Here is a 539,279-nt window from a genome sequence, read left to right as displayed (position 1 = left end):
AACTTGTTTACATTCGCGTAACGAAACACCATTCACGATGGTTTCGCAATATAGCATACCCTAAAATTTAGAACACAACTCACAGCCGCTGTCGATCCGGCTGCTTTATTAAATCCACATGCGAGAGTTGTTAGGCCGCCATTAGAATGTAATCTGTAATCGTCGAACGAGGCATTGCTCGCCGAATTTATAAAAGATTCAGCGATCGTTGCATATATGCTACGCGACAATCGATAATCCGGTTAATATAATATAAAATAAAAGGATACAAATTTTAAAAGCAGTAATGATCATAATTATATTTTTATAAATACTTTTCCGATCAAAATTACAGCAAATCTTATTCTTCAAATAAATATCAAATTTAATATGCCTTTCTTTTTCTAAAGTAAATTATTTAATTAATTCCAAATTTTCACTAAAAAAGAATTAAATAATTTGCGCATGCCAGTTAGAATTTTTATGTACTACATACTGTATCAGTTACATTACAGCATATTCTCATTAAATTACAATTCAAATAATATTTTCATTATGCATTCAATATGCTCTCTTCGAGATATGTACAAAATTAAGAATTATCTTAGATAATATACTAACACGTTCATAAAACAAATCGCGAAATTACAAAACAACGGACTTGATAATTTATCGAAAATGATTTGGGATATACGGAATATACATACGCACACACAAAATACCCATCGCACATTTATTTTGATTTGTTAAATATTTCATAGCATGTGTGTTGACGCACGCGGTACTCGGCGCTCAGCGTTCGTTGTTTACGTCGTGACGTCGTGCGCGCGCGGTCGCTCCTTCGGCATTCCGTCGGTGAAACTCGAGCCGGTAGCGCGCGTGCCGCTCCGTGTTTCGTTTTATCATTCCTTTAAATACGATCATTTTTCTGCGTTAACTACAATTAATGCTTATCAGCTTGTACGCGATGTACTAACCCACCCGATTACTGACTTATTTCGGGGCATCATAGAAGCAGACGATAAATTTATCTAAGCAGGACAGGTATATCGCTCGAATTTATTAATTTCGATTGAAATAGGGAATCGGAGCGAAGAGCGAGTTTTGTATCTGTTTCGTATCTACGGGCGATAATCATATCATTAACGATATTCGTTCCTTGCGGGTCGGATATCTTCGTTTCATTTAAAATTTATCATTAAATGCAACTTTTTCGTCTGTCTCGAATTGAGAGCGCAGAATAATGCACACGGGTTACCGGATAAAGTGATTTTAGTAACCGAAAGCCATGATATAGCGATAATTTCGTAGTAATCACTCTCAAATGCGCAACAAGGTATTCGGCATACATTTTCTGATGCGTTAAAATCGCGGCGATAACGTCCGACGCTCGGCATACCTACATCGTGCTATAATATAAAGAAAGTCATCTTGTTTGCATTCGCGTAACGAGATTCAAGTCGGTAGGCAAACGCGCGAGCCGCTCTGTATTATTGAATTATTTTTAAAAGACGATTTATATTCCCTACCAATATTTTGCGTCAATTATTTATCAATAATGCGCGTGTTACGTGAGATATATATTCAAAAAATAATACGCGTGTAATACTGGAAGTGAATGATTACTTTCGTATAGTTCATCGTTTTTGAATTTTTTAAATTAATTACAGCTTTATTAACTGCGTTTATCACGAGCATGATAAAGTTGCCGACGTTACTTTCGAATTCTTCGGCTTCAGTAATAGGATGTTGCGGATACAGAACGGATCAAATTCGAATCGGGTGGTATCTCGCCGCGTTTAATTAGTAACTAGAGTCGTGATTATCGATAATTATTAAAGTCATTAATATTTGTAATATAAACTTGACGCTTGTCCATCCTTCATGGCTCATTAAAATTTTGAAATATTGTATTCTGTGAATATTTGCCTCTAATTTTAGCACTCATTCACTTGTCATAATGCAATTATATATTAGAATACGAGATTGCATTTTTGTTCTATATTGTGAGCATATATTATTTGTTATTTGCAGCCTGAAAAGTGGGAGCAACAGCGGCATGGTAGATATCGGGTGAAATCAATTGCATAATTTTTTTCTCGATTCGTCGCGTCGGTTATATTAATTTGTGAAAATCGTCAATTCGAGTACTTATTCTTGCGGAATGAAATAAAATGTGTATCGCGTACGATTAATGTCGGGAGTGCCGTATAAAGTCTCGTGCGATCATAACATTCTGTCAATTAATTCGTAGTAACGTTCGTAGTAAATTTTGTATACGCGAGTGAATGTGTATGAGTGCAACGAGGGAATCTGAGAGGAGGAGGAGGCCTAGGAGGCATCGGGCGACAGCGGAGCAACTACGAGGTAAATATAATTTTACTTACTAATTATATTAATTGTATATTATTCGTTACTTGTAGTATGAATCAGTTATTCTCTCATTCGTTTTAATCGTTGGTTCGAATGATTTATAAATGAGAAATAAAAAGAGATATTTATCTATGAAATTGTAAAAAAGGTTTATTACAAGAAAATGATTATTTTCAAAGTTAGATCATTTTTTTGTTTTATTAAATATCTATTTAAAGACTAATAAAAAATTTAAAGAGCGCGACGGTAATTTTTTAAAAATATGAATTATTTCGATCGCTGTTATAATTTGGATATTTTTGTGTGTTACAGTTCAATACCCAGTTTTGCAACATAATTTACTTCGACGTGGCGTGTCGGTGAGTCAAATTATATTTTATTTTAATTTAAGATAATGGATTTATGAAAAGTGTATTAGAAATATAAAATTATATTACAGATAAATATAACACATTACAAATCTTAGAATGTGCATGTGTATAGGCTAGAATATCTATCATATCTATTCTCTAAATCTAATTTTATAAGAAACTTACATCAACTGACATTTATTTAATACTTAACAGCAATTTAGTACTGATGCTATGTTAGTGTAAAATGCATATAAAGAAATATAGAATGACATTTATGTAATAGAAATGAGACGATTGATTCTCTCAAGAATAATCGATTTTTAAGCGAAGTTTGCATAAATACAGTGTGTACATTGTAAAATCTATATTTTTATATTGATTAAGGGTGGGCACGAAAATCTTTCTCGCGATCGGGATTGGCGGGATCGAAACGTGACTGCCGGGTGTCGTCCGGCCGTTATCATAAACGAGCTGCCAATCGACTGTATAGTTCGCCGCGCGGGCTCGGTATATATCGGGATGGGAGTAGCAGCCGGTCTGCTCTTATAACTCTCGCGCAATTGGAGGGCCGTAATTCGAAGCGAATAATTGACCGAATGGCGCGGCCGGTGGCGGCGTTTCAGAGGTTTACGGCCAGTGGCACGACCTCAATTTCGCTCCGGCAATCTCTGCCATCCTGCCTGCCTGTGCCTGCCTGCCGCCGAAAAGCCATGACCGCGCAAGAGAGCTCTCCTGGCACTCTCCGCGTCATCCTGGCCCAAATCCAAACCATCGATCGCCGACCGCGAACGGTCAGACGATCAACGAACGTGCGGTACATCGTTAATACGAGGTCCGATGGATGGATGGACGAATCGTGGGTCGCAGAGAGAAAATTAGCCGCGTTAACGCGAATATCTCCGCCTTGATCTCCTTTTCCCGTAGTCTTTAGGGTGCGAATAACTTTGACGATTATAACGAGAGTAGCGAGGGATCGTTGATATAAAGCTGGATGAACGATCGTATATGAGATGTGACTTACAGAAAATCAGGAAATAGTTATGTGTGTGTGTGCACCTCTTTATATTGATATATGTGTTCAGGAATAGCTCCCGCATTACGAGAATTCGAATAACTTTAGATTTATATAAGATTTCTATTCACAAAATTCACAAAACTTGAATTTATATGAAAGAACAAAATAATAGAATGTTTTGTTAGACAATTTCATCTTATTTATAATTTTTATGTAAAATATCAATTATATCCAATAACATCCGAAAGCAGACATTTTTTAAACAACCAAAGTACATATAATTAGCTCTTTTATTATCTTGTTGTAAGATGCAAATTTTTTGGGGTCTAATTTAAGCGAGAGGCGCGTAGCTTCAATTTCAAGCCAGCGTACACTGTTTAATCCGCGTGCCGGTATTCGGGTGTTAATCTAATCGGGATAAATCGAACCCGTCCATTTCCATTCGGACGTACGCGTACGTTTAATATCCGGTTATTCGTCTGTCGGGGTTCGGACTCGCGCGCCCCGAAGCCGGGGGGTTTCGAAATTAAAAACCCGTTCGTATGGTGCGACGGCTTCGAAAAGCTTCATCCGGGCGTGATGTACCTACCTACGCCGAGAATCTACCACGCGTTCTCATCGACTCGGGGGAGGCGGAGGAAGCTGAATCGTTATTAGCTGCACCCGGGGAATCCCCGTTACGCTTCGCCGGTTCCACCTGCCTTAGTGCAGGCGCAAAAAAATATGGAGAGTACGAAAAAAAAATTGGGGTTGCGTTACTGTTCCTTGCCTCTACTCGTTCCCCCTCCGTGGATGCTTGTGCAACGGGTGGCATTGTGTCCTCATCCCGACAAAACATCGGGCAGATAATCACTCTGGATTGAAATCACGGACAATTGTGTTTTCAAGCGTTTCAAGACGCTATTGAAGGGGACACTTTTTCACGCCGCAGTGTTCGCGTATAAACAGGGTTCGCTCTAGGTCTTCCTCTAGAAAGCTTATTGTCGGTTTTCGTGTTTGATCATAAATTAAATCGTGAATCGATGCCGTTTACGCTGTAATCGAAAATATTTTATAAAAGTTAATGGTCGCTGATTCTTAGAATTCTAGAATTGAATAATAATTAAAATATTGTTTTTGCTTTATCATTTTACTTGTCATTTATGTGAAAAATGAATTAATTAGGAAAGCAATTTGTATATGATACCAGAGAAGCTGGTTTTTATTAGGGTATATTATAATTTTGCATAAATATATAATTTACTTATTTAAATAAATATAAATTATATGTCTAATATCTCAAGTTTAGTTTTTCGTATAAAATTTCGGATCTTGATCCTCGATGCGTCAGTCTTGCAATTAGTTTCTTTTAAAGAATGAACGTTTCTCTAAATAATGAACGATTTTTTTTATCGAAGATTTAAAGTCGAGTACCACGGGATAGATTTAATTACGCGGCGGATTGTAAATTTAAGAATTCACACGGTACGCGGCTGGTTTGTCGCGCGGTCGTGGCGAAGGAAAAGAAACCGAGATATAGAGAAAGAAGTAAGAGAGAGAAAATCGCAGACGACGGAGGAAAAGAAGAAGGTGAATAAAGAACCAAAGTGGTTCCGACCGGTAAGAGGGCATCGGCACGACGGTTAAATTCATTAGGCCGACATTGCAATGGCGCGGACGACGATTCTGCGCGGAATATCAATGAATTCGTGGGCACGGCGGACCCGTGCGACACACGCGGTATTTAGGGTCCAGGCGGTCGGCGGACATAAATCGAGAGATACCCGATAAAACGGCCGAAAAAATACGAGTTGCACCCAGAATAAATAACGTACACGGGGGATGCTGCGGTCAAACGTGGGGTTATGAATTACAGCTTATGAAAGGCGCGCCGCGGGATGACGGGGGAGAGGGGTTCCGGGACGAGCGAGAGCGAGGGAGGCGCGGTATAAGGGCTGCCTGCAACCCTCCGGATTTTCGGGAACGAAATTCACTCGTCGCAGACGCCAATCGAGGCGGAAATTTACTTTCCCTCCCTTGATGGCGCCCGTCCACCTCGCCCGGGTTTCTCCTCGCGCTGGCAATCGACCCACTTTCCGGCACGCACTCGCACCCGATATATGTTCGTGCCCTCCCGGTACACGTCGATGAACATAGAAGTCAGCGTGCCACTCGAGTTGGCATTCGCTTGAAAAGTACAGAAGGGCCCTGATAAACGATCATCGGGGTTAGCGTCAGATGGTGAACAAGAAAATAGACTCTTTAGAGTTGAAAGATTAAAAGTAGTGCTGTTTAAATAACTAGCTAGAAGAATAATGTCTGTTATTTCTTATTTATTTTAATTATTTCTTATAATTATTTCTCTATGCAACAGATATATTAATTGTTAAAAATTTACTAAGTTGGATGAGATATAATGAAAAATGAGAGGTGGGCTATTTCAGTTTTTGCCTCAGGTAAGAAAATCCTTAGTTACGGTCCTATATTTTATCTTGGATGGGTGCACAAAGGTTTAAAACCGGCCTTAGGTAGTGGAAACGCGAATAAATCGGTCCTCGTGAATGGCGCTCGTGCACCGTGAAGGATAGTGTCTCTTTTTATTAACGGAGAGGGTGCGATTGTTGTCAAGAGAACGTCCCGTTGTCGCTAGCATCTCCATTCGGGATAATGCAGACGTAACAAATAGATCGGTGCACTGTTTTGTAAATAGAAGCAATATTGAATAGTATAATCGTTAGTTGTCACGAAAAGAATTCAATTCGGAGATGATGATAGTCGCAAATAAATCACATACGGGGAACGGAATTTTCGATACGTGTATCATCTTGGAATCAGGTCCAATTTCGCTCGGGCTCATGAGAAATTCGACGCGCTAAGGCGTGTGCGTGATGTACGGAAATGCTGACGTGGTCGGAACATGACCCTAATCCATAGCGTGGGTCCGAGGGTTCCTGCATTAGTACAGGAATCCGTCTTATTGCTAAAAGCACCTAGAAACCGTGAACACTTGTCAGACACGCGTCGTTTTAGAGCGTTCAATTTTATTCTGCCAATTTATCTTCAAAAATTTTCACGATTAAGACTCATGCGATTGAATACTTCCGAGTAACTGACATTATTTATAATATCAGTATTTTATTTATAACTAAAACATATGACGAGTTTAGCAACTTGTATTATTGAGGAGTAGAAATTAAATAGAAAAAGAAAGAGGAGTATAGCTGAAAGTATAGCAAACGCGCACTTTTCGTTTCTCGCATCGCACAGAAAATTAAAAGTGACTGTTCGCCACGTGGATTCGCGAGAAGGATATTCGACGAGTCGGGCCGATACCGCGAAATACACTTTCGATGAGAATCGGATTCCCCGCTGGGCGCGTGGTAGGAACCTAATCCGGTACAACATTTTCCCAGACGGCAAATCTGATTTGCTGTCTTTCTCGCCCCTCCTCCTTTCGTCCCTCCGCCGAAAATCCTCTTTCCGGCGTATATACGCGTGCCCCTTTTGGTTTAAAGCAGAGAGAAAGAAGGAGAGGGGAAAAAATCGTTTCTGGCTCTGACATTTTATTCGAAACGCCGATCGACAGCCAGCGAACGCAATAAGAAAACGCGCAGCTGAATGCGCTACCGTAAAATAGGATGAACGCATGCCGAGATGCCACGCTATGTACCGGGAAAGAAAAAAGGGCGGGATATGAGAATTAAACTGGAAACCCCGTGACTAGTGCGCGTCAATTTCTTTGATACCGCGAAATCCGCTTTCGCCGATCTCGTATTATAGATAAGTATAGATATGAATTGGTCAGGGTTGCTTAATGTTAACGTTAGTTATGGGTGTGTGTATTTTCGAATCTTTTGTATTACTCCAACGTTACTCCTCACATAAGAATATACTGAAATGATTGTGAAGAAAAAGACCGATTAAAATCTATTAATTTAATCATAACTCTTCGACTTTGTTAAATTTAATATATTTTGAATGTTTGGCTTATATAACGCAATTCTCAACATTTATCGAATTGTTAAGAAAGCAGTACAAACCGGTTTCCGATATATAAAAACGAAGCAGGTCGTGTTCGATGTGAAAACGCGAAAATAGTCATAGACGCAAGTGCATCAAATAACAACGACGTTTTTCTGCGTTACGCCGAAAAAATCATAGCAAAATGTGTTTTCCGGCAACAAAAAAAGGTTTCCCGCTTGTGACTCGCTCCACCGTTCGTCCAATTTTCCTGATCAATTTCCGGGCAATCAGCTAAGTGCCTTCATGCTCGTCACACGGATGCACATGCGCCCTATATGCCAGATAGCCGGGCAGGTATCGGTATCGACGCATACGCCAGTGCGTTTAACACAAAGACAGAAAGAAAAAAGAGAGAGAGAGAGAGAGAGAAAGAGAGAGAGAGAAAAAGAGAGAGAACCTGGCTTTTGCGCGGGCTTGTTTATTTTACCTTTTACCCTCGTTAAGCCTCGGGAAGCCTTTGAAAGGCCGTGAGGGGTCGGGCGAGCTCTGTAGGTACTTTGAAAAATGGGGATCAACGCTCAGCCGACACGATAATAACTTCGGGTTGTTGCACCCAAATTTACCTCGCTCGGATGTACCACGGACGCCGATGTAAATATCGTGAATAGAGAGACAGAGACAGAGAGAGAGAGGGAGAGAAAGAGAGAGCGCGCGAGCGAATGTTGAATACCGCATTTGAGACACTATGTACGTATCTACTATGTACATATCCATACGCGAAAGAAATCGCGGTGATATCGTGATTTCTGCGATACCCGAGAGAGTTGCTATTCCAAATGCGATAAGCTAGGTTCAAACGATGATAGTTTATACCGACGTCGCGGTCGATTTGAACGAAAAGTTCCACGTGTGTCTTTGGCATTTCAATATTAATGCAGAGCTCAGGCAGATGCAAACATTAACATTTTGTAGGTAATAAAAACGATCAGAGTGACTAAATTGATTTAAATTACGATAACATCATACTGTTTGTGATGTATATTTTATCTCACAATTGCATAATCAGGCTAAAACATTTAATGAATAGACTTTATCTTTTAAATAGGCAAAGCGCTCTCCGTCAATTTTCTCGACAAACTTGTTTTATATAACAAATTTGGGTTTCTACTACACTTAGATAGATCGTCATGAATCCTTTCAGGACGGCCTAATAATCTGCATGAAATCGCGCGGTCTCACAGTGCTCGTCTTTGATTAAAAAAAGATCATCGAGAGATATTAGAAACCTGGTATTGGCAGATACGTTAAAGTGATGTATATCTACATATCATTCGGGAACGAATAATTATCGAATTAATCACTTAATTACTAAATGTTTGCTATCGAAATGTTTGATTTGATTACAAAATCGCGCGTGTTAATGAGGTGACGAATGGGATGGGGTGCAGGGTGTCGCCGACATAGGGTCACGAATGCAATATATTACGAAAGTGTGGAGATCTACTCCCGATTGTATCGAATTGAATCACCGGGGACTCCTCCTAGTCCCGGCCCATCGTTCACGGCGACGGTTTTCCCCAGTCAGATACTTAGCACTCCCTTTTGAAATTTGTCGTTTCTCTCGTAACTAAGAGGCTACAGCCGACATTTGTCAGGGACAAGGACGATGATACGTAAAAAGGAACGCTCCCCGATTAAACGAAACACGCTGAGCGCGAGATGGAATTAAATCGTCTCGGGGCGAGCTTGTAGGCGCGGTGCGAGAATAGCAAAAACAAAATGGATAACTTTGATGGATTCTATATTAAATTAGAAGATAAAGATCCCAGTTTAAGTTATTTGCAAATTAACGCGGCGTGTTGACACGAAAATTACATTATTGATTACATCCAACAAAATGTATAATTTTAAGAAATTAATTTTAATTGTTTTCTGTAAAGGAAAACCAAGACTATTTGAATTTTATCGCTGACTTCGCTGTCCTCATTACTGTCCTGCTGCTGTATGTAGATATTTTTAGGGTGAATTTATAACACTAACTCGCTTACGTAAATCCGGCACGTGTCTGCGACGATTGCGCGCGACAGAATTGCGTCGTGAATCACGCACGTGGAAAACAATGCACGTGTTTTCCCATGAATCGATGCCATCGCCGTTTGAATGTACCAATTTAGCGTCGGCGCCGTAATCGAGATGAAATTTTTCTCCTTTAGTTCGTGGTACCTCGTCGCCATCATCGTCACGTAGTCCGCACATACCTAATGGCCCGAATTTTCCGTGGCATCGTAGATAACGAGAGAAGGGGCGACTTTTATTACACGAGACACAGACCTAACGAAACTGGCGTCCACTTGGCTATTCCGCTCACGGATCGCCCTTGATATTATCAAATCCCGGTTCTCGCGGGAAGGAGGCGTAGAAAAGAAGGGATAGCGGGGTGTGGTAAATTAATCTGGGAGTTTTAATTTTAACAAACGCCCCGTTCGCGCTACACTTTCCCCAGCGTGCGGTTTGTTATTTTAGATGGTCGCCTAACTCGCGCGTGCAACGTTTTACAGCTTACGAGAGCCGGCCCATGAAGTACTTCCTACAAAATGTTGGCACACGTGCTGCGTTTACGACTTGCGTAACCGGCGAAAGTCCGTGCGATTGTACACGCGTATAAAGTATTAACATGCTGAATCGGTGCGCGATTAATCTAGATCGTCATATATTACCATAGGTGAATCGAGAAGTAACCGTGAGAAATATTAAGCCTTATAATTCATAGGATGGACGTAATTTATATTCTGTACATGATCTATCCGCTATATTTAAGAAAATTGTATTACGTAAGATTTATTTTTTTATGTAGACAAAAAAATCATAATTTCGATATAAATTGCGTCGACATCTGGATTATACTAATTAGACCGATTTCGGATTGATTCAAGGATATACTATTAAAATAGGTGTACTGGAACGTCCTGAATATCGTACTACGTAAATTTTTTCGGACTGATCGAGATTTGCGACTTCGCGATACTTTGGCACGCGAATTAGTATTCCGAGGCGTCCACCACTGGAGCTTCTGCTATTTCGTACGAGTCAGGGCTCGTCGAGAAGGCCACGAGATAGGACTCGTAACTGTGATCCGTGGGATGCAAGATACGGCAAAGAGAGACAAAATCGAGATCGACGTGGCTCGGGCTACGACGAAGAGAGAAAAGAAGGACAAAGGGGAAAGGGGTGGGATGAGGGCGAGGAAGGGCCTCGGGTTTAGGAGTACAGTTGGGCGCAGACGTGACAGCGATCAGGAGATATCGCAAACCCAGGGTCCGTTTTTTATCCCGACGGTGCTCTCGCCTCGCAGCCGGAAACATCGACGAATCGAATGCATGGACGGAGTTATTAAAACAAACGTGATAACAGCGCGTTTCGCAAGTATGCAAAGAACGTACGCGAGCAAGGCGGAGTCGATGCATCGCCGCTCATAGGAGAGAGAAAGAGAGAAACAGTGTTTGAGCACGGAATATCGCGATACGTATATTTCTGGAAAGGAGAGGATGGATCGACGAATCGGCCAACACGCAGTCCGGCAGCGACGATATACAGGGCCGGCTTTGAAAATCAGCAAAACGACGACGCCTCGGTTGCAATTCCGAGAGTTGTAACTAGATCTGTGGACCATTGGTCCATTATTAATAACAGTTTTCTTTTTGATAAAATGCTTTACCATTGTATTTAATTATAATATAAATAATAGATCAAGGAAATGACGAGACAAAATTGACTTTGTGAAATTGAATTGCAGCTCGTTTAATACTCTAGCTTAAATCGAGTAATTTCGTGATTAATGTATTGATTAATAATAAAATAAAGATAAAGATAAAAGACATTAAGCGAGTAAAAATGTATTGTAGAGACTGGTGGTCACAAAAATGTATTCGCTTGGAAAGAGGAAGAGTAAAAAGCCGGCCCTGACTATATCCTTCGTGTACTCTTAACGGATGTTAAAATCTCGTTAATGGTTTCGCTTCGTACGCGCGATACTCGTCTTGCAGAAGTCTCTCGAGAGAGGAGCCGATCCTTTCCCTAATTGAAGAAAAATCCGAGATCGGAGGTAGATCGACTCGTCCGTACGCGACATTGTCGTAAGTTTGCCCGGCGTAAGAATTCGTAATCGCTGTCCGCGTCGAGAAATAGTAAGACAGAACAACGGACGAATGGAGCGAAGGAAATACGTGTAATGGGAAGGATTCTTTTCTTTTAACTGAATTATTTGCAATCTATTAAAGTGATTCCCATATATCGATCCACAATATAATCAGATATAGGATTCGTTTTCTTTTTTCTCAACAAGAATACTCTAAAATCATCCAATGCTTGATTATTTAATGTCCGATTATTAATGTTTCAAAATTGTCGATTTAACTGACAATTGTCATTCCAAATCTTTAATTGTAATTATATAAAAATTCCTAATAATGTTTTTATTGTTTTTCTTATATGTATATAATTTAGAAAGTACAGAAATAAACAGGAACAAAAGTCTGGCAAATAAAATAATGAGTTTCCAATAATGAGTTATCCATCGTCATGCAATTGCCTTCACAGAGTCTCACAACTGTAGATGCGTTTAATAAATATAATTTGGCGAAAGATAATGATAAAGAGAATTATGCCAGTCGAGAAATAGCGTATTGTTTACATTTAAAGTTTAAGTTTATTCGATATTATTCTCTTCTCGACAAAATAATTTAATTGCATCTGTCTGCCTGAGAAACGTTGCGCGAATTTATGAAAGCTCCGTAACATATCGCAGAAAATAGATGATAGAAATAGATGCAAAATTGCATATTTAAATTTCCTTTTTATATGTACTTTTTTTAGTACTAATATTTAGTAAATAATTTTCAGCATATTAGTAGAAACGAATAAGATTCTATACGAGTAACAAATACAAAAAAATTGCACAGTATATTCGATAGCTACTTAGCTGCTTAATTATAACGAAATTTCGAAAATCTACATTGACACGCTTTCAGCTATGACAATGAAAAATCCCAGCCCTATATTACTCATTACCCTTAGGGCTCTTATTAGCCCGCCGCATTTCTCCCCCAATGACACCCAAACAACGTAGAAGAACAGGAGGTCTTTTGTCGATCCACTCTCTGTATACGGTGTCACACGATACCGGCGCGGCGTGTGTACATTGCTTCCCTCTCGTAATACAGGTATCGTGTATGCGAATAATACGAATCTCGCACGCACGTACGTGGGCACGCACGATCGTCGCCAGTGTTACCTCTCCCTGCCTTTCTCTCTTTTTCCCTCTGTCCGTATAAGCATCGCGTACGTGTGTATTCGGGAGTGCCGGCCGTGACGGATGAGCGCGGCGGATCTTCGGACAGGGCGTCGTGCTCGGGCTCCCGAGGGATCTCCGGCGCGAGATTGATGCGTTATGGGAGGCGATCGCAGCGCAACCCATGCATCGGCAATGACGACCTCGCCTCGCCGCCGCGTCTCCTCCGCGCTTCTTCTCGCCGTTCTTTTCTGTATTCCGCCTATCCGCGGGTTCTTAGCAGGTATTCTCGGCATTCCATCCGCAAGTCGATCGAATACTGACGAGCTACGTTTTCATTCGTGATATTCAAAGATACATCCCGAATGACAGTCTTGCAAATTCGCCAAGTTAACTCGCAAGTAAAAATTTAGGTAATAATGAATTGTCGAATGAATAATTTTTACTTTACTTCTATCTTGCAAAGTTGCATTGCATTGTGTTATGTTACAAAGAGAACGTTTATTTCTTACAAAAGCGCGAAAAAAGCGTATAGTAAAGATTCTTCTTAGAATTTAATTCTTCCTAGAATTAGAATTCAAAATGGTTGTTTCTTTCGATAACCCAGCGTTTTGTAATCAAGCATCAGAGAAACCGCGGCGTTCTATTTTAACGTGTGGTTGTATATCGTTCTATGTCGGGAAGAGCGTAACACGTGGTCGTTAGAACGTAAAATCGAGCGAGCTTTCAAGATCTGTCGAGCGATGAGATCCGTCCTTGCGCGGTCCTCGTCGCCGAAGAAAATGGTGAGAAAATCTCGCTGTTACTGACAGAAATAGACGTGAATAGCTCTCAACGAAGCTCGGTGCAAAGAACCCGACGAACTTGCCTAAGATAAAAAAGTATAAAGCGAGTTAATATAAAGAAGCCCTCTTAATTAACAAGTTAAACTTTGAATGTCAATCAGAAGCATAGCTTTTGCGTGTAATTAAGAATGGGAGAACTTTTATAATAAATTAAGGTTGATAAAGGCACGAACTAAATCCACAAGCTGCACTTCAAATATTACAGTTAACAGTTTCTGTAGTTAGAAATCAGAATTTTTATGATAAATCAATTTACTTATGACAATCATTTTTAGATCTCTTTGGAATAATAATTATGAATGAATTTTTCCGCACAGCTGTCCCAGCTTTAGGCTAGCAGTCTATCTTATAATAATTTACATAGATACAGTTATCTCATAAAGATCAATATTAGAGATAGCGCGCGGTTTGTCTGTTTTGTTAATTGAAGTCACGTTATAAACGCACGAGCTCGGAAGCCTGCGAACCGGGGCGAGTGTAGCGATCGCTTCATTAGACACCGGGGCGGGTAAACGCAAAGCTCGACGGGGCCGGGCATAAATCTCGATGATAACTCGTCTCGGAGGCACGTATCTTCCCCGTTCGCCCGTTTCAGCGTCGAAGAAGAAGAAGGCCTGGAGAACGGCTTCCGCCGCGAAACCAGCCTGCAATCAGATAGCGGGAGCGTGCAGAAACGAACGTTCGCGAGGATATAGCTGGACTTTCGACACCCCGCGGTTCTCTTCGTTGCCTTATTCGCGGCGCGATACGCTCCGCGAACGCGGAGTCTGAACGGCCGCATTTATGTCGCTGCCTGGGAATAATTTACCTCCCGAAGCCGACGCGAAGCGGATACCGTGACTTTACGCGCGATTATAAAATTCTGCTAATTATGCGTTTATCGAAGATATACTATACTCGCGAGAGATACCCTATAAGCGATCGTAAGACTCTCCGTCGCGCGTTCGGTGTCTCGTTTGCATCTTCCGTCTTCAGGTAACTACGTGGAAAAGCGAACGACCATCTTGATTTTACATAGGTCAATCGTAAAGTTTCGTCAGTTCTTAAAGTTCGTTTACATCGCTTTAAAAAAAATGTTACGAGTTTCAGTCATTTAAATGTTAATGTACTCTTTGGAAACAGTAATAACTGTTCGATGAAATCAGCGATGTATAGCAGATGAATAAAATTTACTCACGTTCCGGGATTGAAACTTTAGAAGTATATACTATCAATTGCTTCGGAGAATCATACAGGGTTATTTCACGTTGCACTTTGAGGAAAAAGAAATTCCTCCAATGCGCGAGAGATTATCGTGCGTATTTTCCGATTGGACAGCTAATCTCACGTTACGCACGATTATCGATTGCAATGTTTCTCGCGCTGCTTATGCTACTTAACATTCTACATATTTACGCGATTTACCGCGCGCGATCGTAAGGAGATATCTCACAGCGTAATAAATTGATTTATCTATCCATCTATATCTGCGTAACGGATCGTTGTACGCGCGCGCTCACCTTTTGCATTATGTATCGCGTGTATATTATATTTCGGTGTTGGGTTGTGTACGGGCGAGTAAAGTTACTGCCGTATGCTCTTTACCAACGCGGCGGGTCTCCTTCTCTCGCCATTGTATGCTAAGGCCCTTCGCGATGCGCGCGTGGTCTTGCCGCTACCGGTGGCAGAACGATGTCCTCTTGGAGAAAAACACGGACATTTTGCTTGTACCGACCACGTCAAACGTCTCTGTTCCTCGATTTGCGTGAAAGGGAGATCACAAATCTAATCGGAACAACGTGAGGGATTAAAGTCGCTATTTTCATTCGCTTATAGAAACCAACATAAGTTTCATAATAAATGACTGAAACGTAAATGCAGGGAATAGAAGTAAAAGCCAACGGAGTTCAATCTCAAGGCCATTTAATTTTGATGACAATAATTAACCAAGTATGAGATCCACGAACATTAAAATTTGAGTTTGTTATAGATTGTTGTAGACTTTATCTGCTACAACGAGAAATATAAGGAGATATATATGAAATGTGCTTTAAAGATTGAGAACCGTCATCACGGTGCGATCCCTCCATGGAAATCTCAGAACTCGGGGATACGGTAGACGCGTTTCGGTTCAAACGTATTCGGTTATCGAACGTTGTTCCACTTCGATAAGGGTGGATCTGAAAGGGCTGACAAGGGTTGTGACGAATGCGCGGCGCGGCGCCGCCCCGCTCCCGGTGAATTTGCTTTAAAGGGCAATTTTATTCATCTCTAAGCAAAGAAGGATAGTCGAGAGGTCGGGATATCTCACATGCTCGAGGACGAATCCCTCGAGGCTACCTAATGCGATGTGCCTCGTAGATAAGTATATGTCCTTTCACGGCGCAACCTGACGAGAGAGGGTCTTCTTCGCGTTAACTGTCACGGAACTAGAATGACCAACGTGTCGCTCCGGTGATCTATCGGTGTTAGTCTACGAAACTGATTGGCATCTTCGAGGATCAACACGTCTCGCTGACAGAGATTCTGACGATAGGACAAATGTGAATAGCTGGTTCAAGGAATGTTGTTGGATAATTCAATTCTTTGTAAAATCAAGACGAGCTTCTTGTCACATCTTTTCAAGTCATAACATCAAGTTTTAAGTTTCTAACGTGATTAATTAAAAATTAATAATGGAAATAAATTTTTTTGAAGATGACAAAATCATCAATTACTAATTCCAATAAATGCTTCAATTTATAATTATATTGTAAACAAGAACAAGAAGTAACATAATATATATCCTCGTTTTGCAAAAACATGATGAGTATGTTACTTTGTATGATTATCGTTCTATACAGGATCTCGCGTTTAAATATTATTTGCAACAAAACATCGGCTATATTCACGCCAAAGATTACTTGCACTAAATGCATAGTTTACCCTAATTCATCAAAACTTGCCTGTCAAATCGCGTCTTCGCGGAGCGGGGCCTCTGACATTTGGTTCGCGTTGAGAGAAAGGCGCGCGTCGGCGGTGCAAAATACGAAAACGAAGGATACGCGGGCCAGCGAAGGAGATGACTCGATGCCGATTGCGATGAGCCGATGATTTATAAGGTTACCGGGAATAAATCAAGCGCGGCCCCGGCGCGAACACGCCTGGGCTCTTGATATTTCGCTATCCGTAAATCGGGGCCCCCTCGCGTCGTTATTGCCGAGGGATGTAATTCTCCATGGTTCGCGTCGCGATTCCGCGCGCTCGAATATAGTGTGAGTTATAAATCCGAGAGTGGATTTTGAAACGAAGGAGATGCGGCGATCCTCGGCCGGCCGAGGCACGAAGTAGGTATCCGTTTCTAGTCGCGATACGGATCGGTGAACGTTCGTGAAAAATCTTCGCTAATACGGTTATCTTTGCAGCACTCAAGAGTGTAGCAGTAGCGAATATGAGTATCAATCTTGAATTTCAGCTCGCGGAGATCTCACGCTATCTCGGATTATCTATAATAAGATCTTTGCAAATATCAACATTTTATTAACTTCCAGTGTGTAAAGTCGAGAAGATTAATATTGAATTTCTTGAATCTGATTGAATCCAATTTCGCTAGAGTCTGTGAAGTCTTTGAAGCTACAAATATTTACGTAATATTTGAACACGTATAAGCGATCCATTAAAATTCTCGTTCCGATAATTAAACTCATATTCCGTCTTCATCGGAGTAACAGTCGTCTCAGAAATAATACTTGTGTATTTCAGTCAAGCATGAAGAAGTAAAGTTGATAGCGCACAGTCGAGTAGAAAATCTAAGTAAATCATTAGAATATCTCATTTAACATACAACTGACATTCTTTTCAATACTTCTTGACACTTGCGCTTTTCTTGACGTATTTCTCTCGTTTAGTCTTTTAAATTAAATTGCAGTTTTATTACGGTCATTAGAAATATAAATCCGAGCTCTTGAACTTTTTTCGAATGTCGCTTGCGCAACTGTGCATTGATCTATACTTCAAGGCATTAAAGCGATACAAAAAGGCGGGCATTATTAAGCGTTCGTTGTCTGTTTTACATCGATCAGCGCGCCAGTAACGATCGGCTAGATCGTGGCGATCGGATGGACGGATCGATGAGCAGATATGCAAAGAAGATACCGGGACTATGTGTATCGTTGCACGTTGTACCGTTTCGAGGTACTCATTTATCATAGTTAGGAGGTGGTTAACGAGTGACAGATTGAATCGGACTGACTATTATTCAACGATCGCTCGTACATATAGCGATTTATCTCGCGGGGCCTGAGAGTCTCGACGCGTAAAGGCGACGTATGGGCGCGCCACGTAAAGATCGTGTCGTTCGAAATCGCTCGTGTCCTCGGTACAAAAATGCTCCGACATGACTACACGAATCGTCGCGTTTTGTACGCCCCTTGATCGTGATCGTGACGCTTGACAAATTTTTTAACCCGCCGACTTATCGGCCGTGTCGCGACGGTCGAACTGGTTCGCTGGAATATTAAATGCTACCTCGAATCGTAACGCGCGGAGAGAAACTAACGCAGAATGCACTCGCGATAAATGCTCGTCTGTATTTATATGATAACATTCTGGAATTTATTATATTCGGAACAGATTATGTTGGATAAATTAATTGGAGAATTTTATACTGTTTTGTAATGATATATTTATAAAAATTTATAAAAATAGATTGTTTATAATGAATTTATTCGTATTGAGTAACATAAATGTAATACGATTGTACTTATGAGAGTGTAACATAAGAATTACAATATTGAATTATTTTAATACAATTGTTAGTTTGTGAGAACCGTTAATTGAGTCAATTAACATTAGCTGGGATAATTTAAACCATATGATATGTATTATAGAATTTTTTATGGACAGTAATAAATCGTTAATTAAGATTAGAATATTGTTACGTTAGACTTAGAGACAATTGTTCTAAAATGAATATCTTTTTGTAAGATCACAATTGTCACTTGAGTCTATATAGATTCAACGCGGGACTTAAGCGGGGAGCACACACTTCTGCACAACGCATAATGCGTAATCATAAGAAAATTGATTGGTCCATACACATGTGCATAAGGAAATAGACCAATCAGTTTTCTTATGCTTACGTATTATGCGTTGTGCAGAAGTGTGTGCTCCCCGCTTTAATCTAGAATGGTGACCATAGATATACTTTCGACTTTGGATACGAATTTCGAGACCGCTGACGAGACCACCCTTGAAATCACGTCGACCTTTCGCTCCAGTGCCGATACAATGACGAGGTCACGTGTATTAGCATCCCTTCGAGGGTCGCCACGTGGCGACGTCGGTGAGCACACGTGTCGCGTCAACCGACACCTTTCGTCCTTCATGGGAAACTCCGTTCGTGCCAAAGCGGCATCGTTAAGATCATTAAGCACGTTCTTCATTTTCTTATTATCACGGTTCTTGAGCCTTGTTCACGCCCCCGCGATTATTCCCCGCAAAATGAGCCAAGGTTTAGTCATCGTGCAAGCGGCGAATGCAAAACTACTTATTCCTCAATTAGCCGGACGATTAATCAAGCTTCTCGCGGGTTCTCAGTTTAGATGGAGGGACGATCGTGTAGCTCGTTTTAACGAAGATTAAAGGGTGGCCGAGGGTCGTCTTTTCGGACTCGTCGATCCCTACTCCAATTTTTTTCGGACTCGGAGAAACATAATGCACGTGTCAAAGGGCACATGATGTTGTTAGCGATCTTGCCTGAAGGCAGAAAAAATACGTGATATCTGCTAAGAGCCAAAATAACCAGAAAATTTTATTCTTTTCCCCTATTGATTCAGAAAAAACGCGACAAAAAATAATTCGCATTTAATCTAAAAAATTAATATTATTTGCTGAGATTAATATAATATTAAAATTGCTTAATAGATTAGTCAACTTATTGTTATCAATAATAGTATTAATATAGTAGTAGTTTCTTTCCCACCTCGTTTGTTCTAATGATTTTTATGCGACACCTATCAAAAACTGTATTGATTCATCGTTTTTGGCAGTTCCTTATTATATGGAACCTTAATCAGTCAATTATTTTCTCGATAAAGGAATCTATCGAATCCAATAGCAGAAGATGAGTTCGAGTGGATGAGATATTGCTTTTTCGGGAGGGAAAATATATTTATGGAAAATATATCTTTCTGTAGAGATATTACTATTGTGATGATTATTATGTTCTGCTACGGAGGGTTTATTAATTTTTAATTATAACCAGGAAACAGATGAAGAACACGCTTCCTATTTTAAAATTATAGATAATCTAATTTATTCTATGTTCTAATACTTCTATGTTATAATACGGTACCATCTAATTAGCTGGTAATAAGATTTACTGGCGTTTTAATGACAACCTTGAAAATAAGTTGAAGTGCGTGAAATTGTTAATTATTTTGATTTGAAGTAATTCAGTAGTCTATATTATAATGAGCCTCTAATTCACTTGGGACCGAAAATAGAAACTGTTACTTTTGTTATAATACGGTACCATCTAATTAGATAGTAATAAGATTTACTGGCGTTTTAATGACAACCTTGTAAAAAAGTTGAAGTGCGTGAATTTGTTAATTATTTTGATTTAAAGTAATTCAGTACTCCATATTATAGTGAGCCGCTAATTCACTTGGGACCGAAAATAGAAACTGTTACTTTTGCCTTCGAACCGTATCCGTAGATCTAAACTGTTGAGATAGCCTACTATTTCATTATTCAGCCAGTCAACGGTACACGGGGAGGAAAAATAACGCAGTCTTACTCGAAACGACACATTGCCACCAGGATTTATCTACCGGAAAAAAAAACTTGTCCCCCTAATAGATGTAGTGCGCGCCCGATTCCCCCGGGGCCTCCGGCGTGTTTGTCGATAGTCTCTCCGTCTCTGGTGATGATGTTTGCGGATTCGTATGCATTGTATCCTCCCCCCCCCCCCTCCGGAAGCGGCGGGTTCGTGCACAGGTTTATCATGGCGACGAAGACGGAGTGGCACACATAACACAGCGAGAGAGGAAGACGCGGGCGGGAGTGTATCATCGTAATAAGGGAACAGCTGACAGTGGCACATACTACGCAGCTAAAAGCAATTATGAAGCTGCCATCTCTCGCGTGGAGTTGTACGGTCTCTTTCGTTCTCTCTCTCTCTCTCTCTCTCTCTCTCTTTCTCTACAATCTCCATCTTCCTTTGCCCCTTGCCCTCTTTCTCCGTTCCACTGGGCGCTCGCCCCCGTCTTCGCTGGCTGACTAATATCCACCGTACCCGCTTGTGCTCCACATGTGTGCATCGCTCACACGCACGTGCGTCCACATGCACGTAACACGGCGGTCAACGAAACGCTAATAATATATTTCTTAACACGTGGCGTCGCGTCCTGCGAAAGGTGCAATACGGACATCGAATGCATGAAAAATGATGATGGGCACAGTGTCCCAGAAATCGCACGCACTTTCTCTTAAATGAGAGTTCCTTGATGAAAATCCCGTCGACTTTTCCTCAAGCCTTCTTGAAATTATTCGTCGGTCATCATCTCGACGATTTCTCCCAAACAGAGATTGAGTAGGATACAGATTATATAAATAAATATTACAAATGATCTCTTATGTCGACCAGGAAAGTAGGAGCAATAACACGTTCCCCTAGTTAAATGGGCCTAGAAAATGCGAACGCGAGTAGCATCGTGGCGTTCCAGTTCGGAGGGAGAAAAAAAATGGAAAGAATGTTCGTTTCCCGAGGGACCATCCGCGCAATCGCTTCTCTCCAAGTATCCACTTCTCGGCAACTCGGAAAAATTCGACTCACGGAACTCTCTGGAGGCTGTGCGCGCGGTACCGTGCGCCTGGTCGAGTCGTGTTCCAAAAACAACTCTCTCGCTTATGACGTACGCGCGGGTCGCCTAGTAAACTCTTCTAGAGTCGCGTCTCGACCACTTGCTGGCCAGATGACAGGGACTCATGTGTTTCCTCACTGACGCATGGCTTCTTATCTTCGTGTGCGTGGTCCGACGTTCGTGCTGGTGAGAGGGAGAATGGGAGATCGCGAGAGGAAGGAAAAAGAGAAGAGACCGAGAAGGGGCAGAATGGCCACGTGGCCTGCCTTGTGTTGTTTCGGAGCCCTCGTTCGCTCTTCCCTTTCCGCAGAATCCCCGCGCTTTCCGACGTTTTCCTTCTGCCTTTTTGCTTTTTTTCTTCTCACCCGGCCTTATGTAGTTTCTCCCATTACCGTGATGAGCCGACGATGAAAATTACGTCTATCGCCGTTGTGCCGTATATGCTGCGTAAACCCATAACCGTACGTTCCCTAAGCTTGTTGGACGGTCATATGTATGTGCGCGTGTATGTAAACGCATGGTCTTTTTGCTTCTCTCGCGAGGCTAAATGCGCCATCGCCTCGAAAACGTGGCTTGCAACGACGTCATGGGTACGCCCCATTAGAAAGGTCTCCTCGAATCGTGGAAAACGTATTGCAGATAATTAAACCATCTTTTTGCCGTCATTAACGATATACGATGTGAAATATCGATTCCTTGAAAGAATAATATTTCACGTAATATTTTACATTACATACATTTATTATTTCCAATACACAATATTATTATTTCAAACGTTTGAAAATATGAATATTCTTTATTGAAGGTAATATTTTACATAATATTCTACATTAATTTAATCTGGAATCAGCATTTCTCCTCTCACGTGGCATATTTATTCCGACGAAATTTTCGAAATATAGTTTGCACCTTTTTAAAATAAATCAAGTTAAATATGGAATAGCAGAGAAATAGAGAGAAAATTTTGTCAAGCAGAGAACTCGAGTGGAATGTGGGTTAGATTTTTTTCCACATGCCGAGCATGTGCGGAACTGTTCGAGGTGACGCGTTACCGCGCATCGAAATTGGCGAGCGGACGGAATCATATCTCGGTTGACGAATCCCCGACGGGCCTGTCAGTCTCAGATCTCTTTCGCTTGATTTTTTATTGCTCCCTTCCCTCCTTTCGTCGTTCTTCAGCTTGTACCCGCTCGTTTCTGCCGCAAGATCGGACGATGCATTGAAACTCAAGACCCTTGAGATGGGCCATTCAAGGCACCTCTTTCTCCCTCTCTGTCTTTTTCTCTCTCTTTCTTTCTTCCTCTCTCTCTCTTTTCTTCTTTCTTTCCATGCTCGGTTCTCCGTAGGATGCCTTGGTGAAAAGGATCGAGGACCGAAAGAAAGAGCCAGTCCTTCCGACATAGGATGCCATTCAAGTTATTCATTCGGATCTCACGTCCGTGGGGGAGGGCCATGACCGGTCGGTCGAACGAATGCGGGGTAAACCGGCTACAAGAAACGCAGAAAATCACGTCCCGGCATGAAGCGCGCGAGGAAACCTCATTGTCGTGGCTCAACGAGCAGGGACCGTCCGTTTCCTTGAAAAAAGATCCTCGATGATTTTTGGTCTAGATCTCTCGAGCGGTTTTCTACCTGTCGGCCCTCTTTTACAGCTCGAGAGAGAACTAACTATGCAGTTAGTTTCGAGAAGTACTCTTAAACGAAAAATATATACCGCGTAAGAGAGAGTAATCGCACAATTAGCGCATTGTCAAATTATATCTCGATTATATATAGCGGTCATATGTGTCGCTTTAATTAGCGATATGTATCGCAGAAATTATTTTATTTTTTAACTATCCGCTCTATGAACTGAAACATGCGTGACGTAATAAAAACAGTCATTGTCATTAGTGAAACCGGCCAGAACTCACCGATCATCTCGACGTGGAGATTCTATTTTACGTAATTATGTATTTTCTGCGTGCAGCCATAAATTTGCTCTAACTACATTTCTTATCGCATAATCGTTACGAGTCTTTAGCTCGGTAATTTCGAAACACGCGATGCGAGCCTCGTTAAGCCTTTGCACGGCTGCAATGTATTTATTACTGCGTACTGCCGAAGCCGCGCATTGCGCGTGATTATTCGATATATAACGAGAATATGCGCGTGATATAGATAAGACTGGAGGGATTCCGTCCGGCTATTCGGATGACACATTATTAGTGACATTAACAGAGATGGCAACGCGGCTGCTAGGCGACGGTCGTCTTGCTCGTTTTAGAAATTCTGCCTGACGACTCGAACCTACCGCGACGTCGCGTCGTCTTCAAGATTAATGGGTTCGGCAGTCGAAGATAATTATTATGCGCGAGTTATTAAGACGATTATATTAATGACCGGGTCGCTAATTAGAAACAATTAGGGTGCCTGTCGCGCAAGCACTTGACAGCTCGAGGTCAGCTGGTCGATCGCGTCGGAAGAACTGCTCGAATGAACTTAACGCCAGTTAATAGCATTCTTTCAAGACGAGCCCCGATTCCCGAAGGGTTGAAAAAGGTGCGTGGAACCCTTCGGGTTGACGTGAAGATCGATCGCTAAAGTTTAAAAGAGACAAAGCCGACTTCGCCATTCTTCGCGCTTAATATGCTCCTTCAACTTTTCCTCTTTTAATGTATTCCGACACCGTGTTGTGTGTGTGTGTGTGTGTGTGTGTGTGTGTGTGTGCGTGTGTGTGCGTGTGTGTTGTCCCATATCACGCGGTATTATTTATGACGTCTCTAACGCAAGTAACCTGTCGTCGCCGATTTCCATCTTGGATGTCTGGTGCTATATACTCATCGTTTGAGTGGATAGAACTTGAGAGATCTAAGTGGATAATATTTTTTACGGAAAACTACGGCGGCTTACACTCAAGCTTTAAAATAGGAAACTAATTAAATATTTTTGCGACGCAAGTTATAGACGTGTGTATTCAGAAACATAATACGGCGTCGTGCATTCAGCGCACATATCGATGAGAGAATGAAGTTTTTTCGAAGAAAAAAACATGCACGCTCGCGCTATTTCATTCTGTTTAACGACCGTATTGTGAGCGGGACACGAGGAGAAAGACATTAGATGGACAGGGAAGATAATCGGGACCGATAGTCGAGGGCTTTTTCATTGCGCGCGCGGCTCTCGAGAACGCAGCACCACGGCCGATTGTGCGCGCACAATGCTGCGTGCCGATTAAACGTTCGAATGCACGCGCGAGAGATCGATCGACCTCCTACGAGCGCGAGCGTTTCCCGCTGTTCGTTTGCGCCGGCACTCGATTTTCGAGTACCACGAGAAACGAATTTCAGCGAGACGACGATTAAGCACGATCGGGCCCATGTTGATCGCGATGCTCGAGTCCCTAACGAGAAATTCCCGCACTGCACCGTGTCGCTCTATCTGCCTATCGTCGATCGGTCGATGACAATCGGCGACGCATTTACGTTGGGAGATACAGAAGACCTGAACAATACGCGATTTACGACTTCTCGAAATTCACGCTCGCATCTGCCGACCGGTACCTTCCGACTCTCGCAGCACGCATCAAGTATTCCGCAAGTGCTGTTCGTACATTTTCGAAGCGCGTGATAGCTGTTAAGTGTCGATCTGGCTGCGTTCCATGCAGCACATTCAGTGGATGTTTTCAGTTAGAGGTATATCCATTGGACAAATGTCTCCGTGTAATTGGTACTAAGAACCTTCGTATACGATCGCGAAAATATCGTCGACACTTTTAAGTCGAAACGTTTTCGAGAAGTATGCGTGTACCTTTGGAAGAATAAGTCAGAGCAAGAAAGAGAGACGAATTCTCTGTAAGAAAAATTCCGCGATCGTTCGTGCGTTTATCCCATAAGAAAAATTCTGCCACCGCCCACGAGCTCGTATAATACCGATGGCATGGAAGGAGGAAGGGAGCGTTGGAGAAGCGGCAGCATGTGTTTCGTGCCGTTTTTCAGCGGCTGAACATACGGCTTCTCTCTTCGCCGCCGCCGTCGTCGTCGCGAGACGACACTAAACCAAAACCGATGACCCGCGCGAGATTCCGGGTTACGAAAACACAGGCGTGATATGGGGCAGGGAAACATCGCCAAGTCGTGTCTCGGCGGCTGGCGCCTTTGCGCGTTCCTCGGTGGACGGCTGAAAAGAAATATGCTGGCTGCCGGGCGACGTCTGATTAATTTATCTTATTGCGCGCCCGCGTTTAACGACAAGCGCCTTTAGCGTCCATGTGTCGTTCTCGTGCTACCGAAAAGTTGAATTTACACTCTTGATGATCGCTCGAAATGAGCTCGTTGGTCGAGGGTTTGTCTCATATATATTTTTAAATTTTATTCGAACATGCTGTCATATAATTATTAAAAGTGAAGTGATTTAAATGTGTGTGCAATAGAATAAATAGGAAGTAAAAATAGGAGATTGATATTATGTTAGTCGTTTAATTTTATGAATTATGTCTATGGGATACATTAAATTTTTATATGTATTTCAATGATACAAGTACAGTAAGGTGTATTAATTCGATGGATCATGGAATTCTGACTTATTATAGGCCGCTGGAGTTTTAATAATTATTAAAGTAAATTATTAAAAAGTCAGAATTCTATGACCCATCGAATTAGTACAACTTACTGTACATACATAAATTATGTGGAACTATTGTATATTTAATCCTTCATTTTTCTAAAGTCAAAATTTTATCTTTAATATCTTAAATCCCTATCTGCTTAAAAAGAACATTTGATGCTATTCTGCCAAAATAATCTCTTTGCATCTTCTCTGTTTGAGAAATCTTCGTTTATCTCCCTTTTTTGATGCTGAGAGATTTATCTCGTTCAGCTTATAGCGTGATGTGAAGTGCATAAGATATCTTTTTGTGTCAAAAAGTTATATTAGAACAAACGAGGTTGATGAGACGCATGGTAATGTTAGGCGTGAGCGAGCTTCCGAATTCGCCTCGCGCGTGAAATCCACTCTCTATTTATAACGAGGCGCGAAGGGCTATGCGTCAAATCCTCTCTTACCCCCTGCGGAGAAACCACTGGCTCAGTCGCCTGTGACAAAGACGACGCTGGTCCGGGGTTCAAAGTACCTAACATGCGTATATGCGCGTAATTCCCCGGAGCGCAGAGGCTGCACCTGCACGCCGACGCGTGGACGCGTGCGTGTATCCGCGCGACTAACGACGCGAACCGGCCGCGTTCCAGTCGCGAAACTGCGCAGTGGCCGTCGGTCGTCGTGGTCCTCTTCGCCGTCGTCGTCTTCGTTTTCGTCTTCATGATCTTCGTCGAAGGCGTCGGCGCGCAGAAGAGAAACGCGTGACACACTGGGAAACTCTCGATGCCGTCCCTCGCCCCGCGCGCTCCTAAACGCTTCGAGAAAGAGCGTGCCTTCTTCGAGAGGGCTCCGGTATTAGAAAATTAGATAAATATAACTCTGCAAGCGGTGCGAAATACGACGTAACTGTACGGAGAACGGGGTTGCGTATTACGTATGAACGCGATGCAATCGCAACGATCAAAATCGGATCTTTATTCGTCGCGATTATTGTGGATAAAGCGTTTAAAATTGATACTGTAAAGAGTGATCAACAACTTTTCTTTACAGAAAGTAATACATTTTATGAAATTAGAAGAGGCTTTTATCTGTGCAAATTTAGTATCATTAGAATGTGCTCAACTCATCAATAAGCAATATTAACTACATTTTTGGACATTAACAGTTACAAATATTTTCCAATTTTATCATTAGTGTGTTCCAAAAGATCTGTGACTCCAATTCGTATAGTTTTATACTTAATTTTTGTATTATAACTATTGAACAAAGTACCTTCGGAAAGAAAGAATTATTATACAAATAATTTCTTTAAAAAGTTACGACTTTTCGATTGTAAAACTTTTTACTGATGCCATCGGACGAAACACGAAACCATAAATAATGCATGACATCGTAGTATTACCAAGGGCGATGCCTTTTAATAGACATAAAGCACGAAATATCAATCATGATACACAATCGCTATTCATCAGCGCAATTATCACCTTACAGCAGATTAATTTTTCAATTGATCATTCGATGTCGAAAGCGATAAAACAGCCGCGGATCGGAACCCCACCCTGATCTCGAACGCGTGTATGCGTTAAATTAGAGTGCCGTGCTCGCTGCTCGCGCTAAGTGCATCTACAAGGTACAACGAGAAGCCATTGCAACAGCGCGACACGCTCTTAAATTACTCGTTGCTTCGGGGAGAGGAGAGACAACCAGCTACGCCGACTGTACGCACATCGAGCGGGTGCGTCCTCGAGCCGCGTGGCTCGTAACTCTTTTTCCCTCGTTTACCCTCTCGTTCCTCGCCTGCACTCTCCCGCTCCGCGCGCGGTGCGGCAGCGAGTTTCTCTCGCTCTCGCCGGCGAGCTCAACAGCTGTTCGCGCTTTGACATGTCACTGGCCTTGCCCGCTCCGCTACGGCCGCTCGGTCCCTCGTTTGCCTACTCGGCCATTTATCCGTGGCTCTTTCTCTCTCTGCCCATCGTTCTTCTCTCCTCCTTTTCCTCCTCTTCTTCCTCTCCGTCGCCGAGTGATTCACGTGTGTATTCACGTGCGCTCACCGTCGTTTCTTCGTCGTCCACTGACACATGTCTTATCTTCCTCGGGTAACGTTTTAGTTATACCCACGATCGAAGCAAGGAAAATTGAGGATCGACAGTCAAATATCAGGTAATATCAAAAATATCCTGATTTACTAAAAAAAAATATTTTTGCAAGCGGTGTTACGTTTCTATCGCCTCGATGTTTATCTTGCGCATTTTTTATTTGAACGCTTCGCTAGATCATGATCGAGATCTTTGATACAATTACTTTGCCTGTGATGAGACATTCTGAAAGAAAATTTCTAGAATATATATTATATAAAATATATATCTTTTTCTAACCGCGCAGTTCTTCAAACGATGCTGAAATACGCAATTTCGTTCTTCGCTTCCTCGACATTCGCCTTGCATACATAAGTATATCGCATCATCGGATTTTAGCCCGTCAGGTTTAGCTTCTCAGGTCGGGGAGGACATTAAAATGGCTCTTTCCCCTCTGTCTCTCTCTCTCTCTCTCTCTCTCTCTTCCTTTCGCTCTTCTTCTTTTTTTCGATCCCGCGCTATCTTTCGACAAGACTTTCCTCTCGTTCCTCCGATTCCTCGTTGATTTCTGCGTGTCTCGCTTCCACATTGGCTCACCCTCGCGCCTATCACGCTCCTTCCTATCGAGAAGTACATAATCCTGAAGGCCTAATAACATATTCCTCTGGGGAGAGAGAGAGCAGGTACGGGGCAACACATAGGCTTATATCTCCCACGCCGCCCGCGCTGAGAATGGGGGTGAGCTTGTCCACCCTCTTCCACGAGCGGTTCTACCCCTCCGATCCAATTCCATCTATCCGTAGGGGTTGTCGACTACCGTGGCCAGAGGGGCGGAAACCCGAGGGATGCCATGGCGCGGGCCACCCTCCTTACCCGCCTGCCTTCCTTTTCCCTTCGCTCCTTTCGGCCGCGCCATCTCGACGGGGATGGAAACGTCTATCGAAGGTCACACGAAATTGGGTAGTTCACGGGCTATTACCTTCGTCGATCGCCGCTAACGATAAATTTCGCGATGCGAGAGGAGCCGCCGCGTGGACGAGTTTTGCCACCGCAGCGGAATTTCCTGCAGTCGCCTGCTCTGCGAAACGCTTCCGGCATTTTATATACATAGCATTCTCCGGTAAAAAGAGTGAAGGGATTACATTCGCGTCTTTAATGAAAAGTGTGTCTCCAACAGAAAACAATTATATATAGAACGATTTCAACCCATTTTTAACGCAAACGCAATTAACTATAAATTTTGTAATGCGTTTGTTTGTTAATTTAAATTAACAAACTGATCTCTGCAATAGAAAAGATTTTTTTGTTTCATCCAACTTTGTCACGGATAAGATACTTGAGTCTCTCAGCCGTGATGTTATAATATTGCCATCTACTTCACTAAAACTGAAGTAGCTAACACTTGAGAACTATTTCCAGTCACCGATTGACACTGTCCGGGAACTGAGAGGGTCAATCTGCGATGAGTTAGCTATGTGTCATACATTTATAATGTGCGGAATAACTCAATATTCGAGGATGCTGGCAACGAGTGAGATCCACCCGTCAGAGTTCAGGGACGCCGCTAATAAATCAGAGTATCGGCTAATTTGGTTATCTACCTCTCAGTTCTTACCCTCCTGTCCCTCCCTCCCTCTCCGCGCGATGGTCCTATTCCCTCTTGTCCCTTGTGCCCTCGGGAAAAGTCCCTTTCGATGGTCGGGGGTTACCGAGCGAAATTCGTTTCTCTCGTTCGCGCATTAGCATTTTAATGAATTTCGGCTTCTAAAGTCGAACTTTCTGAAACGGCAGCGTGGCGCCGTCGCGAGAGAAGCGAGAGACGTTGAATTCGGATGCGAATATGGGTCACCTCGGTCCCCGGAGGACCGACGACGATGTAACGAGCGACGACCGGTAATATTTCGTCCGTCTAGCCTACGTGTCCCTTCCTTGGAGGCATTTATACGTGAGATTTAATCCCAAGTAGATTTAACTCTTATAAATCACAAATCGATTTGCAGCATAAATACGCAACATTGTTTACGCCTTAAGCCCATTTCACTATATGCAATCCGTATAAGAAATTAAGATAGAATTCTACTTATAATTTAATACGCGCCGTGTAACATGAAAAATACTTGAAGAATCATGCAGAATATGTACATACATAAAAATATATATATTAAAATGCACAACATATACAATTGTAAATAGAATTCTATTCTGAAATCTGATGCGAATTGTATAGATCGTTTAAAGTTTGAAAGACTTAAATCAAATCGCAAAGTGATTCCTCTGAGAATGTTTTTCGAAAAATGAGACAAGAGGCACTTTTGCTTATCCTTGTAATTTATATTGTTGAAGAAATGAATTAGATCAGTCAGACCCATATCAGCAAGTTTAAACTATATGCAAACGACATGTTACCGAGCAGCGAAATTCCGGCTGTACTCGTGAATATCGCGGCCGACAGCGGTGGCGCTTAATGCGTTAATCCGGGAGAACGCTTTACCCTTATCAATTACCATTATCGTCGCTGCGCCGCTGCCGGTTAACGAGACAAATATTAGCTCGGCAAATGTTAACGATGACTTTGCGCTAGAAATCTAATTCGTACGCGATACGCGACGAGGATATACGCGCTGAGAAAATGATCTTGGCTTTAAAAGGTGCAACGGGAGAAAGCTATAAAACCTAAAGCAGCCGATTTTTTAAGCTGAGCATAAATGACACGAGCGAACGATGAAGAAGCCTTGAAGATGAGCCGTAAAAGTACATTCTTTACGTACCGTCCATCATCGTAGATTAAGCATTCATGAGCCGTACGTAATGCATTAGGATGACTATTTCTTCATAGATTTTACTAAGCTGAGTCGTTACTAATTTGAAAGTAACGGCACGCACGGTTTCGAGTGCTTTGATAGCCCGACAGAGTGTCGGGCATCTAATTCCTCGCGCTACAGTCATAGCCGAAAAACAGTCATGACTCGTGAAAAAGTGCGACAGCCGGGATCCCGTCGTGTATACGACGGTAATTCGCGCGGGCACGTAAAAAACGGCGCGGAGGCACGTGTAAACCGTAATATACGGGGTGAGACGGTCGTAACGTGTCGCGTATATACGCGGAGGTCGGGGAGAAACGAGGTGATATTATGATACATTATTAAAGGCGACCCCTTGCGAAACGCACACACGCACGCACCACTGTCACTCGTCGTACACCACCCTTCAGCCTTTTCGTCATTTTATCTCTCATGTCTCCATTTTTTATCTTACGTGTTTAAAAATTGCCGGAAAGTCGCCATCAATTTTTCACATAATTATAGCGCTGGAATTAGCTTTGCTTGTTTAAACGTGGAATAAGCAGCGTAATAACATCAGTTATTTATATCCGTATACAATTTTCTACGCGACTATAATTTAAGCTGTACAAGTTACAAGTTACAAGTTACAAGTTCGAGAATAAAGCGGCCAACGCTGTAATTTTGCGGCTTGAGGCTTGAAGAATGCATGAGAGCACACGTACGTGTAAAATCCATGTCTGAAACTGATTGCGTGACTATATTTAACTGGTACATTTCTCGGGGTTAATGCGTATAACTGTTTACGAGGAAATTACGAAAATTACAAATGTTGATTCCTTTGGAGGATGATGTATTTCGACGCTTTACTCAGGACGGTTACCGCTCATAATCACTTAAGAAATGTCAGCCGTGCGCGGATTTAGTGTCAGTGATTACTCACTTTCATCGTTGAGTACATATATGCGCTCAGCGGTTATCGACGGTAACATTAATCAACCTACTTGAATATTCATATGTTTTAAGCGTTTTACTTGTTAACCCTTTCGCTACTCGCGTCGCCGATTGTAGACCTACTTTTTCTTCATTTATAATATGCACGTACAGTTGTAGAACTCCTCAACATTGTCCCAGTTATATTCCGAGTTATAACTAAATTAGAACTAAATTAGATCTAAAGTGCTCCTGTATGTTTTATAGAACTATCTATATTTCCAAGTGGTATAATGAATAGAGAACAGATAAATATTTACGAATACTTTATTTCGCGTATAATTATTTATTAATATTATAATGACAGTATCTTTTCAGTCAAAATATATTTTTTCACATACATATGTGTGTTGCTATAATCCACAAAAATTGCCCGATTTCTGTGATACTTTATTTCTTCTCAACACTTTATCTAGTATTTTAATATAAATCATGTTTCATGAGATAAACACAATAAGTTAAAGGAACCACCGTTCTATATCTATACGCATCGTCAGCTCCTTCGTGTTTCTTTGAGTATCCCCTTGCGAGAAGCTAAGCTAAAAACCACTAATCCGCGGGTGGTTTTATCGACTAATTGCCTGCGTGCTGGGTATTAGCTCAGGGTGCTATCGATATGAACGTTGTAACACCCTCTTTTGTGATTTTCTGCCGCGATATCCAACGCCATCGCCGTTATCTGAAATGGTCCGGATTTTATCTCGGCCTGGTCACGCGGAAGCGTTTTACTGTTAGGCTCAGATTGCAACGGCTTCCCGAGACAAGATAGCGCCCGCAAACGGCAGTAAAAAGCTCGTTAATCAACACATTCTAACAGGACGGTTAATGCTCTATTTTATCGCATTGCACACACTCGTTAATACTGCGTCAATACGTATCAACAATAAAAAAAGATAGCGCGCGTGTTTCATTTCCGCGATCGTAAAATATAAAATTAAGACGAATTCGAGATACGCATTTTTCCTCGATTTTCTCAATATTGCCGATTGCCGATTGAACGAGCTACGACACGAAGTGCGCGATTCGTGCGAGATCCTGTGGAAACGTCGTTCTCCATCTCGCGTGATTTTCCGTCTGAGCGACGGGTTGCCTTTCTCGAACGGAAGGTTGACGCGTTATCGTGCATCGTCTGGCGGGCGCGCCGCACGGCTTTTCACGGTAATGAGAACATTTGCCGGTCCGCTGGAAGATTACGCCGCGCGCGAAGTCACAGGAGAAGAAGAACAGACGAGGTGATGGTGGTGGCGGCAACGGTAGAAGATAAATTACGGACGTAGCGGGCGTCACGGAAGGTTCCTTCGCGCGGGCTTCTCCGCGGCCCTTTTCCTCGTGCCGCGTATTTTCCCCTCGCACCACCCCGTTGCCAGCTTTCCTGCTCGTCCGAACACATTTCCCGGGCCGTAAAGTCGAAGGGACCGGTGCCGGCGAACAGCCATGCGTGGCCATTAAAAATGTATGTAATTTCTCGGGCATATAATCTTTCCGTGAAGGAGAGAGAGAGAGGAGCTTCTTTGCACGCGCGGCTTGGATGAGGAAGGACCCGCGTGGGTGGCTGATGCTTATTAGGTGCCGCCGTTGTCGTTTTCGGGGGTGGATCCCGCTGGGTCGTAGCTGGATTTCGGTCGGAATGCTCGTGTATGTAGGATTTCTTCTCCGCAATTAACCAACGTTCTCTTCTTGTGCAGAATGAATCGTATAATTTCAATCATAACTCTCTGTTATTGCTTCAGTTATAAACTCTCTTATAATTTATGCATAAAAACTATTTTCTTATAAGTTATTCTTTTTTTAAGTTTTATCGCTATTTATAATGATTATATTCATATTTTATTTATATGATATTTATATATGATATTTCTAGAATATCATTACTATTTTACAGATTCGCAATTTTAACTCCAATTAGTATTATGTCACGTTTACATACGCCCAGGCACGCGCGGTGTATGTTAGGTTTTTGTAATCCGCTCTTATTGTGCGTGTATTAGATCGACTCTTCAATTTTTCATTTATTTATGCTCTTGTTTCCTTCCTGGCCTTCAGTAGCTTGTGTGTCCTAAGATGGAAATAAATGATTCTCTCCCTTTCACGTCTTCACTAATAGTCATACCTATATTTTCGCGAAAATAATTGCCGGTAATAAAGTCATCGTCTCGCTCTCCGAAACTTTCTCCCTACACTCCGGCCTTAGTTGCGGAGCTTTGCTCGGATTCGAGAATTCTCCGCGATGCTTAATAGGCTTGCTTGGCTTCCGACTCCTTATAATTTCACCTCTGTGAATTGACCCGACGAATTTGAGAGTTGGCCATGTTCCGTAAACGTTAGCTGTTTCTATCCCGCTTCGTGTACTTCCGCGGACATAAATATCAACGCGCCCGTAACGATCACTCTCTCTCCCCTTCACCCGTTGTAATTACCTGTTAGCCTCAGAGTCAAGGAGTCTCTTAGCTGAGAGAGATTAGGGAGAACTCTAAGGGAACCTTTATGGAACGCTCGCCGAGCAGATAGGCGAGAAGGGAGCGCGGAGGATCGTGAGTAATTAAAGGATTATGCTCGCGTGCGTGTAAGATTTGCCTGCTGTGGATTTGAGCGTTGCTTTGAAAAAGTGGATTCCTGTATCTGCACGCAAAAATCTTTTAGGGGCATCGATGAGGAAAACGAAAGGAAGCGAATACGTTTATATCATCTTTTTAATAGGTCGTTATCGTTTAAACGAGTTTTATGGCATTAGCGTTGCAAGCAACGAATAATTTCGAAATTCTTAGACGTAATAGTTTCTCGAGGATAGTTAATCTCAAAGATTAAAATAGCCGTAAGATATGCACGTGAACGGCATTCGAACCTTTTGGGCATACAGAATCCTGACCTCTCGCTTTCATAAAATGTCAGTTCGATTTTTCTTGCGTACCCGCATGTCGCACGCAGGTGACAGAAGGACAGGGACTGTCCTTTTAAAACACTCTCGTCCTTTGCCTCGATAGAATAGCGATGTCTCGACGAAAACCTTTTACTCTGACTTTATTCTATCGTATCTGTCGTCTATTTCTTTCCTCGTCTCGCAAAAGAAACAGCGAAGGCCGAGTTTCATTTGAGGAGGAACGAATGCGCTCGTGATTGTGTGCTCTTTTTTTCCTTTTTTGGCTGGAAGGTTTATTCCTAACCGGGACCCTCGGCGATTATCTAATGGAAGTGGAACACGCCGGGATGTCAGGGATTGGAGAAAGCCACGGTGGGTGGCGCAGGACTTGGGAGGGAGATGCGGGGGAATGGAAAGGCGGACGGACGGACGGACGGACGGGTCGACGAAGAAGAGGGTCTCGGGACGACCGACGTTCCTGAATCGCCGTCGGCTCCTTCGGTAACGTGGCGATTCCTCGAGGGACAATTAAATATTTAACCGTCTTTAGTGGATTTATCGTCTGACCCGCGTTGTGAAGCACGGGAATGTAGTTCATAGAAAATCGAACGGTCTTTTAATTGGAAAAGCAACCGGATATTTCGGTGCAGCCATTTCTCATTCTACACGGACGGACACCGTTATGGGTTCTCGTTTTTTAAGTACGAAGAAAGAGTACGATCTTTCGCCATATAGGATTGTAGGAGATATTGGTAACGGTGTCTCGCATTAAACGTGACTAATATTTTCTAAACGCGTTGCATAGTTCTGGGAAGACGTGAAATAATTTTTCTCCTGAATATAGAAAGAGAGAAAGAAAAATACTGGGTTTTTAAATTAAAAAGTAGATTAATGATAAGATGTCATAGTTGCACACATTTACAGTTTCTGCAAATAAATTATGTTTTCTTTGTCGATTATACATAGCTTACAAATTTAAGCGATTATATTGCGCGCATATTACATCCAGAAGCCATAAATCACCGCGGAAATTTATTGCAGTTACGAAACGACATTATTAGGAGATTACGTGAAGTGAGGTCGTGCATAACGAGGAAAGTTCCTGAAAAAGGGGAACCGATTCGACGATTAATGCACGAACGCGCCGACGTATATTTCACGGGACATGCATCTCGCGTCATTTATGCCACGCAAGTAATGCACGATAGAATAAACAGTGAAGAGCGTTCTTCATCCCGCAGTCGTTGTTTCGCCGTTGTTTCGAGCATATACTTTATTTTACACGCTCTCTCAGGTACAGGTAGAACGGAAAAGCAGATATGCGCGCGCGCGAGCGCGCGAACGTAAGAGAGAGTGGTATTTTTAAAACGTCAGGGATTCACTTAACGACTCATAATAGTTAACGAACTGCGCAAGAAGCCCGGGAACCGATTAGATCCGCAGAGGTTCTCGCGGCGCAATTACGGGCTCCTCCGCGCCCGGGGAACGTTTAAAACGTAAAACGCGAGGAACGGATTTATCGTCCGTGACGATTTCGCGATATCCATCGGGAACGATGGTGCAAAAGGGGATGGGGGGAGGGGGGGTAGGCGGAGAGAGACCTCGTCTTCCTCGTGCTCGCGGAGGTCAACCTCCGACGGGGAGAGATCCCCCTGGTGCTCGTCGAGCAGTAGATGCGGAATGGACGCGGGAAAATGCAAAACGAGGATAGGCCGTTGACCGTTCGACGCTCCTGGCTGAACGCCCTATTAACGAGCGTATGGACTCCGCGCTCGTCGACGTATTTGTTCTTTTTTCCTTCGCCTAACCTCGCGCGCTTGGCTCCCGGGGGACTTCATTTTTTTTTTTTTTTTTTTTACGGGGGAAGATTGGTCACTCCTGTGGGAATTGTCGTGGCATGCACTACAAGAGGGAAGGGCCGAGAGCGGAACTAAAACGACGTGAAGCAGATCTACCGGAAATGACGCGTCACATAAATAATTCACGTAAAATCGTCAGGTTGTTAGATCGTTTAATGTAATGAGTAGATTTTAGAGACTTTTACGTGATCAGTTTATAAAACTGTCTTATTTCTCTTTTTAATAAAAAAAAAGAAAGGTCTTTAGTTTAATTTGAAATTTTGTAATTTCCGATTATGTTCAATGTTGTAAATTTGATTTGTGGCAAATCTTCCTCAAACAAGAATCGATCCTTCTCAAAGATAATAATCAGTAAGGATACAAAAAATTTCAAATGATCGAATCCTGTATTATGAAGCAAAAATGACATTCTTTTAGTCTGATAATTGTCGTTCAGAGCGATTGTCTATAAGTAGCTTGTAATGTTTAACCCTATCTGGTTTTTTTCACGCTAAATTTAAGCGTGAAAACTGAACTAACATCGGTCTTCCTCATTAACAGACGGAAAATCCGTAACTATATGGACCGTGTCTCATCTAAGCGTCACGCTACCACCATCCTGTGGCGATCATCTCGTTGCGTGGAAAACGAGCGGGGGAGATAATGACGGGCCTTTACTGCTGCTAAAGGGGATTTGTGGAAAAACAAGCCCGCGTGCCCTCGTTGCGTTATCTCGCGCTGCATAAATCGGCTGAAAATGGAACTTCGGGTTTCCGCGCAATTTAATAACCCTCACTTCCTCTCCTTCCGCCCGTCGTCGCTCCTCGCCGTTTTCCGTCGGTTTTTCTTTCCTCGCGTGACCCCCTTTTCCCATCGCGAGCCGGATGGCTTTCTTTTTGTGTCCCGCCCGTTGTGTCTCGTCCGTCCCCTCGGGATTCCCCGGCCACGATCAGGATACGCTACATCATAAAATACTTTTGTGTTCGGGCGGCCGGCGATAATCGCGGTTCGTAAAGCTCGGCTAAATGTTACGTGCAGAAACGACGCGGTACACGACGCGCGGAGAGGAAACGCGTTACTTTTCGTGAGAGGGGGCGAAGATGGATCGCCGTGCCGCACGAGTGATAATACGCGCTGCTGGAATCAAATTCAAGATGTCTTACATCCGCTCAATATTACGGGGAAAAAATGAAAATTGATAAGCTGCCATAATGTTGATAACAAATCGAATAAATGGTTGAAACAGCACGTTTAACACGGGCGAAACATCTATAAATTATATTATAAGGCGATAATAAGCGATATCTAACTTTTAACATTTTAACGTCGAGCTATCCCGAGATGACGCGTATTTAAAAGCAGTTAGAGAATTGAACTGTTAATCATTATCCGGCTTATCCAGTCAAGATTATCGTTAATCATCTCGAAGTGTTTACTAACCTCGTCGAGGATCACCATCACCAAGATCACATTAGTCTCCTGACGAGATAATAGCTAGCGCGCGAGCGCGAGGCTCGTACATTTTCGTCAGCATGACATTCCGATTGTTCGATAAAGCGCATTCCACGGCGATGCGTTCTATGTATTTAGACGCACAAAGGTCGGTGCCGTAGCCGGAGAGCACGATACCATCGACGTCGGGCTGTGTGCGTGCGCTAAACGAATTATTTGTGCTCTCGGAATATTAAATCGTGAGAAACTGGTCGATTAGTCCGCCGCACAATCGCCTCTTCACCGGGCTCGTTTCGTCGAGCTGGCGCGCCGCGTTTAAATGCCCGACACAGCTGTCATCCGGCATACAATGGTACCCCTGTTTCGTCACCCCGAGGTTTTTAACCACCGCGCCGCGTCGACACGTTTCTTCGGGGCCCGTGTGGTAGCGCGCGATCGTAAAATGCCACGTGTTCTCGAAGTAGGTCAGTCAGTTGGAAGAAAAAGAGAGGCGAGAGAGCCCCGGGTCCCGCGTAAGATGGATGCTGCCTGGACCACGCCACCGCGCTCCGATGAACCTTCTTAGGGTCTCCCATGTGGTCCCCGCAGTTTCTAGAATTGTCGCTATTTATTCTCGCGGCTCAGGTAAATTCAGTACCCTGGTGTAGAGGTTCTCAATCCCCGCTGCTTGCAATTTTTGAATGTTCATTACTGGTTAGACGACTTGTCAAAGAGCAATTGACTCCAAATTGTTCGAAATATATGCATATTAATGAAATTGACAAAATTATATCGCGTAACTTATTTTATCTTATATATGACATTGGATATCTTATTTATTAAACTATTTATAATGCCTAAACTTGTAATATTACTCGACACACTAAGCGGACTCGTACGATATGAAACTTCCAGCAAAGACTCGCGATGTCGCGCCGTATTTGGTGGATTTTGGACCCCCCACTGGGGGGTGAATGAGGCAACGCGAGCACCCTTCGGATTTATATCCCTCCCGTCAGCGGCGTCCAGCCGCACCCCCGCTGGTGGCGCCCGGCGTGGCCCGAGAAAATTATTAGCGGTTATTACGCGTGGAATGGCAGACGCTGCGCTGAAAGCCTCGTCGAGGGGGACGAAGAAGTGGGAGCGGAAGGACTGAGGGAGGTTGCGAAACTCGGGAGACGAGATGCGGGGTCACCAAGAGCTCCCTTGATATCTGCGCGGCATTAAGGACCCGCCGATAGTGCCGTTTTTAATGAGCTCGAACCCCATGCTGCCCGTTCATTGCCCTAGCTCTAATTACGCCGGATTACGCTTTTTAGCTTCGAGCATGAAATCACGAAATTAAATGCGCATTTGATATTCGCATGGTGATATTTACATTGACGGGAGATGGAGTTGCACGCAACGAATCAAACGTCAAATAATTATAGTTCAATAACGGAATAAGTACTATATTAAACTAAAATACGAATTTTTCAGACAGCACAAAGAATGAATATTTTTCAAAAATCAAATCAAATGTTAAACGAAACTTTCAAGAAGAGTTTCGGTTTCAAGAAGAGATTTCGGTTCTAATTTTGAAGTCAACGGAGTCTAGTCTTCCGGAAGCAATGTGTTCATTGGAATGAACGCTCGGCTAACTCTGACGATCGCGTTCGGTGTAAACGAGGCGATGAGAGGAAAACCTTGGAGTTGATAGCGTAAAAATAAAATTCTATTGCATTGTTGATTCTTCGCACGTTGCGTGCAACAACATCCGTATTACGAAGTGGATCAGGGAGTATTGGTGGATGGCACGTTGCCAGCGAACGATCGTCTTCATGATCCACTCGCAATAAACACACGACACGTTGTTTGACAATGCATTTAGCACACAATGGATATATGATTAAATTAATAACATGGTGCAATTCAAGTACTAAATATTTATTGTCTTATTCGCGTTTAAAAATGTGATCGTCTCTCGCAGAGGAATATCCTCGATTTATCTACGGCGTTTTTCAACATCTTAAATCGTTGTTGGCCGACATTTCTGCTTATCTTGAATTTTCGAGAGCCCACAGATGAGCCTACGGATAAGGATCGACAGCACGAGCGATGGCACAGCGGCATCCCCGAAGAAATGTCGCCGCCACCTTGACCCCATGCGGGCTACCGCTATAAAACGATGGTTTCTAAGGATCTAGGATCTCATGTCGTGATATTCTGACCCGTTGGCGTGGTAGGGACGAGATGCGTTCGCGCTGACAGTTTTAGCACGTGCAATCGATAGATAGTGCTATCGGGAGGATCCCGCAACAATACAACAACCGCAACGTATTGCGCCGATATCGCGCAATGTCCCAGGAGAATTTACGCGTGTGTATCCGAAGATGGTTCCCTTCCCTACCTAACCACAAGCACGGCTCCCAGAAAACGATTACCTACACTGCACCCTGTTATGAAATTACACAGGCGTGCGTCCTGTGGCCTTAATAGGCAACATTCGTAGACGCATTCGACGATGCGTGCGAGTTTTTTATGAAAACTCGATTCCATTTTTCTCGAATTATCGTCTATTCGAGAGCTTTTACTTCTTCGCGACCTGATTATTTTCATGAATGTTCGATAAATTATAATTCCACAAATGGAATAGTTGGCTGGAACATCCTTTTTTAATTTTAGACAGATAAAAGTTATGTAAGGTTTTATTGCCAAGAGATATTTAACGACGGATATTTAATGACAGTTCTTATTTAGAGATCTCACATGGAAAGAACGGTTTTGCTGCAGTATCTAAAAATTTAGCTAGATACAGATTGAAAATAATTTTGTTGCACCATCAAAATAATTATAGTAGATCGCTGAAGTATGATGATATAATGCTGTAAAAAATTTTGACATTTTAGCAATCAGTTTGAGTGTTCTGCATAATTATTTTGATCCAACAAAATTATTTTCAGATCTGTATCTAGCTAAATTTTTAGATACTTCAGCAAAACCGTTCTTTTCCTGCATTACTAGAAAATTCACAATCGCCTCGCTAGCGATTTTACGTAAATGCTCGGATAGCATTTCAGTCCTTCGGAATGGCGGACCCGCGTTTATCGTTTCGGGCATTCCTACGGGCCACTATATTTTACGAGGACCCGGGGACATACGTCGCGCCCGCGTCCCCTTTCCATAGGGTTTAGAGGTTGACCTATGGAGTAGCTTATATTGGTTTTCGCCCTAGCCAACGGTGTCCTTACCGGGCCACTTCCTGTCGGGCTATTCTTCATTCGGACTCTACATACGATTCTCCACGGCAACGTTACGCGACCGGAAGACGACTTTTATTGGCACAGTGTTTCACTCGACTAGTCGTCGACCAACGGCGAACCGTCTCGATCGCCATAGCCAGGAAATCGCGCGTCATCCTTTACGATCGCACCGCTAATTTATCTGTCCTCATTCGTAATTCTACCGTGCAGGAAATGAATCCCACCCCATCTTCCTCTCCTTTTCCTTCTCACTTCGGCCCGTCTCCTTTCCAATCATGTTTAATGTAACCGTGCAGTTTCATTTCTTTTTATTGCGTTTATTTAATACTATTCATTCTCAGTGGAATTGTGTCCTAACAAAACCTTTTCTCTCTTTCTTTCCCTCTCTTTTTCATTCTTTCCCGCATTTTTAGCTTTAAACTTTTTTAATTGCGAGTAGGACTATATGTATTTTGATCTATTTTTTATCTCTTTTATTTCTGCAAATTTGGATTTTTTTAATCCATTAAATATTAAAGATTATTGATTATTTGTTTTTTTATATCATATTTCTTAATATTCTGAAGGATTCTTTATTGGAGAATATAAAGTATACTTCGTTTCGCAATTTTCGAATTCTCGCTCTTAATGTCTCCGATAAATCTGTCGGCATCTCGTAATTAATATCGCAATTATTTTTGCCTCGAGTACCCTGTAAGAACTGTATCTGGTGTTCATTTTCTTAGCGAGAGTATTAAATTCGGGGGACTTAATGCTCGAGCCTGCTGCGGGAGAGACCGAAATTCTATACGCCGGGGAACGTTCGTAATCACGCGAATCAACTTCGACGCCGGTGAATTCGACGACTTAGGTGCCGCTCGTTAATCACGCCGATTAGAGGCGCGCCCGTAACTTCGATCGACGAGAACTCTCTTTGATGTCGTATCCGGTGAGCTTGAGAGTCCCGCCATATGGCTGATCGAAGCCGTACAGCATTAACGGGGCTTGGCTTCTACCAAAGAGATCATTCGAGCGGGTATAGATCCGTTTCGAGATAATACTCATTCGCAAATCAGTGATAAGTAACGATAGAAGGCAATCTCTCGATGTTATCGCGAATCGATGATTCTTTCGGTACATCAATACCCGCGAGTGTGAGATTTCAGGCGTAGATAAAGGACATAGCGCGCGTTAAACAAGAATGCAAAATATGATACGCAACTTTCAATACCTCGAGTCTGAAAATGAACACGATGTTACAAAGAGTTACAATTGCAAAGAGCATACAGCCAGATGATTCGCACATTCGCCCATTATATACGTTAGACATTATATACGCGACACGAAAAACATAACAAGTTTCATATAAGTCGTACGTGACGACAATCGCTCGCGTCGTCGGAGCCTCTTCTTATTTTCTGCAGGAACTAAGCCGCGTCCGAGGGAAAATTCGCGGAGGGTTTCCTTCCCTTTTGAAGAACCCCGGGATTTCTGGAAAGTAGAAGATGAGTCCCTCGGATTTGGGGAATGTCCGGCCGGGAACGGGGAGGGGGCGGTAAGGGAGAAAGGAATGGAGCGAGATGTGAGATTATTGTGCGCCGGCGGGACCGCGGAAACGCGAGAGGCGCCGGACTCGTCACAGGACGCAAGGAATAAGGCGCGGCCCGGCTGATTAACAGGGTCTTATCGTCTTCCAACTGGCAAAGCTCCAATAATCACCTCGAAGCCCCACCAGTTAATCCTGAACTAATTCTCGGTGTGACAGTGCCGCCACTCCTACCACCCCGCAAAGTTCTTCGCAGCTCTCCTCGCCTCGGGGAGAGAGTTTCACATTCTTCGCCCGCGTTTCTCGCTTTCCGTCCTCGTTCCCTCCTCCTCCCTTTCTCGCAAATCTAGCTGAGATATTTAATTCCTCGCCCTCGTTTGCATTTGATTTGAATTTTTTCAATCGCTCGCTAAAAACCGGGACAACATTCCGATCCGCCCCTCGTTTCGGGGTCCAACCTGCCGCCCCCGCTCGCTCTCTCCCAGCGCTCTTGCACAATATACTTGGTAAAAGGAAACATTAGTATATTTGCGTAGCAGATGGCTCCAGACTGAGCCCGTAACTCGTCCTTAAGAACATCATGGGGCGCGAGAGTGCAGGAGATATTAACTCGAAAATTCGCCGATTACGATAGGGATACCCAAGACCCGAGACTTAATCCGTGATTGTTAATTTTCAGAAACATACACAATTTATGAGAAGTGAAATTTCCGAAAAAAATACAAAGTCAACAATCCGATACGTAATACACGCTAATATAGCGGAAAATGCGTAATATGATGGAAGGAAGAGATAGGAATGAAAAAGTAGTACGTTACTCGCATCGCATTACTTATATCTTAATGATGGCACGCTGTAACCATAATCGTGGACCACGTAACGATCGTTATTTGTCCTCACATAATATGACGATATAATCCAGAGAACACAGGCCCCTCGCGATCGCGATTAGATGGACGTGTACACACTACGCGAGTAGCGTCGCGGGGACGCGTCGTGTGTGTCACCGTTTGGATGAAGGAGAAGAACACGACATCGGTCTCGGGAACGGCTTCTATTGGGGTGGCCGGCGCACCCGAGAAACAAATGACAGTTGGGAAAAGTTTCTTCCATTTCCTCGTTCGCCGCGATGCGACGTCGGCCGCGTTCCAGTCTCTGATTTCCTCATTAATTTCACGGGGATCAATACTAATGTCTTTATTTTTTGCGTCCCGCGCTCCCGAGAAAAACGGTCACGACAACGACGTCGTTTCACTCGGTCGCTCCGTTCTTTCCAGCGCGCGTCGCGGGCGATCCCGAGTTTTTAGACGGGCCGAATTAGTTTCTTACTTGGCCGTAATGTTTCACTCGGTGACAAGAAGCTCGCAAGCATTCTAGCACGGTTCTAGGATTTATTTCAGATACGGGTTATCGATATCTGATACTTCCGAACACTAGTGCAGCGGTGCTCAAAAGTATCGGTGTCAAATACACTTCGGGAAATCACATTAATATCTTAAAATTATTGGCTGTGTAATTATCGTTTTTGTTTCAATCTGTCATTAGGAGTTTACGACCATCGAAGCTTTTCTTCAACTTGCATAACGAAAGTATCGATATTAATACTTAAAATATTTTTAAGTCTCCAAGTATTTAAAGCGTACTTATTAAATTGGAATTAGAACGTGGCAACTTTTTAACTATTATCGTTAAATTCCTACATTCTGCACGAATTTATCGTGCACGTTAAACTTGTCCTTGTTCCTGTAATAGCAGAGGCTAATATTTAACTTCATAGTTTTATCATATAAAGTAGCTCCATCTTTTATCTTGTGATCTTCTACGGTGGAATACAAAGGGACCGGGATTTGTATCATGAACATTTCAATCTACCTATCTACTTCAATCTATCCCATGAAATCCCTTACGAGTTAGTGAGATTGTTTCTTGCGATACATTCTACACGCGATTGGCTGAACTGAACGACAAAAGCGTAGCGTCGCGACGCCTGGCATCGCAGCGCGTCACATCACGTCGTATCACACCACGTCACGTCACGTCAATCGCGTCGGACTGGTCGCGTGTCGTTGAATGACTTCACGGGTGGCGGCGCGTAACGCCGTACATTGGCGGGTGAGGACAGATTCGTTTCAATGGATCATCTGCCAGCGACAGATTCCTACCCCGGGGAAGTGAGAGGCGGTGGCGGCGCGGCCGCCTTCCGAACGAGTGCACCGCCAATAGCAAGAAATTCTACTTTTGTCGCCGGCAGAATGGCGCTGCTCGTCCCCGGCAAGATCCTCGCGCGCACGGTAGGGCATCTTGAGGGAAAGAAAGCCGAGAGGGAAAAAACTTGGGGACGGACGGGAGAGAAGAAGAGTACGCCCCGCGTGGAGAATGCGTCACAAACAGATACAGGAAGTAAGACGAGCCCTTCCCGAGCTCTTCTCTCTCGTCTCCTCGCTCGCGCAACGTTTCGTAAAGACAACGGTTTTCGCGTCCGGAGGGTGACACCCGTCCACGATATCTAGGTCTCGACGACAATTTCGCGATTCTAAATACTCGTAAATGAGAAAAAAATAAGACGTTATCTAGAAAGAAAATTTTTCCTTTTGTAAAGATTTCCTTCAAAGTCTTCTAAAATAATGTATACAATATATACGGCAATATTTATTATTGCATTAAGTTTTATTCATTTTGGAGTAAGTAATTTTTTTTATGCTGTGGAAAGCCAAGATTAACTAGCAGTCATTTCGTGTTGGTATTTCGGGGGGGTGGCGAAGCGTGGAAGAACTTTAGCCATTCGTCCGCGAGGTTCCTGTGGGTGGAAATTAAGCGCGCCTCTAAACGACGAGCCGTGTGCATCCAGCGGGGATGCCTTGGGAAAAAGAAAGGAAGGAAGTCCGCAGGGAGAACGAGCAGTCTCGAATAAAGGAACGGAAAAAGTGCGAGTTGTTTGAGTTATGGATTCTTTATGCTCGTGGCGCAAGCTGGGGGGTGGTAGGGGGGTGGGCTACATGGGGATGGCGCGAACGGCTGGGAGTCCGAGAGGTAACAATTACATTCTGCGGGTGTCAGCGCCGTGATTTAAGCTCTGACGCGAGATCGCAAGGAGGAGGCAAGGGGGGGGGGGACGAAACTCTAAAGGAGGAGAGGAGGGCGATTAATTTCGTAAAGGAATTGTTGGTATAATAAGCGCGATGCTCATCTCTCCGTCTTCTGTCTTCTCTCGCACGTTCCGCACCGGAACTTAATATAATCTCGCGTCTCTCATTGATGAATCTCGCGTGATTTATCCGTTTAATTAAAACGCTCGAAGCCTTGTCTGAGATCGCGCCCCGCGTTAATTCTCCTTGTTTTCGACGAGCGCTGTTCGTGGCAGGAGTTTTGCATTGTTTCGCGCGACATTCACCTTCCGAACGTTACACCGCCGAATTCTATCGTCATCTGCAAGTTGGATCACGGCGTCGAGAGCAGAAGATTTAGTTTTATGTCTTCGTGTATTACCTCGATATTTCCGCGGCACGGTTTTCGAACGATCTCAATCGCGAGCGATTTATTATCAGATTCTGTTAAACGGGCTTTATTAAGCGTGAAAGGGTCTCATAAATTCGAGACAGAGAGAAACAGACGCCTCGCACTGTAAATCAAGCTTTTTGTCAGCTCGCGCAAGGAGTCTGCTTGCCTGCCACTTTTCTCACCCCGTGCATCCTAGTATTCGTTACTGGGGTGAGTTGGACTAGCGCAAGGTTCGCCGAACCAGTAGGCTGGAAACGCCAAGGGTGGTGTAGTGTACTTGGCAGCCTGTCCGATGGAGATCTATGATTCAAGTGCGGAGAAAGTTCGCGTCGTCATATAAATTCGTAACTCCATGGCCTACAAGTCGAATTGCCGGAATCGCACGCGGGCCGATTTATCATAGTAAAAAGTGAAAACGATAACTTATCTCGTATTTATTTTCATTTGAATAAATCATAAACTGCAATTAATATTTTAATTATTTATTTATTAAGTGGATTTAATTTGCGTATTTGTTTATTAATAATTGATAATTTATGTCCGAAAAATTGCTCTTTCTTTTTTAGCATCTTTAGCATCTGAAGTTGCAAAACATATTTCTGATCCCTATAGCGTTTGCACCGATAAATAATCCCAACACACACAAATTCGTCACGTTCAGTCAGTCGGTTAACGCGACGTTAACTTCATTATGTTTGGTACAACCCGCACCCACGCCAAAGGGATTTAAAAAGCGTGGACGGTCCTCGGTAGGTTTGCCTAGGATTTAAATCGTGCACGACCCTTCTGCCGCAACTCCGGTCATCCCCCGAGTTGGTCTCTCGGCGTACCATCTGCCTCAACCCAAATCCAGTCTCTTCGTCTCCCTTGCCGGTACATAATACATATTACGCGGTAAATGGAAGCGAGTGAGTAGCGACGGCCTCGAGTGACGATCGTCAAACGTATTTCTAATTAAATGGGAAATTGATCCGGGAAATGAAAGTATAATTTTTCGAGTTTAATTTCCAATGTTGATACGAGAAACACAATCTTTTGCTCGTTTATTCGCGTGAATATACAAAATTCGTATAAATATATGAGAGGTCAAGCCTCTCTGACGCATTACATCTTTCTAATCTTATTCTCTAATCTTCTTTCTAATCTTATTCTCTCTTCCCGAGAGCTGTCTTCGTAAATTTGAGTTAAGGACAATTCGATAAGACGAAATGACGAAAGATACATGTCGGACTTGACTAGCGCAGCTGCGACGAGTGTTCGCGGCGTAAATTGCAGTTACCGCGATGCATATCGCGCGACGACGTTGCCATAAACGGACCCGTTCATTATTTGCTTGCGAGAGATCGCAAGCCGTTACCCTAACGCCTGCGTGATACGTTGGTTACGTTCGTAATATCGCGCCGTCATTATTCGCTAACAAGGCACCGATGCAGCTTTTTCAACCATCGAAAGTAGTTTACAGCCCATATGGTGTCTCGATGGACCGATCGGCTGCGCCGCGCATTTGCCGGACCCGCGTATGCAACGGCGCTTTGGCGCGTGCAATTTTAACGGGTTACACGTTTCGCAACATACTTCCCCTCGCGCGCAATGCTTTTTTTATAGTCCCGCACGCGCCGCCCCATCGTAATCCCGTAATTCCCTTTGTGGATGCGAGAGATCGTAATCACCATCCACGAGTTTATCACAAAGTGCTTTCTGCGCTGTTATTTGCTCACCGAGGTTAAAACACGCGAAAGAATAGTTCGATTTTGCTGGACATTTGCATGTTGGTATAGGCTTAATAAAGGATTTTATTAAATTCCCTGTGAAATGGAATTTTTGGAAATAGGATATTGTTTGCTATTGTAGGATCGTACGTTTTTATATTCCTTTTGAATGCATACAGTTGAGGAAAATATTTGATTTTTTTGGCTGTTTTAATATCAATAACATTTTATTAATTATTAGATAAAAGTTTTTGATGAGAAATTCCTCAACGTGACATTAGGACATCAGCCTCAAGATTGTAAAATCTTAAGCTTTTGAAGTTCTTCTATTTATTACTTGACTCACGTGTGTGATTAGAAAAGCGGAACTAATGACAACGTCAGAATATACGAATTTATGAAGCATTCTGAAGCGTTTGTGTTTCGCCCAAATCCTTGCGTATTCGCATCCGTGCTTGTAGGTCCGCTCGACAGGATGAAGAAAAGTTCAGGGATCGAGCGCGGGAATGGCGATGCATTATGAAGACGACTCGGAGTCTGGAGCTAACGCTCGCTCTTCTTCCGTCCCTCCTTTACTCGCGAGAGCGAATCTTTTGTAAGCTCTTCCGCGACACGAGGATTAGTTACTTTGTGCAAGTACTCTTCTCTCATCTCTTATTCACCAAGTTGAAAAAGAAGGGTGACTTTTGCTCATTTCATTACGACGGACGCGCCGGATACGTCGTCCCCTGCCGAATCGCCATAGTTGTCATTATCTTCGACGACTTGATTATTATTAGACGACGATTTTCTCCACATGTGAATTGCATGTCGATCGATGAGACGAGTCAAATTGTAAAGACAACTAAACGAAATCTTTAGAATTGATAATTTTTAAAAATTAATTAAGAGATGAAATGCCCTTGAGATCGAATTTCTTTCAGCTTTCTTCAGCATTCAATCGTCTTCTTTCGATGATAATTACTTATAAATCAACGAATCTCGTATCTTTGATCAGAATTAATTTTTTCCCTACGATCGTTTCCTTTTTAATTTCACGTTAGGCTGGTCAAGGTTAGTTAGGTTGGCCTTTTCGGATAAGGCCAAGTTTATATTGAATTCAGATTTGTTCAGATTAGCGCTCTTTTACCTTCTGTTTTAGCCACATTTATAACACGAACATCAGTGTTCAAGTAAAAAATCATTGTCTTCCAGCAACGAAAATAATTGCTCAGGCAATTTCATTTATCTTCATTATCAACTCCTTGCGATACGTAAGTGTTTATTTTAAAGGCATGAATACTGATTACACGTGTGCTACTTGAATTCGTAGCAACGTGATTTATGACGCTCGTAGATTAAATACGCGTTTCTGTCTTTCGAGAACTTCTTGATAGATATATCGTATATCCATCCGTCTATCAATCTTTCGCCTTTCTCCCCCGCGCGCTCGCGATACTTATACGCCGTCGCGATGCGAGACGTACACTGACGTACAGTCGGTCGGAATCGATCCGGCCCGTCCGTCCTTTTCCACGTCTCTTCTTCGTCCCCCCCGGCTCGTTTCACCATCCCCCGCGTCGTATTCTCTTCTCACCCTCGTATCTTTAACCCTCGGTATCCTTCCCCTTCCCCTCTCGCGCATGTACACGCGCGCCCACTCACTCCGTCTTCCTCTCGAGGAGACTCGAGCGCGTATAGAATCTCCCCTTGTTTATGGGGTGTTTGCCGCTAGCGCTACCCTCTCCACGAGAGCGGACGAGCCGAGCAATATTGAATCCGGGGATGTAATTGAATTTGCTCTTGTTTCCATGCGCGCTGATCGAAGACCGGCGTTAAAAGGAGGCGCGCCACATCGCCGTCATTCCCTTGGCCCCCCGTTGAGCGACCCCCCTCTTTTGCACTTTTTTTTCCCGTTGATTTTTTGATTAATGCACCCGCTTTCACGTCCTGATTTCACCGGCGAGCCGATTCCTCTTCTTCCTTGTACAATAAGTCTGCTGAATGCTCTCTGCGTCGCTATGGCCGATTTCATGCACCAAGTCAGTGGCGAAGTAAGTCGAGTTTATTTTCTCTTTGGTGTTCTAGACTAAGAGAGAAATGTAAATCGTTTGTTCGAGTCGTATCTTTATCGATTTCATGTAAATTCGTCATTAACCGCAGAAACGGCGTAAAAATTCTGCGAAGAATTATTGCTGCGGCACGTTGATTTATAAGTAAACTATCATTGGAGGAAAGCACGTGCTGAAAGAAATTTGATCTCGAGGATATCGCCCTTATCTCCTTCACGGGATCGGCGTGGGTTTTATCGGAGAATTGTAACACGGGAAATGTGTATAACGTCGATGATGTATGGGATTTTGGGGTGAGAGGATTATCCTCATCTATAGAATGCGCGTGCAGATATCATAGTGATCGCGCGATGCTGATATTTTCATTCCAACTAGGGTACAATACAAATTCGAAGAATTGTCGGGCGGCTGTGCTGTGCTCCAAACGACCTGTGGTGTGGTCATGCGTAAATCTCATAAATATATACTGCTGCTTCTTTATTTTTATGCACCCACCATAGGATTATCCTGCCTGCATTTTTAACAGTTGCATTGTTTCGCGTTGTCAGTCGCATTTCAATTACCCCAGCCAGCTTTCCGCACGTACGTTCCTTTCTCGCGGCCCCATTCACTTTCTTCGTAAATCTGTCTCTCATTGTTACTTCCGTAATCCATCTCCCATCTCTTCACCAAGCCTTCGCGTTCCTCTCTCTTTCTCTCTCTTGCTTTGCGCTACAGGTCGTGATCGTGGTACAACGAAGAAGGCTGGTTTCACCTACGGATCGAGTAACGGGTGGTAACAAGAGAATCCCAAGAGGGTTCTCTCCTCGTTCTGTAATTAACGAACGTGCTCTCGAGAGTCTCGAATCTCTCCCGGTCCGCTGTCGTTTCGACTTTCATGACGGATCTCGCTGGGCGATGCCGAGAATCGGGCTAAAATTTCGCGGAAAAGTATACGGTGCGCACGGACAGTGCTTGAAGAACAGCTCTGCCAAGTAGGCGGGGTCTCGTCCCCGGGAATATTATCGCAAATTATATTTTTGCTCGCATTCTAATAACTAACAAATCGGGCGCTCGTGTGGCCGTTACGAGTGCCCTAAGTACCCGTCACGTTAAGTCGTAAATTTACAAATCTCCGCGAACGGCACATGGCTCGTTCGAGCGAGAAACTTTAAAACCTGTGATTTTCATCATCGCCGCGCGCACACCGTTCGCCTCTCAAACGCAGATGCCTCTCGTTTACGACACGTCAGCCCGCTTGCTTTGTAATTCTCGTGAGCGCGTGTAACGAGCCTCGAAAATTCACGAGACATTACGTTCGATTATTAAGCGCGGACGTATCCGGTTATGTATCGTAAATTTCTAAACGAATGATCGCACCTCCAGTCAAGCCCAGCGGCGTTAATATTACATCGATAAACGAAGCTGAAAGGCAATTAATTATTCGATATGGCACGAATTATCCATACACGAGTACAAGTAAAAAGTGCGCCGAGCTTTATGTTTTGCAACACTTTCTGTTGTTCCTCTCGGTTGGAGAGAATAAAGGTGCGTACAGACAAATAATTCAATTAAATGATAAAGCCGTAGGCACAGACGTGAAAAATAATAAACAGGTGGAAAAAAAATTAAAAAAGAGAATTGCGCTTTGTTAATGGTTTGAAACTTTTGAAAGCCGAATGAATACGTATATAAAGCATGGAGGGAAAAAAAAGGTTTACCGTTGTTGGCGCTGAGTTGGAAAAAATTAATGTCGAATACCTCGTTACGGAGAAATAATCGTTCTTTTCACTGCATTACTTTTACGCCTGTCACTGTCCCGGGGATACATCTTCCCGGCTTATTTTTCATCCGGTTGCATTCACGTGTGTTACATTGGACGGTCACAGAGTCACTGCTCTTCGATCATTACGCCGATCACCGTAATTTGCTCGCTCGTTATCCTCGCGGCAGATAAAAACTCATGTGTTTCGCCGCGCGGTCTATTCGTGATGAGAATTATAAGAACAAGAAGGAGAGAGATGGAGAGATAGAGAGAGTGAGGAAGCGAAAGAAATGGGGAAGGACAGAACGCGCAGCTTGGGTGCAGAGGGGCCGAAGTCCGCCTCCCGAAGGATTAATCGAGAACCGGCTGAGATCCTGCCGGTTCTCGATCCCCTGATTGTCGGACCTGAGGGAGCTGACCAAGAGGTACGGTGCTTACGCAATTCCCAAATCGTTCTTCATGTTTATGTCGATGGATTCTCCGGTTGCTCACACGTCATTTAGTTCACGATCAATCGGGATTTCGTTAAGTTCGACCTCAGAAACTTTTTCCTGGCGGCCGTTTGTCAGTATTAGTCGCGATTCTTCGCTCTATCGAAATATGACTTACAATTGTACGTTTCATAAATTCTCTCGGCTTTCGAGAGCAATAGTGCGTGGACGATGTGGAAAACAAGACGTGAACGATAAAATCAATTAGGCTGCGAAAGAAATGCCGGTGAGATGTTAGAACGTCGTTATAACGAGGCATTCGTCGAAGTTTCGGTTCGTGCCTTCAATAGAAATCCCGGACGTTCTTATCCTTTTGATTTATCAAAGGGGAGCCGAAGACCGCGTTCGTTTTAATAATTACGCCTTCATCTTGCTGAACAAACTCTAAGAACCTGATTCCGCGAAGCAAAGTTTCGAATTTCTTTGCGGACAATACCACTGAAAACGGGCTCTCTTTACAATCTTACAACAATAGCCCGCCTCCCTTTTCAACGACCGAGACTACATTCTTTCACGAAGAAAAACTGTATCCTACTGGAGGCGGAAAATACGGTAGAATCAAACAACGGTATCATCGCAGAAAGTACACACTCGTGCGGTAATACTTTCGATTATTAAGTAACTACGTTTTCGTACCACGAATACACAATTAATATCAATTTAAATATTTGAAACGATTTATCGAACGACGAAAATTTATTGAACTTGACGATTTTAGTTGCATTTCTGAAATTGCCGTCACGAAATAAACTGTCGCGCTGATTTTCTTATTTATTCAAAGAAAGTTGGAATATACGGTGGTGTCACTGATATAGCGAGATTTCGATGGATCATGACAGATCAAACGTGCAAGCCGATTTATGTTAAAATGAACGACGTGCCTTCAAATCGCGGATAGTACGTTTCGCAATTCGCGATTCTGGAGGGCGAGGGCGCGAGTCGGAATGAGGATCGAAAGGGAGATGTTTCAAGCCGTGACAAGACACACGAGAGCATCCGACGAGGTACGCGTATATTTCGCGAGGGAATTCCTCGAGAATCTTAACGACGACAACACTTTCGCGACCGGGGGCTGCTTTGAAGGGCGTTTCAGAAGGGTGCCCGGGATGTGAGGGTGGGATAGGCGCAACCGGGGAAAACCCGACCCCCTATCCGGATTTCCATCTACTCCTCCGTTCGTCGTCACGAACGACGAGAAGCCGCACGGTAATGTAGGTCGTCCTGTCGAGAGGGGTAAAGCAGTACCTCGATATATAGTTAACGTTTGATGACTCGCGATGGTTCGAATGTGCCAATTATCGCTACCGAATGACCGAAACCGATTAATTAGAGTGTCTCTGCGCGTTAATGATTTGCACTTAGTTCTGAAACTATTAGTTCTGAAATTTCTTGAATTCACGAAAAAAACATGAAACTCTTCGATTTTCAGATTTGTCTTGTCATTGCGAAAATTTTATTTTATGTTACATATTTAAACTCCATAAATCGTTTAATTACTGGCCATATTTATTTAAGATTATGAAATATGTAAATCTGAAATCGGAGAACGCGATTAGTTATAGAGGCGTCCTGAAATATTCATAGCGGGTGAGTTGCGAGGTGTAAAAATATGCAAAATCGTTTCGTGCAAGCCAGAAGACGTGCTCCGGGTTTATGCGATCGCCGTGATGTCGTGCGCTTTAGCGGTACCGGACGATAATTGCCGGGATAGTACGTCCTCTTTAATTATAACGCGCGCACCCACCTCGAACACGGGCGTTACATCACTATTAAGAGTCTTCAATTTAACGTAGCGTATAAAGAGCAAGTTCCTCGGGGCACTTCGGAGTAATTTACGGCTCTATAATCGTTTCTATGGGAATCACGTTGAACAGAATAGTCTCGATCCCGCGCGTTCTCTTACTTCATCATATAACGACGGAGTTTATGAAAATCTACCTGCGTCTTATCTCATCATTTCAAGCCTGGCAAGACGCATTAGCATTGATTATCACTCGATCGCAAAGAAATAATTGTTCATGTAAATATATTTATTTATTCCGATAAAGCGAAACGCCAAATTTATCGGATACTTGACAATTACATAATGTTGAAAATCAAAATGCTCCAACAGTACATTTTACAGTATATTAGATAACAAACGATACTTTTGCAATTTTTTTTAGCAAAAAAAATTGAAAATAAATTTTTTTCAAGTCTCTATCGTAAAGATAGAGCAGAGTATTTACCTTTTCATTCATACTTTTAAAACAGAGTTTTCTCACAGAGCCTTCTCACGAGACAATCGCCGGGAGATACTCGGCGGAAGACGTCTCCGTGAGGAGGCTGCGATCGATCGACGACTTTATCGCGATTCTCGTTTCCTCGATTTACGATTTATAGAAGCGTTTTCCCCGATTCTGAATCGAGCCGAACGCGGCGCATCGAACGACTTTCTGGCGAATCGTAAAACGAGATCGTACGATCGGGGGAAAGTAATTGAATTAACGAGGCAAGTCGTACGTGAAGAGGGAATAAAAAAGCTTTCGACCCCGTAAATCTCCGAGGCATAAGATAGAAGGTAAATATTTCTAGAAGTCACGATGTTCTCTGAGGTATCGAGGGAAGACTGTAGAAAACTGGAGTGGAGATCGTTATTTTTCAAGCCAGGATAAATAGTGTAATTCTCTAGCCTTGTGTTTTTAGTTTATGACCTTAGATCTTTAATTTGTAGATCTTTGTTAGTGTAAAAAATCGAAAGTAAATTTAAAAAATGTGTACAAGAAACAGACGATATCATTAAACGCTCTTAAATTTAAGTGTTGTTAAAACCAACAATATAGCTAATAAATAGCTTATTGTCTTTACGGTCTTTAAATATCGCAGTTTTTTTTGCAATAAATTGTATCATAATAGCGAATGATATAGAATATTGAAAACGTTCATCGGAAAGTGCTGCTGAATTGAGATGCCATATAGCTAAAATGGTTTCAACGCACGAATTCAGCGCTTCAGTATCACGTATCAATGATTATTTCGATTCGATGACGATTGGAGAGACCATCCATTCCTGTTACTTCGCCCTCCTGTTCCCTATTTCATATTGCGAATCGGCGAATAGAACGAAGCGGGTTGAATGCATGGCATGCATGCGTGCGCGAGTATGGTTAGCGGTGAAGTTATAATGTGCATCAATTAACTACCTCTTAAATGTCCCATTGAATGCAATGTCGCTCGACTTCCGTGCTAATTTATTCGTACCAGTTGAGGTACGTGTACCATACGGCTTTTGTACAACTTCGGGTGAGCTATTTGCCTCCCATGCAGCTGCTGTCGCTGGCACTTGCCAATGGATATCGATTAGCTCGTAAAACCCTTTATTCGATGTCGTTGTTCTGTGTTCAATATCGATTTTTGAAAGGCAAAAAAATTTGTGACGATATTCAATGTGGAAATCTTTACATTTTCACTGTGCATTTTTACGTGCATTTTTACTTTTTTACTTTTAAAAGAGAAATCCTCTTTCTCGATAAGTATTGCCCAAACGCATGGTATAACATATAATAATGTGATAGTATAATAAATAATAAATTACCTCTCAAAAAGTTGAATAAAAATTTTTGATGTAAGTTATTATAAAGTTTATTAGATTAGAGATGCAGATATAAATCGAGATACTGTATATTTAATTGGATAATATGTTTTAAACTAAACTCATGAATTTTTTTAATGCATAGTGATAATTTAGCAATAATAATATATTTATTAGTTATAATCTTTTATCGAATATTTGACAAATAAAATCTAAAGCAGTTTACCATAAAAATTGCATATTACCACGACATGAGAACGAGTCGCCTTTAAGGTCGAATATTCAGCGAGAGTAGCTTTCGAGACTGCCTTTATGGGGTGTTTAATGTGTATGTATGTGTGTAGGAGGGGGTTGCGTCATTTTGCGTGTATTAGACTGCCAACGAGGGGCGCGTGTTCACGATTCCGCATTCGTCGATCAATACTCCGAAGCACGGCATTTCGGAGTTACAATATTAACGTAATATAATGTCGCGACCGTGGCGAGTTTTACGACTGCGCTTCATCTCACGCTCGCTAACCCTTCTCGCCCCATGCTCTTTTCTATTGAGCCTAGCGGCGCGTGCACAGTGGCCTGCTAACCCCCTTAACAATCTCCGTGCCAATCAAGGGCACGCCCTTAAAATGTCCCAGGGTTCGCCTGCTCTCGTGAAGTCTATGGAGAGCGACTGTAATTTCAAACTTCCCTATAAACGTTTAACGTTCGCGAAGGCCGATGTGAATTAGAAGATAGAGAGAATCTACGACGACGTTTAAAGCCATCCTAACGTCGGTTTATGCGCCAGGTGAGGGACTAACTTCGAACGTGAAGACCTGGTTTCTTTCTGTCTCTCTCTCTCTCTATGTTGAATGACTACTCTTCTATCTACATATAACACGAGATAGCGCAGGATTTAATTTTACTACTTGTATTAAGTAGCTCATTTGCGCGGACTTTTTTTTAACTCTGAACATGCATGATGAACCTTCGCGTTTCTTGCGCCTGCTATCTGTCTCAAGCGAAATTATTGATCGTGAATTTACATAAATAAATGAAGACGATGTATCATGAGGCACATAGGCGAGTGACTTGTGAGCGCCATAGTTGCACATACTCCCCATATAGTAAACTATTAAGTGCGTACGGGGAATATCTGTATTATACTTCCGACTTATTTCTGCGTATCATCAACAACTTAGAACGGCATACTGTGCGACACAGAAGTTATCGATTCGAACGCAAGAATTTCTGTGAGCACGCGAAGGTCACGGTTCTCTTTTTTGCTGCAACATACGAGTATAGATAGTTCAATGTAAATACCTTGGTTGTACCCTCCACGTTGTAGTAATCCCATTAAACGCATACAAGAGATCCCGCGGTGTCTCTTTGAACTTCTATATCTTTGTCGACCTATAACATCGCTCCTGAACTTTACTTGAAATTATTAACGTGTAATTGCGAAAATTCCTATGAGTGTATGAAAAGAATTTTAATGAAATTTCTCAAAAATTTGATTTGCATCCAGCCGATCTACGGCATCATTTTGCTGAGTTCAATTGAAGTTATCGATGGAAATTCGCGTGTGAAGGAAATATAACGATCTATCAAAAAAGCATACTTATTGTTAGATATAACTTATTTTCACAGCCCGACGATTGTATAACATCGCTATAAGAAACGTTGGAGTTATCGACTCGATCGTGAAAGTTCACGGTATACGGTCCTCTCTTTTTCTTTTTCTCTCGCGGCACGACGACGCACGTGGACGAGTGCCTTCGTTTGTGAGCGTCACGGTTGAACGTACCCTCCGCGCGCTAACACGGGTAAAGAAGAGAAGAGACCCCACGTACGTCGCGCGTGTACGCGCGACATGCATAACCGCGGGTGCACCGTGGCGATTCTAGAAATAGCGGTGTGTTTTCCGCCCGGAGGGGATCGAACCCGCGACCTTAGAAGTTACACACCGGCGGTGTCCCGTTATATTTTTAGTACGGGCACACTGAAAAATGCACGACCGAGCAACCATCCCCCCCTCGTCTCCTCGTCTCCGGTCCTCTCGGTCTTTCAGGCCCGCTCTCGCCTCGTTAGAATTCATCGTGTTGCGCGCTTCGTGGCCGTTCGCAAGGTAAACCGGTGGTTCCGCTTGACGCTTTTTATAAGCGGCCGCGCGATGATTTATGCGGGGTTAGTCCCGGAATTATCGCGCTTGATCTCGCCCTGAAGAACGGCGATTTTCTCGCGAATAGCCCACGGGTTTATGAGCGGTTAAAAATGGAAAAGTTTCGAGAATATAATGTTTGCTCAAAATCTTGTTATCAAGAAATACTAGTTCTGCTTATCTTAACAGATTTTTATTTAAGGGCTTAATTGGCGCGCAACACATTTTATAAAAAACCTTGGTAAACAATAATTACTTGTCAACTTATCGTTGTTACTGAAAGATGGTACTATAATTTTGAGGCGTTAATCATTAATAAAATCATAGATGATTTTAGAAATATATATATTTTTTGTTAGTGATATGTATCTTTGCTAATTTAACGACGTTAGCAGCTACGAATTTGTACCGGTTGCTGAGTGAGTTTCGGCCATGAAGTTACTTAATTCGACTCGTTGCTACGGAAGAGGAAGAAATCGAGAGGAGAAAAAGAAGGTGCTGAAGAGACTCGCGAGTCTGCTTTATCTCGCTCACCGGGCGTCACTCGAAAGTCTCTCATTCGCCACCTCTCGCGTCGAGCATTCGGCTTCGAAAGGGGGCTTCTCCCGTTGCATTTTAATATGCACTCTCACGGACTCATTTCCGATTCTGATTTATAAACAAATCACGCCTTTATTCAAATTTCTTCACAGAAACTCGCTCCGCCGGAGTTTCTGCAGATTTCGCGGCCTATCTCTCATCCCGCGCGTCTCTTTCCCCGTTAAATTTTTCGTATCTCGCGCCGCGCGCCGTGCCTCTCTGCCCCACAAAATCTCCTCTTGTAATCCTCTCTCTTAAAACCATCTCCTCCCTACCGCGTTTCCAACTCCGCCTTCGCTCTCAATGCTCTTTAGTCATCTCCACGGTTTCCTCCTCGCGCGCGCGTACGCCTGTAACCTCTTACTCCGATGGCGTCGAGGTACCCTCCATAACCGTCCGGGATCCACCCTTGCCACCCTTGCGCCTTGCTCCCAATCTGGCACGAATTTGCATGGAACCCTTTCCCAGCGGCTGACGCCTGTTAGGGCCGAAAAGCTCCACGACGACGTCCCTCGCCTTCTCTGTCTCTCTCCCTCTCTTTCTCTTTCTCTTTCTTTCGCTCTCTCTCCTCTCCTCTCAACCCCAAGCCTCCGACGAGCGTCAGATGAAATATTCATTTAATTATGACTGATTAAAATATAGATAGCCACGTTACGTGCTGCATTACGCTCGCTATGGCGCGAGCATCCGAACGAGTATTTTCCGCGCTCGTTCGTCTCCGCCCTTTCAGGGTGTCGGGGAATAAAGAGCCCGCGGGGCGCGACGGCTAATTGTCCGTAAGGAGGCACCGCGGGCTTCCGCGCAAATTACCACGTTGGCTTGAGTTTATCGCAAGACGGCCTCGCAGTTGCCATCATAAATATTTCAGAAAGACAACAGGCTGCACCAGCCGCGGTGCACCTAGTCGCGATATATCACGTCGCGCGGGATCTAAGTCGATTCCGAGATAATCTGCGTGGAATGCGTTTCATCGTGTAGCATGTAGGTGCAACACATACCGGATATCGCTAAAGATGCGGAGCGAAATGGGGAAGAAATGACCATAGCTGGAAACTAAGTAAGTTGTAGTTAAGTACTGAAGACATAGCGATATTAAATCAGGTTCTGAATAGGCATGTAGAGCTGGAATTTTCTGAAAAATGTTTTATATTAGGACTTCGCTATTCTTACATTTTGTTTACTCTTTTGTTGAAACTAAAGCTGTTAATTTTATCATTTATATGAAAATCTTAATGTGTTTCTTCCTTGCAGTTACAGAGTAAATAATTAACGATAAATTAACAATTAATATTATAGTCATTAATGGAAAGAGAATCATGTTGCGTGTCATAGGGGAGTTTTTTGAGTGATTGAAATTTGTAGAATGCGCGCAGTCCGCCGATTGCGACGGGCACACGTGTCGGAACCGACGACGGCGGCGATAATATGCAAATGCAGCTGTTACGGCATGAATGCACTCAATTACCAGGTGCGAACGGTCGAACCGCGCCGGTATCAAGCGGGTACTTAACATCGATTACTTTAACGAGAGACGACTCCCGAATTCCCGTACAATGTATTAAAGTGCGATCAAATAAGAGCGATCGATCGAGTATCGATACATATATCGGATGGAGGCCTAAATATACGAGGCGCGAGGGGAGCGGCGTTCAAAATTAACAGCGATACTAATTCTGGCTTCGTTACTCGGCCCCCTGATTAATTCGATGCAAGTATGTTACAGCGACAGGACGTTGATAATTAATGACGCCGACGTGGTGGAAATTTCGAGGTGGATCTAAGTCGGTGGTCGCACCGGAACTAGGTGACAAACGATTTGCCTCCGTATGGCGACATAAAGAATGTCGGGGGGGAACTATCGCTCCTTCGTTAACGTCTACGTTAACTACCTCGTCTCGTTAAAACGCTCCTGCGCTAATTACGAGTTAGCGATCGTGTTGTAACAGCGCGGAAAAAAAAACTGATACGTTACGCTGACATCGAATTTTATCGTCGTTGACTTCTTGTTGCATAAACAGCAAACTTAGTTACGCGAGCAGCCTTATTAAACTCCGCCGGAGATACTACAATTATTATATAATAATGTATTTATTTGTGCACGTTTTGTAACATGAGAACTTCTTAATTATTCTCTGTGTTTGAGAAATTTTTGATGATATAAAATATTATAAAAAATTTACGTTTAAAAACTAGATTCTTCAAAAAGTATTCCGCCTAAATTAATGGATTACTGTACATCAGCTTGCGCTACATATTACTGTCAGCTTGCAGCCAGTGAAACCGTAATGTAGCACAGCAAAATATTCTGAACAAACGGCGAAGTTTACTAAAAGAAGAAGCCGTAAAGAGCTCCGGCGCGGCGGAGCTCCGACGAAGCGCGTGAATCCTTATTTATCCTCGATTATGAGGCCGTCCTCGCCGACGACTCTTTCGGTTGATTAAAAAAGAGTGGAGAGGGAGAGGCGTGTAGAGAACACTCCATAAAGCTGCACTCGTTTCATTTTGCGTCCTTCATCAGACTGTCGGCCGCCTGATGTACGCGCGTAAAGGGAAGTAGCTCACCGGAGAAGATGTACGCGCCGGGGTCTCGTGGATCCCGCGAGCTGTGCGAAAACGGCGGGCTCGGTTACTTCCCTAAAATAAGAACGCGGAGAGAAAATAGCCGGGGCAACGCGCGTAAGCGCCCGGCTAATGCTACCGAGCGAAATTTCTCCCTCGGGGCGCGCCGAGTTAAAAATGACGGAACTGCTGCATCATGCGGATAGATCTCTTGTTTGCGTACGCTCAAAGGTTGCCCATATTACGTCGAGGCGCGCGCGCTTTAAAATTCACCTCTCGCGTGGAATAGTGGGCCCGTGGAGGCATTCAAAGGAGGATGCATCAAAGGCCCTCCTCGATATAGCTTTCAGTGATCCGCCGCGTAAGTCGACGTGGAAGAAACTTCGCCTGAACAATGCCGAAATAATACATGAAGATTTATTGTTAAGAAATGCACTTTGCGTCGAAGTTACCGTGTTTTCCTTTTAACTTTTACTGCCCACTCAGAAGTTAGGAGAGAAAAATACCGTGGAGAATACTCTGTACATATAATTTAAGTTAAGCTTCAGGCTTTCCACGTACATACTTCAACGACGGAATGATGTAGGCGTGGAATATTTTAATCGTGTACTCTCCTATCTTTTCTTGTTCCCATGCATCGCGTATAATCTGAGGACAAGAAGCCGCGGCTATTAATTCCCAAGAAGAAGTCTCTATTAATGCTCACGCTAATATTCGCCACGAGAGCTTTACTTTCGAGAGCAACCCTTTCGTATAATGGCGTTGAATTAGCACCAGCGTTTCCCCTAGCCGTGGCCCTGGGGCATATCATCATTTGCCCCCGCCGCGCCGCCGTCGCCACGGTTCCGTCTCCAATTTTTGTCCAGGACCTTTAAATTACTCGGGATTAGGCTGCGTGCATTTTACGAGCGGGCGAACGACAGAACTTTTTTAATAGCACGATAGCGGGTACGGTCTTAAAGCCCTTTTTTGCATTTTCAGTGCTCGCAGTTTTAAACGTCACGGTCCGAAAATTTATCATTATCCTACCCCTCCTGTGGCCTGGTTTATATTTGCGCATGAGCAATGCGCGCGCGAAGACGTAGCGCTTATTAAATTTTGCTGGATTAGGCGAAGTCAATGTTTCTTCTCATTTTGTTTATTGAATCGTATATCTGATAATAATTTATTTATATCAACTTTATATTCGAGAAAAAGATACTAGATGAGATAATTATTTTATTAATGCATGTGCAAAAAATCAATATTACTGATGTTAAAATTACAATCGTGCTTTTTAATTCTGGTTGATATATTTGTTTAAAGATATAAATAATGTACATATCTCTCAAATCAGATAATGAAATTATAACTCCAATTTACATTAATTTTTCAAATTATTTCGCTTGAATTAATCACGAGAGTGAGTGAGGCGAGTCATATGAAATTCTTTTTCTTTGGCCGAAAAATTAATACGAACGATTGACGCGAGGACTACAGCCATCTGCATTAAGATAGATCCGAAGGATTTTCTTTTAACAAATAAGGCTACGTTGTTCCCCGGCAATGGATTAAAGGAGGGGGCTTGTTTAATTTGGGTAATCCACGCGATTGCAGCCGCAGAATGTAGTCCGCTAGGGGGGAATGTCGCGAGTAAGTTCTTGTCCCGGCAAGGTGATAACTCTGGTACGCAGGTGGCCTCCTCTCCTTCGTGCTGTCCTGCGGTAAACCGCTCGACGGTCCCTTTAATTTTTACCGAAGACGGTGCTTTTTCGAATGAATTACTACTTACCGACCCTCCCCCGCCCACTCCCCCGTGTAAGTCGTTCGCCCTGTTAAAATCACCCGGATTTGTCGTCCGTAATTTACGGGCGACATGCCGGAAAAGAATGAGAGGAAAAAAAGGAAGAAATAGATGGACATAATAACCACGTGTAACAGCGGCGCTATTTTTAAATTCCGGGCGAGAGCCCTCGCTCTGTGAATCCCCGCGAGATATCAGACCGATTTTAATGGGATTACAAGGATATTTCTCTTTTTTTTTTCTACTATTGTTCGTTCATTGACGTGTGTGTCAGAGGATTTGGAAACGTCGGGCTGATTGGCATTCGGCGAGGGAACACCTGGGATGTTAGCTCTCATTTATTTCTGACATCCGACCATTACTTATATATTTTAGTTCTCGTGACGATTCGTATAAGATATCCATAGAGGATTAATAGAATTTCGCGGTCGCAATTCGAAGATCATAATCTATATATATAAACTGGACTGTCTGTACGTTCCCTATTAATTACTAAACTCTGTGGCCGATCTGGACCAAATTTTGCATAGTTACTCTCTAGACCTCCGCGAAAGATATAGAAACCTATTATGAAACCTGAACACCCCACCCCTTTCCCTAGACACTTTGTGATAATTTAAATTTAGCGCATTATATGTATATATAAGAAGCCCGGGTAATGTCATGCAGTTAAGCTAGTATTTTACTAAAAACGAAGAAAAGGAACGATATTAAATCCTATAAGTTAGTCACACGTGAACTGTTGTTTCATTTCGGAGGCGCGCTTCCTCGAATTCTGCGCGAACGCATTAAGCGTAACAAAGAATGCGTAACAAAGAAAGTATTTCAAAGCCGCGCGTTCGCTCGACCGAGATTTTTCAAAAGTCGCCCGTTAATGGCGGCATAAATATCCGCTGACCCGAGAAGGAAGGGTGTCGGCGTCAGCGTCGGCGTCGGCGTCGGCGTCGGCGTTGGCGTTGGCGTCGGCAACGGCAGCAGCGTCGTTGGTTGATTGTAATTAGCTCCGCGGCATCGTGGAATTTTCCGGTGGAAATCGCGCATTACTTGAAAAATTGGATTCGCCTTTATATTTAGTGGCCGTGAGAAGGAAGACGCGAGAAAGAATGCGCGTACACATAACTGACGTTATATCTCACCGAGGAGAAGATAAACTCGCGCGGGCGACGCGCCTTTAAAGAAATCGTCTGCGTGGCCCATTCAAAAGATTCCTGGCCCGTTGTGGCGAGGAGTAAAACGCACCCATAATTTACGATACCGTTTTCACGATCGCGTGAGACAGGAAACGACAGCGGGAGATAGGGAGGAAAAGAAAAGGAACGCGTTCGCTCGCGTTAAGAGCCGGTGCGGTGTCGCGCGAATTGTGGATTCAGCTCGCTCCCGTGACGAGCTCTCTCCGCGGATTCCATCGATCGTTACCCGTCTCCGGGGTGAGCAGGCAGGAATTTTAGCAGTCGGTTTCGCGTACGACCATCGTGTTTTAATAATAAACGCGTTCCTGTTGCGTCGCTATGGAGAGGCGTATCAGCAGGGTGGAATTTAAGGGGATATGATCGTTGAAAAGAGTCGCGCATTTTTTAAGGAACAGTAAAATACTTGCAAACAAAGTGAAAAATGTGCAATTCTTTTACTTATGCTTAGAACAATTTGGAGATGATGCTTCCTTAACGAACATTTTATTAGTTTTCTCTTAGATAATATTAGATGCGTTATCTCTTTATTATTTTTTAATCTTGAAATGTCTTTAATTTAATGTATCAATTTTTAGTTTTGCTACTTCAATTCTGTATCGCTTTTTAATCTCAAAATTTGCGAAGCGAAGCTATAAAGAAGTAGCGCGGGTTATTGGGAAGTTTCCGACAGCTCTGGAGCTGGAGCTACGTTCTCAAGGGTTGAGGGAGAAATTTTTCCCGCGGATTCTTAAACTCGCGAGACGAGATATTACCGCGCTACGCAGGCGGAGCTGCCGGAATTGCCGGCAAAAAAGAGCGAAAGCTAGCAGCGAAGCGAAGACTAATTTTAATTAGTTACTCCCTCGGCACGCTTCGAACGCCTATCTCCCAGCCTCCCCCTTTCTCTTTTCCGTAGTCCTTTCGTCATATTATTTTCTCTTTCTCTGACCCTCCTATCTTCTCTCCTGCGATGTTATCTTTCCACGGTACGTTAAGAAATTGCGGCGAGTCAAAGGGAAGTCTGCTCACCCGGGCCGTTGCCGCTCGCTTCAGATCCCATCGAGGCCGTCGTTCCTTTCTTCCCGGCAAATTGAAGAGTATGAGCCCGAGAAATGCGTTCAGCCCATTTTCGGCAGTTGTTTACGCGATATTTGGATAGTGTACCATAGACGATTCGGTTGGATATCTATCGATTTGTAATTTTTTAGATTCCTTTTCGTATATCGTCAGGAACGTCACCTTTTCTTTCCGGTAAATTGAAGAATACGATCTTGAAAAGACCTTTTTGGCTCACTCTCGGCAATATTTTATTCAATTTTATATCGATACGCGTCAGAGCGCGACTTGATTAAGAAAAATTTATATCTTCGGTTAAGAAAACGCGATTACCGGTACTCGAAAATGAAATAAAAGCAAGAACCCGGCTGATACTAAACTGATGAACTCTCTCCCGGGGACAAATAATCATCTTTCGACCAAGGCGATATCGCATTTCCGAAAATTTACGATCGTTCGATCGCGTCGGACGGTTTACATCTATAACCACCCTCGTAAACGGTCCCGACTCGTGTAGGGTTTCTCGAATCGGACCCTCGAGGCATATTTAATTAGGGAAAACTTCACCACGATGTGTCCTTGAGAGGATCGAACATCTACCACGATCTCAAGAGTACATTTTTTTAAAGAAAGCGCGAACGTGATAATCGCAAGTGCTTGTAATTAGGCGGAAACTTTCTTCATTTATCCAAATTCTTTCAAGTATACATCCCTAAACTTATTTATTTCCGTGGATAGACACTTTGTTGAATTTACTGCTTTTTGACAAAAATTTTTAATAAATACTTGAAATTCTCGCAATTATTTAGTTTTCTCTGCGTGTGATTTACTCCTTTGACAGTCACTGTGGTCATGAAAAAATTATAAACAGGGGGATATTAGCAAAAAAGCTTACTTTTTATTCGCTCGCTATTCATTCTCTCCGATATTATTCATACAAAGGGAAAGTTACGAGGCCACCCTGTAAAGAGTTAAAAATTCGATACCGCACACGGAGTCCCCTGACATTATCTACCCCTATTTCCGATGTGAAAACCACGAGAACGAGATACTCCGTACGAATGACTGAGTCATGACAGAGACAGAAAAAGGCAGATAGGAAGAGAAAGAGAGAATTTTGAGACCACTGTCTGTCCCGGAGGGTGACGGCGTCGGTGACAGCATCTTCCGACACTGATTAATGACGCGCGGAGTCAACGACTAATGCTATGGGGTGCGCACTTTTCGTTCTCTCTGTCTCTCGTTCTTTCCCCCTTGACATTTTTCAATCGGTCTGCACCGTCCACGATGGCTTCTCGCCACACAGCATGCCCTAAAATTCAGAATACAATCCTCAGCCGCTGTCGATCCGGCTGCTTTATTAAATCCGCATGCGAGAGTTATTAGGCCGCCATTAAGATGTAATCTGTAATCGAATGGGGCATTGATCGCCGAATTTATTACAGGTCTAGCGATCGTTGCACGTGCTACGCGAGAATCGATAATGCGATTAATGTGGAATACAAATTTGAAAAGAAGCAAAATAATAATAATTATATTTCCATAAATAGTTTCGCGATGTAAATTTTAATCTTCAAATAAATAAAATTTAATATGCCTTTCTTTCCAAGGTAATTTAATTAATCTCAACTTTTATGCTACATTAATCAGACATAACAGCTTATTCTCATTAAATTATAATTCAAATAATATTATTTATTATGCATTCAATGTTCTCAATCGACAAATATGCAAAATTAATAATTATCTTAGATAGTGCTAACGAGCTTATAAAATAAGCGAAATTACAACATAGCGGACTTGATAATTTATCGAAAATGATTTAGGATATACGGAATATACATACGCACACGCAAAATACCCGTCGTACATTTATTTTGATACGTTATTAAATATTTCGTAGCGTGTGTGTTGACTCTCGCGGTGCTCGGCGCTCAGCGTTCGCTGTTTACGTCGTGACGTCAGCGTGTGCGCGCGCGCGGTCGCTGCTTCGCCATTCCGTCGTTAAGACTCGAGCCGGTAGGCAGCAGCGCGTGCCGCTCCGTGCTTCGTATTATCATCCCTTCGAATACGATCATTCTTTGCGCAGCTTATGCGATGTACTAATCTACCCGATTGCTGACTTGTTTCGAGACATCATAGAAGCAAACGATGAATTTACCCAAGCAGGTATATCGCTCGAATTTATTCCGATTGAAATAGGGGATCGGAGCAAAAAACGAGTCGTGTCACTGTTTCGTGTCTACGGGCGATAATTATATCATTAACGACGTTTGTTCCTTGCGGATCGAATATATATCATCGTTTCGTGCGTTTCGAATTTTTCATTAGATGCAACTTTTTCGTCCGTCTCGAATTGAGAGCGCAGAATAATGCTCACGTTGCCGGACGAAGTGACTTCAGTGACTTCAGTAATATCGAAAGCCATGATATATCAATAGTTTCGTAGTAATCGGTTTCAAATATGAGCAATAAGAAGGCCCGGCATTCGGCATAGGCTGCGATTCACGTTTACGGCGCCGAAAGCATCGCTCTATCTTCGTTTGATATTCGATGTGCAACGAAGACGGAAGATGCTTACAGCGCGTAGCGTGAAGTGAGCTGTGAGCGTGAATCGGACCGCGGCCATGCATTTTCTGATTAATTTGAAAATCGCGGCGATGACGTCACGCGCACCGCCCGGCGCGCCCGGTCGCCCGGTCGCCCGGTGTGTACCGACGCTGCGAGCTGCGACGCACCGCCACCGTGCTGTAGCGAAAAGAAGTTCATGTCGTTTACGTTCGAGCAACGAGACTCGAGCTGGCAGGTAGACACGCAAGTCGCTCTGTATATATCATTATTGAATTATTCCTCTCTGAATTATATCAGTAAAAAGACGATTCGTATTTCGTTTCCAACGTTTAGCGACATCAATCACTTTTGCGTGTGTTACGCGAGATATAACCTATATGTTCGAAATACAGTGTGCGTGTAATACCGAAATTTAATTGAATATTTTTTATCGCTTTCGAATTTATCATTATTAACTCGACATTATTGCGTTTATCGCACGGCATCGGGATGAAATTGCCGGTGCTGCTTTCGAGCTCTTCGTTCTTCGACCAGTAAACGGAGTAACGGAGTAACGGGATGTCGCGGATCAAATCCGCATCGGGCGTCGTCGGGCGGTATCGTGGCGTGTTTAATTAGTAAGTAGAGTCATAATTATCGACAATTATTAAAGTCCTGTTTAATATTTGTAACTGCAGTAGTACAAATACTATAAATTTGACATCATCGGTTCAATGAAACGTCTACTGCGGAAATCGTTTGACCGAGGTCCATCGAGCGCAAACACGAATCGATAAAGCAAAGAGCAGTTTTGAATGTTACACACTGCGATTATTTATCTGCAATTTTAACATGTTTATTCATCCATTTGTCATAACGCAATTATATATTATTATACAGAATTAGATTTGTTCTAAATCGCGAACATATGTTATTTGTTGCAGTGTGAAAAATGAGGTTAGGAGCAACAGGTACAGCAACGCGATAGATGAAGTTGGTCGCATGACTTTTGAACTTTCACCGTCGCTAAGGATTCGTCGATTACGCGGACAAAGTGTCGAACAATTTTGCATTCGCGAGTGAGTGTGTGAGTGAGTGCAACGAGGGAATCTGAGAGGAGGAGGAGGCTTTGGGAAGCATCGGGCGACAGCGGAGCAACTGTGAGGTAAATATAATCTATAATTAATTAATTATTCAAATATTGTCTAGTACTTGTAATATTAATCGTTTATTCTTTCCATTCTCTCGTCTATTTACATATATTTGTGTTTGAATGACTTAAAAATAAGAATTAGAAAATAATTTTTATTTATGAAACTTTTAAAGAGGATTTATTTAAAGAGACAACCACATTTTCAAGAAGAATTGGATAATTGTTTTATTAAATATCTACTTAAAGACGAGTACACAATTTAAAGCGCGTAATAATAATTTTCTAAGAATATTAGTTACTTCGAGCACCGTAATAACTTTGATATATTTGTATGTTACAGTTCAACAGATAGTTTGCAACGTAGTTTACTCCGCTGCAGCGCATCGTATCGGTGAGTTAAATATCTCGTCTCAAATTTAATACTTATTTCTTAAATGATTTTACATAGAAGTCTAATACTTAAAATCAAATTAGGATTTGCTATTGTCAGTATATATACATGTATAACAATATCATATTTCACGAACAATATCATATTACTTGTCTTATAAGTTGTTTAATCAACTAATCATTTGATTTATACATTAGTTTGTGAAATACTTGTGTCGAGTAGTCAATATCATTTGATTTATATGCCTGACGAAAGAGACCATCGGATAATCCATCCGTTCTTCGTTACGCCGTAATTCCATCAAGCTCCCCCAATTAATCCGCTCGCTGTGTACAGCACGAAATGCAAATTGGCAGGCTTGGGCGCACTTTCGGACTTAATTGTCGTCGCCGGAAATGCCCGCTTAAGCGAATCTGGTATTTATATTACCGATAAACGGGGAATGCATATTAAAACATGCAAATCGACTAGATAAAAATTCGGGTCGCTCCCCCACGCTGTTAAACGGCCGGAATGCTGAGCCACGGAGATTTCAGGGATTTCGGACAGAAGGGTGCTCACGGCCGGAGTTTTGAACGATCGCGGGTTCGTGCTTTACTGGCTGTTTCGAAGAAAGGGGATATATAGCGCGTCGCTGCTGCTGATGCAAACGATTCGACATGAAATTCCGACGGTAACACGCCACGTGCATTCCTGTCACGCGTGTCGGCTTCCCTAACAAAGCGAGGGGTTGCGGCCGGGCATATGGGGGTAAATCAAAATTTCGCATCTCCTATACGCGATCGGATCTGCGTCGGTATCGTTTTGCATTAGCTACCGTTATTTCCCCTGTTCAGTTCGAACTGAAATGCTACGTAGCGAATAATTGGGAATCTGTCGCCAAAGAGCAGTAACGATAAAATAAAAATTAATTACATATTTAAACTTAATTTTATTTCAAAATTTATTGCATGAGGTCGACGAATACTTGATACATATCTTAATATGGATAATATTTCACACATTTTTCAATCTTTCCTCTTGTTGGTTATGATTCCTTACGATTCCGAGAAGTTGCATCAGTTCTGGGACACTCCGTATATATCATGAGCAGCATGTTATTAATGCTGTCGGAGATATAAGGAATACAAATAATATGAACGCAGCAGGTGCTACTGCGTCTTTCTTCCCCATTGCGATTTTTCAGGTTCTTGATTGAGGCATTAGCGCGCGGCGACAGAGCGTCGTTTTTCCGATACCGCGTCGCACCAGGAATTATAGCAATTTCGAGATAAACAGCTACCTCGCGGTAGAAATTGCCTCGACGACGACGTCGCAAATCGCGGAGCGTCTTCATAATTCCACGTCGCGTCGATCATTCGCGCGATCTGTCATCGCTGATTATCGTCGTTCTTCCTTCTCTCTCTCTCTCTCTTTCTGTACCCTCTTTCTCCATCATTTTTTATTCGCGAATGGATTTCTCCGTCGAATCACGTTCGTATTGTCCCGCGACAGACACGACCACGTTGTCAGAAATTTTTCGATGGTCGAACAATAGAGCTTTCGCAATTGCTTCGCTCGTGCCGAAGCGAAAATCCAGATGGCTGGAGAACCCGGAGTTTTCAGATAGCCTTCAATTGTCATCGATCGTCACTGATCATATCGGTGCTTGGAATAAGCCTATCCACCTCATTTATCCTTTCCACGGAACAAGCTGCGATGTTTTGATTTTTATTGATAATATTGTCTTGGTGAGAGTAGAATGAATACAACCGGTTGAGAAATATTACCAAACAATTAAAACTCTTTTGCAATTGAATGGCACAAGATATTCTAAATGTCACAAAATAAATTCATTAATTATTAGGTATATACCGAACAATCATCGAAGCTCGTGAAGATTATTGCGTGAAAGGCTGAGGCTCTATTCAAAGAGACTTCTCTCCCTAAGTTTTATGCAAATAATATTACGTTCTCGCTTTTCTTCTGATCGCAGCAATTCGATTATTTAACATATCAAAAGATGGTTCATGTGAATTGCTTTTCGTGGAAACTCGACGCTTTCACTTTCGTTCGCACAACGGCTGGTTGTACACGTTGGGAGCGAAAGTGTTAATTCTTTATGAGTAACCCCATACCATTCATAATTCATAATTAATGACCGCGGTACGGTATTCACAGTATCGTATTATATGTTTTGCCGTTGCTCAAATAGGACTTGAGCCCGGAGGATAATGTGTATTGTATTGTTATTATTATCGTTATTATTATGCCGGTGAATTTTTTACGCCGTCTGCCGTGCAATCGCAACCTAGTCGCAATAAAGTAGACTGCCGGCGGACGCGTAGGTGTTCGAACGCAACGAAATAATGATGATTGATCCCTGGAAAGGTTTCACCGTTATAGTACGGACCGGTTCGTTCGACACGTACAGGCTTCCATCGCGGTGTTATTTAGACTAATGCCTCCTTGGTCGCGTGACGTGCCTATTCGTCCTACTAGATTAAGATTATGGGAAAACGTGTCGTCAAAAACTCATGGAACGACTTTTTATATAAGATACGAAAACTCGCCGATGTTCTGTGATTTTTTTGAAATTAAATTTAGTTTCTACACAATAGAATAGAGTTTTACGAAGTAACGTATATCCGCTGATTCATTCGTGCAGCACGTACAGTGTATCTGACGCTTCGATATCAGTTTGATGGATTGACAATGGTAGCAGTTATTAAGGGAACGAAAGAAGACGTCGAGATGCTGCATATCTAGCTCGCGTCTGTTCGAAAACGAGCACGTATTTGTTCGCATTATCATGCTAACAAACTGTTAGCGATATCACTTGTTCTAGCTATAGATAAAATCGCGGCAAACGCATAGTAAAATAATTCAAATATCATAATATCTGTTTTTCTATGTAAAGATCCATAACAATTTATACCGTCTTTTGATCGTTAAATGATTGAACTGCATCGGAAGGAGAAACAACAAGACATTATTTATATAAAACTTAAGGAGAGAATTCTATTTTTTCAGAACTTCATTCTCTTTGAAATAATCTTCGCGAAATGATTATAAAATTATTGTTCAATGATTCCACATGTTTGGTATGTTGCTAATTAAAGGATTCGTGCAATAAACAAATATTTTGATGAAAATATAAATGCCACTTGCTTAAATACCAAAGAAATAATATTGATAATTGAAAAAAGAAACTATTCTTTTTTTGTTCTTCTACAAGCATCAGCGTCTATACGAGTTTCGAATTATCTAAATTCCATTAGTTAATGGATGTCGCTGGTCGCTGGGAAGTCGTCGAGTTAAAAATGGTTGTCGTTCCTCACGTTTTTTTGTCACAGCATAGTATCTCTCCATTACTCCCACCGAGTCTCTGTATTCGGGAAATGATGCCTGACGTTCTGCTCGAATCAAAACGCTCGAAACGCCTTTATTTACGATCATCCACGCGCCTCGCCATTCAGCGAGTTCAAAGAAGAGCTCAAAGAGACGCGCGAAGTGGCTTCTAATGCCCGGCTTAATGTTCGTCGCGATTAGAGAAGCTACGGCGGCAGCGCCCGTTAGATTCTCATCATCGGCACCACGTCTCGTCCGCGACGAACGAGCCGCGTTCCCGCGTCGTCGTCGTGAGAAGAGCTTAACGGTACCTATACAAGCAGCGCTGGACTTATATATATAAGGTCATACAAAGGCACATGCTTATAGACGCAAAGTTGAGTTTTTCAAATATGCGATAGGTCCATAATTGCTAAATGATACTTGATTCACTTGGAAATGAATAAAGCTAGTTTCTAAATTGTTCACGGTAATATCAATATTAATGGAAGCGTATTGTCATCTCTGATAGATCGAGGTATTTGTCACTTTTTTCTGTAATCGAGCTTTTTTTACAATATGATAAATATGTATTACTATCGGTTAATCTATCAACCGATTACACGGGCCTTGAGCGTTGTCTCTCTGAAATGCGGCCCTGTACATACGTTCGCCACGAAGACGCACTCTAATTGGAACGCTGGCGCCACGGCGCTTGGACTCGCGTCTCTCTTACCGCGTCTCGACGCGGAAGAACTCCGACGACGACGGACGGATCTCTTCGACGAAATCGCCGGAGCGGCGTTTTTCCGCTTGCCATTGCCGTTTCTAACCGGCACCGATCTTTCAAGGGGATACCGCTCTCATGCGCCGCAGATTATTTACAAGGCTCGTCGCGCGTCGCCTTTACATCACCGCGTTCCTCCCTCGCGTGTATTTTTAACCCCACCGACGAGTAATATGGCGTAATAGATAACTGTCACGATAGCTCATTTCAGAATTTTTCGTGTTATTAGAACGGCGCCGCTAATCGCCCGTGACTTCTCGTTTTATCAGTGTGAGGAGACGCATCTCGTTCATTTTGTGAAACCATAATATTTCTCGACTATTTCTGTCGTATATCCAAGCTCAGCTATCTCATATTTTGTCGTGGAACGAACGTGTCAAAATATAGCACACATTTTGTGCGTGTAATTATATCAGCGATATTAGGAACACTAGTTTGAGTTTTTTTTTTATATTCTAGGTATTTTGAAATAAGTTTTAAATATTTCGAATAATTGATTCGTATCGCGAGAAAGAGAAAGAGCTAACTTAGCCAATAAACCTTGGTGAAACGAGGGAGCCTCCCAATTTCTCGAGGATTCGGTCACTCGAGAACGACGGGCAAACGTACTCGTGCATCGGCGAGGATAAGCGGAACGGGAGATATCTCGGCGGGAATCGAGAGCACGGTCGTGTATCAGTGGAAACGGTCCTCGTTGGAGCGTCGAGTCGGGGAGCGGATTCGTGCGGTTCGCGCGCGTTCGGTGAAGAAGTTTGCATTCGGAGTAGGCAGGTATAACTCCCGGGAGCGGAGCCTATTTTGTATAACCAGTTCCGCCGAGGCAGAGATTTACGATCGTAGCCATCTTTCCTGCCGAGACCTCCGCAAGCCCCGGCTCTTCTCCCGGTTCACCGGAATCGGCTCGCTCGCTCGTCCGTCGCCGATGAAACTAGCGAGAATCGCGAACGACTTATCATTGCGTGAAACTCGCGTGAGATTTTCTACGGAACGAACGATTGGCGCGATCGCTCGGACTGCTCGATCGAATCGTTAATGTTAATGCAATTTTTATAATCGTATAGAAATCTAAGAACGTTGATCTTCGCACTATAGCTTTGAATACACCTATATAGCATTTCTACATTAGTATAGTTTACATAATTATCGCAAAAGAAAGGATTTTTGTCAAATGATACAATAGAACGTGCATTGTAGATTAGTTTATAAAAAATCATATTCTAAAATTAAATGTAACTGGTTGAAGACTTGGGATACACGCCTGAGGGCTGCATTCTGCAGCGGCGTGTCGGGCGTTGGAGTTACGCATCACGCGGAACAGATGCACAGATGCGCAGTATGCAATTTATTATCTCGCGCTAAGTTATTTCGAAAATTGCCATTGCTGTCGGGGGCAACAACTATTTCGCCAACGCAATGGTGATTTATCACCAACTGACGTACCCGATAAAAGCATATGTATCGTTTCACTGTATATCTCCCAGCGGTGAAAAAAGAATATTAAAAGCAACGAACTCAGCGGAGAACGAACCTCATCGATGAATAAACGATCGCTTTAATTTATGAGTGTAAAACGTTTAAAACTGCATCATGATAGCATCGTATTTGCATTTCTGGGAAAAAAAACTTAATATTACTTTGCGTAATCACAGATAAGCATAGATATAAACACAGATTCCACAGTCATTCACTGATGAGTCTCTATTCAGTGATGCACCTTGTGCTGCGGTTAAATCGCTATACGGTAATCGAGCCGTTTCCTTCCCGAGTAGATGAAGAAGCGAACGCACCAGCCGAGATCGGTCGGCGCGCGGAAATAATTACTAGCCTAATCGGTAATCGGTGATCATCGAAAACGAAGCAGTGGCGCGGGAGGCGGAGAAACGGCAGGACAGAGGAGGAGACGAGACCGCCGCGCGCGATAGACTTTGTTGTTAAAGTTTAACCGTAATAATTGCCAATATTATTTATCGATCGAATAAACGCCGGCCCCTTTGACGGAGGAAGTCGAGCGCGTTATGAATCATTTACCCGCGCGCCGTCTTTTTTACGACTCTCCTTTCCCCGATACTTTCTAAAACCGGGTCGGCCTCGAACGGGAGAAATTACCTAAGGGAATTCGTCGTAATGACTAGTTACAAGGCGCTGCCTCCCAGGTTTACGAATGTCGGATGTCGTTTGATTGCCGCACGAGCGTCCGCCGGTGTTTTACCTCGATCTTCTAGTTGCTGTAGCCCAGAAATCGAGATCAGAACAATTCTTCGCTTATGACAGATTTTGCAATATTCCTCCTTTTCCTTTAGATCTCCTATTCAGCTGTAGAATTGACAAAACGATTTGATTGATGTAATTAATTCTTTTAACAACTCCGACGAAATTGTGAACGAATGTTCAACGAAGTATATAATGTACTGCATTAAATTGTTTCTTGAATACCGCTCCAATAGAAATACGATTATAATATTTCGTATAAGACGCGAAAGAATTTTATACATTGTATTCTGCCTACATTTTTGCTTTAGTATTGTTTGTCTTCTACGTAATATTTCTCTGGCAATAATCCGCTCGGCGATAAATTGCCTATTCCCCCTTATCTTTCGTACATTTGACGTCGAATACGACGGGATCTTGCGGACTCTGGGGATCCCGACCGTTGGATAGTCTCGGATTACTATTGCTAAACGGGCTCGGCATCGCGTGTCCGTCTCCTTTCGTAATCCCGTTCAATTGAACCACCTTCCGACAGTTAACACAACTAGTCCGAGTGCGTTTCGCGTACTTTAAGGTCAGGAGTGACGAGGGGCTGCATGGCTCGCCCGACAAACAGCCCCGGTCACATCCGCAGGAGGCGTCGTAACGTAATACTCATCGCAAGGGTCCCCTGCTCAGTGTCTCCCAATTTCATTTTCAAGCTTGAAAACGGCAATCCACGTACTGCTGCAAAGAAACTAGGCTTGCAAACAATTCTCCGTTATTCCGAAAGTTTGCATATTATTCTGAAATTTCGTTAAACACTTGAGAGACAAGAATTTTTCTTTCTCTTCAGAGAAAACCCATTAAGCAGAGAATCAATTATGTTTTTCAAAGATTTTATACGAATTGTCGGGATGTAGATGTAGATTTCGCAGACAGTTGATAGATCCAGTGATTTAATATTGTTCTAGATGGCTGTTTCGTTTTTACTGCGTCCGAAATCCGCCTCTCTCGTCGCGGAACCGCAGAAGGAACCGCAAGCCGTAAAGTGTCACGCGGGCGTGATGCAAGATACTTGCGCATCGTGTCCAATTTCGTAACTTATCTTATCCCCGTTTGGAGATAAATGTTCCGAGGACAAAATGTGCGGCTGATTTTTTGTAATTCAGCCAGCTTGAGAACCACCGCTGGTATGCCGCGGGCAGTAGCTACGGGTCCAGCACAGGGCAGTAAAGGGCAGTAAAGCATAAATCCCCTCCCCCCCTTCCTGCCGTGACTGCCACCAAAAGCGGGGGCTTTAATTTTACTCCGGCGTTTTAGTGCGGATAGTGTGCGCGCGCGGGTCGTTCGAACGGCGCACCATCGTTCCCCTCTGATCCCTGTTGATTGTCTAATTATCGTAGACCATAGATGCCCAAGCGCGCACAACTATGCAGACGATTAACGTGGAGAGCCGGTGAGTATAGCCATGAAACGAAACTGGATGTAAGGCCGATGGTAAACAGTATCGTCCAGTCTCTATAAAGTGGATTAAAGGCGACAGCTCGTGTCAGATTTGCATTTACTTACGTCCGAAAGCGGAACGTATCCGGACACAGAGTGAATTGGAAAGTATATACGCGTATTTCCACGCTCAAAGTGAGAAGGTTCTTGTTCATAGGTCTAGAATTGTTTTCTCTTCGAATTATATTATTCGTTAAGAATTTTTCAATTTGTACGAGTAAAAGACAGTTACGCTCGGGATTATGATATTAAAAATAATTTAAGGAATGAGAAAAAAGGATTTGTTTGTAAAAATTCTAAAAGAAAATATAGAAACATATAGATAAGAAAGCAAAAGAGGGGATATAACTATATCCTCAATCCTGGAAAATATTAATTTTATATACATTTTAAATTCAATTTTGCATAATTATTAACATCTCTGTACTGAATGTGACGAGTTGTTGATTCGGTATGTTAGAAATGTTTTCCGTGCTGACACACGCATGAATCGTCCTCGCGAAGAATACCGGTTCCCTTAAATAATATTTCATTATCTGAAGGAAAAATTATAGCTTCGCGAATAATAATGGTTAGTGAAGTCCTGCGCTCTGCTACCGCACTTGAGAAACGCGCGGTAATTCCATACCGTTCACGAACAAGACGATCGATGTTTGAATTTAAACGATGTTACGGCAGGTCGACCGAGCCGTTCGCCATAATTGCCCGCGCCGATGTTACATACGGCTAATGGCGGTATAGACGCACAGCGGCACGCCATTCGGCGAAATTAAGTTACTTATTATTCCTAATAATGTTATATCAAGACGGCGCATGGGATAAGCACAACTCGGGTGGGCATGCGTTTATCCGGGCCCCGATCGTCCCCGATCGTTATCGGCGATCTTAAGTGCAAGAGCTGCAATTAACCGACCGATTCTGGGCACGTTCCAAAATAATGTTTACCGCCCAGTCAAGGTAGGAACAACAAGATGCCAGTATCGTTATTACCTGATAAGTTCCAGAGTTCTTGCCTATTTTGTCAACAATACGAAACATTTGCGAATAATTGCGGAGATATATAATAAAAAAGAATTTGACAAAAATCGAGGTTTACAGAAGGGTTTACATACGAAAATTATAAAATATTTATTAGAAAATAAGTGAAGATTTTTTATGGTAATTCTTCCGCGGTAGGCAGGCAGGTAGAGAAGGAAGTAGGCAGATATAGGTATTATTAATTTCCAAGTGGCGAGGGGGCACGGTGCGTTGTATATTCGTAGTTTCGTCGTTTCTTGGTAAAGCATTGCTCGACAGCCGTTCTTAATTACCGCCGGTATCCCGAGGGACAGAAGGTAGCCGGCAGTAAATAACAGGGATGCTGCCGTTGCTCCGCTTGTACGATCCCACGGTCGCACGTGCGACAAACCGGCCTATCTCACGACTGGGGTCTACCCACTTGCTACACGCGTACGTAGATGAGCGGCCTGCATGCTCGCCCGGTTAGGTTATCCACGGTACATCGTAGTTAACACTCCGGTTCTCTCTATCCGGGATATAACTCCGGCCGACGGAGCCAATAAAATCGTCGTTTATTTAATCGCGCGTCGATCCTCCGCACGGCCGCTCGTTCCGCCACCCACGTAGCACGCAATCCTTAATCCTTTAACTCTCTAGTCCCTTTTTATTAATAGTTTGCTGATACAATTATTTTTTATTTGAATTTGTTTGAGAGGAGATAAATAAACATGACAAAATTATTCTATAATTTAATAGCGCATTTATTAATTTAAATAATATCTTATGTACAAAAATTAAATCAAGTTCAATTAAATCAAGTTACTCAATAACAATCAAATTGATATTTCGAATTCGTATGTTTAATTTTGGGAAGTGCCATGCATATCTGTTGCTCTTAAGGAAAATAGTGAGACGAGCGGGTAGATATTCTCGTTACGTTACGTACGTGTCAGAAGCATAACTTTTCTCCGGTCGGCGCGATCCCCAGCGTGAAAGTTAGTCGAGATACGACGTAAGATGCGTTCATATGTGAGGAGCGTGCAGAATGCTCGTGCAATGTCGACCCGGTCTGACCCAACGGTAGAGGGAGAAAGAGAGAAGTAACAGCCTCCGTGTTGGGTTTTCAACATCCTGCTCGGTCCAACGCAATGCATCTGCCGCAATGCCGTCGGATGCCGTTTCGCGGATCGGTCACTGCCGCGAGCGAAGATCCTATGCATTTTTCTGCTAAGCCTTTCGAGTTAACGAAGACAAAGTGAGGCATATTCCGTACACTTTTGCCGGACTACAGCGGAAACGGCGGAATTACGGCGGACCATATTAAGCGAGGAGGCGATCCTCGCAATCCTCTCTTCTTACTCTCGTGACCAGCGTGATCTCTGAACGCGGCACTTACAGATTTATCAAATTACGCGATATTTATGAAGGCAGGCAATTTTCAATTTTTAATATGAAAATTACACGGAAAATCGACGCATTAGCTCCGCTGTCCTGATAGATTCTAAGTACCTTGATGTCAAACCTACACATACGTGCAGAAAATTGCACATGATCTTAACGAGATGCTCGAACGCGCCGAGCGATCGGAGGAAAAGCGTTGATCGGTGTCAAGGTGGTGGGCGTCTTATATGTATATATAAAATCGGTGTACGTCGACCGGCACTAATCGACAATCGTTTGAAAGGATGTATCGCGCAGTCGCCGCCAAGGAGTAGAATCTTTCACTTTCACCGTGGTTGCTCCGAACCCGAGCCTCGCCCATCAAACGGTTGTGTAACTATCCCCGCGCGACCTGGTTCCCATAACTGTTCCAAGTACAACAGAGGAGCATCCAGAATCGAATCGGAGGGTTGCGCGGAATATACGGTGACCTATCAAAATCCCGCACGCGATTCGCTCTGACGCGGAAAAAGTCGCTGCGCGTGAAGATTCGATCACGAACAAATTGGCAAAGTTTTAAGGAGAGTGTTACTGCTACGCGTAGCTCTTGAAACTTTTTTCACGACAAACGAACGCTCGGAAAACATCTGGTCGCGAGGGGAAACGACTGCAGAGCGAATATGATACTACGGATGCTGCGCGCGTTAATTCGTATGCATAGCGCACTAATCGCGAACGGACTTACATAACGGGTCCTTCTTACGTGCCGGGTACTTAACCGCTAACCAGCGTAAAGTGTGCTCCACGTCTGGGAACTTTATTGCATCTTTCCGCGAACGACGATTCGAAATGTCTATCTCGGCCGACGTCTCGGGCTATCCCGGCGTCGGTACAAAATTACTAATGTCGAGTAAGGAAACCGCGCGTGGAAACCCTCCGCGCGTTTGTTGTACAATACGTGACTTCATTACCTTTCCGTGCTCGCGCGCTTTCACTGGTGCGAAAGCAAGGTGTTGCGCAATTTTACTTAAGCCCATTTCAAGATCATAATATAAGCCCGATGCGGCGATTGAAAAGTGAATTACCTCGCTACTAGCGCTCCGCGAGTGCCTCAAATAAAACTCGAATGTCCCGTAATAATGCGGAGGCGAATGTGGCATGCCGTTTGATAATTTTGGTTCTTATTACACTCCTAATCGTCTCGGAAATACACGCGGCACGTCGGGCTTTACGTTCGCGTGAGTACTCAATTAGAATTATGGAGCTAAGTGCGGCTGTACGCGGGAAACGCGTATGTATGAGGCGGTGCTCGCCGTGCTTAACGTTTCAAAATTTCTCCCATTTGTTCATTATAGAAATTTCCCATCGGCGGAGAGCCGCATTAAGTAAGTCCTCGGCCACACGTTTATCGTTTTTCCTTCATTAACCTGCCACGACTTTTATTCCTTTTTTACTGCGACGCGGTCGTGTAACCCGTCGAGGGTAACGCAAGAAACTCAATGCCGTTGATAACTACTTGTTGCAGAACAGTCGTGATTTGCACCTACCACGCGAGGGTGAAATTGCAATTATTCGAACGGCCGCGTTCGATCGATCGAGCGAGCAAAATCGACAGTCAGCGTAATGCTCGGCGCGGGGTTTTGTGCGTTGTCGGGCGTGCACGCGGAGGGGGAGGCATGCACCGTGTAATTCCGACGGCATAAAACGCAAAACTCTGCTCTCATTAAAACAGGGCTCCACCGCGGAAATTTCAGCCGGCGTCTCCTCACCGCGCCGCGCCGCGATGACAGATCGATCGGTATCAGTGCGCCGCGCCCGCCGTGCGCCTCCACGCCTGCCATCCGAGAAATATTCGCTCGCTGGTAATTGGGCCGTAAGTCTTGCGCAAGTATTAGCCGGGATATTGTAGTTACGGCGGCGGCGACGGCGGACACCTTAAACCGATCTGTCGCAAACGCGGGAGATAAGGCCGGCAAAAAGCAGCGTTGCAGTTTTGCGGTGCGATACTTTACGATTCTGACACGCGCAGCGTTTCTCAACCCATTGCAATGGGCTGGAATCGCAATGGGAAGTGCATTTCGGGAGCAACATGGTAATTTGCTGAAACTGAGGCAGTCAATGGAATACGTTGTAAAAACGTTGCACCGCATCGCAACGCAATTTGCGGGAAAGCAACGCAATTTCGCGTAACGTAACGGCATCGCGCGCGCGCGCGCGGGCCACCGTCAAATATTATTCCGCATGAAAACAACATTTACATCTCAAATTAATCGAATGTAACAGCGTTAGAGAAATCGTCGGAGTGTGTAACGAGTTTTTTTCAGTACCCTGTTAAAATCGTCGCAACCCCCTCGTGACGTGCATGCACGCGCGACGAGATGTTATTATGAAAATAACGAGCCCTTTTAACCGCCGTCGTCCCGTCCAATTTCAGCTACAAGACCGCGTGGGTCGTTTGGCACAATACTGACATTTCGACTCGTAATAATGTACGTAATTCCCGCTGTACTTCTCTTCCGGAGAGGAAAGTTTCACTTTGCCTTTTGCTTCAGCATTTTTTTTCAGCGGATCCTTATCCTCGAGTTCTCCCACGCGCAATAAATAACCGTCCGCAAAATCGTTTGTCGAGAACACGCGTTATTCCGAACAAATTATGTGAGTATTATCGCTGCCACTGCTGTGCGGGAATTTGCTTATCCGTGACGAAATCGATAAAAATTCGTCAGTAACGAGTCACTTTGCTTATCGCTGATTGCGCTGCAGGTTCTCAGATTTTACTCGCCGCAGCAGAGAGAGTAGGTTTTGCTTAGTTTTTTCAAGGTTTTTAGTAAAGCTTGCCTTTTATTTAGGTATATAAATAAAAACAACAAAAAATGATCATCTTCCTTTTTAATGATATCATAATGTTATAAAAAAATTATATTGTTTTATAACAGCGTTGTATAAATAAACTTATATTTATGACAATGCTACAATTAATGTTGCTTTGTCACTGAGTTGTTCGATAATTTTATTTTTGTCTTTTAATCGACTTTTACGAAATAAGTTCTACTAAAAATTAAATCGTGACGTTTTCCCATTAGAGATGCGATGTGGGCTAACGATTTTCCAAAGTTTTGCGAAGAAGACGACATTGAGCAGCCTCCCACCTCGTAACTCATCCGCTCGTGTAGGGTCAGGGGGTCGCACTCGGGGCGCGTCCGAAACTCCGGCAGTTACCGAGACCGCTGTCGACATAAATTGCGTCGACCTTCGCCGCGAACGGCGAGAATTTTAGGTTTTGGCATTGGGTATACTCGATGTGCGCGGTATACTTGGTTAATTGTCACGCTCGGCAGTTACATTACCCAATGTACGTTTAATTAACCGCAGATTAACACTGAGGCTCGATGTATACCGCTGTTAAATTATCTCGATTCTCATATCTAGACTCCGTCAGTCGTATCTTTGCGAGAAACGCGGCCGGGTATGGAAATACCGCGGACAGGGATGAATAGCAACAAAGGATAATTGTAACATACGAGATAATCGGAGCACTTAGTTATTGCGTACTGAGATAAGATAAAGTTACGTGTTCTACAATAACGCGAACGTGACGGACAGTTAGAATGATACGTGAGGAATATGTTATCGGTGCTGAAAGTAAAACTGCGTATTCAGATTGAAAGCTTTTTACTTCTTATCCTAGAGATAAGTACTTCAGCTTTGATGGTAGTTTCGATCGCTGGGTGTACGCGAGAGTTGCTCTCGCTGGAGCGACCTCGGCAGCTCTCGATCGTTAAGATCGAGAAGGCAACAACGTTGCTTCGAGAACACGAAGACCGATTAGATTTATGGTTTGGCAGTGGCAATTCGCCAAGACGTTTTCACAGCGCATGTCGGCCGACGGTTATAGGGTAAAAGGAAGATACCGGGAGAAAGACCGGTCTTTCGTGGAGGATATCTCCGATGAATCCCGGGAAAATGGAAGGTACTGGGACGAAGCCGCTCGTCCGGCGAACGATCGAAGCATCGATGTTAATCGACCGATTCGAAGTCGTCGAGATTGAATTTTCAGGCTGTAGGATTCTGAAATTCTACATTCTCTTAGATTTTAGATATATTCTTGGATATTTAAATGCGTAAAAGTTTTCAGATATTTAAAACTTTGTGTTTATATTGGGGATACAAAAGTCCTTGGGTTGTTGTGCGCAACAGTTGAAACGATTTCGAAATTCTCGGTCCACGAGCTATAATTTTCGCTGTCATGCCGTTTCTGGATATTCTTCGAAAGTTGCGCAGCGTGTATCATCAAAGGTGGAAATGACGTCGCACCACGGTGGAAAACCGTGGGCGATGTTTGACTCGTTATTCGAGCGCCGGTATTTTCCGTACTACCGCAAACATTTATTTACGCGCTCGAGGCAACTACGCAAATTAGAGGCTGTTGCTGCTGCTGTTGCTGCTGCTGGCTGCGACCATATTTGAAGTTGGTAATCATAATTATGTTTAGCGTAGGGAAAGTTTACCGTGGCGAATAATTTTGCGTGCTTCGGCCACACGTAAAATATTCCGCTAAACTCCCCTCGGTACATCCTGCCCGCATAAACGAGACCGACGCGCCAATTATTTGTCTCGCCAAATTTTCGAGCAAATTGAAAAATAACGATAGCATGGGGGGATGAGATGCGGAATTACCAAAATAAACATGCCTGCGGAAACAATCGGCGAATATGAATGCGGAGAACTTTTATTACTTCGACATTGCGCTCGTAGTACGAAATTAACGAAGTATTTTTATTGACTTATATCTCAGGTAAGAATCTCGGCGATGTGCATTATTATCCGTCTATCGCAGCATCTTATAGATACCGGATTTTTGCGTCGTTACACTGAAATCAAATATCCACGGAAGGTAAAGCGAAAGGAGAGCTCGCGAAGGTCGCGGCAAAATGAGCATGACGTCGCGGTACCTCCCACTTCGTCGAGGAGAAGAAGAAGTCTTCGTGGCCAAGCCCGGAGATCCGAGTCGCCGGGCCGAAACTCCACGGCCGATCGTTAAAACCTGAAGGATCCTCGACCGCGTTCCGTTAAGCCGTGAAAGGTCACCGAGATCAGCGGCAGCGGTAGCAGCAGCAACAGCATCATCGAAAAGAAATTCCGGGGAGATAAATCCTGCGGGCGTGGATAACGTCCGCGCGCATTCCGAGAAAGAAACTGTGACCGATTGTCGGGACTTGGCGCGCGATACTTTTCGAGCGCGTCGTAAAAGCGCCTGATTCACTGCGGACGTCCGATTCCGCGAACGTGCGCATAATTCCGCGTGAGATCTCCTCGCGTCCCGCTTGTCTCTCACGCGGGCGCATTCCCGAACACAGTGTGTATCGTGCACGGCGAGCACGGGGATTTGCGAGGTCCAAATCTGAAGAAATGCGACGCGAATGGACTTTATTGCCCGGCGATGTCGCGCGCGAGACTTTAGGGGGCCTTAAGATACGTGTATTTCACGCCCACGAGATTTCCACCGGCGCGGCCGCGCGAAAAAAAGAGGAGGGAATGATCGAGGGTAGTAAAAGAGGTGACCGCGTCTCTCTACGTCTCGTTGGACGTCCTCGTTAACGCGGGAGAATTCGTTCGAGCCGTTAATTTCTCTCCAATGACGCGATCGATGGATAGCAGCATTTCTCGCGCACGAAAACACGATGTAAACTGCTTGTTAAACATTTAATGCTAATTCCATATTATCTGGGAAGCAAGCAATAATTCCCACTGTGTTATTAGTCGCGGCAATTTTTTAAATGACAATATATTAAAATACTCTTATTATTTTCTTTGAAAGCGCACATACGCGCTGTGCGTACACCGTGTTTATTAAAATCTTTAACAAACTAGCGCTTAACTCGTTGCGCCGTCAGTGTGGTATGCGGTCCGCCATCCGTGCGACTATCCGCGCATCGCGGTTGGTTAAAAAATTGGCGAACGATCCCGTTGCGAGCTACCACGTTGCAAGCTCGTATGTCGTACGCGAGCTAATGACGATTCTAGGAGTACGCTGCTCCTGAAAATTTGCATTGCACTTTGCATAATTTCCTGAGGCGAGGAATAAACAGCTAGCGTTAAGACGGCCAATTCCTCGGGCGACGTGCGAGAAAGAAACGAGCGATTTAAGAGCCAAGGCTCCTCTGGATATGAGGCGTCTCGTTTCTGGATCCGGTCGTGAGCTATCGACGATCGAGACATTCGATCTGATGCATTTTCTTTCCAATTTATTGCGCTTCGAGAAATGATACACGTAGGCTCCGTCCTCAATTTAATCTACCTGAAACTTCAATTATCCGCGTGTAACACAATATTCCTTTAAATATGTTTCCTTTCGATGTTATCCTTATACATCGCATTTTTATTAACTATTTCCGCGGAGATAAATCTTTTATACTAAATTTTTTTATAAGTTATCTAAAGTCCTCCCGCTAGCAATGTTGTTATTCTTTATTTTAATACCGAAATATATCGAAACGCGACACTAAAAAGAGCTATAGGTACTCCTCGAAAGGTGGCACCGATTGCTCGCATTATACTCGACTGAATCCAAGTATAACTTTTAACGGGCAGCGCGAGAAGCAATAAAGGGAACGTGGTCGGGGCCTTTTTTCCAAGAGAAATAAAAGGGCATAATGTATCGGCGCATTGGGAAGCCGCAGGCTACTGCCAGCCCGCGAACGTAAAGCTCGAAGACACGTGTGCGACGACTAAAAAGTAGATTATACGCGCCTCGTGGTGATAAAAGTTCAAAGCGAGGCAACAGAAACCCGTATGGGCAACTGGCCGAACGTTCTTTTATCGACGAACCTGTAGCAACTCTGACAAATGTATTGATCCCTCGTTCGTCTATGAAGTAAACATATTCGATTTGAGAAGAAAAACGACGAGTTTGAAATATTACAAATTCTATTTAAATCGTAGTGATTTAAATTTCATAAAATAAGTCTTGTTTAATTCATTTGTTTTCCACGAAAGAATATAAATATAACGATACTCAGTTATATTTATTCATATTTAAAAACATGAATATATGGAGGGGTAAAAACCACAGTGGTGTAAGTCAAATTTTTAAAAATATTTTTTCGTGTGCATAGATGCAATTTATATATTGTATAGATTGCATCTATGCACGCGAGAAAAAATTTAAAAAAATTTGACTTACACCACTATGACTTTTACCCCTCCATATTTAGACGTTCTAAAGAGTTATTATATACATAAATTTAATTAATCGAATATTTCGCAAATAAATCCCACACATAATATTCTCGCAAATAATATCCGAAATTCGATTCCTATAATATATTAAAGAATGAGACTGAAATCAAGTAAGTGAATTATCTCGTTATCAGACTGTTTTATATATCAATATAAAGAATTCAAAATAGAGAAATCTTCGGTGGAGTCGCGCGCGTGAACAGAAGGGGCAGAGCGGAATCGAATAAAGAGTCGAAGATTCTTTGATCGGGCGATCTTCAAAGAGTAGCGAGATAAAAGACGTCCTCGTAACTGTCGCATCTGTGTCGTATCAACGACGGTAGTGCGGTATCTCACGAGTCGCTTTCTGTAACGTGCTCCGAATTATCGTACTCTTTCGCGCCATCCACCGTGCACCGTCTGAAATATTTTGAAACGTCTCCAGCATAAACTCTAGCGCGAGGTGTCAGTCCGCGTGAAAAATTAACGCCGCTCGCGACTGCGCGTAAAAGTTAACGAGATTACGTTTCCTGCGCGGAAGCGGCTAAAACGATTTATTCGCGTACGCCAGCGGTTCGCGAAGAGTCCTTTACTTTTACGACGATGACGTGTGAAGGAACTAAAACGTGGCGACACGCATAGATATTACATTACGCGCGGTATTACCTGAAAAATTTTAATATTTTACTCACGTGTGTAAGCGCGAATGAAAGCGCGAGCTTTTGCGTTTGCATGTATAAAGACAGGTAAAAGGGAGGTAATGATAGATGAATAATTTTGACATATTTCCGATTATAGTTTGTGAATTATAAAGTTCCTTTAAAAAAATTCACAAACCATAAAACATTTTGGAATTAAAAGTTTCTACTAGTACTATATTAAATATATTAATACAGTATTATAATTTAGATAAATAATTTAGATATTTAGAGTATTAAATTCATAAAACGTGATTTAGGGATTCAGGATTCTCAATGTCTTAGATTAGAAATGTAAAAAAAAAACGTAGAAAAGAGCGTTATTCAGCGTTTTTTAGCGGAAGCTTTCGCGATCGTCGAATTGGCAGTTTTCGTCCTTCAAGACATGGTAGGAAGGGAGGTTTTATCGTCGAAGCATTTTTTCGTGATGAACCTTCCTGAAAACTACGCAGAGTTGCCGGGAAAACCTCTCTCCCTTTCTTTTTTAGAATCGCGAGCATAACCGACCGATCCCATTGCAGCACCCTTAAACAGGGTCGCCCTTTATCTGTATTTTATAGCTAAAACGAAGGGCGGAGGCGTCAGAGTACTAGTACGTTTTCCCCTACCTCCTCTCGCCCTTCCACTTTTAGCTCTCTTTCTTTAAGGCGCCGCGCTTGCACAGCTAGTCCTTTACCCAGTTTTCAGTGTGCCGAATCTTGCACGTGCTCGACCCACGAGCTCGATGACGTATTTTTTAACTGCCGACGACACAAATAGTCTAATCTACAGTGCTATTACCGCGCCTTTTATAGCGCATAAATCAGATCGACCGAAGTGGAGTCGCGGCCCGTGTCTAATCTGCTCCCTCAGTCTACCATCCGGTCTCTTGCCCTTCGATCCGTCGTCACTTTACTCGGCCCTTCGATAAAAAGCTCGGACTATAGCATATAAAAATATGCACTAAGATTCGCTGGTGACCCACAGCTGCACCTAAATGCAGCTAGCATTAGCATAAGCTTCAGCTAAATTCTCAAAAATGACTAATTGTATAAGAGATCGATTTTGCTTTACAAATTTAATAATCTATTTATAATTCAGGAGTAGTATTAAAGATTTTCTTCAAGATTATTATGTGGAAAGTTTTTGTGGAATAATTTATTTGAATATGGTGTGACAGAGAGAGAGATGTGCACAATATACAAATGGTATTGTCCCTCTTAAATTGTTTTCGTAAAAGTGATAAAGTACTTGGCGTCCTACGTGAACGAACATGGATTGCGGGCCGTTGCTCTTTCCCTTCTCGCGAGTGGGTCTCGCAGACCGAGGACCTTCTTGCTCGTCGTGCTTGTGCTCGAGGAGATCCTCGGGACCACGTTTCTACGTTGATTGATCGCGTTTGCTCATCGCGCCGCTTTTCTGTCCGAGTCTAATGTTCTTTTTAATACCTGTTTACAACTAGCTGCGTGCTCTCTCGTGTTTTCTATGTGATTCCATATTTGGGATTGGACGATATGAACAGTACGGAATATCATTGGGGTGTGTTATTAGTGTAAGATACTTTCTTCGTTTTTTGAAAGATAAAGAGAAATTTTATGATAATGCTTAATTCGAAAATTTTCACAATTCTAGACTCCGTGAGGGAATTACAGCAATTAAATTCTTAGCTCATATTTATTTATAGACTTAACTACGATCTTGATGATAAAGTCTTACCTTTTTTTTCGAAAATCAGTATATTGCACATGCAAAAGGCTTTAACTGGCCGTTATCTTATTATGGATGAATCTGCTAGTCAGTATATTATTTCACGTTACTCGATAATTTATAAGAGTAAATCTTTCAAGATACTAAACCACCCACTTTGATATATCTTTTAAATTATCATATCCACTTTATATCTTGTCGTTCACGCTTTTATTGCAAGACCCTAGACTGCCTCGTGAGTTTCAAATTAAATTTTGCTATTGGAATAACAGACATCGTATCGCAGAGGATAAACGTATATAACATATACTATTAAACGAACTGGCTCTTCCAGTTCTTTACCGAACCATAATAAAACATCTATCTATCCGTTTAGCGTTTTACGAGCGTGTCCCTCGCGCGTCACGCAATCCCAGGTGACGGAGAGTCCTTAAAATCGCAGTTCGAAACTGGTAGACACGTGCACATCGGCGAACGAGAGGCATCGAACTTTGAGCTACGAGTTTACAAACTGTACACGGTGAAGAGTAAATCACTTTTCAAATCAAATCAAAATGCACGTAATGAAACCAAAGTACATTGTATAATTTGAATTACATTGACATAATGAATATCTTTATCATCTATGAAAAAGATACGTATATTTTTATCTCTTTGCAATTTATAAATCACTCGTAAAATCAATATACGCGAGATCTAGACGTTGATATTTATGCACTTTGAAATTATCCTGATGGCATCGTGTTATCCCGAGGGAAATTCGGGATCATCCTCTCCGCGCTTTGTAGGGCATCAGAACAGAACTCATCGCTCACCGATGTGCACGCGGCCTACGGCCGCTGCGCTTTCCGGCGCGGCGTTAGAACGACGCGACGCGACGCGACGCCGACACGACGGTCCGTGTGCCGGTGTCGGTAAATCTTTTCTGGCCGCGCAGGCCGCGACACGAAACGGCGTGTCAAATGCGGGAAAAGAGCTCGCCGGGGCCATAAATGCGAGGAAAGAGATCCTTTTTGTGCGGTCGAGATACACGCACGCATATACCGCGCTACAGTCTCGACGACGAGGCCGCTCGCGCCCGGTCGTTGCGGCCTATCCGGGACGACCGCAAGCGGAACACCGCAGAGTTCCTGGTACCCCGGGCGAATGCACCGCGCCGTCGGCGCGCCGTTGTTCGAAGGGGACTTCGAGACAGGCGTCACTGACCGAAAAAACTCATTCTTTCTCGCAGCAAAGGAGCAGAAAGCAGAAAGCCGTGGCGGCGCGGCGCGACGCGGCACGGCGCACCGCGGCCCGCTCGTAAAAATATTATTTACGTCCGTCACGATGGTTGCCCGATCGCGCGCCGCTTTGCGCCACGGCCGCTCTTCGTCCTGATTCTTCCGCGCTCCGATATAATGCACGCCGCGCCGGTGGTACTCTTAATTCGCCACGATATCTAAAGTTTTGTCTGCACTTTGCGCCTTTGACGATCATACCTGAGAGAATCGTGAGGAAAGAAAAAGATAAATCGTGCATTTTATGCTTTTACAAATGTACTAAAAAATGACGCAATCATCCAACTATGTGAATAATATTTAAACTTTAATTAAATATTATTTTGAGATAATTTGAGAATTATGATCATTGGACTACATAATGTCCATCATTAATGTATGTACATTCATGGAATTATTTGCTTGAGTAGTTTTTATCTGCTTCGTTGCACCTAGACTATCCCTGTTTTTATAGTTTTTGATTACTTTAAAACCGTGAGAGTCGTCAGTGCATTTATGAATCCATCGCAATACGACGAACTGAAACCTGGGAGATGTCTACCTTGTCGTCGGGGAGATTTCTAAACCGCCGAATAGCGGCCACGTATTCAAAGGGCGTTCACTTCGAGCCTCTTCGTGAAGATAAGAGAGGGGAAACGATAGTAGCACGGGGGAAGAGGCAAAAGAGAGACCGACAGTGAACGACCGAACGAGGAGAAAGAGTGGCGAGGAAAGCAGGCAACAACGACGACGACGACGACGACGACGACAACGACAACGTGGATGGCGAAGAGAAACGAAGAGGTGGAGGCCGCCGATGGAGCCGAGGAACGAGCTCGGCCGCGCCCGGGGGAGATTATGATAATGCCAGCAGACGTTTCGGGGCCGTAAAAATAATATGATGGTGTCTCGGCACGGCTACCGGGTACTTTGGCCGCTCGCGTGCACGGTGATTCATTCCAGCGCGATAAAAAGCGACGTGACTCAAACTTCAACCGAAGAGAGGTACGTGGGCATACACGCGCACCTCTCTCTTCCGCTTTCTTTCTTTTGTCTTCTTTCTCTCCCCCTTTTTCTGTTTTTCTCTTTCCTTTTCTTCTCTTTTGCGCGAAGCTCTTCGCGGATGCATCCGCGTTCGCGCCGAAACTGCCCGCAAAAGAAGAAGCGACCGTCCGACTTCCTCGAGAGTTTTCGACGCTCGCGAAATTGCGGCTTATTTTGAGCCCGGGATTAAAGCCGGCGCAATTTCGATAAGCCTGCAATCGGTGAAATTTTCAATTTCCGTTATGAGCATTATTCGAAGATCGAAGATGTTAAAAAGAATATTTTGTGAATGTGTATCGCCGTATCAATAAGCGAGTTCCGTAAGCGATTTTTAAAATCCTTTTTACGACCCAATAAGTGCGGGAAATGTAACGGTTTGGTAGTTTTGAATAACTTCGTCGGAATAATCAGAATATTAATAAGAATATTAAGCAAAAAGAAAGATGTTTATTGTGACATCAACATATTTTATGTGAATGCATAATCCATAATGTCGTACTTTGCGTCAGTATACCAGTTGGATTATGTCAACATAATGTGCTCGTAAACATAGAGAATCAAAATGTTGAAAGATAGAAAAGGAAGGCGAAGAGGAATTAAAAATTATTTATTTATTTATTTATTTATTTATTTATTTAACGGGATATGATCCCTTTAGTACAATTAACAAAGTGACAACTGTTTAACGAAATAGTTTAACAAACAATAAATGCATAAGCAAGAAAAATGTTTAATGATTAAATCATTGACGCTCGTGTTTAATTCTTCTTTAAGATATTTATTTATTTTTTACATACAAATTGCAGATTATCTTGCATCGATGTTTTTTGTGAAAATAATGCTTTTTCTCGTGAAAGGAACACGCGGAAAGGGACGAGGCTCCATTATGCTAAGGATACCACTCGATAATCGTATACGGCCGTAAATGTCGTTTATTTTCAATAACCGACTTCATCGATAAAGGTCGGGCGCAGTCGCCGTCGTGTTACGACATTCTGCGGGGCCCATTCCGAGTATTTACTCACTCGTGCCGTGACAATTCACGTTCTTAGCGTCTTTCGAACGAGCGATGGATTTTTATGACGCGTATTCGTTTCTCCTCTCCTCGCCTCGAGGCAGAAACGATCGCGTCGACGTTGATTGCTCGATAAAAGTGACGTCGGCCGTTCGGCGCGCGGTAGTAAGTGTCTCGCGCGATCGCGATATGACGCGAAATACGAGGCAAAGCGATTCTCATGCCTTGCCGGCGCGAAAAAGCCGATGCGCGAAAACGATCCGAGGATAATGGCGAATCGGATTTTACGTATAAGGAACGTGGAGGAGTTCGCGCGTGTGTGCGCGCCACATGCCAGCAAGGAATGATCCTTGTTAACCCCTCGGCCGTTGCACGGCCACGCGTATCGAGAATGCATACATAAATTAAGGAATTACGGAAATTCTTACGATGTTGCTTCACGCCGTGAAGGCTGCCTTCTCTGCGTATGTACGCATTAAACCGTTCACGTAGGGGGGTTCAGGAAGTGGATCGGCGAGATAATCTAAAAAATTGATACAATTGTGTTTTTAATCGTGGAATACAGATAAAAACGTATTAACATGCTCTTCGATATTTGACCGCGGTTTAGGTTGATAGAATCTGGAGTAAGCTACATCCGAAATTTCAGACCATCCTGTATTTCTCGAAGAAAGGTAGAGCGTGATGAACGGCGCCAGATTCGACAGATTAAACTCGCAGTGAACGCGCGGTTTGTACGTACATCGATTTCCAGTACGAGGGCCGCAAGGCGCTGTTATATGGACCAAACTGGGCCCATAATTATGGGCTGGTTCACTTACACGCGGTACCGCTATTTTTGCCGTACATCGGATAAGTGCTCGCATCGCGACCTGCCCCAAACCAACCTGATACTTCGGGCCTTAAAGACCCACGAATCGTCGCCTCAATTATGCTCTCAAAATTTAGGGAAATCTATTTAACAAAATCTTTGGAATAGTTTAATTATATAAAAAATTTTAATCAGGATTTAATACCCTTTACCAAGCTGCTTTTCTAAAGAGGATAATTTCTTTCGTTAAAACTTTATTATCCGACCTATCATTAGATCCATCTACAGAATATATATTAAGTCTATTTAGAATTTCTTAGGAGAATAAAGAGTTCAATCGCACTCAGGATTAATTTTTACCAACTTTATTTCGAGATGTTTTCAAGCGGTGCATTGAACAATTTTAAAACGTCGAATTCACGAAGGGGTAACGGTAGATACTTTTCGCAGCACGCCCCAGTGAATTTACGAGAGGAAATGTGTGGCCTCGGTTATTTGTCGACGACTTCGGCATTTATTTTTCTTGCACCCGGCGGGTATTTCCTCCGTTGTTGCCCACCGCCGCCAGTGTATTTCTGCCGTTGCTTTTCCGCGGTGCGTCTGCGCCACGCGGTGCGATGAAAATTCACGGATGCACTCGGCTGCCGGATGCAGTTTGCATAATGCGGTAGTAACTTATCGCGCCTGCATATCGTTGCCGGGACGCGGCTTGACCGCGAACACTGCGGGACATCGTCCGATTTTTTCGCGCGATAGTTCCATAAATGGTAACATGGTGATTAGCTGCTTACGACCCGGCGGCTATACAGGGCGTTCTAAAACTACATGCTAATATCGCACAGATATCGCCCTTCATATTTTTTAATTAATTTTAATTGGATCTCACATTGAAAATATCCTGAAAATGTCCTATCGAAAAACTTCCTATTGAAAAGTACGCCTAATATTGAAAATTGAAAAGAATTTTGAAAAAATTCGGAATTTAATGAAATTCTGACTAAGAAAAAATTATCCTCTCCTTCTCTGTCACATTCGTAAAAATTTGTTAATTAAATTTTGTTAACGTTATTCGGAATATATCTCTTCAATCGGAGGAACATCGTTTATGCATGAAGAGGCCTGTATCTTCGCGTGCACTACGACGCCGCGCGACGTCACGAATAGCCTCGTTCGTTCCCGGCGATGGAGATCGATTTTAATGGCATTATACGTTACCCTTGACGATCTGCCACACGGAATTTCAAGTACGAGAGCCGCGCGCGAGAATGTCGCGAATTATCCTTCTCCTTGCCCAACCGCCATCGCCAGCCGCGACTCGTACGAGCGATGTCCTTACAATCGCGCGGCTACTCGTTCGTACAATCGCTTCGTGAGAAGAGCCATATTACTCCGGACGGCCTCGAGACACATCGTGCGAATACCGTGACTGCGATACGGACGGAACTAAATCGTTTTCCGTAATGGCGGTAATTATGCGAGGCATTCTTCCATTAGAAGTTTTTCAATTACGGCATTCCGCGGGGCTTCCGTTTATAAGAGGGACCTCCGCGCCGCGCCGAGCGACGCGGCGAATTTTTCTGATGGACAATCTCTCCGGGGAATTGCGTTTGACTAATCATCAGCGATATACGCGCGACATCCCGTAAACATTGATACGTTATTACGGTTGATTTTACGACCACGTAAAGCGCAACGGCGTATCTTGCGCGGCGTAGGCATGGCAGACACGCGAATTGCTTGTAAATTTTACAACCGCCGCGCTATTATAGTAGCTCGTTTTGTTTAATTAATTTGACCACCGGAATAAACATGGATTCGCCTAATTGACTGTCGCATAAATGGATACTGCTCGTCGGGAATGCAATTTAGTAACGTGACATTTCGGATTCTTTAAAATTAATGAGCTTGTTTTAATAATCACGCGAGTGATGTACTTCAGAATATACTCGGAAAGCTTATATAAAGACATGATGCATGTTCGCTGCAGATACGAACACTATTAATATTACTTCATTAATTATGTATAATTTGACTATATTTTATTGATTTACAGCATGATAAAAATTTTTAGAGGTGAGATGGTTGGTAACGCGACGATTTTATTTATTTTATTTATTAACAGAATTAACAAATTCAACGCTGTGCCAATTCGATCGTTTATCTCATTTTCGCGTTTCATTTCAACGACACGACGAGATTAACTTTTTCTCCCCCCTGGTATAGGATCCTGGATCCTAGTTTGCTCCCGCGAATATCCCTCGCGCCACGGCTTTCCGACGCTCATGCACCCTCCCGTGCCTGCTGCACCCACTTTCGTTTTCGCTGTCGATTGTGGATTTGGCAGACCCAAGTGGCGTCGCTCCCACGCGGGACAGGACACCAGAGGGACACCCGGGGATTCGATGGATGAATTATTTACCCGATTATGTCGCGGCGCAAAGGTCTCCCACCCTGCACGGCACCAAGGCCACGCTGCATTATTAACGCGCATTACGACGAAGCAAAAGCCTCGCTTCTCGCAGCAGTCTTTACCTGAGACAGGTAAAGCGGGTGCGTTTTACGGGTTTTCTTTGACGGATTACTTGCCCGGCGGTATCCGAAAGCGGATAATACCTCGGCAACTATCCGGTGTCCATTTTACAATGTCATTTACCGTGTTTGAGTGATGATATTACGGTAGTGTTGCCATAAATCTCGAATCCTTTTGGATTTTCGGATACCTATAAAAATCTTGAAAATCAGTAGTTTTATCGCAGCGATAGTCAAAGCATACACCGAATATTTAGAGTGTATATTGCTTTCTACATTTTTCTTTCTCGTAAATTTGCCATGTGTTAACAAACGCGTCCGATAGTTTGACCAAAGGTTAGTAGATAATTCCTCCTGAGGATTATCTATTATCTCCGCTTCCTTGGTAGTTTCTATCGGGATTACGTATAAACCTCTTTGCTACCGCTCCCTTCTCACCCTTCCGCCTCTTTAGTTACCCTCGCAGGGGACGTTCTCGCGGGATTTTCGATAAGGTCTTAACCTTTCTTCTTTCCTTCCGTCTGTTCCTTTCCTTTCGCCGAATAAGCCGTTCTTCTTCATTCCGTTTACCAAGCAAGCCTCGCTCGTAATTCGTACCATCGATTCCAATAGCGTAACTCGGTGCGCGATTTCGCTTTACATCCCCAGCAATACCGCTCAATTATTTCGCAATGTCGCGTCGTAAAAGAAAGGTCTCCGTTTTTTAAATCAAGTTTTACGGTAATTTTGCGAAACCACTTATCCGGTAACATCGCGTGCGGCGATAGTGGTTTATTCAAAATCTCGCCTTTTCGACTGGTCCCCTTTCTCCGCTATAAATTGTATGACGCATGACACGACAAGGCAGGCTTGGAAAACGGCGCGCCTTATTACCATCATTCGTTTTCGTTAACGCAAACGCGGCGCCGCGATGGAGGAGATTTTCACGCTTGACTTTCGGGGTTTTCGTTGCGGGTGATTTGTTTTCGCGCGAGGTACAATCTTGCATTTCGCATCACGCTAAATAAACATATAGTCCGGAAATTTTAGGTGATCCATGATCATTGATGTCAAAACAGTTAAATTTGCGAATAAAGTAGTAATATCAGAAACTTTCCTTTTATCATGAAATGCATATTTTATTTGAAACTTTTTTCTGTCTGTAAGATCTATTATCACATTATGCAATGACAATTACATAATTTTGATTTTATAGGAGAGATCTTTTAGTATATACTTCGTAAAAAGCATAAAGCGATATAAGTATTATTTGTACAAAATTGTTTAGTTCTACAACTTCTACATTTGTTACGGAATCCTTGGCTCAACTGGATAAATAAAGAGTTCGTTTCCCGCGACGAAGACGAGAGGCAAATTAACGCGCGCGCAGTGACTGTGCGGAATATCCACGCGCGCGAGTTTAGGCGAGACTTTAGCCGAATCGTTTCCGGTAAATTTCCCTCCGACCGATAGGCCGCCGGTATGCTCCGGCAGATCGTAGCCGGCCCGATATCGGAACTTGCGCTTCGGAGCACACGCGACTTAACCGTCTGGAAAATTTTTAAAATATCGAGCGTCGTCGAGCGGCGCGCGTCCACTCGGCGAACGATCCCGGATTCGAGCGGGTAAAGACGAATTTACACGGTTCACGCCAGGCGATCGCTCTGGATGAGTCACGCAACGAGAGAGAAAAAGAGAAAGAGAGCCCCATTTGGATCAACTGTCTTTTTTATCCAGATATATACAAAATGCGCATAAATTATATTCAACCAAACTCGGCGATCAGAGCAAATTGGATAACGACTTTCCTTCTGTCATCATTCAATGCGAGTATAATCGTCTTCCATTCACTCTATCCGTTTCTTTTTCACTCCTTGCATTCATAAAAGCGATACGACGCGACGCGTCCGTCAAAAGCGGGCCGCGAGCAAATTTGCCTTAAACGGCGAAAGCGAGAGCAACGCTATTCATACGATGAGAATGTCGCATAGTTGCCCGATTACCAGCCATCATCTCGACCACGAGAGAAGAGAGACGCGCGGCAAGTTTGCTCGTAAAACTCCTTCGACCGACTACTTTTATGCGCCCTGTCCCTCTTGTTCCCTCGCGCCTCGCCTCGCCGTTCCCCCTTTCACAAACGCCATCGTGTTACAGGAGGGAGAGAGGGTCTACGTGGAGCTGCAGTTCCGTAATTACCGGCTGCAGTTTCGCAAAATCAAAAGTAACGAGCGCAACTCCCTCCTCTCCCTTTCCCTCGCCACTTTAGGGCAGCAATTAAACCCTTTTCAGTAGCCGGGCGTCCATAGACGCGATTCCGCGCGAATGCGTACGTCGTGACGTCGCGCTCTCTCCCTCGAGGGTTCATTTCTAAAAATACTTTGCCCGTCAAAGATTGCGCATGCGTTATCCTTTGATTCTCTCTCGTTTACCTTCGTCCCTTTGCTTTTTTTTCGCGAAATTTTGGTGTGCGACTGTTGCGGGCTGCAAGTCGCTTATTTTCTTTTTTAACGCGGCTTTCAAAAGCCGTATGGTAATTATTAACCGCCTGCAACGAGCACGGCTTAATATGTAAGCGCTGCCTCCCGTACTAATTAATCCCTTCGTTCGTAGCATAGCGCCACGCGGCTACGTATTAAAAAATATTTGAACGAAATAACTGACGCTGTCCATGCAGGAACAGGTGAGTTTGGCTTCGAATAATGAGTACATTAATTTCCAAGTAGCACCTAATTAAAGACGTATTTGTTCTTAATTTGCTCTCTGCTAATTTTATCTGATAATGAAATAAAATTAAAGTACATTGTGCACACACACAAGTTATATACTAAAAAGAAATTTCACCATTCGTGTTACGGAAAATAACTTTGCGAAATGAAAGAAAGAGAGCATTTAATTATTATACATATTTCATTATCGTTCTTTTAATAATCAACATGCTTTTAATAATTTAAAAAAAATAAAGCACAATATTCAAGGAAATCAAGTAAATCATATTACTCCATAATTGAGTATTACATACGATTAAAATTATTCCAATTATTTGTCAGGAAAATATTGTTCTTCACTTAATCATTATTTTAAATTATCTCAAAATTCATTTCAAGATTCAGCAGAAATCCCAATATAGAAGCAAGTGAATAACTTAAGTAAAAATGATTAAATTCCAAAAAGTATGGAGTGAGAAATTAAAATCGTCCGAGTGTACTCGATTGTACCCCCCTGACCCCTATGAATGCACGCGAGAGATGCACCGGATGCTACCCCTCGCGCACAAACCAGAAATATCCAGCAGCGGCCCGCGTATGTGAGCATATGTGCGTATCTGGGTCTAAGAAATCGGCTATATTCGTCCGTTCCTCTCGCGTACTACTCGTTGTACGCGTACGTGACCTTACCACGGGGACGGTAATATTAGAAACTCCGACGTGTGTCCGCAGATACTGACGCTTGAACGAGCATCGGCGACAACTTGCGGTCGCTCAGATGTCCGTCGTGCATACCGATGGTCAGCAAACAGGGTCCTCATCCAGAATTAATTGCGCCCACATCGACCGATTAGCGGAGGATTTAGGATTTAGGTAGGGTGTTAGCCTTACTTAGGGATGATCGAGACAAGCGGGGCGCAAAAGAACAAGCGAAATAATTTGAATATTTATTTTGTATTTAGTTTCCTAATCTATTTTATTTTCTGTGATAAATTTCTTTTAAATTCCTCTGCTTTCTATCTCAAAGAACTTCTAAAAGAGCAATAAGAATTAATGTGTAAAATGAAACAGGTAGTGGAATGAGTTATGTACTTTCGAGTAATCGGTTACGTATCAGATTTATTTGATTGAAATTAAAGAAGGTTGGTGGATAAAAGTTTTCTCATTTGCATCCTTTCAATTTAGCGTAACTTATTACAAACTCAAAAAATCGAGCTGCACCAAATCGAGTGGTTCTTTTTCCCGTGGGATTATAATTTCGTATCAATTTCGACTTTATTAAGTTTACTCACGCCAACCTTACGCGGCCGATCAGATCAACGCACACATTTGATAGTTAATAATGGTGGATAAGAACCATAAGTTTTATGCCAGACATTATGCATCCCAGCTTTTAATTATTACGCATATTTACGTGCCTGTTGCCGTGAATGTTAATTGCAACTCGCGCTTGTACCGAGAACAACATTTCCTTCTGACCGACTGTATACACGGCCGCGCTTTTTAATTATCACGTACACGACGCTACGCGGCACACAGACATACAACGCCGGAATAATTAACGAACTCGCGAAACGTCCCGTTCGTCTCGATAGTCGCCGCGTTCTCGTTGCGATATTCTCGCGGAATATTCAGGATAATTAGCGGGAGCCAAATTATTGGCGCACCCGGTTTGCACGACAATCAGAAATGCCTCGTTTCGTGCTCGACAGCAATCGTCAATAATTCACAGACTAATAAGTCCGGGGCAAAACACACCGGAGGCTAGGAACGAAGTTATTTCTGCGGACGATCGTAATTAAGTACAAATTGTCCTCGGGCGATTAAGTAATCGTCCAAGTGGCGGGTGGGGGCTTAATTTCGGGTTAATGCTCGCTCGTTAATTTTCATAGTGAAGCAAAATCGTGCGTTCTATATACAAAATGAGACGGAACTGATGCTGGAAAGAAACCGCAAGAGGGAAAGTTCAAACGTAAAATAGCAGCGTACGGTAAAAGCCAATATGTATAGAATTGTATGTGCGATAAGGAAACTAGCTGTCGTGCGCAGGGACCATATTAAACGCCAAAGTATTTTTTCTAAATATCGTCGGCGCAATCTGATAGAGCGAAACACGCATTAGAGAGATACCGATTTCCTATAGCGATCCGATAAGCGGCGTGAATTGCGCGGATTACAATTGCGCGAATTGCTTTACCTCGTACTGCAATTTTCAAGATCGTGATTCCCGAAGAATTGTATCCATTGCCGAGTAACTGGATCCAGCAGTAACGTCTCCGGGGTCTACAAACGTTACAGCTCTTAGCAGGATATCCGGGCGCAATTAATGAACGTCAAATTATCGGCACGAGAGAGCCGCGCGGCAGCTCGAATTATCGTCCCCGCCGCGGCGTTCAACTCGGACTATTAACAATTTGTCCGTTAATGAGACGCGGAGCCAAGCTAGGTGTGCACCGGAGGCTACGAAGTCGCTCTAAACTACCGGATTTACGGTCAACCGTCTGCTAAACGCTCCGCGTAAACAGACCGTTAGCAGTGGCGTGGCGTCCTCATTTCCGTTTTCATTACCAAATCTTTCCCTATTATTCTCGACTGTCAACTTTTCGATTATACTTTCGAGAGAGAATACTATAAACGTATATACCTTAAAAAGTAAGTACTAATAAATAATCATGCATTATTACAGTATAGAGATGTAAATTAGAAGGCGAAATTCATATTACAGATACATATTTCTTTAGGAGGTGATAGGAAAAAAGAAGTAAAAATTGCAAGATGTTTATTTTTTATTAAAGTTTTTTATTTTAAATATTAGTTCTGAGAAATTTTCTTTGTGCGAATAAAACGAAGGTAATTCTTTAACTCTTTATAATTTTTAAATTCTTTAACTCTTCTGATCTGCATTACTTTACTTCCACTTCTTCCGTAACTACGCCATTGCGTTAAGCAACATATACACAACTCTGCACGTGGCGAGCAGCCTTAATATTTTCCTCGGTTGTATGATCAGCGGCCGATCGACTAATTGCCGGTAACATCGTGTGATAGAATCAAAAGTCGCATATTTCGCCTGTTACACCATGTTTACACGCGCAAGCGAAAGGATGGGGGACTGCCAAGAGGGTACCGGGGACGATGGGTGATTCCTCCGAATCGAGATTACGAAATTATGATCGTGCATATATCACTCGCCGTTTGCACGCTCGTTTTCCTCGCGCCGAAGGTCCCGAGAGTCACGCAAAACGCGTATTTGAGCGCACGATTTATGCGCTGACGTTTCGCGGATGCATTCTTTTTGACACTCGAGATTTTTCAAGCGATCCCCTAATCTGTGAGGCTCGTTTTTTGCCGTCTTAAAACTTAACGAGCGGGTGCATCAGCTTCGATCAATTCTCATTACAATCGGCACAATTTTCTCTGTCTTTATTTGGGGCATCTTTTAACAGTCTTTACTTAATGATAAAATAAACATCACTAATTGTAGTTTAAATCGTTTCATAAAATAATCTATATCTCTGCATTTGCAATAACTCTGAAGTGAAATATAATCTCCCATATCTGTAAATGTGGGTATACTTGGAAGAGAATCAAAGTATAGAAGGTGCAGCTAAAACGGACGGAAACCTATCATCGAAAATTGAGCTCACGATTATATACCGGTTTCGATCCCTGGCATAAACGTGCCACTGATGATTGGCATAAACGCGACTCCCGGTCGAAAATTCGGCCAGCCGTCCCGAAAGTTCCATCGACACGCTCGATCGCGCCGGGATACTCGCGCCGCTTGAGACAACCGGTTCCCGGGGAGATTACGGCCGACCGGTAATTCCCGTTTAAATCAGACTCGTCGATTACAGTCGATCGGTACTATGATTAGACGGAAATCGCGGAATATCGGATTACGCTTAACCGCATGCCCCTCATACCGCTAATAAATGTCTGAAGGAGACGCACACCGCGGTGGCATTTCGAGCCACGCTATCGTATGACGTCGGCCGTCACAGAGCGAGCAATTAGCGCGACCGATTTTTCGTCCGACCCCGTCCGGGATCGTTATCTTTTATCTATGAGAAAATGTATGAAATAGATTTCGTTTTTTTTTTCCCGAGACCGGCCGGATGCATATTAATCGGCGCCACAACGACTTACGCGCGGCGGCCGTGGTACGCGCGTTCCTACGCGTGAATAATACGTTTTGGACCGCGGTATATTTTATACGGCGTTGCGTGCCGTCGTCACATTCGTTTTGCAAGAGCTATTAGAACATAGGGTTGGGCGCGCCGATCGAATAAATCTCGATTCGAATCGGTGCCATTCCCGCTCTCGCCCGAGACGCCCCGGTATGATTTAACCATATCATTTTCGTCGCGATGATCGATTACGACACGTTCGGCTTATCGATCGCGAAATGATTAACTCCCTCGTTTTCAATGTAGACGTATGGAGCTAAGTATTATGAGTATTTATAGCATCACTTTTTCTGAAGGAAATACGAAGCCTAGAACAAGAGTTGTAGTATAGACAGATTTATTTCTGTATATTTTATCTAGTCGATCCGTATATTTATATAAAATCTGAAGACTAAATGTTTTATATTGCAACTTTAAAACAACTTGTACAAGCTTCAAGAACAACAAAGCTTGACGCACAATATAATGATATCAAATCGTTCGTTTTTATCATACAATTAACTTCAAGCTACGGGCACTCGTCGATAGCGAATTTAAAAGTTTCCCGCATCATTAGATCTCGGCCCGTTATTCCTTTATCTCTCCGGCGAATGTACCGAGGGGGGAAGGAGGGGTTTAGCATTTTCTGCGCGCAAAGCTAACAAATTGTCAGCAGCACTTAACGTGTCAAGCCGAGGGATATCCAGCCGAGGTGTAAGGCGTTGTCGCCGCGTAATGTAAAGTAGCCTAAGGTCGAAGTAATCGAGAAACCGGTCTGCTAAATTTCCGTGGCTGTTTCACGGGGATCAAGCAACCAACAGCAACACCCCGGCGTTCCGCTCTCCGCCGCTCGTCCACCCTTGAAAGCGCGCCTCGGGAACAAAACTTATCGATCGCGTGTGTCGCCGCACGTAACCCTTCTTCTTCTCCTCTCCCTCCTGTTCGCCGCTGATATCCTCTCGTTCGTCATATACGATCCTCTTGACTCTCACTGCTTGCCACCGTACTCACCATTTTACACCCGATAAAGCCTCTTTACGTGTTCTCGAGACGGACTTCGGCAGGGCGAGCGGGGGAGAGGTAGAGGAACAGAGAAAGAAAAAGAGGAAGGTTACGACAAAGGGAAGAGAAGGAGAGGCAGGCGTCAACTCCCTATCGCGTGACGCATTAATAAGCCGCGCAAGAACCTCGAGATCTCTCCCTCGGGAGGTGGCGGTCGAGATGATCAACGTACAACATCGTGAAAGCACTCTCGCGGCACAATCGGTCGAAATATTTTCGAGAGAAGCCTCGTAAAAATTCGAGATATCGCTTATGAGTGTCTTCGCCCGCTTGCAGCTCTCTCAGTCGTCCGTCCGTTCGTCCGTCCGACCATCCGGGAGCATCGCAACGCTCGAGTGCCCTCGTTGGACCCCACAAAAGGTCCATTCCGGGCGTTCCGGGCTTTACGACTGGCTGAAAACGAGGGGAACCGAAGTCTACTCTACTCACGATCGCTCTGTCGTCCCGGCAGATACCAAGTCGCCGATGCCGACACTCATCGGTCGCGGTCGTATTAAAACATATTCTGAATAATATACGCGTCGTAGAGATACGCCCGCCTTGTGCAAGCGAGAGTATTATGCGAATATGGAGAGCGGCGAAAGTCATATTCTCCGCGCGAATGGACCATCTTTGACTGCGAGACGACCGCAATAATTACGCGTGACGCATTATATACAGCGCGATTCATCGTAATCATAAAACGGTATATTTTAGCAAAGTTAAGCTTATATAAGAATTACCCTTGAAGTATCACGCCTTTCTTTAAGTATTCTCAAAGAGACAGTTTTTGAACAAGTTGATTTTAAAAGACTCAAAAAATTCGTGATCAGAGACTTAATTATCGAGGGTATCTAGCGTCAAGAATATTATTGCCTGAATATTTTTAATAAGGCAGATGGATAAAAACATCATTCTTAAATCATCCGTCAGCCCGACATTACATTTCGAAGGAACAGCAAACGCACCTCTCGTAATTCTCCCATAATCCTCCCATTAAACTTCCATTAGCATAAAATCCCTTTTCCGCGATTCATTGCTCATACAACTGATCTCATAATTCTCGATGTCGTCATCCCCGACACACGTGTCACTTCGGGAACGACTGACAATCATCGTCGATGACAGCTTCCAGTCGCGAACGACGTATCCGAGATGCGACATCAATAATAGTTCTTACGAATCGGAGAGCAGAGGATAAAGCGACACCGAGATGATACACGGGCGCGTAATCGTTGCGCGAGCTCATCAGAAACGGATTCCGCGAAGAAACGCCGCCTCACCCGTGCATGTCGAGGCCTATGATTCCGTGACGGCACCTGGTCCCGTCGTTGCTCGCGATCGCGCGGCGTCGTACCGCCGATCACCACCGTTGCCGCACCACGAACAATAAGGATTCGATTCATAACTCATAACGTTCAGGGTCGCGCGCGCGCGGCATCTCTCACTCGCGCGGAGGGTGTGCAAGGCCGCGCGCGCATATGCCGCACATGATACGCAATACGCGCGCCCGTCCTAGCCGCAATCCGACCGATATATTTCTCGCAAGGTGATCACTCGATTACCGCGATCCCTCGGAATTGCGAATTACGTCTGTATGTGTGTGTGTGTGCGTGCAATGTGCGCGCGCGGCTACGGCTCCTGCGTACGTAATGACGGCTATTACGTGTACCGCATCCGCGTTATGGAACGCACCGCAGTTCGAAACGCATTCGATTACGTTTACCAAGGACGTGAATGTATGACGGTGGCGATCGATGTTACTTTACAAGCGTGAAATGCAAACTGGCTTTTTCGTAAAATTAATATAAGACACGGCGCCGCGAAAACAGACGCTGTACCTCGTAATTGTATCGATGTACTTATGGCGAAAGACAGCTATCGATGTTTCTCAACTCGATTTCTTGCATGCGCCAAACTGTGACGCTGATGAAGCGAAGAGACTCCCGCGAGACATCCTGTACGAGGATTGAGCTACTTACGTCGTTGCGCGCGATATAATGACGTTTGTTCGCTTTTAAAAGGATTGCGTGCCGGTAAATGGCATGTCGGTCGGTTCGGTATAATCTATATTACGATGAGATATTAGATATCCGCGAAGTCAGTAACCTGCGGTTTGCGCCGCGCCATTTTGCAAGACGTATCGACGACTAAAAGCGAGAGAAGGATCTTCAGCGGGACGCCGCTCACACCCCGGCGAAATATTAAAGCCGACCCGCCGCTAACCCCCGCCGTGATCCTCGCCCAAAGATCGCTTCATAGAGAGATATTGGACATCTTTGGTGGTCCAGAAGAAATGTGGCCCGGTGCAATGTACCACGATGATGGCAACGAGCGCTTGAGTGAGATACTCGTTCTGATATCGTACGATAAAACCCTCAGCGCCTTTTCACTTCCTTCCCTGTCCGTTCTTTTTTCCTTCACCCCTCGACGAAGATAAAATTATCGGTCGAACGATAATTGAAGCGTTATTATAGTTTTCAAAGCTACCGGAAATAAATAAATAGATAGATAAGATTTTTAATTTCCTTCTTGTAGATATGTTATTAATAATTACACGAAGTTACTTAACGGTAAAAATTATAAAAATGTTGGATATAAAAGACTTCCATCGAATCTGTATTAAGAAAAAGACGCTAAAGAATATCAAGAGAATCAAGAGATCTTATATAACTTCTTCAAGACTCTTAAACTTGTTCAATTTCGAAATGGTGGTATAATATCAATATCTTGAAAATATACTTTTTGTGTAATGTTGGTTAATGTTAATTCTATTTAACGGTCATCATTAGCCTGACCTTGAGACGCTATAATTAGGGTGAAAGTAGACATCATAGGGTTAACCAAAAGGGAAACCGTCAAATGTATACGTTGCACGTACGAATTATAATTGCAGCTCTCGATTTGTGGCGAGGGGAGAGTAAGATAAATTCGCCCGTACAAATATCGTCACAGTACTCGGGGGCAACTGCGGCGGGAAGAGGGTGCAAATATCGAGCGGACATCGGCGCGCTCGCTCGCTCGCTTCTCCGTCCGCTTCTAGTGATGCATGACGCGATGTTACTGACCCTATACGCCTACCGAAACAACCCTATTTTCCTCCCTCGATTCCGCCTCTGCCACCTCCGCCTCGTCGTTCCGCCATACCACCCTCGAGGACCTCGCCCCGCGCTCTCACTCTCACCGACCCGCCCTCGGTTATTTATTTCCATTTATTTCGACCATCGGATCCCGCACTTATATCCTTCGGCCTCGTCGCGCCCTGTTACGGCGAGCGGACCTCGCAGTATATTTTATTACCGCTCGAAATGATTTCGCGTCGCCGCCGTGCGAGCTTCTCGGCTCCATCGTTGCATACGGCGACTGGATACACGCGATCGTAATCGAAAAATAATTCGTACTTTTAAATGAGTAACTTTGGCCTCACGAGCCATGAATCCAAATAATGTAAATCATACTTTTCCTCTTTGATAAGAAGAAATTTATAGGAGTTACCACAAAACAACATCAAGAGCCGAAAATGTAGGTACTTGAAGTATTTTAAATGTAACATTTTAAAGCTGATTCTCGCTGAAAAATTCTTGAATTGTACAAGATTTATTAAAAACATGTTAACATTTTGCGTTCTTATCTTAACAGATATTAGAAATTGATTAACTGTGTTAATTTAACGAAAATGAGGATTAACTGACAACGTTGCTGTCAAAGTAAATTGTCGTTCTCATCGTTATTATCTCCATCATTAATTTATGATTAATAGGCCGTCTCAGCTAAACAGCAAGCTCGCACTCCCGGCTTGGAATTTTCGCTAACGAAATAATCCAACGTCGGCAGAAGGCGGTGGAAGCCGGCTCTCGTACGTCTTAATTGGCTTCTCGCGGCGTTCACGTTCGACGATGTTTTCGCAGTTTCCGAACCCTTCCACATCGCGGATCTAATTGCGTAAACGAATTGCATTAGTGCACCGGGGAAACGGAAGCAAGTCAAACATTATATTCCGCATGAAGCCGGGTGCGCGCGCGTCCGCGCGCGAATGGAAAGTGTAAGCAACCTTTCCGAAGGGTGGAAAAATGACGGCGATGCGAGAGCGGAGATTCCTCGCTCGGGCGAGGTTCTGGCCCGACATTATTTATTTAGGCTCGCAATCCGCGCCCCGGCATCGCTCGTAATTTCCTCGCTTGTCCGGTTGTATGCCGAGCGCGAAGACAAGGACCACCGCGCCCGTCTTCTTTCCGCGTCGCTGTGTTGCCCGGAAAGAAAAAAATCCCCGGGTGTGTTTTTTCAGCTCCCGTGTTGCAGTCGCGCGCGCGGGGCCGGCCTGGGAATCGCAGCGTTCGCGGTGTATAAAGCATTCCTTCCGTGCGTGTGGTTGATCGGGGAAAATAATCTCTCCATTGCTGCTGTTTGCAAAGAGCGCGGCGCAAGGTATATACGCAGCCGGGTATTAAAGTCCCGAAACTCTCGATTCAAAGGAAGTCCAACAAACCGGAGTTTACGTTTGTGTCCACGCCAATGCCCCGCGTCTACACCTATGTCTACACCGTTCTGTCGACGGTTATCTCAAAGAGCAAGCTCGATCCGTGAGCAAGCGTAAGTGCCTCAGCGCAATGTCGGAGCCAAATGGGATCAAAAGTACTTCGGAGGCTGCGTAGATCGATCGGGGTAGGGTCGGCGGAGTGCCCTAGATTTTCCCTTGTTTTCGAACGCGCGGTGCCTTGGATAGCGATCGTAACTTAGGGGCGCCTTGTATAACTACCCGCTATACGCCTCCTTGCGCATAAAATATTTCGACGCTTTAATGGCTAATAGCTTTTAATGGAACCTCTCCCGAGCATGTATTTCGTGACTGCGGATGCCCCGATAGGGACTCGAGAGAAGACCGTGGTCAAAGAAGACGAAAGCGTATCATCCAAGCCCGCCTACCGACGGCTCTTTACGGCTCATGAAAGTTCCTTCATCGGTGATTGTGGGGTCACGAAGTTACAACATTGTTCGATAAGCTGGTAGTTTAGGAGATCAACAAAAATCGATTGTTCACAGTTTTACGATTAACAAAAATCACTGTTAACACAGTTTTATCCACGCTCTTATGCATTTAATATGTTTACCACGAAATTTATGTCGTAATTCTGAGTTAGGGTCAATTTTTTCCCCTCTAGAGAGATTATTACATTCATCCTTATTTTATACGAAGGAAACTGTTAATTTAAATTAAATTTAAATCACAAGGGTACAACTATTTGAAGTTGTATTCAAGAATTACCAGAACGGTTGCTAACCAAAGTAACCACGCGCGGAACTACCGTTGCAACTGCACCTAAATGTAAAACTCAGAGGGAAGGCACGCCTCGTGGGAAACGCACGAGATCGCAGGTTTCGTTCAACTTGGCGGCTAACCGCAGACTTTCCAGGCCATAACACGCGAGAGATCTATAAAGCCGATTTATTTCGGTCTTGGGTTACGCGACGCACCGATCTCCGACGATGAGTAATGGAGAATATGCAAGCAAAGTGGCGGACGTTTAAATGCATTCCTCAATTTCGCGAACGCGCCGCCGCCGACGGGCGGAAAAAATTGAAAGTGGGTCTTCCGTATCGAATCGACGGATTAAATCACTGAATTAGCATTTCTTAATTAAGACCGACGGTTTATGGCTCGGTCGTAACGAGCAGCACCTAACGAGCGACTCTCCGCCACTCACCGCGTGATGCATTTACGAATCCGTAAGCGCCTGCTTCGTAAAAACGCATGGCCGTGAGGTCACGTATCGCCGAATACGGTTTCCGGAAAGACGAAACGATCCTCTCGCGTGGACGGTCGCCGACGAATTAATTCTTCGCCGTCGTCGGGTATACGACGACATAATGATGGGGTCATCGTCGTGTCGCGACGATTCATAATGTATGTCGCAATTCCGTGTTTGTCTCCTCCGGTTTCTGTCGCCGAGAGTGAAAAATGCGCACGCGACGATATCTCAACGTTAATAATTAATTAACTCTTATCGTCGCTCGACGATTGCTATATTTTGATTTTACTGCGCATAATACTTAATGAATATGTAGCTAATGAGATAATATGCAAATGATGAGAAACTCTTGCTGTAAGTAATTATTCCTCAACGCATTTTCGCAGCTATTTGCCCGATAATTTAATTCGCGTCATATTTAGCGAAATAAGCGAAAATACGCGTAGCATCCCGGCAATTTCCAACGTCCTGGATTTTTCGAGATGATCTGAGTCAGACAATCATGAAATATTGTTACGGCAGGAATTTGTCTTGGAGCTGAGCCTGGGCAAGCCGGCGGAGTCGGAGACAAATCACTGGCAATAACGTCGATGGCCACCAACGACATTATTTTAGTATTTCTGATTCGGCCAACGGGTCGAGGAAGAGGGGGTGTCAGCCCCCTTTTGCCGACGGCAGCAAAATCATATAACAATCAATATGAAATTCCAGCCGAATACGCGCCACTTCTTCCCGATTTCTCCCTATATCCTCCTTCATCTAATAAATTAATTCGCCCGATCGGTCATTCGGCCCCATCACGTCGCTTCACATATCGAGGAATATCAGACAAAAGCTGAAGTTGAAGCTGGAATTGATATAATCTATTCAATTTAGATGAATTTAGATCCTTTCTAAAAAAAGGCATGTTAAGTCGATAGTCGAATTTATTGTTGCCGCTTTTCCGCGATGCTGATTGGTTTTCTCGCTGCGCTTACTTCATTTGCAGCTGTCATCGTATATTTTGACAGTTGTGTGTATCAAGAAATTAATAGTGTAATAGTAATAGCATAATGTTAAAGCTAAATAGCGCGCGCGAAGCGCGCGTCTGTGGTGCTAGTACTAGAAACACGTGAAAGTTATTTAATAGATGTAATGCATTTTTAATATACACCGACATTAGAGATTAAGTTGAAAATATCAAGTTATGCTGGTTTTAATTTAAAAGGGATCGATAAACAATTTTTAGGCTCGCGACCGTCTGAAATTGAGAGAATACGGAAGGGAGAGAATACCGAAAGAGATGTAACCGACGGAGATTTTCTGTCGGAAATTCCGTTGGCATACCGAAGCGGGCCGGGGTTTTGGGTATCCGGGAATATTTGGCGCAACCTGAGGATTAGAAGCGTGCAAGTATGTTTGCTCGCGCTGCCCCCCTTGAGCCTCGCGTGAGCATGTGTGTCATTCCGACATACACATTGTATGTACAAAGAGGTTGGCACGTAATGTCAATATTAAACTAGGACCTCGATCTTCCCCACGATACGGTCAGTACCTTTAATCTTTCGTCGAATCCCTCGGCACATATGTGGCCGCAGCGTATATCTTGGGATCTTCTGCACCGCCATAAATTAAATTTAATAGTCTGTAATAATTGGTATAAGTTTTTTTTTATTCACATCCGTGAGTTATTTGTTTCGAAAATGCCGAAGGAGTCTTCAGATATTTCTCTCTTGATGATTAATAAACGCGCATTTTTCGTAAAACGTTTGAGTACAACTATAGGACCGATATATCTTGGAATTATTATCGCTAATCGTAACTGGCAGTTCGATCGTTGCGATAGGCGGTCGTGGTTTGATTGGAACGCGAAACCGAACCGAAACGCATGATCGGCCCTTAACTCACGCGGACCGGACAGTTTCGCCGAGCTTATCGCAAAATCGCGGCACGTGCCGGCGCGATAATTTCGGCGGCACGCCGCAGCTTTGGCGAATGGAACAGAACAGCGATTTCGTCGAAGCGCTTTCGCCCATCGGCGCTCGGTGGGAGAGCGTGTCGATCGAAGCCGCGCGCGGAGAGCAGTCGCTACGTGAACGGTGTGCGAAAATGGGGCTTACCGGGCGGTATTTGCGGACGACGAGATTATTGAATTTATGGGAAAGACGGCGGGAAGAGAGAGAATGCGAAGCGGCAGAGACGCGCGTATTCGCCTCTGTAGAACGAATCGCGCACGGCGAGGAAGCGCGACTTGTGCGTTATACGCGCACGGCCGTTGTGTTGTATCCGGCCGTATCTCGCCGCCGCGCCGCGCCGTGGTGTTTGCCGGAGATTTACCGTAAGCATCTGCAATCCCATAAATCTCGCCCTCCTACGACACCATTGTCGCGACCGCGCGACTAGCCGCGATCGTGACGATTTACCGTGATGACTGCGGGGTATAACGATACATCGGAGGCGGGCGACGGCAAATTTCGAAAGATCGATAGCGCGGGGATGATGAGTTTATCCTGATTTACTTTTACGTTCCATCCCCTCGAATTGACGAACAACTTAGACGCGCAATTGTGTATGCTAAAGTACTACACCGTTATCGCTGTTCCTCACGACTGGAGCGAATTAAAAGGATCGAGATTATTTTGATTAATGCGTGTAATATTGCAGGCCACAATAATGTGTTTTATTGAACTGAAATATGGAAGAATATCTCTCAAAGACGTCATTATATATTTCCAAGATATTTTTTATAAAAATTCCTTTTATCATATTTCAGTGTCCAATACAATAGCGTTAATATCTCTCATAATTTTCGCGTTTCGACGAATAATTAACAGGCTAAAAATATTCGTAAAAGAAGATATAATTTAAAGATTAGGAACGCGGATATTATCGGAAGTTAATTAGCGTGCTACATCTTTCAAGCGCTCTTTCCCAAGGGGGACAGTAATGACGAGGCGTTCTCCGTGCGCTATACTTCGATAAGAATAATTCCTATTTCGCTGAACTTGATCGCACGGCTTCCTAACGACAGGAAGGCGATACACGCTTCGGCTTGAAGTATACACGTGTGTCACGTACGCTATTACAGGGACGTATCTCGAACAGGGAAGGAGGGTCGGTTACCGACCTTGCCTTATCGCGCAGCTTTGTGACTCGGGACTATCGAGAAAGCAGTAAAACTTTATCGCAACGTCAATTTCAACGCACGGACGTGGACGTATGTGCATCGCGCGACATGCTTACCAATCGCTATGGAATGCACCCGCGCTTACGCGCGCCATGATTCTGCCGCGTGGACGAATCCCCTTTTAACCCCAATTTCCATCGGTTTGACTAAGAGTCTTTTCAGTAGAACGTCAGTAGAACACTTTATATGAATTATATGTAATCGAAAAAGGAGGATAACACTGACATTGCTTTAGCAACGCCAAGACAATTCTGTCTTTAAAATAGATCTAAACTAAATCTTCTTCCAAAAATTAATTTTATTTATTGTAAATTAGATGAGATAATATAAATCGCGAATGAATTTCGAATGGTATTGGCTTGACATTTAAAAAATCAATAAAAATACAGTGCGTACTGAAATCAATGATCAAAAGATGTACTAAAATACTGATCACGTGCTCTGAAAAAATGTAAATCAAAGATAAATTTCGCGCAAACGTTAAAATCGTACGTGATTTGCGCCAGAAAGTTTATAAAACGTTTATAAAGAGAGGCAATTTCGCTCCCGCTCATAATATTTTGTCTAAAATAGAGACGGATTTTAAACGTTTACAAGTTTTTTGGTATCGAATCAGATGTTCTGAACGCGACCGTGTATAGGTGTGAACGCGATTATCGGCCATAAGATTTGATTTACGTAACAACGAAGGTGTCGAATGTACTTTCAGCGTCTATTGTTGAAGCACCGTAGGACGTACCGCCGTCGATTGTATCTCGTAAGCGCGGTTAAGCAATGACCTATCACGATAGAGGCATTCTCAAAGATCACGCGAAACTTAAGAAAAAAAAAATAGAGAAAATCGTACGCACGGTCTTCCTCGTAAATGGAATGTCTATACGGTCCATTAAGGGTACATTTATGAATGCGTCCACAATTACAAGATTTTCCATCATAGGGGTCTGTATATAATATAATTTACGTAACAATTAACAACTTAAACGTTATTACAATTATTTTTGATTTTATATACACCGTAAGAAATTACATTTAAAAAAATGCATAAAAATTTTTAGAAATTGTTAACATATTTATGATTTCTCGCTCGAGTTATATTTTTTATTACAAAATGACTTTTTAATAGCGTCCTTGTTTAGTTTCGCCGAGCTTCGCGAGGCGTAGTTGATATGCATGATGCTACAATTTAAATAACAGAGGGAAACGGGCGTTTGCTGCTTATAGTTTTACGCTAATCTTAACACGAACTTGGTACCGCTACGGGGCCGTTTCACCATGGTAAGCAACGCGTTAACCTTCGCAATAAACGTCTCTATCTGACCGCGACGTTTCGTTCTCGCGGCGCGCCACGCCGCATAGCCGATCGTCCACGCGCGTCTCTATGCGTCAAAACGCGATCGAGCGTGTACGCGCGCGAGGAGGCTGCGAAACCCGTCTTTAAGGGCCGTATCGGCGCGTGAAACGCAGAGGTTCTGACCGCATTTACGACTATCGGTAGTATATCGGGTGAGTAATGTTGCATAAAATATGATTTAGAGACCTTTGAACCCGTGTACCTTTACCTCTCGTAACGGCTCGAGACGGCTCGGGAATCGGCCTCGCGAGAGCGCGAGAGAGCGTGTACGCACGCGTGTCGATTCGCGTATTCGCACCTGCGATAAAGTACCGGAGTGGCTTGAGAAGCGTGTACGCGTGTGCACGAATGTACGTGCGTGCGGACGAATGCATACGCGGTATCGAGGTGCCTATCGATCTTCCTACGCGGTGCCTATCGATCTTTCCTCGACGTATACAACTCGTCTCTCTCTCCCTCTCGGCTAGAAACCAGCGCTATGTAACGCATTCAAAGATACATCGATGTTTTCTCGCATCGATACATGAAACTTCTGACGTTCCCTCATAAGCAATGAAATCTATAGTCCTAAATATCGAGCTACGCCAACGTCCTTATTGCTTTTTTCTGCGTGATTTCTTTCCTATCAATTCAGAAGCTCAGATAGCTTCCAATAATTCGGATTTTGGATGGATATTAAAACCTGGTTAAGACTAGAAGGAATCCCTGGAGCGAAGATTGGAAGAAATCTATCGCGGATGAGGCTTCGCTCCTATTAGTCAACTAACTACGTCGGCCATTCGTAACAACGGGTGCGTGCGTAAAAATCACCATGAATTGCTGTACGGGTGCCGCACATCAAGTTTAATCGCTGACCTAGTTTCTTAGCGTTAAGAAGATAGGCGCGGCTCAATATCCCGCAAAGATTTCATATTGTGAGACGCTCGAGCCATTGTGCGCCCAGAATTAAATTCTTATTCATATTTTCGTGAGAATCGGCATGCAATACCAATTAATTGAATTACAAAAAGTAAACTAATTATAGAAAACGTCAACGTTCCTACTACGGTTGATTCAATTCTATCTCTTCCGATGTCCTTAATTCAATATCTCTGGATGTAGAAACGGAAATTTCCAGACGGATTTTTCAGATTTAAAAAGAGACTGCCAAAGTGACAGGCACTTGACAGACAGACACGAAAGAAAGGTGACAGTGGCTTTGGGGTCTCTCTCGTTAAGATTCCACGATTTGCTTGCAGTCAAGAGTGAAAACGACAGCATTAACATACAATCCCCGAGGTTTTCCCATTAGCAATAATTGTTAGTCATACGTACGCTTTCTTTCTTTTTCGAGCTTCTTTCACGGCTTTCAGTATCGCTCAAGGACCTTGCTTTATGGCCACCGTAATACTCATCCCGCCTTACCGAGAGAGTCGCCGGCCTTGGTCGGACGTTTGTATTTCGCATCCTCGAATGCGCCTTCGTGCGCCGCATCCACGACGAATCGATGAGAGAAAGAGGCACTTTAAGCGTGACCGACACCCATGGTTTCGCGATAGCGCGAGCGCCGCGAAATGAACGCTAACAATCCGTTTGCAAATTCCGCCCGGCTGTTCTCGGTAACGAATCGGCTTTACTTACAATTAGACGAAGTATTAAGCAGATAACGCGCTCTCTCTCTCGACTACGCGGACGTGTAGTGTGCTTCGTCGATCGGTGCACGAACGCAAGACAAGATACATCAAGGTAAACGCGGCACGCGATAAGTCGTAGCTGATCTCGAAAAGCGAGTGGAGAAGGCAAGATATCTGAGATCAATAAAGCTTCATCCCGCTGATGAAACGGTTCGGGTTAATAGAGCGTGAATACTTAAACGAGCAACGTCGGTTTAAATTGTGCGTGCCTTCAAGTAAGAAACTCGTGAGGTAGAAAACATCCAATATTTAATATCAATGGGAAGTTATGTAAACTGAAAGAGAAAAACGCGGTGTATCGTCAAGAAACATCTTATCTTTTATTTAAAGAAAATGTAAAATAAATTGCCAATTGCCATTCTGTCTCTCTATATTTACACGATGACAATCCCTATAATTTAAAATATTTATATAAAAATATCTCTCGGAGAAATACGTATATCATATTTCATACATTAATAATCTTTACGGCGGTTCGATGGTTTATGGGCATGGCCACAGTTGACATTATCGAGATGATTTTTATTCCGAAGTCTCGCTCCTCCGCGAAAGACCTAAGCCGATAAAGGGTTTCCTACGCTGAAATTGTCTAACTATAAGATTTAGCAGCGGGATTAACAGGCACAACGAAGCCATTCGTGGGCAGCGCAGAAGGTGCAACGTAAGACCTCGCGCGCTGATCGCAGCATCGATTACACGGATCGTAAAACCCTACGAACCATGGGCATGCGCCCCGTAGAGAGGCTACCGGCGTCGTGTGCTCGCCGTTCCCTCAGCGCACTTCTATTTTCCCCCTAAAATCTCCTCGAGAGCTAATAACGCGGTTTACGTCTGACCGATGGTTAGTAAAGTTACCGGTTCCGCTGTAAAACCCGTGCCCCCGATCCCTCTTTTTACACGCGTGTTAGCGGTCACGCGAAACCGCGTCGCGTAATCGTATTTTCCAATCAGATTTTCCAATCAATTCTTTTCACGCGACTCGTACAAGCTGCCGCGTTTCGTTTCAGTCGCGATTCGTTTCTCGCGAACCGTCGAGATTTCGCGATTACGAAAATAAACGCGAGAGCGCTCCATGAAATAAATACCAATTTGTCACTTCTGTTGTGACGCGGAGTGGGTGAGGTCCACCTCAAAAGGTTGTTTGTCAAAATGAGAATTTTGCAATCGCGTCCCTCTTTTAGCGCAGCTGCGGCGTGCGAAACAGAAATGTGAAAGCGGTCAGAATGTCTCTCGGGAGTTTGAAACGCTTTCGACGCGAGACGGTGACGCAACCATTTGAGTTAAAACGAAAATCTCTCGCGTTTCGCGGATGATTCGCAGAGAGCGATTCGCACGGGCACCGCAGCTCGCATGCATAGATGCACACGCGGTTGCGCGGTATTGTTTAGAGGAACGGACTGGGGTCGGTACACATGGCCTGCCAACCAGATCGCGGGTCTCTGACCTTACCAGGCGTGTAATCGATGCTGCGATCTCTCGCCGCCGAGGAGGTCTCTATGCCGCCGCTGCATCTCGCGCCCCCGAGATGGCCGGCTTCATGTGTGTGTTTGATGATGCTACCGTCAGGATTTATCCCGTGTGCTTCGCGGAAACGGAAAAACGAATGCCTTCGGGAGCAAGTTCGCTTCGGGGGGGAAAAAAAATAGAGACAGGTCTCGCGTGGTAGCGTATCCTAGCATCCGGCAATCTCGATCGATGCTGACTAGACAGAAACACGGCCGAGTCGTGTAGTGTTCGTCCCGCGTCGAAGATTCCGCGTCCCAATGCGGAAAGATGTTATTAACTAGATTTTAGGAGGAAATAAAAGCTGACGCGTCGTGAATATCGGCTGTTCCTCGAGGCGCGGCTCGGGATCTCGTCTCTCTCAAACAGCGCTTATGAAGCATTAAACATTCTTTTTCTTAATTAGCTGATTGAACCGTCATAGCCGCAAGAGAAATCGGCAATAACCTCGAACTATTAATGCAAATGAAGGATTCAAGCATACTCTTATATCCTCATCATCGTTATAATCATTCTCCTTCTTTTTATTACTGTGCCATATATGAATAATCTGAAACGTGATTTCTAACACTGAAACCGCTTTCGTACAGTCTATAGAAATAATGAATCTTCAATAATTTACTAGTATAAATCGATTGTCTATGATGGCTGATAGCGGTTATCCGCTGACAAAGTAGAACTGGCACAACTGTGTACATTATATTGTATTTAAATCTGCGATTTGAATTTAAAGCTTCCGGACATCGTGCAGCGAAGTCTATCTCTCTCTCTCTCTCTCTCTCTCTGCTGGATTCAATCAAGGCGGAAGCTATCTTTAGCGTATCATTCGACGTATTTCCTACTCACGCGGGGTCATTACGCCGTACGATCGAACTGGCATTATGAATTCCGTCGTGGAAATCGTAGATTCGCAAATAGCCTACGCGATACTGCCAAGGGATCCGCCATCGTTCTGTTCCCACGGATCCGGCGTGCAATTACGGTGTCGTTAAGCAGGGTAATTTTAAACGTCCAAGTTCAACAGGCGATACAGTACCAAGTAAATCGAGCTTTTCCTTTGCCCTTCGACTCTACCCTGCGGAACTCGTGGCTACGTACGCACCCAATTACGACGTCCCGAAACCCTCGAATTACACACTCTTAAATTAAGCCTTTACACTTTATTCTTTATTACTGCCGGTTAAGTCTACCGACGACGCGTTGTATTTACTACCTCGGCTGGCTACTCTTCACGACTTTCATGCGCGCGTTTATTCTCTCATGAAATTCTGCTAAAATATATTTTAAGATATTTTTATTTGGGCGACGGAGCGCAAGATTGCGATTCCCAATTTAATTACAAATTTGTTTATTCGATATGATCTCGTGAGAAGACAAAATCGTAATTAACATTCACGGTTTTTTTATGTTTAAGAAAAATTGAAACGGCTCTTATATAGCTCCCATTAAAAATGTAATCTCTCTCACTTCCTTCTCTTCTCCCCCCCCCCTCTCTCTCTCTCTCGATCTTAGAGTCGTGTACCTTGATCGACGATATTGGCATTCGCAAATATCGCGTGTGGTGACTGATGTCGCTCATAAAGTCATTACCGCGATCGAGACCCCAGGCCCTTGACACGAGTCAAGAGCCGGCTCTCTCCGTCGTGCATGTTGTTAAATACCGGAGTTGACATCGTTTAACCCGTCTTTCCGCTGCCCCCACTCGCTACCGCTGGTCGACGGGATGAACGATGGACCGACGCATTCAGATCCGTTCATGTTTCTCTCTCGATAGGATTTTTTTTTATAAGATCTTATGCAAGACGTATTGTGCCTTATATAACGTTCGCCCACAAGTTACGGACTCTAAATATGAAATTTAAAACCCGACAGCCGCTTTAATGTCGAAAGAATGAAGTTATATAATAGTTCAATCTGAAAAGTTTACAACGGAGTGTTGAACCAAATTGTAGTAATGAAATTTAATGGTGTCACATCAAAGATTAAGGGAAAATCTCGTTGAATTAAAAATTCAAAGTTAATTGAATTATTAAACTTTTATTTTTTAGCGATTTAGAAAAAAGTTACGACACACAATTATACCTCGTTAACTTTTCGCAAGAGTTCTGACATCATCCAAGAATCGATGACCGAAAGTGCACCTGGTAGAACACCCTATACAGAAAAAAGAGACAGGTTTAACCTTTCATAAATTTTATTTAATTCCCTTACGCCTACGGGCCCCAGAATATTTTTATAACTCCGAATCTTCGAACTTAATTATCGGATCGTCAGATCTTCACGCCCACGGATTCTTGGTTTCTCGAGTCAAACTGCTCTCAAGTACTTTTACACCGGGCAAAGGCGTTTAGTCCAATTACTGTCTTTCGGTGCTCGCGCCGTCCGTCTCTCACGCGCTTCGCTTCGCGTTAACTCGACCGCTTCTCCTCCACGGGTCAACGAACATACCCAAGGGAGACGAGCGACGGCATAAATGCATGGTATTCGAGTAATAAACTCGAGGACGAAAACCATCTTTAAGAGGCCTTGACGGCGGGAAACCACGGACCGAGGTAACTTCGTCCAGTTCAGCGACGAAGGTCTGACCGGAGGCCAATGTTGGCGGACCGCACCTGTCGCGACCGACGATCAACAATTTTCCCTATTAGCCAAGTAACTTCCACGACTGAGAGCTGCCAAACACGGCAGCTTTCAAAAATGATAAACAACAGCTGCGGTATATGCTCCCGCCTTCCTCGATCTTCCTCGATAAATGAACGTAGCAGAAAAGCCACGATTATGAATAACTGGAACACCTCTTGTGAGATGTTATCGTTTACTTCAGTTTTAATATAACTAACAATTATTTTTATAGAGCAACATTCGTCGTAAATTCGAAATCTGTGATTCAGATTCGTAATTTCCTTAAATATTACTTAAATTCCTGACTTAACTTGTTGATATTATCTCTGACTCCGCTTTTTTACATTTTTCACACTTGAAGCGATACGAGTACGTCCTCTGGTTTCACATCTATTGGCAAGGCGGAGGCATAGGTCCGAAAACGTAGTAACGGAGTCGCGGTCGGTCGGCCGGCAGACGAGTAAGCAGGCAAGCAGGAAGATCTTGTTTTCAGGCGGGCACACCGAGGCTGCCCCCTGAACCGGATCGCAGCATTAACCTCCAGCAGCGTTGTGTATCGCTCCTCCCCGCCTCCAACGCTACCATCACACCGCCGCCGCCTCCACCACGACGACCACGACCGTGCTCTCTCTCACTTTGGCTTACGCGAACAACATCGTCCGCCGTCTTCGCCGTGGCGCGTCTGATCACGGCACAACGCTCTAGCCATACTCGACGTTTTCTCACAGATTTATTGGCCCCGCGACAGAAACGAGGCGATTATGTTCAACGCCCGCAACACCACGAAATTTAGAACGCGAATCGGTATCGCTCTTTCTAAAGCAGTAAAAATGAGTCGACGTAGAGTTGCAAATTTGCCAACTAGTGTGGACTATCTGATACCACCGGTGTTGTATAGTTGCGTTTATTAGGAGCCAAGTGCAAGGATTTTAAGTAACACAGTTAATGAAATTAACACAGAACGCTATATTCTTTAAATTGCAGAAAGTTAAAGCACGATATGTCAACTGACAATTAAGTTGCTAGTAAATTAAAATTTACTAGCAAGAAATTATTCTTTGTTTTTGCTATATCGAATCTATATTGATAATGAATCATCTTCGAAGTCCGAACGACTCCATCCATTTTCGCTTCTTTCTCAACAATCGAAAAACGTCTAGTCTGTTAGCCAGCTTTAAGCTAGTATATAAGCATAGCGAGTATCATCAGTCAATTTTCCCAGGATGTTGGATAATTTATGTTAAGTGAGCTCTCGGAGAGTGCTTCTAGTCTTACGTGATTTCGCTCGAGGGCCGAAACGAGAGCACCGCAATTTTAATTCGACTTAAGACGCAGGGGAAAAAGGGACCAAGGCGAGATCTCTCTCTCTCTCTCTCTCTCTCTCTCTCTCTCTCTCTCTCTCTCTCTCTCTCTCTCTCTCTCTCTCTCTCGTGTTTCGCGAAAAGCGTATCGCTGCGGGCTGACCGTGTAGCGTGTCGCTTGCTCGCACGCGGGCAAATTACTGCCGGCCGGTTACTAACAAGATTGTACGAGGTGGGACGATACCCTTAAAACGTTATTACGCTCGCGACACGAAAGTACGCTATAGATTACGAGATTTCGTGGAAATAGCCCCACTAGACCGTATTAATTAAACCCTCCTACGACGAGAGATACGGGCAAGAATTATAGTTTAGTTAGGAGCGCGAGAGAGCGATCGCGGGCGAGTTATACTATACAAGAGCGGAGCGACGAGCGGAAAGCGGGGGCCGACCAGTTAACCGTGCATTAATCTGGAAAACAAATCTAACCTGCCGCGCGCGGCTGTTTACTTAGGAGAGATTTGGCAAGGACCCACCTACCCCCCTCGTGTGTACGTGAGTACACGCGTCTCGCTCCGACTCTGTGGAGAAGTTTGAACGCTATGTGGTCGGATCCCTCCGGTTGGCCTTTCACGTCGAGACACCCCGCAAATCATTCGGATCTTGGAGATTCGGGCGGCATCGGACCCGGCGTCGGGTTTCTCCCCTTTCGTTTTCTCGACACCGCTCTCACAATTATCGATATTTGCACGTAATCAACCAGAGTGGAGAGGAGCGATCCGTCTTACTTACCGACGAGAGAGAGAGAGAGAGAGAGAGAGAGAGAGAGAGAGAGAGAGAGAGAGAGAGAGAGAGAGAGAGAGAGAGAGAGAGAGAGAGAGAGAGAGCTTCTTTTCGTATTCTCCCGTCGCGAAAAACCATTAACACTTTGTCGTGCAGTAATGCATTGATACGAAAATTGTGCGATCATCAAGAACGCATTGATGAACCATCGAGAATCTGCGATGATGAGGTTTTCTTACGTTATGTAGTTATCAAAGATGTATCTGTTGTCTTAGTAGATATATATGTGCTCTATTAGTTTTTTTTTTTTTTTAATCATTTGATTACAATGTTACGATCAAATGCAATTGTGTAGCCTAATGCAAATATTTGTAAAAATATTCATAAAAACGCGTTTTTTTAAGTCACACACGTTTATTTTATCGCGCTTCATGATTCGACATGAGATTATTTCTCCTTGCAGAAATTTGAACACGCGCGTGCGAGAAAAACGTAAGCCCCACGAGTAGTTCTATCGGTCACGCCGGAAGTATTTCCGCGCGATCTTCTCACTTTTGTTAATCACGAGACGTTAATTAACAGTTAGTTAACAGTACGCGACGCCGGTTTATCGACACGTGCGTAGGTCGCGCGTGAACGTGTATGCCCACATATACATCGTGCGGGTTATTAGTCACCCTTTTGCCCAATTACGGCACTTGGTCATAATCCCGTAACGCTCCGGACTAGGACTGGGTCGGCCATTAATTAGACGTTTTCTTTCTCCGCCTGTTCCCTCTCCGAGAGAGAGAGAGAGAGAGAGAGAGAGAGAGAGAGAGAGAGAGAGAGAGAGGAGAGAGAGAGAGAGAGAGAGAGAGAGAGAGAAGCGTACGCACAGCACGCATGCACGCACGAGAGTTTACCGCGAACAAGCATTAAGAGACGCGCGCGTTAACCACTACCACACGGACGGGTTTGCTAATCGAATCCCTGCTAATTACCGGACGCACTTGTAAAAGGTGCCGCTTCAAATCCTCCGACATTGAAACCCGCTCTACGGCACCGGACAAAACGCGCCGCGGAGTTTGTCCGTCGTCCGACAAGAATAGCTCGTGATTCGTGATAATTCTTTCATGAGGGAGCCTACGACCGAATTTATGACATCCTAGACTCGTTTTATTGTAGTTTTCGTGTACCGTTAGCCAGCACCTGAGGCTGAGACATCCACGAGGCTCGGAAAACTGGCTCGTTCTCGTCTTTCATGCCATTCCGCGTCGACTGCTCGACGTTTGTTGATAAAACGTGACGCCTGCGGAACGAGGTGCCTTATTTCACGGAGCGACTTTGCAGCTTTTCACTTGGCGTTTTACAGTCCGCTTTTTACGGCTCTGCCGCTGCGTTCGCTTACAAATGGAAAGCGTAGAATGCAAATTGGAAGAATATACGCGAAGAAAACAACCGATTGTGAAACTCGATTCGATTTGAGAAATACTTTGGTCTCGAATATTTATGTGTTTACATATTTTTTAGTGCGAAAAGTAAACGTTTAAATAAATAATGTCGATCGTTCACTCATTAAGAATTCTAATCCATAGAAAATAATCACTTATATTCGTTGCTATCAATGCAGATTAACTTTGATCTTGGTTTAACTTACCTTTTATCTTTCTCTAATTGAACTAGAAAAAGATGAAAAGTAAGTTACATCGCGATTAAAGTTAATCTACATTGGTAGAAATGGACATTAAAAGAAAGATATAGCACCCTAATTAAGAACATCATTACCAATATCGCGTATAAAACTGAAAAATATCATTCGTATAAAGCAGAATATGCTCCTCCAATATTATAATTAAATTAATTAGCAATCGACACGAGGATCATAGACCATGCAAAATTTTCACGATCACGGGAAATGTCGAGACCGTTCGTCGAAGACGCTATCTCGTAGAAGACGCATTCTTACGATCTCGGCTTCGTCGGGAGAAAGACGCAAAGAGAGAATCGCGAGAGACAGCTCTCGCATGAGAGAGAACGCACCGCGGCGGCCGTAATAGCCATTACAGAATGGATGGAAGGGCACAAGAAGTAGAAATAAGGAAACGAGTAAATTGAGCAATTCCATGGGGTACTCCCCCGGGCGCGTATGCACGGCGCGCGTGATTGGTCAATATTCATATTTTTATCCCTTTTTTACTACTTATTTCCTCCTGTCCCGTAATAGAGCGTAACAGCTTAATGCGCTATAAACGAAAGCGGCCGGCCGCGCGTCGATCGTCGATCACCGGCACAGCGCGGCGCGGCGCGGCGGCCGGCGGCGCGGCGCTGACCGGCTTAAGTCCACACTCGTCCACGCTCGCTCGCTTGACGAGTCACGCCGCGGCCGATAAGCCGATTTTAGCGGGACACGTGTACACGCGTGCGTGCGACCGGATACACAACCCGTGGCGGCCGTGCCGGACCCCGGAGCCTGACTTACGAACCACGCGCGTCGCGTTACGTTGCGTAAGAACCGCACAACAGTTTCTAGGATGACGAAGGCACGATACGGACGGTACAGATTCGTGGTGTAAGCCATATAATTGTACGTCGCTTGTATATTCTTTGAGTATACGGTTAAATCAGGTTAAATTGAAGCAATACGAATTTTTGCCAAGTTATTCTTCGACGACACTAGCTCTTTTAAATATAATTTGTACTCAGGACGATTGAGGAATGGAACATGGATTTAAATGCAAGAGCACTCTAATTGGAAATTCACGATCTCGAGAGGCTGGTGAATGTATCTCCTTCGCCCTTGTCTACCGCAAATTGATCGGCGAAAGCTGCGTCTGCGGAAGATTTGCGCGAGTTGTCGCTCTCAATCGCGACAGGACGGGTACGATGGATAATGCGATGCAGACGGAAGGTAGACACTTACCGGGAATTACGAACTCCTATAGAGACGACAGGACAGCGCGAGGGTAATTAAATGGATACGCCGATCGGGGCTCCATTAACGGGAGAGCGTTAATTAACCGCGCTAGTGGTCGAAGTTTCTTGCCGTCAACGAAGCGAAGCGGAGTTACGCGGTCGCCGTGATATTCGTAACTGGAGTTAAACGGTCTGGCGCAAGACAGGAATAAGCTGAAGTTCGTTAAACTTTTTGACACGAGTAACATACACGGGATTGCTCGCAGAAATTTCTCGAAGAGTTTCAGAGATAAATTTGGTTTTTTTACTTTCTTTTTTGTTATAATGAAAACGATTATCTCGAGAATTTCAAGACAAGTTCAGAAAATGTAACGCATTTTAAAGAAGCAAGAAGAAAGATATATCTTATTCCTCGAAATAAGTTTCGTAAAATTCGTTTTCCATTTCACGCCAATCGCTTTGACTGCCACGCTCAGAGGTACACGTACGTGATGTATTCCTTCTTATGGATACGGGAAGCGGATTCTTTTTCGTGCCACTTTCGATTTATCCCTTATCGCGTCGGGCCCCCCCGGCTTCAGACTCTCCTCCGGTTTGGGTTCATCGTTCAGCTCGACGTTGCAGTTCGAGCAAACCGGAGGTCGATCGAGGGGACGGACTCGCATCGTCGGAGGCGTGGGAGAGAAGGGGCAGCGATCGGATGCCTCGTGATCGTTCGTTGAGAAAAAGACGGCGACACGAGGCCCGCAAGGACGGAAAGAGAGAAGAGTCGCAGGATAAATTCGCACCTCGCGTCACCGTCTGACCTCGTGCCGCGGGGCAAACGTCTGCGCGCTCGGTGCAATGCCACGCCGCCGCGCCGGCCGGCCGGGAGCGCAAATAATCCACAATTGTATCGCGAATGTAGCAGACGTTGACGTCGTTTCTCTCGTCGAGGACGGGTGTCGAGCGAAGCTCGAAAAATCGTACGGACGGTCGGGCGCGGGCGCGTTACATAACTCACGCCGCAGCTGGAGACACTGAACTTTTTTTACAGGAAGTTAACAGGAAATTTAATCTAGGATTCATAGGCAAGCGTAACTTTTCAAAAAAATATTAGAATATTGATTTATAAAATTTAAATTAGCGATAGAGAGAGAGAGAAACGTGTATTTGTTATTATGTTTTGTTATATTTTATTACATTTGCTAAATATATATATACAAACAATTCTCAGAAATGTAAATGCTGCCGGGCGCACAGTGCGTCAGCTGGCAACGTCTCATTAAACATACATTCGGACTTTTCTTTTAAGAAATAAAGACAATATTGAAGAGGTTAAAGACACTTCTTTGTATATTCAGAAGGAAATTGGCGTCGCGCAGATAAGAAACTTCCAAAGAAAACATACAGTTTTAACTTTCGCACGAGATCGTGACGCCTTTCTCGCAGGTTCACCGACCGCATTGAACGCTATTTATCCGATTAATCACGCACAACGGTGACACCGTTTTTCCTCTTTGTTCCTAAACCGCGGATTCGCGTCACTGATTAAACAAGAAAATCGGAGGCACCGACGATTACTCACGGGTGGTCGCGACACCTCGGCCGCGAAGGAAGATGCGTAATCTACCTACACGATTTAAATCGGGGTCGAGATGAAACGAATCGTAAAATAAGATGTATAATGAATGAGAAATAAAGAATAAAGCGCCAAGCTGTAGTAAAAATTAAATGGCCATGAATGAATTAACTAACCGCATTAAAATATAGCACTAGTCTGTAATAAGGTAACGACTCCAAGAAATCTCGTGTTTTACGGTTTATGACTTTATGAGAATTTAATAATATACAAAGAAATAAATTATATGGTAAACGATATATAATATAAAAGTAAATTAAACTGCCCACGTGTGAGGTTTATTCAACATTTTTCATATTTTTTTTTTATTTTCCCAGGGTCGGAATCATATTCAGATCTCGAGGCTTTAAATTTTTACCTATATATCTCTACCTTGTCCCCTATATTTTATTATGTCTCGTCTGTAACCAACGTTTTTAACGCGGCGGCAATTCACGTAGCCTCGAGGTGCGCATGCACTTAGGTCGCCTCAGCTAGCTGATCTGATCTCAAATCGAGGATCGGAGTGCCTGGCGCGTTGTCATTAACGTCGAGATAGCGACGTTCATACGCGTTCGCGCTAGTAGATGATAAAACCTACTTTAAAGACGCTAGAAAGCGTCGTTCGGTCGCAGGGATGACTGATCCACACAGTCATTTGGGCTCAGCGAACCCACGGACCCGAGCTCGATGCATTGTGGGCGTACACACATTTACACATCATACACACTCATATACATAAGTTTTGTAAATTACAGTGCAATTATAAACTTTTGAAGAAAAGTAGAAGCTAGACCTAATTTAAGAATTTAAAAAAATGAAAATAGAAACTGAATATACATATTTGATGAAGCAGGATAAAAAGAAAACTAAAGCTAAATTTTTGTTCATGTTCCTTAATTAAAGAGAAAAAGAGAAGTGCCTATATGTCAACGTAACGTGTTCCAGAATGCAAATTTTTCGGTCTACAATAACATCGACCGATCAAACGGCGCATCGAGTGCATTTAGCGGTGACGCGATACCACTCGCAACGAGATCGCAAACAGTTCCACCTTGCATATCGTACGGCCGACGTAGAGTAAGCAATATGACCGTGGACACTAGACAGTTGTGGGCACACTTGAAAAAATATTGCACGAAAAAACTTGTTTCTTGTTTCACAATAAAGATGAAATTTGCGTCACATTCTAAGTAGCCAAGGCTGAATTAACTATTAGTATAATTTTGCGTGCGTGATTTTGAGAAATTTATTAAGTGGGCTAATTAAATATTGTGATTCTGCAGATTGATCATGCGATATCCCGAGACGATATACGAAACTCTTAATACAACGATTAATATTAATCAATCATCAAGAATCTCCTCTGTCGGCACGTTTCTGACGAATATTTTCAAAAGATCGGCGAAGCATTTTTAAAACAGCAAAAATTAGCAGTTAATTTTTTCACACGTGCGGAACACGTAATAAAATTACTCGATTATTACGCTGATAATCGTATCGTGATTTCTTCGGCGACGCAATCAGCGACGGCGAATTTCCTCCGCGGCGCCGCCCGTCGCCGTCGCGGCCGACTTATGCTGATTTTATGCGGGCGACCTCGTACGATCCTTCCGTACCAATTTGAATGAAAGTAAGCGACGAGGTAAGGAGGAGAATATTCAACGGGATGATAATAGCACGGGCGAGAGTGTCGTGCGTAAATACGCCGCATGTTCGGTCGTGGAACTCGCCGTGCCTTCACTCATCATGACTCATATTCTCGGTCGAACGCGCGCTCGGCCGACGACCGCTGCGAGCGCGAATTTGTCAACAAGTCCGGAGTGTTTTACGACGCCGGTGCGAGTTCTCGTAGGAGAACCTGCGATTTTGTGAAGAACGATGTATCGAAAACGTGTATCGGTAGAGAAAATTAGATCAAGGTTTTTCGCAAAGCCGCATCTACATTCGAGGTCTCATTAACAATTTGGAATTATTAACTAAATTATAAGTATTTCCACAGAGTCTCTCTCTCTCTCTCTTGTAACTTATTTGATAACTTGATAAAAGCTTGTGTATATTATTTGTCTTATCAATTAACGAGAAAAATATTTGTAATGTATTTACTTTTATTACGCAATAGACATTGCCCAGCAGATTAGTACGTTATTAATTACAAAAAAATTTAATTGTTATAATTTTCTTATTGCGATTTAATATTATAAACATCTCTGTTAATATCATAGAGTCTCTAATCTACTTTAGGTTATTTATTTTAATAAGAATCTTCCTCGATACTTTCCTACGCGATACCGTATGTGCGCTTCGAGCGTCGAACTATACCTTTAAATTGCGGGTGAACGAATTACGAGCGAGCGATAACGAAGTTTATCGACCCGCGGGCCATGACGGCCGCGGCGACGAATGAGGCGTCGCGCCCGCCGGAGGCACTCCGACGACGATCGAAAGTACACGCAGCAGCCTCCGTGAGGAGATGACTCACACGAGTCAGCGTTGAGGCTGTTTGCACAAACGGCGGACCTGCTAACTACCGATGCGACGACCTCCGGCGGACCGGAGTCGTTCTCACCGCGCCGATGCAACGACGGCGCCGCTGTAGACGGTACGGAACTCTCTCTCGCAGGCGGATCAGGGCCGATGCGGCTATAACGAGTACGACCACCGCGTCGACCGCAGACCAACGAAGAAATCGCGCCGAAGGATCTCGAAGTTCGAGCAGGATCGCACGCGGCGCTTATACCCGGCGCGAGCTGATAAGTGAAGCGAGTTTCGGTCGATCGCGAAGTAGAGACTGGCTTTGGGATCTTTAGATCCTTCCCCGAGTCCTTGAGACTTTGAACACATTGATCCGCTCGAGTCTACTGAGCCGCGGATTCTAAAACTTTTAAAAAATGTCAGAAAACTGCGGTGTAGAGACATGAATATATCTTGAATTTATTTGTTCGATATTTTTGGATAAAATTCGCTCGTAAATCTTTAACATTCTTTCAGAGCTTATAATTTTTAAGACTTTGGAAATTTTTAAATATTGAATTGTTTGATCTAATAATTTTTTAAACATCCACTTTTTAAACTGTATAAGTAAGTTTATAGAATTTTTAAAGACTTTGGATAAATGAGTTGTTTATCTAGAAACTCTAGGATCTTCTAAGATACCGTTATTACATCTAGGATAAACCAAGACTGGTTAGTTAATATTTAAGCGTTAGAAAGTCCCTGGATTAAACAATTTCTAGATACTGGAATTCTAAAGATGTTTAACGCGAATTCCTAGAACGACGAATTTCCGGATTCCCTTTGGGTTGTTTGCAATAATCGAGAATGGGTCTTATCTCGATGGCCATGGCGGAGTTAATGCGTATCGAGTGTATCGTTCGATGCGCACCAAGTGGAGACCGCTCATGAACTCTAGCCTTGTGTCCGAAGGGCAAGGCCACCTCCCGGCATCCGCACTCGAGAGTGCCTTCGCCATCTCTACATTGCGATCCCTACTGCGTCCGACCTACTGCAGTTGGTTCGTTACCGCCCAGAAAAACCTGCACCGACCAGTTCTTGTCGATTTGTGGGCAAACACTGAAACGCTAAGGTCGTGCGAACCTGCCTCGCCGACCAGCCGGCGATCCGCTCCCCGTGCCGCGTCGACCGGTCGGCTCCGAGATCCGCTCTCCTCCTCGTGCGCGTTTGCCTCCTTCGGACGGGATCCTCTTGAAACCCGGGCATCTGTCGGCGACCCTTTAAAATCCGTTTGACTCCGTAGTACCAAAAAAAAAAAGATATCGAGCCGGGAAGAAATTATGGAACTAGTTCCATAACTTTACAGATCGATTGCTGTTAATATTTCGTGCGTAGGAGTTTTTAATAAAATATTTATCAAAATTTTAACAAATTAGTTACTCACTATGTACTTATAAGTATTTTATTTGTACGAATTTATTTTTTCAGAAATTTTAATATTTCTTCTTTTATGTAATAATATCTGCATATTTGACAAACTGTTTGTATAATAATAATGACAATAGCTAACAGCGAGAACTTTTACGCAACTGATTTAATACGTTTACTATACTTTACCATAGAGAATACTAAAAGCAAGCAGTACCCCTAGATAAAGTCGGGTACCACACCGGCTGTATTAACATTTTCCGAGGCAGCGTACTGCACTCGACGAGGGCCCGCCGGCGCAACATTAATTAACGCTAAATTGTTTTGTCGTCCGTCTACTTAATGGGACGGTGTCAATGGACCTTCCGAGAAATACGGCATCAGTCACCTCGTGCCGTTAAAGTCTCTCGCGCTCGCGCTTAACACGAAAAGCTTATTTTACTATTAAGACAGGCTTGTCATAGCGAGCGTCACGAGATCACAATAACGCGAGGTCCCGCACGAAATATAAGCATTATTTGTCGCTCGACGCAAACCGGATAATTAGAAGAACAACAAACCTAAAGTTCTCGGAAAGCAAGAATCCGAGAATCGAGAAATTAAAAAAAAACTTTTAGAGTCTGTCTCGTATGATTGATGACGTTCTGTAAATTTCATTCGCTTTTTGTCATGCCATTTTGATTTACATTTCTCTCTACAATTTGCATATAAATAAGATTGAAAGAAACCGAGAAGAGAGGCGAGAGAATGTATTGTGGGTTTGATCTCTGAGATCATTGTCCTATGCGTAATATAGGAGAGAGCGAGACTAGTGGATCTATGAATCAATTGATTTATAGACCTGGCAATTCGCTGATCTATAAACGTACGTATCTGACAATCTCTGGATCTAACGATCTGCAAATATATAGATCTGTAGATCAAGCGAGATACAAGTCGTACAGAATAAGCTATTAATATACAATCGCGTGAAGCAATCCTCGCCTCTTCGTTCTTTCTTTTTTATCACGAACGTCAGAAAGAAATCTCCAATATACACAGTGTCTCAGAAATCCACGAATATTCTTCCTCGTATCGGACACGAGCAAGTTTCGTCGAGGTGGCCGGATGAACCGATCAAGCTAAAGCGCCCATTACACGCCGGTGATTTCTCTATCGTCGAACTCGTATTCTCTCGCCGTATAAATTTACATGTGCCACGGTGTGCGCGTCTACGACGAAGGCGTCTTCTTCCTCGCGCCGCGTCTCACCCCGGCGCGGCCCGAAAATTCCCGGTACGAGCTCGACCATAAATCCGGCCTGTATCGCCGGGGTTCTCCGGGGAATTAGTAGCGCGGCGTTTCCGCGACGCTCGTTTCGACTTCCAAGTTAGCTGCCGTACAAGCGGCGAGAGCGAGCGCGCGCGATGACATACGGTGCGCACACGAGGCCGCGCTCGTATGAGCGCGCGCGATACGCCGTTGATTAATCGTAGGTACGATCATTAGCGGCCCATTGGGGGATACCTGGGACGATGGCCTTACACGATGGTCGCAACGGTTCTACGGTCCTCTTCCTCCTCTTCCTCCTCCTCCTCCTCCTCCTCCTCCTCCTCTTTCTCCTCCTTCCCTCCCCCCTTTTCCTCCCGCTAGTGGCCGACCCGGATTAATTACGGGATATCATAAATCAGGTTCACTCCGCAGCACCGATCGGATTCTGGTACCGATCGAAATTATTTGATTAGGCCGACCGAACCTAGGATGGACGCGTCGTCATAGTCGCGTTAACGATATCCAATCTCCGCACGTGGCTGTCGACATGTTGGTTGACCGCTTACACACCGACATTGATTAACGTTATAAATCATGTTATCACGGGTAGCGTAATCTAAAAGATGATTTGGAATTTGGAATTAGGTGACTCTACATAAGTAACAGAAGTATCTGAATGACATTAAATCGCCATCGTTAATCTTCCACGACTTATCACGAATAAGCAGGGACTTGTACGAAATATATTTCTATATTTCAAGTGACGATCTTCTCTGACTTTTCAAAATGATGGTATTTATGATGAATAACAAAATCAATTTTATGTACAACATTGAAACATCGGAACTTGTATATAGGATATTATTTACCGCAATTGTACTTTCAACTAGCTTTCAATCTCTGGCGCAAACTGTTTCGAGCACAAACGCGACTCCTCACGTTCTTGTCGAAGAATGAACGCCATTAGAGTTCTTAAGAGGCTCGCTCGTTCTTATCTCGTTTCGAAGACATCGCTGCAGCAGCTCGCGAAGAGGCGCGTGTTATATATGTAAGATACACGTACATATGCGTTCATTGACACATGGACCAGTCAGCTCCCGTAACTGACGTGAAACGTGAACGCACGGACGCACTTTACGTTTATCGACGAAAATCAATGGCGCGACACCGATTATATCGGAGCAAGCGTATGTCGCCGGGTGTCTCGCGTTCTTGCGTCAGCGGCGATCGAGTTTTCGAACTGGGTCGCGTAAAAGTAAAGCGTTGGCGGACACCTAGAGCGTCTCTTCCTCTTTCGCTGTATTTTCATAATTTATCATCCGACACCATTCGGCGTGTTCGCGGATTCGACTTGCCTATCAGTTTGCATGTCCTAATTCATTAAGAAAATTTTGTCCATTCGAATGTATTAGTTGATTAATATACATTTGAATCGAATAAGTAACATTTAAGATTAATATACATTTGTCCAAATAAAACGCAAAAGCATCCATCAGTGTCCACGCACGCCGCTCTTATCTTGGCTTATCAAGCGCGTCCCATCGTTATGGTGGTTTCCTTTATATTATTAGTCCTGATATCGCGATAGAATTCGCGCTAGAAATTGTTTTATCAATTGTCATTTATTTAGATGGCACATTAAAGTCCAGGTTAGTCGAGAATCAATTTTTGATTTTTCGGTTCACCAATTTTAATGAGTATTGCTCTTAGAGGCCGAACAGCTTTTTGATGGAGTAACTTAACGGCTTCAGCTTTCTCATAAAAATCGATATATCTTTCGAGCGCGTCCGAGCCAGAGTCCAGACCGATGAGTGGGAAAGAATGGGAAAGGCCATAAATTCATCCGTATAGACCTGCACACACGAGCGGGCGAGTTCGGAGGAAAGCGAGTACATAGACGAAACTCGGATCGACGTCCAGCGTCGTGACGGCAACGCTCGGCACCCCGTTGAAACGGGCACTTAAATCGTCATAACTCGCCGGTTCCCAGAAGGAGCGTTTATTTTCTTGGCGCGGAGGTCTATAAATATTTTCCGGATATCTCCTTCTCGAGTAAGTTACCCTCGGCGCGCGGTTTAACGCTGAAGGCCTAGCCAATAAATATACATTTGCCCAAATAAAATGTAAAGCCATCCATCAGTGTCCACGCACGCCGCCGTTCTTATCTCGGCTTATCAAGCGCGCCCCATCGTTATAGTGGTTTCCTTTATATTATTGGGCCTTGAAATGTATTCTTTGACGCTGATCTTAATTTTGTGAATCTCTCATTTTAACCGGCACAAACGAAGTTTGTTAGCGTTTCAGTAGGACAGAAAGACGCCGTGGAATCGTTACGGAATGCCATTTAATTGCTGTAATTTCCGGTTTGTGCGAAACGTCTGCCAGTTCCAAATTTCAGAAATAGACTAATATTCGCGAAACGTGCTGTCAAACGCTCGAGTATGACTACGAATACAGTCCATGCTGTTGAAATAGGTGCCGCGTCGAATGTGGAGTACGTCAGTTCTTATCCGGCACGTCATATAAAATAGAGAGCCGGAGCATATGGCATCTCTCGCGATTCTTCGACTCTCGAAGCTTCGCGTCACGCGATTTCCGACAACAATGTGTCCCTTATTCGAGCGGCTCGTATCTCGGTTTACCGGAGACTCGTGTATCCAGCGGGGTCACTGGCATAGGCCAATATTTGAAGGATTTTACGCGAGTGTGAGAACCCCGTTTTAAATGGGAACAGAGAGCGCCTCTGTTTTCACGTCGGCCTGATCCGCCGGGCATCGATCGCGTTCGACGAAAATTACGAAATATGCCGGCAATGCCGCGAGACAGATATGAAAAAGACAAATAGTTAACGTGAAGGGCAAAAATCAGCGATTCTTTCGAGTGAGAAATTCGCGAATGTGTCGAGAGACAAGAATAAATCACGCGATCTCGGGAATAACTTGCGCCACTTGTTGATGACGTCTGCGAATTCGTCATTAAAGTATTTTTAATATCTGCCTTTTCTAAGAATTGCCGCTCCTTGATAGAAATATTAGAGTCGGAGAGATATGTTACACATAAATATGTTAGAGAATTTGAATAATCTACAATTCAATCCGCGACTCGTCCATCTCCAAAATAATAGCTGATTTATTCATATTTCCTGAGTCGTGAATTATTTAAAGACCACGAGCTCTTTCGTCGGAAATAGGCATGGATCGTCGGACAAAGATACATTCGCGAGACTATAATTATCCATCAAACAATAATCAACCAACGTCAATCAATATCGGCCTCGTTCCTCAATCGATACGTGTCAAATAGAGAAAGAGATCCGCAAACGCGTCCTGCACGCATCACGCTTGGCGATGCAATAAAAGCGGGAACGAGTTTATTTTCAAAACGGCGATCGATCGTGCCCACGCCCGACGAGCGAGATGATTCTCTTTGAAGTATCGGGAGAATGAGAGCGGCTCCGTTCTAATTATCTAAACACGAACGGTTCGGCGGGGTAGACGCCTGCGTTTAATCAGAGATTACACATCGTAAACCGCGTTCCCATCGCGTTCATTCTGTCATACTTGCCTCACGCGCTTATTCTTCGAACGGGAGCGAATCGGTGCGATGTGATCGTTCTATGCCCCCGTCAACTTAATCACCCGATTCCCGTGCAAAGTTTAAACATAACCAGCGCTCACTCCACGTCAGAGTAACGATTGCTCTACTTTTAAGAGAAAAAAAAACTTCGCGACGGGAAAGATTTACGGCTCGCAATACCGATGAATCGAGAAATGAGATTAAACAAATACTCCTTTTCATCCGCGCTTTCGTAACATTGGCGTAACACACCAGAGTTTCCTACTCGTGAAAGTCAGTGCCTTTAACTTTGAAGACGGTAACTACAGCGTATCGTAAGTATGACTATTTTCATATATGTATTCTACAAAATATCGGCTTTGCACAGCGAAGAATCAATTTAAATAGGAGCGAGGAGCGTTTACTCCACATTATTCACACAGACCTGTCTCGCGTTTTCTCCCTCGTCTCGCAGCCCCTGTCTAGCATCTCGACGTTACAGAAATAGTTGCAAAGTCGATATATCACCTTTTAGCTGCACTCGTCTATAGACGGTCTATAATAAAACGCGTTACGGCGACGTGGCGACTAAATCGAGCAATATCGCTCGCGCAAAAACGTTCGCATTTTTCGACAAATCGATGCGCCACAACCGGCGCGGCGGCCCCCGTCCATCGCCGGTGTCTGAGAGCTTTCTGCCCGATCTCTCGAATAATGCCTATTATTAATTATCTGCCAGCGAGTCCTTCCGCCGAGTGGTATATCCGCGTCACGGCGGCTCCTCCTCGTATCTACCTTAAGCTCGCATCGTCGCCGGTAGTCACGTCAGATTTCCCGGTGACTAGATCCCGCTCATACTCGTTAATTAATTCCTGGATCGCAATCAAAGTACCCCCCGAGCTCTCGTCGTCATCTCCCACGCGGTCGGCAGCCATCCCGACTTCCGCCAGTCAACCCTTATCCATCAGTGACGTGCGACAACGGGCGGGCGGGTCTGCCGTTTTCCTTCCCTTTGAAATGCGCGACAACCACCGAACGCGTGTTCGAAATTATTTGCCAAATATTTGCTATTAAAACATCGGCGGTTTATCCACTGTGGGACTTAGCGATACGCAGTCTCCTTGTACATTTATTGTACTTGTATCGTGATACGTGTACACGATCTTAATACATATTTCATGATTTGATAAATCGCTACGCGCCGCTTTGAATATGAATAAGACTTGTCGCTTTCGCTGGCATTGTACATTCGTCGTACCTCTCGGTAAACAATATTTTATCATAATCTGCGATAATAACTGTGTTTCATGCCATGTCTGTCCCTCGCGGCTTATCTATACTCAGATCACGCGATGTACAAAATTCGCATTCGTACTTAATGCATAGAATGAGACGACCTAATGGTGCCAGAGAATAATAGCTCTATTATTTCTCTCGCTAGCGATACCGCAATGAAATACATATCATATGCCGAAACTCACGACGGAATCAATTCGTTTCGCCCGATTCGTTATATCGCAGACAGACAACGCAGGAAAAGAACGTTGAAGAGGGTGCGTTTGATTACGGCCCTGATGTAAAACCGCCCTCACTCGAGGCGACGCATCCGTGGGTCGAACCCTTTTACATCATCCTCATAGACCATGCATTCGCCCCGACTTATGCGTGCGCCATTCACTTAGGGTGGAATCCATCGATGCACGGCATCCTGTTTTTTTTTCTTTTTCATTTCCTAAGAACGCGATGCGTATCAAAGGACGTGATCCTTTTCTTTCATACGCGGAAGCGTTTAAAATCTTAAGTGGTACTGATGCATATCCATTTCTATCTACGACGCGGATCTGTGAAATTAATTTAAGCCATCAACAAAATTTCAATTACAATCCAAAGATTTCTACTTGTCGATTTATGGCGTCAGTCAAAGCACTTGAAAGATTTCGTGTTTCCTGTACGTTTTTCATCTAGAAAATCCCCTTTTGAACAATTTAAAATAGATCTCTTCTTAATAAATATATATGAGAGACACGTCGCGTTTTTTTATAAGGTTCAAGTTATACGCGATTGAAAATCGAGACGTCGTCACGAATCGAGATAAACGACTCGGATATATTTCTTCGGTGAATAACGATTCCTTTCGAGGCCATTCGGGCGGACACAAAGTACACATTGGCTCACGAGAGTGGACTCAAAGAGGAAGTCCCTCCTTAGAGTTCTCTTCCGAACCGAAACGCATTAAAGTTTCGCAACGAGCGATAAATCAGGCCGCGATGGACGCGTTCCATTTTGGAACGAACAAATAAACAACTGACCTCGTTCACCATAGTAACACCCTTATGCCGCCGGTGTCCCCCGCGGCCAGCAGGAAAACGGGATGTGGAGAAAGGGATGTGGAGAAAGAGAACGAAGATAGAATTAAAATTGGGCGTAATTCAATGGATCGCGGCTAACGTTAGGAATACAGGATGGCATGCATTTTATAATAACATTTTTAATACCAGGTGAAGCATGAGAATGCAGTTCCGCTGCGAGAAGCGGAAGTGTCAAAGTCATTTTAGTGAGAAAGGCTTGCGAAAAGAATTAACTTGAAGGATTAGATTTGTATCGCAATATATTTCTGATCTCTTATTAATTTTTACGTTTTTTTTTTGTTAACGTATTTATTGAATAGAAACGCTGTTTCTCCAGTGGATATATTTCGATACTGGGGGATTAACATTCGAATCTCAAAATCGTACAATAGAAATTCAACGGCATGTTCGCAGAAGCTAGCGCGCAGAATGGAGAGCTTTAATTCTGACCCTTTCATTTCACGTCCCTTTAGAAGGGGTCACTGGGTTATTTTCGCGTCCCTCGCTCGCCAATCTCGTCTATTCATAAATCAAAAGGGTCGCGAATCCTTGGGGCTTTTAGCTCAGGATAGAGAAACAATCGCGACAAATTATCCCTTTCGACGATTTGCCTTAACCTTCTCGAAACCCTTTAAAAGAGGATTGTAAGTGGACCTTCCTTTATCTACATAATAGAATCGCTTATTTTGAAAAGGTCACGAGAGTCTCGAGAAGTTAATTTCACGGCAGACGCGAAAAAAACCGCCCCGAAAGACACGTTTTTATTCTACAGTCGTGAAACTTCAACAAGATTATCCATCAAGGCTTTTATAATTCATAACGCGATATATATCGTTGAATTAATTAGCATAAATTTCCCCTTCGCTCGAAAATTGCTCAATTTTTCTTCAAAAAAATCGAGGTAACTATCTTACGTAAAAAATGTATCTCTTACCCTTCTCAAATAAACGAATAAATCATTTTACGACTCAACTTATCCATTCACGGTATTTTTTTTTTTTTTCAAGAGGAAGTTTAATTATATTATACGTATGTATAATATCTGCATTCATAAACCTCGCAAATAATTCAGTGACGCACGAACAAGCCGCGACTACGAAAATATTGCATCGGATCGAGGGAATATATATTCCCGGAGACGACTACGTGGGTGTAAGGTGCTTGCGTGCAACAAAGTCTTGAGTTTCTGCGAAAGACATTACGATTGACCGACTAACAGTACCCACATCCTCCTCTCCCGTCTCGCATTATGCTTGATGTGTCGGAGTTAAGAGCTCGCTCATTGTCGGTAGTACCTGGTAACATCATCGGCTGTCCGATCAGTAACATCGCTCATAAATATCAAGAGCCATCGACATGAACAACTCGCCTGTTTCTCTGCCGGCGCGTAACTGATAACGTCTAGATTCATTGCCGATCGTCACGGATTCGCAACCGCGTTCAAGCTACGAGAATCTCGATTTATTGCGATCGCCGACGCGGAATGCGAAATTCATTCTTACATATTCCTGCGGTGACTTTTAAACGTTTACGATTTTTCGACAAGTCCCAAATAAGATTTTGTATTTTATTCAGGCGATCGTGTATACAAGATAATTCCCGAGATTCGTAGCTGGATCAACAATTTATCGCGGGATATCCTGCACGAAAAATTAATTATCGAGCGTTAACATATTTCAAAATGACGCGATCGTGCCGCTGTTCTCGTCTGATTAACGATCGGCAGCTCGACGCTAAATGAAATTGGTCAGAGAGAATCCATAGCCACGGGAAGCTCCTTAATATATTTAATAACGCCACCACCCAATCTCGCGTCCCAGCGGCGGCAGCGATTTAGGGGCAAACCCTTCGTAAATTTACTACGCGTATATAGTACGAGCCGTATACACGAAAACGTGGAATGTACTTCGGAGGAAGAAAGAGAAAGGGAGAGAGAGAGGGAGATTGCGTCGCAGCGATACGTACACGAGATCGGCCAATAATAGACGTGCCTTATCGTTGTGTGGCGCCCGGTATTACAAGCACCAAAACGGTCCCTAGCCGTATATCAACCGGCACGTCCCCTACCTCTCTTCCTGTCGACTCCCTTATGCGCTCGCGTTTCCCTACCGATCGCCAACAACCACCCCTTTGGTCAGCTCCGGACTTTTTCTCGCCTTTTCATCGCGGGGAAACCGTTTCGCGGCAAAACATCCATAAAACTGGTCCCTTTAGAGCGATACCAGGCCCTCTCGTTTTCAGTCTGCCTTTGCCAACCTCCCATCTCCCTCCCCGTCGTTTACCTCTCTTTTTTCTCCTCGGTCCCCCCTCGGTAAACCGAGAGCGCCAGTTGGTCCGCGCGTTTACGCGCGATTTTAAAATAAAAAGGAAGATTATATATACAGGACGTCGCCTTGGGAACGATGGAGCTCTGACCCTGTTCTCATCTCTTGTATTCTGAGTATATTCGATATGCAACGTGCCTACGCGAAATTCAAGCCGCAAACGGCAATAGTATCTTTGCGATGGAGACAGTTGTCTGATAATCTGACAGTTTAATTAATTTCTAAGTGAAGAAATTAATATTTATAACGCAAATATACACACATGCTATCCGTTTAAGATATTCAACCGTGTTATGCTGTAATTAATGATATACATGAATCTGTGTTTGCGCTACATTATATATCTATAGCTCACATTATTTCTTTTTATGAAAGAGGAAAAAAAGTTTGCAGTTTAATCCTCATTTTCAACATAGAAATGGTTCCTTTCACATAAAAATCATCTAAACGTCAGACATAAATCCAACCTGCCAGCCACGCGGAGCGTCGATCGCGTCAATGGCCGGCGAATCCTCGGCTCCTGGATGGATCTCGCCACGGTTTTACGGACAGCTTTTACGCGCTGAGAGTTTTTCCGGCGACCCCAGGTGTGTCTGGTCTGGCCCAGTGGAGCGTGTTCCCGCTGGCATAACCCACAGAGAGGACATTCGACGAGTAATTATTGTCCGTCGCAGCCGACGGCTCGGTCTCCGCACGATCGAGCCGGTGGATCAACCGGATGATCGGAGATTCGTGTCGGCGTGATAATCTGACGCGAAACGCTCAGTACGACTCGGCATTTAATCGACGGACGCCTGGTTCGCGTTGTTCTCGTGGTCGCGAGGCCTTCTTCGCTCGACGTGCCGCGACAAAAATTTGCCCGGGCTGACCTCTATTCCCGCACACGGCGATATCACACTTCACGATCGGCTTGGCAATATGGTGTAAGCCGTGCCATCGCTCGTCCACCCGCGCTGTATCACAGCGCAAATATTTTGCGGTCGCACGATCACCGTGACGACCATGTGACCCGCGAGCACAGCGTCTGTCGCGAGGTGTTCATCGGAGAAGCGACGGAAACGACGCTTGTTGTCCGACATTATGTTTCGTGCATCGTGGAAAAAAAAAGGAAAAATAAGGGAAAGGGGATAATAAGCAGGAATCTGATAATTCTATCAAAATTCACATACTTTTTTTTATTTCAAAACTATTATTTATTTATTTGAAAACCATTATTTTATTTTAGAATTCGCAACTTATTTTTTCTCATTAAAGATGTCACTCTCCTTTAATGAAAATACGCATTCGATTTTACTTATCGCGCGTTTACGTCTTCATTGCATTCCTCATTACTCGCCGATACGTATCAATGATGACGAACGCGAACGCGAATGGTAATAACAAGCTAACAAATATTGACTCTGTTCGTTATCGTGGGATTTGCGCGCGAAAGAATCGAGTCCTTATGCGACACACAAACCGAGATATTACGGTTAATAATACACCGAGAGCGATACGAAGCGTGTTGCGACACGCGCACGAGATAATCGACGGAGGGAGAAACAAATTGGAGAGGACGGAATTAAAATATTCGAGATAACGCGTCGTCGCAGAGCATTGAAGATGACCGATGACTTTAATATCGCTCGCATGACTAAGAAGGCTAAACCGCTAAATAGAGAGAGAAGGCGAGAAAGAAAAAGAGAAAGAGAGAGCGAGAGAGGCACAGAATTGTGTGACCGCAGAATAATTAAATTTCTAAACTTTTACGACAATTGAAACACATTCCGGCGGACTAACCATCCTACCCGCGGTCCTCGTTCCAATTTGCCTCGAGAATTTCAGCAATTAAAGGGCCCTTTCTCTAGCTCACTCTCCGTTTTTCGCCGGCACCATTTTGTCCGCAAGCGCGCGGTCCGCGTCCCTCATCGCGGTAATTCTGCGCAATCCGCATTTATTGCGCGACCACGCGGTACCTCTTCGCAGTTTCGGCCCTTCCGTACATTTCGCTCCGATCCCGTCCCGCTTTTGCCCTTTCTCCCTCCCTCCCTCCCTCCCTCCTCTCACTCTCTCTCTCTCTCTCGACCGGCCGAAATTACATATGCTCGTGTATGATCGGGCCATAAGAATCACTGACCGAAGTTCCTTCTCATAAATTAAAATAAATTATTTCCGATGTTTTGGAAATTCTCCGAAGAGAGTGCACATTCGCTCACTCTTGCGCAAAATGTGTACCGAGACTTAATTGTCTCGTATAATCGCAACTTTTCCGAAGACATTACGTTAAAATATAAATTTGAAAGCCGAAAGGAATACCGAGTCTCATTACGACCATCGTCGGCCGCTCGTTTGTAGAAATGGTTCCACGCGGCTTAGCGTGTTATTAACTCTTAAACACACACTATATAATCTTCGCGCGTTCATTTCCAAAACATACTATGTAATTTTCGCGCGTTCCAATCATTTCCTGCGACGCGAAATATACACATCAGGCCGTATAATAGTTGCGTGTGTCCTGAACAAAAAGATTTCGGCGTTATCGCATATCTAAGATCGGCGGCGCGTATTAATCCGGAGCGCACCGTTACCGGCCGAATTGCAATTGTAGCGAGCCTGGAGATGTCTTATCGGCTTCCGGCACTCTGACTCAGAGCCACGTCCACGACTGTGTAAATGGAAATGAGAACAGGCGCGACTTCCGCGATAAAACATGCGAGCTGCCGAACCGCTGACCGTGCATTCCGGCGACTAAACTCGAGTAAGCTCGCGGAGCGTCCGAGCAGGCTGTTTCGCATGCCTGATTTTCTTCCGAAGTCCTTGCGTGCAACTTACGTTTTCTGCGAAATGTTTAAATACGACCGGACACAAACATCACCTGGACAAGAAGTACTACAAGAATGTAAAACGCTCGAGACTCGACTATACGTTCTCCCAATCGTTGTTTGATGAACACGTATGTCTTACGTGTGTCTCTTTCCAATTGAACTTTCTTTAAATTGAAGAAAATAATTTGTTAAACTTTTATTGAGCTAAATATTATTTAGAAAGTCAGAAACAAAGTTCTATTATCTATTTGCAATCTTAACATTTAATTTGATAAAATTAATTTAATTTTCAACGTTGAATAGCCCCATAACTATCGAGAGTTATCTCGTTGTTAAAACGACCGCCATTTCTCTCAGTCTCTCCTCCTAATATCTGTGGCTCTGGGTCAGCCTCCTGTACATGGTTCTCGGAAGCAGTTCCAACGCTTACAACGGACCATTCAACGAGGGAAGAAGGGAAAGAGAGAGCCGAAAACCGCGCGCGCGGTCATAGATCGCCGCCCCAAAATGCTTGGAATAGCGAGGGGCTGATTCGGCATGCCTCGCATAATGCCTCGGTCGGTCGGAGCTCCGTATATATCGCATAATTACAGCAGCGACGTAATTTATTAAAGACGCGGAGTTACAACCGCATCGAGACTTGATGTCTCCCTCGCTCTCACTTTCTTCTCACGGAAGTGGCAAACGAGTTTGCGCCGCCACGATCTGTCGCCAACATCATGCTGCGATCGGGCTCGCTTGCCATTTAATCGAGGCGTTGCAGCGAGGTCGCAGCAACCGGTGCAAACGCGCGGATGCGCTTCGCCGATGCGTAAAGCGCAAACAAAAATGTTCCGGATCCATCGAAGCGCGCGCGATCGGGAGTTCGTGCTGATCTGAAACATCGTATCGCAAATGGAGATACTTATGTTGCTTCAACGATATCGAAATATCGATAGTGCGATAACGTTGTTATTTTTCTATCAGCGTTTCAGAGCGAGTAAAATATCGGGCGAAAATACTATTAGACATAATGTAATAAAAATAATAATAATTCTGTTGAGTGTGAGTGCGATAAGATGGCATACATAGAAATTAGAAATATAATATATAAAAAAGAGCTGCGCATTGATGAACAAAGCATATTTATGAATAAGTCTCGAGCATTATTTTGTACTGTTCTATGCACTTGCAAATATATATTTATCGTTGTTATTTACGAACATAACTTCGGATATTAAAATTCAGGATTTAAAAGAGATATGAATTTCCGCAGACAAAAATCATGAATTCTTAAGCTATTCTAAATCTTTTTATTCGCTATCTTATTTATGTAACACGACAGTAACACGACAGTAACACGTCACTGTCTTCGATGGTATTTAAATTAGTATCACTGCTTCAATAATAACAAAATATTAAAATAGGACGCTCCGGTATGATAACAGTTAATAACAGTTAATTATCGAACACATTACAGTTTTAATATTTCAACATCGACATTTTTTCCCTTAATAGGTTAAAAATAATAATTAAATATTCCAGCATACTTTTTTTAACATTGTAGAGACGCAAGGTATCGACATTTCGTTCAATACCTATAGAAATTCTACTAGCGAGTCGAGAAGAGAGGGTCGACTTGCTCGAGCATGAGTGACCGAGGTCCCGATCGGTCGACAAGGATGAAAGAGGGGGGCCAGGAAGGGGACGCGTAAAACAATAAGAGAGGTTTCGGTGGAACGGAGAGAGAGGCCGATGCACACGATGATCGTAACCATGAGCGAGAAAGGGAGAACATGGTTACAATAGCCACAGAAAGGATGGTAAATGAGAGACAGAGGCGAACGGGAAAGTAAGAGCGAGAGTGACAAACGGATAGACGAGGAAGCATCGACGGGAGATCCAAGAAGAGAGAAAGAGAGGAAAAGAACGAGCGGGAGGTTCGGCAAGTTGAACAGAGAGAAAGAGAGGGAGAGATATGAGGCTCGAGGGGGGGTGAGACGGAAGGACTCGCAGAGTCCTGACCAAACTCACCGGAGCAGATCTCCGCCGCAACCTGACTAACTCTGGGTTGAATCCACCCACCCGTGCAGTCGACCTGTCCTGTTTGCCGGTTAACTTGGCCGCCGTATTAGCTGCATGAGCTCGAAGTTATCTTTTCTCTCTCCCTCTCTCTCTCTCTCTCTCTCTCTCTCTCTCTCTCTCTCTCTCTCTCTCTCTCTCTTTCTTTTTCTCTTGCACCGCGCCACACTCTCGTTTCTGGTTCATCCGATTGCATTAACTCGGCGCGGATATGAAACGTCGTTGATGTGCAGCAATGATTCTCGGTTTCCCACCTCTCGCATTGGAATTTCATGAGCGGCTATTTGTGAGGCACCCAGTTTCTTTCGTATCTTAATTTGCGGTCGGGTTAAATAAGTAATTTATGAAACGTGATAATTTATGACACACATACGGTTTTCGAGATTGCAACGTGTTGAAACGATTCTATAATTAATTCCATACTTTAATAAATAAGAGTGAAGCATAACTTTGTATTACTAAATTTTTACATTACTAAACAGTCTGTTACGTAATCTGTGTAGCACAAACATTAAATGTAAGCGATACTAACTCTTATATTTTTTAAGCCTAAATTGTTTTTCTTTTAATTTGAAAATACAATTCGTATTAGAATCATATGACTGATAGTTTGTTAGAATAGAAGAGCAGCGACTAGATTCGTGACTAAAATAATATACTCGTCTTTTGTGCAATCAAACATAAGAACGTTCTGTATCGCGGTTGATCGAACAAAAATCAATTCCCCTTGATCAATCCCGCCGTATGTCTCCGAAATACCCGACTTTTGTGGACTTTCGCCACATATCGCAAGATATAAAAACGAACTCTTAATAGTTACTTCTTGTCGACCTAGTTCAATAAGCACGCTATAAGGTACCCCGCGTAAGGGACATTTCCGTCCGTCGAGAATAACGAAGCGGTTCATGAAAATCCGAGTGAGGGAGAGAGAAAGAGAGAAGTATCGGCGCCGTGGCACCGATTTCCCCCGCTTGATCCGTCGCAAACACGATTATCAACGGCGCGCAAACATTTGTCAACCAAGCAAACACTCCCGGGGACAAATATTTATCCCGTAGATCGTCCCCGTAGATGAAGCAAAACGATAGAGAGAGCCCAGGCGGCCCGATCGTACGCGAGCCGTGTTCACCAGGCGACACCGGGATCACGCGGATGGCTGGACACAACTGCCGCCGCCATCGCCATCGCCGTCGCCGACGCCGACGTTGATTCTCGCAGCATGATTCCGGTTACCGTGTTACCTAGTCGTGCTCTCGTGGAGACCGGTGGTTTAAGGGTTATCTCTCTAGCGCGCGGGCCCAGTTTTACGAGCCTGGAGTTGCACTTCGTTATGGAACTCCCGGGATACAGCACTCTCTCTCTCGTCCATGAGCTCGAACGTCGCTCCCTCTCCTTCTTCGTTACATTAGATCCGCAACTCGTGCTCTTTCCTTCTCCCTCTTTCCCTCCTTCTTTCTCTTTCTGCTCGTCTTCTTCGTCTTCCAGAATTTTCTGCGTCTTCGAGGTCCTTCGTATGCACCGTGTTTCTACTCTCGTTGTTCTCCTGGCCTTCGTCCTTACCCGAGCTCTTTCTCTTCCTCTCTCTTTCGCTCTCACGTTCAGCTCGCATTTTACCTCGGTCTTTCCCTCCCACTCTCTCGGGGATCTCGGAGATCTGATCTGTCGGCCGTCCTGACCGCCGATCGTGATCGCCAAGCTTGTAATTACATCGTAATTTATGCGTGTTACGGTGCGCAGCCAGCTTGGCCAGTGGGCCTCCAACGGGCCCCCGCCGTTCTCCGCGCCGCGCCGCACCACGCTGGCAAGTCTCCCTTCTCGCTCTCTCGAGGATGTAGATTTAAATGCCGCACTGCGTTTCGTCGACGATTGATTCTCCAACCGTGCCGACAATCGTGGATAGGTGCGTTTTACCATGCGGAACCTCTTTTTTTTCCTTTCTTCCCTTTCTCGCACGGGAGATATCTCTTATATCTCACCTCCAGATTAAACTCTTGGGGCAATTTGAGGTATTTTAGATCGCTCGTGAAATCCATATATTAGCATGGTACCACTTAATGCGTCAGATCGAATAAACTTATCTCCATTTGAAGCTTAATTTAAATAAAAAAAATTATGATAACTGGCGAGATTCCGAATATATTGCTACGAAGATATCGGTTTCAAATTCGTCGAAATATCATTAACGGTAACCACGATACACCCAGTATATCCGCGAAGCCATTTACGTGCTGACGTGCCGACAACCGAGACGTCCACTTCAGGCGGAAAGTTTCATGCAAATTTAAACGAAGGAATCCCGCAAAAAAGGCGCCCTGTATCCCAGGGCGAGCGGCGGCTTCTGCCCATCTGCTCGCCCACGCGTTCTACTTGTCCGCCTCTCTACGAGAAAAGTTTCTTTTCGATATCGCGCATTCGAAAAAAAACATCGTTACCGCGAGCAGCGGACCGAGTGGATTTCGCTTGGGGAGTAATTCTGGCCCTCCTCTTTGGCCCGACTTTTATTCCAGACTCTATTGCACGCTCTGCAGGTAAATCGACTCGGTTTTACGCAACAAGAGTTGCCGGAATCGCTTAACTAATGTCCATCGGGACACCGCGACCGAACGAGAAAAAAATTTGGAGAGTTAAAACGAGTTTAAACCAGGAACGACATTCTGTGACGACAAATAGTGATATTGTGGATTTCCTTGATTTAGAAAGCAGTCGATAATTAATTCGTAGACGGAAATAGACATTTTTTTAACTGTTAAAAAATGAAAATGGAAATAATCTAATACATTAATATTTTTTTTCCTCCCAATTTATTTATGCTTGAGAAACTAACACAATATGATCTCTCGCGTCATCATCCCACGTCGTCTTTTCGTTTTCCGCGAAAGCTCCGTCGAAGGGCGTACTCGTGAGTTTATTCTGTGATTAAAAAGCTGACTCCGGGTTGTTTTCGCGAAGCGACCGTAGGGTAAAGAGGACAAGAACGTCGATGAAGGGAAAGCCGTCGAGGGATGAGAGAGCGAGGGAGGAAAGGGAAGAGAGAGAGAGAGATGAAGGTAGACGTGACACGGTAGAACGCGAGGGAGAAAGAAGGTAAGAATGGGTGGTACACGCGGCGAGAGAGACGAAGGTAGAAGGGGGGTTGGGACTGGGTTGATGGGAAGCGGAGCGAGAGGCGGCAAGCTGGGATTATTGTGTATTCGGTGGGTATTACAATGGCGGGCCCCAGGCACCAAATATATTAGTTAAAGGGGATGCACAGACTGAAAAACAGATCCTAGGATAGACCGAGAGACGGCCACCGCCGCCGCCGCCGCCGCGAATTGTTTGCGGTGTTAAGCGGCGCGTAAGACGGGAAGAGAGGCGCCTCGATGTTTCGACGGCTAGAAAATACACAACGCGGTCCTAACGATTTCGTTCGGGAGGTCCGAGGCAACAAAGATCTCTATGATTTATCTTGAGGAGCTAGTCGAGCGTTTCTCAAATAAACCGAGGGGTTTATAGAATTCCCTGCGTCAGGAGAGGATGACACTCTTAAAAACACTGTAGTGCACTTCTGTGAGATGCAGATATTTTATCTCTCTTTTTTCAACCATTATATATCCAATGCAAAACATACGTAATAAATTAATCAGTATATGCTCAGTCAAATCGGCATAAATTATTCATTTCGCGCGGTCTGCACTTATCTGTAATTTACTTTAAATGGCTAGAGCGAATCCGCTGCCTGGTAAATTGACACAGGCAAAGATTACTCTTGTTAGGAAGCTCGGGGAGTAATCAGGTAGATACACGGTTGCACTACGGGAGTAGCCGCAAACCGTATCGCAGCCGCGCCGCAAGGTGAATAGATAGATGCACCGGCGCGGCGCGGCGACGCATTCTCACGGAGCGAGATTATTCCGGAAGAGATGGCTCGAGCGCCAGTCTCCTCTCCTCGAGGAGATCCATTTAACATCGAGCGGCGCTCTATGCATAGCGCGAACGACGTTGATCGTCCCGTAAAGCGGTGATTAGAGAGGCTCTTCGTCGCCGGTAGATTCACGACGTGCCCACTCACTCGGGGCCCCCGAGAGCCGCCTTGTGCCCACGGCTCAGCTCGGAGCAGCGGCTGACTCATGCAAATGAGCAGCGCGCGATCTCCAGCGCGAATTGGAATATCGAGGGAACCCGGGGGAGACGCGAAACAGCTTCTGCACGACGGCCATTATTCGCGTAAACTTCTGCGCGATTAATAGACATCGTAGCAGCGCACCGTTATACATCAACCGTGCCAGTAACATTTTCATAAGATAGAACTAACGGCAAACACATATGCCAAAAGACTATGCAATATCTCTACCCTAGACTGTATATAATTAACTAATTATTGTGTGAGCGATTTTTAAATTTCCTGTTAGCAAAATAATTGTTAGTTGTACGTTTAATTGGATTTTATCTGTTATTTGCCTTGTCTCAATATAATCGTAATGATAATGCCAATACAATCCCAGGCTCGCAGCCAAGGCAATATCTCGCCGCAAGGACATCCTCGTTGCAATAAAGCGTTATCTTTCATAACAGCGATATATAAAAAATTTCTACTCGAGCGTGATACCGAGTTAGTCCACGCGATTCGAATTCTTCTCCGCTTCTATCACCCGCCGCGCGACGTCTCACCTCCCCTGTTTATCTTTCCTTCGTCGATGTGCCTCGTCTAGATCGACTCTCCCGACAGGCCGCGTAGCTCGTATTTCTGATTCCTTTGATTTCCCGGATCCTCGGGGGGAATTCAACGGCGCGATAGAGGACGCGGACGCGCGCGCGCGAGAAAGAGACGGGGTGCCACTGAGATTGAAACTTTTCTCGGAATTGGATGTCAGATCGAGAACGGAGGCACGTCAACTCCTTATCGTTCTACTCGCAGGCGCGTGTGTCGAATGTTTAACGACGGTCGAGAACGGTTTCGAGTTTCCGAAACTGGTCCGCCGAATCCTCGGGGCTCGGGCTCGCTATTTCGTCCGGTACTACCGCCGCCTCGTTCTCGTTCGTATCACCACCCCGCGCATTAAGACGCGGAGCTCTGTGATTTATATCGATGCGAACGCGAACGCGAACACGCGAGAAAGTACTTCGATCGTTTCATTCGACGTCGGAAATGAAGATTTGTCACGTTAGGAAACGTGTTTTGATGTTTCGTGAAATTATTATTTGAAATCGGCATGAAATATAGGTATACTGCGCGAGAGTTCTAACTCTCAAGAAACTGAAGAAAGAAAGGTTTTCGCCAGAAATCTCCCTAAATCTCGAAACTTAATGATAGAAACTTGGAACACGGTATCGTTGAGACCAACTATTGTTTCAGTTTCGTTCATTATTTTATAGCTCGGTACAGCACCGTTATATCCTTTTTCACTTCCATAAATTTTTAAGATTATTTCGTATTACGTTACATTAGGTTGTTGAAACGCATCATTGCCGGCAATTTGTTGCCGTAGACGATGCACAATTATCCGCCTTCGTCGAGTTCGGTAAGGAACGGCTGGATGGTTTCTTGGTAGTCTCGCTCGGTCCAATCGAGCGTGTTCGACAAAATTCTGATACTTCTACCTGGCCGCCGACTACCGATAGGCCATTGCATCTCGATGATCCCGAGATAAAATCGATCCCAACGACGCCGAGGAGTTGGACGGAATGGTCATTGTCAAGTATTTACGACATTTACGATTGTGTCAATCGGGCGACTACGAAATCCACGTCACGTTTATCGTACATTCCCGTTTATCGTGCAATCTAACAGTTTTACTGCTATTATATCTATGATTTCTTTCGTGCTACTGCAATTGCGCTGCAAACGAAAATATTGCTTTCGTACAAGAATGACTTGATTTATTAAAAAATTGATATTTTATAACTAATAAGCTTCTATTATTAGTTTACGTTTATATTTAGCTCATCTATATCTTTTCTTCTTTTTCTTTTTTTTCAATTAATTTAGTGTTAGTATTTATAGAATAAAGAATTAAATTAATTGTAACATATTCTACATTTTAACGGATGCTCATGCAGATATTCTTGAGACGTACTAAAACATTTCTCTCGAAAAAGTATGTTTCGTTAGTATAATATGTTTCCGTGAAAATCTCGCGCTTGAAAAGAACATCCGGAGTCGTTCGGAGATTCTGTTGGCCCTGTTCGACCTTGTCATTAGAACTTTATCGTTCTTCAATCCGGGTAATTACGTAAATCACGTAGACGGCGGCGTTAATCATTGTGACGTTTCGCGGGAGATCCTGGACGGGTAAACGACGCGATTTCAGCTGTCTTTAATGATAGATCTTCTGCCTATCTCGGTAATTATACACACAGAGACAGTGGAGCAGCGGGCCCCGCTGCTGCGGATCGTCGCAGGCGTATCCGAACGGTATCCGCACGGCGACGGTGAGTTTTTGCTGCGACAGCATAATCGGCTTCTATAGCTGCCGCTTCTCGAAGGCAAACTTCACGGCTCGATGTCGCTCAGGACGCGCTGAAATATAAAAATAAGATACAAGGGGCGCGCCAGGAATAAATATAAAATCCGAATCAGGTAGTTGCTAGAACGAGGAAGAATAGAAGTCACGAATATGAGGTGGTCCAGCTTTTTTTATCCTTTTTTTTTTTAAACGGAAAGAGAGCAAGAGAAATAAATGCCAGAAAGAATTTTTAATTAAAAAAGGAATTTTTTAATGAGAATGAGCGTCGTTAAGTTCTTCTTATTTGAATATTAATCTAATTATAAGAGCATAGATGTGATATGCTTCTTCTAATGTATGTTACATATTTGTAAAAGTTCTTAGAGCTCTAAGAACTCTTTGCTTGGCGTAGCATAAAATATATGTTAGACCGATAATACGTATTTATATGAATGATATGATGATATACAATATGCATCCATTGTAAAAATATAATATCGGGGCACATATATATTTGATACTAATGATAATGTGAAGGTTTCGATAGAAAATAAACTTATACGTGGACGAGAGAAAAGAAAATTAGACTCTTAGAAGCGTTAAATGCGCCGGGTCGCACGCTCACCGAGTTACGATGTGAACGCGACTGCGCCTATCGCCGATAATGATATCGACCTGAAAGTTTGCAGCAGCAAAAAGTTTAACACAGCGACCGATTGCGACGATTTCGCGGCAGTTTCGACATTCGGCGAAAGCCGACGGCTGATGGCGTCGCGAACGAAGGCGAACGAGAATCGCCGGCAGACTGTTCCGAAGGAGAAGGCCCCTGGGCATCGTTTTTACCGAAAATCGTTGAATTTACGATTAAAAAAACAGTCTACGGTCCCCAAAGGGCCACGAACGGGAAATTTACGATCTTCCCGGAATGTTTGCGAAACGCGCGCGTTTGAGAACTTCCGTGTTCGCGTCTCGAGCGATTCTCGATGCCGCTTCTAGAGTCGACGGCTGCGCTACGCTACGCTACGCGTCGCTCGTTCGCATAAACGACCGTGGGCAAACCCTCGAGGCGAGCAAACGCGATTCCACTTGGCGAATGTACGTCGAGTGATCGCAAAACGATCGCCAGTGTGAAGTGCAGTCCTCACTTCCAATGACAAGTGGAGTCTCGGGAGTGCACAACGTGAAACAGAGATTTTTTTCAAGGACGAAGAGAGAACCAGAAAAACTCGTACCCCTTTGCAAAATTAATTCCCGCGTGCAGTCTTCTTCGATTCATCTATCTTTCTCAAGGACACCGGCATGCCTAAATCGGCCATCGCACCTCGCACGTGCGATGACCGGCGCGACGAACTCCGGGCGGATGCACCAGACAGAACACGCAAGCAGCGCGCGCGCGAGATACCTGCCTGCCTCGTCTCGTTGCTCCCAGCTCGCCTCGGGTCCACCACCTACACGCCTCGCCGAGGTACACGATCCTGCACTTGGCAGCAATCGAGATAAACGTTTCGCACGCACTCGATTCGATATGCCCGCCCCTCGTTTCCTAGACACGGCCGAGAAACAGGATACAAAGTTAATCTCTACGCCGCGCCGCGCTGTTCCGTTGCGTAAGGGACTTGCGCGATATTTAGGAGGGGTCTTCCCACGCTCGCGCGGTACCGGTTACATCGCGAGGTTTATAGCGGAGCATCGGGAACGTCGATCTCGCGAAATTACACCGCGCTGTCGGATGAGCATATCTCGACGCTATTTGGCTAGTCTGCAGAGAGAAAAGTGACTTTTCTCTCATTCGAAAAATGCTTTCCACTCGATATTTTCGTTTTCAACAATGAGTTATTGAATAACATAACTTTTACGAACACAACATCTTTCGTAACGTTTCAGTGAACTCGAGTATTTATTTAAATTATAACCTGTTGGTATCTAATCAAGTTACAAAGAGAGCTGAACGATTAGATTGTGTACCGAATATTACATATAACTGCCGTTCGCGATAACGAAAATAAGACACATAAATCTTGATTAAATCATGAATCACGATCCTCTTATGGCACTTCAAAACTCGAAGCCAACACGGGAGATGTTTTCTCGTGATGTGGGCTACCGAACATCGATCTGGATTATAGGTACATCTCGTATCGTCAAGTTCCAGAACAATGTTGTTTGTTCTCACTCTTAGAGATGAAGCGGGGGACGAGCGATATCGTCGCGGCAGAGGTGAAAGATAGGGAATTTCGTGAGGAAGCCTCACACATCGAGATCGATGCCCGCGGCTATCGTCGAGAGGATCGAACGAACGCGTCCGACGGACGTTTACGATAAGGATGACGTTTACGCGCGGAGGGAGTTCCCCTCTCGGGTGGAGACCCGGAGCACGGATTCCCAAGCGAGGCTCGATCCGACCCGGGCCGCGGCCGGACGGAGCCAGAAATACGTCGAATTTTTTGCTCCGCTCCGACCGCCGCCGGAAAAAGGCGTATCTACTACGGCCGATTCCACGGAATATCCCTCGATAGGCCGGGGCCTTCCGAGAAGACCCCGGGGCCACCGGAGTTAATTATTAGACGCGTGCACACACGCCGCGAGTCTTGTATTTGTCACTGGCGCGGACGTGGACGTGGTCGCGTTTGCCGGGGCGGGATCCGGCAGCCTTTTTCGGGGCCCGGACCAGCGATGATTAAAGGGACCCGCCCGGTCGAAACTAATAGTACAAATTTATTCATTTGCCGCGTGTATCGGCTGTCGCGGTTAATTGCCTGGCCATTAACTTCGACGGTCCCCGTCGACGCGAGTATCATTGAACGGCCCGGCCCGGCGCGGCGCTGGCGCGCGGCGCGGCCGGTCGATCGACCGAGCGAGCGACCGGCTTGGTTGCGCCATCGATTTAATGACGATCGATCCGTACTTTTTAATATCCCGAGACTAATAAACGGTCGTTAAAGAATCACTTACCGAGACGGAGGGGGTAGTAGGATCGCGTAACCGCGCGAGCGAGCTCGTCGATTATGCAAATCGTCGGCTCTATCTATCCGCTCGCCGGCAATTGTAATTCAATGAACCGCAATTCGTTGCGCGGGATACATTACGCGAAGAAGAGGGAATAACGAACACCCACCGATATTTACTGTCCGGCGTTCATTATGTATATACGCCGTTTTAAATAATTGAAATTACGTGGTGCGTACAGCCATAGTAATATATTAATCTTACGAGCATAACGAGATTTACGAGGTACGGTATAAATACAATATCGATGGGTTTAAAATGGACATTACAAGAAATAACTGGAAGAGGCCGGACGCGCTATTTTGAAGAAGCGTGTGTTCCCTCGCCACGTGTTCTTATCTGAGTGTGCATCGCCTTCACCGAGGAGCTGCACACAATGCGCGCAGCTGCTGGCGCGTATAGCGAAGAGAAAAAGCAGTGCTCGAGAGGCGCATTTAACGGGGGCATTGGGCCACGGTCGCTTTGATGCTGGGGCAAAAATGACTGATAAACGTCGAGTGGAGAGTCTAAGCCGCGTATGCAGCTGGGAAATTATGCATCGGCTTCCCGCCGCGAGAACCGTTCAAATCCCGCGGACATTACATTTACAAAATGTCAAGGATTTTGAATAGTTCTCGGAAGAGACGCAATGAATAATCGTTTTAAGAGCGACTTGCCGGGAACAATGACATTACAAATCGAATTAAATCGACGAGCTGTGCTCTAATATTAATTAAACGCGCGGCGAAACGCTAAGTTATTTCGGTATCGGTGTAATTGTACCAAGCCAGCTTTCAAAAGCGAGTGTCCTGCATTCCGCGTTCCTGTGCTTTCGTCTCTTTCGAGATTTCTTCTTATTCCACCGTTGTACGAAGTAGCCGCACGTTTGGAATATGGAAGCAGGAGGGCTTCCGTGGCAAACGAGAAATCCCACAATATCTTCGCGCTGTTCAGGGAAAGGATCCGCTGGGGACCGGATCCGTGATCGTCGTCGAGGTGGCGGCTGCGGGAGAAGCAGCCGAGAGAGACGTGAACTGTACCTGAACGATTTTGGCAGGTCTCCCCACATGGCCGGGCCCACCGTGCGCGAGTAACTCGAAACCGCGGGCCTGTTTCTTCTTTTTTTTTTCATCGATGGTCCTGCCATCTCCTTCTCCTACCTTTTCCTTCCTCTTTCTCTCTCTCGTTCTCTCTTTCTTTCTCGATCAACCATTCTACCACAGACTGCTGCCTGTTCCCGATGAATTCCGATACACGTCGGTTTCAGGCACAATCCGGTAGGTCTATTGTCGTCTCATAATCGATATTAAATACACTTGGAGAACAGTGGACGGAAGGTACGAGAGATGAAAAAGGCAGACGGAGACATGTTGAAGAAACGGATGAAAAAACGAGGATGGGGGAAGATGAGGAGGAGAAGGACAAACGGCGGACAAAATCAGGATCCCGTGTAAATCGATGCTGTAAGGAGGCGCGAGAGGATACCGTCCCCAGGCGAACGGAGACGTATCGACGGAAAAATTAAGCGAGAGAGAAAGAGAGTGAAAATAAAGAAAAATAGAGAGATAGAAAGGGAGGTGGAAGAGGGAACGGAAAGGGCACCCTATAGACATCCGATACCGCTCGGGTTGTATTGCTTTCTCGTGTGGCCGGGCGGACCACGTCGATCTACACACACCGTATGGTTTTATTTGTGGTTACCGAAATTACAGGTTGCGGCCCGGAGGGGCCGCGGCGATGTAACACACCGCCGCGCGGGAGAATAACAGCCGATCAATACCGACGACAGTCCGAGGTATGGATGAGATGAGAGACACAACGATCGAGTTTTCTTGCCTCTCGCTCGCACGGCGTTCCCGACGAGTACCATCGCGGCAACCGATTCAGTGCGCTACTGACGACAGCGCGGGATGAGTGTTCGGTGATGATAGGCGAGAGATCTGTGCTCCGCGGAGCTTTTAGTGAGGCTTCCGCGTTGCATTCGACGCGAACGAAATCGCGAAGCCGTGGCAGTCCGCCGATTAATGTCTTCGTGTGGCTTCGATGAATTCAATTTTAATGCCATGCTCGGACAAAGATTGACCACGCGCATTGAAAGTAATCCCGTATCATTTTTCATGATTTTTTTTACGTAAACTTGGATAGTAACCATCTCAGCATGCTATGTATAATGCTTCGTAAAACTCGCGGAATTAATTAAGAATAAATTTATATTTGTATCTTGGATGAAATAATGTTTTTACTTTTCTTTTCTTCTCGCTTACTTTATGTGCTCACTTATATAATTTAGTTTCCATTTTAAATCCATCAAAAAATTTCTCTCTTTTGGATACAAATAAACCGGTGTTCATAATATTTTACATTTTTTAATTCTTAAAATCTTAAAATCTCTATCTTTTTGGATTTTAATATCTTTAAGTGTTTGAGAAAAAATTGTTTTTAGAAAAGATAAAATAGAAGTAGAAAAGGCAAACTAAATGATAAGACTAGATTTTTCCAACTGATTTGGACAAACGCCATCGAGGAGGAAAACTTGAATATACACAGAGATCTTAATGTACGAGTGTGAAAAGACGCCGGAAAGAAGTTAGGAAACGGGAAGAATGTACCAATATGGTACCGTACCCGTCGCGCAACGCGGATCGTATATGGCATTTCAAAGTCGACGGGCCGTCGCGAGATATCCCCTTATACAGCGCGAGGAAGGTGCGAAGGAACACCCTGCGACTCGACGTGAATGGCGAACCCCCATGCCGGGAGCTGCCTGTAACTATACTTCGACTGATCGTTGCAAATTGAGCGATTACGAGAACCAGATAAATCTGGATGAGAGCTCGCGGTTTCCGCGTCGAAGCGGATCGGGTTCGTAGATCGTGGCAGAAAATACAATTCGATCTTGTATGACGGGAAATTTTGTTATACTAGAATTTCTGTTGCGTTTTATATATTCTGGATCTTATAAAACATTTAAGTATTAATAGGAATCCAAGAATATCTGTCGACTACCCCTCGATGCGTGTACCGGCTGCGCATATAACATTCTGAGAATTATTATCTTCAGTTAGTCATTCTCTTTCGTTCTAGATCGTAACCTATCGTATCTAATGACAGAGATAGGCAGAAAAATATAATCAATCAAGCGACGTCAAAAGACGTGGGTAAGAGTCGATTTGTTGATTCGCCGCGCGGACTTTATTAATAAAGATAATTGCGATATACCGCTGAATAGAGCAAAATGGCAGCCGATAGTGACCTACGTGGCGAAAAAAATGGATGCAAGCAAAAATATCAGAAACGATAAGAGAGCAGGCAGGCCGGTAAGGAAAGGCGGGGCCGGCGGGGGTAATCGAAACCTCCGCCACCGATCTGCGATAACCGCGTTCCTTTGTATTCGCCACTGTCACGAGTGCGTAATCACTTTTTCGCGCGATAAACTATTTGAACTGCGTAGAGACGAAACCGCGACAAATTGGCACGGTCGCGCGGCACGTATCGGACGGCAGCGATAACGGTTCCAGAAAAAAATTCACCCCCCTCCTTCGATTTTCATCATCGTAGGCGGAGAAACCGGACCGAAGAGCGTATACGTCGTATACGTTGCAAAAATACTCGATTACACAATACTATAGAATCGCGCAGCCCCGTTCGGTCTTCATCATCCGTCGACAAGAGTATTAACTTGCACAAAGAAAACCGCTATCTGCATAAAACACGACACGCATAAGACGAGCGATAATACCGTTCCTACGCTAATCGCCTGATGCGCAACTTTGTGCGGGTCTCATCCTATTATCGGTCACGACCGAATCGATAAATCAATTAATTCTCGTCGATGCTCGAGACGCGCAAATTGATACGCATTAGCCGTTTATTATCGCATTGCATATGCCGATACTGAGGAATTGATGCGCACGCGGCCGTTTATTATCATTAAGCGTAAATTCTTTCACAAAAATATGAAAATTAATCGACAGGATTGCGTTTTATTTAAATTATGATAAAGTTTTAATCTTTCGTACCCTGAAATAATAAACAGAAAGCGATGATATTAAATATACTTCCGTGCCATCATTCCCGTGTCAACGTTGTCGAGATGACGTTGTCTAGCCTAATCTCATATTCTTGCATTGTCACATGAACATATCTTCCTTTTTAAGACATATATTTTTCAAAATGTTGCCGCGCAAAATATTCTCAGCGTCAGACGATATCCGCGAAAGATATCGGAGGATATCCCCGGAGCATCTTTGTTTTCAGTCGAATATCCACACAGTAATCTCATTCTCGGGCGAATCCTCCCCCTGAGGATATTTTCATGGTGCATAAGAAAGCACACGTCGAGATATGTTTGTAGCGCTGCGAAATCGATTCGGCTCTCATAACCGGATATGCGCAATATGTTTCGATCGCATCGAACGTGACGCGCGCGATGCGCGCGGGGAATATAGCGCAACGTCGGACCGCCGACGTTGTCGGCACTTCGAGATGACGGACCTCGAAGAGCCTCGTTAAACGCTGTCCCGCGATCGGAAGTGTGCGGCTCCTTTTTTTTACGCGTCTCGTAAAACGCGCGGAGATGCGGAGAGTCGTCAGCGCGGCTGGGGCTTCCGTCCTGACGCGCGAGAGAGGAGAGAAAACCACACGGAGGCGGCGTGTTATCGGCTTCTCGGCAAGATAACCGCAAACGATTTCCCCGTAGCGATCGGTGTCTATCGTTCCACGAACGTTCCCCGCGCCTCGCATCCCTGCCGTATTTCCACCGACAGCGCAAACCACCGCGGTTCCCGCGGCCTCCTTTAATCACCCCGTTCGTCTTTCTCGGCGGTAAACGACGCCAGATGCTCCAACGTTATCTTCCACCGCGTCCGAGGAGCTTTCCACAATGATGACGCGTCGCCTTTACAGAAAAAAAATATATAATGTCCGCGCAGAATGTACCTTTAGTCATATTTGTACGTTTCGTGAAAAATAGGTAGAAAAAGTTTCTCGCCTAGAAGCGATACGTCATCGTCGTAATAACAGAAAAAATTGATGCACACATCGAGAAAGATATTCCTTCGACTTGCATTTGTGGAATACTAGTATGGCTAAATGCATTAGAATTCCAAAGACATACATATACTTTTCAATTGATTCACAGATTTGAAGGATCGGAATTTTAGTAGCAGCAAATTAAAATAATAAATCGAAAACATAAAATAAACCAAAGATATTAAACGGCATAAAATAAATAAAGATATAATAAACGACACCTTATTTATCGGTCAAACTGAAGTAGACTTCAATTTGAGACTGTCGATTATTTATCAAGATTATCGTGTCCAAGATTAAAAATTGATGAGCTATAAATAGGTGTATCTTATCATGAGAGATCAATTTTCATGATTCGCTTTAGTCCATTTAGGGGATAAATTACCTATTCTGTAGCGGGATATACAAATTAGAATCGAGTATCGGAATAAATCAGGGATGAATCCCAGACGACAGCGGTCTTCCGACATAGTCTGGATTCCGTGATCGTCGATCGATCGGGCACCAGATAATCTTCGGGAAGAATATTTTAAAATGGAAAGGTTCCCACACAAAAAAAGAAGAAAAAAGAGAGTGGGGGAGAGAGAGAAATCTCACTGGTATTTAGGATGGCACAAAGAGAAGGAAACGTTCGGAAACCTGACGCTCATCTTTCATCACGTGGTATCGTCTGTGCCAAGCACAATGTCAAGTGCTCAAATCTACGTCATTTTCGTGTTCAGAAACTAACACGAAATAACACAGTAAGAGATCGAACGAAGGTGCATATCTACAGTAGAACTTTTTGTCCTTTTTTTTTATTTATTTGTATATTATTCGATTTTTTGCGGTAGAACATTTTATCCTTTTTTTTTTAATTATTCGTGTCTCTTTTTTTGGAAGGTCTCTTATTTATGTGAGACTTTCGGTGCATGGATTCCAGACAAATGATTCAATGCCCGCTCTGGAAATACGTGTGATGCGCGCCGCGGAGTGATTAATACGACGAAAAGACGACCCAGCCGCTCGCTTGTCTGACGTAAGCTCGAAGCGATTCTTCCTCGATAAAATTAAAAACGGAGCAATCGACGCGCGAACACGTATCATGTTACATAATATTAGAATTATTCACTGAAATGTCACGCGCATGGGTAAGATTTTAGATTGACTGTTAATACCCAGACCTCTCATTATGCAGGGTAATTTTTATAATTTATGCGCGATTGAAACGTCTGCGGTCACTTAGGAAGATTATCGCTTCAGAGGAATACACGTGGAACAGGCTGTCGGGGTTCACGCATAATTCACAAAGGACATAAATTCACACGTGACGTCCGCGCAATAAACATGTGTTAAAATCATTATACAGATCCTAGAAAAACATGCTCTTAAAGTGCATACTCGTGTCTCGTGGCCACGTGTCCTAACGTGAAAAGGACTAAATCCTTCGATATTTCGCGGTAAGTTTGCGCAAAGTATCGATATATCATTTCCAATTGTAAGGAATATAGGTACCAAACTCTACTTGATATTGTCGTAATCAATCCTGGAAACTATTCTACGAAAAGGATGTCCGGTCTAAAGGGTGAACATCTTCTCGGCGCGCGATGCGCGTGTTCTCACGATCGCGTTCCGCGTCGGGATGAAAGATTTATGTTGGTCCCGCGAGGGAGCAGCTTTCGCCTCTCGCGCAGCGCAACTCGCAAGGAGAACGCGCGCGCGGACGAGAGCGTTCAGCGTTCTCCATTTTCATGCCGGCGAGGCAGGAGCGCGTGGAGATGGGTTTACACGAGGCTTCGGGGCCGCCGCTCGCTCCCGGCGGTGATTCGAGTTTATCACACTCACCTTGACTCCGAGGACGGTGTGGATGGCCTCTTCGACGCGCGCGAAGTTTCCCTTGCCGAGGGGCCCCAGCATCTGATACTTGCCGACGCGGATCAAGGTCTTCTTCGCGGGCCCAACGACGACGACGTCGCCGCCGCTGTTGCTACTGCCTCCTCCGCCTCCTCCTCCTCCTCGGCCGTTCTCTGCCGTCGCGTTCGTACGCGTCATGTCACGCACGTAACGCCCGTCGCGTCGCAATCGTCGAAAATTCCGCCACCTCGTTAAGGCACTCACGGATTCTCGATTTCGCGTGCGCGCAAACACCACGGTACACACGCGGCTTTATTGCTGCGCGAACCGAGTCCCCGCGAAATGGTACGAAATGATGCGGACGATACGCGGCTCGCGTGACTCGGACATTTTCACGGCTGTGCACGATTGCGAGATCTCGATTGCTGCGAGGAAAGCTGTCTTTTTTCGTTCTCTCCTTCTCTCTCTCTTCTCTCTCTTTTTTTTATCGACTTCTGCCGACTCGTGAAACATTCGAATATACGATCGCAACACGTTGATTGGATCTTGCCGTATAATTATTCTTTTTTTTTCAGTTGTACGAATCAAAACTTCTTAAAGTTAAAGAGAAAACCAAGAAATCACAGACTTTTTGAATAAAAGAAATACTTATAGCCAAATAAAATAAAAAATAAGTAAAAAAAAGTATCTGTATAATCACATATACTGTCACATATACATTTAAAAGTTCAGCGCTGTTTCGAGAATTAAAGTTAAATATCTATCTTTCGCTTTATTATCACGAAATGCATAATGACACACAGCGAAATTAATCGTACGCGTTTGATGTTAACATGCGATTTAAATTCTGTTCTCATTAGCGAACGCGAATCGACAAACACTTCGCATTTACATGCGCCATAAACATATTCGAATATCGTGCGCGGAAGCGCTGTCCCACTAATATTTGTACTTTCATCAGTTACAATTTGCGTGGAGCAATTAATTGCGTACATTTCAATGCGATAATAATTCCCACATAATGATGAGCGGTAGCAATGGAGCCTTGTATCATCTCGAAATAATTACGGGCTTGGCATAAGTCACGTATTTAACTTTACCATGTTGTTCCCACTATTCAGGTCGACGCTGTTTATTCGGATTGAACTTCAAACATCCGATTAAATCGGTTTCAGTTTATATTCGATCTTTTCTTTTTCTCTTATTTTAAGATGATCCCGGGATGATGATGCATCGGGATCATGCAGTTCACGTATTTGACGTATTTCCGTCGCGGTACGCATACAGACGATCTTGCGGCGGAGATATGGTAATTACGCAAAATCGAAATCTCTCGTCGCGGTCGCCTATCGCCGGGAGACGCTAATTGCACATGCTAGCGCAGCGAGGTCAGCAGGAAGTCACTATCTAAGGCAGGACTCGGATATCTCCCGCGCTCTTTATGACAAAACAGCTGTTCTCGGTTGAGTCAGAGCCGCGGCCTTGACGGAACCGTACTAGACGATTAGCCGTGAGCTCCGTCATTAGTCCGCGAAACGTACCTATACGCGCGACCGCCAAGTACGGCGCGAGAAATTCCAAACATCTCGAAATTCATCGCGTTTTCCCACGATCCCTACCTCTTCGACTCGGCTTTCCTGTCCGTGACGTATTTTGCGACCTGTTTACGCGACATTTAATCGCCTTAATCATCGCGAGCCAAGCGTATTCGACATCCGCTCGCGAGATTTTGCAATCGGACGCACTAACTGATAAAGTTAATTGCGTGATAAAGCGGTAAGCAAAATTCCGATAGGAAAGAAAGATGGAGAGAGGCAATGAGAGAGGAAAAGAGATGAGGAAGGCTTACTAACATTGATTATGCTTTAGAACTTAAAGATATTTTAAGTGCATCTTCTACATATTTTTTGCACGAAAAATGGAATTAGAATATATCCATGAGTAAAAAACGAAATAATGAAATTTATGGAATATAATATGCAAGGAAGAGAGAAAATTTTACTGCAAAGATACAATTTAAATAGTCTAGTAAAAGTATAAATGTATGTAAATTGCACGAATAATTAATAGTAGATGATTGTCGACATTATTTCATAGGTCGAATTGAATAAGAAAAAGCTAGCTATGTTATCATAAAATTTCGAAGGAGGGAGGCAAGATAAATAGAAAGAGAGCCTTCTGCGCGAGATAATCTCGATCGTTATTTGATCGACGTTTATGCGATTCGCGACGTTGCAACGCGATCCGAGTCTGGCTCGCCGGCATATTCGCTGTGTCACACGACCACGGTTGACCCACTCACCCGTCTTGGAAAGAGACCGATAATGCATGCACCGAGATATGTTTTGACAGGTCGCGATAATTCCCGATGCCGCCTAGACAATGCTAGGTTTGTGCTCCCGACAGCGCGAACGGTATCGCAGATGTTAAACTATATTTAAGAGCGCGGATTTAAGAGTCTTATCGACTTGAAAACAAATTGTTTTCTTAATCCGCGAACCTCTTGATAAGTATCAATTATGAAACGGCATGTACTGGTAATAGAATGAGATAGAACTCGTTTCTCTTTCGCTCCTTCGCCTTCGGCGCGAGCGATTGAAAATTCAGTACAAAATTTTACTAAATATGAATTAGTATACATGTACATATTGTAATATATGTATAATGGAAATTTTAGAAACATATTATGATATTATATTTATAATATATGTCATATATAGAAATAATAAATATAAATTTAAATTCTCACACACTTTGATGTCTGTAAGACTATAAATATCTCGACTTCAATTTTAAGTATTGATTGTCTATCAATGGAAAAAAACAGCGGTCACCCTGCCGTTTTTTTCCATTAATAGACAACGAATGTTTAAAAATAAAAGTAAGACAAGTACAAGCAAGGTATAATAATTTTAATAATTACGGTACTAACAAAAAGAAGAAAAAAAAGATTTTTTATACGATACTAACAAGGTCATATTTAAGCATTCAATCAATTTTAATTCGAGCTTGATCCCTTGTCTATTTTCCCCGCCGCTTTATCTCACTATTTCTCCAAACACAACGTTCAAGTACAAGTGCAACCACTTGAAAGTTTCTTATCGATGAAGTAGCGTGTGCACGCGTCGTGTATCGCGAACGCAAAGAAAACAGCGGAGAGAAACGTAGAATCGGCAGGAAAAGACGCTGAGAGAGGGACCTGAAAACCCCGATTGCGTGCGTAACGTCGTAAGACAATAACGATCGAGATGATTCACGGGACGCGATAAAGACGACGTGCGTACCGTAATTGCGTCTTGCACTTTGGCCCTGCTCGCCACTCAGCACGTGGATGACGCGCAGCAATTTTCTCCGTTTTCGTTAAACGTGCCTTCGGTATATTTGGACGAAATTGTATATCAAAGAAATATATGAAAAACATATAGAGAAGTATAATTTTATATTATGTACCTATCTCTATATTAGAGATATTAAAGTTTAAAGATAACAAATGATAAATAGTATTAATTAGAAATAAAAATATTATACACAAATTAATAATAGAAACGATAGTTTTACATAAAAATAATCTAAACAATGTATCTGGACAGTGTTTCATGTGATATTCCAAAACAGTTTAATAAAACTACATAAAAATGAAATAACCAATAATTTTTTGTAAAGTTTTTTATAAAGTTAAATGATGGATATATTTTGTATTCTACGTCCTTTTTTCGCTATATCATTTATATTCTTTTTTATTGCAACCGTAAAAAAAACCGCCCGTGAAAAAGGGATTCGCTGCTACGATTGCGACGAAGCAGCCAGCGAACCGGCGGAGACACGAAAAAAAAATATGTGCACCAGTGGATAGATATATATCTCGGCGGTCTTATGCTAATGCATCTTATTGCGTAACGACAAGCGGCGATCGATAAGTGGCGATTTATTAGCCGCGAGACGTGTCCGGCGACACGCAGATGTTCGCCACGCTGATTCTGCTCTATCTTATTTTTCCTCGCTGTCACTCTCTCTTCCTCCGTTTCTCTATCTTTATCTCGCCTTGTCGTTCCCGGATCTTCTCCCTGCAGCCTCCCTCGTATGTCCATCGCACGAAAGATTAAGCATAGTGCGTGGCACTTGCACACGCATATCCTCAAACATACATGTGCACCGCGCAACACTATCGCGGCACGTGCTCGCGCGATTATCTATTATATTACTAATGTTGATATTCCTGATAGGCCTTTAATTCTTGATAGGCCGGCTGAATTTTCGCTGAGAAATCGTCGCGAGATTCGAGGAAACGTTTTACCTTGGTAGCTACCGCGGCAAACGTGACTCACCTGCGCGATAATGCTCAGAATAGTTAAATACGCGTAATCGGATACGTCTGATAGCGATGATGCCACTGAAACCGAAATCTTGTTGCGACGAGTTACGAAGTGGTACGATGAGTGAGAACTTAATTCTGGCTTCAAGGTTCCCGGCGATCTCCTAGAAATTAGGAAACTAATCCGCCATTCGTTCTTTATCGTATTAAAATTGTAATACTTATTATTATTCATTATTCATTATTATTATTATCAATTATGTAATATGTCAATAAAGACAGAACATTTCGAATTGTCATTATGGAGGCTTATATAATGTTACATAAATTAATTTTGCGATGCAAAGTATTCTGTCGCATTATTTTCACTGTTTACTGAGAATTTCTCTTTTTCTATTTCTCTATCTTGAGTTTCAGTGCGAGCAATGCACACGCACAGTCCGAGTAATGTATTATAAACGCATTTGCCTAGTGGCGAGTTGAGAGAGAAATTGATGCCGAACCGTTCTGCGTATTGTAATGCATCGCGACGGATAAGGCGGACGCGATTAAGTTGCACCGCGTATACTATACATTAAGCCACACGTGAAAAAGATAAAGGCGTGTTGAGATATAGCGGCGCAACGCGATGTTGCGTGTTATCGACAATGCGTCTTCGCCGCGGGATATGCGCGTCACGTAAAAATTTTCCGTCCTACCGAGACTATCGTCTCCGGGAGGGAGAGGGAGAAAGGAAGGGTGAAAAAAAAACAAAAAAAAACGACCGTCGTTCGTCGTTAACGAAGTGTGTTTTTCGCGTACGCGAAATTAATTTATCGTGGCGCGCGATCCCAGAGAGCGTCGCATTATCAGCGTATCAGACGGCCGGCCGGTCGCGCAATCGATGGTAACAGCTTTTAATTGACCCTCCTCGCCGCGACCGCCGCCGCCGCCGCGCGGCTGCAAAATGCAACACGACAACACGACAGTGAGCGCATTATATCGATTTCGCATCGCCGTCATTAACTTCGCGGTTCTGTTTCCACCTGGGGTCTCTATAGCTACGCCCCAATCCTATACGTATCAATAATAGGCGAGAGCGTTCTCCCGTCTATTTAGCGACTTCGCGCAGAGATGCAGAAGACGATCCGCTCTTATCAGCGAATTTAACTCCAGAAAATTGTAGAAGCCGGATACTTTTCTGCATATTTAATCGCGTATAATTAAGTCGGGGAACCCCTTCGTCGATCATCGGCGCAGCGATATCGCGCGTCGCTCGCGTAAATTTGTAAATTCGCGAGAGGTAGGTTCGCGAATTTGTAGATTTATCTGCGTCTGCACGTGCCGTTTCGCCCGTATTCGCGCACGTCGCGTCGTCGTCGGGATTATTAATTATCAGCGGCCGCGCGCCCGCGCGCGTTATATTTATCGCGCGTGCAACGTCCACTTAAATACTGATTAACTAATTTCGCGACGTTGCGCGACATGACGCGCGAGTGTTAAAGGTAAACGAACGACCGTCGTTTTTACGGCCGTTCTCGTTCGCTTAGCTCGCTTCGCGATTTGCCAATCGCGCGCCGCGCGCGCGCGCGGAATTATCAGCCCGGTTCCCGTTTTAATTGAACCAAGTCCAGGTATTATCATAGTCCTCCGCTCTCGGTAATTGCTTCGTTCCCTGTCGAAATTACAACAGTTGTGCATTTAACCTATTTGCGATGTCATTAGTCTATCAATTACGGAGAGAATATGTTGGGTAACTATATCCTCGACCGCTGTATCGAGAGCTTTATGTGAGAGGATTTGTAACTCTTCTCGCACGAGTACCGTCTTTCCATTACGTTGGGTCCGTTACCACCTGAACGCGTCCCGTCGATCTCACGATAAATTGTACATTTCTATTGGACGATGCACATTTATTTCGTTACTTTATGCACGAAACAAAGAGAGAATGAAAAGTTTTATCTTTAATCGCGCTAATTTTTTTAATCTCATCAGCTCACGCTAATTCTTATCTGAATCAAAATACTAAAACGCTCGATCGTGATGCATCCCCGCTGAATAGACGAGCCTTATCGTCCTATCGAATGCGCATTATCGATATTCCCTTATCCGCAAATCGGGTTATGACGATTACCCAACCGGCATAGCGTCTTAATAAGGCTGACAGCCTGGCAGGCGAATCGTGATTCACTACTGACTCACTGTGACACACGCGAGTGTCGGTGCAAAGTGCCAAGTGTACTTTGTCAAGTGCTAAAATCGACAGCGCCGCACGTGCCGTCGGTCGCATGTCGCACGCGGCACCGCGCTGTTGATCAATTAAATCGCCGAGATAATTAATCCGCACGCTCACGTGGGAAAATAGCGTCGCATCTCTCTGAGCGCGCCGGATTGCTGCACATCACCGTGATGATTAATTTGAATTATTCTATTTAAAATATCGCACACCGCGCCAAAAACGTTGTCGAGAGAAAAATAGAATTAATCAAAGAGAGGCATACTTATCTCGATCACGCCTGTGAATCCTGACTGCCTGGGAACATATTGATAATATTATTCTCTGAATTAAGACGCTATATATACGAATAGTTTTTATTATATTAATTACCATTATTCGTAAGCTTTACTTTTAATAATGATTGCAGTGAAGCGTTATATGCAATCGTGACTTTCGATCGTTTGCACGCGACTTGCAGTTTTTACGTCAAACCGTTTTTGCGATATTTTCCGAAAGGATATTGATTCTCGATTGTGCGGCAAGTCGCACGTCATTTCGACGAAAAACGACGGCCGTACAATGTAATTTCAGCGCCACGCGAACAACTGCACGAGAGAGAGACTGCTACCTTCCCCGGGGAACTAATGCGCGCGCGGCCGATGATGTACTCGACAATCATAATTTACTGCACGGCCCGCAGCATGGGTAATGGGTAACATGCGTCCGTTTCTTGCGGCTAACAAAACGAAGGACGGCGCTTCCGTTCTCCGTACTGCCGCGCCGCGCGCCGCGGCGATTTTCAAGAGAGCTGCAGCCCGCGCTCTCTTCAACATCTCCTGGCGCACTTCAGCTTCTGCGAAGCGAAGCGTCAAGACAGCGGTATTCCTCGCGCGCTGTCCTGTCCCTCGTAAAATCGCCGATACGACTCGCGGAATAAGCGACAGAGAGACGGCGAGGGTGAGAATGAGAAAGAAGGAGGAAGAGGAGGCGATCGGAGCGGAAATAACGATCGCCGAATCTCCGCCTCTTTGTCGTTAAGATTCTCCGATCGCTTCGATCGTCTGTTTAACCCTTAACGGTAAAAGGCCTCTTTTTCGCGTAAAATTGCGTTTCTCGTAACCGACCGAACCACTCCGTCCGTTCCGTTTTTTTTTTCCTTTCTCTTTCGCGGATTTGCACGCAATTGAATTGTCGTTGACTCGCGCGACACGTTTGTTCTGTGTCATAGCTTAATGCTTTGTAAGCGAAAAAATTGATGGCAAATCGCAATTGTGCCGTAACCGTTCTTTACACCTTATCTTCTCCGATGTTCGTGACTAATGCTGATAATCTCTTTTTTTTGCAATTCTATAGTTCTCGCAAACAATCGGGCAGAGTGTACGTGTTACGTGTCTCAAAGCGGTAGCGATAAATGCACGATTCAAAAAATATATCGGCTTACTATTGAAATCGTGTATGTTTACCCTTGGTAATCTCTTAAAACGGTACTAATAACACGTTCGCTACTACACATCGCATACGTGCAACGTTCAGATTTGCATGAGAGATTCACGTGACGCACGCGTGACAGAGCGATAATTTTCTATAATTAATTTTTCAGTACGTAATCGAAAATGTGCGTTACGATGGGAGAATTGCTTAAAATGTATCGCGGTTATTAAGAGCTGTCCGACATAAAATCGCCGGACAATGTTTTTTTCGAAGAGACTCGAAGTGCAGCCTGGGCGGGTTAATACGCGTCGTTTATATTATTTCCAGGCATAGATGCGTCGAAAGAAAAACTCGATTGAAAATTATAAGTGTCGTGCCGCCGTCTCCGGGAAGTAGAGTCGGGGTTAAAGTTATACAGAACTTCAATCAGGGTGAATAATAACTGTCTTCCCGAGAAGCCACGGTGCAATTTGAATTAAACATATCGCAAATGCACAAATAAGTGTGTCGTAGTTTCGCCGAGTTACATCGCGTCTACATTGTTACGATGATCGCGCTATACCTGGCATGAATCTTTTAAAAGATGCATCAGTAGTCGTTGTGAAAAAAAAGCTCGCGTGATTACAGCCACGTAGCTGCACCGCCTGCTCTTTGGCCACGTCCGAAAACATGAAAGGTAACGAGAACGTAATCGATTGCGACGAGCGAAATGGCGTACGTCGACGTGTCGCCACCGAAGTTAACTGTGACAGCACCTGTCGCGGTTTTTCCTTACAGTATATCGTCTATTAATACCTCGAGGCACCGATTTCTTCTTAATCTTTTAGATAAAAATAATCAATTTTTTTATCAGAATCTAGGTGCAACTATAATAGTTAATTTAGTATAATAATTAGACAGAATAACTTGATCAAGCACATATTTATAAATTTATTTGTTAATAATAAGCACATTTGTACAACATCATGTTTATTAATATTAATATTTATATTTATATTTATATTAACGTTGTAGAGACTATCGGGTCATTTTTACGTGATTACTTAATTTTTGGTCGGAGATTATTGTTTCTATACTGTTCGAATTCTTATCCATTCATTGACTTCTTGAACCGCTGCGCGCTTATTCGTTCTATTCTCTATCGGACGTTCCCTCGGGAAAAATCCATGGAAACTGCCCGGTACGTACTACACATTTACGCAGCCTCCTCAAGGAGCCGTTTGTCTCACTCAATTTAACATGCAATTCATTCTTATATTTTCTTTCGCGATTTTTGTCAGCCGTTGCGTCAGTGCATCGATTTCTTATCGCGCAGCTTGTATTTCTAGTTTACGCAACAAATCTGTGAGAAATGGTATTTCCTACTCTCTGGGAATCTCTTAGCGAAGATTAAAGATCTTCTTGGAAACCAATTAGCTATCGTGGATACGTATTTTAATCACGTTAGTTCTACGCCGTTCAAAACTGACAGTAGATTACAGACATACGAACTTATCAATCAAGCAATAATTCTGAACTTTGTGTCAGCGGCAGAACGCATAACCTTATCGCAAAAATGAAACGTACTTCCCTATTTACTATATATCAAGATAGTACTTGATCGATAAGCGATATTGGCAAGAAATTATCCAGGTATCAAAGTATCAAGCGCGATAAGTGTGTCGAGGTATAGGGACGACTACTCGTGCGAAAGTATCGGTACTTCGAACGTCGTAATATCGTCAGCATCCCTAGGCACGTGAGATTGAAAGCGGTTTGCACCGGTAGACGTGCGCGCACAATGAGAGGAGAGGGAGGGGAAAAACATCGGCGGATAGAGCTCGGAGCGGCGACCGAGTAGAGTAGCCCGGCACACCGAGTGGAAGTCGAGAGGTGAGACGGGACGAGGCGAGATGAACGGGCGAGAGAGCCGAGGTGAAAAGAGACCACGAGAGAAGCGAGTAGTATCGTAAGCGAGAGAGCGCGGCGCGAGCGGGGTACGAGCGAGAGAGGGGTTACGACAGGGTGGAGGAGAACGAAGGAGAGACGGATAGACGGATAGATAGAGAAGGAGAGCGAGAGAGCGGGAATGACACGGTGAGAGACCGCGAGGGGCATCGTGAGAGGAAGAGAGCGACCGACGGGGGGGGGTGGAGGAGGGAGAGGGGTAATTACTCTGGCGACATTGACCCGGCGGCGACCCGACAGCCGCCGCTCTCGCTCGACTCGCTCGACTCGCTCGACTCGGCTCCGACTCACCTACACGCCTACACTCGGTTTACCTCTTCACCTCCCCCTCCCCCTTCCTCACCCCGTTCCCTCTCGCTCTTTCCCCCTCCCCCTCCCGTCGCACCTCACCACCCCGGCGAGCTCCTTTTCGACCTCCTGCCTCTCTTCCTTTTCTTCGTCTTCCTTTCCCGCTCGTGGTCTTTCCCGTCTCTTCCTCCACGCTTCTTCCTCCACGCCGTGCGCGGCGCGGTTCATCCGAGTTCACTCCTCGATCGCCGAACCCGAAAGCACCAACACCAGAGAGACCGAACGTTTGTAAGCCTCCTCCTCCTCCTCAAGTCGGAGGAAGATTTCCGACGCGATGCAGCTCTACAATTTAGCTGTGGTCCCTCAATGAACCCCTCTCCCTCCCCCCCCCCCCTACGTCGACCGCAAAGTTCACGGTTTGCGCTTGTCTATGCACTTGTTGACGGAGCTTGGTTTCCTAGCATGTGCAATCTCGGTACATGTTTACTTCGCACCGGCGCACTTTTTCGAGACATTGAATAGATAGATTTACTATTAGTAAGTTACTCTAAAACTCTAAACGAGTCTTTCGACATGAATCACAACTCTAATTTTAAATCTCGTTAAACAATTTACACGAGACCTTCACGATTGCGAATTAATATAACAGCCCGAGGCTTCAAATTACTTTATAACTAATACCGCTAAAGAAACAGTAATCTTTCTTCCATTACTATGTATGCTTTCTATATGCATGCGTAATATCCGTACTAGCGAAACGAACGATCGCGGATCAAACGGCTAGAGGCTATTTTTTTCAGCCATTCAACGACCTCCCGCGCGGCACGATGAACCGGAGGGGTCTCGTTTGCGAGGTCAATCGGTGCGTGGCCGTCGGTTTAACCGTCGGGACAGGCCGTACAGGAAAATATAATTGACCACGGTAGCAGCGTTTCATTTTGCATACATCGGAATGGGGCTCTTGTTCGCGCTAAAAATTGTAAAACGCTACCTAGAAGACGACGCCGACGACGACGACGACGACGAGCCTGAATACTCGAGCGAGACGAATGCAGGTTTCTATGGGGGCATCTCCTCAAAAGAGTTCCAGACAATTCGCAAATGGTCGAGGATATAACAAAAGCGCCGCGTCCGGCGCCGCGAAAAATCTACCCTCGCGGAGAATCCATATTTTTTTTTTTTTTTCGGAAATACACCGTGCGAAACGCGGTGAGCGAGATTTCAAGCGTGGAGTTCGGGATTAGAGGGTTCGCTGCAAGAGGCTGCGTCAGAGAGAGGCTGGACCAGGTTAACGGAGCAGGTACGCCAGTACAACGCTAAACGACCAACACGAGAGAGCGAAGACGAGGGGTTACACTCGGCCGCGCGCAGCATCCGAGTCCATAGTATCCTGCGTCCTTATGGACCTGTGTAGGTGTTTGCGCGCGCGTGTGCGTCCAAGGCAGACGTGCACACACGGAGCTACGAAGGAGCCTCGGCACGGCCGAGCGAGCGAGATCGCTGCGCGCAGCCTCCCGCGGCGCTGGCAACCTGTTTTCTCTCTCCCAGCCGAGTTTATTTTGATTTATTGTGTCGCCGCTAAAGAGATGTATTGTTGTGACGTATCCCCGCGGATCCCGCACGTCTTCGTGAACGAAGGTTCCTCCGAGGTGGATGAGACGATGGTCGCTGATAGGGTAGAATGAGGAAAATTCGACAACATCTTCGATGGCTCTACGGTGAAATCGGAAAGACAGAAAAATATATATTATCCGAAAATCTGAAGTTTTATAAATTGATATACGTCAATAATTATCTTAGCTAAAAGAAAAGTAATGTAAAAGATGTATTTTCGAATAATTATACTTATAATCTTTGACATATTTAGATTTTTATCTTGTTTTAAAAATTATCGTGTTCCATTACATTATTAGTAATTAAAATTCTAAATAATTTAAAGTTGTTATCTTCGTTTCGTTTTTTTTTTATTTCTCGATTTCGAAGTGTCTTTTACGGTTCGAAAATATCAGTTTCTTTGCGGGAAATGGAATTTGTGTACTTACATTAGCAACGATTTTGCTCGTCTGGTGGCTTCCTATTTCCTCGATTGTGTTTCCTCCCGGAGAGAGCACTGTATTCCATTAAGAATAACTGCCGTATTAATTATACTCTTTCCCCACGGTCCGGAGGCAAAACGCGCGCGAATCGATACGGCCGACTACCTACCGCGATTCTCGTAGGGTCCGCCGGAACAACGCGGAGGATCTTAAAATAGGTGATTTCTATGCGAGGCGAAGTAAGTACGTAAGCAGGTAGTCGAAGGTAACGCGATAACATTCGAGATCAGTTAACCCCGAAGATGCATGGTCCCGCCAGGCGAGAAACCGTTTTCGAGAGAGAGAGAGATGGGGGGAGGGTCTCGAGTGTCTCGGGGTCTCCTCGCGCTGTTCGTCGGACGCGGAAGAATAACATTTTACTGGTTGCCAGCCTAACTTGCTTGAAGGGATGACAGCTTTATCGCAGTGAAGGAGAGAGGCGCTTTAAGTAAATGAAAAGAATCCACGATCGATCGTTCTTTACGCGCTAAATATACGTCGTTCGTCTGAGACACATCAAGGTAGACGGTTAGGTAGACGTCGTTCGTCTGAGACACATTAAGAACGCAGTTTTTATTCGCGTGAAAATGCGCGTGGTAAAGAAATCAACACACAGCGCAATATAAATTAAATATGACGAGTATCTGAATCTCTCTATAAGCTTAAATTATTAATGCCACATAAATTATTCATGTTTATTCGCAGATATAACGATAAGTTTAAAATAAGATCATTTAATTTTGTTTGAGAATTTTTCTGTGGCTGTCCGGTTTTTTGTAAGAGACATAATCCGTTGAATCTGAAATTTCTTGAACGCTAAAACACAGGTATGTAACTTAATCGGTTATTGCGCCGCTTTAACCCGCGCGCGGAAAGGATTTTTCTCACGGTTCGGCGGAATTACGATTTGATATCGTGCAAATCTGTGCCATGGTCTGAAGAGGCGCTTCGGCGATGCGTGTATTATGCAAAACGCCTCGAGGGGGATGAAGCAGGACCGCGTGGACCACCCTCGTCACGTACCAGCTATTACCCGGCGCGGGGGAAACCTACGCCAGAATCATGGTTCGGCCCGGATGAAGCCGGGATCGTTTGGATATTGACTTTTCCCCGATGCGTCACGGATGACAAAAGATCCGGTGGGTCTATATTCGTTTACGACACTGGCAGATGCCGATAGGAACCGGAGCCAGACGAATCGGCTCGTTTACGCGGTAATGCCGATCACGGAAAGGCGCGACGGAGATTGAATGTTAGCGCCCGGCCTCGTTAGGGGCACACGCCTCTCTATCTCTGTCCGTACGATTCAGCTTCAATTTTCTAAAGCTCTCTTCAAATTTTTTATGATATATATGAGGGTAAGTCAGCGCATAAAGAGACCAAAGTTATCGCGACCGATGATAGATATTAGCTATAAAACGCGTTCTAAGCACATGTTATTAAAATCAAAAGGAACGCACCCTTCTCGAGTGATAGAACATCGCCTTGAATGAGAAAGTACGAGACAGATAGTGCAATATTGAGTATATAGATTAGTATATGTATATACATATATATATATATATATTACAATATATAGCAAAGCCCCTCGCAATCAGTACGTAAGCGAATCTGCGCATTCATTGCAAGAAGAAAGTGTACATATGTAGGATGAAGCAAAACTTATTCGATAAGCACACAAGGATAATGGATAAGGTTCACGTATGCGATCGCAATCTGTAAAAAATCAAATTATTGGTAATGAGAAAAATAATCTTCTGTCAGTATAGTTTTAGGGAAATCGTACGTGCTTGCAATAAATGATGCAACCGATATTTCCTTTCCCCGCACGATCTCGTCGTTATCTCGAGAGATAACGGAAGCGCGACGTTATAACGTGCGATTAAACCAAAAAAGGATTAAAATAATCCTGGTTGCGCGCAATTTACCGTCGTATCTTTCATCAGATCGGAATTTTAGGGAAGTCCAGTTGCGAAAGCCAATGCAACCCGGCATTCCCTTTCCCCGTATGATCCCCGGCGTTATCTTGCAAGATAGCGAAAGTGTGCGGGGTTCCGCGTTGATAACGTTGGCCGCTTCCAGGGAAGCGTTATCGGAGTCCGGCACCAGCACCTTTCCACATGTGACGATCGACGAAGACACCGGTTGCGACGCGTAATGTCCCTTATGGCCTCGACTACCGGGTACCTCGAAATATAGCCGACTCGAGCAACGACGAAAGCGATATCATTGCGATATCACCTCGCGCGGTAGAGCGCTGATACCACGGCGGATCAAAATATCGCGTGCTAGCTCGACGTAGCCAGCAAGAAGTAAAGTGAACGTCCGCGAACGATGTTACTCGAGTCCCCTTGCACATAGAATACTCTCGTGTCTTGGAGATAAGCCGTGCACAATTAGAAGTCTTAGATTCGAAACCTTAAAATAATCAGACGTAAGATGAAAACTCGTGCTTTTCGCGTAATATAACGATACCGGGAAAACTGTTATATTCGTTAATTGTTAATCTGAAATTATCAAAAAAGTATTTTATATTTTTCTGACATTAAGAAATGAGAAAAATTATTACTGTTCAGAATGTAAAATGTATTATCTATTAAACGATAGGCAACAAGCGCCAATGAAAAGTTAATTATATTAAGGGACGGATCATGACTTGCAACCGCGCTTAGCGATGTAAATGCGCGCTAAGAGGCAAGCAGGCAAAAAGTCTCTCGTACAGGAAATGCGCTCTTTCATTCGCCCACACACGGCCGCGTATCTACCTCGATATATAGCTCGCGTGCTCGAATGTTAAATCTAAGAAAGACGTCAAATAAGCTTTCCGTTTCTTCGCGCTCTAGTCTAACGGGTCCTGAAAAATTACCTGACACGTCATGAGCCCATTTGTTTGCGGCGGGCGTGTTACGGAGGCACGTGTTCGAGAGACTAGAGAGCCGGCCATCCCGGATCCCTTTTTCCTCCTCCTCGCCCTCTTTCTCTCCGCCGGGCGGATAACCCGCTCCATTTTGTCGCGGGATACTTTTCGGTAGGAAGCGCTTTTCGTCGCGGCGCGGCGAACGTGACCCGAGTAAGAGCCCGCGAGATAAGCCGAGCGAGTAATAGCTTTCGGTCGTGATACTTGCGCCATGTTCGGAGTCCCGGATGAGATTCCGGAAGCTGGACCACAGCCACGTTACTAGTGCGACACCGTGTACCGTCTGGTACTTTCTCATGTCTCGTCTTTGCGCGCTTTCGGCGAGAAAAGTCGTTGGGCTGATACACAATATCTACGATCGCGGCCCATACGTCAAAATGTACCGTTGGTCCAATATTTCAAACACCAACATAACTTATGAAGCCCATCTTCATGTTCCGCACGTAAAACAAATATAACCACTGTTTTATAGCTACCACGGGAATGGACGAAATTTTTCTGTTGAATTAGTTTTTAATTTAAACCGGGTTTTTAGTATGCATTTATATATTATTTAGATTTTGTAATAGTTTATTAAATTAAGAAGTTGACTTATGTTTTGGAAATAATACAGATGAATATTATAGCTCTTTCGCAACCACCATATAACTGCAGCCAAGAGATTCCCATTCCTTTCCTTCTATTTTTCAATTTCTCTTTTCTTTCTTGCATATCGAGTAGCGTCATTATCTGGGCATAATGCCTGATACAGTTATATTAATGATCGTTCGGCACTTACGAATGGCTTTATCGACCACGTCCAGTCGCCCACGCATTAATTCCGAACAGGGATCATCCGTTAGGAAAATCTCGCGAAGATTGAACGTCAGCTGGTGTGCTCTCCGTACGTGCTGAAGTGTTGTTGCTCACGCTCTTCCCAAGCATTGCCTCGCACGAGCTGACGGCTAATGCGACCTTATCATGCGTATGTAATGAAACCATTAGAAGGCTTACGTCAGTCCACGTTGAATTAGAAATTCACCGCTTCTTGCGCGTTGTTGCACGCCTACATCGGCGTCGCCCCTCGGGCCGAGGGAGGACGGACAGGGGGGGAGGTGGGGGGCGAGGGAGAGCCTACGTCGATAATGCACTTATAAGCGCTGGCTTTCTCGGCAATCTTTCCCACATAAGCTCATTACGCTCCGGCTTCGCCTTTTTTAACGTCACCTGCCTGATATTCTCAGAATTCTAACAAATGTTACTGCACTATCATGCAGCCGAAGGACGATAGCTTTCCCATAATCGCGGCTCTATGGCTTGAGCAAAGTACCGTAAGCACGTGTACTGTAGCTCTACCGAAAGAAAGCTTCTTTGATGCATTACGCTGTGAAAGACATTACGCGATAAATTCGAGCCTTTCCGATAGGGATATTAAAGAAGAACCGGCGAAAGAAATTCGCACGCTCGACGATTAATTGCTGCGACTGCGCGCGCGCGTTAATTGATCGGCGATCGATCGCGCGTGCCACGTACGATCGATTAACGCGCGCGATCTGTTTAGAAACGGCGCGGCGGCTCGGCCCATATCCGCGCGAGATTACAGCCGGTTTTCGCCGGGGACCGTGACGCAAAAACTCGTTGATTGGAATCTCGGCGGACGTCTCGCAGGACACACACGGCCGGTGCGGCGGCCGGCGCGGCGCGGCCGGGGCTACCTGGAGAACCCGTAGTGGAAGCGGTTTTCTTTGAGGTTTCCTGCGCGCCGTCCCGCGCTGACAACACCCGAAACGCTTTGATTCCGGCCGAACGAAGGAACGGCGCGTCGCGGCCTTGCCAATAAATTATGGAATATTTATTGGCCTGTGATTCCCCTTATGATCGGAATCGCCGGCCGGCCGGCCGGCACGGCCGGCGCCGCGGCGCGGCGTCTCGTCGCGACCGCATTGCGCCACCGGCCATGATTTCCGATAGCTACATGCTCCCAAATTTGATAATGTCAATGGAGAATTCTTTATTGAGGAAGGACCCGGAAAACCGAAAGCCCAGTGATAAAATTGCGTGATATTGAAGTTTTTCCGAGCGATTGCTTTCCATTTCTGTCTCTCCCTTTCTCTTTCGTCTATCTGTTTCCTAATTCTAACTATTCTACTACGTTATTGCTGAAAACAGCTCATTTCTCGAGAATATTTCTCGATATACATCTTAAATATTTTCTATTTTCTATTTAGCGATATTATTCTTTAATATCGCTATTCTTTATTTGTAAACGTTAATGATTAAACAGTCCTTTTCTTAATAATCAAAATTTCAAGCGGTTTCCTTTATCCATTAATTTTTCACGCTCGAGGCTCTGCATATATCAAATCCATCACACGGCACCGCGCTTTCCTCCTTCTGCGCTGGGAAAAGGAGGAATGAACTTGTAGGGCCCCCTTACGCTTCCCATAATCCTGCTACATAATAGCTACGCCCGTGACATAAACGCAGCAGCACGGTTAAAGCATACAACAGGCACGCGTTTCGCACTTTATACTCGTACTCTCCGTCTCTTCCATATCATTTAAGAATCTGCGCTGGCGGCGCATAAAATTACGAGCGGGGGTATGCTTATATTCGAAGCACGACCGTACGAGCTGGAGAACGAGAGAAAGAAGAGAGGAAGAGAGAAGGAGAGAGGAAATCGCGTTGAATTGAAGGGAGGAGGAGGAGGAGGCGAAAACGGAGGGCGGAAGCGGCGGTACTTCGAACGAGGCGGAATGAAGGCCCGGGGTAGGGAGGGAGAAGAAAAAATGTGATTTAAAATAATTATAAACGCATTACTCGGCCGGTCGGTCTGCCGAACGCGGCCGGGTAGACGAGATTGTAATCTCCGTGATTTGTTATGCCATTGTTGACGCCTAATGAGGCAGGTAGGGTGCGTATATATACGTACCCGCGGACATCTTCCATTGCTCGAAGTCGACTTGTATGCTTTGCAGCAAGGTTTATCGGACCGTGCAGTCCACTGGCGGATTTACAGTCTCAAGAAACGAAAGAATGTTTAGGGGCCCTGTGTGTAACGCGGGGCATAATGATTTAACGTTTTACAACAGTCAGACTTGTCACGTAATAAAACTAGATAGAAACGTTTTATCAAGAAGTAGGAACGACACGGATCATTGCTTTAATTCGACGGATTGATTTTAATATAATAATTACTATGCGAGAATCGTGCACGTTAAGCCGGGTCCACATTATCGAGCCGAACCGCGAGCCGAACTTCGCCGCGAACCGACAAAGTTCGGCTCGATAATGTGGACGCATGATTGGTTCGCGGCGAAGTTCGGCTCGCGGTTCTGCTCGATAATGTGGACCCGGCTTTAAAAAAGAACTTTAGGTATATCACTCCAGATATCTGCTTATTATTATATTAAAAAATTACACTAATATACGTATACAGTACAATAGAATAACAATAGATAATGAAGATTGATCATACGATCTTTTGTGAGGTAGAAAACACAGTTTAAATGCAAGTGATTGCAAGTGTCACAGCATCCAGGGCTAAACGTCGCCGCGTCCCGCGAGCAGCGGCGCGCTTATATCGAAAAAAAGGAGCGGCGCTCGCTCTTGGACTAAATACGTCCCCGCAAAACGAGATATTCGATTTTCCGCGGGAGTGCTCCGCGGCGCGGCGCAGGCAGATGCGAGCGAGTCGCGTGCCAAAAATGTGCCACCGCGCACGAGAGATACGTAAGTACCGTTTTAAACTCGCGCTCCTAGAACGAGCTTTCTCCGGTTAATCCGTCCAGCACACCAAATATCCGTCGTCGAGGTTGGCGAACAAGTCGAGAATAACGACACGCGTACTAACACTAATCGCTTGAGTATATACGCTTCAAGAGTTCCTCCGGAACGAATCTCGTAGACGTACGACAGATTTTACGGGCCCGATCAATCCTGAAAAGATCCCCGTTAGGTACAGCTTTCAAAACATCAATCGGTCATTCCCCATTCTCTTTCAATTTTTCTATCCCCGCGTGACAGAACGCAGTTGAAAACAGTAGACGTAACATTTAGACCGTTTATCTGATTGGACGGTTGATTACTAGATACGTTTGCAGCGATCCTACAATTCTAGGATGAATAAATAATAATTTGTCATTCTTTTCTGTCGAAGGTGCGTTACGGTCATCATAAAGTGGTACGTCGTCTCGTTTCCACGTTCTCGTTGCAGCGGCGTTGCAGATTATACGCGCAACGCTCACTGACCCAACGCAATCTTTCGAGCGGTCGTAATTATCAACTGTGTTCCGAAGTGTGGGATACCTTCCGAGAAATATTATTGCTCTCTCCGGTCTCGCGGGAGTTTTCGTAATCGACATTTGCGACACGTATGCAACCGATCGGGTCCGCTACCATTACTATCGGCGGTGGTGTACTGGTGTTTCCCAATTTGGTTTGATTTATAGAATTTCTTAGAATCCACTAAAAGATCGTAAAATCACTAATTACAGAGGCTGTCACGTGGAGATGAAAAGATAGATCAGACACGACGCAGAGAAACTGTGGTAATAATAAATAAAATCGAATGGTTAACGCTTTAATCGTATAATTAAGTAAGCTACCAGATAAACTCGCGCGCGCACACCACAGGGAAGATAAATCATATCTAAGAAAACACAGCTGCTTCGTGCATTATTATTATCAGCTGCGAGAACTTTATGGTTAACTTTCTATTCGTATCGGTTTCAAATTTTAAGATTAAATTGAGAAAAACGTCCGACGCAATCGAGACCCGTTATCGATTTTGCGATCTGCGCAAAATGTTGAAAGAGGAAAATGTCCAACGCTTAGATGCGAGATTGAGCGTGGAAGGGATACGTTTCGGTTCGGGTGGAAGCGGACGGAATCGCCGCGGAGATTTATGCGCCCCCGATAAAATTCAAGCGGGCAGCAAAGAGTTTCGGCGCAGCCACGTTTACGAGGATCGAAACCAGTTCTCGAGGAGGCAGGCAGGCGGACGTCGTCGCGTAGTTACCTACGGTTCTGGTCCGGGGAGCGTACGAGTGGACAAGGGCCCGTGGATCTAAGAGAAGTAATCCCCGCCGCGGGGAACTCTAGAAAAAGAAAGAGAGAGGGCGAATACCCAGGATCCCCCATCTACGATCCGATGAAATGATAAGCTGCTGCGCGCATCGTAAAACTATCGATGCGCCGTTTTCCCTCCACGCAATTCTCGTGTATCGCCACCTTAACTCTAAATTGCGCCTCCGTGTCGTCTTGAAACTCGTTAATTGCTGATAGTTTGTAGATTAAGTGATTTAAGAGAGGGAGAGAGAGTTTATCTAATGTAAGTTCCCTCGAGACTCGATGTCCTTCGGTTAGTATATAATTTCTCGCTGTTAGTCAATTATTATACAAATATAAGTGATTAGGCCAATTAGATGGTGCCGGCAATATAATTCGAGAATCACTCACTAAAACTGCTGGAATTGATTGCCGCGTGTTGGTCGCTACTAGTCGTAGCTCTTTTACGACTGCTACAAAAATCATCAAGTCGTCAAAATTAATTAATTTTACTTCTATATTCGAGCTAGAATTCGAGTTGAAATCGTCTCTAAAACGATAACTAAGATTAATGAAATGGCGATAAAAGAGAGAGAGAAGAGAAGAGAAGAGAAGAGTTACCGAAGTCCATTAAATAATTCTTATCTGCAACGTTTGGCGTAAGAAACTTATACATCTGTCTAAAAATGCGTACGTTGCAAACGGGACGTTCTAAGAATTACAGTAAGAGCGTTGTGAATCAGAGCTTTCGAAAGAGTATTAGAAACGGCTCGAAACGGAGGTTCCTTCTTCTCTCGGCGTATCTGTGTGTCCTTTTCTCCATACGGCACCGGAATTTATCGCGCGCGCATGTATATACGCGAAAACTATTACGCTCCGTGTCGGTGGAACGAGCGGTCTTCGTCGATTTTATTCGCCTCCTTATCGAGACGATAGTCGACTTCTCTTTGTGGGTCTCTCTGGCGCGTATGGCGACATACACACCGCGCGGCGCGCATAAATGCGCCGTTGCATAAATTATCCTCGATCGGCAGCGAACGGCCGCGGTTACTATAAATTAACGTTATCGGGGTGTTTACATTACTTTCTTGTTGCACGATTAGTAATCGCGCAATAAGAGTACGGCGAACAAATCAGCCGTGCCGAGGCGGGGCGGCCCGATACCAGCGGCAAATGCGTATTTATTGCCCGAGGAAAGCACGATAGAAACGTAGCGAGTTGACGGAGAAAGAGGTCGGAACAATGAACTTGCCTTTTATAATAATCTCGGCCTGCACCGAGTCTTGCCGCTGATCCGTATGCGCGTCGGAAAAGTATATATCAAGTTAAACCAGATACGACGAGATTGCGCGGATTTTTTGTTTACGTCTCTTTCTTATTACGTTCGATTCTTTTCTTTTATTGAGTATCAGCATAAAGTGATTCGCGACGGGTATATGTAATTAAGGAAGATTTATGGGCGGTGAAGTAACTGGTGTTTACAGAAAACGATAAGATTACGTTAAAATATATAGTAACGATAGAGGGAAAGTGGGATAGATCATGAGTTAAGTAATGGATTTGGCTCTCCGTGTTTACGTTAAAAACTGCGCAGTTTTCGTCGAACGATTAAACGAGGCATTTTCCTCAGCGTTTCTAGGAATATCTCTCCGCAGAAGCTTTTCACGGGAAAAGAGTAGAATCTACGCTAATGAGCGTATGCGTGTCCGTATCAAGATTAATTTTTGTCTAGTTTACGAAGAAATTAAGTTAAATTAAAACACTGAAATATATATAATTTTCTTTGCTGTGAACAGCGATAAGCTTCGCGAAATAAAATAGAAGGAAAAAAAGAGAGATTTTTAAAGTTCGCAGAAATTTCCACTATCTTGATCCGAATGAATAATGCGTCTTGGTTGGTATCCAAAAACGGTTTTAGTAAATGAAACTGTTCCAAGAGACGTACACAAATCATTTTTCTTCTTTGCTCTAGTGCTCTGTCAAAGATTTTGTAAGAGATGTAGCGTCTCGTAATTTAACGAACATACGATTTTTTTCTAAATGTGCCTTCTCCCACACGAGAGATCGTCGAGATTCAGTTTTAACGACTGTATAATCATCGGCGAAGATCCTTTAAAAAAAATGCATACATATTTATATTTATCGCGTAAATACGTAGGTACATACATAGGCGCATATGCCTGTCGGAGTTACTTCAGTCTTCGGGTAAGTGGGTCGCACACGCAAAGCCCCGGACTTGGGCTCGCTCATGCAGGACGCCGCACGAGCCGGTGTCGCAAGCTGTGACTAAGAGACGCAATTTTTCCCCGCGAAACTAGTTGGGCTAGCATAGACATAACTATGGTGGCAATACTGTTGCGACACCCTACACCCACACTCCTGATCGGATATAGCGCGAGTTCCAGCGAGTCCCAGCGAGTCCCCGACGCACCGTCGTCCAAACTCGTAATACCTCATCGGTGCCCTCCCATTTCCATTTCGCGATCCTTTCCTTCTATCCGCAAAGAATCTCGCGCGAGAAAAATCGATTACATATCAGTAAACTTTACTGTACGAATTGCAGAGTATACATTTTTCACGCGAAGCAACAAATGTCGTTATCTCCATTATAATCTTTTTTATAGTTTCTTCGTTTTGCAATTTTCTCCTTTTGCAATGTAATTTTAAAATGAAAGCTCATAAATTTCGAAATATTATATCCACCAAGGTTAAAACACTTACTAAAGCAATGTATTCAATAAGGCTGAATGCGGCAATAACTTCAATTGATTACGGCGATATTTCACTACTCAATCATATCGCTTTAGCTAAAGAAATCATAACTGATAATCATCTCTCCTCGTGATTATCTGTCTAAGAATCGCTCTAATCTTCGTATTGTAGTTATATTTTCGAGCATTTTTACGGGAAACGGCGATAAATATCATTGATTGTGGAAGTGCTGGTTCAAGCACGCGGTTATTTATAACGGTATCTAAGGCCCGTGTACGTAATATTAAAGCGATTGACTCGAAGCGAACTGTTCAAGGATAAAACGGCGTAACGACTTTGGCAGCCAACGACGGGCGCCGACATTTCCATGGAGAGAGACTTGGATTGATCGAGGGGGAGATCGCGAACCTTCTGCCAGGCGGATATTATTTCAGCCTTAATATAGAGTATCGTCGTGCCCCGTTGAACGACAATGAGCGGCACGATTCGACCTATTGCGCCAACTAATTAATAATGGACGATCCGCTCTTCGCGTTCACCTTGCATTCATTTCTCCGGCGTTCCCTCCTGCGATATCTTCGTCACCTTTAGCCGGCCATTCGAGAGCGAGTTTAAGTTGAGCGCCAGCTCAATATTAATTCTTGATTCACGACCCGGACTTGGTCCAGCGCGGCGCTCTCGATGCTCCGCTATTTGCTTATGAAATCGCGCGCGATAGGCAGCCGCGAAACGCATTGCGAGAGAAACAACGACCCGGCCTCATGCTCCCTCCCACGCGGCTTCGCATTTCGCGATTGTCGTCTCTGCGGGTTTCTAGCAGAAGTGCCTATCCGATCGAAAACACGATGCTTGTAAGGGACCAGTGAACTTTCAGAGCCAACAATCGTTAGCAATCCTTCCGAAGAAAGTCCTGATTCTGTTCGTTGATCTATGCAGCTTATATCTTCGTCTGTCTAGCTAAACAGTCATGAATTCGTAAAGGATTTGAATAATTCACGGATTTACTTTCCGAAATATTTCACAAATTTTATCTACAGTTCAAGAAGTTTAAGTACAATTTTAAGTAAATATTTGTTTCACGGACAGTAATAAAAAATCTTTCAAAACACGAAAGCTAAAGCGACCAGCATATTTTTCTACGTTAAGAACATCTCGCGTTTCTCGCTAATGCCTACCACGTCGCCACGTGCAAAACAACCGTTCACCGGATGAAGGTGAAGCACTTCGTGCGAGAAAGTCGACGGAAATGGTGCAAGGACCGGAGACGACGAGGAGGATGCTCCCCGCGTATTTTTAGGGGGCCTCGGGGACGTTCACTTTTGGTTTTTGGCGCAACGACAAATTTTCGTCGCGGCGCGCGACCCCGTGTACATGGACGGGTGTATAAGCGATCTTAAAAATATACTTGCGAGGTGCGCGAGAGATGCGCACTTTGATAAATCTCCCTCGACTCTCGCGGACGCGCCGGAACAACTTCGCCCGGAGGAGGACGAGAGGAAGGAGCGCCCGTACGTCGCCGCTAATTTCCAACGACGGCGAAAATAAATTAGCCGCGTCCCGCGCGTCGACCGTATACCGGCGGCGAACGACTCGCGGATGCCTCGGCACGGTGTAATTACTCGAAAAAACCGACCCTGTCAAATGTATACAGAGCGTAACCACCGAGAGAGAATGTCCCTCCAGTCGTGTACCCCCCCATGATAAATTCGGGCCCGATTTCTCTTCAGCGAGAATCCTCCGCGAAGCCATCCCTCATCTCGAGCGTTTAATCTTCGGCATTAAATATCTTGACAAATGAGCGATAAATAAATGTTCAGTTCGGGTAAAAGGTAGTTTGAAATTAATTGAAAAGTAAGTCTCGAATATTTATTTGTATCTTCGGGGCTTATAAGCCGAGACCTTTCAATTGTAAATGCTAAATAACTTTGTAATTATTGCAATCTCGACGGCGAAGTTGACTACCATCTTTCTCGGTTGGATCTTCAATATCTGCGATTATAAAAGGGCAGCGCCGGTGATTTCCGAGACCTTGTCATATTTTAGCAGCGATCGAATAATCGATATCGAAGCTTTTTACGGCGGCTCGCGATGACGTCGGGGATCATAGATTATCAATGATAAAACCCGCCCAGTGGAACGTCAAGAGCCAGCAGTCGTGACGTATTCAAGAATCAGTAATACCTGCACGTCGGCTATCTTGAATTTCGTCTCGTCTTGACGTCGATTCGTGAAATGACGTCAGGATCGTGGATTATCGATGGATGCAGCTTTTGGCGCGGATATCACGGGATTCCGGCAATCTCGACATATTTCGTAACGTGCGTCAAAAACGGGACATCCATGCTGTCGCGTCGATTTCTCGATGACGTCGGTATAGCGCGGGCTATCTATCGGCGAGCTTCTCCGAGCGTGCACGTCGATGACTTGCGACTTAAAGCGTGCACCGACGTTAATTCGCCGGCGGCGATTTAACGTCGCGCATTTGGCACGTTCTCAAAAGATTGGAAATTTCCACCGTCGCGACGCTCCGCGCGCGCTAAGATTGCAGATTAGGCGCGCGCGCGCGCGTGCGCGTAACATCGCTACGTGATCATCGCCAAGTTAATGTAAATTATACCGCGACTTCCGCGTCCCGCGGGCTCAAATCGATATGATTGCAGTCTACATAATAAGCATTAATGGCACACAACGCCATGTAGCCTGGAAGCTCGGCACGGGAGAGACGAGATGAAGTTGCGGCGTACAGACGCTTCTGCCGCATAAAGAGCCAGAGGAAAATAATCGTTGCCAACGATGCGAATAAACGGCGGCTCCATAAAGAGATGATTCATCGAATGACTAGATAATCGCCCGGACGGATGCAGTCAGGTTTGCACCCTGGTTCGTTCGGAGATGTTCAAGATTCACCTCATCGCCGGCATTAAGAAGAGAATAAACGGAATAATAATTAAGATCGAAAGAGCTCGAGGTTTCTCAGGTAGCGAGGCTGGGTATACAGCGGACCAAACACGAGTCACGATCGGCCCCTCGAACAGTGAGTGCAATTAGGCGAGTTTGTACTCAGCAGTCTCAGCACAAATGTAATCCCATACTTTCGTCCATCTGCATACGCTGCAACATTAATTCAAATTAATTAATATTAAATTAATAATTAATATTAATTAAAATTAATTTTAAAAATTTCCAAAGGGCTACATATACTTCTCAACTTTTTTCCACTTACAATATTGCCACTAATATTACGCTACATTTCGATTAAACAAAAAATAGGTGATTGAAAATTGACTTAAAACGTCTCCGAAGATGTATCTTTCGAAAGATTGTGCTGTCATGGACTCAGAAAGGCAAGAAAACGCCGCTTGCGCGAGCAGAACAATCGTAGATGAGCCAAAACGAATGCGAGAGACTTCCGCGTGACACTAGAAGCAACCTCGCGCGGCGCGTAATGAGAAAATGTGTAAAATATTAACAGGTTTGCGTGTGCTGATACATTAAGCGCGATTTGCAGGCACACGTGCTAACGCTTGCCGCGCGCACGCACATACTCTTCATTTCCTTTTCCAGCGGCGGCAATAGCATCCGACATATATCGGGACCGCGAAAAGCGCATCGGTCGCATGATGATCGTTAAACGCGCGGGGCCCGGCGCCATTAGGCAAATTGTGCCTCGTAAAGCGCGCGGAGCGCGTTTCGAGTTCCTATTTTTCGGTCACGCGATCGCCCCGCGTCGAATTCGGCGCGGCCTGTACGGAGAGAAATAATATCGTGCGCATAATAACGGAGCTGTCTCCTCTCTTTCTCTCATCCGAGAGGGCCCGTGCGCGGACGGGCCCGGAGTCTGCTCCGCTGCTCCGGGAGCGGCCCCACGAGTTGACCCGTCTCTCATCCCGCACCCTTCCTTCATCCCTCTTCTTCCACCGGTTCTATCTGTCTCACTGCGCTTCTATCTCGCCAGGGTTAAGAGAGAGAGAGAGAGAGAGAGAGAGAGAGAGAGAGAGAGAGAGAGAGAGAGAGAGAGAGAGAGAGAGAAGAGAAAGGGGGAGGAAGGAGAAGAGAAAGAGGTCCGAGGGACCGCAGGGAGAGCATGGGGCCCGCCGACCGTCTGGTGGGCGGACGCCAGCCTGCAGCAAAGCAGAAGAGATCGCTGCCTTCCGTCAAGGACAATCGCGCTCTTCCTTCCTCCTCGCCTCTACGCTACGGAGCATCCTCGATGCTCCAGCCGGATGGTTGTAATTTCGGGCAATGCGTTTCTGCAGTTAATCGTACGTGGTGCAGGGAGCGCCGAGAGAGATTACTCTGTCATTGAGAAAAATTAATTTCACCTCGTATAATTAATTGATTTTTGCAGCTGTCTGATATCTAGCTAATATTTTTTACTGCTCTGCTGACTTCTTCTTAGTTTCTTCATGTAGATATTACACAATTGTGAAGATCAGCTGATATTGACAAGTTGATTATTAATAGAAAATCTTAATTATTACGCATATTCTTTTATTAATAAAATTTTGAATAATTAAAATTAATTACTTTATTTAAAAAAATAACGATACTAAGTGAATTTTATTTTAATATAATCTTTTCAATCGAAATAAAATGTATTTTTCTTCTAGAAAAAGAAATTAATTCATTATCTTTTTGCAAATCTTTGAGAAAAAGAAAAATTACATGATTTAAAAAAAAACAAAGAAAATAAGTTGCCACAGAATTTTTCACAAAATTCTCGATATATTAAAATTATACAATTTTAATTCTCTTATAATTAAAAAATAATAAATTTACGTTCTTATTTTTTTGTCGCGACAAAGCTGTATCTCTTTTTCGTTAAAATAAACGTTAGATTTAATATACGAATGTTCCTTACAAACGATTGTAGCCTACTTGTTACTATATTTTCAAACATTTGGATCATTTTCTAAAAGACAAAATTTCTTTAAATAAAAGTGACGTCAAAAGAGTCGTAAAACAATTTATTGAATTAAAAAATACAGATTTTTTTAGAAATGGCATTTATTTATCGCAAAATCGTTCAGAAAAATTTATCGATGCCAGTAGAGCTCATTTCGATTAAATAACCTACCTTTTTTAAAAATATATAATGTTTTAATTATTAAAATATCCGACATTTTATATGCACAAATATATAATATTTCTCATCATATTTTGGAACGATAACGGGAGTAATATGCTGGATCAGTTGAGCAACGAGAAACCGTGACATATCGACCGTGTAGTGATAATTAATTTGGCATAAAAGAGGAACGGAACATCCGACATAAATTTATTTTGAAATATGTTGAATGTTTCGTAGAATTGGCACGCGGCACTCTCAGCGTTTGTATTTCGCGGCTACATAGCGGCCGTAGCGCGTGTGTTGCCTGCGTCGCCGAAGTCGGTCATTCGTGCGGCGAGACTCGAGCGGGCAAGTAATAGTACGAGGCGCTCCGTATGTCGTCGCGTTTATTATCTCACGAAACGCGATTATTCCCTACAAATACAATTAGCCATGATCAGATTGCTCGATTCGTTAACTCTTGCGACTGATAGCTCGCGAGCGTATCAAGGCGACGTATGTTAAAGCAGGTATCTCACGCCATTTAATGATTTAAAATGCTTTAAACTCGAAATAGTAGGGAATCAGAGTTACAATTGTCTATCGCGATAAATAAATGGAAGACGATCATCTCTATAACAACGTCTGCATTCGAATATATTTTGCGTTGGATTTTGTGCTTCTCACATATCGATTTTACTGTGTCTATCATTTCGGTACTCCGATAACGCGGAGTAATACGCCATATTTAATCAGTTGAGCAACGAAAAGTCTTGATGTACCAACTGTGTATTAATTTGGAACGAAAGGGAAACTGAATATTCGGCGTAAATTCACTTTGCAACACTTTGCAGTACGTTAAATATTTCGTAGGACTGGCACGCGGCGCTCGACATTCCGCGCTTGTATTTTTTTTTGTTTATAGTTTATAGCACGCAGTCACGACGCGTCATCTTGTTATTCGCGCGGCGATACCGCCGAGCAGCGGCGGTAAAACGCTCAGCGTGTGTTAATCGTCGCATTGGTCTTCACAAACGGAATTATTTCGTACGATTACGCGACTATTTCCCGAACGATAGACAGCTTTAACGATAAACAAGCCACGCGCGATTAATTAGCCTCCGTAATGAACGATCATGCAGGCTTGTTAAGACGACATTTATATAAGATGCTATTTACTGAAGCAAGTATCGCGTGACACGACGAAATGTTTGATCCTCGATCGCGAAATTCGTATAAATTCGTCGGATCTTAATCGGTTTTAAGTCCGGGAGTGCCGCTCAAAGCGTCGCGCAATTCTGATAATTAGTTTGCCTGCGTCTGATCCTAATTAGCCGCGTATTCACGAGTATAATATCGAGCACAAGGAACGTGATAATAATGACGGTACTAATTTAACAACTTAAGAGTAGTAGGGGAAACTTGGAAAATCGAGCGATAGCGGAGTAATCTTTAGTAATATCTTTAGTAATATTATTAGTAATATATTATATTTTTATTACTTATATTTCTTATCATCTGTTTGATTGTTTATTGAAATCATTTATTTGAATAATTTGAACAACAATCAGAGAAAGAATTTTTTACAAGAAATTCTATAAAAGTTTATATTTGAGAAGAAAAATCTTATCGAAAATTATATATATAATATATGTATAATATTACACAATTATATGTAATATATATAATTATTTTATTGAACATTTACTTGAAGAACAGAATATAGAAAAAAGAAATATAGAAAATTTCAAGTGTACATACAATAATCATTTTAGGCGCAAATAATTTCAATTTTTTATTTGTATGAATTTCAGATGAATGCAGTCAACGTAATCAACAACTTTACTGCTGCGCATCGGTCGGTGAGTGAATAAGAAACTTTTATTTCATGTTAAGATAACGGATTTATGAAAAAATGATATTGGTTATAAATAAATAACGTATTTAGATGTGTAAATATATTCTATTAATAACCACATAATGACAAGTACGTGAAGATTTAGAAATGTTATTAACGACTTTTACCAGATGAAATTTTAGTTAAAATCTGAAGTTGATGACGTAATTTAACTAGAAAAATTTGAGACTGAGTTTAGTCTAAGTTCAGCTAACCGCGATTTCCGATAATTGTACAGCAACCTAAGGAATATAAGGAATAATTTTTTTATGCATTTCTTTAATTATTATTTTCAGGGTGAAGGTAAAGAATAAATTTTAATTTTTTCACAGTTTATTTATTTATCCATATCCATCCATATTTATCCACATGTATTAACTCTTCTCTGTTATATTTTTAACAATGTAAAAGATTCTTCTTCCTAAATGTTTTTAAAATACTACTATGTAAGACAGATCTGCGTACAGCGTTCCTTTAATTTTAATATTAAACATTGGATAAATTATACCACTAAACTGAAACAATACACTTAAAGATTTTTTAAATATGCATATGTTGTAGACATAAGCAGAAGAAGGTTGGAACATAATTTAAGTTCCGCTTCGCAATCATGTAGCATATTTAATTGATAATTTATAGACGCAATGTAATATTTATATTGATAAAAAACTGTATATTTTGCATAAAGGCATATATCGCGCGTGAATATCAAAAATTTATATTAACAGCAGTAATAACTGTGCAAGAAGGTCACATCGTTTCTTTCAGATCTCACATCATTTTCATATCTCTGAATATCTCATCTCTCTACGCTTTTGAAATAAAATTTAAGTAACGTCTATAAATACGGGTTTCAGCTAGAGCTCGTGCGAGCAACGTGCATGCATTGCATTTCCATTTCTGAACAGTTATATTTTTAACAATCGCGAGGTATAATCAAGGCTCTTTTGAGGTCAGGATTGACAGGATAGATGGAACAAAATTTTTTCCAAGCTCCTGTATATAATTCTGGGTCAATGGGGTTAATCGCACGTATCACAAAGAGACGTGATTATTTGATTAATGTTTTAATGAACATCGTGCATCTTTCGCGACATAATCGACGCGGCAGTCGAGAGTGACGTTATCTGCCGGACGTGATAATTAACGCATCTCCTTCCTATATCGATATCTAACTGGACGCGGTTAGAACACGTGGAATCTATACAAGGTATTTCTCGGATATTTCTTTGCGTATCCGCGCGATCGCACGTAATCCCAAACGAATGAATGCAAACGCTGCCGATGCGCTCGAAAATTAAATCACAATTTACGCACACTTCCCAGATCTCGGGTAATCGCGGGTCAGCGATCCTGGATTAAACTTCACGCAGTAGAACCCGTCACAGATCTCACGTTCTATCCGCGTGGATACGATCGTAACTGTACTTTATATACTTGGCAGCAATACAGAGGGATTGACATAAGTACCTTTGCATAAGAGATTATTTTTAAACGCTAGATATCAAAATTTATACAAAGTGAGAGCGAAATGCGACTGCTTACGATCGATAGAAACGGGGTACAATGCGGATGCGAGCAACGCGCGTGTGGAGACGAGCGATATACGACATTCTTGTACGTAGGGACGAAATACCGCGAGTAGCCGTAAGGCTATTTCGTTATCGTAATCTCGCGACGATATCGTCGAATCGCTCGGCACAACTTGTCGCAAACGCGAGTGCGCTTTGCATCGCCAGTGCTTTAAGTTACGTCGTTCGCGAGTCGGACACGTTTGCACCCTTATCGGTAATAACGTTAACGTCGACTTATCGTCGTTTCGACGCCTTCGGGACGCGAGCCCAAAAGGGCTTGTAAAGACTTCTGTGATAGGCGTGCGCTCGTAGGACCGCAGCTGCAGCATCTCGATCATTCGATTCCGATTGCATCTCACGTTTATTTATCCTTTTTCAACATGTATAAGCATTTATTGCAAAAAAAAAAAGATAAAATATCTTGATAATATGCAGTAATATGCTAGTCAGTGAGACCTCTCGATATTATTATTGAACAGTTTTATATACGTAAAGAAATTTCAGAACTACGTTTACGGAAATTTAAATGTAAAAAGCTTAATTATATATCATCATCTAGAATGATCGTATTAAAAAATGTGTAATATTCTAATGGAAACGCTCTTATGATCACAATGTTTAATTGCAATATAATCGATTGATAAAATATTTGAATAATACAGAATTAATATAGAATATTAGTCAAAATGAAATTAAAATTTTAATTACTAAAAATAGTAATAATTTATCGGTTTTTTTTTAAATAACAACGATATAATATCTGCGTGGATGCAATATGCTGGATCGATCTCTGCTGATAGGTATGCAGTGTCTTACTCACAGGTCAGAACGGAACGACTTTACCGTGTCTGATTTAAAACCGCTCGCGTGATTCACGACTCTCTCTCTCTCTCTCTCTCTCTCTCTCTCTCTTTCTCCCTCTTTCCCTCCCCGCATCGCATCGCATCGCATCGCATCACATCGGTCGGACCGGTTTTGGCAGCGGCACCCTGAAACACATGTTTCCAATAAGCTTTTATTGGTAGATAAATCAGGCGCGATCTTATTGTGGGATTATGATGTTTGCACGCACCGAGTCGTTTCATCGGACACGCGTGCATCGCGATGCTCGTAATTCGTGCATTACGAGCCCCTTCTCGCTCCCCGCCTGCGCGCCCCGCCGTTTCTTATCTCGCGCGAATCTCGGTTGGTTTTTGCGACACCCGCGGATTTATGCGCTCGCGCGCCAGCTTTCGGCTTTTTGCAATTGTATAGACAGGTTGCGAAATATCGCGAGGACGAAGCGAGATGTGGCACCGACGACGAGAGCGCAAGTCCGCAGTAAAAAAGATTCCCGCAGGGATGACTGATCCGCACAGTCATTTGGGCTTAGCGAACCCACGGACCCGAGCTCAATACATCACGGTCACTCACACGTACACACTTATATACGTGTGTACACATATATACACTTTTGTGAGTGATAGCGCAATAAACATTTGAGGAAAAGTGGAAGCCAAGATACAACTCCTAACTCAAGAATAAGAATTACATCCATATACGTGTCCGGTAAAATGGAGCGGGATAGTAAAAGCTAAAGCTTATTTTTTATTTATATTCTTTAATTTAAAGAGAAGTAGAAAAGATACTTTAATGCTTTCGCATCATTTGTCTTAATAAAACTGTAAATCTTTTCTCAAGTTTCGCTAAAATCTGTAGGTTGCGAAATGACATTATTAAGCTATAAATTACTCTTATGGCGTAACCATTGCATTTCTCAATATAGAGTGAGAAAAAGAAACTAGAGAAGAAGCGTTTATTATCTTTCATATATGAAATTTAAATCCCGTCACAGGCTATCCTTCGCGCGAGCCAAGTCACAATTGAAAATCCACGTCTATTCGCGCATCATCGAAGAAAGACGCGAATCGATGCATCCGATCGCGCGGCTCCGGAAGTCGGCGTAATCGCGGAAACATTTCCCGGATTTTCGCGTTGAAGGATCCGCGAAAGAGAGAGAGAAAGAGAGAGCGCTCTCGCGCGAGCCCGCCGCCGTCGACTATTCTAGGAACGGAGGCTGTCGACGTCGGCAGGAAACGACAACGCGGCGCGCTGCGTCGAACTTGAGTTCGAACCGGAGGCCTTGGACCAACCATTGACCTCGATCGCCACGTCCACCTCCACGTTCCGCCGCGTACAGCCACGCGGCCGTCGTTCTATCCGCCTGACTCGGCTGACGTTTCTTTGCGCCTTTTTTCTTTAAATCCCACGACATTGTCGCCGCTCGTGGCACGACGATCGCGATAATTACGACAGCTTTGTAAGCCGTAAAATGGTAATGAACATTAATTGGTTTCATAACGCGCGGATAAGCGCGAGTTCTATGAAAGACGCGTGCACGTTGAACGAAGGAGAATTGATAGAGCAATGTATCTCGTAATTTTTTCTCTTTTTGATTGTTGATATCCAATCGCTGTTTGATATATTTCATTATTTCTCTCTTCTTTATTTTTCGACGTTGTCGTTGCTTGTAGCGTTGTTTGTTAAATGTACGCTGTCGCTATGAAATCTCTGTTAAAAATAGAAGTTAAAAATAAAAAAGGAAAGTTACGTTTACTTTGTGAAATAGCTGTTTGATTAAAAAGTTGAGTTAAAAAGACTTTTTCTCAGCGCGTAAGCGCTTTTATTGGGCTTAATGATACAATACGCCGGAACGTTATATGTGTATAACGCTTTAGCGAGTGCGATCGGGGCCCCCACTCTCGTCGCCGGTCACTTTACACCTCCAACCCGTGTCGATTTCGCGACCGAGGCGAAGGCCGAGCGAGATGTCAAGCGCACTCGGGAGAGCTGCCAACTATTCTAAGAACGGAGGCTGCTCTTTTGCGGGAGGAAGCGCGCGGCAACGCTTCTCGCGCTGAACCCGAGAGCTCGAACCCGAGACCTTGGAACAACCGTTGCCCCCGATCGCGCTATATGTAAGTATCCTCCGGTAAGAGGAATCGCGCGCGGACCACTCGCGAATCCCACCTCCGATCTCTCCCGCGTTTTCTCGCATATCTCTCGCATTTTTCGTACGCCGACAAATTTATGCGTGTCGTGTGCAAAAACACATCTTCTATGTTCGGCGCATCGGAAAACTATGAAGGAAAAAATCGAGTTTGACGCCGAAAAATGGCACACATCTTTTTAATATTAAACTAAATATTAAATGACAAATATATCTATAAACATATATACTTTATGACTTATCAAATTGATTATAATTCATCAGTTATTATTTCATAATAAGTAATATTTTATTTTAAATGTAAACAATGTATCTACTGATTATTGTAGCAAATATCAATTTACAATAATAGTAATTAATATTATTTCGTTACGCATTTTACACATAAATGTAGCAATTTATTTATTTTCAAGAAAGAGATTTTCTTTCTCTTCGAAGGAAGTCTTTTGGAAATACTTTTAGTTCCCTATGGTGGTTTAACGTGAAAATCGTTTAACATATTGAAAAGTTCGAGAAGCATCAAAGACGTGGCATGAAAAGAAAACCTTTGGTACGCCGCGCCGCGGGCTTGCTCCACCGTGATGCATTGTCGGGCCAACAGAAAGATGGACGAACGCTCGCTGACCTTGCGAAAAGATCTATTACCGTAAAAGTTCTCCGCACCGTTTCCTAGTGCGAAACGGTAAATTCGCTCAGGGTCGAGTCGAACGAGCGCTCTGGGAACCGAACAAACGACTCGAATTACAAGCGAAATCGCCTCTCGCCGATGTAACGTGCGGTTCGCGAAAGTGGATCGTAATCTCGCAAAAGCGTGCGAATCGCTCGTATAATTCTGAATCCGTAATGAAAGTCGTTCCCCGCGATGTTAATTCACAATTACCATTACTCAACGTTGAAATCGTCCGCGAAACATTTAAATATATAATCACGTCATATAATTTCCCGCTCTCTGTGTTATCCGATTGCGAATAGCTAAATTTATTCGAGACTAACTGGTACACGTTACTTCATTTCTTTTTTATCAAGGAGAAATTATTTCTTCCACAGACGAGAGAGACTTATTCTGCAACACGCTTGATATTTTACTTTTATTTTTGTAGTAATTACGTTTTAAGTATGAAAAGAGTAACTGCGATATCAAAAAACAGAAAGTACCGTATTTTAATACGCGCGAGACGATATTGTATCTGTTTCGCGGTTAATGATGGCGATAAACCATTCATATAGGGCATTATAGGCCGTATATATCGACCGTCTCGTAATGAGGAGTATCACGATTACCGCGATCGCTATTATTCGGCAATGCACGTATCACGGTGCTAATGAAACGACGTCATCCGACGTCAATCGGTTCCTCCGCTGTCGCTGGAGGTCTCCGACATTTATCTCACGCTTCGAATCTCTCGCGAGCATTCTCTCTCTCTCACTCTATGCACGCTGTGCGCCTCTGACGTTATCGTTCGTCATTCAGGGACGACGGTTTGATGAGAGAGAAAGAGAGAGAGAGAAAGGGAGAGAGAGAGAGAGATCGAACGACCTTCATCGACGTACGATTCCGGTAACGACGAATCATCGCCGGCCTCGAAATCCGTACCGATCGTTTCGACCCATGTGCTCGCTAAAGGAAAATGCCATTACCATATGTTCAACACTGTGTGCCTCGCGGTAGATATAGGCTCGCGCCAAGGATACTCTACGAAGTACCTCTCTCGCCTTCTCTCTTTCTCTCTCTGTCTCACTTCCTCCGATTCGTGCATTCTCGACATCAGAACAAAGCGAGAACACGTCAGGAAAAGCGCGAATTAAACTGCCGCTTTCGAAACGAGAGTAATTGCGTGAATTAAAACTATGTACGCATTCGAGGAACTTTTACGCCCGGAGGCGATCCTCGAATAATGAATTCCGACAGTACTTCATTTTCTAACACTATATACATTTATATACTTTTCTAACGAAATACAATTTCTAATGGACGCATGAGAGAATTGTATTCCTAGGTATTTAATAATTTAACAAATGATTCAATAAACTTCATGAACTTTGTGGAAATCAAATGTCAGCGTGTAACGTTAATGCATGATATTTACGTGCCGTTATCTATCAGGAAAGGGAACGAACGGATATATTTGAGCCGGTCGCTCTTATCCAGATTCCATTGTCGGTCGGGGAGTGGAACTGCCGACGGAGTTTGCCCAAACGCTTTGCACCTGCATCGCAGCTTAAACGCGGTGCAGACGCGAGCGGTCGGACGGACTGACGGGCGGGCGGGCGGGCGCCGCATCCATTACCGTCGTGTCGCCGCGGCGCATTCGCCTTGCCCTCAAGTAAGCAAACACTAAATATTTATTCGGGCATGCCGCCGAGCATGCGTCCGCGGGGACACACGGACGTGTGGTTTCGTGAAGGACCGCCGTTCGCGAACCCTACGTCAAGTGTGCGTTTTCTGGGAAACGACAGGTCTTCGCGATTGACGAGTTCCATCCGGAAGAGAGAGAGCGGCGGCACGTTTTACGGAATACCTTTCTTTTTCGGAATCGGAATGAGAGTCTCCACGTAAGAAATTGGTATAACGCCATTTGATAACTTTTGCAATCATGCGGATCGTACAATCCGGCATTCCTCTCGCGATCGTGATAATAACGGAGGCACGTTTGTCGTCGTGACACTGAGGAATGCGCAAGCGGGGAGACGAAATTTAATTTGGGCCGACAGATTTATACACGTCTCAACTTGTCCCGCGAATACCGCGAGTGGACATTTGTATGTCTGCATCATATTACGTTACATTAACAAGCCGGTGATTTATAATCGCGCACGTTCTGCCGAATTTATCACGTCCGCCGTCGTGTTTCTCGAGGCAGAAAATTCGTAGTTTATCGATACAATTCTAACGCGCGAGAGACCGTTGCGAAAAATTGAGAAAGGATGAAATTGAAGAGACCGTTGCGAATTGTAATCACTGCGCCTCGGTGGATTAAGCGCGAAGGAGATAACGAGATTTCCAGAAGTCGTTCCATCTATCTCCCCTGAAAAATAGCGGTTATACTAGTCCATGCTTCCCGGTCGGTTCGCACGTACGTTCGCCCACGGGCGACTGCGGCTTTCCGTAAAAACGAAGTCGAAGACACGAAGAAAACGCGGGCTGTAAACCACTGAGGAAGAGATCGCGCGCATCTCTCGTCGCTTCTTCGTCGCCCCGGCGCCGCGGCGTGGGCGACGAGCGCGAGGGAAAGAGAGGATCGACCTCACAATAACCGCGGCCCCGCTGAGAAAAGTGGAAACGTCGATAAAAATAAAATTATCGCCGGCCGGGGATGGTTTTTGCTCCTTTGGTCGTTGCTTCTTGACTCACGAGATAATCCCGTGGCATCCCGCGAAGTAACTGAAAATCGCTCGCCGGGAGGAAAGCGCGGACGTTACGGTAACGAGTTCGCATTAGCGGAACAAGGCTACAATTTCTAATCCCCGGTGATATAAAGTTCCTATCGTGAAGCAGCAACTGTTGCATTTTTCTTTTGTGTATCGTGTTTAAAAAAAATCTGCTAAAATAAATTTTCGTAAATCCAACATGCTCCAGATGTCTTCATCAAAATCTTAAAACTTTTGATTTTATTACATGCGTATACGTAAAAACTTTTTATAGCAAATCTCGAGCTGGACGTTTTATGAAGATAGGACGAGATAAATAATGAAATTTTGATGGTGATAATGCTGGTAAAAGCCGGGGACGCTCTATAGATAGATGCAAATGCAGGCGGTAAATATGGGGAGAGCGAACGAGAGAGTTTTCGAGCAGTAAATACGGAAGAGAAAAGGAAAGATACGATTGCGGCAGCCGCTAGTGGATGCCGGGATCTCGCGGATTTCCATGATGCGCGTCGCAAACTCATTTCGAACCGCTACCGACCAATAGCGGGGGCACGAGGCAGAAAGACGACGGAGACGCGGAGGAGCGTGGGAGTACGGCAGAAAGAGAGAAAGAAGAGAGAGAAATAGAAAGGAGAATCGGTGAGGCGGCCCTATAAAAAGCTATCGTGCCTGACCTCCCGCAACGAGAGACTTTTCGCGGCCGAGCGTAACGCGCGATACTCTCGCTCTATGCGCCAAGTTATAAGCTCGCGCGTAGTCGTTTGAAGGGATATGCCTGGAAGACGAGCGTGCCTTTCCGAGAGCGAATCACGCGAGCATGGTATCCGCTACTTATCCACGTCAGTGTCAGTCTCAATTTTGCTAACAGGAAATCATCGTAGAATGCTAAATCGAGAAGATGCGGACGGACGAGTTGGCGCGCGTATACTTGTTTTCGGGCCGAGAATTGAAATCGTCGCCGGAAGGGAGATTTTTCGAAATCGTTAGGGCCGTACGTATATATTTTGAAATTGTCAAATGATCTTGAGATTTTCGCGTGCGCGAATAGCCGCGATGCAACTGCGGCGATCCTCGCTCGTTTTCTTTGCTCGGATGCAGCGCGACTTCGTGGCCGCGAAAACTGGCCGTGGCGGTGTGCGGCGGCACGGTGGAAAGAGAGAAACGAAAATGAATTGACAGAAAGAGAGAGAGAGATAGAAGGAGAACGAGGATTCACGGCAATGATAGCGAGGGAGAAGGAGAACAGGGAGAGAAAGCACACGCGAGAGCGGAAGAGAGAGAGAAGGAGAGCGAGAGCCTTGAACCCCGATGCGGGACGAAGGACGAAACACTAAAAATATCCGCGCAAAAATCACCTCGACACGGTGCAACGGGTTTAATGGCGGTTCGGCGTGCAAAATCTCTCGTTGGCGATTCTCGTTCCTCGCCGACTCGCGTTCAGCGGCGCCTGGAGCCGGAAGTTGGATGGACTGCATCTATTGTAGAACTGTTTCTCGCCTTGTGTTTCAAAAAAAAGATAAAGAGCCGCTGCTCATTCCACGTTTCTTTTCGACACTTGGAATTTTATGAACTTTGCTTAGCGATAACTCACAACGAGATGGTGGATCTCAGATTGTAAAGTTATAAATACCAGAGTTGTAACTGCGATAAATTCCGGGAATGCGCGACGCGACGCGACGAATTTTGCGACGCGGTGCATCCAGTGGTGCATCATATCGTCAACCTTTAAACGCGCGCTGCATCGCCGCTGCCGCATCGAGAACGAAGTGCGTAAATTGCGCCGGTTATATTTAGTGATACCAATGCGACTATCTCGCGTAGTTTCGCCCCACGCGAGCATCGGCCGTGAGCAAGGTTCGACCGCGTCTAAGCGACGTTGGTTAGCATTCAGAAATTCAAACGATCTAGATATCCAAAGCTCTCCAAAGGGGATTTCATTAGGGATTAGAACGCAGCATCTCCTATACGAAATAATCCCCTGAACAGGCCAGATTCTCTTTGCTATCTGTCTATCGGGAAACTAGTTGTGAAACTTTTTAATTAGCTCTACATTATTTGCGTGGTTTGTATTACATTCCAATTATATCTCAATTTTCATTATTCTCTTCGATTTACAATTAATTGAAGGTCGATAATATTCTATGTATCTTTTAGATAAAAATAAGTGCTTCTTTAATTGCGAAACTTGTACAGCATCCAATCGATAAACAAGTTTTACCTTGTGAATTTAATAGATTTTTAAGGCTGGAGTGTATTTTGTACTCCACACACGTAAAGTTAAATACTATCTATCTGCTACGTTAAGCTTTCAACGCTAAGTATGTACTAACATTGCCGTGCCTCTCTAATTACGCTATTTGCACTTTACTGTATCCATGTCTTCAAGTAATGCGAAGTCTACGTGTCTGCCGTCGAAATCTTACCGACATATTATTTTTATCTTCTGAAAAATTGGCCGGGATGGTTTGTATAATTGTATCTTTATTCCGTATTTCTATTTATTCCGTATCCCGCGATACGGAATACTTTATCGTGCTTCTATTCGCCCGCATCCACGCGTCCCATCGACCACAAAACCCGCAGAAATATTTTGCCATTTCGTCGCGTCCACGGTCGCAGCCGCGCGGCAGTGATCTCCTCTATCAAACTACCGGATGGTCGATACAAGCGTATTCGAGCATCTGTCTGCTCCACTCGCCTTGTGATCCGGTACCTGCCTGGCTGCGCCCGTACCTGCACAATCCCGTACGTTTGCTAAACTACCTACCTGTCTGCCCTCCTTGTCCGCCTGCTTGTCTGCCTATCTACTTGTCTTTCCGCCTGTCTACCTACGCGTACAGTCAATGTATTGGTAATACCCGGTGAGCTTCTATTCCGCAGTCAAACCTTTCTGTGACATTCAAGAAGCGTATCTTTTCACTCACGTAAATTATTTTATGGGCTTGCCTTGCCTTATGCACTGCGACCGAACAGTAGGGTTCGGTGAAATATTCCCCGGAGATGCGGATGAGCATAGCGACGTTAATGCATCCGATTGTACCTACATCTATCTGCCGGCTATCTCTCGTCTTGCCCACCTAACCCTACCTTATTAACCGACGACGTACCTGCCTGGTCAGAATAACGCAGATACGCATCTCCGTATCGCCCTGCGGAGTTTACAAAGGATCGATTTCGTTGGTCGACCGGTGTTTCGGCGATAAATCCAAAGCCGAACGCACGGCGGATGCACGGAATCGCTGTCAATAAACTCGTGGTGACGTATCGGCGATCTTCCTCGTGATCTTGCGAAATTTTTCTGATAACACACGCGAAGATCAACTTTTTCGAACGAGAAAAGGATAAGTCGATAACGAAGGCAGGATACAGCTAAATCCAGCCTTATATGCGTCTTGTAGGTAAGACGCACTAATGATTATCTCATAGGCTGATCGTTAATCTTCTTTAAAGAATCTTACCTGTCATTTGTTTCACGTTCGCGCAGCTTCACTTGCATAGCTAGACTGATTTCATTACGGAAAAAAAAAATTACGAGGACGATTATTTCATAAATCAAGCCAGTTATTGTGGACGTTAGAAAGCGAGTTAAAATTAAAAATTATTAGATTCGGAGATAGACGAGAACATAAAGTTTTCCATGCAATTTCAAGAGAGCTGCACTCCCGATGACGGCAGGGAAGGAATGACGTCACGTGCGCGATAATGATCATTAGTTGTTGACATAAATCATGAAACTGCAATCGTAAAGTACACGCGCCGGGGTTAGCGCGCTCCGCGGGCGTTAAGCAATATACACGCGAGCGCGAGCGTAAATTGCCGCAACGTGTCTGTTTTAGCGAGATTTTCAAAACTGTCGAGGTTGCGTCATTTTGCGCAGTAAAAACGGGTTACACACGATCGCGATATAGATAAACGGAAGGTTACCGCGCGCCGGTTTCCATCGTGCTTCTCCCGGCTGCCGTACGTTTCTTCTAATGTTGCACATCGGCCCGCGAATAACCTAGGCCCTGTAGGCACCTCAACCGTGAAGAGTCCTTGATACGCGAGCGTGCACACCGACGACATATATATATATATGTAGGCCAAGTATTCGTGTGTTTCGTCAACGTTATATGTGTACAAGCCGAGTGTATACACAGTAAAAAATTTTGTGTCAATGGAAGTCCACTCTCAATTTTGTGTTAAAATAACTCATTTATCGTGTTATTTTTGACATTTAGAAATGTTATAAATGTCGATATAACATTTCTAAATGTCAAAAATAACACGATAAATGAGTTATTTTAACACAAAATTGAGAGTGGACTTCCATTGACACAAAATTTTTTACTGTGTATACTTCACGTGGACTCGACATAAACTAGACGTTCTGACTGTTTAGTTTATTTATTTCATTTTGGAATACATAAATCTCCTTTTAATAGTAGTTGATTATACCCTTCTCTCACGCGCTATTTATGCGATAGAAAGCTTTACCGAGTAGTATATAAAGTTCACAGAATAAATAAAATAAATGTTGACATTTTTTTATCACCGGGTGAGATCTTGTGCCTAATAATTTTTGTGAATTTTATACCTGAGTTTCGCCTTTACGCTTTGAAATCACATTCCAATTGCTAGTCGATCTTGAAACGCAATTTCGTGCCACAGTTGAAAATGTAATGTTGCATTATTAAATTCTTTAATATTATACTGATGCTGATAAGGGTCTTATAAAACCTACAAGGAATTTATTGTGAAAACATCGTGGATACAAAAATTGGAAAGCATTTTGTAAGAAATAACTGGAAAGTAATAAGAACGAAAAAGAATTTTTTAAAAAGACTAAAGATTGGATGTCAAAGGGATCACACGTTTTTAGTTTGATGAAAACCGTCTTGCCTAGCTTATTTTAAATGTAAATATTCCGATATTTTTCATTTCAAATATAACTCAATAAAATAAAACTTGTATAGATATAATGCTAAGGAAGATGGCAGAAAAAAGAAAAGAGAAACAGCAAATTCCATTGGAGACACGTAGACAATACTTGGAGGCGGGTTGAAATATAGTACATTTTTCTTCCGCTGTCGAATTGGTTTCTGACAATGTGAGACATCTCATTGTGAGATCCTCGAAAAACTCCCTTTTCTTTTTCTTCGTTAGTTGGTGAACAGACACAGTTCTACCCTACCGATTTCTGAAAATATATTTTCTAAAGTTTGAAATTGCATCAGTTTTACTTAGACAGTGATGTGAAATAGTTGGTGCAAAATGAACGAAGTTGGTGTAAGGTGAACAAGGTGAAAAGTGAAATAATAGTGATAGAGAGAGAGAGAGAGAGAGAGAGAGAGAGAGAGAGAGAGATCACAATCAGCGCAATAGATTCTTATTTATCAGGTAAACTTTTGTTTAACTTTGAGATGTTTGCATGAGATTAATCCTGATTAATCTTGCTCGATCTATATAAATTGGGATGCATGCTGCATGCATTTTCAATATTATATGAGTTTATTTATATAATCTAGAAAAGAAGAAGGATTACGATGATCTTATATCGTTTTTGCTTTGAGCAAAACGCATCCGGAGATTCACAAGTGACCTTCTCCCGACGAATGATTACAAAAGGGTAGGAAGTAGTTGCAACAACAACTACTATTCTGAGTTTGGTTATCATTAAAATAGATGAGGTAGATGAAATGCTGTTACACGTGTCCGCCCGTTCACTCGGTTCCGAGATTGTTTGTCGCAAACACGTGCCTCTCATCTGCTCCAACATAGTAGAAATCGAATTAGGCTGCACGCGCGCGTATCCACGCGTGTTACAACTGTCCATATTGGCTATTCGACTACCCGGTTGAGACTACTTCTGTTTCCGAACGTGTTGTCGCGGAAGCGACTCGATTTATGATCTTAAAGTTGAAGTTTTTAATGAGCCGCACCGAAAGATTTAGTATTCTCAGTTACAACTCTGACTCGAGTGAGTTGGCTTGGTCCACGTGTACGCTCTCTCTCTCTCTCTCTTAGAGCGTGCTAGATGTTATTTCTCCTTCGGTGCTCGCCCCCTCGATTATTTGCATCGTCGTAACACGTGTCTATTGTCGGCTAGAACGCTAGAACGTCGAATCTGACCTAGGCGTGTGCGCGCGTGTCGTAAATGCGCGCGTTATACTTGTCGCCGCTACCGAGAAGCGGCTACCGCGACGCAACCGAGTTGCATACGCATATAAATGCAGTCAGTCGCGCGTGCGTTTCGTTCGGGAGGAATAGAAAGCGTGGAATCGGGGAGGGAGGGGGAGGGGGAGGGGGAGGGAGGGAGGGAGAGAAAGAAAGAGAGAGGGACAGAGTGCTCTCAAACGATGCAGCCGGCGCGTGTATATGCGATGTAAACAGTGCGGTTGCTGCCAGCCCTGACCGGCCGGGTGCAACGCCACTGCGGACCTTGAGCGATTATTTTACTGTGAACTCGCCTCGCGAGCGCGTGCTCCGGCGGCAGCTCCGTTTTACGCGCATCGCATTTTAGTGCGGCCACCGGAGTGCGGTTTTACGCGCGTCTTCTTTAAGAGGGCGGGGGGGGGAGGGGGACAAGCCACGAGGGTATCACGAGAGAGTATCGCGAGAGATAGGATAAGAGACCGCGCAGATACTCTGCATATCGCCGGAATAGGAGTGACGCGATATGCAAAAATCATCGCGCTCCAAGATGCATCCCGCGCGCAAAGAGGAATAAAAGAGAGACGAGTAGGCTACCCGTCGGAGAGACCGTCGGATGCTCGATCAATATTTTCGTAGCGCACTCGTTTGAGTGAAAAATACATGCCGATTCGCACGTCGCGCATAAAGCACGATCAGCGACGTCGGTATCTTGGCGTTAATCTTGGCGTTAATCTTGGCTAATTCCACGCGTCATCGGTGGTACCGCTTGGTACCGTTTTTACGCCTCGTGGGTCGATCGTCCGTGTTTACGCGCTCTTTCGAAAGAACATTCGCGCGCGTTGTTTAAAACGATACGCGTGCTGCCTGCCGTAGCATTTTTATCAGCACGAATCGACGATTCGCCATTGATAATAGTCAGTAGTCGTTAATGGTCAATTCGGATGCGAGTCCTCCGCGTCGAGCGAGTCTCGGCCTGCATCAAGCCGCTCGCCGGCGCGGCGCGGCGCGCGGCTCCAAAAATACGCGTTTGCCGCGCGGCGGTGGTGACGTATCGACTAAACGAAGGAAAACACAGCGGCGGGAGTGTTATTTCAATCATCGCACGACGAAAAAGAAATCGCACTCGGAAAATATTTATCTTCTGTACCGCGGTAAACGACGAGTCCAATCGTGGAAACGCGCGCCCCGAGACCAGTGTATCGTCCGGTGCCTTTTGATCTCCGGCCGTCCACCGCGTGGTATCCATCAATCCGCCGATGCATCCCTAAATTCCCTAATGCCAATCGCGCTCGGGCGACAACGCTTCCTGCTTGTAAAAAAAAAAAGAAGGAACGGAAAAAGAGCGAAATTTGGTCTCACCAGAATTGATGAGACCTCGGGCCACATCAAGGATCGGCGAAGTGATCTGATGCTGGCCTTTGATAACGATAACCGCAAAATAGCGGCCGGATCTTGTCGTTATCGCGCTTCGTGCTCGAATCGCGCGCTCCGGGGAGATTGCTTCGCACGGAGCCACACCGCGATGCAGCCGGGCCTTGGCGAGGAAAACCGGCTCCGGAAAATGATTCTGGAGCGATTGGATTTTTAAAAAAATATTTTTTAGACACTTTCTGCTAATTATACGCTTAATTGATTTTAATTTATTGTGATTATTGTATGGTTTTCCAAACTTTGAAAAATTTTTTCCAAATATCTCCAAATGATTTCCAAACGATTGGATAAGATAATTTTCAATAATTTTTAATTTGTTTGCCATCTATACGTCGGTGCGAGGAAAGGGCGGGTGACTGCATACGAACGTGATAGGATGAAATCGAAAGCGCGGCACGTTTCCACGCGCGATCGCGAGGCCCCGCGCTATTAATAGCGTACTGCGCGTTATTATCAACGCCGATGAGCCGAGAGAGCGAGAGCGCGCCGCGACAACTCCGCTCAGGGAGGAAATCCCAAGGAGAGAACGACGTGCAAACGGCCGCGAAATTCTCGTCGTTTTCTTTTTTTTTTCGAAACGCTTCGCGTTTCCCTCTGGAGAATTCTTCTCTTCCAACCTCCTCACCTCTCCCCGCGTTATCGATTACTTACCTCGGAGACTGTGTCGCCGAAACCGCGGTAGGACGTGCCTTCGGCAAATTGAATTTTCGATTGCTCCGCAATTCAGCGAACAACTGTCGATCGATTGAAGAAACGAACGCAATTTACAATTGAGCTACTTTATAAGTCTCGAGCAAGGTTTTGTCTCGAAGAATCGCGCAAATAGGCGCGTTGACGGATTCGAGATACATAACCATCCTTTTATATTAATCTCCTTTCTAAGAAGCGTCTTTTGATTTTTTCTTATTAGTTATATATACAGTATGAAATCACAATAGACTGACGATGACTGACTGAGAATAAAAAAAAAGGATTACAACACAGCTGTTACATTTAGATCCCGTCTGCTTCTTTCACGGACCAAGTTACCAAGTAATCGGTGCGTTCCACGTCTCGGCGGCGCTGCTCGAAGGTTAATTAATGCTGAAAACGGTGACGGCACGATGATGTGAAAGGATCGGTCGTGGGAGGGAATTGCGATTGTTTCGCAGATTAACAAGACCACTTGGTTATTTTTAAGTTATTTTTTAATAATTTCGATAAAAAATGATACAAATCGGATACTTAATAACAATATAATAATGTTATAATGTATTATAAACAAGATTACTAAATACAAATGTACAGTTGGTATTTAAAGTTAGTCGTTTATCGTCTGCTTCTTTCTTATTATGTATATGCTGCAACTTAAAAGCTATGATATATAACTTAGAAGCGCACGAATATATTCCTTTCGCCGTACAAACGACGGAGCTTCCACAATGCTCCGGCAAAGAATGCGTACAGAGACGTATAAACAAAAAAATAAGCGAAAATCGACGATCTTCGACGGAAATGGATTTTTTTTCTACCTCGCATAATCCATCCTAATTGTAAGTAAAAAAAAAACGGAAACGACCAAGCGACGCAACAAAAGGGCGACAATTAAAGAGACGAGAGAAACATAAAGATCTAAACTGATTCCTTCTCTCCTTCGATCGCGAGAAAGTTGAGAATCGATCGGTTATTGCGAGATACAGGTTCGTGTAAAAATATCGTGAAAAATTTACGGCATCTTCTTCTTCATCAAAAGTGTTGCTTCTTTCTTTTCGCTTTCGCAATATATCGGCTCTTGGGCCATGAAAAATAGACGTGCCGGCTAAGATCAGGTATTTTTTTCAGCGCGTTACGTTAATCTCGATAAAGGGTGATTTCTATTTCGGAGCTAATCGTCTGCCTTCGCGGAATATTGCACTTTGGTGTACTTCCTTTCTCTCTCTCTTTCCTTCGCGCGAAAGGCTGCACTTCTGCATTCGTTTTGCTTCTTTATCTCTCTTCTCGAAACAATAACGTAGCATCGAGGGAGGATCTGTACCGGTGTTATTTTTTTTATATACGGAAGAAAGAGAACCTGCGAAAACCCTGCCCCGCATCCTCGATACATATCGACACAAGCGATTACATGTCACGCGACAAACGCCTAAGGTACACGAATGCATTATCCGACCAATATAGATATTACACGTTAACCGTAAATAATGGCTCTCAATAAACCTTATCACGTACACCAAATGTAACTTGTAGCCCATCAAAGCGCAATCTCGAAATATATCAAAAAACCTCTTCTCGTCCCGCTCGACGCTCTCAATTGGACATATATACATGCTAAAAATTTGTTAGAAACTACTACACATCTATTTGTCGAGTCATTCATACACATATATATATGTATATTATATATATATATATATATATATTAGTCCATGCGTGCGCACTGACTGGCATCTGAATCATCGTAATGTCAAGAAAAGATCGTTCTCATTGTGACTTCAATCTTACTTCAATTCTCCTGGTATTTTAAAATTAAGATTGAAGTCAGTATTTTTCCAAGCTGGGCCTTAGATTGAACGGATCCAGACATTTCACGTTAAATTGAGCCGAAAATTGACTGCTGGACGCAATAGTGCATATTGCATTGCAATAAATTATGCAGAATACCCGCGACGATTCGAGTGCCCGCGAGTGCGCGCGCGCCCTAAGTTTATGTGTTACTCGATGAAGTTTTGTAAAAATTGAAAAATCCTAATCGCAACACGGAGATGGTGTTGCCGGTGCGACTTCGAGCCCGCCGAGGTACGTGTGTGTCGCGGCTTAGGATTTATTTGAGCAGCAATTTGTATATCGAGTGGAAAGTGCACCGCGCGTTTCCCCCCCCCCCCCGTTGTCAAGGCGTTCCTTCCTAACATCTACACGCGGAACGCGATATTTGGTACGTAACGATTATTAGAGATCAGAGTGTAAAAGAAAGCTCGCGGCTCTCCAAGTCGCACCGACGATGTCAAGGATAGAAGGGGGTTGCGATGCGAAGAAAGCAAGTAAATCCGAAACGCAACTACGAAACGATCTGCCGATGCAGTTTCATGTATAATAAAAATACACGTAAGTAACTTACAGTCGTATCTCTTTTTTTTTTTGTAACTTTAACGTGTATAAAATAATCCTGTACAAATGTCTGAACTGGATAATTAATAGGAATACATCTTGCGAAGTTAATTATCTTTTACAAAGCACCACTGCGTAGCGAAGCAAACATGTGTGACGCAATCTGCGTTCAAAGAAGGAAAATTAAGAAGAGAGACCTCGGCGATTGAGTTTGGTGGAAGCACTGAATCCAGAGTTTTCCCACGTTCCCGGCTCACGCCGTGTGCTTTCGGCGCGAGACGGGAATATAAGAGACCCTCGATAACATTCCGATAAATCTACGTGAAAGCAAAACGCAAGTCGGCATCGTCTCGCTTTCTTCGCGGCGCCGCGCGCGCGAACTCTTTTTTCCTCCCCCTCTTTTAACATACAACTACGTATCCCATCTCACATACTTTGTAACTCGTTCGTTAACTTCCTCTCTTTCTTTTTTCCCCTTTTTTTCTCTTTTTTTTTTGTTTGGTCGCTTCTGCAATATATATCCATCGATTTAGGTATCTCGCTGTTGTATACCTCGCTCGCATACGAAATTCCCGCTCCCGTCCGCCGAACGGCCACGCTTCCCTGCCTCTTCCACTAAGCGCGATGCAAAATTACGATCGTAACGAATGCGTGTTTGGACGAAAGGAGCTTTATCCAATGAATAATCTAAATAGCGCCGGCCGTTAATTTGCGAACAGTTGTTAAAAAAAAACACTTGGCAAAACTTGGCAACAAAACTTCACGACAGACAGAAACGATCAAGTACGGTGAGCCGGTTCTTCATACGTGGCCAAACAACTTTTTTTCCTCAGAAGAAATTATGCATGTGAATATATGCATGAATGTATATTGATTCGCGTCAGAAGGAAAATCTTCGCGACAAACGATGCACCGCCGTCGTTTTTTTCTTTCCTTTTAATTATCTACAGTTGCTCGTAAATCGATCGGTACTTGGCTTTCCGTTTTTAGCCCGATAATGACCGCGGTTTATTTATGCGAATCATTATCAGGTTTCCATCAAGGTCGCTAACTCCCGCTTTACAATCCTTGCCGTCCGTCACGCTCCGAGTGTGAGTTTTCACAAGTACGGCTCTTCGTCCGAACGCGCACTCGTCATGATCGTAGAGCCCCACGAGAAAGAAAAAGAGAGAGAAAGAGAGAGAGAGAGGTCGAATCTCTCACGCGTACGAATTGTGACCCAACTAACGTACGTAGCGATGCGCATTGCGTACTTATCGTCGATCTTCATCCGCGCGAACAATAGCTTTAGCGAAGCTGCGGAGCGAGTCGCGAGGGCGTATTAAACGTTGGAAGGTGGCTCGCGCTCCGTTCGGCCGGTCCCGAAGTCAGTTTCCCGTTGCTCTTTCGCTCATCGCCCTCTGTTTGCACCAGTGCCCTTCGTCGTCGCGTGCACTCGATTGCAAGTTGCTCGAATAATTCACGATATCTTGAACTCGTATTCCTTCCCCCCCCTTCCCCCGCTCGTCGTAATCATTCTGCGCTGCTCTCAGACGCGAGCCTAAAACTTTAAAAGGAGCTTGGGCAGTTCGTAGGTCAAAGTTCCGTCGCTACCTTAATTTGGAACAACCTCGCGCAATGGTTCTAACAGTTGAAAGTTAAATTGAGAGACGATCGTGCGGTGTTGCAATACAATATTCCGATTTGTTGCCTCGGCGTCGTTAAAAATCACCCCCAAGCGCTATGATTCGATGTGCGGTACGATGGAACAAAAGTTTATCTATTTATCTATTTATATCTCTTCAATTACCGAGACATTAAGTATTCTTTGACGCAGGTATATCGCGCGTATATTGCTGGCAGTTCTCTTTGCGTTGACGCACCGCGACGCGTGTCGCGAGCGCGTTTATATGCGTTGGCTACGAGCGTGGCGTTTACGCGGCTTGATATGTAGTGCTGTCCGCGAAGAAGCGTTTAACAACTTTAGAATCGACACAGCCTGTTTTACTCGTGAAAGATTATTCGCTCCTAGAGCAACGGCTCCCCCTTTCGTTTCCTTCACCGTAACCCTGCCGATTTTGATCTCTCTGCCCCCCGGAGGACTGATGCCCGATCGCCCGAAGCTTCCTGAGACGTGCCTTAGTAAAGGAGACGAGAATTTCGGAGCAATTGTAATCGTAATAATTCTTATTGCGTTCTCGTGTAAATAGCTATCAACACTAACATTATACTTTGTTTCTCTTGGCCCTGTATATGATTTTTGTACGAGAGTTTCCAGACCGGAGTGATAGGCACTGTGTTTCCTTTATATTTTATTCTCTTTTTCTCAGTTTTACATTCAGTTTCTTTTAGTCCCTTCCCTTGCCTTCCCTTCTTGCTTCCTTTCCCTTCCTTTCCCTTTCCAAGCGCACCGTTCGCACCTCCGCCGAAAACGACGAGCAAACCGCCCTCGATCGTTTTTTCTCGACAGAAAAATCAGAAAGAAAATAAAAAAGCGTTGTTTTCGACGCGCATTAATCGGCACAGCGTGTTACGACGCCTAGCCTTCGCGTTGGTGAGAGAAAAAAAAAGAAAGGAAAGAGAAGGAAGTAGGTAAGCAGAATTTGCGAGTGCGATAATTCACGCGGAGCAACCCGTTTGCTCGTCGATCAAAAATCAACTTTTTTCCGTTTTTCATATGCGTTTTTAAGGATCGATCGTACTCCGCACGCGTCGCGTCGGAGTCGCTCGCTCGTCTTTTCGCGCTGGTCAAGGAGTTGTTCGCCGAATCCTTTCCCTCTTTCACAATTGGCGCTAGCAAGTACAAGTAATAATGGTAATAGTAGCAATAGTATCGATAATGACAATAATGATAAAAATAATAATTAAGACGATAATCGTAATTACAATAAAAGTAATAATAATAATCATAGATATTTATATATATAACAATGTTAATACGAATAATAATAATAATAACATAAAATCTGCTACGTCGTAAAAAGCGCAGCACGTGAATCTTACAAAAAAGAAGTAGAAAAGAAAAAAAATGGTTGGTAGTGAATTCGCTGGTATCGATGCGACTATCGATAATAATCCGTTTATGAACAATCGTCGAAAATTAACGCTACGCAAACGTAAAGGTAATATGGAGACTATGAGATCAAGTACATATTTGATATATCGATAACCGCGCGGGCAGCCGAGCGTGCAAGCTCGCTCCGATCTCGCCCGTCCGATGCCAACGCTGGATCTTAACCGCTGGATCTAGCGTCGGTCGTGCGCGCGATCGATCGGAGAGAAAACAGCTCGCGCTGTTATCCTCCCTGTGTGCTCGTTCCCGTTCCCGGAACGAAGCGACGCGCCTTCGCCTCCGCTCGACGATTTTTCTCCCAATCTCACAAACGTAGCCCTTCCATCGCGAATTTCTCTTTTCCACCTCATTCTTTTTTTTCTCTCTCCGAGGACACACCTCGGAGAAAGTAACATCTGATGAGGATATCTCGGGGATACCCAATAAAATAATTATCTGAGCAAATTCTCTAAAAGTACATCTCGTCGCTTCGCGTCACGTCAGTCAGACTACACATCCATTCGATATCAACTCGGCGAAACGGCAAACTCTCGACGAGATACTCACGTGCGATCGATTGTAACTGGGCGTACGGAATCGTTCTTCCATTTTGCTTATTTCAAATCATTATTTTGTCGAGGGAGTGCTTGGTGACCAATTCCTGCCGATCGCTTCGCTGTTCTTCGCGGGAGGACGCAACGACTATCGTCGACGTAGCGATATCTCGCGCATTATTCATTCTTCAACATCCATATCATTTTATCAATATATATATATATAATATATTATATACGTATATATTATATAATATATATATTATACTATATATATATCTCTCCGTTAAAACAATGGACGCACAACATAAAATCGGTGTTCTTCCCGCATCTGTTTCATATTGCATTGAAACATGGTTCTTAAATCCTTGGAAATCCAGGATCATTTAAAGCAATCGACTAGCACGTCATGTTTCCTTCTTTCTTGTTTCCTGATCCATCAACGAAAACAATTTTATAACTTTACAACTTTAAAAAGCCCCCGGTTAATCTAAAATAGCTCTCTCTCTCTTTTATCGTTTCCATTCTATTATATACGTATCTTTACTTGTGTATTGGGACAAATACAAATAAAAAGATGAAATAAAACCATGATTTTGACTTTTCGTTCTAATATCGTCTCAATTTGATAAAACATTAACAAATTTGCATTGAGTGTAATAATAATAAAAAATCAAGGAAAGACACGCACAAGCCCTTTAACTCCAAAAGACGAAATAAGATGTAGCTTGAAAATTAAAATTTAATACGATATATTAATATTAATATTAATTAAATTTTTATTTAATTTATTTATATAATATATTAGTGTAATATATAAAATTATATTACAATAATATATAATAATATAAATTATATTTATTAAAATTATATTAATATATGTATCATTAACTTTCAAATTTTTTATATTAAATAAATTTTAATTTTAATTTTGCAGCTCTTTTAGATTATTTTAAAGTTGTAATTTTGACAGATTCGGAAAGAACACCGATATTATGCAGAATACGTGCGTCATTTGCACAATTGATGGAGATTTTACTTATACTTTAAGTATATATTATATTCTACTAAATACAGTTTCGATATATACAACAAAAAGCGGGCGGCTATAAATCGCGCGAAGAAACTTGCTCCGCGAACATTCTTCATTCGCGTATTTCTTCATCATCAAATTATCATTTCGATTCGCCTACAAACCACGCGAGCTCAACCGCCCGCCCACGCTTATCTAACTTCATACAAAAGTATACTACAATACATATACAAAAAAAAAGAAAACTCTGGATCCCGAAACCGTCGCGCGCCGTGGCTATCGTTCGTCTTTTTCTTCTCGATCTTATGCCGCGCTCATGTTCGGAATATAAATAGTCAGCGATCGCTTGATCGCTTTAGAGCTCTAAAAATTTTGATTGCTTCGTAAGAAAAGTTCAATACCGTCAAAAGTATTAAGTTTGATGTGCGTCGCGGCAATCGTCATGTCAAAATCATACCCAACGGGATCTATTAAATTAAATCTTAAATAGATTAGATATTATAAACAGGTAGAAGACTGTGCGTCTTCCAATTCCCAACAATCGAGAATGTAGGATATTGTTCATACCCAAACATCGAGAATGTGGGGATTTCCGAAAAGAAAAGGAGAAAACCAATAAAGGCCACGTAATGTCCTATCTCTTGAATACATCTTAATGGCTTATATACGCTAATTATCGCGAATTTTTTGTTACCCGCGAATATACTCGTTAATTCGTAGAAACTAACTGCAAATCAAACAATCGCATCTCTTTCCCTCGAAAGAGACACATTCCGCCTCTCTGGATCTAACAACTGATCGGTTGCAGATTCGGTTGTACAAAACGCAAAACGCAATACGGAAAGCCACGACGCGCGACAGCCGAAGAAAACGCTCGTACACTCGAAGAGTAGTATCTACTCTGACGACAAGTAGAAAAGACGAAGACGTGCCATAGCGGATGATAATGCGTTCAGTCGAACTCGAGCGTGCGATCCGTGAAAAAGAATCGATAGCGATCGCGATAACGCGCGGTCATCTTCGCGCATCACATCGGCACGTCCGGTCGAGATCTTGAAATCGACCGGTTCGCGAAATACTCGCGGAACACGGCGGGCAAATTCTTTCCCTACTCGCGCAACGTGCTGAGGACAATTATTCGTAACGCGATTAGCAATCTCTGCGTGAAAAAACGCTCCATACAAACCAATGATGCGCATTCTGTTTATCTGTGTTCTTCCTCCTCATTTTCTCTCTCGACTTTTCAATAGCTGTTCCATTCAGTTGGAGCCGGGTCATTGCTTGTATTGCCGAGTATGCTTGACATTGAGGACATAAGCTCCTCATTCGAGCGAGAAAATTCGAAGTCCATCTCGATGATATCCTCCATCTCGATGTCGGACGATAGCTCGGGTAACGATTGTTCAGGGATATCACGAGGATCAAAGTTGTTCATGAGTTCCTCGAGCCTGACCGGGCGACCGATGTTGCCGATGAGGGCCTCATCGAGGGAGTCATCGAGGTTCATCCCCGCGGACCCTATCGTCGTCGTCATAGGAACGGACGACATAATGGACGATTGCGGCGTAAGCATCATCGGAGGGATGGCATTCATCATCATGGGCTCCCGCTTCACGTTGAAATTCGTCGTCTGTCGACCAGCGGAAACAGCGGAAGCCAATTGGAGACAAGGGCGATAGTCCATTCGCATCGTCGACGGCAAATCTAAGGAGGAACCCAGACATATGTCCTTCGAGGCGAAACTGGTCTGATCCAATTCCATCTGCGGCTCCAACTTCGGTTCCAACAATGGTTCCTGCTTGATCTTGATAGAAGCGACGTTGCAGGCCATAACGTTGTTGTTGGACGTGATGTTCTCGGGATTGTAGCTCTCGTCGTAGAAAGCGGACTCGGGCGAGTCCGGGGTGTCGCAGGTCGGACTGGTGGGCACCTTGGCGACAACCGTTGACGGCGCTGAGGTGTAATCGACATCAGAGTGCAGCATATGGCGCGTCCTCTCCAGAGGAGGCAGCTCGATGGGTTTGGAGTTCGACCTGGACATCGGTTTAACGCTCGATTGAGCCTGGAGCCTTTTCATCGGTTTCTTCAGCGTCTGCTGTTGAGTGTTGTTATTATTATCGTTTCTGGTCCTTGCAACGTGACTAGCAGCGGGCGCCGCGATCGGCGACAGCGGTGACGAGGACGAGCTGGCTAATATCGAGGCCGGGCTGCTCGACGGCGTCGACAACATCGACGACGACGGTGATGGGGAAGGCGACAACGATATCGACGGCGATGGCAAAGATATAGACACCGATTTCCGCGATCTCTTCCTCTCCTTTGCCTTCGAGACCTCGACGGGTTTCGAGGTCTTTTTCCTGGGTCGGTACTTGTAATTTGGATACTCTCTCTGATGGAAATCCCTGAGTCGCTCGGCCTCCTCTTTGTAAGGCTTCCTATCCTCCTCTGATAATTGCTTCCACTTCTTCCCTAGTTTTTTACTGATTTCGGCATTATGCATATCCGGCTGAACCTCGCAGATCTTCCTGCGCTCTATCTGCGACCAGACCATGAATGCGTTCATGGGTCTCTTGATGCGATTAGGACTGTTCTTCTTCGTCTGTAACAGAGAAATCAGAAACGGGCATTCGTTTATTCCCTTTCAACTCGTCACCCTAACAATTATTATTTTTAGGAAATTCTTATATTTAGCATATCTTCTCCTCGACAATCGGTAATCCCGTAAGATAATTTTCACAGTCGACATCGCGATAAATTGATGTAGGATTTATATCTCATTGTTAGATCAAGTCACAGAGTCTCAGAGTTCTGCCGAAAATATTGCCACGTCGCGTCGAGAGAGAATCCTATGAGTCATAATATCGATACCCGTATATTTAACTCGACGTCTGACCACGCGTGATTCTCAGCCTATGATACATCGAATTGACCGCGATCTTCGCATTAGACAAACACGACCCGGAATCGAACCAAGCCGCGTTCGATCGCGTTGAATGTGGGATGCGACGAATGCGGGTCGGCGTATCTTTTCTTTTTTTTTTCTCTCTTTCCTCTCTTCGATCGACCGCGAACGCCGGGGCTCTCGCTTATGTACGCGGAAAAAAAGACGAATGTACAGAGCGTAAGGTAAAACGAACCGGGAGAGACACGACACCCGGTAATAAAGCGAGCGGCTGCTCCCGTTTCGGCATAATTTCCGACATTACGCTACAAAGAAACGGGCGCGACACGGAAAGGCTCCTCGCCGCTCCTTGTCACGGAATCGAGGCCCCGAGGTTCGGCCGTCCCGTCCGTCGGTGCGTGCGTGCGTGCGTACGTGCGTGCACATGCACATGCGTGCGTGCCTGCGTATCGACACGTTATTCACAATTAGCCCGCAGCTGACGGAAGCGGGTGACCAAGGCCGAGCCCGAGAGACACACTCGCATCTCAACTCGCCACACGGTGGCGGCCTTCGCGAGAACTTGACGGAGAGGCGAGCGATCGCGTGCGTGTACACCGCTCCGGGCTATATGCGCGTCGTTTCGTTGTGAGTACACGCACACACTCACGCGCGCGCGCGCAAGACACGCATACGGGCAGCTCGACAGCTCCTGCGTGATAAATCGCGTAAAGACCGTATCACGCTAATCGCTCACCGAATGCTCTCTGGATTCGCGATTGCGCCGCGCGCGCAGATTGTTGGAAGAGCGGATCGAGCTTCGAAATCTCGATTCGCCGCAATTCCGATCTCGTTGCGATCCCGCTGCGTTGACGCACACAATGACTTCATCTGCGTTTACAGAGCGGTCGCCCGACGTGAATTTTCCCGACGTATACAATTGTGACTTAAAGAGGACGTGCCAAAGAAGTCTTTCATTCGTAAGAATATACTGCGAGTAGCATCGAGCCAATATAGTTCTTATTCTCGACACTATCAGTACCATAAACATAATATTAGTTGCATAATCCAATTAAATATAGATTATATCTCGATTTCTTTAAATAGAATGTGTGAAGAAGAAAAGCAGAAAAAAGAGAAGACAAGAAGCACTTCAACACTGTTTAAAATTCTATTCTTAGATATAATTAGATAATTTCATATCCATCACTAGATTAGTTGAACTAGCAATTAGAATAATTCAAATGTGATTAGAATAATAGAACGTTTCATCTCCTTTCGTTCCTCGCGAGACGTTTGAGAAACATTCGCGCAACCGCGTCGTTTCCACGTTGATTAAAAAACACCGACAACGAACGCGATCAACATACGGAATGACGAACGGCGTTCCTCTTCCGCAATCGTGATCGCCGACGACGATAGAGATGGAGATCCGTAGATCAAGTGCGGCTCGCCGACGCGCGACGCGTCGTACGTTATCGCTGGGAAAGGAAGAGGAAGAGGAAAAAGCCGTGCGTATTGTCCTTTTCGGTCGCGCGCGCGCAACGTCGAGTCGCGAATCGCGATTCGCGAGAATAGAAAAGAGCGAACTCGGGGGGCCCCGCGGTAATGGGGTACACAGACGGGGCCCCGAGCCTCGAGCTCAAGGATCGCTCGTCGCTGACGCACAGAGACAACGACGACGAACCGCTCTTGTAAATCACCTCGTCGCTTCCTAGTCGCGTGGCCGTGAAACACGGAATCGTCATTTGTGCCGCGAAACGTGAGAAAGTTTCAAATGGATATCGAGCCGCGGATATACCCCGCCACCCCCGTCGGTTTCACGGCCGACCCGGACAATTCTCGTCGCGCCGACCGACGCGACGCGACGTTTCCCCGGAAGGTGCAGGCTCCGTTTGGTAATAGGCGCGTTAGAAACACACGACAATACTTTCCGGCGGAATAACTGAAAGAGCTTTGTAGAAACGCCAGGACGCGGATATATATCCTAAAACGTAGACTGAGAACAAGGGAAAGAGCGAATTGGAGATCCTTGCGATAAAAACTTCTTATTATTCAAAGAATTTAAAATATTTTATCTATATAGGTATTAGAAATATCTAAATATCTATATAATATTTTTATTTTAAATTTATTATGCAGATGTTTATAAGGAGTTTCTAAATACCCATATAAAATTATATAAATATGAAATTTTACGATATACTTCCCCTCGATTTATATAGTGATGTAACGCGGATATCTTTAAACGATAAAAATAATATTCATTACGATACTTCTTTTACCTCGCTATCGCAATTATCCCAATTGACCGTATAAATATCTAGATGGTAATCTCTAATTGGTTAAATGGTCGATAACTATACGGCTGAACGGGCCGATCGTCAAGGCTGATTATTTCGGCCCGATGAATTACACGTCGTCATTCGCCGAAATTCGGCCGCGTTTCTCGCGCTCGCGAGAGATCCGATTTATGTAACACCCGGTAGGGGGACGGAGAACCTGCGGCACGTCTCGCGGAATATCTGGCACACAACACGTCGTATATATCGAGACGGCCCGATCGTTTTGACGAGCTACACGCTGCAAAAATGAGAGAGATATCGCCGACCAGGCGGCGCGCGATCGGCGTAATGGATTCTCTCTCCTCTCAAGGGGCCGCAACGACGCCGCGCCGTGCCGCGCCGGGCCCCGAACCCCGGGCCTTAATAAAACAAAAAGAAAAACCCATGCCGCCGAGATGGAGGTGAAGTCGTTGCGCTGCCCCCCCCCCCCCCGGGGCCTCTCACCCTACCACCATCGGGGCCCGATAAATCATTATCCTCGCCGACCGGCTTTTACCTGCGACCCGTGAAAATCGCACGAACACGAAACCGCCAAATCGAGCGTGACCGTTGCTCGCGAGAGGATCAGCGTCGAAAGTATGGTTTCCGAGGGATGCGATGAGGTGGGTGGAGCCCCCGTGTATATTCGGGACGAGGCTTGTGTAGCCCCGCCATATGTTCCGCGCGCGCTACAAAAGCGGTGCCATTAGAGCAGATATCTGGTCGCTACACGCTGGTATCTCGATAGATCGGAGAAAATAGTTTATGGACGGTTTTTACTAGCCTGAGCTTATATTGCCCGAATCTATCGCCTGCATCTTGCGTCTTAAGGGCCCGCCGGCACTCCTTGGAGATACAATAAAAGCGTTATACGCGTATCTACGGTAAATAGACGTTTATAGCGTTGAAGAAATAATTTCTATAGCTCACATGCATTCATTAATTTTACACGTGACGTATAACATAACATATGATTACGTTTCAAGAATAACACGCGTGTTGCAAAGCAGTAAAAAAAAACAGAAGACACATTATGCAGATCTTCTTTGAAAGACTGACGGTCGTTAGATGTGCATGTTGTATTCTTGAGCAAAACTCGAGCGTCTTGCAAAATTCTAGCGTGAGTCCCGCGCGGGCGATTTAATCACAACGATATCGGGAGATAAATATATACCGGTTCTTGCAAAAGAGCGTGTACTCGCTCCCTCCTCGTATCGGCTAATTTCCCAGGCCGTCTCGCTCCGCGGACTTTCCACGAAAGAGCGGACCTTGGGCGCGACGTTGATGCACGCAGGGGGGCCTACGAGGCGCGTTACGCAACGCGCGTGTAATTATCGAAACGCGAGCGGGGAGGACGAGGGATCGCGCCCGGGCTCTCTCGTCCGAGATACGAAAAGATCGCGCGCGCGAACGCAAGGGCACACCGCATTCTGATCCGCTCGCGATTTGCGTTGCTTATTAGACGGCGGTGTATGTTAATGCACGGCTAACGCCGTGCGTGTATTATACTTTCAGATGTCGACGGTCGACGTACCGGGATTTGCGCGGCGGAGATCGCGAGGCTGAATGTAGGTTACGAAGAGAGTCACGCGTCACCTTGCGCGCTGCGCCGCGCCGCGTCGGATTCGCGATCCGATTCGCAATTTATATATATTCAGCGATTAGATCTGTGCCGTTAGACGCAAATTGGGGGACTCGGTCGGCCGGTTTTATAGCGTGCAAAAGAATTCGAGACCGTTGGCTTCGAGACTTTGTCGCTTCGAGAATTTGGGAACCTTTCTCGCAGGCGTCAAGCTCGATTTGGCGTTATTGCGTGAGAGCAATATTTTTTTTACACTTATGATATAATTATATAGACATTAGAGAGACACACGTGTAGGCGAGTGGAAAAATACTGGCTCGCGTTAGGCTTGAGTAGTTCAGTGATGTGCAAAAACAGTCGCAAGTAAAAGGCTCTCACCAGGTTCGGTTTGTTTGGAGTCATTAAAATAAAGTAAATTGCAAAAATAGATAAAGTTGCGAGAGCGAAGAAAGAATACAGTAGGCAACATACATGTAAAAATATGGCTTTATTATAATTACAACGTAATTATAATACAATATAATTATAATACAATATAATTATAATATAATATAATTATAACATAATATAATTATAACATTTTTATATGTTTGTACAGCTATTTATAATATGTCTTTCAAAACGGAAATATAGAGCGTGCTTTGGTAATTATAACCGCTGAAATAATTATAGCAGGAGAATTCTCATACATTCTTCATCAATTTTCGCAAGTTATCTTTCTTTAATAATCTTAAGTAATAATTTTTTAAAAGTTTAAACGTGCATCGATAAACACGCCACGATATTTCCGTTTAGCAAAAAAGCTAAGTTTTATTCCACAATATCGCCTAACCGATCACGCACACACATTTCCACGGTTGCGTCTACTCGGCGTTTACATAACATTTCAAATTAATGTCTGAAGCAGCCAATTAACAGAAACCATAGACGCGAGAAACTCCCGACGACGTAAGATTTCAGCGGCGAGGAAGAGACCGAGGATCGGATCGATTACCGGTATACACGAAACCGATGTTGCACATACATACGTACGGTACATCGAGGGAAGATCGAGAATCAAACTCCTCGCGGTAATGCGAGAGAAGGAGAAGAGGCGACGGCGCGCGGCGTGTGCCCCGAAAGTAATTTCGTGACGCCCGGTCGTTATTTACGAGCGCTTCTCGCGCGCGCGCTCGCCTCTCGGCGGTGCATAATTTCGTGGCGTGCAACAAAGTGGCCGGCTGCTGTTTCTGCGGTAAAACAACCGGCTCGCTTCCGTTGCTGCTGGAGCCCACACTCCTCTCCGCTGCCCTCTCTCGCTGTTGCCGCCCGGCCTCTCCCCCGCGCCCGCCGATCCCCCGAGCCGAACCGATCCGATCGGCGCGGCGCGGCGGCTCGATGCACGATGGCCGCGTTTTCTCAACGCAGCTGTATACTGGCCTTGGCCAACCCGCTCGGTTCGCTACCGATCGGAACCTCCGTCGTTAACCCTCCTCGCGCGTATATCGATTCCCCTCGCTATTCCGCCTGCGTTTGGTGCCTGGAAAAATCGCCTCTCCCTCCTCTCCCCCGTCGCGGAGTAGCTCCGCACCTGCGTGCTCATGCACTCTCTCTCTCGTTTCAAAACTACCGTTGTACAAACAGCGTTCTCGTAAATTGCGTCGCCACTGGAACTACCAGCGGAAGGATGCTGCGATCTGTGACATTCACCAAACTCGAATTCTCGCGCGGGTTACGTGTAACGGCAAATTACATTTCCAGTCGGGATTGCAGCAAGCGTTTGTCCGTTGTAACTGCTAAACGAAAAACTTTTGGAAAGGAAAAGATACTAAAAATAATTTCGTTGCAATTTTTGCGATACGTCTTATCTTATATAAGTAGTTCCTTGAAATTAGTCAATTTATAAAGAAAGAAATAATCTGTAAGAAAAGTGATGAATTGGAAGCTGAAACTAGTCAAATGACGCGAGTCTGTAAACATGTCATTGACCTGATATTCCGCAGAGATGCGTCATATCCGTGTCGTTTACGAAACGTCGGATGTTACCGCGTGGTAATACCGCAGAAGGATCACAGCGATGAACGATTTGGTAAAACCTGATAACGGAGTCCCGAGCCTCTTTCCGTTTTATCTGTCTCTCTTCCCTCTCTCTGTCTCTATCTATCGTCGCGACGTGTCGAGTCCCCGTCACAGTGATTCATCCAGCTCGCATAAGATTGTGGCACTTATAAAATACACAACGACGTGTCTGTGCCCGCCAGACCCCTTTTTTTAAGTGCTTTTTAAGTACATCGGCTCTCAAAGCGTAGTCACTGTATATTTCTAAAATCATCCTCATCCAGTCCTCATTCGATAAGCCACCAATATTAATTTCTACACGAATTCTGAATTTTTCTACTATTTTCTATATTAATTTCAACGGGAAGAGGTACAAGCCGATGATGGAATTATATTTGAATAAATTAGAGCGAGCTCTAACACTTTTTGAAGCCGCAAAATGCCAAACAGCGTTAGTCCATTAGCGCTAAACTTTTGAGATGATAAAATTTCTTCGGCATAAATCTGAGTCTACTAATGGTAGGTATTACGGTAATTCTTTTCCGCATTTAGATAATGTAATTTCTTTATTACGTTACACGTGTGGGACGTCGCGCGTGCGATTTTCGACCTCTCGTTTCTATTAATACCTCGACCTCGTCAATGGAAATTTACTAGCGGTTCACTCGGGCCTCTCGCCTCGCGAAATACGCGCGATTTCGGTGCGAAGAAAAAAAAGAACTACCCGCCTCCGGAGAGTTAAAATCAATTCTCCTCCACCGGACATTTGATCCAGCAGCGACCGTTCGTCTCGGCGAAGGCGAGCGATCGTACTTTCGTTTGACCTTCGCCGACACAATTTACCGCTATGAATCTGTCAACGCGACCTTGCAATAGACATTAATCTCGTCCGATCGACCGTAGAGAGGCCCGGAGAACGTTAAAAGCCTTCTTTTTTTCCTTCCCTTCGTCGTCTCCCGGCGACACGCGAATCGCTTTTTTCACGCCGCAGAAGTCTCTCGTAGCGTCGCTTACGAGACCCCGGGAACGTGGTTTCCGGGTCGGGAATCAATCGCATCGTTGTTTTGCCCGGTTGCTTTTTACGCGATACCGATAGAGACGACATTGTGCAGCCGATACGGCAATGTCATTGAGATTAGATCGATAGGATAAAGAGCACAACGATAGGCAAATAACCGATAACGCACGAAGATGTCACTTTATCGCGCGCGCCACGGACTTATTCCCCTGGCTATTATCATAAAGTCGCGTAAACACAAATATGTATTAGGGAAAAAAAATATTAACAATATCTTATCGAACAATATTATATCGTAGCGATAGCGAAATTTTATCTAAATTTACCTTCGAAAAATATATTTAGATAAAATTTGAGAATAACGCTCTTAAATTTAGATCCAACGAGCCCCCGTTTGTTTAGCGCATCTATAGTACCGCGTCGTTGAACCAGAAGTGCAATGCAGATCCCATACAATGTACAGCTCTGTCCACCATGGCGCACAACAGGGAAAAGAAATGCGCGATTATATTTATAGCTATATCTCTTAAGCGGGCCGATCTCGTTGCGAGATAGTCTCCTGCTTTATATTCTCATAACCGTAACAATAACTCGCACCACCCAAGTAGAGAAATCCCAGTTCTTATCAGGATCTCTTACGGCCTCGCCGTAACTTCAATCTTTACGGCCGATTTTATGCATACCCGACAAAAGACAACTATTTCTCCCGTTCACCGGCGGGGCGACTACTTTTTCCACTTTCTTCCGCGTACGCCTCCTTCCGCGGAATCCGAGCGAACTTGCGCGAGATTCAGGGAAAGGAGGGAAGGGGGGGGGGACTATCGTTCTATCGCTCGCATAAGCAAGCGCGAAGTAATTACAACGTGACGTGCTCGCAGCTCGTACGCGCTCGCGTAACTTTCAAGGAGCGAAACCGGCGCGGCGTCCCGCCATCCCGCCATCCCGCCATTTCACTGTCGCTTTTGTAATACCGTTACACCGGTTAGCACGGCATTACGGCATCGCCGATGGTTTCACCGTCGCGGCTAATAACGCCTCGGTAGATAATCCGACGATTAGCGTAATTAACCCTGGCATGCATAACCTTTTTTTTCCCCCCTTTCCGTTTATATAGACCTGGAAACTCGAGCACATGGTGGATAGGAATTTTGTTTGGAGTAAATAATTTCTCGTTTCGGCTTGTCTCTTTCCAGGAAATAGTCTAGAATTTTTATTTGGATCCATATTAAAAAAATAGAAATAAATTATATGACGGATAAAGGATACATCGTCATCCATCCAAAAGACCTCTCTGTATTGTGCTAATATGAACGTGAAGTTAAATTTTACAATATGCACACACAACACACATACACACATAATGTATAATCCTAAAAAAAAAACTTATCCGATATTGTTAGTAAGTATTCCCTACCATATTTTTACAATATACATACACACACATTCACACAAACACACACCACACATAATGTATAATCCTAAAAAAATAATTTTTTATTCAATTTGTTAGTATTGTCCTATATGTTAGTAGTGTCACCCATATTTCTTTCTTCATTTCGATCTATAAAAATAAAAAAAATAAAAAAAAGTTTAACACTGCACGGACACCGTAAGTTTTTTAAGGCACAGTTGATTTTTCATTTATGATTCCCACAGGAATGGATTCAGGAATGGCGCTTTTAAAAAAAATTGCAACAGGCCTATGTAAGTATAGAAATCACTTTTTGAAACCTTAAAGATGAATTTTTATAGATTTTTTTGTAACACAGAAACGTTTTCAAAAGCTCTTTGGACTTAAAAGTCCCAGGATGTCCTCCGGGTGAGTGCTCCAAAAACACGGTGTCCGCGCAGTGTTAATAATAAAAATAAAGTGTGTTAAATAATATTTTCATGCAACAAACTGATTTTTTCACTCCACACAAATTTTCTAATTATTACATAGTATTATTCTCTTCTCTTTCAACACAATGCAAAACTTTGTCCTTTATATATAATAATTTGTATGCAGTTCAATATACAATTTAGTCATCGAGCATCGCAATCACAAATCCTCAGCTGCTCAAATGATACATTTAACTACCGTTCAGACTGCGTGTCTTCTATACTAGTTTAGCACCGAATAAAATGTACAGATATGTACTTTTCGACTTTTAATTGCACGACAGGAAAACCGCGTGATTCCGTCGCGACGCGAGGATCGGAGGCGCGGTTGACGCTAAACGTGACACGGGCGCGCGGCGCGCCGCTCTCAATAATCATTTTCGTAAATAGAATAGTCGTGCGAGCGCGAAATGTCACGTTCGCGCGTACGCGTGCGGGGAAAGTGGCGGCGATTTGCTAACGCCAGTAACGCCGACCGCGCCGACAGCGGTAATAATTGTGCGGCTCGTTTCACGATGAAAACGCCGGGACCTTTTTTCCAACCGCGTCCGCGCACCACCGGATGCGCTTCCCAGAACATCCGACTTATCCCCCCGCGCCGACGCGTTATCACGCGAGCTTTCCGTGAAAGCGAGCCGATCCGCGTATCCGCTCGTCGCTTTTTACTCCCGATAGCAGAACCCTTCCCTCCCCCCCGTGAACCGGCGGAGATCGATGGGGAGTCTGTGTCCCTCGATTAAAATTCTGCGCTACGCCTGTTCGCGTCGCGTTGCAGCCAGAGAGTTGCGGCCCTAAGAAACGCGTTATCTCGCCGTCGCGTTCGACGTGATTACTTTCAATCGCTCGCAGGTTGCAATAATCTTTTTAGATGAGCGAAGCAGATACGGATGTAGGGAAAATAACCGCACAAGTAGCAAAGTTCAATGTAATTCGTCGATCGCAGATGCAGGAGATAGATATTTTTCGACGACGAGTGACTCAGGTTCCGGCTTGTGCTCGCCGCGGGAATTATGTTCAATGTCGATAGCAAAAACGCGTATATTTAACGGTAAAACGCGCGGCGTGAATCTAACGAAACTCACGTCACGCGAATGCCGGCAGCACGCGTTCGACTTCGAAATCGTCGTTAACGTCGGTGCGCGCTTGTCTCTATTAGAAAGGCTCGCGTATACCGTCAAGGCTACAGGTAATCGGGATAATTTGATGGGATTGTACCTATCAGGAAAGGAGGAGGCGAACGGGCGACGGCGAGAGGGGGAGGGGGAGGGGGGCGAGCGAAGGAGGGAGACGGAGGAGGCCAGAGAGGCCGAGAGCAGTCAAAGAGAAGTTCAGAGGGCCAATTTACCGGACGAGATTAAGCCCGCGAGAAAAAGAAATTGGAATCGAGACGAAAATTACGGATCCCACGTTGCCCGCCGAGTCCTTTTTTCGTCCTTCCCGCGCCGCGCCCTAACACACACGAGCGGGTTTATTTCCGAAAGCGACGGTAAATCAAACGTCGAAAAACGCGCACGGCACAATATTGGTATCGGACGTGATCGCCGTGCTTAGGGGAATAAAATTCAAAGTCGAACCGAGATAATCTCAACTTGCGGAAACGAAAATGAGTAGTTTCACGCACTTAACGGTGTCTTAATGTCACGTATAGTACAGATATATTTATTTCAGAAGTCTCAGTTTCAATTTGACCAAGAGATCAATGACAAACGAATCGTTCGATTAAAAATACAACGTCAACGTTTCGAGACATCCGAAACCGTGTACGATATTTTCCTTCTCGTTCCCTCTTATTGTCGCGCACTCCAGACGAGTATCATGACGCACTTGTTGCGGTTTCACGCGAGTATCGCGAGGCGGATGCAATGAAGATTTGATAACGCGCAGTGCGACGTTACGGCATGTCGAGAGAGAGATTAAGATGGCTAACGCAATTGTGCGATGCAACACGGTCAAACAGTTATCGAATCAGAAAAGGAAAATATCCTGTGTATTTCTTTCGACAGATAAAACAGCGATTGTGTATCTTGAATCGTTTCTCACTTTTATATTATTAAATTCAATATTGATCTCCGATATTAATCGCAGCGCAGACTAAGTAACGATGCGAAATTGATCTCTTACGACAATATTAACTTCGAGATGTGTCGTAACTTGTCGTAATTACATACGAGGAAGATGTACGATTTAAATCCACATCTCTCTCGGCATGCACGGGTTAAGTAATAGGACCGCCAACGATCCGCGAAACCACGGATGCTGAGCGGGGAACGCTCATATTCTCGATTCGTGCTTGCAGAGTTCGATCGATCGGCTGAAATGGACGATCGTGGTGCAACCGTTGAATTACAGCCTCTCGAACGATCGCGGCGCGACGCGGCGCGGCGCGGCGCGGCGCGGTGGCCGGAGTCGTGCGTGCGAAATCAAAAATCACGACGATGACGCGATCGATCGATTATTCCGCGCCGCGAACGGATACCTTGTATACCGTGTGCCCGCGCGCGCGCGCGTGTGTGTACCGGGGAATGTTATTTCCCCGGAGCGATACAAAATACATAACCGCGGCGGAGGACTACCTGGACGGACCGAACTCTAGAATTAGAGACCTGAGTCATTAAAGTCCCGAAGGATAATTGACTGGTCTCGAAGGAGATTCGAGACTCGGGGGACCTACTCAGAAAAATGTCGGTGTATCGAGCCAGAACTCCAAGTAATTACGCGTACGAGGGAGGAATATCCGGTTCGTATATCGGGACTCGGGAAGCAGAGCCGAGGTCTGGAAATACCTACGAATTTTCACGCGAGCCATATGGCACCCCGGCTCCTCGTCACCCACGAAGGAAAAGGCCGGCGCACGCATACCACGCACGCCGGAAACGCATGGGTTTAAAAGCAAGGATGGTGTTTTTAGCACTGCATGGGTCCGCTGCAGGCAATACCCGAAAAAAATCGTGCCCCTAAGGATCTTTCTTTGAGGTTTCTCGAAACCGTCCTTTCGCCCGAGACCCGAGACCTTTCGAGGAAAAATTTTCCGAAAAGGATTAAGTTAATCCGATCAACGTTCCAGCGAAAAAATATTGAAAATCCACCTTGTTAGCACTTGTATTTTTCTGGTGCCTGGATAATATTCGATTTACGTCAGAATTGCGAATTCCCGATATTTTTGATATTGTATGCTAAACGTCCCCCTCTCTCGGCAACAAAGGACGGGAGGATAAATACGCTTCTTTATTTAGAAAACGACTGACTTCTTTCGGTCAAAGGCACTGCCGCAAAAAGACTTCGCCGATCGATACATAAGCGAACGAAAAAAAAGTTACTGTTTATAAGTACGTGTCGAGGAGACGGGGTCTCGCAAACAAACATCGGCCAACGATATTTTGCGTTTCATCTAACGAGTTATCTCGATATACTATCACGTTCCATCAAAAAAGGTATTTTAGACCGAGTCGATTATTGCACCGAATCATTAGGCGGTAGATTGAGCCGATCGGCGAGACCTCGCCTTTACGGTTGTTCCACTTTAAAATAACGTCTACCGCTCGTTTCTCCGCGCAACCAGGCGTTTCTATCACTTTTCCGATACAGATTGCGGGCATCAAAATCGAGACAAACAATTTCTTCGGTTTAATATTTAATTGTTTTATTTTTATAAATAGCAATTAAAAAGTTCCGTGTAAAAAAAACGGAAATTAATTTTTGACACGCGTGAGCTTTCGTTGCTATTACAACAGCTTAACGCACGTAATGAAATCTAATAGAAATCACGAAAGCCCGCTTTCAATTACACGAAAAAAAAATACACGGGAAATTGCCCGGTGAACAATTTCGTGCGTGCGGCGTTTCGAGAAATCATCGCGCATCGTCATTTCCAACTGTGTAACTAACGTGATCGTCCGTCGTAAATTCATAAAAGTCGCATCGATGAATACGAATGAGAATACGCCGTGAAGCAATAAATTTCGTTAATACTAGAGATTTATGTACTTCGCCACGTGCGCCGATAAAAATGTAGTTTACGGCCCACTTTGAGGCGCGCACGTTCCTTCGACGTTATTAACGATATCGCGAACCCGTCGTTTTGCGCTATTTTCGCCGGTCGAGCCTCGCAGTACCGCGGGGAAAGCGTTCGCGGGGACGTTAATCCGGCTTAAGGAAGACCTTCGATGCATCCGTGCAGCAATATTTGGCAGTAAATCTGTGACGAGACTAAACAGCGCGTTTCGAAATCTTTACCTGCGGCCGCTTTCAAAATAAACAGCTTGACCCTCATCATGCAGCAGACCGGAGTTTCAGACCCTGCCGAATACATGCTGCAGTCTTTTTTCCCTTTGATTACCAGGTATTATTAAAAGGTTTCTTTTGGGAAAGAAAGAGGAAATCTCGCAGGTAAATGTGGGGTCAAAATTCAACCCTGGAAACTCTTGTTCCACCCAACAAAATTCTATTATATATAGATCCGAACGAACCCGCTTTACATCAACCGTGAATCAATTTAATAACCGGGTCGCAGGGCAGGCTACGGTCCGAATGCAGAGCGAATCTTGTCTAATGCGAAGAGATTTTTATCTCGGCGGTCGCAAACGATGCGGGATGTGAGATGTGACTGTCACACATCCTGCGAGGCACATATCATTCGGTTCCGCCGAATATCGACAATATGATTTTAGTTCTCGCGATGTCTCAGGTAGAAACTTGCTGCTCTTCCATGAGCCTTTTTCGATAGTTTAACATTTATAACTAGTGCCCGTTTGAAAGAAAATACCCTCGAAACTCTCGAGGCTAACACGAGTACAGGATTGTAAAAATGAAGGTTTCCGCTGCAGGTGGTAAAAATAATATAGTCCTCATGTATTTTTTTTCAAATGGACATCAGCCGCGATGAGTGAAGTGAAATACAATACAGGGGGTTTCGAATTTCGGATAGGATTTCCTGAAATTTCTTTAGCATGCCCCCTTAAGTTTCCAGATAGTTTAAAACCCGGAAAGCTGAATTTTTTTACACAAACACAAGTTTCACATTTTCCAAGAGCTTTTTCTATCATGCTCCCTTAAATTATTGTTTAAAAAGAGATCAAAAATTAACTATTTCAGCACACCCCCACAAATTTTCAAACAAGATTTAAGATTCCTTGAAAGTTGACTTTTCTAGCATGCTCTTTTAAATTTCCCGGTAAATTTAAGGTTTTCAGATGCATATTTATAATAGGTTTTTTTCTCTATCGGTTTCTTTAATATTTCTCTCACTTTACATTCAAAGTAAGAAAATTGTAAAAACCGATTCACTCGAGTGTGAAACAGATAAATTTAGAAAAACGCTGAAAAATGATTTGAAATATAAAAGTGTAATCCTCTTTTTGAAATAAAAGAGGAAAAATCTTCGGATTTTCCGAGATTCGAATTTCGGGGAGAATCACTGGAGAATTTTCCCGTGGGACAGAAATCTCGGTTCTAATTACCTGCGTGGCGTCCGAATACGGCGTGGGAGAATCCTTATTCACAAATAACGATCCAAACATGATTGTCACCCCCGAGGAACTCGAGGGGCTCTCTTGCTGCGTTGGCACCATTTTCGGGCCGCTTCCGAAAGAACTCCACGTAACACTTCACTTCAATTGAACAACGACGTCAAGTCGGCGACTCGCATCACAATCCCGCGCGCTTCGCCGACGACGGGACTCGAAGGGCTATCTCTCGTCGTTTCAATCGATCACTCTCGTCGCGGACGATCCCCCTCGCGGGTCTTCTCTCACCAGATCCGACGCACCTTCGACGAGACAGATCCGAATGATCTCGCGGCGCGAGACGGTGTTTCGCTGACACAATCCGAGAAAAAAAACCCCCTCGCTTCCGCGAAACGAAACGAAACTCGAGAAACGTGCGTCCAAAGTGGGATGAGCGCAAAGGACGTAAACACGTAGTGTCTTCTCCCTCGTGAACGCGACTCGACTGTGGAGCGTGGATGATGGACCGTGGCGCGATCCAGCGCGTCGCTCGCTATCCCTCCGATCCGGCACTACGTAGGGAACACCTCCTCCACCTCCGGCTGCCGCGGCTTATCTGTGCGAGAGACGCGACGAGACTGAAGACTTGAAGGAGTCTCTTTTACTGCCGCACGTTATACTCCGCAGCCACGTGCTCGCCGAGCAGCGATAAAAGCGGGGCGCGCGCGCTAATCGTTTACCCTTCCGTCGCTCGAGTGGACTCCCCCTTTTTTTCCCCCTAAAGCTCTCTCGTCCTCCCCGGGTATGTATCCGGATATCGACGACGTGCACGCGCGTTCCAAGACTTTTAAACTCGTTATTTAGACTCCTCTCACAGTCGCTCGTCGATCACGAACTGACATCCTCGCCCGCCCCGAAGAGAACGTTTCGATGCTCGCTCCACGAGCGCTCATGAGCTACTAGTATCGCGTGATCGGCCACCCGAGTCTATAGCTCAACGCTCAGCTGTGACTGCTGTGAGGAATATCCCTACTCTCGGTCGCGGCCACACCGCAGTCGACCAATCCGCATCTGACGATCTTCCCCCCCCCCCCCCCGCCTGTCCCTCTTCGTCCGCTGCATCTCCGTACACCGTTCGCACTCACTCCGCCGCGCTACGTCGAGTTGCGCGCACGCATACGCATGAGTGCGTCGCTTGCCTGCCTTTGCCTTGCCCGTCTATCCCTCCAATCGCTAATCAGCCACTGTCAGTGTCAAACACGGTCGCCAGCTTCTCGCCCCGTCACGCGTTGCGCTATTATTTTTTTTTCTGGTTGGCCCTCGAGATTTTAACTTGAACTAAGGGAGAGCCCTTACGGTGATTATCTTACAACGGGATAGCGGAGGATGGATTTAATTATATTAAAAAAAATATGATTGTATCGCAATCTTACTGTGTATAAAATGCAAATAAAAATTAAAAATCTCGCGTTGTAAACTTGCAAGAGTTGTTCTCGGGTTAAAATGAGGACTCGAGTCTCCGAGTGTTTGTGTTAGCAGCGACGAGTCGGAGGCCGCGGATAGGAAATAAAATCCGGGCCCTCTTTAGTTTGGTTTATTTAAAGCTCAAACGTTATATAGATAAGATAAGGGCAGGAATACTCGGGGAGTAGGCGCAGATGAAAGCGAGTGACCTGATAGTCGGTGTCCTTGCGTCTTCCCGCGATTAGTTTAATCCTGGGCCGCGCGCAACCCGGCGCGACCGCGAATATCGCGTTATACCGGTTTGGATACTCGGATGCAGCGCCTGCGGGGGCGTAAAAACATGCGAAATTAAGAGATTACGATCAGCGCGCGGCGTGCACTTTCTCATATGACGGGCTTTTGAATGCGTCCTTACGTATGCCAGATAATATATCTTGAGGAAGGCGTGTGTATGCCGCGGAGGAGAAATTTGAATCGTAAACCGTTAATTTAACCTATTTTAACCTCCGCGGCTTCAAAGCGACCTCCGAATAACGTCTTAAACAACACGCTTTCTTCTTTGAATCAATTCTTCTTTCGAGCTTTCTACATTTTTATCGGCCTGAGAGTCGATCTCTCGGCAAAAGTGCGAATAAATATATATTAAATGTCAAATTTTTTTAAGTAAAACTCGCAAGGTAATCAAGTTTAATAAAATTTCACAGTTCTCAAGATCGCGCGCGGATAACTGTCGTATAAATGCAAAGTAATTTAAAATTTTTTTTAATGCGAGATATTATGCATCTCTTCTGTTTAAAGAGAATAATTATTAAATGAACGATCTGCGCATAGGCCATTCCTTATCACTGTTTGCGCACATTGTTTGGTTTATCATATAGTGCGCATCCGAGTGATCGTGGGACCGTAAAAAATGATTTCTTCCTGTTTCGCGTATTAAAGTGCACGGATACGGCGTCGTAAAGGAAAAAATGGCGAGTGTGGTAGACTTTACGCGTAAACAGGTTTAGTGCCAGCCAGCCCCGGGGTACTCTTGTTTCCTCGAACATAATGTTCGGCGCGCCGCGCCGTGCCTAGGGGAGTTGCATAATAGTATTCGAATCACATTTTCCATTCTCATAGAAATTCTCCGGAGCCGCATTAGCCTGGCCGAGCGTTTTCTGCGCGTTTCATTCCAGCTGGGGACACTTTTTCAGTAATTATTCCACGCGAAAACAGCAATCGAGACCATTTGTCTATTCAAATGAAAATGCAATAATGATATGTTGAATTTATTTCACACGCGTTACACGTGTTCTATAGAAATGATAATATCACGGAAGCCTTATGTTCAGACAGCTGGATTCTTGCAGTAATTCCGCGTCTCGAAAGAATTAAAGTCCATTCTAATCCTTATTGAATATGTCTGTAGATCGCGAGGGAAAATAAGCCAAATCTAGCAGTAGTAGATTAAATTTTCTTTCGAGGATATATTACATTTAATTGTTAATAAAATTTACAAAAATTCACAAGTGTTTATCGGTCCCATTAATCTCATTCCAATCTAGCTGTCATCAAGAGGCAACAAATGTTCTTGTAAATAAAATGGTAAGACGCGCGCGTTATTCAAATCTGCAGCAATGTTTATAATATCAATTCGCGTTCTAATTTCGCGATAGCCGGAATTATTGAGAGCTTAATTCTTTAAGCTCGATTCCGCGATTTTCACGACGGTCACACCGCCCTTCATAGAAGTCGCGATTTTTTTCCCGCTAAATGCTCCGATCTATAAATGCAGTACGGCAAAAGGCGCGGGGTGTGTGTGTGTGCGCTTGCCGATCGTTTCGCCTACAATGTATTTTTAGTAGCCACGCCAACACGGGACGGGGGGGGGGGGGGTCGGGACGGGACGACTCTCTCGCACACGCGAGCGAGACGGACGCCCGGGCCGTCCAAATTCTTTATTTTGTGCAAACACGTCAAGAGAGGCGCACGCTCTGAAAGTCATACAAATATAAACCATATATACTGCCGGGCCTAACGAAACTCTTTCGGCGAAAACGGCGGACGCGACGAGCGGCGTCTCGTCTGCGTGCCGTCTTTCACGCTCGCGAGCCCGAGACCGCTTTCGACGAGGAAGCCTTGCGCAACGTGATCAGCCCGTGAACCGGAGTTCCCATGCTATCAAATAAAACCGCATCCTCCGACGCGACGTTTCAGAAATGACGATTCCCTCGCCTCCGCTCGCCTCGACGCGTTCCTTTTTCACGGTCGGAGCACGGGCTTGGATCTCTTAATTTCTGGCAGAGCGACAAGCCGTTTACGTTTGCGAATACGTCGTTCTCACCTGACTATAGAGAACTCCGTTTCTTTTTCCTTTTATTTTACGTCACTCTGTCAAGGTTAACCCTTGAATATAGGTCAGTTCAGCGAAATAGACCATTTCTGCGAAACGAGCGTTATTATTTTCAAGACTGAACCGTCAGGTTTCAGGAATTGATTAGTCCATCAGTTTCTACGAGCTTAAAAATAAGATCTTTAACATTTAGTCAACGAAACGTGTCGATCTTATATCAACTTCGTATTCTCTCGTTCATCTATTTTCTGTCGAAAATATATCTTTTTTTATTTCCATGCGAGGCGTAAATTTTCCGCCACAAAAGTGCCGTGCGACGCTTACGTATCTACATCAATAGAAGATGGTATATAGAGGATCAATAGAGGATCAATACTCTTTCCGCGCGTCGGTTTCCCGGAATCGCACGGTTTATCGGTAGACAGGTAACGAGACCCGGGATCGCGCCGGGAGAGGATCGGTGCGATCGAGGAGAATGGCGAGACGTCTAGGATTCGGCGGCGGCGTTCGTATTTCAAGAGCCAACATAAAAGCGATATAGGTCGGCGGCGACGGCTTCGATCCACCCAAGGCCCCAAACGTTAGGTCCCCGCCGAATCGAGGCGAAGCAAAAAGGAAACGGTCTCACCAGGCTCTCTCCTCTCTCCCCCTCTCTCTCCCTCTCTCTTCTCGCTAACGGAAAAAAGTATCGTCCGGCCCGATGGGTGCGGTCTCGCCGCCGCTTTAACCGGATGCTAACTGCAACTTGAGAATACTAAACGCCGATGTTGAACGCCGCGCCGATGTTTACGAGAAGTGCACCGCGATACTGTCCTATACGCCGCAGTTCAGTCCTCGCCTCCTCACCGTGATAACCGTCCGCTAGAAAAATATCTCATTACTGACCGACATCGTTACCGATGCCTCGTGTGCTTCTCTCAGCCTTTCGCAATTCGCAGCTGATGCGCGTATATCGGAGATCTGGCTTTGATTTTGTTTAGTTTTAAAGCGTAATGAGAAAGAAGTGACAAATGTTACCGGAAAACTTGCCCGACTTTTAATTGATACACTCAGAACAAGAAGTTGTAGTGTTAAGATATAGAACTTTAAGATATGCAAAGTATACTCGAAGACTCGAAGTCTACTCGAAGTCGTGGAACATCAAAGATTTTTAACTTTCTCAGATTACTATGTAGAAACAACTGGAAGCTTCAAGCAAGCTAGCGCTATCACTCTGACTTCAGATTAGAGTATTTTTATGGAAAATATACGTTTTTATTGCGGATCTCTCAAGCTCTCGCGTAAATTCGATCGTATATCAGGAAACATAATTCACTCACTCGAGATATACGCAGGCACGATCGCGATTTTTCGCTGACCCTGTTTAGCGCAATCCTAATCGCTCGTGTAAAACGCGTAATAGATTTTCCATTCCGCACGCGCATTAAAAACATTATAAATAGCCGAGCGAGGAGATAACGCGTAATTCTTTTCGATCGCGCCGCTCCGGGACGCGTGTGTTGAAATCAATCAATGTTAAGCAGGGTCAATAGTCATGCGGTGGTGGTGCGCGATAAGGCTCAAGATCGGGAATTATCTGCGCGCGGTAAATACATTTAATCCCGATAGCTCGCGATGCATCGTCCTCGTCCGATGCAATTCTCCACACGCAGACATTGGAGAGCGGCGTTACACAATGTAAGAGCGAGCTTACGCATGTCGTGCGGTGCGTATTGTCATAAATTGTATTTAATCGCCGCGGTACGAGATTTAATGCAATCGTACTTATAACACGATTATACGTTCCAACGGCAATTAGTTTCCATTGCTTAATTCATATAGCGGCGGCACTTTCCGTGTCGGGTTTTGATTCGTGTGTAATTACCATATCCACTTGGCCTTTCGTAAGCACATTTACGATATAAAAAAAATCTTGTCGTTTCCATTCATGCATTTAACAGAATTTTGAGCCGAATTTTAGCAAAAAATAATTAGTAGTTAAGTATGCAAAAATTGAAGAATGATTTCTTGCACTGTAGTAATTCTACTCTTGAACTCGGCAAAATGTAAAAAATAATATAGAAAAATGCTGAATTTATTTTAATAAGCGTTGATTTTAATTTGGATTATGTACGATCTATAAGGCTAAATTAAAACACGTATGTCGATACCGAAGTCGATAAAATTATACGTTTGAATCTTGCACGCCAGGCATTTAATTCGTCAGGAAATCCATATCATTGAAATTGATATCAATAATACCGAGACATCCTGCGTATGATGCAACATCGGTGAAGTATAGCGAAACCGCAGAACGTGACGAATGCGGAGGTTAAAAACCTCGGCGGTGTCCATGAAACAGATAGAAAAGGCGATGCGCCGTGATTTCGACAACGCGAATGACGCAGCTGATTTCGCGTTCGCACGCGAAAGTACATGCACCTCGATTTTCCACGAAAGCGATTTGGCGCGGGACGAACGGGTTATCGTCATTTCGACATCGACGAATGTCTGACTTTGATTAATCCGTTATTCCCGGGCCCGCGACAGAACCCGGTGTCGCGATAACGCTCGTCGATAATACCATCGTTCGATCGGGCATTTGCATCGTATCTTTATGTATGCCATATATCATGAAACGCACGAGCGGAAAGAGCTGGATTATTGGCTGGGTGAAAAGAGTTGAACGTACAAATTGAGCGATGTCGAGAAACTGGCCATAAAGGTCCTATATAAAAACTGGCTACCTGACTATTTCGTTCGAATTATCAAGTTTCAATAAAAAATACATTGTAAAATATATAAAATAATTACCGTGTGTGTTGACGGGAACACATCTGTGAAGGACAGTCACGCGAAGAAATAATCCCAATAATTATTTTCGAACGTTGTATAACGATGATAAACGAGTTTTTTGTTAAATATCTATTTTTTGCATTGATTTTATCGCATAGCGAACATGATATACGATTTCAAGAAATCTGACATTAGTGTAGACACAACAATGTATAATTATGTGTCGTCTGTTAAACCCCTACGGCTAAGCAGTCCGTTAAAAATTTATTCAGACCAGCAGGAATTTGAAAATGACATATGGTCCACAGTAGCTACCAAACTTAAAGGCCTAATAAGGTATGGTCGTCTCTCGTCACCTGTCACCCTCTCCCCATCTATTCGACCCAAGGTCGAGGAAAACTCTGTAGTATTCTTCGGGGTGATGCCTTCAACAATTCTTTTTTCGAAAAATACGTTAAGTCGCGAAGTAAATTTCCACGCCTTATAAAAGCAGCATACACCTAGCTGAGCTAGGTACCTGCGTTTCTCCGGTGTCCTACCTGGATCTTTAAACGTCTATTCCTTTTCGCCAATGAGAATTCAGCCTTCGAGAGATTCAGCCAGCCGGATTTAACAAATCCGTAACAATGCAGCGATGCCAGATACGCGTTCTAGCAAGAGACCAATACAATACAATGCAGCTTGGGTCGAAGAAAATTTTTCAACGAAGAAGTAAGATACACGATCGTCTGCCAAAATATTCCCCTCAAAATAGCGCAGAGCGATGTTTTCCATATTGGAAATGGTATAATACTCGATATTGTCCATACTGCTTAATGAATTTTGTTTTATATCGATTCTGCCAATTTAATTTTTAACTTTTAACGTAGATCTTTTATATGTATTTTAATGTGTTATTTTGCTATTCTGTCAAAAAGAATTTATCTAAAAATATGCATTTTTATCAGAATTGTATAAAAATATTTGACTAGATTTGAAAGACTCAACGTGTAGTGCGCGTAATCCTAGGGTTAACATTCTTTTAATAATGATATCCGCCTGTTTCGTGTTGTGCCTTTTAAGGATTTTAAAAAAAAGATGTTCTTCTCCACGTGCGATGGGATCATCATGGAATTGTGTCAACCGAGTAAGCGTTCCATCGCTTCCGTGCCGGTCCCGACGGCTCCGAGTTAATTTTCAAGAAGACACGCTTGACGACCCAGCTAGAGAGGCGGTCGGGGCCGGCACCGACATAGGTCACCAACGAAAACGTATAAGGGGCCAAATGCTAATTCGGCGCGGGCTGATTGCGAGACGAAGCTGGGTTGCCATGCGAAGCGAGCCATTAACATGTAATTGCTTTCCACGAATCCACCTACTCGCGTCCAGTTGCTTTTGATAAAGCTAATTGCGGGTTTGCCCACGCTAATGTCTATTCACGAATATCCTACGAAGTAGGTAGGTAATGATACCCGCCGGTAGGAATAATGCAGGTACTTCTCTCGCGAAAAAAAAAGATGTAAGTAGAAAAAGAGGAAAGACGGAGGAATGACGAATCCTGTTAGAGCGCGGCTGAAAAAACGAGAGATTTTTGCGAGAAGCTATAACAGCGCGACGACGAATCTCGAGAAGATGTGAACGCAACATTAAAGTACCTTGACATAATTACATGAAAAAAACAGTTTGTTGCGAACTTTGTGAAGAATATTTAATACGTCTCGAGGCTATTTTGAAATTAAAAAAAGTTGCATGGTTGTATTAAAAATGTTATACTTTCTTTCAAGATTTCAATTTGCAGTTAAATTTAATTTTGCCGTTTGCTATAACACTATAAAGTTATAATTCTATTTTATATACAAGACAAAATCTTGTGTACATGAAATTTTATTTCTACTGGTAGCCAGCTTCCTTCGATGCTTAAATTATTCGACATTTCTCGTTCCGTCATTCTCATATTGCAGGTGCGATTTATCCCCCGAGATCCGTGCGCCCGCGACGCAAGAAATTTCCCACTGTCTTCTCCTAGCAAATTAATAAATCGCATCTAATCATACCGCGCTCGGACGCAGTTATCGCTGATGTCTCGCGCGCTACTACGACAGCGGCGGGGAAGAGGCGAGCGGCGGAGGCACGCCGATTCTGAGAATTAATGCTCGGCTAAAGAAACGCTTGAGATACAGCGTTAATTAAGATAACGGTACCCCGATACGAGCGAATAGTAGAGAAAAGAAAGCTCGGGCGAATATGTATCTGACCCTTACCGCGCCGAGGAGCGAGTACTGCGCGCGGTGCCACTAATTAGACGCGGGTTATAAGCGATTTTTACGCGACCCCTGCCGTCACTTGCACACGCTGTATCGAATTACCTTGCCGAGGGTTGCTAAGCAGTGTCATTTGTACCCGAAGACTTCACGCTCGTTCCTCGGGCTTCAAGCTTTAAGTTCAAATTTCCCCGGCTCGACAAAATTTCTCGATAAAATGGCAGTATTTCTCCCTTTGCGACAGATTCGTTTGTGTATTGTTTATTCAGCGGACGGGAAATTAAGACGCAATTTTGTAAATAACATTTATCGTAATTTAAAAGAAAACGTATATATTCTTTAAAATTATATTTTCTTATTTTGTAGGTAGCAGTAACACACGCGATAAATATAAAGATAAGTATTTTGCCTCGCATCGATAATGATGCAATATCGCCGAGATACCTCTCGCACATTCTCGAAAGAGAAAACGAAACAAAGGAGCAAGTGCCCGTCGATTGCGATTAGCCTTTGATTTCCGCGCATTGACGCACGGTATAAAGCGTGATAAACGACAAACGCATGATAAAAGCATGTATTTGATTGATGGAAACAATCGTTTGTGGGTAACTCCGATTCGAGAGAGCACCGCACCGCCTGAATCGAGAGATCGAAATCAAAATTGTCGAATCATCGTTGCGTATAAGATAAGAATACAATTGTATTATTCCTCTCTTCCCTTTCCCCGTCCGGAAATTCCCTGGCAAATAGTCATACGCAAGTGTATCTACCTAATATCAATCAGTCGCAGACAAGCGGTTGCGATTGCACTTTTCTGACGCATCGAGAGCCAATCCGAGAGGATTGGAGCAGAAGAAAAGAAAAATGCCGCGATTATCTTGCGCGATATCCCTCTCCTTTCCCGAAACGGCAGGGACCGCCGAGTGCGCGAGTGTGACTGTGGCAAAGTCCACCGATCGAAAAGCATTGCGAAACGATCGTCCTGTCGCTCGTTGGTCATATACTACGTACGGAACCGGCGGAACACCCGCGTCGCATTTCAGCGCTCTGAGTCAGGCTATCGCTGGTCGCGCAAATCTCTTGCGCAACTCGCGTATAGCTATCTGTATATACCCTAACGAATACCGGCCGAATGCCGCTTTACTTGCGCCGCGTCGTTAACGGGGTACGCGATACAGGATACGCCAAACGAGACGAGTCGCGTAATGCGGAGCGGCAATCCTCCGAGATCGGTGATCCCTGTTACTCCTTGCTCCTCGTCGTCTTGCGAGACTAGAATTTGCGGAATAAAATGCCGCGGAGGGAAGGGAAAAGCGGAAGGCATTAAACATAAATTTGGATAGAATCATATAATTGTAGCAGACTCTTATGTCTATTTATACCAATTAAATTAATTTTAATCTCGGTTTAATTTACTTTTTATATTTTTCTAACTTCTAGAACTAGAAAAAGATGAAAAGTTAAACCAAAATTGAAATTAACCTGCATTGGTAGAAATGGGCAAAGGAAAAGGAAAAGCATAACGCGTATATAAGAATAAATAAAGATTAAAATATGAAATTCGGAAAATGTTAATATCGAGGGATACGTGAAGAATACGCTGTGATATCGAAAAGTTAAAAGGATATTCCGTGCAGCATCCGAGATAAAAGTGACGGAGCCCGAAGAAAAAGAAATAATTGAAGGATTTGGCCAAGTTTACGGAGTTAATTACAGTGACAGCTACGTATACGGGTGAAATCGACTAGAGGCAATTATCCGCAGCTGTCGTGGCGGAAGTCGCAGGAGCGCTTCTCGTCGGAATGGCAAACGGCTGCGCGTTGTTTCTCCCGATACGTCGAGAGCCGAGTCCTACGTGATTCGCCGGAGGCGATCGCGCGGCGCGAGCGAGCGCGTAACTTCGCCGATGCCTAAGCGAATTGCGTCACACGTACACTCGGCTCGAAGCCGAGCCGAGCGGAGCAGACTGGACGACGCCGGTCTCGCACGAGTGATCGCCGCCGCTAACGCCCGCGAATATACGCCACATATACGACGAGTAATCGCGATAAGCCGCTTGCGCGTCGCGATCTCGATTATCGGCCGGCGTGACGATGTGAGAATCGTCACGACACTGGGATTAGGTCTCTTCGAGACTCGCAGGCAGCCGGAGAGACCTTCGGTTCTCTCCCGTTACCCGCGGTAACGGGGAGGACGGTACTGTAAAAAACCCTCGTAAAACTCCTACCATTAACTCAATGCGTTTATAGGCAGCAGCGAAGGACCGTATTACTCTAAATCCATAGGTACCCGAACATTCCAAATTAACGTAAGTATACCAAATGTAATTCAAAAACTTGCTCGTCTGTTTTTATGATGACTCTCAGGAAGAATTAAGGGATTTTAAAAGAATCTTCTAAAGACCTTTCGAGGCTATTACGTTACTTCCGGTACAGTCGCAGTTGTTTCATTTTTATCTTGGGAATTTAATTTAAGATAACTGAAAGATTGAGAGGATATTTGCAGCTAATATAGGTAACGATGTATATTTGCTTTTCTTATAATTTTTTAAAATGATATTAGCAAGATCTTAGTTAGAATCTTTAATCAGATGTCGTTCCAAGGAGACAGATATTTTAGATTTAGAACTAGCAAAGCATTTATTCTAAAAATTCTTGTTTTCATAGTCTAAAATGGCATTCCATAGTATTCTATGTTTGCTAACCGATACGTGTGGGACAACGACCTCGTACGAAATCTTCTGTCACAGTAATCTTTTCGAGGGCGTCGCCCCTCGAAAATAAGCTCGTTTAACTACCAAATTAAATTAATAGACAAGAGAACGCGCGCGGGCCGCGCACGGTCGGTCGGACAGACAACGGTTATCATTATCCGTCGTACTCGAGATAATGCTAGTTTTCTTTGGGCGACGCCGCGCAGACTATCGACAGATAATTGCATAATGTGGGAGCGTATCCGTTGCTCTCTCTTACTTCGTTGCCGCGCATAAGTATATGTACGAGAACCGCGCCGCCGCCCGCCGCGCGTATTCTCGGGTGTGTTGTGGGTGGGCATGGGTGTCCTTGGCCTTGAGCATATCGGCCCTCATGCGACCGGGACGCTCGTCGACGACGGTAACGACGAGTAGCAACCGGTACCGAGAAAATGCGGGCCGCGACGCACCGCCACCGCACCGGTCGTCCGTGACGTTCGCCGATCTTTCCTTCTGCTCTCGCCCTCCTACCATCGTCTTCCTCGTACCACTCTTTCGCGCTCGTACGAAACCTTACGCTTTTCTTCGATGCTTCTACCGACAAATCGTATTCCGTTTCTTAAGCTATATCCTCACTGGTTGCTAAATGTTTGAAAATAATTCAATATATGTCAATTTGTGGCGACATTTTGTCCATACTGAAGCAACATATTCAGAAACACTTGGGATTTGTTCCTATTCCTGTTTTCCCATTTGTATCTTTGAATGTCCACACTGAAGAAACATTTATTCCTGTTGTTACTTGATGACGCGTTTTTCTTTCATCTTTATCGCTTCGAATGAAGACACGCAACAAGCGGCAACTTCGGTCGCTGGCAATAGAAACTTTCGACAACAACCAACATTTTTTTTTTAAGAAACATGGAACATCAACAAAAAATTGCTCCAATGAGGACGCTTCACAGTCATTTGTCGCGTCTAATCTTTTGAACTGGCCCCATTTTGCACTTCTATCGGATGTCGCTAAAGCGCCGGTTTTTCCTTCCCTTAAAAGCCTTCTTATCAGGTATCAGCGATATTGCGTTGTTTTTTTGTCAGGTCTTATTATCGGTCGTTGCAGCGCTAGGAGCATTACAAACAGTATTGGTTTCTTTAAGTTCTTCTTTTAGTTTATAATAGCGTAAGCCTTATAATATAGCTGTTTACGATGTCAAACAGCAACCTACGGTAAAAGGAAAACTGCTTGGATGAACAAAACTCATGATAACCTCCGCTCCAACTAATATCAAGCGCATTGAACAAATTATATATTGATACAGCAATAAATATCTCCAATACGCAACAAACATAATTACGAAATCGACAAAATATTATCACCTCGAGTAATTTGTCGAATGAGTCTGATATTTGCTTCAACATGTTTTGTTTCTTCAAAGTGAACGGATTTATTCATTCAGAGAGTTTTTTTTTTATTTACAAGGTTTCAAAGAGAGCTTTATTTTAGAAGAGCCTCAGCCTGATTTATTAATTACGTTATAAAAAACGGTTTTTTCCTCGGATATAAAATATACTGATCGAGCATTCGTGATTATCTAGAAAATAATAATGGAAGATATAATAATCCCGGATCGGGGACGTTAAACTGAATTATCGCTGGGTACCCTTCGTATATAGAAAAACGCGCAGGTATGCCGAAAGAGCGAAAGAGCGATGGAAGTGGGCGTTTGCGTCGGTCCGAGCATCTGCCGAAAAATATGCGAAAACATCAGCTGTTCGAGCTGTACGACGTGAGCGTCTGGTTTTGGTCGACCGAGCGCGGATTGGCGCCCTGCGGAAGGCAGGATCGACCCTCACGGACAGAAAAGGGCCGACCGGTTGTGCTCCGCATACAGACACGGGCACTCCAGTTGGCGCCCGACTTACTTAACGCGACTCCCGAACCCAACTTCGTAGAACTTGTAATATTAGATGATGACTGCGCACGGAAAAATACAAATTCATGCTTTGCGTGGATAGAAAATAATTTTAAATTTAAATTTCAGTCGCGAGATACCACGGAAAAAATTATATAACGATATAAAATTGAAATTTACAATATTGCTAAAATTTTCAATACTGTTAATCGATGTCTGAAGAAAGAGAAAGAGAGATTGACAGAATCAGGATGTGTAAGAGATGGAAATTTTCCTAATTCGCATAGTTGAAAATATTTTAAAAAATCTGGCATTTTCTTGGAAGATTTAGATATAGCTAAATTTGATTTAAATATAGCCAACATGATGATGTGGTAGGTAGCTCTCATTATGGACCGAGTAATGTTCAAAATTGTACATAATTCGGTTACATTATACGAGTTCTTCATCTAGTAATTGAAGGGACATACTCCAGTACTCTTTGGACAAGATTACGAACGTAATGATACATAATTGAATCGCTTCCGACGACTCAAACGCGCTGTTATCAGAAACCAGAAATTTCGGTAGCAGGGAGAGATGTGTTGTTTTCTCAAACTGGGTTATCGATATAACGCGCCACCTCCATCGCGGGCGACCGTCCGCGCTTCGCTGATAGCGAATTGATTCCCTATCTTACGGGCACGTACACGGTCATTTAATCGCTCCGAGTCTCTCCGGGGCACATATGTGTCGGTGGCACCATTTAGCGCAACGCGCGATTAGATACGGCAATCGCATCTGACAGCGCGGCACACCGAGAACGAGAGTCGCTCGCGCTTCGTCACTCGCTCTCTTCGTTACTTATTCGGCAGAAAAAAAACCCGTCGGTTTATCGCCGGTGCAGCGATGACGGCAGCTGCGTTCCATTAAACGACGTCCCGCAACAAATAAATACGGACTCGATGATAAGCGGTTTCTACGTATCGCCCGGTTTCGTTCTTGCTTTCGTTACGTCACGCCGTCGATGCGTCTCTTCTAATCGGAGCTTCTTTCTGCGCGAGATAGTGATACTCCTCTCGCGATGGACAAGTCAAGCGGCCGTGTTCGAGTCGCCCATCGGCAGGATGTGGGCTCGTACTTTAAAAGAACCCACTTCCTCCGAACAGCGACACACGAGACGGATTGGTTCCATACGTCTTCTTCCTTTCTTCAAGCCGCCGCATCGTGCTCGGGCTCACCCCGAATTGGATATCTCCAAGTTTCCACAGTTATAAACAGATGCGTTGTCAAATGTTAGATTGATCTAGAGTTATCTTGTTATCTCTCAAAATCACGCCGAATCTCTCGTGGAAATGAGTCCGAAAGACGTCAAGTCGCGCTCGAGAAAAATGGAAGGCTTATTTAAATGCGTGATGGTATTTAAATCTTATTTAAATAATTTATATATTTAAATATTATAGATTTTATATAATTAACATATTTAAATAAGATTAAAATAGTTAATTTGATATTTAAATTTTGATTACGTATCATTGATAATATAATGGAAAGAGTCATTATAAACAGAAATCCAAATACTACCGCATTTAAACTTAATTAATTAGTCTTCATTTTTCTCAAACGCCTTTTTATATACGTATATGTTTAAAATTATGAGTAAAATATTTCCGCACAGTATATAATTGTATCTAATAAAAATAAAATTACTGCGAGAGATACGAAGTATACTTTTCGACTTGTGCGGCGTTTTACGAACCAAAGAGTCCCGTTACGATGTCCGACTAATTTCATAAACGTGCGTGTGCACGATTTTATGAGTCAACGCTTTCGAGCGGCGGTTAATCGAAAGCGGAAGTCACAGGCACGATTGCATGTCGCTCGCTGGAGCAGCCAGAGCGTCAACATTGCTTTCTCGCTCGCTCTGTTTAACAGAGTATGAAATAATTATACGCTACGAAAATCTGATCATGATACGTCGTTTCCCCCGACGCTACGGTCACGAACGACGCGATTGCAACGTTTATAATATTTTACAGCTACGCAATATTGTTAATAGCAGCTTTACTTTCACTTGAAGCAAAGACGAAACTCGTAGAACATATCTTTGCTATATTAACGTAGAAATTAAAACGTCACGCGATGAATCCGAAAGTGAATTCGGCAATTAACAGCGGGTCGCGCAAAAGACACCCCATCAAGGGTTACGGAAGGGCTCGTGCATTAATAATTTCGCGACGCGGCCGAGCGTGACCGGCGCGGCGCGGTTCACAGTGCGTTCGATTTAAAGTTTAAAGCGCCCAGAGGCACGTACGCGCAGCGTGCACCCATGCAGGAGTGAACTTTTTTTACAAAAACCGTTTGCCACCCCGGGGTCGCGAGCGGGGCGGTCCTTTAAAGGGCCGGCAAGGTCGTCGCACCTGAGCTTCAGAACTCCTCCGTGTGAGAACGGTATGAAAGACGATCCAATATTGGGGGAGAACGGACGCGAGGGGAGGCCTTCGAAAGAGGTGCGCGCGTGAACGCGTACGCACACACACACACGTGTCCAAAGGAGTTTACGCAACGCGTGTACACGCCGCGCCGCGCCGGCACTCGCGAACGCACGCCGGCTATACGTGCGTGGCGCACGAAAGCGCCTGGAAAAAGGAAGGATGTGGTCAAGAAGACGACGGGCGAGAGAGCAGGTGACGCCGCTCGCTCGTCCAGCCATCGTCGATATTACACAAGGTACGATGGGAAATTAGCATTAACCGTTTCCGCCGTGGACTTTCGATTGGCGCCGCGCCGCTCGGAAGCCGCGCATTCGGCTTCGAGACCGTTCCGTGAGAAATGCAGTCTCGAAGGCGAGAGGACGTTCTAAAGTAATCACAATCTCAAAACAAACGAAACGGCCTTCCCTTAATCAGCTTAAGAAATTCTAAAGCTGCAAGATATTCCCACGACATTCGCAGAAGTCGCAGTATTTTCGGAGATAATCGCCGGTCATTTAAGTTTGTGAGTTCGTAGTTAAGATTTCAGTCTACCTAACATTAAAATGTTAAATATTTAAATGAGAAGCTCTCTTAACCCCTTAAATTCGTTAAACAGAATCTTTGCGACTCTGTAGTCATTTATTTTATGTTATTATTCTCCTGAAAACTTTATAGAAAATCTTGAGCCAAAGTAAAAAATCACTAGAGGAAAGAAAAGGAGATAATCTCTGTTTTGTTATAGTCTTTACGATCCATTATTATAAAATTGCAGCATTATAACAATACAGTTAACAGTTATGCACATTTCAATGCATATATATAAAGTGTAGAAATTAAAATTATGTATTATATAGTAAACAGTTAATTAAAATATATTTATTAAAATAAATATGTTAATATTTTAAAAATAAATAATGTATTAAAGCGACGAAAATAATATGAAGGGATCTAATAATACTGTGAATGAAGGAATCGCCAAAATTAGCATTGAATAATATGCGTATTAAAATGTAGATGTATTAAAATAAATAATTACTATATTAAAATAAATGTATTAATATATGTATTTAGGTAAATGTAATAATATGAGGGGACCTAAAACAATATTGTGAATGAGCCTTCACTCACTCCTTCATTCAATTTCAGGAGTCGATACACGAGGAAACGCGCTGTTTCGCTATCCTAATCATCGCGATGTAATATAATGATACGTTCATCGTCTTTCGCGCCTGTCCGGCGGAAAATTGGTCAAGAATATAGAAGCCGACGAAAAGGAAAAAAACAACGGGTGGTGCGTCTACGCGCAGGTGCATCATCGGCCAACACCTGTCCGCTTCTGGAAGCTAAGAGCGAGAAAAGAGAAAAAAAAATGGCCCCGCTGCATGGCATACTACGCACTTTTTTTCCGTAGAGAAAGCCAACTTCGCGCGCGCGAGTCGTCCGCATATAGAACGCTCGTAATGAGACGTTAGTTCGCTTAACGACACTCGCGCACGGTTTAAGTAATCGAGTAATTGTCCGTCCGCCAATTTGCGGCGCTCGAATTAAATTCGGGCGGCGCGATGCGAATCGTCTCATCACACGCATGGACGGCGAGCATCGAAGAAGCGTTTTATCGCCGTTTTACTCGTCATTAGTATCGGTAGCAGACATCGATTTCGCCGATGGCGAAAGAGAAGTGTCGATAAAATGCTTTCGGCGTTCGCTCAACGAGTTCTCTTTTTCAAACGGTGAGATCTAATTATTTAATAATAAAATCTCTATTTCATCATGTAGTTTTAAATTTAAAAAGCGTAACTAACATTACGACGGCAAAAAAAAGCTTAAGCGTTGTAGATGTCGGTGTGTATTTAATTAATTATAGTAACTATCATATCATTAAAAGTATGAAAAAATGTTAAACATGTTTCGATCTCTTTTTAACAGTTAAAAAGAGCGAAAAGAATATGATATGCGTAACATGAATTCTGACAGAACTGACATTGAGCTTGTATATAAAATCAAGTTTGCTATTTAATACGAAATTTTTACAAGCGCGAATACGCTTCGCGGATTTGATTGACGGACAGCTGGCATCGTCGGATGAAATTGTAGGCCTATCATTCGCAAATAAACCAATTCCCCGAAACCTTAGAATGACGGGGTAGACTCGTCGGATGAGAGCGGTAATAGTACGATATCCATTCAGTCACCCGCGAATGCACCTGTCCGATAACCGGTTCGCGATTTTACCTGGCTTTCTCCACTCAATAAATCTCTAGGTAGCTTCTTGTAAACGTCTAGTAATTTTTGTGGAACGAAGCTGTCAAGGGAGGTAACGGATAATTACAGTTGTAATTCAAGTGAACTTGTAACGAAAATTTACACTCGCTTTAATTTCACACACACACACACACACACGCGTGAAAATGAGATTAAAATTCAACATAATTATAGTAATAATAATATTACAGTAACATCTTAGCAATTTAATGAATCAGACTGGAGTGTATGCTTTCGTTTTTTTTAATATGAAATAAAATTGTGATATTGCTAGAATTATTTAATATCGCAGAAGCTTTAAATGGTTCGCGAAACCTCGGGATCATACATATCCCATGCCGAATCCCTTAAAAGCTTCTTCAGTCACCTCGAGACACGTCCCACTGGATCGACTTGAGAAATAGATGGAGCGTTACGTAAAACTGGTTAAAGTGTGTCTTACCGGCTGAATAAGGTAGATAGATTAGTCGGTACACCCGTCGAAAATCGCGGCGCGATGCGCGAGTCCGTAACGAGGAGAGGCTAATCCCGGGTTCGTGTGAAACGGCACGAGCGATCACAATTTAAGAAAGGGACGCTCGCGCATTCGCGATCGGTATCTGTCGTGAGTAGGCGCGGGCACGAACGAGACTGTAAACTGGGTCGTTACAGAAAAGATTCAAGTGGTAAGCGCACTTCAAATCGCTTCGAACATATATCGCGCGAATAAATCTTCATAAATCATCGAGATCTTCAAAAATTCCTAACGTGAAAAAATAAATAAGGAGGTTCTCCGATATTTATTCATGACATGAATCCTGAAATATTTTTAAATCATCAAGACTTTCAGTGTTTTTATGTTAATTTAATATTCTATATAGAATATATGGTAATTGAATTGTTTTAAAACGTGAAAAAGAAATAATTCTATATATCAACATTGAAAATAAAAATCATTGCCACACACATCTACTCGTTTTCTAGCTCAAATATTATACTTATATCAAGTTCGAACATGTTTCTACTATTTTCAAACTGCTTGGTATTGGTCGTTCTACTTTCGAAGTATTGATATTAGTGTCTTAGTATCTATATATTCTCGATTTCATCTATAATTTGGCTTATAAAATAGCTGGTCTACGCTTGTAGTCCTGAAATTATATAGTCTGATACAATGTTCGCTTTTTATCTTATAGTACCGCTGTAGTTAGAAGTTGCTGTTAAACGAAATTATAGCCCGAACTATGATTTTCCGTTGAAAATTATGTCGACTGTATTGCATTTTTATATATAATCAAAAGCATTTGAGAAGTTCAGTTAAAGACGTTTACGTCTTTTAAAATCGATATTATTATTTTATATAATTATTGCATCGTTCTGATAACAGTCTTTTTTTATTTGAATTAAAATCCTTAACAATTTTTTTGCAAACAACTCAATTGCAAATTTATGCAATATTTATGTGCGAATATTAAAAATTAAAAATTTGCGATAAGTTTTAAATATGTCATATCATTGGAAGTAATAGATGATAACGTATCACCAACGAACAACTTGCCTCCGAAAAAAACCTGCAGCCGAAAAGATATCTCTGGAAGGAGCCACAAATTTCAAGATACATGGATCCGGAAGCGTAGAAGACCACAAATCCAGGCTTAATCTCATTCGATTGGGGGACTGACTCAAGTATGTCTCGTATGTAGTAACGTGTATATCGATCGATCGAAAATACTTATGACGACAACGTGCGTACACGTTTACAACCTGGTGTCTCGCTTGCGCGACATGTATCCGTTTTTGTGCGCGTTATACGCCATCGGTTTGGTTCAGGTAGGCAGGGTCCGCCGGTGCATTCTTCTTTTTCTGTGAATTGTGAGAGAGTCGGACCCCGGTTTTACATAGAGCCGCGCGGATGTTGGGAAACACCGTTCGAAAAGTGCGGCCCTTACGGGAGAGAGAGTCGACCGGGTCGTCTCGATTACCCTGGTAAATCTCAGGATTTTTTAGCTCTCGGCCAACTATATAATGTAGAATGAGGGAAAGAGTTGTTAATTCGTTGCCGGACATCGTGTTCGTGCTTCTCTCCCTCTCTCTTTCTCTCTCGTGCGCGCGTGCGTGTGCGAGAGAGAAAGAGAAAGAAGTAGCTTATGTCTGCCCAGTCCTATTCAGTTCTTGAAAAAAAAAAAAACGACCGAATTCTGCGATACATGAAAAATTTACATTCGATTTCGCGACAATTTTGCGACGCGGTAATATCTCAGTTATTATAAATCACGTCGAGTAACGGGACCTTTGGCGCGTGCACCGGGAATTTGAATATTCGTAATTTGTACGCAAAGAGGATTAATCAGATAGTTGTCTATGTATGAAATATGTATGCATTTCCATTAGCATGACGTTAACAATTAATTAATTATTAATTGGGATATGTCAGTCTAAATTGCTTTGCATGCTTATTATGAAAATTGAATATTCCATCTTCAGTCAATGTGGTCATTTGAATTTGTAATTATGTAATAAAATATACCATATTATCATCGTATACATTATACGTATTATATATAATATTACTATATCATAATGCGGCTGCAGAAATAGATATGAATTCAATGGTGATTCATTGGCGTGATAAAAATAATTACGTTCAAATATAAATTAGAATTATATATATATATGTTTTCCTATTTTCTAATATTTATATAAGTCTCTCGGCAACAGTTTACCGCGCGGTGAAATTCCATCCGATCGGACTGATAATCCCGACGATACGAATCGATTCATAGGCGAGTTCCTTATACACCGACGGATTGCGAAATCCGGAGAAATAAGTATAGAGCCGGGCGAAAATCGAACACGCCGTATTCCTCCGGTAAGCGCAGGCAAGTATACGCTGTAAAAGATATGCAGAAGGGAATAGCGGTACCGGTCCAATGAGAAATACGAATCACGGACGCTCCAATGAAACGTCCCGAGCGACGACAAAAGGGACCGTGTCCTCTCCGGTAAGGATCGGAAAAAAGGTAGGACGAAAAAGGTACGACGGGCCCGCAGGTACCACGGGAGCGGGAATTAATACAAGATCTCGCCGGGCCAAGAGGAGAGATGCCAGCGAGACTGTGAACTTTCTATGGTGTGTGCGGGAGAAAAGAAAAAAAAATGCCGCGACTCTCCGCTATGGTATCGGTAATAATACCATGGTAAATCGTGCTCCGAGTGGGCCCGATGATCTAGCAGGTCGAATTCTCCACTCTGCCGGTTCTTTAACATTCCCCGCCCGATCCTTCCGCCGCAGGCTCGCGTCGCCATAGGCTCGCAGCCTTCATCTACCTGTTTCCTCCTCTTTCAATATTCTCCTTTCCGTTCTCTTTTTCGACGCATCTGACCGGCAACACAATCGGCATTCGATCGGGTTGTAGGTATAGATCGCCGCGGCGTCGACCACGTCTGAATTCTCGCCGACGATGAACGTCGAGTTTTTGAGAGAATATGTATCTGGAGGTCGTTCTTTTTCGTACTGTTAATCGCAAAACAAGTTTCGGTAGATAGACAGATATAGAGTTAATTAAATAAACACTAGGATCATTTTCGCGCCGACTTGCGAATCGAGAATTCACTATAATTAAACTCACGGCTCCAGTTCCAGTTTATTGTATAACGATAACATAGGCCACTCGTCTCGCGCAGCCTAAACTTTCGTGATTTACGTGCGGAACGTCTCGGGATTATAGCTGTTTCTTTCAAAATGCGGATAATAATTAATATATTTCCCCATCTTTGGTCGAGCCTCTTAATTTACAGCTGGCGGTCGCTCGATTTCGACTTCCTAAAGGCAGGTCGTTACGATCGCGTTCTAAATGCGGCTCCTCTAGCGCGATAGCGAGAACTCGCGCTATCAATCTTATAGCATAAACAGAGATACGAGCGTTTATCGTGTGCGGTTGAACATCCTATAAACATAGATACGAGGTAAATAGGTACCGGCGGGATATATATGCATTGACAAACGTGCGCGCACGCGTTTGTACGTGTACAGACTGTTTGTACAACTGCACTCGCCGCTACCTCGCCCCGATCCCACTGGCCATCGGTCGGCTTTCCGCGTCCATCGACGAGCAAATGACGACGAGCCATTCGGTCAGGAAACGTAGCTCGTATCAAAAGCTGGTCCCCGCCATTTGGAATCTATTATTCTTGGAAATTGCTCGTCCAGATTGCGCACGGGCACACGGCACACAATCGAAGGGTAATATATAATCGCGATATTAATTTTCTCAAATTTAATCCGGCGTTACTAAGGTGAAAATATGTAACGCGATTATTAAAGTAGGGATATTAAACTCTAACTAGGTCTGAGAGCTCATACCGTAATATAACATAAAATGTTTTAATATTTTAAATTAAGCTTGGATCCACAAATAAAATACATTACAAATAAAATTATAGAAGCTGCAAATTTTAAAACCTTATTACAATGATAAACATAAAGCTGTTGTGAAAATAAAACTAGGTTTGTAATACTTAGGGTTTACCTCGTATAATTCCCGGTCTTAGCCGGATTAAGAAAGTTTCCGTTACGTTTTTAAAAAATCAGGTCGTACCACTGTCGCGTTAAACCTTAAGTTTTTTTAATAAAAAAATATAGAAAATAGAATTCCTGCAGCCTGAAAGGCTCATCGGTTTGCAAAGAACAGAATATCCGATTTTCGAGAGGGATAAATCATCAAGCAATGACAGAGTCTCGGAATTTAGGTGCACGGACTTGACCTTTTCGTTTCCCGAGCCTAGTTTTGTTCGAGACTCTTTCGAAAAGGGATCGGGGTGGACGGTGGAACTAAGAGAAGAAAACTCTGTGAGCTTTTCTCTTTCGCGCGCGTGCCAAGTGAAGTACACGTGTGGAAGGTACACGCGCCGGGTAAGCGGTATACCAGCAGGTGAAGCTCACAGCTGCTGGACAGCTGGACCGATATCTGCTCCCAGCTACATTCCAATACGAGTCCGAGGCGCGCGATAAGGCCGCGCCGCCGCCGCCGCCGCCGCCGCCGCTACGCCACGCCACGCCACGCCGCGCAACGCAACGTGCCGCGTCGCGCAATGCGACGCGCGTAATATGCTAGCCGATGCGAATTACGCGTGTACACACTCCGGTCGCTAAGGCGGCGCAACGCCGTCTCGCCGCTTGGTCTCGTCGTCGCCGGTTACCCCGGCGATTACTCGCGATTAGATTACCGCTCGCTCGGCGAAGCGTCGATCGAGGTTGCGTGGACGGGCATTATCTAACAAGAAGCTAGCAACCGGCTTGCGACATCTCGCAAGTATGTTTACTACCTTTGTACGCATCGCCGTTTAATGGCACCTTCCGGATGAGGCATTAAGCTAACCAGATGATGTAATCCTCTTTTTAATTTGTTTTAATTTATTGATTTATATAGCCACTTATTAAGGAACTTACATCATCCCAATGTACAGTATGTCAAAATTAATCGTATTATTTTCCTTTTGTATCTAATGTGTTTATCAAAATATATATATAACATTTAATTTTTTTCTTTAATATATATTATATAATAATGAAAAATATATATAAAATTTAATATATGCTCTTCTCCACCGTACAGTTAAGTGAAATAATTTGAGAAAGCATGCCACGATTGTAGTACATTTTATATTTTTGAAAATCATAGCGTAATTGTTCGCCATAGTTTCCCGTGAGCTTTAAACGGGTGTCTAAGATGCGTCTTCAGAATCTTCCTACGTGTGGTCGGTGGCGCCCAGGATGTGACGTCAACATGCGTGTCGTCTCTGAAGATGCGTTCGATACACGCGGCTTGTTTTTACCGCCGATCGTGAGCTCGCGTGACTCCTGAAGATTCTACGTGATGGGCATCGGAGATGTTTCACGAAAATGAAAAGTCACACGTGAGTCGTTTCCAAGGCTCTCTCTGAGAGTACAAGTCCGACAAGCAGGTAAAAAGATTTCATCGCGCGAATATTAATACGCGATTGCAATTTGGAATACCCTTCTCCGATTTAAATGCCGAGATGTAAGAAAAAGATTCCTTTCCAATCAGATTCGATTCGCAGAAATAAAAGAGTTCTACGTAGCGATACGACGTTTGCGTTATCGATCGGTCGACGGTATATCGGGACGGGTTTTCTCGGATTTAAATCGATTAATTCCGCGAACGAGATGTCTAAGATGACCGAGGGCCCGACCGCGTAGATATGCATTTTGATTTATTTCACATACGAGCCTTCACTGACTCACTCGAGTGTGTGACTCATGCGCGCGCCGTCGTCGTTCGGTATCGCGCGCGAGCCGCGGCGGCGACTTCGCAAGCACGCGTTCATATTCACCGGCTACACGTGCACCGTCAAACATGACGAGAGTCTCGGATAAGGATGCCCTCGCGAGCGCGCGGGCTGACTAATTTCACGATATCGCCCTACTAATGCTATGTAGCATCGGTTGCCGTCACGTGAGAAGCACGACGAGCGGTTCAAGGTAAAAACGCTACACAGAACGTCCCTCGTTAACCGCTTCGTCTTTCAACTGCGTTCTAAGCGATAAGTCACATTACAATCTAAAAATACAAAAGAAATCGTGTAAACTATATTATAATCTATTGAGAGGGAACCTATCGAAATTAAGTGCGAGGATTTCCGTTATCTAATCTGGTCAGTCACGGTGTGTAACAAACAAGATAAGAATGCACACGATTACGCACTGCAAATTCATTATTTTCTTCCTGACACAATACGATGCTATTATATATCGTAGATTAGCCGCGCGGCGAGAAACTTCGAGAAGAATTCCTTCAACTCCAACGCATTTCTCCTCGATACTAACAACAGCTATAGATAGGGCATCTTACAATTAGTTCTGTAATTTTAATGGTAGATACTCCAAGCGATTTACAATCGACTTTTTCATCAAAATGTTTTAATAAAAAAAAAAACATTAAATAACTGAACTTAAACGAAAGAATTAAATAACTGGGATTAATTAAGTAACCAAATAAATGGGATATAATACGATGATTTTTGATCCGTTCGATAAATTTCGAAACTGAATACCATTTTGAATAGCCCCAGTGCACTGCGCTTTAATCCGAGAAAGAGCAGTCGTTGGAGAAAATCCTTCGGAGCCCCGCGTGGAAACAAAGCCGAGCGAGATGACGAGTGATCCGGGTACCCGCAGCGAAGACTATCGGGATCGAGTCTCTTGACCGCGTGCAGAAACGCGATCCAAGCTACGGGTGTTCGGAGACCTTCAAGAGCCAGGAAAGGAACGCAATATACGCCGGGCATCCCTAGATCTACGTATCCTCGGATCGAGAACTTTAAAGTCCCTCTTTCGTAAAAAAAAAAAAAACTCGTTAGTTGCAGAATTCTAAAGCGATTTAAACAGCTTAAAAATGTATTTTTTCGGTTAATTTCGAGCGAACTTTCCTTTAACGAGACGTTAATTCGAATTAGAGGGTCTGAGATGTGATTGCTGCATGCGTTATATAATTAATTAAAATAGCTGGCTCGATTCCACGCGAGTTGCTAGTTTATCGAGGCACTCTTCGATCAACAGCGAAGGAGTAGATAAGGAGGACAAGCTGGATCGCACCGTGATGGCCGGCTCGAGGGGAACGAAGGGGAGATAAAGAGGGACGTGAGCGGTTTAAAGGAAGAACGATAGACGGCAGTCGCGTGGAACTCGCGAGGTTCCGTGTTCGTACATTAAACCCGTACGTAGCATACTAATGGCAATTTCGCCGGAGCCCTTAGCCCATACGCAAGACTAATATTTATTAAGGCCCCCCCCCCCGCTCCCCTCTCGCCGCGTCGATTCCGAATGCACGGGACGTAAGACGCGCGTGGGTCGTCGTCTTGGTCGCGTGGTGCAACCTCTTAACTACTTGCTCATTGTACTCATCTCGCATTACCTTTCTCCCGCTTAACATTCAGGAGTAATAATGACTACAATTAACATTCCAAGTTAAAATTCTGTGTGCGCCATTTTCAATCGTTACGAAGTCAGGAGGTTTTCCTTCGAATCTTAAAGAAGAAACTGAGGCAAGCTGCCGCGTGTTAGATGAAAATAATAATACTAATTATAAAGATACGATAAGATAAGATTAATTGATAAAATATTGACTTGTAAATTCAGAATCACCGGTATCCTCTTTTCTTTTTTATGTGAATTTATTAAATGTCACGTAATTTTATAATTGTGTACGCCACTTTTAATCGTCACGAAGTCAAGAAGTTTTCTGTTGAGTCTTAGAAAAAAAAAACTGAAGCAAACTGCCACGTTAAATGGAAACAATAACACTAATTATAAAGATACGATAAGATAAGAGTAATCGATAAAGTACATATATTGACTTGTAAATTCTGAGTCATCAGTGCGTGTTCTCTTTTCTTTTTCTTTTTCTTTTTTTTTTTTTTTTGCAAATTTACGAAATGTCACATGATTCTGTAATTGCTCGAAATTGCGTCTCGTGTCCGAGCGACATTTCGAAAATTACTCCGAGAAAGGAAAAAAAAGAGCGAGATCCCGAAATGATGGCACATAAAGTGACGACGGGATATCCTGTCTAGCCTCTCGTCCATTTGCGTCGGAGGAAACGTAAGGTCAACATATTCGGGTTTATCTGCACGGGATGTATATCATTTCGGGTAGTAAGGTGACGCGCGCGAGAAGAGGAGCCGAAAGAGGAAGTAGCGGGAAAGAGAAATATACGGGGACGGGTGAAAGCCAGAAAGGCGCTGCCACAAAATAACAGACGTGGCGTGTCGCTACCCACCGTGACACGGCATCATGCACTGCATTTCGTGAATTTTCACATCCGGCACATTGTGCGAAACGGCATACCGTGGCGCGTTGCACCGCCCGGGCCCTTAAATTACCTGCGGAAGTCGCGGCACCGAATCCACCATCGATTATCTCGCTCTCGCGCCGGGGATCTCTTACGGTTTTATATACACCGGTAATAACATTAAAATTTATTCGGCAATCAAAAGCAACGGCAGAGAAAGCATTATTAATATTATTTGTATACTGTAACATCGTATGGAATATCCGTATGATATTAATGTTTAATTTCAGTTTATCTATTTTTGATATATTTTTAATTTTCTCTTCTTTCATTGAAATAATTGAATATGCTGAAGTTCTACTTTGCGACAAGATATTTGGTGATATGATGAAAGTTTAATGATAGAAATAAAGGGAATCGAACACGCTTTGCCATCTGTGGAGTTTCGTTTCAACCTCGTGCGATGGCAGCGAATTGTATTATCATTTTATATCGTGTCAACGGCAGAAAGTTAATAAAATTAATCAATTTGCTGTTTGATGTACTCTCTTTCGATGTATTCTTTTTCTTTAAAGAGTTATTTGCGAATTATAATATTGTTAATACACACTATCAGATGAACTTATCTTTCTAAGTAATCATCAGAAGATAAATCGCAGTTCGCGTTTTATCCTACGATGGTCGGGTAGATAATTAAATCTTTTAAAAATTATTATTCATATTTTTAAAATTTGTTTTGTGGTTCAAAATCTATTTGCAATTTTGCAGTAAAGTGTCTTTCTCAATTTCATGAGCTCACGTTAAAAATTTACAAGTAGAATCGAGAATTAAAAACAATCTTTGCACGATAACACGTGCAACGGAAAATCTTTTTATCTTATGTCGACTAACAAAATATAAAACTATTACATTAATGTCATTATTTAGTATTATTGCTCTTTGAGATATCTTCATAATTAAATTAAATTAAATTTTAATATCTTCATAACTAAATTTCGGGTTTAATTATCGGAAAATTGCGTATTAATTAAAAAATAAACTTAAATTACTCGTCATTACGAAACACTAGTAATTTAATTCAATCGATTATATTTAATTTCTTCAAAAGAATACAACAAGTTGCAAGTAATCATGTTACGTACGTGAAGAACTGGTTGTCAACTCACAGGCAGTCTCGTAAAATTGAGAGTACAAGTATATGAGAATCATAGATTAATTGCGTTTATTTCTTTCTTTCTTTTACTTGTCTATTCTGGACCCGTTGATTTAATAGAATAAATCTTTCTTATACACAAATACAACTCTCTTCTGTAAGAAAAACATGGAAAATTTTCCCGGTTGCGAACATTTGTACATCTTCCACAAACTTAATAACGCGGAATTTATCGCTTCGAGAATCTTTAAGCTTCAATTCATCTTTTCATCTAGAATCTTTAAACCTCAAATGTGACAATCACCTTGAAATCAGATCATTTGCAACTTCTCCGCGTGCGAGCTGTATATACATATATATGTATATAGTACAATATTGTAAATCCCGCTATCAAATAAAGTGCGGGGCGAAACCGAGAGGAATGAAAAGGGGAAAGCAGCTTTTCTCAAAATGCAAATCGCGAGTCGAATGTAATTTATGAAAATTCCGTGGGTTGGGTCAACACGAAATTGCTGTTGGTTACACGACCCCGTTTTACCGCTCCATCCCAACGTACCATTTAACGTGGCAGATAAAACGATCTCATCAAATTAAATTGCTAAGCTGTAAACGGATAGTGCGTACTTGTTTTTTTGTTTCTTTTTTTATGAACTGGTAGCACACTTTTTCTCTGCTCGAACAAAAATACTTCCGAGATTTAACCGCTATATTTAAAAATAGAAACGCGATAGCGTATACGTAGATTCTATATATAGTAAGTGTCCAAGAGCGGATGCACTTATCCACTTCTCGACACTTCGGAAGGATTCGGTCCACTTCAAACTCAATAGAATCCAGCTCGGACAACTTTACGCTTGACAACGAAGTAGTTTTGTTTAAGTTTCCTTCCATCTGCGTGCAACGAATTCAAAGCACGAAAATAAGAATATCCCATTTTTCTGAACAAGTAGAAATTCAAAGAACGTTGAAATTCGCTACATTTCATTCCCACCGAATTTATAACAACTCGTTCCAGATATTAGGAGACAAAAAAACGAGCGATAATCGAGCGGAGTGAAAACGTTTGCGCATTTCCGTGGGTGAGATTAGAGATATAAACGACTCTATTACACGTCGTCTCAATGTGTCACCCGAGAATTGCAGTCGGTGCATATCTGCGAGAGTTAGCAACTTCGTCGGTAGTGGAGCTTGTCTCGTTTAGCGAATTAACTAAATATCTCACGAGCGATCGACGAGCGACTTAAAATCAAATGCGAAGACGTTACTTTACTAGATTAACCCTCCGTAAAGTTCGCATATCTCTCTTTCCTTAATTAGCAGACGTTAAAAGTTTTCAGGCAAATTATGCTGCAATTTATTATTCTTTATTGTTCTTTACTATTCTTTGTTATTCTTTATAAAGAATTATTTAGAGGATAAAAAATAAATCTTATAAGCGAGAGGAGCTTCGGAAACTAGCCGGAAAATATATCAAATAAAACCGGACTCTAATGCTACAATATGCGTAACGTTCTTCAACAACCTGCCTTTCCGCAATAGATCTGTATGGAATGCTCATCGAGCTGTGTGATTCGCGTACAAATCGCAATTGCATCGCCGCCGGCACGCTGAAAGGCAAATTGCAGTTTTATTTTACCAATGTAATCGTCAATGATGACGTGCCGCGCGAGATCGAAGAGATTGAAATCGCTTGTGCGCCACGATTTTTGCATTTCCGCCCGTAGTACGAGTTCAGAACGGGGTTTGCAGAGAAGAATGACCGTTCCTCTTGAATTTAGAAAAGCCACGTCTCATATTTTCGTGTTATGGTAGCTTTATTTTTAAGAATGGAATACACGAAATAAATTTATTTTTACGGTAACCTCCTCTGTTCTAAAATTTTTTACGCAGTAGCTCCGTTTTGCATATCGTATACTTACGTTATTTTCAGACTTATGATGAATAAGCAGTATAGTGGTAATATTAGGAAATATGAAAATTCTGTGTGATATATGAATTTTTCAAAATATGAGGGGAAAAAAATCTAAAAAAATATGAGATGATAAGTGAGAAAATATAAAAAAGATACGAATTCCATCAAACACATTTGAATCGTATGTTACAAGTATATTGGCTTTTTAGTATAACAAGATTTTGAAAGAATATTAATTTTAGAGTTAATACTTTTACTGCGCGACGTATTTTACTTATCTATAAAATCTAATTCCATGAATCGTTAATTTTATATATAATTTATTTTAGTATCCATATAATTTATCGATATTCCACAAAGTTATCAGAGACAGTAATTCTGTATTTGCGGTCTGTATTTTCTTCTCTAGTCTAACCGCATTTTCCCGTGCGCAATTACGATCTGTCCTAAGCAGTGCATATTACTTATGTTACATTCGGAGTCACAGAGTAATGCGTTCCATTACGCCTACCACCCGCACGCATTTCTCGTTCGTGTTTACTCTATCGTGGTTTCAAACCGATCGCGCAATGATGGAACTATTTATTCTGCGAGCGACATTTCCCAGTTAGAATAACTCGTTCGTCTCATCGACGTCGCACGAGGACGAGTCAATTTTATCCTTGCTATTATTAGCGCGTCTAATCAAGAATAATGTTACGTAATTAAATAAGTTACGTATAACAATGCCGTTAGCTAAGAATCTCAGACCGGTTTTTCGATAATCTGTATTTTTTTCGGATGCTTAAACGGAACCGTCATAGATTCTACGTTTTACGGCGACGTTGACAAGGAATAAGTTAATAACCGATAAATCGACCGACGATTCGTCGGATAGCGAAACGAGGCGTTGGTTTTTGCCGATTAAACGAATTTGCAGCAGGAGATCTTGTTAATAACCCGGTGGTTGCAAATCACCCTTTTCCCTTCAATATACCATACATTTAAATTCCGATTTTAGCTTTCGAGAGTTCACAGGTGGTGAATATCTCGTTACCATGCAAAATTTTCCCATATCTTCTGGCGAATATTCAAGAATCAATCGCAAGGGAAATTAATTTAAAGTAGTACCTATATACATCATATATCATTAATAAGAATTTATAATGTGGCTTACTGCATGGTTATTCGCCATTCTCTGTATATGTTATATTCGCTATGTAAAACTATAAATAATTGCCGTAATTTATTTAAAATTATTCGAACGTGATGCAAAGATATCAATGCATAAATGTGTAAATGATGATATGTAGAACAGATACTATATAATGTCTTTCGCTAATTATTCTAGTTAAGTCATTTTCTTTACATACCTACATTCTTTTCGCATTCTTGCATAATGTTACATCATAGTATTATAATATTGTCACTTAAAAGAGGATTATCACGAACAAAGCTTGAGCTTCTTAATTACCTGCTTGTTACATTAAATAAATGTTATATAATTGATCAATTATCGATGTATGTCTTAAATGACTAATTAATAAGTGAAGTTACGTAAATATAATCTTTTTAACGCTTCCTAAATTTTCTGTAAATTCTACTATGGTTATATTTCGACACACATTTATAAGTATAATTCAAAATAAAATATAAATAAATAATAATATTATAATGCTAAAACGGTGCACAATAAAATTAATAGCGAGAGTTTATTGTTTATTATAATATAGAGACATTTTATAATGAACATATCTATATTTAAAAAACAATTTAACGCGCAAAAATATTGATGATGAAATATATCCTCTTGCTTTATTTTACATAAAAGAGAAATCAAAATCTCGTGGTGACATACTAATAAAGGACATAAGTTTTCAACATAGCAGATAATGTTACGTATATTTCATGTCTAATAATCGATTAATTTATTATCATAATCAAATTGAATGAAACATCCGATTGACTTGCCTTTTAACCCTAGAACACCACACTGGGTGTAGCACACCCATGTTTGTTTTAAAAATGCGCGCTGTTTCTACAATATAGTAAAAGTTAGGGAATTGAAGTGATAAGGTAAATAAACTTTTGTTCTCTCTCTACGTTTCCCCATGCTGCGCAGCCTCATCTGCCGTTTAGTATAGACGTATGGCTACACTCAATAGGTAGATGTACTAAATACAGAGTGTGATGTTCTAGGGTTAATTCATTCAGCTTACGAATTTTCGACATGTGTCGCGTCGGCGGAAGCACCGAATTGTGACGCAGTACCAGAGCACACATTGCCGTATATCAAAAAATACATCACACTGGTATTTCATCTACTTGCTTATATCCACGTTATGTCCTCGATGGCTATTTGTTTCGAGTGCTCGCCAACGCTGTTTCGCGGGCATTATTAAAATGGGCTATCGCATAATTTGCATGGCGACAATGGCGTAAGGCGGCGCCCTGAAAAGGGGCCGCGCGTTAAACGGTAATAACGGCAATTCTTGATATGACGAAGGGAAAGGGAAAGTCGAGGGTGCTCCTCGGGTTCGAGGATACCCGGGTGAGATAGATAGCGAGAGAACTCCACGAAGAAGAAGAAAAGAAAGATGAGAGACGCAGGAATGCAAGGGATAAAAAAAGCGAGGGAAGATATCATTATTTTTAACCATGCTCCTTACCATCAGGGGGTGTACGACGACCCCTGACATGTATTTTTGCTCTTTGAGCACGTACGAAATATTTCTTATCTTTGTACACGAAACATGCGGAATTTATATATGTGGAATATATACCTACATAATTGTCTTCTTAAAATGCTCATGATTATCAAAAGTACGTTAATTAAAAGTTAGAAACATTTAAATCTGACTTTGTCCGATAGTGAAAAATAATTTATAATATTGATAGCGAGAAATGATTTGTAACATCGAAAAAATTAAACATCTACATGCAAGCTGTATAAATTTATTATTATTTAACAAGCTTAAGTAATATAAATATTCAATTACATTTATATATGTAAATGTAATACTTCTGCCATTTTTAAGAACAATTTGAGAATAAGTTTGTCGGTGAAAGTACAAAGCCTTCTATTTCACAATGGTAAGGAATTCGCCGCTCTTTTCAATGAAATATTTATATAGAGAGATTGTCCACGTTAGCGCATATATACAATACAAGAATGGCAACCTGACCCACTCGCATCTCAAGGGGAACAAACAGTACTCGTTGCATTCGTAGCAAATTGGATATTTCTTCGTGGATTTCAGGCGTGGTGACGAGAAACCGATTGTATCTGTGTATACACCGATCCTCCGCAGGTTTTACTGCACAAACAGCCACGGTAATCGATACCACGAATTGCATGCCGTGGTAATTTTTTTTTAGAGGGAAGTCGCGGGTTTAAATCGATCATGTGACGGCGGCAGGGAAATTGAATATATTACCGAGATCATCAGTGTGCAAATGAAATTGAATATATCGTTATAGTGATCAGTATGCAAATGAAAGACAAGATCGAAACCACATATTATAGTTATTAATACAAATCGCTTATCTCGTAATAAATGATTAACTCGACGTTCCGTAATCGCAGAAAATATTCATCGTGTATCATATTTAAAGATCCGTCGCGAATTAAAATGTATAACGCACTCAGCTGGGCTCGGTAGATTGATATGAAGTCTTGTTTGAAGTCTTGTTGAAGTTTTGTTTCCGATTCGAATACGTGCGTCAGTATCAGTCGGACGTAGGAATAGAATGGCTCGAGCTTTATATCGAAAATTGATGGCGCGAACGTGACTAACGACCAGTGACTCGATATTTTTCTCTTAACCTGCTTTCATTCCCTCCTTTTTTTCCCTCCTTCGCGTTCGTCTCCTCCGCGAAACGTTTGTCTAGTGACTCGCCTAATTTTACCGCCATTTTCTTATACGAATGCGTAATGTGCCTGCTAAATGATTCGGAATGATTTCGAAAGGGCTAGCGCTAGTGACGCAATTCGCTACCTTCAATGATCGCCGATGTATCAGATTGCTCGGTGCACGTTGCGTGCTGCAACAAGTTACATGCATAAGTCGGGCATATTTTACCGTGGCCGGTCGAGATCTGCGATGCGAGATAGCCGACGCGAGCGGATCAGAAGAGGAACGGTACGTGGCTTGCATTTCGACCGGTTTGCATTTCCGGTATCCCGTTTCTAAAGCGACCCCAAAAACTAATATTACTTAGAGATCCCCGAAGGTAATGATTGAAATTCGAAATCGCGGTTTAACCGTTCTCCCGTAGATGAAAGTACGAGTCTCCGCCAACCGTAGTTGATTCCGGGTTGTATTCCGCGAGATAGGAATACAATCCGGTATCGAGTACGGTGAGATAACTCTCCACATCTGACACTGAAAGTTATTTGGAGAGCAAATCTCTCCCAAACGACAATTAATTCTAAAAGCATTTACTGAATTCTAAAAGCGATTACTAAAAAATATCACGTCAGAGCTTGGATCTGGAGAATAATGATAAATTATGCATTATGTCGCGACTTTTTTTCTGTAAGCAAAAGATATCGAGTACAGAAGATACTTTTTTTTCAGCGCCCATAATGCCACGTGCGAAAAAAAAAATCGATCGCCTCCTCGTCGCACAATGGGATCCATTTGACGCTCCATCGGCGCTTTCCCGGCGACGCGAATCGCCGCCAGTCAGATAATCTATCAAGGGACCGACTCCTCGCGCGGAAGTTTTCAGGGGCAAGCACCTGTGGAATACACCCGTACCCAGAAATCCCAGCGAGCCTCGTCGTCGGCACTTCGCGGCGAGATTCGAGTTCGCACGGGAACGTGGGTGGCCGCGTCGTCGTCGCCGGGGACAGAAGCAGGAGGGAACGCCGTGACCGAGGTACACGGGTACGTTTGATTGGACGAGAATGCTTTGGCGGTGAATCGACGACGGGGTGGGAACCAACCGTCCCGGGGGTGGGGGACGTGCGATGGGGTGTGAGGGGGTGCGAGAGTCGCAAAGTCGCGCGGGCTTATATAAACGCGCGGCGGACGGTTCGCCTTCGCAGAGCCGTATCAACCGTCGCTGGACGACACACCACCATCTCCGCAGATATTCGGCAGGCCCGCTTTTGTCAGCTACCCGACCTCCATCAGCGTCAAGGTACGTGCTCATTTCTAACTCTATCAATTTTTCCCTTATTCGCATGATTATCTTCTCGGCGTTTCAAGAAACGTCCCGCAAGTGTTATCAGCAGTTTTTGTCGTGTACTTTGGAGAAAGAGTAAAGTTTTCCGTAACGGAAATATTGAAGTGTCAATAGTTTCGATATTATAAACCAAAAGTTAAGTAGCTTCTGAATTCATATCTTTCTTTTTAAAAGATATAGAAATATAAAATACGAAATAATAAATAAGTGAATGATAGAATCATCCCCTTTTTAATTTCAAGTTTGTTTTATGATTGTGCAAAGATTTAGAGAGAGAGAGAGAGAGAGAGAGAGAGAGAGAGAGAGAGAGAGAGAGAGAGAGAGAGAGAGAGAGAGAGAGTTCCTAAAATGGTTAAAGATACAAAGTTCTGCCGCAACAACGCAGTGTTAGCAACAGCAATCCTTCAAATCGCATGATAAGTTGCACGCATAATCTCGCATACCCTTAAGCCCCTTGCACAATGCCAGGCAACAGGCAATAGGAACAGGGAATAGAAATCAGAAATCATGTATAAATGCAGAATAAACAGTGACACAGGCAATAGACACAGAGTTTCCGTCACGTTGGAAATTCTGTGCCTATTGCCTGTTGCCAACCAATCATAGCATTCGAATTTTTTAGGTTGTAATTAACGATTTTTTGGTTATTTCCTGTTCCTATTGCCTGTTGCCTGGCATTGTGCAAGGGGCTTTACAGTTGGAGAAATAACTCCGCGCTCGTTATATTATCCAATAATAAATTTTAGCGCGCTTTGTCTCCCAGTAGTAAGACCCTGTATTTTCACAGACAGTAGTAAGACCCTACGTTACGTCGTACAGCAGTAACTTCCCGTACAGTTTGTCAACCGTAGAAATTATTGAGGATATTTGGAGAGTCTCTGTTCGTTCTGTATATATAAACAGAATAATTCGCGACTATATTACTTTGGAAGTTGAAACTAAGTCAACTTTATTTGATATTACGTGGAGAAAAAATTAACACAAAATTTCTTAAGAAATTCAGGCTTTACATAAAGTTTCATAGAAATGAAGGGGAATATTTTATAAAAACACACAGAATAATTAAATTGTCATATAGATTGTTTCAAATACCGATTAATACGTATTAAAAAAATTAAGAAAATATATCAATTAAATATTAAACAAGATTTTGCATTGTCTTTCTGTTAATTTATGAAGGAATATAGCTTCCTCGAAAAATCTCTTATCGTGAATAAAAAAAATATATTTCGCGGATGTAGAAAAAAAAGAATCCATCGATTACTGCTCTTATCCGTGAGATTATCGGATAATACGCAGGTGACAAAATGAAAGCCAAGATAAAAACTTCGCTAAGAAGTGATTTAGGTTAAACAAATACCGTAAAAATGGTTCGCATGAAACTCCACAAAGTCGGCCTCATAAATCCGCCGAAATTACATTTGTTTAAAAGCTCTCGGGCTCCTCGAATAGGTGAAACGAGACAGTGCGGAAAGAGAAGGCCTCATTCTAATCAAATACTGAATATCCTGTCAAATCCATCCATCGAAGAGCTTTTAGGGACTGTGATATAATTAAATAATAAAAACTCATTGTTTGCTCTTGAAAATTAAAAGGATTTTCTCCCCTTCAAGGAAATCTAAAATTTCATCGTTGAGAAATTTTATTGTCCCTTGATGCGAAATACGAGAAAATTTATAATGACTTTTTAAGTCATTATTACATCTTTACCAAGATCTTCCTCGAAATTTTTCAAAGAAAGAAGCGATTTTAAATTCATGGAGAAAATTCTTGTTACAAAATTGATACGGGATATATTAAAGCACCTTTGCATTAACGAATAAAATTTTACCTGGATGAATATCGCTGCGCGTTTTTGCGGCAAAATACCTATCGTTACCATACCCAATGTTCATTCCACGCCCGTATAGCGAAGCGCGATCGCGGTCGAGAGGGCACATAACACGCGTAGCAACAAAAGGATCAATTGTTGACAGATAAAGCACCTAATGAGACACCTGCACCGCAATAACCAATCGTGATTCCGCAACGCTATTGCCAGTAGACAAAAAAAAATCGACGTGTATTCCGAAACACAAAACACAAAACCGCAGCGAGCGCATTATGATAATTTGCAATCGATTAATATCTAATTACAGCCCCCGGACATTATCGCGAAGCGCGAAATTACATGCGTAGCAGGGTTACTCCGCGATGCGTATCCTCGTAATTTCCTCTTCAATTGGCACGATCGATTAATAAGACCGACTAATTAGTTTGAACTGCATATATATTGCATAATTATTAGTTTAAAAACGTCGCTGAAAAGCTTCTTAAAAAGTAATTTACCGACGAATAATTTAGAAAATTACTCAAAATAATTTGGAAATTTAATTTTACAAATGTAAAACAAATTCGCGACACGAGAACGCATATTTCCGTATAAGTAGTAAAAGCCTGTTGGCATGCACCTTTATACGGTTTCGTCTGAAACTTTACTGAAACTTTTTACGACTTTGCGATACCACAAAAAGCATTAATGTTCCGCCAATCGGGAAGTCATTTCGTCAGTGTAATGAAAGAAAGGACAAAAAATTGTGACATTTTGCTTTCTGAAAGTTTGGCATTTGAGACAAATTAATTAATTATAATAATAACGCATTTCATACTTTCGCATTTCTGTAACCTTTATTTGTCACGAGGAAAATCTAAATTTTGTGAGATTTTCTATACAGGAATATATACCTAAAAAATTTATGAATAGTTGTTTTTAGATCTGGATATTAATTATGAACGAGAGGAAAATCTTTCTACGTTATCTTTAAATTAGCTTCTATGTTATCTTTAAATTAACAAGATACGGTTATGTTAATTTATAATAATTATTTATAAAATCAAAGTTGTTTTTTGTCTCATTTCTTATAATTTTCCACGTAAATCGAAATGCAAATGATGTGGCCGTTGACTAAATTCTAAAATAACAAAAGCAATAAAATAGTCAGAAACGTGTTGAGCCTTCCATCGGGAAGACGAAATTTAAAAAGCCAAATTTTGCTGCGGTAGCTGTTATATATATATAATCGATGGTCAAATATTTACGCACAATGGTTCGCGCGCGGCGATGTGAGTAAATATTTTACGATTGACTTTAGATAGAGACGTATTCGCTGTATTTACGAAACGATTAACGACGATGGTCAGCGGCGCACTCGGAGTGTTACGGCGCCACGCCGCGCCGGCAGGAAATTGTTGGGCGAAAGGATTGGCTCCAGGATTAGCGATAAAAAAGCAATGTTGTCTGAGCGCGCTTTTGCTGACATTTATCTAAACCAGAAATAAAAAAGATAGACGCAATTAATTACTTTCTACAAATAAAATTAGGATACACCTTTTTACGATTCACAGGAAATATTCTTCCTCACGACCCTAATAACTTGCAATTTTAATAATAACGTTGTTTTAAAGCGAGAGAGGAGGGAGAGAGAAAGAGAGAGAGAGAGGTTTGAGATAAAACGAAATTATACGACGTTTCTCTCGTTTTATTTAAAAATTATTACTCGAGCTTATTAAAAGTACAAACCATTAAATATTTTAACTGTGAATAACAGTAACAACGAGGAAATAAAATACATAACCCAAAATAGAAATGATAAATGAAACTTTAATCTTTAAGATTGTTAAATCTGCTTACGATCGATAAATTATACAATGATGCAGATAATTACACTAGTCCCTATTCCTAGGAATAGGGACTAGTGTAATTAACTTAGGTTTAACCTAGGTTTAAACGAGATGATGCTCTTTTGGAATAACGGCATTTGTATAAACCCGACGCGACGGGAAGCAAATTGCGCTCTGCGCACAAAACGCTCGACGGGACGTGGCGAGTAATGTCATTTTGCGATGATACGTCTGCGAGTTTCGTATGAATGGACTCTTGATGGTAGCGAGTTCTACCTGTACACCGGAACACATTTTAACTTTCACGCTCAACGATATGAAAGCCGCGAGAGAGGGTATATCTCGTCTACGAACATGATATATCTCTCGCTGTGGTAAACTGTTTAAAGTATTAACGCTCGGTGTCCGTGCATATACGCAGGTAGAGGATGTATATTTTATATTCGTTCCAGAATTTACGCAATTTTAAACGCGCTCATGCAAATAAGTGTCGTGGAGTATCGCGTTGATTTTCATAATACGTTAATTTAATTTTCCGCCCCGCGCTTTTCCGCATTACGAGATGTACTTTACACGAGAAACTTTGGGAAAATATTATCAACGAATTGTATAGAATCGATAAAAAGCTCACGGCGATATCTGTTTTGGATATGATTTTGATTACAATTATTTTTTCTGTATCGCTGAATACATTTTTATTTGATTTTAGAGGATAAAGAAAACTATAATGAATTTGTTAATAAAATAGAATACAACAAAAAAGGCAATAATCAATTATTGCATGAATCAACCGTAAATGAAAACGTAAAATGAAATGGCATCAGAGATGCATAAACTTATTAAGTAATAATGATAACAGTAATTTTTAAAAATGTGGATATTATTTTTAAGTTCACTTTATTTTTATATCTAATAATAATTAAACTTTCAGAAGAGGGACGCAATTTTTAGTTTTTTTCCGCGTGATTTTATTCCGATTTACATTTAACCGACCTCTTTAATCATTTTTGCAGTCAAATACAGGCAAACTGACTTTCCGCCGCAACGAAAATTCTCACGGGAACTAAGCGTTTGGAGCGCGAGCCACTTGGGGCGGAGTATCATTGATTTATAGGTAAACTCGGTCGCTTTTTTTATTGCACCGAGATCGTAGAAATTCCAGCGGACTGAAAAGTAGTAGCTTTTAATATTAGCGCGAGCGGTACGAGCACCGGGTAAGAACGTACGATACATAACCGATCTAACGGCGGCGACGTTTCTCCCGCAATCGTCGTGCTTGGTCGTTTATCAGGGTTACCCAGGGTGCACTTTTCCTTTGTTTATGGATTTTTTATTCTAAACGTAATTTCTCTTCTAAATTGTATGTATTAAATATGCCCGTGATATTTTCATATCTCTGTAACTAATTTTCGAGTTAAAATCTGAAAATTTTTCATTGCAGTTAATGAAAAAATTTATATTCCGCGACCATCTCTTCTTAGAAAGTAAAATGAGATTATCCCCATAAAATGAATATTCCGTGTAACATGACGTAATGCCGTGAAGCATCGAAATGTGTGACGAGAGTTTTCGGGAACAAGGCGAACATGAGAATTGAAATTGCCGAAATGCCGCTCTCCCAAGAAAAACATCATCGAGATATTGTTTCCATAAAGTAAACACGGAGGCCAGTTTGTCTTCTTGATCGAAAAGATACGGCAGCCTCTTAATAATAGAGGTCGGCAGCGGGAGCAGTGAAAGCCGAGGCTTACGCGTATCGTGAAAAATGGCGGTACAGGCGCATCTAGTTTATTTCTATACGGATAACTATACTCGAGAAATTCATTGATTTTAACATTACTCTATTTTATTTCCATAAAAAAAAACAACCGACCATATATCGATGCACATAGAAATTGCAATTAAATATAGAGAAACGAATTAATTGCTTTGATAAAATTGTTAATATTTCTTGTTTGCAAAACATAATGACACGAAAGTATCGTTAATAAATAGGTAATATGAACGAGTTATTCTATTATTGCAAAGCAGAAATGTGAAAGATAAGTATTTAATTTTTGACACATTTCATAATTAATACACAAACACGTGACATCGAAAAGTGAGATCGTTTTTTTAAGTAAAAAGCACTCTTCAAGTATGATAAACAACTTTAGATAGAGTCTTGTTTATTGGTGTTAATAAAATAATAATGCAACTGGCGGTAATGATTACCGGAAGTGTTTGAAATTACGTGTTATCGTAGTTACGCCGCGGAAAGGAAATTGGATAATTAAGTACGATTGAATATGCGGAAAGCATGTTCCGTGACACTATCAACCGTTTCACAAACTGTGAGTTTATAATTCTAGATTAATTAATTAAAAGCTAAAACGCGATGTTATCAACGTGGAAAGTATCTCCTAAGCTACACGACTAAGCTACACGATGCAGCAATATTTTAGACAAAAACGGCGAAGCGAATAAGTGAGTTTTATTACATTCCTGTGTGTGAGAAGATTTCAATAGGATTTTTCATACAAGGACTGTGCACCATCTCATGTATAATGTATTAAAAACGTGATACGGATATAGTTGCTTGCAAAAAAAGATATATACAATTACTGCTTAATTTTTGAGAAGCTGCTCTTTACTTAACAGGTAAAAATAAAATAAAATTATGATATTTATGATAAATGTAAACATAAAAAATAAGATTTCGAAAACAATTTGTTCCGGTATAAAATGTATTCGTTTCCTGTATATATATTTACATGACGAAAGTGCACTCTTTGTACATTTATTTATTTTCAAATCTATACTGATCCTAAAATAAATCCTATATTTACTTAAAAAGTCGTTAGTACATCTAACAGAGCGCCAACAAGTCCGGCGGGACCGATCCAACGGGCGGGTCCAAGAGCTCGCAATTTTGTTATAAAACCCGTAAAATTGTGTACCTATCACGGTATACGCGCACCATACTCGGCTTTAGGTGCACAACAGCTGTGCGCGCTGTATGTGTATTCAGTATGCCAAATCCCTTGAGCGCTTAAAGTTAGATCACCACAAGATTACAGCGAGAATGGTAATTTTCTCATGCAAGCTTTAGCTTTATCATGACGTAATAGCGTTATCACTTCGGTCATTATGCAGCAAATTTATCTTATGCGTAGTAGGAATAATTTAAGGCTTGTATTTAATTAATTACTTATTATAAAAGAATAAATATTCGGCATCTTTGTCGTTCGAAATGTTAACCGATTCGATTATAATTGAAAATATATGATTTTTTTATAGTTCAGTCATCACCAATGGTAATTTTAGCCTTGAGCATTGAGGCGGCATAATTCTTACGTCGATCTCTTAAAAGTCGTCGTCATTATAAAACGAGGACTGTTTAATCAGCTGCAGAAGTTTTCTTGGATTAACTTTTATGATGAATTAATTTAATTTGCGCACGATGGATGTTCTCTGCAGTGAATTTCGATCAAGTGCCATGTACAAACAACGACTAATATATATAAATGTCAAGGGACCGATACATCATTCCGAGAGAGTTCTATTAAGCCATGCGCCCATCTCGTTAATACCTTCCCTCTGTTGATATCTGTCGTGGAGTTATTTTATGTCTAATTAGAAAGTGATTAAAACAAATCCTACAGAGTATTTTAAGATAAAACGTAATATTCAAAAGAGGCCATTTAAAAGAGAAGCCAGTAATTCATCTTTTTTAGCTTAACGAGTTTAAAATAACGTTTTACTGTTGCGCTTTAAATAAAATGTCGAAAAATGTCTGGAAAGTTTCGTCTTCGCTTTTATATGATTTTTTTATTGAGTTCGTACGTGCGGTAAAATTTTATAGCGAATCCGTATCGGATATGTTCATCGTTCGTGCCGTGCGAAATTCTCAAAGCGACCGAAACTGCGGATAGACAACCACGATAACAATGGCAGCAATGACGAGCGACGAGCGAAAAAGGACCTTTCCGAAACAAAGGCGCTTCACCCGCGACACTAGCAAAGCGAAGGGTTGTCGAAATTCCAGTACGTTGTGGAATTTCGCCCCCGCGTGTGTGCGCAAAATGCATTACGGTCCCATGTTAGCAAGTACGTTCGACATCTTTTTTTAATCCCATAATCCTTCGAAGAATTTTTGTCGCCACTCTCTCTCTCTCTTTTTCTTCTCCTCCCTTTCTTGAAATATTTAATGTATAAAATAGTATATTATACTCTTCAAAAATCCTTAATCCCTCTTTTTAAAATAGCGGAGTAACTTATTCAAGTGTTCTCTCTATATACCTCGCACATTTTAACTTTTTCTCAAAATAATATCCTTTCAAACGCAAATGCAAATATCGTATAAAAGATCGAAAATAACGGGACATGCACCGAAAAGGTCAAAAAGAGATCTCCGAGCTAGCTGCGTAAATTTTTTAAAATAATATTTGCGATTCTTCAGAAGAAAAACAGTACTTGGTTGTCGGACGTGCACTGGATCGTCAAGTGTTTCCTAAGTTTGCCTCCCTAAGTGGAGCACGAAGTCAAGCATTCTTAAAATTCATATACCGTCGCGTAAATCGTATATCGAACAGGAAGTTACTTCCGCGTGGATATCGTAACGATGAGAAGTCAAATGTCAATATCTCGAATTACGAAGTTTAGCAATGTCTTCTTATTGACAGATAAGATATGTCAAAATTTAAAGTTCAAGGCAACATGTTTTGTCGTTAACATGGTCATCGATGGATTGTACTTTGTAACAATCTCACTGAATATAATCAGTATTGTGAATCTTAGGGACAAACGAACGAAAGGGATAAATACAGTACAGCTCTTAATTACAACTGCAATGTTATTCAATTATTTTATTCAGTTTTCCATTAAAGTCTGACAAACTTTCGAGAAGAGTGAAACCATTGAGTGTTCTAAGCGAAGATTAGGATTAAATAATTTGCCCACGACCAACTTTACGAAAAAGATGTTATTCCTATCCATTTTATTTAAAGAATCTTAAAAAATTAACGAAATTTTAATATTATGTTATATTATTTATTTATGACATGAATCATTTATAATGATTGATTTTAATTTCAACTGTAACATAAATTGCTTCATAACTTTTAATTCTGACAGGCTAGAAACGGGTCTAATATTGCGCGGTTTTAGATATTAAAAATGTGCGGTCATTAATTCGAACGGAAGATATAGTAGTAATGGAAACGGTGATTCATGTCTGAGTGCGGGACATATCTTTAGATAAAGAAACTTTTTGCGAAATCATGAACCTTTTTGTCGGAATGACTTGGAAAATTCTTATATTATACAGAAAAAGAGTGAGAGTGATGAAAATAACGCGTCTATGTCGGTCTAGATAAAATAACTCCCCCACATCAATATTTTATTAATTCAGACGGTGGTTTTTGTAGAAGCTGATCTATTATTTACGAAAATTGCTACAGCTGTACCGACTCCTATTCAGCTCCTAGCTAGCCAGACACATATAAAATCATATACACATATCACGTTGGCGGACCGTCTGATTATTATTAAAGCGTTAGGGTTAGGGCAACTCGGCGATAAATTCTCGTTATCACATTAGTGCGTCCGAAACGCAACTGCGTATAACATGCCGAACATCACAGAGCGTCGAGTAAAAGTCCACAGAATTCTAATTCGCGGTCTCGGGCCGTCAATCTCAAAGAGCAAGAGATAACGTGTGTTCGTGTGTACCAAGGCTCTCAAACTTAAACGCATGTTACGAGGTATGAATTTTTAAACAGTTCACGTTTACCGAAAATCCGGACGTTAACCTCGTAAATCCGACGTATCCTCTAAATTCCACGTATTAGCGTCGAGGAGAAAAAGAAAATATAAATATATGCCAGAGTCAAGACCTCATTAACGAAGATAATCCCATAAAATCGAGATAAGCTATAAAGGCTGGAATGAGACATCAAGACGTTACAAAAAGCTTCTCTCGGCTTTTTCCAGCCGCACAAGATGACGTCTCCGATCAAACAGATATTCTCATAAGGGCATCCAACGCATTGCCCGTTCGCGTAGTCGTGTATTGACCGCCTAGCCGCTCGTAAAACCGCGCTAAACTCGTTATTGGAGGAGCCTGAAGAAAGGCAGGTCCACATCTCATCCGGTCTCATCCGTCCATTCTTATAATCTGCGAATACTTGCGCCGAGAATTTAATTTTCCCGGTGTGACGTACGCGAATGAACGAATGACGTGTCACACGATGCATCACCTATCGTGCGGTAACGCGCAGATTTGTATAGAAGGTCTAAGAATTTCTTCAATTCCAATGATTCAATAACCGAATCTAACGTCAATTTTAAGAAAATTTATATATTGAAAAGAAATGTCTGACTTTTTTGAAAAATTAACTTCATCATCGTACAATGAAAGCCAAGGATGTGTGATAAGACACTGTGTATGTTCATTCATCGCTGTTTCGCGAGAACAGTTATGCTAATGAGGTTCGTTATCCAGCTACTGTTACTGGACTCCTACATCCACGAGAGAAATGCCAATATGGCTGCACAATCAACACAATAACAACGCGCAGGCATTTAATTTGATTACAATTTTATTAGGTTAATTCGTATATTTGTTGGATTGGTTTGAATCTTTAAAATACAACGGTTATTCGTTTTGCGCCAATGATTATATCGGAGCACGATAGAAATGTTAAATGCGTGCTTAATATGCATTGTATACATATATAGAGCAATATTATTCACTTATTAATACAGTCACGAGCCATCAACGATTGGTTCATTAAGTCGCGTTTATTTATATTACTACGTCGTAATTATTTTTATGGCATAAGGTTATTAATACAAATTGGAGTATTAATACGAAATATGACTACGAAATATTAATACGATTGGAATAGGGTATAATGCACCAGCATTACTGTAGGTTGCGTTTTACTCTATCGGAAAGTATATGACCACTCTGAATCGATTTGTCGATCGAGCTCGTCGCCGGCAGAGCCATATTTACTCGCTCGAAACCTATCTGTATATGTTCCTCTTACCCCGGGAATTATCGTGTTTGTTTGTAGTGATGTTAAACAGAATTCCTCAACACTAGGCTCTATTTTTCTGGTCTGATAATTCATCGCGAGTGTATACATAAAGAATATTGGAATAACAAAATAATTTCATAACTTTTTAGCGTGTAAAAGTGAAATATGAAAGTTCTACAGGATCACGTTGCTTTACGTGTGTAAACAAGAAGAAAAAAGGAATTATCCCTGAGATATCCTATTTAAGAGTAATTAACGTCGAGGAACGCGCTCTAAAATATAATTCTTCAACACGAGCTTAGAATCCCTCTAATCAGATCAAATTTTTATTAATTGGTGGTCGTTGATAGTCTAGTTAATTCGAGACGTTGAAGTTGTCCGGTTAATTTTACAGAGGTGTATATTTCTTTCTCTCTCGCAGAATTTTGCCAGAACTGCAAGTTGACCAGACTCTGATTAGAGGGACTCCACACGAGCTGATCAAACAGCGCAATCTGCGCCGTATTGGCTCGCGATAATGTTCTTGCTCAATTCTTGCAAGATTAACCGTGCCCGTCGGTGACGACGGGTTTTCATTATTGTGCGTCATTCTATTGTCTCGCAAATCGCGTCTGTTTTATTTTTGCATTCCAGTATACGAGTACAGGGTAAATGCACGCGTGCACGATACACCGTCGCGATAACTGCAGAGCGCATTAAATGCATCTACAATGTCGGCGAAGTTGCGACAACGGACAATGTATTGCAGAATCGGCCTCACCGGTTGCATTAGTTGCCACTTTATCGCGCGTATGGAAACCTTTCATGAAAAAGACGTAACTGACACGTACGTCGGCGAAAGTTTCCGTCTCGAAATTCCTAACGCCGTGACTTTTCCCATAGTTTTAACCTTAAGTCAAATAGAACTGTTGAAGCGAAATTAAGTGAATAGTATGAAAGAAATGTCATAGATTTCGCAAATTCATATTTGATATGATAAACAATTAAAAATTTTCTTTTTTTTCCTTAAAAGTGTATTCTATAATACCGATGATGAATTGTATAAAGTAAATAGAAATAATTTGCATATAATTCTGAAAAATGTAAAAATACATTCGACTTGCAGATATAGGATAATTAAACGACAAAAGACAGATGTGTGTATTACAAAAGACTATTCTATTTATAAACCTAATCATACGAGATGAAGTTCCGAAATAGCTATACGCGTTAACTTTCACGTGCTCAACCGAAACTGCCCGATATCGCCCGAAATTCCGTAAATATCGCTCGAAATAGCGTTTGTGATAAGCGATCGTTCATTCGGATTTAATCATGCGTTGCTTTTATCATCATCCGGGGGCGGATTTTGTCATCCGCCACGATATCACGCATATTATACGAGTAATAAAGAAGGAATCGTTAACTATCGATGTTGACGACATCGCTCGGGAACTAAAACGATCGCTGCCGCGATCGAATCGATTTAGGAAGTGGATAGAATAATACTGCAATGTTATTGCCGAGAGCGAAGTGTAGAACTCGTTCGTTCGTTCGCGCCGATCGCGGCATATATTTCATTACAGAGAAATGAGCATTTAATAACGAAATGGACGCAAAAGAACAAACTAAAAGGTGAGAAGACTGAATCGTGTTACAATTGCGCAGTCGGTCGCGTATCGCGGAATCGAAATTGACTCTTTTTTTCTTCTGTTACCGCCTCGTTACTTCAGAAATAATGTTTTTCTTGCCTTCTGTATCCTATCGTAATGAGACCGCCGATGTTTTTAATTTTGACATAAACGCAATAATACCAAACAATATTGATACGAATAAAAAAATCAATAAGAAATACGAAAAGAATGACAGACTGAATTTTAGCTAAGAAATATCGATAATACTTTTTTCAAATTGGTATAGAAACACATCTTCTAAATAATGTTATGATATCTATACATCATAAGATTGATTTGCATTATTCCTAATGGTGGGCAAATATTTTTCGGCAAAGTGCGACCACTTCGCTTCGTAGACAAACAAAAATAAAAGCCCTTCAGCGCGTAAGAACGATGGTAGGAAAAAACCGACGGGATCGCAAAACTGAACGATCGACACAAGTACAGTTTCTGGATCGAAACTCGATTATCGCGTTATTAGATTCGCCTCGCGGTTACGACGGCACTACCGGGAACAATTATCGGAAACGTGTTTTCTAGGAAAATGAATTTTTACATCGGGAACTAACGACATTAACCGCACGATATACTTAGCATACCCTTACGTTGTCACGTGGGTTCTTTTTTAGATAGATATGATTTGATTTGTCTCACCCACCTCGTTCGGCGCATGGTTACGCCTAAGTAAGCCGGGGACGATAAATTCGATGAAATTACGTAGATTTATAGCTCGGCGGCTTCTCCCGGGTATACAGTAAAGCGAAGACGACGGCGCCAGAGTCGTCTAATCCGCATTAATGGCAACCGGGGAAAATTAAACGCAAACTTTAAGTGTTCTCGGGACGTTAACTCTGTACAGTGCGTCTTTCTGTCTTCTGTTTCCTTTCAATGTTATAAGTATGCAGTTAAAGTGTGGAAATGATCCATTTAGTGGACATTACGAGCGGAGGAATGACTTGAGAAATCGTATAACTTGAGAAATATGAAGATTTATTTTGTCTGCGATCAACCATAATGCAGATTAACAAGAGTAGTGCTTTTAGTTCCCCATATGTGTGTGTATGGTGTATGTGTGTACGGACACAATTTACGAAAGATACGAATTTAATAAATAGGAATATTCATCAAATTTTTAACAAACGCTTTGTGCGTTTATAATAACAAAACAGTGCAAAGCTATTTCTCGCGCGTTGATTATACGTGTAATATAGTAACTCGGATTTGGTACACTGTAAAAGAGAGAAATAACGTTCCACAACACAAAAGCATAAACGCGTCGTCTTTCACGGGCGAAAATAAATACGTGGGTATGGAATATCAGTCTGTAGCCATCAATTATTCGCGAACGGCAAATCCAATTATCTACCCATACTACAAGGCACTATTCAAAGCGAGTTCTGATTATACCGCAATAAAATGCTGATTGAATAAATACCAAAGAGAGGGAGCGAGAGAAAAATAAGCGAAATTCGTAGAGGTAAAGAGAATAAAAGGGGGTAAAATAATAACTTCGAATACAGATAGAGTTTCTAAATGTCGCGTCGTTCCGTTTAGCGTATTTGAAGATGTATATCGCGCAGATCTGCTCATCGATATTATTTAGTCTCGAAACTAAAAATAACGATCTACTTACGTTATTTTTTATTTCCAGACTAAATGCTAGCTTTTATCTTAATTCCATCCTAATTATCTCGTCTAAGGTTCTCATTGCTAGTGCATCTCTTGATGGCATTATTAATAGAGCGTGGAATATTATTATAGGTAGGTATTCCGCGTCATTGGAATAGAGATCGTTCCATTTAGAGACCATACGTTAATTCTAAATCCTCGATTGCAACGTTACTGTTATGTGGGTGCGCTATTAACTCTGCAGAAAGCTGCCTCTACCCTGCATATTACCATCGGATGACGGCGGGACGTTCTTCGTGGGTCGCGAGTCGCGAGTTGAATAGTTTGTTAGTCGAGAACGCGTCAACTTTTCTCCGTATTCCGGAGAGGCCATTGTTTCGTCTTTCGCGCCTTCAACCACCGTCGCGATCTCGTCCTCCTTCCCACCTTACTCGGCGTTTCATTCAACGAACTTTCCGTGTCTTGAGAGATACGTGAAAAGATACTGACCGCCCACGGTGGTTTCGGGAACAATATTCACATTGCTCGACTAAAATACGATAAATGTAGATAAATCAACCGTCGCTTAATCAACGATCACTCGCTGCGTTTATCGCGACGCGATATACATACAATATTTTAAGAAAGTGTCTGGGAATTTTGCCTTCGAAAACATATGAGCGAATTAGCATCTTTTTAGTAAACATTGTTTTTCTTATACAGCTTTTTCTTATCCTTACGACTTGTGTCTGGCGATGTGAGATCAGCAAAGTCACGTTGCATATTTATAAAAGAAGTTGTCCTAAACTAACAAATCAAATGGTAGCTGAGCAGCCAACAGGCACAAGCATACTGTCTTGATAAAATGTATTTAAAGTTTTCTTGTGTATTCCCAATCCACATATTTCCTATCTTATTTTTTATTCTATCTTCTCTCTTTTTCTTTTTCTCTCTTTTCTTATCGTACAGAATATTTAGAAATATACAATTCTTGCCAACTAATTGAAGCTTCAAATGTAAATTTTGAAAGCTCTGAACGTATTTTTCCAAAATAGTATCTTCCTTATATACCGTTCCACCAACCAACACAATTATTGTTGCGTATTCGAGCAAGTTTCGTACTTGGGTTGAATTTTGCTCCGTCAAATTAGACTTCCACGAAGATGAAATTGCGCGAGTGTTTCAAGATTTTGTCCAACCCGTTGCACCGGTAAGGTTGTTCGCAATCAGGAACCTTTCTCTCCCGAGAGACTTGCTGCTCCTTAACCCGCAGACGCGCTCCATATGCATGGGTGAAACGTATCCATCGACATCTTCGTATTATTGCCATTAAACGATAATGGAGATAGTAGAGCAGTGGAACGGGGAATATCGCAGGATTACGTATTACAAAGGGAATGCGTGTGAACACGTCGCTTTGTATTCCCGCGTCTTAAGCTCATTTATCGTCGAATTTAACGCTAAATGTGACTGCCTGGAATGCCGAGCGCTATTCCTGTAATGCAGAAATTCAAATCTCCAGACGAGATCCGAATAGCTACGTTCATATTTATATAAAAGCATGATCGGTGTTCTCATTTTTATACCGCGTGCCCAGATTATCTTACAATTGGATAAGAACCTCGTCTACTTGACATAGATTATCATTCACGATTTATATACTTATATGATTAGCTCTCGATTTATAATTATACAATCAATTATTATAACTATACGATTAATCTGCTTCAGATGCAGCCCAAGATGACCGTCTTATGCACGCTGGTGACGTTCGTAGTCGTCGTCGCAGTTTCAAGTCTCACAACCGACGCAATACCGCATAGGTAATATAAATCTTATTAGTTGTAAGTTGATAAGTTGATCAGCTATAGCTGAACGATAAATCAAAGAGAAGAAGAAAAATATATCTATGAGTATTCTAATAATAGAGCATATATAATAATAATAATAATAATAATACTCTTAGAATATAATAATAATAATAATAAATTAATATTAAATACTAATATTAAATTAAATATTGAATTAATAAATCCCGTTTATCGAGTCACATATGAATGCTCGCGAGTTTTCTGCCTTTCTTTTTTCTTTTTTCAAAGACTTCTATATTGTATAAAAATATGGATTTAACATGATTGATGGAAAAGTTGATGAACGCTAGCAGTAAATCTTTTAGCTACGTGTCACTGTTTGGATTAGTTATATTCAACAATATTTACGTTGCCTAAAATTAATTTTTAAATATACTCACAGAATCAATGCAAATCGCAATTGCTCCGAGCGCGTATTTACAATTAAATGAAAGTATTGGATGAGAAGCAGAAATATGCATCTGGTCGAACAGTTTAACCTAGTTCCCGTTTGACGACACGCCAACCGATAGAAAGGACTCCTGGTAACTGAAATGACTCGCCGAACGACGTTTCCGACAATCGCGAAGGATAATTTCGAATTACATGCAAACGTATCTATTAACGCCTGAATTATATACGTCACAGAATTATATTTGTCAGTCGTATATTTTTATCGCTCGCGTATCATTCAGTTCAGCTTCCAGAGTCTCTTTTTCGTAAAAGCAAAATAGATTTTACTGAGATTGTAAGTTTTGATCGTGTTTTGATCATGTTCCCAGTTAAATTACATTTTCCACGCGCGTTCTTTGTGTCGTCATGCGATGCTTATTGCTGCGCGCGATTTTCGCGACTAAAGTAATCGATCAATTCCAATTTTACCCCACGCATGCAGCCATGAAAATTATTGGGATCAGCAGGATGACATAGATCGAGACGAATTCCTAGAGTTCCTCTCTCGTATAAGTCGCGCTATCATGAGCCGCCCTGAGTTGGAAAAGTAAGATAACGTTACAATGATCTTAATGTTAGAATGCATAATTTATGCACATGTATCAATTGGTACAGCATGTCCGAAATATTAATTTTATTCATATATATATATATATATATATATATATATATATATATATATATATATATAATTATTCCTATCCATTGTATTTATATGGCTTTTATGATATTTTATTTTAGTTGCTTCAACAATTATATGTCAATCTTTAAATTTTTTAAATCAAGAATTAATTCAACTAATGTTTAGTTAACTAACATGTTTAGTTGCTCGTATCGGACTAAATATTTTTTGGGATTAACAATGTTTTTTCTCAGTGTGCGATTGATTTCCAAGAAAGCTTATTAAAAAGTTAATTCATAAAAGTTGAATCTCAAATTAAACTTTGGAACAATAGAAAGCATTTCAAAAGGAAATTTATCCCCTAAATGCTTCGAGCGCTTTATATTCAGAACATTATTTTTCCGTTGGCATTTCTTCCGTACTGCAGTGGCTCTCCTATTTGTCTTTAATTCCACCAGTTATAAATGGACCACTCATTTTTAGGAAGGGTCTTTATTTTAAAAATGTCGATAATGGATTTTTACTGTACGTGTCCTTTTTTACATCGACACACATTCGTATATAGAAGAGACTTCGTTCCAATCAATTGATATAAGAGCCGCGATAGGATCAGATGTCTGGCTTTTATATAGTTACGCCGACGCGGCCCGATTGCCTTTTTATGCGTTTCTCGAGGAACGAGTGTTTCTTGGTGCAAGGCCCTTTCTAAGATGGTCGTTTCAAATAGTAATGTGATAAGCGTCCAATCGACACGTCCGCAGCACCAAACGAGGATTGGATCTGGGTCTCAGTCGTGGCTTCAGCGGTTCTCAGTCGGCGAAACACTTGATGGGACTCGCGGCGGCGAACTACGCTGGCGGTCCTGGACGAAGGCGTCGCTCGGAACAGGCGTAGATCGCAGACACGATCGCTGATGCAGAGAGATTACTATACAACTCGTAATAACGTCACTCCCGACTCCGATCCTTCCACTTTGTCTCTACCTCGAGCTTGAACCACCGAAATTCAGAATCGTCCGTTGCCAGTGGCGTAACTAAATGCACTCGAGCGATTAATTACTCCCCTCTCCTCCCCCCCGCCCCAAGTAAACCTATAGAGTATAGATATATGCACTTCCTCCAAAGCGCAAATAGTATAAGTTCCTTATTAATAACTTCCTTATTAAAGATTACGATTATAGATACGATTGTCGCTAATCGATGTTGATAAATTCGATTTTACATTCTACCGTTTAGTCCTTGCACTTAGAATTTTGCACACTCCTTCTAGTTGCACCACTGGCAGTTCGCAACTGCGTTGCTAAATTACTCTTCATTTTGTATCGGTTCCGTAGAAGCGGATGCGATAATATCGCTCCTGGCGGAAATGATTTCATTTAAAATTAATTTGAAGTAAATGTACCTATCTATACATTTATAATAGACACAAAGTAGTGCATTAAATAGATTGTTTATTTGTGTTCTATATTAATTCGGCTAGAATACGGTTCAATCTTTAATTAAGAATTGATTAATAATATAAATGACAAGTCTTTTAAAAAGAATTTTAAAGAAAGATTTAAGTCAGATTTAGATTATTCTTTCACTCGTGGATCCGTGTACTGACATTAAGATTTTTTACAACAAAAAAATATTTTTTTAATTTTACGGAATGGATCGCTCGGATTTGTTTTTACAATTGAACTTTTTCTTCCCTCTTTTAACCAATGAGGAAAAACTCGTGCAGCTCGAGAGTACCGTAAAGGCATTCTTCGCCAGGTATCGTTATTGCATTTTGTTCTTTCGTTATCTTTATTTGTTACGCGTGAGCCGCGTACGGATTAGCAACTTTATTCATGCCGCAAGATAAATGAAGTGGATAGACGGTAGCATTTCGCTGATCCACCGAGAGGGCTCCTCCGAGTCGCGCCTCCGCGAATCGATGACGCTCCACTTCCGGGCTGCATTTATTCTAGTCATTACTATCTGCAATTGAAATCGTATACACCGCGGCGAGTTCCCCCGAGCGAACGCCGCGCGCGAGAGAGAATTTTCCTTTAATCCTTTACGCGCGCGGAATAATTTTTCTTCCGCAGCTTTCGAACGCTCGCTTCGTTAAACTTTCATACCAAACGATGTATTGTACGATCGCTCGCACCCCTTCGTCTCTCGGTCTTTTTCTCTCCTCCGATATTCTAGTGACTCTCTTGTAAAAAAAAAAAGACTCGTCGTACTTACTATGATAATCGTAATCGGTGTTGCGTTTGTTAGATCAGGCGTTCTCAAACCTCGTTTTCGCGCCGACGATAAAGCAAATCCGCGTTGTGCGTAAATACCTCGTCAGCAAATCAATCCGATTCCGTCGGTCGGCTAAAGAGCTTACGTAAGAAACATCGGGCGATCGTATTTTTTATTTCATGCGTATCGAGCGTTTTACGGCACTTCGTGTCGGCATGCGTGTCGCGCGAAACGATTTGAGGACCCTGCTACTTAGGTCACTTTGTTTTACTAGCTCCGACGTCTATCTACATCTTATGTAACAGGCAACGTGCACGGATGCACGCTGCGCTTGCATAAAACAAGATCATATAAAAAAAAAGCGACGTAGAGGTAGTAAAACTTCGTCCTTCTTTCGTGTTATAGACTACCTTAGACTTAGTCCGTAGGTCAGGGGTGCGCAAAAAGAAATGTCCGATTTATTTTAAAATAAGAAAAGGAGAAACAGCAGATCGATATTCCAGCTTTTCGATATTCCAACATGTTATTATATTACAAATCATGTCGAGAAAACAAATATCGAACGTTACGCATGACAATTAACCTGGCTGAAGTTATAAATCAAATTTTCAATGAACTACTTGAAATATTCAAATTCGTTGCTTTTGTAGCGAGCAGCGAGCAGTTTTCAATAGTACATTAACAGATTGCAGATTTTTACAATCCCAAACGCTGCAAACAGTTCAATTATAACAAAATTCAAATTTTCAACTGAATGCGACCTATTTTGACATTTGGCTTGTGCATTCCTGTCAACAGGTGGTAACCAAAGCGCACAGTAAGTGTCGAGAACGGTTCCGTTAATCGTACTCGGCGATAACACGCGATATAATTGGCAAGACTTGGAGCAACCACTAAATAACCCGGGTAAATTATGCGAAATCCTCAAATTATACTTATTTACAAGATTAACGATCTAAAATCCGTATATTGTTTTAAAAATAGAACGACATTCAATATAGAGATAATTATAATTAGCTCGTTTGTGTTTCAGGAAATATTAACACATATTGTTAAAATAATCTACAAGATAATGCTAATTGAACGGCTATTAATCAATAGCTACAAAAGTGGATTATAACGTTTGCCGCGCATGGTATTTCCATAACTATTTCGCATATAATAACTCCCCCGTTGCTCCAATACCCGACGTAACACAATCGTATGTTCGATCGACGTACGCGGATCTCGTTTAGTGAATAAATTACCTACCATTTCAAAAATAAATGTGCGCGGACGAAGCGATTTGTTCGCTTAATCGCGAAATCCGGTTTGGTTATCACCAAACACCCAGAGAGCGAAGCGCGTGAAGTCGACCTGCGTTATTTCTGTGTATTATAAAGAGATTTATTGCGCCTCTAGTAAAAACTGATCGTAAATAAAAGTTACTTTAACCCAGCTATGCGCGTATGTTTATTCCGACAATACATTCCGTATTCTCTATGCACATCCAATGCTAAATACCACCTGCTTCTATTCGTCACTTAGAGTAGAGGGACAATACGGATTAGTCACACTTTTTTCTAGTAAGTTACGTGAGACAGCAACTTTTTAACATAGTCAGCATCAAAATCTTATTGACTGATTCGTCGAGACTCATATAAAATTATTTGACAATATTCTGGGCACTTTCAGCCGTCATATTAAAAGTTTTTTTTTTGGTCACGCTTTCAGAAACGACTTGATAAAAAAAAATGTATTTATAATAACATTCATTTTCGTGGGATATTTCAAAAATTCTATAATTCGCAATCATCTGTATTCTTTCTACAAAGCCATTAACGGTATCCAATTTTTATCAGCGCCGTTACCAAGAGACAAAGGTCACTAAGAAGCCATTAAAGCCATTAACGATATTGCTTGATCATACTCAGACGTCGCACAGTCATCGAAGATCACGAGATCACTTTTACGATAAAAAGAAAACGACGCATCGCTGTATAAACGAGAGACAACTGGTGCAACTGGAAAGCCAGATGCGCCATTCATATGGTGGGATCTACGCAAGTATTGACACACAGAGACAGACACGCACGTATATATAGCCATCACGGTCGATCTTTCAGCTATATGTGCGACACGGAAGAGAAGCGTGGAGAAGCGTGCTGCAAAGAAGAGTGCATGTATACGCGTGTCGGCTCTCATCCGCGAGCGAGATTTCCGTAATTCGGGGCGATAATAACGGAGTGTGTTATCGCGGATTGGCGACCGCGAGCCCGACCGACTACCGCACGTCTCGGATTGCGAGTCACGAGTCCGTGCGATTTCGCTCGGCGTGTGGGCAACGCACGCACGTCACGCATCTCTTGCGTCTCCCTCTGCTCCGCACGCTTCAGAAAGGACGCGACGAGGATACCGCACGACGTGCTCCGGCGACCGCAGTGCCGTATTGTACACGGTGGGTTTTAGTGCGACTATAGTCGAACGACGTTCCACGTCGTGCGTAAGCAGAGGTAAACTTGCCATGATATGACAGATGATAGAGCAGTCTGTGATAAGCGCACACGCGTGTATTCTCTTTATCTGATCGAAAAACGAGTGGTTTTCTGATGCATGGTATCAGAGAGACGATCCGACGTTAATGCAATTCAGTGAATCATTTGTTGACGACGCCGGATAAGCCAACCATGACCTTTTACGAAAATGAGGAAAGCTATCTTCCGCTTAATATTTCTTCTTTGATTTAAGCGTGGGAGTTATATCGTTTGTTAAATACCCCTTGCACAATATAGGGAAAGGGTATTTAAGAGATAAACAATTTTGTAATTTATGGATTATTGTCAAATATGGATACCAAGTTTCAATAACTTGAAAAGATTATCATTTTTATTTCTTCGTTCTTTAATTTATCATTATCATTGTTAGATCTGGGTAACTAGATTCCTATATATTTTGATAAAACAATGATTTACGAACTTAATTCAGGGATAATTTTAAACATTGAGATAAATAAAGCTAGCAACCGGTTCGCCATTGCGCAAAGTAACTTTACGTGCATTAAACTTATTTTACACAAGGGAGAGCGCCTAAATGACTATCGGTTTGTGCTCGAGTCATTACGTTAGCCGCTAACGAGCTCTCGTTTATTATCTAGTCTACGATTGGAGAAGTTACTTGGAATCGCCACGGGAAACGTGTAATTGGGCCAAATGGATCGAGCAAGAGGACGAGCCTCGACGGGTAATCGTCGTTCCAGAAAGCTTGGCGTTTGCGTGAGCGTCGTTGCACTCGCGATCTTCATCGCTTGCACGATGCTAGCATACGCAGCGTTCGCGTCTCCGGCTACCGAACGTGACACATTGCGGCAGGTGGTTTTTGTGAGTATCTCGTTTGTAACAGTTGGCCCGTCACGCCGTTATTCCGCTTCCTTGGAGCGTTAATTTAATTTCAATGTTACGTTTAATGAAATATGAATCTATTAACTTCACAATTTTATGAGATATTTAAGTAACGAATATTATTTTAATATCATAAACGATATGTAATAACAGGATAACGTTTATCGTATTAATATTTTTTTAAATATATTAATAAAATGTAATATATATAATGCTACTCCAATGTTTTAAAGCGGCGAGAAATAGCATTTAAACGAATCTTGCTTTAGAATCTCGAATTAGTCAAAGAATTTATTAGATGAGGAAAAATGAAGTAAACTTACGTGCGTAATATTAAATGAATAGTATTTTTCTCTCATACAGAACTCGTTATTGTTTTCTAACAGCTGTTTCGTCACGGCGACCGAACTCCTACAGAGACCTATCCTAAGGATCCTTACATAAATTACGATTGGCCCGGTGGCTGGGGTGCCTTGACCAAGGTTCGGGTGAAATACACGTAGATCGATAGCCCTATATATAATACGATAATATATGTCTGGATTCGCCATAAATTAGATCGCATCTTGCGCACAATATGTATCGCGGTTGTAAAACGCGATCGGGCGCGAATAATCGGGCATGGCGGGCGTTATCAATCTCACGACGCACTTTCAGAAAGGAATGCTTCAACTGTATAACGTGGGTCAGTGGATACGCTTAAAATACGGCGGTATAATCGGTCGTAAATTCGAGAGCACAGCCACGCTGGTGCGTAGCAGCTACGCGGATCGGTGCGTCATGTCGGCGCAGGCATTACTCGCCGGATTGTTCGTGCCGAGACCCGAGGACATGTTCGTGCCCGGTTTGGCATGGACCCCCGTTCCTGTACACTCGATACCACGAAGTTTGGACAAGGTATAATCCAGAGGATCAGACTTATAATCTAAATTCTAAGCTAAAAGGCTACAGCTTAAAATCTTCAAGAAGTCCCATACATTATGTCTTTGTCTTAAAAAGATCCCTTTTATTACTTGGGGAAGAAAAAAATGCGTTATTCGTAATCTTTAGATCGCAACAAGTTTGAGTCAATTTATTATAATCTACGCGTAGCCAACGGATTTTATGCATAAAATTCCATTATCCTACGTTGCGAAAATACTCGAATTGAAATAGTCTCTATGACAAAAAGATATATTCCAAATAGTCTTAAACGAAAGACAAGTTGCTTATCAAGAACATGCAGGTCTGTAAAGAAGCTTATTTTTCAATACAGTGATGTTATTGTAGCTGATAACGGTGAAGGCGCCATGCCCGAGATTGGAGGAAGCTCTAAAACAGGCATATATGGACGAGGCAAATAAATCGGGCGAAAAAATGGCCGATTATTATAAGGAACTAACGGAGCACACCGGAAAGAATATGAGTACGATCACCGACGTCGAGTTCCTTTATAACACTCTCGAGATCGAGGAGCAACACGGTTTGCAGCTTCCGGCGTGGACGAAAAAGTTTTACAACAACGAGATGCGCGAGATAGCCGCTCGTAGCTTGGCTATCTTTACCGAGGGCACTATTCAAAAACGTCTTCGTGGAGGTACGGGCGATATCTCTGCAAAGGCAGCGAAAGATATCGCTGCAAATGCACTTTTTAAATTGCATCGCGAGATCTTGTATTGCAAACTATAACTATGTCGGTATTTCCAGGTCCGCTGCTGAAAGAGATTTTACACTGTATGGAAGAGAATAAAAACGATCCCAAGCCAAAACGATCTTATTTTTATTCTGCTCACGACATAACTATCGTCAACGTACTGAGAACAATGGGATTTACGAACGAACTTTTTAAACCAGATTACGGAGCGACGCTGATATTGGAGCTACATCTCGTCAATAATGGACCCGACCAAGAAGTGAAGGTATGGTTATCGTGGTATCGTTATCGTTAAAGTTTATGATATAGCCACGAATATCTTTCTAATCAGAAATTGTTTCGAATATCGCGAAAATTTTAAAACATCTAAAATTCTATCTAAGAATTTTGTTATACATTATTATTACAAATTATAATAGATACACTTAATAATAAATGTCTAATTATCAGAAATGATACGTGTTTAATGTAGTTAATCAACGGCAGTATAATTGGCAATTAGACATAATCGCTGAAAATTATTTGGAATTCCTAAATTGCCTGTATTTATATGCTATATTTATATGCTAATATTGTAGTACTGAGTTAATGTTGCACACATGTGTATTATCTAAATATTTCTCTTATTTCTCTCCCAATTGCTATTCTAATGATTTATATATTATAGAATAATAATTATATAATTCTATTATATAATTATAGAGAATAATAATTAATAAAATTCTTTTCTCTCTGTTATCGAAGGCGCTGTATTTGAATAATACGAAAACCGAAAATGCGCACTCTTTGGAAATTCCTAACTGCGCGAGTCCTTGCCTATTGCAAAACCTGAAGCAAGCATGGCACGAAGTGATTCCGAACGATTGGGACGCAGAATGTAAAATGTAAAACCCGCTGAATTTTGTATAATTGTACTTAATTGAAATTCATTATTACGCTCATGTTTTTACATCATTGTTATGTTTTAAATCATTGCTACGTTTGTAAAGCGAAACAAAAGATGTAAAATATTAATGCATTTAATGCGTGATACTTAAATTAATTTAAGTATATAGGAACAGTTATTTAATACTCATAATTATTATTCACATAATTGTTAATAGATATTAGCAAATCAACTGTGCCGTCTAATGAACTGTTAATAGATATTAGCAATTAACTGTACTGTCTAATGAACTGTAGACTTATGCATCTATAATATTATCATAAAGTAATATATAGGCATTAAAATGATAAAATGGAAAGAAAAAGCATTTTATTTTCGCGACTACAATAATGTGAAAATTTTTATTGCACTTACCAACGTTGATCCTCTAGTGAAACAAAATATTCGAATACGTACTCCGTTTTTCATCTACATGCGTCATGCGTACCCGAAGAATCCATCGATAGGTGAAGCGTCTGCTGTGCAAATTCTGTAAAAATAACATTTATTTTAAACCTAAGCAAGTTTGATTAAAAAATTAGTAATTTAATAAATGTTTATTTGTCGGTATGAGTGGACGCGTTACGAGAAGTACGGTATAGAAGGCGCCTCTGGCATCTTATTGCAGATAATCGTCAAAACAGTTATCAGTGACAGAAATGAGACCGTCAGATTCTTATGCAATAATGATAAATGATAAGAATATCATTTCAGTGATATCTATATTGACATTAATATAAGATAGAAATTTTTACACGAGAAATAATAAAAAAGAAATCCGTCTGTCGCTCTCTAAGAAAATATTTTTCCAAGAAAATTAATTTTTATTATGTCGTCTGTTATTTTCCAATATAAAAATATATTTTTCTAAAAGAATTTTTCAATCATTTCTGATTGATTGAGTATTATGATTAAATTATTTGATATTATTTAAATTTTTTATTCTTTACTCGCGGTTGCTGTTTGCAGATAATTTTTAAACTGAATTAACTTCCGCCTTTTAAACAGAGCAGAAATCGTATATTATAGAAGAATCTAAAGAGATAAGAATATACCTTTTAAAGATTTGAGAGAGTTTTACTAAAATAAATAATATCTATAGATTTTTATATGGCAAAATATGTAGCTATTATAAATAAATTATTTTCAAAAAGAAGACGATTATAAAATGCTACCGACATTTGAGCGAGAGATGGTAAATGCCGAATTTTTCAAATCATTTCAAAGCTCGACGTTGCATTGCTAAAGACATCCGCATTCTACTCCTTAGGGAGGCTGCGAGTGTTGTGGTCGAGTGCATAATGTGCACGTTACAAACTCGGTATCCCTGCAAACCAGTTGTAATTCAAGCGAAGCTTGTTAAGACGCATAAATGGACATGAAATCGTTTAACCGGGATGTGCTCGTTTTGCTTATGCAACAGCTGACACTGGACTCGTTTTGCATATCATTGCGTAATATCATGTACGATTATTGGCGTGAACTATTGTCTGTTGCGCCGAATAGTGCGTGCGCAATTAGCAATTAAACAGTCGCGCTCGGTACAATAGATCAGAGGAGATATACCTCTGATCTCAATGCGCGTTCTACTTTCGGATAAATTGAACGAAACATTTTGCCATCACATGGTTACAATTAACTATTCCTGTAGCACTGTATCGCGAGCGAAAGTGAAGATAATATTTTACAAATGAGTGAACGAGCCGAGAAAGTAATTTAAGGTATAAGTGACGACGAAATAAATGCTTGTCGAGGCGAATAAACATTCAGTATGATAGCATTTCGATCTGATGTGCGAAGTTTTCTTCAGGTAAGATCACTGCGAAGAAATCAATAGCAATTGCAATTTTTTTTCTGAGTTACGCGAGTTATCGCCTAATTAATTTTAACGCTGCTTCCGCAATATTTCATTTTTAGGTCAGTCTGAGTCAAGGGCTGCGGTAGATTCAATGCCGTGCATTTAACAGGAAAGATAAGACAGAAAGCTTATAGGCTTATCGTTTTTCGTGACTCACCATTCAACGATTTAGATTTTATTCGCGCGAATCCGCCGCACGTTGATCGCTCGCGATTCAACGTTTCGCGATTCGATCGGGCTTGCATGAGGGAAGGTCATAGTTATCGATTGTCTCATGGCATGGCCACGCATTCGCATTGTTAACATTACGCCTCCGTTATGTCACTGTCATTCGTCAACTATTACAGCGTTACATAACTCACTGTTCGTGGGAGTGACGCCCTATGTTTTCCCGATGCCGCGGATCTATTTTCTCGTTATCAAATGTCAAGAAATAAATGATTGCGTGGATAGCCCATCCACGTCTTTCCGCTTTAATGACTCATTGACTCGTCACGCAATCATTCTACACCCAAACGTAGCGAAAGAAAAAAAGTGATAAGCTAATTTCTTAAATAAATAAATAAGCAATAAAATAATAAGTCAATTTTAATTATTAAACCTATCAATTTCTTTGGATACGGAGCTATTAGCTTGCCATTAGCGTCTTCTTAATTTTTAACAATTTCACAACAAGATGTGCTTCAACGACTACGATAATAGAAGATAATATGAGAGCTTCATTTACCAATGAATTAGAGCTCCCTTCATTAATGGCAGGTGAAGATGAAGACGAAGAGGAAAGAGAGGAAGAGAGGAAGCATTATTTATTTGGCGCTTTTAAAGCATATTCCCTTTTGGACGCGAGGTGCCCAATATATAAATAATTTAATTATGTAATATTTTTTATATTTATCATATATAATGAACTATATAATTTATATACATATATCTATATATATTTATGTATAAATTTATAAATTATATAATTTGTCATATATACACGACAATAATATGTTATAAATTATATACATATATTTGATAAACGCAAGCTCGATTCTTTTTCTTCGAAGAGCAGACAGATCTCGACGTAACCCTTCGATTAAGAACGATATTTATCGTACCTTGATGTGTCCCCGCGTTCCTCGGCATCCCTCACGTTGACCGACGACGAAAACGACGAGCAACTTTCGCGAACCGAGTCTTTCCCTCTCGACGCGACGGCCATTACGCGACTCCCGTTTGCAACATTATTGCAACTGCGAGACGACGAAATTTGAAAAATAATCGAACTCGGCAGCTTCGCGTGGTAACGCGAGAGTACCCAACTTCGCGCGGGAACGCACGCAAAGAATACAGGATGCAGAAATGCCGGGAATATCGCATGAATGCATGTTTGCGAGCGCGTTTCGCAACGCGAAAATCGCAAAGTTGGACAAGAATCCGACGAAAATCGTGAAAATCTGAAAGCGGATCGAGAGCTCTGTCGGTCGAGCTTTCACCGCGATCCCATCGCGTCGTCGCGTCGTCGCGTTCGACAGTGGGGACAAAAAATACGAGAGAAAATAGATAATGGAGATCAAGTATAGGCGATACCATCTCGTATTTCGTCGACGTTTCCTCTCCGCGTCCGGCTGCTCCTGCATATCTTCCCGTTTGTCCTCGGCGCGAAGCGAGGCGTCTCCCTGCAGTCCCTGCACCGGCAAAGCGCGCGCGTTCGACCGCGAAGTTATGAAACTGTCGATCTCGACCATCGACCTGAACTTGGCGCGCGTGAGCCTCGCGCGTTCGGCAACTGATCAAAATCGCAATGAAACGATTAACGAGATATGTATCTCGAACGTTTGTTCTCTCGAGATTGGAGATTTAAATCGCACAATTAAAAATGTCCATTTCTATAACTTTAATTTTGGTTTAACTTATACTTTTCAATTTTCTCTTTCTAATTTTTAGAACAAGAAAAAGACAGAAAGTAAATTAAAATGAATATTTGAATCAAACCGAGATTAAAATTAATCTACATTGATAGAAAAGGATCTGTCAAATCGCCTTCCACATTCCCATCTTCTTCATTTTCCTATATATTTATCTCATCTCTATTCAATAAACTCAGTTATATTAATCAATTTATTTATTCATAAATAATTTAACTAACTTTGTGTTCAAAACATTTACGAGAACGGCTCATAATCCGTGAATCATATTTCGTGCGTCTTCTAGTCAGCATTCTTTTCCGCCCCCTCTCCCTCCCGCCCCCTCGTTCGCGCTTTGACAATTGTCAGTTGTCGGCACTGACAATGAGCTCAATGCCGTACAGTGGTTGTTGTCACTCGTCGACAACCTGTGAACCTGTCAGACAGAGTCGTGCCGTGCCAACGGTCGCGCGCCGCCCATCTTCTCGAGGATACATCTGCATCAGTTTCCAGATTTATCGCTCGCTCTCTCTCCCGAGGCTCCCGAGAGCCGTTCGCGCAGCGCGTTCGCGACGCGCGCCTTCCACCGCCACCGCCACCGCCACCGCCACCACGTCCGCCCCGGAAGTCCGCGTCGCTCCTCGCTCTCGCTGGCGATCTTCCGCGATCGGTCGGGCCGCGCATACGTCACGTCGGCGGCGGGCCACCTCGGCGTCGTGCGTCGTGTCTCCCCGAGTCTCCCGTTAGTCCGCGATCGTCCTCGCGTCCGTCGCGCTCTGTCAAGCGCGCCCGCTCATCCTTGACCGGCGAATCCAAGCAAAGGTTGGTGCTCGACGACGACGACGACTCATCCAGTTCTCCTTCCCCTCCCTGCCTCCCCCTGTCCCCTGTCCTCCTCCCCGGGGCCCCGTCCACGTGCTCCTTTTCACACTCTTTGCATTTTCGCACTTCGCTCCTCGTCACACGCTTCGAGTATCTCGTCTAAGGTCCCAGGTCCCAGTCGCGGAAGGAAAGGAGGTGGTGTGCCGGACGAGATATCGGGGGAGAAGGTGGTAGCAAAAGTCGCTTTCTAGATCAAGACCCGACCGAGTTTTTCAGCGGGCAGAGACGACGTTCTCCACGCGATTATCCTTTCCAAATTCTTTCAGCCTGCCTCGAAGAGACACGTCTCTCACAAGCGTGGCATTTGGAGGCGGAGCGGTTCGATAATAATCGATCTGATAACCTTAACCTTTGTAAGCCGCGCTCCAGCGCGGAACGACCGATCTAGAATTGTTAGCCTCGTAATCCGGCTAAATGAGGGAAACGTAATTAACAGGACGCGACGTTACTTGACGCTAATGCAACCTTGGCCTCGGAATTCAGGCCGTGCGCGAACGTGCGCGATGACGAGTCCACCAGAAGGAATGTAGAACTCGAACTTTGTCCGCAGATCGCCAACATGTTCAGCTGGCTAAATCGCGAGGAGAACAACAAGCAGGATCTCTTCGAAAATGTCACCGAAGGCCTCAAGAGGATATACAAGTCCAAGTTGATGCCGCTGGAGCAGTACTATCAGTTCCATGACTTTCATTCGCCGCAGCTGGACGATCCGGACTTCGACGCGAAGCCAATGATCCTCTTGGTCGGGCAGTATTCCACCGGCAAAACCACGTTTATCAAATATCTGCTGGAGAGGGAGTTTCCTGGCATCAGGATCGGACCAGAGCCTACTACGGATCGGTTTATAGCGGTCATGTACGATGAGAAAGAAGGGGTCATTCCTGGAAACGCCTTGGTCGTAGATCCGAACAAACAGTTCAGGCCACTCTCAAAATTCGGCAATGCGTTCTTGAACAGATTTCAGTGTTCGACCGTAGCGTCGCCTGTTTTGAAGGGCATATCTATAGTGGATACACCTGGTATATTGTCTGGTGAGAAGCAACGAGTAAGTATATTGCTTTTGTAGCTCTGCTTTCGCAAATATATATATTTGCCTGTGACAAATATAGTAAATAACTAAATAATATGTTTTCTTCAGGTTGACAGAGGCTACGATTTTACTGGTGTTTTAGAATGGTTCGCCGAGCGAGTAGATAGGATTATCTTGTTGTTTGATGCTCATAAGCTCGATATATCAGATGAATTCCGTAGATCCATTGAGGCCTTACGTGGGCATGATGATAAAATTAGAATTGTTCTTAACAAAGCTGATATGATAGACCATCAGCAGCTCATGAGAGTATATGGTGCTTTAATGTGGTCGTTGGGGAAGGTGTTGCAAACTCCAGAAGTGGCTAGGGTCTACATTGGCTCGTTTTGGGATCAGCCGTTAAGATACGATGTTAATAGAAGGTAAGTGTTTTTGTATCATTTATTTTATCAATCATCTCTATATTTTATGTTTGAACGTTGTGTGTGGATCTTCTTTTAGATTATTTGAAGATGAAGAGCAAGATTTGTTCAAGGACATGCAGTCGCTTCCAAAAAATGCCGCATTAAGGAAACTTAATGACTTAATTAAACGAGCGCGTTTAGCAAAGGTACATATATGAAGCAAAGAATCTGCGTTAATTTTTCTACAATTAAAAGTCTTGCACTAGATATGGTAGAAAAACTCTCATGTTCTATAATTCTATATCAATTTACAGGTGCACGCATATATAATAAGTGCTTTACGGAAAGACATGCCGAGTATGTTCGGCAAGGATAACAAGAAGAAAGAGCTGATAAAAAATTTGGGCCAGACTTATGATCAAATTCAACGAGAGCAACAGATCTCACCTGGTGATTTTCCAGATCTAAAGAAGATGCAAGAGAGCTTAGCGCATCACGATTTTAATAAATTTAATCCCCTGAAGCCTAAGTTATTAGAAGTGGTTGACAAAATGCTCGCTGAAGATATCGCGAAGCTTATGGCTATGATACCGCATGAAGAAACCACCACCGTTTCGGAACCACTTATTAAAGGTATTGTCAACATTTTGTACATTTAAATCGTTTTAATCTTGAACTTAAATACTTTTAAAAAAATTGCTCAAGTTTTCTATAAAACTTTTGATAAAGGACAAATAAATTTAATTAATTAAAAAAAATTAATGTGAGAAACTATATGATATAGTACTTATATTTTAAATTTATATAAAAGATTATGTATATATATATTTTTTTTTTACTCATTTCATTTTTTTAATAAGGAGGAGCATTTGAAGGTGTAGAAGATCAAGTTAGTCCATTTGGATACAAAAGAGGAGAAGGAATCGATGCGGGTGCAGGTGAACCAGAATGGATTGTCAATAAGGAAAGGTATAAATATGATAGCATCTTTGAATCGCTTGGGCCACAAGATGGAAAAATTACGGGAGCAGGTAAGACTGATAAATTTTTACAGACTATATATTTACCCTTCTTAAAATAAAATATTCTAATTGATGCATAATTTTGTATTACCAGCGGCCAAATCAGAAATGGTCAAGTCCAAATTGCCGAACAGCGTGCTCGGAAAGATCTGGAAGCTTTCAGATGTTAATAAAGATGGATTCTTAGATTCTGACGAATTTGCCTTAGCCATGCATCTAATTAATGTAAAGCTCGAAGGATACGATCTACCGGCTGAGCTTCCAGAACATTTAATACCGCCATCGAAACGCGACACATAATATACGATTTTTGTATTATAATTTATCATGTTTCGCAAATGGTTAACACACGTTTAGAATCATGAGATGGTGGCTATTAATTAGCACGACTTTATTAATCGTGCGCGCGTGCGGTTAACAGATCGAACGAGAATTATAAAATTATACTTTTACAGCTGTATCATATTATGTGTATACTATGTTACATTGATAATGTATCAAGGCCAGGGGACATATATATTTGCAATTTTAAAGCATAATATACCCAGCATAAAGCATAATATAACCAGCAATTGACACCGATAAAGATATATCGGTATTTTTCAAATAATGTATTTCCGAAATGTATGGAGATTATACATATACAAAATTATACACATAGTACATGATACTTATACTGACATAATAGTATATAAATAATTTAGAACATTTGTTTCTTTTTGAGATATATCAAGTTGTTATATCGATACAAGAATTTTGATTTTGAAATTATATTTATCCTTTATAACTTCGAAATTCTTTTATATATGTATGTGTGTGTCCTGAATTACAAAATGTCGCTGATTAATGAATAAGAGACTGCAGTGCGATACACTAAGGCAAATAGATTTTTTTTTAAGTATATTTTACACGATATTTTCGAGAGATACATTCTAACTTTAGAAACGTATTCTCAGGACGAGATAAGCTTAAATGAACTTAAAATTTAATGAAAATACTTTCTATAGAATAAAAAATTTATTATACGAACTAATACAAATGATCAAAACCAATACGTTTAAAGTTAATACTTAATATGTTTCCAAAATTGAGTCTTTTTGGAATATCCTGTACAAAAAGAAAAGATAAATTGAAGATAGATAATGTGGGAATATAGAAGAAGATAAAAGACTGGAAAAATATAGATTATACATATTCTAAAAAAATGATTAACCTAAACTCTTATAATTCACTTTTATTAACAGTTAACGGTATTTATTTTATTTTATATATTGGAATGTTTTGTCTGAGTTCTATGGGAATAGAACTTAATCAACTTGACCAAGATATTCTCAAAACTTTTGAAATTTTTTTCATTATTTATTTATCAATAGATAACAATACGCAATATCTGTTATCTAGTTAAAAATTTTTAACTTAATTTTTTTATTTGTTTAAATTAATTTACAGTGCAGTCTATGTTTATTGCATATCCATTATATTATGAAATCTTGTCAGATTCGTAACTGTTAGATTTAATCTTTTCTGCGACATCGACCAAAGATACAATGTTACAAATAAAGATATAACACACACATGTGCAATATTAAGAAACTAACAAAACTTATTATGATTGGCAAATTCTATTTATAAAACCTTTTGATATTAAAAAGCTTCTCTTTCCTATTTCATGAATCGTGAAAGAAGCCGAAATGTTAGAACAGTTATGTATTTATTATACTTTAATTATATACGCTGTAAAAACGGCTATAACATCACTTTATTGATTTCTTAATTGCATTTTTCTATTAGCACTGCCTTCGCATGCCGCGAGTTTATGTGATATCAGAAAGTACGTTTGTATTAAAAACTACTTGTACTCTATTCGGAAGAATATTCACCTCAAATTTATATTAAAAGATAATATTAATCAAAACAAGATTATTTTTGACATAAATAATATATAAAGTGTAACTTAAGTTTATTTGTCAACAGTTTCGAAATGCTATGCATGTAATGTTGTTGCATTATTTTTCTTCGATCAACACATTCCATCTTTAAATAGATCCGTTTAATCACTGTTGGCAAAATTAAAGTTATGTTGAACAAATATTAGAGTAATTATTAAACGAGAAGAGAGGAGAAGAGAATTTACAAAAAGAAGCACGGCACATTTAGACACTTTTAATATTCGATATTTTATTCATTTATATATTTATATCTTGAAACTATATGAATAGTTTTAAATATCTATATGTGTAAAATGTAAAATATTTTATATATAAAATATTTGGATATATATTATATATTGCATTTAAATACAGCAACAAATACGCACGAAATCGTAATGGTGCAGCGTCTTTTATAGAATGTATTTATCTCTGTATTAACTCTTATATTTATGTAATAATTATACTTGTAGACACTATTTTTAGAAAGAACTCATTAGATTTCATCGAGTTAAATGTTAATGCATTTATAAAGAGAGAATTACAGAAACTTATTTTTTAATATATTGTCTTGAAAATAACAGAAATATTTAAAAAGAAAGACTTTGGTTTATCTCATGTTAATAAATGAAATAAATGATATCCGTGTTTCTCTTACTAAATAAACAAAACCTCCGACAAATATTCGAAGAGTTTTATGGTGAATAAACCTTTAATATGATATTCGAAATTCAAGGTCTTATTAATTTGTTCATAGAGATTTTATTAATTGCTATGTACATAAATGTATAAAAAGTATCACAATGGGACCAAAATTATTTCTGGTCTAGTTTTTTCTTGGTTCCTTTTGGAAGAATGGACCGCGTCGGAGTAAACGGCAAACATTAGTTGCAGTAGTCGAGCAACATATCAATTACAGATAAGTACATTACTGAAATGTATTAAGGCTTCCGTTTCCTCGTTGCAACAATTCAGTAAAATGAATTGTGGTATCAGATGCAAGAAGTCATCTGATGAATTTTCTTTCTTATATGTATTGAAATAGATTAGTTTTTCCTATGCCATGATTCATTTGATAGTATATAGATTTGTGAAATATGCATTATATATGTTGCTTTAATAAATAGATGCATAATTTAGTCCATATATATCCTACATTTATAGCAAAAAGAGCTTATTAAGGCTCTTATATAAAGAGGCTAAGTATAACTAATTATTAACTCACGTATTGAAAAGAGAAATTGTATTTACCAATCTATATATCAAATCTGCATGATGGCATGTGAAAAAAATAAATTATTCGTATATTGCAAAAAAAGAATTCATGATAAAAAAAAGTCTTAAATTCAATTTAAGCACTTTGTCTATTATAGTTCGTCATGTTTCGTGTGAGAATTAATAATCTCCAAAATTTCATCCTTGATTACCTCAGCCGTTGCCGCAGAAATTTTGATACCATCGTATCTGTTTTGTTTTTTCTGCTTAGAATTATATAACATTAATGTCGGGAATACTTTTATATGTGCGCATTCATGCGCATAGAAGTTACAATTAATTCTTCCAAATTTAACTTTCTCCAGCAACTGAAATTAAAGTAGGATTTATAATTGATCTGGCTACTGTTAAATAAATTATAGATTGTAAATTGGTTATAATAAAGTAGCATTTACCTGAGCAGCAATTGCAAACTCAGGTTCCATCTTTTGACAATGCCAACATTGTGGTAAATAGAAATCGACGAGCCATATATGCTTGCTATTCAACAGCTTCTGATAGTCGGAAGAATTCAAATCATGGATTTTCTTTGGGAAGAATGTTGTTATCCATGTTAATATAGATAACGAATCTCGTTGCCCATTGTACAAGCTGCGTAAATGATAAAGATGCATGATGAATGCATTGATATTTGTTACATTAATCATGAATGCATGATTGAACATTGCAAAAAGTTGTAACTTACGCGATTGTATTTAGACCCTCGCTTCCTAATGGATACATTCTAATGTTGGGGTAAGAACGCACTCCTTGCGACGCGCATAAGGAAGCCTCAGCCTCGCAATCTACACTGGCAACGTTTACAAACGACAAACTGCTCAGTGACTTCGCAACGGCCATCCATTCGGGTGCTAATCTTTGACACGGTCCACACCATGGCGCAAAATAATCAACGATCCATATAACTTTACTTTTCTTCTTCGCCAATTTATGATAAAAGTTTCCCGACGTCAGTTCTATAACTGTATGAAACAATCAGATATAATGAAAAATGCGAAAATACACTAATATAATTATTTTATATATTATATCTTACCTGTTGGATTTCTTTTCTCATTAATGAATTGAATAATATTCGCAGCTGTCTTTGGTAACGTGAATTGATATGTATTGCTACCATTTATGAGCATTGCGGTAGGATAATACTGTATGTTGTATTGATGACATAGCGTGTTATGAACGGTACAATCAATGGTACCGAAACGAATTACTGATGCATCAAATTCTAACGACGCTCTCCGAAGTTCAGACAGAAACTGTATACAAGGTGGACACCACGGTGAAAACCAATCTAGGAACCATACTTCATCTGCTATAACATTTTGCTAGAGTTAGTATCCCCAGCATTGTAAAACCTCTCGAAAATGTGATTCGCGTTTACAATATAATACCATGATTTCTTTGTAATATCGATAACGCTTCTTCTGCAGAGAGAGCCCAAACGTTTGTAGCTTTCACACTAATTTGCACGAACTTAATAATATCGTTATTGATATTTTTTCCATGATTCAATTCAAACGCTCCGCCAGGCTTAAGCATGCCCCAGATTGGATAGCGATTTATACCCAGTTTAGAACAGAGCTGCCCGTTTCTGCCACAATTTATCTTACCTACAAGATAATACTTCATACTGTGTAAAAATATTTTATATTCGGTATCAGATCCCCATCAATGGATCACAAAAATATCTACCTAGATTAACACCACTGGCCGAAAACTTCTTCATTTGCAAATTCAAATCTCGCAAATTTGCCGTGTCGCCAATGTAAAAGCATACAAGCCAGGCAACGTTGGACTTCGTTTTCCTAATATGCTGTAAACCATAAAAAATATTCCTGATAAAAATATAATTTAAAAAGCAGGAATTGTATACAGAAAGTACATGTACTAACAAATGACAAATACATATACAAATTAATAATATTGTAATGTAATAATTAATAATAATATATGTAATATATTATTAATAGTAATATACAAATACTAACGAATTATAACATTTTGTTTACCTCAAAATCATTGTCAAATAACTCTTGTGGACTGGGCAATTGGTCCAAGAGCTTTTCTATCAATGTATTTATATTAGATATGTTATCAAGGAATATAGGCTCCCAAGAAGATGCATTATATATCGGTAAATAGACCGCGTGTACATTATAAGACATCTTATCATGACAATTGCCATTTTCGCACGCAAACACCCTTACATCAATCAATTTATCCTAAAAGAACCGTTATAATGCTATTTAACAATCGCGGTATCTTAAAAACTAAATTTAAAAAAGTAAATTAAAAACGTATCTCAATAAAATCACGTCACTTACGAATGTAGCCGCTACAATGAGCCTTTCATCGGAAGTAAAACAGTTCTGTTGATCACCACATATAAAAATTAACATAGGTCTTTGTACAATGTTCTTGCCGCGTAAGAACAGCTCCCATTGCGATTCACTTATTTCAGGTACGTGGCTATTTAGTCCGTCTAATGCAAAACGTGTAATGGCCTCCTGCGTTTTTTCTCCTCTATAATGCTCCCCATGCTGTGAATTCTTTGAGACAAAGAATGAGTTAGTATTATCAGCTGATTTAACTAACAAATATGGAAATATCGAATTATGTGCAGATTATATAATTTTCAAAAGATTATATAATACGATACTAATGAGAAATTGCACATTTTTTCCGCATATGTATATTTATATATACCTTTTGGAAATAGAGCAATGTAGGATAGGCACGTATTCCCACTTGATGACACAATTGGCTATTATATTCACAATTGACCGCTGCAATTTTCACGACACCATCAAGTAACTTAGCAACTTCTTTCCAGGTTGGTGCTAAGTGATGACAGTGGCTGCACATCGGAGAATAGAAGTTTACAAACCAACTTGAGTCAGAGTTAATAACACTTTCATCTGTACAAAGATATACACATGGATAACTTTAATATCACACATTTTAATTATTAATTCTTAATAACTTAGCATATTAATATCAATAAATTTCGTTTCGTACTTAACGACAGGGTCAACACAGGTACAGAAAAAGTTATATACTCACAATAATCACTTCTCTCCAAATTGATAACATGTTCGTCGTCGTCGTATATAAAACTGTTTTGATAGTAACTCCAAGAGTGATAGGTTTGTTTCTTGTGAGAGTTATTAAGACCATCTTCTCCATAAAGATCGTATTTTTTCCTTAAGTCATTATCTTTCAACGTCTCATAGGCCGTTGTTAATCGAACAAACTTATCATGAGCATCTGGATCGTCCTGAAGTATTAAAATATTATTAGCGACATAGCAGACAATGGTATATTGGCACTTTAATTCACGTACACTATTTTTGTCAGGATGATGGATGATGGCCAGCTTCTTAAAAGCCTTCCGAATCTCATCCTGACCAGCGGATCTGCTTATACCAAGAATCTCATAATAATCTTCTCCACGTGTCACAGAAACAATAATAAAGAGAGCAGCAATAACTTTATACCTGCAACAAGTACAAATATAACTTTGGATACACATTATATGCAGATATTAAATACACCTTACAATACAGAGTTAAGTTCTATTTCATGTTATTGCTCCGTTAATATTTGATTTAACAGCACCAAGTAAATAGGAATAAAGGATTAGCTTCAAATTTATTTTTATGCATAAATAACAGTAGCAGAAAAACGGATTCAAGTCTTTTGCGAAATTCTTCTCCAAATTCAGTGTCAGTACAGTTAATAAAAAAATCTTTTGCTTGTGTGCACAGTTTCCAGATTTAATAATACATGCACTCACATTTCTATAAAACCTTATTGCAGCTACGTTGCACAATGGATTTGGTGCTCCACTCCTCAAGTGGAAATCAGTCTTTCATCGTAACACCACGTATCCTCGTGTACTCCCACGCTCTATGATGTTATCGTTTGATACCGTGTTTGGGAGTAGACCAGTAAACCGCAGATCCTGCTTAAGGCGATCCTGCAGCCGTATGATTTACCGACATTATCGTTTTCACATAAATCTTTTAATTGGCTTTATAGAATTGCAAAAATCTTTTACAGAATTAAAGTACGCACAAAAATCTAGGCTAGCAAACGCGATTTTATATAAAAAACACCAAAAAATTAAAAATGTTACTTATTTGGGCACATACAGCTGTCACCTGACGACAATATTTGGTTAAAACAAAAATTCTGCAGTTTATACATACATAATGTTTGTCTCCTATCCTTAGGAAAACATGTAGGAATAATATCGTGCAAGTAGAAGTAAGATTCAATGCGTACAATAAAAGAAAAATGTGAATTTTATTTTAGTACTGCAAATACGGATGCAGAATGACAAGAAGAGCAGCAACAGTAGTTGCCGGATCTTGCGAAAGATGGCGAGCAATCGAAAAAAGGACAGATGTCATTTCGTTAGACAAAGACAGATATAGGGAAAACAAAATTAGAAAGGTTGACATTATCGACATCGAGGAAGTTCGCTTGTCACTGCAGGATCCCCTTAACCTCCAGTACTCCAGTCTCGAAATCGTCGTTATAAAAAAGCGTAGTGCCAATTATTCTCATAACAAAATTTCTAGCAACTCTTTTAACATCGCATTCGATTCTCAGAGTCAACTAAAAAAATTCCTATTTTATCTTCTCAAAAATTTAATTCTTTCAATTAAAAAAATCAAGTATCTAAAAGTTTCTTTTATTACAAATCGTTCCGCATAAAGTTTATTGTATTATATTACAAAATGGTTCTATTTGTCATACTGCAAACGAGATAATGCAGCAGTAATACAGCCTTTGACTATAGGTGCGTTCGGGGAGACGCTATTAGCGCTGACAACGTCATTCTATCTCTGTTACTTACTGAAAGTTGAACAAGGACAGAGCACGCTCATAGCGCTAAAAGCGCGCTCCGCGAACCCAGCCTATATAACATGGACTGCTAGCAGCAACTTCAGACTGGTAGTTAACCCATGCAACAGACAGAGAGGGACGCGTACCCAACATCTGCGATACTAAGCCCCGCCCCATCGACCAAAGACCGGCAAATTTAAATATACTTTAAGTTGTATCTATTATAAAAAACTTATATTTTTGTAGGTTTAAAGCGTAGTATGAGTACTTTAATTTTTACTAAGTTTGTAATGTATATTGTATATTTTGTTTATAAACATTTACATAAATATTAAAATATAATATGTTAAATATTGGAATATTTCAAAAGACAAAAATAGAAGCAAAGAATATAAAAACAAGATTACTTATTCTTATTTTAAATATAAGTAATAAATTATGATGTGCATAAAAAGATTAATAATACAATAATAATCTAAATTTTAAAAAATGTGTAAATAAAATAAATTAACACAAGAAAACGGTGTATAAGAAAAACTTATTACACATGCCATTTATTTCAATATCTGATACAATAAACAAAATATATTTGACATAAAATTAATATAATATAAACTATAATATAACTTTATGTAATATTCTTATATTTTTAATATTGTTACTGGCCCTGAAAAATAATAGTTTTTGTAAAATAATGTCTAATAAATGTATTATGTTCTTTTAAAGTAACTTGTTTTCCGTAGTAGTAAAATTTTATTTTAAAAAATAATGTAATAATTGATTTAATTATCATAAATTTGTGATCTTCCATTACGCCAAATGTTTGTGAAACTTCACGACTATGCAAATCAAAATTATTAAATAATGCAGTCACGTGTATATTTCTTAATGTTTTCGAAACCATTATATTAAATGCGTTTGAACTACTTAATTTATTGTTTATTCTAAAAAAATTAAAAATTTTTTCTGCAGCACTTACAATAGTAAACGTATCTATTCGAGGATATCTTAACAATCCACAATTTTTTCTATCAATAAACTTAGATGTTACTCCCTCACATTCATTGAACAATTGATAACACGTCTGACATTTTATAGACTTTAAAATCTTTTTTTCAACGTATCCTGCTATGTATGTAATTGCGTGATTATTAGTAAGATTTATATGTAGCAGTGGTATATCGTCAATTAACATATCATTATTATTTTCATCTTTATTATTTTCATTTTCCCTTTCTGTATTCGAACTAGTTGATGTTTTGTGCGATGAAACATTTAGGATAGGAATATTATCCAACGGAACACAATTTCCTTGTGTAGAGGGTTTAATTTCATTGTGATGCAGAAGGCGTTTATATGAAGCTATAAATTGCTTAATAGTGGGATTATTATTATATCCTCCCATTGCTCGAATACATGAAAAGAACATTTCCAAGTGATCTTGTGATAACTTATAAGACAATAGATATTGCAAATATCCCTTCTCTACGTATTCATAAAATAAAAACTGTACATTTTTCATATTAATAATTAACTCAAGAAAACCGGTTTTTGATGTTGTTTCTATCACTGGAACACGTTTCCCTTTGACTTCTAATGTAATAGATGACAAATACTTAATAGCTGTATCAAAAAAAGAAAAAATTTCTTTCATGTTATTCTTAGATAATGGCTTCTTATATTTACTGCAATAAAAATTTCTTGAATTAAGACAATCAAAAATATTGTTTATTATTCTACAAAATTGGGCTGTGGCAATACAATCTGTAAAATCTGGATGACCATCTTCATGAAACTGCTCTAAGGCTGCGGCACTACTCTCGCTTAAAATTTGTACAGCTAGTTTTACGTTCATTTTATTTTTGTACCACTGTATATGTTTAGAAGTCAATTTGTTAGCCAAATGAATGCAACCATTGTTTTGAAGATGAACAAGTTTTACCATAAATTCCCATCTGATTGCATTACCATCACCATCATACAGTATTTCTTTAGAAGCAAAAGTATTTCTGACTAACTTAATCATATGACAAGCGTCCAAAATAATTGGAATCTTATAACCATGAGTTGGGTGCAAAATGCTATCAAAATTATTATTAGCATTTAAATATTTACACATGCTAATATTTGATATGAGTCCGTCAAAAGTTAAAGCAATGACCTGAATTCCACAACTATCTATGGAAGTAAGAACTGTCTTTGTAATTTCACCTCGTTCTTCTGCAGTAAGTCCGTTGACAAAGAAGTATGCAATTGGTAGTTTCCATCTTTCATTTACACCGTTTAATAAATATACTAATGCTTGCTTAGCTACAGGTAAACGTTTATTATCATGGGTAGGCAATTCATTTTCCACATATCCTGTTAATGTTTTTTTTGTATGATCCCACTCTATTTGTCTTCTAATGGCCATTTCATCCGTCATGAGGCATGCATATAATTTCTTATCGCCTGCATTATTACTTTTCCTTTTCAATATCTGCACTGCTTCTTGAGTTAAACCTGGCGATCCATTTATATTGCTGTACCAAGCACGAATAGTGGATGACGCTGGTAATTTATTATGAAAAATATTTCTGATATAATCATATGCCTTTGGACTATAAAAGTTTAAAGTTAATGCAAAAGCACGTAATTCCGCAGAATATTTGCCTTTTCTTCCATCCTTAATTTGTCGAATAATATCGATATCTTCAGAAATACTCTAAACATTAGAAAAGAAATTTACAATCAATATTGTTTTTTTTTTTTTAAGATATGTTAACAAAATATTGAATATTGTAATTTCCCAAAAATTTTTTTGATAAAATATTACGTCAACAAAATAATATGAATTCGATTTAAATTATTTGATATGTAGTTCTTTTTGTATTTTATGTTACATTGTGATAATTTTTAATTATTATTCAAATGTAAAGATAAGGATAAAGATAATTTTTTAAATAGAATTTTTTATAACTAGTTAAAATAAAACGATTTAATAAAGTTACATTTGAAAAATATATAAAGCATTACGTTAATGATATTATATAAATGTCATAAATATAAAATATTCAAGAAATATAATATGGAAGTTTTACAACTCTATCTGTCTGAGTAGGATAAGGAATAATAATTTTAAAGACATAAATTAATGGAAGATAATAAAATTTAAAGATATTTTTAACTAGTTAAAAAAATTTATTTTTTATATATGTAGCGCAGATTGTTTAAACTCCTTAAACGTATACCCCAGGTATTTGAACTCTTTGACCTCCTCTAATTTCTTTCCCTTCCATCTCCAGTCATACTTCTTCTTCCTTCCTCCTCCCTTTCTAAACCTCATTATCTTTGTCTTCTCTATACTCAGTGTTAAGCCTTTCCTATCTAAATATCTCTCTAGCCTGCTTATCATTGATCTCATGTCCTGTTCCTCCTCCGCCAATAATGCTATATCATCCGCATACATTAGTGTGTAAATCTTCCCTCCTTTTAGTCTCACGCCTCCCCATTTGCCCTTTTTCATGTAATCCTCTATGTCTGCAATTAATATATTAAATAGTATCGGACTTAGCGGGCATCCTTGTCTCAAGCCCTTCGCCGTCCAGAATGTTCCTCCGCTCTCTCCTCCCCTTCCCACTCTGCTTTTTGTTTCTCTCAGAACCTCCTCTACCCTGTCTATCAGTCCTTGTCTCACTCCTCTCTCTCTCATCGCCTTGATTAATACTTCCTTATCCACTGACAAGGGAACCTCGCGAACTGGAAAATTCTGATTTAAATGAAACTTTCCACACATGTAGGGAGAGTAAAAAGATGAATTTAGATATTTTTTGTAGCTGCCCAAAAACGGTTTTAAGGGGTAAAACACTGCTCATATGTAGAGCGGTTTTTTGCTTTTCTCGATATATCTCGAAAAATATTTGAGATATCAAAAAATGTTTCTTATAAAAGTTTTACAGTAAAATCTTCTCTATTTGACAACATTAATAATATTTTTTGAAAATAATTTTTTAAACACAATTTTGATTAAAAATTAAAAAAATTTTTTTTTTTTTGAAATTTTATTAATGTGGTTGAATAAAGATGTTTTTACTATAAAACTTTTATTTGAAACATTTTTTGATATTTCAAATATTTTTCGAGATATATCGAGAAAAGCAAAAAACCGCTCTACATATGAGCAGTGGTTTCACCCCTTAAAACTGTTTTTGGGCAGCTACAAAAAATATCTAAATTCATCTTTTTACTCCCCCTACATGTGTGGAAAGTTTCATTAAAATCAGAATTTTCCAGTTCGCGAGGTTTCCTTGTGAGTCAAATGCCGCCTTCAAATCCACAAATTGTACTGTCATCTTTCCTTTCTCTTTTCCTAGTTGTCTATTTACCAAGTAGTTCAGTGCGAATATTTGATCCATCGTCCCCATTCCTTTTCTAAATCCAGCTTGATTATCGGGAATTAAGTTCTTCGATTCTACCTCCTTCCTTATCCTTTCAGCTAGTACCGCCGTGTAGATTGTGTACATCGAAGACATAATAGTTATTCCTCTATAGTCCTTCACCTCTCGTCCTTCTCCTTTCTTTACTATTGGAATTATCTCACCTTCCTTCCATTGTTCCGGCCAGCCTTCTCCCCTCCAGACCCGTTTGCATATTTTCCATATCCATTTCACCATTTCTTCTCCTCCGAATTTTCATGCCTCGTTCGGTATCCCGTCCTTGCCTATTGCTTTCCCTGTTTTCAGTTTCTCTATTACTTTTCTTACCTCTTCTAGTTCTATCTCTTCCTCCTCCTGCCTGCCCCCACCTCCTTCTCCCTTCACCACCCTGTTCGCCACTCCCCCCATTAGTTCCATGAAATATTCCTTCCAATCTTCCAGCTTTATCTCTTCGTTTATTCTCTTTCTTCTCTTCCTTATTCTACCTATCAATTCCCATACCTTTCCTTCCGTTCTCGCTTCTCCTATCTACCTAATCATCCTTTCTTTCTCCTCCTTTTTCTTTCTTTCGCACGTTTCCCTATACTCCTTCCTTCCTTCTCTATATCTTTCCACCTCTCCTTTTCCTTTTCTCCATTTCCTTAGTTCTCTCCTCACTTCTCTCTTTCTCTCCCTGCATTCCTCGTTCCACCACCCTCTTCCGTTCTTGTTAGCCCTTCTCCCGTTCTCTTTTTCATTCTCCTCTATTACTCTTCTTATCTTCGACATTCCTTCCTTTATCTCCTCTTGCAGATCTCTTTTTCCTCCTATCGTACACAGCCTCTCCCTAAATTGCGTTCTTCGCTCTTCGCTCCATATCCCTCTTCTTCTTATTCCTTCTGCTTCTCTCCTTCCCACTTCTTTGTTTTCCCTTTGGGTTGCCTCTTATCCAAAGTATTAATGGGTGGTGGTCTGAGTCTACCCTTTCTCCTACTTCCAGTCTTTCCACTCTCTCTCTCTAACCTCCTCTTCTCCTATAACATAGTCTATAACTGTCTCACCTTTCCCTCCTGTGTACGTAAATTCTGCCTCCTCGTCGCCCTTCATACCTCCGTTTAATATCATCCATCCTCTTTCATCGATAAATTTCAGTAGCTTCCTGCCCTCCTTATTTACCTTCTTGTCTTTAGATCTTCTCCTTCTTTCTTCCCCTCTTCCCTCGACTTCTTCTTCCCATCCTCCTTCCTCTCCCGTTCTCGCGTTAAACTCGCGTTAAAGTCGCCTCCTATTATGGTCCTTACTCCTTTTTCCCCCTCCTCCGTCCACTCCTTCAAACCTTCTAACTTCCTGTCTATATCATTGTTTACATATATTCCTATTATTCTCCAAATTTCCTCTCCTATTCTTATCTTACCTTCGATTTTTCCTTCTTCCTCTTCCACCCCTCTTACCTCCTTTACCTCTTCTAAGCTTTTCCTTATTCCTAATAACATGCCTCCGCACGCTCTACCTTTCCTGTTCTTCCTGGTCGCTATCTGTACTCTCCATTTATATCCTCTTGGTAACTTCTCTTTCATTTTCTCTCATCCTTTCTCATCCATCCATGTCTCCATCATTACAACCACCTCCCATTCTTTTATCCCTTCCCAAAAGTCCTTATCCTTGTTTGTTATACCTGCTACATTCCAGAAGGCCACTTTCCATGTCTCCTCCCCCCTCCTGTCATCTCTTTCCTCTCCCTCTTTATATCCCTCAGCCTCCCCTCTATCGCTTCCTCCCACGACTTCCTCTTCCTCCTCATTTATACTTTCTTCGTCCTTTCTGATCTCTTCGGTAGTGTTCGGCCTTTTTTCTATTTTCTTGCTCCCTTCCTGTCCCCCTTTCTGTGTTTCCTCTCTCCCTCTCCCATTCTCCATTCTCTCCACCTCTTTGTCCTCCTTCCTTTCTTTATGTTCCGCGAAAGTCATTCCTCTCTTCTAGTTTTCCTTTACTTTCATTCCATTTCCATTCTTTACTATCTACCCATATTTTTTGGTAACCGACCGTGATTCTCTTTCCTGTCTCTCTCATCTCCCCTGCTATCTTTCTTATCTCTTTCTGTAATTGTCTTTCTTTCTTGGTGAGATCGTCATCTAGAAAGCATTCATATTTCCTTCCTAGCTCCTTCTTTTTCCTCATTATATCCCTTTTGCTTTCCCAGTTTTTGCATCTCAGCATCCTCATTTTCATGTCTCCATATCCTATTTCTTGTACTTCATCGATGACTCCTTTCGTTTTATTTATCTCTTCTATCAGCTTCTCGATTTTTTCTTTTCTCTCCTTATCATCTCCTATTTTCTTTTCTTTCACAATTATGTTATTTCTCCTCCTTCTTCTTTCCGCCATCTCTAAATTTCTTTCTATCTCCTTCATTTTCCCTATTAAATCCCATCCCTCCTGTTTTTCTGTGCCGATCACATCTATCTTCTCCACCTTCTCTTCCAGTTTTTTCATTCTTTCTTCCAACGCCTTTCCTCGCTTTTCCCATATCTCCTCGCTCTTCTTAAATTCCTCCTTCAGTCCCTTAATCTCGTTTTTTATTTCCTCTTTATCTTTTTTCCTTTCTTCCTCTTGTTTTCTCCATTTTCCTTATTATTTCCTTTAGCAGCTCTTCTGTCGCCATGATTTCTTTTCTCTCTTCTTTTTTTTTAATTTTGGCTGGCGGTGATCTGTTGATCCTCCTTGTATCGTTAAATTTTTCCAGAATCTCTTTCTCCGCCCTAGCCGCCTCTTCCTCTAATTCTCCTCTTTTCCTCTTCTGAATGAGGTCCTTAACTGATCCTAGACTGTCCGTTCTTCCTCTCAGTTTGGTTAGCTCTTCCGCCTTCGTTGGCCTTTCTCTTGCTTTCTTTCCACGATCACCTTCTCTTTTCTTTCCTTCACCTCCTATCTGTTCACTCTCTGATATCTTAAAGTTTGGGGCTGGCGTTTTTTTTACCCCCTCTAATTCCTTAAACCTTTAGGAACAAACGATTTAAACGGAGGTACAAACGAGTACAAACGATTCTCCTTCGAATGGCGTTGGGCGTTTTCTGATATCTTAAAGTCGGGGGCTGGCGTTTTTTTACCCCCTCTAATTCCTTAACTTTTTAGGAACAAACGATTTAAACGGAGGTACAAACGGGTACAAACGATTCTCCTTCGAATGGCGTTGGGCGTTTTCTGATATCTTAAAGTTGGGGGCTGGCGTTTTTTTCACCCCCTCTAACTCCTTAACCCTTTAGAAACAAACGATTTAAACGGAGGTACAAACGGGTACAAACGATTCTCCTTCGAATGGCTTTGGGCGTTTTCTGATATCTTAAAGTTGGGGGCTGGCGTTTTTTTACCCCCTCTAATTCCTTAAACCTTTAGGAACAAACGATTTAAACGGAGGTACAAACGGGTACAAACGATTCTCCTTCGAATGGCGTTGGGCGTTTTCTGACATCTTAAAGTTGGGGGCTGGCGTTTTTTTCACCCCCTCTAACTCTTTAACCCTTTAGAAACAAACGATTTAAACGGAGGTAACGGTACAAACGGGTACAAACGATTCTCCTTCGAATGGCGTTGGGCGTTTTCTGATATCTTAACGTTGGGGGCTGTCGTTTTTTTACCCCCTCTAATTCCTTAACCCTTTAGGAACAAACGATTTAAACGGAGGTACAAACGGGTACAAACGATTTTCCTTCGAATGTCTTTGGGCGTTTTCTGATATCTTAAAGTTGGGGGCTGGCGTTTTTTTACCCCCTCTAATTCCTTAACCCTTTAGGAACAAACGATTTAAACGGAGGTACAAACGGGTACAAACGATTCTCCTTCGAATGGCGTTGGGCGTTTTCTGATATCTTAAAGTTGGGGGCTGGCGTTTTTTTCACCCCCTCTAACTCCTTAACCCTTTAGAAACACTAGCACCACAGACGCGCGCTTTGCGCGCGCTATTTAGCTTTAACATTATGCTATTACTATTACACTATTAATTTCTTGATACACACAACTGTCAAAATATACGATGACAGCTGCAAATGAAGTAAGCGCAGCGAGAAAACCAATCAGCATCGCGGAAAAGCGGCAACAATAAATTCGACTATCGACTTAACATGCCTTTTTTTAGAAAAAAAAAGATTTAAACGGAGGTACAAACGGGTACAAACGATTCTCCTTCGAATGGCGTTGGGCGTTTTCTGATATCTTAAAGTTGGGGGCTGGCGTTTTTTTCACCCCCTCTAATTCCTTAAACCTTTAGGAACAAACGATTTAAACGGAGGTACAAACGGGTACAAACGATTCTCCTTCGAATGGCGTTGGGCGTTTTCTGATATCTTAAAGTTGGGGGCTGGCGTTTTTTTACCCCCTCTAATTCCTTAACCTTTAGGAACAAACGATTTAAACGGAGGTACAAACGGGTACAAACGATTCTCCTTCGAATGGCGTTGGGCGTTTTCTGATATCTTAAAGTTGGGGGCTGGCGTTTTTTTCACTCCCTCTAACTCCTTAACCCTTTAGAAACAAACGATTTAAACGGAGGTACAAACGGGTACAAACGATTCTCCTTCGAATGGCGTTGGGCGTTTTCTGATATCTTAAAGTTGGGGGCTGGCGTTTTTTTCACCCCCTCTAACTCCTTAACCTTTTAGAAACAAACGATTTAAACGGAGGTACAAACGGGTACAAACGATTCTCCTTCGAATGGCGTTGGGCGTTTTCTGATATCTTAAAGTTGGGGGCTGGCGTTTTTTTACCCCCTCTAATTCCTTAAACCTTTAGGAACAAACGATTTAAACGGAGGTACAAACGGGTACAAACGATTCTCCTTCGAATGGCGATGGGCGTTTTCTGATATCTTAAAGTTGGGGGCTGGCGTTTTTTCACCCCCTCTAACTCCTTAACCCTTTAGAAACAAACGATTTAAACGGAGGTACAAACGGGTACAAACGATTCTCCTTCGAATGGCGTTTGGCGTTTTCTGATATCTTAAAGTTGGGGGCTGGCGTTTTTTTCACCCCCTCTAACTCCTTAAGACCTTTAGAAACACTAGCACCACAGACGCGCGCTTTGCGCGCGCTATTTAGCTTTAACATTATGCTATTACTATTACACTATTAATTTCTTGATACACACAACTGTCAAAATATACGATGACAGCTGCAAATGAAGTAAGCGCAGCGAGGAAATTAATCAGCATCGCGGAAAAGCGGCAACAATAAATTCGACTATCGACTTAACATGCTTTTTTTTAGAAAGGAAACGATTTAAACGGAGGTACAAACGGGTACAAACGATTCTCCTTCGAATGGCGTTGGGCGTTTTCTGATATCTTAACGTTGGGGGCTGGCGTTTTTTTACCCCCTCTAATTCCTTAACCTTTAGGAACAAACGATTTAAACGGAGGTACAAACGGGTACAAACGATTCTCCTTCGAATGGCGTTGGGCGTTTTCTGATATCTTAAAGTTGGGGGCTGGCGTTTTTTTACCCCCTCTAATTCCTTAACCCTTTAGGAACAAACGATTTAAACGGAGGTACAAACGGGTACAAACGATTCTCCTTCGAATGGCGTTGGGCGTTTTCTGATATCTTAAAGTTGGGGGCTGGCGTTTTTTTACCCCCTCTAACTTCCTTAACCTTTAGGAACAAACGATTTAAACGGAGGTACAAACGGGTACAAACGATTCTCCTTCGAATGGCGTTGGGCGTTTTCTGATATCTTAAAGTTGGGGGCTGGCGTTTTTTTACCCCCTCTAATTCCTTAAACCTTTAGGAACAAACGATTTAAACGGAGGTACAAACGGGTACAAACGATTCTCCTTCGAATGGCGTTGGGCGTTTTCTGATATCTTAAAGTTGGGGGCTGGCGTTTTTTTACCCCCTCTAATTCCTTAAACCTTTAGGAACAAACGATTTAAACGGAGGTACAAACGGGTACAACGATTCTCCTTCGAATGGCGTTGGGCGTTTTCTGATATCTTAAAGTTGGGGGCTGGCGTTTTTTTACCCCCTCTAATTCCTTAACCTTTAGAAACAAACGATTTAAACGGAGGTACAAACGGGTACAAACGATTCTCCTTCGAATGGCGTTGGCGTTTTCTGATATCTTAAAGTTGGGGGCTGGCGTTTTTTTCACCCCCTCTAACTCCTTAACCCTTTAGAAACAAACGATTTAAACGGAGGTACAAACGGGTACAAACGATTCTCCTTCGAATGGCGTTGGGCGTTTTCTGATATCTTAAAGTTGGGGGCTGGCGTTTTTTTCACCCCCTCTAACTCCTTAACCCTTTAGAAACAAACGATTTAAACGGAGGTACAAACGGGTACAAACGATTCTCCTTCGAATGGCGTTGGGCGTTTTCTGATATCTTAAAGTTGGGGCTGGCGTTTTTTTACCCCCTCTAATTCCTTAACCTTTTAGGAACAAACGATTTAAACGGAGGTACAAACGGGTACAAACGATTCTCCTTCGAATGGCTTTGGGCGTTTTCTGATATCTTAAAGTTGGGGGCTGGCGTTTTTTTCACCCCCTCTAACTCCTTAACCCTTTAGAAACAAACGATTTAAACGGAGGTACAAACGGGTACAAACGATTCTCCTTCGAATGGCGTTGGGCGTTTTCTGATATCTTAAAGTTGGGGGCTGGCGTTTTTTTCACCCCCTCTAACTCCTTAACCCTTTAGAAACACTAGCACCACAGACGCGCGCTTCGCGCGCGCTATTTAGCTTTAACATTATGCTATTACTATTACACTATTAATTTCTTGATACACACAACTGTCAAAATATACGATGACAGCTGCAAATGAAGTAAGCGCAGCGAGAAAACCAATCAGCATCGCGGAAAAGCGGCAACAATAAATTCGACTATCGACTTAACATGCCTTTTTTTTAGAAAGGAAACGATTTAAACGGAGGTACAAACGGGTACAAACGATTCTCCTTCGAATGGCGTTGGGCGTTTTCTGATATCTTAAGTTGGGGGCTGGCGTTTTTTTTCCTCCTCTAATTCCTTAACCTTTAGGAACAAACGATTTAAACGGAGGTACAAACGGGTACAAACGATTCTCCTTCGAATGGCGTTGGGCGTTTTCTGATATCTTAAAGTTGGGGGCTGGCGTTTTTTTCACCCCCTCTAACTCCTTAACCCTTTAGAAACAAACGATTTAAACGGAGGTACAAACGGGTACAAACGATTCTCCTTCGAATGGCGTTGGGCGTTTTCTGATATCTTAAAGTTGGGGGCTGGCGTTTTTTTCACCCCTTCTAACTCCTTAAGACCTTTAGAAACACTAGCACCACAGACGCGCGCTTTGCGCGCGCTATTTAGCTTTAACATTATGCTATTACTATTACACTATTAATTTCTTGATACACACAACTGTCAAAATATACGATGACAGCTGCAAATGAAGTAAGCGCAGCGAGAAAACCAATCAGCATCGCGGAAAAGCGGCAACAATAAATTCGACTATCGACTTAACATGCCTTTTTTAGAAAAAAACGATTTAAACGGAGGTACAAACGGGTACAAACGATTCTCCTTCGAATGGCGTTGGGCGTTTTCTGATATCTTAAAGTTGGGGGCTGGCGTTTTTTTCACCCCCTCTAACCCCTTAACCCTTTAGAAACAAACGATTTAAACGGAGGTACAAACGGGTACAAACGATTCTCCTTCGAATGGCGTTGGGCGTTTTCTGATATCTTAAAGTTGGGGGCTGGCGTTTTTTCACTCCCTCTAACTCTTTAACCCTTTAGAAACAAACGATTTAATCGGAGGTACAAACGGGTACAAACGATTCTCCTTCGAATGGCGTTGGGCGTTTTCTGATATCTTAAAGTTTGGGGCTGGCGAAAAACGGGGACAAACGATTCCTTCGAATGGCTTTGGCGTTTTCTGATATCTTAAGTTTGGGGCTGGCGTTTTTTTACCCCCTCTAATTCCTTAACCTTAGGAACAAACGATTTAAACGGAGGTACAAACGAGTACAAACGTTCTCCTTCGAATGGCGTTGGGCGTTTTTGATTATTTTTTCAACATGATTGTGTGTATACATATCTCTACAAAGGTATGAACAGTAATCTATATCATTAATAATGTTATTGCAGACTCGATGCAGATTAAATGTCTCGATGTTATATTATATGTATATAATGCGATAATTACTACGTTTACGCGAGCTGTTAATTCTTTAGAAACTTACGATAATTCCTTCGCGTAAACGGGATTTTGTAGTAACTTACGATAATTTACTCCGCGTAACGAGGTAAATGTTAATGTAAATAACTTTAATATAATCTAGTAATCTAGTATAATCTAGTATATATAAGTCTAGTAATAATTTTTGATCATTGAGTACAATTAAAACTTAGTACAACATATAAAAATATAAATACAATACACAATATATATACATTATATATACAAAAAAATAAGTATAAATTTAATTTTTATTTACCTGTAATGTCCCACAACAATCAGAAGAAAGACTATATTTTTGCTTTAAATCTTCTAATAATGTGCTTAAGCTGTTTGTTTTCTTTTCTTTACGTGAAAGTTGAGTTCGCAAACGTTTTATAGTGATATTTTTCTTTCTTGTCGTTTCTCTTAACATTTTAATGACATTTATCATTTCATCTCGAGACATATTTTCTATTAGGGCATCCGTTATCTCTCCAGGATATCTAATCTTCTTGGTAAACGTTGCAACACTTTTATCCTCAATGCATTCCTCAACTTGCATATTGGAAGAGAATACATCAGTTTCTTCGCTACAATGATGACTACTTATGGGTGTTTCTTTTTCAATATTTTCTTGTAGCTCATTTAAATTAATTTCACTAGCTTCATTATATTTAACTGAATTTTATCTTGAATAATTAGCTGGTTTATTTGAAATTGATCAATTTCTTCGATTTCGTTAGGATTTAAATTATCTTCATTTTCAGATATTGTCTTACTGTAAAATATTCAATTAATAAACAATTTGATTAATTAAAGAAAAAAGAGAGAATAATATATATTTAATACATATTTTATTTATATATTCAAATTATAAAAAGTATCTTAAAGCATATTGCGTTAAAATTAAAACATTTTTTTATTAATAAGCAGAAAGGAATAAAAAACTGAATGTTTATTATAAATAGTTTTTATTATATTTTACCTTTGTTCTGCATTGGGAAATACACTTGGGACAGCATTCTTTTTCAAACGAACACTTTGCAATCCAAATTGTTCAATTTGGTCTTCCGAAAAGTGTTTGATGCAGATTCTACTGTATTTTAAGGGATTACAAGCATTACTTTGTTTGTTTAAAACAAGTAATGCATTTATCCATTTTTCTTTCAGTTTCTTATCAGTGGGGAATCTGAAAATATAATAGAATTATATTCTTAAAATATGAAAGATTATTTGCTATAACCATATATATATATATATATATATACAGGGTGAATCTTAATGAGGCACCCAAACCATTTACCATAGGAGATGAGGTTACCGACCGCACTGTAATGAACCGAACGATCCATAGGTGGACACCAGCTGAATCGACCGCTTGATCAACGAGTCCGAGGTGATGTACAGGCATAGTTAAAAACTGTGTGAATCAATAAACGATATCGTATGTACATACTTTTCTAATATATCCAACTGTCTTACGCATTTTTCTTTTTACATATAATTGTATTTAATTGATCTTATTATTCTCCATCTATGCGCGAACGTATTAACCGCCATGTACTTACGTTTACGCGAGCCGTTACTTTTGTAGTAACTTACAATAATTCACTCGTTTACGCAGAGTAAATTATCGTAAGTTACTACAAAATTTCCTTTACGCGAAGGAATTATCGAAAGTTACTACAGAAGTAACGCTCGCGTAAACGTAGTAATATAGTACGGGATCCGGCCGCGTGATTTATACGTTTATCTTATCTGTTATTTTATCGAAATGCGATTTTAATGGAAGATTACATATCAGGTCATACATCGCGGCCGGTGTGCCTAGCAAAATCTTGCCGCAAGTACCCTCAATTAGAGCTGTTTTAATTAAATTTTTAAGACAACTTTGTTTATTTGTTTGCGAAGTAAATGAAGCGTCATCTGAAAGAGAGTGATCTAAAAAACTTGAAAAAAATAGGTTCCCACCTCTCAGTCTGCCGCAACCTCCTGGCAGCCAGATGCAAAAAGGTTCTTTTTTGTTAATTATCAACGTTCATCGTGTAATCGAAACAATTTTTACACAAATTGAAGCTAAATTTTTCCTCTACACGATGGAATATGGTTGCCTGCGTAAAAGCTGCCGCAACTAGTGGTTGCCAGCATTTGAATGACTCGCTCTCGCCTGCGCGAGCTCTTCAATCTTACAATGTGTTACAATGGAATAATCACAGCAATTTCCTTGCATTTCTTTAATATTACAATAGTTTTTAAACAAGTTTTCAAAAATTCCTTTTATAAATAATTCCGCCGCTCATTCGTCTTCCGACTCGTCTGAACTCGCAACATCATACTCCAAATCATCAGAATTATCATTCGCGTTTTCAGATCTTTCATTCATCGACACGCGCAATTTTTGTAAATTCGATGTGGCAAAATGCTACAGATCCGTGTTGTATTAAATTACGCGCTGAAGATTGCGGTTGGTTATTAGATGGTTTTTTGAAACCAACGTGGTTCGTTGGGTACCCAACGCCGTTGAAAGTCGAAGATGTATTGCGCATGTCGATGAATGAAAGTTCTGAAAACGCGAATGATAATTCTGATGATTTGGAGTATGATGCTGCGAGTTCAGACGAGTCGGAAGACGAATGAGGGGCGGAATTTATTTATAAAAGGAATTTTTGAAAACTTGTTTAGAAACTATTGTAATATTAAAGAAATTCAAGGAAATTGCTGTGATTATTCCATTGTAAACATTGTAAGATTGAAGAGCTCGCGCAGGCGAGAGCGAGTCATTCAAACGCTGGCAACCACCAGTTGCGGCAGCTTTTACGCAGGCAACCATATTCCATCGTGTAGAGGAAAAATTTAGCTTCAATTTGTGTAAAAATTGTCTCGATACACGATGAACGTTGATAATTAACGAAAAAAGACCTTTTTGCACCTGGCTGCCAGGAGGTTGCGGCAGACTGAGAGATGGCGACCTATTTTTTTCAAGTTTTTTAGATCACTCTCTTTTAGATAACGCTTCATTTCCTTCGCAAACAAATGAACGAAGTTGTCTAAAAAAATTTAATTAAAACAGCTCTAATTGAGGGTACTTGCGGCAAGATTTTGCTAGGCACACCGGCCGCGATGTATGACCTGATATGTAATCTTCCATTAAAATCGCATTTTGATAAAATAACAGATAAACGTATAAATCACGCGGGCCGGATCCTAGACTAATAGAAAGAAATATCTTTGTATCTGTTTCTACGTTTATGCGAGCGATTACTTCTGTGCGATAACTTACGATAATTCACTCGTTTACGCGAAGTAAATTATCATAAGTTACCACAAAATTCTGTTACGCGTAAGAATTATCGTAAGTTACTACAGAAGTAACGCTCGCGTAAACGTAGTAAGAGTATCTTTTTTTATACGATTTTTTTTAAATATTTATATTTTAATACAGTTTACTTGGTGGCGATTTCTTTTCACGCTTACGCGGAACATTTTAGCGCGTAAAAAAAGAGTTTGGATATAAGCGGGAAAAAAATAAAATATTCTACCATTCTTATACAAAATTGAAGCAATTCTACTTTTCTACAAGAAATATTCTACTGCATACTTTATGGATATAAAAGTAATAATGTGAAAAATTAGAAGTAATAACAGTGGACTTCCGCACCACCCTTGAGGTACCACCAATGGCGCGTTAGGTTTTTTAAAGTGGACCTTCGCCTGGAGCCATATTGTACCACATCTTTAGACCTTTCAGTATAAAGTTCAAATAGATACATTGAAGTCATATTGCGTAAGAGCGCACGCAGATGAAAATTATATCAACGTGTGACCGTGCGCAACACATCACCAATTTATCATATTTTTACTTTAGTATGTGCTCGAAATGGCCCCCTTCCATTCTCTCACAAAATGTAGCCCTTGTCAAAATTGCACTCATTCTCAATTTTTATTCTCAATACACAGATGCTTACTTAAAAAAAAAGTAATGTCTACTGAAAAACACAGTAATATCTAAGATTAAGATCGTAAGCGATACTGTCTGAAAGAAATAATAGAAAAGAAATAATTGCTGAGAAGTTCCATTATTCAATCAGTGCGATTCTGTAACCATTAAGTACTGTTGGCTCTTTATATTCGTTTTATCGCGCGAGTTCAGAGCAGTTCAGAGAGATTCATAACAGTTATTGTAGAATAGATTGTTAGCTCAGCGTTAGCGTATTAAACTGTCATTCCGGAATCTTAGGTTGAATCCCGTCTCCCGTCAATGTGTTTTCAAAAATTGTAAAACAGTGCGTAATTTTAATTAATAAAATAGAATATGCGAAACCACGAATACAAATTAAACTTTAAAAATATTCAAAAAAATTAGACCTATTTGAAAATATAAAAAGAAATTTTTTTTTTAATTATTGCACCGGAATCATTACTGATTTTATCGTAATGGTTACTGTGAGATCCGTACTGGTTACTGAAAGAATGTTTACTGTAGTAGCGCGTAATGGTTACTGTAAGAAAGATTAAAAGTTGAGAGTGAGCAAAAATACAGGAATTATTACTGTTTTTCGGCTCTTAGTGCAGGTAATTAAGTTTGCACAACGCGACTTGCTAGTGCTCAAGATCTGAAGGATTTAATTGTACGAGCTTGTCGTGCAATAAGTCCACGGGTCTTGCGCCGGGGTGCATCGTGTAATTTTAAAAAAGGCTACATTTTGTGAGAGGCTGGAGGGAAACCATTTCGAGCACGCATACTGAGATAAAAACATGATAAATTGGTAATGTGTTGCGCACGGTCACGTTGATGTAATTTTTCATCTGTGTGCGTTTTTACACGCAGTAAGACTTTAGTACATCTGTTTAAACCTTTATACTGAAAAAGGTCTAAAATGTGGTACATTACGGGTCCAGGCGAAAAAACCTAAAGCGCTATTGGTGGTACCTCAAGGTGGTGCGGAAGCCCACTGTTATTACTTCTAATTTTTCACATTATTACTTTTATATCCATAAAGTATACAGTAGAATATTTCTTGTAGAAAAGTAGAATTGCTCAATTTTGTATAAGAATGGTAGAATATTTTTATTTTTTTTCCGCTTATATCCAACTCTTTTTTTACGCGCTAAAATGTTCCGCGTAAGCGTGAAAAGAAATCGCCACCAAGTAAAACTGTACTAAAATATAAATATTTAAAAAAAATCGTATAAAAAAGATACTCTTACTACGTTTACGCGAGCGTTACTTCAGTAGTAACTTACGATAATTCCTTCGCGTAAAGGAATTTTTGTAGTAACTTACGATAATTTACTCTGCGTAAACGAAGTGAATTATCGTAAGTTACTACAAAAGTAACGCTCGCGTAAACGTAGTACATGCGGTTAATACGTTGCGCATAGATGGAGAATAATAAGAAATCAAATTAAATACAATTATATGTAAAAAGAAAAATGCGTAGACAGTTGGATATATTAGAAAAGTATGAACATACGATATACGTTATTTGATTCACAGTTTTTAACTTGCCTGTACATCACCTCGGACTCGTCGATCGAAGCGGTCGATTCAAGCTGGTGTCACCTATGGATCGTTCGGTTCATTACAGTTGCGGTCGGTAACTCATCTCCTATGGTAAATGGTTGGTGCATCATTAAGATTCACCCGGTATATATACATACATATTTATTTAAGGTTAACTTTGACTTACCCATACATAGGCACGATAGACTTATGTCTTTCAGTCCTCCTTTTGTATTTACTTGATGTGCATCCTTCAACAAAACAATAAGCGACCATATTGTTGTATATTATACTAATTTTTTTATTTAATTTATTTCTGATAGCAAAACACTCGCAGAAACACGTGCACATGTAGTATGTACAGTGAGGAGCATAAATGAGTTCCGTTACCCGGTGAGCTACGGTGCAGAGCGGTGCAGATGAGCGCGCTACCTCTAGGTCGGTTACCGACCTACTTACAGCCACGGTCGATAAAAGGTTCAAATACAGAACCGCGAACGCGTAAAAATAGTCAGTCACGCTGTATTGCTCGCGCGTGCATTTGATTAAAAAAACATGTTTAATACAATTTGATACACACAATTAATATTTATTACATACAGTATAACAATCATAGGTGATTATGTAGGTAATTATAATTGTATTATGCATCTGCAACTATTATTCCACCGACTAAGTATGTGTTTACTGGAATAATATAATTACAGATAATATGATAATTATAATTACAACATAATTACTTATAATTATTCTATTGTATATGAAAAATTGTTTCGCGATATTTTATAATTTTTACGATGTCGTATTATTTTCAGTATCTTATTTATAAGTAAATAAAATATTAAAATTAAAAGCTAAGTAATGTTACGGCCGATATTCCGAGCAATATTAGGGTATTAATAAAAAGCTATATATACATGTTGAATTATAATTATCGAGTCAACGTTTCGACCTACTTGGTCTTTCTCAGGGCATTACATTCAAACTTACAAGTAATATAAATAAAAATAATTATAACTGTTAGAGTTCACATTATCAACACTGAAAATTATAGTCATCGCCGATGGAACGATTACGACACGCAAAAGAAATAAAGTCAAAGCCAACTTCGAATTAAACGCCGTCACAGGCCACATAATTACAATAATTGTTACCGATTACAATAAGTAATGCACTCCTCTGTATGATCCTGGTATCAGCCATGCTCAACGTCGGAAATTGTCATGTCCAATATTAAATGAATTAAAGTAGAGATCGGTTTTGCGTCAAGAACCTTTTAAAATATACAGAAAATGCACGAAATTAGCATCTCCGTCAACTGCAACTCAGATCAGGATTTATTGCAATAGGTAACAATTATTGTAATTATGTGGCCTGTGACGGCGTTTAATTCGAAGTTGGCTTTGACCTTATTTCTTTTGCATGTCGTAATCGTTCATCGGCGATGACTATAATTTTCAGTGTTGATAATGTGAACTCTAACAGTTATTATTATTTTTATTTATATTACTTGTAAGTTTGAATGTAATGCCCTGAGGAAGACCAAGTAGGTCGAAACGTTGGCTCGATAATTGTAATTCAAAATGTATATATAGCTTTTTATTAATACCCTAATTAATTAATATTGCTCGGAATATCGGCCGTAACATTACTTAGCTTTTGCTTTCGACGAGCGATAACACGTCCTATTTTTTTATATTAAAATTAAAGTAGGTAAATTAAGGATTAATCGAATACGAAATCTATTTTGTAATATTTTATGAATTCCTAGATTCTTCTAATTTGAACATTAAGTTTATAATGCGATTTTTATCCATTTTTGCTTTTTACAAAATGTCTTTCCTAACATTGAAATATCTTCTTATATAAGAAGAAAATATTTTTATATGTAAGTGATGGTATCTCGTGTTTATGGTAATTGGAATTATTTTCTGCGAAAGAGAAGCCATTTTTTATGTGCTATAAATTGTGAAGAAGTATATAAAGTCTGCGATATTATCACGTAGCTGTTAACCATTATTTTCACAAATATTATATTATTTTTATTATCTTTTTTATACAAATAATTAAGGATTAAACGGATAGAAAGATATTCGTAACATGATATATGTTGTCGAGATGTTTCGAGTTTCGAGATGTTCCTTGTCTTAATATTTGGTGGTTTGAAAAGAACCGATTGTTTTGCTTGGCCCTGGAGCGAATTTTAATAATCCGTCCAGTAATCATTTCTTTCGATAATATGATATATCGTGCACTAACATATAGCGTTTTCGATTTTCGATTTGTTGACTCGACCCGACTCGGGTCAGATTAAAAGATCGGAGAAATGATAATGAAGACGGATTATTAAAATTCGCTCCAGGGCCAAGCAAAACAATCGGTTCTTTTCAAAACCACCAAATATTAAGACAAGGAACATCTCGAAACTCGAAACATCTCGACAACATATATCATGTTACGAATATCTTTCTATCCGTTTAATCCTTAATTATTTGTATAAAAAAGATAATAAAAATAATATAATATTTGTGAAAATAATGGTTAACAGCTACGTGATAATATCGCAGACTTTATATACTTCTTCACAATTTATAGCACATAAAAATGGCTTCTCTTTCGCAGAAAATAATTCCAATTACCATAAACACGAGATACCATCACTTACATATAAAAATATTTTCTTCTTATATAAGAAGATATTTCAATGTTAGGAAAGACATTTTGTAAAAAGCAAAAATGGATAAAAATCGCATTATAAACTTAATGTTCAAATTAGAAGAATCTAGGAATTCATAAAATATTACAAAATAGATTTCGTATTCGATTAATCCTTAATTTACCTACTTTAATTTTAATATAAAAAAATAGGACGTGTTATCGCTCGTCGAAAGCAAAAGCTAAGTAATGTTACGGCCGATATTCCGAGCAATATTAATTAATTAGGGTATTAATAAAAAGCTATATATACATTTTGAATTGCAATTATCGAGCCAACGTTTCGACCTACTTGGTCTTCCTCAGGGCATTACATTCAAACTTACAAGTAATATAAATAAAAATAATAATAACTGTTAGAGTTCACATTATCAACACTGAAAATTATAGTCATCGCCGATGAACGATTACGACATGCAAAAGAAATAAGGTCAAAGCCAACTTCGAATTAAACGCCGTCACAGGCCACATAATTACAATAATTGTTACCTATTGCAATAAATCCTGATCTGAGTTGCAGTTGACGGAGATGCTAATTTCGTGCATTTTCTGTATATTTTAAAAGGTTCTTGACGCAAAACCGATCTCTACTTTAATTCATTTAATATTGGACATGACAATTTCCGACGTTGAGCATGGCTGATACCAGGATCATACAGAGGAGTGCATTACTTATTGTAATCGGTAACAATTATTGTAATTATGTGGCCTGTGACGGCGTTTAATTCGAAGTTGGCTTTGACTTTATTTCTTTTGCGTGTCGTAATCGTTCCATCGGCGATGACTATAATTTTCAGTGTTGATAATGTGAACTCTAACAGTTATAATTATTTTTATTTATATTACTTGTAAGTTTGAATGTAATGCCCTGAGAAAAACCAAGTAGGTCGAAACGTTGACTCGATAATTATAATTCAACATGTATATATAGCTTTTTATTAATACCCTAATATTGCTCGGAATATCGGCCGTAACATTACTTAGCTTTTAATTTTAATATTTTATTTACTTATAAATAAGATACTGAAAATAATACGACATCGTAAAAATTATAAAATATCGCGAAACAATTTTTCATATACAATAGAATAATTATAAGTAATTATGTTGTAATTATAATTATCATATTATCTGTAATTATATTATTCCAGTAAACACATACTTAGTCGGTGGAATAATAGTTGCAGATGCATAATACAATTATAATTACCTACATAATCACCTATGATTGTTATACTGTATGTAATAAATATTAATTGTGTGTATCAAATTGTATTAAACATGTTTTTTTAATCAAATGCACGCGCGAGCAATACAGCGTGACTGACTATTTTTACGCGTTCGCGGTTCTGTATTTGAACCTTTTATCGACCGTGGCTGTAAGTAGGTCGGTAACCGACCTAGAGGTAGCGCGCTCATCTGCACCGCTCTGCACCGTAGCTCACCGGGTAACGGAACTCATTTATGCTCCTCACATTGATATGACCGACATGACCGACGTGACCAATACGTTATCGACATGACGTCGGTTTTAGTTCACGCATTTCTCAACTAGTCGATGTCGGCGCGATACATCTTGACATCCAGTCTGAAGTTGCTGCTAGCAGTCCATGTTATATAGTCAAAGATCCTCGCTAAGATATGTCAAATCGTAGAGCTCTGCAATTATCGACGCCGGAATGTTTTTCTTGGCAGAATGGCAGTGCTTTGCAGCACGTGTTCGAACGCAGGGATGACATGAAAAGCTCCATAACCTGATTCCTGTCAACTTTAACGTTTAATATCTCGCGTCGCGGGGCAGAGCGACACTTTTTTCTGCCAGATTCTTTCGTTTCATGCAAAAACGCGTCGATTGAGCATAATTTCATCGATATTTGAGGTGAGGTCCCTAAACTGTATAATTACCCACGTTTCCTCAATCATTTGGTGTTCTTGCATCACTGATGGATGCTGATAGCATAACCTCTGCTATATACTTCAAGTCACTTTATACCTGTTTACATAATTCTACAACGATCACTATAATTGGAGGACTCAATAATGACAATGAATAAGTTTCCAACAGCTCTCTGTAGAGATTGTTAATTACTATTAATTCATCTATAATATGTAAAAAGTTTTTATGTTACTGGTTGTGCAAATTGTGCAGAATCAATTTGCATCATGAAATTTTTGGAATACGTACAAACTCTGTCCGATAATCCTTATTTCGGCGCTGGCTTTGGTCTATTTGGACTTGGAGCCGGAGCTGCCTTGTTGAGGAAAGGCGCTCAGTTTGGAGCTGTGTTATTCAGGTATGACGCCAAACGCATCATACCACCGCTTCATATAACAAACTTTACTCTCGTTTCTTTAATTTAACATGTTATTTTTTTATTAGACGACATTATATGATCACTCTGGAAGTGCCGTGCCGCGATAAGAGTTATCAGTGGCTCCTGCAATGGATTACGGAAAAAGGCGCAAAGAAGACACAGCATCTCTCTGTGGAGACCAGCTTCGAACAGAGGGAAACCGGCCACGTAAAGACCAAATACGACTTTATTCCTAGTATAGGAACTCACTTTTTCAGGTCAGGATATCGCCGGATTTTTCAAACGCTCATACAATTTACTTTATTGTACTAAAACTAAGGTTAATCCCGTTCGACTTCCTCCAATATCTCTCCTAATTTCAACAGGTATAATGGCAACTGGATAAAAGTAGAAAGAACTAGGGAGCAACAGACTTTAGACCTACATATGGGCGTACCGTGGGAGACCGTACAGTTGACGGCGTTCGGCAAAGACAGAAGCATATACGTCAAAATTCTCGGAGAAGGTTGAGTTCTTACAAATATTTACAGACACGTTACTTAACAACTGGGAAATCAGAGGCAATTCTTAATTCGTATAGCCAGACAAATGGCTTTGAAGAAACACGAGGGAAAGACTATAATGTACGTTGCCATGGGGAGTGAATGGCGGCAATTTGGGCACGCTAGGAAGAGGAGACCACTGGAATCGGTGGTGCTGGACAACGGTATCTCCGAGAGGATAGTAAACGATTGTCGGGAATTCATCAATAATCCGTCGTGGTACAGCGAAAGAGGTATCGAGCCGATTTAATGCCCATTTCTATCAATGCAGATTAACTTTAATCTCGGTTTAGCTTACTCTTTATCTTTTCCTAATTCTTAGAACTAGAAAGAGATAAAAAGTAAGCTAAACCGAGATTAAAGTTAATCTACATTGGTGGAACATGAAATGGGGGAGGGGGACATAAAATGATGCTGCACGTATGTATTTTTCGGAGAGTCAGAATCTACAATCTTTCTAGGGATACCGTATCGCCGAGGCTACTTGTTACACGGGCCTCCAGGATGCGGCAAGTCCTCGTACATTACCGCGTTGGCCGGAGATTTGGAACGCAGTATTTGCGTTTTGAATTTATCCGAGAGAGGCCTGACGGACGACAGACTGAATCACCTGTTAGCAGTAGCACCGCAGCAGACTATCATCCTGCTTGAAGATATCGACGCTGCTTTTACTAGCAGAGAAGATTCTAAAGAACGTAAATACCTGAGGCATAAAATGAGATATGAAATAGAACGATAAATTATTTGTCAATTATTCTGATATACCTTGCTTTCAGTCAAAGCAGCGTACGATGGTCTCAACAGAGTGACGCTTAGCGGTTTATTGAACTGCCTGGATGGCGTGGCTTCTACAGAAGCTAGAATATTATTTATGACAACGAATTATTTAGGTAGATTAGACCCTGCGCTGGTTAGGCCCGGTAGAGTCGATGTAAAAGAATACATTGGTACGTATGGAAAAAAATAAGAAAAATAATAATTGAAGAACCTAAATAATTATTTTGCTATTCTTTCAGGATGGTGCAGCGCAAGTCAGGTCGAACAAATGTTTCTAAGATTTTACAAGGAACCGGAGAAGGATTCTGATACACTTGCAAAGAAGGATTCTGATACACTTGCAAAGGAATTTGCGGACAGCGTTATGTCCTTCAAGAAGAACGTCAGTCCGGCGCAGATTCAGGGGTACTTTATGTTTCACAAGAGTAATCCCGACGCGGTCGTAAAAAATGTCGCGCAAATCTGGGAGCTCACGTGATAAATAGTGAAATTGTAGTTGTAAGTTTGAAGTAGAGCTACATGTGATGTCACGTCAATCGGTGTCCTCTTTCTATAATATAAAGATACATTATTATTATTCTTAAATAAGAGACAAACCTGCAACATGGAGAAAATGAGTCTAGTAATCATTTTTATTTTCCCTTATAAAACAAATACAAAACGAGGCGGAGATCTCAATGGATGTAGTTGAAAATATTTCTATTAATCGTGTGATATATACAATACGTGATACGATATATCGCTGACGTACAATGTCACGTATTGCAAAATACAACGAGACACATTCTCACTCATAATGATATGACATACATAATACTTTTATACCATTCAATATTAATGCATGAATGAATGGGCATTTGAAATATTAGACGAAATTTATCTACAATATCTCTCACATTTTTACTAGTGCACTACTTTGCATTTGTACCACCGGTAATTGTATGTGGACGAACTATATGAATACTGCTTTGTTAAAAAAAAAATAACTTTTAGAACAGGAAATTTTGTAATATGTAAAAAATCTACTTACTCTAATATCTAAAATTGTGTAATATGGACACTAATCTTTAGTCGGATGCCGCATTTAAAAAATTGGTATACATGAAACAGTGACATAATCTTGTGATAATGTAACGGCAACATTAAACATTATATATGAAACAGTGACATAGTCTTGTGATAATGTAACGGCTACGTTAAACTTTAAAAGAACTTGTGTGCACGTATAAATATGATAGAAAAAAAGATAGTTTACACATCGGATGTATCTTGGCAGCCTGTTTGAAATTGATTCGCTACACACTTTTCTAATTGGAACAATCCAATTTGTACTGTAGTTTTAAAGCAGATTCATACGTATTAATTAAATATATAGAATATACACTATCTAAAATCATCTATGGAGATGTATATATATAAAACTCTTACAAAGAAAGAATCGAATAGGAGTTATATATCGAAAATAGATCTATCACTGGATTCGTTAAGAAGTTTCTTGGATTTTCTATGCTACACAGCTAATTAATAAGTAGTTTATATGCCGAATCAGCAGATATTTGCCTTTTACCGAAATCATTTGATATTCAGATCTTGTTTTCTTTCAGCCATTAAAAATATTTACAACATAAGTGCTAAACCTTAATGAAGTTTGATCGTGTTGTATAAAAGTCAATTTTTAATATACAATAATTTCTAATTACTGCACATTATTTAAAGAGACAATATATAGCAAAATAAACGTAACGTACATCTTTGCTCTACTCTATACGATTTCATATTTACATACTATAGTTTTCATGTTGATTTAAATTGGTCTAAACGCTGTATGTCACCGTAAAAGTCTCTCTAAAGTTAATAATAATAAAGTTAATAACGTTTCTCAGATATATAACAATAAAATCACCGAGCTTCTTGCACATGCACGCACATGTGCAGACGTATCGTCTAATATTGCAATTTATGTTAAGTTAAATCGTACACAAAAAGTCGCAATGTTAATACTTATCTTAATCGTATTGACAGAATCTTTGCATCATCGACTCTCAAAAGCTTTCTCAATTGCAGAGTCTTTCGTACAAACCTAATTTTACGGAGCTCTAACAAATGGCAAAGTTCAAACGTAACTTGAACTTTTCTATTTTCAGTCCTACATGCGCGGTTCAAATTATATACTGGTGTATTTAAAAACTCCAAATGTACGGCTCGTAATTTAGAGGGTCCGTTTGCTCCATGTGACTCGCGTGACTACTGCCGCCGACCATGCACGACGGATAGGCGACGCCGGAATTACTCGAGCTCGATACGGGCGGAACTATCGGTGCCAATCTGCAGTCCGGTCTCTGTTGCATTATCGGGCCCATCGGTTGCATAGGTTGCGGTGCCAGTGGTGGCGGAGGTAGTTGTGATTGCGATAGGGTAGGAGGCGGCGCGGGAATGTGCACCATTATGTTAGGACTTGAAACGTAATTTGCCACTAAAAAGTGGTTTTAAAAGTAATTAGTTTCCTTTCCGAATAAATGTACGTATATGAAGAAATGTACATTATATGATACTCACTGTTTTCGGGATTATGGAACGGTAATGCAGACTGTTGCGGTATTATGTTTGCCGGAGGCGGAGTTGTTTTTGGTGGTGGCGGCGGTTCGTTGCTCTTTTTTTTCCGTGCGACGCGTTTCTGACTGTTGTTCATTATCTGACTACGTTTCTTATCACTACTTTTCTTCCTCTTTTCGATCGGCATTTTCGGCTTGTTGGGGCGATTGCCGCTCGGCTGCCACAAGTGGACTGTGTGCACTGCATTGCCTTCGCTAAAAAATATATATGCCACGTTAATTACAAGTTTCGTTTTCTATGTTACAAAAGATGTTCTACAATTAGAAAGTAATTTTATTTTTAAACAGATGGCAACAGATTTTTAAATAAATTTATGTCTTAGAAAAAATTTTAGGAGTTTCTCAAGAATATTTGAAAAAGAAAATTAAAAAGATAGTTCATCTAACCCTTGCTTTTTGCCCAACTTCCAACTGTGTATCCCAGCCTTGTGTAGCCTCTCTCTGATTGTATCCACACTGCACTTAAGACCTAGCGCAGGTGCTACAAATTTAGCGGCGGTGAGAGGATGCTGAGTAGCCATCGCGACGATGGCATCGTCCTGCTCCTTGGTTGTGATTCGACGTCGACCCTTTCGTTCCTTCGTTTGCACATTGCCTTCCTTATGCCAACGTTCTAACCATCTTTTAACAGTACGTTCCTGATTAATTCAAAATCATGTCCATGTAAATCACTTGCGTTAACTCTCTCGAGTTTGTAATACAACTTTAACAACTATTCACATATGGCAATATACGATTTTTAATTTAAAACCTAGCGAACAAAAACAATATTTTCAACATACCGATCTATCGATCGCCAGCGCGATGGACAGAGTGGACAGTCCGGCCTCGGACATTCCGATCATGCGGTTCCTGAGCTCCACGCTAGTCTCCAACGTTCCCTTCGCTTTGCCGCCTTTCTTCGCTCTCTTCTGCCGTTCCGTCTCCGATTTCTCACGGCTTTTCCGCGACGATTCCCTACCACTCTGTTGGGGTTCGCAGGACGACTGGCTATTCTCGTTCGAGCTACAAGTGTTTGAACTATCCGAGCCTACTATCACGATCGTCTGCTCGGGACTAGGTATGCCAGACTGCAAACGCTGATGTTGCTGCTGAATCTGATGCTCTACTACCGACAATCGCTGCTGATCGAGATTGTGATGGTGAGCCTGATTGTGAGTATTCTGCTGATGCGGCTGATCCTGCAATCGCGCCTGCACTTGTGCCTGCATGTGCTGCTGGGCCTGTTGCGCGTGATGCTGCTGCTGCTGCTGCTGCTGTTCCTGCTGCGTGTGCAGTTCTTGCAGTTGCGTCTGCGACTCGTGAGGCATGGGATTTGGTTGTCCCTGCGGACAATAAACAAATATAAGATTCATGCCTTGTATACGCGTATTGTATTTATGCTTTAGAAAATAAGAACAAACCTGTGGATAATGGTGACTGCCTTGCACCAGATCTAACGGCCAATTTTGTACCATGCTCAATCCCGGATGCTGATAGATGGGTTGCGGTTGTTGCACCAAGCTCAACGCGTTGCCGAACTCCGTCTGACTCGTGGATACAGGCTGCGTGGAGGGTTGCATCTCGGTGACTTGAGGAGCGGAAGGCAGTGGAGGAAGATTTTGCTGAGGAAACACGAATCCTTGTTGTTGTTGCTGCTGCTGTTGTTGTTGTTGTTGTTGTTGCTGTTGCTGCTGCTGCTCGGTGTTCTGGTTTTGCTTCAGACTTTCCGACGGTGCGCCATCGCCGGAGTATGCCTTTCGAGATCTGACCTTTTTCGAAGGTGTCTTCTTTTTAACCGTGGCACTAGGTCTCTCAGGCCTGCTCGAGTCCTTGGAAGTTTTCTTCTTGCCCAACTGGGTGCCGGTCGGCCGCCATACCGCCTGCTGAATTGCCGCACCGTCCGCATCACTGGAAAATAAATCGGATAATCAGAGACAAGATAAAAATTAAACTATTCTTACAAACAAGACGCTTGCTTCTTTGTATTAAAAATCTTCTGAGATCTTACTTGAACAAATTTGGGTTAAAATAAGCAAAGTTACATGTCTGTGCTTGTTACACAAATGCATTATAATCCTTGCAACAAGCTAAAGACCAAAAGAATTTATTGAACCTGACGTTTCTAATGTATCTCTACATGTACTACTGTATATTTTATGATTGCAAGATAATCTGAAAGAGTCCAAGTCTAAAATGCATTCATAAATATTAACCCCAACGGAATCCTTTGCATGTATTTGCGCGAGGGGCTCCAGTTGTGAATTCCAGCCTTGTGCAGCCTTTCTCTCACGGTATCCACGGAGCAGGTGAGACCCAGCGCAGGAAGCACGGCCTTCGCCGCCGTTATGGGCGTTTCAGAGGCCAGACGAATGATCGCTTCGTCCTGCTCCCGAGTGGTGGCCCTTTTGCGTCCGCAACGCTCCCGCGTCTCCACCGTGCCTTCCTTGTCGAATCTATTCAGCCATCTCTTCACCGTACGTTGCTGGAATCGGCCAAGACACGCATTAACAAGTGTAGATGGGCTCCCAGCAAACCTCAAGTAATATGTAACTTATATATAAATTATAGAACTTTCTACTCAACAATTATATTGGATTTAAATTCTAACTTGCATGTAAGTTATATGTTACTTGGAGTTTGCTGAACTCTTGCTGGACAGTAGCAGAGAAACTCAACAAAGCACGCAAGAGTCAAAATACACTAGAATTTCAAACGTTAGAAATTGAAATTTAATAATTGCATGGTAGTCGAGTTGCTTGATTACGCGGCAATTGTTATAATTGTCAACAAAAAAGTGTGAAAACAAGGAATAAGGTTTATTTACCGAGCAATTAACCGCGGCGGCAATTTCTCTTAGGCCGAGACCGGCCTCGTACATTCCCACCATCCGATTCCTCAATTCGGGAGTCGTCTCGTGGACGCCTCTCGTCTTGCCCATCCTCCTGCTCGTCCTCGGGGCGATGCGACGTGCCAAGCGGGGATTTAAATCGCACGCGAACGTGTGACGTACGCGAAAGAACGCGAATCACGTGACGAGAGGCGACCACCGATCGTCGCCTTCGAAACTCTCTCTCTCTCTCTCTCTTCCTTTCTCTCTCAAAACTCGGCTTCGCGGCCACTCGCGAGCATCCTGGGGAAAGAATCCGATTCCCGGATTAACTCAATAACGGTGAGTGTCGTCGTTCCCGCGGGCCGTCGACATCGCCGAGCGTCGCCGAGAGCGTCGCCGGAGACAGACTCGCTCGCCGATTCTCGGCGTCGCCGTTTTTTCTTTCACCCGGACGCCTCTCCCGCGTAAGCGACTCTTCGCGCGGCGATCGGCGATCCACCACCCGCTCGCCTACGTCCTCGCGCCGGGTCCTCTTCTTCCTCGCCTCGTCGAAACGCGCGGTCTTCCGCTCCGCTCCGCTCCGCGCCGCGCCACGGCGGGACGGAGGGGTACCCCAGCGGGAGGGACACGCGGCCCCGCGGTCAATACAACTGCCGCCGTAGTACAGTCCGTCGAGATTCTTTTGTCCCGCGGCGCCGACGTCGGCCGGCGCGTCGCGTGAGCGTCGCGACGTCGGGACGCGCGCGCGTGATGAAGAGCGACGCGGATCGCACGCGTGCGGCGTGATTCCGCTTCCCGGACTCGGAGAGCCTCGCGCGAGGGTCGAGGGACGACGCGCGTCGTCAATTAGGATCCCGCGGACTGTACCGCGCCACCGTCGGTACAGTCCGTGGCGAGCGACAGGTGTGTCGTTCGAAATTCCAAAACTCCCCGACGCGTTTCGTCTCGGCCCGCCGAAACTCAGCTAGGCGTAAAGGGGGAAGGGAGGCGATGGACGCACGATTAACGATATATGTATATGATATACCCGACGTGATCCCGCCGCGTTCCCGAGTCCGCGAAGAAGGACGGTCAATACTTGTCCTAGCGCGGGACGGTCAATATTTGTCCAGCGGACTGTACGCGGGAAAAGTACAGTCGGTGGGAATTAACGGCCGCGGCGGTGGCGCGGGCGTCGAGACGAGATCCTTCTTTGTAATATTTGTTGGGATAACGAATTGAATTAAATCGCGTCGCGTTCTAATTCGACGATTTTAGAGAATAGAATATTTATCTTAACTTTCATCTTTTTAAACTGCTCAATCATTTTTTAATGACAGTCCGCGAGCTTATTATAAGAAATGTAAATATATGGCATCACCGCTGCACTTTGTGGGACAAGTTCTTGCATTTTGATAGAATTGTTTGATGATGTCTGCGAGCGATTATTGCAATATTGTTAACTTTTTTCAGTGGCACGTTGCATTCAAATTAAAGCTTACTCGCTTACTCTCGTAAATACCAATTATAATATTAACTCAATTCACAATTTTGGTATAACTGCTCTTGGTTTTATTTTTGTTTTCTATATTCTCCTTATTTTTCACTCAGCTAAAGGATATTTTTTCCTGTTATAATAAAGGACTATTATTATTTATTTTAACACGGTGTGATTTAATTCAATATATGACGAATATTTAATATAAACATTCGCAACGGCGATCGACCTCGTTTATGTCAATCAAACGCGACCGACTTTAACATGAACACGAGCGCTCATTCGGGGACGACGGGGACGGCCGATGATGGTCAATAATTCCGCCGGCGACTGTACCGGAGAGAAGTGAGGTTATTCGGGGACCCGGCTCTCTCGGGCGCGCGCTCGCGCACCTCCACCGGAATTGTATTGACCCAGAAAACTCTTGCGCGTCCCACGTGTGTCGCGCTTTCGCGCGATGCGCGATGCGCGGACGCGCCACGTGAAACGATCGCGGATATGCGACGAATATAAATAATGAAACGTCCGAGTATCCAACCATGCAAATTAACAATTTATCGGCAATTCTAACTAAATTTCGACCCTAGATTTGCATTCTCTACATCTTCCTTAATATAAAAAGCTATAACTTGTTCAATATATGTAAAAAATGAAGGCGACATAGCTACAATTGAACTTCGTCAATTCTTAACAAACTGGCTTACAGATGCGCTTCGTTTCCCGGGGCAGCGCGTGCACTCTCAAGAAACTCGAAAAAATTACTACAAAGAGCGCAAGGATTATTTTAACCGTTGTCCTATGCATAGATTATAAATCGTAGAACTCAATTAAGTGGTTATTTATTTATTTTTATCGAAAAATCTCTTAATTAGGTGGAATATTCCCCTTAGTGGTTGGGAACTGGGACATGGTTGGCTATTGGGACGTTTACCTTAATACACGACATGCAAAGTCACAAAGTTCTGATTAAAATCTGACAGTGTCCACAGTCAACACCGAGCATCAGTTACATATATATTATATCGATGTTATAATTTTGCATTATAATAATAATTAAGATAATAAAAAAATAAAAAAAATAATACATTTACAATTGTTGAGTGCGAAATTATAACATCGATTTAATGTAGCTGATACTCGGTGTTGACTGAGTGAGATTAATGCATGCATTATTATTGATTAATACGTTATACATTATATAATTTTTTTTATAAGGAACTTTGTTTATAATAAGGGTAGCAGAATATTTATAAGAAAATCAGTAAAAGGAAGAGAATAAAATCAAAGAAAGTAATTAGAGGATCTCTTTAGAATAGAAATAATAATAATAAAATAATAGTAAGAAACAAGCGTAGCAATAAAAAATGTAAGAAGTTTATGCTAATTAAAATTTATACAATTTAAAATAATATTGTTATTTTTTGCATATTGCATTAATGAATTCTACATCTCGCGAGCATTATTTTAATTCTCTTTTGTAGAACCTGATTTCCCTAATTTTCTGCAGATACGCAATATCTGCGCCTGCAAATGCAACACGCGCTACTCGCGCGGAGAGGCAATTAACATGGCGAGGTGGGGATAAGAGCGACTTCGAACAAACTCCAAACTCTGATCAGAATTGCTTAAAGCGAAATTTCTAACTATATAAAGAAATTAACTTTATCCACGTTAATAAAACAGTACAGATATATGTTACTTGACAATAAATTAATCGCAGATTAAGTTAAGTGGAGTTTAGTCGAAGTCACCCTTATAATCGGTTACCGTTGGAAACAGAATAAAATAGAATATAACTCATTCCTCGTACAATTTTATGCCGAGTCGTTTTATCAACGAAGATATTGATACGGTATTTGAATTAATCTACTAATTATGCGTGCAGCATTTGTTAAATGTTGACGCGCGAGGGACAAGTAGTCGAGACTGTAATTGATCGTACGAAATATCCATTGACAGATCTCTTCACTTTAGTTGCGCTCTGTATTTCCTTCCTTCTTTTCCTTCCTTCTTCATCGGAAGTCAGGAACTAACGGAATATATGTATATTTTATCTTAGAACGGAACTGATGCGATAACATAAAAAACGTTGTGCACGTTCCTCGTGCGTCCAGTAGAAATGGATTACATTGGTCGGACCAGCATTCAATGAAATAAATGTAAAGCTATAGCTTCAATATGTATATAATTTTCTTAACTGCAGAAAGGATCGTTCGAAATTGTTACTGTAATTAATCGGTACAGAATGTTATAAATTAACCGAATTAATTAAAAAAATTGTTAAAGATTTAAGAATTATGAATGATTGCTGAAAAACTTCCTTTTCTATGAATTCTATTCGCGATTCTTTTATTTTGTCTATATCTATACATATATATTTCGTAGTTAAAAGAATACAGTTATTTCAGGTATCTCGTAACGAGGGCAAAAATAATGATGATAAATCTCGACAGGGTGATTCGGTACATAAAACTGCGTGCGCGAAGATGAAGACTGAGGAGCAGGGAGGGACGGAGGAGTGTCGTGTATTCGTGTCGACGTCGCATAGGATAGAGGAGATATTACGTAGGGTCGGATCGTAAACTGGTAACATCCGCCAATCAAATCCGTCTGTCTATGTGTGTGACCTGGCCTAGAATCGAAAGCTCTTCTATACCGAGGAGAGACGGTAATTTCGCGCGATGAAAAGAGCGCGCTATATACCGCGCCGGCATTATGCGATGTGGAACGTTTCGACCGTGTTGTCGAATCATTTAATCATATGATTACGTCGAGGAAAAAAGAAATCTAATCTATAAAATCGGCAGGATCAAATATTCGGAAGTACTTGTTTGTTGTTTCAATTAAATCGACGTTATCTCCTCCGAGCAAGAAGGTGGTACCCTAAGTAGCACAATACATTGGCAACATGTTAACTGAATATTGGTTGTATTGGGAATATTTTTTCGCTAATATTTCCCAAAGTAAAGCTAATATTGGTTATTAATAAAATGCAAGTGCACACTGTCAATTTTAGCATATTAGGCTCAAGAAGAAAGATCGTCTTTACAATTTAGTACTAATATGAAAAATTAATCTCTATATCCAACATGAAAATTAGATATATATTGTTAGCCAATATTGCTGTAATTAAATTGTGCTATTAGGGTGAATGAAGAAAAAATCGCGCTATTTTCTAATTTCTATCCCAAGGCTCCTCGTGCTCGAAACACTTCGAGATTCACATATAAAAGACACGTTGTGCGAAATCAAATTTAAAGCTCGATTAAATTCTGATAACACAGGAGCGTCTATTATAGAACATCGTTTTGCGGAAAACGGCGCAAGGGCGGCGCACGAGAACGAGAGAACAAGAGAGAAAGAGAGAGAGAGAGAAGGATAACAGCTCGCGACCTGCTCTCGAATAAGTTTCCAGGGCTGCGCGCGGCAGGGCTCGCAGCTTCCACCTCTGTCTCTCTCTCTCTCTTTCTCTCTCGGCCTCTGGACCTCGTGCCTCATCTCTCATCCCGACCCCCGTTCGGCCACCCGCGTCCCGCCACTCTCTCTCTCCCGTTTCCGACGTTCAGTCCGCACCCTCGCCTCGCGCACGGCGCGTACTCCGCACGCCTTCGCCTTCGTCGACACGCGCCGGAAATCGCCGCCGGCAAAGGGAACGTACCGTACGCGCTCGCACCACCGACGGCAGCCAGCGAGGAAGAAGGTTCCGCGATAAAGTGATAAGGATACGGAAACTCGAGAGACACCAAGGATGAGGCTCCTCGCAGTCGCCCTGACTTTCCTCCTTCAGGCGTGGATCGTGTCCTGCGGGGTACGTGACAAAACGGGGCGGTGGCAGAGCTGATCGAGACATAGGCGAACCTGGGGGGATGGGAACTCGAACGAAAAATTGTACCCCCTCGAAAATTAATTAAATTAAAAATATATACGAGGGAATTCGATAGAAATTTATTTTTTATTATATTTTTTATAATTCCTCTAAAATCAGAGAGTCAGGGGTCCGACTATATGTCTCTCGAAGCTTAAACGAAACTCGATAGAAGTGAACAGAGACTCGAGAATCGTGGAGGTTTTTTTTTTAAATTGCGTGTTCAATAATGCTTTCTTTATTTTCCATATAGAGATAATCACGATCGCGATTTGCTCGATTTTTTATTCAACACATCAAAAACAAAAATTAAAATTCTCTGTGCAGAATGGAAATGGGTTTTAAATCAAGAGGAGGTAGAATATCGGTCGGAGACGAGTTGTGCGTTCAATAACGCGTGCGACACTTTCGGACTCGATATTTTCCATATAGAGACAATCACAATCGCAATCTACTCGATTTTTTATTCAACGTCGAAAACGAAAATTAAAATTCTCTGTGCAGAATGGAAACGAGTTTTAAATCAAGAGGGGATAATATTTTTTCTGTTTTTTCTCTTTGTGGCAGAACTTAGAAATGAAAAACGATATTGAAATAATTATAAAAATAATCGGACATTGAAACAATAACAAAGAGAAATAATTACGTTACGACAATATTCCTTCGCCAAGTTGCTGTAGATAAACAAATGTATTATAGTTCGCCAATACAGCTTCCGCGAGAGCGCTCGTTTCTCGCTATCTATCTCGACTACTGTCTATTAGTCTCAATGACACCGATCTATTTTGCAGACGAGACCCAGCTTCGTTTCCGATCAGATGATCGCGACCGCAGCCAGTGTCGTGAACGCCTGCCAAACGCAAACGGGAGTTGCTACAGGTATCCAACGAGAGAGAGAGAGTTCGTTCACCTCGGGCGTGAATGAAATTATCGATCGCCCTTTTAATTACCGCGACGACGCATAAAGTTATAGAATGCAGCTGATGCTCGCGAAACCGAGTTTCCCTGCTTCAAATTAAATTGGCAGAATAATTTCCTAATCCTATACACTGTTAAATATTAAAAGATAAAATTTAAACCAAAACCCTAAGTTAAATAACATTTTGTTATTTTTAACTACCGTGTGTGTCAACATTTATTATTTTAACACAAAACAGTATTATTTTAACATTGGTTTAGTTAAATTTACATTGTTTCAGTTAAATTAACGACGTATTGATTAGGAACATATCTATAGGAATGGTCTCAAATTGAGTATAATTTGACTACGAATTTAACACTATATATCAAAGAGATAATGATGAACCTACGTTAACGCGTTCGGTGCATCCAATTTGAGTTCCAAGAAACTTACGATGGAAATTATTTCTAAAATATATTAATGGATATATATATATGGAATATATATATATGGAATACGTCTTTTTTTAGCCGACATAGAAGCGGTAAGAAACGGTCAATGGCCGGAAACACGTCAATTGAAGGTGAGTACCGATGCGCGAGGCGCGTGAATTGTCAATTATGCCTGGCAAAAAAAAAAGAGAATCGTTATCCCAGCGTCGAAATGCAAAGATACGGCCGAGCATTAAAGGCCGATTCAATCTGATTTCTCGCAGTGCTACATGTATTGCCTCTGGGAACAATTCGGTCTGGTCGACGACAAGAGAGAGCTAAGTCTGAACGGGATGCTGACATTCTTCCAGAGAATACCCGCTTACAGAGCCGAGGTCGAGAAAGCGATCAGCGAGTGCAAGGGGATCGGTAACTATTTGGGTATCTACTGTCCTTTTTCGTTTTCGTTCGTCCCGATCGATTGCGTGTGCTCGAAACTTACGAAATCTGGAAGTATAATCCTCTTGAAAATATTACCTGAAATTAGTTGCTGTATTAGTTAATAACTCGCTTCGAAATTGAGAGGATTCCAAACTGATTAAAGCGCAGTTGATGATTCCAGGAGTTTTTAACGGCACGTTTCGATCGCAATTAGATTGACAATAATTAAAAAGAGAAAGAAAAATTGCGATCGAAAAGCTCCCTAAAAGATATATTTTTGTTCTCGACTACCTGGCAAAATTATAATTATAATTTTGCCAGGTAGTCGAGAATAAAGAATATTTCGTTTTTAATTCACTGGCGGAGGAAGTTATTATTTTTTATATATTTCTGTATCTCTTGAATTATTATGATATAACAAGCGCCTCTTCAATATCGAAAGCTTCGAATCTTTGATTCGTTTTTTTTGTTGCTTTCTTTTTAATTCCGATATTTTACCCGAGTATGGTGTTTCATTTTATTTTCGATTACACACGATCCTTCGTTTCGCGTCACGTGGAATAATTAATGGCCAATCGCATCTCTCTCTGTTCGCAGCAAAGGGTGATAATTGCGAGTACGCGTACACGTTCAACAAGTGTTACGCGGAGTCATCTCCGAGGGTAAGTGATTCTATAATCGTTTATAAATCGCATATTGCATTATCCTCATCATCTCACACGCGATCGCAATGTCCGTTTCAGACTTACTATCTATTTTAACGAGCCCCGCGGGAGGACGACAGTTATGAAGACCAAGAACAAAATGCTCAAGATACAATTTCGCCGAATGTGTTGAGATGTTTTTACGTTTAAACCACTTTCCACATTATCATGTAACTGTGCTGTATACATGCCGTATTGCGTAAACCGTATATACGATGTGTGTGTCGATGAAATAAAGAATTCAGCGATCTAACCGACATATCTTCAGCTCTCCTTGCCATTTTGTACCCTCGCTGCAACGCAAAACCGAACGTATCTTACTTTTCGAGAGAAATAAAAAAAAAAAAGTTCTAAAGTTCAAGGTTTTCGTACGAATTACGATGTCGGAGTTTCTTTTTCTTTCTTTCTTTTTTTCCGAAGAAGATTTGTATATGATTTGTATAAAGTGTCTCTATCGGATTGATTGCCGGATAAATTGATGGCGCTCTCGCGCGTGTTGATAAGACCGAGTTTGATCACAGATTGCGGCAGTAGAACGGTCCAATTGCCGGTTGAGGTCATACTTGATGATCGAACGCAACGGATGGAAGAGATCTACAACTATAACACACTTGAAACGCTCATTCGCAAACGAGTCCTTTGTGACGTCCAGAGCAGAAATAGCGTCGGCTCGTGCGCGCTCAGCAAGTGGAAAAGCATTACGATATAACGCAACGCGAGAGCTTTCCGATGAACGTGAGGCAGACGGCAACGCAAAAATCATTATTATATCGAGATCACGATTAGTAGCTCTAGATTAAGTCTATAGATTATATTATATTACATTTTAAATATAATCTATATATAGAAAAAATCATTATTATATCGAGATCACGATTAGTAGCTCTAGATTAAGTCTATAGATTATATTATATTACATTTTAAATATAATCTATATATAGATTATATTTCAGAGAAAAAGAGAACGAGAAACTCTACGATTTAGTTTACGGCGATCTAGCAGTTTCTGTTCGATAGCAAAAATGTAAATCTTGCGACAGTAAGATGACTTAATTGTGCAAAACTGGTTGCATACGAACTCATGACGCGAAGTTACACAACGCGCAGGATTACCGCGGCTTATAATTAAAAGGCTAAAACATTTCATTTGTTAGCCGGGATACATTGTTACAGTGCTCGATCCAGACGTCTAGGTATAATTTTCTGAAGTACCGTAATCACAGGCCGCGGAACGAGGAAGAGATTATCGTGCGATTGTTAATTACTTAGGAAGTAGCTTGGATATGATTTCTAAGTTACTATTATACGTTTGTTTACCGTCATGCTTCTCGCTTACAGCCGCACGCGCATTACACAAAGTTTCATATTGCTAATCTTTTCCCGGTATTTTAAATAATTTTGTCTCTACTCAAGCTTGCGTCTCTTTCGAATTTTCTTCGCAGAGAGCCTACGAGAAATAGTTTTTCGTGCGAGAATTATTTTACTAATTATTTTACATGTCAGTTACACATAGTGCAGAAGCTCAAATCTATAAGTAAAGATTATTTCGAAATATTTCCGGAAAATATTTTCAAAAATATAAATTATGATTCCGCGATTATATTATAGCGGAAAATATTATAGGAGATATAGGAGATACCCCCCCAAAGTCGACCCCAAGCTATCGATCAAGCCTACTTAGAACTTGATCCGTTCACTCGTTATCGAGATCTCAACATCTTGGGTACTCGCAACCCGTCGCGTCGCGTAAAAGAGTCACGGTCGGTCTCGCTCCGCGTGTACTTGGCACGAGACACTACCGTGTCTCTTGATAGTTCACGAAATTTGAAGCTCTGAATCTGATACTTATAGTTAATTATCCCGACGCAATATACATTCGTGTGATTCGCTGATAGTTGAGTTTTGTCTTTGCCTGCTAATTATTATCTCCCACCTCATCCCCTAGGACGGCCTAGGACTCGCATAAATTCTCGATGATTCAGCGCGACCGCGCACTTAGTAATCCTAGATGGGCGAGTAAACGTTGTTTTTCGGCTAGATCCGTATCGACCGCGCGTGCGAAATACGAGAAATGGCAAGGGAAAGCTTAATTCTCATCTGTGCCTCTCTGATCTTTACGCAGCTCGTCGTCGTGAACGCCGCGCCCGGTGACGAAGTGAGTACGAATATATGTGAGTTTAAAGTCCACCCGGATCTTTACGATTGCGGCCGATATAATATAATTTTATAGAATATAGATTGGACCACCGTTCACGAAGAGTTAAGGAAATTGGGTGGAGGTTTACGGAAAAAGTGTACCGCTGAAACTAGCGTGACAGTCGGTACGTTCTTCAGAGTATCGCATTAGATTAACGGGCGAAAGGACTTATTCGATATACTTATTAATAAGAGAAACGATCGAAGTAGTCCAATCATTTGATACTCGCCAAGAATAATTTACACTATCTTCCTATTCTTATCTATTAATGTTAACGATTTTAATCGCAGAGATGTTAGACGCGGCAGAATTAGGCGAATTTGACAAAGCATTGGGGTGCTACTTCAAGTGTGCGATGGAAAAAGGGGGAGTGGTAAAAGCTTTTTTTTTTACAAAACGTAGACGTAATAACGATTAAAACCGAATCGCTGAAGCTTTAATTTTTTTCCCGATTAGATGAAGAAGGACGGCAAAATCAACTACAAGCTCTTGGGCAAGATGATGCCGCAAGCATACAGGCATATTGGAATGGAAATGCTCGACCAGTGTCGTACCACCGGCAAGTATCAGTTTGTTGAGATAATAATACTTGTCTTGATGCGACGCAAATTACATTGCATCGTCTAATTATAAAAATTAAAAAAGTATAAAAATTATCGTTTGCAACGACAGACTATCATAAAAAAGCTACATTATAAAAAATAATCTTCGATGTTGATTACAATTAATGTTTCACGTTTTATATAATTGTCTACAATTTCTTTCAGATGGCAGCGACAAGTGCGACAAGGCCTTGAAGTTCAACGAATGCATGTACAAAGCAAATCCTGTGGTACGTATATAATGATTGATATACTCGATTGATACAATGATTCTAAATGCGTCATGCTATATGTCCTATTGTATTTCTTTCCAGGCATACTTCTGTATCTAGATGTAGGTATACGTGTAAGTGATAGTAAGAGATCCCAAAATATTGCCTGTACAATTTGACATAAAACTGAAAATAAAACGCCTAACAGCCATCCGTTCTCCGTTTCTCGTTCTTACGCTAATTTACAGAATAAAGTGAAATACATCCTCGAAAGAGTAAGAATTGCATATATTATTTGCGAGCACGTTTATAATAACAATTCCATGAATATAACAACAGCTATTTTTGTATGTACATCTTATTTTATATAACTTAACGGTTATATCACGATTTACGTATCGGATGCAGTCGGTGTGGCGCACGTATCTGCATGCCTTGCGTGTTAAACTATTACATTGATAAAGTTTCTCGATATACATACAAACGATTCGTGTACGTTATATACATTTCTGATCAAACACGTAATTCTTCCGTTAATATTGTCCACATATGTATAAATATTAATAAATCTAAATACACACGCCAAGTATACCGCGACAGTCTTCTATTAAATTGTAATAAGAAATCTTCTTCGTTTCCGTGATATACACGATTGTTGTGACAGATATTGCGGACAAATCACAAATAATCAAACATATAAAACAACGAATGATGTAAAATCTTTACATCTTGAATGATGTGAAGATCCTTACATCTTCGACAATCTCTTGAGATCATTACAAATGAGTCTCACTGTATAAATAATGATGACGCTAATAACAACAATATGGTCTATGCTTTCCGCGGCTTCGTCTTTCTCTTGTTAATATTCATTATTTGCTCGACTATGATATCATCCGCTCTGGGATCGATGGGAATGGCCTGGACGGGCGCTCTGGAGCTCGGCACGGGCTTGGACCGTCTCTCCAGTAGCGCGTTCAACCAGACCCACAGCTTCTCGCGATTGAGGAACGCCAGGGCGACCAGCATGATGAACGGCAGCGCGATCACCGATGTCTGATTCATCTCACCCTGATCGACTTTCCGCTCCGCGTTGAACGCCAGTTTGACGTACTTGAACGACGAGTTCGCCTCGAAGTAGACCGGAATAGTGCGGTACTTGTGCACGGCCTGGGACAGCGACGACTCCAATTGGACGAAGTACTTCCTGCCGTCGGCTTGCAACGGCGGGAAATGCACCAGGAAGCCAGCGTTGTAGCTGCCGGCGTTTTTGTTGGCGGTTTGCTGCACGTCCAACTTGGAAACGTGCACCGGCGAGTCGGGAGCGTCCTCCCGGCACAGCTTCACCTTGATCGTGCGATAGTGCTCCGGTTGGGCGGACGTGACGTGCACCGAAACGTCCGTGCGCGAGATCGGATGGAAGGCGATCAGCCGCAGGCCACGAATATCCTCCACCGGCTGCACCAGCTGAGAGCTGGGACTCGTGCGCTGTATATGGGCGTTGCTCTCCACGTTCGGCTTCAGACGGAAGGTGTAGGTGCACTATAAAATTAATAAATCGTCGCGTCATAATCGTTACCGAAACGATTGAGATATCACCCTGTATATTTTTTTGCTCGAAATATATTATTAATATAACTACTCACTGTAGGTTGGAGACCGCGAATCCTGAAGTTACCGTTCTCCTCGGTCGTAGCCTCCTCTTGAAGACTGGAGCAGTTCCCTTGACCCTGGACTTCGACCAGCAGACCAACTTCCGGTTCCCCGTTCAAAGACGTAACAGAACCGTAAGCGCTATAGGCAACTCTGTTACCGAATAGATTCACATTGACGGTCGCCCCTTCCATGACATTAATCATCTTTGACGGCGGATCGAAGCGGTACTCCTTCATCATGGGTCGTAGATAATATTCGCCCGGCGACAACGAATTAAATATGAATTTTCCATCTTCATTGGTTATGCTGTTCTTGCGGTAACTTTGACCACCAGACAAAGAAAGGAGCACACCCTGCAAAATGATACGATATATTATATTTCCTTTTCTTCAGTTAACGTCTTATCTATCCAAGTTACCTGTAATGAAGAACCATCAGCGTGATCAGAAACTTGCACAATAATCTCGGCTAATTTGTGCGCCAAGAACACCCCTTTAGCATCAGGTCCAGTGATTACAAAACCCTCCTTCTCAGCTGTAACACTAATAGCAGATAATTATTAATTTCACAATTGTAATAATAAAAAAAATATATATGACTGCCAACATACCTATATTCGATTTTCCCATCCAAAGGTCCAACGCTGTAAGTTCCGTCTTTTTGCGTAACTAACGTGTGAATTGGAGACTCTTCGCCTTTCCCAGTTATCCGTATAGTTACACCTTCCAACGGCGGAGAGATCTGTCCGGCTATAATCTGAATAATATTTTCGCTTTAGCGGTGAAGTTTATACGTTTAATACAGTAGTAGTTACCCTACCTTTCCTAAATCACCGGCGAAACTTGCGATGTCGTTGTGACAGTCATTCACGCCGAAGATTTTCAGAGACGGCGGATTGAAGAGTAGAATGTCCGATAACGGAGTGATAGTGTACATATTATCCGTTTTCGCCTTAAACTCGAACTCGTATTTGTACACGCCGTCTTTTTTTACAGGTTTCAGTGGACCAATCCTATTAAGAAATATATTAATAAAGAAAGATGTACACATGATTTTATATATCCCAAAGAAATTAATTAAGACATTAATATCACTCAGATATAAATGAAAAAATACATGCAAAACATTTTTCTCAAAACATCACTTACGTGACACTGTCATTTGCGTCTTCGATTTTTACTTTAAGATCGTTTTGCACGCTCAAGCTTATAATACTGCCTTTGTGAGTGTGTTCGGTGGAATGCAGCAAGATCGGGGAGAGATTGCTCGTGTCCCAAGTATAGGAGGAATTTTCGTATACGTGGCAACCCTTTGGAATAAAAGTGTATACGCCAGATTTAGGCACACAGTGCCTCATGCTGCCTTTGTTCAGGGGTAGAGTTATTAGTTTCGTGTTATTGGGCTCGAAGTACTCCACGGCCGTATCGTGAGACGATATGAAGGTGATGGAGAAGCCGGTCTGCTTGAACGGCGGCACCTCGGCGCGCTCCGACGTTATCGAAATCCTGTAGCTGGGATTCTCCCAGCAAAACACATCGTTGTCGATGAAGATCTCGTAGTGACCAGGTAGCACGTCCGTGAACTGGTATTGACCATCTACGTAATGGAAAACGACTTCACAGACAGGGACAGTAGTATCGTATCGAATTAAACGAGCATTACTGCAATAACAAATAGGTACAAGGTACTTTTATTCGCTTGAAATCAAGATAACTTTCAAGCTTATTGCAAATGCAAGATTTATAAGATTATTTTTATTTTACAAAACCGTATTTGTTATTGCAGCTCAAGTTATATCATTAAAAAGATTGAGTTAAAAGATTGATTAGCATTTATGTTAGCACACCTCTAGCTTGTACCGTCTTTATCGTGACTCCATCGAGGATTTTCAGAGTAACGGAGGCTTGACTGCAATCCGTTTCTGGCAAACAATGTACCGTCCCCGTTAACGTGGCCTTCAATTGTAAGAAGTTGACATTGGTAATTGGTTGAGACGTCACGTCAATCGTTTGTTGCAGCGGGTAGAATCTAGAAATATAATAAAGCTTTTATAGTCCGTAACTTTTTACACATATAATTTCATAAACGTTTGCGTATATTCTGATTTATTTTTATTTTGTTACTTACTGCAAACCCTTAGTTTTCTCTTCCGTGCTCACAACTACGCTCAACTGGTATTTATCCGGTGCGAGGTATACAGAGTACTCTCCCGTCTTCTCGTCGGTGTCGAGCTCCTTATAGAACGTAGCGGCTGTGTTCTGAATGGATATTCGGCGAAAATGCAGCGTCCCCTTTGCCGACAGGGTTACCTTTCCCGAAACTTTATACGCCGAAGGTATCAGCACCGGAAGTTCAGGCGAGGTGGGAGATATTTTAACTGTCCTTTCGCTAAATTGTACATTTGCTGAAACGAATAACATGCTGGTACAAATGATTCCTAAAGATCCAATTTACAAGAAATTTCGTAAAATTTCGTAAATTTCACATACCAGATTCCGCTCTGAGTGTATATTGGCCGGCTTTCATGTTATCCAGTACATATTTCCCGTCCTTATCCGTAACTGCAACTTCTTTCTGCGACAAGAATATCTTTGCTCCTGACAAGGGATTTCCATTCGTCGAGATAAGAACAAGGCCGCCGACTGTGAAGCCAGTTACTTTAAAGTCTTGAGCAAGGACCACGCTGCCGTGGCCAACTTTGAAAGACAATTCCGGTGGTTGAACGTCGAACTTTGTCTGGGCACCGGCGTAGTGAGGTACAAGCTTATAATCGCCAGGCGATAGACTGGGGAATATAAATCTACCGGTATTGTCCGAAGTCACGTGGCAAAGCGGTTTCTTGGATTCAAAGTTCTTATCCAGAGGAGTAGTCTCGCACTTCTCGGCGACACCATTCTGTAAGACGTACAAAATTATTCATTCTACGTATAATTCTAATAAATACTTAAAAATTTAGAAATATCAATCTAATATTAAAACACACTAGTAACAAGAAAATAATAATAAATCTTACGCCGAAAAGGATGAAGGATACACCAGCCACCGGTTCATTCTCGCTGGTGACTTTGCCACTGACATCATATCCCAATACTACCAAGCTGCCATCGGCGAGTTCTGTGTTTCCCTCTTGTACAATTACTTCAACTTTATTTTCTTTTAGTATCCATCTGAAAAAGATAATTAATACCGTTGTCACCTTGTATCTTTTGCAGCTTAAAATAAATTTTTTAACTGTCAGACTGTACACTTACTTGGAGTGATGCGCAGCAAGGATGTACTTTCCAGGCTGAATGGGAGTAAAGTAAAATGTGCCACCTTCTGCCGTTAACGTCGATTTAATGGCAACTTGTTTATTATTGTTTATTGCATCTGCGTATCCTAAGACGACAGTGACTCCTTTAGGACCAGAATCAGTACCTAAACTAATCACCTAAAAATAGTAATTTATATTAATTTAATAACTTTCAGATGCATTAAAAACTACTGTTAAATTGTAATATTCCTCTGAATATAAATATTTTCACATAACAGAGAGAAAATTTATTACTCACACGTCCTGTAATACCAAATCCTTTGAACGTAAAGTTAATGTCTTTTCCCTGACTGCAGTCATCCGTGACACCGTCTACATTCAACGTTACCTCGGTGGGCTCAAAGCTCCAGCCTCTGGGAGGATCTACCTGATATATTAAAACACAGATAACTTTCATAAAATCTTTTACAGTAAATTTTTTAACACACCAATTATAGAAACTAACAATTTTATATAAATTTTGTACAAGGATTAAAGACCAATCTTATTCTGTTCAAAGCAAAAGAGACTTTTGGAAATAAATTTATACATTTATATATTACACATAAATTACGAATTTCTTTTGTAATGAGTGTCGCATACTATTTTAATTAGTGACAATGATGATGCATCTTTCTCATTTCCAGCTCACCTTCAACACGTATTCTCCCTTGTCGTACAGAGGCAGGAAGTAGTACCCGGTGTTAGGCGCGCACTCGGTCTGATCCTTCAGGCTGCCGGTCTTCGTGTACCTGACAAGTTTATCTCATGAAATTCAATTAAAACTACAGAACCTGCAACTGGCCTAACCTCTCAACCGAGGCGGACACTCACAGTCTCACGTGCACCTTCGTGAAATCGATGTCGGCGTGACTCTTCAGGAAGCCGCCGCATCCCAGGATATCCTGGGCGAGCGCGCCCGCGACGAGGGCCGCCAGGCAGGCGAGGAAAACGAAACCTCGTCGAGTCAGATCCATGCCGCTTGTCATTGCCAGAATGGAGCCGCGGCGCCGAGACTGGCCGAGACGACGTCGTTCCGTCAAGCCGCCGCCGGTGAAGTCATCACAGCTCACAAAGCGCGTGCGCGTACAATTCGTCCGGTTAGTCCGGTAATCCGGAACCCGGGCCGGGGTACCGCCGGCTTCGTCCTGTCCGGGGTGAGCGGGACAAATCGGGTAGAAGTGTGTGGACGCATTTACTCCCGAGTGGTAACGTTCGTAACGTTTAACTTCTTTTTTGATTATTATTTAATACACTCATCCTCATCTGACGTTTATTCTGAATTCTAAAATGTAGGCGGGAGATGCACGTTGGGAAGCTGAGAACTTCAGTCGCTCGTTGAGAACTGGTCGGTTTGTTTACCTGCGGATCCGCTAATCCGGCTAATCCGCTAATCAGCCTGATCCAGCCACACTCGCCGTTTGCTGCTGTCGTTTTGCAATCGCGACACTGTCAATACCGTCATCCGCACGAGGATTTATCTGTGAATTTTACTGTACGGGTCGGCATTTTAATCCCGCACCACGAGGAACCTACGTAGGTAAGCTGTGATCAACCTGAACCTGAACGCAAACATTCGCCTTTCACGTATGCATACGTGCTACTTAATTTATCGACCACTTCCAGGAGGGACGCCGGCGTGCCGCGATCGACAATGGTGAAAATAGCGTTGCGGATCAGGTGCAGGCTCGACAACGTCGAGGAACTGAGGCCGTGCGGGCCCGAGTTCCGGTGGTGTTTCAAGTTCGTCTGTAGCAACTGCGGCGAGAAGTCGGAAAAGTGGAACTACATCTCCCTGGACGAGTCGACGCCGATGCAGCGGGGCAGCGGGGTCAATCACTTCGTGAGCAAGTGCAAGATGTGCATACGGGAGAACTCCGTGATGATAATCGAGGATTCGATCGGGTCTTTCACCGCGGACGACCAGGGACAGTTCAAGACGATCGTCGTGCTCGACTGTCGGGGTATAGAGCCCCTCGACTTCTCCGCGAGAGACGGATGGATAGCCAAGGTCGTGGACGGCGGCACGGAGTTCGCCGACGTGGATCTGAGCGGGGGCGAGTGGGAGGACTACTGCGACAAGATCATGGAACCTGTTGGGATATACGAGATCCAGCACAGGTTCGAGAGAATAAAGTGAAATCGTACCTTGCACCTACCGGAGGCACGTTTTGATTATCCTACCCGGTTAATACGAGACGAGGCGACATACGTCTGTTATGTGTAAATACTATGTAAAGATATGCATCGCAGTCCTCATGCCTCTTTCACTTCTCGCGCATAGATTGTTAATATATATCATACAATTATAATATATTATAATATCGTTAGATTTCTCATTGAATTGAGAAGATAAATACCGTTCATTTTCTGCCTATATAGAACTCGCATCTGTGACTTCTATTACACGATGGCCTCTGTTTTTTCGTTTGCGTCTGTAATCAATGAATAAGTACGTCAGAAAGATCATTTAACTCAAATTTCATTGATCGTATGATGGATAATAATTCTGTTGATCTTGTGTGAACAATTATTTTGATTGTATCTGAAGTTTTAGAAAATATCGTTGCACACACACACACTTGTTTGATACGAGTTATTCATGTTTGCGTGAATAAGCACAGCTTGCGATAAGATAAGAATTATCGTTTTGTAATAAACATATAGTCTTTTCATAAACTTGCAATGTCTCTTCTATGTAATCCTCGGGCGTTGGGGTATTCTTTCGCGCACAGAAATACCTTCGATCCTCCTTCAAGGCAGAGAGTAAAAGCAAGCACCAATCCAACGACATAATATAATTTATTCATAATCATATAAAAAAACCATTTTTATTTCGTAAATGGCTTGGTACACAAGAGATGTCGTTTGCAACAATAATTCCACTTTGCCTCCAAGCACGTATTCGGAGTTTGCCGATCCCATACCCTGCGTAAATAATCGAGTGACTAGTGTCGTTTTGCGGCGAGGGCCCGATGCTCGAAACTGTGCTCGGCTTAACCGATTCCGCGGATCGCACAAATCCGGACAGCATGCCTCTCTCTTCCCGTCACCAATGCAAACTGCATTCTTGGAATGTCAATGCGATCGCATAAAAATCATCGAACTTATGACAAACGACGCATTAATCCGTCTTTACGATTATAAAAAATTAAAATATTCCTCGGTTAAAAAATTATGTTATATACAGTGTCCTCTGTTTTTTTTTTCTCACGTATAAAACTCTCGAACAACGTCTCACTTAAACGATACTCGGCGTATCGCGCAAAGACTTTCGATTTACGATCTCCCGTCTGCAGTCTCCACAATAAGCTACAAACGGAAAAGATTACGATGTTCGAAAGGAAAATCGTAGAGGCAATATTTCACGGCAATAAATCACAAACGCGATTCGAAAGAAAACGAAGAGAGGAAGAAACAAATGTGACTTCGTTTACTTGACGATTGCCTAATGCAACTAACGCTACGCTATATTTGTCTAATGCTTTCGTTTACTATGCTTCCTAATATCTAACACAAATAAATATATCGCGTGCGTATTACAATCCGCCGTTTCTCGGTGAATCTTTAACGTATTGAATCACATGTAAGTAATCGCTAAAATTTTTTTTTAATCTAACAATCGATAACGCTATCAGTCTATTCTCACAAAAATATCACTATGACCGAACATACCGCGTTGACGATACAACCAGAGCCCGAAATTACGAAATCGATCGAAATTAAGTAAACGCAAACGTAACATAAATAAATAAATAACGCAAACGTTCGAAATATTCTTAAAACAAGAATACTCCTTTTAGAACAGAAATATCAACTACCGTGTCTTTTTGAATCGCTTAAAAATGTAACTCGAAAAAAATACGAAACCCCCACGTAAATTTGTTGCGAATGCTGGAATGGAATACTCGACTCTGGCCGGCATGGAAGATTTGTAATCCGCTTGACGTAACTCGAACAATTATCCTACTAGCAAATCGAGGTTTCTAAAAACGCTTTAACCATGATCCTCTAATATTACGAATATGCGTCGCTGGTGCGCTTTTTTGATCGGTTAAACGGCTCTAATCTACTATCTAAGCTATCGTCTTTGGTATACTAATCTGGGGGATGCTTACTTTATTCAGAAACAGAGGTGATTGTTCACGGGGAAAGATCTCGCTTCCGGGGATACGAATATCGCATAAAAATAGGAACATTACGAGTAATACGTATAAGCTAGCTGATTATGGCGTCCCCATTATGTCACACGGCGAGAAACGATTATCAGTAGTCCTCGTCCTCTGTGTGAAAAATAAGTGACGTTTGCGGATGAAGAATCGAACACGAACGAGGAGCGAAATATAGCTTCCTCCCACTGTGAGTGGAAATGGAAAGCCCCCGTTTTACAAATTGCCTCCTGTATCGCGTCCAATTCAGCTCAAAGTGGAAAAGGTGCGCAGCATGCTATAAACATCGTTATTCTGCAACAGATCAAGTTGGAAGAATCGAGAGTGCTGGAGAAGAAAAGCCTTGACTTACATTTTTATCTGATGTTAAATTTTTTCATCTCTATTATGATCCGCGTTATTCATACGTATTCTCATCGCTTTGATGAGAACGCATATCAATGACTTTCACGTACGGCTTGTCTGCTTAATCTATTTAACCCTTTAAGCCTCAATTTTTAGTTTTTACGAAGTACATATAAAAATTAGTTATATCCATAGAGGTGATTAGACATATATCTTGCTTAGGGAGCTTACATACGTAGGAGGTTTTATTTGTCACGATGAGGCTCAAACGGTCAATGAAACTTATCTCAATGTCAATCAGCGTTATCCTTCTCCAACTATCTCGATCGAGACTGGGCCGTATTCCTTGGGCACGTATCGTTTAATGTCTTTCTAATGTCTAAATCGATTATATACGTTTTGAGTCGCCTATCTGCTAGTGTATTCGGCTAAATCCGTGAGTTTCTAAATTCGTTAGATGGATACATGCTAAATATCTATGCCTTTTTCGATACTGTTATATTACTCATTCGCATGACGTGCGTTACTTTTGACGTTCCTTGCTACGATTTTTCACTATGTTTCCTTGTTTCTTCTAAAGTATATCAAAGACAGACACCCGTGAATAGGCCCGTTAGATGTTGAGTAGTATATAGGCTCAATCCTAAAACGCTAACAGGGACTCTGGCAGGGCCCAGTACAATCTCAAACTAGTGCGTACTATCTTTCTCCTTGTTTCCTATTGCAAATTTCGTAATAATATATTAATGATTGATAATATTATATTTTGTATATATTTGAAAAAATGTTAAATATAGATATGTTAATATAGTGATTAATAATATTAATTATTCTATTATTATTACTTGGTAATATATCGGTTATTAATAATTCCACGTTAGCGTTTTAGGACTAATCTAACGTGATTCGACGATCTGTAAGAATTTCTCGTCTGCCGTCATTTCGGGGAGAAATTTCGGAGCGATCACCGCGAAAGACGATAGATCGAACGAGAGTCTAACTAGTGAAAAGGCTAATCTAAAGCGACAAATGAAAGTCGTCCTACCCGCGCGAAGTTGCAAACTAATAAAAACGACGAAAGGAAAGTTCGTGAGAAACGTTAATTATTGTGCGAAACGAACAATAGAGCGGAACAATGCCCAGCGAGGATACGCGACACTCAATTTCGACTCTCTCTCTCTCTCTCTCTCTCTCTCTCTCTCTCTCTCTCTCTCTCTCTCTCTCTCTCTCTCTCTCTCTCTCTCTCTCTCTCTCTCTCTCTCTCTCTCTCTCTCTCTCTTTCTCTCCCTTCCTTTCAATCTCACTTTCTCTCTCTCATATCACGTAGACGGACAGAAAAATAGAGATTTGATGTGCGCGTCCGCACTCAGCCGACCCTGGTATCGTCGAGCCCGAGAAGGATCGCGTCATCGTAATTCGGTATTCGGCGCGCATGGAGTAAACGCCGCGCTTAATCAATACTCGTCGCAGCGCGCGGCGGCTCGACCAATCGCGGATTCGCCGAGGACAAGACTCGTAACTTCGATCCTGTCCGTCCGGCCAGCCTGTTCCCCTCGCAAGGAACAGGGTATGGACGCCGTTAGTCGTGATCGTGCGGCACAATAGGCCGGAAACGAGTCGACCGGTCGGATTCAAGGCAGCTCGTCGGTCAGCAAACTCGTCGGTTCCAGGCAAGTCTGCTTCAGAGTGGCTGACTGATCTTCGAGGCTGCGCTTCAGGCCCTCGATCGTCTGCATCAGCATCTGCCGTCGTAACTGGGTTAGCTGATGCTGGAAGAACTGCGAGTCCTGAATGTTGTTCGCGTTCGCCTCGGCGGCCAGTCGCTCCTGCCGCAATTGCGCTACCTTCTCCTTCAGGGATCTCCTCGAATCATCTGCGTATACAGAAATAATATTAATAGACCGATATCGCGATAGAACAATTAAACCCGCGTAATCTATTAAGATTAGAATGGGACAATCAATGCAACTTTAAAATTGAATTTAGAAATTAGATATTCCTACCAAAAATTATGTAATTAATTATCGAGAATTAGAATTATATGTATTAAAATATCTTACATATTTGTCGTCGCTTGATATGGCTAGTATTATCAAGGAAAGAATTCTTCAAGTGTCTTACAAAAGAAGCAGATATAAAGAAACACGTACCAGTATCATCGGTTGCTGTATCGCCATCAGAATTTCTTAGCATAACATGCTCGCCCAATGTCTTTTGTATTCTGCCATATGTTGCGCTTCCGGCGTACACTTTCCTTTTCACCGGCTCGCTTTGCGGGCAATAGGAAGAACCTTCTTTGATGGGACCCATGTCGACTGATCTAAAGATATTTTTCTGTTACAAGTATTCAACGATCGCATGTTCACTGTTGACATTAAATCAGTATTATAATATATCGATAATTACCGTTCATCGTATGCAAACTTTCTGTGTAGATTAATTAAGTCGTTTCTTCTGATAAAATATTATAACATAAATTAATAACGATATAATAAGGAAGAAAACTATCTTTTTAGATCAATTTTTTAAGAAATAACGAGAAACTTTTAATCAATTTTCCATTAAACTACAATTTAGAAATTATTCGAAATTTCGTTAAACAGTTTTCAACCTGAAAGTCATCAATGGAGCCCTCCGTCTCACGTCGCACTTCTCCTCGGAATCCGACGAGCTGGACGTCACTCCCTCCTCCTTCGTCGATTCTCTCGCGGCGCGAAATTCCTTTCTACCACCGACGAGAGAGCCTCGCGTCATCGCGTTCGCGTGTATCTTCTCTTCAAGAGAATTGTTCATATTCATGGTTTCCGGTTTCATTCCGCCGTTACAATTCAGGGCGATCCGAGGCGATCTGTTGCCCTCCTTGCTTTCTGGATCGCCATTACGCGCTCGGTGCACCTGATGGTGGATCAGGCTCCTGCTGGGCGAGCTCTGGGGCGTCGTTTTGCGCGTCATCGCCGGCGAGTCCGGACACTTGGACAGCTCGTGCTGTCGGAAAACAGGCGGAGGCTCCTTCGGCGCGAATCCGACCGGTGAGTTCCTCTCCATAAATCGATGAATCGGCGAACACGGCTGAGCGAACTGCCGTTTGGGACTGGTGTGCTCCAGATCACGGATACTGCCGCTCTGCAATTCCGGCTGGGAATTGCGGCTCTTCGACAGCGCCAGTTCGATGTTCAGCTCTGTGTTCTTGATGAGTTCGACACGCTTGTTCGCCAGGCCGTTGTGCAGTTTACGCGACGGCGATGGCACACACGGCGTGGGGTTCTGGTACTTTTGCATGCTCACCAGAATGTTTTCCGCCTCTAGGATAAGCTCGCGATATTTGCGATCGGCCTCCTTGTCGGCCTCGATCAGCGCGATCTCCGACGCGAATGTGGTCATGTACGTGTTGCCGGCTACGTGGCGTCGCACCATGTTGCCATTCACGTAACTCACCTTAAGAAAAAAAACAAAGTAATAATATAATTTAAGTTTTTACTACAAACCTTTGCTATAACTAACGTCATCTCACGAACTGGAGATAAGAAAGCGAGAGAATAAAACATAAAAAATGCTAATAAATTGATCATTTAGTAAAAAGATTGAACGGAACGTGATTAAATTAAGATCTCACCGAGTTCGACCGTCTCTTTACGATCTCATTCTCGATCACAGGTCTGATAGTCGACGGGTTGCCATTCAGTCTCATCGGCGAGAGATTCTTGTTCACGTCGTGCTTCCTGCGTCGCAAGCACATCGGCGTGCCGCCTACGCTCCTGCTGCCCTGATTGAATCCGGAATTCTTCAGTAGCATCCTCTCGACCAACACGCGGTTCAGATTCGCCGTCTCGTCGTCGCGGTCTAGAGTGGGCTTGCGACGCTGCGATATCCTCTTCTTGCGTTTCTCGCTTTGCTTATCATCCATCTTCCTGTGTCGCGAGCTCTGCCTTTTCGAACTGGCTCTGGTATTCATGTTTCTAGCGATAACAGAAATAAACGATGTAATATAAAATTATTTGGCATGTAAAAAATTATGTACAACGCTAAAATAAGTCCTCGATAGCTTGAAGGGGTAAACATTTCTTATAGAGCTTACCTCTGAGAGACGATCTCGTCCTTGCTCCTGCGCTTGAGGAAGGACTCGCGGAGCCTGCTGCCACGTCGGCTTAGTTCGCTGGTGAAGGTGAAGTAGGTGCAGTGACCGGTATTGGGAAAGTGACCGGCGCCACATTCGAGACTGTCCAGGTCGAGGAACGAGCCATTGTCGATGTAATCGAGCTCGTCGTTTTCGAACGGATCGTTCTCGTCGCCGCCGTCCTGGCCAGTGTCGATGTCCGACAGCGAGTCGATGTAGTCCTCGCAGTCGGTCGGGTCGCTGTCCGACAGGATGTCCGTCTCTTTCTCGTACACGTAACTCTCGTCGAACTTGCCCATCATCTCGTTCAGCGTGATGTCGTCCTCGGACGAGCGCACGCTGCGCGTCACCGAGGACGCCGACGAACTGCTGCTGCTGGCTCGTCGTTGCAGGGCCAAAGAGATCTTCGGTCGGAGATCCATGCCCGATGTAATCCTCCAGTTTTGATTAATCCTGCGCAAGACATATCGTAAAAAATCTTGTTTCAAATTCGATGGACTATTTTAGATATAAAAATACTGATTGAAAATTGGTTTAAATTGTGTCAAATGTAAGTAAAGGAGTCAATTGAAGAGAAAAAGTTATACGTATGAAAATAAACGATACGTACAAAAATATTTTATTTGGACTTTTTTAATGCACTTGTAATTTAGTATTTTTTTAAAAGCTCTAAATACACACGATTGCGTAAACTGCGTAAAGCTATCGACAAAAGAATGAAATTTATATAAGCTGTCGTCAGTAAATTTTGTTTTAATCAAAATTTCGTTTTACTAGAACGTAACAATAACGTAGAGTACACAATAATTTGCGAACCAATGCATATGCAATTTGTAAACTAACGATAATTGCATTGCAAAAGAAATTACGACGAGCGATGACATCAGCCGTGTAATCAGCTTGTAATTGCGCACAAAGAATTAAATCTGGCGTAAAGGGCGGACGTTTTCGTAATTGCGGATCGGCGGCCAGTAAAGCGCACAGTTTCGCGGAATCTTTTCTGCTTCGCGGAACTTTTCTAAGAATCGTCGGTCTCTCCTTTAAGTAGGTACCGCCCTCGCCTCGGTCAATTCCAGACCGAAGACTGGAAAAGCCGATAGATTTAGAAGAAAGAAAAACTTCTTGAAAAAGGGCGTTCGCCAGCAACTTACGCAATTAGAAGTTTCTTCTACAAGAAATTGGATAAATTCCAGGAGAGCAACAACACAACTACAGAAATATATCAGATACTTTTATCCGCGAAATTTCTCGCGTTTCGCTTTTATATTTTATTTTCCCGTAGCTTCTACTTAAGCCCGTCTATCAGACTACGGACTTAGGATTGAGATTGGATTAAAATTTGACCAAACAGAGCGAAGTTCACTAAAATTGAGATTAGTTTTCTTTATTATGATTGATTAAATTTCACTCCAATCTCAAGCCCAATCCGTAGTGTGATACGGACTTTATCAAGAATGATTTTTAATTTTTACCTGTCTGCTTTCATTCAGACAAACTTCTAATCCGAGACATCTAGTTAATCGATGTAATCGTCTAATTCTAATAAAATTAGATTTTATTATAATAATTCCGGTTAAATCTCTTTCAATAGAATGTAGCCTATCGGGTGTATAAATCGCTTTGTTAAAAAAACATAAAAAAAATATCACTCACGGGCTTCGGCCTGCGCTAAGGCTCTCCTGACGGTGCTCCCTCCTGCCATGAGGCTCCCTGCCGCCGTTCAGGTTGACGTCGCTGGCACTGCCGGAGGATTCCGTGAGTTTCAGGCCGGAGCTGCTGCTGCTCTCGTCCAAGGCGAGCCGCGATTTCAGGCCGTTCGTGCTAGATCCGGAGGAGTTGGCCGACAGCCACGGGTTCGTCCGGATGCGGGAGCGTTCGCGGGGTGACTGCACCGGAGGCGAGACAAGCGGCGGCGGTATCGACGACGGTACCGGCAGACTGTTCCTCGTCGAATCGGCGGAATAAGACTCTGTCCTGCGATGAGTGCTCTCCTGCCTCTGTTGCTGCTGGTGCCTCTGACCGTGATTCATCGGCGTCTCTGCGCTCTGTCGATTTAGAATCGAAATAGACAACGAAAGGAGAGAGACGAGGTATTTATATTTCATTAGTTTTATATTTATATTCGGCTTCGTCGAGCATAATTGATTAAAGCTTCCGTCTTTATATCTACGGTAACTAATGTTCCGTGATGTAAAAAGAGGCAAAAGATAGGTCAGACTACGCTTAAAATTAGCTAACGTCGACAAAATTGGCGTACCGTCGTTTCGTCGTTTCCTTTTAACGAGATAGTGCACGTTTTACGGTCGTTGGTCCGGAAAGTGAAAATAGTGAATTCTGTAAAAGAAGTGTTCAAGCTTGCCGATAGCGCTATTGTAGGTGAAAAGGTCGTTCCATTTGCATTTGCGTTTAAGATTAAAAAAGGGATTATCAAAACATAAAGCGTCGACAGCAAAATTTTCTCTGTTAGTGTAATACACAAATCAATTAATTATTCTTGACTGTATACAATAGAAGATATATCTCTTGGGGACGTCTTCCTTATTGCTCCGTTAAAAAACGCGCACGAAAATTTATTCGTCCATTCATTCAACCCTTTAAAGTCGCGCCTTTATACTCGTCCCCTGTATTTTCGCCCTTATCGCCAACCCAAATCGCAAACTCGACCGTTCCTCTCCAACCTACCGAAACGGAGTTTCGCGCGACACGCAATCGATCACGAGCCTCGAGGAGGAAGGATTCATTTTTCACTCCTGTCGCCCATTAACGCTCGATATCCTGGCCCGTTTCGCGACAATAATGCATCTTTCTCTCGAGTCGCGCGAAGGGAAGAGCGGAGCGAGCGAAATAACGTTTCCGGACTTTTTCACCTCCGTGCTTCAGGAGGTGCGCGACACAATGCGGCTAATAAAATATTTTTTTCCCCGCGACAAATAGCGGTACGTGCGCCATGAAGGGAATGGGGTCTTCGCGCCATCACCGCCTCTCAAGTAAGCTCAGCATCCGCGGGATTCACCGTGAGAGGGAATCTCTCGCAAACTCTCCTCCTGTCTCTTGGCTCTTTTTCTCTCGGGCTTCCCCCGCGATACATGCCGCGACGATAAACGCTACTTCCAGAATGTGTACTTTCCGCCACGACGAAAGAGGCCGGGTGTCGTTGAACTCGCGGCCTCAAAGACCCTGCGGCGAACAAGCGCGCCCCGCAAGACGTCGCCGCCCGGGGGTGTGTTTCAGCGAAACGACGACGGTAATCTCGCGCGGCAGACTCGCGAAGCGTATACATTTACTTTCGGCCTATTAACTATTTGAGGCAGGACTGAATGGAATGCGACGCGTTTGACGGAAGAGTCGGCGTCGCTCTCCTCTTGTGAATACGTTATATCGAGGTATCTCGAAACTTTGCAATGGCAGACGCTTCTGGCGTTTCTTGAGCGATATCTGAATTAGAATTTTGCCTCGGAAAACTCTCACGCAGCTACGAAAATTCTGTGAATTCTGTAAATCTTGCGTTCGAAAACGTTGTATTATTACTAAAATTAATTAAAGTATGTGCTTAAAACAGCAAAACGTTAAAACACGTTTAATTATAATATTATATTTTACATTTAATTAAATTAAATTTACATTTAATTAAAATAAAATATTAAAATATTATATTAAACATTTAATTAAAATAATATAAGTAGTTTATAATATAAGCTAAAAAAGTTCTTTAACATTCTACAGAAAAAACAATAAAATATATCATTGAGAGTAATCGTAGCAGCTGTGAGACGATGAAGAAGCCATCTCTTCTCCAATTCGAAGATATATTTTTATTTGTAACAGTGAGGATATATCTTTGCTTAATTATTTAAAAAGTTACATAAGTAAAAACGAAAAGAAAGTATATAGCTGAATTTGCACGGTTTTCTCGTTAACGCATTTCTTTAGCAGAGAATGCACCTTTTTCGACGCAGAGGATTGTCACCTGCCTCAAATTCCAAAACTTATGGACAACGCACTTACCTTGTGCGGCGTACTCGTTCGTACTTCCGGCTGACCGTTGTCTCTGGTCATGTTCGTCGTGCTCGCGGATGACTGACCCCTGTCCTCGACTCTTCCATTTCCTGGAGCACTACCGGTCGGTGGCAGATCCCCTGCGTTGCCCGGTGGCCTCTTCACTCTACTCTTGTTGTTATTGTTATTGTTGTTGTTGTTGGCGGTGGTGGTGGTGGTACCGCTACCACCGTTGCTCTGAAAATAGTGGGTGCCGGTCCTGATGTTGATGTAGTATTCGGGTGGGAAACTGGTGCCGGGCGAGGTGCCGTCGGTCGAGTAGCCGGTCGAGTACGCGCTCTCCGGCGAGGAGAGACTCACACTTCCGGCGGTACCGCCGGAAGTGCCGGACGAAGTGGTCACTGTCGCGACGTAGCCGCCCCCGTGCAACCGGATACCGTCCACGTTCTTCGTCGGCGAGTCCACCGGATGTACCTGGGAAGAAGATCAAGAGGCTCTCTGAATCGTACTCGCAATTTGTATCCCGAACATTGTTTATTAACTTTTATTCGATACGACGAGGAAAAAAATATTCCAACTCAATATAAATTGATAATATAATAAGGCTTATTTAAGATTATCTTCATATTTCGCAGATCTTTTAATGTTGGTCACATTTATTAAATTGATAAAAGATGTACTGAGATTAATGAACATCGACACTTGCGAAAATAATCGACTTATTTTTACTAAAAAGTATTCAAAGATGTACAGAAATATTAATGTAAAAAACTCATCTTATTTAAAAATAAATGTATTTTGTAATAATGGAGAAGAAACTTATTTTTAAAAATTTATCATAAAATATCTTTTAGAATTCTTTAAAAGTTTCAGACAGCTTTCAAAAGTATCAAGAATGTTAATCTTGTTAACGTAATCTTCGAAAGAAACCCGCGTATTATATTAATTCGGAAGGCACAGCAAAAAAAGAATTTATACGACGCAAAAGTTCATAAATTCAGTACTCTACATTAATGTAGTTTCGATAAGGCAGTCGTCCGGCAACTACACAAAGCCCGAAGATACTGCGGCAATCTGCAATGGATGGCGCGAGAGAATGCAGGGGCGAGTCGCCTGACGGGGTGTGTCGGGAAAAGAATACTGAACCCTTTTTCTATCCGCCTTAACGATAAGCGTCGACGTGCCCTGGCAAGCTCCTTCCACGGAAAACGCCGACCTAAGGGTCTGTTAGCGGAGAAACGGACGGGCGTAACGAGCAAACGCTGGCAAACAGTAGGAAAATAGGGGAAGCACTTCGCAAACTAGTTTGCCGATAATGACGATGAATCCGACGAGCGTGCGCCTTTCGAGATACTTCAGAGCACGAGTACCTACCTCGCGCTGAGCGATCGCGAGTGAAAGCAATTAACGTTAGCCCCATATATAAAATCTCGCAGCGTTATAAAGACTGCATGCGGAAACGATAAAAAATTCCAAACTTCTGAAAGTTCCACTGGAAAGTTAATACTATTTATTTGTTATACCGATTGTTATAAATATTATATAAACTGCAGTTTTTCTCTAGACATTCTTTCTCTTAAAATAAAATAAAAATTTGGTAGAATATATAAGACGTTCTTTTATGTAAAAGGAGAATCATATTGCAATAATAGTAGATTTCTCATAGAGCTTGTTTTAAAATTTAAATTAAATTACATAATGAGAGATATGGGAAGGGATCACGAGACATCAAAGATTTATTCGGGGATCGTTTCGCAAAACGATCGGGAAATTGCGTCGTGATTGCTCACCTGGTGCAAAGCGGGCGATCTGTTGGCGCTGTGGCTCCTGGGGGAGTTGCAGTTCGAGTCGAATCCCTTGTCGCCCTTCTTCCGGTCCTTCTTCTTTTTCGATCGCACGATGTGTGCCTCCATCCACGTGCGCAATTTCGTCCCGAACATGTTGCACACGAGTGTCGGCTAACGGAGCGGCGCCTCGTCGAAAATGCCCAAGTGGATAGAGGAACTCCTTCCCACGATTATCGTCCGCCGGAGCCGGCTGCGATTGCGTTATTTGCGCGCACGTACACTGCTCGAGCGTTCCATTTCACGGTGAAACAGGACCTCTGCAACGAGAAGAGACTCGCTCGTTCAATCTCGCTAAGAATCGCGACGATCGCAGTAAAGAAGCGACGCTGAGGTGCATCGGGAAGAGAAGTTTGACATGAGCACGTAACAAAATATAAAAATCACGAAAAATCTTATCAAGTCTTGTCTGCGCCGCGTAAAAAGCTCTAATACGAAACGTTACAAAGATTAATAATTCTTTTATTAGACGCTCATTAGCATCAGCAATATTAATTGTGCAGCAATTTAATAAATGTGAAATTATATTTCCAGCTTTGGTATAAAAACTACAATTCCAATACCGAATAGTATCCAATTTGCGCATGGTTTTATACACACGAAGTGTATAAAACTCACAAAAATTATTATTAAGCATAAGATATCCTGCCCGATGACTGAAAATGTTAATTCTTTAATTTATTTTGTGTTATACATATTATCACAATCTAGATCTGCTAGTAACAAGATTGTACGTTTCGCGGAGCATGATATAATTGCGATCATGGTATAATTGATCCACCGATTCGACTTACACTGAGAGAAATGTTTTGTTGAAACTACCAAATTTTGTTACAGTAACAAAAATGTTTTGTTGAAACAACCAAAATTAACCAAAATTTTGTTACAGTAACAAAATTTTGGTTGTTTCAACAAAACTTTCTTCAACATTTCTCTCAGTGTAGGGCCAGCGCACGAACATTGCCGTATAGCGTCTTATTACGCCTTACGTGAGAATCTTGCGTTACGCGACACGCAAGCCAATCTTACGGCAACGCACGAAGAAAAGCGTAATGTAACGTACGTAACATAAGACTAATTACGTTACGTTCTTCTTTGTGCGTTGCCGTAAGATTGGCTTGCGTGTCGCGTAACGCAAGATTCTCACGTAAGGCGTAAGACGCTACGGCAATGTCCGTGCGCTGGCCCTTAATCATTACGCGGCAAACGATCGCGATCGCCGGTGTCGGGTTTCCTCCGGTTCTCTCTGATTACCTCGTTGATCACTGCACGCCGCTCGTTGCGGGATGATTATTACAGACTCGCGTTACACCGCTATTTACACAAGCTCCTCGTTCGTCAATCTCCGGATCGTCAATAGCCGAGTCGCGGTCATGTAGCCAGAGCTCGCATTAACATACTAAGTGCCTCGTCGTCGCTTTTACGCCATTTTTCCTGCCTCTAACGCGGACGAGTGACGGGCCACCAACCCGCCTCGCCGTTCCCCGATCTCGCGAGACAATAAATCTGTAACGGAAGACATATGCGCGCCTCCGTGTAAACCCCCGTGTCGCGAAGCGCGGATTTATGCGATCGCCAGCGGGGGAAAAATGCGATCGATCTCGCTTCAATGCCGCGGCTTGTAAACCTATCTGCAAAAGATATACGATATTCATCGCTCCAAGATTCACGAATTCAGAGTAAATCTCCACCTAGAACTTGTTGTTCAACTAAAATGCTGAATTTACTTTTTGATTCTGTAAATTCCAGAAACTCTCCGGGGAGATAAATTTTCGCGTTCGTTTCCAGTCCGAATCAAGTGAGATCACTTGATTCTTCGACCGTTCTCGGTCGGGGATTGGTAATCAGCGGACTAAACTTAATTAGGAACCATCGGGGGTCCGAGCAATTTAACGGACCGGATAATTAATGCGCCACGTGTTCGAGGAAGCCGCCCTGATTTAAAACCGTTTCCAAGGTCGCGTAAAAAGTCAGTATTACAAAATTTATTTCGCTATTACAATTATAAGTCGACAAAAGTGGAACAATGTAGTCTGAAAGTTTCGATTAAAGTTTCTCCCGTTTTAGAACTTAAATTTTTCAAACGAGATTACATCTTGTTGCCTATATACAAACGCGCTACAAGAGCAAGGTGTTACTTTTAATGCTCTCGTATTTGTAAGACGCACCTTTTCTCAAAGAACCTTTTACATTTATAATATTTTCAATTACGCCGAATAAGTCGCCGCTCCTGTTTGCCGTCGGTTTATGCCTTCGACGAGGGGATACAAATTTGCATAAACGCGATCGAAGTTTCGGGCACGATTTCGAAAACTCGCGGTGGTGGAATGATCTTTTTATGGAAATAAGCGGATAGGCGCTGTCGCTTCAACTTTTAAGAAGCACCGGAAAGGTATTAGTCGAGCCGACCGAGTTTTAATCAGGGCTTTCCGTCATCGTCTCCTACGCCCGAGAGAAGGGCGTTAGGAGAACGGTTTTGGACGTATTTTTAAGAGACCGTATTTTTAAGAGAACTTGGAATTGTCATGCACGTCGGAAGTCTTCCGGATGTAATAATCTTATTACATACAGAATTAGCAGCGTTAATTAAGCTCCGTGCGGCTGACAGATTTCGTGAGGCATTAAATGCGCTCCGGCAGAGCGTACCACAATCACAAATCTCTGCTCTTTGCCCTCCCGGTTTAAAACGGCTCACAATAATTCATAAATTCCTCTTTCGCGTATATTTCCGCGCTTTTATACAGTCTCGCTCGCTTAAATATTGTTAATATTTTAGTACCACTTTCACATCGCCGGGTTAGTCTCTTCTTGTCTGTCTTTCTCTCTCTCTCTCTCTTTCGTTTACTTCCTTATCTATTTGATCAATTCGGGTATTCAATTTTACGTTTCTACTATAAAATTTACATGCCTCTCTTCTTGTGCTCTCATCTTACCCTATATTTCAATCACCCAGAAAAGAAACGTGATACGAGAGAATTCCCTCTTCTTTACTTCTTTTATGGTATCGTTATCAGTTGTTCTCCTATTTCTAAGTTATTGCGCCTTCCATCTTCTCTTAAAATCCACAAATCGACTTCGTTATTCTTTTTGCATTTTTTATTCATCCCCATCAGCCGCGGGGCAGATATGATTTCTCCCTCGGCAAGAAAACCATCTCACGTACGCTTTTCCATATATACCGCGCGGCTATGTGCAAGTTGTAGACGGATATATGTAAGCCTCGTCGCAATGCATATTTACTCGCGAAGCCAGACTCCTCGATCCCACTCCGCGACGCTTATCTATCTTCAGACCAGAAAGGGCTTTTCGCGAAATAAATATTTCGTCGACCGCGCCCGCGTCATCGTCGTCGGCGCGATTGAATCGTCCTGCGCTTCTTTTCCTTTCCCCTGACTCGGCGATTCCTTTCTACGTGAGCGGAAACCGGAAGACGCAGACGACGATGACGGCGGCGTCGTCGAATCGACGAATTTCTCGCGGGGACGCCGCCGTCGCGCGTCGTGACTGGAGAATGGATGAATCGAGGAAGAATCGAGCTTTGTTCGGAAAATCATGCGATTAAAGGCGTGCGTGAGAATGGCTGAAAAGATAGATATCCTCTATAGATCCTGAGAAAGGTCTACGTGCTCTTATCTGAGAAGATGAAGCGAAGGGAATAAATTCTTATTTAAAAAAATGTTGATTATCTTGAATTACAAAAATTATATTTATAAAGATTAAACACCAAAAAAGAAAATTGTAACTAAAAAACTAAAGTTCTTTGAATAGATTTTATAATTTATATATATATATTCATAGTTTATACGATTACATATAATTTAACATCCAGAGCGAATTTTCAAACAAAATTAAAGACGACGTATACCTCAAAAACTTTCGAATTTATCAAAAGGTACTTCGCTCAAGGGATGTTGCTTGATTAAAAGCGCTTCCAAGACGGCACATCGAGCGACGTGGAATATATCTTGCGCTTTCCCTCCGTTTGCCGCGAACCGCCGCGAACGAGCGCTCGCTCGTCAGATCTCTTAATCGCATCTGGCATCGCGACGCTCGTTAAGACGTCGCTCGCTCGCCCGCCGCGCCGGTCGCGATGATCCGATTGCGTATGCTAACGCGCAAGTTATAACGCAGTTAAATTCGCCATCCTCGTCCTCCGCCTTCCTCACCCTCGTCCTCGTTTTCGTCTTCGTCGTCGTCGTCGACATCGTCGAGTCCCGGGATTTCATTTCCATAATGTTTCGGCGGAATTTAAGGACATCCAGAAGGACAACCAACCCCCGGAACCCGGAGAGGAATCCTCGTTAGTCTGGGACCGCATCCCCCTGCTTCATCCCCCTTCGTCTCGTCATATCGACTTTGCGCGGACAAAGCGGTCCGTTTTGAACCACTTGCATGTATTCATGAAGTTTGCACAGTTCAATAATTACAGAGTGGATTTATCTCACTCTTTCTATTTCTATTTCTATTTCTCTCTCTCTCTCTCTCTCTCTCTCTCTCTCTCTCTCTCTCTCTCTCTCTCTCTCTCTCTCTCTCTCTCTCTCTCTCTCTCTCTCTCTCTCTCTCTCTCTCTCTCTCTCTCTCTCTCTCTCTCCCTTTCTTTCTTGACATTGCACGTTTGATCGAGGTGCTAATTAGCCCCTTAAATTCTTGCTCTCTGCTAAGACTACTATATATAAGATTCTATATTCATAAACGTGATCATTGAATACGTACGTAGACCCGGAAAAAGCCAGTGCTCCATGAAAATCCAGTATTTAAGAAATTAATTGTGAAAAATGTGTGCAATTTTATGTATCTTCCTGAATTATCTTATACTGATATAATATTTAATATAGTACCTCATTATCTATCTAATAATATATCTATTATGTATTTTATTATCCTATTACTTCCCCTCATTTTATCATAACCATAACTTCCCTCTCTTCTATATCACAGAGCAGGACATTAAATAAACATATTTACTTTATCTTCGCAGTAAGACAGCTTATGTATTAAATTAATTTATTCAATTTAATATATTATGAATTTATGTATTTTGAGCTTTGTGCTGATATCCAGTGTCAATTAAATAGCTAAAACTAATTCGAGATATTTTCCACTTCAAAAGCGAAAGTGCTTCGGTGGCTGAAAGGATTAAACTAATATATGACACGTCGCCACGCTCCAGCAGGAACGTCGAGACGGAGCTGGAGGAGACCGGCGGGTAGTTTTCAGGGTTAACGAGGGCTCTCCTTTGGCCAGGATGTACGGCGGTATCGCTGTATCGATGAATGGTCAGAGACAAGAGCTCGTTAGTCTCGTTAGGTTCCGGTGGTCGCAAACGGGCGCGTCCTGCGGATGAAAGAGGAGAGAGGGAGAGAGACAGAGAGGAGAGGAGGCTTCGAGTGAGTGCACCCCCTGTGTACCCTGTATAATGCCAGCCCCTATAATTTATCGTGGTCGAGCTGGCGTGTAATAACGATGATATCGGGGTAACTTCTGGCTTGATTAAAGCGAGGCTTATCGCCCGGCCGGGGAGACACACGCTGCTGCTCCTCGTGGAAATTTCGCTTCTTTCGCGGCTGAAGGTTCGCGCCAAGTCAGCCCGAAAATTCGCGCGAGACTACGGCACGGGTCAACGTACGAGTGTAATCCGCTTATCCGAATCGTGTAGCACAGCGTACCTGCTGCACTTCCCGAAATACTTAACCCGTGGAATATACTAGAAGGAGAATGTATGACCTTCGTACCTTCGCAGCTGTTACTTAAGGTAAATCTGCCTTAAGAGGTCTTAAGGGAGGAGTTTATTGGATATACGCGTATGCGTATCGAGATATCGAGAAGTAACTTCCTTTAGTGTGGAGAAATAATTTAGAAGCGACTGCTAAGGGCGTCGAAATGAACGCCGGAACGTTACGCTGCCGTTCACGGTGCGTAAATCGAAACGCCGGGAATGTACGGAATATTAAGGAAACTTTCGGCGTAACATATCGGCCATTAATCATCATGCCCCGTTACGGGGTAGGTAGTCGCCTAGCATTTCCCCTCGGTGAAATGGAAATTGCCCTAATGCGTGTACGGATGGTATTCCCCGGTATTCCTCGGTATACCTACACGAGCAGAATTTCAGAGTACTCGTATGTAACATAGTGATTTTCCCTACCACGAAAAGTAGCTGCATATGAGAGTGAGAGTGAGAGTGTGTGAGAGAGAGAGAGAGAGGGAGAGAGAGGGAGAGAGAGAGGGAGATACATATGTATCTTCGTAAGAGTAAAGTACAGGGATATTACCATTTTTCTCGAACCCCCTCTCGCGCGAGTTCGAGAAAAATGGTAATATCTATCCCTGTACTTTATCACTGAAGATATACCTAAGCCAAATGTCTTAGAATCTCTTACGGATTAAATGTAATTAAACAAGTTATTGCAGCTCTTTTTCTAAATTAATGTTATAAAATCGCTAAGAGATTCCCGCTCAAATTTTTTTACACCAAACACAAAAAGACCGAGAGCCAATTGATCATGCTATAACTGCTGCTGTTTCTTTTTTTGGAACACATGGCGCGCATCTACTTATGTAATTTAACTTTTATTTTCGCGGTTGGTGCCACCTGCAGATCCTCGCCACTTTCTTGTCGTATACCCTTTTTAGTCTAACGAGCATGTGGAGCGTCTTGAACACTGTTGGTTTAATTTAGCAAATGTGTGTAATAGTTACTTACTTCCTTAAAAAATTGATCAAATGTTTTAAAAATTTCGTAAAACTTTTTAACAATAAAGAAATAAGATATATAAATATAGATTTTTAAAACCGTCTAGTAAAATATTGTAAAAGAATCCAAATAAAATATATATCTAAATAATAAGTTTCTAAACAATCTATCTAAACATCTTTTATGATTTTCGAAACACTTGTGATCAATTTCCTATAAAAAAAGTCACTATATTTTAATAAAAATCTTATTATAGATCTTTAATTAGTTTTCTGATTAGAAAAAACCAAATGCATATAAGTACAATATCGATATTCATTGGAACATCTTAACATCTAAACACCCTGTCTTTCAAATTTACAACAGTTACGTAACGCAATCTTCATCTTCGCGGATGTTGCCGCGCCTGCGGGAGATTTTTCTTTCTCTCCTATCTTCCTTTTTAATCTAACAGACGCCCGGAGAGTTTCGACGGCGCTGGCTCGTAACGGACGTATACAACGGCGCGTTAATTACTGGGCGCAGCGGTCGGAGGAGACGGGATGATTCGCGATTCGACGAAAATTCACGACCCCCGACTTAACGGCTCTTAGAAGCGTGTAAACGACAGTAACATTGCGTGCACGCTGAACGCAATTAATTCTCGGCACGTGACGTCGGTCATGCGCGTATAATTAGCAGTGCCTGTTTCACGGCTGTAATAATCAACGTTCGCGTGCGGAGACGTCGTCGTAAAATTTGTATCGACTGATTTGTAACTTTCGACGGTCCTCCGTTGGCTCGAGGCTCGCCTTTGTTAAGGCAGATCAATGTCTTGTCGATTAATATGCATGAGACACATACAGGGTGTCACGGTATTCCCTATCTTAATTTTAACGATGGATTCTCAAACCCCAGTTTGAAGCCCATTTTTCCGTTGATTAAAACACCAGAGCATCGAGCTGTTTGTTAATAAAATCAGAGAACGTGAAAAACTATATCGTAAAAAAGATTACAAAAGTGTAGGAGGACAAAGTTATGATATAGTAACGCTAAACGAGCAAATTAAGACTCTAAAAATACCTGACAAAATATCTATTAATTCTTATCTTGATAGATCGTGATTGCCTACAGAAAAGATTTTAGCAATTTTTCAATTTCGTCTGAATTTTTATCGTTAAAAGTCTCGTATTATAAGATAAATTTCGTGCATACACGGTTCCGGATTCGTTTCCGCACGTGCGAGCGTGAGGCGATTTTTCATCTGGATTGCTTCCGTAATAAAGAGGAAATAACTTAAGCGCTCTGTATGATCTACGGCTTGTATGCTAATCGCGTATATGCAAATGTCACCCTTATCTGGTACACACACGTACACGCCTGGTACACGTGTACGGTTTGATGTACATCGCTCCGGCGCGGCGCGGGCGGTACAACACGCGACGTAACTCGAGATTTCTCATCGAATCTTGATCAACGATTTCGCGGGTATTACATAGCCGCGCGCACGCGATCGTAACGAGTTCGTTCGAGTGTATGAAAATTTCACTTTTCCCCTTTTCCGCGTGCCGACGCGAATCAATACTTCACCATTCACCACGCTGTTATTTACGAAGTTTCTCGCTATCCAATTTCGCGAATAAAACAGCGGTAACGGTGAAATCAGAGTAGAACATTTTATCTTCTCGATAAATTGGACTCTTGGGTACTTAAAAATTTTCACTTTTGCAGAGAGATTACTTCAATTTTGGTATTGCCGGAGACCTCAGGTCATCGGAGATGTTGTCGGAATTGAGAAATGTTGGATTTTGAAAATCGCGACTCTCGGAAACATATAAGTTTGTGATCTTTAGTAAGTTTGTGTCTTTGTTAGAAAACTTTGGAGTTTTGAAACATTCGAGTTTTAAGATTATGGGACTCTAAGTTTTAAAAGGGGAAACTAAAAAGTAACTCGAATTGCGAAACCGTGCGTAGGGTATTTTATACTTTCGAAACAATTATAATATTGGAGATATTTGATGCTATGATCTTTAAGTTATTTAAGTTCAAGTGAAAAAAATTGGAAGACTTATATGTCTTATATTATGAGAACAAGACAAATGTAACGGGCTATCTATCGCCGTCAACGATCGAGTCCGGGGTCCCTGGAGAGAGGTATCGTCGGAAAAATAGCGACTCCGATTCCACGGCAATCTCGCATTTCCGTTTCTTCCTTCTGCGAGACCTTCCTGGCGGCGAGAAGTCAGCCGGCTCTTCCTGCGGGACGCACGTGCGACGGATTAAAAGCGGACGGAAATTATGGCGGTGGCAGCGCCGCTGGGAATCCCTCCCCGGACATCCCACGGGACCCCACGTCGCCGGAAATAAAGGTGCCAAGCTACTGGCTGAAGGGAGTGGTTAAATTCACTGACACTGCAATGCGGCGGGACAGAGAGAGCTCCGACCCCTCGACGCGCGAGTTCCGCATGGACCGGCGACGGCCGGCGCCCTTCTTTCGGTGCCCGAGGGGGAAACGGAGCGGTGATAACGTTTGCCCGCTGTAAAAGTGTTTTCCGTAATCATCGGCGGAGGTGCAAACCGAATGTGCAAAACCGAAGGATGCGGAAATGCAAATCCGAAGATATCCACGATTTTACAAATCAAAAACGTAAAATATCTACGATTTTTTAAGATCCGACGTTTATCTCGAAAATTCGTAACTCCAAAGGAAACGTCAAATCCTTCTAATGACAATCTAATTATGAACGACCGCAATTAATTTACAATTGATTGCGAGCTTGAAAGTTTCGAAATATCCAGTTTTCGCATTTTGAAAATGGGGACAAAGTTCGCCGGATGTCGGGGGATTCCCGGTTTCGTGGATTTCGAGTTTGCGAACTCCGAGAATGTATAATTAGGAATGAAATAGCAGAGCCACGGAATATTCATGTCAATTCAGAATCTGTCTTCGTGTATCGCGGCCGTCGGCATCTCGCACGCGAGCGAGGCACACTTGCATAACTCCATCCGTAGAGTGCATGCATGCATAATGATCAAATAGCTCTTTTTCTCTATTAGGGATCGTTCTCGCGGCAGGCAACAACGGAGCGCGTTGTGCTCGACGCACGCGTACTTAATTACTTAATTAAGTAACGCGAGAACATGCCTGTGCATTAGAGCCAACACTATCGTTTGCTATTTCTAAAAATAAACGACTGAAAAAAGAAATTATATACCGATAAAGAGATAATTTATGCTCCTTCTTTAAGCTGGAGATCTTTAAACTGGCTTTTGTGTCAGCGGAAGCTCGCTAAAGTTCGAAGAAGTTGAAAATAATGGTGCTGACTGTACGTTCGCGATGTGATTTAGAGTTCCTCTCGGCCGAAACACATTCTTCCGTTCTGGTTATACGCGAGGAACCACCCTTCAGCCCAAGGGAGCTATGCCGCCGATTCAACAGACATTCCTTATAAGGGGAGGGGGATTGCCTCTTGGGTAGGGCGGATTGCCCCCCGGATGGTATTTTATGATATAACGACGATTGTGTGGGTGCCAACTGATCCTTGCTCTCGATTAAAGTCAAGCAGGGACGAATATACAAAATGTATTGCTTAAGCCTTAAAAAATGGGGTTTGTTTAAGTATAATTATTCAATGTTAGTTATTTACTTGATAATTTAAGCGTTTCTGCATTTCTAATTAAAACAAAAAATAAAATTATGGACGTAACTACAATAAAGAATCAATTTCTTTTCCTCTCCTTCCAGATATTTTTCCTTTAGATTAATTTATCAAAACAGTTTGAAAGGGTATTGTAGAATGAAGGATTACAGAGTCTAAAAATAAATCGTTAGAACCGCACCGGCAATTTTCAGGGCGCGCGCTCGCGATGCTTGTGTCCTCATTTTTGACACTTCATCGCGACAAGAAGATCCCTTCGTTCCCGGGGGATGATTCCCCGATGATGACGACACGTCAGGCTCTTCTGGGTGCGGCATTGCAAAAAATTCGCTCCGAGGATAGTACAGGCGTGACTCATGCGCGACGACGAATACGCTTTAATTAGAAAGCCCGTTTAATTTTTGTCAGCTAGAGCGACGAGGAGCGAAGTGGCCCCAATTTAGACTCCGCGCCGGTCCGTCATAAGGTTCGCGATTTAATCCGGCGCCCCGATGACAGACCTTTCCCCGGAGGGGGAAAAGGCGCGATAAATCGGGAACGAATGGCCGGCAGTAATTAGCAAAATGAATACGTATTTGTTCGCGTATTTGTTTTTTCCGACGACATATCGACGTGTCGAAAGCGATACGGCGCTATTTAACTCTTCTACGTTAAACGCGACCGAGTGACGCATATGTTTATCTTGGGGAGAGGACGTTTCGCCGAAAAGCCGTTTTAAAATACGCGCCCGGATTACCGTTTCCCATCTGCGCGGTTTTGACATCGGATGTATTCCTTTCATTTGCGAAGAATAATCGAAAGTATACCCATCAGCGGAGAAATACCGCGGCCGTGTAAAACGGAGATTATATATAAACTGCGAATGAATCGAGAGAAATTACCAAGTTTGCTAGACAATTTAAATGATACCGATATTAATCTTAAGACGGTAGATTTCGCGAGCGATGCTGTTTACGCTGCAGAATTCACGCTGCTAACTGCAGCGCGAAACAAACTCGTTAATTAAAAACAACATTATCCAGAGAGTAATGAAGCGTTGCCTCACTCATCGGGCAACTCCGCGCGAGTTCCCTTTGTTGTAGCAGCCTGAATGCTGAGGAGCCGGCGAATCCGGAGGCGTACGCTTCTCGGATTAATTGCGACTGCGAGTCCTACGGTCGCGAAGTTACTAATGATGCTCGTTAAAAAGCATTCAAGTCCGAAGTGAGGTAAGTCCACGACGAGTTCGGCACTTTGACGACGCCGAGTCCGAAAACTTTGACCGAAGTTTCGCGAGAACTGAGTTACCTCCCGCACTCGCGAGCTGGAAGAGTTAACAACGGCGGGAACGAAGGGGGAGCGAATTAGTTAGGACGCGAATTTGCGAGACGCGGGAGTTACACGAGTCGCCGTAACTCGGTGTTGCCGCGAGCGACGGAGGGGAAGGAGGAACGTCTTTTTCAGCGAGTATCACGACGATTGTTCGGTCGTCGTGTCAAACGAAATGCGAGATTCTCTCTCTCTCTCTCTCTCGAGCTACGTTAGTACGGACTCTTCTCGACGACAACGACAACGCTCTCCTTTCTTTCCTGCAAAACTTTCCTCTAACGCGTTGCTTTCTCTTAAAGCGAGACGCAACTCGGTCGCTCGACGCAGGGAGAAAACTCTTAGAACCTCGTCCCTTTCATCACGATCGCTTTAACCTTTTAAAGTAATTTCCAATCAATATTCGAGACAACTTTCATTCGATATTACATCTTCACTTTAGCGACCTTATTTCTGTGTGTCGACACGGGGAAAAGTGCTCTTATAACTTCGTCCCTTCCTTCACGAACGTTTTAAAGTAATTTTTATTCAATATTCGAGACAATTTTCATCGGACGATATTACATCTTCGTTTCAGTCTTAGCAATGGGTATATACCGATCAATCAAAATCAATCCGCAAAATCTGAAGCTCTCGCTGCGCAAAGAAATTTTTATTACGATAAGAGCATCGGAAGGATACAATTATGGGGTGAACGATGACGTGGTCGAGGAGGGGAATCGACCTAGATTCGGGAATTCGTCTGATGTCTCCCCCGTTGGGCGCGATGAAAAACGGCGGGGTAGAAAATGTGCGTGCGTGCACTGGGGTAAAGGGGGGTGCGGCTCTCTTGTAATATACCGAGACAACCTAAATCCTGCTGGATTCATAGTCGCGGATTAAACCACGGCAGAGATATACGGGACACGCGTGGGCTCCAAAATGTGTGGGCGATGAAATAATTATCTATCTATCAGTTACGCGACCACTGTATATACACAGCGGTCTAATAACGCTGTCGATATAGTGGCCGGTCAAATAACGCTCGTAACGAGCGAATGGACAGCAGCTTTGCGTTGGTCGCGTGTTCCATCAAAGCGATTTTTGTTGTAAACTTTACAAATGTATCGAATACGCTCGAATATTCAACCGTAATACAGATTTACAGATCGCAAAACTTAGTTTTTCAAAAGCATTTTTTAAAATCTAATTTAATTTCATCGGCTGTTCTGTCTTTTTCCTTCTCTCTATTGACGTTTTACGTTAAAACCGCGATTAAAACACTTTATCTGCGGAAGAGTATATTCTAGTATGCAAGAGCCGTAAATTTTAATTTGAACGACATCGATCCCCGTAGCAGTTCCGAAATAAGCTGCGGCGGGGTCCTCGCGTTATCCGCTCGGTCGCGCGATCTCGTCTATTTTTTACCGCTCAATTTATCGCGAACGGACGACAGGGCGGAATGTGAAACGCGCTCTCTCGATCGGAAGCGAGTCCCAGAGACGGGACGAGGCCCCGAAGGACCTCGGTACCACGAAATTTACATTTTCATCATCTCGGGATTCCGCGCTTTTATTATCCCGTCGTCGCGATATGTCCCCGCGGTATCCCGACAACGGAATCCGCATCGTATGCAGTTCCAGCGCGATGTAATTCGAAAACAAAGAGCGCCGCGACACGCGAACGGGGCGTATCGTGGAATAATATTTGCGTTTCTGTCGCTGGGACGCGCGGGATTTTTCCCCGTCGCCACGAAAGCGCGGAATTCGCGTAAAATTGCCTCCCGACCGCGCCGCACGTCAGAGGGATTTTCCGGCAATATCGTCCCTTTGCCGGATACATAACTGCGAACATTTTTGCGGTTTACGTTTCACCGTATAAGTTATACTTTTTCAATATATATTTCCACGTATTTAATTTGCCGTATCCAATAAATCCGCCTGTTACGCGCGTATATCGCTGTTAAAGAATAAAAAAAAATACACTTGTTATCTCAATTTCATGTTGTAGCAAACTAAATTTCCCGTATTATAATATAAAAATGGATTTCAAAGCGGAATTAAAATGTAAGTCGGTACCACTGAAATTAAATATAACATGCTACAAAATACAAGATAGAAAACTAAAAAAAAATAGTTTAACGATATAGATAACATAATGAAGTTTTGCATTAAAGGGAAAGAAGTGCAATTGCGAGTAAGAACCTCGGAGGAATATCTCCCTTTAAAGCGACTGAACGTTCGGCGAGATATTTTCAACTCGCATATCGGATCGAAATGGTCTCACGTAATTTTCGCCCGCCAATTTCAACTTTCATCGTTCTCGTAGTCGTTTATATTCCTCGCTTATGTCGCCGTATCGTTGCGTCTGCCCTCGGCGAGCAACTTTTCCGCGCTCTCGTACTCTCGTGGTTCGCGAGAGTAACTTCGGAGTACGCGCGGGGCGCACGAGGAGGCGCATGTTGAATTTCTCACGAGGCCCGAGGCCGGGAAATTCGGTCGAAGCGCCTCCCGGTAGACTTTCACGAGATGCGTGGTTGAAAGCCAGTGGAACGATCTGCATAAGGGGTCGAAGAGGGATGCGCGAGAGACAGGGGGAGCAAGAGAGAGAAAGACGGCCCCTAGGGTATGCATTTTCCTTCGTTTTACGGTCTCTCAGCGAGAACAAGGTCCAAACGCGATCCCGGGAATCACATCTTCGCAGTTTGTACCGCGTGCGTGAATATTTCACGTCGAAAAGCCCGACCCTAGAGAGAGTATATATAGAGTCGTAAAAACAAAGTCCCATACTTACATTCAACGTTAAATATGGTCTGACTTCTAGCTCGAGATTGTATTTTCACGTCAGACACATGTAAAGTCTGAAATAGGACGGCGGCGCCGCGATTAGTGGCGTATAGTTAAATACGGCGTACGATTAAGAATCAAAATCGTTGCGTAATTAAGCGACGAATGAATCACGACGGAAAGAGAGAGCATTTATGAGGAAGTTGCAGCTCAAGCTTTAGATGCTACCGGAGAAAAATTATTGCAGATGCGTCGAGACGACGAGACGACGCGGAAAGTTTCCACTCGATGTCTGAGACTAAATCTTAAAGGTAAACGATAAAAAGTAACGATAGTAGCATCGCGGAGCATTGCCGAAGAATTATTCAGTATGAAAACGGACCCGGCATGCAATGCAAAGTGATATTCCCGCGATCCCCTGCCTTGAAAAATTCATAGAGCCCAACCCTCTCGCGCGCCGCGCGCCACAATTGCACCACAGCGGCGATATCGCGCGAAAAAAAAGGAAGAGGAACGCACGGGTGGAATTATTGTTGTCGAATAATAGAATAACCAGGCTCGCGGGGATACCGAAAGCGCCTTAAATGCCGACGAACACGATCGGCCTGCGAATATAAAACACCGTCGTGGAAGGAGAGAAAGAAAACTTTTCATCGCGCCTCCATAAATGGCGCTTCGTTAAAACGAAAGGAGGGTGCGAATTCTTTTTCGCGCGTCCCCATCCCCTTTCACCATTTTCAGGGCAACCCCATTTATCACCCCGTTGCCAGGATATCATGGCGTTGCCGCTAGCGTTCGCGAGATTTGTGACAATGCAAATCAATACATAGGACAGATATCTCGATGTGAACGACCGGTTAATTTTAAAAACGGTAAACTAAATTTAGAACATCATTCATAATTCCAGTTCCAGTTTCTAAGTTCCAAGAAATAAAAATATAATGATAAGAAGATATGGTTTCTCTTTTCACGTAGAAATTATTTTTGGTATTCGCAAAAAAAAAAAAAGAAATCATTATCTATCTAATATTAAAGAGCAGAGTTGACATTAATAAACTTAAAGAGATTAAAATAGAAATTTCCAAGCGATAGAGGACTAATATATAAAAGTATACGATCGATAAAACTATCGGTCTGTTCCACCGGAACAGAGCGTGCTTTTCTTGAAGCTCTTAGGGGAGGAAAAAAAGAGACCGTACATCAGTAGTTGGAAACTGGGACATCCGGTGTTATCCTGGCACGGCTCGGAGATAGAAACACGAGTGTCTCGCGTTTAAACATACGACACTTTTGCGGACTCGACTGAAAGCATGGTGACACTTTTAATAAACTGTGGCGAGTCGGACTTTACGATCTTTTAGACTTACAATTATAGTATTAACGTCCGCGCACAGAGCGCGGAAGTCACGAAAAGTCCTTTTACCGCGCGCGGCCTGTATAATTGCACTCCGCTCGCCTAATTGCTCGCGATTGCGTGTCGCGATGAACGTAACGTTGTAAAATTTGCGGCTACGCGCGAGCTTTTAGCGGGTTCGCAGGTGGTCAATGGAGCTTTCAGCTCGCGTAGACTTTCTCGATGCGCTTTGCGTTCTCACGCGTCATTAAATTCGAATCGAGATGCGTTTACGCGACCACTTTTCCCGCTGGCGAAGAATAAAGTGCCGACCAATGAAGGACGTTGCTGCCTCTTTCGAGCGATTGACAGAGAAACGGTAGCGGTGTAACGGAACAATGATAAAAGGAAATGCGCTCAATGCGATTGCGATGCCGGGTCCGCTGTCGTTCGCGTTTAACGCGATTTATCTCGTTTCCCTTGCGCGCGAACGTCGGAACGCGCGTGCAGTCCAAGGTCTTTCCATACGAAAGGAAAGATTAGTTCGCATTGAGTTTGCCGCCAATATTGGCATTATCGTTCCTGGAATTATTTATAGAATGATCGATGCGTCCTATTTAACCCCGGATGGCAGAAACAGTATCCAACGCGGAGCCTTTTAACTACAGGCTAAGGATTTTATCGGATTATTGCCAGTTACCGTAAAGTTCTCACGCTAACTTTGGATTGGAATCTGGAAAAAGATCGGACAAGAATACCGAAAAAAAAAAAAAAAAATACAAAGGAAGTAGAATTTTAATTTAGCTCCATTATTTTCCAAATATATCTTAAACTGCTAAACTTTAATAACTGAGATCTCTACAAAAATAATTCTTGATATACATTTGGTATACATTTTTATAGCAGAAACAAATCACAGCACCGTCATCTGCAATAGGGACGAAATTGCATTATTCTCCTTTCAATTAAAGAAGCCTCGGAATATCTGGCGTCTGTGGTTCTTTGAAATGAAAATTTTGCTTATGGTATTTAGATTTAATTAATGAGATTCGGGCAATCCGCGGGAATCCGGGACGAACTCGCAAAACGCTTTCATTATGCTCTCTTCTTCCGCGCGTTTAATTGAATTCGCCAGCGAGAAGGCCAGTGAGAAAGGGACGTGAATTCGTGGGGTATTCTTTCGCGGAGCTCTCCTTTGAGAGTACCAGCCGCATCACTGACGAAAACGAATGTTTCCGGCGTGGCGAACCGAGAGCGAGAGAATGTGCCTCTCCGAATTTTTTCTCACCGCCTCCACTCGCCGGCACCGATGAAGCCGTAAATCGCCCGCTATCGCGATACTGCGAGCCGACGCGGCGTCGGAAACGCGGGCGAACAACACGGAAATCGAGTCGCCATCGAGCCGGCGCGATCGCCCGCCAAGTTTTAAGCTCTTTTCGGGGTGGCCAAAGCTGCTCAAAAATTAATTTGCATTCCGCCCATCCGATAATCTCCCCGCGCGTCCCCGTCCGTTCTCTTAATCCTCCCTGCTCGATCAGTCATGCCGCACTCTTCTTTTTCCGTTTTCCCTCCCCCCATCCCTCGGCCCTTCGTCTCTTGGGCCGAATCAATCCACCGTCGTGGGCAAAGAGCCAATCGTTTGCGGTGCAATTTCATGCGGATCGACGCAGAGCCGGGAGAGAGCTACCTGCACGTCGACGAAAAAAAGAAAAATTGTCTGGCGGAAGAGGAATAGGGAAAGGAAAAGAATTACACACAGAGAAGGAGAAGCCACGGCGACGGGGAAATGATTGCGACTTTGTGAAGAGATAGCGATACACACCGGGAAAGAAGAGAGACGGAGATGAGAGGCAATCGATCAGTTTCTGGAAATATTAAGAACCCTCTGGCCGCATCGGTTGACGGATTATTTCAGCTAGATGAATTTTGCAAACGTCGCGGTGTCCCGGTTTCTCCACTCGTGAAAATATAATAATTTACTCTGTCCGTGGAAACGAAAACACATTATCTTTCGCGATAATTGAATGATAATAAATGCATGAGATGTCAGTATAAAAAAAATGTATGTTAATTTAAGAAATGTAAACCGATGAAACTTGAGATAAAATCTCATCAAAATTTTATCTGCCATTTTAATCTCTTTCTATCGTCATCGTGTGACTTCTTCCCGAGAAATAAATCTCGAGATGAGTTTCTTCTGCAAAATCCACGAACAATCTGCGAGTTTATACCCGGAAAAAAGTTAAAAACAGGAAACTTGCAGAAACGTCGTGTACACATATTACGCGAAAACCTTCCGTAGAAATATTTTAATCATAGAGACGGACGAAATGAACGCAGGGACTGGATATAAACGACGTTAATGAACGCGCTAATTTTTTCAACACCGACGATGTAGCCGCAAGACAACGTCGGATGAGGAAATAGGCATTATATTCTTGCCCTTCCTTTTGCACGGACGGGGAGAGAAACGAAAACGAACGATAAAATATAAAATGTCCGAAGACAATAGCCGGGCCGGACAGGAGGTGCACCCCTTTTTCTAACGCGCCGCTTTCAGTAATTTCATTCAAGCCTGTCCAGGATATGGGAGGCCAGACCCCCGTATATTGAAACTGTATCGTCCATTCTCCATTCATTCACGCCTCGCTACAACTTAGCGCCACAATAATGCAGACGAGATACTCCGTTTGTCTATTTTTTTTTTCAGTGCCACCGCGAAAAGAATGACATTGCCAGCCGTTACATCGTGCTTTCACGAAGGAATTTTAATTCGCCATCCGCCACTTTCAATCCCGCGTTTTTTATCTTTATCTCTGTTTAGCCACGAAATTTGAAATTTCACTGGACGTCATGCATAAACGAAAAAATATTCTAAACGTTGGTAAAACATTTCAGAATATTTTTAAAGAATAAATCTGTCGTAATTGAATACAAAGGCATCTAGAAAACGATATTATGTAAAATAAAAATAATTGACTTAATTTATGATTGATTTAATTATTTAAATTTAATTAAATGAGATGCTTATATATAAGTATCAAAGATTACTTCAATTTAAAAAGATCAAAACCCATGGTCGAAAAAGTCTTGATTAATCTGACCAAAACCAATGGTCGAATTGTCACATTAGCCAAACGTTGTCGAATATAAAAATAGAGTCTTTCTCGTTTATTAATTATTGGCGAAACAAATACATATAATTTTCTGTTATAATTTTTTCATCAAATTAAATAGCGAATTGGCTTAATTACTATTATTTAACATATTATTTTATCTATCTCAAAAATGTTAAAAATTTTAAGTTATCATCTTAATTTATTATTTGATGACTGATGTCTGCAGTTTTCAACGGATCTACGACGAGCGATTGATATTAACGGCGCCGTATTGAGCGTGACGAATTGCTCGTAAGGGGCATTAATTCGCGTGAGTGCGGATTCGAGTTCTGTTGAATCTTGGATTATCCAGCCAACGTGAAATGGTCCGAGAATAAATTCAAGATAATCCCGCTGTATCTCGTCTCGTTGATTTCCGTCTCGAGTGTGCGGTTTGGCGGCAATCGAGCCCGATATTAAACGAAATCGAAATAAAGGAAGTACGTAATCGAGCTATAATTGATATTGCAAGACCGGGAATGGATGACCATTAATCTCACAGAGCAAATCCAATCTCTCCTTGGATTAGACGGAATAACCTAAATATTCGTAATATATCTCGTAATATCTTGTACTCTGTAAAATAATTTCTAAATTTATTCTAAATTTCAACGTTTTTTCTCATTATAATTTCTTTAGTTCCTTATTTCTATAAAATTCTTATCTTCGAGTATAGATATATCTAGTGTTTTTTTTTAAATATCTATATAGTGCATTATTATATATGGAGGGGTAAAAATCAAAGTAGTGTAAATCAAATTTTTTAAAATATTTTTTCGTGTGCTTAGATGCAATTTATATATTGTAGAGATTGCATCTATGCACGAGAAAATATTTAAAAAAATTTGACTTACACTACTCTGGTTTTTACCCCTCCATATCACGTATAAATTTTAATAAACAACAATGTATAAATTACAACCGCGGTATACTGTGTAATGTGATACAAAGAGGAGGCGAATCGATCTCGGGGCACAGACCGTAACGGAATTTACATCTCTCCGATATCACGCTTATGGCCAATTTAACCAGTCGTAACCATCCCCGCGCCAGGTGTTCGCTGGCAAGTCGATAAATATAATCCACCCACTCGCCCACTTTCCGCCACGATAGAAACGCGAGTTCCTTCGAAGCCGAAATGAAATCAGCGTCGTCTCGTATTCGACCGCCGAAACAACTCGCCGCGCCGTGTCGAAGCGCGCGGAAACTTCCCTTCGGCTCGTATTTTTTCCGATGCGGAAAAAAAAGTTCTCTCTGTATAACGGAGGCTGTAATTTCATTAGAGGCCGTTGGCCTGGCCGGTAGCGCACCCCGACGACGAGGTAAAATTCGAATTTCCATACCGAGTGGTGGTTACGCGCGGTAAAGCCTTTAGTGGCCAAATTCTCTCTTGCTCTCTCTCTCCTTTTTCTCTCTTTCCTATCTCTCGGTGCTTTCGGCACACGAGCGAACATGTCGCGATATATACGGCGATCAATCAATTCGTCCGAGTGAATCAAAGGTTGAAAGGATCGTCAGAGCGAAGGTTGTCAGCGAAATACTCTCTTTTTTTATGCCAAACGTGAAAGATATCGACTTGTAAATAATGAAGACACGACGTCGATATATTAGAAATAAAAAAAAATTAATATTTTTCTCGCTTTATACAAGAAACATTGAACTGCCGTTTATGTAGTTAAATAATAAAATGATTATTACTTGAGATGTTGACGCAAGTAATTGACAATAATTACATTAATACTTAAATAATTATTTTTAAATGACTTGGTCCGACTTTTTCTTATTCTGTATAATAAACAATTCTACAGGAACTTTATTTGGCTATTGTAATATTGCTTGATGACACCATTAGAGTTAATATCGACAAATGGACTTCAACTTCAGCGAGTTGTCAAAACTCGTGTCACTCACAGTGGACAATAGAGAGAGAGTCGGGACTTCGACGAGTTTTCCAAAGTCGGGACATCTCCACCGCGTACGGCGGTCGCGATCAAGGGGGCGCCGGGAGCCAGGGTGATTCGGAGGGGGTTGGAAACATATGCGGCCAAGTAGCCAAAAGGGTTCGATTGAGCACCTCTGTCAGTGGCGGGGCAATGGTGGTCGTCATGGCAACTCGCGGAGCTCTCGCCCCCAGCCAACCCCCGGATCTACAGGGTGTCCAGATCGATGCAAGGAGACGCAACAATCGTCGCATCGCATCGCATCGCATCGGTCCGAGAATCGGCGGACGCGACGGCGAGTTGATGGAGAGAGGATCCCGTCGCACCGATCGTCCTGTCGTCGTTCACGTCGGGCATTCCTCTTCACCTTTTGTGCGAGAGAAACGCCTACCCTATCCTTTTTTACTTTTATCACCAGGATTGCGAGCACTCATCGCGGAAGTGTCCGTCGCGTGGTTCGTGCATTACGACAAAACGAAAGATATATATAGTCACCGCATAGATAGAAAACGGCGATAACATCTGTACAACGTGATACGAGAAACTTGAAATTTTTTAAAACGAATAATGTTAAAAACTTGGTATTCGCGAATAAACCATAAAGAGTACTAGATACTAAGCTAGTGTTTTTTTTATCCCTGTTAGAATCATTACTAATTTTTACTTTAAATTAGAATATGATTAGTAGAACATAACTAGCGGTTTTTTTCTCTGAATATCTAATATTTCGTATAAGATTGGCGTTGAACGCTTAAAGGGACGTTATTCCTTTGGGGCCATAAAATAAACGATTTTTTTCTCTCCCTCTTTCTCATTCCCCAACCTATCGTTCAATTTCCTCTTAATGCACAGATTTCATCTGTCAATTGCCCTCTTTCTTTTCCTGTGCCCGTGCGACGCATCGCAAATGCTGTCAAGCAAAAGCGTCCGCTGGAGTTTATCGAACGACCGGACTCCGGTGCAGACGGGACGGGAGTGGCGTTTATCTTTCCGGAAGGGTGCACTCCCTTAAGGCCGTCGTCCCGCGGATGACGCCGAATGTACACTCGCGTGAAACGCGATTTATTTCTCCGGCAAATAGAAAGGGTTGCGCGCGTCGCCTCGTAAACGCGAATTCCTGGACGACGCGAATCTTTATTCAAGAGCCGACTCGACCGCTCTTCGACGATCGCTTTTAGACGGGGGGGGGGGGCGGCTGATTTGAAAGAGACGACGGGGCATCCCCAGTCGAAGGGTGCTGTAATCCAGTAACCGGCGGCAAAAGGGCTTTTCTTAGACGCGTTCTAGACGACGAGGACGTGAAAATTAGACGACGGATTTTGCGATCGTCCGGAACTGCCTAGGGGGAAGTATTTTATTCGGTAAATTCGGGATATTCGTCGGAAGCTTGCGGGTTCTTACATACAAAAGTTTTTACAAGCCAAATATTTTTCTACAGTATTTCTTAGGTATGTGGAGAAATATATATAACAAAAGATTTCTAAAAAATAATGAAATTATCGTTCAATAAATAGCAAAATTGAAAGTCGAGTAAATAAACATTAAATTAAGAAATATATCTATATATTCATATATTTCATATTCAATATTTTTTTCGAAATTGCTCCACTAAAATAATCTTACAAAAATATTATTTTAACCTATTTCTTATTTTCTTTTACAGATCTTCGATCATTTTTGCATTTAGCTGCGATTAATTTGTATTAAGTTAAAATGAGTCTATTACGACGCGACGTACATTCGAATAAATTTTTCACAGACAAAAAGTAAGTCGATATCAGACTTAAACCGAACTGTATATAGCAAGAATGAACGTCTACGGAAGATCGATGCCACGACAAGGCATTGGGGCTGATTAATGAGTGCTTGGAAGGCAACTAACGATCCGGAGAGGATAAAGAGGGTTGCTTCCTGTAGCAATTTTTACGTAATACAATGTTCATGAATTGGCCGGCAATACCATCGCGACAAAATTTTCAGAGTTATAATTAACGCCGAAATCATCTAACTTAAAATAATTTGCGAAATATGTAATTTAAAAAAAAATTACATGTATTAATTTCGATTTGATGAGAGATTTCGTTTTGTCATCCTTTTTTAAACAAAATATTAAGCATTTTGCGTATATTATCGCAAAACTTATAATACAATTTATATCAGATATTGTATTATATTATATTGTTAAATTATGTTTTTATCAGTATTAATTTGCCTTACTTTGGCCTACTATTTTTTTTACTGTCCCATTAATTCACCCTTTCCCGCTTTTATTCTCCTACCTTCATTTGCTTTAGCTTGAAAAAGATTTTTAGTTTTTCGATGCTCGAAATATATTGAGCTGTTTCCGGAATATTAAGAGCAGAAAAATAAATGTAAATGATGTAAAAATATCGCACGCGGAATATGTAATTTTTCTCGTCGGATAAATATTTAATCCGGCCCCGATTCATTGCTGAACATTCTCCGCGGTATTGGAATTTCTCGAATCGCGATGGAATATCGATGGCGGCCAGCATGTTATCACGTTCACGGAACGCAGTATTACAGAAATTCACCAGCGGATTTTCAGGCAATTATTTTGTACCGACAAAGGGAAAGTGGAAAAGGTTCACGAGAACGGGCGAGCTTATTAACCGTGTGACAAATCGCTCGATGAATTCCTCTGTATTCGTCCAGACTTATAATTACCGACGCGTGAAAAAAAAAGCAGACGGGAAAAAAAAGGAATATGTGTCACGTCAACGACAAATCAAAGCGGAATCGCGATTAAAATTGTTAATTCGGCGATACGGCTTAATTCGAATATCACGGCGATGCGCGTGCAGCCGCGTCGTTCGATCCCGCATTTTTATCGGTCCTGCAACTTTCGAGCTCTTGATCGGCTTTGCCTTTTCGCCCATGCTTGAGCTCGCCTCGATTGTATCGAGATACGCTACCAGAATCAGGGAAAAACAAGCACTTTGTCATAATTAACAATTCAAAGCATATATATTTGTTAAAAGACAATCGTTTTGCAGAGAGTATCGATCCGCAAAGGTCAACGTCCTCAATATCCTGCCAGTTTCGGTAAGCTCTCCGTCGTACGTACATAACGCGTACGACGAAAACGTTATACCGAGCGAAATTTATGCACGCGATTCTCGGGAAAGGTTCATTAAAGATTCATTGACGGCGAAGTTACTGTCATAACCAATGCGACTTCCCAAGAAGCAAGCACGTGCGACAGTCGGGTGCATCGTGGTGCATCGAGTGCAAGGGCACATGTGCACGTGCGCCGCGCCGGTTTATGAGTAGACGAGCACGCGAGGAGAATCACCAACAGAGAGGCGTCGTCGCTTTTTTATAAGCGACGCCAAGTTCGTCGCTTATGCTCGCCTCGTTCTCGCCATCGTCTTCTCGCGCGCCTTCCTATTTTTCAGCTCTTTTTTTCCCCTCTTCGAGCCCGATTTAGAAGCCTCGACGTGACAGAGCCTAAACGCGGCAATCGCGTTAGTCTTTCCGACTACATCATTTTAAAAAATCCGTTTTGTACTGTCTCCATTCCGAAATTGAGTCGAGAATGATCAAGTAATCAAATCAGTCAATTTAATGAGATTAAATTAACAACTTTCTAATCTGCGTTGTTTGCTGCAACACGGAAGAGCTGCTAATTACGAGATGATATTACAAGGCGACGACAAGTGAGAGCGCGGAAGTAATTAATAAACCTCTCTAACGAGGTCGGACGTAGCAGACGATAAGCACAGCGATGCAGAATGCCCGATAAAAATTGCTACAACGTTGCACGCGACAATGAGCGCAGCAGGCACGAGCTGAGTGCAGGGGCGGATGCAGAAAATATTATCTAAGCCGGGATTTAAAAAAAAAAGTAAACAAGAAATAAACTGTCACGAGCCCGACACGAGCGTCGCACATCCTACACGCTCTTCTCTCGAGTCTCGACGGACGCGACCTTAGCCTCGCGAATCATGGAAAAAGGGGAGATTTTTTGCGAGACATGTTGAATATACGATGAATATAATTCGCGAGTCCCTTCCTCTCCGCGCGATTCCGCAGCATGCAGATATGCAAGCGCGAGATTTGCACACTTCGTCGCTCGTGCGCTTTTAACGGCTCAGTTCTCGGGTAACGTAAGAGCGATAAGACAAACGTCTCGAGATTACACCGTCGCGACGTCTCAGTAAGCTGGTCGCCTCGCGAGAAACGTTCAACACCTTAACACATCGTAACGCGCGGGGTGTGCAAGAGTTATGTGTCCCAGGAGTTTTCCACATGCATAAAATTTAGAGACACCGCTTTCCAGATAATATTTGCAAATACAATTTCTCTACATCGTCGCAATTGCGACGTGGGATATATTCGAATCAATAATCAATACAAAGTTAAAGCCAGAATCAATTTCGCTCTCAAATTAAAGTTGATCTTTTAATCCGTTTGTTCGTCCTTCTCATTCTCTGCATATCGATTACAAAATATTGATATATTCCCTTGTACAAATTTGTACCTTTGGAAACGAATTAATCTGACGCTGCTGGAAAATTGAAATCAAATTACACGAAACATGTGCGTGCTTTGCGCAATGTCATACGTAACATGATCCAAGCAAAGACACATATGCGGTTCACTCTGGCAGACAGCCAGAATTATGCAATTTCGCAACTATACAGCGTGCGGCTGGTCCAATTAATGAGAGCGCAACGAATCTGCTTTAATTGCCAAAGCTAGGCAAAACGACACGCGGTTCAGCGGTTTTCATTTACTATAAAGTTCGACTATTTCTACAATAACAAATAGTTAAATTCAGGTACATTTTATCAAGTTAAATTGTTACGTAATTCCAACGTACCAGATGAATTAAATTTAATTTTTATAAATTTTCCGCATATATATGCCACACTGATTTATATATTTCTTGCGGAACACTGGGTTGTCTACCAAGTTGTTCGACAAACACACTTGGGATCGCGACATAATTATGTTCGATCCGCGCGCATGGCTACGGGGATCACGTTACTATATTTTGGGGTGTTAGCTTTGGCATTACTTCTGTCAATATTAGCGTGTATCCCCTTTTGACGCGTCACGGGATTACGTTTCGATGCGTAAAGAGTAAAGACTCTTCGCAGGATGAGATAGCTGGAAATACTTGAATCTTCTCCAAATCAATGATCAACAACGACCAAATAATTTACAAAATTAATTTTAGAAGTATACATTGTATAGTCCCTCTCCCTATATTCCTTTGCTACAGCTTTGTAATAATTTTCTTATAAAAATTAATAGAATTGATTACATAATAATATGCTAATAGGTATATTTTGAAGTAGAACAAACAACATATTTTAATAAAAGGATAAATATCGAGCGGATATCTTCTGTATAGATATCTCGGTTTTTTTCACTTCAAAGCACCGAACTTCCTTGCTCCTTTCATAGAAGGTATTGATTCACGCAGACGACAAGATAGCAGAGCACTCAGGTGTCTGCAATTTTGACATGTGGAATACGTGGGAAAGATGATTACACCCGACTCGAGGAAGAGGCTCGGAAGCGGATTGTAATCCAACTGCGAACGAACGAATCTGTCAGGCGTCGCGAAGAAGGAAGCGACGGGAAAATGGGATTAAGAATTCCTCTTTGTGTTGCTTAACAAACTTCGTCAACTCGCGTACGATGTCTCGGCGTTAGCGGGCACGAAGTTGGGGCCCGAGTAGATTTACTCCCACAACGGCAAGATCCCCCGGAGCGGTTTCCCCCCAGGGGATCTCTCTTTCTCCTTTGCGAACACTTAAAAGCATTCCGCTCATTACCACGCGAATTTTCGAGGAGCGAGGTATATATATGTGTAACGCAATGTACAAGATAACGCACACGGTGCTTGTATATCGACGCGAGATTTAATCGCGTATTTGTCTCTCGCGCAAAAGTGTACTAGCGGAGTACCTCGGAAAGAGCTGCGGCGATTAAACGTAAAAAATGGAGGTCGGAAAATACGAGGTGCGAGAAACATGGAGTTCCGCGCGGCGAGCTTGTAAGAATATTTCATACCGCTGCATCACGCCCGCGGATAAATGAATCTCACTTTGCTACTTCCTCCCCCTCACGCATGGTAGATAATTTCGTCGGACTCGCATCCCCTACCGAAAGCTGCTGTTGTTACTCTGCCTTTCCGTATGGATCTGCTGCGAGTAGATTGCAGTAATCAACGCGAAGCCGGCTACATAATTCGTACTAACTCGACTATTTAGAGGAGCGTTGTAATGGGATTAAGCGCGAGTGTTTCAGCCGCAACCCTTTCGTATCTGCGAACGAACACTCGCCGTTTATCCGAGAATGTCGTCCTCGAATCGATGGGGACGTAAGAGAGGATCCCCGACGAATAAATATTTCCAAGAATATTATTATTCCTGCTCCGTTCACAAGATGTCTCGAACTAGATGTAGATAATGAATTGTATGCACGTAGGTACGATAACTGTAACGTAGATGAGACAAAACTGAATACTGAATACTGAAATTTTCTATGATTTATAAAGGATACGCTCTGGAAAAGCTGAATGCAATTTAAATGTTCACGAATCTAATTATAACGGGCTTTTAATGCAAGATATAAATCTTCTATAAATTCGTGATATGTTACTTCTGTTATTTTAGACGATTTTAAAATTATCATTATATTTTCGTTTAAAATATCACATGTTTCTCGTTACGATTTTTATGCGAGCACATTACTGCATTCTCGCAAAGAGATCTGTGAAGTTAAAACCTCGAAATGCAAATTTTTATAAAATTGATATGGTTTTTGATTGTCCAAAAATTAAAAATAAACAAAAGAGTTATTCAGACTTGGGAATCCTCATGATGAAATTCGTTCAACTTTTTAGTTTATTTTTAATTTCTTTGCAAACTGGACAAAAAACGATTATTTATGGTCAAATAATGAACTATCAAATGCCATCAATTTGGTAAAAATTCGCATTTTAGGGTGTCAACTTCACAGACCTCTCAAGAAGACAAAACATCGCCGGGAATCGAAAAACGGTCTACCTGGGAAACCTCGCAATTTTCATAGCGCACAATGGCGGAAGAATTATCGCGAAAAGAGGCACCCTCCTGGCGTCGACCCTTATTACCGAGTTCCTTTGTAGCGCACGAGACGAACGATGAGAGAAGACTCCGGGGAGGGCTCATTGTCGTGAGGACCCACGAATAATTTCGTCGGACGTCCTGGTGATCGAGGATTTTAAGGAGATACAATAATCTTCATTGACCCTACCCCTTTTAAAACGACGAGTTCGAAAGGATCGCGACTCTTTCGCCATGGAGACAAGTACCACTCGAGGGCAGACTCGGAAAAGCGAATAATCGTCTTCGTCGAGCTCGTCGGAGTGGCCTCGAGCTCGTTAACATGGCCTAATGTATGCGTTATGCATGCCTAATTCATCGGTTCGATGGGCAAGGATATAACGCGTGGCTCAGCGAACCTTTCGAGAGACAGTGTCAGACATTTCATTTACCATCGTCGATTTAATCGGTTTTTATTGATTTATTACTTCGTCGCAATTGCCGTACAGTTTATTAACAGAAACGAGACAGCACAGACCCAGAAAAATAAAAGGAACAAATAAATATCTCTATAACTATTAACATTTATAGATATCATAAAATCTGAATTTTAAATCAAGATTTTTTGTAATATCAGAATCATCTAGGGAAAAAAAATTTCGTTATCTCTGAAACTTAATTTCTCAATAAAAATCGGTTTTAAAACGATTAAGGCCCTTTCTAAAAAAGTCTGGTGGTAAAGTCAGACTTATAAACGCATTTTTTACATTTATTTGTACATTAAAAATAAATAACTTCACCGAAAACAAATGTAGTCGCAATTCCTTTGAAGTCACAGCGATTCCAAACGCGACGACTCGTCTGCCGGCAGGAATCGATGCGTGCGGTGTTCTCGTCCACAGGTTGTCGATTTAATTCGACGATGGACGCGTGAATGCGCGCTGCGTACGAACGGTATGCGAATGGCGTGGTCGATATTACACGTGTTCGCCAAACGCGTGTGTTACCGAACAGCGAACGGGTGTTGCGAGAGGGACGTGGCTTATTTTCGTCCGTTTAAATCCGGTCGAACGCCTCCGCGCGATGGCCAGTCCGCTACTTTCCAGCTGCACTGATCGTGCATTATCACATGCTATCGATCTTCTCCCCCGTCGCCCTCCCCCGTCCGGATAAATCGAGACGTCCACCCCGATTTAGAGAGGCCGACGACTCTCCGTCCAAACAAATACTCGACGCTCGCCTCTTTATATGTAACGAGAGCTCCTCGTCTTTGCTCACTTCTTCGACCTACGACCTCGTCGTTGCATATAAAAATCGTTCGGACAAAGGATTTTTGCGGAGAGGTTGTCGAATTAAATTGTCAAGTTGTCTATTAACAAAAGACACCACTTATTCGAATACTTTTTTAGGTCTTGTGTAGATAAGTAAAAATAATATCATTTTCAGAAGTAAAAGAGAGTTTGAATGCATAAATCGACTGTACTTTAGAAGTAAAGAATCGTATCTCCATTATTATATTTAGAGAGAACAGAATTTAAAGTTTTAAACAGGGAAATGATGTATATTTTAGATTTAAAATAAAAGCAGCAATTTGATTTATTGAGTTTTTACTAAATTTAACTGACATGTTTAATAGTACAACTGTCAATAACGCCGTATCTGACCTGAGAAACTGAAGATACGATTCTTTACCTCTAAGAAGTCTAAGGTACAGAAATATAAATTGGATAGAAAAAGAGAAAAAAAGAAAAAAAAGAGAGTTCTTATTTTTTTTATCAAACACCGAAGATTTACTGCAACTTGGCACGAATATTCAGAACGAAAGTCTGTCACAATTTTTTCGTCAAATTTTCGATTGTACAATTTAGATTTCCAGGACTCTTCGACAAACAAAATTTCTTGTAATTTCTTTTACACCTCTTGGTTTGCATAAAGAAATTTTAAATAAACTTTATGGAACGTCTAAGACTGCGATAAAGTTCAATCAAGCGGCCTACTTTTCTCTCGATCCGATCAATCTTTCGTGACAACGTACACGCGGGAAAAGCGAGAAATCGTCCATCTTAATCCGACGAGCATCGATCTGGAATCTATTATGGTGTTTATCACGCCTGACTGTATCGTCGCCATTTAAGACAGCATTTATATTCGGGCGTCGGAGCCCAGGCTGCTCCGTTATTGCGAAGTGACTTCTTCGCTTTATATTGTCCGCCGCCATACGAAAACGATGGCACGTCATTTAACATCTGACGCCCACGGGAGACGAAGTAAGATATTTGTCCGCGTTCGAGCGACGTCGGTTTCGGTAATAACGCTCGTAGGGGGAGTTCCGAGAGGAGGGTACGCCGATAAAGGGGCGTCGATAAGGTTTTCCCTGGGAGAATGCACCCTCTACGTCGTGAAGGCATCCGGCCGCGAGGAAATTTGAAATACCACGTCGAGAGGGTCCCCACGAATCTGATATAATCGGCTGAAAAATGCGCTCTCGAATAGAATCTCCGATAGAAGGAAGAATTCTCTCTTCAATCCCTTAAAATAAGGATCATGTTTTTCTATTTTTCAGGAAAATGACGAAATTTATTTTTATACGGAGATCCCCGGATATTTTAACGTATACTTTTCCCACTTTGAGTTTTACAGCAGAGATCTAAAATGTCATGAAAATTAATATTCTCGTTATTAACGATGCAATTTTCTTTTTATTGAAAAGAGCTGTTTAAAGCAATGATCATCTGAGAACAAATAAATCGTGTCCTTATACCACAGCAATGAGGGAATAAGAAAGTTTCATGCGAAACGGCATGTGGTCAAGTCACCTCTTGATATATCGCGTTGATAAAATTTCACGAGATAGTAAATTTCGCGAAATTGAATTCGTCGCGATGAGAAAAGTTGAACGAAATTCCAAGTTTTGAAGGGAGGAGACTTTTCTCTCGCCCTCCGCGACACCGCGTCTTCGACTTTGACGATGATTCTCCCGTCTACCCGAGAAGCGAGGGAAGGAGTAAATGATTTAGGGAGCATCGTTCGTGACTTTTGGAGTTCATTACACGATGGAATGGAGCATGGACCATGCGATTGCTGGATTGTTCCGCGTGAACTGATCGCGACAATGTCATTAGGATTCCTATCGACCCATCCGGAGTCCGGAGAACCGGGAAGCGAATTCATTTCTTGCTTCTGGCAAAATGCGAGAAACGAACTGTATTCAAAAAATAAAACTATCCCGGTACACATTTTTCAATTATATCACGTTGAAATAAATGACAATAATTACAATATGCCTCTGTTTTTTGGTATCGAAATTATAATTAGAGTTTTCTCTATTATGTAAACTTTTCTTAAAATAGTTCAGATAAGAACAAACTTGCAAAAATATGTCGAATGACATATAAAATATGTTAAATGATATAAATAATAATTCTTATCTTATGGCCGGAATATCTAGAAGATATTTCCAATTATAAATAAATATTTAGAGAATGGACTAGGAAGAATGACGTATAACAAAAATCTTATAAAAATATGTTAAATAATAATTTGATGAACTTATAACTATAGAAATAACCAGAGAATACTTTCAATCATTAATAAATACTCAGAAAAACAGCGACGTATGAGAAGAAGTCTTTCGAGGAATCTTATACGGTGCAAAATATAGGCAGTCGCAGCAGTTGAGATTGCGGCTATTGGCCAGTGAGAATGATCGAGCGACCGTCGTTCGGAGAATCGAATAAACCAATTCCTTTGATTGCAGCTGGCTATCACGCAAGTGTGCGGCGCGATTCCGACCGGCAGAATAGTTTATCAAAGCGCGAATGGACTTTCATTTGACCGACAGAACTCCGATTGAAAGATCAGAATTCAAAATATCTCTCGTAGAGGCTCAATCCGATCGTTGAACTACCTAAAGTTAATCGCAAATGTTTCGTGCAGTACTTTGATTTACTGCTTCGATACGTTTCGCGAGAAAATTACATAAATATTCCCTTGCGACTTATTGTTCGCAATTGAACAAAATCGTTGGATGGTAGATTGGAAATTATTCGGTGAGAAAAACTTTTCAAGCAAGCCGGCGAGCCGGCATTATCCTGCATACCGATTAGCATCGCTTATATTATCTCCGGAGCGCGTTAAGACCCATTAATAAGAATTAAGGGCGACGGGCGGGCGATTAAGGGTACGCGGGATCGACTCCGAAGGGATGTACGCCATGGTACGCGGGGTCCGTTTTGTTTCGATACTTCTCGGTTTTCCCGGCAGCAACAGCAACAGCGGCGGCGGCCGCGGCGGCACCGGTAGCACGCTCGTGAATTTAAATGAAACATTAATCAGGATACGTCAGGGGAAATAGCAAGAGGCATGCCTCCCCTCCCTTACGGCCGAAATTTGTAGCGTCACCCTCTCTTTCGGGGACTAATTTAAATCAGCCACCCCGCTGCACCCGGCATTGTCGGGCGCAAAAACAATAGGACAATCCGCTTTTCGCTCGCTCGACACTCTCGTCGGCGGTCTGATTGTTACTGCAAATACTGGCAGGGCCCGCACGACAAATTGATAAGCGGCCTACACAATGGCGAGTCTTGTATAGCTTCGCGATGGAAATTCTTTCGCGAGGGCTAAATAAAGAGTATAATTGTCAGAATAAATGCGTCGCGCTTTGTCAAATGTAGATTCATTTATTCGACACGACTTGTGCGAGTCTGAAAAGAATTGTTTAAAAGCTCTTGCAGAAAATAGACGATTTTTTACGTCAACTTGACATTTAACAACATTTAAATGTTTTCGAAATGAAGGTAACTTTTCATTATACTTTTTATTACCACGCGCGACTTGTTTAAAAGAACGGATAAACGCCATTTTCAGAGTCTCATTTGTCGCGGGGTGGTTGAAACGCGCGCGCTGTGACGCAAATAAAACCGGGTCTCGGTGACGTGGAGTAAATTGCAGCCGGGCGATCGTTTGGAAGAACGCAGTTGCAGCGGAACACGCTGCAACAAGAGCCTAATGACGATGCAGGGTGGATACGAGGTACGAGATGAGGAGAAAGCGCTTTACGATGAAATCCGATGCTCGATAATAATCGCGTCCGATCGGCGTCTTGGATGCACTTTCCTGCCGCGCGATCTCATAACAAAGCCTTACATTAGCATTGCTGCGGCGCTGCCGCGGACTCTCGTATTCCAATTGACTCCCGTATTCCAATTGATATCCATCTGTCCGGGCCAGTGATTATCGATTGCGCTAATTGGTAATCTTCCGATGCATTCGTTCTCAATTATAGATAGTCAATAGAGATGCGGTAGCTTTGCATAAAAGACTGTTGCGCCGCAAATGTCGATACCTATCTTTCAACCTAATAATTCTCAACATTTTTTCATCTATCATGTACTTGTTATTTATGTATTATATTGTATACGCATATTGCATGATTAAAATACAGTAATAAACATCAAGAGAAACAAACAGCTAAAATATAGAAATAAATATGATAAATATATAACATGTAAACTCGATATTTTGTTTAAAATTTGAATTTATATAACTCTTGTATTAAACGTAATTTAAGCGAAATAAAACATGCAGTAATTGCTAGACACAATAATTTTTTAAACTGTGAAAAATATTTTTGTTCGTCTTTCATAATCTTTTAACTAATATCTTTGCGTATATGTATCGCCTCAGCAGATTGATCTTCCATGCTAATTATAATATCGATCGCGTTAATGGGCGGACCGGCGAATCGCATAATCGGGCATAATTGCATAATGATCGACGACTTATTACGATTCATTAAGTCTACCGCTGTCAGAGGCTTACGTCCCCGTAAATTATCAGTCCGTGATGTTCGACAGAACTGATTCTCATGTATACGACGCGTTCTCGCCGGGCTATTAAGACGCATAATAAGTAGTCCACGGAATGATCCTTTCTATATAAGGTGACAGACTTCAAGGCAGCTCAATCAATCGTTCGACATGTCAGAAAATAGCAGTTTCCATATATTTGACGACATTTTATGCAAAAAGATACCTTGATCATGTAAAATAATCGCCTAATTTATTCTGATATTGGATCGTATGAGTGTACTTAAATGCATTTAAATTAATAATTTATTTCAAGTTCGTTAATGCAATATCTAGATGAACTCATTTCCATAACCGTGTAAGTCTATACATAATAATCGATTTATAATATATCGTTAATAACAAATAAAAAAGTCATCTGCTGCATTTTATTACAATTCATTACACCTTCAGCTTTCTATTATCCCGCTTTTTGCGAGAATTTTTCCACTCTCTTATTATGCGCCGGTTTTTTTCCATGTCTCTCTTTTCATAATTTCAACAATGTTATATCTTGAGAATAGAATGTTTCATTACAGGAACATCGTATAGGCAGTATTTTTTTGCGCCTTCGGAAAAATGCTACTAAAAGCATCATCGATGTACCAGGGAAGAGAGAGAGAAGAGGGGAAAAAAAGATCGAGACGTATCGCAATTGCACTACTGACGTTGCGCCGCAGCTATTTTCTTACCGTGGAAAATCGAGAGAGAATGCCGCGGATATGAGAATAAAAATCGCCATGCGGATAAAACGGCGGGGAAAAAAAGCGGCTGTGAAGGGGCACTGAAGAAATTCGGATATATGAAAAATGCGGACACGAGAGAGGAAACACGGGACGTGCAGTCGCGGCCGGCTTTTGTAAGTTCTCACGATGTGCAAAAACTTCTCGCCGACGTATTATGTCGTTTTCGCGTACGAAATTTCTCGTCAGAAGCGATTTTCCGGCCGGCGGAAAGTTCGCCGTGAGTGGTCGCTCGAGAATAGACGTGGAAAATGGGAGAAGTTTATACTCCTCGCGACGAATTTTTAATTCGGCCTTATGAGAATGGGAGGACGAACTTCGAAACTTGTTAGACGCAAGTTCGAAATTTTTATTTGACGTTACTTGGCAGGAGATACGTAACATTAAAAATTCTATTTGCACTCGAAGGATGACGTTTTACTATCGCGATCGTAAAACTTAACTTCTAAAAATTCTTATGTCATTATTCGTTTATGACGCAAAGCTCATTGAATCTTCGAAAATTTTTCCCTTGAAGAAAGATCTATTTTAACTGATAAAAGAGATTCGTGCGAGGTATATGAATGCGAAATATATACGGAATACTCTATGTGTGCAATGAAATTTTCTTCGGACAGAAATTACATCGCGCTCTTGAAGGCGCGGGAAGAAAAACGTTTTGCGAGAGGGCTGTGGGAGAGCCTGCGAATACAGGCGTAGACGGCGACACGCGTGTCGGACTGCCGCGTTAAGGAGAGTCGCCGAGGGGTGGCTTTCCCACGGATAAATCGCGACAGCTCAGCACTATGAAGAAGTGAGGAGAGGAAGGAACGAGAAAAGACAGAGAGACAGAGGAAGTCCGAGGGGACGAAGGATGAGGTCTTGAGACCCCGACATGCTCGCGCCGGTACTCGTGTCTCCTCGCCTTGTAGGAATTTCAGAGGACTTTCGTGTTGGCTCCTTGTTTTCTTCTTTTTGATCCTCTCCCGAAGCTGCCTCCATTTCTCTCGCAGTATTCAATACAGTTACATGACGGGACTCTGGTTGAATTTGGGATCCAACCGTTGAGAATTGAGACGCAAGCATTTTTCTTTATGCCGAGATAAGAATAAATCTATGTAGTAACATTTAGGGAATAGCATTTTTTATTATCTTTAATTATATTCACCCTCTCAAATTCAAAGCTGTTAATCGACATCAGATCGCAAATAAATATGCTTCCTATACAAAGAAAAATAGCGATATATTTTAGGCTCTATATTTCATTATGTTAAAAAAAGCAGTTATTTTGCTAAAATAATTAAAGAATCCGCAACTTATTTCGCGCGACATTATGATAAATTTATCTCCGCAGCTCCCAGTGTTTCGCTCCTCGCCCTCCGTCAACCCTTGTCGCACGCATCCTTCCTACAAAATTATATTCGTTCCCACGAATTATTCGCCACTCCTGAAAATGCCCTTTTCCATCCCTTTGTAAAAGCCTCGCTCTCTCGCGCCAATTGTCTGGGAAATTCTAGCTAGTACCATGTTTTCTCCTAATAGCAACGAGATCTGCTTCGTCGGTGAAACGGTCTAGATAAGAAGGAACGAAGCGTTCTCGCTGGTAACGGACGCGTAAGATTTGTTTTTATCTTGCGCGCCGGGAAAACGTCGAGTAAGGTTTCCGTCCGGGGGAGAAAAATTGCGCTGTTCCGTGCCGGATAATCGCGAGGATCGCGATGGGATACGTTGCTCCTGGAAGACGGCAACCTTACCGGAACTATGTGAGAAGGTTCAGGTGCCATCGCACCTTCCTTTACGAACAAACGGCGGAAGCTAGCTTGCTTTAAAGAAATAAACTCGGATCCGAAACAAAATACCACTTCAAGAATAAAGGGTAAATTTTTGCGCCATTAGTCTGAATTTCGTATCGAAAAGATAATTATTTATCGCATAAAAGAAGAAAAATAACGCTGATTCTCAAACCATTCTCCGAAAATACTTTATCACGCTTATCGGTGTGAGAAAATTATAAATATCTATAATCCATCAGTTAATAAAGATATCAATATCTCTGATAAAACGACTGCAAATAGACTAGAAATTTCCACATCAAGTTTCATCCGCGAACTTTCCCTTAATGTCGAGAGTTTCCGGGAGCAGACAATCACGTACCCTTTATGGTCACTGAACGAATCGTAGCCCCTTCCGTAAGCCCTCCCTCTCCCTAAGGAGGAGTCTCCGCGAACGCAGTCTCCGATCTCCCAGGATAACCTCCCACCCACTCGATCCTGAGCCGAAGCTCTCGACTGCACCCGCGGGATGTATTCTTCCCTCCTCGTCGGGAGATTCTCTTCGCGGGATTAAATCCTAAAGAGTCTTTAATTAGATACGTAAGAGAAAAAAAGCGTCTGGAGGAAAAAAGAAATTAATGGAAATTTGATGATGACGAGGCGAATGTCGAGCTCTTGCAAGAATCGACGATGAACGAAATATACGCCGTAAAATATTTTATTATTTAGTATTGCGCGAGATTTAGTTTATTCGATTTGAGGCATTCTCTTTACGAGAAGTCGAAAATTTTGCTCCGAAATACCGATGCAGAATGAAAAGCAACGACAGCAATAGTCATCGCCGTTATCGTTAGCGTCACCGAATCGCGCCGACAATATTTAAAAGGGCGCGAATGTGGATGCGCACTCAGCCCTTCCGTCGCAGTCGCCCTGCACCGTACTGCAGTGCGGTGCCGTAACTCACGCGTATTCCGCTCTTAAAGGCAGACAGTGGGAGTTAAAGTTAGGGTAGACGATTAAAACGGCTGCGCTGTGCAGCCACCCTTTTTCCTCGCGCGAATAAACGACACATCGGCGCTCTTGTTTCTCTCCCGGTGCCGCTCGACCCTAAGCCGAGAGAAAAACTTGCTTCAATCATCGCGTCGAAGACACGGCATCACCGGGGTATTTCGCGTACTCGAGTCGGATCATTAAGCTCGAAAATTGCGGCGCTCCGCCCGTGGGCGTTGTCGAATTATGACGCTTCGAAGTTCGGGAAGCTCCGCGGGCACATACACTCGCCAGTCGTGGGAACGAACCTTCGTTAGGGTTCGCCACACCGCTTCTCAGGTCAGGGTCACATGATTGTGTTAACTGCAATTTGGGGCATACTCTCAGCCCCCGTATTAGTTTGCGTTTCGAATATAGTGCAATACATGTAATATAACAACAAATAAATAAGCTGCATGTTTAATTAATGTTTAATTAAGTAATATTTCTCTGAAATTCTTTTAAAAATGATAACGAAAAAACGCTAGAAGCATCTTTAAGGAGCATAATTATAGCTAATGATTAGAATAGTAAGTGAATAAATTATATTCTAGTGCCAAATAAAATTACTTGAATTTCGCCAGTTTTCACCTAATTCTAAAATATATGCGTGACATTTTATCTCCTTCTCTCTCCTTTCTCTTTCAAGTTCTTTTCTAATCTAAGTAAATTAGACAGACAAGATATCCAAAAATTTTTGAAACTGTTCTCTTCATATACGTGCGAAAGCTTCACTTACAGAGCGTTCGTTCCCTTTGATTTTCTTTCTCTCTCAAGAGTTTAATTGGTTATTCCGTAATTTCAAACGCGCGCTGGTCTCACCGACGAACATCCAAGGATTGAATAACGAAATGGCTCAGGCAATCGTATTACGGTTATATAAATTCCCTCGAACCGCGGGCATGACGAAGAAGCGAGCCCCAGCTTTCTAGCGGGCTATCTGATCGCCGGAAGTGCGACGTAAAGGGAACGTATGGGAACGTAAGACTTTACGCACGGTATACCGTTACGCGCGTTTCCGCCGTGAGGATTCGCCGTCGCGATTTAATTTTTACCGTCGCCGCGGAAAATCGCGGCGCACGTACACAGCCTCTCCATTTCTGGCGCCTACGGATTCATTCATCGCGCGCGCGGCCCGGCTTATTATTCTCTCGTCGGGCTCTTTTCCGCGCGAGGTCACGAGCCACGTAATAGCCGCGAGGAGGAGCGCCTCTTTTAGAAATTGCCGGGAGAAATTCGCGGAGAAATTGCGAGGAGACTTACGCTGGAGCTCGATGCGCCGACCTTTGCCGGGCACTTTGAATCATATCGACGAAAGGAATCTCTTGGCGCGAATTACGGTCGATCACATCGTACGAGCGAGATATATTTTTGTGGAGAGAGTAGACGAATAGTACCAGATTAGTGGCGATGATAATTCATGTAGACGTAACACGTAATAACGACGCAAATAGCGAGCGGATAATATTTTCATATATCGATGACGATAATATAGCAAACTGTTGTATTTGAGAATCAATTTTATCGTTTATATGCTAATAATACCTTGTGATTAGAATAACAAAATTTTAATGGACAAAATATGTCGTTGCATTCTATTATTAAATAAAAATTCGGAAAATAACTAAAATAGAAAAACGTTATAATAGAAAAACGAAATAAATCAATATTTTTGCCTAATCTGTTGAGATATGCTGAAGCTAAAGTCGTTGAAAAGCCGTAATCAATACAGCATAATACGTTATGCATTATACAAAGTGTGAGAGATAATTTCACATTTCAAAATGGCAGCTGATCTTGCAAGACAATGCAAGATTGACATAAAAGATTAAATTTATTATTCCATGAATGTCAAATTGACTTTTTACTTAACTTCAGCGAAATATTGGAATATTAATTCTTCCTGTTGCAATTCTTATCGCGCGTCGAGTTTTCTATTATAGACTTTCTCTTTTATAGTCTTTCATAGATAAAAATTCAACCGTTAATTATCTAAACATTTTATATGTTCAGATAATTAACTCTCTGTTATAACTACTTAATGAAACATTTATGAACCTTATAACATTTATTTTCATAGAAAACATGCTGGATTTTAGTCATTAATTCGATGTAATAAAATCTTACAGAGTATCCTGTATAATTTTCTAAACTTTCCTGCTCCATGTAAGATATACGGCTCGAAACGAGATGTCAGTGTGAAACGATATGTCAAGATAATAACGCATTGAAGCGAAAAACATCGGAAAAGGAAAAGACTCGTGACGTAAAGAACGCAAGGGTGATCAAATATGAAAAATCTCTCATATATCCTTAAGCTTATCGTTAGATTTAAATCTTTCAAAGCCTGCTCTCCAATTTCCGTCTTATCTTTCACGTATATTACCATTCGGAGCATCCGACGTTTCGGAGCATATCCGAGAAAAAAAGATCGTGACTTCTAAACTTTGCGGTTTAATAAAATCCGGTTCGAATCCTTCGACAGGCCAAATATTTGAACAATTCCAATTTCCACACACGCCGGATTACAGGACGCTCGCAAAACGTCACGCGGACGCGTCGCCGAATTCTTCGATCGTGTTTGTCGAAACGCCCGCGATTCTAATATTACGAATGCTCCAGATCGCGATCCGTCGCGGATTCGAAGACAGCTTCTCACCGGAGAGCTACATCTCGCGACGCATTACGCACACCCTCCGTCGTAGTGCGCACCGCTTCGAGCCCCCGTCAACCCTCTCTCGCCACGGAATCGTACCTTTTTCTCCATCGAACGTCATCCCCCATCGGCTTCGGCGTGCTGCGTTGCTACCACCTGGCGAATTCACAATTTTTCTAACTGTTCACAAGTGTAATTACGTACTCGCACTCGATCCTTACGCACTATCTCTAGTCGCGAGCGAGCGGCGAGCAGAAATAAACAGAACGAGCTACCACCGAACGCGACGGTAGCTCAACGGAGACTGAGCACTGCTGCTGCCGGCTACCGAGAGAAGAATAGTGGGAGGTCGGCAGGGCCGTAGGGAAAGGGTGCCTCGACTCGGATGTACGTGCGATGCGGCCCGTAGGGGTATCGATATCGAGGGAATGTCCTACCTGCGAATTACCGGATTTTTATAGAACGCACGGGAGAACTAAAACGCTCTCTCCAATGGGAGTCACGTACACCGAATGGGGTAGAATTCCACGGGAAGTCCGCATCATTTGTGTTTTCCTGTATAGACGGCGTTTGGGAAATTTCCGGCATAAGGCATAGAACAGAATATTTATTGTATTTTCAGGGTATCAGTCGGAAAATTGCGAGATAAAGGAAAACGCGAATATTACGGAGAAAAATATTTAACGAGACATGTGAAAATAGAAAGAATTCAAATTAAGGTATAAAGATAAGAGAATGATTACGAAAATTAAAATTGCACTTTTACCAAGTGCAACTTTTACCATTTTTAGATTAGCTCGATAACGTCCTTGACAATTTTTCATTAAAGTCAAATGAAGCTTTTGCAATTAATGTCCTAATGGAATTTTCTCTTATTAGTCCTTATGTTGCTTATTAACGCAGCTTTGCATATGCAAAGCGACTTTTCGTGTATTTTCCTTTCTGACGTTTGAAGTAAAACACGCGGCTTTGCACATCTATAAAAAGTCTTCTCTAACCCTTCTTTCTTATCTGTAAAGGGTTCAAACTACTAAAGAAGAATTTTCTAAATATTTTTTTATGATTCGAAATAATACATCTAAAATATCTGTTTGGTAATTTATTTCGAGCCTCAAAACAAATATTATAGATTTCGATGATTAAAATCGACAACTGCAGGAAACCCGTGCACGTGAATAAATAGTTTCCATACGCAACCCGAAACCTACACCCCTTTTATACGACGTTCCTCGATTGCAACGATACATGCAACAAATCCTGCATCGCCCACGCAATTTCACGCGGTCACGTCATCGTCGTTTGTCCGTCCGTCCGTTCGGACGACGCGTGTGCGTAATCGCCGTCGGGTCCGAAAAGGAGAAAAAAAGCTGCACCATAAAATCCGCACGCCCTTGTTCCTGCGCGCGATGTCACTCATTCGGTTGAAGGGATCACCCGGCGAGTCTCCCCTCGCGTATCGCCCTTCTTCGGAGGGTGCAGGCGTTTCTGCGCTCACTCCCGTCCTGCACCCGATTAGCATACGGCCGGCCGGCTTGCGTTGGCGATGTCTCGATGAAGCAGAAAATCGAGGCTCCAAGTGACGGGCCACGTACAGAGCGAGCTCGCTCACGTGGCTTAAAAAACATTGCGCAAAAGAGCAAATGACGATGCCACGAGAGATCTCGTATTTATAAATAGCAAGGATTATTTCGACGATCGCTGCGTTTTGGATTATAATTATGTTAAGTTGACATTTATACAATTATACATGCCTATTATTTTATTTATTACTCTTATTCCTGTTCACTTTAGAACTGTGTTGTTCTTGTTATTGTACAACTCCGCGACGTTTTCAGATCGTAAAATAATTATTAAGTGAGATTATTGTCGCCAAAATCAGACTCTTATTTAAATTCTTCATTAAACGTGCCATTTATCTCCTACACTCGATTTTAGATTATTGATCTAATTATCAGATCTGAGTGTGCATTTCCATCGCGCGAGGGTACATTATGATCAAAACGCAGTGCCCCTGGAATTCCTGTGTCTAGCACATTAATTAGATTCATTGTTATGCTACGGTAATTCACGTATTCATTCGACCGTTCAATATGCGGTAATATATAATATTACCGTATAACTTGATGTTTTTGGAGCATTATAAAAAGAGAATATATCTGGATTTCCTTTTTCTTCTCGCTTTTTTTTTACATAAAAATCTCTAATGTATTAGATTTGTAGCTATTGATATTAACTATGATTTATGAGTTACACACACAATATATATACAATTCCAATTCCACTGCAATACATCTTCATAATTAAATGTTTAACCGCGGAGTAATAAATTAATAAGACAATAATTGACACTTTGACGTGACAAGAGAAATCACGGCAGATAATATGAATATATCTTTTGCCCTTCGCCTATCCCGTAGAAAATAGAGATAAAGCGCATCTACCTTGGCAGTTCGTGCGCCAGCTACGCCACTCCTGAAATTGATCGTGATTGATCGGCTATTAATTTTTTATCTAATAACGAAGAGTGGCGCGACCGATAATGGACTCGGGCTAGTTAAAGCGCGCGCGGCGCCTATCGAAGTTTCGCTAAAGCGATTACGCTCTCGCCAGAAATTCGATGTAATGTTATCGAGTTTCGTTAAAATTCACTTATACGGAAAAATGATTAAGCTTTTATGCGCGAGTCTGTATCTAAATTTGTCTTGTCTGAAAATTACATTTCGCCTCGGTGTTATTTACTAACTAAAATTGAGTTAAACGAGAGTCAACAAAAGTTTTAATGGCATCTACTGTTAATACGAAATTCCATTAAAGACGTTATTCGATAAATCATTTGTGTTTCTAATTATTTAAACATTGGTTGATCTACTTTCAAAATCTGAATAAAAATAAAAAACACACTGTTAAATTCGTGTCAAATTATATTCAATTTGGGTTATTTTCAACCATTTATAGGTTGCTTCTACTCAATACGTCGTTAATTTACCCAAAACAATATTAATTTAACTAAAAACTAAACCAGTGGAGTTAAAATAATACTGTTTTGTGTTAAAATAACAAATTTCGACACACAGTAAATTTTATTCTTTAATATTTAACAGTGCATTACAGTAGTAATAAAAATTTACAACAGCATGCATAATTGTTTTCAGCATGCAACAAATACGAAATGACTTCGACACAAAAGACACTTAATTATTTAAACGGAACTACGTCGATCAAACTTCTATTGCCCCACTTTGTGTTTATCAATGCGTGCGTAACGGTGAGTTCGTAACAATGGCGTTACGTGAGCTGGCTATCCTTAATATCCGAGCAGTTCGAATTTATTTCGCCACACGCGCTATTATTCAGCCCGCTTTCTCTGACGGCCTGCACTTGTCCGTATAAAATCCTACTTTTCAGCATTAAAAAAAAAGAATTCCACCGCCATCAAACGACTTTTACGAGAGTCGTAAAGCTACGGGTGTAACGCCGGAGGGCTGCGTACGTATAGAGGTACCTAGTTCGCGTTTGTGTCCTGGAAAGGATCGGAGGCTATAATAGTCGAAGTAAAAAGGATAATCCAATAAGACGAACTAACGAAAACTTGCACTTGCGACGCATATTCGGAGGACGTACGATTCTCGTTTTATGCAGAGGGATAAACGTCCAAAAGGTATCTCTGGTAGTCGTCACAGAAATTCTATACCCTAGAGCTTAGGCCTTTTACCGTGATACGATACTTTTATGGAAAAACGCGTATCGTATATCCCTCTTTACCTGATGGAGAAATAGCTATGGTATTTCTGGAGTTAAACTCCAGTGACGCACACTCGAGGATCGGCAGCCGTAAATCAAACCAGGCCGCGGATTTCGGGTACGCGCGAGTTTGGCTGGGCGAACGAGAATGTATCCGTGGACGTCGTAAAATTGATATTTATCCTGGCTGGCATCCAGCGCGCGGAAGCTGCGCCAGCTTTTCCGCGGATAATGCCGCGCGCGGCGTAATTATTTCGTTCCGGAAGCCGCAGACGCCGGCCCGGTTTTTCCGTCCGGGGGGGGTTTTTTTTTTGCCCGCGTTTCTTTTCAGTCGCGGATTAAAAGCAGGCGTGTGTGCGCACACACGAGGTCGACGGGAAAATTGACTCGCTCGTCGAAAGTCAGAAATATCTTGAATGGCAAGACACTCGCGATCGATCGATTACTTTTGCCGCTTGACATACGGAGTATAATGTCGGATAGAAAATATAGGCGCGGTAACAAGGTAAAATACACGGAAAAAGCCTTCGAGCTATATATTGAGCCAAGTTTTTTTTTTGTACTTTAGTATACTTAGATAGCGAACAGGTTTTCTCACAGTTTTCTCACAGTCGTAGTCAATATTGGGTTTAATGTAGCTTGGTAAGTTTGATTTATTTTAAAGATCATATTCCTGCAGTTTATATGTAAAAGTATTTAAATTATAGCCGTACGATACTATATAAGATATTTTGAAAATGATTTAAAAGGCAGAGAGTTAAAAAAGCTGAATTATCGCGGAAATGTCAAACAAATTAGACGTCAACACAAATATCTTTCTTGTTCCCAGCGACGCGACGTTCCGTTGCCGTTGTCGTTATTAAAGAATGCGATTTATACACAGTAAAAAATCGTGCGTCCAAATGTTAAAATTTTCTTGTGTTACCAAGATTTGACTATTATTTCAATGTAAAATTGACATACAACAGCTATGTTATTATTTTCGTAACATTTTCATGTGTTATATTTATGTCAACGTGATAACTAACACTTTATGTATGTCATTTAGAAATTGAATATTATTTTGAGTTCTTTTAACATAATTATTTCAAAAAATCAACACGTCTTAAAGTTATTTTAACATAAACAAAAGTTAAAGTAAATCTTCAAATAATCGTAAACTTTGACATATAAAATAATCAAATTTACTAAAATATGTGTTAATATAACTCAAAATAAAATGTATAATATACATTTCGTAAGAGTTACATTAAATCAGACGGAGTAAAATGTTATATCGACATTTTGTACAAGTTATTTTTACATTATACTTAAAGTTAAAAGAACACATATAAATGTAAAATATAGTGTCAATAAATTAACATTTCTAATTTGTCAACAAGTAACACACGATGAATGAGTTATTTTAACATAAAATTTAGAGTGGACTTTCTGGGACATTTGAAAAATGTTACAATTAACATTTTATTTTTTACTGTGTACGAGCGACCTCTCCTTCGGAGTCACGTTCGCTCTTGGCTATATTCCGGGATTATCGGATGTCATCGGGAGTCGATATCGCCGCGTAAGCTTTACTTCCGTAAAGTGCGCGCGGTAATCCCGACGTGCCGCCGGACGTTATCGGTTGACTCCACGATAACGGAATAATCTGACCTAGGCGGATTTTCCCCGAGTAGAAAATCCCTGGAGAATTGGCGAACACACGCGACGTATTGCACCGTGTACGAGATGTCGATAACCGCGAGCCGGCGATTTCACCGAAGTCGACAGCGTAACGCGAATATAGCCTGAACAGACCTAATTCCCCGATTTGTGGACGGTTCGTCGATCTCCGTCCGCGAAATTTCGCGTTATGCAAATTCACTCGTGATGGAAAATCGCGTTGGCTTATTTGACGTATGTATATTAAATATTAAATGAGGAAGATTAATTGCAAATTCTGCTCGTACGTGCATACCATTATGCTGGAAAATAAATATTTAGTCTAAATAAATAATTCAGTCAGATACATATTGTTAATATAATAGTAAGGCTCACAAGATTACAAATCAATCGAAGAAAAATGGAGCGTTGAGCCGTAACAAGGTGTTGGTGTTCGTATATTCTATACTTAAGTAAAGAAGTAACAAATTATAATGTACATACCGTACATATACATATATTCCAACTTAATAGACTGCGCGCCGCAAATTTGTCGGACTTGAAACACAGCTATCTTGGAACATTAATACCCTTCCCTCCCCGAAATTAAATCGACACGATTTAATTATTTAAAAAACTGTAAAGAATTTATTGCGAAAAATATTACCTCATCCAGGATTCGAACCTGGAACCTCCCTCATTCCGTGAAGGGCGTCGTACCAATCATGTTAAGATTACGATTGATATTAATATTAATTAAACAAGTATATCATGCATAAATACGGATCTAGAAAATTATCTTTGTATTTATCTTTGGATAAAAAATTATGTAAATAATTAAGTAAAATATAATAATTTAAATTTCAATTAAATTATTACATTTTATGCAAGAATGCAACATTGCATATTACTTTAGGATTGATAAAGCGGAAAGTGCACGTTCTCGCAAATGATATATCGACGACGCTTTCTCGTGAATTATCCGTGAACAGATTCGGTCAGTGTATATAACCGTGAAAGATGCAGAAACCGGAAATAGCTGGTATCACCTAAAGCATTATGATGTCGACAGGCACACCCACGACGCGCGATTTCGAAGCGAAACAGAAAGGGAAAAAAGAACGATTGTTCGCAGGTTACTCCGCGCGAAGAGATTTTAATGACGTCGTAATTCAGCAAGTTCCGTAATGCCACCCAAAATTCTCGGTTTCATACAGCCGGTCCTCCCCCAGAAAAAATTATACACTGCAGGAAGTTCCGACATTCCTTGAATTTCAGAGAAGAAACCGCATCTCTCCGTTACTTTACGAGTAATCGAAGACATTTGTTTTCTCAATATAAAAAATAATTGAATTTAGACAGAGTATACATATTTAATACGTATTTTCTACAACCAACGCATTATTAATCTTATTATATAAGTCATAAAATAATTTTTTATAAATATAGCATTGACCAAGAAACCTGTATTCTAACTTCTTTGATTATTAAATTTTTAAATATTACTTTGTTTTCATATTGTACTAATACAACAGTTATGAAGCACTTCAAACGGAACACTAAACTCTGAACGACGAGGAGCTTTCTGAATATTTTATCGAGGAACTACCGGCGGAGCGATAAAATATTAAGATCGACTTCCGATGTTCAGGACGAGCGGCATGGGTAACGGTAACTGGAGCAGGATTTCCGCAGAGAAAGAAAAATCAGAATGATGGCAGAAAGACCCGTCTTTCTTGTTTACGTTGCATACGTTATATTATCCTAATTAAGGAATAGAGATATAAAAAAGATTTTTGCTATCCAGTTCTATGTATTATGTATATTAAATATGTATATAGACGTAATTTTTATTTCTAATTTCCTTATTATTTTTCAATTAGAGTCCTGCTTCAACTTTTCCTCAAATGTTTATTAATTGCACTATCGCTCACAAAAAACGTACACATATGAATGTGTATAATGTGTAAATGTATGTGAGTGTCCGTAGTACATTGAGCTCAGGTCTGTGGGTTCGCTAATCCCAAAATGACGGTGCGGATCAGTCATCCCTGCAGAAGCACGCGTTACTAAACCCATTAAAATACCAAGATGCACTTTTACAACGCAAGAATTCAGGCTTTCCGACATTGCATTATTTCTTTTTCTTTTTCTTTCATATGGCTTACGGTCGAGAGCCATGTAGGTAGGCCTAAAGCCTGTTTTTGCTTGTTATGTTTCTTTCGATGTTATGTCCAGCATTCCCTCCATCTTTTGGGTAGTTTACCTTGTGCTCATTTTCCGCATTTTACTAGTTTACTGTCTTCTATCCTGTCCACGTGCTTGTTCCAATATTTCCTTCATTGTTGAACCCACTTTGTTCTCGTAATAGACAGGACATGATAAAATGAGTTCGACATTACATCATTTAATCGTGTTAATTAGATAAACGTAATTGATCGTTTGCTGTTTCAAGCATACGTAAAGTACTCAGGGAGTTACAATAACCGCTACATCTTCGCTTCAGCAGAGCGAGTTTAAAAAAAAGAAGACGTATCGCTGGAGGGACGCGTCGGATGCACTTCGACGATGCACCGATCCGCCAACGAGAGGAGAGATGCAACACCGGTGTAATAATCGTCGTGGTCGCGCTCTCGGTCGAGAGAGTCTCGTCGCGCGGCGCGGCGCGACGACGGCAACAGCGAATTTCACGGTCAATCGGACCGCTTTCCTTCCACAGCTCGCTGGCGGTCTCTCCTCTCGATTTCGGACGCACGTGTGAACGCGCGTACGACGCGCGCTGCACGGAACAATATGTGATATTCATTTCACGGCTCGTTAGCGAAAACCGCCGCGCCGCGCGCGCGCGCGCGTTCGTCCGGTCGCGCTTCGCCGAGCGTGCCGGAAGGGAGAGCGCAAAAAAATGCCGTCTTCTCCGAGAGCTTTCCGTGCCTCCTATACGAGCATGCATGCGTCTCTCGTCGCAAAAGCGGGGCTACACCTCGGATCACGTCGCGTAAGACCGATTTACACACCCTACTAGTCGGCTCGAGGTTTCGGCCGAGTAACCTGACTCGATGGGGCTCGAATGTGTCAATACGTGCTCGACCACTCATCCGAGTGCTCGCGTGTGTACATATACACACGTCCGAAAAGTCGTCTCAGCTGCCGCTAGTGTGTGCAAACTGGCTATTACGAGACGCCAAACACGCACTTTCTCCCTTTTGCAACCCCAGAAATCCCCGTGCCGCGTCCTCAGAATTTTCTATTTCGCTGGAAGCGTCATGATGTAAGATATTAGATTTTTTTTAATTCATCGTGTATTTAAGCGTCTTATTATGTACTTAAGGGGATGCTGGAGCCGCAGGCAAACTCGATCAGCGTCGATAAAGAAGTGCTCACCGACTATATCTGTCCTTGTATAGACAAAGATATAGACAAGGATAGCACGCTACATTGCACGCACACATACGCACGATACACATCGAAATTATACTTTTATATTACGCTTCCAAATCTTGATTTGGGGGGTTTATCGATGTTTTTATTGTTGTACAATTCAGGGGAACTTGTTTTCGCGTTCGTACCAATGGTATATCTCTTATATGAAATACATCTTGTGACGAGCTGACAGCTCGCCGCAACTCGAGACGCCATATTGGGATAAAAGTAGATAAGGAAATCTGTACTTCCGTAATTTTTTCTCGTTTTCTATATAAAATCGGAGTTCCCCTGAATCATTAATGTATGTACTGCAATTCTGGAGGATTTTTAATTCTGTCAAATATTAACGACGCTACGTTTCGACAAAAAAATGCCGGTAAAACAGACGGCTCCAGCATCACCTTATATATATATATATAATGCTCTAAGTATTTAATACTCCTAAGAAAATTAAAAAAATTAAATATATTTTGTAAATTCTATCACCGCATGCAAAACTGAATACTGTACCATTGACATACTACGGCACTTCCCTAACAGTCGTTAGGTACCGATACACGATTTTATTCAAGTGTTAAACGTATCGTCTATTCGTTAGAATAGCCGGATAACTGAAGATTAACGAACTTTCCGAAGCTGAAGTGCGCATCCATCAATCGCGGTGAAGTTCTGCAAACAGGCGTGGCGGCAGCAATTACCGGGCTTCATTTACCGCGACTGAAGTACGCGCTCGAGTGTGGGCGGGGGGTGCTCTGTTGAACGACAACGTCAAACGCGTCGCAACGCGAGGGGTGCGATGCGTCTTTGAGTACGCCCACACCCCCTGCATATTTATTCCGTCGGGATCTTTTGCGGCGTGCCGCCCCTCACTCTTGCACGACGACCCTCGAATGCAACTCCGACTGTTCTCTTTTTTTCTCTCCTCTCTTTTTTTCACTTTCTCGTTTTTATTTTTTAAATTAAATCAACAGCTAGTCGCGCGTATGTCCCCTTTTGTAGTAAAATAACCGCGTGCGAGGGTTTACCGTGCAGGGTGAAAGGTGTGTAGGGTGCGTTTAAATGAGCATCGGTAATTTGCTATATGAAACTCGCGTGGTGCATCAAACGCGGCGACCTCCTGCATTTTCGCGCGCGAATTCGCGGCACGTCTATCGCGTTTATTTAATTAATCAGCCTCGGTGGGCACGAGCATTTCCAACGTAACAAATGTCGCGGAGCATAAATTGTATATTGTGATATATGTCATCACTAGCATTATATCAAATTGTTTTGTATTATCTCTGTATTAACTGACAATAAATGAATAAAATCCGATATATTCTCATTAATCGCCTATTCACCTGTTCAATAAATACTTTCAACGTTGAAACGCTGGCAGACAATTATCCTACAGTTAGCGAATATTAAAACATAAAGAATTATGCCTCGAGATCAAGATTCTTCTCTTCCTAATCGTATTTGCCAGACGGTGGTCTCGAACATCGGGTGTCGTAATGGTGAAATTTACGCTCTCGTTATGCGACGCGAGAATCGCCGAAAGCATAAATCTCATTTGATTAACGACAGGCGCATAAGGACCGACACTGACGAGCTTTGTAAGGGCTGCGACACCCGGAAGATCGCGCGGATATGAGAAGCGACGAGATGACGCGCCATTCATCGAAATCCGCGGATTTACGACGTGCCTTTTATGTCAAACGTGCCGCAAATCCTCGCGATGAAACAACTATAACATATGGGACACGCAGAGCATCATCCCCCTTATATACGAGAAATTCCTGTGGCATAAAGAAAGTAATTCCGTAATGGAAATGGACGTTACATATTTTCATGAGGTAAAAACCTTTTTTAGATGACAGAAAAAATACGAGCTAAACTAAATTAGAAACAAGATTAATTCGCTAATTAAAGTTTTTAATTCATATTTATTGAATTTTTATAATTATTAATTGGGAAAAAATTTCAAATATTTTTCACTGCTATTAATTTAAATAATTTAAATAATTGAGTCTTCTCGATATTATCGACGTTAATCCTGCCTGGATGTAAGAGTCTTCGATAACTATTGAGCATTTTTCCTAGAGATTTTCGTCGTTAGTACAATTTCAAAATGGATTAAAGCGGAAAAGTATTAGAAGTGAACTTTGTTGATTTATCTTCCTTTATCTTCATTTTTCACGTCAAAATTTATTATTTTATCCGCGGACAAAAGGACTCTTATCCAGTCGCTACTATCTTCTTTCTTATTTCTATCGTTGCAGCGACAAAGATAGAAAACGAAATGTTCCTGACAATTCGCGGGATACATTCGTGTTTCTCGGCAAGATCCATTGTCGCGGAACGACTCGCTTTACCTCGGAAAGACCGCGGTATTACTTGCAGCCAGAAGGAAAAGCAATCATCGCTCTATATCCTTCCTTTCTCCCTTCCTCGTCTTTTGTCATATCCTTGCCGGGTCAAACCAGACAGGCTAGTCAATGAACGAAATCGTTTTCGCCGTCGATCGACTATCGAACCAATCGTTCTCGGTGAAACCTCGTTCGAAAAGCTGTTTTTAGGATCGGTGCCCGAGTTCAATTCTTGTCGCGAACGTAAATGGATATCTGTGATTTTATTTCATCTAAATAAAGGCCGCAAGAGATGGGAGAGAGAGAAGGAGAAAAAGAAGGAGAGACATCGTGGCTCGAGATTTCACGGAATACTGCATGCAACATAAATAATATTTAGCTAAATGAAATATTTACCTGAACATGTACATTAAAATATTTATACAATAAAGTAATTATTGCGTTCTGCATCGCACAAATTTCAAGCGTGGATTCCAAATCTCATCAATATGTACGTATTTATCGATTTCCTATTACCGCGATCATACTATAGCGTACCTACATCTGGTAGCCCCATCGAATGTAATATCCAACTTCGATTTATCTCTCCTTATCAAATGTCCATCTAGAACTGCCGCGAGAAACGCGAGGAGACAGTCGTGCGAAATCCTATCTGTCGAATCGGATTATATATAGATAAAAAGAATCGATTCCACTTGGTGAGGTAAAAGAACACCATTAACGGCGACATATCCATCGCCGTATTGTTGCGCAATGTAAGACGTAAAATTGTTTGAACAACCGTATTTGCGATCCAACAACTTCCTCGAGCTCAGTTCGTTTGCTTTCCCGATTTCACCGCGAAACTGCATGCATTCGACTCCTCGATGTACACTGTACTTCTCGATTCACGTGTGTGTCTACCTTGTTTGGCAAACAAAACTTGAAAGCGGAGCTCGCGGATGCAAATATTTTTTTCGATACGCGCATAATACGTGCTGATCAAACACCACTTATTTCATTTGCTAACTGATGATGAATTAATTCTTTATTTCAACAGGTTTTGTCGACGTAATCCTACGAGATTATACGTCTCTCCGTTAAATCTACCGGAATTGAGAAGCAAATGCTTGATGCAATATTCATGGCATGGCAATTATTATTTTCGTTCTATCGTTAATTGTCAATTAATAATGTAATTCATTTAATTAGGAATCTGTTTGAATCTGAAGAGATCGCAGGATGTATAGAGAATAGAATATAATACGAAAACTGCACACACACTTGTAACACGAAAAGCAAAAAAAATAAATAATTATTTCAATTTCAATTAAACAAAAATACAATTTTTTGTGGCGTTTTTCCTAAATGATAATAGATTTTTCACGGATCTCCAGGATATATTTAAAAAAAATAAGAAAAAAAAATCGCCCAACGTGGGGCTCGAACCCACGACCCTGAGATTAAGAGTCTCATGCTCTACCGACTGAGCTAGCCGGGCACTTGTAGGAACGTGAAGTTTTTGTCAAGATAGAATGTATGCATGCGTTCCAAATGTACTTGCGAACATAGAGAATTTACAATATGTGCGTATGCATATAATTATGTAATTTCTACAAATTTAATTAATCCTATTATATTCGCTTAATGAGAAAATTCATTATCGAGCATCCCATGTTCAATCCTAATTAAGTACCTTAATTTTCAGAGTGTGCATTCGCATTCATTCATATTATTAATGCAGATAAAATATTATTGATTAATTCACAGTTACACGTGCGATAAACGGAGCTCTCCGCGCATAAACTTAATAGCTTTCGTGACATATCGTTCTTAATTATTTAAATAAACCTAACGTTGCGTGTGTAATTAGGAGATCATAAAATAGCGCGAAACTTCGGAGAATAGAATATTATAACCGGATAAAAACAGCCTTATCGTGCATAGTAAATTTCCCCTTATCATATGATACGAACGCAACGCGCGCATAAAAAGAAAGCCTAATGAGGCTATAAGCACGGACCATAAGCGAGATTACCGCTAGACACTTCCCCTAATAATTAATGTCGCAAGTGTCGCAGAATTACTGATCGTAACACCGTGTATATGGTGTTCTCCGAGAAAAATATCTGACAATAATTTTTACTTGTTTTCTTTACGCTACAAATTTGATTATCTCTATTTGTCAACGTCCTTAATTATCAATTATTATGTCTCATCAGTTAAGATTTAATTAATATGCAATGTATATAAGAAAGAGAGAAAGACAGAGATAATCAAATCATCGGAGTACTTTTCATAATGATATTACAAGCTAAATAATAAACTTAATTGCTTGCCTATATTTTTCTGAAAGTTATTTCATCAAACTCTTCAAACGTCTTGACAATGATTAAATGTAACATATTTTTTAAGCCTGTGAAATATTTTTGGTTATCTCTCCATCATTTTAAAACTATTGCCAAATCTTCTAAGGGAAAACGAATGAGGATTATCGGCACAAGTGTGGCACAACGAATCTTGTCGAAGCGCCTACGCGTTTCTTAAGACACCCAGTGTACTCCAACAATTGTACGAGCGAATGCGTAAATCGCGTCTATAACGCGCAAATTGCTATCTGCTCCCTTTTAAGCGCTCGAGCCGTATTTAAACCTCCGACGATGCTTTTTATCGAAAACGCGTGAGTTTGCATTAAGTTCGCCAAGGATATGCGGCAACAATAAATCCACGGAGCGACAGTAAGCAACGCCGGTGGTGTATTGTGTGCGGAACAATCGATCCGCGCGCAACGCCATAACTCCCCCGCCGTGTCTTTTTGGCGCGCCCCGGCGTCTTTTAGAGCCCCCTTTCGCCCGTATCTCACGGAGCTTTCTAGCCTAGAGTTACCGTCGCCGCCGTGGGATAAACACCGATTCGTGCAACCACGCCACGCTGTAAACCGCTGTAAGCCATGGAGACGCGTCCTCGCATTATCGATTGTTGCTGAGTGCCGGCCGCGAGTTACGCGAATTCGGGCTCGGTTTGTTCAAGTCGAGACGCATGCGTGAGGAGAAATCTTTCTTCTGTAATAAAATAAATGTTAACTGCGCACGTTTCCTCACGGGATATCTGTAAATTTTAATTTTAATGACAACGTTTTCGATAAGTACCGACTTTATTGGAAAAAGAGAGCAACCGTCATTCTACGGTTTTGCAACACCTTAAAAGAGGGTTACGCCAAGTGAGAAGAAAAATTACAAAAAATAAGAATTCTCCCCGACGGGGAATCGAACCCCGGTCTCCCGCGTGACAGGCGGGGATACTAACCACTATACTATCGAGGATTTCTTGAGGGAGAATTTCCTAGAAAATGGGTAAATCGACGTACCATAATTTCGTAGAAATTAATTTATTATTGTAGAAATTATATAAAAAATATATAAAATGTTTATAACAAATTTTAAAATTGAAGATCCATCGATCGTCAGAATAACGGATTATATAATTAAAAATATATAAATATATTATAATATATTAAAACGAATTAATATCCAGAATATTCAAGATTATTAAAAGTCGATTATTAATTTTAATAAATTAATTATCCATCTCAATATTCAAAATACAAGAAATGTAAAAAAATTAATGTTTAAACTCTACAGTTTGCTATTGCTTCTATTGTGTTGTAATAATTTTTTATTTTATTGCATTTATGTAACAAATATCTAAATCATATATTACACAATTAAAATATTGCACTTTATTACTATTTCACTTTTAATAAAAATACACGTTTAAAATATATCTATTCTTAGCCATTTGGTTAATATATTTCGAATTTTTAGATAAAAAATCAATTTGTTTAGAAAAAAATATTTAAGAAAAAACATTTAACACGAAAAATTATTTATTCATAATTATGTTAAATGCAAAATTTTGTAATGTCGCAAAAAAAATAAGGACCGACGAGGATGGGATTCGAACCCACGCGTGCAGAGCACATTGGATTAGCAGTCCAACGCCTTAACCACTCGGCCACCTCGTCTTCTCGTGCATTTTTGTTCTAATATACAGACCACAATTCGTCCCAAATCTACCTATCATTTCATTATTTTTTAAGCAATACACTGATAATCAGTTTTTTTTAGAAAATATTCTTTTTAGATTCTCCATAACATATTTTTATTTTATTATAAGTAATAACTCTTATTAGTAGCAAATGTTATTTATTATATGGAAATATATTTATATATATAAAACATTATAAATTTCATTATTCTAAATAATTTACAAAAATTACATTGTCTTCAAGATCTCTTTTATCGTATCAAAAAGTAACGGTGTAAAGATGAACCTGTCGATTACATAAAAAGAAATTCAATATATAAATTCTTTACCGATCTCTCTCGTAATTACTCTAATTGAATTATTAGAACACATTATGTCAAGTTAAGTTGCAAAGTTAAACTCGCTATATGTCGACAACCCTTAATCATACTTAACGTCAACGCATATTTCATCGCCATGAGGATTACAACGTTTATCTAATCTAAAGTCTAATTGGCAAAGAAACAAAAAATGAAGCTTCTACGGCTCTTTCTCAACACGCGTGTCGATAAATTGAAAGGAACGACTGTGTAATGTAATAGCCCTGGTAATAAGTTCTTTAGCCGTGATGACCGTCCTTGGCCACCGAAACTTTTTATTACGAAAGTTTCGGCCAATTTGATAGCCAAGAAAACACGGCCCCGATTATTATATTTATATGCGTGCCGAAATAAAATTACCGCCTCCGCAGCGATAAATTCGCAATTACGGTGAACCCTAAATACAATCTGACTGGCCCTCGCCTTTCTCCTTTAACCACGTAATCTTACAAAAAATTTATGAAGTCAGAATTACTTTTTCATGAGGTACATTGCGTATAATACGCAAGTTATTTCGCTTGTTAGACATCAAGGCTTTCGTTTATATTGTTATATGAACTTATCACTTTGTAATATCTGGAGAATATAAAACTTTTTTCTCTGCCATTCAATGTGTATTTCTGTGCATACAAGCAAAACATTTTATATTGGTATAAATATAAAAAGAATGTCATAAAGAATGTAAAATATCTTGAATTTTTTAATATGTCTGTAGTTTTTAAACAGAGGCGATGATTAAATGAAAAACTAAGATTTTAAAAATATTACTTTATGAATAAAATATGTAGCATTAATATGTAATATAAACATTTTATATTAGTAATATAAAAAGAATGTACAATATTTCGAATTTTTTAATATACCTGTAGTTCTTAAGGGGTTTCCCTAGTGTGACAGGGCTTATAATAGAGTGATTTTTGAGAAATTTTGAAAGGAAAACGACAAAACCAATCGATTTTTAGCTAAAAAAACAAAAATAATGATAATCGCTATAATTTTTAAAATTTTTAATATTTTTTCATGATTCTAGTTCAGACGATAGCCACACTCAAGCAGATTAAGAATCCTTTTGCCTTTTTGTTTCAGATAACTACAACGGCTGCAATCGTGGTCACCGTCTTTTTTCGAGGCGCTCCAGCAGGATGGCTGGCACGGACTTAATAACAGATATTTGATCTTGAAAAAATTTGTATGCACTCTTAAAATATAGTAAAATATGTAGGAAAAGTTGTAAATCGATTGGTTTTGTCGTTTTCCTTTCAAAATTTCTCAAAAATCACTCTATTTTAGGCCCTGTCACACTAGGGAAACCTCTTAAACAGATACGATTAAATGCAAGACAAAGATTTTAAAAATATTATTTTATAAATAAAATATATAGTATTAATGTACAACATACATTAGATATTCAATTGTCGAGAAGTATGGTTCGCGTGTGCAATTATCAGTTGTCGAGTTGTTCGACGAGTAAATTCCGTGAACTCGATAAAGACGTAACCGGATGCACGTGCGTGAGGATGAAAGCAGAAAAGAGACTACCGTTTCCAGGCAATTAATACCGGTATAATCGTCTTGTCTGTGGAACTGACGAGGGTATGCGGTTTAGCGTCGTAATCGTATCAGTGTCAGTGCATTCACCGTCGGATTGAATTGCGATTAGTTCGAGTTCGAGTTGATAAACCAATTATATCGTTCGTCATCGCTGCTCGCGACACGAACGAATTCGCAATAATTTGCGATTCTCAATCGGAAGCGATGCATAAACTCTCAAGTTTGTGCGTGTATACCTTTACATATATACACGTACATATCATCTATCTCGCCTGTGCTTAAAAATAAATATAAATAAATATAAATATCGAAACTTTCAAACGAATTTTAACTTATTATATATGTATGTGCACAGCTTTACACAATACACACTGATAAGATCAAGATATATGGTGATGAATCATCATGCCGAAGGTCGGCTACAAATAGCTTACAAAGAAATAAGATTATTCTTCAGTATTAGATTCGTGTATCTTGTCGGAAATACTTGAAACCAATCTACTGAACTACTCCGATGATTAATACTTGAGATTGCATAATGTGACATGTGAAAGAACTTAGAAAGTTTTTGCAGAGTGAGAAAATAAATATTATAGATTGAAAACGAGGTGGCCCCGATGTTGATGCAGTTATATTTCGACGGTCGTATTTTTAATTATAACATATAATCGTATTTGTAATTATTTTTAATTAAAAATTATCCGCTTTCATAATCGATGGATCTTTATTTTTAATTCGTTGAAGAATTTTATGTATCCTAGTTTCTATAATTTATAATATTCGTATGAAAATGTGCTGGATGAACATTTTATTTTATCTGGTGGGAGATTACTCTACAAATTCCTATGTTTTATTTTAAAACCCTCCAACTTTTAAAAGTTAATTATGCAATATTATGATAAATAATTTTTCCCCCTCCAGATAACATACAACGAATATATTATCTATAATACTTTCACAAATTCAAAAATCCATGCGTGGAACTAAAATATAGTAAAATATCGTAAAGCGGTGCACGTTGTTCATCCTTGTTCACGCTTGCGGAATTCGATTCGATACTCTGAAATTCCGTGGCGATCGCAGGCATTCGTCCGTGGAATTCCGCGGCAGCGACATGGTGTCATCGCGATTAATCGAAGCCGCGAAACGACAGATGGGACAGGCATTACCCGCGGGACACCCGGCCGGATGAGAGCAGGTGCGTTTCTCTAATTCTACGTCGCGGCGTGCACGCGATATCATGAATAATGCAACCGCGCGTTATCGTGCGACGCGCGCGAAGGTGCAAGAGCAGAGAAGTGCCACTTAACGAGGACCGAAGATCAATGCAAACGCATGTAAATAATTACATACGCGTGTCAGAAAATGCGGGCCTACCGTAAAACGAGCCATCTTGGACAGCAATTTTGTGCAGAGCCTTCACAGTAATCGATTAACTTGTTTTCGACAATTTGTCATTTCTTTTTGTCAGTTTTCTTCCATTTAAGATAAAATGTTCTTTTTATAACATGTATAATTCCCAATTTTTAAGACCAATTTTTAAGACTTTAATTAATAAAGATCTACCGTGTAAGATTAACGCTAATAAATACTTTGACTTCGCGAAACGAAATTCGACTGTTCGCGATTAAAAGATAAAATATATTGATAATAAAATTCGTGCTTTTTTAATGAGAGATTGAACTCTGACACGGAATAGTCAAATTAGCCATGTTATGCTCGCCGATCAATTCGAATTAGCAAGCTTCTACACCAAGAGGAATTGCTTAAAATGGCAGCTGCTCCTTTGTCGCAGCAGTCGAACGACTCGTCGCTCGAGTGGGTACTTATTTAATGAATATCTGCACTCGAGAACGTTATGCCCCCGATAAATCTGAGTTTCGATGAGGCGCAGCCGCCTTACATTTTATTTGCTCCTTCGCAGGAGATTAATCGATGTCATTTAAACGGTTTGCGTTCGCACTGACGTGTTAATCGAGTCCTGCTTAATCGATATTTTGCGTTTCGGATTTAATCTCCGTGTAAAAATGGCGAGCCCCTAATACCCTACGAATTAAAAATTGCAAAAGATGATAAATAATTAACGAGATTCGATATTCTCTTCTGCCCACTATTTATAAATTCGTAATTAAAACGTAAAAATCCTCTATTTGAATAAAATTTCTTACGAATGATGAAAGTGCAATAGAAAAAGTGCCCTAAAACAAGGGAAAATATTATGTATCTGTGGTCCAGCATCGAATAGATATAATTCAGCGAAAGTGGTTCGATTTTTAAACTTAAATGTCGGTAAAAATAAAACGTTACCATATGTACGTTATAAAGTACGTTGTTGCTTTGTTGCACAGTAAAATTTCTCTGTAAAGTAGCGAGTATCGAGATGTATTCTCACACATTGTAAAAGCACGATTTATGTAGCAACACGCGCCACATCTCGCGCGCACCCGATCTTCGGCTTTCGGCCCGTCTCGTCGCTTTAACCCGAACGCGATGGTATCGCGATAATTGCTCGGTGCTCGAAAATAAACAGACTCGCGCTAGCTCCTTGTAAGGCACGGGGCTTTTATATTCACGGGGCCGTGGTATATAAATGCGGGCGCGAGCATATACATCCGCGCGATATCTGCGTTCAATCAAACCCCCTCGGCGCGATTGGTCAATCGCCGGGAAACCAACCGGCCCCCGAGACACGTCGGACGTGTCTCGTTTCGAAATTGCGTAATTGAAATCGCGAAGAGATGTCTGATAAATTTTCACGGGCGCTATTCATTCCCTCGTCGAAGAGGCACGTCGCGTCGCGTCGCGGCCCGAAACTCGGACATTGTCCGCACCGTCGATATACGCGCGCACATTCGCAACACGTCCGAGATCTTCGGGGCTCCGTCGCTTATCTTGCGTCATAACAAACACAGATGACTGCGCAGATCGCTATAGTTCACGAGACGGTTCGTATGACACGATAAAGATAAGTGCTGAGCTTTTTAACTGTAATTTGCAACATTCGCATAATAAATTTCATTTCTTTCATACACATTGCATAATAGATTATTTATAATCCTAAAATATCGTCATTTCTATAATAATCGCGAATATAAGAAATTAACAGAATAAAATTTCCAAATTTCAAAGATAAGAAAATTATAAATGTATGTAATAACAGAAATTAATATAATTACGATATTATTATGTTAAAGAAATCGTATTGTTATTGTTCTTAAACTACATTATCAAATAATTTCGCTGCGATAAATTGCAGTCTGCATTTCACACAACTTTGCGATACGTCAGTCGCGCGATTTCAGCCAACGATTTCCCTATGTGCGAACGTCTCGGCTCACGTGTTGTACTTTCCCAATAATAACGTATATAGCCCAACTATTTCACATTGGAAATCGCGGACTGTCCGTGTTATCGAGTCCATTTGTGTCGCCGGCGCGAGAATTATTTCCATGTACGCACGGTGAATGCACGTCCATGGAAATTCGCCCGTTCCCACGGAGGTATAAATTCTATGGTTCGTAAAGAGTGACTGCGATCGGATGACTCAGAATTTATCTCGGAACGTCAGCGTTAGAGCGATCTACGCGCGAGTGCCTCGTCGGGGATTCGGTTTCGTCGCCTCTCTTCGTCGCTTCTTCTTAAGAGAAATTTCTATGCGGATTTAGACAAGGAATACAAAACGCGAAGTCTTCGATTCATGCAAATAATATTCTAGATGACTATAAAAGTTTGACTTATTTTTAAATTAACTTTGTACAAAATTTTACTTTCAAAGAAATCAGATTTAAAGATTGAATACGCGATTACGCGCATGCGACAAGGTATGTAATGTTAAAAATGAAGAGCTTGTAATAAACAATGACCTTAAATTTCGCGAAAAAAAAAATAATTTTTTATACACGCTGATTTTACAATAATATCAAATTGAAGATTAAGTAATGTAAAAAATCGGACACGGTTCGCTTCACAACGCACATATGTCTATATCGACACATAAGATTATGCATAATTTCCAATAATAAAGTTCCCTTCCTTAAGCCAAGTTTTATTTTCAGCCACAGACAATGCATGGCTTTTCCGCAGTTTAGCAATTCCTAGGCGGATCTAATTGAGGATTCGTGTGGGATGTTGCGATGGAGATCGCCTCCTCCTCGGAGTCTGCCTACTCCGTTATCACCACCGTGGGGCGAACAATGCGCGATTACTTCTCTATTCGTATTACCATACGATCGTTAATGTTAATGAACGCCGCTATTACGCTGACGCTAATTGCGCACTATCGTGACCGTGTTTGGGACGGATGCGGGGGTAAATCAACGCGAACGAGACATCAGTGCCTTGCAGCGCGGCTGAAACTCGCGTTTTATTTTCGCTAATTAACAAGCACGCGGTGCTGAAATCGATCTACGACGGTCATTTCTAAAGGTTTAATATCGAGAGTCAAGTATTAGAAGTCTGTATCCCTCCGGTGAAAGATATATTTTCGCAATCGTCAAACTATCTATAAATCTAATATCTAATACCTAAGTCATCTCAGATCGCAATTATCGTTCGCGATAGGCCGCTATTTATCGTACCATAAATTACACGTTAGTGATGACAAAAATCACACACTGCAACTAATAGCGGTGAAAGTAGAGCGTCTAACGATGCATCCTATCGATTTTAAGATACGAAGTTGAAATTCGTCTCAAATATCTCTGCGTGACGATCCTCTGAAAATCGAAAATTAAAAAAAATTCTAACGCCTAGGCACCTGCGCTTGCGACAAGCACGAAAGATGGGCGTGTGTGTGTGTGTGTATCCCGATAAGGATACTTTCACTTCTAGGTCGAGGCGACAAGGAGCACGTAGGCACCAGCGAATCGGCGAATGCACTATCGAGGACATCGAAGTTTCGCACGTCGCAAGATCGCTGGCGCCAACGCTGATCAGTGTCTCCGCTGAATAAGGTCAACCGTGGTATTATGCCTTGATTAATGCCCCGGCCAATACCGAGGAATGCGAAACTAGATCGGCCCGGACAATATCGATGTATCCGTTATGACGAGTATAGTTTAACCGCCTCGAGATACGAATTAAGTTGATCGAGATACAAGAAACATGCTTTTAAAGAAACAAATCGTGAGAAAATCTTTAGAAGTTTGACTTTTTGACAGAAAGAATTAATAGAAATTAAGAAATAGATTCAGAGTTTCTCAAGAGTGTACTTGTCGTTATATTATAGTTAGAAAAAAATATCCAAATTTATGAATTGCCATTCTTTTTCCATTCTGATACAAAGGGGATCGCTATAAAAGGAACCTGTAATAAAATTCCTTCGAAAAGTGATATCAATTGTAATTTATGTGTATATATCTACAATGTTACGTTTACGATTCGTTGTCAGTTACAAAATACGTCCGCGTAACGCCGTAAATTACACAGTTTGTACATGTTAGTAGCGCCACATAAATTACATCGTTAACCGTGTACACGAAAGAGGAGACTTGAATGCACAACGAAGTGATTAAAAGAGAGAGAGAGACGGAGAGAGGAGATTGAGTACTCGAAGAGTACGAGAATGGTGAAACTCGCGTGACAAAGTAAGCGCCACAACCGTGGACCTTGGTTTTCGCGACGGCGCCTAAAAGCAGATTAAGTCTCCCGAGAGTGCACTTACATAAGTTCCCACTTGCATGCGGGGCGAACGAGAGTCGCGCGAGCGCGCAGCGGGACATTTTTGCGAAACGGTGACGAAAGTAACGGAATTTCGGGGCGCGTATACGCGTGTTCGTAAATTAAAATTCGCGACTGGCGCGGCTTAATCTTGATCGATCGAGGCACGCCGAGCTCTCGAAGGTGCCCGCACCAAGGGGTTAAATACGAAATATCAAGTCCATAAATAAATAAATAAAAAAAGCGGGAGGGATCCGCGTGTAAGAGAGAGCCCCTGCGTCACTCTCCCTGCGTCACTCTCTCCTCTTCTTTCTCGTTCCCGTCTCTCATTTTTTACCGTGCGATACCTTTTCGTGATCGCGTATGTATGCCGCGCTAAAAATACGCGAGGTGAGATGGGATGAGCTTCGATATGACCGCTTTAACCCTTAATATGCGGCGTCAACTCGCTCGGAACGTGTTACACATGCGAATGGGTTGCGAGAGTGGAAACTTGGCAAATATAAAAAGTTAAATTGAAGTACGCAAAAAGCACGTTGTGGATAAAAGCGGACGTAATGCCGCGTCGTAAATTAAATGAATAAATACGGAGCGCGAGTAAGCCGGGTTCTCGACTTATAAGCTCTAAGGAATGAACATCGTCTAAAGCAAGTCTTGTGAATTATGAACTTGATTCGCTTCCGCTTTGTATTGCAGCTGTACAAGATTAAGAATAAATGAGATAAACAACGATCTTCCTCGAAATTATAATTCTAAAAGAGGAAACGTCTTTCCCCAGATTTGTCAAGAAATTTCTTATTGAAGATTCAAGATATTATTATCCAAACATTTTTTATATATATCATAGTTCTCAAAATTGTATATCTGGCAGCTGTAATTATTTGTGATATTTTATAATGGTAATAACATACGCGAAAATGCGTATCCAGAGAACTAAAAATAAAATTTTATTGTTCGAAAATGTCGAATTGCGATAAACTCGCCGCAGAATTTAATAGCATACCGATTTATTTCGTATAACAACGCATAACCATGCGTCTATCGATTATCTACACGAGTAAACTCGGATTCCGAATATCGATTTTTTCGCGCAGTTACCGCGATAGCTACGTGCTATTCCGATACGCTTCCGTTATCCCCGTGCATATATGCAAATGACGCGAAACGGCGGTGCGTTTATATCATCACGGTATTTTAACTTTTTAACGCTCGAACGTTAACATTCCGACTCGTATCGGTGGGTCATCCGATAGGCCGTAAAATCGCGGACGCTAGTGTAAACGCGTAGATCCGTTAACGCGTTTTACGCACGGAAAAAAGAAGATTAGCTACTGTAGCAAATTTAGTGACACTTAACTTTTTTTTGCAGCGAGAGCTATAATTTAGCAATGGTAGCGAAACCTTTTGCTCTCGCTGCAAAAAAATGTTAGCTGTCCCTATTTTACGACTAAATTTGCTATAGTAGCTAATCTTTTTTTTTCCGTGCGTCAATATCGTTGGCGTAATTATTGCCACACCCTAACGATATCGAGAGAGCACCGTTTAACAAAAAATATGCGAACGTTTGTTTGCGATCTTATCGGAGTACATGTTCGAATTCTCGCTAATTGCGGCAATCTTCTCGCAAAATTCAGGCGACAAGCTCCGGCGAGATGCACCGTTGAAAAAGTCACGCGTTAATAGCGTACATAACGCGTATTATTGCGGTCGTAAAATCGCACGAGAAATTGTGGTTACCAAATACGCCCGTTTTCGAAAATCTTCCACCTCGTCTTCCACGTTCAAGCGATTTTGTCAACAACAAGACGTTCAGCCAGCAAATCCCTGAACAGAATTCGCGATCTTAATTCTAATAAAAGTTACATAAATTACACAATAAAAAGGATTCGTCGGCAAAGAAAACGGAGCGTAATTTCTCCCTCGGAATAATCTCGAGTCGTTATTTATCTTATTTACTTTTGGCGCTTCTTACGCAACTGACTAACGCGAAATGCAACCCAACGCAATACGTGCGGCAAAAGAGGTTCCCCAGCTCTGTTGCAACTGGTTCTCGAATTTTTATAGATCTCGTAGAGAAGCGGGAAGAAAATTGTGCCGTTGCCGCTCAGGCTTGACAAATGCCGATCAGCGAGAAATCGTCCGATAACACACCCGCGTGCTCGTGCCGCTCTTATCATCGGCGTGAGTGCGCTGAACCCCGCGACGCACATGAATAACGATCGTATGTAACGACTTGTATGAAAAATGCGCGGCGGGACAAGAAATCCAATCTTCTTATCGCGCGATCGCAGAAATTCTCGTTTAAGCACAACGTGCAAGCCGCGGCGAGAGACGCGGGGCTTGATTAAGTTCTGCAGAAAATTGATTACAGATCACCGACGCGTAAATTCGCGTCGCGCGTATCTCCTCGCGGAGATATATTTAATGTATTTATTAAACATCGCACGCGTGATAAACTGCAGTTCGGAGACGCGCTAGGGGATTTCCAACGAGACTCTGCCGGATAAATTAATTTCGCCCAATTTGATATCACAGAATTTTATTTTGTCTAAGCACCTCTAATGAGAATAATAATAATATTATAATATTTTATCTCGATACTTCTAATAATAATAACGGTACTTTGTTCAAATACTCGTACCTCTAGCAATATTTTTTTAGAAAGAACTCTTTACTCCGTTCCGCCAATCTTGTATGGAATAAAGTCTTGTTTCAAAATAATATACATTTATTGCTATTTTCTTAATTACCAATTGCCAACATATAAACTTGTGAAATATTTAATATACTTATTAAACATCGAACATGTGATAATCTTCAATACGTCCAAAGAAATTTAAGACATGTTAAATTTCCTAACGAGACTTTGCCAGATATGATTTAACTTCCACTTTGTCCAATTTGATATCACTTCTATTTTGTCTATAAATACCTTTATTGACAATAATATTCCCTCAAAATAACTCTTTTGTTTTTCAAATTTTACGCAAAATATTCTTCGTTATTACGCATTGATAAATGTGTTGCTCTTTTCTTATTGCAACATAATTAAATTGCACAATTCGCTTATAGACCGCAAATATATTAATTCAGCGTCAAATATAAAGATACAAAAATAGAATATAGATTACATACGATAAACGACGCCACCGCTGCTTTCTCGTTCTCTCCCGGTCGCTGTCGGCCGCTCTCCCGCTCCAGACAGTCATCCGCGTGCACCCGCGACTGATTGCGATCGCACACACACACACACACACTGACAATGAGTGATCCGTCACGACGATCTCGGCCCGTTTATTTCGTACGGCACTCCCGCGCGCCGCGTAATCTCGACTCGAAGCAAACGACGCGAGACGCACGTCCGGGAACGGCGGGAATCCGTCTCATCCCGCCCGGAATTACGGAATGGAAATCGTCGCGCTCGCGCTCGCAACTTCACTCCACTTCACTTCACGCCTGTGGAAAATTCGAATATTCGAAACGTAACGTTTCTAAAATGGCGGACGCGAGACGCCGAGACGCCCTAATCGAGCGTCGCGAACGGAGCTCGACTGTTTCCACGTGTCCGTTCCTCAAATCCTTGAACGACCATCCCGACGCTCGATCGCATTCATGTTTGTCGCGCGAACGAATAACGCGAGATGCGGGGGACACGCGATGGACACTTCGTCCCGCGGATTCTCTGGAGCACCGGGTCGAAAATCGCGCTCGCGAACAACGTCACCCGGTCCGGCTAACTCACCCAAATGTGGATCGTCCGTCGCTCGATTCGGCACTCCCGACTCCCGATTCACAAAATTCGTCGCTAAAGCGCAAACGGCGCGGAAAAGTACGCAGCTACCGCGAGACGACGCGAGACGATACGAGTGGCGCGAAGCGACTGAAGTTGCCCGCGACGCTTATCACGTGACCCTCCCCCGCGCCGGTCACGTGACCGCGCGCGCGCGAAGTTCAACTGCGAATTTGAAAATAACCGATAGGATTGGATGTAGATTCAAATTACACACAATTTCGCCAAGAAAATTAACAGAGTCATATAATTAGCTTTAAATAGTACGTTTCAGTTTCTGCGCTGTATAACCCGAAGGGTTGAAAGCGCCTTTTGCTTCGAATCCAAAAGAAGTTCTAAGTTAATCAAAATAACCGATGAATGAATGACGAGGTAGGCATGATCTTCTTTTATAATCGCGGTTGCGAGTCGCGGTCAGTTGATATTTATCGAAGCTTTAACAACGGGAAACGACGTATACGTAAACGCGATTACGAAAAAGAAAACGAGGCAGTGTTTCTTTCGAATTCCATCTCTGCGTTTCGAAACGCCCGAGGCACGCACGTTTCGGAACAATCAACGACGGTACACCGCATATTCACCGAGCAATCAAGTCGGATGGTGTAAAATTGTAAGTACTACGACGCGATGCGACAGCGAGTCCACTTCGCGGTAACGCGAGACGATCGTATTTCCCGTCACTTTTCCCGCAGATTGCGACGAATGTGAGTGAACGTGAAGCCACGCGGCGGTTTGTGTAGAAGGAGCTAAACCGCGAGTCTCCGCGAAGCGAAATGATTCCGAGTCAACCGCGGGCTAATATCGCGCGACGAGAGGTAACCGTTGACTGACAAGACTATTGGGCTGCGTATATCGTTCGGAGTTCTCTTACTCCACACACGTCCCACTCCACCCCTACTACTACGTCTAGCTTCGTCGCGACGCGCGCTTCGGTTTTCCAGGAACGCCGCGTAAACACTCGGCACGACGCGACGCCACGGCCCGACGCTCCCCGAGTGTTTTGTTGTGTTTTTTTTTTTACCTCGAGCGATTCTTCGACACTTTCCTTCTTGCTAGAAGCTCGAATTATCTATGTATCGCGCATCGAAAGATCGATGCGTATTAACAATCTATTAGGATTATAATATATTGTATTTGTTATGTGTACGCAATGTGTGAGATATATCGCTCCGAAACTTTCTTCATTAATTTATATACGTAAAATATGTAATTTAATAAAAAAAAAAAGGTTTCGAAACCGCGATCACATAGCGCTATTTCATAGATTCCTCGATTTGATTATTTGATAAATGCAATGCGTTGTTCTCGATTGCCGATTTTTCTGAACTTACCTATGCATTTTGTGTATATTTTGCATATAATAACGTATAACATATGTATCTATAACGGATCAAGCATGCTAAGCGCATCGACTCCGACTGCAATTTACTCGAATACTCGCGAGAATGAAACTAATAACGCGATATTCGATGCAATCGATTGAAAAATTGCATTATTTCTGAAAAAATGAACTTCGTGTCGCGACGGACAAACGGTACTGCTTTCGACACTTGTCGACTTGCGAGACTCTTACTGACGAGTCTGCTTTTTTCTTTCTCTCTCTCTCTTTTCCTCACAACCTGTTTCACTCGTTATATTTGTGTGCTACTCGCCTTTCTATTATCCTCCATAATGTAGGAATAGAAAAGAGCACTCTTATCGGAAATATCATTTTTCAGAATTGGCAATTTGTGAGAATTTGCCTGTGAATATATTCTGTCTAAATATTGATTATATCCTTCGATGTATCAATCGTAATTCAAACAAATTATGATATTTCGTAAAAATAACTTTTGTCCAATTTATTTTGAAATATCTGACTTAAAAATTCCTGTATGTTATTATTCTAATAAATCGTGGAGTTTTACGATCGATTACAATAATCCAGTACGAATAAAAGTCTGAGAATTAAATTGTATTTGTTCATCAAATTTTCAGAAACGTTTCTCGAAGTAAAACATAATGCGAGACAAAATATTTTACAAAGGGGACTTCATGATCTTACGAAAGCGGTATCGAATAACTATTAAAAGTGATCAATTTATAGCGGCAGATTTACGCAGTTTTTATACCACCTAAATATATTTCACATTGCAATAACCATCGTCAGCTAATAAAACTTCTCTTTCCTTCTACGAGTTAACAACGACTGCGCTTTAACGTTGCCATTAAAAAAGTTAATATTTAAAATTATCGGGAAATTAAAATAAAAGTTTATAATACTCTCCGATGTGATCTAATAACGATGCTCCATTAATATCCGAAACTTCATAATTTCATAAGATCTTTCGATTCTAAATTGAATCAGTTGCAGCGCGATTCAACTTGATATTGGAATATAAAGACTAAATTCTAAAGAAATAAATATCACGTATTATTTTGTTTTTAATATTTTTATGATTTATGTTTTACGCGTTATGTATTTCTCATTGCACGCCAAAATAATTCGAAAAGTAAATGCCGTCCGATTAAAATGATCATTTAATTAATTACCATAATTTCTCTAAGTTCTAAAATCGCGTCAAGTTTCTTATATAAGAGAAAATAATTTCCGAATAAAGTAATTAACGCGGTATATTCATTTGTCCGTTAAATCGAAAACCTATCAATCCAATTTCATATGCACCGTCTTACTTGCAATTTTCTTAAAAATTTGACCGGCACATTACAACTTTCCACGGAAATTCACGTCACCGACGATAAGAGAATTCAATCAGCGTTCTCGCTGTGCTCTTACGCGCTACTTTAATCTAATTAATTGCGATAAGACGACCGCAAGAACGTTGGCGAACCGGTGGAGCCGAGCACTCTCACACGACAGTTATAATATCCTTCCTTTTTCCTCCTCCTCGCTCAGCATCCTGCGGATCTACTTTGTTCTTGGCTCGCTAGTATGTCCCGTCGTCATCGTCGTCTAAATGTGGCAACTAAAGAAACAGGTTTGCTCTCCGTAAAACCGGGAGCCACTATCGGTCGATGGAACGCACCGATAAGCTGTCACCGTGCGAATGAATTTAAAATCGTCGCGACGTTCGACCCGATTATTCGTTAATAGAGCGAATATACATACGTCGCGCGCAATAAACCCGGCCGCACGTTGCGTCGGTATTTTACGGCGTGTCTCTTGCGCAATATCGCGGGGACAGGTTGCGGCGATTGAGGCTATACACCGGGAAAAGTTGGGACACTTGAAAGAGCGGTAAGTAATAGTCCAACGGTACTCGTCGCGACCTAACAAACGATCGCGATGTTTCCGAAATCAAAATAGAGTTAGATCCTATTAGACACTCTTTATTAACCCTTTAATGGACGCGTAGGATGTATTTTATACCCCACAGCTTGTAAAACACGGGTGCTCTGAACTCATTTCAATACAACTGATTATTATCGAAAAAACATTAAAATTAAAGTTTTAACTTGTTAATATACTTTAAGATTGAGATATATATGTGCAACAATAAATAATATTAAACAGAAAGCAGAAAATATTAATTAATTTAATGATTTATAGCATAAATTATAAGCTATATAATTAATAATATTTATAGCATAAATAATGTGTATAATTTACACCCCATAAGCTCTTATACATTTCAAATTTTCATACGGAGGGTCAAGAGAAGAAATCAACGCTGTCAAATCTGTCAATAAAACTGCACCCGAGATATCTCTAGCTGTCTAGCATATCTGTATGTAACGAGGCAACTGCTGATTTACCGCGGATCGTTTTCATTTTGCATCGCATACGTGGCAATTATGAAAACGAGCGTAACTTGCAATTACGAGACAAGGCATCGCCGAATTATGTAATAACGTGGTGGAAACCGTTTTCGGTGTTGCGGCCGGCGCGAGAATAACCGATGCAGTTACCAAGTGTACGAGAGGTTACATTATTACCCCTTGACCCATCCGTGATCTTTCGGCCTCATCGAGCTCGGCTGTTGGCCGATCCGGATCGTGTTCATTATAATAACTCTTGAATAATCTGTCGCAAAATTACCCACTGCGATTGTGCATAATATAAGCAATATTAAATATATATTTAAAATATTAGAAATTTCAGAAAGTAATACTTCTGACAAATAGGAATGTATTTTACTCATTTTACTATATAAATCGCCAGAAAACCCGCAATATTAAAAATAACGTTGAAGGAGCGTATAGAACGCTTTTAAGTAGGGGAGACCGGGGCTAAACCGCCAGTTTTTTTTCGGTGCCGATTTTTAACAACAAAATAAATAATTTTAGTTAAATGTGGTATACCACTGTAAAGAGTGAACCTTTAGTTACAAAATTTATATAGGAAATTTTTATCTATGTTGCTTTGTTTAACCGGTATAGAGCAAAAACGACAACGGTGGAAAAATTGAAATCTCAAAAATGCCGGGGTTGAACCGCCACCCCCCCGGGATAAATCAGTTTCAGGTTTGATCGCCCATGAAATATTAGATATCTACACTGGATTCGTGTTCAGCATGCATTACTCTTTATAATCAGCATGCATTTATAATCACGTACCTCGAGATTTGGAGAGCAAATATTATTGCAGATATTACAAAATTTCCACGCGCAGAAAATTTCACTTTTCACCACGAAAACACGTTTGCCTCCGTAAAAATCATAACACGGCAGGTAACCTGCCGAAACTCCGTTGGTCACATGGGTACCATAAGCAGCGTTTACAATGTTAATAGCGAGTTCGCACAATATACAGGTTCCGAGATATTTGATTTGGCGGTTCAACCCCGTTGGCGGTTTAGCCCCGGTCTCCCATATAAGTAAAATTTTAAGTAAGTTTTAAGTAAAATTCTGTTCTGTAGGTACGCGATACCTTATATTTCGCTTCTCGTTAAAATTTATATCGGTATATAGATTAATAAGACGTACGACCTTAAATTCATTATGCGACATTGTAACAGCGCCAGAAACTCCGCGGAACACGGAGACGATATTTCCTCGACGAAGACCGCAAGCCGATATTTCTCCCTTATTGTACTTCGTAATTATCGTCCTTTGTACGCAAGTCCGTTAGCTTAAAGTCGCGCGGAAGCGTTTTCTCTTCTTTATTTCTCGCGTGCTTGCGGCAGGCGCGGCGGCGCGCGGCGATGCGGCAGGCGATATATTTTACGCGCCTCGGACATTAATCAGAGCCGCGACCGCATTTTTGCGCGGTTGGGTCCCCGCGATTTTCAGAAGGAAACTCCTCCCTCCTCCTCCCGACGTGTCTTATGTGTGAGCGTGTAGAAGAAATCCCAAAGGAACTTCGGGGCGAACATATCACGCGAGAGCGCCGGCATTAATCAACGCGGTTCAACATTGTCTCGTTTTTTTACAGAGCAGAGGTGCTCTCGAGCCGAGCGAAGGTTTTGCGTGTCCATTGGCGTGTCCATAAAGGGAAAGGAGAGGAAACGGTGGCACGTTACAATCCTTTGCGAAATTTAACGGGGGGGAGGGGGTTATATCTTCTACACGAAGATAAATTAATGATACTGCGCGAGTTGGAGTTTTTCTTATCCGATAACAAACGAAGGAAATATGTCACGTTCTCGTGCGAAAGTTGAGTTATAAGATAAATTACCAACATAATCGTCCCGTAAGAATAAATTATTATTTTTATCGGGTCGGCTATTTATGGACTATCAATTCAACGACCTGATCATTTTCAGAGATCAAGTTGCGATAAAGTATTCTACAAAGCGAGAGAAATGCGAAAAACTTGGAAAAGTGTAAATTGTTTGAGCTGTGTGAAAAATTGGATGGTTAACAGTATTATTGGGTGTCTCGCGGTTCGTCTACTAACCGCCAAATTCGGTTATCATTGCGTATGGGGAACACGATGAATACGATATCATCAATGGTAGAGAGAAGGTTGATTTCGACAGAGAGTGAAACCTCGATATCGGTTCAGTGGCTCGAGAGACGGCGCCGTTCGTCACGGCATCCTTTATTTACGGTATATTCTCGAATTGCAATAAAACGCGTCTTTTGTAGTGCGTCCAGCTCGCCACAGCGGCGACAAAGAGAAAAAGGGTCGCGTATCAGTCTGCGTCTCACGGCGGGAGACGACGACACGATGAGCTTCCTTCGAAGAGATGCAGTCTCACCGCTTTTTTCCTGTTACCGCTGCAAGACGCATTCCCGCTTTGTCTGCCCGAATGGAAATTAGATCCGCTTCTCCTCGTTCCTCCTCGTTCGTATACCTTCCATCCGGCGTGCGCGCGCGAAGCGTATCCCGGGATTGAAAGAGTCGAGAAGGACTTTTATCTCCGACGTAAGCAGATTCCGTTTGAAATCTTCATTTCAGTCGGAATTATGCTCCGCGGTAGTCCCGCACGTTCGTCAGACGGCGCTCCCGGAATTATTTCGAATCGCCTTTCGTTTCGATTCCCGGATAAACGCGGCCGAATGAGGACAAACTTGGGTTTAGCAATTTAGAACTTTTACCGCGAACGAGACTCGAATTGCTAAATAGCGCATGCAAGAATACGCTTACAAAGAAAATAGCTCAAGTAAACAGCTAAAATAAACAATTAAGTATTCTAAAGATTAAATAAAGACGAAAGTCAATTTTTTTATTCGAACGATATTTATAATTTCGCAAGTTTCCCTGCATTTTTCCGCCTTTGTCTTTGCGTCTTTTCGCAGTATTTGGATGTGATTTTTCTTTACTATAGAAATGATCAAGTCGTCAAATCGATAATCCATTTGATGCAATAAAAATTATATCTTGTTCATACAAAAATGTTGCGATCATAATAATTTTCAAATTATGAGCAAACAGAATTGGGCAATGATATTGCATAGAGTTTGTGGCATTCACTGCTCGTAAATTACGAGTTATTTGTACTTATACGTATATTAATTTATTATTTTATAAAATACTTATCAAACTTTACAGTATCTTATTTCGTTTTGAACAATATAAAATTAATATATCAACAAATACGATAGGCTATTAAAAAAAGCAAAAATGGACAGGCTATTAAAGATCGGAATAAGATTGATCTGTTGTAACAATAAATACAATTAATGATTCTTACCGCATTAGTTATTACATAAACAAATTAGTTTATACCACGTATGATTTTGTATCTTTTCCGTTTCTTTTATTTATGCTTGCGAAATATGTACCTTGAAAAAATGCCTAAATATTGCTTTCTTGCACTTTATGCTGTGCAATTTATAGGTACTTTATACATTTGCAATTTATACTGTTTAATCCTGAATAAATATAGAAAGGCCAAATCTTATTAAAAAAATAATTAGACAGAAAATAAAAATACATATAAATAGTTAAACAAGTTTTCCCTACTCTATGATAACATTATATTATTTTATTCCGTATAAATACAATTGATAAAGATCTCCGATGTCTATCATCTATATGAAATGTAAACACCATGAAGGAAATAAAATTAAATAAAACCTTTATATTCGGCCTTTGGTTATAATTGATTATAAAAAATAACATTTCATTTGGTTCTTTCTTTTTTGCCTTATACTTCTTTATATTTATTTAACCATTAAATTCGAAAATTAATCCATTATACAATTGATATTAAAATTGATATATCATATTATATATTTCATGGTATTCTCTTAATTATTCTAATTAACCTGAAAGTCTTCTTCGCAATAATCCATATACTCGTTACTCTGTTGCATAATCATCGCAATAAATGACCACATGATCAATGATGCGTCGAGAGAATAATAAATTCTGTTCTATTACACGCATAATTGATCGCCGTACGCGATTCAGGATTAAACATTTGTGTAAAGTTTTCCTAGCCCATCCATTTCAAAAAGGTAATGGATCTGTGAGAGAGAGAGAGAGAGAGAGAGAGAGAGAGAGAGAGAGAGAGAGAGAGAGAGAGAGAGAGAGATGTTATATACCTATATATAACTCTCCCTATATAATATTCACAGATCCATTACCTCACATTGAAATCAAACAAAAGAGAATTCACCACTCACCGATACGATGCGCAGCAGCGGAGTTAATAACTACGATGTAACTACGTTGGATCTGTAACACACGAATATAAAAATTAAATTGTAGTAGTGTTCAAGATAACTGATATTTCAACATTTCTTTTCCCATAAAGATATTGAGATATCGGGTTATGCATAATTGCCTTGTATATCCAACAGTTGTATATACTGTCATTTTGTACACTGAGAAAAAAAATATTTAGATCCAAAAAAATATTTATTTAGATTGTGGCAAAGAGATTATTTACTTAATATAATACACATATTTATTTAGAATTAAATATTTTTATTTAAATTAAGTAAAAATATCTAATTCTAAATAAATATGTGTTTTATATTAAGTAAATAATCTCTTGGCCACAATCTAAGTAAATAATTTTTTTGATTAAAAATTTTTTTTTCAGTGTATGAAATGTGTAATCCTGCAGGATTACATATTTCGCACATAGTGACTCTGATTGGATAGAAGCATAATTCAAATTGGGCTCAACATCCTATAATAATCAGTGGGTTCAGTTGTGGAATGAATCGTCTGACAATGAGATTGTACTCTCGACATCAAGATTATTCTCTCCACACTCTCGCATCCATGTAAGCCCAGCCCAGTTTTCTCCGCACGAGAGTCAATTTCTCGCGCGAGGGGGGGGGGACGCAGCTTTCGGAATATTAACAAAAAGTTTCATTTAAATTTCATAATTGAAAGTCTTTCTCTTCAAATATTATTTAAATTATCCGAATCCAAAACGATCCAATTAAAGGGACATGGACAATTAACTTCGCAAGTAAGAAACAATATACATATCAATAAGTTACCTCATGGTTGCTCCGCTGTCGCCAGATGTCCCCTAGGCCTCCTCCTCCTCTCACGTTTCTTCGTTGCACACACATATACACCGAACACACACTCGCGAAAACACGATTAATTACGATCGCGCGCGCATTAATTACCGGATAACTTGCGCGATACTTTATGGTAGCCTCGGCATTATGCTGGCCAGACACATTTTCCGTAAGACGTGTAACAGTAAGGTTTCTACACGGAGATAATTTTTTGTTAAATTTTACCCTTAAATTCACTATAAACTTGGGACAACTTGGGAACCAAGGAATTTTTAAAATATACAAAAGACATTTTACAAACAACAAAAATTACCAAGCAGATTGGTAAATTTTGAAAAATTATTGAAATTTCCTAGATATATGTTAGTAAAATTAATCAAACATATTTTATATTTTAATGTAATAGATATTAATATTTTTTATTATGATGGATATTAATCAGAATAGCTCGCATAAAATTCTTGGTGGTACATGTTGTCCCACAACTACCATGATTTCAGGGTAAATTTTAAGAGAAAATTCTCTCCGTATCAATCGCGTTGCTCGATTTGGCCGTCTGCAACCGTAGAAGTAAGAATCGAGCAACACGATTGGTCGAAAGTCGAAACCTTACTGTTACGGTCTACGAAAAGTGTGTGTGCCCTGCTTTAACCGTATACGTCGTATACGACGCACAGTCTCGCGAAACAAACGAAATGTTAGTGACAAACGATCAATTCAATTATAGCTTTCCATTACTAGAATCAGCTGTTACTGCGTAACAAAAAAGATTTGCTTCGGTAAATCGCTGCCGCATCGACACGCTAACGATACACGCAAATTACGAATCGTTTATCGTGAAAGTATAGCTTGTCGCGCGAGTCGATAAACGCTAAGGGAATGATCTCGATGAACGGTAACGCGCTAATACGCGGAACGGATTTATACATAGCTGCCTGCCGGCTCGAGTTTCGGCGCGCGAATGATAGGACAATGGCGGGGCGCGCGGCGTAGGTACATGAGCGGCGCGGGCGCGGGGTGCTCCAAAACAAAACAAACACTCAGGTGACTCAGGCAAGTGAGGCAAGGCCAAGTGTCTACCGGCTTGTTCTTATACCGGGAAACGTTTCGTACCTTATGATATGTGTTCACGAATATTCTCTATCTAAATATACCTTTTCTTTTCAGTATTAACTTCGATAATCGAACTGTTGCACAATTTCACGTACGTTTCGCGCTGTACTTTATAGACTCACGTATACTCGGCGATTCGCGTATTATTTTACGTTCTCAAACCGAAATTGTTTCGCGAGTTACATATACTATCGCGAAAAATTCGAAGCGCGAGATGCGTGATACAATCAAATCAAAGAAATTATCGTCGTTAGCGAATACACATTGTTAGCAATGAAATAATAATTTAATTCATTCTTTTTGCGTCACGTGCGGAGCGAAATTGCGCGAAAAAAGAATCGAAGGGAATGTTCTATGATATCTCGTAATTAATTCATTCTTCGAATATATACGTTCTTCGTACTACGATAATTCTCATCAATTGATGTATAATATGAACGACGTAAACATTCACGGATTTATTTTGAAAAAGCGTTAAAGTATCTCGTAGCGCCGAGTCGATAGCGCACGCCGGCGGCCGGCCGGTCTATGTTTGTTGTATGTACACGCGTACGTCACGCGGTATATTTTAACCGTTGCCGTTACGTTATGCAAGGACACCGCGCCATCACTCTTGCGACGACACTCGAGCGAGAAGGTGGTTGCGCGAAGCGGTCGCTACACATATTGTCGATCCCTCGAAACATTGTCCCTCGATTCTTCATTACAAGCACGATTATCTCTTAGCGTTTATCATCTCGAGTGATCGGATAACTATAATTAACACTTCGCGAGCGTCTGTGTCGAGCCGACCGTGCTATTTGCACGGGTACACTTTGCACGATTTGATCGCGCAAAGTTAGAAAGCTACTTTGAGATCGAATTCGATACGATGGAGAATAGAAATTATTAACTGCCCTGTCATCGCGGTGATTTACGATCGATGTCGATGTTACTACTTCGACGATTGATTTTCGAACGATTGATTTTAACTCGCGTCGCGCTTTAAGATTTCGTTGATATAAATGTAACTTGTCCGTTTTCGAACTTTGAGAGTATTGGAGTAGCACGCAGATTGTCGGGACGTACATGCAGTTAGAGTAATGGAAAGCCGTCAGGTATCGTTTATTAATAATGTTTCGTTTGTTTTGTGCGTTGCGTACGTCGTACAGACCATTAGTTAGAGATTGCAATTAATCGTGTTTTTGCGAGTGTTGTGTTGCGTGTGTGTGTGCGTTACGAGAAAGTCCAAGAGGAAGAGGAGGCTTGGAAGGCATAAGACGACGGCGGAGCAACTGCAGGTATGTATTTTATTATTTTTATATTATTTATTACTCGCCGGATTAATTGACATTCCCTTCTTTATTTGCGATTTGAGAATTAAAAGGAAAGATTTTTATTCACGAAATCTTGTAAAGGTCCATATTTAAAAAGAAAACTTTTTTCTCCTTCTGAAATAGATATTTTATTATATTTATTTGCAAAAATTAAAATATATTGATTATAAGACGTCTACAGATTGTAATACTTAAAATATAATTTATTATCTCAAATTTTTATAACCACAAAAGATCTTTGTACTCATTAATTTTCTCATTAATTTAGTATCAACTAATTTTCTTAGAATCTTAAAGTTTTATTTTATTTAAGTAACGAACTTTACGCTCTGTTTCCAAAATATTAATTTTGTTCCTTCATTGTTACAATCGTATTGTTAAAATTCTGTCAATTTAAAAATCAACTTTCACGAATTTGCTACGTACTTGAAAAATCGTCCACCACAAATACCAAACTAATATACTTCTCTTTTTGTTTATTTTGGGATAGATATAGATTATTTCTGCTATAGATTATATATTTCCTCGACACGTCTCTTTTTTTTCGATTTATAGTATAATTTTTCATTTTATCCCATTCGTTATCGCGTCAATTCCGATTTATTTTGACTATATATCTACGTGACGATAATGCAATCGCGTTCGTATCGTTGAACAAACCGCATGTCGGTCATTGCTCTATCCGTAAGACGAATTTGCGAGATTTATTTCGCCGAAAGAGGAATGGGATAGGTGATATTGAACGTGGAGAGCCTCGGGTCATAGAGGATGAACTCTTTTATGGAACGCGCTGGTCGGACACACGGTGGCGGATAGAAAAAGAGAATAGGAAGTGATTGCATTTCACTTTATGATCAAAGTGAATCTTTGTGATCTCCCGTACTCGCTCGTTTTCGCTACTTTGTCGGTGCGACCAGGCCGAACCAAAAAGTAAACGTGTTCCTTGTTCACGATTAATTGTAGTCGGAGCTGCTGTTTTCGTGAAGAACGATTTAAAAGATCGATGAGCTCTCGGAATATTTGAATCACTGAAAAAGATTTACAATTCGACAACTGTAACTTATATACTTTTGAATCTTAAAAGTTCAATTACTTTTACCCCGCTACTCATTTTATTTTATGTCGCCGATATTTTAATTGATCCAAAACTAATAATATAAGTTTCCTCTCGAACTATTTGTCAGAAGTTACGAAAAAGGACAGAGCAAAGGGTAAAAGGGTACAAAGGAGAGGATGCTGACCTCCTTTTGCAGGGAAAAATTGAAAGAAGAGGTGCGTTGGCGTTGAGCTTGACTGAGCTTTCGACTAAGCTATTCAGTCGATGCAATATACCGTGTTAATATAGCGCATCTCGTGTCTAGACGGTAGCGGCTGTTCCTAGCCGAGCGAAAAGTTACCTCGTCATGTTGCGAACTCCTGTGGGAAGGACCGGGAAGGAACGAAGATGAATAAGTTGGGAAGGTATATAATCCATGCCGTTCTCTCGGTTAGCCTCTGGAAACTGTAAAAAGGATGGTAATAATAAATGATATAAACGGAGAAATACGTCGAGACGTTTCATAAAAATAAATTGAAATGGATTGACTAGAATTTGAGAGTTTACTGTTTAATTAATTAAACACATTTTTCTTTCGCGAAAGATACCCTATTTCGAGAGATCACATTACCCGACAATTCTACAAACGCTATAGGTCTGTGTGTCGAACATTTAGGGCGCACGTTCGCCCGGCCGCGTCGCCCTGACGCATCGTCGTCCCTTAATAACCTGGTTTAATTAAACTCAAAGCGCGCGCGTCGCTTCGATGTTCAATAACCGGCAGCGTTGCGCGCTGCCAACCACCTCAGAAACTGGTGCAAACTCACTCAGGAGCTAGGAACGACGTTATCGGGATGGAGCTCGCGCGCGAGCGGGACGGGACGGGACGTCGCACAATACGTCGCATTCAACGGGCCCGTGCGCGCGGTGTCAGTGGCATCACGTTGTTAACATAGCGTATAACAGTCACGGTGCATCGAGGTATATCGCGCGATTCTAGTTCAATACAGGCTGCGCCTATAATGGAGGCGACAATTCCGCGATGAAGCCGTTGAGCGCGCGCGCACACGTTCCGTCGTTGCCGCTGTTGCGATGAAATATATACACCTTGCCGCTCCCCGACAAGTTGGAAAGTTTCGTGGTACAATTATCGCGATGCTCGTGTACAGCGAGCAAAAACACTCGACGGCAGATTGAACGATCGCGAGGTGTTCCAGCTCACTTTCCGGGAAGCTTGAGAGAATTTATTTTTAAAGTTAGGAAGATTATAACTTTTCTCTCTCCCGGAGTTCCCCCCTTCCCGAGAACTCCAGAAGGGTACTTCGGCCTTTTCGCCCCTCTCGCCATCGATCAGATTGCCTCTCTATATTCGACGTCGGCTCGAAATAGAAACGTCATTTCGCGATTGTCGTTTTTCAAAGCCTCGAGTATTCTCGTCGAAACAAAACGCGGAATTCCGGCACGGCGCGGCGTACGAGAGCTCAAATGTGTGTGAATATAAAATTGTCGAGGGGATCAATCGATTAATCAGCCGGTTGGTATACCAAAATAGCGAGGAGTGATGAATGCCGCCGGATCGGAGCACCCTCGATAGCCCCGCGAGAAGGCTTTTGCCGACGTAACGCAAACGCCGCGAGACACGGGGACAATGCATGCGTGCGTGCGTACACGCAGCCGACATCAGGGAGCGCATATGCACGCTGCACTTGGACGTACAGCATACCCGGCGCGACAACAAAATTAGCGCTTGCATATCGCCCATTCGCCGCAATATCCATCGGTCCATTATCCCGCCGGTCCGACATAATAACCGTCCATTAGCTCGGCGGCGTCGGTACGTAACGCGATTGGATGAAGTATCGCCGTTAATCGAGTTGTGAAATTTGCGTAAATTTAATCGACGACGGTGCATCGGCTTGTTACGAAATTCCCTGTGAGCTCAGGAAAAAGCGAGTTTCTAGAGAAAATTGTATAAATCGCCCGTAACGATAAAATATGCTTTTCGATACGTCTAAACTCTTCATTTTTCTTAAATTTCTAAAGTTTGGACATCTTCATATAATCCCTTGCATATTCTCATGTGTTGTTGCTCATTAGTCAAAATTCTTTGAATTTAATACATGTATAGTTAATATGTTTAAAAAAATAACGCTATCCTATTAAACTTAATCATTGTGATAAAATGAGAAGTTTCTCTTTTCGAAAATATGATCGATATGCGCTCTTCCAGCATACGTGATCCAGCATTAAATGATCGATGTTTACCCATCAACGCAGGCCGGAACGGAATAACTCTGTTTTTCTATTCCACTTGTAATGTGTAGGGTGGAGTAATATCGTGACTACACGCCCTCATATTTCGCTCAGTCCTCTCTCGAGCGTACCGAAAAAATATATTATAACAGTGTGCCATTAATTTTCAGAGTAGAGTATAACGCTACCCATCGATCAGTATTATTTCAATGTTAGAAAAACATGATCAGTTTGTTTGAATAAATTACATATCAAGCTGTGTGATGCTTAGTCTTAATAACTTTATTATATAAATCGATTATTTCGCAAGAGACGGAATATCTTCATTTTAATGTCATATTGTGAATAAAAAATATAATTTTTACGGAATTTACGCAGCTCGTACACTGAGGTTGCAAAAATGTTATTTTCAGTTTTAATTGTTTAAAAATTCGCGCAGAAAAGTATTTAAATTAGAGATTTGTGAAAAACACGGTCTTTTCAGCGCTGTGAGCGGCTTTACAATCCTTGAGAGAAGTGTCATAATGACACAGCAGGTGCGATACTTCTATTCACGTTCTCTACCTCATTAGTTGGTTTCAGAAAACTCGTCGAAAAAGCTAGAATCCGTCATAAAAAAAGGAGGGACGAGTCTCGCGCAACGTGCGCAGGACTGATCTTTACTGACGTACAAAATAGGTTAATATATTCGCTAGATATATAATTTATATTATTTCATCAATATATTGACTTATATATTAACATGAAAATCGCTTATTAAATTATGTACTAATAATCGCTTATTAACACATATACGCGAGGCCGAATTCACATATATGCAATAAGCTGAATATCGTAAAAATGTCTTGAAAAGGAATTTATAATAATATATCCGTCGGCGATTAAAATATCTTACATTCATCACTATGCGGAGAAGAAAAATCTCGTTCGTATGTAGTTTATATATATCCAGTACCTATATATTAAATTATATTAAAGGATGAAACTTAAATCAATATCTTGAGTTAAATAACATTTTGTTATTTTTAACTACCATGTATGTCAAAATGTATTATTTTAACACAAAACAATATTATTTTAGTTAAATTAATGATATACTGAGTAGGAGCAGTGGCGACCTATAGCAATAGTTAAAAATGACTCAAATTGAGTATATAATTTGCCACTACGAATTTAACAGTGTAGATGAGTTTAGATAAGCCATTGTATTAATGCGCGGATTAGCCAATTGCGAGTACTTGGCGTAGCGAAGGGTTAACAAACGTGATGTATATCGACATTGGTAAATTTGGTCTACTCTGCACCCTCCCGGATTGCTTTCCCGCGATTAGGGCATCGTATATATCCTCTCTCTCTCTCTCTTTCTCTCTCTGCTTGTTTGATCCCTGCGCGTGGATCGAGCTGGATCAATTTCGATGTAATGTGTGCGGTGCCGCGGTGCTTTTCCGCTGTTCCGCGCCTTTTAATCACGAAGAGTGAAAAATGCGGCAATACGCGAAGCGAGAAATCAATTACCACGGTAGAATATAATTAGGTTTCTGTCTATGACGTAGATAGGTGAGGCGTGCGGGCGCTAATAACACTAATTGTGCCGGCGACTGGTGCGTCATTAATTAAAAAGCCTCTTCAGAGCCGACGGCAAAGGTGAAGCTATTTTAAGTATCATCCCCGCGACGTGAAAATATATATGTCGAGCGACGTTTATTCATTCACTTATGAATATTCTTGCAAACCTGTTTCGAGGAAGACTTAATTTCGCGAAGGAATGATAAATTACAAGATCTCTTCAGTTATTTTATCGCGGTCTTGAGGAACTTGCATTTATCGTGGACGACTTCTTTTTTTTTTCATTCGGATGTAAAAGTGAACATTATTTTTAAAAAAGAGTTACATTCTTGCGATAAATAAATTTTCAATCAATTTTCCAAATTGACGAAAGAATTTCACTGTAAGATTACAAATTTACTTTTATGTACTAGGTAAAAAAGAATCTGTAGAATCGGATCGGAGGTGGGATTATCATTGGGATGGGAAGAAAAAAACGTGCCAAGATATTGCCCAAACGTTACTGAAAAAATACCATTGTTTATTCTCTATTAAAATTATAATCCTTACGTCTATTAGCAAATTAAACTGCGAACGGGCTCTCGTCAGCCGAAGAAGGCGTCATCGCCGGAGCCCTCGGGCGTGCAGTTCTGCAGCAACGACACCGGATTCGACATGTCGCTGACGTCGCCGCCGACGACGCCGTTGCCGCCGTTACCGGCGCGGGGGGGTTTCACATCTTGGCCCTGCGAGGAAGCGTCGTAGACCCCGCGGCTCGCGTTCTGCTGCTGCTGCTGCTGATTCTGCGAGTTGATCTCGTTGTAGACCAACTCCTGAATCTTGAGACGTACGAACATCTGCCGGTCGAGCGGCAGGCTCCTCAGGGGATTTCGCACGCTCATGAGGAAGTGATAGGTATCGTCCTCGTCCTCGGCGCCGATCGCCAGTCTCTTCTGCAGCGACTCGTACCGCTTTCGATCCACCTCCACGCCGTAATCGTTTTCGAGCGCGTCCATCAGCGCCCGCTTCCGACCGATTATCTTGTTCATCTTCGGCGGCGGCATCACCTGATGCAGGCCGTCATCGTTGGACAGCAATGACTGACAGGAGTCACCGTCCAGGTCGTCGAACTGCGTCTCCTCGTGGCCCTCGAGAATATCGATTTGCGGCTCGATCTGCGTGCCGTCCGGCGACGAGCGCATACCGATCGTCGCGCCCACGCAGTTCTGCGATAGAGCGCAGCCGATCACCCTCGAGTTCATTTGGTCCCGCAGGAAGAACAAGCTCTTGAACCAGACCCACTTGGAGTCGTGCTCGGTGCCGCCGATACCGTCGCACTTACCCCGATAGGTCTTCTTCAGCTCGTTCCGAAAGTTGTCGCGCAGGTGTTTCCATTTGGACTTGGCGACATCCGCTGGAACAGAGCGATGGGCCACGTCTTTACGTGCGAAACTTGGAACGATCGTTGACCTACTCCGAAAACTCGAAAGCTTTACCCTCGAAATAATTCCGCCAAAATTTAGCAGCTACTCGTTAAACTTTTCTCCAATTTAGCGGCGAGATGTTGGAGTAAAAATCATAGCTAAGTGAATACATGAAAGAATTGAAATTGCCAAGTTTCTATTCGTAACTAATTAGAACGATAGATATTTGTTGACGAGGGATCAATCAAGTTCGACTTATTTTCTTCATTATTTTAATCATTTCAGCATTTCCGTTTTAATTTATAAATCGATCTCGCGACATGCATGCATAAGGGAAGCATCTCTCTCTCTCTCCCAGACTATTATCCTACGATCGGCATTATTTTCGCTCGTCGTGACAGGCGTGTTAAGCGTTCCGCGCGCACGTGCTACCGCGAGCAATCGTGTCGTAACTCGTACACGCTCGCGAAGGAAAAAAAAAAGAAGGAAACCCGCGCCAACCCGTCGCGCGTATCCCGCGGCATCGGCGTGCAACCTGGCGGAGATCCGCGCGAACTAGCAGCCTATCTCTCCTTTCGCAAGCTATCGACCTTCCGGACGAGCGGAGCGCGGTTCCAGCGAGCGGTCCGCGCTCGCGTTCGGCCGCCGCGCCCGGCTCCGCGATCGCGCGAAACCCGCTCGACTCTTCATCTTTACCGACGCCCCTCTCGCTTTCTCTCCCTTTCCTCCTCGATTTCGTCTGCCTCCGTCACGATTCGCTATTTCGCATTACGCATTACGCATCCCGAGATATCTCGAACGACCTCAGGGTCGCGGAGCTCACGATCATATACATTGTACCATTGTACAGAGTACAGACCTGGCGACCAATCGACTCGTACCGCTCGTACCCAGCGTATCCCACCCACCCATCGAGCGACCAACCAATCTCGCCAGCAACCACCCACACGTGCACGTGCGTGGCAACATGTACGCAAACGCAAACGTAACGCAGGTCGCAGGGATATCCGTGAATTCGCGGGGAGGAGGAGAGCATCGTCCGTCGATCGCGGGGCCGGGGGGAACCCGGGTCCCTATACTCACTCGACACCTCGCATGCCCTCGCGATCTCCCGCCACATCTTCAGTATGACGTCGCGGTTGTGGTAGTTGACGTTCTTCTGGTCCCAGATCGCGGGCCTCGCGTGCACCTCGTTGATCAGCCGCTGTAGGTCCATCGTCAAGGCGCTCCTACGCCCGCCGGCGTTGCATCGCCTCGGCGAGCGCTTGCCGGCGCGTCGGTTGAGATGCGTCACGCCGGCGGTGCCGACGGAGGAGGCGGCCGCCGCGCGCGTGCCGCTTCCTCCGACGCGTAGCTGCTGCTGGCCCTCCCCGCGGTCCCCGCCGCCGGCCGCGGTCTGCTGCTCGCCGAGGAGGCGGCTCCTCAGTTTATCGACCCGCGCCGCCGCTGGGTCTGTCTCCGCGGTGGCTGCGTTCGCGACGACGGCGGCGACGACGGCGTCGGCGTCGGTGTCGGCGTCAGCGTCAGGCTCGAGGATGACGACGGCGTCGGCGGCGGCGGCGGCGGTCGCGACGGGATCCTCGGCTACGACGGCGTTACCAGTCGACGTGGTAGCGACGCCGGGCACGTCGTCGTTGCTCGTAGCGAGTCGCTGACGCCTCCTCTTCTTCCTCTTGCGTCTCGCGACGCGGCAGGTGGCGGCGGCGGCCGAGGAGGTGCCGGAGGTGGTGGTAGTAGCGACGGCGGCAGCGGTGGCAGTGACGGCGGCAGCGGCGATGCTCGCGGCGGAGCCGAGCCGAGCGGACGAACGTAAGCGGGACGAATCCAGGGCTATGATATCCTCGTTGGCTCGTGCGCGCGTGTCGTCCATGCACGCGCGCGGGCCAGTCGGGAAGGACGCGGCGTACACACGCGACTAAACGAGACCTCGGGCCAAAAAACGAAGATAACGACGACGGAGCAACGTTTTTGACGACGACCGCGGCGGCTGACGTTTTAGGGCTGCTGACGCTGATGATACGCGCGCGCGCGCGCGCACGCACGAGGACAATAACAACTCTCTCGCGTTGGCCTCCTGCTCCCTGCGACCGGGCAGAGGAGAGTACGAGCGAGGAGGAACGGAGCGAGTAGTAAGCGGACAGAGAGCGCGCACGCACGCAACGCACACACACGCTCCGGCGGTGTGGTGCTACTCGCGCGCGTCGCGACGACGCGACCACCGCGGAGAGCCTTCGGCTCCGCTCGACCCCGGCGCTCGGTCCCGCTCGGCACCGCTCGGCGCGGCTCGACCCGACTCGATTCGACTCAGCGCGGCGTCTCCGCGCGGCTCCGCGCGCGCGACGCGGACGACGCGCTGCCTCGCGCGCGCGACAGACAGAGAGGACGCGCGTTGGCAAAGGGGGGCGGGTGGAGAGAAGCGGGCTGACGCCGAGCGAGTAAACCACCACCGGCCACCGGCTCGGAGGAGCGAGAGCAGGGGCGGAGGTACGCGCGCACCCGAGTCCGAATCCCGAAGCGGATATAACGAATCCGCCAATATTGGAGTATCGGAGGAACGCTAATTGGAGTATTCGCGGAATTGTACGCAACGCGACGAAAGCGGCCGAGACCTACTTGCGCGCGACAGCATTGTATGGAAATAAAATGTACATGTTGCCGGCCGGGAGAGTCGTCGACCGACGATTCATCAACCCCCTGACGGCAAAGCCATCTTCTCTAACCGCTTCTTAATCTTACAGCTCCCGCAACTTCAATGAAAAGGATATTACTCTCGTCCCTATTGAGAATAAGAGCTCTTTATTTCCCAGGAGAATAGTTCTTTTCCCTGTCGTTTTTTTCTCCGGACCTTTTTTTCGCTCGTTATGTATTTGGAGCGTAACTCAGAATCCATTATTAAATTAAGATAAGCTCCGCAACTTTGGAGCGTGTCATTGATTATTTTTTAAAACCCACAAATTTAATAGCGTTTCAATACTCGATCAAGCAATATTTTTTCAGAGATCTCTTTAATCTCTTTTTTTTTTCGACGAGCGAGAAGCTTCTCGCTTTGGACGAGCGAGGCGTTTGTACGCCGAAAACGAATGCGCCTTGGCGTTTAATGCGTGTCCGCTACTGAATGGGCGTGCAGCTGCAGTCGCGTCACCCGCTGCGAAGCGGCGCATCCGCTCTGCTCGTCGGCTTTATCGCGGCTCCGCCGCACCGCGCGTAGCCGCGCCGCGCCGCGCCGCGCCGCGTCGCGTCGCAACGAAACGAACGCGCTCATCGTCCGCTCGTTAAGCTTGTCTCCGCTCGGCTCTGCTCGACTCGGCTCGGCACCACTCGGTCGGCCTCGGCCTCGAACATGGGCCGTGGCGAGCCGCGTGATGTCCAGCATCAAGCCCGCAATTCGGCTGGAATCTCTCTCGGCCGTGATTTCAGGACCGAGAAGGAAAATCGATACGGACGCGAAGTCGGAGCGTCGAAGGAAACATTACGGCTTAAACGACGAACTATTTCGTAACGGGAACTGAAGTCGAAACTTGTCTAATTACAAATTCTTAATAACGTTTATTATAGGTGGTATAGATAAGATTGAGGATAGGCCGGTATTATTTATTTGCTAATTAAATTATCGTTAGAATGTTGTAGATTAACATCTCGACCGTTATTAACGCGAGCACTTAGGTATATCGGACACTCCGATCAAACTGTCACGTCCCATTGGATCAAGTGAAGGTATCATGCGACGCTACGTGCTCCGCAGCATTGCATCTGTGCAAATACGACTAATTTTGTTTATTAATAGGCATGTACTCGCGCGACCGACTTCGCGAAGTCGAGACGACGGCGCGGCGCTCCTTTAGCAACAACCTTGCCCCATACGATCCCGCTTCGTGATTCGCATTTCTATTAATAGTCGCTTCAGCCGCGATGTATTCAAGGATCTGCCGAAGTAAAGGACTCTGCGAAATCGCGCGAATAATCGTAAAACGAGAAACTTGTAACATTCGAGGGACTGTGTTACTGAAAATTTGCTGAAGAACGTGGGCATCATAAGATTGTATAAAACCAATATATGCAAATTCGTGGAATCAAGGATAACTACAATCTAGAAAAAAAAACAACGTAATACATAATGCAGCGCGCAGATTGATTTTAAAAACATTTTCGCGCGAGAGATATCCCGATATTCGCCGGCAATCCGGCGTACAAAATCAATTTTATTCACGTCCGCCATACGAGCGAATTCGGAGGAAATTATGTTTCGAACGCGAGAGAGAGAGAGAGAGTTCGAAGAATATTAATTTCCTCCGAAATCAGCGTTTTCACCGAGAGCGTCGCGTACAATTTGACCGCGCGCGCTTATCTTCGCTCCGTATAATCCCAAACGGTCTCGCCCGAGCCTTTATCTCCGTTTCGCCGCATTTCCCGCGTTTCTCCATATGTACCCGTCGTCGCGCCGCCTGCTAATCAGCGCCCAAGTTGAAGTAATATGTCGGCATGTCTCATATCAGTTCCTGCCTGGTCGGCAAATACAAAGAGACAAAGGTGGAAAAGAGAAAATCCCCGTTAGTTACTATCTGCCGTTGTTCCCCCGCCGCGAAACACATTTCGGATTAATAATACCGCGTCAGACTGATGTGGGTACAGAAGTTGAAACGGAGTATGCACTAGAGATTTTAGAGATAAAGTTACCCCCCGTCCCCTGAAAAATAGTATCTAAAAGAGACGGTAAATAAATTGCGTAAAAAGATCGAAAATTAGCTTAAAGTATTTCTCGAACTTAGTAATTTCCGAGTTAATTTCTTGAAGATACGTAAATTTGTTTTATTATCTGAAAAGATCGCTATCGAGTCTTGCAAATTTTATAATTTATTTCAATTTTATAATTTCGTCATCGATAATGAATCTATGACTGATTTAATTAACTAAGTCTCGCACTCGGAAGATCATTTCAACATCATTCAATGATCGAGACAATTGGGAAATCAGCATTATGACAGCTTCCGGTAAATCCGCCGAGTAAATACGACGAGTCAGTTTTGCCGAGGTGCATCAGAGATATCTGAGCGCGACAATGCGGTTCATAATCCTTCGGCATGCAGGTATCACGATCAATAATAGGCAGGGATGTTGGATACTAGGTGCCGCATAGACGGACAATATAGCGCGGCTTTCTCTCGGTTCTCTCTATATTGAGTATCCGATCCAGTATGTGCGGCACAAGTCGGATATAGGTATGCCTCGGCATCATCGTGGATAATGCAAGCACGCGATTCCGTCATGAGTCGCGCGATTCGTCCTCCCGACAGTTGAAATATTGCGGACCGTCTCGAGTCTCAAGCAAAGTAGAAAAATAGAACTTGCGAGAGTGGGGATTCTTAACGTACTCATGTCGTGCAAGTTCATACAATCTATAGATATTCGGATTTATATAATAACAATTAGATAAAAATATTGTATAATTTTATACAAAAAAAATCACCTGCAAACGTAGTTGAATTCGAATAAAAAGATTTCGTGCGAAGCAGAAATGCTTTAATTCTCCTGCATTCGCTATGAATGTTGTGTAAATTTGCATTTGCAAATGCTGTTTTTGTAACACACGTGTATATTGATTATGCAGGTTACGAATGTTAATTAATTTATATAAGCAAATAGGGGGCCTTTGCATCTAGATACACCTGGTAACAGGCAACCAGCGCCGCATCTGCGTATTAACGCGTAATGTTCACTAGGGGAAAGGCAATGCCATTAAGCTTTAGCTCTTGTGATATTAAATTAATTCTCTTTATTAATTAATGACAAAAGTAAGGCGCTAACGCCAAGTATAATCTAATAAGTAATACATTCTATTTAACTATTCGCCGCTCTTTACTATACTAACAAATTGGTTTCTATTAGAACTCTGGTTATCTTAAGCAAAGTCCGATAAAGCTCGAGATTAGAAGGGATAAATCAATAAAGGTATTCGCGGGTGGGCATAAATGGTGGGATGGACAAAATGAGGTACACATAATATTAGTATTAGAATCGGCCGGCATTATCGATCGGCGGTTCGTGCTCGCGATATCCGCAATGTTGTATGTATAAACAAGATTACCGCGTGCGCCTCTCGCGATATCCCCGGAGACCACCCCCCGTGGACTTTCATGGAGCTATCTCTATGCAGATTGCGCTATCGCCGTTCGCGACCGAAACAACGAACGGCGCCAAGACGCGACGCGACGTGCCCGGGAAACCTGGCTAAGTTTAATAAGATTAAGCGGCAGGAGTGCGCGCAAAGTTATGGCTTAACAATGTTGTAAGTAATGCATATTGATCGTCGCTTTAGACAGTTTGACTACTCGCCGTTTGCTCATCGAAACTACCGTAGTTTGCCGTCGCTTATATGAACACGGTACACCTCACGAAATGGTTTTTTAGCACTCTGTGAATTTTACGCGGTGCTCTATCCTAATTATTGATAATTATATTATTATTGAGTAGAAATATCTCTCGAATAGATAGCTTATCTATAACTATCGTTTATCAATGATTATTATACTTTGCATCGTATAATATCTCCGCTCGAAGGGACGTAGCGGAAAACTCTTTTTATATCGAAAATAAATCGAAATCGAAAATAAAAACACTCTTATTATATAAATCGACCCCAAGATATCGATCAAGCCTACTTAGAACTTGATCCGTTCACTGGTTATTGAGATCTTAAAATCTCGGGTACTCGCAACTCGTGCGTTCGCGTAAAAGAGTCACGGTGCGGTCTCGCTTCGCGTGTACTTGGCGCGAGACACTACCGTGTCTCTTGATATTTTGCAACTATTATCGTCCAAGTGTTGTAGTATTGTTGAATGATAAAAATAATTAATGTTTTTCTTTTATTACAAAGAATTTATGTACTTGTGAGGATACGTTACATCGATAAGTCAGTTGATTAAACAAGAAATACATCTTCAAATCCAATTTTATGAAGCAATTGAATTAATTACTTTGTACAATGAAATGCGAATCGATCGGTGATAATGTTCTTTTGCAAAAAAATTCAAATATTTAAGGATGTATGTGTGCCATCTCAAAGTCATTACCAAAAATCTAAAAATTTCATAGATTGTTCTATTATTACGTCTAAGTATCTGTGTAAAATTTCAGCACAATTCTCTTACTGGTTTAAAAGTTATTGTAATTAAGGATGTATTGGAGGTATTTCAAATATATTCAGAAAGTGCTGTAAATTGTTTCTAAATTAAATGAAAAATACTCTGTAAAATTTTGAAGTTATTCAAGAGTTATTTAAGTTTAAAGTTGATAAAATTAACATTATCCCTTATAGAGAATCGACACTTTGCTGTAAATATAAATAAAATATAAATAAACCATTAAGACATTTCTTAAACTTTTTTTATATGTAAAACATACATCATTGATATTGTATTTTAAGTTTCAAAATTTTTTGCCACAAAAAAATTTTTTTAATTGTTTAAACAATACTAATTATTTAAATAACAAAAAATCATACTCAAACTATTAACGGTAATCCCTTCTAACATATAAAAAATTTTGAGTTGTTTGATATACATGCAAAGTCTTCAATCAAGAAAACAAAATTATACTATATATAGATATAGGTAAAACATCCTTAAGCATAATTGACTTATATTTTTGGGATGCAAAGTAACAAATATTCTATAGAACAATAAGGATTAATAAAGTTATATTTTCGCAATATGGAACAATCTGTCTATTATTTCCGTGCGATTTGCCCGTGGAATCTTTGTGTTCCACTCATTAACTTTCGCACCAAAGATCGTCATGGCATACTCCTCAATGACCGGTAATATGCAACCTCGGAAAACCACTGTGATTATTTTAGACAAGATGTTCACAAGAGGATCCAAAAGATGGCCCTCGAATTTTATGTCGTATTTCCTGCGAAAGATGAAAGTAAAAAGGAAAGTAAAGAGATTGTCAAACGAATAAAATTCGCGAAAGCCTATGATACTTTTGTTAAATCGTAAATTAAACTTGTAAGATAAACTTGCGAATCAAGTCAAGAGTTTAGATCAATATTTCCTAACAACCAGTAAAACAAATAGTATTTACAAGTGCTGATAACAAAATTAGAAAATCAGTGAAGTGTATCTTGAAAAAACTACGATAAAAGTTCGATTAGAATTGTTTACAAAATGATCATTGTCGTTTCTCGATTACGATTGACACTTATCACTCTTATCAGTTATTTCAGTCAGACTGTGATTATTATCTATATTGTTTCGCTACTGCTCACCTGTCCAATACGCCGTTACAAAAACAACTTGATACCAAAAATTGATAAATATTTGATGCCGCGCTGATTTACGTGATCGCGCAAAGTCCCTACGCGTCTTTTATGCACGACAGGCGAATAATAAGAATACAAAAAGCAATATTTACCCGACATTAGAAAATTTGATAGAGTGGAGAATCAACTGGTACTCATTCAGATCGATCATCATCACGACGTTAACATCAAGGTTGTAAAAACGACCATATACATCGCCCTGTCTCTTATATAGTAAATACTTCAGATAATATTCGTAGTTGAACTGAAAATTACATAAATGTAAGTTAAGATATATTCGTTCTGTAAATTGCAGTGTTTTAATACATTTAATATTAATTTTAGTATCACGTCTTGTGCTTACGTCCATAACGTCAAATCCCATGTTCATATCCAACGTCAAATGTTTGGGCTTGTATATCACACTCACGTGGCTGGTGCGTTTTACGAGCGATAAGTTTTGCACCCACCCTTTCTTGAGGTCGACGCTTCCCTTGAGTTTCCCAGGCTAAAAGTATTATTTCGAAATATGATCGGAATGAGACGTATTAATAGGCCTTATCTGTCATTTTGGTATCTTATAAAGATAAATTTCGATCTATCATAGTCATCATCAGTTTACTTTCTCTATAAAATTTTACAAATCCGGGGGATAAAGGTATCATTGTTAGTTTTATTCTTACCAAATTTGGGAAAATATGTTCGGAAAGATCGATGATTCGTAAAGGATCCATTCCATTTTTCAGGATGAACTCACGTATAGAAGGCAATAAAGCATCAATTGTCTTATCAAGATTCGCCGTTATTTCATCGCTAAAACTGCATAGTACAAAAATGTACGTTTCTTGGACGCTTCATTCATAATTCATTCAAACGAAACCGTAATACGTAATTTCCTTAGTGCACATATAACATATATAAAAGCTTTACATTTTATTTTTTGAGAAATCGAAGAAGTGTACCATTTTTTACAGTTATCTTAAAGTTATTTGCAAGCTGCAACATTAAAGACACACGAGAAAGATAATTCTTCCCCTTTGTAAAACGCAATGCGAAGATTTAGTTACAAAACGATCAAATAACAAATAAAATTATGAAAAATTATGAGAATACAAACTTACATATGATTCTGTTCGTCTATAAGAGGCGTACCGCGCACCGTACACGCTACAATCACGAGGAGGAAAGTCAATTGCATTTGTCCGGCCATGATTGCGCTAACAATTCAACTACAAGAGATATGACGGTTTCTTCTATATTTATTGCCCGTCCCCATCTTCTACATTTATCGACCGCACGTCACCATTTGATTGACGTCTTATCAATTTGATAATATTCTAAGCGAGGGGATATCGCGTTTAAAAACAACCTAAAAGCTTCTTTTTATCGATATATGTATATATATATACAGGGTGGCCCATTTTAAAAGATGCAGGCAAATATCTCGAAAAATATGAAACATACGGAAAAACGTTTCAGACAAAAGTTGTTTGGTTCAAAGGGAGACATAAGATGGTGTCATTGGTTTGACCTCGGATGGTCGTTTAAAGCTCACGTAAACGACACCTTTAATTTCTTAAATGGAAACCCCTATTTTTCAATGCATATTCTTGTAGCTAATCTCGAGAGCTTTTCAAAACACTATAATAAAGTATTTTTTCGTTAAGAACTTTTGGAATTATGAGGCTTGAAAGTTCTAGTATTTTGACATAAAATACAAAATATCTTGTAAAACATTAAGTTTTCGGTAATGTGTTACCTTAATACTTTTATGCACAGAATAATGAGACGAATCAATTGGTATGAAAAAAAGGCATAGTTCCTTTAAGGATGTTCTATAAGTACAGTCCCAACCAAAAGTATGCAGGAAATATTAAAAACTCTGATATTAATTCTCCAGGGATCCAAAGACAAAAAAATGTATATAAATAGTTACGGAACATCTAATAGAATGTAAAAAACGTAGATTTAGTGACTGTAAATAACTGTTACTACTATTTTTATCAAAAAAAAATTTCAAAAAAAATTGTAAATCGTTTCAAATTTTGTTGCTATATTTTTGTTTGTTGATGATCTGCTTGTGTGTAAAATATTATTATATCGGTTACATTTTTTAATGTTTACACTTTTCTCTGTAAAACCCTTTGTAAAACAGATATTCAAGAATTGATAACTTTTTATCTAAATTGTGAATCGATCTGAAATTTGGCCCCGAACTTTGAAAGAGTACACAGAATATGATATTAAATTTTCATCAACTTCGTTACATTTTGCCTAACTATATAAAACATCCTTAAGAAAAAATATGTAATTTGCAACACGCATCTGCATACTTTTTCTTAAAAGCAACTAGGTCTTTTTTCATACCAATTGATTCGTCTCATTATTCTGTGCATAAAAGTATTAAGGTAACATTACCGAAAACTTAATGTTTTACAAGATATTTTGTATTTTATGTTAAAATACTAGAACTTTCAAGCCTCATAATTCTAAAAGTTCTTAACAAAAAAATACTTTATTATAGTATTTTGAAAAGCTCTCGAGATTAGTTACAAGAATATGCATTGAAAAATAGAGGTTTCCATTTAAGAAATTAAAGGTGTCGTTTACGTGAGCTTTAAACGATCATCCGAGGTCAAACCAATGACACCATCTTATGTCCCCCTTCGAACCAAACAACTTTTGTCTGAAACGTTTTTCCGTATGTTTCATATTTTTCGAGATATTTGCCTGCATCTTTTAAAATGGGCCACCCTGTATATATGAAACAGCATTGCCGAAATGCTTGCAGTATCAAAAATTGCAGTATATGCAATTAAAAAGAAATTCAAATTAGAATCAAAAGCCATACGATCCAAGCTTAGATCTTTGACAGCCTTATATTAGTTTCTGTGTATATATATAGTATATATATAATTATACATATACCGGTTATTGCGATAAATATTACCACATGCCTCGGTAGTCGAATTGGTACGCCCTTCACGGAATGAGAGAGGTTCCAGGTTCGAATCCTGGCTGAGGTAATATTTTTCGCAATAAATTCTTTACAGTTTTTAGATAATTAAATCGAGTCGATTCAATTCCGGGGAGGGATGGGTTTTAATTCCAACAATAACTGTGTTTCAAGTCCGACAAATAATCGGCGCGCAGTTAAATAAGTTGAAAAGAAATTCTTTTTATGTCGATGGAATATTAGGTTGCACTGGTGAATAAATGCACAAACATTTAAAAAATGTAATGCATTTATAAAAACGTAGGATATAAAATTATACATATATCGTATTAGGAAGTCAACACATTCGATTTTTGTTCATGTAGCACTGATTCCATATTCGTAATTTTCAGGAGTAACTAGCTTGCTTTTAACGATTGATTTATTTCATCGAAGTACATTTGAATTACATTCGTCGCTTCTTCCTGCATGAACGAAGTTTACAATCGTGTTCTTAGAGAACGGAGTTATGACACTGACGATAAACGTGTTTATCCAATCCACTAGTCCGTTCTTATTTTCGATTATCACTTTAATCTTACTGTAATAATATAATGCGTAGTTGAATAATTAAGCTTATAAAAGATTTCTTCATACAGATAACATAAATATATTACGAGAAAGATATGGATTCTATTACACAGTAATTTGCGATTAATAGACTTTACCCTGGAACTTGTAACTCGAACTTGTCGAGAGATAAAGTGTGATTCATTGAGTTGAATCTGACGACAGTTTTAGCGCGTACATTTGCCGACGCATTTGCTAGAATGCGGCCCTTCAAATTGAAAAAGACCAGGTTTACGGTAAAACTGTACGTTCTTTGAATACAAAGAAAAATATAGTATCATCAATATAGTATATCATGTAGTATATATAGGGGAGACCGGGGCACCGTGAGCCACAAAAATTCAAACTCTGAAAAGTACCTTTAAATATAAGATTTTTTGTCTCATTTTTTTTAATAGCTATTAAAAAACTGTTGTCAGATTTAACTCAATGAATCACACTTTATCTCTCGACAAGTTCGAGTTACAAGTTCCAGGGTAAAGTCTATTAATCGTAAATTATTGTGTAATAGAATCCATATCTTTCACGTATATATATATATATATATGACCATCGTCCAAAAGAATCAAATTGTGAAAAAGAAAAGAGAGAAAAAACTGTACAAATAAATAAATTAAAAAATAAATTATCAATAAATGTGGATATCGTTTTTATTAAACATTAACTTCTTTTACTATTTAATTTACCAGATAGTTTTTAAAAAGTAAACTGACTTATATATGTATATGTATATTTATTTACATATATTCTAAAATGATAAACAAAGCTATTCAAATTATCAGTCATATATATAGACGGACACATGCGGACATCTTTCCTTTCATTCATTAGTGAAATCATCGCTAATATTACAGAATATGAGATGAAACTCTTGCAGTTTTGGACATTGTTCCAAAATTATGGAATATCTGTCAGGTGTTATAAATGTTACATAATAAAGATGTAATTGTTCCAAGTTCTTGCACTGGATTAGTAATTCCATGTAGCGATCTTTGAAGTCAAAATAGCATAAACAAACTGCTTTTAAATATTGGTAGGTTGGAAGTATTTCGAAAAAGCCATTAACGATTTTAGCCAATAAATGTTGAGGAACTTTGTTACTAAAATTATATAACTTTTACAGTGCTTTAATTGCAAAGATAAAATTAATATAACTTTTTTAAGATGCTCGCAAGAGAATTAAGCAAACACAAATTTTGATAAAACGGTAAAATGTATTTTAAAAGAAAATTAATTCTAGCTATAGCCACTTATTTTTGAGTCCTTATTTCGCCACACTCCGATCCGTGAGACTGCTCGACTTTGTCGCATTGTCATTTTCATTCTAATTAATAATTTTAAGCTTGTACTTCAGAAATTGGAAATACCGACTTTGAATAAGATGTTTATGATAATATCAGGTCAAGAAAATGATATAAATTTAAACTAAACTTATTATAAGAAAAATGGAAAATTATGTTATGTGAAAACTAAAAAACCGAAAAACGCGCGCGCGCTTTCAGCGGTCCACTGGACCGGAATGTGGCGAGCTAAGATTAAAAAGAACTTACAAGACAATCCATAATTTTCGTAAATTCTTACAGTCAGCGAGAGCATTAATGTCCTGAACTATAACACAACAGAACCTTAGTATTAGTACTTTTAAGTTATGACATAAATTTCTCAACTCTATTGCAACTGCGCGGTCTAGATCTAAAAGCGATAGAATACGCAAATCTAACACCCGCATAAGTTGAGTTTATTGCAATATTTTGCAAATGCGTCGAGTATCTATAAATGTGCAATAAAGATTTAATTGTTCTAAAATCTAAATCATTTAGTGTTTTCAGATACAAAAAACCTTCGTCTTCATGTAAAAACATTTCGTCAGATCTAATTCTGGGAAAAATATGTAACTTTTTGTATATATTGCAGGCATAATACAAAACCAGGCATTTTATAAAATACCTAGGTCAAAATCAGACATTTTACAAAAAGCCGGCACAACATCATGCGTGTACCTACTTATAATGCATCATTTAGATTTCGCTTAAATGTTTGAGAAGTATAAGAGTTTATGTCAGTGTTATGGGAAATAATTTGCTGATATGTGTGTATAAACAGTACACATGTAGACGGGGGAGGGGCGGAGCCCTCCCTCGCCCACGCACACATTTGCAAATTTTTTTTATTATATTATGTACAAAAATCATTTCCAAACTCTTATTTCTTATCTAAAATTCTCGTTATGTCGGCTTTTTGTAAAATGCCTGATTTTGTATTATGTCTGCAACGTATATGACTGCAGAATACGACGTTCGAAATGTCGAACATATACATATACATATATACAATATTATATATATATATATTGCACTACAATTCAGATAACTCTTATTCAAATAACTCTCAACATTTTCAACTATAATAATGTTTTATATTGTGATGATTGTGATTATTATATTATTGCAATAATATGAAATTTTAAAGAGAACTTGTCTCTTTCTATACAGTTATTTAACTTACCTTAAATTTCGTATCTCACAACATTTTTATATGACATTATGTGCAGACTTCTTAATGTGTCTAAATACGCAAATAGTGCATATATATTGTTGCGCCCGTGCTGAGACACCCGTTGAACTTCGCTCACGAGAAGCCTGAACTTCGCTCATGAGTAGCTTCAAGCCGAAGCGCGTCCCTTGACAACGGGACAAATATCACACATATGAATGTATTGATTTATTATCGCCTGTCAGATTTATCTGGAGATTCGAACCGTTCGGACCTGTTCTCCAATCTTCCTCTGTATTTCTTGAATAAACCTGAGTTCCTCCTTCTGCCAAAGAGTGCTTCCTTTCTTACGCGAATCCGGGAGTGCGCGGCGCGAACGCGAGTGCTAGGGAAATAGCGTAGCGTAGCGCAACAATATTGTTATTAGTTTTGATAGATACCTTATTAATTATTTTCAAATACGATTTTGATAATAGTACTCCTTTTTATTATATAATATCTATATATTTTTGAATGATTTATTTTTCAAACAAATATATGGGAGAAAGAGGCACGGAATTCTGTGTCACATGGAATTAATCACATATTTTTGCAAGAGTCCTGTAATCTATTTCTTTTATTTTGTATATGTATATACACAAAATACAGCACATATATCTCGTCGATAATACAGAAATTCACAAATAGTATATCGAATGTCCGATAATGTTATATATTCAAAAGAAAGATTTGTTTAAGAAGGACAAATATATATCTTTCAGTTTGAGACTCGCAATCTGTTTCGGATTGTAACACAAATCATATAATTTGTAAATCTAATAATTAAAAGAGAATGCATATATTCAAATTGAGAAAGTTCTAACTCTCGAAGACCAGTGAAATTATAGAAGAATATGATGAGATGTTATGGTGTTGCATTAACAAAGGACCTCGCCATGCCATATATCCCTACGGAAATTGGATTTCGGTGAAATTAGCTAAAACTTTGGAAATAAATTATAGTTTATGTAATGCTGATGAAAAGTCAATGGGCAAGATTCACAATAATCAATCGTTTAGATGTTATCTGCGTTCAAAAGTCAAAATAAGGCGTTATGTCAGTACACTATTGTAGGATTGCAAGTGGATTGCAATGTATTATTCTACAGAATAACTCACACAACTTATTCTTTTTTTAAATACAAAAATATGTATTAATGTGAAAGAAAATATGTACATGCTATATACATGTATGTCAATTATGTTATAAGATTATAATTCGTATAATATGTATATACACATGCATGTATACATATTTTCTTTATGTTTATTTTTCTATTTATTTCCAAAGTTTCAGTTAATTTCACCAAAACTCAATTTCCGTAAGGATATAGCGGGGTTCTTTCAAGAATAATTATATGTGTAACTCTATAAAGCGAAATAAAAACCTGAAAACATAAAATTACTTTTCTCAATTTAAAAAAACACTGCTACTCTTTTTTTCAATCGCCTATTATTCTATCAAGTATCAACATTCAGGTGAAGAATTAATGCAACTTCTTCCTTTATTTCGTTTAACATCTTCGAACCTTTCTGTAAGTATTCATCGATCACTAATGTGGCGGCTATGAGCGCTCTAACAGACGGCGACTCAACCGCCACACCGAGCGCATACGAGCGCGCCCCTGCCGAACGGCAACCCGTTCTCCATGTCCTGCCGGAGCGAGCGCGCCAGCGGCACGGCAGCCGGCCGCGCGCGGTGAACACGTGCTACCAGCATGAAGAAAAGCACAACAAGCTTTCACCGATAGGCGGCTGAGCTTTCTCGATTTCAATATTCGGCAAGGACTTGTATATAAGCATTTAGAAACTGTAGATATTTTCAGACATAGAATTGAGATTGAGTCTGAAACCAATTCAGATTCTGGAGAATCTGAATCTTAATTCTATGTCTGAAAATATTATATCATCATTGGTATATCAATTAAGGACGTTATTTCGTCCTTATACTAGAGAAAATCGATTTTCTTTAGATTTTTTTGAAACTATAAATATACGTTAATTTAGGTGTGCTTTATGCGTGGTATAAATTTCAGTACTTCTTCCGGTATAAAAAATCAAGATACTAAGCCTCAAAGTTTCAATTTTTACCAAAAAAATTTTTAAATTTAATTTTTTTTAATTTTGGCATTTTTTCCTTATAGAACTCGACGAGAGGAGCAACTTTGGTCCTCTTGGCCAACCTCGTATCTCTTACCGTTTGGCCTGGAAAACCTTTTCATTAGTAAAAGTTGAAACTTTGAGGCTCAGTATCTTTATTTTTTATACCGGAAGAGGTACTGAAATTTATACCACGCATAAAGCACACCTAAATTAACGTATATTCACAGTTTCAAGAAAATCTAAAGAAAATCGATTTTCTCTAGTATAAGAACGAGAGAACGTCCTTAATTGCACTCTATCTACAGTTTCTAATATCTGTATATTGCATAGTTTTTAATATCTGTATATTTAAAAAATTTTAAAATTTTTTAATATTTACCGATTGTCTGTGAAATGTCCTTCTTTATTCTCTAGTAACAAAATTGTTAATGCACTTCCTAATAAACGATTATGAGGTCCAAATTCATGATTTAAATCACTTTTGTCAAAATGTTCTTTAATTTTTGATACCTTTAGTTTGTAAGTATCTAAAATCTAATTTCCTCATGTTACGTATTAATCAAAACTTTTGCGTAGTACAGAAAAAGTATTTACTTACTACTTCTTTACTTGAAGGTTTCGCTTCTATAGCCAAAATCGCTTTTCCTTTAAGAACTCTTTGATCAAAATCCACATTCAATTCTAAACTGATATCGAATACACGTGCAGCTTCTGAAAGATCAGAAAGATACAAAAAATATATAAATATTCAAATAATAAGAAAGTAATTTTGAAAGTTTTGTACAACATTTAATATAAAACTTTCTTTTAAATATAAGTTTAAAAAGAGAAAATGTTGTATTTTAATGAAAAAGACGTGAAATAATTAAATACCTGGTCTCGCATAAGAATGCAGATCTCTAGATGACAAATCCATCTTTTCAAGCGAGCGAAAAGATTACTTCGACGGCGAATCTGTTATTAATAACAAATATCTTTAAATTAGTCCCAAGACACAGTCTCGCGTTGTCTTTTTCCCTACCTCGCTTTCTCGTGTTTGACAAAATTGTTTGTTTATTAGAGAGAGAGAGTATCGTATGTACTTATACATTTATAAAAATTTGCGTTATGTCCAGTGAATAAAAATACTGTAAAAGAAGAATCTTTTACTTGCTTTTATTGTTAGATATACGCAAAATCGAATAAATGCTTGGTGAATAAGTAAATATTACATTTTTATGTATCTACATTTATAATTGCAAGAGAAGGACAAAGCTCATATATTCGTTGGACACGATGGAATATGATAATTCTAACAGTTCAGGTATTTATTTTTATTTTTATATATAAAGAGAGTTTATAATAAATCGTATGCTTCCGTAAAATTATATTTAACTAAATACTTTACGAAATGTTTAATCAAATATAACATTTGAGTCAATAAATTTGACGAAGTATCGAATTTAATTTGTGTAATAAAGCTTATTCTGTGATCCTCTATTTTTGTAATATAAAATCTTATGATTTTAATAATTTGATATTTTGTATAACGTAAGTTTAATAAATTGTAATACATTTGCGTAATATAAATTGTTAAAAATTAAAAAGAAAAAGGCCAATGATCGAGCATTAATAGATGTTAAACCATATAATTATATATATGTAATAATTTGTATATATGTTAATTAATTATATGGTTTAACATCTATTAATGCTCGATCATTGGCTTTTTTCTTTTTAATTTTTATATTCATACGAGCGTGGTTATTTATTTTTATTTTTATAAATTGTTAAATTTTTCAACGTAGATATTTTAATCATTTAGAATCGTCCAGCCGGGGAACAAGGTACGAACTGTTGGAAACGATTTCTATGTTGAAAACGTATATTTCTCTGCTGGAAAGTACGATTGAGACTCTTGAAGTCGAGCAATCCCAAGTCACAAAAGAATCATCGAAATTGTTGTACAGTGGCGAAGGCGCGGCGGTATCTCGTGGCGGTACGTCGACAAGCCGGACGTACAAATGGAATTGTGCCGCAATATTTATCAGTTTGCGAAAGTACAGTGCATCAATTTCAAACGAGATTCAAGATTTATTTTCGAAATACCTAACTCGGAGAATATCGTGAAGAGTGATTTGTACACAATAGAGATATTGGTAGACGACAAGGGCCGTGGAAAGTTGGGAAGATGTGTCTTACCTGACTTCATCAATGTGAACAGCATATTATGGCAATACCCTATTGACAATTTGAATAATTAATGTGAAGCACTTTTTGAAGAGTTGCGAGCGCAACATCGATTGCTACTTTTGTCGTTTACAACAGATCAATGAGCTGAAGGTGGTTAAAAAAGAACTGTCGATATAAGAAACGAAATATATTTGCTAATTGTAATCTGCTTATTTCTTAACATTAAAAATGCACTATTTAAAATGTTATGTTTATTACAATAATTATCTTTATGCTTCACCTATTTACTAATATATAAGTTAATTAAAAAGAAAATTTGTTTTCAGATTTTATTGCCAAAGATTCGAAACGGCTGCGTGTGTCAAAACAATGATGTTACTTTAATCGAATTGACAATGCACAACGTGAAAGATGTTTACACCTATGACATTCATGACGTGATAATGTATTTGCATTATCACTTTGACGAAGCAAGACCTTACAAACTGTACGCGAGTACGAACGATGTAGGAGTGAGGTCGCCAACTTTTCAAAGAAGATTGAATATGTACTTCGTGCCTTTTTTGAAGAAGGATTTGAGTCCGGCATTTATGCAGGTTATAAACTCGTGCGTTGAATTTATTTGGCAAAAAGTCATGGTGGACAATGAAGATAACGTAGAAGTATACGAGGAAAAGATATGTGAGAATGAGAAAGACGAGGGAAACGTGGACCAATTTCTTTACCGACGAGACAGGAGACTGAGGACGACGAGCGAGGGTGAAATGTAATTCGAGATTACTTCGGATAAAGACGAAGCGGAAATTGATACTTTGCGTTGAGAAACATATGAGATAAAATATCAAGGAGGAATACTGCGGAGAAATGATTTCTTGGAAAAAGAATGAAAAAAATTTTCATTACTCCTCGTCAATTTATCGCCTCGATAAAGATATAATTGTATTATAACTCCCGTATTCTCGTCATCCGAATCATCATTGTAAATTTCTATGTCATCTTCGTCATCCTGCTCCACAAATATGTCCCATGCAAATTCGTTTTGGAATTTACTAAGCTGCAGCAACGCCGAAGTCAAATCCATCTTCAGGAAAGGTTCGAAATACTTATTAGATCTTCTAATTAAAGTCGGCGACGCTATTTCGCTTTCATCTACAGTCGTGGACAATTTGTAAGGCCTCGTTTCATCAAGATTATAGTGCAAATAAAGTATAACGTCATACAATTTTGTGATGTTTATGTCTCTTATTCCCAACATTGTTAACTCGATCAAACTAACATCAGAATTGTAATATATATAAGCGTGTTCAGCTTCTAAAAATAATTTCTAAAAAATAAAAAAAGTATTAATTACCTTATTATATATATTAATAAGTAAATCTTCCCCATCCTGTTAACGGTGCATTTTACTGAAGCGTTATAGGGTAAACTCGGGTAAGATGGCCATACAGGAAAGATGGCCAACCTATGTTCTTTCAATCTAGCTCGCCATGAAACACCGAATGAACATGAGTTGGCCATCTTTCCTGTATGGCCATCTTACCCGAGTTTACCCTAAGTCATAATAAATATTTGACAGACATTTTATTTTATTCTAATAATTTTTTAATTACCTTCACTTCGTCGGCCTCCTTTAGACGGGAAAAGTAGCAATCGACATGGTGCTTACAGCTCTTCAAAAAGTGCTTTACATTATTCAAATTGTCAATACGATATTGCGATAACATGTTACGTACATCGATAAAGTTAGGCAGTACACATTTTCCTAATTTTCCGTGGCCATCGTCGTCTATCAATATCTCTATCGCGTACAAACCTTTTTTCGCAATATCCTTGGCGTTAGACATTTCAAAGACAAATTTCGAATTCTGCTCGATCTTTATACACGGCATTCCCGAGAACTGGGAAATATCGCGGCGCAATTCCGTGCTCCAATTCCGGCGCGATTGCACATCTGACGTCATGGCTCCGTTACGCGACAGTTTTGATTGTATATTCGCTAATTGCGATCGCCTGAATTTCAAAGCTTTAATCGTGGTTTCCAGCATAGAAACATATATCTTCAATATAGCAATCTTTTCCAATATATCTTCATTTTTCTGATTAGACATCCCTAATTAACAAAAAATTTCTCATTTGAATAAGAAATCGTATTGTATATTTCAATTTATTATAAAGTGTACATTACAGAAACGAGAATTTTGAAATCTTAAAATTCTATAGCAATAAAAATAAATAAAAGGAAAAAAACATTCTCTTATTAAAATTAAATTTAAAACTTTGTCATACATTTATTGATTATTGTTATACTCGTATAAAAATTTTACGAAATATTTAGTTAAATAAAATTGTATATAAACAAAACATTTATTTTAAACTTGAACTTTATTTTGAGAGTAAAAGGAAATTACCTGCATTGATAGAATTTTTACCTATTTCCATGTCCAACGAAGATACGATCTTTATTCTTCTTACAATTAAATAAAGATATTATATAACAAATGATATGTACTTTCTACCTAATTTTAATTAAATTTTGCTTTTATGTCTAAGGCCGGTATTCATAGTCGGTTCTTATATTTAAGAATCTTAAGATGTCATTAACCAATCACACAGCTGTATTAGCATCTTAAGACATTATTTAAGCCGGTCTTAAAATAAGAACCGACTATGAATATCGTCCTAAGAGTAAATACAGAGTTGCTCTTATCCACTTATTTGTTCAACGCACCGAGTAAAACAAACATGGAATTGCGTACATTCGACAAAATAGTTCGTGTTTATATATGTATTATTCAAGGAAAATGATGTTCACAAAGAAAAATAAATTCGTTACACGATACTATAATCCTATTATTAGACAGTCTATTTTATTTATATATATATTTTTTATTCTTCTCACAAAAACTTGAAAATATAAGAATTAAAGTACAAATACTAAATAGTGAAAAACACAAAAACTTGTTAATAAAACAAAAATAAAAAAGTTAGTTTTAAAAAAATAGACCTGCCTGTGTGATATGAGAAGGAGTTATCAAGGTGTCTCGAGCAACGCTCTGCCCTTGTCTGGTCTTTTTGATCGGGCTGTTGTGAGCTAGACAAGGAGAAGAAAGGAACTTGGGGCTTCTGTCTCTATCGCTCGCCTACCGTGGATTTCTATAGCACACCGTTCCAGTTTGCATATATTTCAGTAGGTTTCAACCAAAAACGTAGTAAATCTATTGGTTGAACCAACAGTCATGATGCACAAATAGCTAGACGCGATGTGTTCTGCTATTATCTGACATCAATCGTGACTAACTTCAGGTAGGGATCCTCTAGGGATCCCTCAGGTAGGGATTCCTAACTTAAGGTAGAAGGCATTAGTTTGTTTTAGCTGAACTTCTTGCACAGTCCACCTTTTCTCTCCAACATGAAAAGAAAAAGAAGAAAGATGAACCGTGCAAGAAATTCAGCTAAAACGAACAGGCCTATTATTGACGCCGAGTGCATGTGCATACATCTTATCGCTTTCAGGGAGTCAATCTTGTATCTTGAAAAAAGGTGAAAATTACAAAACTGAACAGTTTTACTAGATTTCGACCAATGAAATCGTAGATACTCTAGTGAATTTCCTCACTTTTGTAATTTCGACCTCTTTTCAAGATACACGATCGATCCCCAGGTCCATGTATTTCGTGGGAGTTGGCAGTCGAGTATATGTAAAATATATAAACGTGGACTCACACACAGAAGTGTGCATGCACTCACCGACCACACGTTCCAACATTCTTTCTCTCTCGTGATTTTTTCATTATGGATGGAAAAATCAAGTCTACTACGCTGATAAACAGTAAGTAATAAATTGGCGCAAATTATAAGTTTTTTAAATTAATATTTCAGTCAATTTTGGGTCAAATTTACAGTAATATTTTCTAGTCTCTGTAGGTATTCCTTTGTTTGACTTACAATTAATCGCTATAATCTGCATCAAAAACTGAAATAAAATAAGATACATTAAATAAAGTAAAAAATACATTTTAAAAAATCTGAGTCACTGTCAATAAAATTAAGCGTAAGTGTAGCGAACGTGAGCAATATAAATCTTACAATTTTTTTTCTTTTTTTCTTTGTGCTCGCGATATATCTCAGATTTACAAAGAAACATTTCTCTATTTAACAAAATTTTTAAAAACTATTTTTTCTTTAAAATAATAATTTATTTAATAATAATATGTACCATATGTAATAACATATATACCATATATATTTTTAAAATTATCTTTAATTTTTTTTTTAAGAACACAAAACACGTGCTCGCGATATTTCATATTTGCGAAAAACTATTTCATTATTGGAAAAAAAATTTTTTAATTATATTTAAAATTTTAATTATATTAATAATAATACATATTTTAATTATTCATAATAATATATATGTTGTTAAAATTTGGTTTTTTTGCAAACGCAAGCACACTATTACCTAACCTAAATACTCAGGTAGCACATACACGTTTCCGAAACGTTTTATAATCGATTTCTAGAAACGTTTCTCATGAGTAAAAATGTCCATTCGAAAAACGTTCGATGGAACGTTTCTTTTCCGGTAAAATAACGTTTAAAAAACTATTATAGAAACGTTTTGTTTTAATGATAAAGACATTTTAGATAAAGACATTTAAAATTCTTACTTTTCACGTCTTTTGAACGTGTTTATGACGTCTTTGAGACATGCGTGAGAATGTTCTAGAAGCTTTATGCATATACCATCTATGACGTATATTCGTTTTCGAAGAAATTCCTGAACTGGTGCACATTCGTGCAATAAGTTAAAGTGAAACAAAATATACTTGTCTCACTCTAACTTAATTACATTACTAATGTGCACCATTTCAGGAAGTTCTTCAAAACGGAACACACGGAACACACGTATAAATGTTCTTTCAATGGCCACGTTCAGCAGAATGTTTATTTTGCAACTGTTGGAAGTTTTCTAAGCTCAGATTTGTCCGATGACAAATAGATTAAGACCGGTAGGACAAAATTAATTGAAATAAATAAGTGCAGGATATATGTGCATGGATAAAATGATTTATTTTGTGCAATAATAATTAGTGCAATATAAATTTACATGTTTCAAAAAAGACTATTAAAGCTATTATATATAAATAGATAAAGTAAATTATAATTTTGAAAGAAAAAATTGAACAAAATAGGTATTTTTGTTAACTGTAGAAACGTAAAAAATACGTTTCTTAAATCATGGTTTCAAAAACATTTTTGTTCAAACGTTTCTTAATGGTTCTTTACGGTATTGAAACTATGTATACGTTCAAAAAACGTATATGAAGCTCATATGTGCTATCAGGGTACGTATGTACGTAATATTTTATAATGGAAATACAATTTGTAATAAAAAAAGTTGTATCAGGGAAAATTATTCTTTTTAAAAATAAATACCTTATACACTATTCTCTGTAGAACAAAACTTGTATTGTTAATTGAAATCTTTTTCTACAAGGGCTACAATTAATATATTTACAGCCAATATTAAAAATCTATAGTTTACATCACGTACACATGCAGACAAAAATGTCATGACATATATATAGGTAATCTTTCATCTTGCTTCCATTCACAATACTAATACTGCAGTATAATCTTTATTCCGTAATTATATAAATATATAATATTATAATGCATTTTTTTAGCATATACTATAAAAACAAGGATTATTATTCTCCATATTCTCCACTCTCCTTTCAGAGAAAAAAATGACATCCAATTATCAACCGTTATATTGTGAGAGCTGTAATCGATATCCGTTTATCAGCAGAGTGTCTGTAGGAGAAGGGGATAATATTGACTTTATCTATCAATTTGCAAAGAAAAGATTTGTTCCTGAGGATCACAATAATTACAGTATATTTTATACTGCCCCTGACATAATTGGGCCACCCAAATTTCCACACTATGGAAAACAATTTGGTCCACCACGTTTTTTTGAAACACCAAATACCTTAGTACGTATATATCCTGATATTGTCTGTTATCGTTTTGTACAAAGAAATCGTAATCTAAATGTATGCTACAAAATTTTCTATCATCTGATACATTTATTTTTCAAAACAGTATCCTGACCCTTTAATATCAAATTCTCCGTGGCATGATAAAGACTTCATGACATACAACTACAATTGGAATTATTATAATAATAACAAAAATTATATTGGTACGTAATGCTTTAATTGATAAATAAGATATTGTTAAAGAAGATAGGTTTTTTTTTAGAAGAGAGTATAATTATATTTTCTATTTTGAAGATATCGAGTTTCATGAAGCTGTATATCCAATCAAAGTTTCTATATACGAAATATACAATCCTGGAAGCGTAATTCAAATTTTGGCTCAAGATCTTAATAACGAGTGGATTCAGTTGTGGAATGAATCGTCTCAGATTGTACCCCCGATATCAAGATTATTTTCCCCACCCTTATCACACCCGTGTAACTTGAAAACCAAAATGCTTAGACTATATTTGAAGAATAGCTGTTTTAAAACTCGCACAAAGCTAGATGCTGTAATGCTGATCGGTACATCAGATTTGATTCTTTCTAGAAATCCTTACGAAAATTTAATTGATCTATTAAGGAAAATTAACTGCAAGTACTCTCAAAACCATGAAAATATTCATAATTTAACAGCAGATTTAAGAAATGCACATATGGATATAGTTCATCTGCAAGGGAATTTTCCTGAATATTGCATTATTTGTAAAAGGTATTGTCGTCAACATTAAGTAATATTCAAATCCTTTTATGCTGTTAATAATAAATATGAATTTGTTCCAATATTATTTGCAGCGACATAAGAACTTCTTATAACAATAATTTGAGGCCCCAAGATGTATCTCAGGAAGTGATCCCTGATTATGTGCAATCTCATGAAGAGAAAAACTCGCGTCATATTTTATTAGAAAGTCATTCAAATGATGCAGAGCGTATGAAACTTTCTTCGGATGAATCCAAGGAGCTATCACGTTGCAGTGATAGCAGTATATCTGAGCTTCCTGTAAGTAAAGTATTCTAAAAAGTCTACGTACTTCTCGTAATAATATTTATTGCAATGTCATCTCGTGTATTAAAGTTTTACATTTTAATTTTGCAGGATGAAATGATGTTAAAAATATTTGAAAACTTAGATTTGATGACGTTATGCCGCATGAATACAGTAAATAGGCGCTTCAACGATTTAATACGGGACTTTAGCCTCTATACACGTTTAAACATTCAACAGGGACATTTCGGGAAGATGCGCAATTTATTTTGTTACCTTACATCTAGATGTAAATATTTGCAACAGTTGGATCTTAGAGCAAGCACCTTTGATGTTACGGATTTTGTAAACTTTCTTGATAATTGCGGCAGGAGTCTAACGCACTTAAGATTAAGTTACTGCCGTACTGTTGACAATCTGGCCTTACTTAAAATTTCAGAGATATGCGAAAATTTGAAAGGTATGTGTAAACAGGATGTCTTATTTTAAATGACCAACCTTAAATATCTCTTGAACAATACATTTTAAAGGAAAATGTTATAGAAAAAAGTTGTTGGGTTCAAAAGAAACCTATAGACAATCTTATTAGATTTTAGGTTCGGGTCCCATGTTGAGCCCAAATCCAATTTTTTAAATCGAGACCCTTATTTTTATTGTATCATTTTTTTCTACTAATTAAATTGAATAACTTTTGTTTGGAAATATTCAAGGAAAACTTGGTTATTTTTTCAATATTTAGCTTACATTATTTCGATAATTGTTTGTCGGAGGGAAAAGTGGTACAGGACTTTTGACTCGATTTAGTCTCAAAAATATGCTGTTGCAATAGTATCCCAATTTTTTTAAATATTTGTATGTACCTACATGAAAGCACCAAGGAGATGTATATGTCGTAGGCAAATGGTTATTTTAGGAAAATAGCTTCTGACTAGGCAAATGCTATCTGCTTGGCCAAATAGCTTTCATCATTTATTCTTGCTATTTTCCTAGTCAAATGCTGTTTTCCTAGGCAGATGCTATTTGACTGAATCGCTGTTAGGCAAATGGTATTCCGCGAGCATGCATTGGTGCACTTCAGTGACGCGCTTTAAAAGTATTTAACTGTTTAAAGCGCGTCACTAATCTATACGCCGAAGGCGTGTCCTAAAATCAGTGAGAAGTTGTCGCGGGGCATGTTTATGGTCGCTACATCTCGTCGGTATGACAGGAATCATAACCTAATTCCTGTCAACTTTAACGATTAATATCTCGCTTCGCGGGGCAGAGCGACACTTTTTTCTGCCAGATTCTTTCGTTTCGTGCAAAAACGTGTCGAATAAGCCTAATTTCATCGATTTCTGTGCTGGGGTAGCTAAACTGAAGAATTACCCACCAATGCATGCTTCGCGGAATACCATTTGCCTAACAGCGGTTCAATCAAATAGCATCTGCCTAGGAAAATAGCATTTGACTAGGAAAATAGCAAGAATAAATGATGAAAGCTATTTGGCCAGGCAGATAGCATTTGCCTAGTCAGAAGCTATTTTCCTAAAATAACCATTTGCCTACGACATATACACAAATATTTAAAAGAATTGGGATACTATTGCAACAGCATATTCTTAAGACCAAATCAAGTCAAAAAGTCCTGTATCACTTTTTTCCTCCGACAAACAATTATCGAAATATCGTAAGCTAAATATTAAAAAAGTCACCAAGTTTTCCTTGAATATCTCAAAAAGTATTAGACAAATAAAAGATCAATAATTAGTAGAAAAAAATGATAAAATAGAAATAAAAGTTTTTATTTGACTTGGGCTCTACTGGGCTTAACACGAGCCCCAGATCAAAAATTTGATAAGATCGTTTATTGGCCCCCTTTAAACCCTCCTTTTATTTAAAACATTTTTCTCTAAAATGTATTGTTCATGAGATAGTTGAAATCGTCATTTAAAATGGAGTATCCTGTATATAAATCTATATAATATATAATTGTCGGGATTATTGTTATATTATTGCATATAAACAACACATATTTTTTTTTTAGATCTTACTCTATATGATTGTTATAACATAAACGACGAAGGATTTTCGTATCTCGAGAAGCTAAATGGTTTAGAACATTTAAACATTTGTTCTAGAGAGTTAAAAGGTCAACGTCTTTATAAAATACTGCAAAAAAATCAACGAATTCGTGATTTAAATTTTGTACCTGGATGCCTTACAAATCCAGACACAGCAACAGTGTTATATAATTTGTGTTCTAACTTGGAAGTAATACGTATACAGCCTACACAGGACATAGATGAACTTACATCGCGAGATATTAACGCCCTCGCTGACTGTAAGAATTTACGAAAAGTGTACTATTGGGAGTAAGTGTGTTTTTTAATTTTTATTTTTAATACATGTTATCATATTTCTTAGTGAAATTCATGTTTGCTTCTCTTAAATTTCGAACAGGTTGAAAAAGTTACATTAATTTACTTTTTTTAATTAAAGAACTATAATAATTATCTGATTTGTGTTATAGATGCCTGAACGGAAGTCCGATCACTGATTATGACTGGCGCAAATTACTTTCTTCCTGGCAACATCTGGAAGTAGCTTTGTTCGCCAATATTAAACTCACTGATAGCAATTTAAATTTATTAGCTCAGTGCAAAAACTTGAAACAGTTACATCTTTGTTGTGTGAAACACCTTCATACACCTGATAAATATTCCATTATTTTGGAACAATGTCCAAAACTACAAGAGTTTTATCTCATATACTGTTATTACAGTATTAACAATTGTTTAATTAATGAATGGGCGGAAAGATTTCCACATGTGTCCGTCTATAAATATCCGTAATAATTTGAATAGCTTTGTTTATCATTTTGAGATATACGGGGTGTGAGAAAAGTATGGAAACCCTGAAAAATCTCGAAAACTATAAGTTTTACAGAAAAATGTTTCAGACAAAAGTTGTTTGGTTTCGAGGGGGCCATAAGATGGTACCATTGGTTTGACCTTGGATGGTCATTTAAAGCTCACGTAAACGACACCTTTAATTTCTTAAATGGAAACCCCTATTTTTCAATGCATATTCTTGTAGCTAATCTCGAGAGCTTTTAAAAACACTATAATAAAGTATTTTTTCATTAAGAACTTTTGGAATTATGAGGCTTGAAGGTTCTAGTATTTTGACATAAAATACAAAATATCTTGTAAAACATTAAGTTTTCGGTAATGTTACCTTAATATTTTTATGCACAAATTAATGAGACGAATCAATTGGTATGAAAAAAGCACAGTTCCTTTAAGAAAAAGTATGCAGATGCGTGTTGCAAATTACATATTTTTTCTTAGTTTTACAAGATATTTTGTATTTTATGTTAAAATACTAGAACCTTCAAGCCTCATAATTCCAAAAGTTCTTAACGAAAAAATACTTTATTATAGTGTTTTTTCAAAAGCTCTCGAGATTAGCTACAAGAATATGCATTGAAAAATAGGGGTTTCCATTTAAAAAATTAAGGTGTCGTTTACGTAAGCTTTAAACGACCATCCAAGGTCAAACCAATGACACCATCTTATGTCCCCCTCGAAACCAAACAACTTTTGTCTGAAACAAGTTCTGTAAAACTTATAGTTTTCGAGATTTTTCAGGGTTTCCATACTTTTCTCACACCTTGTATATATACATCCCCATTACTTTTCAAAAATTATATGGTGAATTAAGTAGTAAAAAAAGTCAAAGCTGATTTGCATTACAGATTGATAAACAGATGTATGATCTTTCCTTATGACTTGTGCAAATTACTTTCTTCTTGGCAACACCTGGAAGTAGCTTTGTTCAGCTATATTAACTTCACTGAAGACAATTTGAATTTATTAGCCCAGTGCAAAAACTTGAAACAGTTACATCTTTGTCGTGTGCAACACCTTTATACACCTGATAAATATTCCATTATTTTGGAACAATGTCCAAAACTACAAGAGTTTTATCTCGTATACTATAATCTTTATTACAGTATTAACGATTGTTTAATTAATGAATGGGCGGAAAGATTTCCACATGTGTCCGTCTATAAATATCCGTAATAATTTGAATAGCTTTGTTTATCATTTTGGAATATATATATATACATGTACATTCCCATTACTTTTAAAAATTATATGGTGAATTAGGAAATAAAAAAAGTCAAAGCTAATAAAAACACAATATTCACATTTATTTATTATTTATTTCTGAACAGTTTTTCTCTCTTTTCTTTTTATAGTTGTTCGACGAAATATTGCGAGCTATATTAACAACATATCAGAGAATTCTTGGTATTTTTTTTCCTCAACCGCATGTCTCTTCTAAAAATTCGTTTAGAAATTGATTTTCTGTGGTACTTTTTCTAGCCACAGTTTTTTAAACAGCTTTTTGTGAAGTCTGTTATAAAAATGTGTTTTTATATTTTTCTGAAACTACACTGTTAAAAAAGATATAAAATTTACAACACATTTACGATACCACGGTAAATGAAATTTACAAACTGGGTATCTAAAATAAAAATTCTTGCACTTGTATTCATACACCGAACATGAATTTTAATCACTGATATGAAATTTAATACACACAACATTGAATATTAAAAACCCGTTTAAGATTTTTTGGAAATCGCAAGGTAAGAATATATATTTTCTTCATACCTCGGTCGAAAGTACGTACTTTCGTCCCTAAAAGCAGGGACGAAAGTTTAACATTTACTCCCTGTGAGAAGTACACGCGCGCCCTCTATAACCTTAAACCTTAACGCCCTTTAACCTTAAAAATAGTCATCAATATTGTTCTGTCGTCAGTTAATTTAATATTAAAATATTATTAAAGTCAATTCAATAATCTAGCAAAAATGAACAATATGTCATCTGATGAATCCGTAGACGAGGAAGAAGTTATACGAAATTTCGATGCAGAAGCGCGATTGATAATAAATACAGATACGTTGCCAAAGAAGTCTGTTGATCGATACAATCTTGTTTACAACACGTATAAAAAGTGGCAGATAGAACACAAAACTTCACTGTCAAACTGTGAAGAAAATAATTTGATTGTGTATTTTAAGGACCTATCTAAAAAATTAAAGCCGTCAACTTTATGGAGTGTTTGGTCAATTTTGAAAAGCACATTAAATTCAAGAGACAATGTTAACATAGATAATTTTCTTAGCTTGAAAGCTTTAGTCAAAAATAACTCTAAAGGTTACAAACCGAAAAAGTCCTTGGTATTGAAATGGGATAAAATTTTAAAATTTATTAACAATGCACCAGACTATGTTCACTTATAGCTTCAAAGGTTAGTATTTATATTAATTTTTATTTATTGCTTAATGTTTCATCTTTTTAATGTATACTTAAATTAATAATAATCAACTCATCATGACATGTAAATCTATTTCTATAATAATTGCAGGTTATTTTAATCTTTGGCATATGTGGAGCTCTTAGATGTGATGAACTTACGAAACTTAAAATCCAAGATGTAGAAAACAACGGTAATAAGTATCTTGTTTCTATTCATGAGTCGAAAAATGACATGCCTCGACAATTTATTATCGGAGATCTTTTCTATAAGAAAGTTACTCAGTACATGTCACTGAGGCCTGAAGATCGATTTACTGATAGATTTTTTATCCAGTATCATAAAGGGAAGTGTCAACGTCAAGTTATTGGCAAGAATAAAATTGGGGAGACACCTCAAATTATAGCTGCATACCTAAACTTGGAAAATCCAAAACAGTACACCGGTCATTACTTTCGTAGAACGGGTGCAACGCTTTTATCTAACTCAGGAGCAAGCACTACCATGCTTAAACAACTAGGTGGATGGAAGTCAATTACAGTAGCACAAGGTTACTTTTTTATTTATTTAATTAGATTGTAGATATTTCCTATCATTTACTAATTGTATAAATACATAAAAATTTAATACTCTGTAAAATATTCAGATACTACACATTTTTATCTTGATATCTTACCTATAAATGATTTAATTATTTACAGGTTACGTCGAAAATTCGTTAAAAAATAGAGAAAAAATTGCCTGCCCCCACGACCAGCAGCACTCGCTTCGCTCGTGCCGCAAATATCGGGGGCAGGCATCAAAAACATGCTTATTAACATTTAAAGTTAAAAAAAGTAAAATTAATAACGTACTTTCGACCGGCTATGAAGAAAAATCGTATACACTACATGGGCCAAAAGTTGAAATCTCGGTCCTGCTCGTCATGATGCCCTCGGCTTCGCCTCGGGGCATCATGACGCGCAGGTCCGAAAATTCAACTTTCGGCCCTTGTAGTGTAATATACTATTTCGAGCGTTTCAAGATATCGTATTAATGTTCTTCAGCTTGAGAAGTAAATCAAAGTGACGTATCCATTAGTTAAAAGAAACGTTTCTGTTACTATACGACATGTTATTTTAAGGTACAACAGTAATTTGTTGTAATAAAATGACTTAAATCAAACGTATATAGGGATCGGGTATGTTGGCTCATATCAAGGCACGCTTAGCTTGACTGGTTGCCGCGCGCGTGAGACCTGTGTGAGTATGTGATTTGCTACCTACAATGCTGATAGAAGCAAGATATATATTTATATTAATATCTTTATGTTGAAGAAAGCTACATCTAAAATAGTTTAGAATTGTTTTTCTGCAACAGCATTTTGCTATTCAATCATTACAAAATAACTTTAAAAGATGCAATCTTTATCAAGAAGTACATATCTGTTACCCGTTTTGTGTTTCTATTACATTTTCATTAATTTAACATAGACTTTTGTCGCATAGCCAACTTAGCCTACTATCGGGGCAAGTTGGCTACAATGCAGCATGTTCGTATTTCACTTATTACAAAGAAACTATACAGTATACAGGAGCGTTCCTAGCATGAAAATGTAGAGAAAAGTTCTCTCTATCATATTAGTACTGTTTAATTATGATAATTAGTTGTTTGAAAACTCAAATGCCAAAATTGTGAAAACAGTGCCAACGAGCCCCGGTCTCCCCTACCCTAAATGTAATAACCCACTCGGCATGTTATGTTGCTGAAATATTGTAATATTCGGAAATGGTGCAGAAATATTTCGTTAAAATTTCATTTGTAACTATGCATCTAAAATATTTCAGAAATGTACCTGCATCATGTTTTTTACAATATTGCATTAACAATATTTCTGAAATCTTTTAGAAAGTTGTTTACAATATTTGTAAGTTTCTGTAATATTGCAAAAAAATGTAGCAGATGCAATATTTCAGAAATATTTCTGAAACATTATAAAAGTATTATTACGTTTGCATTGCACGCGTTATATTTTTGAATGTTTCACATACAATATTGCATTTGTAATATTTCCGAAAAGTTGCTGACAGACTTTAGAACTTATAAAAAATGAAATTTATTGTTATATAATTATTGCATTTTATTGCATTTTTTCTCTTTTATTAAGAATTTTCTGGTATTCCAAATTTTGTCATATGGCATTTTAAATATAAAATATAAAATATTTAATAATATTTAATATAAAATAATATTCGACGCTGACTGGCAAAAAAGATTTATTCGTATTTGGACGTACGTCGTCCCGCTTTTTAATCGCTAAGATATTTTGACTCTTTGGTTGTTTTTAGTTTTTTAAGAACATTCTATTTATTTTTTTTTTAAACTCTGAACATTACATTTTTAAATAATATTTCTTGCTTCACAATTAATATCTTCTGCGTCGTCTTCGTCCTCGTTCTCGACCTCCTCGCCGTTTGGTCTGCGTTGCTGCTTCGCGTCTGGTTTGAATCCTGAATTCCTGTCTGCGTCGATGAGTCTCGAAGATCAGGCTGTGTTTTCAGCGTCGATTTCTCTCGCAGCACCACGTTGTTCGTTTGTGATGAGATCCCTCGATGCTTCGGCTGATCCGTTTGAGTTCGGAGAACCTCCTTATTGGTGACAGCGAGGGAAGAGAAAGGGGAGGTAGGACCCACGGATTCGTCGGCGTTGATCCTCCAGAATCCGGCGTCGATGTTCCAATCTCGAAGGGCCTCTTCCTGCTCTTTGGAGTTGAAGCTATCGGAGTAGGGCGACTAGCGCCGAGGATCGGCGACCCAGGGTTAGGGCGACCAGTGCCGGGAGTCGTCGTTGAGGACGGGCGACTGGCGCCGGGAGTCGAAGAGGAGCGGCTAGCCGCCAGGAGTCGGCGGAGCGACGGAGACTGGGCGACTGGCGCCGGGAGCAGGGCGCCTTGCGCCGGCAGACAACGGCTTGGAGCCGTGAGCCAGGCGTCCTGCGCCGGAAGCTCCTTCCTCTTGACCGCGAAGATCTGATCAAGAGGAAGTGGGCGAGTCTTGCGCCTCTTGGTGATCCCTTCCTCGTAGGAACGAGGAGGATCTTTGTTATCAAAAAGACGAGGCGTTTTGACCCTGTATAGGTATGTATCGCCAGGGCAAATCGCCGAATCGCCGAATTTCCTCGAAATCGGTCGCCTTTATATTTCATCGCGGCTGAATTTGAAATACGAGTTACGGCATCCATCTATGGGCGACTTTTTGCAAAACCCGGTTGCTAGGATACACGAAGTCATCCTGTCAAACAAATCGGAGTAATTGCAATTTGACAGGATGTCTCGATCTTTTTAACCTGTCGTCGCGTCGTACAACGTTCCGTACTTTCCGCGACTTCCTGGTGGCTGACGACGGCTGCCACACGTATATCTCTATTCTTAATATTGTTATGCGATAGCTTTATGCTCACCAAAATAAGCAAGTATAAGAAAGAAAGAAGCGTCAGAGTCAGAGGATCACCACTACCCTGTTCGATCATCGATGTCAAGGCGCCGGTATACTACTTGGATGGGTGACCGGCTGAGAGAGCGGATTTCTTCGGACAAACGCACGGCGGCTATACGCACATGAATGGCTTAATATATTTTTTTTGTTTCGGTAACAAAATATTTCATTTTTCACATATTAACAAATAGTTTTTGCGTTAGTAATGTTGTGAGCGCACAACGAATTAGAGATTAAGTATTGCACTTGGCAACTCCGAGTTGCCTCCTATCGGAAATATGACCCTAGCGACGAAGATCGCTGACGCGAAGACCTGCACAAGTTTCGGGAATGACCATATATGGGCATTCCGGACATCACCTGCCCGTTACCGACCTTTGATCCCGGTATCAAAAACGCTGACAACTAAGTCAGCAATACCGAGCGGATAAAGAGCCCGCCTTTCCGATGACCGGCGAGCAGTCGCTAGTTAACACCAGAGCGGAACGTGCGTCTAATATACTTATAAATCACTAAAGCGTTTTCAGTTACGCGAGTATCGGGATTTGAATAAAGGGGACTATTGTACATTGTATAAGGGAAATATGTTTGACTCAGTTGTTTTACACATTGTGACGAGTCTTTTTCTCCAACCCGGAATCCCAGAACCCTGTGCCGGAACATTCCCCGTTTACGGCACAACAGTAACAAAATTTTGTTTGCTAATACAAAACATTTTTCTCAGTCTAAAATGTATTTGAAATATGTCTGAAGTGTTTCTGTAATATTTCGTAGATATATTTCAGAAATATTTCAGTATATTATCGATATATATTGCCGAAATCTTTCAGCAAGGTTGTATTTGAAATAATTGCGGACATTGAAACATTGCCGAAATGATGTAGAAACGGTCGTGAAATATTTCTGAAATATTGATGAAAGGTGTAATATTTCAAATGGAATTTTGCAGAAAACGGATTTACGCTTCTAATTTTATATTGTGTATCTATTGTGTACATGTGCGCCCTCGTGAGCGTAATTAATACACATACACATATATTCTTGCACTCACATATGCATCTGCACACGCAGATTCTGAGCGCTATTTTAATTACGATCTTATGTTTGTATGTTACAGAATCATAGTGAGTGACAAACTATATCGCGTCAATCGATAAGTGACAAAGAGATTTGTTATCGAAGTAACGAATTTCTGAAAATTATATAAAAAATATATTATATATATTCTATACGTATTATTATAATTATATTATAAATAAGTATGAAACCTCATGGATTCGTTATCATAAAGTGGACGAACAATAAAGATTTATGATAGATATATTATCCTGGACTTTTGTTCTATAATTCTGCAAGACACATCGAGAAGATTACCGTCGATTATAATCAGCGGGAATGGTGAAAGGCCTCTATTTGAATTGTTTTTATTTGAATTAAATTTTATTTGAATCATTGAATTTAGAAAAACATATATATACATAGTTTGTATGCAAAATTTTTGAACTGAGTCAAAATTTCTTGCTTGTTACAATTGCTTGTATATCTGTGATAGATATTTAAGCAATAGGCGTTATGTTTGATCGTCTCATTACACATTTTTTTGTATATGTTTTTCGTAGAATGTGTGTGATCCATCGACGTGTGTGTAATCCACCCTCACAACAGTTGGGTACAAAGTACATGCTAAGTTGTACGTGTTTCAAAAGTGTTTCAAAAGTTTCAGCTTTTCAACGATTCTTTGATCATTTCTGTACGATGATTTGTTCAAAAGATAACATTTTTTGTGCGCGCGTGCGACGCTTCTATTTATTTGACGTCTGTCAGTGCGCTCCGTAAATTTACTGCGCAGCGTATATCTTGCAAAATTTATTACATGAAAAGTATTGCTTGTACGAAAAAAACTTATAGAACATTTTTTGTAGAGAATTTTATAAGCTACAAATTTTGTAATAACTATTTTTGCCGTAGGATTAATGAATAAACAGATATTCGCAAAAAACTGTTTTTCTTTACCTTTGACCCTCTGTAAAATTTTTAGCAGGGGCCACATCGACGGGAACTTTTCACATATTGTTTTTAACGACGAAATAAAGGTCCATGCAAAAATTTAGCTACATGCGAATTATTCCGTAGATTTGACATTTTTTTGTTTAATTTCCCTGTACTAATATGTATAGACGGACACATGTGGAAATCTTTCCTTCCATTCATTAATTAAACAATCGTTGATTTTATAACGATAAAGATTACAGCGTATGAGATAAAACTCTTGTAGTTTTGGACATTGTTCCAAAATAATGGAATATTTATCAGCTGTATTAAGTTGCACATAATCAAGATGTAACTGTTTCAAGTTTTTGCACTGGGCTAATAAATTCAAATAACCTTCAGTGAACTTAATATAGCTGAACAAAGCTACTTCCAGGTGTTGCCAGGAAGAAAGTAATTTGCGCAAGTCATAAATAGTCTTACCTCTGTTCAGCGATCTGTAACACAAATCATATAATTATTATACTGTAATTAAAAATAGAAAATTAATGTAACTTTTTGAAGCTGTTCGAAATTTAAAAGAAGCATTCATAAATTTCACTAAGGAATATGGTAACATGTATTAAAAAATTAAATTAAAAAACACACCCCCAAAACTTACACTTTTCGTAAATTCTTACAGTCAGCGAGGGCGTTAATATCTCGCGATGTAAGTTTATCTCTGTCCTGTATACGTATTACTTCCAAGTTAGAACACAAATTATATAACACTGTTGCTGTGTCTGGATTTGTAAGGCATCCAGGTACAAAATTTAAATCACGAATTCGTTGATTATTTTGCAGTATTTTATAAAGACGTTGACCTTTTAACTCTCTAGAACAAATGTTTAAATGTTCTAAACCATTTAACTTCTCGAGATACGAAAATCCTTCGTCGTTTATGAAATTATAATCATCTAGAGTAAATTCTAAAAAAATATGTGTTGTTTATATGCAATAATATAACAATAATCCCGACAATTATATATTATATATATTTATATACAGGATACTCCATTTTAAATGACGATTTCAACTATCTCATGAACAATACATTTTAGAGAAAAATGTTTTAAACAAAAGAAGGGATTAAAGGGGGCCAATAATCGATCTTATCAAATTTTTGATCTGGGGCTCGTGTTAAGCCCAGTAGAGCCCAAGTCAAATAAAAACTTTTATTTCTATTCTTTCTACTAATTAATTTGAACAACTTTTATCTGAAACATCTTTTATTTGCCTAATACTTTTTGAGATATTCAAGGAAAACTTGGTGACTTTTTTAATATTTAGCTTACGATATTTCGATAATTGTTGCTGTTGCAGTAGTGTCCCAATTCTTTTAAATATTTGTGTATACATCTCCTTGATGCTTTCATGTACATACAAATATTAAAAAAAATTGGGATACTATTGCAACGGCATATTTTTGAGACTAAATCGAGTCAAAAGTCCTGTACTACTTTTTCATCCGACAAACAATTATAGAGATAACGTAAGCTAAATATTGAAAAAATAACCAAATTTTCCTTGAATATCTCCAAACAAAAGTTATTCAATTTAATTAGTAGAAAAAAAAATGGTACAATAAAAATAAGGGTCTCTATTTAAAAAATTGGATTTGGGCCGTACTGGGCTCAACATGGGACCCAGACCTAAAATCTAATAAGATTGTCTACAGGTTTCTTTTGAACCCAACAACTTTCTTCTATAACATTTTTCTTTAAAATGTTAAAATTATTTAAAAATAAAAACTAAATAAATGTTCAAGAGATATTTAAGGTTGGTAATTTAAAATAAGACATCCTGTTTACACATACCTTTCAAATTTTTACATATCTCTGAAATTTTAAGTAAGGCCCGATTGTCAACTGTACGGCAGTAACTTAATCTTAAGCGCGTTAGACTCCGGCCGCAATTATCAAGAAAGTTTACAAAATCCGTAACATCAAAGGTGCTTGCTTTAAGATCCAACTGTCGCAAATATTTACATCTAGATGTAAGGTAACAAAATAAATTGTGCATCTCCCTGGGAAATCCCTGTTGAATGAGTAAACGTGTATAGAGACTAGAGTCCCGTATTAAAACGTTGAAGCGCCTATTTACTTTATTCATGCGGCATAACGTCATCAAATCTAAGTTTTCAAATATTTTTAACATCATTTCATCCTGCAAAAATAAAATGTAAAACTTTAATACACGAGATGACATTGCAATAAATATTATTACGAGAAGTACGTAGACTTTTTAGAATACTTTACTTACAGGAAGCTCAGATATACTGCTATCACTGCAACGTGATAGCTCCTTGGATTCATCCGAAGAAAGTTTCATACGCTTTGCATCATTTGAATGACTTTCTAATAAAATATGACGCGAGTTTTTTTCTCCATAAGGTCGCACATAATCAGGGATCACTTCCTGAGATACATCTTGGGGCGTCAAATTATTGTTATAAGAAGTTCTTCTTATGTCGCTGCAAATAATATTGGAACAAATTCATATTTATTATTAACAGTATAAAAGGATTTGAATATTACCCAATGTTGACGACACATACCTTTTACAAATAATGCAATATTCAGGAAAATTCCCTTGCAGATGAACTATATCCATATGTGCATTTCTTAAATCTGTTAAACTATGAATATCTTCATGGTTTTGAGAGTACATGCAGTTAATTTTCCTTAACAGATCAGTTAAATTCTCGTAAGGATTTCTAGAAAGAATCAATTCTGATGTACCGATAAGCATTACAGCATCTAGCTTTGTGTGAGTTTTAATACAGCTATGTTTCAAATATAGTCTAAGCATTTTGGTTTTAAAGTTACACGGGTGTGATAAGGGTGGAGAAAATAATCTTGATGTCGGGGGTTTGTACTTGTACCCCCAACACGATTTAGTCCACAACTTAATCCATTCGTTATTACGATCTCGAGCCCAAATTTGAATTACGCTTCCAGGATTGTATATTTCGTATATAGAAACTCTGATTGGATATACAGCTTCATGAAACTCGATATCTTCAAAACAGAAAATATAATTATACTCTCTTCTAGAAAAAAGCCTATCTTCTTTAACAATATCTTATTTATCAATTAAAGCATTACGTACCAATATAATTATATTGGATCCTACTATCATCCGGAAGTATATAATTGCATTCTCTCATGGGGTCTTCGTCTTGCCACGGAGAATTTGATATTAAAGGGTCAGGATACTGTTTTGAAAAGTAAACATGTATCAGATGATAGAAAATTTTGTAGCAACATTTAGATTACGATTTCTTTGTACAAAACGATAACAGACAATATCAGGAAATATACGTACTATCTTATATGCTTTATCAAACAAACATGGTGGACAAAATTTTTTTCCATAGTGTGGAAATTTGGGTGGCCCAATTATGTCAGGGGCAGTATAAAATATACTGTAATTATGGTGACTTTCAGCAACAAATCTTTTTTTTGCAAATTGATAGATAAAGTCAATATTATCCTCTTCTCCTACGGATACTCTGCTGATAAAGGGATATCGATTACAGCTCTCATCACAATATAACGGTTGATAATTGGACGTCATTTTTTTCTCTGAAAGAAGAGTGGAGAATATGGAGAATAATAATTCTTGTTTTTGTAGTATATGCTAAAAAAATGTATTATAATATTATATATATATTTATATAATTACGGAATAAAGATTATATATAGGTAATCTTTCATCTTGCTTCCATTCACAATGCTAATACTGCAGTATTTTTTATGGAAGCAAGATGAAATTACTATCCTATATATGTGTCATGACATTTTTGTCTGCATGTGTACGTGATGTAAACTATAGATTTTTAGTGCTGGCTGTAAATATATTAATTGTAGTCTCTGTAGAAAAAGATTTCACTTAACAATACAAGTTTTGTCTACAGAGAATAGGATATATAAGGTATTTATTTTTAAAAAGATTAATTTTCGCTGATACAACTTTTTTTTATTACAAATTGTATTTCCATTATAAAATATTACGTACATACGTACCCAGGTAGCACATATTAGTTTCATATACGTTTTTTGAACGTATACACAGTTTCATAACCGTAAAGAATCATTAAGAAACGTTTGAACAAAAATGTTTTTGAAACCATGATTTAAGAAACGTATTTTTTACGTTTTTACAGTTAACAAAAATACCTATTTGTTAAATTTTTTTTTAAATTATAATTTGCTTTATATATATATAATAGCTTTAATAGTCTTTTTTGAAACATTTAAATTTATATTGCACTAATTATTATTGCACAAAATAAATCATTTTATCCATGCACATATATCCACTTATTTACTTAAATTAATTTTGTCCTACCGGTCTTAATCTATTTGTCATCGGACAAATCTGAGCTTAGAAAACTTCCAACAGTTGCAAAATAAACGTTTTGCTGAAAGAACATTTATACGTGTGTTCCGTTTTGAAGAACTTCCTGAACTGGTGCACATCAGTAATGCAATTAAGTTAGAGTGAGACAAGTTATTTTGTTTCACTTTAACTTATTGCACGAATGTGCACCAGTTAAGGAATTTCATCGAAAAAGAATATACGTCAAAGATGGTACATGCATAAAGCTTCTAGAACATTCTCACGCATGTCTCAAAAATGTTATAAACACGTTCAAAAGACGTGAAAAGTAGGAATTTTAAATGTCTTTATCTAAAATGTCTATCATTAAAACAAAATGTTTCTATAATAGTTTTTTAAACGTTATTTTATCGTAAAAGAAACGTTCCATCGAACGTTTTTCGAATGGACATTTTTACTCATGAGAAACGTTTCTAGAAATCGGTTATAAAACGTTTCGGAAACGTGTATGTGCTACCTGAGTATTTAGGTTAGGTAATAGTGTGCTTGCGTTTGCAAAAAAATCAAATTTTAACAACATATATACTATTATTAATAATTAAAATATGTATTATTATTAATATAATTAAAATTTTAAAAATAATTTAAAAGAATTTTTTCTAATAATGAAGTGGTTTTTCGCAAAAATGAAATATCGTAAGCACGTGTTTTGTGTTCTTAAAAAAAAATAATTTTAAAGATATATATGGTATATATACTATTGTATATAGTATATATTATTATTAAATAAATTAATATTTTAAAGAAATAACAGTTTTTAAAAATTTTATTAAATAGAGAAATGTTTCTTTGTAAATCTGAGATATATCGCGAGCACAAGAGAAAAGAAGAAAAAAATTGTAAGATTTATATTGCTCACGTTCGCTACACTTACGCTTAATTTTATTGAAAGTGACTCAGATTTTTTAAAATGTATTTCTCACTTTATTTAATGTATCTTTTATTTCAGTTTTTGATGCAGATTATAGCGATTAATTTTAAGTCAAACAAAGAAATACAGAGACTAGAAAATATTACTGGAAATTTGACCCAAAATTGGCTGAAATATTAATTTAAAAAACTTATAATTTGTGCCAATTTATTACTTACTGTTTATCAGCGAAGTAGACTTGATCTTTCCATCCAAAATGAAAAAATCACGAGAGAGAAAGAATGTTGGAACATGTGGTCGGTGAGTGCATGCACACTTCAGTGTGAGTCCACGTTTATATATTTTACGTATACTCGACTGCCAACTTCCACGAAATACATGGACCTGGGGATTGATCGTGTATCTTGAAAAAAGGTAGAAATTACAAAAGTGAGGAAATTCACTAGAGTATCTACGATTTCATTGGTCAAAATCTACTCAAACTGTTCAGTTTTGTAATTTTCACTTTTTTCAAGATACATGATCGACTCCCTGAAAGCGATAAGATGTATGTACACTCGGCGTCAATAATAGGCCTGTTCGTTTTAGCTGAATTTCTTGCACGGTTCATCTTTCTTCTTTTTCTTTTCATGTTGGAGAGAAAAAGAGAAAAGATAAACTGTGCAAGAAGTTCAGCTAAAACAAACTCATGCCTTCTACCTGAAGTTAGGGATCCCTACCTGAGGGATCCCTAGAGGATTTCTACCTGAAGTTAGTCACGTTTGATGTCAGATAATAGCGGAACACATCGCGTCTAGCTATTTATGCATCATGACTGTTGGTTCAACCAATAGATTTACTACATTTTTGGTTGAAACTTACTGACATAAATTCAAACTGGAACGGAGTGCTATAGAAATCCACGGTAGGCGAGCGATATGAGACAGAAGTCCCAAGTTCCTCTTTTCTCCTTGTCTAGCTCTCAACAGGCCGATCAAAAAGACCAGACAAGGGCAGAGTGTTGCTCGAGACACCTTTCTAAAAAAATAAAAAAAAATTAATTAACTTATTAAATATATATATATATATATATATATTAATACCCAAGTAGCAAAGTGACGTCAAATGACGTCTTAATAACGTCTTAATGACGTCTATGACGTCAATAAGACGTCTTCTGACGTCACTTTGCTACTTGGGTAATTAAATCTTCCCCATCCTATTAACAGTGCATTTTACTGAAGCGTTAAGTCATAAATATTTGACAGACATTTTATTTTATTCTAATAATTCTTTAATCAAGAGACACGGTAGTGTTTCGCGCCAAGTACGCGAACGCACTTGCGAGTACCCGAGATTATGAGATCTCAATATTACCTTCACTTTGTCGGCCTGTTTCAAACGGGAAAAGTAGCAATCGATACGGTGCTTACAGCTCTTCAAAAAGTGGTTTACATTATTCAAATTGTCAATACGCGATATTGCGATAACACGTTACCGGTTACGTACATCGATAAAGTTAGGCAGTACACATTATTTATTGTTATTGTTATAGAATTTTAAGATTTCAAAATTCTCGTTTCTGTAATGTACGCTTTATAATAAATTGAAATATACAATACGATTTCTTATTCAAATGAGAAATTTTATGTTATTTAGAGTTGTCTAATCAGAGGAATGGAGATATATTGAAAAAGATTGCTATATTGAAGATATATGTTTCTATGCTGGAAACCACGATTAAAGTTTTGAAATTCAGACGATCGCAATTGGCAAATATACAATCGAAACTGTCGCGTAACGGAGCCATGACGTCAGATGTGCAATCGCGCCGGAATTAGAGCACGGAATTGTGCCGCGATATTTCCCAGTTCTCGGGTATGCCGTGTATAAAGATCGAGCAGAATTCGAAATTTGTCTTTGAAATGTCTAACGCCAAGGATATTGCGAAAAAAGGTTTGTACGCGATAGAGATATTGATCCCTCAGGTAGGGATCCCTAACTTAAGGTAGAAGGCATTAGTTTGTTTTAGCTGAACTTCTTGCACAGGTCATTTTTTCTCTTTTTCTCTCCAACATGAAAAGAAAAAGAAGAAAGATGAACCGTGCAAGAAATTCAGCTAAAACGAACAGGCCTATTATTGACGCCGAGTGCATGTACATACATCTTATCGCTTTCAGGGAGTCAATCATGTATCTTGAAAAAAGGTGAAAATTACAAAACTGGACAGTTTTACTAGATTTCGACCAATGAAATCGTAGATACTCTAGTGAATTTCCTTACTTTTGTAATTTCGACCTCTTTTCAAGATACACGATCGATCCCCAAATCCATGTATTTCGTGGGAGTTGGCAGTCGAGTATATGTAAAATATATAAACGTGGACTCACACAGAAGTGTGCATGCACTCACCGACCACACGTTCCAACATTCTTTCTCTCTCGTGATTTTTTTCATTTTAGACGGAAAAATCAAGTCTACTTCGCTGATAAACAGTAAGTAATAAATTGGCGCAAATTATAAGTTTTTTAAATTAATATTTCAGTCAATTTTGGGTCAAATTTCCAGTAATATTTTCTAGTCTGTGTATTCCTTTGTCTTACAATGACTTACAATTAATTGCTATAATCTGCATCAAAAACTGAAATAAAATAAGATACATTAAATAAAGTAAAAAATACATTTAAAAAAATCTGAGTCACTTACAATAGAATTAAGCGTAAGTGTAGCGAACGTGAGCAATATAAATCTTACAATTTTTTTCCTTCTTTCTTTGGTGCTCGCGATATACACATACCTCAGATTTACAAAGAAACATTTCTCTATTTAACAAAATTTTTAAAAACTGTTTCTTTTATTTTAATTTATTTAATAATAATATATACCATATATAATAATATATATGCCATATGTATTTTTAAAATTACTTTTTTATTTTTTTCTTAAGAACACAAGACACGTGCTTGCGATATTTCATATTTGCGAACAACTATTTCATTATTGGGAAAACATTTTTTAAATTATTTGTTAAATTTTAATTATGTTAATAATAATACATATTTTAATTATTTATAATAATACATATGTTGTTAAAATTTGACTTTTTTTGCAAACGCAAGCTCACTATTACCTAACCTAAATACTCAGGTAGCACATACACGTTTCCAAAACGTTTTATAACCGATTTCTAGAAACGCTTCTCATGAGTAAAAATGTCCATTCGAAAAACGTTCGATGGAACGTTTCTTTTTCGATAAAATAACGTTTAAAAAACTATTATACAAACATTTTGTTTTAATGATAAAGACATTTAGATAAAGACATTTAAAATTTCTACTTTTCACATCTTTTGAACGTGTTTATGACGTCTTTGAGACATGCGTGAGAATGTTCTAGAAGCTTTATGCATATACCATCTATGGCCGGTATTCATAGTCGGATCTTATTTCAAGACCGTCTTAAGTAATGTCTTAAGATGCTCATACGGCTCTGTGATTGGTTCATTACCTCTTAAGATCGTACTTAAGACGGTCTTAAATTTAAGACCCGACTTATGAATACTGGCCTATGACGTATATTCTTTTTCACAACACCTCCATGAAAAGTCCGACTTTCCATGCCTGTAGAGAGGGGCGAAAGTGGCCAATTTCACGCCATGGAGGAAAGTTGTTACTTTCCGCTCGCTAAATAGGAAAGAAAGTTGTTACTTTCCTCCCTAGGGAAAAAAATTGGTACTTTCTGCCCCGAATAGCGGGCAAAAAGTAAAGTAAAGCCCCTCGCACAATAGGCGATAGCGATAGCGACAGCGATAGCGACAGCGACAAGGTTGCCGACAAAGCTATACCTTTGTCGGCAACTTTGTCGCTGTCGCTATCGCTATCGCTATCACCTATTGTGCAAGGGGCTTAAAGGGCGATACAATATCGAGGAAATAACCCGACTTTCCAATTTAAAAAATATAAATATTAAATTCACTAACTAATAAGACTTTTTTTTTGTAAAAATTATATTAATTTCAATAAATAAAAAAATAGTTACTATTTCAAAAATTACTTGTATTAAAACACTACTGATTTGTAATTGTTTTTTCTTAATGATATCACTAAATAATGAGATAACTAATTAAACCTATTTACATAATATCCCTAAATAAAATCCCAAATCAATCAGATTTACTGCAATAATTAAAATTATTTATATCCGACTGTGATCGGCGTGCAGTAATAAGTTAGAATTTATTTGTATATGTATTATAATAATACATATAATATACACAAAAATTAATATTGAGCTGCCTAAGATCTAAGCTTAGATTGAAAACGGTTTGTATCTTATTCAAAAATTATTTATATTTCTTTTTGAAATTTTATTATTATTTTAATTTTGTGTTATGTGGGGGGCTTCTCGCCCCTGGGCCCCGCATCACTCTCTTTTTCTCTTTCTATTTAACTATACGCGCGTACAAACTGTACGAATGGAACATCAAACACATACACTCTACAGGCATTCAAAAGTCGAACATTTCCGTAAAGGTGTTGTGAAAAATATCGTGTGCACCTCGGGTCGAAAGCTTTTTCAGACTCGCTTGATTTGCCGCCCGAGACGAAGGCGAGGGCGACAAACTTCACACTCGTCTGAAAAACGCTACTTTCGCCCCTTGGTGTACAATATACTATTTTGAAGAAATTTCTGAACTGGTGCACATTCGTGCAATAAGTTAAAGTGAAACAAAATAACTTGTCTTACTCTAACTTAATTGCATTATTGATGTCCACCAGTTCAGGAAGTTCTTCAAAACGGAACACACGTATAAATGTTCTTTCAATGGTCACGTTCAGCAGAACGTTTATTTTGCAACTGTTGGAACTTTTCTAAGCTCAGATTTGTCCGATGACAAATAGATTAAGACCGGTAGGATAAAATTAATTTAAGTAAATAAGTGGATATATGTGCATGGATAAAATAATTTATTTTATGCAATAATAATTAGTGCAATATAAATTTAAATGTTTCAAAAAAGACTATTAAAGTTATTATATATATAGATAAAGCAAATTATAATTTTGAAATGAAAAATTTAATAAACAGGTATTTTTGTTAACTGTAGAAACGTAAAAAATACGTTTCTTAAATCATGGTTTCAAAAATTTTTGTTCAAACGTTTCTTAATGATTCTTTACGGTTATGAAATGTATACGTTCAAAAAACGTTTATGAAACTAATATGTACTACCTGGGTACGTATGTACGTAATATTTTATAATGGAAATACAATTTGTAATAAAAAAAAGTTGTATCAGGGAAAATTAATCTTTTTAAAAATAAATACCTTATACACTATTCTCTGTAGAACAAAACTTGTATTGTTAATTGAAATCTTTTTCTACAAGGGCTACAGTAGTTTACATCACGTATGTACACATGCAGACAAAAATGTCATGACATATATATAATCTTTATTCCGTAATTATATAAATATATAATATTATAATGCACTTTTTTAGCATATACTACAAAAACAAGAATTATTAATCTTCATATAATATTTTCCACTCTTCTTTCAGAGAAAAAAATGACATCCAATTATCAACCGTTATATTGTGAAAGCTGTAATCGATATCCCTTTATCAGCAGAGTATCCGTAGGAGAAAAGGATAGTATTGACTTTATCTATCAATTTGCAAAGAAAAGATTTGTTGCTGAGAGTCACCGTAATTGCAGTATATTTTATACTGCCCCTGACATAATTGGGCCACCTAAATTTCCACACTATGGAAAACAATTTTGTCCACCAGGTTTTCTTGTAACACCATATAACATAGTACGTATATATCCTGATATCATCTGTTATCGTTTTGTACAAAAAATCGTAATCTAAATGTATGCTACAAAATTTTCTATCATCTGATACATGTTTACTTTTCAAAACAGCTAGATGACCCTTTAATATCAAATTCTCCGTGGCAAGATGAAGATCCCATGAGAAAATGCAATTATATACATTGGAATTTTGGTACGATCGAAAATATTTATATTGGTACGTAATGCTTTAATTGATAAATAAGATATTGTTAAAGAAGATAGGCTTTTTTTTAGAAAAGAGTATAATTATATTTTCTATTTTGAAGATATCGAGTTTCATGAAGCTGTATATCCAATCAGAGTTTCTATATACGAAATATACAATCCTGGAAGCGTAATTCAAATTTTGGCTCGAGGTCCTAATAACAAGTGGATTAAGTTGTGGAATGAATCGTCTCAGATTGTACCCCCGACATCAAGATTATTTTCCCCACCCTTATCACACCCGTGTAACTTTAAAACCAAAATGCTTAGACTATTATTGAAGAGTAGCTGTTTTAAAACTTGCACAAAGCTAGATGCTGTAATACTTATCGGTACATCAGAATTGATTCTTTCTAGAAATCCTTACGAGGATATAACTGATCTGTTAAGGAAAATTAACTGCATGTACTCTCAAAACCATGAGGATTTTCATAATTTAACAGCAGATCTAAAAAATGCACATATGGATATAGTTCATCTGCAAGGGAATTTTCCTGAATATTGCATTATTTGTAAAAGGTATTATCGTCAACATTAGGTAATATTCAAATCTTTTTATGCTGTTAATAATAAATATGAATTTGTTCCAATATTATTTGCAGCGACATAAGAAGAACTTCTTATGACAATAATTTGAGGCCCTAAGATGTATCTCAGGAAGTGATCCCTGATTATGTGCAATCTCATGGAGAGAAAAACTCGCGTCATATTTTATTAGAAAGTCATTCAAATGATGCAAAGCGTATGAAACTTTCTTCGGATGAATCCAAGGAGCTATCACGTTATTGCAGTATATCTGAGCTTCCTGTAAAGTATTCTAAAAAGTCTACGTACTTCTCGTAATAATATTTATTGCAATGTCATCTCGTGTATTAAAGTTTTACATTTTAATTTTGCAGGATGAAATGATGTTAAAAATATTTGAAAACTTAGATTTGATGACGTTATGCCGCATGAACCAAGTAAATAGGCGTTTCAACGTTTTAATACGGGACTCTAGCCTCTATACACGTTTACTCATTCAACGGGGATATTGCGGGAAGATGCGCAATTTATTTTGTTACCTTACATCTAGATGTAAATATTTGCAACAGTTGGATCTTAAAGCAAGCATCTTTGATGTTACGGATTTTGTAAACTTTCTTGATAATTGCGGCAGGAGTCTAACGCACTTAAGATTAAGTTACTGCCATACTGTTGACAATCGGGTCTTACTTAAAATTTCAGAAATATGCAAAAATTTGAAAGGTATGTGTAAACAGGATGTCTTATTTTAAATGACCAACCTTAAATATCTCTTGAACAATACATTTTAAAGAAAAATGTTATAGAAAAAAGTTGTTGGGTTCAAAAGAAACCTGTAGACAATCTTATTAGATTTTAGGTTCGGGTCTATGTTGAGCCCAGTACGGCCTAAATCCAATTTTTTAAATAAAGATCCTTATTTTTATTGTATCATTTTTTTTTACTAATTAAATTGAATAACTTTTGTTTGGAGATATTCAAGGAAAACTTGGTTATTTTTTTAATATTTAGCTTACATTATCTCGATAATTGTTTGTCGGAAAGAAAAGTGGTACAGGACTTTTGACTCGATTTAGTCTCAAAAATATGCTGTTGCAATAGTATCTCAATTTTTTTTAAATATTTGTATGTACCTACATGAAAACACCAAAAAGATATATACACAAATATTTAAAAGAATTGGGATACTATTGCAACAGCATATTCTTGAGACCAACTCAAGTCAAAAAATCCTGTATCACTTTTTTCCTCTGACAAACAATTATCGAAATATCGTAAACTAAACATTAAAAAAGTCACCAAGTTTTCCTTCAATACCTCAAAAAGCATTAGGCAAATAAAAGATGTTTCAGATAAAAGTTGTTCAAATTAATTAGTAGAAAAAAATGATAAAATAGAAATAAAAGTTTTTATTTGAAAAATTTGACTTTGGCTCTACTGGGCTTAACATGAGCCCCAGATCAAAAATTTCATAAAATCGTTTATATATATTGGCCCCCTTTATATATAAACCCTCCTTTTATTTAAAACATTTTTCTCTAAAATGTATTGTTCAAGAGATAGTAAGGTCGTCATTTAAAATGGAGTATCCTGTATATAAATATATATAATATATAATTGTCGGAATTATTGTTATATTATTGCATATAAACAACACATATTTTTTTAGAATTTACTCTAGATGATTATAATTTCATAAACGACGAAGGATTTTCATATCTCGAGAAGCTAAATGGTTTAGAACTTTTAAACATTTGTCGTAGTAAAATAAAAGGTCAACGTCTTTACAAAATACTGCAAAAAAATCAACGAATTCGTGATTTAAATTTTGTACCTGGATGCCTTACAAATCCAGACACAGCAACAGTGTTATGTAATTCGTATTCTAACTTGGAAGTAATACGTTTACAGGACATATCTACACTTACATCGCGAGATATTAACGCCCTCGCTGACTGTAAGAATGTACGAAAAGTGTACTTTAGGGGGTATGTTTTTTAATTTTTTTTTAATACATGTTACCATATTCCTTAGTGAAATTCATGTTTGCATCTCTTAAATTTCGAACAGCTTGAAAAAGTTACATTAATTTTCTTTTTTTAATTAAAGAATTATAATAATTATATGATTTGCGTTACAGATTGCTGATGAACAGATGTCCGATCACTGATCATGACTTGCGCAAATTACTTTCATCCTGGCAACACCTGGAAGTAGCTTTGTTCAGCCATATTAACCTCACTGATAGCAATTTGAATTTATTAGCTCAGTGCAAAAACTTGAAACAGTTACATCTTTATCACGTGGAACTTGACACACCAGATTCCACACCTAAATATTCCATTATTTTGGAACACTGTCCAAAACTACAAGAATTTTATCTCATATACTGTAATCTTTATCGTTACAATATCAACGATTGTTTAATTAATGAATGGGCGGAAAGATTTCCACATGTGTCCGTCTATAAATATCCCTGATAATTTGAATAGCTCTGTTTATCATTTTGGGATATATATACATCTCCGTTACTTTTCAAAAATTATATGGTGAATTAGGTGGAAAAAGATCAAAGCTAATAAAAGTTAAAGTTAAAGTTAATAAAAACGCAATATTCACATTTATTTATAATTTATTTCTGAACAATTTTTCTCTCTTTTCTTTTTCATAATTTGATTCTTTTGGGCGATGGTGTCATTTTTTGCATGGAATGGTTGTTCGACGAAATATTGCGAGCCCTATATCAGAGCCTCAACCGCATGTGTCTTCCAAAAATTTGTTTAGAAATTGATTTTCTGTGGTACTTTTTCTATCCACAGTTTTTTAAACAGCTTTCTGTGAAGTTTGTTATAAAAATGTATTTTTATATTTTTCTGAAACTACACTGTTAAAAAAGATATAAATTTATAACACATTTACGACATCACGGTAAATAAAATTTACAAATTAGGTATCTGAAGTAAAAATTCTTGCACTTGTATAGCTAAATTCATACACTAACATGAATTTTAATCACCAATATGAAATTTAATACATACAACATTGAATATTAAAAACCCGTTTAAAATATGTTTGGAATACGCAAGGTAAGAATGTATATTTTTGATTGAAAATGAGAACATTTGTATATAAATTTATTTATTGCAAACAAAGCATTGAAAATACAATATAACTTTAGATTTTAATTGCGGCAAACTGAAAAATACGATGCACTTGAAATTGAATATTTACGACCTGTGTAATCTTCCTTTACAACAATTGTCTTTTGAAATTGCAAAGCGTGAATGGAAACAAGAATTCATATATATTTTATGGTAAAATCCATAATCATATATGAATCGTTATACGTATAGTATTTGTATATAGACAATACGAAATTTGGATCTTATATACCCTAAATGTAATAAATAAATCCAATTTTTGCATTACAATAAGAGGAAAGTGGAGAGCCATAGATTGTACTCCGTAAAAATTTATAATAATTATACAAATTTTTTATTGTGTATTACGACACACAATATCAACACTATAAAATTTTACGCATAACGTATACGAAAATTTCAACGGGTTAAAACTTAGAACGAAGAAACAGGTCTCGGAATTCTCAGAATCAAGACCATACAATTAATGCACTGTATGATACTTTCCTGACACTTGTTCTTATGATATTTCTACAGATTTGTCCCGTAATAAACACTATGTACACTGATAATAATATTCCAACATAATAAAATTACAACACTTGTGTACTTGAAATTCATGTAGTCTTGAGACAATTCTCAGGTCAATGTTTATGAAAATTAGAAAACCTGTTTTTTAAGGTGATGCTGGAGCCGTCTGTGTATAACCGACAAAATTACCATTTTCTATGTTATCGACTATATCTGTCCTTGTATAGACAAAGATATAGACAAGGATAGCACGCTACATTGCACGCACACATACGCACGATGCACACCGACATCATACTTTTATATTACGCTTCCAAATCTTAATTTGGGGGGTTTATCGATGTTTTTCTTGTTGTGCAATTCAGGGAAGCTTGTTTTCGCGTTTGTATCAATGGTATATATCTCTTATATGAAACACATCTTGTGATAAGCTGATAGCTCGCCGCAACTCGAGACGTCATATTAGGATAAAAGTAGATAAGGAAATCTGTACTTCCATAATTTTTTCTCGTTTTCTATGTAAAATCGAAGTTTCCCTAAATCATTGATGTATATATTGCAATTCTGGAAAAGGAATTTTAATTCTGTCAAATTAATACGACGCTACGTGACGGCAAAAAATGCCGGTAAAACAGACGACTCCAGCATCATCTTAATTTAAATATGCTTAAAGGTCAAAATTCCTTTATAGGTATATTAATTTTCAAACAGATGAGCATATAGCTGCTCGATACTTTTATTTTCGAAATAAGTACCACTCCTTTAATTTTCAACTTTGTATTTGAAATTTCATATACAGTATATGCTTAAAAATCTCCTACATCTTTATAATATTTTTAATACAAATTTTGGTAATTATTCCGAATCACGGTTCCACCTTCAAATGGGCTGGAAATTTTTTTAACGGCTTTTTATAGTTAGAGAGTCACGTAAATAACAATTTTCAGTCGGAGGAAGTCCAAGAAATAGTATATTGTGCAACAAGTGCTGGAAGATGAAAATTCACGGGTGCGGAGTTGACGCACGAGCCGAAGGCGAGTGCGGTCACCGCACACGGGAATTTTCAACTTCACGCACGTGTTGCACACCCTATTTTATGTTGCAAGTGCGTGGAAAGTGGTAAATCCCGCACGCGTCGCGTGCGGAATGTGTCACTTTCCATGCACGTGTGACATAAAAATTTATAAACAAAAAAAGACTTATAAAGGTTTAAAAATGTACTATTGTTTTCCGATTATCCGCCCTTTTTCGTACATGACGAAAGACATTTTAGTAGTAAAATATTATTATTATGAATTACATGCATTATCCCTGAGAAACGTAAATTTTTATATAAAACTACTATAAGTAAATATGTACTCCTTTGTTTAAACAAGATTTTTCGCGACAACTCGCATATTTACATAAATAAATAAAAATGCAAGAAAATGAGGAATATTGCAATGTAGGACCTAAAAGTAGACATTTCAAGCTTTTGATTATTTTTTTTTAAATTTTTCTAGCGCAATTTTTCGCCAAGTTATGACGATTTTAATTTTAACGTTTCATCAAAAATTTTAAAAATTACTGAAAATGTCAATAGCTTTTAAAGCAAAAAATTTTTGTAATTTTTTTCCTCTGGTAGGGTAAAAGTATGAAATATATACTGTAATATCCTGTTGGCGTTTTTTTTTTAACAATTTGGAACCTACTTGTGGTTGATTTTATGAAAAAAGGCAAAAAATGCACGTAACATTTTGTTTAAACCATCGTAGAATTTTCAAAAATTGTCGTAGGATAACGAACCAAATTGCATTAAAAAGCTGAAAGTTTCAGCTTTTCAACGATTCTTTGATCATTTCTGTACGATGATTTGTTCAAAAGATAACATTTTTTGTGCGCGCGTGCGAATTTTCAATTTATTTGACGTTTGTCAGAGCGCTCCGTAAATTTACCGCGCAGCGTATATCTTCCAAAATTTATTACGTGAAAAGTATTGCTTGTACGAAAAAAATCTTACAGAACATTTTTTCTAGAGAATTTTATAAGCTACAAATTTTGTAATAACTATTTTTATACCCTATTCTCTGTAGACAAAACTTGTATTGTTAATTGAAATCTTTTTCTACAGAGACTACAATTAATATATTTACAGCCAGCACTAAAAATCTATAGTTTACATCACGTACACATGCAAACAAAAATGTCATGACACATATATAGGTAATCTTTCATCTTGCTTCCATAAAAAATACTGCAGTATTAGCATTATAAATGGAAGCAAGATGAAAGATTACCTATATATAATCTTTATTCCGTAATTATATAAATATATAATATTATAATGCATTTTTTTAGCATATACTACAAAAACAAGGATTATTAATCTTCATATTCTCCACTCTTCTTTCAGCGAAAAAAATGACATCCAATTATCAACCGTTATATTGTGACAGCTGTAATCGATATCCCTTTATCAGCAGACCCGTTGACGATCTCGGGGTAACCCAAAATGACCTGGAGACGCCGTCGGGAGATCCGGGAAGAGTTTTCTTTTCTGTATAAGCGTTCGAGTTCCCTGGAAACCTCTAGCAGGGAGATAGGGTTTGGAACGCGAAGAGCACTTCGCCTTCGGCTCGTGCGTCCACTCCGCACCCGTGAATTTCCATCTTCCCGCACTTGTTGCACAAATAACTATATTGGTACGTAATGCTTTAATTGATAAATAAGATATTATTAAAGAAGATAGGTTTTTTTCTAGAAGAGAGTATAATTATATTTTCTATTTTGAAGATATCGAGTTTCATGAAGCTGTATATCCAATCAGAGTTTCTATATACGAAATATACAATCCTGGAAGCGTAATTCAAATTTTGGCTCAAGATCCTAATAACGAGTGGATTCAGTTGTGGAATAAATCGTCTCAGATTGTACCCCCGACATCAAGATTATTTTCTCCACCCTTATCACACCCGTGTAACTTTAAAACCAAAATGCTTAGACTATTATTGAAAAATAGCTGTTTTAAAACTCACACACAGCTAGATGCTGTAATGCTTATCGGTACATCAGAATTGATTCTTTCTAGAAATCCTTACGAGAATATAACTGATCTGTTAAGGAAAATTAACTGCATGTACTCTCAAAACCATGAGGATATTTATAATTTAACAGCAGATTTAAGAAATGCACATATGGATATAGTTCATCTGCAAGGGAATTTTCCTGAATATTGCATTATTTGTAAAAGTTATTGTCGTTAACATTAGGTAATATTCAAATTCTTTTATGCTGTTAATAATAAATATGAATTTGTTCCAATATTATTTCCAGCGACATAAGAAGAACTTCTTATAACAATAATTTGAGGCCCCAAGATGTATCTCAGGAAGTGATCCCTGATTATGTGCATTCTCATGGAGAGAAAAGCTCGCGTCATATTTTATTAGAAAGTCATTCAAATGATGCAAGGCGTATAAAACTTTCTTCGGATGAATCCAAGGAGCTACCACGTTGCAGTATATCTGAGCTTCCTGTAAAGTATTCTAAAAAGTCTACGTACTTCTCGTAATAATATTTATTGCAATGTCATCTCGAGTACTAAAGTTTTACATTTTATTTTTGCAGGATGAAATGATGTTAAAAATATTTGAAAACTTAGATTTGATGACGTTATGCCGCATGAATACAGTAAATAGGCGCTTCAACGATTTAATACGGGACTTTAGCCTCTATACACGTTTAAACATTCAACAGGGATTTCCCGGGAAGATGCGCAATTTATTTTGTTACCTTACATCAAGATGTAAATATTTGCAACAGTTGGATCTTAAATCAAGCATCTTTGATGTTACGGTTTTCGTAAACTTTCTTGATAATTGCGGCAGGAGTCTAACGCACTTAAGATTAAGTTACTGCCGTACTGTTGACAATCGGGTCTTGCTTAAAATTTCAGAGATATGCAAAAATTTGAAAGGTATATGTGTAAACAGGATGTCTTATTTTAAATGACCAACCTTAAATATCTCTTGAACATTTATTTAATTTTTATTTTTAAATAATTTTAACATTTTAAAGAAAATGTTATAGAAAAAAGTTGTTGGGTTCAAAAGAAACCTGTAGACAATCTTATTAGATTTTAGGTCCGGGTCCCATGTTGAGCACAGTACGGCCCAAATCCAATTTTTTAAACAGAGACCCTTATTTTTATTGTATCATTTTTTTCTACTAATTAAATTGAATAACTTTTGTTTGGAGATATTCAAGGAAAACTTGGTTATTTTTTCAATATGTTTGTCGGAGGGAAAAGTGGTACAAGACTCTTTTGACTCGATTTAGTCTCAAAAATAAGCTGTTGCAATAGTATCCCAATTTTTTTAAATATTTGTATATACCTACATGAAAACGCCAAGGAGATGTATACACAAATATTTAAAAAAATTGGGACACTCTGCAACTGCATATTCTTGAGATGAAATCAAGTCAAAAAGTCCTGTATCACTTTTTTCCTCTGACAAACAATTATTCAAATATCGTAAGCTAAATATTTAAAAAGTCACCAAGTTTTCCTTGAATATCTCAAAAAGTATTAGGCAAATAAAAGATGTTTCAGATAAAAGTTGTTCAAATTAATTAGTAGAAAAAAATGATAAAATAGAAATAAAAGTTTTTATTTGACTTGGGCTCTACTGGGCTTAACGCGAGCCCCAGATCAAAAATTTGATAAGATCGTTTATTGCCCCCCTTTATAAACCCTCCTTTTATTTAAAACATTTTTCTCTAAAATGTATTGTTCAAGAGATAGTTGAGGTCGTCATTTAAAATGGAGTATCCTGTATATAAATATATATAATATATAATTGTCGGGATTATTGTGTGTGTTATATTATTGCATATAAACAACACATATTTTTTTTAGAATTTACCCTGGAATTTACTCTATATAATTGTTATTATGACGTAAACGACGAAGGATTTTCGTATCTCGAGAAGCTAAATAGTTTAGAACATTTAAACATTTGTTCTAGTGATATAAAAGGTCAACGTCTTTACAAAATACTGCAAAAAAATCAACGAATTCGTGATTTAAATTTTGTATCTGGATGTCTTACAAATCCAGACACAGCAACAGTATTATAATTCGTGTTCTAACTTGGAAGTAATACGTTTACAGGACATATCTACACTTACATCGCGAGATATTAACGCCCTCGCTGACTGTAAGAATTTACGAAAAGTGTGCTTTAGGGGGTAAGTGTGTTTTTTAATTTCTTTTTTTTTAATACATGTTATCATATTCCTTAGTGATATTCATGTTAGCTTCTCTTAAATTTCGAACAGGTTGAAAAAGTTACATTAATTTTCTTTTTTTAATTAAAGAAGTATAATAATTATATGATTTGTGTTACAGATTGCTGAACAGAAGTCCGATCACTGATTATGACTGGGGCAAATTACTTTCTTCCTGGCAATATTTGGAAGTAGCTTTGTTCGGCAATATTGACCTCACTGATAGCCACTTGAATTTATTAGCCCAGTGCAAAAACTTGAAACAGTTACATCTTGATCATGTGCAACTTGATACAGCTGATAAATATTCCATTATTTTGGAACAATGTCCAAAACTACAAGAGTTTCATCTCATATACTGTAATCTTTATTACAGTATTAACGATTGTTTAATTAATGAATGGGCGGAAAGATTTCCACATGTGTCCGTATATAAATATCCGTAATAATTTGAATAGCTTTGTTTATGATTTTGGGATATATATATACATATACATCCCCATTACTTTTCAAAAATTATATGGTGAATTAGGTAGTAAAAAAAGTCAAAGCTAATAAAAACGCAATATTCACATTTATTTATAATTTATTTCTGAACAGTTTTTCTCTCTTTTCTTTTTCATAATTTGATTCTTTTGGGCGATGATGTCATTTTTTTGCATGGAATGGTTGTTCGACGAAATATTGCGAACTATATCAGAGAATTCTTGGTATTTTTTTTCCTCAACCGCATGTCTCTTCCAAAAATTCGTTTCGAAATTGATTTTCTGTGGTACTTTTTCTAGCCACAGTTTTTTTAAATAGCATTTTGTGAAGTTTGTTATAAAAATGTGTTTTTATATTTTTCTGAAACTATCACTGTTAAAAAAGATATAAAATTTACAACACATTTACGATACCACGGTAAATGAAATTTACAAACTGATGGGTATCTGAAATAAAAATTCTTACACTTGTATTCATACACGAATATGAATTTTAATCACTGATATGAAATTTAATACACACATCATTGAATATTAAAAACCCGTTTAAAATTTTTTGGAAATCGCAAGGTAAGAATATATATTTTTTATTGAAAATGAGAACATTTGTATATGAATTTATTTGTTGCAAACAAAGCATTGAAAATACAATATGACTTTGGATTTTAATTGCGGCGAACTGAAAAATACGATGCACTTGAAATTGAATATTTACGACATGTGTAATCTTCTTTAACAACAATTGTCTTTTGAAATTGCAAAGCGCGAATGGAAACAAGAATTTATATATATTTCATGGTAAATTCTATAATCATATGTATATAAATCGTTATACGTATAATATTGAACTTGTATAGACAATACGAAATTTGGATCTCATATAGAGGAGACCGGGGCTCGTTGGCACAAAAGGCGAGTTGGCAATGCGTTCTGTTTATGTATTTATAGCGAAAGAAACAATGGAAAAGTTATCACAAAATATCTCTTTTATGACATAAGTTACTTTTTCCAAAGTTTTATTTAAATCAAACAAATACAATAGAAAAAGAGAAAACTCTGATTCAAGAGGTGGCAAGTAAATTTTCGAGCGTTTCAAGATATCGTATTAATGTTCTTCAGCTTGAGAAGTAAATCAAAGTGACGTATCATTAGTTAAAAGAAACGTTTCTGTTACTATACGACATGTTATTTTAAGGTACAACAGTAATTTGTTGTAATAAAATGACTGAAATCAAACGTATATGTATAGGGATGGGGTATGTTGGCTCATATCAAGGCACGCTTAGCTTGACTTGTTGCCGCGCGCGTGAGACCTGTGTGAGTATGTGATTTGCTACCTACAATGCTGATAGAAGCTAGATATATATTTATATTAATATCTTTATGTTGAAGAAAGCTACATCTAAAATAGTTTAGAATTGTTTTTCTGCAACAGCATTTTGCAATTCGATTATTACAAAATAACTTTAAAAGATGCAATCTTTATCAAGAAGTACATATCTGTTACCCGTTTTGTGTTTCTATTACATTTTCATTAATTTAACATAGACTTTTGTCGCATAGCCAACTTAGCCTACTATCGGGGCAAGTTGGCTACAATGCAGCATGTTCGTATTTCACTTATTACAAAGAAACTATACAGTATACAGGAGCGTTCCTAGCCTGAAAATGTAGAGAAAGGTTCTCTCTATTATATTAGTACTGTTTAATTATGATAATTAGTTGTTTGAAAACTCAAATGCCAAAATTTTGAAAACAGTGCCAACGAGCCCCGGTCTCTCCTACTCTAAATGTAATAACCCACTCGGCATGTTATGTTGCTGAAATATTGAAATATTCGGAAATGGTGCAGAAATATTTCGTTAAAATTTCATTTGTAACTATGCATCTAAAATATATCAGAAATGTACCTGCATCATGTTTTTTATAATATTGCATTAACAATATTTCTGAAATCTTTCAGAAAGTTGTTTACAATATTTGTAAGTTTCTGAAACATTATAAAAGTATTATTACGTTTGCATTTTACGCGTTATATTTTTGAATGTTTCACATACAATATTGCATTTGTAATATTTCCGAAAAGTTGCTGACAGACTTTAGAACTTATAAAAAATGAAATTTATTATTATATAATTATTGCATTTTATTGCATTTTTTCTCTTTTATTAAGAATTTTCTGATATTCCAAATTTTGTCATATGGAATTTTAAATATAAAATATAAAATATAAAATATTTAATAATATTTAATATAAAATAATATTCGACGCTGATTGGCAAAAAAGATTTATTCGTATATCTGTATTGTTAATATTGTTATGCGATAGCTTTATGCTCACCAAAATAAGCAAGTATAAGAAAGAAAGAAGCGTCAGAGTCAGAGGATCACCACTACCCTGCTCGATCATCGATGTCAAGGCGCCGGTATTATACTACTTGGATGGGTGACCGGCTGAGAGAGCGGATTTCTTAGGACAAACGCGCGGCGGCTATACGCACATGGCTTAATATATTGTTTTTTGTTCCGGTAACAAAATATTTCATTTTTCACATATTAACAAATAGTTTTTGCGTCAGTAACAAAATTTTGTTTGCTAATACAAAACATTTTTCTCAGTGTAAAATGTATATTTGAAATATGTCTGAAGTGTTTCTAAAATATTTCGTAGATATATTTCAGAAATATTTCAGTATATTACCGATATATTGCCGAAATCTTTCAGCAAGGTTGTATTTGAAATAATTGCGGACATTGAAACATTGCCGAAATGATGTAGAAACGGTCGTGAAATATTTCTGAAATATTGATGAAAGGTGTAATATTTCAAATGGAATTTTGCAGAAAACGGATTTACGCTTCTTATTTTATATTGTGTATCTATTGTGTACATGTGCGCCCTCGTGAGCTTAATTAATACACATACACATATATTCTTGCACTCACATATGCATCTGCACACGCAGATTCTGAGCGCTATTTTAATTTCGATCTTATGTTTGTATGTTACAGAATCATTGTGAGTGACAAACTATATCGCGTCAATCGATAAGTGACAAAGAGATTTGTTATCGAAGTAACGAATTTCTGAAAATTATATAAGAAATATATTATATATATTCTATACGTATTATTATAATTATATTATAAATAAGTATGAAACCTCATGGATTCGTTATCATAAAGTGGACGAACAATAAAGATTTATGATAGATATATTATCTTGGACTTTTGTTCTATAATTCTGCAAGACACATCGAGAAGATTACCGTCGATTATAATCAGCGGGAATGGTGAAAGGCCTTTATTTGAATTGTTTTTATTTGAATTAAATTTTATTTGAATCATTGAATTTAGAAAAAATATATATACATAGTTTGTATGCGAAATTTCTGAACTGAGTCAAAATTTCTATTGTAATTATATTTAGTCAAAACGGAATATATTCTAAAAAGTTACAACTGCTTGTATATCTGTGATAGATATTTAAGCAATGGGCGTTATGTTTGATCGTCTCATTACACATTTTTTTGTATATGTTTCTCGTAGAATGTGTGTGATCTATCGACGTGTGTGTAATCCACCCTCACAACAGTTGGGTACAAAGTACATGCTAAGTTGTAAAGCGAGGTCCACCCTGCCTACCGGCGCAAAGAGTGTGGAAGCTCTTCTTCGATGTGTGTGTGTGTTTATTTGTATGCTTTGTAAGTGTATATTCTATGTATTTCATAATAATAATATTTCATTACTAAAATGTCTTTCGTCATGTGCGAAAAAGGGCGGATAATCGGAAAACAATAGTACATTTTTAAGCCTTTATAAGTCTTTTTTGGTTTATAAATTTTTTTTTTTTGGACTTTCCCCGACTGAAAATTGTTATTTACGTTACTCTCTAACTATAACAAGCCATTAAAAAAATTTCCAGCCCATTTGAAGGTGGAACCGTGATTCGGAATAATTACCAAAATCTCTAATATTAAAAATAATATAAAAAAGTAGGAGGTTTTTATGCATATACTGTATATGAAATTTCAAATACGAAGTTGAAAATTTAAGGAGTAGTACTTATTTCGAAAATAAAAGTATCGAGCAGTAATATTATTACTATATGCTCATCTGTTTGAAAATTCATATACCTGTAAAGGAATTTTGATCTTTAAGCATATTTAATCCTAATCCCTCCACCGTTTTTTCCGCCATTTAATCAATGAGATTTTGACTGTTTGCCGTTTCCAGACTAAATGAGCTAGAGCTCTGAAATTTCTACCTGATATTCCCTACTATAACATATTTTTTTTAGGGATGGGGGAGATTATCCCACGGCCGTTGGTTTTCCGGAACGAACGATCGGAACAAACGATGCGGTTAAAAACGCGTGGGACACGAAAGTGCATGGTTGGAGGGATTAGGGTTAAATTAAGAAACAGGTTCTTTAATTTTCATGAACATTGACCTGAGAATTGTCTCAAGACTACATGAATTTCAAGTACACAAGTGTTGTAATTTTACCATGTTGGAATATTATTATCAGTGTACATAGTGGTTATTACGGGACAAATCTGTAGAAATATCATAGGAACAAGTGTCAGGAAAGTGTCATACAGTGCATTAATTGTATTGTCTTGATTCTGAGAATTCCGAGACCTGTTTCTTCGTTCCAACCCGTTGAAATTTTCGTATACGTTATGCGTAAAATTTTATAGTGTTGATATTGTGCGTCGTAATACACAATAAAAAATTTGTATAATTATTATAAATGTTTACGGCGTACGATCTATGGCTCTCCACTTTTCTCTTATTGTAATACAAAAATTGGATTTATTTATTACATTTAGAGTATATGAGATCCAAATTTCGTATTGTCTATACATTCAATACTATACATATAATGATTCATATATGATAATGGATTTTACCATAAAATATATATGAATTCTTGTTTCCATTCGCGCTTTGCAATTTCAAAAGACAATTGTTGTAATGGAAGATTACACATGTTGTAAATATTCAATTTCAAGTGCATCGTATTTTTCAGTTCGCTGCAATTAAAATCCAAAGTCATATTGTATTTTCAATGCTTTGTTTGCAACTTGCAACAAATGAATTCATATACAAATGTTCTCATTTTAATCGAAAATATATATTTTTACCTTGGGTATTCCAAAAAATCTTAAATTCATCGTTTTTAATATTCATCAATGTTGTATGTATTAAATTTCATATCAGTGATTAAAATTCATGTTCGTGTATGAATTTAGCTATACAAGTGCAAGAATTTTTACTTCAGATACCTAATTTGTAAATTTTGTTTACCGTGGTATCGTAAATGTGTTGTAAATTTTATATCTTTTTTAATAGTGTAGTTTCAGAAAAATATAAAAATACATTTTTGTAACAAACTTCACAGAAAGCTGTTTAAAAAATTGGTGGCTAGAAAAAGTACCACAGAAAATCAATTTCTAAACGAATTTTTGGAAGAGACATGCGGTTGAGAAAAAAATTCCAAGAATTCTCTGATATAGCTCGCAATTTTTCGTCGAACAACCATTCCATGCAAGAAAATGACATCATCGCCCAAAAGAATCAAATTATATGAAAAAGAAAAAAGAGAAAAACTGTTCAGAATATTTATTTATGTTTTTATTACCTTTTTATTAGCTTTGACTTTTTTTACTATCTAATTCACCATATAATTTTTGAAAAGTAATGGGGATGTGTATATATATATATCCCAAAATAATAAACAAAGCTATTCAAATTATTACGGATATTTATAGACGGACACATGTGGAAATCTTTCCTTCCATTCATTAATTAAACAATCGTTAATACTGTGACGATAACGATTACAGCATGTGAGATAAAACTCTTGTAGTTTTGGACATTGTTCCAAAATAATGGAATATTTATCAGCTGTATCAAGTTGCACATGATCAAGATGTAATTGTTTCAAGTTTTTGCACTGGGCTAAAAAATTCAAATTGCCTTCAGTGAAGTAAATATGACTGAACAAAGCTACTTCCAGGTGTTGCCAGGATGAAAGTAAGTTGCGCAAGTCATAAATAGTCGAACCTCTGTTCAGCGATCTGTAACGAAAATCATATAATTATTATAGTTCTTTAATTAAAAAAAGAAAATTAATGTAACTTTTTCAAGCTGTTCGAAATTTAAGAGAAGCAAACATGAATTTCACTAAGGAATATGGTAACATGTATTTAAAAAAAAATTAAAAAAATACTTACCCTTTAAAATACACTTTTCGTAAATTCTTACATTCAGCGAGGGCGTTAATATCTCGCCGTCTATGTATGTCACAGAACTGTAAACGTATTACTTCCAAGTTAGAACACGAATTATATAATACTGTTGCTGTGTCTGGATTTGTAAGGCATCCAGGTACAAAATTTAAATCACGAATTCGTTGATTTTTTTGCAGTATTTTGTAAACACGTTTACCTTTTATATTATTACAACAAATGTTTAAAAGTTCTAAACCATTTAGCTTCTCGAGATACGAAAATCCTTCGTCGTTTATGACATTATAATCATGTAGAGTAAATTCTAAAAAAAATATGTGTTGTTTATATGCAATAATATAACAATAATTCCGACAATTATATATTATATATATTTATATACCGGATACTCCATTTTAAATGACGACCTCAACTATCTCTTGAACAATACATTTTAGAGAAAAATGTTTTAAATAAAAGGAGGGTTTAAAGGGGGGCAATAAACGATCTTATCAAATTTTTGATCTGGTGCTCGTGTTAAGCCCAGTAGAGCCCAAGTCAAATAAAAACTTTTATTTCTATTTTATCATTTTTTTCTACTAATTATTGATCTTTTATTTGTCTAATACTTTTTGAGATATTCAAGGAAAACTTGGTGACTTTTTTAATATTTAGCTTAAGATATTTCGATAATTGTTTGTCAGAGGAAAAAAGTGATACAGGACTTTTTGACTTGATTTGATCTCAAGAATATGCTGTTGCAGTAGTGTCCCAATTCTTTTAAATATTTGTGTATACATCTTCTTGGTGCTTTCATGTAGGTACATACAAATATTTAAAAAAATTAGGATACCATTGCAACGGCATATTTTTGAGACTTAATCGAGTCAAAAGTCCTGTACTACTTTTTCATCCGACAAACAATTATCGAGATAATGTAAGCTTGAAATATTGAAAAAATAATCAAATTTTCCTTGAATATCTCCAAACAAAAGTTATTCAATTTAATTAGTAGAAAAAAAATGATACAATAAAAATAAGGGTCTTTATTTAAAAAATTGGATTTGGGCCGTACTGAGCTCAACATGGGACCCAGACCTAAAATCTAATAAGATTGTCTACAGGTTTCTTTTGAACCCAACAACTTTTTTTATAACATTTTTTTTTAAATGTTAAAATTATTTAAAAATAAAAATTAAATAAATGTTCAAGAGATATTTAAGGTTGGTCATTTAAAATAAGACATCCTGTTTACACATATACCTTTCAAATTTTTGCATATCTCTGAAATTTTAAGCAAGACCCGATTGTCAACAGTACGGCAGTAACTTAATCTTAAGTGCGTTAGACTCCTGCCGCAATTATCAAGAAAGTTTACGAAAACCGTAACATCAAAGATGTTTGATTTAAGATCCAACTGTTGCAAATATTTACATCTTGATGTAAGGTAACAAAATAAATTGCGCATCTTCCCGGGAAATCCCTGTTGAATGTTTAAACGTGTATAGAGGCTAAAGTCCCGTATTAAATCGTTGAAGCGCCTATTTACTGTATTCATGCGGCATAACGTCATCAAATCTAAGTTTTCAAATATTTTTAACATCATTTCATCCTGCAAAAATAAAATGTAAAACTTTAGTACACGAGATGACATTGCAATAAATATTATTACGAGAAGTACGTAGACTTTTTAGAATACTTTACAGGAAGCTCAGATATACTGCAACGTGGTAGCTCCTTGGATTCATCCGAAGAAAGTTTTATACGCCTTGCATCATTTGAATGACTTTCTAATAAAATATGACGCGAGCTTTTCTCTCCATGAGATTGCACATAATCAGGGATCACTTCCTGAGATACATCTTGGGGCCTCAAATTATTGTTATAAGAAGTTCTTCTTATGTCGCTGGAAATAATATTGGAACAAATTCATATTTATTATTAACAGCATAAAAGAATTTGAATATTACCTAATGTTGACGACAATACCTTTTACAAATAATGCAATATTCAGGAAAATTCCCTTGCAGATGAACTATATCCATATGTGCATTTCTTAAATCTGCTGTTAAATTATAAATATCCTCATGGTTTTGAGAGTACATGCAGTTAATTTTCCTTAACAGATCAGTTATATCCTCGTAAGGATTTCTAGAACGAATCAATTCTGATGTACCGATAAGCATTACAGCATCTAGCTGTGTGTGAGTTTCAAAACAGCTATTTTTCAATAATAGTCTAAGCATTTCGGTTTTAAAATTACACGGGTGTGATAAGGGTGGAGAAAATAATCTTGATGTCGGGGGTACAATCTGAGACGATTTATTCCACAACTGAATCCACTCGTTATTAGGATCTTGAGCCAAAATTTTAATTACGCTTCCAGGACTGTATATTTCGTATATAGAAACTCTGATTGGATATACAGCTTCATGAAACTCGATATCTTCAAAATAGAAAATATAATTATACTCTCTTCTAAAAAAAAGCCTATCGTCTTTAACAATATTTTATTTATCAATTAAAGCATTACGTACCAATATAATTATTTTCGATCGTACCAAAAACCCCATGTATATAATTGCAATTTCTCATGGGGTTCATCGTTTCCTTACTTACTCGGTTAGGCGGAGCGCGTGCCCCGAGGGCTTCGTGCCCCGGCGGTCACGGTGTTCTAGAGCCAAGCGTGTCAGAGTGGCGTGAGGCCTCGCGGCCGATCGCCGTTAATACTCCCGCGTGATCCGATTCGAGGACACTGCCAGGCGGGGAGTTTGACTGGGACAGATGTCTTCGTCTTGCCACGGAGAATTTGATATTAAAGGGTCAGGTGTTTTGAAAAGCCGCTGTTTTGAAAAGTAAACATGTATCAGATAATAGAAAATTTTGTAGAATACATTAAGATTACGATTTTTTTGTACAAAACGATAACAGACAATATCAGGAAATATACGTACTACCTTTTTATATGCTTCATCAAACAAATAACATGGTGGACCAAATTGTTTTCCATAGTGTGGAAATTTAGGTGGCCCAATTATGTCAGGGGCAGTATAACGTATACTGTAATTATAATATCTTTTCTTTACAAATTGATAGATAAAGTCAATATTATCCTCTTCTCCTACGGATACTCTGCTGATAAAGGGATATCGATTACAGCTCTCACAATATAACGGTTGATAATTGGATGTCATTTTTTTCTCTGAAAGGAGAGTGGAGAATATGGAGAATAATAATCCTTGTTTTTGTAATATATGTTAAAAAAATGTATTATAATATTATATATTTATATAATTACGGAATAAAGATTATCTATATATATATATGTCATGACATTTTTGTCTGTATTGTGTACGTGATGTAACTATAGATTTTTAGTACTGGCTGTAAATATATTAATTGTAGTCTTTGTAGAAAAAGATTTCAATTAACAATACAAGCTTTGTCTACAGAGAATAGTGTATATAAGGTATTTATTTTTAAAAAGATTAATTTTCGCTGATACAATTTCTTTTTATTACAAATTGTATTTTTATTATAAAATATTACGTACATACATACCCAGGTAGCACATATTAGTTTTATATACGTTTTTTGAACGTATACATAGTTTCATAACCGTAAAGAACCATTAAGAAACGTTTGAACAAAAATGTTTTTGAAACCATGATTTAAGAAACGTATTTTCTACAGTTAACAAAAATACCTATTTGTTAAATTTTTCCTTTCAAAATTATAATTTGCTTTATCTATATAATAGTTTTAATAGTCTTTTTTGAAACATTTAAATTTATATTGCACTAATTATTATTGCACAAAATAAGTCATTTTATCCATGCACATATATCCACTTATTTACTTAAATTAATTTTGTCCTACCGGTCTTAATCTATTTGTCATCGGACAAATCTGAGCTTAGAAACTTCCAACAGTTGCAAAATAAACGTTCTGTTGAACGTGGCCATTCCGTTTTGAAGAACTTTCTGAACTGTTGCACATCAGTAATTCAATTAAGTTAGAGTGAGACAAGTTATTTTGTTTCACTTTAACTTATTGCACGAATGTGCACCAGTTCAGGAATTTCTTCAAAATAGTATATTGTATACCACACTGAAAATAGAATTTTTTAGATCCAACAAAATATTTATTTGAATAGTCCTAACGACATATTTACTTAATATAATCACATATTTATTTAGAATTATATATCTTTACTTAAATTAAGTAAAAATATCTAATTCTAAATAAATATGTGATTATATTAAGTAAATATGTTGTTAGGACTATTTAAATAAATATTTTCTTGGATCTAAATTTTTTTTTTCAGTGCAAGGGGCGAAAGTAGCGTTTTTCAGACGAGTGTAAAGTTTGTCGCCCGAGCCTTTGGCTCGGGCGGCAAATCACACGAGTCTGAAAAAGCTTTCGACCCGAGGTGCACACAATATTTTTCACAACACCTTTACGGAAATGTTCGACTTTTGAATGCCTGTAGAGTGTATGCGTTTGATGTTCCATTCGTACAATTTGTACGCGCGTGTAGTTAAATTAAAAGAGAAAAAGAGAGTGATGCGGGGTCCAGGGGCGAAGCCCCCCCACATAACACAAAATTAAAATGATAATAAAATTTCGAAAAGAAATATAAATAATTTTCGAATAAGATACAAACCGTTTTCGGTCTAAGTTTAGATCTTAGGCAGCTCAATATTAATTTTTGTGTATATTATATGTATTATTATAATACATATACATATATATTCTAACTTATTATTACTGCATGCCGATCACAGTCGGATATAAATAATTTTAATTATTGCAGTAAATCTGATTGATTTGGGATTTTATTTAGGAATATTATGTAAATAGGTTTAATTAGTTATCTCATTATTTAGTGATATTATTAAGAAAAAACAATTCCAAATCAGTAGTGTTTTAATACAAGTAATTTTTGAAATAGTAACTATTTTTTTATTTATTGAAATTAACATAATTTTTACAAAGAAAAAGTCTTATTAGTTAGTGATTTTAACATTTACATTTTTCAAATTGGAATATCAGGTTATTTCCTCGATATTGTATCGCCCGTTACTTTACTTTCTGCCCGCTATACGGGGCAGAAAGTACCAATTTTCCTCCCTAGGGAGGAAAGTAACAACTTTCTTCCCTGTTTAGCGAGCGGAAAGTAACAACTTTCCTCCCTGGCGTGAAATTGGCCACTTTTGCCCCTCTCTACAGGCATGGAAATTCGGACTTTCCGTGGAGGTGTTGTGAAAAAGAATATACGTCATAGATGGTATATGCATAAAGCAATTCTAGAACATTTTCACGCATGTCTCAAAGACGTCATAAACACGTTCAAAAGACGTGAAAAGTAGGAATTTTAAATGTCTTTATCTAAAATGTCTTTATCATTAAAACAAAACGTTTGTATAATAGTTTTTTAAACGTTATTTTATCGAAAAAGAAATGTTTCATCGAACGTTTTTCGAATGGACATTTTTACTCATAAGAAACGTTTCTAGAAATCGGTTATAAAACGTTTCGGAAACGTGTATGTGCTACCTGAGTATTTAGGTTAGGTAATAGTGTGCTTGCGTTTGCAAAAAAAAATCAAATTTTAACAACATTTATATTATTATAAATAATTAAAATATGTATTGTTATTAATATAATTAAAATTTTAAAAATAATTAAAAAAATTTTTCCCAATAATGAAATAGTTCTTCGCAAATCAATATGAAATATCGCAAGCACGTGTTTTGTGTTCTTAAAAAAAAAAATAAAAAAATAATTTTAAAAATGTATATGGTATATATATGTTATTATATATGGTATATATTATTATTAAATAAATTATTATTTTAAAGAAAAAACAGTTTTTAAAAATTTTGTTAAATAGAGAAATGTTTCTTCGTAAATCTGAGATATATCGCGAGCACCAAAGAAAAAAAGAAAAAAATTGTAAGGTTTATATTGCTCACATTCGCTACATTTACGCTTAATTTTATTGAAAGTGACTCAGGTTTTTTAAAATGTATTCTTTACTTTATTTAATGTATCTTTTATTTCAGTTTTTGATGCAGATTATAGCGATTAATTTTAAATCCAAACAAAGGAATACAGAGACTAGAAAATATTACTGGAAATTTGATCCAAAATTGACTGAAATATTAATTTAAAAAACTTATAATTTGTGCCAGTTTATTACTTACTGTTTATCAACGAAATAGACTTGATTTTTCCGTCCAAAATAAAAAAGTCACGAGAGAGAAAAAATGTTGGAACGTGTGGTCGGTGAGTGCATGCACACTTCTGTGTGTAAGTCCACGTTTATATATTTCACATATGACTGCCAACTACCACGAAATACATGGACCTGGCAATCGATCGTGTATCTTGAAAAGAGGTAGAAATTACAAGACTCGTCATTTTGACGTCAATTGACGTCAAAAGTCTGTCATTTTGACGTCTTTTGACGTCATTTGACGTCAAAATGACGAGTGCTTGCTACCTGGGTTGAAAAGAGGTAGAAATTACAAAAGTGAGGAAATTCACTAGAGTACCTACGATTTCATTGGTCGAAATCTAGTAAAACTGTTCAGTTTTGTAATTTTCACCTTTTTTCAAGATGCATGATTGACTCCCTGAAAGCGATAAGATGTATGTATGTACACTCGGCGTCAATAAGGGCTGTTCGTTTTAGCAGAATTTCTTGCACGGTTCATCTTTCTTCTTTTTCTTTTCATGTTGGAGAGAAAAAGAGAAAAGATGAACTGTGCAAGAAGTTCAGCTAAAACAAACTCATGCCTTCTACCTGAAGTTAGGGATCCCTACTTAAGGGATCCCTAGAGAATCCCTACCTGAAGTTAGTCACGTTTGATGTCAGATAATAGCAGAACACACGGCGTGTAACTATTTGTGCATCATGACTGTTGGTTCAACCAATAGATTTACTGCATTTTTGGTTGAAACCTACTGAAATATATGCTAACTGGAACGGAGCTATAGAATCCACGGTAGGCAAGCAATATGAGACAGAAGTCCCAAGTTCCTTTCTTTTCCTTATCTAGCTCACAACAGGTCGATCAAAAAGACCAGACAAGGACAGAGCGTTGCTCGAGACACTTTGATAACTCTCTCTCATATCACACAGGCAGGTCTATTTATTTAAGGATGCATTACCTATACCTTCCCAGCCAAAAGTACAGTAATCTGAGAAATCTAATTATATCGGTTGTATGCATACTTTAACGGCTTACTACTATTTAATATCATAACAAGGACATTAATTTTACTGATTTAAGTGATTTTAACCAGTTTTTATGATTATTTAACAGCGTTATTTGTAAATATTCTTAAGGATGTATGTCCGTTCAGTCAAAATAAAGGGATAAAGCTGAAATTTACAGAGATTGTGCACTTATATGTCCTAAAAACCTGTGTTAAATTTCAGATCGATTGTCTGACTCGTTTAAAAGATATTAATTTTTTAATTAAAAAATTTAACCATAAAAACCTAACCTAACCTAAAAAATTTATTTAAAAAATTAATATCTTGTTGACCCACCTCTCCTGGGTGGTCACCGCAGCCATATTAAATTCTTGCCACCGAGGCGAGAAATAACACCCTATTTTGTCCTACGTTTTATTCCGAAATAAAAAGACATTTCAATAAAAAATCACTATAGATCGTTTCAGAACACTTCTAAAATTGACCGGAAACTATCCTTTTCCCTCGACAATAAACAAACAGCCATAAAACGAAGTCTAAACATACGGAAAAACAAGCCGTTTGACGACTATCGAAAGGAGTGGAGAATGTTCCTTCCGCATATATATTTCTTGCAAATCTTACTTCTCGGTCAATTTTACGAGTTTCACGAATACGTTAAACGTTATAGCACAAGTACAAAGCGAATAATAAAGAAATTAAACGCAGGACAAAATAGATTGTCAACATGTCCAGAGAACAGAATTCTCCATTGGAGAGAGTTTTTATTTCTACCGCGACGGTACGTCGCCACAGTCAACGCGGAGTTCTCGGCTCAGGGATCAAGAGCCTTAACAAGTTTTTGTGTTTTTCACCATTTAGTATTTGTACTTTAATTCTTATATTTTCAAGTTTTTGTAATCATATATAAATGTAAATTTTTTAAACATTTATACGAAGCGAGAAAAAAATTCGAAACAAAAATGTGTCACGAATAGCCCCGGTCTCCCCTACACTGCTATATACCAAAAGAATTATGGGAAATATCCTGGCACTTTATTTTTATGCATAAAAGTCTTTTGCTTCTTTATCAAGCAATCTCAACAAATAGTTTACTAACAATAAGTTACATTATTTCATGATGCATAAAACATATTGTAAATACGTGCAGTAACTTTGTGATAAATGTATTCTATGCATGAGAAATAATTTTATAGAAGTAAATTTTGAAAAGGTTAAATTAGCCTTAATTATTTCTGTAGCGAGAAGGTATATAATAAATCTGACGAGTTATATGGATAACAATTTTCACGTGCTATATTAATCGGCTGATGAAAAGTCCATGAAAGACTTTCTTATCACGTTGTACATTACTGGTCAGGCGTACAGTGAGAGGCATAATTATCATATTTCGAAAAATATTCCAGCCACGGATCTTATGGTTCATCCTGACCTGTACTCGATAGAGATATCGCAGGAAATATATATCCTAAAAATTTTGCAATTAATCAGTATTTTATGACAGTTTAGGACAGTTTACGTGATGTCCATCGACATGTACGCAGATGGACGTGTACAACTCATGTATTCGTCCACTGCAGTGCACAGTGGACCAATTGCGATAAATTTACCGCATAATGCGTTACTGCGTTACCATTGTAGTTCGGACGATTGTTGGATCAAATTGACTATAGTCGACCGTTAATTCATCCGGGGCAGGTAATATTGCCGGGATTAATTAATGAATTAAATTATACTGATTCTAAAAATATTAAGCTATTTTTTATTATAATTATATAAAAGGATAATTTGTGTAAAATATTCAATAATAACTAAAATTGAGATGAAAGAGCATTTCTTAATGTTCGACAAAATGTTATTGCTATTATGTATAAAAATTATTAATTCAAGTAAGAAAATGTGAACATTTTGTATCCTCCAGAGTTTAGTGCTTTAAAAATTAAAATATATGATGTTTACAGTGGCAATATTTGTTGGTCCATCCACGTAGTGTACGAAACTGGGAAAACGCCGCTATAATAATAACCATGTTCCTTCTTCTACCCTCCATCGACATGGGAATACGAGAACTAAATACATGCTCAAAGATGCTGCAGACCAATGCGATCGGTGTATCTACGCGGATCTACTGGATCCCCATGTATATTATTGATTTCCTTCTGTATGCGTTCTCCATAATGCTCTTCGGAATCGCTATCTTAAGTGTCTATCGCCGCACGTTGCACTTCTCAGCTTTGGAAATCGGCAAAAATTTTAAAATACTCGAAATATTAACCTTTCGTGTTTCAGCTTTATTTAAAAATTTTTATTTTTTGTATTTTAAAATTTATCTAAAATTAATGTTTTTTAAAATATTTCGCGAATTTTGCGATAGTAAAACAGCATCGTCATATAGAACAAAAATGTTACGTATTTATGGATGTGTGTCATATAGAAATTTAGAAGTTTAAACCACTAAAAATGTCTGTGATCAATCTCGTTATTTCAGACCAAGTGTTGCTGATATTCTTATGTTACGGAGGGTGCGCCATTCCGTTAGGTTATTGCATACAACTTTTCACGAGAAAACCGGACAATGCGTACCTAATTGTGATACTGATCAACATTGTATCCAGTCAGCAATTTAACGGCCTATTTAATTTCGTATGCACAAAGTGTCTTTATTTGAATATAAAATACATGTTGTAGTGTTATTGGTGAACGGCTTTATTATATTTCCGTTGGTATTCCGCGTACTCAGCACTACCGGGAGATACGTGTTCGAAGCTCTTGTACATATACTTCCACCATACATTCTAGCTTGTGCTTTAAGCAATTACATCGTGCTGAATTTATATAACAGACAATGTAGCTACTTCAATACCTGCGATACAGAATTTTATATTGAAGATCCTTGTTGCCGTAAGCTCATAAGAATTGTCATTATTACAAATATTAAATAAATTATTATTTCTGCTATACAACATTGATCTGACATTTCAGAAAATTGTAAAGACAACGGTTGTTACAAGCAATTGAATATAATGCTGATTAAACAATCCGGCTCTGAGTATTGTCACTCGATTACAGACGACATACTTTTAATGGTATCCCAAATGTTCGTTCTTTTTATACTGCTGGAAGTTTTCGAAGAAAAAAATCGTAGGAAGTGGTACAGTTTTTTTGTGCCTCCTATGAGAGACGACGACGCTGTAAAATCGGAAATCATGGAAGAGAAGAAGCGAGTCGACGAATACATGAAACGTAAAAAATATAAAAACAAAAATTAACTATGTAAACTTTTTTATTATTAATAAATTTTTACTCTGATTAGAAAGTATTTTATCTCTTTTTTGCACGTCTAGATTATGATGAAACAAGATCGCTTCCATCTCGAGTTACTCTAGTTGTCCAAAATTTGACAAAAGAATACTTCGGAGAGGCGGTGGTTCGAGGAATCAATTTTAGTGTAAGAATTTATCAAATCAAGAAACTTGTTTTTTCTTTCTGTTATGTATAATGCAATATTAAATACATAAATTTTCCACTTAGGTCAACCACCAAGAGTGTTTCGGCTTGTTAGGATTTAACGGTGCGGGAAAATCAACGATCTAGAAAATGTTGATGCGTCAAACTAAAATGTCGTCTGGTAAAGCGGTGATATATGGGCACGAGTTTACAAGAAATCAAGAAATGGTAAGCATCATCTTATTATTCTTCAAAAATGCGATAAAATTACCATTAAAGCATGTAAGAAATTAACACTAAGGCATTTTCAATACAAAAATGTGAACTTTCTATTTTATTTTCTAAATAACATTATGTAGCCATTAAAAGGATGTTAATTCTTTTTATATAAAAAATATCGTCAAGTTTGTAGTTATGATAGGATACTGTCTACAAATTAACGGGCTGAGCGATTTTATGACTGGAAGACAATATCTGCAACTTCACGCGGCACTTCGCGGTGTTCCATACGAGCACATCAACGACGAAGTAAATAACAAATGGCTGGATGTATTAGGTAAAAATATATAAATTAAAAACAAATTGGATTAAAGTGACGCAAAATTATTAACTCTAAATAATTTTTAATTGACTAATCAAATTCAATTTCTAGACATGTTGGACTTTGAGAATCTGAAAATCGCCCACTATCCCTGGAGAATTCAAAGAAAACTTTGCATACTGCAAAGTCTTATCGGCGATTTGCCGATTATATTTATGGACGAACCTTCTGCTGGGATTGACATAATGACCAGACACGCAATCTGCGAAGTTTTGCATCAGATACGGGAGATCTATATTAATCACCACGCACAGGTTAGTTCACGAGCATTAAGAAAGAAAATATACGTGTTAGATTCGATTTTGTGAATTTCAGCATGCGAGAGGCAGAAGCGATGTGTTTGCATGTCGGCATTATAGTTAACAGCCAGTTTACGGCAATTGGATCTTGCGAGCATCTGAAGTCAAAGTATGGCCGTAACTTTATATTGAATATTAAAATAGTACCGGCATACCAACTTGCGAATCTCGAGAAGATCAAGAAAATCATTGACGAAACTTTTCCAGCAATAAAATTCAAAGACAGTTATTTGGTAAGCGGAACATAATTTTCTTTTTATTTGATCATTTCGATTTGATTCACTATTTGATTTGATTTACTATTCAACAATTTGAATCAATCAAAGGCGTTTAAAAGATTTTGATAAAATATAAACTAAAAACAAAATTTACACAAAATATACTGATTTTATTAATTTATTTCACATCGCGGCAGGGTGTTCTTAAATACGAATTGGAGAGCGGCATTTCGTACAGTTACGTGTTTGATAAACTCGAAAAGTTAAGGCAAAGATACGTGTGGATTACAGACTATTCAGTTACTCAGCCATCAATGGACGAAGTATTCCTGACTTTAGCAAAGCAGCAAAGGAAATCTAAGAAATTGACACTTTACGAGCGTCTACGTTCGTGGATTATACGTATTATGCGACAAATATAAATCAATTTTGTTACCACATAATTCTTTGTATATATAACTATGGGCATATGTTTTTTTATTGTTGTATAAATGTCATTTTGGTATTTTGTACATTATACTGCTTTAGCAATATTAAATTTCATCTATATATCTCTCTCGGAACATATTGTTAATTCAATACAATTGACACTAGCATATGTACCATATGTAGTCTTACTTGCCAACATTACATCAAGATTTACGACATAATTGTAGCTATTTAAATATACAAATAAAAGCGTAATAAAATTGATCGCTGTTGTTCCCTGTTATTGACGTGCCGTTGACGATAACGTATATACACGACAGATATTTCTAAATACTTGCGTTACTTTTTCAAGCTATAAACTGGGAAAAAATTTTTCTGCATTTTAGTAAATATTAGCAATTATTTGCATACCACTGTGACTCCACTTACTAAAATAAAGACAAGTTTCCTTTTTATTAATATATGTCTTTGTCTGGTTACGTTTTTCTGTCGCCTCGGCGCGGCGTGAGGACTGTTGTGGTACGTGATGTATGCCCCGTAGTTCTCCGCGTATCGCAACTGTTGTCCAGCGTGCTATGTTTCAGGGAGAGGGGTTTTAGTGGGTGCAAGCCCCACATACCTCGGGTGCCGGGGCCCGGGAAGATGCGCGAGGCATTTCCCCTCTTCCTACGGGAAGCAAAAAAAAAAATATATATATGTGTATTCACTGAGAAAAAAAATATAGATACTAATAAAAAAGAAAATTTTCTTCATTTTAGTAAATGGAGTCACAGTTGTATGCAAACTAATATTTACTAAAATACAGAAAACTTTTTTCTCAGTGTATATATGACTTCATCATTTTTTTACACAACTATTTAATTTTTTTCATTCTTTTTCCAAGAAATCATCTCCCCGCAGTATTCCTTCTTGATATTTTATCTCATACGTTTCTCAACGCAAAGTATCAATTTCCGCTTCGTCTTTATCCGAAGTAATCTCGAATTGCATTTCACCCTCGCTCGTCGTCCTCAGTCTCCTGTCTCGTCAGTAAAGAAATTGGTCCACGTATCCCCTGTCTTTCTCATTCTTACATATCTTTTCCTCACACTCGTATACTTCTATATACGTTATCTTTATTGTTCACCATGACTTTTTGCCAAATAAATTCAACGCACGAGTTTGTAACCTGCATAAATGCCGGACTCAAATCCTTCTTCAAGAAAGGCACCAAGTACATATTCAATCTTCTTTGAAAAGTTGGCGACCTCACTCCTACGTCGTTCGTATCGTACAGTTTGTAAGGTCTTGCTTCGTCAAAGTGATAATGCAAATACATTATCACGTCATGAATGTCATAAGTGTAAACATCTTTCACGTTGTGCATTGTCAATTCGATTAAAGTAACATCATTGTTGTGACACACGCAGCCGTTTCAAATCTTTGATGACAATAAATTCTGAAAACAAATTTTCTTTTTAATTAACTTATATATTAGTAAATAGGTGAAGCATAAAGATAATTATTGTAATAAACATAACATTTTAAATAGTGCATTTTTAATGTTAAGAAATAAGCAGATTACAATTAGCAAATATATTTCGTTTCTTATATCGACAGTTCTTTTTTAATCACCTTCAGCTCATTGATCTATTGTAAACGACAAAAGTAGCAATCGATGTTGCGCTTGCAACTCTTCAAAAAGTGCTTCACATTATTCAAATTGTCAATAGGGTATTGCCATAATATGCTGTTCACATTGATGAAGTCAGGTAAGACACATTTTCCTAACTTTCCACGGCCCTTGTCGTCCACCAATATCTCTATCGTGTACAAATCACTCTTCACGATATTCTCCGAGTTAGGTATTTCGAAAATAAATCTTGAATCTCGTTTGAAATTGATGCACTGTACTTTCGCAAACTGATAAATATTACGGCACAATTCCATTTGTACGTCCGGCTTGTCACAAGATACCTCCGCGCCTTCGCCACTGTACAACAATTTCGATGATTCTTTCGTGATTTGGGATTGCTTCGGGAGTCTCAATCGTACTTTCCAGCAGAGAAATATACGTCTTCAACATAGAGATCGTTTCCAACAGTTCATACCTTGTTCCCGGGCTAGACGATTCTAAATGATTAAAATATCTATGTTGAAAAATTTAACAATTTATATTACGCATATGTATTACAATTTATTAAACTTACGTTATACAAAATATCAAATTAAAACCATAAGATTATTACGAAAATTAAATTCGATACTTCGTCAAATTTATTGATTATTGTTATATTTGATTAAACATTTCATAAAGTATTTAATTAAATATAATTTTACGGAAACATACGATTTATTATAAACTCTCTTTATATATAAAAATTTTTATATATAAAAATAAAAATAAATACCTGAACTGTTGGAATTATCATATTCCATTGTGTCCAACGAATATATGAGCTTTGTTCTTCTCTTGCAATTATAAATGTAGATACATAAAAATGTAATATTTACTTATTTACCAAGCATTTATTCGATTTTGCATATATCTAACAATAAAAGCAAGTAAAAGATTCTTCTTTTACATTATTTTTATTCACTGGACATAACGCAAATTTTTATAAAAGTATGCTACTCTCTCTCTAATAAATAACTATTTTTTATTAGAGAGAGAGTAGCGTATGTACCTATACTTTTCCTATACGCGTAATGGGCCACTTTCCGCGCACGTGTGATATAAACAATATTGTCAAACACGAGAAAGCGAGGTAAGGGAAAGACAACACGGAAAAGACAAATCTTGGGACAAATTTAAAGATACTCGTTATTAGTAACAGATTCGTCGATCTGTTCGCTCCGAGGTTCGCTCGCTTGAAAAGATTCATTTGTCAGTTCGCTCGCTTGAAAAGATGTCATCTACAGATCAATATTCTTATGCGAAACCAGGTATTTAATTATTTATTAATAATTTCATTAAAATCCAACATTTTCTGTTTTTAAACTCATATTTAAAAAAAAGTTTTATATTAAATATATTCTTGCCGAACTTGTTGTCGCTGCTGCGCGAATGCGCTTCTAGATTAGCTTCATCTGTCTACGCGATTAGTATAATGGCCGTATACCTCGTAATAAAGTCAACATTGTCGCAACAGCGGTAACGTGACCATTGAATTTCTCGCCCATATACATATCAAGATGACATCTTTCGCGTTCGCGTTCCCGATGCGTCGTCGCGATACAATATATAAGTAACAATATATAACAATATATAAGTACAGTTAACTTCATATTCTGGTAAAAGACAATGAACGCTCTATGAACGCAATTAAAGTGATGATTAAGATACTCTGATGTGTGTCTCGATATCTTCTTCGTAGCTTTAATTTTATTGTAAAATTTCTTTTGTACAGTACCGTTTATTGAATTAATAAAATAACTTTACTTAGAACATATTGCGAATACGTCTGAAATTCTAGTATATATCTTATTTGACGACAACAAAATTTATCAAAACTTAAAATAATTTTCTCTTTATCAAAATTGTTACTAATCGCAGAATTAGCCAATGTGAAAAATTTACGTGTTTCATGTAGCAAACTAAAATCTTCTATGTGTATAAACAGATCATAGCTACAAATTCTTACGTGTGTTTTTCTAATGCAGGAAGAATTTTGTTAAGGAATTATTGACCCAAAACTCCCAAGCTCCCCAAGCTCGACGACCAATTTCAAATTTAATGTCTCCTCCGAAAGATAGCCCAGTTTCTCCGCACGAGCCCCACTCGTGCGGGGGGTGCAGTTTGGAATATAAAAATTCCTGTGATCAGGTGGACTCGAACCCGGTTCCTCGGGGTTACGAGTCTGGCGCTTTACCACAAGACCACACTGCCACCCTGGCACAAATCTATTCAATATCGAGATTGATGAAATACGGTAAGTACACGTATGTAAATTTAGAATGATTTATTCTTCAGTACAGTGACGTGTACGTATCTCGTTTCAGCTAATTTCACCGAAACCCAATTTCTGTAGGAATATATGGCATGGCGATCGGTCCTTTGTTAATGCAACACCATAACATCTCATCATATTCTTCTATAATTTCACTGGTCTTCGAGAGTTAGAACTTTCTCAATTTGAATATATGCATTCTCTTTTAATTATTAGATTTACAAATTATATGATTTGTGTTACAATCCGAAACAGATTGCGAGTCTCAAACTGAAAGATATATATTTGTCCTTCTTAAACAAATCTTTCTTTTGAATATATAACATTATCGGACATCGATATACTATGTGTACTATTTGTGAATTTCTATATTATCGACGAGATATATGTGCTGTATTTTGTGTATATTCATATACAAAATAAAAGAAATAGATTACAGGACTCTTGCAAAAATATGTGATTAATTCCATGTGACACAGAATTCCGTGCCTCTTTCTTCCATATATTTGTTTGAAAAATAAATCATTCGAAAATATATAGATATTATATAATAAAAAGGAGTACTATTATCAAAATCGTATTTTAAAATAATTAATAAGATATCTATCAAAACTAATAACAATATATACGCACTATTTGCGTATTTAGACACATTTAGGCTGCGTTCGCTTTGGACGCTTTCGTGCTGAAAGCATCACTCCATCTTTTTTCAACATGTAATGAGCAATAAAGATAGACTGACGCTTTCAGCACGAAAGCGCCCAAAGAGAACGCAGCCTAAGAAGTCTGTACATAATGTCATATAAAAATGTTGTGAGATACAAAATTTAAGGTAAGTTAAATAACTGCATAGAAAGAGACAAGTTCTCTTTGAAATTTCATATTATTGCAATAATATAATAATCACAATCATCACAATATAAAACATTATTATAGTTGAAAATGTTGAGAGTTATTTGAATAAGAGTTATTTGAATTGTAGTGCAATACACACACACACACACACACACACACACACATATATATATATATAATATGAAACAGCATTACCGAAATGTTTGCAGCATCAAAAGTTGCAGTATATGCAATTTAAAAATTCTTTTTATATCGATGGAATAGGTTGTACTGGTGAATAAATGCACAAACATTTAAAAAATGTAATGTATTTATAAAAACGTAGGATATAAAATTATACATATATCGTATTAGGAAGTCAACACATTCAATTTTTGTTCAGCACTGATTCCATATTCGTAATTTTCGGGAGTAACCAGCTTGCTTTTAACGATTGATTTATTTCATCGAAGTACGTTTGAATTGCTTTCGTCGCTTCTTCCTGAACGAAGTTTACAATCGTGCTCTTAAAGAACGGAGTTATGACATTGACGATAAACGTGTTTACCCAATCCACTAATCCGTTCTTATTTTCGATTATCACTTTAATCTTACTGTAATAATATAACGCATAGTTGAGTTAATTGAGTAATTAAGCTTATAAAAGATTTCTTCATATAGATAACATAAATATATTACGAGAAAGATATGGATTCTACACAATAATTTGTGTAGATTAATAGACATTACCCTGGAACTTGTAACTCGAACTTGTCGAGAGATAAAGTGTGATTCATTGAGTTGAATCTGACGACAGTTTTAGCGCGTACATTTGCCGACGAAGCTAGAATGCGGCCCTTCAAGTTGAAAAAGACCAGGTTTACGGTAAAACTGTACGTTCCCTGAATACAAAGAAAAATATAGTATCATCAATATAGTATATCGTGTAGTATATACTTAGATATGCAATTCACCTAGTATATTTTTTAATTATGTTATTTAAGGAAAGTAAAAGTCAAGGATAGGAAGGCTATCCACGCTACCTGTAAAACTTTAAATTCGAAGCCAACATTCAGCTTTACGTCTTCAGCTTTGTAACTTAAGGTGGCGTTGCCATAACGCTTCAAATCGGACAAACGTTTCAGTGTACCCGAGTGCAAAATGAGATCGGCTTTGTATATCATTGGTTCAACTTGGTTCGAAATGGTGGTGTCCGAAAGGTCCTGGCGTAAAATTAAAATAACAGTATAGCTTTCATATTGGGTCCTTAATAAAATCGTGATGTATAATTTTGTTATCGTAAGTAATTGACTTAAGCTCCGGTTTATCAGAAATTAAACCTAACAGTATCACGCGGCGAGACGTGGGTAATTAGACAAGACGTGTAAGATTTCATTGCTTATCGGCTGCGCAGCTGCATTATCTGCATGCTCCAAAATAATAAGATCATTGTAATGCGAAATCGAAAACATTGTATACGCTTTATCGGGGATATTTATAAACAACTCGATCTTCTGCAGTGGCGCAAATAATCTTACGTACGTTTCAAAATAACTTGCTCTTAAATATGACATCATTTTCCGCGCGAATATCGCGAGTAGTTCTACTTAATAGATTAATTAATTATTACTTTTATCAAATAGATAGAACAATTTGTTGGAACAATAAATAAAATAAAATTTTACTTAATATTCTGCAAAATCTACAAAATACTTTATTTATTAATTCTCAATTCTCATGGAAAGCTTTCAAAAATCTTTTTCTCTCTATTTGAGAAATTTGAGAATATACGAACTCATTCAATTTCATGGTGCTACCGGCACGGTGCAAGATAAATGGCTTAATTCACAACCGACATGATCCGGGAAGAGTTTAAGCACTTGCGCTGGAACGGCGGCATTGAACTTGAGCCCGAGCTCGCCGTCTATCTCGATCTACCGGGTGAAACCTTGGTTTCACTCTCGTCCAAGTTCAAAGCTATTGCGCGCCAGCCTTCGAAGGCGCAAAAATGGGATCGGCGAAAACGAGGCGAGGGATGACCTCGGCGTTTGACCGTCATCCACCGCGGCCCAAGGTCAACGCTCGAAAGTGTCATCCCGGGATTCACTCTCGCTCTTGTCCAAGGCCCAACTCTTCGGTTTCGCTTTCTACGGCCCCGAGGTTAAGCGTGCGCTCGCTTTCGCATCGCGGCCCCCTGACCTCGAATCCCAGCTCTGACCCCGAAACCCAGCTTTCTCCCGATTTTCGAGGCAACCTCTCTCGCGATTGTGAGCGAACCTGCACGCGTTTACTGTAATAACGGACTCTCTTACGTAAATGATCTTACGCGACTGGTTTTCTCGATGGTATTATGGGATTTACGCTGAACTCGGGCTTATAATTTATTACTAAACCTTTATTTCGCGAAGAAAGATTCATTGTAACGTGTATTACGACAAATATTTGCTATCTAGTCGAACGTAATAACGTAAGAACATAATAATCAAAATAGGTATCTTTCAATTTAATTGTTCTTATCATTTTATAAATTGAATTTGTATAAGAGCATTACGTACCATCCATAATTTTGTCTTCGTTTGTGGGAGATTGAGTGGGTCCAGGTCATTATTGACAATAAATTGCGAAATTTGAGGAATAAAATCGTCCACAACGTCATTTATATTAGTATCTGAATTTTCATTGTCTATAATATTCCTATAATTAATGAAAATTTACGTTTATTTCGATTAAGTTGGATCTTACTTTTTAATAATATTAAAAAGAAGTTAAATTGAGAAATAAATCAGATGTTACATAGCGAAATAAAAGAGTTAATAAGCAAAGTATAATAAATAATTATTCTATATCTATATAATATACGTTAAAATAATTTTCAAGATTTAAAACAAATTTTTTTCTGAGTGCAAATAATTGATATTCAAATGTTAAAAATTAAAATTGAAGTTAAAAAAATAATAATATTTGATAGCGATAAAATGTTACACTTACAGAATTTCTAGCTCCGCCGAAGCTAAAGAGATAAATACCAAAATAACGTAAACGAACTTCATGGCGATTGTAACGAGACTATGCCAAATCCCTATGGCCATATCGCTTTTATAAATTCCTCAAACTCAAATAAATCCGATTATCGGATTATCACCATCTCTCTCTCGTAATCTCGACAATCATCAATCAAAATGCATTCCTTCGATCATATCTTTATTGCGCAGCCATCCAAACGAATGATGAAAGAAAGGATAAAATAAACAATATTATCGGAATTATCTAAAGTATAGGTATACAAGGAAAATAAATCAAGTCAATATAAAACGCAGTTACATCTCGTCTAATCTGAACGGAATTATCTCACGGAAATATATAAGCTGTTGGTTGTTAAAGTTATAAAATAGTTTGAGAATCTATTTACAAGAAATAAAACTATATATAATTAAAGAGCTCTTATTTATATTAAATATTATATTAATAATTTATATTAAATATTATACTAATAATTAATATTAAATTATTTATATTAATAATTTATATTAAATAATTATTAAATTAAAAAATTTCTTATCTTATTAGATTAGAAGTTCGAACCTTATAGAATATATATAGTAAAAAATTGCGTTTATATAGCAAGCAGTTTGATACGTGTAAATGTTGTTTATTTGTTCATCCGTTCATTATTTCTATTTAACGAGGTAAAGTCGATCTCTACCGAGAGATTTTCGACGTTTGTTATCGACGCAGACTCCATCTCGATCGTTACGTGGCGCTCTCTGTACTGTAAATCTGAATTTATAACATTCACGAGGCGAATTGCGTTACATGTACCTATATTTACAGATAATTAAAATAATATTCCACGATTTATTTTTTTAATAACATACAATTTCGATAACGAATTAAAATGCAAGTTGCATTACAGTTTTACGAGTGACTTAAAGATCTCAAAAAGATTTTACACTTTGTGATTTTATAAAAAAATTCTAGCCAAATTTTAACTGTAAAGTTAAACATTTCTACAAGTTAGGAGATTATTTAGTTTCTATCTTCTGTTATCTTATTGTTTAAGTTATCATATGTATGTATATTTATTTGTGTGCATAATAATTTTTATATTATTCATTTTTCATCATATATCTCTAGAGTATGTTGCAATAAAAATTTTAATCGCGTGTTTACCGAAGCGAACAGAATATATAGAAATTAATTTCTTGACTTTAATGACTCGTTTCTTAGTACCGAAAATAACAAGCGGCATAATGGAACAATAATTCTGCAGTTGTCGTTTATGCCTGGATATTATTCAGAGTTCGAGACAACAACACTTTTTGTCTCTTTCTACGTCTCTATCGTTTTTATCAACTTTCAGATTCTTGAAATAAGCGCCGCGACGCACTAGGAAGTCGTCGCGAGTCGCGAGTGAAAAACAATCTTGTTTGTCGGCCCTGGCGAATTCGTCCTCGACGAATCATTTACGACGGACCAATCGCAGCTCGAGAAAAAGTGGGTGTATATCGTGACGTATCTTTACTACGCTTTAATTGCGAAAACTGATGCGTAAGAACGCGCGCACACTACACTGTACATGTCAACATAACTGAAGCTATTGTAACTTCACGTGCACACATTCAAGATCTGTTTTATGTCGACCGCATAAAGTGACTCTTCTCGACACTCTGAATATATCGTCACCTAGCTAGCTGCGTGCACTATCATATTTCAATAGCAGAAAAATGATATTATTTTGCGGTGTAATCAGAACCCAACTGTTTAATCATTATCTTACTTATTTCTTACTTTCATCAACTTCATTATCTCGATAAAACTCTATTAACAATGCCGAATAGGAGTGTATTTTCTCACAGTAAGATAATAATACATTGCTTACAATCTTGATAAAAATTAATAATTTCGCCTAGCGATTAATAGGTATTATCAGATAAAGAAATTCCATTAAATTAATGAACGCTCCAAATACCTCGAGATAATAGGTCTCGTCTAAGCTTCTCTCTTTTTAGATAAAAAGAAAAATGGTTTCTCGCGCATTATCGCGACATATATACTTCCTAACGGATAATTGTTCAAGCGAGAAGCATCTGTTTGAGTAATAGAGGCCTCCATCGCAGATTACCGCAACGCTGTATTTAGAGGAAGGAGGCAGAAGAGCGCATTGCTTTCTCCTTCTATATGCGGTTGAACGATCGAGGTCGTTGAAGAGAAACCCGCGGGCGGCGCGCTCTTGTTACTCCATTTTCGCCTTCGGAGGAACTCCTACGGCCTGCGTATAAAAGCCGCGGATATACATGGTGGCTAGTAATTGCACTCGCGATTTTCAAGGTCGGTGACCTCGCGAACGGCCGTGACGTAAGGCAGGCCATCTGCTATCGCGGAAAGGGATATCGCGAGAAAGTTTCGAGACTGCAGCACCACCGTATTCTCGAGGGGACGGTGCAGGACGAAGGGCTCGCGGCAGAAGATCGACAAGCGCGATAACAGGATCGTTGTGACGCGTATATTTTGCAGAAACTTATTTAGCGCGAAAGCGAAATTTCAGGAAGATAAAAGATTGAAGCTTGATTTTAGGAAGATAGAAACTTGATCTCGAAAATCCCAGAAACGCGGTAAAACTAATAATAAGCGCTAAGTGTATGATATCTCTAGCTCGCGCCAGATATACCATAAAAGTAAAAGGTTCTATTATATTTTTATCCAATCGATATTCCTGGGAATGGCACTTTGATATTTTGTACGACGATCAATGGTCAAGTCGAATGCCTCTTTATATCAGCCGACATGTCATACGATGTCAGAATCTTAATTAGCTCGATTACCAACGGAGTTCTACTATCAGCTATTTTAATATGCGTACACGTATTGCAAACGCTACCTGTTTCACCTAATAACCATTCAACGAATTAATGTCAGTTGCTTAAATTTTTAATAGGGAAGAATGAAAGAGATAGATTTTCAAGTACTGTTTTTCAAACCGGTTTGAGAGCTAGCGAGCGTAAACAAATGCGTATGTACAACACTACTGTTTTTATTTTTTACATTATGTGATTTGTATTACGCAGCAGAAATTATAACGAGTTAACAATTCCCGTATGGTTTTCTTATTATTAACCGACGAGCGAAACGTCTTGTTGATGTGACTGCACAATAGCAGATAATGCACGATTACTTTGTTCAACTTCGTACGTCACCGATAAAAATGTGATCCTTCTATATTCCCCTGGATTGATAAATGAAGCGAAGTCAAAGTACTGTCTCGATTAGTTGTCATGATTACGACGCATAAATTATAAACTATAAATAGATAAATTTCTACAATGTAAACAATTTTTGTCTTCTTTTCAATATTTTACAGAGCTGCTAGTGTTTTTTTTAAACAAAGTAGAGTCAATATTTCTCTCAAATCGCGAATATTTATTCCAATTAATGGAAATATAAAGAGGGCTTAGCATTTATTCGTGAAATAGCTCATAATAACTTTATAATTATAACAGAGCGAAAATATCGTGTGAGAGTTACGCTAACGTGATTACAAAATGGCAATTATATAAATGGCAATTAAATAAAACGTGGCCTTGTAAAAGATTAAAATAATTAAAATATGTTTAAGATACTGTGGGCCTATTCTGTAATTCTTAACGACAGTTTCGTTATCGTTATATTGTCATTGCGCAGCTTTTTTACCATATATAATATCTGCGCAACGCAAATATAACGATAACGAAACTGTCGTTAAGAGTTACAGAATAGGCCCACTGATCATCGATCGCACACAAAATTAAAGGATTATTCGAATAAAACTTTCACCTCGCTGTTATATAATATGCATTATGCATATGGTGTGACATTATTGTAAAAATACATGGTGCATAGTGCACATGTCGTATCTTTATTGTCTCGTAATAATTAAGATATTGTTCCCTTTTTCTATTTCAAACATTGAAGAGTTTGCACGTGTTTTTGAAATTCGTCGAAAACAGTATTTCACAAGAGTTAATCTTCTTGTATTATCTATATTACGACGTCAAAGTGATGGGCCGATATGGAGAGGCAAGAAAAACAACAAATCAGTCTTTGAGTACGATTCAATACGCATAGGAAAGAAATAACAAAACTTTTAATTAATTAGAAGATATTATGCGTCTCTTGCTAATAATTTGATTATTATAATTTAAAAAGACGAATTAATAACGCGTCGGATAATTTAAATCAGTATAAAATTATTTTGTGATAAATACTTGGTGACATGTATATAAAAAAATATAATACCTTGATTTATCATTTAACCCATTCGCTCCGCGTCACTGACTATGTCAATGATACAAATTTTTATAGTTTACAATAGCATATAAAATTTAAAAGAAAGAAAACGATTAGAAGAAAACTCTTTATTAAACGTAAACTAAGGAATAGCAAGTAAAAATTATCTGAATACGTGCTAGGTTCAAACTCGCAAGAATATGCTCATAACGGAATTTCAGCCGTTCTTCGCCTATCAGTAGGACTCGCAGCAAAAGAGTTATAGTATTTTTAATAATTTTTAATAAGTATACTATCGCTTAAATTATTGAGTCAATTAGCGCAGCTTATTGCTCCGTCATTTTAAATTATATTAGATCAAATTATTAGCAAGAGACACATAATACCTTCTAATTTAATTAGTAAAGTAAAATATATAAAAATACATATTATATTTCATGGAAAAATATCTATACGTTTATCTTTAAATTTCTAAGCAGACAGATAGTTAATTTAAATTTTAAAAACACGATAC

At 40.6% G+C, this 539,279-nt stretch overlaps 17 protein-coding genes, 1 long non-coding RNA gene, 3 other non-coding genes and 4 pseudogenes across 27 annotated transcripts; 11 read left to right on the top strand and 14 right to left on the bottom strand.

Annotated features, from left to right (window-relative positions):
• The first annotated feature begins 2,020 nt into the window (after nucleotides 1-2,020).
• On the top strand, nucleotides 2,021-68,992 carry LOC139767765 (uncharacterized). Its single transcript, XR_011717220.1, has 3 exons — nucleotides 2,021-2,346; nucleotides 2,665-2,711; nucleotides 68,778-68,992. It is a non-coding gene; the product is annotated as an uncharacterized lncRNA (long non-coding RNA).
• Nucleotides 68,993-114,559: 45,567 nt separating this feature from the next.
• On the top strand, nucleotides 114,560-331,420 carry Bcs1 (Bcs1 chaperone). 2 transcript variants are annotated; one of them, XM_071697434.1, is made up of 9 exons: nucleotides 114,560-114,570; nucleotides 328,998-329,051; nucleotides 329,322-329,466; nucleotides 329,553-329,744; nucleotides 329,853-329,992; nucleotides 330,068-330,262; nucleotides 330,491-330,724; nucleotides 330,806-330,976; nucleotides 331,046-331,420. In XM_071697434.1, the coding sequence occupies exons 3-9, from the start codon at nucleotides 329,336-329,338 to the stop codon at nucleotides 331,282-331,284; spliced, it is 1,302 nt and encodes a 433-aa protein (XP_071553535.1). In that variant the 5' UTR covers nucleotides 114,560-114,570; nucleotides 328,998-329,051; nucleotides 329,322-329,335; the 3' UTR covers nucleotides 331,285-331,420. The 2 variants fall into 2 exon arrangements, with proteins under 2 accessions (XP_071553535.1, XP_071553536.1); XM_071697435.1 differs by lacking the exon at nucleotides 114,560-114,570 and having other exon boundaries at nucleotides 328,783-329,466; nucleotides 330,806-330,919.
• On the bottom strand, nucleotides 207,354-231,993 carry LOC139767803 (uncharacterized). The gene is made up of 2 exons (XM_071697431.1): nucleotides 231,063-231,993; nucleotides 207,354-216,482 (listed from the first exon to the last, which is right to left on the bottom strand). The coding sequence occupies exons 1-2, from the start codon at nucleotides 231,171-231,173 to the stop codon at nucleotides 215,127-215,129; spliced, it is 1,467 nt and encodes a 488-aa protein (XP_071553532.1). The 5' UTR covers nucleotides 231,174-231,993; the 3' UTR covers nucleotides 207,354-215,126.
• On the top strand, nucleotides 265,987-286,732 carry Dh31 (diuretic hormone class 2). The gene is given in 5 exon segments (XM_071697430.1): nucleotides 265,987-266,092; nucleotides 266,095-266,159; nucleotides 281,884-281,975; nucleotides 282,898-283,002; nucleotides 283,839-286,732. Coding segments are annotated over 5 exon segments (501 nt in total). The 3' UTR covers nucleotides 283,972-286,732.
• Nucleotides 286,831-291,553, top strand: LOC139767800 (lysosomal acid phosphatase-like). Of its 2 annotated transcripts, none has more exons than XM_071697429.1 (7): nucleotides 286,831-287,730; nucleotides 288,427-288,649; nucleotides 289,057-289,152; nucleotides 289,328-289,567; nucleotides 289,940-290,246; nucleotides 290,357-290,568; nucleotides 291,048-291,553. In XM_071697429.1, the coding sequence occupies exons 2-7, from the start codon at nucleotides 288,482-288,484 to the stop codon at nucleotides 291,189-291,191; spliced, it is 1,167 nt and encodes a 388-aa protein (XP_071553530.1). In that variant the 5' UTR covers nucleotides 286,831-287,730; nucleotides 288,427-288,481; the 3' UTR covers nucleotides 291,192-291,553. The 2 variants fall into 2 exon arrangements, with proteins under 2 accessions (XP_071553530.1, XP_071553529.1); XM_071697428.1 differs by having other exon boundaries at nucleotides 286,831-287,785.
• Nucleotides 295,636-300,886, top strand: LOC139767799 (EH domain-containing protein 3-like). Of its 3 annotated transcripts, none has more exons than XM_071697425.1 (7): nucleotides 295,636-295,800; nucleotides 296,411-296,905; nucleotides 296,999-297,312; nucleotides 297,392-297,500; nucleotides 297,609-297,927; nucleotides 298,155-298,325; nucleotides 298,411-300,886. In XM_071697425.1, exons 2-7 carry the CDS (start codon nucleotides 296,420-296,422, stop codon nucleotides 298,614-298,616), a joined length of 1,605 nt encoding a protein of 534 aa, XP_071553526.1. In that variant the 5' UTR covers nucleotides 295,636-295,800; nucleotides 296,411-296,419; the 3' UTR covers nucleotides 298,617-300,886. The 3 variants fall into 3 exon arrangements, with proteins under 3 accessions (XP_071553526.1, XP_071553528.1, XP_071553527.1); XM_071697427.1 differs by lacking the exon at nucleotides 295,636-295,800 and adding an exon at nucleotides 295,871-296,027; XM_071697426.1 differs by lacking the exon at nucleotides 295,636-295,800 and adding an exon at nucleotides 296,040-296,178.
• Nucleotides 300,984-306,441, bottom strand: LOC139767798 (dnaJ homolog subfamily C member 10-like). Of its 2 annotated transcripts, none has more exons than XM_071697423.1 (13): nucleotides 305,731-306,441; nucleotides 305,316-305,498; nucleotides 304,863-305,016; nucleotides 304,583-304,796; nucleotides 304,226-304,437; nucleotides 303,844-304,068; nucleotides 303,529-303,741; nucleotides 303,212-303,332; nucleotides 302,911-303,129; nucleotides 302,556-302,831; nucleotides 302,205-302,481; nucleotides 301,915-302,110; nucleotides 300,984-301,827 (listed from the first exon to the last, which is right to left on the bottom strand). In XM_071697423.1, coding segments are annotated over exons 2-13 (2,325 nt in total). In that variant the 5' UTR covers nucleotides 305,318-305,498; nucleotides 305,731-306,441; the 3' UTR covers nucleotides 300,984-301,611. The 2 variants fall into 2 exon arrangements, with proteins under 2 accessions (XP_071553524.1, XP_071553525.1); XM_071697424.1 differs by having other exon boundaries at nucleotides 302,556-302,828.
• On the bottom strand, nucleotides 309,453-324,814 carry LOC139767807 (uncharacterized; annotated as a pseudogene).
• On the bottom strand, nucleotides 331,421-337,277 carry LOC139767804 (uncharacterized). The gene is made up of 7 exons (XM_071697432.1): nucleotides 336,225-337,277; nucleotides 335,614-335,882; nucleotides 334,822-335,308; nucleotides 334,201-334,743; nucleotides 333,806-334,056; nucleotides 333,363-333,613; nucleotides 331,421-333,279 (listed from the first exon to the last, which is right to left on the bottom strand). Exons 1-7 carry the CDS (start codon nucleotides 336,336-336,338, stop codon nucleotides 332,987-332,989), a joined length of 2,208 nt encoding a protein of 735 aa, XP_071553533.1. The 5' UTR covers nucleotides 336,339-337,277; the 3' UTR covers nucleotides 331,421-332,986.
• Nucleotides 337,278-341,246: 3,969 nt separating this feature from the next.
• Obp10 (odorant binding protein 10) lies at nucleotides 341,247-344,306 on the top strand. The gene is made up of 6 exons (XM_071697439.1): nucleotides 341,247-341,515; nucleotides 342,364-342,451; nucleotides 343,004-343,056; nucleotides 343,189-343,345; nucleotides 343,943-344,007; nucleotides 344,089-344,306. Exons 1-6 carry the CDS (start codon nucleotides 341,456-341,458, stop codon nucleotides 344,104-344,106), a joined length of 441 nt encoding a protein of 146 aa, XP_071553540.1. The 5' UTR covers nucleotides 341,247-341,455; the 3' UTR covers nucleotides 344,107-344,306.
• Nucleotides 344,307-345,727: 1,421 nt separating this feature from the next.
• Nucleotides 345,728-347,271, top strand: Obp11 (odorant binding protein 11). Its single transcript, XM_071697438.1, has 6 exons — nucleotides 345,728-346,204; nucleotides 346,280-346,370; nucleotides 346,537-346,619; nucleotides 346,703-346,805; nucleotides 347,014-347,078; nucleotides 347,163-347,271. Exons 1-6 carry the CDS (start codon nucleotides 346,121-346,123, stop codon nucleotides 347,178-347,180), a joined length of 444 nt encoding a protein of 147 aa, XP_071553539.1. The 5' UTR covers nucleotides 345,728-346,120; the 3' UTR covers nucleotides 347,181-347,271.
• A 59-nt stretch (nucleotides 347,272-347,330) lies between these two features.
• Nucleotides 347,331-406,698, bottom strand: LOC139767811 (uncharacterized). Its single transcript, XM_071697441.1, is given in 22 exon segments — nucleotides 347,331-348,602; nucleotides 348,707-349,069; nucleotides 349,135-349,258; nucleotides 349,327-349,472; nucleotides 349,536-349,728; nucleotides 349,865-350,312; nucleotides 350,563-350,744; nucleotides 350,844-351,120; nucleotides 351,206-351,611; nucleotides 351,730-351,883; nucleotides 351,968-352,146; nucleotides 352,268-352,396; nucleotides 352,661-352,845; nucleotides 358,180-358,395; nucleotides 358,673-358,842; nucleotides 359,134-359,957; nucleotides 360,136-360,478; nucleotides 360,598-361,089; nucleotides 362,290-362,681; nucleotides 364,642-365,106; nucleotides 366,423-366,736; nucleotides 406,498-406,698. Coding segments are annotated over 21 exon segments (6,549 nt in total). The 5' UTR covers nucleotides 366,573-366,736; nucleotides 406,498-406,698; the 3' UTR covers nucleotides 347,331-347,891.
• LOC139767808 (CXXC motif containing zinc binding protein) lies at nucleotides 353,063-354,687 on the top strand. Of its 2 annotated transcripts, none has more exons than XM_071697436.1 (3): nucleotides 353,063-353,221; nucleotides 353,305-353,548; nucleotides 353,635-354,687. In XM_071697436.1, the coding sequence occupies exon 3, from the start codon at nucleotides 353,663-353,665 to the stop codon at nucleotides 354,146-354,148; it is 486 nt and encodes a 161-aa protein (XP_071553537.1). In that variant the 5' UTR covers nucleotides 353,063-353,221; nucleotides 353,305-353,548; nucleotides 353,635-353,662; the 3' UTR covers nucleotides 354,149-354,687. The 2 variants fall into 2 exon arrangements, with proteins under 2 accessions (XP_071553537.1, XP_071553538.1); XM_071697437.1 differs by having other exon boundaries at nucleotides 353,071-353,216.
• Nucleotides 406,699-418,958: 12,260 nt separating the features above from the next.
• Nucleotides 418,959-419,031, bottom strand: Trnak-cuu (transfer RNA lysine (anticodon CUU)). The gene has a single exon. It is a non-coding gene; the product is annotated as a tRNA-Lys (tRNA).
• A 1,750-nt stretch (nucleotides 419,032-420,781) lies between these two features.
• Nucleotides 420,782-420,853, bottom strand: Trnad-guc (transfer RNA aspartic acid (anticodon GUC)). Its single transcript has one exon. It is a non-coding gene; the product is annotated as a tRNA-Asp (tRNA).
• A 619-nt stretch (nucleotides 420,854-421,472) lies between these two features.
• On the bottom strand, nucleotides 421,473-421,554 carry Trnas-gcu (transfer RNA serine (anticodon GCU)). The gene has a single exon. It is a non-coding gene; the product is annotated as a tRNA-Ser (tRNA).
• Nucleotides 421,555-449,592: 28,038 nt separating this feature from the next.
• On the bottom strand, nucleotides 449,593-452,856 carry LOC139767793 (uncharacterized). Its single transcript, XM_071697416.1, has 2 exons — nucleotides 451,580-452,856; nucleotides 449,593-450,486 (listed from the first exon to the last, which is right to left on the bottom strand). Exons 1-2 carry the CDS (start codon nucleotides 452,364-452,366, stop codon nucleotides 449,678-449,680), a joined length of 1,596 nt encoding a protein of 531 aa, XP_071553517.1. The 5' UTR covers nucleotides 452,367-452,856; the 3' UTR covers nucleotides 449,593-449,677.
• Nucleotides 452,857-456,251: 3,395 nt separating this feature from the next.
• LOC139767795 (uncharacterized) lies at nucleotides 456,252-460,030 on the bottom strand. The gene is made up of 5 exons (XM_071697417.1): nucleotides 459,917-460,030; nucleotides 459,479-459,614; nucleotides 459,160-459,303; nucleotides 458,909-459,060; nucleotides 456,252-458,404 (listed from the first exon to the last, which is right to left on the bottom strand). Exons 1-5 carry the CDS (start codon nucleotides 460,003-460,005, stop codon nucleotides 458,188-458,190), a joined length of 738 nt encoding a protein of 245 aa, XP_071553518.1. The 5' UTR covers nucleotides 460,006-460,030; the 3' UTR covers nucleotides 456,252-458,187.
• Nucleotides 460,031-462,560: 2,530 nt separating this feature from the next.
• On the top strand, nucleotides 462,561-470,442 carry LOC139767757 (uncharacterized; annotated as a pseudogene).
• On the bottom strand, nucleotides 470,009-471,306 carry LOC139767756 (uncharacterized). Its single transcript, XM_071697361.1, has 2 exons — nucleotides 470,778-471,306; nucleotides 470,009-470,491 (listed from the first exon to the last, which is right to left on the bottom strand). Exons 1-2 carry the CDS (start codon nucleotides 471,273-471,275, stop codon nucleotides 470,009-470,011), a joined length of 981 nt encoding a protein of 326 aa, XP_071553462.1. The 5' UTR covers nucleotides 471,276-471,306.
• A 1,344-nt stretch (nucleotides 471,307-472,650) lies between these two features.
• LOC139767792 (F-box/LRR-repeat protein 4-like) lies at nucleotides 472,651-479,172 on the top strand. The gene is made up of 8 exons (XM_071697415.1): nucleotides 472,651-472,996; nucleotides 474,910-475,166; nucleotides 475,276-475,375; nucleotides 475,467-475,923; nucleotides 476,007-476,214; nucleotides 476,311-476,659; nucleotides 478,226-478,553; nucleotides 478,712-479,172. The coding sequence occupies exons 1-8, from the start codon at nucleotides 472,960-472,962 to the stop codon at nucleotides 479,031-479,033; spliced, it is 2,058 nt and encodes a 685-aa protein (XP_071553516.1). The 5' UTR covers nucleotides 472,651-472,959; the 3' UTR covers nucleotides 479,034-479,172.
• Nucleotides 479,173-486,413: 7,241 nt separating this feature from the next.
• LOC139767764 (F-box/LRR-repeat protein 4-like) lies at nucleotides 486,414-490,591 on the bottom strand. Its single transcript, XM_071697367.1, has 6 exons — nucleotides 490,125-490,591; nucleotides 489,571-490,033; nucleotides 489,276-489,486; nucleotides 488,831-489,179; nucleotides 487,636-487,942; nucleotides 486,414-487,471 (listed from the first exon to the last, which is right to left on the bottom strand). Exons 1-6 carry the CDS (start codon nucleotides 490,180-490,182, stop codon nucleotides 487,150-487,152), a joined length of 1,710 nt encoding a protein of 569 aa, XP_071553468.1. The 5' UTR covers nucleotides 490,183-490,591; the 3' UTR covers nucleotides 486,414-487,149.
• Nucleotides 490,592-524,325: 33,734 nt separating this feature from the next.
• Nucleotides 524,326-527,003, top strand: LOC139767763 (phospholipid-transporting ATPase ABCA3-like; annotated as a pseudogene).
• A 669-nt stretch (nucleotides 527,004-527,672) lies between these two features.
• LOC139767755 (uncharacterized) lies at nucleotides 527,673-529,157 on the bottom strand (annotated as a pseudogene).
• A 2,658-nt stretch (nucleotides 529,158-531,815) lies between these two features.
• On the bottom strand, nucleotides 531,816-534,803 carry LOC139767762 (uncharacterized). Its single transcript, XM_071697366.1, has 5 exons — nucleotides 534,491-534,803; nucleotides 534,058-534,196; nucleotides 532,546-532,725; nucleotides 532,253-532,404; nucleotides 531,816-532,116 (listed from the first exon to the last, which is right to left on the bottom strand). The coding sequence occupies exons 1-5, from the start codon at nucleotides 534,589-534,591 to the stop codon at nucleotides 531,891-531,893; spliced, it is 798 nt and encodes a 265-aa protein (XP_071553467.1). The 5' UTR covers nucleotides 534,592-534,803; the 3' UTR covers nucleotides 531,816-531,890.
• Nucleotides 534,804-539,279: the final 4,476 nt, after the last annotated feature.

This window comes from Temnothorax nylanderi, unplaced genomic scaffold, assembly GCF_030848795.1.
Source record: "Temnothorax nylanderi isolate EJ_2023f unplaced genomic scaffold, tnyl_v1.0 TNYL_tig0012_pilon, whole genome shotgun sequence".
NCBI classification, from domain to species: Eukaryota; Metazoa; Arthropoda; class Insecta; order Hymenoptera; family Formicidae; genus Temnothorax; species Temnothorax nylanderi.
The sequence above is the reverse complement of the archived record's forward strand: the minus strand, read 5'-3'. Positions and strand labels throughout refer to the sequence as shown.

Bases quoted from the DNA above. Each gene is read 5' to 3' on its own strand.
- LOC139767803 (XM_071697431.1), bottom strand. From the start codon at position 231,173: ATGGTGCCAACGCAGCAAGAGAGCCCCTCGAGTTCCTCGGGGGTGACA. The intron at 216,483-231,062 runs GTAATTAGAACC...TCTCTGTTACAG, and splicing joins CGTATTCGGACGCCACGCAG to ACGAAGAAGAACAGTCCTAA.
- LOC139767800 (XM_071697429.1), top strand. From the start codon at position 288,482: ATGGATCGAGCAAGAGGACGAGCCTCGACGGGTAATCGTCGTTCCAGA. The intron at 289,568-289,939 runs GTATAATCCAGA...ATGTTATTGTAG, and splicing joins TACCACGAAGTTTGGACAAG to CTGATAACGGTGAAGGCGCC. The intron at 290,569-291,047 runs GTATGGTTATCG...CTGTTATCGAAG, and splicing joins GACCCGACCAAGAAGTGAAG to GCGCTGTATTTGAATAATAC.
- LOC139767799 (XM_071697425.1), top strand. From the start codon at position 296,420: ATGTTCAGCTGGCTAAATCGCGAGGAGAACAACAAGCAGGATCTCTTC. The intron at 297,928-298,154 runs GTATTGTCAACA...TTTTTTAATAAG, and splicing joins TTCGGAACCACTTATTAAAG to GAGGAGCATTTGAAGGTGTA. The intron at 298,326-298,410 runs GTAAGACTGATA...TTGTATTACCAG, and splicing joins TGGAAAAATTACGGGAGCAG to CGGCCAAATCAGAAATGGTC.
- LOC139767798 (XM_071697423.1), bottom strand. The intron at 303,130-303,211 runs GTAGATATTTTT...ATTATCTTGTAG, and splicing joins GGCCAGTGGTGTTAATCTAG to GTAAGATAAATTGTGGCAGA. The intron at 302,482-302,555 runs GTAAGATATAAT...TGTTTCATACAG, and splicing joins TGAGAAAAGAAATCCAACAG to TTATAGAACTGACGTCGGGA.
- Bcs1 (XM_071697434.1), top strand. From the start codon at position 329,336: ATGAAATTTTTGGAATACGTACAAACTCTGTCCGATAATCCTTATTTC. The intron at 329,745-329,852 runs GTCAGGATATCG...TAATTTCAACAG, and splicing joins ATAGGAACTCACTTTTTCAG to GTATAATGGCAACTGGATAA. The intron at 330,977-331,045 runs GTACGTATGGAA...CTATTCTTTCAG, and splicing joins CGATGTAAAAGAATACATTG to GATGGTGCAGCGCAAGTCAG.
- LOC139767804 (XM_071697432.1), bottom strand. From the start codon at position 336,338: ATGGGCAAGACGAGAGGCGTCCACGAGACGACTCCCGAATTGAGGAAT. The intron at 334,744-334,821 runs GTTTGTTCTTAT...TATTGTCCGCAG, and splicing joins GCAGTCACCATTATCCACAG to GGACAACCAAATCCCATGCC. The intron at 334,057-334,200 runs GTATGTTGAAAA...TGAATTAATCAG, and splicing joins CGCTGGCGATCGATAGATCG to GAACGTACTGTTAAAAGATG.
- Obp10 (XM_071697439.1), top strand. From the start codon at position 341,456: ATGAGGCTCCTCGCAGTCGCCCTGACTTTCCTCCTTCAGGCGTGGATC. The intron at 341,516-342,363 runs GTACGTGACAAA...TCTATTTTGCAG, and splicing joins CGTGGATCGTGTCCTGCGGG to ACGAGACCCAGCTTCGTTTC. The intron at 342,452-343,003 runs GTATCCAACGAG...GTCTTTTTTTAG, and splicing joins GCAAACGGGAGTTGCTACAG to CCGACATAGAAGCGGTAAGA.
- Obp11 (XM_071697438.1), top strand. From the start codon at position 346,121: ATGGCAAGGGAAAGCTTAATTCTCATCTGTGCCTCTCTGATCTTTACG. The intron at 346,205-346,279 runs GTGAGTACGAAT...ATAATTTTATAG, and splicing joins ACGCCGCGCCCGGTGACGAA to AATATAGATTGGACCACCGT. The intron at 346,620-346,702 runs GTAAAAGCTTTT...TTTCCCGATTAG, and splicing joins CGATGGAAAAAGGGGGAGTG to ATGAAGAAGGACGGCAAAAT.
- LOC139767808 (XM_071697436.1), top strand. From the start codon at position 353,663: ATGGTGAAAATAGCGTTGCGGATCAGGTGCAGGCTCGACAACGTCGAG.
- LOC139767793 (XM_071697416.1), bottom strand. From the start codon at position 452,366: ATGGACGACACGCGCGCACGAGCCAACGAGGATATCATAGCCCTGGAT. The intron at 450,487-451,579 runs GTGAGTATAGGG...GCTCTGTTCCAG, and splicing joins GAGGGCATGCGAGGTGTCGA to CGGATGTCGCCAAGTCCAAA.
- LOC139767795 (XM_071697417.1), bottom strand. From the start codon at position 460,005: ATGGCCGGACAAATGCAATTGACTTTCCTCCTCGTGATTGTAGCGTGT. The intron at 459,615-459,916 runs GTAAGTTTGTAT...TGTACTATGCAG, and splicing joins ATAGACGAACAGAATCATAT to TTTTAGCGATGAAATAACGG. The intron at 459,304-459,478 runs GTAAGAATAAAA...TAATACTTTTAG, and splicing joins AACATATTTTCCCAAATTTG to CCTGGGAAACTCAAGGGAAG.
- LOC139767756 (XM_071697361.1), bottom strand. From the start codon at position 471,275: ATGTCTAATCAGAAAAATGAAGATATATTGGAAAAGATTGCTATATTG. The intron at 470,492-470,777 runs GTAATTAAAAAA...TTTATTTTTTAG, and splicing joins AGGAGGCCGACGAAGTGAAG to AAATTATTTTTAGAAGCTGA.
- LOC139767792 (XM_071697415.1), top strand. From the start codon at position 472,960: ATGGATGGAAAAATCAAGTCTACTACGCTGATAAACA. The intron at 475,167-475,275 runs GTACGTATATAT...TTTTCAAAACAG, and splicing joins TTGAAACACCAAATACCTTA to TATCCTGACCCTTTAATATC. The intron at 476,660-478,225 runs GTATGTGTAAAC...TTTTTTTTTTAG, and splicing joins GATATGCGAAAATTTGAAAG to ATCTTACTCTATATGATTGT.
- LOC139767764 (XM_071697367.1), bottom strand. From the start codon at position 490,182: ATGAGAGAATGCAATTATATACTTCCGGATGATAGTAGGATCCAATAT. The intron at 487,943-488,830 runs GTATGTGTAAAC...ATATTTTTTTAG, and splicing joins GATATGTAAAAATTTGAAAG to AATTTACTCTAGATGATTAT. The intron at 487,472-487,635 runs GTAAGTTTTGGG...TTTGTGTTACAG, and splicing joins TGTAAGAATTTACGAAAAGT to ATCGCTGAACAGAGGTAAGA.
- LOC139767762 (XM_071697366.1), bottom strand. From the start codon at position 534,591: ATGGCCATAGGGATTTGGCATAGTCTCGTTACAATCGCCATGAAGTTC. The intron at 534,197-534,490 runs GTAAGTGTAACA...CATTAATTATAG, and splicing joins TCGGCGGAGCTAGAAATTCT to GAATATTATAGACAATGAAA. The intron at 532,405-532,545 runs GTAGCGTGGATA...CTTTGTATTCAG, and splicing joins TCGAATTTAAAGTTTTACAG to GGAACGTACAGTTTTACCGT.